Genomic DNA, 490,768 nt, shown 5'->3' on the forward strand with positions numbered 1-490,768 from the left:
AGGGTCACAAAGAGTTGGACACAGCTTAGCACACAGACCCAACAATACAACACGTGCTGTGCTTAGTCAGCCGTGTCTGTGCAGTTGTGTAATATAACATAGCACAAGGTCAATTAATGGAAGAATGGATGAAGAAAGTGTGATGTGTGTATACACACACACAATGGTATAGTATTCAACCATAAGAAGAATAAAATCTTGCCATTTGCAACAAGAAGGATGGATCTTGAGAACATTATGCTAAATTAAATAAACAGAAAGACAAATAATATGTGATCTCACTTATATATGGAATTTTAAAAAAAGAAGAAGAAAAACAAGCTCTCATAGGTACAGAAAATAAATTGGAGGTTGCCAGAAACAGTGATTGGAAGGTGAGTGTATTGGGTAAAGGAGGTCAAAGGTACATCAGTTCAGTTCAGTTCAGTCACTCAGTCGTGTCTGACTCTTTGCGACCCCATGAATTGCAGCACGCCAGGCCTCCCTGTCCATCACCAACTCCCGGACTTCACTCAGACTCACGTCCATCGAGTCAGTGATGCCATCCAGCCATCTCATCCTCTTCTCTTTCTCCTCCTGCCCCCAATCCCTCCCAGCATCAGGTACATACTTCCAGTTATAAAATAAATGTCATGGGGATGTAACGTATAGCATAACAACTATGGTTTAATACCATATTGCAGGCGTCATCGGTGGTCCCGTGGTTAGGAATGCAACTGCCAGTGCAGAGGACATGGGTTTGATCGCTGGCCTGGGAGAATCCCACATGTCTCAGGGCAACTGGGCCCTTGAGCCACAACTGCTGAAGCCCTTATGCGTCCTAGATCCTGTGGTCCTCAGCAAGAGAAGCCACCTCAATGAAAAGCCCTCAGACCACAACAGGAGAAAGCCCGCATGCAGCAACAAAGACCCAGCACAGCCAAAAATAACTAAATAAATTTTTAAAACTTTTTGAATATCGTGTTGCTTATTTGAAATTGCTAGGAGAATAGATCTCAAAAGTGCTCATCACAAGAAAACATAACTGGGTGGTGACAGATGTTAACTTACTTTGATAATCATTTGCACCAGGTGCACCAGGGCTTCCCAGGTGGCGCTGGTAGTAAAGAACCGCCTGCCGATACAGGAGAATCAAGAGACCTAGGTTCGATCCCTGGGTCGAGAAGATCCTCTGGAGGAGGGCATGGCAACCCACTCCAGTATTCTTGCCTGGAGAATCCCATGGATAGAGGAGCCTGGAGGGCTTCAGTCCATAGGGTCACAAAGAGTCGGACATGACTGAAGCAACTTAGCACACGTTACACTATGTACAAATACCAAATCTCTAGGTTGTACATCTGAAACTAATATAATGTTGCATGGCAATTAGACTTCAATAAAAAAAATTAGTCTGGGAAATGAAAAGGAGGAAAATAATTGGTTTCATATGTAAGTGTTGCAGACTGAACTATGTCCTCCAAAAACATAACCCCTGATACCTGTGAAACAATCTTATTTGAAAAAAAGAGTGTTCGTAGATGTAATCAAGTTAAGATTAGGTCATACTGGAATAGAGTTGGCCCTGAATCCAATGACTGGTGTCCTTACAAAAGGAAAGAAAAGAAGATGTGGACACACAGATATATGGGGAAGAAGACCTTGTGACAAGAGACGCAGAGGGTGAATGCAGTGATGCCCTGCAAGACAAGAAGGTCAAAGGCTGCCAGCCACCAGGAAGAAGCCAGCAAAGATTCTTCCCTACTCCCTTCAAAGAGAGAGCAGAGCCCTGCCAACACCTTGATTTTGGACTTCTAGCCTCCAAAACTGTGAAAGAATAAATTCCTGTTGTTTTAATCTACCAAATGTGTGATACTTTCTTATGGCATCTCTTGGAAATTAATGGCAACAAGCAAGGATGAAAATAAGCATAGCTGTTACTGTCCTCATTTCTGTTACTGGTCACAAGACCATACTTGATGTTTACAACTCCCCTCTTTCCATTACACAGTTCATATTTCCTTTTCCCTCTGCCAACATGTCAACTGACTGTAGTCCCATACCTGGCAGGTGGTTCAAGTATTCATTTTTGAAGGACTTTATTCTCAGTCCTTAGTGGGTCATTTTACTGTGATAATTAATTTCATGTGTCATCTTGACTGTTGACAGGGCACCAAGACATTTGATCAAACATTATTGTGGCTGTCTCTGTGAGGAGTGTCCAGATAAGACTAACATTTGAATCAGTAGACTGAGTTAAGCAGACTTCCCTCCCTAATGTGAGCGGGTCTCTTTTAAACAATTCAAGACCTGAATAGAACAAGAAGTCTGAATAAGAGGGAACTCCTTTTGCCTTACTACTTTCAGCTGCGACATTGCTTTTTTTTCCCCTGGTCCTTGGACTTAGCTCAAAACATCAACTTCTCTTGGGTTTAGAGTCCGTGGACTTTTAAAACTGGACCTGACACATATCATCAACTTTCCTAGTTCTCAAGCTTTTGGACTCAGACTGAATGCATTAACTGTCCTTAATCTTCAGCTTGCTGACTGAAGATCTCTGGGCTCCTCAGCCTCCATAATCCATAAGCCAATTCCTCATAATCGGTCTCTTTATTATAAAGATGTGTATTTTTATTACACATTGTCATATATTAATAATATATTTTATATTTTTGTATATGTTATCTATATGAAGACAAATGTGTGTGTGTGTGTGTGTTCAGTCTCTCAGTCATGTCAGACTCTTTGCAATCCCATGGACTGTAGCCCGCCAGGCTCCCCTGTCCATGGGCTTTTCCAGGCAGGAATACTGGAGTGGGTTGCCATTTCCTTCTCCAGGGGATTTTCCCAATCCAGGGATCAAACCTGCATCTTCTGCATTGACAGGCAGATTCTTTGACCCACCACACCCCTGAGAACTGTGCTGTGTGTGTGTGTTTACATGTATATACATCCTGTTGGCTCTGTTTCTCTGGAGAGCCCTAATGCATGTAGTCTACCATTAAATTTTACTAGAATTTATGTGTACTGTTTTGAAATGTGCCTCAAAGAATCTCTTGATTCCAAACGCAGTTCTTCCTTAACCTTTTCTATAGCAAGAATCCCATTTCCACTTGGTAATCGGAACCCATGACTCAGTCAACACAGTAACCCTCTTCTGTGCTTGTCAACTGGTTGTTGTTGTTCAGTGGCTAAGTTGTGTCCGACTCCTTGTGACCCCATGAACTGCAGCATACCAGGTTCACTGTCCTTTACTATCTCCAGGAGTTTGCTCAAACTCATGTCTGTTGAGTTGGTGATGCCATCCAACCATCTCATCCTCTGTCATCCCCTTCTCCTTTTGTCTTCAGTCTTGAAAAACCCCAAGTGTTCAAGTGTCTGTCTCAACCTCCAATTCAGTGGAGATACTTTGGTATTCTCTGGTGGAAACATTCCTCACTTGAAAAATAAGTTATTTCAACCAATAAAATACACAGGTGTAGAAATGGGAATCAAAACAGTTTTTCCAGGATGTTTATGTAATAGTATAAAAATGAGTAAAGCCATGTTGATGCCTTGGTTCCTGAACCTATTGAGTATGGGAGCACCATATGTTGGTCACGTGTTCAAAGCATATACCTCAGTTTGCGTTCTATGGTCAAGCATTTCATTTCAGCCACAACTCAGGAGAAAGCAGAAGCTATTTCTCAAAAGGAAAAATATTTATCAACAGAAGAGGACTTAATTTTGAACTAAACTCTCAGAGTTTCGCACTGGGATTCTACCATTAACATTTGACAGAGGATCCATGTTGTATGACAGTCTGTAACAGACACGTGACAACACAGGCTTTGCTGGGTCATATGGCCCACATGACAGAGAAGCTTGCCCTGCAGAGTTTTCTCTTGTTTTAGGAACTGCTCAAGACTGGCTTATACAAAGCAATATAAAAGTGATATACCTTGTCTAAAAGACAAAAAGGCTCCAGTGTTTCTCCCTCTTTTTTAGCAGCTAAAGGTACAATTTGCCTTATATTTTAGACAGGATATTCTGATGTGCCCCAGACTACTAGACTCCTGGCAACTTCTTTAAAGTGATAAGATGTAAATTTTCCTAGAGATTATCTGCTATCCACTGGTAAGCATGTGTCTTACTAAGGCATCTAGGGTTCTTACCACTTCTGGCCCTCCAAATCAAGTTAATGTAATGACATTATTGGAGTGGACCAGCACGATATTCTCTGTAAGATGGTGAGACAATCAATGTCTCTATAAACTAGATTATGACAGAGAGCAGTAGACTTTATATAACCTTGAAGAAAGACATGAAAGAGGTGCAGCTGCTCCTGCTGGATATGAGCAATGTGTTTGCAATGATGCTTGTCAAACGGTACCGAGAAAAAAGCTCTTTGTAGATCAGCAATAGCTGGAGTTACACAATGGTATGCTCCACTAGAGACCACATCTAAAACAGTAGCTACAATTCAGTCACTACCTGGTTAATTTTGTAATAATACACAAGAGGCACCTTCCTTTGCAGGCTAAAGAGCAAAGTTTAATAGAGGGGTGACAGGAATCACTGTCTCCACCTTTTTTAAGTCTGATAGTGGCACTAATCTCTACAGTTCCCTTAGGGATGTGATTTGCTTTGAGTTTATTGTTTTGACAAGGAAGGGCAGTTACAGGACTTCTGTTTGGACTTCCTTACCGTTATGTTTCACTCCATAGATCAGGCGGCCAATATGCATATTCTTCTAGTTGCCAAGCATGTCTGTTCCAACTATGTATTCAGGAACCAGGGAATGAACTATATAGATGGTTCGCTAACATATTTGTACAATGAGCTCTAGACGAGAGTTGATTAACCACGTGACCTTCATAAGCTACCGCTCTGATCAGTGGGTCTCAGTGTCCTCTTGGGTGCCCACGCGGATGGGCTTACTCATAGCCAGTATATAGGAGTTCGTTAAAGAGAACTTTCCCCTTCCTAGTGCCCACTAGATTGGGAAAATGGCTGCTGGTTTTGGGAGGGGGAGTGGGAGAGAAAATAGTGGGGAGAATTATAAGATAATTTTTTGGCTGTTCCAAGGCTTTCTCAAGAAGATACAACTTCCTCTTTATTCAAGAACCTGCAAAATGGCATATATCTGCACACTGGATGCAAAGCCATGGCTTTTCACTGTGATGACTCATATCTGTGACTAGCAGAGCTAGAGACTCTGATTGTTTAGAAGTACTTAAGTGAGATTCCCAATCTATGCCCGTAGAAAGGATTCTGGGCCCTCAGTGGTGTGGTGTGATGAGTTAACCAACCCTTCCTTGCTTTTCTGCTTACAGACTTCTTTTTCTATGAAGACATAAATATCTTTCTTGTTTAAGTTGTTTTTGTAACTTAAGCTGAAAGCAGCCCTAACTAATTCAAGCTCTTGACTCATAAATAGATACAATACTTTAAAATGTTACTCTCTAGTGACTTTCATTCTCTTCCTTCCTAAAATTATTTTTAAACAATCAAAACAATGTTATATTAGTTGGGATCTTTTCATCTCAAAAGACAGAAAATTCAACTTGAACTGGCTTAACCAAAAGAGAAAATCTCTTAGATCACATTACTGGGGGAAAAAAACAACACACAAAAGTTCTAGATTAATATGTGTTTTGACTTAGGAGCTCAAACTACATCTTCAGAATTCAGTTTTTTCTCCAGCTCTCATTTTCTTTCTTCAGTTTTTCTCCAGCTCTCATTTTCTCCTTTTCTTGGCTTCCTCTGTAGTGAAAGTGGCCTCAAGCTCCTGGCTCCATTCATCCTTGCTGCTAGAAGTTCAGCCAGAAAAGAGGTTCCCCACCCCCTCCCAACAGTCTCAGCAAAAGTCTCCTTGTGGGACAATGACTTTATCCTTGAATCAAATGCTGAGGTCATGATCCATCTGGATGTCATGTCACTCATAAGTTAGATGGGTGTCAGCCCTACCCAAAGCAGTAGAAGCAAGGATACCAGTGCCAAAGAAAAATGGGATAAATGCTCAAGAGAAAAAAATGTTTTGGAAAATGAATACTAATGACTCTGTTGGAACTTATCATGCCAGTGCTTAAGCTGAAATTGTTTGAATTCTGAAACAGATTTAGAGGAAATCATCTGACATTTTAGATAGGGCCAGCCTTTTGAAGAGAAACAATGTGATAGAATGAAATGAGCACTGAAGTCAAGGCACTGATTCAAGCTTACAATGAGGCTACCCACTCTATGAGCTTCAGCGAATCACCTAACTCCTCTGATTCAGTTACTTCACATGTAAGATAAAAGGGTTAATAATCTTTGTACATAATAGTGCTTTTGATTCTTTTTTAAAAAATATATCCCAACATGCTTAGGTTTGAGAAACACCAAAGGCTGGTGTCTGAGGAGTCAGCTCAAGCATTTCTGTGGCCAAACTTGTCGGAAACGCATACATATTAGGGGCCATAATCCTTTTAAAAAATGTTTTATTTATTTATTTACCTTTCGCAGCACTGTCTTCATTGCTAAATGCAGGCTTTCGGTAGTTGCAGTGAGTGGGCTTCTCATTGCTGTGGATTCTCTTGTTGCAGAGCACGGGCTCTAAATTTGCGGGCTTCAGCAGTTGCAGTGTGTGGGCTCAGTACCACACTTGTGGTGCACGGGCTTATTTTTTCCACAATATGTGGGATCTTCCCAGATCAGGGATTGAACTCATGTCCCCTGCACTGGCAGGTGGATTCTCAACCACTGGACCACCAGGGAAGTTCCAGGGAGCCAAAATCTTTGACCTGTGTGTCAGGCTGGGTTGAAGGCCCTCTACTTGTGAGTCCCTACACTCACAAGTAAGGACAATATCAGCTGCCACACATCTGTTGCCAGTCAGAATCTGTCTTTGGAGGCTTCCGACGTGGTCCAGAGGTTAGGAATCTACCTTGCAATGCATGGGACACAGGTTTGATCCCTGGTCTTGGAAGATCCCACATGCCTTGGAGCAACTAAGTCTATGAGCAACAGCAAAGACCCAGTGCAGCCAAAAATAATTTAAAATAAATAAATTAAAAAACAAATGCCTTTGGGAGCGGAAGCACACTTGCATCATTCCCATGTCCCCTCCAATCCCAGCCCACAAATACCCCTGCTTTTCCTTTGTCCTCCCAAATTAGGTTCACCAACCATGAGAACCTGAGTCAAGTAACAAGACTCTTGTGAAATCTTAAGATGTGTTTTGTTTTGTTTTCCCAGAAAGATGAGAGAGCAATCCTTACCTTCCTGTTGGCTTGGGAACATAAATTCCAGCAGTATTTTGTGTTCCCATGAACCCTTGGAGTCCTCTCAAGCATTCCATCACAGAAAAAGTTGCCAATCAACAGTGAGTCCAATTATAATTCCAAGTGCTAAACTGTACAAACTTTGTCTTATCTGTTACTTCTCTACCTCCATGATCTGCCACACTTACACTATTTCACTGGAAATTCTAATAGGAAGATGAAAATTCTAGAGGTAGGTGATGGTGATGGTTGAATAACAATCCAAATGAAGTTAATGCCACTAAAGTGTACAGTTAAAAATGGTTAGAATGGAAAAAAAAAGATTAAAATGATAAATTTTATTCTATGTGCATTTGACACAATAAAAAGATAATGAAACAAGAATTATAATATGATCCAGCAATTCCACGTGTGCATGCTAAGTCACTTCAGTTGTGTCCGACTCTTTGCAACCCAATTGACTGTAGCCTGTCAGGCTCCTCTGTCCATGGGATTCTCTAGGCAAGAATACTGGAGTGGGTTGCCATGCCCTTCTCCATGGGATCTTCCTGACCCAGGGCTGAAATCCACATCTCCCAACTCTCCTGCATTGGCAGGCAGGTTCTTTACCACTAGCACCAGCTGGGAAGCCACCCAGCTATTCCACCTCTGGGTATATACCCAAAGAAATGGAAAGCCTTTACTCAAACAAATATTTGTATGGCAATGTAATTTAAAATAGCCAAAAGGTGAAAACACTCCAGGTGTTCATCAACAGGTGAATGGACAAACGAGATGTGGTATATACATACAATGGACTATTATTTAGCTGTAAAAACAAGTGATGTTCTGATGCCATAACATGGATGAACCTTGAAGGCATTATAATGAGTAAAGTATGCCAGACTGAAAAGGATAAATATTGTGTGATCCCATTTATATGAGGCACCTATAATATTCAAGTTAATAGAGATAGCAAGTAGATTAGAAGTCACCAGAGAGGTTGGTGGAAAAGCATTGAGGAGTTACTGCTCAGTGGTTACAGAGTTTCTACTTGGGGCAATGAAAACATTTTGGAAATGGAAGTGGTGATGATTTCATAGTACATGAAATGTGCTTGATTACATGAAAATGTAATTAATGTCACTGAATTTTACACTTAAAAATGGTTACTGTGACAAGTTTGTTTTATGTATTTGTTTTATGTATAATACATATATTGATAACAAAACAGCATATGTATTTACTACATAAATCTATAATTTTTTCAAATTTATGATGTAATATACTAAAAACTATTGAGTTATACACTCTAAGTTGGTGAATTGTATGGTATATGAATTATACCTCAGTAAAACTGTTTTTGGCTCTCTAGGTAGCTCAGTGGTAAAGAATCTTCCTGTCGATGCAGGAGACTTGAGTTCAGTCCCTGGGTCAGGAAGATCCCCTGGAGAAGGAAATGGCAACCCACTCCAGTGTTCTTGCCTGGAGAATCCTAGGGATGGGGGAGCCTGGTGGGCTACAGTCCATGGGGCTGCACAGAGTCGGACACGATTGAAGCGACTTAGCAGCAGCAGCAGCAGCAACAGCAACAGTATAAGCCAAATGGGCCTAACAGACATCTATAGAATACAGCACCCAACAACAAGAGTGCATGTTCTTCTCAGCTAAACACGAAAAGATTCTCCCAAATAGGTCTACATTAGGCCACAAAACAACCTTGATAAATTTAAAAGATTGAACATCATACACCGTACCCTATGTGACCATGGAATGAATGGAATGAAACTAATAGCAGAAGAAAACTTGGAAATTTTGCAAATGTGTGGAAATGGATCACACTCTTAAACAACCTTTGAGTCAAAGAAGAAATCCAAAGAAAGAGTAAAAAATAATTTAAGATGAATGAAAATGAAAATGTGTCAGAATTCATGGGAATGCAGCACAAACAGTCCTCAGAGAGAAATTTATAGCTGAAAAATGCTCACATCAAAAAAGAAGAAAGATCCCAAATCAATGGCTTCCCTGGTGGCTCAGTCAAGAGAGAATCCACCTGCAATGCAGGAGACCACCTGCAGCACAGGAGACCTGGTTCGATCCCTAGATCTGGAAGATCTGGAGAAGGAAATGGCAACCCACTCCAGTATCCTTGCCTGGAAAATCCCATGGACAGAGGAGTCTGGCGGGCTACAGTCCATGGGGTCGCAAGAGCCTGACACGACTTAGAGACTAAACCATAACCACAACAATACCCCAATTAACTAAGAGAAAGGAGCAAGTTATAACCAAAGCTAGCAGAAGGAAGATAATAAATATTAGAGCAGATATAAATGAAATAAAGAATAGAAAAACAAAAGAACTAATAAAACCGAAAGTTAATTCTTTGAAAACAACAAAAGGAACAAACATTTAGCTAGATTAAGAAAAACAAAGAAGATGTAAATTAACTAAAATCAAATTGAAAGTGGGGACCTAACAGAGGCAAAAAGTATTATAGAAATATACTATGCCCAACTATGGGCTTCCCTGGTGGCTCAGCTGGTGAAGAATCCACCTGCAATTCGGGAAACCTGGGTTGGATCCTTCGTTTGGGAAGATCCCCTGGAGAAGGGAACAGCTAACCACTCCAGTATTCTGGCCTGGAGAATTCCATGGACTATATAGTCCTTGAGGTCTCAAAGAACCAGACACGACTCAGTGACTTTCAGTTTCATGATCAGTTATATGCTAACAAATTAGATAATTAAACAAACTGGACAAACTCCTAGGAAAATACATACTACCAAAACTGACTCAAGAAGAGAAAAACTGGGGGGAGTTCCTGGTGTTCTAATAGTTAGAATTTGGCACTTTCACTGCCGTGGCTAGGGTTCACTCCCTGGTTGGGTAATTGAGATCCCACAAGCCGCCTGGAGCAGCCAAAAAAAAAAAAAAGAAGAAGAAACAGAAAAATGTGAACTGACTTATAACAAGTAAAAACTGAAACAGAAATCAAAAACTTTCTCCCCAAAAGAGCCTAGGGTCAGAAGGCTTCACCGGTGAACTCTACCAAACATGCAAAGAATTAACACCAAACTCCTACAAAAATAAAAAAGGAAGAAGCATTCCTAACCTACTCTGTGACCCCAGTTTTACCCTGATACTAAAACCATCACAACAAAGGGCAAGTGAAGACCAATATCCCTTATTAATATGGATGAAAAAAATCTTCAAAAAATAGTAACAACCTAACCCAGCAGCATGCTAAGAGGAGTATACATGATAAACAAGTGGAATTTATCCCAGAAGACAAGAGTTGGTTAACTTATGAAAACTATACCACATTACCAGAATGAAGGGGAAAAAAAAATACATGATCATCTCATTTAATGCTGAAAAAGCATTTGAAAATATCCAGCACCTTTTCATGATGAAAATCTTCAACAAACTAGGAGTAGAAGGGAATTTTCTCACCATGATAAATGTCACTTATGAAAAACTCACTGCTAACATTCTACTCAAAGGTCAAGGCTATACTTTTATCTGAGGCTTAAAGTCCTCTTCCAAGTTCACAAGGTTATTCAGAGAATTCCTTTTCTTGCCTCTTTAGAACTCATGAAGACTTGATTCTTAAAGGCCACCAGAGGGACTTTGCTGGTGGTCCAGCTGAGACTCCGTGCTCACAGTATAGGGGTCTGGGTTCCTTCCCTGGTCTGGGAACTAGATCTCACATGCCTTGACGAAGAGTTTGCATGTCACAACTACGACCTGAAATGGCCAAATAAATAAATAGTTTTTTTAAAAAAAGGCCAGCAGAGATTCTTCTGACCCTCTTTTGAAAGGTTCATCTGTTTACTGTTGTTTTTCAGTGGCTCAGTCGTGTAGGACTCTTTGCGACCCCATGGACTGCAGCATGCCAGGCTTTCCTGTCCTTCACCATGTCCCAGAGCTTGCCCAAACTCCTGTCTGTCCAACCAGGATAATTTCCTCTTCAATTAACTCAAAGTCGACTGATTACTGACCTTGATTACATCTGCAAAATCACTTTACCTTTGCCATAGAAGGCAACATAGTCACAGAAATTACAGGCCATCATATTTACATGTGAGGGGAGTTATACAAATCTGTGCATAGGCATACGTCATGTTATTGCACTTTGTTTTATTGAACCTTGCAGATCCTGAGTTCTTACACATTGAGGTTTTGCGGCAACCCTGCTTTTTCAGGTGATAGTTAACTGTTTTTTTAGCAATAAAGTATCAGTTAAAATATGTACGTTATTTTCTTTAGACATAATGCTGTCATTGCACTCTTAATAGACAACACTGTGGTGTAAACATAACTTTCATATGCACGAAGAAATCAAAAAATTTCTATGACTTGCTTTATTGTGATATTTGTTTTATTACAGTGATCTATAACCAAATGGGGAGAAGGCAATGGCAACCCACTCCAGTACTCTTGCCTGGAAAATCCCATGGACGGAGGAGCCTGGTAAGCTGCAGTCCATGGGGTCACACAGAATCGGACATGACTAAAGCAACTTAGCAGCAGCAGCAGAACCAAATGCAGTATCTCCAACGTAAACTTGAACATCACGGGGAGGAATCTTGAGAAGAGGACATCTTAGAATTCTGGCTACCATAGGTTATGATCTTTGATGAAGTAGGAAAAATATCATTACCTCACTTGTGTTTGGCTATCATTGTTCCCCCTCCTAAGCCCTCAAAGACCATCAATCATACACATGTGAATGTGTATACAGGTAAGTTTGGAGATTTCAGCAAAGAAGGTAAGAATATATTATTCTCTTTTCCGTTTTTTAAATTTAACTTAAATGAGTTGCCTTGCTGAAGGACTGATTTTAGCACATCTTTGCAGTGTTTCTCATGACCACTCCACACTTGCCTACCGTGGCACATTAACTTGTAAACAAGCTATTTGGGAATTAACAGGGCAGGGTGTTTTCACAGATGTCAAAGTGGCCAAAAATATTTCTCTTTCCAACCACATGTGATCAGAAAGCTGCATCTTTGCATGAAGGGTTATTATATTGACATTCTATTAAGACGATTTTGATTTCAACCATTTCTCTTGGAGTCCATACGATAACTTCTCTTTCTTTCTCTTTCTATCTGTATGTTAGTCGTTCTATCTTACACAGAGTGTGTCTTTGGCCTTCCCCTGGGGAAGGAGGAAGAAGAAGCATCAAGTCTATGTTCCTCCAGTTGGGTTAGAGCCTGCAAATTAATCTGCTCCATAGGAAGGTATTCTCAAATGACTAGTTACCTTGGAGGAAGCAGGCTAATTCATCTCCCTATTGTGGATACTACTTGGCTGCCATATTCTGAATCTAATAAACACAAATTAACCTTGAGGGAGCTTTAACCATCACAGTGATAAACAGTACAGGCTGGGCTGTGGACCAGAGACTCATCTGCTCCCTTGACCACTTCCCAAGCTTTCAAGAAGTTCAACTTGCTTCTTGCCTAGGCCTCCACAGGGGGTCCCACAGGGAGGTTCCTCCTTTCCAACACAACTTTTTGCCTGTTACTTGAGCCCTTCCTTATTTTAACTCCTTTTCTCATCCTCAAGTCTCTTGCTTCAGTTCCTAGGGTACAGCACATCTCCCAAAGAACTCGATCACTTGGAAGTCAGATTGTTAGTACTAAGGTTGGACTTTGTTAGTTTTGGGGATTGTTAGTACTAGACGGAGGAGCCTGGTGGGCTGCAGCCCATGGGGTCGCTAGGAGTCGACATGACTGAGCAACTTCACTTTCACTTTTTATTTTCATGCGTTGGAAAAGGAAATGGCAACCCACTCCAGTATTCTTGCCTGGAGAATCCCAGGGATGGGGGAGCCTGGTGGGCTGCCATCTATGGGGTCGCACAGAGTCGGACACGACTGAAGCGACTTAGCAGCAGCAGCAACAGTGTTAAAGTTAGAGCTGCTATCAGTGCAATAAAATTAAAACTGATGGATTTAGGGCCAGAGTGGTTTATTAATAATAATTTGGCTGCTAAGTCGCTTCAGTCGTGTCCGACTCTGTGCGACCCCATAGACGGCAGCCCACCAGGCTCCCCCATCCCTGGGATTCTCCAGGAAAGAACACTGGAGTGGATTGCCATTTCCTTCTCCAATGCATGAAAGTGAAGTCACTCAGTCGTGTCCAACTCTTTGAGACCCCATGGACTGCAGCCCACCAGCTCCTCAGTCCATGGGATTTTCCAGGCAAGAGTACTGGAGTGGGGTGCCATCGTCTTTTTTAGTATTTAAAAAGGAAATGTTCAGGGCTTCCCTGGTGGCTCAATAGTAAAGAATCTGCCTGCCAATGCAGGAGACACAAGTTCAATCCCTGGTTTGTGAAGATACCACATGTCCCAGGGCAACTAAGCCAGTGGGCCACAGCTACTGAGCCTGTGCTCTATAGCCTGGGAGCTCCAGCTACTAAAACCTGCATGCCCTAGGGCTGGTGCTGTGCAACAAGAGAAGCCACTGCAATAAGAAGCCCCCCCCCCCCACTTCAACTAAAGAGTAGCCCCACTTGCCATAGCTAGAGAAAAGCCACCCAAGCAATGAAGCCCCAGCACAGCCAAAAAATAACTTTTTAAAAAGTAAATATTCATTGTGACAATTTTAAAAAGTATAAAGAAAAAAAAATATCTCAGTGGGTTGCTTAGTTTTGACTATTGATTGAAGTAGCTGAAATCTTTATTTTAAACATTTCTACAATAAATAATGAGCCACTGATATTTATTAATCTTTGATTTTTAAGACCATTTTATATTCTCTAATTGTGAGAATATTGCCACATAACAAATTACTACAAAATGAGCAGCTTAAAATAATATGTTTATTTTCTAAGGGTTTCCTTGGTCCAAGGGTCCAAGCACAACTTAGCTGAACCCTCTGCTGGGGGCTCTCATAAAGCTGCAGTGAAGATGTTGGTCAGCTGTGTTTTCATTTGGAGGCTAACTGGGGAAGAATCTGCTTTCAAGCTCATTCAGGGTATTGGTGGAATTCATTTCCCTGGAGGTGTAGCTGGTTGTCAGCTAGAGGCTACCCATAAACCCTAGAGACCATCACTAGTTCCCTGTCATGTGGCTCTATGGGCAGTTTATATGGCCGTTGGCTTCCTCAAGGTCATCAGGAGAGCCTATAGCTCCAGTATGCTAAGCTAGAGGCTTCCCTGGTAGCTCGGCTGGTAAAGAATCCGCCTGCAATGCAGGAAACCCTGGTTGGATTCCTGGATCAGGAAGATGCCCTGGAAAAGAGATAGGCTACCCACTCCAGTATTCTTGGGTTTCCCTGGTGGCTCAGATGGGAAAGAATCCACCTACAATGTGGGAAACCTAGGTTCAATCCCTGGGTTGGGAAGATTCCCTGAAGGGCATGGCAACCCACCCTAGTATTCATGCCTGGAGAATCCCCATGGACAGAGAAGCCTGATGGGCTACAGTCCATGGGGTTGCAAAGAGTCAGACGTGACTGAGCGACTAAGCACAGCACAGTATGCTAAGCTCAGTTCAGTTCAATTGCTCAGTCATGTACAACTCTTTGCAACCCCATGGACTGCAGCACACCAGGCCTCCCTGTCCATCACCAACTCCCAGAGTTTTCTCAAACTCATGTCCATTGAGTTGGTGATGCCATCCAACCATCTCATCCTCTGTCGTCTCCTTCTCCTCCCACCTTCAATCTTTCCCAGCATCAGGGTCTTTTCCAATGAGTCAGCTCTTTGCATCAGGTGGTCAAAGTATTGGAGTTTCAGCTTTAGCATCATTCCTTCCATTGAACATTCAGGGCTGATTTCCTTTAGGATGGACTGGTTGGATCTCCTTGCAGTCCAAGGGACTCTCAAGAGTCTTTTCCAACACCACAGTTCAAAAGCATCAATTCTGTGGTGCTCAGCTTTCTTTATAGTTCAACTCTCACATCCATACATGACTACTGGAAAAACCATAGCCTTGACTAGACGGACCTTTTTTGGCAAAGTAATGTCTCTGCTTTTTAATATGCTGTCTAGGTTGGTCATAACTTTCCTTCCAAGGAGTAAGTGTCTTTTAATTTCATGGCTACAGTCACCATCCGCAGTGATTTTGCTGCTGCTGCTGCTAAGTCACTTCAGTCATGTCCGACTCTGTGCAACCCCATAGACGGCAGCCCACCAGGCTCCCCCATCCCTGGGATTCTCTAGGCAAGAATACTGGAGTGGGAAGTTTGCCACTGTTTCCACTGTTTCTCCATCTATTTGCCATGAAGTGATGGGACCGGATGCCATGATCTTTGTTTTCTGAATTTGAGCTTTAAGCCAACTTTTTCACTCTCCTCTTTCACTTTCATCAAGAGGCTCTTTAGTTCTTCTTCACTTTCTGCCATAAGGGTGGTGTCAGCTGAATATCTGAGGTTATTGATGCTTCTCCCAGTAATCTTGATTCCAGCTTGTGCTTCATCCAGCCCAGTGTTTCTCATGATGTACTCTGTATATAAATTAAATAAGCAGGGTGACAATATACAGCCTTAACGTACTCCTTTTCCTATTTGGAACCAGTCTGTTGTTCCATGTCCAGTTCTAACTGTTGCTTCCTGACCTGCATATAGGTTCCTCAAGAGGCAGGTCAGGTAGTCTGGTATTCCCATCTCTTTCAGAATTTTCCACAGTTTATTGTGATCCACACAGTCAAAGGCTTTGGCAGAGTCAATAAATCAGAAATAGATGTTTTTCTGGAACTCTCTTGCTTTTTTGATGATCCAGTGGATGTTGGCAACTTGACCTCTGGTTCCTCTGCCTTTTCTAAAACCAGCTTGAACATCTGGAAGTTCACGGTTCACGTATTGTTGAAGCCTGGCTTGGAGAATTTTAAGCATTACTTTGCTAGCATGTGAGATGAGTGCAATTGTGCAGTAGTTTGAGCATCCTTTGGCATTGCCTTTCTTAGGGAATGCTAAGCTAGAATCATATCATATAATGTAATCACAGGAGTGGTGACATTGCATCACTTTTTTCCTATTCTATCAGATAGAAGTCAGTCACAGGTTGTATCTGTGCTCAAGGAGAAAGGACTATACAAAGGCATGGGCACCAGGAGGAAGAGATCACTGGCATTGTGTTGGGGTCTGAGCTCTCATTTCCTTATCTAGATTGAAAAACAAAGAAAGAAAGTGAAGTCTCTTGGTCGTGTCTGATTCTTTGCAACCCCATGGACTGTAGTAGCCTACCAGGTTCCTCCGTCCATGGGATTTTCCAGGCAAGAATACTGGAGTGGGTTGCCATTTCCTTCTCCGGATCTAAATTGGAAGTAATAGGGAATTTCCTGGCAGTCCAGTGGTTAGGACTCCACACTTTCACCACTGAGGGTCTGGGTTCAATCCATGGTCAGGGAACTCAGTTCAGTTCAGTTCAGTCACTCAGTCGTGTCCGACTCTTTGTGACCCCATGAATCGCAGCACACCAGGCCTTCCTGTCCATCACCAACTCCCAGAGTTCACTCAGACTCACGTCCATCGAGTCAGTGATGCCATCCAGCCATCTCATCCTCTGTCCTCCCCTTCTCCTCCTGCTCCCAATCCCTCCCAGCATCAGAGTCTTTTCCAGTGAGTCAACTCTTCGCATGAGGTGGCCAAAGTACTGGAGTTTCAGCTTCAGCATCATTCCTTCCAAAGAAATCCCGGGGCTGATCTCCTTCAGAATGGACTGGTTGGATCTCCTTGCAATCCAAGGGACTCTCAATAGTCTTCTCCAACACCACAGTTCAAAAGCATCAATTCTTTGGCACTCAGCCTTCTTCACAGTCCAACTCTCACACCCATACATGACCACAGGAAAAACCATAGCCATGACTAGATGGACCTTTGTTGGCAAAATAATGTCTCTGCTTTTCAATATGCTATCTAGGTTGGTCATAACTTCCCTTCCAAGGAGTAAGCGTCTTTTATTTCATGGCTGCAGTCACCATCTGTAGTGATTTTGGAGCCCAAAAAATAAAGTCTGACAGTGTTTCCACTGTTTCCCCATCTATTTCCCATGAAGTGATGGGACCGGATGCCATGATCTTCGTTTTCTGAATGTTGAGCTTTAAGCCAACTTTTTCACTCTCCACTTTCACTTTCATCAAGAGGCTTTTTAGTTCCTCTTCACTTTCTGCCATAAGGGTGGTGTCATCTGCATATCTGAGGTTATTGATATTTCTCCCGGCAATCTTGATTCCAGTTTGTGCTTCTTCCAGTCCAGCATTTCTCATGATGTACTCTGCATAGAAGTTAAATAAGCAGGGTGACAATACAGACAGGTCAGGGAACTAAGATACCACAAACTGGGTGGTGGAGCCACAGAGAGAGAGAAAAAAAAGGAAGTGATGGTTCTTTTTTTTTTTTAATTGGAGTATAGTTGCTTTACAATGTTGTGTTAGTCTCAGCAAAGTGAATCAGCTATACATATACATATAGCCCATCTTTTTTGGGTTTCCTTCCCATTTAGGTCACCAGAGTTCCCTATACTATACAGTAGGTTCTCATTGTGTGTGTTAGTTGCCATCTCATCCAACCATTTCATCCTCTGTTGCCCCCTTCTCTTTTTGCCTTCAATCTTTCCCAGTATCAGGGTCTTTTCCAGTTAGTAGCTCTTCGCATCAGATGGCCAAAGTATTGGAGTTTCAGTTTCAGCTTCAGCATCAGTCCTTCCGATGACTACTCAGCGTTGATTTCTTTTAGGATTGACTAGTTTGATCTCCTTGCTGTCCAAGGGACTCTCAAGAGTCTTCGTGCTCATATGACTATCCCAGTCTCCCAACTCTTCCCACTGCCTCCCCTCCCCCCTTGGTGTACATACATTTGGTCTCTATGTCTGTCTCTATTTCTGCTTGGAAGTAATGGCTCTTTTCTTAAGGAAGATTCTGAATGTGCTTCTTACAGGAAATGTTGCAGGGAGGAAGCCAATTCTGACTCCACGTTGGAACTTTCTTTGACTTGCTTTCCGTTGCTTTTATTTTATAATGATACAGAGTGGTTTGCCTCAGAGAATCCTGCCCCTCTGCCTGTCTGTTAAACTGGAGTGCCTTTGTTTAGAACCCTGTTCTCCTGTGGATGGCAGGAAAGAAGAAATTAACACATCCCCTGCCTGAGGCTTGCCATTCTAGGAGATATTTGCAAGATTAATGGCCTTTTTACTTTGCATCCACACCTCCCCTCATCTCTAATATGTAAAAGAACCTGGCATCCAGACCCTATAAAATGGTTCTCTTGTGGCGCTAGCCTGCCATCTTGTTGGTCTGCTGGCACTCCAATTAAAATCTCTTCCTTGCCTCAAGACCTCCTCTTTCGGATTCATCCTCCTATCATGCGGTGAGCGGAGAGTGAGCCTGGATTTAGTGACAGAAACTTGGGCCTCTTCCATTTCAACCGTTTTGTTTTAGAGACAAGACTGGAGGCTCTGAAAGAATAAATGATCTAAACTTGGTGGATGAGTTCAGAATTGCTTACTTGCAGGTAAGCACCTTTTCTGCACACTGGGATGCCAATGAAGAATTTTATATTTTTCACTTCAAACTTAAGCAAAATGACATATACATGTATCTGTTGGTGGGGCAGGGTACAAAGCAGGAACAGGCATTGCAAAGAATGCGGCAAGTAAATTGTCAAGGATGGCAACCATCATGGCAACCACCATATGCCTTTGAGTTTCTGGATGTGTTCAAGTACAAGAGTCAGTGACTGAAAGAGAATTACTTACATTCAGGTGGAAGCCAATACATACATTATTTCATTTAGTCATCATGGGAAATAGATGGGGAAACAGTGGAAACAGTGTCAGACTTTATTTTTTTCAGCTCCAAAATCACTGCAGATGGTGATTGCAGCCATGAAATTAAAAGACGCTTACTCCTTGGAAGAAAAGTTTTGACCAACCTAGATAGCATATTGAAAAGCAGAGACATTATTTTGCCAACAAAAGTCCATCTAGTCAAGGCTATGGTTTTTCCTGTGGTCATGTATGAATGTGACAGTTGGACTGTGAAGAAAGCTGAGCACCGAAGAATTGATGCTTTTGAACTGTGGTGTTGGAGAAGACTCTTGAGAGTCCCTTGGACTGCAAGGAGATCCAACCAGTCCATTCTGAAGGAGATCAGCCCTGGGATTTCTTTGGAAAGAATGAAGCTGAAGCTGAAACTCCAGTACTTTGGCCACCTCATGCGAAGAGTTGACTCACTGGAAAAGACTCTGATGCTGGGAGGGATTGGGAGCAGGAGGAGAAGGGGAGGACAGAGGATGAGATGGCTGGATGGCATCACTGACTCGATGGACATGAGTCTGAGTGAACTCTGGGAGTTGGTGATGGACAGGGAGGCCTGGTGTGCTGCACGACTGAGTGACTGAACTGAACTGAATAACTCTGTAAGGCAAAAATTACTGTTCTACAGACTGAAAAACAACACAGGCTCAGTGAAGATAATAATTATTCTGAGTAATGGCAACCATCAAGTTGCAAAGACCAAACCATAGCCAAACAACATAAACTGCTCACTCTTGCCCACTCCATTTCCCTATCACTTGTTTATACCATTAATTTACAATTCTGTGAAATCTGTCATAGTCTACACAGCCCTTGCCTTTTTCCCTTTCCACTCTTGGTACCTTTTGGTGCAAGGAGCTCATAACAATGGATTGTTAAATCTTCTAATCCCTTCAGATGCATGTGAGCAGCTCCTGGCTTTAGTCATGTTGCCATAAATAAGCCTAGCAGGGGCTACTTCATAAAATGGTTTCTCCTCTGTACTTTAGGTAACTCTCAATTTCCATGTGTCTATAAGTTGAAAACGTTAAAGAACCACAAATAAGCTTTTAAAAATGTTGAATCCCAGTTCCTACTCTTGATCTCATTTATTTTCAGGAACCACTTCTCATTTAAGGCATACTCAGCTACTTAAAGGATTCAGGGAGATTTAAAGTCAGTAGGAGTGCCCTCACCGTTGACTGTTTATAGAGTATTTTTTCTGTTTTGATAGTTTTCGGGAGGCAACACAGCTTCCTCGGGGGATGTAGGATTTTTTTTCACTATGTAGGGCATTCTCCCAACATGCATGAACTCCGCAAATCTTTTAAGTCCAGGGTATCCTTCCCCGGTACCCTAAACCTGCTAGTTTATTACATACAGGATTAACCAGGACCCTGGCAGAATCGGTCAAGGTCACTGGGGCAGGTGCCACTACCCCAGAACCTGACAGCACGCTTCCAGGCCCATTTCCATCTTCGCTCTCCCACCCCCACTCTCACTCCCACCCCCCACTCCGGGGGTTCGCTCGGGCTGACGGCGACTTGGTCCGGAGACGCCTCCTCCGCCCTAGCGGTGGCCCAGCTTGGCACCGCGCCTCTGGAAGCTTCCTGAGTGGCAGGCGGTGTGGGCGGCCCGGGGGAAACCGGGGCGGAGCCGGCGGCGGCCGGGGGGCCGGGCTACGCCTCCGCAGGCTGATCGACCGCGCCGGCTGGCGGAAGCCGCGCTTAGCCGGGCTGGAGCTGCTCGGGTGGAAGGTCCGAGGCCGCGCCGCGCCCGCTTTTGCCGTCTAGCCGGCCTCCAGCCCCAAGACCCGCTCGCCCGCGGTCCCCGCGCCATGCAGCGCCTAGCCATGGACTTGCGGATGCTCTCCCGGGAGCTCTCGCACTACTTGGAGCATCAAGTCCGGGTGGGTTTCTTCGGTTCAGGCGTGGGCTTCTCCCTGATCCTGGGCTTCAGCGTCGCTTACGCCTGCTACTACCTGAGCAGCATTGCCAAGGTGAGCCGGGGGATGGCGCGGGCGCCTTGGCACAGGGCCGCGGGCAGCTTTGCCGGGAGTGACAACAGCAGGCGAAGCCGGAGGTGCCGCTGGCAAGCCAAGGGCGAGTGGCCGGGGCCATCCGGGGGGCCCCTTTCCCCGGCATCTGATGGATGCCCTCCGAGAGCGCGGGACCCTGCTGACCTCGGCGCGGGTGGCGCTGCCCGGTCACCTTTAGCTAACCCGGCGGAGCTGCCCCTGAGATGCTCTCTTAACATTTTTCAGGGTGACTCCCGGGCGTCAACTCTCGCCTTTACCTAGAGACGTTTAATAAACCGCTCTTAGGTTCGTTGTGTTTGAAGAACTTGCATCAGGCTTCCAAGAAGGATATTAATCAGACGGGTCTCGCGCGCTGGGGTACTAGTCTGCGCTTGTTACTGGTTTACGGTTGGCAGAAACTTTGCTCTGTTCTGGGCCCTTCACTGATACTGGCTCTCTCCACAGAAGCCCCAGTTAGTGACGGGGGGTGAGAGTTTCAGCCGCTTCCTTCAGGACCACTGTCCCGTGGTGACAGAAACCTACTACCCGACCGTCTGGTGCTGGGAGAGTCGAGGACAGACGCTGCTGAGACCTTTCATCACTTCCAAGCCCCTGGTGCAGTACAGGAAGTATGTAAATTTCCATTTTTCAGTCATTTCTTCAAAGTCACAGTGTTTTGCATACTTTCAGTGTTTGGTTCGTAGAACCTCTGGCTTAGGAAGTATATAGAAGAGCAAGGAGGGATGAAGGTGGAAGGTACGTGTGCCACACACGCGCAACCGCAGGAAGATACTCACGTGTCACCTTTCATCACTGTGTTGGGGAGGTGCTCTGGTGTAAACGGTTTATTTCTAAGATGACAGAGGTGCTTGGGACTTACTCTTTTCCCAATTTGCCCTGCATCTGGCTCTGAGAACCTAGATTCTTTAATGATGTACATTGAACTGGTGGTGGGGGTGAGATGGATGCTAGTTAATTTGGACTTTCTGTGATGGACCCCAGTAAAATGCTTATCATATTGATAAGCAAATGGGTTTCAATGATAATGTCCTTAAGGTGTTAAAAGATGTGGTCCAGAATATATCAGTAACCAGGAGATTTAAACGGTGCTTATTATTAATTTTCCTGAGTCATCTATTCCTTTCTGGAATTTCTTTTGTTGTCTGGAACTTGCACTATTTATTTGGGAAAATTCTTCAAGGTTGTAGATACGGTGTGAGAAGTACTTTGACACCTTTAAGAAGCCAATTTTGTAATATGCACTATGAGGAGACTCCATTATAGAGTGAAGACAGCAAGAGCAGTGACCAGATCGCCAGTTTACTTACTCATCATTTCCCTGTTGAATTATTTGGATGACCTCAATCAAATAGGGGTTCAATGCTGGGTATTTCAGAGTAATGAGGAAATGGTTAAAATAAGTATGTGACGTAGTTTGAAGTTCATTTTTGTATACTACCTTTTACTGATCTTGCTGAAAATACTTATTGTACTAATTTTGTGACATCCATGCAATGGAAGAAAGTGACGTGTGTGTTGGTGCAGAAAAAAGTTATTTTAAGATGACTAAATAACGTCAGGTATATATACAGAATTAAGAAGTAACACTAAATCATGACTTGCGGGACTTCCCTGGTTGTCCAGTGTTTAAGACTCTGCCCTTCCAATGCAGGGGTTGTGGGTTTGATTGATCCCTGGTCAGGGAACTAAGATCCCACATGCCATGTGGTGTGGCCAAAAAAAAAAAAAAAAACCAACGATGACTTGAAACACTAAAGGAGTATATCTTTTGTATTATTTCTTTCAGTGAACTTATTAAAACTGCAGATGGAGGACAGATCTCCCTGGACTGGTTTGATAATGATAACAGTAAGCATTATATGGACGCCAGCACCCGACCTACTGTCTTATTGTTGCCTGGCCTCACTGGAACAAGCAAGGAATCCTATATCCTTCATATGATCCACCTCAGTGAAGAACTAGGATACAGGTACCCATGAATGATTTCTTTTATTTTTCACTTAATTCATTTTAAATGAGGCTTCACTGCATCTACATGTTTGTTTCTGAAATACTTCTTATTTCTTTCATGGATTAAGTAATCCCCTAAATTTCCCTGCTTCCTTCTTTCCCTCTTTTTTTTGTTATATAACAAATTATCTCCAAACATAGTAGTTAAAAACAGCAGCATTTCTGCTCACAATTCTGTGCGTCAACAGTTTGGGCTGAGCTCAGTTGGGTGGTTCTTTTTGCCTTGGATGGAATAATTCATGCATTTGTGGTCAGCAGCCAGGGCAACTCTTGGCTTGGGAGTCATCTGCAGCAATGGCTCGTGTCAGCTCCACGTGATCTTTCACCCTCTATCAGGCTCACCAGTGTTCACTGGGTGGCAGAGGGTCCCAAGAGTCCAAAAGTCAGACCTCCCTGGTGGTCCAGTGATTAAGAATCTGCATGCCAATGCAGGGAACATAGGTTAAAAGAAGATCCCACATGCTGTAGGGCAACTAAGCCTGTGCACTACAGCTACTGAGCCCTTGCTCAAGAGCCTGTGCTCTGCAATAAAGAGAAGCCACAGCAATGAAAAGCCTGCAAACCACAGTGAAGAGTAGTCCCCGCTCACCACAACTAGAGAAAGCCCATGCACAGTAATGAAGACCCAGCACAGCCAAAATAAATAAATAAATAAAATCTAAAAAATTTTTTTAAAGAATCTAAAGTGACAGCTGCAAGTCTTCTTCAGGCCCATTCCCTGATGGTGGCTCAGACAGTGAAGAATCTGCCTGCAGTGCAGGAGACCCAGGTTCAATCCCTGAATCAGAAAGATCCCCTGCAGAAGGGAATGGTAACCCACTGCAGTATTCTTGTCTGGAGAATTCTATGGACAGAGGAGCCTGGCGGGCTATAGTCCATGGGGTCACAAAGAGTCAGACATGACTGAGCAACCAACACTACAGTTTAAGCATGCTCACAATATTGTTTCTGCCAGATTGTAGTCAAAACAAGTCATGTGGTCAGCCTTAAGTCAGCAGGTAAGAATTTAGACTCCACCTCCTATTAAGTATGTTTGCAGTCTATTGGAGACAGTCAGGTGGTTTCAGTGCCACTGACATTAAAAAAAAAAAAAAAGGGTCCTGTACTTTGGTACAAGTCTAGACTGAGTCCTTAGGCTGCAAAACAGATCTAAGTCACTGATGATCCCTTGCACGGGATGAAGCAGATAACAGAGCCTGGGGAAAGGTGTGTAATGTGGGGGAAGTGCGTGGGCTTTAAAGACAGGTCTGGGTTCAAATGTTGGAACTGCCACTTGCAGAGCTGAAACGAATTAGGTTGTAGCAGGTGGTTTCATGCCTTGAACAAAGCAGATCTGTAGATATGTTTATCTTCCTTTGTGAACTTTCTATTCCCTGATAAGAGTAGAACAGTTTTTTTTAATAGTTTAAAGAGCAAGTACAAGCAAACCTGCTTCTTGAGAAACATCTAGTTTCCTCACAGGAATGCTTGTACATTATGATAATGTTTCTTATACAATAGAGTTGCATGAGCACCCCCAGTATCAGGATGATGCATGTGCCTTCAAGCCTCAGTTACTATCTTACGGAAAGTTCAAGTTTATAGGGAGGGTTGTGCATTCTGTCAGGTCAACAGGGAATCATTGGCGTTTCACTGGTGAGATATGATTTAGAGACAACCTAACTCCTCTCATGTGGACAACTGAAACCTAAAAATTTACTGTTACTCTTAAGTAGATGTCTTTTCCTGTACCCCAAACAAAGAGGCAGAACTTTTCTGTTAAAGTCCAGTAATTCAAAATTAATAATGAAAGGAAAGTAAGCTGAGGGTCACTTAAGGTAATGGTGAGCAGAGGAGGGCAAAGGTAAATGAAACTGAATGGGGAATGCTTGGCCTACCTTCACTGGCAGAGTGCACCATGTACTTGCTGAATTAACTTGCCTCTGGGAGGAGAAGAGAATTTGCAAGTCAGACAACTCCAGTCATTCTTCCAAATTGTATTAATTAGAAAAGTCCTTCAGCTCCCAGAGAGCAAATAAAGCAAGACGACCAGGAGGCCAAGAGTGTATTTAGAGAGAAGCCCTCACAGAAACCAGAGTACTGGAGAAAAAATTATTCCCTGTAATAAGTTATACCCATATAATTGATAAAGTAGCTGGAAATCTTATTCATTTCTCTAAGATTTCTTTAAAAAGAAATTCTATTCAATAACACAGCCTAAGAGGTATTATTTTGTATACAAGGATAATATCCTGTTTTCTTAAATCTTTTTCCTATTCTCTGAATTAAGTTCCAACACTTCCCCAGTGGCTCAGCGGTAAAGAATCTGCCTGCCAATGCAGGAGACATAGGACACTCGGTTCGATCCCTGGGTTGGGAAGAGCCCCAGGAGGAGAAAAGGGCAACCTACTCCAGTATTGTTGCTGGGAAAATCCCATGGACAGAGGAGCCTAGTGGGCTATAGTCCATGGGGTCTCAAAGAGTCAGACATGATTAAAACAAACACTATACTGTATACTAGTTCAAGTAAGGTCAGAGAGAAAAATGGTAACTCTAAGAGCATCTTAATCATCTTCTATTGAGACCATTCATCTATTTTATGCCACCCCCCAACTAATATTTAAAAAGAGTGACCTGTCTAGAATTGTGTAATAATAAGTTCATTGGCATCTAGGTCAGTTATTAAGTATTTTGGCATAATCAAGTACAGTATCCGAACCTCTGTTCCCAAAGAGCATAAACACTGTCTAGTGGAACTGACAGAGAATATTCAGTAATAAAGAAGAAATTCATTAGAGAGGACCAGGATTGGCTTCAAGTGACAGAAAACTCAGACTAACAGTGACTTAAACAAGGTACAGGTTTACTTCTCTCTCATGTGAAAATCTAAGAAGGTGGACTGAGTTTCTGTAGCATCAGAAGAGCAAGTTTTGGGACTTTCTTGGTGGTCCAGTGGCTAAGACTCTTCGCTCCCAAGCAGGGGGCCCAGGTTCAATCCCTGGCCAGGGAACTAGATCCCACATGCTGCAACCAAGAATAAATAAATAAATACTTTATTTTAATAATAATAATAATAATTAATAATAAATAAATAAATAATAATAAATAAATAAATACAGTCGAATAAATAAATACTTTAAATAAATAAATAAATACTTTTTGGGAAAAAGTAAGTTTCTTTTCTCATGTCACTTCATAACTTATGGCTGCTTCAGCTCCAGCTGTCACATCTGCATTCCAACCCCCAAGAAGAAGGAAAAACGGAGACTAGAGAAGGCACCATATTTTTTTAAGGATGCTTTGCAACAAATGTGCTTGTTAGTTTTGCTTTCCTCACATGGGTCTGCTCTTTCTTAGCTGGAAAGGATGTTTGAGAGTAAAATTTTTATTTGGAGCAGCTATGTACCCAGAGGAAACTGGGGGACTCTGTTACTGAGGAAGAAGGGGAGGGTGGACATTGAGAGATCCCGGACAGTCTCCAGCACTGACTGATCAGAGCGTTGCAAGGGCCAGGATTCTGTACTGCCAGGAAGCAAGCGAGACACTTTATAGAGGGAAGAAATAGGTCAGCATGGTTGGATGCAACTGAAAGGGCCAGGAGAATGAGGGTGGATAAAGGACAATCTGAGAATATGTAGCAGGGCAGGAGGAAGGAAGCCCCGCTGCTGGGCAAAAAAGGCCTCAGGAAACAAGAGCAAGAGTGAGTCACACATTTGTTTGTTTATTTGGCCGAACGGCTTACAGTAGCCTAGTTCCCTGACCAGGGATTGAACCTGGGTCCCCTGCAATGGGAAGTGTGGAGTCCTAACCCCTGTACTGCCAGGGAATTCCTGGATCACACAGTTAAATTTTGACAGAGAAAAGAGAGAAACAGCAGAAGAGGACAAAAGGATCAATTGAGGAATTAGTCAAGATTGCAGGCTTATGTTTCAAAAAATTTCCTTCTTGACACACTTAAAAAATACTCACAGGGGCTTCCCTGGTATCTTAGTTGTAAAGAATCCTCCTGCCAATGCAGGAGACCCGGGTTCAATCCCTGAGCCAGGAAGATCCCACATGCTGTGGAACAACTAAGCCCTTGCACCGCAGCTACTGAAGCCAGTGTGCCCTAGAGCCTGTGAGAACAAGAGAAACCACAGCAATGAGGAGCCCTCATGGTGCAAATAGAGAGTAGCCCCAGCTCACTGCTTCCATGGTGGTAAAGAATCTGACTAAAATTCAGGCGACCTGAATTCAAAAGCCTGGATCTAGAAGATCCCCTGGAGAAGATAATGGCTACCCACTCCAACATTCTTGCCTGGAGAATTCCATGGACAGAGGAGACTGGCGGGCCATAGTCCAGGGGGTTGCAAAGAGTCGGACACAAGTGAACACCTAACACACCAGCTCACTGCAACTTGAGAAAAGCCCGCCCGCCGCCCGCAGCAACGAAGACCCAGCACAGCCAAAAAGAAAGAAATTAAAACAAAAAAAAATTTTTTAAAGAACATTAAAAAAATACAGAAAGCACTGATTTCTTCTGTGGTTTGATAGGACTGATATCTCCTGTCCTTCACAGCAGAGCCCACTATTGGGAGCAAGGATGCCAGTGTCCATCATTTATCTTTCTGAGATATTTAAAGTGGGCGATGATTTATTTTTTAAATTTTAAGATGTTTAATAGGTGTATGAAGTTGACAAAGAAGTAAAGGTCAAGTGGATCAAAATGCTTCAGCAAATGTCTTTTCAACATGAAAGTAATGCAGAAATACAGACAATTCCAGTGTCAACCTTTGACCATCAATAACTCTTTTACCTATGGGAAAGAAGAAAATTAGAGATATTTATGTTTCCTAGTTTAAAACTTACCATTATTGTAACTCTTAGGGCTACAAATGTTTCAGGAAGAATAAATACACATCACATGCAGAGAACTCAAAATTTCTTGATAACACCACATAGTTGCTAATACAGATACATCAACCTAATATCTGTTGTCTCCTTTTATCACTTTTTGTATTTTCTCTGTCTTTTTAATTTTCTCTATTTGCTACTGTAGATTGTTTTAGCCTAAGAGCTACTCCTTTATTCTCCTTTCCGTTAAAGTGGGAGATGATTTTCAAGAGGTTAAAATTTGACTAATTGTAAATGCTCCTTCACTTTCCAGTTTGGAGTTTGGGCTTGCACATTTTTTTATGTAGAGGAAGTAGTACCAGCGGAGGCTAGATGGTTAGCTTTTCCTGAAGCATTAAGAGCACAGTGGAGGGCTGTTGGAAGACTCTTCCTGAGGGAGGAAGGAGGAGGAGAATGAACTATTGAAAATCAGGCACAAAAACGAAAGGATGAGCTTTGACTACTAGTCAAAGCTATGGTTTTTCCAGTACTCAGGTACGAATGTGAGAATTGGACCATAAAGAAGGCTGAATGCCAAAGAATTGGTGCTTTTGAACTGTGGTGCTGGCGAAGACTCTTGAGAGTCCCTTGGACTGCAAGGAAATCAAACCAGTCAATCCTAAAGGGAATCAACCCTGATTATTCATTGGAAGGACTGACGCTGAAGCTGAAGCTCCAGTACTTTGGCCACCTGCTGCAGAGAGCCAACTCATTGGAAAATACCCTGATACTGGAAAGGATTTCAGGCAAGAGAATGACAGAGCATGAGATGATTAGATGGCATCACCAACTCAATGAACATGAGTTTGCACAAACTCATGGTTTTGAGCTTTTGAGTTTTGAGCAAATTCAAGGAGATGGTGAAGGACAGGGAAGCCTGGCATGCTGCAGTCCATGGGGTTGTAAGAGTTGGACACAGCTTAGTGACTGAACAACAATCTAAAAGCAGTATCTTAGATAAGACATCATTTTAAATTAACATCAGAATGTTTTTTATCTGAAAGTATGTTTATGATTTTTTGTTAAAATAATTTCATTTTTGAAGTTTTGAAAATGAGTCAGTTGATTATTCATGAGACTGGCTAGATGAGATAATGCTAAATGTTAGAAAGCACTGAATGAGGTACGTAGCTTATTTAATGGCATTTCTGGGAAAGGATATGGTGGATGCCAACAAGTGATCCTGTTCTTTAGGGAACTTGCTGTTAGATGTTCCACTATAAAATGATACCTTAATTAACAAACTTTCAGGGACAAAGCTCTTTTTATCAGAGCTGACATGCACTCAAAGGGTACTCTGTGTTCAGAGCACCCATCTTTTTGGAAAAAGAGACTTCAATGTTACTAGTTTAGATAGCATGGGGCAACATAGTGAGTTATTTAAGTGGATCACCAAGTCAAATCTGCCTGCATTCAGAATCCAGCCTTGTCACATACTACCCATGTTTCCATGGACGAATTATTTAGTTAATCTGTGCCTCAATTTTCTCATCTGTAAAGACACCTATACTTCATAGGGGTATAAGGATTGCATGTAATGTGTATGAAGAACCTTGGCCCATGATGAACATTTGTTAAAGTATTAAGCTAGGAAAGTTAAAGAAGTGAAGCAGGCCATGGTCTGGCTTAGAAAAGACCCTCAGAAAAGACCCTCGGACTTACCTGGCGATCAAGTGGTTAATTAAGACTCTGAGCTTCCAATGCAAAGGGCATTGAGCGTGGGTTCCATCGCTGGTCAGGGAATTAAGATGCCACATGCCTCACATTCTTTTAGTCTGGCCAAGGAGCATCATTCTTTTAGTCTGTTCAGATGGAAATGAGGTACTTACTTCCTTGGCCCTATTACCAGCTGAGAAACCATCCTAGGAGGGCCCAGAGACAGCAGTGTGCCTGGCCAGGCAGTGGGCAGAACAGGGAGAAGGAAGGTGAGACCTGGCTAAGGTGGAGCAGCCATTGGAATCTACGTCCTAGAACACATACATGTCTCTGACTTGGTTTGGGGAGATAAAGTTGCCAGCAGTGGGCTGTGACGTAGAGTAATTCCTGTTAGTTCATTATTATTATTTATTTTATTTTTTATTAAAATATTATTATTATTAATGTAGAACTCTTTTGTTCTTAAATAGGATTTTCTGTAAGTTAGTTCAACTGGGTCTTAAGTTAACAGAAATACCAAAGAGACCCAGCTAGAATTCAAATTAGTAAGATAAAATATGAGAATGTCAGAAAACAACTGAGTAAATGTTAGGGAAAATGGGAGCACTAATGGGGAAAAAAGATTCCAATAAGACATTTTCAGAGATTGTTGAAAAAGAACTCTTGACACTAATGGTATAATAAGGTTTTCAGCTTCCTCACATCAAAGATAACTGACGTTTTCCCCTTGTGGCCCTGGTTTTGAAATATTTAGCCTAATAAATTGCATTTAGTTAAATGTTATCTTGTTGGTCTCTTTTTGTTTTAAATTCACGAGGACACTTAGAGCTTGTGATCAGCACAAAATAATTAGAATTGCTATTTTTGTTTACCATAATTAAATTTAGCTTTGTTGAGTGCCTGCCACATAATAGGTGCCATATACAAGTTATTTTATTTAATATGAACTCAATTCCAAGATATATATTACTAACCCCATTTTACCAACCAAAAACAGAACTATAGTGTTAGTAATTTCACCAAAATTAAACAGTGTGACAGGGTTAAGTTTCCACTGTGCAGCCTTGCTGCAGAAAAATACACGACTTCTGTTCAGTTCAGTTCAGTCACTCAGTCGTGTCTGACTCTTTGCGACCCCATGGACTGCAGCTCGCCAGGTTTCCCCGTTCCATCACCAACTGACTTCTGTTAGGCTGTTTGAAATCTTGGTCATTTTTGAAAACTCTCCTTTACTACATTTTCACATCCTTGGATATCTCAGGCTCCCAACTTGGGAACAATTAGCTCCTCAAGTCTCATGATTTTTGCTTATAGACCTGTAATATCACAGGACTCAATTTTATCAGGAAACTGTAGACACAACAGGCAAATAAGTCATGTTTCCTACTCAGAGAATAGATTTTATAGGGAAAGAGTTGAAACAAGAGAATGAGAGAATGAGGCTCATGATTTATGAATTAACTTTCGCTGTTCTCCATTACCGTGTGATAATCAGGAGCTGGGCATTAATGTGGTCAGTAATATATTCTCGTTAATTATGTGTTTGATTTCTGATGCTTCATATTCTAGAAGAAAGTATATGAATTATATTTATCTGTCTTGATGTCCTTCTGATCTTAGTGAGGTTGGAAATATTCAGGTATTATCATTTTTTAATAAGAATGTATTACACTGTTGGATGTAGTGTTATACAATTGTAAATCAGGTTATGATAGTTAATTAGGTTATACAAATGTGAATTAGGCTAAGATAGTTGTTAATGTTATTCATATACTTTATATCTTTACTAATTTTTTTGTCTTGCTGATGTGAGGATGTTAGAATCAACTATGATTGTGGATTTTCTATTTCTCCATTTAATTCTATCAATTTTTAGGTCATGTATTTGGAACCTCTGTTATGAGTCACATGTACATTTATGATTGTTAATCTTCCTGTGAATGAACTCTTACATCATTATGAAATGTCTTTCTTTGTCTCTGGTTGTGACATCTATCTGATATTACTGTATCCACTCTGTCCTACTTAGGCTTTTATTTATGTGATATATCTTTTTTTATACTTTAACTTTCAAAGTATCTATGTTTATTTTCAGTGCCTTGCTTGTAGATAGCATATAGTTGGGTCTTGAAGGTTTTTATCCAGTCTGACAACATCTGCCTTTTAATTAAAGCTTTTAAGTCCAATCACATTAAATGTCTTTATAGATATGCTAGATATCAAGTTTACTGTATTACTGTTTAATATTTTACTGTTGTATGATTTTTGATTCCCTCCTTCCCCTGTCGCTTTTCTCTCTCTTTTTGAGTCTATGAATTGTGTCTTTTAAAATCAAAATTGTCAAAATTTTGGCCATTATTTCTTTAAATATATTTTCTGTCCTATTCTCTCCTCTCCTTCTGGATCCAAAATTACAGGCATGTTTGATCTTTTGATAATGTCCCCCAAATCAATGAAATTTTATTCATTTTTTTCCAATCTTTTTTTTTCCTCTCTCATCTTGAGATTGGAACTGCAATTTGCAAATCCAGTGAATATTTTTTATTTCAGTATTGTATTTTTTTAACCTAGGCTTTCCATTTTTGATAGGTTTTATTGTTCTGGAAAATTCATTACAAGCTAGTTTTCATCTATGTCCTTGAGGACAGTTATAAAAGCGGCTTGAAATCCACGCCTATTCATTCTAACACCTTGGACTGTCTCAGCTTCAGTTACATTGATTATCTTATCTCTTGAGTTGGGCCACATTTTTCTGTTTCTTCACAGTATGGTAATTGTGGATTTTGTTCTGAACAATTTGAATGATCCATTGTAGAGACTCTGGATTCTGTTATGTATTTCTAAAGAGTTTCTATACATTTTCTAATGACTAATTTTTGTTTTTCAGGCAGATAATTTGAGTAAATTCAAACTTCAAACTCTGTCCCATCTGCAGCAGACAGCAGCTGAGGTCTCTGTTCAGGTTTTCATCCTTAACTGGACTGCTTGGGGCCCATGGCGCAGAAAACTCAGTCAGAGCTTTGCACCCAGTGTCTTTATCCAGAATTTAGGCCTCTGCCTCTGTATCTCTCTCTTTTCTGAGGTTTCTCCCCTCATTTTCTCTTATAGTTGCAGCAAATTCTGTTTTCTGATTTTTCAAGCCCATGAGACTGAACATTTTTATTTGACCTTTATCTATTACTGGATAATACCAGCTGGTGCCTCCCCTCAGGCAAAAAGCTGTGAAAGGAGACTTACCCAATGCCATTTTTTTTCTTCCAAGTGTCAAGTCCCATTTAGTTTCTGCCTGCTTTGGGTGTTCTCCATTGCCTTTATAATTCATCAAGCATTTAGTTATTACTCTATGGAAGGGCTGGCCTTGCAGGATCTACCATGACATTTCTGGAAGCAGAACTTCCTTGTCATTTTTCCTTAGCCTGGCAATCTGCACCCTAAGCCTATTTTGATCCTAACTTATTATTTTTTTTAATTTTCTTTAGTTTCTATCGTTAGCCTAGTATCATTAGCCTAACATGGTCTATTTTCTCATCCCTTAGAAACTTTTATACATTCCTACATGGTGGCTCAGATGGTTAAGAATCTGCATGTGATGCAGGAGACTTGGTCTTCCTGATCTCTAGGTCGGGAAGATCCCCTAGAGAAGGGAATGGCAACCCACTCCAGTATTCTTGCCTAGAGAATACCATGGATAGAGGAGCCTGGAGGGCTACAGTCCTTGGGGTCACAAAGAGTTGGACACGACTGAGCAGCTAATATTTTCACTTTTTCTTCTTGAGGCCAGGAACCTTATATTTTTATTTTGTTTTTCTCCTACAAGCACGAACTGAATCTTTAACCCAGTAACTAGTCTGTTCAATAAATTTTCGAATGAATGAGTCATTCCAATATTAATACTCATGTAAAATGCCTAGAATAATCTGTTGTTATTATCTGAAATCAAAATACTGATCCCTGAATATTCTTCTCACTCCAGACTTTGCTGATTATTCTGTTCATTCATAGACTCAAAGACTCGTGGAATCTTAGAACTGAAAACTAAAGTTGTATGATAAAAATTCCTTTGTTCTGGTGGATCACTGGGCTTGAGCAGATTCAAGGCTATCTGACTCATTTCTTCGTAACAGTGGTTCTCAACCAAGTGGTTCTCAATAGCCCTTCTACAAAGAAGTACTTGATCCAAAATGCCCATAGTGCCCAATGTTGAGAAATCCTGCCTTGAGGGTAGCTCTCTGCCTCTTACTTAACCTTCATTAAGAGCTTTCCTAGTTAATGTGGTCTGTTGTCATAGAAAATTCTCAATTCCAGATTTTATTTATTTAGTGTCTCCTCTTTATTTGTATTTTACCTGTTTTAAGAAGAAAATTTAAATAGTTAAAATGCACAGGAAAAATAAGTTTTACAGAACAATTTCCCTCATATACATACCCTTTAAAATTACTTGGGAGGGAACTTCTCTTGTGATACAGTGGCTAAGACTCCATACTCCCAATGCAGGGGGCTTGGGTTTGAACCCTGGTCAGGGAACTTGATCCCAGATGCCACATCTAAGAGTTTGAATGGATCCTGCATGTTGCAACTAAGACCTGGTAAAGTCAAATAAATAAAACTTAAAAAATAAATAGATAAATAGTTTGGGAGAAATTGTGAAAATAATTTGGATAGAGCAGTTATAAAGTTAAGAGGGGCCTATCAAATGTCTTAGGAAGAGTAGTTGTATTTCAACCAGTTCTTTTCATTTTGCTAAAGTGTCCCCTGATGATGGTGAAGGCAGAAAAGGGGTTAAACGAGAGCAGCTAACTGATTGTCACCAGTTGGATGGGAGAAGGGAGCCATGTGGAAGCCTTCAGGCTTCCTGCCTCCAAAGCTGCCCTGTCTATCCTCCTGTATCTCTCTGCCTCATTCCCAAGGCTAGAGGTAGATACTGTGGTGAACGCATATCTTAATCTATAGAAGTACATACAGATGATTGAACAGGGTCAAGAACAAAGGCCTGTGGAGGGGTCAGTACATTTTCTCCTCTAGCGAGAGGTATTGGAGCTGTGAGCCACTGTTCAGAGTTGGCTAAAAGAAAGTGCAGACATCTCTGTGTGCAGTTTGGAAGAAAATCCCAAGTGCATAGGCTGCTCTTTCCTGAGTGTGCAGATCATCGCTTTCTTTCCCCTCACTAGCTCTGTCCCCTTCTCTCGGGACAGTCACATGATGATATCTTACCTTGGAAGCCATTTTTAATCCTGAAGTCGTGTTTGCATGCTGAAAGTGGTTCTTTTCTGAATGACGGAAAGCTTCAAGGTCATAATTAAATTTAGCTCCAATTCCTGTGTTACTTAGGTGCTTATGCAATAAATACAAGTGGCTGTCTTGCCATTCTTTCTTAGCAAAGATTAACTGACCATGCAGCACTTTAACTTTCCTGCATGTTTTTGTAGTATATTTTAAATCTTTCTCTAACTAGTCAATAAAATTTAATATTTCTAGCCTTTTCTCAAATCAGAGTTCTGAGATTTTAAAACATCTGTCTTCTTTAAGTTCAGTTCAGTTCAGTTGCTCAGTCGTGTCTGACTCTTTGTGACCCCATGGACTACAGCACGCCAGGCTTCCCATCCATCACCAACTCCCGGAGTTGACTCAAACTCATGTCCATTGAGTCAGTGATGCCATCCAACCTTCTCATCCTCTGGTGTGCCCTTCTCCTCCCACATTCAATCTTTCCCAACATCAGAGTCTTTTCAAATGTCAGTTCTTTGCATCATATGGCCAAAGAACTGGAGTTTCAGCTTCAGCATCAGCCCTTCCAATTAATATTTAGGACTAATTTCCTTTAGAATGGACTGGCTGGATCTCCTTGCAGTCCAAGTGAATCTCAAGAGTCTTCTCCAACACCACAGTTCAAAAGCACCAATTCTTCAGCAGTCAGCTTTCTTTATAGTCCAACTCTCACATCCATACATGACTATTGGAAAAACCATAACTTTGACTAGACGGACCTTTGTTGACAAAGTAATATCTCTGCTTTTCAATATGCTGTCTAGATTGGTCATAACTTTTCTTCGAAGGAGCAAGCATCTCTTAATTTCATGGCTACATGAAATTAATTAATTTTGGAGCCCCCCAAAATAAAATCTGTCACTGTTTCCATTCTTTCCCCATCTATTTGCCATGAAGTGATGACACCAGATGCCATGATCTTCGTTTTCTGAATGTTGAGTTTTAAGCCAACCTTTTCACTCTCCTCTTTCACTTTCATCAAGAGGCTCTTTAGTTCTTCACTTTCTGCCATAAGGGTGGTGTCATCTGCATATCAGATGTTATTGATATTTCTCCCAGTAATCTTGATTCCAGCTTTTGCTTCATCTGGTCTGGCATTTCTCATGACGTACTCTGCATATAAGTTAAATAAGCAGGGTGACAATATACAGCCTTGATGTACTCCTTTTCCTATTTGGAACCAGTCTGTTGTTCCGTGTCCAGTTCTAACTGTTGCTTCCTGACCTGCATACAGATTTCTCAAGAGGCAGATCAGGTGGTCTGGTATTCCCATCTCTTTCAGAATTTTCCACAGTTTGTTGTGATCCATACAGTCAAAGGCTTTGGCAGAGTCAATAAAGCAGAAGTAGATGTTTTTCTGAAACTCTCTTGCTTTTTTGATGATCCAGCGGATGTTGGCAATTTGATTTCTGGTTCCTCTGCCTTTTCTAAATCCAGCTTGAACATCTGGAAGTTCACAGTTCACACACTGTTGAAGCCTGGCTTGAAGAATTTTAAGCATAACTTTGCTAGCATGTGAGATGAGTGCAATTGTGTGATAGTTTGAGCATTCTTTGGCATTGCCTTTCTTAGGAATTGGAATGAAAACTGACCTTTTCTAGTCCTTTGGCCACTGCTGAGTTTTCCAAATTTGCTGGCATATTGAGTGCAGCACTTTCACAGCATCATCTTTTAGGATTTGAAATAGCTCAACTGGAATTCCATCACCTCCACTAGCTTTGTTTGTAGTGATGCTTTCTAAGGCCCACTTAACTTCACATTCCAGGATGTCTGGCTCTAGGTGAGTGATCACACCATCGTGATTATCTGGGTCGTGAAGATCTTTTTTGTACAGTTCTTCTGTGTATTCTTGCCACCTCTTCTTAATAACTTCTGCTTGTGTTAGGTCCATACCATTTCTGTCCTTTATTGTGCCCATCTTTGCATGAAATGTTCCCTTGGTATCTCTAATTTTCTTGAAGAGATCTCTAGTCTTTCCTATTCTATTGTTTTCTTCTATTTCTTTGCATTAATCACTGAGGAAAGCTTTCTTATCTCTCCTTGCTATTCTTTGGAATTCTGCATTCAAATGGGTATATCTTTCCTTTTCTCCTCTGCCTTTTGCTTCTCTTCTTTTCATAGCTGTTTGTAAGGCCTCCTCAGACAACGGTTTTGCTTTTTTGCATTTCTTTTTCTTGGGGATGGTCTTAATCACTGCTTCCTGTCCAATGTCACGAACCTACGCCCATAGTTCTTCAGGCACTCTATCAGATCGAATCCCCTGAATCTATTTGTCACTTCCTCTGTATAGTCATAAGGGATTTGATTTAGGTCATATCTGAATGGTCTAGTGGTTTTCCCTACTTTCTTCAATTTAAGTGTGAATTTGGCAATAAGGAGTTCATTATCTGAGCCACAGTCAGCTTCTGGTCTTGCTTTTGCTGACTGTATACAGCTTCTCCATCTTTGGCTGCAAAGAATATAATCAATCTGATTTTGGTGTTGACCATCTGGTGATGTCCGTGTGTAGAGTCTTCTTTTGTGTTGTTGGAGGAGGGTATTTGCTATGACCAGTGGGTTTTCTTGGCAAAACTCTGTTAGTAGGGCCTTTTAGTAGGGCCTCTTCTTTCAGTAGGGCATAATAAAGCTGTCTATCTGACCTTTCAGATGCGAGAAAGAATTTCTTTGCAAAAAATCCTGAAGTAAAATCTAAACCCCCTGAGTCCATCCAAGTCATGAGTATTTATTAGTGAATATTCAATTCATTGGTGCTAGAACCCATACGTTGATCAACAGTACCTTGAAAGAAGCAATTAGAGTACATACAAAATTGTTCTATATATTCTTAATTATAGGCTTTTTGTATTTATTTCTTTTGTGTTAAATACATCATGAAAACAAAGATAGTAAATGCTTTAAATAGACAAAAGGGATGCAGGGTTAAATTAGAACCTTAAATAATCTTGATTGATTAATTAAGTAGAAAGACAAAAAGAAAATGAATTTTAATTGACATGAATATAGATTCACTAAGCCAAAGAGAACCCATGCAGACACAAGTCAGGATTTTGTGTGAAGATGGCAAAAATACATATGTGGGGTTATGGTTGATGGAAAGTTTGTCAGTGCAGAATGACTGCGTAAAGGTAGCATGATGTTGCAACTACCACTGCTACTAATTAGCTAATGGTCTTTGTATAGTTACTGTCAGCCAGTGCTACTCTAAAGCCCTTCACTTATGACCGCTGACCCAGGACAGGCAAACAGGATTGTAGGACACAGAGCTATTCTTTCCTCCCCCAGGTCAGCCGAACACCAAGCAGTAGCATAGTGGGGACCCAGCCTTCCAGCTCAGGTGCCATGTCCCTCGCAATTCTACCTGCCATGATGTTTTCACCGCAGGTAAAATTCCAGTCTCTATTTGCTGAGCTTTGAGGGGACAAGAGCTATTTCTCAGGATAGGAATAGATGCTCATTCCCTGGTGGATCAGATGGTAAAGAATCTGCCTTCAGTGCAGGAGATGTGGGTTCAATCCCTGGGTCAGGAAGATCCCCTGGAGGAGGAATTGGCAACCCACTCCAGTATTCTTGCCTGGAGAATCCCATGGACAGAGGAGCCTGGCGGGCTACAGTCCATGTGGTCACAAAGAGTCAGACATGACTGAGTGACTAACATTTTCATGTTACAAATAGAATAGTTAGAAGACATTTTTTAATTTGAAGCAAAAACATTTAAGTTTGACTTGTATTCAGAATTGTTTTATTCTGAATTTATTATTTATTGGAGGCCTACACATCTACATAGGAAGAAGTTGCAAAGATTCTGCTTTTGGTAGGAAAATTTAATACCACTTTGATATATAGTTTTCTGGTTTGAATCCATATGTTGACTTTAGAGAACTAGAAATGTATTTTAGTGCATTTAATGACATTATCAAACATCCTTGTTTCTTTGGAACAGATTTCTAAGAACCTTTTAATGCTCTAATACAGGCCCAGGAAGACGATTTTATATTATATTGTCAAGATCATGCATAAAAATAACAAAAATTATTTTCTTGGTTTTTAGATATGTGGTTTTTAACAACAGAGGAGTGGCGGGGGAGAATCTCTTGGTAAGTAAATTTAAAATGACAGCAGCTTAATTTTTAAAGAAATCCAGTTTTATAACAAAAAGATACTCTTTTTGATTTAAGATAACTTATTATATCTATAATACAAGTTCATTGTGGAAAAATACGGGTAAGACGATAAAAAGGAAACTTGTAAAACCCATAATTACACAACCAGGGGAGTCTTCTTAGTCTGTGTTCATCCAGATCTTATATTTAAATTTTAAAATGTTACATATTTCTATTTTTTTAAATAAGGCCTTATTTTGTAACTCAACTTTTTATACTTACTGTAGGTTAGCGTCAACAAATATTTATCAACATCATTTTTAATGAAAAACACATTTTCTTTAAAAATTAACTAGTGCCAAAAAAAAATTAACCAATAGAGTAATACTTGATTTACTTAAGAAATTTACTGTTACTGTGAAACAGATTGACTGCATGTTATATGCTTATTTGCATGCCAAAGTTTACATAGAGGAGATATTATTTTAAATCAGTTTTTTCCCCCCTTTTCTAAGCCCTAAGCTTTTGCTAGGATAGAATTTCTTGCATCTCTTGGAAAATCATCACTATCTGGTGTTCTACCCGTGAGTCGGAATGAGAAATATTCCACTCACTGAAATTTTCTTGAAGCTTTTCAACTGTTAGTCCTTCACCACTTCAACAGGTCAAAGGCAATTCTATCAGAATAGAAAGAACTATTTTTTTTGAATCATTGATAGAGAATGATATTGACTATCAATAATTAAGTCATGCTGGAAATAAAAATTTACAATCATGTCACTATGTTGGTACATTATGAGAATTTGGGGGGAGAAAAGAGCTCTTGCACTTTGCTTGATAAATCCTGGAGGGGATCAAGATCAACCTGATTGCAAAAGCTAAAGTTATAAAGTGTTTATGGTCTTACTCCAGTTCCTTGTGAAGGTGAAGATTCCACTTTCCTTATTTGGTCCAGCCCTGTAGGAATCTCGTAGGTAGGTTTGTAGGTACTCTAAAAGGAAAGATTTGAATGTGTCACTGGCTCTGGACCAAGCCAGTCATTTCTGAGCAGCTCCTGTCTGCTGTGTGTCCTTCTAGATGCTTCCAGGACACAAAGCTGGGAAAGGCATGGTCTTAGCCTCTCAAGAAAATAACATGCTGAAAAGTAAAGGCCATTTGGTCCCATAAAATGAGAACAAAGGATCTGTTTGTTCAGCAAAGCTGTGTTGTATGCCTATTAAATCAGGTACCTGTACAAGGCCATAGTGAAGAATGCACACATTATTACACACAGCCCTAACCCTTTCTTAGGAAACTTGAGTTGCAAGAGACGGTACATAAGTTGCAAGAGATATATAAAAATATACACAGTACGGTGCTAATTGTGACCACAAAAAGGTGTCTTACAGCTACAGAGATTAGAGGGAAGGAGTAACTAACTCCCGGGGGAGGTGGGAGAACATAACATTGGAGGTGGGTTTGAGCTGGATCTTGAATGTTATGGTATTGAACCAGCAGAGGGGAGAGAGAAGCTTTCTCAGCATAAAGAACGAGATGTTAAAGAGCATGGACAGCAAGTCCTTATTCGTGGAGGGATAACGATGGTGATCATTTTCTCTAATGTTTATTGGATCCTTCGAATATATCAGTTATGTCTTTTCCTATTGATGTTCAGCAATAGAAACAACCCTGTGATTTATGTGAGGGTAGCCACCATGATCCCCATTTTCTAGATGAAGAAAATGAGGCACAAGCAGGCTAAGAATGTGCCCTCACCAAGAAATTCAGAGCCAGGATTCAGACCAGGTAGGCTGACTGTGTGCTTATGTTCTTGACGTTTGTGCTGTGCTCCTTCTTATTGCTCAAGAAGTGCTAGGAATTCTCCCAGAAGGGGAGGGCCAGATTTTGAAGAGTCATGTGTAGAACCCCAAGGAACCTAGTGTTGAACCATTAACTCTTTCTAAAGTCTCTTTTATGGATGTATAATTGACATATAAAATAACCTGGTCATGTTTTAGAAAGAAAACTGCAGCAGAAAAGTGATGGAGGGGAAGGAGGCTTGGAGGCTTGGCAATTACTAAAGATCTATTCAGAGTGTGAGGGGCTTCCCTAGTGGCTCAGTGGTAAAGAATCTGCCTGCCAGTGCAGGAGATGCAGGTTTGATCCTTGGGTCAGGAAGATCTCCTGGAGAAGGGAATGGCAACCCACTCCAGTATTCTTGCCTGGGAAATCTCATGGACAGAGGAGCCTGGTGGGCTACAGTCCATGAGGTCACAAAGAGTTGGACACCAAACAACAAACATCAAGAACATAAGCACACAGTCAGCCTACCTGGTCTGAGCAACCAAACAACAACAATCCAGAGTGTGAATGTAGAGGTCGGGGAAGAGAACAGAAATGAGGGGGTTTTCTGGGGCAGAAAGAATAGTATTCATTGTATTGTGGGAAGTGGAGAGGAAGGAGTCAATGTCAGCATGTCTAGTTTTGCTGAATTGTAAAAGGCTAATATGGTGAAGGGTGATATTTGCCGAAATAGGAAATGTAGGAGAATTTACAAGATTTGAGTGTTATCAAAATAACAAGTTCAGTTTTAGATGTTGGGGATGCTTTGATGTCATCCAGGTGGAAATTTCTCGTAAACACTCAGATGTACTAGACTGGCTGTCAGAAGAGACATACAGGCTGGAGAAAGGCATCATGGATTATGGGTATACAGTGGAACCAGGAGGTCAGGAGTGGATGAGAGTGCTTAGGAACCATTGGTCTAGCAAAGGATAGACTCTTAGAACATGAAAAACAGGAAGGAGGAGAAAAAAAGATGAAGAGGAGGAAGCTTGGGAAAACTTCTGCCTGAGCATTTACATTTAATTGGAAATTTACTTTGAAAGAAGGCAGCAACCCAGTAACTTTGAGCCATAAATTTGCACCTTCATGCTCAGTCATGTTCTACTCTGCCTGCCAGGTTCCTCTGTCCCTGGGATTTTCCTGGCAAGAATACTGTAGTGGGTTGCCATTTCCTCCAGGGGATCTGCCCAACCCAGAGATCAAACCTGCGTCTCCTGCATTGCAGACAGATTCTTTACCTCTGAACCACTGGCAAAGCCCCATAAACTTGCATAGATAAAAAAAAACAATCTCCACAAGAATACTTCAGCAGATTTTACAAAAGGATAATAATTAGATAATTTTTTTTTTTTTTACTTCTAAAGAACTCACTGAGTTCTAAGCAGGAGGATAAGAGAAGCTTGGTCTCTGGCGTCTTTTACAGTGCCTTGGTTGAATTCTGATGAACTGATACCCCCAGCAAATATCTGTATCCTAAACGCTAATTTGATCTAACTTTAAAAAGAATAGGATATCAAATGACTTAAATGTAATGACTAAGATCATGGCATCCAGTCCCATTACTTCATGGCAAATAGAAAGGGAAAAAGTGGAAGCAGTGACAGATTTTATTTTCTTGGGTTCCAAAATCACTGTGGATGGTGACTGCAGCCATGAAATTAAAGGATGCTTGCTCCTTGGAAGAAAAGCTATAACAAGCCTAGACGGTGTATTAAAAAGCAGAGATATCACTTTGCTGATGAAGTTCATATAGTCAAAGCTATGGTTTTTCCAGTAGTCATGTATGGATGTGAGAGTTGGACCATAAAGAAGGCTAAGCACTGAAGAATTGATGCTTTTGAACTGTGGTGCTGAAGAAGACTATTGAGAGTCCCTTGGACAGCAAGGAGATCGAACTAGTCAATCCTAAAGGAAATCAACCCTGAATTGGAAAGGCTGATGCTGAAACTGAAGCTCCAATACTTTGGCCACCTGATGAGAAGAGCCGACTTATTGGAAAATACCCTGATGTTGGGACAAATTGAGGGCAAGAGGAGAAGGGGGCAACAAAGGATGAGATGATTGGATGGCGTCACTGACTCAATGGACGTGAGTTTGAGCAAATTCTGAGAGATAGTGAAGGACAGGGAAGCCTGGCATGCTACAGTCTATGGGATCAAAAAGAGTGGGACATGACTTAATGACTGATCAATAACAAAAAATGAAATATAATTTAATATATATTTGTACCCAAATGGATCACAAAAACGAATTGCCAATATTGATTGTTAGAGCTGGCTTTGATATTGAGAGCTCTTGAGAGCCTTTCTTCTTTCTGCCTTAGAGCTATGAACAATGACTGTTTCAGACTAGAGGAACTCTATGAGTATTTATACCTTCCCTGTTCCAGAAATGACTGAATATAGCCCAGACCCAGAGTAAGTAAGACTTTAGGGTAGTCATGATAAAGAACAAGAGATGAATCAGCAAAGATCAAACAGGGAGAGGAACTGACTCGAACTGAAATTAATCCAAGAGAGCTAGCGAAGGTGACATAGAATTTAGGGTAAGCCATTCTCTTAGGGGGGGAAGAAAAGCAAGAGGAAAAGATTTGCTGAAATAAGTTGGTGATATACTTAGAATTTATAGAGGTGGTTATGGCCCCTGCAAAGCAGAATAAGAAAGTAGAAATCTTCCAGCACCATATTGTCCTTATTTTTAATTAGTCTTTGCAAGATTGAGAGAAAGCCAGAAGCCTTGCTTGCTGGGAAATGAGAAGCCTGCGCTTTTCCCTCTCTGGGCCTCTGGGCTGTGGAAGACAGAGAGTCCCAGTCTTAGTAGACTAATCCTCAGATATCCCTGCAGGCATCCTCAAGGTGGACAGTGCCTTTTCTCAATTTTCTGCAGGTTGGTTTTCAAGGTCAGGAATCCAGGAAGCCAAGTTATACACAAACTTCCTCATATTAGTGATTACTTTGGGAACTGTCATGTTCCCAGCTTAGTTTAGGAATGATGATTTACAAAGAACTCAGTGAAACCTGAGTTTGTTAAAGGTTACACTCCCTCTCCTTTTATTTATAGGGTTATGCAGATTTCTATGTCCCTAAACCCAACCAGAAAACCCTCTCAGCCACTTTGGAACATATTCTGGGAGTTTCTCAAAAACTGAAAAATTGAGTTGCTGTATGATCCAGCAATGCTGCTTCTACGTATATATACAAGAAATGAAAATATTTATTCATACAATAACTTGTACACACGTATTTATAGCAGCATTATTCATAGTAACCAGGCTTCCCAGGTGGCACTAGTAGTAAAGGATCCATCTGCCAACGCAAGAGATGTAAGAGATGAGCGTTTGATCCCTGGATCGGGAAGATCTCTTGGAGGAGGAAATGGCAACCCTCTCAGTATTCTTGCGTGGAGAATCCCATGGAGAGAGGCACCTGGTGGGCTACAGTCCATGGGGTCTCAAAGAGTCAGACAGGACTAAGCACACACACACACGTTCATAATAACCAAAAGATGGAAGGAAACAGACGTCCATCAGCAGACAAATGGATAAATAAAATGTGGTACAGCTAGGTCATGGATTATAATTCAGCATTAAAAAATAAATAAAGTGCTGATACATGCCACAATATGAAAGAGACTTGAGAACATTATGCTTAGTGAAAGAGATAAAAGCCAGATAAAAGATCACATACTATATAATTTCATTTATAATTCTAAAATATTCCAAATAGACAAATCTGTAGAGATGGAAAGTAGTTTAGTGGCTGCGTTGGGCTGAGGAAGCGGGAGTGACTGCTAATGGTGGAGGGTTTCTTTGGGGAGTGATGAAAATGTTCTAAAATTTTGATGATAGTTGTACAATTCTAAATATACTTAAAAAATCCACATCTTAAATGGGTGAACTGTATGCTAAGTGAACCACGCCTCATAAAGTTCTTAAAAAGAAAAGGCTTAGGACTTCCTTGATGGTCCATTGGTTAAGACTCTGTTTTCCTATTGCAGGGAGCCTGGGTTCCATCCCTGGTCAGGGAACTAGATCCTACATGCTACAATTAAGACCTGACATGGCCAAATAAACAAATAAAAACAAATAAATATTAAAAAAAGAAAAGAAAAGCCTCCTTCAAGTACTTTCCAGTTCAAGTTAGAGCTGGTTCAATGGGTTCGGGGGAGGGTTAACAGTGGAGCAGAAGCCAGAAAATACTTTTAAATACTTTGAGTGAAAGTCATTCAGTCATGTCTGACTCTTTGCGACCTCATGGACTTCAACCTGCCAGGCTCCTCTGTCCGTGGGGATTTTCCAGGCAAGAATACTGGAGTGGGTTGCCATGCCCTCCTCCAGGAGATCTTCCCAACCCAGGGATCCAACCCAGGTCTTCCGGGTTGCAGGCGGATTCTTTACCGTCTGAAACACCAGGGAAGCCCAGAAAATGCTTTAAAACCATGCTACTCCAAACGTGGTCTCTGGACCAACTTCCAGTTTTCAAAGTATCAGACACCATTGCTAACAGGATGAGAGAATGTGAGCCAACTTCAGCTCCAAGCACTCTGCCGAGGTGAGCTGATTTTTCCTTTCTCATAGAAACACTGTCTGGGTGAGAGAAGCAGCGCAGATTTACATTCTGACATCAGCCCCTTATCTCACCCTGGCCTGGCACTTTAAGTAGCTCTGCTTCAGGGATCCTCTAATCCAAAAAAAAAAAAAAACCACGAAAAAACCCTCATTTAATAAATGAGGACACCTCTGGAGAAGTGGGCTGACAGGCCTGAGGTCGTAAAGCTGATTAATGGTCTTAGGGCAGGAACTCCGACTGTCCAGTGTCTTAACATTTCAGCTCTGGCTTTTGGTCAAGTCAGGCTGAAAAGCTGGGGGTTGAGATAAAGAAGGTTTTCGAAGAGAGGGATCTTGCCTCAATCTCCAATGCTTTGGATGGTTAATTAAGGACTCAGATCTAGAGAAATATGCTCTTGTTCCCTGCTGAGCTTTTCCACCTTGGAAGTTAATGGGGTAGGTGGGATTTAGGAAATTCACAAGGGATAAAGGACTTGCTGGAGGAGGAACATACAGTGCATGGCAGGCCAGGGCACAGTTCAGACTCTCACCTTCAGGCACCGCCTTTCCCATACCCAGCCATTGTGTGCCACCCACGTTTGCTCTTTCCTAAATGCTTCCCCAGATAGCCTCTTCTGCTACCTATCACAACAACCCCTGAAGGTCATCAGTCAGGTGTGGATATGAGTGTGTTGAATCCTTTAGAATTTTCTTCTAGTACTGATAGGTGCAGTTCAGTAATATCTTGTAATATCTCAGTATTATCAATGTTATGAGGTGGTATCACTCACTAATATCAACTCTTGGTGGGTGTGCAAAAGATTGTACACTTCTCTATAGTTAAACAGTTTTCAGTGAACTAGAGGGAAGTTGCTATATAACACAGGGCACTCAACCTGCTGCTCTGTGACAATCTGTTGTTCAGTCTTTAAGTAGTGCCCTACTCTTTGCGACCCCATGGACTGCAGCATACCATGGACTGCAGGACTGTGACAACCTAGAGGGGTGGGAAATCCTATGGACAGAGGAACCCGACATGCTGCAGTCCATGGGGCTGCAAGGAGTCAGATATGACTTAGCTACTGAACAACAGCTAAGAGGAGTGGGATGTTGGGGTGGGGTGGGAGGAAGGTTCCAGAGGGAGGGGATGTATGTATACTTATGGCTGATTCATGTTGTTGTACGGCAGAAACCAACACAACATTGTAAAGCAATTATCATCCAATTAAAAATAAGTTTGAAAAAGAATTTTAGGAATGGTATATCTTTAAGGAATAACAGTTATAATTTTAGGAGCAACAATGATGTGATAACCAGCTACCATTTATTGAACGGTTTCTTTGTGCCGTGTTAGTCAGTCGTGTTCGACTCTTTGTGACCCCACGGACTGTAGCTGGCCAGGCTCCTCTGTCCATGGGATTCTCCAGGCAAGAATACTGGAGTGGGTTGCCATTTCCTTCCGGGGTTCTTTCTGATAGAACCCGGGTCTCTTGCATTGCAGGTGAATTCTTGACCATCTGAGCCGCCAGGGGTTTTGCTGTGAGCTGTTTAGCAGTACTTCGTGCGCTGCAGGCAATCCCTGTAGAACTAGACGTTCCTCTTCCCCAGTCACTCTAGGTAGGCTTTGTCATTCTTGTCACTGCAGCCTCCTCCTTTCTTGGCTCAGCTCTCACCCTGGTTCTTTATTCCCTTTGAGCAGTTCCTTCTCAGCCCTGGCTGCACAGTAGGATCCTCTGAAGAACTTCGAAAAATCTCTGATCTCTGAATGCCATCCTCCAAAGATTCTGATTCATTTGACCTGGGGTGGAGTCCCCGGGTCTGTTTTTGTCCTAACGCCCTCTTTCTGTAGGCCTGGCTGAAAATCACTGTGAGGTGGTGCGGAGTCCCAGGTTTCTCAGGATCCTGATCTGAGAACTCCTGTCTGTGTGGCTGATCTGCTCTAAGCCACTAACAAACTGTGCTCATTTATCAGAGTCGCTTTGCAGCATGACTGCGTAAGCATGTGTGATAGCCATCCAGAATGTTGGCAGGAACACGGCATACAGGCTATCTTGGCCTCAGAGTTGGCCAGGATATTTCCTGGGGCCCTTTGTTTTGTGGTTGGTTATTTTAAATAATTAAATTCTCAGGCATATTTGGCTACCTGGTGGTTTTGTATGTCTATCCACGGAGGTGAAATGATTATTCACTGTAGAGCTGGTTTTGCTTAGAGATGCACATACATTTGTTTTCTCTGACTCCTTATTTAACAAACTCAGCTTCCAGAAATAGGGTCACTTTTCCTAAGAATGATTCAGGCAGCTCACTAAGTACTGGACTGGGAGTGGGTTGAGTGAAAAGAAAACAATACAACGACAAAAACGGGGAGAGCAGTTAAGAAGTGTCAACTAAAAAAGATGTGCAACTTGAGAGTTGTGAGTTAAGTTTTATTTGTGGCAAAATGAGGACTGCAGCCCGGGAAGCTGCATCCCAGATAGCTCTGAGAGACTGCTCCAAAGCGGCTAGTGGGGGGAAGTCAATATATAAGGTTTTGGTGAAGGGGGAGTTCAATACCATGAAGCACTCATTTTACAAAAGGTTTTTTGTTAGTCATGAGGATCTGATGTCACCATGAAGGGATTTAGTACTGCTCTAGATATGAGGAGATGCCAGGATTGAGATCATAAAAATCTGTTCCTAAAAACATACAACTATCTAAAGTCCACCAGATTCCCTGGAGCCCAGCGTGCCTCACTCCCCTGCCGTCCCTCAGGGGTTGTTGCAGGTCAACAGCTATAGCAGCATGGGGCTCAGTCTCCGGAGAGGCAGCGGGCAAATGCCTTTGTTGTTCAGTCGCTGGCAATGCTCTTGGTAAGTGCCAATTTGTAGTTGACAGAAGCATAGTTAGTCCTATTATAAATGGATTATCCCTTTTGGGGTAGCCTACATCCGCACAAGATTTCACAGAGTTTATTTAAGCATCATCATATCAAAGTACAGACCTTTAAATGCTAGTAAGAAGAAGACTGTAAAATGAAATATCTTAAGCTCTTGATGTTTACCAAGACATTAGAGTAAATGTGAAATGTAAGTGATTTTAAAAAAGATCTTTGTGTACCTTTTCCAGTTTTATTTTTTTCTGGGCAGAAAACTGAACTCTTTTTATGAGCTGGCCTGGTTCAGTGTAGGATATGCGGCAGGCATTGAAAGGTCCCGGGTTATGGCTTTTTCTTCAGATTAACAAATTAATCTGCTCCCAGAATAGCTAGGGAGAGTCAGGCTATCCGATTAACAGGGTGAATTTTAATTTTTTCTATACTCCCCACATTTTTTAAAGGAAATTTGCATTTTATAAAACAAATGACTTCTAAATCAGGACAAGAAAATTCTCTTTCGGGATAAGGAGAAATCACTGTGTCTACTTTTTGGAAGTTATGGGTAAATTAGATATCATTCATAGATAAATATAAAATATATGCTTTATTCTTTTCTGATCTATTATGTATAAATAATTTATAGTTAATTTTACTACATTATTCTCATCAAAGCTTTTTTTAAAAACTAACTTCTGACAGTCATGTACACACTGCTTTATTTAAAATGGGTAACTAACAAAATCCTATTGTATAGCATATGGAACTCTGCTCAGTGTTATGTGCCGGCATGGATGGGAGGGGGTTTGAAGGAGAATGGGTACCTGTTTACGTATGGCTGAGTCCCTTCCCTGTTCACCCGAAACTATCACAACATTGTTAATCGGCTATATCCCAATATGAAATGTTTTGGTGTTAAAAAAAAAAAAGAAAATTAACTCTAATAGCCATTTAAGAAATTACTATTGTTTCTCTCTGATAATAGTTGCAGTTGAACAATATGAATAATCTTGGTTTGTAATTATCATCAAATTATTCTAACTTGTAAAAATACTTATGTCCAATGTCTGCTTGAAGGTTATCTCTCCTTTAGATTTTTCTGAATTTTTGAAGAATACCTTTCTCATTCTCTTTTTCCTATAAAAGGAGTTCATCACTCAATTGAATCCTGCCAGGTCATTCTTCCTTCCTTTAGTGATTAGATGTGGCTTACTTTACCTCTGTTCTGGAAGCATGAAATAAGGCAAGGATTACTGCAATATGATAGTTGTTAGTAATAATATTAATAGTAGCCCCTAGCAACTGGGGCTTCCCTGGTGGCTCAGATGGTAAAGAGCCTGCCTGTAATGCAGGAGACCTGGGTTGGGAAGAAGAGAATTAACTAACATGCTTTATCTAAAACGATGTTACTATCATTTATTAACACATATATGTGTAATCTAGAAAGATGTTACTGATGAACCTGTGTGCAGGGCAGTGAAAGAGACAGAGACAGAAAGAGCTGACTTGCAGACATGGCGGAGAAAGGAGAGTGAGGCAGATTGAGAGAGTAGCACTGAAACATGAACATCATCATAGTAAAATAGATAGCCTGTGGAAATTTGCTGCGTGAAGCTTGGGGCTCAAATCCGATGCTCTGTGACCACCTAAAGGGTTGGTATGGGGTAGGAGGTGGGAGGGAGGTTCAAAAGGGAGGGGACATGTGTATATTCATGTTGATGTATGGCAGAAACCAACACAATATTGTAAAGTAATCATCCTCCAGTTAACTTAATTAAAAAGATGCTATAAATTTATATCTTCAAATCTGAAGAAAATTTCTGCCAATTTGATGTATTACCCCCCATAAATGTCTTCGCTGTGTGTCCTGGATGAATTCTTTCTTTAGTGGGAGTGAAGTCCTATGAAGAAAGCATACGATGTTTCCTGCTGGAGCCCCGTCAGGTAGTGAGAGGTTGTGTGATAGAACTACATAGTTTTGCATGTCTGAAGTTACCAGGTCATCTCACTTTCCATCTTGTGTGTTTCCGTGTAATCTGACAAGTGTTTAATGACTGTCCGAGATGGAGAGGAGTCATAGTAAGAGAGAGCGCCTCACATATATCACAAGGGCTGGGAGCAGGCTGGCCAGGACAAGTCGGGATAGAATTGGGAAAGGCTGTGAGTTCCTTGGGATAACAGGGGCCAAGTCTGACCTTTTGTCTGATGTTTATTGAATTAGTTCAAGGCATTTCAACAGGCAGAGCTGACCTTGCAGGCCACGTGGCAGAAGTTTACACAGGTGGCAAGGGCATTGAGAAACTTAGCAGACGAGAGAGGGGCAGGGTCCATGGCCCAGAATCCATACAGATGGAGGAACACTGAAGCACAGGGCTGGAAAGGTGACTGGGCATATTAGGAAGGGCCTCAACAGGGGACTTCGTATTTAATTCAGTCGGCAATGGAAAGCTAATGGAGCATTTTAATCAGAAACTCTGTCCTGATTAGAGCTCTAGGAAGATTAATCTCGCAGTGAGTGGGATGTGTGATTATGGATGGTTATTAGGAAAGGCTGGGAGTTAACCATGTCAGAGGGTATCACCTCATGGTCCAAGCGAAAGGTACAAAGGCCTGGGAGCTGAGAAGGCTGGTGCCACACCCCTCCCATGACTTTTTCCTCTTGACACGTACCATTCCCATCTAGCTTACCTGATGGCTTCCCACCGCAGGCACTCGCATCTCCAACAGTGGCGGTGGGAGGGCCCCGAGCCACAGAAGGCTGCTGAGCCTGTACTGAGGGCAGACCAGGTGCCGGGGGGTTAATCTCCAGGATGCCTCCACCAGTGGTGAAGTTAACTGTGCGTGCTTAGTCGCTAAATCGTGTCCGCCTCTTTGCAACCCCATGGACTGTAGCCCGCCAGGCTCCTCTGCCCATGAGATTTCCCAGGCAAGAATACTGGAGTGGGTTGCCGTTTCCTTTTCCACCAGCTCCCTTGTCACTCGGTTGAGATAACTTTGAGCTTTGTTCAACAGTTTTCCAAAGTGCCCCAATGGGACTGAGTCCCAGTCATGCACAGCCACAAACTGCTGGCTAACATTCCTGATTGCTTTCTACCCGTTCTGACTCACCACTCCCCTGCTCCCACTCACTGCTATACCTTCAAATGAACCACTCACCTTTGTCCCAGAGGCCTTCTGAGAGAATCTAATATACCAGGTCTTTACTCGAGTAGAAAGAAGGGCTTGCCTGTGTGTCCTGCAAAGATTCTGGAGAGGAAGAAGCTATAGGACTTGGAAGTGTATTGACTGTGGGTTAAGGGAAAGGAAGAAGGCAATGTCACCTACAGTTTTAACTAAGAAAATGCAGACATCATTCATAGGAAAACGGGAAGTTAGGGGAAGCATTAGTAATTTTCATGAAGAGATAAAAGGGTTTGCTTTGGGGCATTTTGAGTTTGAAGTACAGATAGTACTTTACTTCTAGAACTTTAGAATTTGCATCTGGAGCTCAGGAAGAAGGAAGAGCCTGGGGATTCAGGTTTAGTTGGAGCCAAAGGCAACAGGAGAAGGGGGCGGAAGAGGATTAGATGGTTAGATAGCTTCACCGACTCAATGCACATGAATTTGAGCAAACTCCAGGAGATAGTGAAAGACAGGGAAGCCTAGCGTGCTGCAGTCCATGGGGTCAGAAAGAGTTGGACACTACTGAGTGACTGAACAACAAGAGGTATTTGGTGAAGCTGTGAAGGTAAACGGGACCTCCAGGAGCTGAGTGTGGACCAGAGAATGAACAGATGCAGGCCTATGACAGAACTTCCGGAACTGAATCCTCCCTTTTGGGGTGGTAGGAAGAATGACAGGAACTAGCAGGAAATGGAAAGCCAGTGGCCGGAGGAGGATGGGACACAGTCATCACGGGAGCCTAGGGAAGGGTTGGAACCAGGCAGATGAGGCCAGAAAGGCTCTGTGTGTGCTGAGTTTCAGAATGCTGGGAGCTTTGATCTGTTAAGGGAGTGTAATTTCCTCGGTTTTGTCTCATCACAACAAAAATTTGAAGCGATGGACGTTAAAGCCCTTGGCAGATCACAGCTCTCAGATAGTGTTACAGCACAGTTTTATTTAGATAAAGGAAAATACATCCTCGAGGCCTGAGCGCATGCGGACCCAAAAGACATGAAGAGAAGAGGGAAAGAGAGCATGCACGTGCGGGAGAGAGACCCTGGCCTTTTGGCTCCTCTTTTTATATGTTTTTTCCTCCCCCTGGGCCTGCCCTATGTAATTGGGCTAGCCAGGAGTGCTGTTTGTTCTACCTGAGGGCCTCGATCCCGTCCTCGGACCTTCCTTTCTTCTATTTTCACGGGCTTTTCCCTTCCTTGTCTTTTAGCCACCGCCATTCTGGACTGCTTTTTTCTATTCTAACTACCTAACATTCCCCCCTCAAGAGATGGGAGGCCCAATTCTTTGGGAATAGGGGCATCAAGGTCTTTCTGGCTACTTCCTGCTGAACTGGGATGGCGAGGGGCATTGGGCCTCCCCCTTTTTCTAGTCTCAGGCCTCAGAGTCCTTATAGCGGTGTCCATCTAACGGTCAGTGATATTTTCCATGGTCAGCGGTAGTTTTATATATCCTTGTTGAACTTGCACTGCATGCTGTGGCTTGTTGACCTGGGCCAAGACAAAATGGATTCAGTTCAGTTCAGTTCAGTTGCTCAGTCGTGTCCGACTCTTTGCAACCCCATGAATTGCAGCACACCAGGCCTCCCTGTCCATCACCAACTCCCGGAGTTCACTCAGACTCACGTCCATCGAGTCAGTGATGCCATCCAGCCATCTCATCCTCTGTCGTCCCCTTCTCCTCCTGCCCCCAATTCCTCCCAGCATCAGTCTTTTCCAATGAGTCAACTCTTCACATGAGGTGGCCAAAGTACTGGAGTTTCAGCTTTAGCATCATTCCTTCCAACGAAATCCCAGGGCTGATCTCCTTCAGAATGGACTGGTTGGATCTCCTTGCAGTCCAAGGGACTCTCAAGAGCCTTTTCCAACACCACAGTTCAAAAGCATCAATTCTTCAGCACTCAGCCTTCTTCACAGTCCAACTCTCACATCCATACATGACCACAGGAAAAACCATAGCCTTGACTAGACGGACCTTAGTTGGCAAAGTAATGTCTCTGCTTTTGAATATGCTATCTAGACAATTGATAATACATGGAGCAATCATAAGCAGCATCAATATGGCATAATAAGGACTAGTAGGGGCATTAGTCAACTCCAAATTCCCATTGCCAGGATGGCTCAAGTGCCTTCTTATTCAGGGATCAGAAGATCTATCTCCTGTCTGTTTTGAAGTACAACCCCTGCCAAGCCGTTGGCTCTTTAGAGCTGTCCTGAGAAATCTTATCCCCAGAAACTAGATTTTGGGGGTGTTCATTAGAATGGCACTCATTTGCAGTCCTGAATAGGTATCTGAGATCTCTGGGGGCTCACAGGTGTATTGAGTATCCTCTTCTGTTTTCTTCCACGGCTTGACTCATGAGTAGGAGTCATGTCCTGGTACTTTGACTGCTGTAGGGGTAGAAAGTATTACAGGGTAGGGGCCCTTCTATGTGGGCTGGAGTTGAGCCTTTGGGGACCCATCTTTCCAGACTTTAATTAGGACTTGAGTCCCTGGAGCATATAGTGGTGACTTGTTAGAATCTTTTGGGTCCTGGTTCACACCCCACAAGCGTATATCCTGTTGGAATTGACCAATGGCCATGGTATAAGACTGGGGAGTCTGAGCCTCTGGATCTAGGAAGAGGTCATTGACATAAACAAAAGGTCTCCCATATAGCATCGCATAAGGACCAAGACCAACCTATTCCTTAGGGGCAGTATGGATGTGGAGGAGAGCTACTGGTATGGAAGCTCCTTTCCATCCCAGGGAGGTCTCCTGGGTTATCTTTTTTATCACTGATTTTAAGAATTGATTGGCTCTTTCTACTTTTCCTGAAGACTGAGGGCTCCAGGTACAATGGAGATAATAAGTAATGCCCAGTGCTTTAGAGACACCTTGGGTGACCTTAGAAGTAAATGATGTCCCACTGTCACTTTGTGATGACCTGGGCAGACCAAATCTTGGAATGATTTCATGGAGCAGATTTTTTATCACTTCCTCAGCCCTCTCAGCCTGGGTGGGAAAGCCTTCAATCTATCCTGTGGATATATCTATCATGACTAATAGGTATTTATACCCTGGAGGAACTGGCATCTGAGTGAAGTCCATCTGCCAGTCCTCTCCTGGGTGGGTCCCACGTCGTTGGACGGGCTGGGCCAGCTGGGGTCTTTGAGCTCCTTGGGTGTTGTTAAATTGGCAAGTGAGGTAAGAGGAGACCACTTGCCTTATAGTCATTTGGAGGCCTGTTCTTCTGAAAGACCTTTCTAGTAATCTTTGGAGGGTCTTTTCCCCTAAATGAGTGGTGGCATGTAAGCAGTTAACCAACTTCCATTGGAGGTTCTGAGGCAGAAAAAGGCGTCCCTCCTTTTGGAACCACCCCATATGATCTTCTTGAAAGCTCTCACTCATAGTTTATGAGTCTCACCTTCAGTATATGAAGGAGTTTCTGGCAAATTAGTCTGCGGAACTAAGGTGGCAACGCCTATTAGGTCATTGTTCTGTAAGGCTGCTCTCCTAGCTGCCTGATCAGCTGCTTGGTTCCTCCGTGCCACTCCATGCTCCCTTTTTGGTGTCCTTTACAGTGGGAGACTGAAACCTCAGTGGGCAGATGGACCACCTCCAAGTCTAAGGATTTGATCACCATATTTGATTGGGGACCCTCAGGTGGTCAAGTGGCCTCTTTCTTTCCAAATAGCAGCATGTGCATGTAGCACCAGAAAGGGATACTTGAAGTCAGTGTAAATGGCTACTCTTTCTTTCTCCCAGCTCTAAAGCTAGAGTCAGGGCTATGAGCTTAGCTAATTGGGCTGAAGTACCTGGTAGCAAAGGTTTAGCCTCTATGGTCTCAAAATTGGAGACTACTGCATATCTAGCTCTTCTTTTTCCGTCCAAGACAAAGCTGCTTCCATCAGTGTACCAGATTTCCTCAGGATTGGTCAGAGGATCTTCTGACAATCCCTCTTGGGGTTTTGTCCATTGGTCCAAGGTTTCTAGGCAAGAGTGAAAGGGGGAGAGCCCTCAGGGGTAGGCAGGAGGGTGGCTGGGTTAAGAACCTCACAAGGGGATATAGTGAGGCCTGGATTTTCCATCAGCACTACTTGATATCTGAGGATTCTTTGATCAGTTCAGTTCAGTCACTCAGTCATGCCCGACTCTTTGTGACCCCATGAATCACAGCATGCCAGGCCTCCCTGTCCATCACTAACTCCTGGATTTCACTCAAACTCATGTCCATCGAGTCGGTGATGCCATCCAGCCATCTCATCCTCTGTTGTCCCCTTCTCCTCCTGCCCCCAATCCCTCCCAGCATCAAAGTCTTTTCCAATGAGTCAACTCTTCGCATGAGGTGGCCAAAGTATTGGAGTTTCAGCTTCAGCATCAGCCCTTCCAATGAGCACCCAGGACTGATCTCCTTTAGGATGGACTGGTTGGATCTCCTTGCAGTCCAAGGGACTCTCAAGAGTCTTGTCCAACACCACAGTTCAAAAGGATCAATTCTTTGGCACTCAGCCTTCTTCACAGTCCAACTCTGGTCCACACAGTCAAAGGCTTTGTCATAGTCCATAAAGCAGAAATAGATGTTTTTCTGGAACTCTCTTGCTTTTTCCATGATCCAGTGGGTGTTGGCAATTTGATCTCTGGTTCCTCTGCCTTTTCTAAAACCAGCTTGAACATCAGGAAGTTCTCGGTTCACATATTGCTCAAGCCTGGCTTGGAGAATTTTGAGCATTACAGAACAGCTCCAAGGCACTGTCAAAAGACAGAAGAGTGAGTGCTTCCCCCGTGGTTGGGATGATCCTCCCACTCATTAGCATATGAATTCACCCAGCTTGCAAAACCTAGCCAGACCAATTCCTTTGGTGGAAGCACTTGCCCTCTGCAATGGTCCACACTCTGAAGAGTGTACTTCTCTCTGAATCCTAACAAATCCACCTCTCACCTATCTCTGTGTCTCTCACTGAATTTTTGCAATGAGACATCAGAGCCTGAGCTTCATTAGGTCCTGAAGCCACTCATCATGGGTTTTGGCCAGGCTTAAGTCCCAGGAGAGAGGAGCTGAAGGATGGGAGGAAAAAGCAGAAGAAAAAACGTGCCAAGGAATCCCCTTCATAGCCTGCTGGAAAATCTGCTGAATACCTGACCTGTGCTCACAGTTTTCATTGGCTTGATCCTTGGCACAAAGAAGATTAAGGACAGAAGAACCCCCACCACCTTGGGTAACAGCTACTGGGGCTCAGCAGAGAGTGGAGCCTTAGGGACATACTGAGACGTAGCCTCTCCAGAGTCCCTACTTGTGCCCACTGCCGCTCGCCTGTTCGTGGCGGGGTTTGAGGAAACAAGAAACGAGAGATTTTAAAGGAATAAAGATTTTGTTAGGCATATGTCCCTCCAGCCACAGCACCGAGGGCCTCCTACCTTAACCGGAGGTCTTCTGGAATCTGAGACAGCCATGTGAGCTTTCTGCTGAGTTAGTTTTTCCCTGTTCCGGTTTCCAGCACGCTGGGCTTCTTGTCACTTCCCCTGCACTGGGTTTTCTTCACGTTCTGCTTCCACCATGGGAGCTTTCGCTGAGTTGGGCTCCTGCTTTGCTTGGCCTCCTCTTTGCAGGGGTCCGCGTCCAGGTTGTTTCAGCCAGGTTAAATAGATGTTAGGGGAGTGTGTAATTTCCTCGGTTCTGTCTCATCACAACAAAAATGTGAAGCGATGGACGTTAAAGCCCTCGGCACGTCACAGCTCTCAGACAGTGTTGCAGCTCAGTTTTATTTAGAAAATAAAGGAAAATACATCCTCAAGGTGTGAGGGCATGCCAACCCAAAAGATGCGACGTGAAGAGAGAGAGGGCGCGTGCGCAGGAAAGAGAGCGAAAGAGAGCATGTGCTCTCAGGAGAGAGACCCCTGGCCCTTTGGCTCCTCTTCTTATGTTTCTTACCACCCCCCAACCCCCACCCCCCGGGCCGTCCTATGTAAATTGGGCTAGCCAGGAGTGCTATTTGTTTTACCTGAGGTCCTCAGACCTTCCTTTGTTCTATTTTCGCGGGCTTTTCCCTTCCTTGTCTTTCAGCCACAGCCCTTCTGAACTCCTTTTTCCTATTCTAACTAGCTAACATTTCCACACCAGCGTTATTGGTTTCCAACTCAGTGTAATCCATTTGGGAGAAAAACATTAAGGGAAAGAGAAGCTCCTATCTCTGAGGGTCCCAGATAATCGATTTGCTTATTAAACATCTCATGGAATCCTAGTGCTTTATGATAACTAGTTTACTTACTACAAATATAAACCCTGAGCTTTGCTACTTTGTGACTTTTGGTAAATTACCCAACCTTACTGAGCTTTGGGTTTCCCACTTGTAAATAAGGAAACAGCTGTTATCCACAGGCATTCCTGGCACTAAGATCCTAATAATTTTCCCTGGCCATTTTTAATCATACCCTAACTCTGTGTGCAGAGAAGGCGATGGCACCCCACTCTAGTACTCTTGCCTGGAAAATACCATGGACTGAGGGGCCTGGTGGGCTGCAGTCCATGGGGTCGCTAGGAGTCGGACACGACTGAGCGACTTCACTTTCACTTTTCACTTTCATGTATAGGAGAAGGAAATGGCAACCCACTCCAGTTTTCTTGCCTGGAGAATCCCTGGGACGGGGGAGCCTGGTAGGCTGCTGTCTATGGGGTCGCACAGAGTCAGACACGACTGAAGTGACTTAGTAGCAGCAGCAGCAACTCTGTGTGTGCTTTCCTGGTGGCTCAGTGGTAAAGAATCTGCCTGCAGTGCAGGAGATGTGGATTCAATCAGGAAGATCCTCTTGGAGAAGGAAATGGCAACTCATTCCAATATTCTTGCCTGGAGAATTCCATGGACAGAGGAGCTTGGTGGGCTATAGACCATGGGGTTGCAAAGAGTCAGGCATGAGATTAAACCACCACCACCAACTCTGTGTGTATGTTCATGTATCTGTGTGTGCAAGTGTGTATACACATGTATACACTTACTTCACTTGAAGCCTGCATAACAAGAATATGTGTTGGTAACTGTTTATATTAAATAATACAGAAAATTTAAAGCTATGCAGTGTGAATAAACACAAATACAGTAAAAATGCTAAAGGATATTTTTTTTTCACCTGAATTTTTGTGACAAATTCTGCAGTTACTATGAATAAGCATGGTAGTAGACATTGGTCTGTTTAGATTTTACATTGAATTTGTGCCCCTCAAATGCATTTAATCACAAAGTATTTTTGGAAGTATCTCAGCTTCATCGTGTATTAGCTGTTCTTGAGTTTACAGGAATTATTTAACCTCTCTAAACTCAATTTTCTATTAATAACTCAGTTTCCTAAATAGGATCTGCCTTGGGGTTTTGTGGGCACAAATTTAATTATTCAATAAGTGTTAGCCATTGTAAATCCTGTGAGGTTAACATTTGTCTTTTGGAGAGTTTTATATTTGCAGATCTCAAAAAGATGGTAGTAGGAAATAGGAGTGTTTTAACCTTGAGTTTAGTTGCAGGGATCAGTGAAAATTGAAGTTTTCTCAGACTACGCATTAGTGATTGAATGGTGGGTGACACATAATCTTCCAGTCATATTTTATTGGAATATTACCATCCGGGTTGTACAGATAACTGGTTTTGGCTTTTTTATTAGGGCAATGTTACCAGATTTATCTCTTTGTTGTTAAGTTTCTAGTTATTTTATCTCATGCATACTTTATTCATGCACACACTCTCACATACATTGTACAGACAGGATTGCCCTCTGCTCCCAGATCTCAAATAAAGCATCTGTGAAGCTTTTCTGCTGGAAACAGAGCCCTTATTGATGGAGTTCACATGAAAATCATTTGTTTTAATGCATTATGTATTGAGGCATAATCAGCTTTACATATTTTAACATTTTAAGTGTCTGTTTTCAGTGTAGCGCAGCTGGGGTTATATGGAAGTCTTATTGAAAAAGAAAATATCTAATTAATAAAGCAGACTGCATGTTGCTTGATCTAGAGTGAAGGCAGTGTCAGAAAAAAAATCACACTCCTTCACTGGTAGACAGCATTCAGGTTATACCTGAGCAGGAAGGAGTTACAGTTTAGATTTTTTTGTGGATTATTGAAAACCTTTTTTGTTTGCTTGATTGTGTTGTTGTTTTTTTTTTTTTTAGTAAGAATTACTTTGGGGCTTGCCCAGTGGCCCAGTGGTAAAGAATATGCTTGCCAGTGCAGGAGACAAGGGTTTGATCTGTGGTCCAGGAAGATCCCGCATGCCATGAAACAGCTAACTGCCGCCGTATGCTGTAGCTACTGAAGCCTGCACTCACGTAGAGCCTAGCTGGAGTAGCGCCTGTTTGCCACAACTAGAAAAAAGCCTATGCAGCAATGAAGACCCAGCACAGCCAAAAATATAAATAAATAAATAAAATTATATATTAAAAAAATAATTGCTTTGGCATTGTCAGGCCTAAATTGTTGTTGGTTTCCTATAAAAAAGTATCGTTCTCCACTTTTTCTTCCTAAATTGACTCTGTTCTTTAGTTAGAGACACATTTGAATAGAGTATTGCATATCTGTCTAATTTAAGGTATTTATATTGGTCTTGTCCCATTTCCCTCCAGACTTCCTTGTGTGATTAGAGTCTTTTGTTAGTGCCAACTCAGGTAGTACTGACTCTAAATGGCATAAATTTGAACTGCAAGACAGAAAATGGAAAATTATCCTGACTCATATAGTGTGTGCAAACAAAGGTCATTTTCTCCCAGTTATGACTTTTTGCTCTTTTTTACATTTCTGTGTTACACAAATGATTCCCCTCCCAATTTTAATTTTTGTGCTTTACCTGTTGTTGCTTGCAGACGCCAAGGACTTACTGTTGTTCGAACACTGAAGACTTGGAGACAGTCATTCACCACGTCCACAGTCTGTACCCTTCTGCTCCATTTCTGGCAGCAGGAGTGTCAATGGGAGGGTAAGATTTTTCCTTTCTAAAATGTCCTAGAGGGAAGTGGTCCTAGTGCCTGTCTCTTTCTGATGACCATAAGCTAAATGGGCATTTAAAAGCAAATGTTTGGGTTGCTCATATTTTATCACATATGGTTGGATGAAAATGTTAGTTGCTCAGTCGTGTCTGACTCTCTGCGACCCTACAGACTGTATGTAGCTCACCAGACTCCTCTGTCCATAATATTCTCCAGGCAACAATACTCAGGTGGGTTGCCATTCCTTTCTCTAGGGGGATCTTCCTGACTCAGGGAGCGAACCCGAGTCACCCTCATTGCAGGTAGATTCTTTACCATCTGAGCCACCAGGAAAGCCTAGCCTCATTTGTGCTAATTTTTTGTGTGTTTTTGTTGTTGTTGTTGTAGTAATAGTGAGCTTTAATAAAAAACAAAATTTTTATTATATGGCATTTTGCTGTGCTTAGAGGACCTAAACCATTGTCCAAAATCAGCAAACACATGGAAACAGAAAATATTTTTTCTTAATTCTATAGTCAATGTATCTGTCAATTTTCAAAATGTCTTGCGAGCATGCTTACTTGAAAATGAACAGCTTTACAAATGATGGGCTCTGAAAGATTGGCTCTCACCGTAGTTTTTTAGACTCTGATAAGCATAAAACTAAGAAGCAAAGAATACGTTTCTTACATTAGCATGGAAGGTCGGACTTGACCTACTAAAAAGGAAGAAGTCTGAATCAGGGCAGAAAACCCAGACAAAATCTGTGAATTGTGCTTAAAGAAAAGTATTTCACTTTTTCCTTTGCCCCACAATGAGAACCTTAAAGGACAGGGTGGCAGCTGAACTTTCTTCCCTTAGTCATATAAATTCTTGAATTTTTAAAAAGCCAGACTTTATGTAAACAGGCCCTGATTCTTTATTCAGAGGCTCCTGGGAAATGCCTATTCTTGTCGAGTTGAAGTCTCAGTGCCTGAAGGCAGAACTTGACCATTAGCCTTTGCAGCTGGTTGAATATTAATGTCTTGTAAATTGTTGAAAGGGAAGTCCCCTTTCTAGTTGCCTAGCACTGTGACATGTTCCCAAGTGGGTTTACCACTCTGGGATGTGGTTTATAGCTTGATACATTTTTTTCCTTTTGGAGATGCAGCAGACAAAAGCATCTAAGACCCTTATGCCCAGACTGGGTGATCCCCACGCCTGTTATGCCTGGGGCCAAGCAGCAGTTTGAGCCAGAACTAAGTCTCACCAAGGAATCCACGCTGCTCCAGACCTGGTCACATTCCAGTCTCCCATTGGGTTCCTAGACTAGCTTTAAAAATGTATAGAAATTTCCAAGTATATATGAGTAGAAAGAGTATGATTCCTCATAAATATTCATCTCCCCAGCTTCAATGACTGTCAATTCAAGGATAATCTACCCTCCATTCCTTCTCAACTCTGATTACATTAAAATAATTTTCAGACATCATTTATAGAGATTTATGGGTCTCTGACAGGTAGAGTCTCTTAAGAAACAATAACAACAACTCACCACAGTGTATTATTACACCTGAACAAAGCTAACAGTAATTCCTAAATGTCATCAAATATTCGATGTCAGTATTTCATTTCACTGTCAATCTGTTGGCTGGTTTTTACAGTTTGTTTGAGGCATGAGCCAGATAAAGTCCACATATGGACAGATTATGTCTCTTAAATCTCTTAATCTGTGAGTTCTTTATCTTTTCTATCTGCTTTTTTTTTTTTCTTGGTGAAAAAAGGGAGTCTTTTTCTTATCAAAGTGACATGGCCTTTTTATGGGGTGATATCTTGATGTTATTTTACTCCTGAGTAATAACCAGGAAGTGTCCCCACCTACTCGGTCACAGCTATTCTTGGTGCTTCCTGCTCCTTCGAGGTTCGTTTCTAGCTCTTTCAGTTTGCCCTTTACACCAGCCTCACAGAAACCTCTTGACTGCCAGCCAAAGAATTGGGCCACCACAACTAGACACTGGAATGACCCCTTTGCAGGAGAGAAGCATTATCCCTTAACTAGCTTAGGGAGCTATGTACAATAAAAAAAGGAATGCAGTCGTTATGAAGAGTTGTTCTCAAAAGGGAAATCTCCAGCCTGAGGTCTCTGCCCTGGATCAGGAAATCACTGAAGGAGATTCTGACATGATGGAAATGCTGAAGCTCTTGGTTTTTGGCATCTGTCCAGCCTGCAGGTCACTTAGTCTACAGCTGGGATGAATTTCAAAACACAGCGTGGAGCCATTTCTGTCTTTTTGCTGTAACATTTCCAACAAACCTCATTCAACAACAGCAAAAATACCCAAAAAACCAGCAAACCCCGAAATCTCCATTTTTGATCTAATATCTCTCATTCACTCTGTAGTCCATCTGGGTTGGAAAAAAAAGAATGAGAGAGAATTTTTACTCATTTCAGAACCTGAGCAATTGGAGAAATAAAGGATGGAAAATAGAAACAGAATTTATACTATTATCCTTTCTCTTAGTTGTAAATGTCAAACTTGGATTTCTGGTGTACTGTGTTAAATTCCATGCTTGTCCCTTTTACCAAAGTAAAACTAGAGTAGAATCAGGAAAAATGATAGAACAAGAGGAAAATATGTGAAAGGAGATAAGGACAAACAGCAGGAGGGAGCAGGAAAAGAAAACAAGTGACTTTAGGGTTGATTGCTCTGCCACAATTGAGGAAGTCTAACTCCAGACAAGGAGCTGTAGGGAGCGAGGCGTGCATGTGTGCCAAGTTGCTTCAATCATGTCCAGCTCTTTGTGACTCCATGGACTCGAGCCCGCCAGGCTCCTCTGTCCATGGGATTCTTCAGGCAAGAATACTGCAGTGGGTTGCCATGCCCTCCTCCAGGGGATCTTCCCGAACCAGGGATCAAACCTGCATCTCTTATGTCTCCTGCATTGGCAGGCAGGTTCTTTATCATTAGTACCACCTGGGAAGCCCAGGGAGCAAGGATGCACAGACAATTGGAATGGCCATCCAGACCAATTACTCCGAATCTCAAGGTGAGACCCAGATCAATCAGTTTTTAAAACTCCTCAGGTGACTTCAGTGTGCAAACACATTTGAAAACCACTCCTTGTGATTTTTCACCTGTGTCAAGCATTGGCAAACCACAACCCGGAGGCCAAATCTGACTGTTTTTGTGCAAGAGCCAAGAATGGTTATTATATTTTTCAATGGTTGGAAAAGAAGAATTATTTCACGACATGTGAAAAGTATATGAAACTCAAATTTCAATGTCCATATATAATATTTTATTGAAACACAGCCATGTCCATTCCTTCACACATGTCTACGGCTGTTTTAAAATACAGTCACAGGGTTAAGTATTGATGGTTGTGACTGAGTTTTTAGGGCCACCAGAACCCATTTGCTTTGTGGCCCTTTATAGAAAAAGTTTGCCTGAAACACTCCTCCCATAATAAGTTAAATACTCAGCTAGGGGGCCAGGGGCCAGGGAATTGCAAAGTTTTAATAGACCCCAATATAATTTTCAAAAAAGAAAACCACTCTTACGATGGATTTTCCTGATGTTTTACCTCCAAGAAAGATACACATTTAACTAACAACTGTATGCTTTGTCCCATTCTCAAATTCCCTATCCATATTTATCCATTCTCAAGATAAATATGTGAACAGAAGGAAAGAAAGAAGGTATTTTCATGGTTTTCCAAGATAAAGGGTTAGACACATTGGTTTATATGTTTCTTCTCCGTGGTTAAAAGTCCACAATTAGAAACAGGATGTCTTGTGATATAGAACGAATTAATCACTGTGTTCTGTTTTTCCTCATTTTAGAATGCTGCTTTTAAATTATTTGGGCAAAATTGGACCAAAAACTCCTTTGAAGGCAGCTGCAACTTTTTCAGTTGGTTGGAATACCTTTGCTTGCTCGGAGTCACTGGAGAAACCACTGAACTGGCTGCTTTTTAATTATTATTTGACAACTTGCCTCCAGTCTTCCGTGAATAAGTAAGTCATTTTAAACACCTAATGTCTCCAAATTTTTCGGAGTAAGTGCCACAGTAAAATGTTTTAGAGGACAACACTGCTAATGTATATATATATTTGTTATATGCACTATTATGTTATATACAGTAACAAATTAATCCTTCAATTTCAATATGTACAAAAATAAAAAGATTTTATGTATAAGCTAAAAATATAGATAAGAGCTCTAATGTTTTCTTTCTGTACCACAATGTACCTTGTACAACCTCTAGTCTCTGTGCCCCATTTTGAAGATCACCATTTCATTACTGTTCTAAATTATTCTAAAAGAATAAAAATATTAGTATTGAATGTGTTGAATAACTATGGGCTATTTCCCTGGATTTTCTACTTGTTGCTAATCTTATTAGTACCTAATTCTCCCCTGGGTAGTAACTAATGTGTTAAGTGTTTTCAGAGCTAAATAATATGTTTTTTAAAGCTTGTGTTATGAACATAATATGTTTTAGAGGCTTAGGAGCATGCCCCTAAAATATGGATATTCTCAGCCCCCACAATTCTTAACATTACCAAAATATTATCTGTGAATTAGTTTTTTTCTGAAATTGTTTCAGTTCAGTTCAGTTCAGTCACTCAGTCGTGTCCGACTCTTTGCGACCCCATGAATCGCAGCACGCCAGGCCTCCCTGTCCATCACCAACTACCGGAGTTCACCCAGACTCACATCCATAGAGTTAGTGATGCCATCCAGCCATCTCATCCTCTGTCCTCCCCTTCTCCTCCTGCCCACAATCCCTCCCAGCATCAGAGTCTTTTCCAATGAGTCAACTCTTCGCATGACGTGGCCAAAGTACTGGAGTTTCAGCTTTAGCATCATTCCTTCCAAAGAAATCCCAGGGCTGATCTTCAGAATGGACTGGTTGGATCTCCTTGCAGTCCAAGGGACTCTCAAGAGTCTTCTCCAACACCACAGTTCAAAAGCATCAATTCTTCGGCACTCAGCCTTATTCACAGTCCAACTCTCACATCCATACATGACCACAGGAAAAACCATAGCCTTGACTAGATGGACCTTTGTTGGCAAAGTAATGTCTCTGCTTTTGAATATGCTATCTAGGTTGGTCATAACTTTCCTTCCAAGGAGTAAGCGTCTTTTAATTTCATGGCTGCAGTCACCATCTGTAGTGATTTTGGAGCCCAAAAAATAAAGTCTGACACTGTTTCCACTGTTTCCCCATCTATTTCCCATGAAGTGATGGGACCGGATGCCATGATCTTCATTTTCTGAATGTTGAGCTTTAAGCCAACTTTTTCACTCTCCACTTTCACTTTCATCAAGAGGCTTTTGAGTTCCTCTTCACTTTCTGCCATAAGGGTGGTGTCATCTGCATATCCGAGGTTATTGATATTCCTCCCGGCAATCTTGATTCCAGCTTGTGCTTCTTCCAGTCCAGTGTTTCTCATGATGTACTCTGCATATAAGTTAAATAAGCAGGGTGACAATATACAGCCTTGATGTACTCCTTTTCCTATTTGGAACCAGTCTGTTGTTCCATGTCCAGTTCTAACTGTTGCTTTCTGACCTGCATACAGATTTCTCAAGAGGCAGATCAGGTGGTCTGGTATTCCCATCTCTTTCAGAATTTTCCACAGTTTATTGTGATCCACACAGTCAAAGGCTTTGGCATAGTCAATAAAACAGAAATAGATGTTTTTCTGGAACTCTCTTGCTTTTTCCATGATCCAGCGGATGTTGGCAATTTGATCTCTGGTTCCTCTGCCTTTTCTAAAACCAGCTTGAACATCTGAAAGTTCATGGTTCATGTATTGCTGAAGCCTGGCTTGGAGAATTTTGAGCATTACTTTACTAATGTGTGCTGCTAATGTGAGATCAGTGCAATTGTGTGGTAGTTTGAGCATTATTTGGCATTGCCTTTCTTTGGGATTGGAATGAAAACTGACCCTTTCCAGTCCTGTGGCCACTGCTGAGTTTTCCAAATTTGCTGGCATATTGAGTGCAGCACTTTCACATAATCTTTAAAAAAAATAAATATATAAGTAATCTTTAAAAATGAGTCTTCAGAACAATTACCTGCTATTATTCCTGCTATGTCTGATTAAGTAACTATTTTGTTGTTTATTGTTATTTAGTTGCTAAGCCGTGTCCAGTTCTTTGCAACCCCCTGGATTCCTCTATCCATGGGATTTCCCAAGCAAGAATATTGGAGTGGGTTGCCATGCCCTCCTCCAGGGGATCTTCCCCACCCAGGGATCAAACCCACATCTCCTGCACTGGCAGGCAGATTGTTTACCACTGAGCCACCAGGGAAGGTCAATAAATATTTTATTGAGTAACAACTTTATGTCCTGTGCCAAGTTACTTATTATTAGGTGTGTTTGAGATGGGAATGACTTTTTTATTTTTGAAATTTTGTTTCCAGGCACCGGCATATGTTTGTAAAACAAATTGACGTGGATCATGTCATGAAGGTAGGAGAGAAACTTTATGTAATACTTTTATTTCCTCTTTTGATGCCAAGAACATATATAGTTGGTTTCTGTTTTTCAGGCTAAATCCATAAGAGAATTTGATAAGCGATTCACTTCTGTCATGTTCGGCTACCGGACAATTGATGACTATTACACCGATGCCAGTCCAAATCGTAGACTGAAGTCAGTAGGGATTCCAGTGTTGTGTCTGAATTCTGTGGATGATGTTTTTTCACCCAGTCATGGTAAATTAACATCTTTGTATACATTTTGACATGAATCAACTGTTTAAAAATAATGTTCTTTGTGGGAAAATACAATAATAAGAAACAAAATGTCACTCATATACTGGTTTCCACTGTGATAAACAGAAAAAAAATAGCTTGATACTCATAATTTAGTATATAAATGCTTCAGATCACTTTAAACATTTTCATATATTCTTCTCTAGTCTACTGTGAGAGCCTCAGAACAAATTATGGCTCTCAGTATTTTGCTTGTATTCATTCTTACAACCTTTCCTTCTTATCAAATATCTGTTCTTTGGACAGGCTATGTTACAGTATCTCTACCTCAAGAGTACATTGACATAGTTGGCCTTTTCTTCCTGAGGTTCTTATACAGAAAGCTTTGTAAAGGGGAATATTACTCCCCTTTTAAACCTAGAAGAGAGCTTGAGACTTTATTAATAAGATGTCCTTGGATAACTCAATGAATGTAGCACATTCAGACAATAAAGTCATATTTGAAGGCAAAGAGTTTGTTTTACCCCGGATACTGTATAGAAGAAAATTATGCACAAGTTAACTTCCTCATTCTCTTAATTCAAGATATACAGAATTTTGTAACAAAGGTATACGTACCTGTGTTCATACATTAAAGCAAGGTAAGATGCCTATCAGGAATCATACCTATCTTAAGGATAAATAGATTTGACCTCTAATTTTTTTCTAATGAAACTTCACAAAGCTTCTTATAAAACCTTTTCTTATTTCTCCCCTAAATATTTAAAAAAATTTTCCCCAAGTACTGTATTAAACTATTCTGAGTACCAACACAGCACATATGTATTGCCAAAATTTCATAAAATCCCCAAAGTTTTTTAAAAATGTCACTTTACCATTTCTCTGAAGAAGTGAAGTGAAGTGAAGTGAAGTGAAGTCACTCAGTCATGTCTGACTCTTTGTGACCCCATGGGCTGTAGCCTACCAGGCTCCTCAGTCTATGGGATTCTCCAGGGAAGAGTACTGGAGTAGGTTGTCATTTCCTTCTCCAGGGGATCTTCCCGACCCAGGGATTGAACCTGGGTCTCCCGCATTGTAGGCAGATGCTTTACCGTCTGAGCTACCAGGGAAGCCCATCTTTCTAGGGGATATCATTGTGTGATTTATGATTAAATCAAAGTAGTTTTAGACAGATGGAACTCTTGGCCTTTGACCACAAATCAAAAATTAAACTGTGAACTGTTTTTTTGGCCACGTTGTACAGCCTTGTGGGAATTTAGGTCCCCAAACAGCAATTGAACCTGGGCGCTCGGCAGTGAGCATGTGGAGTCCTAACCACTGGACTGCCGGGAAATTCCCTAAACTGTGAACTTTAATATCAGTTGAATAACATGGAGATTGTTTAGCCTATTTTCATTGCATTAAGGAAGTCTAGTATTTCTGCATCTGTTTTTATATTTCACAGGCCCTTCTTCCACCAAAAAAAATTTCCCAGCATTTAACTTGTTTTGACCTTGGTTGAAGTTTAGACTCATTATTTCTTATTCTTTCCCAAGCCACACTGAAAATAGTAGACAATTGTCTGCATTCTGAGAGCACAGGCAGCCAACATCTTTCACATGACTCCCATGGCCCAGCCTTTTGTTCTCCTGACATGACTGTAACTATCAGTGTGTTAGAAATTCCTGAGTGTATCCAGAATGTGAAAGTGGGGCTCTTAATAATTCCATCAGAGACAAATGAAGCACTTTAAATCTAAGCCCTTAATGTAAGATGATAAAGGAAAAGAAAAATAGTATCAAGTCATTTCATCTGCCCCTCCCCTTAAGTTCTCACATCTGATCCCAAGATAGATATTCTGTTTTAGGTGTAGCTGGCTGGATAAGGATCTGAGTTCAGGACCCATTTAGGACAAGGACTTGGCTTCCTAGGCCTTGATTTAGGGTCTCTAGGTTTATTCTTCAAAGAATGTAGTGAAAGGTCAGTTTTAAACAGGCAGTTGGGGTCCTGCGGCAGCCCTTTCTTGAACTGGTCTCAGTTGTCCTACAGTAAAATTACCTTCCGTTCCATTGAAGGGTGTGGAGTAGGGAGAGCTTAACTATAAATAAAAATTCAGAGAAGAAAAAATATAATCACCAATGTTTTACCACCCAAAGATAAACACTGTTACCACTGGGGAGTATTTCATGCCATTGTTTTTTTGCTATCTATATATGTTTTTATAAATCGTATCTATAATTTTGGATTCTTAACACAGCCACCAATTGGCCTCAGGAATCTAACTTCATGTAAAGTTAACCAAAGTCATACATAGTGAATTTATAACTCTCACAAAGGTAATAAGATTTGTTTTTTTTCCCTTCGTGTAACACCTAAGTGGGAATCTTATAGCATAATGGAAGTATTCACCATTTCTTGAATTATTTAATTTCTCAAAAGAAGACTAGGCCTGTACTTCTGTTACAACCAATCGATTGATTCTTCCAAAAATGATGATCCAGTACATGAATGTGAACATGAACTGTTAGAAGAATATGGGTGGTTAATATAAATTAGATTTATTTGATTAGCCATTCTCATTATGAATATTTGTTTAACGGTATTTTGGTTTAAAATGATTAGAAGTGATAAAGTTGCACACTTTTCCTAACAACAGTTAATATATATTTTTCTCTCTCCTTCCCCTCTCTTATCCACCCTCCCGCCCGACCATCCCCCATTTTTCATCAAGCTATTCCAATAGAAACTGCTAAGCAAAACCCAAATGTTGCTTTGGTCCTTACTTCTTACGGAGGCCATATTGGTTTTCTGGAGGGAATCTGGCCAAGGCAGTCCACCTACATGGACCGAGTCTTCAAGCAGTTTGTGCAGGCCATGATCGAACACGGACATGAGCTCTCAAGCATGTAGTTCTTCAGATGCACTTTGTCTGAACTACCATACACAAAGGCAGCTCAGCTTAGTGCACAGCTCTTGACTACTGTATATAAAGCAAATAAGCCAGCAGGTGGTGAAGAGGTCCAGAACGACATGCAGAAACTACTTTTTTGGAGAAACAAACAACTTTGTTGCAAGAAATAAAATATAGATTTAGATGGCAATTTAGGTAGATTTTATTTTTACTATGCCTTACCAAGTATGACCTTAAATAAAGTAGTACAAACATGGAATTGCACTTAACCAAAACTGGTGTATGTAAAAAGATTTTAATTCCTCAGGGTTTTAATTTAGGCTAGTATTTTTTTAGATTACTTATTTTAGGTGATTTATCGTACTTTAGTAATTGTAATAGGACTTTGGTTATTTGAATGTAAGTTATAAGTTGGCACATTCCTAAGGGTATTTATACCTAATGATAGTAACATGAAAACTAAACATAAAATACAATGTGCTAAATCTTTTATGTATCATAACTTTGAAAAGCAAATGAAACAATGTTAGACTGACTTTACATACTCTTTTACTCTGATAATATTAAATTAAGGCTGACTTATGTTTTATAATGATTATAGTTCACATGATTATTTTTTAAATAGTATATGTGTATACATATATATCATTATATGAAATAAATTCTACCATTTTAAATTGTTTCTTTGTGAGTTTTTAATCCACAGAAAAGTAATCCTGAGAATGTAATTTATGATCATTTCATAAGTGTGTTAGTAACAAATATTAAAACTGTTTTGTTTCACTGATTCCAGAATATTGGGCTCCCACCATTTGTTCCAATTAAAAGTGCTTTCAGCTACAGGAAACCCATCTGACACTGATTTGGGAATAATAATATTTAATTATCTTGCATCACAAGAAGTCTCCAGGTAAGCAGGGCAGGGCTGATATAGATGTTCATCAGTGTCATCAAAAAATCAGGCTCTTTCTGATGCCATATCCCTGGCAGTCAGGATAGCTAGTTATCTCCTAGACACAAGATATAAAATGAACTCTAAAATTCATATGTAGGCAAATGACTGTGATACACTCAAGCTACCAGACCTTAAAGTTGGGCTTCCCAGGTGGCACTAGTGGTAAAGAACCTGCCGGCCAATGCAGGAGACCTAAGAGACACAGGTTCAATCCCTGGGTCGGGAAGTTCGCCTGGAGGAGGGCATGGCAACCCACTCCACTATTCTTGCCTGGAGAATCGTATGGACAGAGGAGCCTGGCAGGCTTTAGTCCATAGGGTCGCAAAGAGTTGGACATGACTGAAGCAACTTAGCACGTAGACACAAGATGGCAGCTCACACATCACGTTTGTACCCTGAGAAGAAAAAGGCAGAAGGAGTGGGGCCAGACACATTAAAATACAAGAGAGACCATGTTGAGGAATCTCTCCTATAGAAAAGCCAGCACAGGTATGTAAAGATATAGACTTGCTGCCGCTTTGGACATTCAGGATAACCTATTTTGTAAGGGAATGGGCAAATTATGACACATCCACAGGGTAGAGCCATCAAAAATAATGAGGTGGCCCTATGTGTAATAATTTATAAAGATATTTCTGATAGCTTATTTAATCTAAAACAATCTGATTCATATATATAGGGTCACATTACAAAAAAATGCAAACAAACTTTTTGGCCAGTCCAATATAAACAAAAATAAAATATAGCTCTACATGCATGTGATAGTGTGTGTGTTTTTGTGTGTTAATCGTAATGAATTGAGCATTTTTAAGTGCTGATGTGGAGGGTCACATTCTCCCCAGTATCTCCACACTCTCATATGCTTTGAGAAAGAAAGGCTGTAGTTTATTTCTACATCCCACGCACTTAGCATACTGCCTGGAACAGAGCAGGTCAACAATAGCTGAATAACAGAGGTTTGTATAAGAATGAAAACACTACCGTGTAAGCCAGATCTCTGATTTGATAAGTTAATTTGAAGTATACTCTGAAGTCTTTTCTAGCCGTCTCCTCAGTTTCTGTTGGTTATTATCATCATTAAACATTTATTCAAAGCCTCACAGAGCATTGTTTTAGAAATAGGGATACAGAGGATACATGGGCTTTCTTTTTCTTTCATTTTTGACACTGTCCTATACTACACATTTTGTTACATCTTGAACCCAGTGCTAACACATATATTTTGTTACAGATCCTCCCCAGCCGGTCCCCAAAAAGGCACCTTCTGCCTGGTGTCTTTTGAGCCAGTAGATCAAGACCAAAATGTGGTCACTTGGCTTCCAAAGAAAAGTTTTAGTCTTTGATCAGAGAGCCAAGAGATGCAGGTCCGGCCCTGATGGAAGGGTACATCTTACATACAGATCAGGAGCTGGGAAGAGGAGGGGTTTTTGCAACCTCATTCCAAGTCAGAACATCTATTAAAGCAGTGTCTATTTCCCCTGTAGACTTCAGTGCCAAAATGGCAACAAAAAATCTCACTGTTGCTCTGAACCTAAGAAAGTGCTGGTCATGAGGTAAGCATCCGGCTTCTTGGAACTTAATTTGGAGTCAGTGAGGCCAAACTGCAAGGTCAGGTGATAAAGAATACTTAGGAAATATGCTATTTTAACTACAGTTCTCACTTAAAAGAGTCTTCCAGTCCTAACCTTTTCTACAAACAGGCCAACATATATAATAGAAACTGGTGTTTCTTGTCCTAAAATATGTTACATAATCTTGTCCTAATGATATATTGTTGATATCAATATTGATACCTAAAGAGGTAAAAATTGTTTTATATTTTATTCTTTTAAATTTTATTTCTAAATATTTATATATTTAGAATATAATTTAGAATATACAATATTTATATATTTTATTTCTTGAATATTTATGTATTCAAGGCCTTGTGATAAAAAAGTTTTCACTTTGTCACATGCATTATCAAGCTGTGAATTATTCAACTGTGCTGTTTATCTCTATTCTAAAATTAAGAGAAGCTTCTTCCAGTTCTATCCTTCAACCACTTAAATGTGGGAATTACTTTGAAAAATGTAAATGGTGAGAATTTGACAAGACTAATTTACCTCACTGAGTATCTCTTTTAAATAAAGACAGTAATTTGGACCAAGTAAGAAAGACTTCACTGTCAGTTAAGACCATGACTCAGTATTAACTTATTACAGGACAACTGTTTATTTGTGCCCTCTATAGAGGGTTGTCCTCCCCCGGAGTTAGACACTGGTACCCAAATTTTGCAAGCAGTACAATGATCATATCTAGACCATCTGTACTTTCAGTTTATTGTTAATTATATTATCAAGCATTCAGTACCAGCTGCATATGAATAGACAGGCTGTCAGTGTATTAACAGAGCAGAATGATCACAAAAGAGCATTACTCTCTTTTAACTGTCAACTTACTAATTGGTTTCTGCAAGTTTTAAATATCTTATCTGCTTTACTCTACCTATGGGCAGATAGCTTCAGATTTTTTCCCCCTATCTTTCCAGCCTCAAAATGGAACATGCATAGTGCTTAATTCCTGGACTCTGATGGTGGTTTTTTTCCTTCTAATGCCATATAGGAGTGATGCAGTATGGCCTTTGAAACCTCTAGGTTTTCTTACTAGAATTAAAGGGACTCTGAAAAATATGTCGAACAATAAACTATCATATATGTTTTCATGATATATATTCTAGAATATATGAATAGATATTATAGATAAGATATATAAATATCAATGTATGAAGTAAAAATGCCTAATATTCTCTATATTTACCTAGAGCTCTTTATTATCATTAATCATAGTTCCTACTATTTTTAAGATCATTTCTTGGGAAAGAAGATTGGGCTTGAATTCAGAGCACATGAGGTTGATTCTTGGCTCTGCTATTAATTCACCATTTGACCTGAAGGAAATCATTTGTCCTGTCCAGACTTTGATTTCATCTAGAAAATACAGATGGTTAAAAATATATATATAGCTAGAAATATCAATGTTACAGAGTTATTATGAGGATTAAAGAAATACTAATAACATGTGAAAATACTTTATGAACTGTGACAGTGCTATATATAAAGTACTATGTTGCTATGAAAAGATGTTTACTATTATAAACCAAAACCAAATAACATTTTATTACTAATATAGCTTTCTCTATCTAAAACGCATTGGGTTTAGGGTAGGGGGAAAAGTACATGTTGATCTCTGTGGTGATATTAACCTTGATCCCTTGGCTAAGGTGGTGTCAGTCAGGATTCACCACAGAGAAGTTACTAATTTTTCCTTTGTAATTGATTCAGGAGTGGGGTGGGGAAGGGAGGAGGGCCTATTTTGAGACTATGCAAATATCCTGTTTGTTTAAATTTCTTTCTACTCATTGGTGGATCTTATCTTGCCTGTAGCAAGGTACTGTTGCGTTCTGATGGTCTTTTTCTATTTCTCACATTCCTTCTGTGTTTATAACGGAAATCCTTATGAAAGAAAATGCTGTCACTTTTCTCCCACTGGCCCCATTTCTTTGTTCAGGTGTTGACATCAGTATAGATTCATGAGTATTTTTCTTTGGCTTGTAATTAAATATCAATACTATCCTTATTTTATTGTTCAATTTGTTTCAATTTGGGCATTCTGGATGGCTTCTATGTCCCTTTAATATGCCTTTTTTTTTTTAAGTGGGTTGGCATCACCAGATGGTCTAGTCTCATATTTTATTTTCTCTAGTCCAGTCCTGGAATCAATACAGTTCTTCAAGGAGTCCTGATTTCTTTTATTAAAGAATGGCATTTAAAAACCAAGATACTGGGACTTCACTGGCAGTCCAGTGGTTAAGACTTTGCCTTCCAGTGCAGGGGTTGTGGGTTCAATCCCTGGTCAGTGAGCTAAGATCCCACATGCCTCAAACTGCCCCACCACCAAAAAAAAAAAAAAAAAAACCACACAAACCCCAAACATAAAACAGAAACAATATTGTAACAAATTCATTAAAGACTTTAAAAATGGTCCATGCCCCCCCCCAAAAAAAAATCTTAAATAAAAAAGAAAAATCAAGATCTGGATGTAGATATGCTCATTGCTACAGGGGTCCCAGTGCTTGTAGCCCTTTTCAATGGAGTTAGGAAAAAATTATATGTAAATATAATGCATGCACATGTCTATATTTATCTATCATCTATAAGTAAACAAGTCCATCCATACTGACACCTCTGACTCCAATTCAGCAACAGAATGAATTATCATTTCTTATTTGTAATTTCTTCCTCTAAGTTAGAAACCTGGCTCTGATGGTCTACAATATATTTACGTATTTACTGAACAATACAACTAAAAGTAGATAAAGTCGTTTCAGAATTTCTAACCTACACTCCTGTGAGAAATTTACTTAACTTCACTCAATGTGGTTATGTGACTCACTTGTAATACACTTAGATTCATTTGTGATTATCTGTATTCCATCCTTCTTACCACATCCTGATGGATTTTTAAAACTTTATATAAAGTTTACTCTTTGTGATGAACAAGTCCATGAGTTTTAACAAATGCACAGACCTGTATGTCCCCTACCACAGCTCCCTATTCAAACTTACTATCACCTGCCTAATTCCCCCATGATACGTATTAATAGAAACCCATTCTGTCCATCCCCACAGAATCTGGCAACCACCAACCAGCTAATATTTATTAGCTGTGCTTTCTGAGGGCAAAAACAAGGAATTTATAGTAACCTTTTTTTTTTTTTTGCCATGACACACGGCTTGTGGGATCTTAGTTTCTTACCAGGGTCAAGGCAGTGAAATGCCAAGTCCTAATCATTGGGCCACCAGGGAATTCCCTAAGACTTCGCCTTTCAATCACTGAGTCATACTGTTTAAGAAGCTGTGAAAAACATAGCAATGAAAAAGAATACCATCCATGAAAAATTATTGAGAAAAAATTAAACTTGAAGCAGGTAAACTTCAAACTTCCAGTTTATAGGAAGTTCAGGGGTCAAAGGAACATGTTAAGAGACCAAATGGGGTGCAATCAGTAAAATGAAGAAGTCAGGAAACTTTACAAGTTGCATGGAAAAAAACCAAAATGGGGTAAAAAAACAAATCAACTGCAAAAATATCATCCATAAAACTTTATTTTTTTTGGCCACACCATGTAGCTTGTGGGACCTTAGAAACCTGACCAGAGATTGAACCTGTGTCCTTGGCAGTCAAAGTATGGAGTCCAACCCTAACATTGATCCTGTGGTTATATTTTTTAAAACTGCCCTTATTTTTCAGGAATACACACTGAAACATTTATAGATGAAATATCTCACATCTGCTTCAAAATAATCCAGTGGGTCATGGCAGAGGGTAAGGGTGGGGAGATGGGTGGCAGTACAGATGAAACAAGTTCGACCAGAGCCGACAATTGTTGAAGGTGGGTAGTGACTATATGGGAGCTCAGTGTACCAGTCTATTCTGCGTACGTGTGAAAGGTCAAACAGAATGAAAGTGGAATATAATCCCACTAGGAAATACTTATTCAAAGATGAATATAATCAATTACTATCTACCAAACCACTTCAAAATCCTGCTGAGAGTAGTCAGTTCAGCAATACACTGCAAACGATTAATCAAGTAGAACATTCCCATTTTTACAGGGGCCTCATCCCTTAAAGCAATGGAGGATACACTGTGACAACCAACTTGCCCAGCTATAAATTCATAGGCTCTTTGTCACATATATAGACTGGCCAAATTCCATTTTAAACCTCGAATAATGTGTAGAATTGTTACCTTTACAATTTATCCTGTCCTTAACAAGTCAACTGAACAAAGCAGGAATAATATTGTAGCACAGGGGCTAAGAGGTCTCTTTCATTAGAAACTGTATCACACAGGAATGGCATTTGGCAACAGATAATACAAAAAGCAATTTACTATAGTTTGTTCTAAAGTAGTATTTTTTTGTTGCAGAACAGTAAGTTCAGGAGAAGACAGTTGCTGGCACTGGTTAAACACCTTAAGAATGTGAAGGTCTAGGTCTTTAATTCTCTTGGCCTTTTCCTCATTGTAAAAAATAGCTGCCTTAGCTCCAGTTATCCCATCTGTGTTCCAGGGAAGAAGGTGGAAGGGATATAGAGTAAAAGACCCAAGACAGATGATTCTGTTTTTAATTCGAAAAGAATAGCTTCTCCAGAATCCCTGTATGAGATTTCTATTTACATGTCATTAATCAGAACTATTCTTTGGAACTCTGCATTCAGATGCTTATCTCTTTCCTTTTCTCCTTTGCTTTTTGCTTCTCTTCTTTTCACAGCTATTTGTAAGGCCTCCCCAGACAGCCATTTTGCTTTTTTGCATTTCTCTTCCATGGGTATGGTCTTGATCCCTGTCTCCTGTACAATGTCAAGAACCTCATTCCATAGTTCATCAGGCACTCTATCTATCAGATCTAGGCCCTTAAACCTATTTCTCACTTCCACTGTATAATCATAAGGGATTTGATTTAGGTCATACCTGAATGGTCTAGTGGTTTTCCCTACTTTCTTCAATTTCAGTCTGAATTTGGCAATAAGGAGTTCATGATCTGAGACTGTATAGAGCTTCTCCATCTTTGGCTGCAAAGAATATAATCAGTCTGATTTCGGTGTTGACCATCTGGTGATGTCCACCTGTAGAGTCTTCTCTTGTGTTGTTGGAAGAGGGTGTTTGCTATGACCAGTGCATTTTCTTGGCAAAACTCTATTAGTCTTTGCCCTGCTTCATTCCGTATTCCAAGGCCAAATTTGCCTGTTATTCCAAGTGTTTCTTGCCTTCCTACTTTTGCATTCCAGTCCCCTATAACAAAAAGGACATCTTTTTTGGGTGTTAGTTATAAAAGGTCTTGTAGGTCTTCATAGAACCATTCAACTTAAGCTTCTTCAGCATTACTGGTTGGGGCATAGACTTGGATTACTGTGATATTAAATGGTTTGCCTTGGAAATGAACAGAGATCATTCTGTCGTTTTTGAGATTGCATCCAAGTACTGAATTTCGGACTCTTCTGTTGACCATGATGGCTAGTCCATTTCTTCTGAGGGATTCCTGCCCGCAGTAGTAGATATAATGGTCATCTAAGTTAAATTCACCCATTTCAGTCCATTTTATTTCACTGATTGCTAGCATGTCAACATTCACTCTTGCCATCTCTTGTTTAACCACTTCCAATTTGCCTTGATTCATGGACCTGACATTCCAGGTTCCTATGCAATATTGCTCTTTACAGCATCGGACCTTGCTTCTATCACCAGTCACATCCACAGCTGGGTACTGTTTTTGCTTTGGCTCCATCCCTTCATTCTTTCTGGAGTTATTTCTTCACTGATCTCCAGTAGCATATTGGGCCCCTACTGACCTGGGGAGTTCCTCTTTCAGTATCCTATCATTTTGCCTTTTCGTACTGATCATGGGGTTCTCAAGGCAAGAATACTGAAGTGGTTTGCCATTCCCTTCTCCAGTGGACCACATTCTGTCAAATCTCTCCACCATGACCCGCCCATCTTGGGTTGCCCCACGGGCATGGATTAGTTTCATTGAGTTGGACAAGGCTGTGATCCTAGTGTGATTAGACTGATTAGTTTTCTGTGAGTATGGTTTCAGTGTCTGCCCTCTGATGCCCTCTTGCAACACCTACCGTCTTACTTGGGTTTCTCTTACCTTGGGCATGGGGTATCTCTTCACGGCTGCTCCAGCAAAGCGCAGCCGTTCCTCCTTACCTTGGACAAGGGGTATCTCCTCACCGCCACCCTTCCTGACCTTCAACATGGGATGGCTCCTCTAGGCCCTCCTGCACCAGCGTAGCCACTGCTCCTTGGACTTGGGGTTGGTTGTAAAAAAAGATCTTCACAACCCAGATAATCACGATGGTGTGATCACTGACCTAGAGCCAGACATCCTGGACTTGGGGTTGGTCCTCTGAATGCAGAGTTCCAAAGAATAGCAAGAAGAGATAAGAAAGCCTTCCTCAGCGATCAATGCAAAGAAATAGAGGAAAAACAACAGAATGGGAAAGACTAGAGATCTCTTCAAGAAAATTAGAGATACCAAGGGGGCATTTCATGCAAAGAGGGGCTCGATAAAGGACAGAAATGGTATGGACCTAACAGAAGCAGAAGATATTAAGAAGAGGTAGCAAGAATACACAGAAGAACTTTCCAAAAAAGATCTTCACGACCCAGATAATCACGATGGTGTGATCACTGACCTAGAGCCAGACATCCTGGAATGTGAAGTCAAGTGGGCCTTAGAAAGCATCACTACGAACAAAGCTAGTGGAGGTGATGGAATTCCAGTTGAGCTATTCCAAATCCTGAAAGATGATGCTGTGAAAGTGCTGCACTCAATATGCCAGCAAATTTGGAAAACTCAGCAGTGGCCACAGGACTGGAAAAGGTCAGTTTTCATTCCAATCCCAAAGAAAGGCAATGCCAAAGAATGTTCAAACTACCGCACAATTGCAGTCATCTCACATGCTAGTAAATGCTCAAAATTCTCCAAGCCAGGCTTCAGCAATATGTGAACCGTGAAATTCCTGATGTTCAAGCTGGTTTTAGAAAAGGCAGAGGAACCAGAGATCAAATTGCCAACATCCACTGGATCATGGAAAAGCAAGAGAGTTCCAGAAAAACATCTATTTCTGCTTTATTGACTATGCCAAAGCCTTTGACTGTGTGGATCACAATAAACTGTGGAAAATTCTGAGAGATGGGAATACCAGACCACCTGATCTGCCTCTTGAGAAATCTGTATGCAGGTCAGGAAGCAACAGTTAGAACTGGACAGGGAACAACAGACTGGTTCCAAATAGGAAAAGGAGTACGTCAAGGCTGTATATTATCACCCTGCTTATTTAACGTATATGCAGAGTACATCATGAGAAACGCTGGACTGGAAGAAACACAAGCTGGAATCAAGATTGCCGGGAGAAATATCAATAACCTCAGATATGCAGATGACACCACCCTTATGGCAGAAAGTGAAGAGGAACTCAAAAGCCTCTTGATGAAAGTGAAAGTGGAGAGTGAAAAAGTTGGCTTAAAGCTCAATGTTCAGAAAACGAAGATCATGGCATCCGGTCCCATCACTTCATGGGAAATAGATGGGGAAACAGTGGAAACAGTGACAGACTTTATTTTTCTGGGCTCCAAAATCACTGCAGATGGTGACTGCAGCCATGAAATTAAAAGATGCTTACTCCTTGGAAGGAAAGTTATGACCAACCTAGATAGCATATTGAAAAGCAGAGACATTACTTTGCCAACAAAAGTCCATCTAGTCAAGGCTATGGTTTTTCCTGTGGTCATGTATGGATGTGAGAGTTGGACTGTGAAGAAGGCTGAGCACCAAAGAATTGATGCTTTTCAATGTGGTGTTGGAGAAGAGTCTTGAGAGTCCCTTGGACTGCAAGGAGATCCAACCAGTCATTCTGAAGGAGATCAGCCCTGGGATTTCTTTGGAGGTAATGATGCTGAAGCTAAAACTCCAGTACTTGGGCCACGTCATGGCGAAGAGTTGACTCATTGGAAAAGACTCTGATGCTGGGAGGGATTGGGGGCAGGAGGAGAAGGGGAGGACAGAGGATGAGATGGCTGGATGGCATCACTGACTCGATGGACGTGAGTCTGAGTGAACTCCGGGAGTTGGTGATGTACAGGGAGGCCTGGTGTGCTGTGATTCATGGGGTCGTGAAGAGTTGGACACGACTGAGCGACTGAACTGAACTGAATCAGAACTAGGCGAAATGGATCCTGATAAGACCAAACTGAGTGGGAAAATAAAGCTTTTAGAGTTTGACACATTTCTATTCCCCTGAAAACTGGGCTCTTGTAAGAGTAGAGCATGAATATTGAATTGGTGACTAACCATGTATGCTACCAAACCCATTTAACCCGAGGTCTTCAAAATTTCAGCTTTTTAAATTTCAAAGATGACCATACCTCATCTTTGGGTTTTGAATAAAACTGAGAAGACAGGTAGGTTCAGATTACCTACTCTATTAGTGGTTAAGACAGATTAAAGAACATAACTTGGGTTGGAAGATAAAATTAATGCTTTTCTTCCCCCGAAGCACATTTAGAACAAGCTTATGGGAATATAGAGCACTCTTACTCAGTCCTTGGATCACAAATAAAAGAGGAAGTCATAGGGTGGAGGACCTCTTAGAAGATGCCTCTAAGGAATGTCAACAGAACAGTCTTCCTTGGGGAGGTAAACAAAATGGCCAAGGCTCTTCTACCCTCAGTATCTGATGAGAGTGTTTGTTGCTCAGTCCTGTCTGAGGTTTTATGACTCAGTGGACTGTAGCCCACCAGGCTCCTCTGTCTATGGGATTTCCCAGTCAAGAATACTGGAGTGGATTGCCATTTCCTTCTCCACAGGATCTTCCCGACCCAGGGATCTAACTCCTGCATTGCAAGTGGATTCTTTACTATCTGAGCCACCAGGGAATCCCAATGGCCAGTATTTTATGGACTCAAGCAGGAACATGGAGAGAGGAAGAGATACCCTACCCCTATATGAGAGATAATCTTTAGGTTTTCATTTTCAGGGATACTCCCTGATAGTTATCATTTTATGAGAACACTGAGTAAAGGTTGGCAGCCTATTATAAAAATATAATTAGGAAATTTAAGCACATTATTTCTTACTGAAAGATAAATCTGAAGTATATCACATTATAAGATCCTGGTTTAAATAAACTTGCTTCTCACTGAGGCACAGTATGTTCTAAGCAGAGTATTTGGTTTTTCTAAGTTGCGTGCCAACAAGAACATTTACACATGGACTGTATCAATGTTACCCAAAAGAAGTATAAATATACAAAGAAGATAACTCCAAAAGAGAAAACTACAGCTTAATGAATGGGAGAAACTGGATTAGAGGTGAAGCTGACTAGCAGTAAGGAGTAGACACAAAAGTGAGGAGATGATTAAGACAGATGTAAAGCCCTGTTCTCATGAGGTTGATTTTGTGTCAAATTGACTGGGTTACACGTGTGTGGGTATTTGCCTTAACATTACTTCTGGGTATGTCTGTGAAGATGTTTCAGATGAGATTAATATTTGAGTTGGTGGACTGAGTAAGGCAGATTGCCCTGTTCAGTTTGGATGGGCACAGTCCAATCTGTCGAGGGTCTGAACACAAGTAGAGAAAGACAAGAGTTTGCTCTGTGAATTGGACTGATTGATATGAACTGATCTTCCTCCCTCAGACTGGAACTTCCAACCATCAGTTCCCTCAGTTCTCAGGACTTGGACTTCCACCATTGATTCTTAGGCTTCGGGCTCAGTTGGGAACTTTCTTAGGTCTCCAGCTTGTAGAAGGCTGATCATTTCTGGTTTTCTGTCTTTTTAATTGTGTGAGCCAATTCATTATAATTCATCTTTTTGTATATGTAAATATCTTTTAGTGGTTCTGTTTCTTTAGGGGAACACTAATACAGTTTCCCAAGAAAGATGACTGGTTTCCTTTCACCTACAAATGCATTAAGATTCATATCAGCCAAATGCCTCAGGTGACATTTGATATTTCCAGCAAGGAAAAACAAAAAGCAATTGTCATAAGCTTTATCTGTGTACAGTTAAGGGAAAATACCCAATAAAAACAAATGTGAGACCCTGGCTCAAATCTTAAAACTGCAGAATGAAATACTCATTCAGATTGTGCAAGCTGTAGATGAGTCTGTGATCCAGAGGCTCTTACTGGGCAAAAGCAGCAGCCAAGGGAAGATTAACCTGCCCATGGGTCAAGACACAAAACCAAGGCCCCTGGCTTGGAATTTCTTGTCACTTGCCTCTGTGTATTTTATTTTGGCTTCTCTGTTGTTCACCAAGTTGTGTCTGACTCTTTTGCAACCCCATGGACTGTACGTAGCCCATCAGGCTCCTCTGTCCATGGAATTTCCCAGTCAAGAACGCTGAAGTAGGTTGCTATTTCCTTCTCCAGGGATCGAACCTGGGTCTCCTGCACTGCAGACAGATTCTATACTGTCTGAGCCACCAGGGAAGCCCTTTGTAAACGAAATCTATTATATATTAACCTTACTCAAAATATAGGAAACACACAGAACTTTAAAACTTTTACTTAGGGGAAAGACTGACTCAGATAAATGAACACTACCGTGGTCCTGCACAGAAATTTAAAAAATGCAAAATTTCTCTTCCTTCTCAAAAGTACACCTCTTATTTTGTGAGTCCACCAAAAATTTTCACATTAAATAAAGACCAATATTAGACATATTCTTGTTGTTTTAATTGGCATGTCTCTAGAAATGTCTGTTGTTGGTTGCAGATAGAAAATTCTTCCTCAACATGATAAGCAAAGTCCATTTTAGGTTTTCAGGACTGTTATTAAATGTTATTCTGATACATTGGCCACCTGATGCAAAGAACTGACTCACTGGAAAAGACCCTGATGCTGGGAAAGATTGAGGGCAGGAGAAGGGGACAACAGAGGATGAGATGGTTGGGTGGCATCACCGACTCAATGGACATGGGTTTGGGTGGACTCTGGGAGTTGGTGATGGACAGGGAGGCCTGGTGTGCTGCGGTTCACAGGGTCGCAGTGTTGGACACGACTGAGTGACTGAACTGAACTCATCCTGATATTATGTAAGACCATGTGAATTTTGACTACTAAACACATTATTACATTTCAAAATACTAAACCATCTTTGTTTAACCAATCTAGTTGCAGTAAAACAAAACATGCTGTGAAATATAATTTCTCTATTAGCTCACTTACAGTTTTCTACATAAACCCATTAATTTCTTTAAACAAACCCCCAAATTTCACAAAATCTTAAGCTTTAAAAGATATAAAATTGGGAATTCCCCAGCGGTCCAGTGGTTAGCACTTTGTGCTTTCAGTATTGACGGCTTGGGTTTGATCCCTGGTTGGGGAATTAAGAACTCACAAACCAAGTAGTGTGGCCAAAAGGAAAAAAACCCACCCCAAAACATAAAAACAGAAGGCAATCCTTTTTGTAATACCACGTGCCTGGTAAAGCCTGCCCTTGAAAACCAAAGGGGACAGGACAAGGAGGCAAGTTCTACAGTCCAACTGGCCAGCTTCACTTCGAACCCAATTACTTCAAACATCTGGAGATAAGGGTGATGCCTATTGGTTATCCAGTAGGAAGAAACCATCTATTGTCCCCTAGGGAGCCCAGCCAATCAGAAACTGTAGTTACCCAACCAATGAGAGGCCTCTTTCTGCAAAAGAGGCTGCTTATTACTGCCCCTCCCCAGGCCTCCCTGCCTCCCTCCCCCAGGCCCTATCAAAGCAAGGCCTGCTTCCTGGTTCTCTGGAGTTGCCTGTGCTCAGCCACAGTTTGCTGCCAAACTGCAATTCTTCTGGCTATTCTTAAAGTCACTGTGCTGATAGAATAACTGGCTATTATTAAAGTTGACAAATTCAATCCAGTACCCACTAGGTTTCGCCTTATATTTAAACTGTTCCCAGACTGGTTTCACACTACAAACTTTGAAACATTAAAATTCACAAAATGAGACACAGTTAAGGGACTTCTGAAACTCCAATACTTTGGCCACCTCATGCAAAGAGTTGACTCATTGGAAAAGACCCTGATGCTGGGATGGATTGGGGGCAGGAGGAGAAGGGGACGACAGAGGATGAAATGGCTGGATGGCACCACCAACTAGATGGACATGAGTTTGAGTGAACTCTGGGAGTTGGTGTTGGACAGGGAGGCCCAGTGTGCTGCAGTTCATGGGGTTGCAAAGAGTTGGACACAACTGAGCGACTCAACTGAAGGGACTTCTCAGGCGGCCCAGTGGTTAGGACTCCACACTTTCACTGCAGAGGGCACAGTTTTGACTCCCTGGTTGGGAAACTAAGACCCTGCATGACATGTGGCTCAGCCAAAAAAATTAAAAAATAAAAAGGCACAGTTAAAACATTTTTTTGTTAGTGGCATTTGACTTAAAATGAGCTTCCACAGTTTTTAAAACAGACAAGATAATACAAAGTATTATCAAAATATTCACAATTTGCAATTGTGTATATGTTTTCCTTTCAGCCTGTTAGTACCATGCAGTCAGGAGTCATATGTTTATTCACAACTTGTGCTTTACTGTTTGTCCCCACCTTGATGAACACTGGGTCCCTTTGCCTTCTGTTTGCAGTCAACTAATAGGTACAAAAACAGAGGGTGGAAAAAGATACACACATACACGGCACACACAAATGCTGGTGCTATCTCAATTTACCTAACTTCCCAGAAGGCCTAAGGCTCCTGTTTGGTAACAATCTTTGCAGAATATCTCCTTCTTGTTAAACAAACAAACACAAGTACATGATTAAATGAAAATACAGAATCTAGTTCACTCCAATCCTCAGTCAGGTTTTCATCTTAGTCTATAAACAAACAGCAGCAAACTAGCTTTTTAAGAAACCATGTACTGAGACTTACGTTCTTTAGGGTTTCCCTGATGGCTCAGTGGTAAAGAACCCACTTGCCAATGCAAAAGACATGGGTTTGACCCCCGTGTCGGAAAGATTCCCTAGAGAAGGAAATGGCAACCCAGTCCAGTATTCTTGCTGGGAGATCCCATGGACAGAGAAGCCTGGTGGGCTATAGTCCATGGCGCTGGCACAGGAGTCACATACAACTTGGTGACTAAAACATTTTTCTCTAAATCTAATCTATTAAAACAATTCAATAAATCCTTATTAATGATTGGAAAGAATCCAGTTTTGCTGGCAAGTAAGTCAGTCGCCTTTTTTTCATTCTTAAAGAACTACTTGTAAAAGTATTTGGTACAGGAGCCAATGATATGTACATTACACATTTACAAGTTTCAACACTGTTCATGACAGATAATCTAGTGAACACTATTTACAGTTTCAACGTAGAGAATGTAAAACAGAGACTTCCTTGGTGGTCCAGTTGTTAAGACTCTGTGCTTCAAATGCAATGTACATGAGTCTGATCCATAGTTGGGGAACTAGGATCCCACACATTGTCTGACAACCCCCCGAAAAACCCCCATTAACAATGATGACAAAATCAACGACTCCTGAATTAGAAGATGAGCATCACCCTTTACTAAGAAACTACATCTTCATGGACCAAACTCAGGAAGAAGAGAATCAATTTTAGACCTCATTCCACAGGACCTCAGTTTCTGAAGTATCAAAAAGGACTTATTTTACTTGAAGGAAGGTTCCACGGAATGGAATCAAGGTAAAACAATAAAACACACCAGTGCATGTGAAATAAAAAGGTATATATTCTATATACATTCATAAAAGAAATACTATAGTTCAAAAAATTAAAAGCCTGATCTAAGATTGGAATTACTGTGGGACTACCTAGTAGTAATGCTTAGCTCTTATTGTGTTGATATCAAGTATATACACATGAACTTTAAAAGCTTAATATGATAGTCAACGGACAAATGTGTTACATTTTTGTTTATTAAAAACTGCTACAAACAAACAAAGCCTGTACAAAAAACTTGAACATTCTTCCCTGTGAAACAGTAACATTATTTCTTAGGACTTCTGCCTTGGCCTTAATCTTCCTCTGTCAGGTATCCGTCTTCCTGCCCCACCTGCCATAAACAAAACCAGGACAAAAAATATCCCATAATTCTTATCACTCTGCAACAATAATCGCGAAAGACATTATCACTTAGGACTCCCTCTTTCTCTGCCTTGGCCACGCCCTCTTCCTTGGCCGCCAAAAATGAAACTTGTACCAAAAAACATACCGTAGTACTTAATACTTTGAGATAGTAGTCTTGAGAGACATTATCGCCTAGGACCCCCTCTGCCTCTGCCTCGGCCTCGGCCACGTCCTCTTCCTCGGCCTCGGCCTCTTCCTGCAACTGAGGGAAGAGAAAAACAAAGCAAGGTAAATTCTCTTCTGTGCTGATGTGACCTGGCCACTGCCAACAGCACCTACAGTAAAGAAAATTTTAACTCAGCTTCTCTCAAATGTAATCTCAGAGTCACCTCTTCCGATACTTTATCATACAGAACCAAGAACTGCTGGCCTAATACCTTAATATTTGTTTCATTTGACTTTGTTTATGGAGAAATTCATCAAGGTTTAAAATATTTTTTCTTTGTATCATGCCTCAAATTCACCACAAAATGAAACACAAATGATCTGAACTTCACAGAAGATGAAAGAGATTTCATACTAATGGAACAGAACAGAAACACTATGTGCCAGTTTTGTTACTGAAGACAATCCAAGTAAGTTAATTCATGTCAAGAAAGTTTAAGATACATTGCATCAAATAACAACCTCATGATTCTTCCGAATCTTAAGTCATTTGACCCAATCATATTGTTACTTTAATCCAGTAACAATATCCCTGTTACCTGGTCATCCTAGCTCTGAGCTTCCTATTTTCAGGTATCTATGAATGTTTTTAAAACCCTGACATTTCTACTCATCGTTCGGAGTCTTATCATTCAAAGCAATAGAGTAAATCTAGCACTTCTCTTGAAACAAGGCAGATTAACCACACTTATCTTCAATTCGCTCTGAGGTACTATTCACGATAGAAAAGAAAGAAAAATAGCAAATATCCATGGAGCGAGGGCACAGAAAAAACGCAGTAGTTTAAACATCTCAACAAATTTCTAAGTCAGAAAACAAACTGAGAACAACAAATGTTTAGTAAAGGAAGAGTAGCCTCAAAAAGACCTAGGACCTTGGAAGCCAGGGGTAAGGTGAGGCAGGAGGCTGAAAACATGGGGAAGAGGCTGCCAGCCCTCATGTGGGGCAGCAGACTGGCTAGCCCTCTTCCCATCCTGCAACGCTGAAGCCTATTTCCCTGACAGGTAGGCAGGAAAGGAAAGAGAAAATTAACCTTAAGACCTTGAAGCAGAAAGGGTTTGGATTTGAACACAGTTGCAAAGTGGATGGCAGCAAAAGTCACAGAGCCAGAGGGACGAAGAGAGGGATCAAGTCAGTGTTTTTCCAGCTATGTGGTATAGCCTGAACATTTTTTTTTAACTGAAAGAGAATAGGACAGGAAACTTAAGGGCATCTGCATATATTAAGACTAAACAGTTCTTTGTGAAATTTTGAATGAATAGGTCATAATGCAAAAAAGTATATTTCTTAGTGTGGGTGAGAGGAAAACTCTAAAAATCATTGTGGTAAGTTTAGTATCAGTCCCTTTCTCCTGTCCTGCTCCTATGATGCTGGTTGCCAGACACGTCTCCCATGTGACTAGAATCTTTTTCTGAGAAAACCAGTTCCAGAAAAGATTTCCACATCCTAAAATGTGGGGTTGCCTTGGTGGAGAAGCAAATTTACTTTGAATCCACCAGCGAAGCAGTCCAGCCTCCCTTTCCAGAAGTTCTCTTTTCAGGTTCCTTCTTAAACAATGGATGGCCAAAGTGCAAGATACTACAGTAAAGCCTTCAACATAAAGAGCATATTAAGAGGTTAAATAAAAAGAGAAACCAGAGAAAACAACACCAAGTTCAGAATAAAAGACAGAGAGAAAAATAAGAGAAAAGACTCAGTCAGAAAACTCAATTATTAAGAATTCCAGGAAGAAAGAACAGAATAAGCAAAACAGAAGAAATTTATAAAGGTACACAAGTAAATTTCTTAGCTCTAAAATACAAGAATATCCATACGGAAAGGGTCCGCCAAGTACCCAAAACAATGAAATGGACAAAAAGCTAAGTCATTAAGAAATTTCAGAATAGCAGGAATAAAGGGTTCATCCCCAGATGTTCCAAAGTGTGCAGGGAATGCGGGACCAGGCCGTGCAAAAAGGCCCAGCAGGTAAGACCAAACAACACTGGTCTTTTGAACAGCAATACCAGGAACCGTAAGAAACTCCAGGTGTACTCATGGCGAGCATAGGCAATTAAAAGCAACCAACCAATCTGTGTTGTCTGCAGATATAAACATATTTTGAATAGTGGATTAGGGTATAAATATACCATACACAAAAATGTTTATAATCCTTCAAACTTACCAGCTTCCCTTTTCTTAGACTTCACCTTTGGTTCCACATCCACGAGTAGCGTATCCAGAGGTAAGCTGTCTGGCAGAATAAAATACCGAATGTTATTTCCTCGAATACTCAGTGTTTCCAGCTGTACAGGTTCTCTGTTCTTCAGGGTCATTTTCACTGCTTTAAGATGTGTGTTCATACTGACATCTACACCTGGAGGGAAAAAAGAGGGCAATTATTAGCATAAAAAGGAAGGCAACCAATTTATCTATCAGGCCACAGTTGGTACTATATTAGATTTACGAGCTCTATGTTCCAGAAATGGTACGCTAAGGCATTTTAGTTTAATCCTCAATGTCCCTATGGTAGATGGTATGATCATCCCTACTGTTAGGACTAAAATATATAGCCAGGATATAAGAAATGTAACACTGGTTGTCCGTGAGGGGAGAGAATTGGATTTTTACTAGATTTTGCTCCCCCAATTTACTAAATTTTTATTAAGTGCCTACTATCTGTGAGGCAAATCTTGCACTGTACTACTTTTGTCTTCCATCATTGTATTTTGAATTCGTAAAAAGCAGGAAGAACACTCAGCCCCCTCTACCACATGTAACACAAAGCTCAGAAGTGAAAGTGAAAGTCGCTCAGTCCTGTCTGACTCTGAAACCCCCATAGACTATCCAGTTCATGGAATTCTCCAGGCCAGAATACTGGAGTAGGTAGCCTTTCCCTTCTCCGGGGGATCTTCCCAACCCAGGAATCGAACCAGGGTCTCCCGCATTGCAGGCGGATTTTTTATTAACTGAGCTGCTGCTGCTGCTGCTAAGTTGCTTCAGTCGTGTCTGACTCTGTGCAACCCCATAGGCGGCAGCCCACCAAACTCCCCCGTCCCTGGGATTCTCCAGGCAAAAACACTGGAGTGGCTAGAGCAGACTAAATCATTGTTTAAAATCACAGAATTTTAACAGCAAAATTATGCTTCCTTAGATACGATCACTATGTATCAAAACCTTATACTACATGGATTTCCTTTCATAGCAATTGGTGTTGCAAAGTTCTAGCAAACTCACAAAAATTACCAGTTATGTAAATATTTCAGAGAGTAGAATGGGGCCATCTGCTAAGATAGCATTTTCTTTCATCAATTCTTTTAAAAAATCTGCCCTTTGGCAGGTGTGTGTGTGTGTAACACTACTATTAGTGAAGAATCATAGTGGCTTTAAATTTAAAACTACATATCCAACATTTTACGTCACTAAAGCAAAAAATACTCAAAAATGTTATGCTTAGGTAAAATTATGGTTCCTCATCAACCCCCTCCCCATTTCCCATGTGTGTTTTACCCAAGATAATCAGATACGGAAACCCTATTCTCTGTCTTCAAAGACTTTACCGTTGAACAGGGGACACAAAATTCTAATAAAAGTAATATGTGTTTTGGAAGATGTAACACTCGAGGGGGCACATACAGGCCAAAGTGGAAAAGGCATCAATCAAAAAAACAGTGGTTGCACATGGGGTAACCTGAATCCTTCTGGTATTAGCACAAGAGCTTAAGGGGAGACATACATAAGAAGGTGCATGTAATACTCCAGACAAAAGGAAGGAGATTTGTACTAAATAAATGTTATTAACCAAACAAAGAATTCTGGCCTGCAGGTCAAAGAGACGGGGGAAAAAAGTGTTATAAACTCAGTCCAACCTCCATACCTGTGATTGTTCCGTGGACTTGTGTTCCATTCTTTAATTCAATGGTTACAGTTTCGTGACTCAATTTCATCAAAAATCTATAAAGACATTAAGAATAAACAGTAAGTTTTTACTTTTACTACTCCAAAAACATGTTTATGAAGTCAAAGTGAAATTTCTAGATATAGAAAACGTGCTCTGGATGCTGTCTGCACCCATTCCCGTTAATAGTGTGCACTGTAATTTCCCTAGTTGTATGGAAAGGTGCCTCAATAACATTTACTTCCATTCCTCACTTCATCTATTCTGTTCTCCAAATTATTATGAAACAATGCAGAGGAAGTTGAAGAGTTCACAGATTCACAACCACATCTAGGAAAGTGAACAACAATCCTACAGTCTGATCCAATATGCAACTCATATTCAAATTTCTGGTCTATAGTATAGTATGTACTCTGTGTACTCTACCACGGCATCAATCACAGCTGCAGGATTCCAACAACTGGGGGATTCCCTATGTCCCCACAGCTAGAGTCCATTTGAGAGGTGGGATCAGGAACTTTATATCTAATCTTGGATTGTAACAAGCACTAAGAGTTGGCTAAAATGTTTCCATGATTAAAGGGAAGTCAGCCTTAAAAATGCAACTTTTTAAGTGGTATAGATAGCCATCAAAATAGGGGAAACTACTTGATCTTGTACAAAAGCAAGTTTCAAACCTGCTCTCATATAAAGAAAAACCCATGTGCTAAATCCCTTCCCTTTCCATATTTGCTGTCAAGGAAAAAAGTGTCTCTTGAACTGAATCCAAATACGTTTTATCCAGTCCAAGGATATTTCTTTGATAAATAATACGTGCCATTCTATATTACCTGGTACTCCCTGTGCTTGGTAATGAGTATTAAAAGTGAGCAAGACTAAGCTCCCAAGGAGTTCAAACTCTAGGAGGAAGAAGAGACACACAAAATAATTTTTTAAAGTAACTACATAAATTTAAAGCACAATGGAGATACGCACAGGTTTTTTTTTTATCATGAATATAATGTAGCATGAGTAGGAAGGAATCAGATCTTAGTGGGCTGCTAGGAAGAAGTCTGAAAGGTTGGTAATATGCGCAGCAAGAGAGATAAAAGCAAAGATACAGTAAGAAAACAGCACAATGTACACAGACACTATAGGTATTACTGCTGGAGTATTAAGTCCAAGAAAATGAGTAGAGAAGAGTTTCCTTTCAGGGGATGCCCAAGCTCTGTTAAAGAGTTCTCCTACGAGAACAACAGAAGGGTTTTCATCAATGGAGTGGAGCATCACATTAGATGACAAAGCAGGTGTCTTCTAGAGAGCAATATAGATATTAAGGTTTACACAACTGAGAAACAGAAACAATAAACCAATGAAACAGAACAGAGACCAGAAGTTCATTATCCAGATAGGGGTGTGGATTTTACAGGTGTATACACTTTTCAAAATTGGGAAAGGCATGCTAAATTTCATTGTATGACATTTACCTTTTAAGAAGTGAGATTTTAAAAAACTGGGTGGGGAAAAAAGGAAGTCTGAGCAGCTTAGTGGTGTGACAGGAGTGGCAAGGGAGGGTTTAGGGAGGGCAGGAGAAGGAAACACTACCATCCAAGCCAGGAAGCAGACATATTAAAATTATTTTCTGATAAATCCTTCACTATCTGAATTCCTTCTGCTTACTGAAATTCAGATACTCAGATAATACTTAAATATTCAGGTAAAATGGGATCCTTTAGTATACCACTGAAATGGCATCCAAACCCACACTATTAAATTAAAAAATCAAAGAGAACAGAAAGTGAAAGATGCTTATTAGGTACTTAAATCTGCCAAAACCTGGCAATTTATCAGATTATTAGGATCATCAAGAGGAATAAGTCATGGATGACTCCCAGGTTTTTGATCAGGGTGACAGTAAAATAATAATTATGTTACCAACTGAGATACTGAAAGAAGTCAACCAAATCTGCAAACCACTTAGCCAAACAACCATTTTTCCTGGTGCAAAATACATTCTTCAGGTATTAGAAATTTTGTTTCTATAGTCTAAGACATGGAATAGGATTCAGTACATTCATTAAAATTTATAGGAATATTCTGTCACTGTCACAACACGGAATTTCTTTAAATGAGACAAACTGATTTCAAACAGTACTACATAAAACTTAACTATAGATTCAGGTTGGCAGGTATTGACCACACACCAGTTATATCGCAATAAAACTGGAAGGAAAACAATGTACAAAAAGTTGACCTTAAATGCACTCTCTAAAATGCCACCCTGAATATAACAATGAGTATTTTATATGTTATTTCAAATGTACTAGAAACTATCTACTTGTCTGCCTTCACCACAAAATATAAAACTCCAACAAGGCAGGGACTCTGCCTTGAAAAAAAAAAGAAAATCCATTATGAACGTACAGTGTAACAGGTGGCCAAAAACTAGTCGACACTGACAATCCTTGACTGAGCAGACAGGAAACTAGCTAAGTTAGTTTATAGCTGCCTGCTAAGATATAAACTTATTTATCAGAAACCTCTGCTTCTATGTTCCACCTCTCAGTCTCAAGCAAAACCACCAAACCCAATCTATTTGCAGGGAGTACAGAATGAATTACTTCAATCAATAAGCACGTCTTCAGTATGCAAAACTAACAGGCCAAATTTAAACACAGATAAGAACCAAAAGAAATCTTGAATATCTGTGTAATTAGTCCAAAAATACAGCAAAGAGATTCTGTCCCATGTTGGGAGATTCTTCCTAAATCAAAAGCTTATTCTACAGGGAAATAAATGCAGACTGTATAACGTAAAGTCTAGGGAGTAACAACAAGAGGGGGGAAAACACACTAAGAAAACAACTTACGAAATCAAAAAAGTCCATCCCTGACTTGAAACATTTCAGAATTGGGTTACATTATTTCTTAATAAACCTCTGAAGCTTCTAAGCACTCTTTTCCAGGCTCTGCATGCTGAGACGAAGCAGAAAAGTAACCCAGACTAGAGCACAAGTTCGACGCCAATCAAAGTCTATCGACTTTCACCCAGAGTTAAGAGCTTGGGAGCCTGGCGCTGCACCTCTAAGGCCTCTATGACTCTAGGTTGGAACACCCAGTCCGGCCTTTATTTCCACCTCTAGGAAGACAGGCAGGACCCCGGCACAAGCCAGTTTGAAGCCCAGGCCCGAGCGCCTGCGGGGGCGCGGGCCAGACCGGGCTGCAGCGGCGGGCGCCGGAGGCCGTTGGCAGGCCGCGCGCGCACGCGGCTTTCGCGCCTCCTGCATCGGGAGCAGCCCGGCCTCCCGCTCCAGGCCCAGATCGGCCCTTCCCAGCTCCCACTCCGCTCGGCCACCTCCTCACCTCACGAGCTTCATCCTAGAGGCGCCGTCACCCTTTCGGCCCGATAAGACACGAAATCCGACCACCGAGAGCCGAGGTTGGGCGTATGAATGGCCGGAAACACTTACTCTCGGGGCTCCGACGTAGAGACCGCGCCGAGCGCAGGGACGCACGGCGGAAACGCCGCGGCCGCGCTTGGGCTACTCTCCTTTCCGGCTGCGCGAAGCGCCACTGCGGCCCCTGACGGTTGGAGGTGTGCCTTGCAACTGCTGAGGGTGTTTAGGGCAGGTTTAGGAGACTTTCAGTATGGAGATTTGAGATTACATCCCTTTAACGGGCAGGGCAGGGCTCCGTGTATTATGCAGCACCAGATTTACTCGTTAATGAAAGTTAGTTCTGGGGGAAGTCCAGAGGATTATGCTAATTCTGTTCCAACAGCAGGAACCTCGACATTACTTTATGTGCCTACAGAAAATCACAGAATTTTAACTGATTATTTTTAAATTATGGTCACAAACCTCAAAAGGTGCCCAGAGATCTAGAGATCGTGTTACGCTTCTCTAATGGATACTTTCTCCTTTAGTCCAGGTGATCTCCAAAACTAGGGCTTTAATTTGTACCTCCAGCTTGGACTTGATCCCTGGTCATCAGAATTCCTGAATATTGTGAGGCATTGCTCATCAAACATCAATGTCATCTGGAGGAAATGTTAGAATGAAATTCTGATTCTGTCAGCATGGGGTCTGAAATTCTTCACTTCTAAGGCAAGGGCACCCCACTCCAGTATTCTTTCCTGGAAAATCCTATGGACGGAGAAGCCTGGTAGGTGCAGTCCATGGGGTCGCTGAGAATCAGACGCGACTGAGTGACTTCACTTTCACTTTTCACTTTCATGCATTGGAGAAGAAAATGGTAACCCACTCCAGTGTTCTTGCCTGGAGAATCCCAAGGACGGGGGAGCCTGGTGGGCTGCGGTCCATGGGGTCACACAGAGTCGGACACGACTGAAGTGACTTAGCAGCAACAGTAACAAGCCTTCAGTTGATGAAGATGCCCCTAGTCCATGGATCTCAATTTGAGTAGCAAGACTGTAATGGACTTATGTGTGCTACCTTCTCAACATCTATCCCCCTGTCTTCCCAACAGCTCCTAATAATCCCCTGGCGATCCAATGTGGACCAAATGGCCATCATTTTTTTTTTTTCTAGCTTGAAAAAATTTAATAATTTTTACTCTCATAGTATAAAACCGTCAAGAGTCCTGAAATAAAGTCAGCAAGAATGGAGCGGCAAAGAAAAAGCCTCTATTTGCTGCTAGCTGGAGGGTCAGTCTGAAAATCAGACTCCTCTGTCTTCTTGGAGTTAGCTGAGGTTTTGTATGTTACAAGTATTTAGATTGGCCATGAGAAAGAAAATAAGGAAATGAGAATGCAACCAGCGGGGCAATCCAGCTGTTCCATTAATTTTTAGAGGCAGATGTCTTAATGATAAGGGCTTCCCTGGTGGCTCAGGGGTAAAGAATTCATCTGCCAATGCCGGAGGCTCTGGTTCCATCTCTGGGTCAGGAAGATCCCCTGGAGAAGGGAATGGCAACCCACTCCAGTATTCTTGCCTGGGAAACCCCATGAACAGAGGAGCCTGGCAGACTACAATCTTTTGGTTGCCAAAGAGTCAGACATGACTTAGCAACTGAACACGAGCAGCATGCTAACCCCCACCAATTTTACTTATGCAAATCTTCACCAACACTAATTGTCACCAATCTTCTTATGGACAATTTGATAGGGGTAAAATTAGACCAGCAGGCTACAGTCCATGGGGTTGCAAAAGAGGTGGACAGGACTTAGCAACTAAACAATAACAATGAATTCCTTATGTATCAAAAATAAATACATATGGTTTTATACGGTGTAACCTTTGTAAGGATTCCCAGGTTCCTGATTGTGGCCAATACAAATACAGTGAATAGAGAACTCAGAAGCAGAGGCTCTGGAACTTCCCTGGTGGTCCAGTCCTTAAGACTCCATGCTCCCAAAGCAAGGGTCAGGGAACTAGACCTCCCATGCAGCAGCGAAAAGATCCCACATTCTGCAACTAAGACCCAGCATGGCCAAATAAATATCTTTTTTAAAAAACAAAGGCCTATTTTGGGGGAATGGAAACTTGTAAATATGGTTTGTGTAGGTGTGTATGTCAGAATTTGAGTTATTACAGATAAAGTGGTTTACACACAAAACAAATTCCACCAATTGTCTTGACAATCTAAAGGTGAAGGTAAATGTATTAGAAAGTCAGATATTGTATCAGTAGTAGATAACCAGCTTTAATCAGGTTGGCAGTCTACTCCCTGGCATTAAGGGCACAGACCCTCTGCTTAGTGGAAAATCCATGCCTGATTTACAGCTGCCCATCCATATCCTGGGTCCTACAACCTCCCAACAATCAACTGATGATGACTGTTTACTCTAGTATTTACTACTGAAAAAAAAATCCCCGTATAAATTGGGTGTGTTTAAACTTGTGTTGATCAAGGGACAAATGAACGTGTCAAGGTTTTGGGATGTGGGGGTGAGGGGCGGCAGACAGGTTTTTGCCAATTATCACAAGATATGGTGTCGTGGCCAATGGCTTCACCCACCAAGACCTCTCATTTTGGTTTTTAAACCATAGCACCTCTCCAGACTAAACTGACAGGCAGCTCTATAAAGTTTTATGGAAGATGATGAAAAAAAAAACATCAGGCTTCAGCAACTTAAGAGGGTATATTGGGGTGGACTTGGCTTCAAAAAAGGAGGGCAGTAAGAACCATGGGGGAGAATCCACTTATGATCACCTCTTCAGATTCTCAAAGGCAAGAGGACTCATTTACCCATCCTCACAGTCCTACAAATAAGCAAAGAGAAGCACAGAGGGCGTGTTCAAAAGCAGTGTAGAATCAAGAATCCTAGGATCCTAGGTTCAATCTTTGGAGGCTTCTAAGAGCCAAAGGTTTGTCTTAACACACGCCGTTACTAAACTTGGTGGAACTTCCTACAATTTCTTGTCGACTCTTGTGCTCTGATGCCCAAGGAGCAAAGTGTGCAAGGAGACGGGGAAGCCCTGGATTTTGGGGAGACGCTGGAGTGCAATGCCGGGAAGGAGGGAGAACGGATCAATCGCCTCCCCTTTTTTGTACACTGGCTCGTGTGGAAGATGAGAGGTATCTGAACTGGAAGTCGCAGAGAGCAGTACCTGCAACCAACAGAAGAACCGTTGGCGACGGATCTTCAAGACAAACCTCCACCGCTGGGCGCGTGGGTGGCTTTATTCCGAGACGACAGGGGGGAAACAAGGGAAGCGGCCGCCGGTAGGGTACAAGGCGCCCACCCGTGGAGGCGCGCACGCGAGGCCTCCAACCGCGCCTGCGCTGCGGCCGGACGCGGGCTCGCCTCTCCCCGAAGCCCCGCCGTCCCGGCCGGGGTGAAAAACGGCGTGACACGCAGCCAGCGTGGCGGCCATCTTCAGGCTCTGGGCACGTCAACGGAGCGGGTTCGGGCAGAAGAAGAGCGTTGCGCAAGCGCGCCCAAGACGGTCCCAGGTAACTCCCATCTGACGGGCTAGGCGTCGCCGTCGTCGCCGGAAGTTTGGCGTTTCTGTGCCGCGGGAGAGGAGGCGGCGGCGGCAGCGGCAGCGGCAGAAGCAGCTGAGTGTCTCCCGATACCCGGATGTGAGGCGGTCTGCTGGCTCGCGTCGGACCCTCGGCCGGGAGCGAGGAAGGTAGGCGAGCGTCCCGCCCGCCCCGCCGCCTCTGTCGTCCTCGTCTCCCTATGGCCAGCCCCTCCGGAGAGCCGGACGCCTCTCCCCTTTCCCGTCCCACCCTCTGGGTCGCGTCGCCTCGCACGCCTTTCCTCCTCCTAGGGTCCCGGCTTCGGGCGCCCCCGGGAGGGAGTGGGCGGTTCCGGGACGCGGTCGCCGGAGGCAGGCAACCAACCTGCGCGGCTCGGCTGCCTGGCCGCCGCATCACCTGCCGCGGCCCGCTGGGAGGTCGAAGGTATTGAGGGGTCGTGGCCAGGGTCTCGCCGGGCTTCTGGAGCCCCGTGGCGGCGTGCAGCGATTGCGGCGGCCGGGGCGGTGTCGGCCCGCAGGTAGCCGGGCCTCGTCCCAGTCTTCTCCCCCGAAGCCGCTGCTCCAGCCCCGGCGGAGCTGCGGTCCTGCGGCTCGCTCTGCTGCCCGCCGCCCACCCGCTGACCCGGCGTGAACCCCGAGGCCTCTGCAGTCTGAGGGCTGGGCTGTGGGGATCCCGGCTTCACGATCCTTAGTCTGGGAGGGGAGCGGTGGCCCGAGTCCAAGGTCAGAGAGGGATTCTGGTTGGATCCGAGGATCTGGGCGCAGGCCAGGCTGCTCTGGAGTAGAAATTGGGTTTGTTGAGGACCATCGCGAAGTTTGTAGAGATAGATGCGAGCAGAAGGGAGTTGAGTCCTCGATTTTGATCCCTGTTCATAAGATTATTTTACAACGGGGGTTTGTTTTCCTCGGGCAGAATGGGAGAGATAGCTAGTCCAAAAACTGGAGAACGCTCCCTCTCCCACACCCTCAAGCTTCCCCTCCCCCATCCCCAAATTTTTTTTATTGAAAACCCAGCTCATACAGTAGGGCTTCTCTGGTGGCTCAGATGCCAAAGAATCTGCCTGTAATGCAGGAGACCCAGGTTCGATACCCGGGTTGGGAAGATGCCCTGGAGAAGGGAATGGCCACCCACTCCAGTATTCTTGCCTGGAGAATCCCATGGACAGAGGAGCCTGGCGGGCTGCAGCCCATGGGGTCGCAGAGTCGGACACGACTGAGTGAGTAACACACGCACAGTATTTTCCAGGAGAGGGGGAAGGGGAGGAGGAAGGAGTAAGCCTTGAGGTTTGATAAGTACTGTGAACTTGTTTTCCGGTAGCCTTTGGATGGCTGAAAAGGGATTCTTTCTGCAGGAAGTAATTGCAGCACAGAGTATTTAGATAGTATTATCAAATGCCGTTTCAGTAAATAGTCTTTGCAGAAACCAACAAAAGAATGCTACTTAGCAGAACAGTAGGATGTGGGTGTACTTTGTTTTCTTCCCACCTCAACATTTTTTTTAAAGCTGAGTAAAGCACGAGTTCAGTTTAAAACATTTTGAATGCCGTGAATTATGCTATATTCAGCGACTTCTGATCAGGTCTTTAGTAACGCCCAGCACCAACGGCAGTGGAACTGTTTTTAATTTGAAAAACTTGAAAAAAACCCATGGACAGAGGAGCCTGGCGGGCCACGTCCATGGCGTTGCAAAGAGTTGAACACGACTGAGCGACTAATACACTAAAACATCTCACCGTGGAATTAGATATAAGAGTAGGATGAAAAGTGCTTAATTTGGAAGCTGCAAATTCAGGCCTAGAGCATGTGCGGAAGTGAGAAAGCTGTAATACAGACACTTCCCCTTTTTAGGCAGAATGCAGTATATGCCCCTAGGTCAGATGTGTGACTTTGGAAGTACCCGTCTTAGAAGAAAACTTGTCCTACTTTATGCACATCTGCTCATCTTACTATTTCTTGGATAAAGAAAATTCGTTGATTAGTATTATGATTTTGTAGTGAAAAAGTAATTGTCAGCGCCAAGCAAGATTTTGTGTTAGCCCTTTAAATCAATACATTATGATTCCAGAAGAACTGGGGAAAGGCCCTAATTAATGAATGTCATTAACCCCTTTTGCTGAATGGCCGTTTTTAGCTTGGTCGTTCATACAGCACAAAGCTGACTGTAATTATTCTAATAATGAAGGAGACTGGCATTGCACAACGGATTTTTTTTTAATAGTTAAATGTTTATCATGAGATTTGTTACCTGATTTATATTACACTTTGTGAGTAAGTTGAATAACCTCAACTGAAGGTGATCAGAAGTTGAGACCGTAGTTAGAAACTAACTCCAGTGAGATTTTAACCATACGTAATTTGCTTAAGGACTCTTTTACACCCCCCTCCCCAGCCCAGACTTTAATGTTTTTCTGTGCATCCTTTTTTCTTGGCACAGTAAAAGTTCTTTGGCTCGCTTTCTGCCTAAGTTCTTTATATCAACTACTGTGGTTACTTTTGACAAATAACATCATTCTGTTGACCTTACCACCCTGTCTTCTTTTTTGAGAGAGCTACATTTTATGCTTAGTTGCATTATAGTACACCTGAAGAAGTCAAGATTTATGTCATCTGCTCTCTTCAGCTTAATTTAAAGATTTATGGCTGTGTATGTGAAATTCACAAGAGATAAAGCTCAGTATATAAATTAAAATGGGGTTTAAGATGTTACTTTTTAAATTTTTATTTTATCAGCCACACCTCATAGCTCACAGGATCTTCATTGCCTGACCAGGGATTGAACCCTGGTCCTGGCTTTGAAAAGGTAGAATTCTAACTCCTGGACTGTCAAGGAATTCTCTTAAGTGTTACTTTAATATAGTGGTCTCAAGCTTTTTGGTCAGGATCCCTTTACATTCTTAAAATTATATAGGACTCCAAATAGCTTTTGTTTTATGTCTGTTGTATCTATTGGCAGTTACTATATATTAATTTAAATATATTTAATATATAATAAATAGCTAATAAATAATTACAGGTTAATATAAATAACTTTTTAGAAATTTATTATTTTATTCTCCCATGTTGTATAGGAGAACCTTAAGCATAGTCTCTTTTTTTTCGAACTTTAAACTTTGTATTTTGTTTCGGGGTGTAGCCAATTAACTAACAGTGTTGTGGTAGTTTCAGGTGAACAGCTAAGGGACTCACCATACATACGCATGTATCATCTTTCCCAAACTCCCTCCCATAAATAACTTTTTAAATGCAAAACTACTATCCCCCCCCCCAAAAAAAAAGATTAGGGAAAGAATAGCAACTGTTTTACATTTTTGTAAATCTCCTTATTGTTTGACCTAATAAAAGACAGCTGGATTCTCCTATCAGCTTCTGCATTCAGTCTTTATGTTGTTCTGTTTGAAGCATACATCCAGCTGCACAGGGATGTGTTGGGAGGAGTGATTGAATAACATTTTGAATTAATTGTGATACTCTTCTTTGACTTTACAACAAAACTCAGAGTCTGAAACTATACCTATATCCTTTTCATAAAGTGTTGCATTAATTTCATTGGTCTGTTTGCAGTTTGAATTGATCTTTTACTGGTATATGATTTTAATCTCGTGAGCCTTTGAAAGGGTCTCTGGAATCTGCAGGATCCCTGTCCCACACTTTGAGAACTACTGCTTTAAGGTAAATAATTTAATAGTTTAGATTAATGTAATTACGGAAGCTGAAAGGGATAATGGTAATATGGCAAGAGTTGACAAGTAGTTAAGTGAAATGAGGCATAATTAAGACAAACATTTTCTTTTTCATGCTTTCTTTTCATAAAAAATGATACATCAGTATATTAATTATTACAGCTAATTATTATTATAACTAATACTTAATAACTGCTTACGGTTCTAGAAACTGTTCTAAGAGCTTGGTATTAGGAAATGAAATGTTACTGTTGTCATTGTTGCTGTCATATTCATTTTTTTTGGCTTTATTTTCTTGATGTGGGTAGACAGTAGTATAATAAATTGTGGAGAATGGTGATAGTGGAATGACTTGACTGACAGCTGAATTTAAGGTGCCTTTAAGACATCAGGATGTATATGTCCAGTATGTTATTGGATATCTGAGTAGCACTAGGGATGGAAACTGTGTTGGGCTATCATTTGTGTGTTAGTGGTCTACAGGTAGTAATCGAAAGTATGAGTATAAATGAAATGAGTTAATGTGTGTCTTTTGTGTTAAGAAACCAAACCTTGGGGAATACTAATTTGTAAGAGACTGGTGGAGGAAGATAATTTAAAAAATTAAATTGTCCATGTCTTTAAGAGTTTTAACTAATGATGTTGAGAATAATGTTGTTTTACTGAATGTCTATTATAAATCTAGTGTAATAAAGAGATTTTTGTCTTTGAATGTTTGGAAAAATTTATTAAGGATAGTACCTGGTCAGGGAACTAAGATCCCACAAGCAGTGTGATCAGGAATAAAAAAAAAATTTTTTAACTGAGATGTAATTTGAGGTGGACTGTAAAATTCACCTAATTATATAATTTAGTGGATTTTAGTATGTTCAGACTTGAAACAGAGAAAAATTTATTAGGGACAGTACCTCGTATTACTGTATGTTTCTGTTGCATTCTCTGTTAATGGTATATTGTTGCTTCGGTTGTAACATTTTATATGTTTTTGGCTAGTGGTAATTCATTTAATTTTATGTTCCTTAACATGTTTTTTTTAATTTCTAAGTATTTATTGGCATTTTAGAACATGAAAAACACTTGAATTACCCTAAATAGGGGATAATGAATGGATTGGCAGGATACACAGAGAAATAAGGAAGAGAAGACTGTATTTGTAGAGCCAGATCTTGTGGAAGGAGAAAACAGGAATCATCAACACTAGGCCTTACAGAAATCAGAAGTTAGTTCAGGACTTAGAAGGTTGCTGAGAAAAGGTGCAGCTCTGGCATTTGGCTTACTTACAGGGTAAACCAAATGTTCATCCAGGGGTGATTTTTGCCTTCCAGGACATATTCAGTATTGCTGGGAATATGAATATATTTGACTGTAAGAACTGAGGGCAAAGTGCCACTGGTATCTAGTAGGTATGCTACTAGGGGTGTAGGGTGCTAACAGGGATGCTAGCTGTTAAAACATCCTCCATGCCCCCACCCCCATACTCCCTGTCACAGATTTTTATTTGCTCCAAAATATTAGTAGTGGCAGGATCGGAAACCTTGCATCACAGTGACTGTATTGGTTGCTTTGGGGTCAGGAATCTGCTGGAGAGCATAGGGACCGCAGGTTCAGAATATAACTATTTATGAACTCCCTAAAGGCCCCCACCTTTGTTTCTTAAAGCAGGTACCTGTGGACATGGTGAATTTTCAAAAGAGGTTATGAATTTGACAAGCCACCAGTCTCAAACATAGAGTTTCCACATCACCCAGTAGTTATATTCTTAGGTATATACCCAAGAAACTTGAAAACATATGTTCACATGATAATTCATTCAGGATTATTCATAGCATTGCTCATGATAGCCAAGAGGTAGAAACATCCCATCAAACAATTTATCTACTGATGGATAGGTAAATAAAATGTAGTATATTTATACAGTGAAATAGTATCTGCTGGTAAAGAACAAGATCTTACAGATACATGCTGCAAACCTACTGAATGGAGAAGGAAATGGCAACCCACTCCAGTGCTCTTGCCTGGGAAATCCCATGGACAGAGGAGCCTGATGGGCTACAGTCCATGGGGTCATAAAAGAGTCGGACACGGCTTAGCAACTAAACAACTCTACTTGAGCCCTGAAAGCATTAATGTTAAGTGAAAGAAGCCATCCACAAAAGGCCACATGTATTGATGATTTCATTTATATAAAACAGCCAGAATAGTGAAACCCATATCCACGGAAAGTGGATTTGTAACTATCAGGGACTGGAATGGGGTTGGGGATAGGGAATGACTGCACATGGGCTTGGGGTGGTAAAAAGATTCTGGACTTAGTGACAATTATTATACAACTCTGAACATAACTAAAATCCACTAAATTATATAATTAGGTGAATATTATAGTCCATCTCAAATTCAGATCAGATCAGATCAGTCGCTCAGTCATGTCCGACTCTTTGCGACCCCATGAATTGCAGCACGCCAGGCCTCCCTGTCCATCGCCAACTCCCGGAATTCACTCAGACTCACCTCCATCGAGTCAGTGATGCCATCCAGCCATCTCATCCTCTGTCGTCCCCCATCTCTCCTCTGTCGTCCCCTGGCCAATCCCTCCCAGCATCAGAGTCTTTTTCAGTGAGTCAACTCTTCGCATGAGGTGGCCAAAGTACTGGAGTTTCAGCTTTAGCATCATTCCTTCCAAAGAAATCCCAGGGCTGATCTCCTTCAGGATGGACTGGTTGGATCTCCCTGCAGTCCAAGGGACTCTCAAGAGTCTTCTCCAACACCACAGTTCAAAAGCATCAATTCTTCGGCACTCAGCCTTCTTCACAGTCCAACTCTCACATCCATACATGACCACAGGAAAAACCATAGCCTTGACTAGACGGACCTTTGTTGGCAAAGTAATGTCTCTGCTTTTCAATATGCTGTCTAGGCTGGTCATAACTGTCCTTCCAAGGAGTAAGCATCTTTTAATTTCATGGCTGCAGTCACCATCTGCAGTGATTTTGGAGCCCAGAAAAATAAAGTCTGGCACTGTTTCCACTGTTTCCCCATCTATTTCCCATGAAGTGATGGGACCGGATGCCATGATCTTTGTTTTCTGAATGTTGAGCTTTAAGCCAACTTTTTCACTCTCTTCTTTCACTTTCATCAAGAGGCTTTTTAGTTCTTCTTCACTTTCTGCCATAAGGGTGGTGTCATCTGCATATCTGAGGTTATTGATATTTCTCCCGGCAATCTTGATTCTAGCTTGTGTTTCTTCCAGTCCAGCATTTCTCATGATGTACTCTGCATATAAGTTAAATAAGTAGGGTGACAATATACAGGCTTGACATATTTATTCTCCTATTTGGAACCAATCTGTTGTTCCATGTCCAGTTCTAACTGTTGCTTCCTGACCTGCATACAGATTTCTCAAGAGGCAGATCAGGTGGTCTGGTATTCCCATCTCTTTCAGAATTTTCTACAGTTTGTTGCGATCCACACAGTCAAAGGCGTTGGCATAGTCAATAAACCAGAAATAGATGTTTTTCTGGAACTCTCTTGCTTTTTCCATGACCCAACGTTTGTAGTTTGATCTCTGGTTCCTCTGCCTTTTCTAAAACCAGCTTGAACATCAGGAAGTTCACAGTTCACATATTGCTGAAGCCTGGCTTGGAGAATTTTGAGCATTACTTTAGTAGCATATGTGAGATGAGTGCAGTTGTGCTGTAGTTTGAGCATTCTTTGGCATTGCCTTTCTTTGGGATTGGAATGAAAACTGACCTTTTTCCAGTCCTGTGGCCACTGCTGAGTTTTCCAAATTTGCTGGCATATTGAGTGCAGCACTTTCACAGCATCATCTTTCAGGATTTGGAATAGCTAACTGGAATTCCATCACCTCCACTAGCTTTGTTCGTAGTGATGCTTTCTAAGGCCCACTTGACTTCACATTCCAGGATGTCTGGCTCTAGGTCAGTGATCACACCATCGTGATTATCTGGGTCGTGAATATCTTTTTTGTACAGTTCTTCTGTGTATTCTTGCCATCTCTTCTTAATATCTTCTGCTTCTGTTAGGTCCATACCATTTTTGTCCTTTATCGAGCCCATTTTTGCATGAAATATTCCTTTGGTATATCTGATTTTCTCGAAGAGATCTCTAGTCTTTCCCATTCTGTTGTTTTCCTCTATTTCTTTGCATTGATCGCTGAAGAAGGCTTTCTTATCTCTTCTTGCTATTCTTTGGAACTCTGCATTCAGATGTTTATATCTTTCCTTTTCTCCTTTGCTTTTTGCTTCTCTTCTTTTCACAGCTATTTGTAAGGCCTCCTCAGACAGCCATTTTGCTTTTTTGCATTTCTTTTCCATGGGGATGGTCTTGATCCCTGTCTCCTGTACAATCTCAAATTACATCTCAGTTAAAATTTTTTTTTTTTTTAACTCCTGATCACACTGCTTGTGGGATCTTAGTTCCCTGACCAGGGATTGAATCTGGGCCCTTGGCAGTGAGAGCTTGGAGTCTTAACCACTGGACTGGCAGAGAATTCCCAATTGTAAAATGATTTTTAAAATATCACTTTAAACTTAAAATATATTGGGTGATGTAATCTAAATGCTTTAATGATTAAAATTTGAATATATTTTATCATAATGTACAATTTAGAAATTGGATGTACTCTTAAATTCTCAGGCACTTTCTAACATGTATCTTGTAAATTATCTTTCTATATAAGTATTGTGGATTTTCTGAAGTGATCGTTTTATGTTAAGTTTGATTATTGTTTTTTGGCCCCAATATTGATTTTATTAGAATTCTATTAAGAAGCTAGCTTTGGCTTGTTGGAAGGGTCTTGTCAATTTGTTAACAGGTGAGAGAATGCATTTTTATAAGATTTTATTTAATAGAAAGGGATGTTATTAAGGTATATAATGCTAGGTTAATAATGATTTAACATATAGGGCAGACTAAAGTGAACTAATCCTTACCATAACTGAACAGGTGAGAGGCAAATGCTGTAGATTTGTGTATCAGTTAACCTCTTTGTTCTGTTAGGGCCCAACTGCCATGTGTTAAAATATTTAGAAATTGGGAGGAAATGATGTAAAGTAATTCATAATTTTTAAAATTAAAATTTTTGTTGCTTAAGTAATAAAGGACATTAAATGTGTTTTTTCAAGTTATTATGCCTCAGAGGTTTGTGTCTGTGTGTGTGCATGCACAGTTGCTCAATCATGTCCGACTCTTTGCCACCCTATGGACTGTAGCCTGCCAGGCTCCTCTGTCCATGGTATTTTTTAGGCAAGAATACTGGAGTGGGTTGCCACTTTCTACTCCAGGGCAACCTGACCCAAGGATCAAACCTGTGTCTCTCTGGTTTCTTGCATTGGCGGGCAGATTCTTTAGCACTGTGCCACCTGGGAAGATAAACCTCTCAGGCTTCAGATCAGATCAGATCAGTCGCTCAGTCGTGTCCGACTCTTTGCGACCCCATGAATTGCAGCACGCCAGGCCTCCCTGTCCATCACCAACTCCCAGAGTTCACTGAGACTCAACGTCCATCGAGTCAGTGATGCCATCCAGCCATCTCATCCTCTGTCGTCCCCTTCTCCTCTTGCCCCCAATCCCTCCCAGCATCAGAGTCTTTTCCAATGACTCAACTCTTTGCATGAGGTGCCCAAAGTACTGGAGTTTCAGCTTTAGCATCATTCCTTCCAAAGAAATCCCAGGGCTGATCTCCTTCAGAATGGACTGGTTGGATCTCCTTGCAGTCCAAGGGACTCTCAAGAGTCTTCTCCAACACCACAGTTCAAAAGCATCAATTCTTCTGCGCTCAGCCTTCTTCACAGTCCAACTCTCACATCCATACATGACCACAGGAAAAACCATAGCCTTGACTAGATGAACCTTTGTTGGCAAAGTAATATCTCTGCTTTTGAATATGCTATCTAGATTGGTCATAACTTTCCTTCCAAGGAGTAAGCGTCTTTTATTTCATGGCTGCAGTCACCATCTGCAGTGATTTTGGAGCCCAGAAAAATCAAGTCTGACACTGTTTCCACTGTTTCCCCATCTATTTCCCATGAAGTGGTGGGACCGGATGCCATGATCTTCGTTTTCTGAATGTTGAGCTTTAAGCCAACTTTTTCACTCTCTTCTTTCACCTTCATCAAGAGGCTTTTTAGTTTCTCTTCACTTTCTGCCATAAGGGTGGTGTCATCTGCATATCTGAGGTTATTGATATTTCTCCCAGCAATCTTGATTCCAGCTTGTGTTTCTTCCAGTCCAGCGTTTCTCATGATGTACTCTGCATATAAGTTAAATAAACAGGGTGACAATATACAGCCTTGACATATTCATTCTCCTATTTGGAACCAGTCTGTTGTTCCATGTCCAGCTCTAACTGTTGCTTCCTGACCTGCATACAGATTTCTCAAGAGGCAGATCAGGTGGTCTGGTATTCCCATCTCTTTCAGAATTTTCCACAGTTTGTTGCGATCCACACAGTCAAAGGCGTTGGCATAGTCAATAAACCAGAAATAGATGTTTTTCTGGAACTCTCTTGCTTTTTCCATGACCCAGCGTATGTTGGTAGTTTGATCTCTGGTTCCTCTGCCTTTTCTAAAACCAGCTTGAACATCAGGAAGTTCACGGTTCACATATTGCTGAAGCCTGGCTTGGAGAACTTTGAGCATTACTTTAGTAGCATGTGAGATGAGTGCAGTTGTGCGGTAGTTTGAGCATTCTTTGGCATTGCCTTTCTTTGGGATTGGAATGAAAACTGACCTTTTTCCAGTCCTGTGGCCACTGCTGAGTTTTCCAAATTTGCTGGCATATTGAGTGCAGCACTTTCACAGCATCATCTTTCAGGATTTGGAATAGCTCAACTGGAATTCCATCACCTCCACTAGCTTTGTTCGTAGTGATGCTTTCTAAGGCCCACTTGACTTCACATTCCAGGATGTCTGGCTCTAGGTCAGTGATCACACCATCGTGATTATCTGGGTCGTGAAGATCTTTTTTGTACAGTTCTTCTGTGTATTCTTTCCATCTCTTCTTAATATCTTCTGCTTCTGTTAGGTCCATACCATTTCTGTCCTTTATCGAGCTCATCTTTGCATGAAATGTTCCTTTGGTATCTCTGATTTTTCTTGAAGAGATCCCTAGTCTTTCCCATTCTGTTGTTTTCCTCTATTTCTTTGCATTGATCGCTGAAGAAGGCTTTCTTATCTCTTCTTGCTATTCTTTGGAACTCTGCATTCAGATGTTTATATATTTCCTTTTCTCCTTTGCCTTTTGCTTCTCTTCTTTTCACAGCTATTTGTAAGGCCTCCCCAGACAGCCATTTTGCTTTTTTGCATTTCTTTTCTATGGGAATGGTCTTGATCCCTGTCTCCTGTACAATGTCACAAATCTCATTCCATAGTTCATCAGGCACTCTATCTATCAGATAGAGGCCCTTAAATCTATTTCTCACTTCTACTGTATAATCATATGGGATTTGATTTAGGTCATACCTGAATGGTCTAGTGGTTTTCCGTACTTTCTTCAACATAAATCTGAATTTGGCAATAAGGAGTTAATGGTCTGAGCCACAGTCAGCTCCTGGTCTTGTTTTTGCTGACTGTATAGAGCTTCTCCATCTTTGGCTGCAAAGAATATAATCAATCTGATTTCGGTGTTGACCATCTGGTGATGTCCATGTGTAGAGTCTTCTCTTGTGTTGTTGGAAGAGGGTGTTTGTTATGACCAGTGCATTTTCTTGGCAAAACTCTATTAGTCTTTGCCCTGCTTCATTCCGTATTCCAAGGCCAAATTTGCCTCTTACTCCAGGTGTTTCTTGACTTCCTACTTTTGCATTCCAGTCCCCTATAATGAAAAGGACATCTTTTTTGGGTGTTAGTTCTAAAAGGTCTTGTGGGTCTTTATAGAACCGTTCAACTTCAGCTTCTTCAGCGTTTCTGGTTGGGGCATAGACTTGGATTACTGTGATATTGAATGGTTTGTCTTGGAAACGAACAGAGATCATTCTGTCGTTTTTGAGATTGCATCCAAGTATTGCATTTCGGACTCTTCTGTTGACCATGATGGCTAGTCCATTTCTTCTGAGGGATTCCTGCCCGCAGTAGTAGATATAATGGTCATCTAAGTTAAATTCACCCATTCCAGTCCATTTCAGTTCGCTGATTCCTAGAATGTCAACATTCACTCTTGCCATCTCTTGTTTGACCACTTCCAATTTGCCTTGATTCATGGACCTGACATTCCAGGTTCCTATGCAATATTGCTCTTTACAGCATCGGACCTTGCTTCTATCACCAGTCACATCCACAGCTGGGTATTCTTTTTGCTTTGGCTCCATCCCTTCATTCTTTCTGGAGTTATTTCTCCACTGATCTCCAGTAGCATATAGGGCCCCTACTGACCTGGGGAGTTCCTCTTTCAGTATCCTATCATTTTGCCTTTTCGTACTGATCATGGGGTTCTCAAGGCAAGAATACTGAAGTGGTTTGCCATTCCCTTCTCCAGTGGACTACATTCTATCAAATCTCTCCACCATGACCCGCCCGTCTTGGGTTGCCCCACGGGCATGGCTTAATTTCATTGAGTTAGACAAGGCTGTGGTCCTCTAATCTTGGGTAAATCTGGGGTTTCCCAGAAAATTTAACTATAATATGTATTAGTTATTGTTGTATGAGAAAGTGCCCTACAACTCAGTGGTTTAAAACTGTGTAAGCAATTGTTGTTGATTATACATCTGTAAGCTGCTGTGGGTTAGATGATTTATGTTAAAGTGACTTGAATTATGCTTTGCTGTGGGTGTGGGTGGGCTTGGTGCCTCATTAGGGGTTTGGCTCCGGTTTACTGTTTGTGTTTCTTCTGGGGCCTGAGCTGAAGAGGCAGCATCTACCTGCTGAACTCTTCTTCTGGTAATGGCAGAAGTAGGAAGACCAATTGCACAAAGACATTTTAGATCTCTCTCTCTCTTTTCTGCTAACATCCCATTGGCCAAGTCATCAGATGGCAAAGCTGTAGGGGCAGGGAAGTATGCTCTGTCCACCATGAGGCCAAAGTAAGACATATGGTCAAGCTGAGCCTCTGATGGGAAGGAAAATAATATACTCCTTCCATGGAGGTGCAGTTTGGGGTAGAAGATCGTGATTATTTTCAGAGAAAAATCAAATTTATTATATGGTATAAGAAAATGAGATGTAACCATATTGAACTGCAAGATTTTTGTATATCAAGTGAAAAATCGTCACTAAGCCATTGTTAGTCTAGCTTAGTCCAAGTTGTTCTAATAGTTAATAGACAGTTAATAGATGATACTGTTTTTGTATTCTCATGTTTTTTAATAGATTGTTTTACTTTAGCTATATAGAATTCTTTTTTTTTTTTAAGATTAACAGCCAAACACATGGAAGCTGTTAGAAGTATCATTCATTAGAAGCATCATCTATCAACTTGAAGAAAAAAATTATATGTAATTTTCATTTCAATAAGGTAAGTAGCTTATATTGTTATAATTTAGTGCCTTCAAAGATAATTGGTCCATATGCCAAATACACTTAAATATATTCAAAGAAATGTGACTTTTTTGGACAAGATTATATGTTCACATAATAAAATGGAGTATATAGTGGAAAGTAAGCTTTCTTTCCCCACACTTCTTGCACTTGGTCCCGTAGTTCTCTTTCTCGGAAGTCTTCACTGTTACTAATTTCTTGGGCATCCTTCCAACCTATTGTGTTCACAGGCAAGCATAGGTTTCTATACCTTTCCTTCCTCCCACTGTCTTCCTTTTTTCTTTTTATGACAAGGGGAAGTCCGCCCTGTTATGCACCTTGCTTTATTTGGTTTAACTGTGTTTCTCAGTTGTAGGTCCATATCAGTTACTTAGAGTTCTATTTTGGGGGTAGATTTACTAAAGCATAATGTATGTATAAAACACGGCAGCCTTTTAAAGTGTAGAGTTTGGTGGATTTTGACAGATTTGCACGTTCTTGGAACAACCATCACAATCACGATAGAGATTATTTCTATTACCTCCAAAAGTGTCTCTCTCCCTCTGCTCCTACCCCAGGCAGTGACTCATCTATTTTCTGTTACTATAGATAAGTTTTCCTTTTCTAGAATTTCATAAAAGTAAAATACTTTATGTACTCTTTGTGTCTAGCCCTTTTCATTCAACATCATGATTGTGAAGTTCATTCATGTGGCTCCAAGCACTGTTCCTTTTGATTGCTGAGTGTTCTGTTGTACTGAAACATCATATTTTTGTTTCCCCATTCACCTGGGTAATAATTGGGATGGCTGTGTGGGGATCTTTCCCTTTATGTGAGTCCCATTTTCTCCCCATCTTGTGGTACTGCCCATTTCTGCTGCTTGAGAGATTCTCTGGTTTAAGTAGAGTTGGTTCTCACTTGGCTTTCCTCGATTTCCAGTTTAGGATCAGGTTTCTTTGAGTGTGGAGGTTATTTGTCCTTCTTTGTAGCTTCTGTACTTTTAATTTTTGTCATCTACGCTTTTGTTTTTATCCTTTGGGTTTATGGTTTTGTCTTGCTTCATTTTAATCTATTGCTTTTTTTTTTTTAAGTATTACATGAGAGTAGACATAAATGTTGTGTATTTAAATCTGTCTTTTTATCTGTCACTATTTTTCTATGAATGTAATTATTTACATGCACTATTTTTCCTCAAAGTAGGATTTTGCTTTACTAGCTTAACCACTGTATGTATGATGATTTTTTTTGTTACAAAGTTTTTCTAAAATGTAAAATTGAAATAGAAAAGCTTACTTCATTGGATGCACGTGCCATAGTTTACTTCAGATTAGAAATACTATACTTAAGTGTAAATGGAGCTCTGAAAACTAATGTTAGGGACAGGGTAAAATTATGGAGTATAGATTAATATATTGATTAATAGATGAGATGTAAATAATTACATCTTTGTACTTTATAAACATTTCTCAATATTTTACTTTTAGGTGCTGTATAATGTGTTAAAAGGAAATTATAAGGAATGATTTTGTCAAATTCTATGAGTTATGGTGGCTGAAAGATCAAATGTTTCTTGTGGGAAAGGAAATGTAAGTAACCTCAAGGAGAGATTGATTTTCAGCTATTCTCTGTTTATTTAAGACAGGTTTTCGATTTATAAGACTATACTTAGGGTACATTTTCCTGTTAGCCTTAAGTATGCTGCCCCTTCAGCTTGGCCCCAGAAGAAACACAAACAGTAAAATAGAGCCAAACCCCTAATGAGGCACCAAGCCCACCCACACCCACAGCAAAGCCTAACCCACAACAGCTTCAGTTCAGTTCGGTTCAGTTGCTCAGTCGTGTCCGACTCTTTGCAACCCCATGAATCGCAGCACGCCAGGCCTCCCTGTCCATCACCAACTCCTGGAGTTCACTCAAACTCACATCCGTCTATCGAGTCGGTGATGCCATCCAGCCATCTCATCCTCTGTCGTCCCCTTCTCCTCCTGCCCCCAATCCCTCCCAGCATCAGAGTCTTTTCCAATGAGTCAACTCTTCGCATGAGGTGGCCAAAGTACTGGAGTTTCAGCTTTAGCATCATTCCTTCCAAAGAAATCCCAGGGCTGATCTCCTTCAGGATGGACTGGTTGGATCTCCCTGCAGTCCAAGGGACTCTCAAGAGTCTTCTCCAACACCACAGTTCAAAAGCATCAATTCTTCGGCACTCAGCCTTCTTCACAGTCCAACTCTCACATCCATACATGACCACAGGAAAAACCATAGCCTTGACTAGACGGACCTTTGTTGGCAAAGTAATGTCTCTGCTTTTCAATATGCTGTCTAGGCTGGTCATAACTGTCCTTCCAAGGAGTAAGCATCTTTTAATTTCATGGCTGCAGTCACCATCTGCAGTGATTTTGGAGCCCAGAAAAATAAAGTCTGGCACTGTTTCCACTGTTTCCCCATCTATTTCCCATGAAGTGATGGGACCGGATGCCATGATCTTTGTTTTCTGAATGTTGAGCTTTAAGCCAACTTTTTCACTCTCTTCTTTCACTTTCATCAAGAGGCTTTTTAGTTCTTCTTCACTTTCTGCCATAAGGGTGGTGTCATCTGCATATCTGAGGTTATTGATATTTCTCCCGGCAATCTTGATTCTAGCTTGTGTTTCTTCCAGTCCAGCATTTCTCATGATGTACTCTGCATATAAGTTAAATAAGTAGGGTGACAATATACAGGCTTGACATATTTATTCTCCTATTTGGAACCAATCTGTTGTTCCATGTCCAGTTCTAACTGTTGCTTCCTGACCTGCATACAGATTTCTCAAGAGGCAGATCAGGTGGTCTGGTATTCCCATCTCTTTCAGAATTTTCTACAGTTTGTTGCGATCCACACAGTCAAAGGCGTTGGCATAGTCAATAAACCAGAAATAGATGTTTTTCTGGAACTCTCTTGCTTTTTCCATGACCCAACGTTTGTAGTTTGATCTCTGGTTCCTCTGCCTTTTCTAAAACCAGCTTGAACATCAGGAAGTTCACAGTTCACATATTGCTGAAGCCTGGCTTGGAGAATTTTGAGCATTACTTTAGTAGCATATGTGAGATGAGTGCAGTTGTGCTGTAGTTTGAGCATTCTTTGGCATTGCCTTTCTTTGGGATTGGAATGAAAACTGACCTTTTTCCAGTCCTGTGGCCACTGCTGAGTTTTCCAAATTTGCTGGCATATTGAGTGCAGCACTTTCACAGCATCATCTTTCAGGATTTGGAATAGCTAACTGGAATTCCATCACCTCCACTAGCTTTGTTCGTAGTGATGCTTTCTAAGGCCCACTTGACTTCACATTCCAGGATGTCTGGCTCTAGGTCAGTGATCACACCATCGTGATTATCTGGGTCGTGAATATCTTTTTTGTACAGTTCTTCTGTGTATTCTTGCCATCTCTTCTTAATATCTTCTGCTTCTGTTAGGTCCATACCATTTTTGTCCTTTATCGAGCCCATTTTTGCATGAAATATTCCTTTGGTATATCTGATTTTCTCGAAGAGATCTCTAGTCTTTCCCATTCTGTTGTTTTCCTCTATTTCTTTGCATTGATCGCTGAAGAAGGCTTTCTTATCTCTTCTTGCTATTCTTTGGAACTCTGCATTCAGATGTTTATATCTTTCCTTTTCTCCTTTGCTTTTTGCTTCTCTTCTTTTCACAGCTATTTGTAAGGCCTCCTCAGACAGCCATTTTGCTTTTTTGCATTTCTTTTCCATGGGGATGGTCTTGATCCCTGTCTCCTGTACAATCTCAAATTACATCTCAGTTAAAATTTTTTTTTTTTTTAACTCCTGATCACACTGCTTGTGGGATCTTAGTTCCCTGACCAGGGATTGAATCTGGGCCCTTGGCAGTGAGAGCTTGGAGTCTTAACCACTGGACTGGCAGAGAATTCCCAATTGTAAAATGATTTTTAAAATATCACTTTAAACTTAAAATATATTGGGTGATGTAATCTAAATGCTTTAATGATTAAAATTTGAATATATTTTATCATAATGTACAATTTAGAAATTGGATGTACTCTTAAATTCTCAGGCACTTTCTAACATGTATCTTGTAAATTATCTTTCTATATAAGTATTGTGGATTTTCTGAAGTGATCGTTTTATGTTAAGTTTGATTATTGTTTTTTGGCCCCAATATTGATTTTATTAGAATTCTATTAAGAAGCTAGCTTTGGCTTGTTGGAAGGGTCTTGTCAATTTGTTAACAGGTGAGAGAATGCATTTTTATAAGATTTTATTTAATAGAAAGGGATGTTATTAAGGTATATAATGCTAGGTTAATAATGATTTAACATATAGGGCAGACTAAAGTGAACTAATCCTTACCATAACTGAACAGGTGAGAGGCAAATGCTGTAGATTTGTGTATCAGTTAACCTCTTTGTTCTGTTAGGGCCCAACTGCCATGTGTTAAAATATTTAGAAATTGGGAGGAAATGATGTAAAGTAATTCATAATTTTTAAAATTAAAATTTTTGTTGCTTAAGTAATAAAGGACATTAAATGTGTTTTTTCAAGTTATTATGCCTCAGAGGTTTGTGTCTGTGTGTGTGCATGCACAGTTGCTCAATCATGTCCGACTCTTTGCCACCCTATGGACTGTAGCCTGCCAGGCTCCTCTGTCCATGGTATTTTTTAGGCAAGAATACTGGAGTGGGTTGCCACTTTCTACTCCAGGGCAACCTGACCCAAGGATCAAACCTGTGTCTCTCTGGTTTCTTGCATTGGCGGGCAGATTCTTTAGCACTGTGCCACCTGGGAAGATAAACCTCTCAGGCTTCAGATCAGATCAGATCAGTCGCTCAGTCGTGTCCGACTCTTTGCGACCCCATGAATTGCAGCACGCCAGGCCTCCCTGTCCATCACCAACTCCCAGAGTTCACTGAGACTCAACGTCCATCGAGTCAGTGATGCCATCCAGCCATCTCATCCTCTGTCGTCCCCTTCTCCTCTTGCCCCCAATCCCTCCCAGCATCAGAGTCTTTTCCAATGACTCAACTCTTTGCATGAGGTGCCCAAAGTACTGGAGTTTCAGCTTTAGCATCATTCCTTCCAAAGAAATCCCAGGGCTGATCTCCTTCAGAATGGACTGGTTGGATCTCCTTGCAGTCCAAGGGACTCTCAAGAGTCTTCTCCAACACCACAGTTCAAAAGCATCAATTCTTCTGCGCTCAGCCTTCTTCACAGTCCAACTCTCACATCCATACATGACCACAGGAAAAACCATAGCCTTGACTAGATGAACCTTTGTTGGCAAAGTAATATCTCTGCTTTTGAATATGCTATCTAGATTGGTCATAACTTTCCTTCCAAGGAGTAAGCGTCTTTTATTTCATGGCTGCAGTCACCATCTGCAGTGATTTTGGAGCCCAGAAAAATCAAGTCTGACACTGTTTCCACTGTTTCCCCATCTATTTCCCATGAAGTGGTGGGACCGGATGCCATGATCTTCGTTTTCTGAATGTTGAGCTTTAAGCCAACTTTTTCACTCTCTTCTTTCACCTTCATCAAGAGGCTTTTTAGTTTCTCTTCACTTTCTGCCATAAGGGTGGTGTCATCTGCATATCTGAGGTTATTGATATTTCTCCCAGCAATCTTGATTCCAGCTTGTGTTTCTTCCAGTCCAGCGTTTCTCATGATGTACTCTGCATATAAGTTAAATAAACAGGGTGACAATATACAGCCTTGACATATTCATTCTCCTATTTGGAACCAGTCTGTTGTTCCATGTCCAGCTCTAACTGTTGCTTCCTGACCTGCATACAGATTTCTCAAGAGGCAGATCAGGTGGTCTGGTATTCCCATCTCTTTCAGAATTTTCCACAGTTTGTTGCGATCCACACAGTCAAAGGCGTTGGCATAGTCAATAAACCAGAAATAGATGTTTTTCTGGAACTCTCTTGCTTTTTCCATGACCCAGCGTATGTTGGTAGTTTGATCTCTGGTTCCTCTGCCTTTTCTAAAACCAGCTTGAACATCAGGAAGTTCACGGTTCACATATTGCTGAAGCCTGGCTTGGAGAACTTTGAGCATTACTTTAGTAGCATGTGAGATGAGTGCAGTTGTGCGGTAGTTTGAGCATTCTTTGGCATTGCCTTTCTTTGGGATTGGAATGAAAACTGACCTTTTTCCAGTCCTGTGGCCACTGCTGAGTTTTCCAAATTTGCTGGCATATTGAGTGCAGCACTTTCACAGCATCATCTTTCAGGATTTGGAATAGCTCAACTGGAATTCCATCACCTCCACTAGCTTTGTTCGTAGTGATGCTTTCTAAGGCCCACTTGACTTCACATTCCAGGATGTCTGGCTCTAGGTCAGTGATCACACCATCGTGATTATCTGGGTCGTGAAGATCTTTTTTGTACAGTTCTTCTGTGTATTCTTTCCATCTCTTCTTAATATCTTCTGCTTCTGTTAGGTCCATACCATTTCTGTCCTTTATCGAGCTCATCTTTGCATGAAATGTTCCTTTGGTATCTCTGATTTTTCTTGAAGAGATCCCTAGTCTTTCCCATTCTGTTGTTTTCCTCTATTTCTTTGCATTGATCGCTGAAGAAGGCTTTCTTATCTCTTCTTGCTATTCTTTGGAACTCTGCATTCAGATGTTTATATATTTCCTTTTCTCCTTTGCCTTTTGCTTCTCTTCTTTTCACAGCTATTTGTAAGGCCTCCCCAGACAGCCATTTTGCTTTTTTGCATTTCTTTTCTATGGGAATGGTCTTGATCCCTGTCTCCTGTACAATGTCACAAATCTCATTCCATAGTTCATCAGGCACTCTATCTATCAGATAGAGGCCCTTAAATCTATTTCTCACTTCTACTGTATAATCATATGGGATTTGATTTAGGTCATACCTGAATGGTCTAGTGGTTTTCCGTACTTTCTTCAACATAAATCTGAATTTGGCAATAAGGAGTTAATGGTCTGAGCCACAGTCAGCTCCTGGTCTTGTTTTTGCTGACTGTATAGAGCTTCTCCATCTTTGGCTGCAAAGAATATAATCAATCTGATTTCGGTGTTGACCATCTGGTGATGTCCATGTGTAGAGTCTTCTCTTGTGTTGTTGGAAGAGGGTGTTTGTTATGACCAGTGCATTTTCTTGGCAAAACTCTATTAGTCTTTGCCCTGCTTCATTCCGTATTCCAAGGCCAAATTTGCCTCTTACTCCAGGTGTTTCTTGACTTCCTACTTTTGCATTCCAGTCCCCTATAATGAAAAGGACATCTTTTTTGGGTGTTAGTTCTAAAAGGTCTTGTGGGTCTTTATAGAACCGTTCAACTTCAGCTTCTTCAGCGTTTCTGGTTGGGGCATAGACTTGGATTACTGTGATATTGAATGGTTTGTCTTGGAAACGAACAGAGATCATTCTGTCGTTTTTGAGATTGCATCCAAGTATTGCATTTCGGACTCTTCTGTTGACCATGATGGCTAGTCCATTTCTTCTGAGGGATTCCTGCCCGCAGTAGTAGATATAATGGTCATCTAAGTTAAATTCACCCATTCCAGTCCATTTCAGTTCGCTGATTCCTAGAATGTCAACATTCACTCTTGCCATCTCTTGTTTGACCACTTCCAATTTGCCTTGATTCATGGACCTGACATTCCAGGTTCCTATGCAATATTGCTCTTTACAGCATCGGACCTTGCTTCTATCACCAGTCACATCCACAGCTGGGTATTCTTTTTGCTTTGGCTCCATCCCTTCATTCTTTCTGGAGTTATTTCTCCACTGATCTCCAGTAGCATATAGGGCCCCTACTGACCTGGGGAGTTCCTCTTTCAGTATCCTATCATTTTGCCTTTTCGTACTGATCATGGGGTTCTCAAGGCAAGAATACTGAAGTGGTTTGCCATTCCCTTCTCCAGTGGACTACATTCTATCAAATCTCTCCACCATGACCCGCCCGTCTTGGGTTGCCCCACGGGCATGGCTTAATTTCATTGAGTTAGACAAGGCTGTGGTCCTCTAATCTTGGGTAAATCTGGGGTTTCCCAGAAAATTTAACTATAATATGTATTAGTTATTGTTGTATGAGAAAGTGCCCTACAACTCAGTGGTTTAAAACTGTGTAAGCAATTGTTGTTGATTATACATCTGTAAGCTGCTGTGGGTTAGATGATTTATGTTAAAGTGACTTGAATTATGCTTTGCTGTGGGTGTGGGTGGGCTTGGTGCCTCATTAGGGGTTTGGCTCCGGTTTACTGTTTGTGTTTCTTCTGGGGCCTGAGCTGAAGAGGCAGCATCTACCTGCTGAACTCTTCTTCTGGTAATGGCAGAAGTAGGAAGACCAATTGCACAAAGACATTTTAGATCTCTCTCTCTCTTTTCTGCTAACATCCCATTGGCCAAGTCATCAGATGGCAAAGCTGTAGGGGCAGGGAAGTATGCTCTGTCCACCATGAGGCCAAAGTAAGACATATGGTCAAGCTGAGCCTCTGATGGGAAGGAAAATAATATACTCCTTCCATGGAGGTGCAGTTTGGGGTAGAAGATCGTGATTATTTTCAGAGAAAAATCAAATTTATTATATGGTATAAGAAAATGAGATGTAACCATATTGAACTGCAAGATTTTTGTATATCAAGTGAAAAATCGTCACTAAGCCATTGTTAGTCTAGCTTAGTCCAAGTTGTTCTAATAGTTAATAGACAGTTAATAGATGATACTGTTTTTGTATTCTCATGTTTTTTAATAGATTGTTTTACTTTAGCTATATAGAATTCTTTTTTTTTTTTAAGATTAACAGCCAAACACATGGAAGCTGTTAGAAGTATCATTCATTAGAAGCATCATCTATCAACTTGAAGAAAAAAATTATATGTAATTTTCATTTCAATAAGGTAAGTAGCTTATATTGTTATAATTTAGTGCCTTCAAAGATAATTGGTCCATATGCCAAATACACTTAAATATATTCAAAGAAATGTGACTTTTTTGGACAAGATTATATGTTCACATAATAAAATGGAGTATATAGTGGAAAGTAAGCTTTCTTTCCCCACACTTCTTGCACTTGGTCCCGTAGTTCTCTTTCTCGGAAGTCTTCACTGTTACTAATTTCTTGGGCATCCTTCCAACCTATTGTGTTCACAGGCAAGCATAGGTTTCTATACCTTTCCTTCCTCCCACTGTCTTCCTTTTTTCTTTTTATGACAAGGGGAAGTCCGCCCTGTTATGCACCTTGCTTTATTTGGTTTAACTGTGTTTCTCAGTTGTAGGTCCATATCAGTTACTTAGAGTTCTATTTTGGGGGTAGATTTACTAAAGCATAATGTATGTATAAAACACGGCAGCCTTTTAAAGTGTAGAGTTTGGTGGATTTTGACAGATTTGCACGTTCTTGGAACAACCATCACAATCACGATAGAGATTATTTCTATTACCTCCAAAAGTGTCTCTCTCCCTCTGCTCCTACCCCAGGCAGTGACTCATCTATTTTCTGTTACTATAGATAAGTTTTCCTTTTCTAGAATTTCATAAAAGTAAAATACTTTATGTACTCTTTGTGTCTAGCCCTTTTCATTCAACATCATGATTGTGAAGTTCATTCATGTGGCTCCAAGCACTGTTCCTTTTGATTGCTGAGTGTTCTGTTGTACTGAAACATCATATTTTTGTTTCCCCATTCACCTGGGTAATAATTGGGATGGCTGTGTGGGGATCTTTCCCTTTATGTGAGTCCCATTTTCTCCCCATCTTGTGGTACTGCCCATTTCTGCTGCTTGAGAGATTCTCTGGTTTAAGTAGAGTTGGTTCTCACTTGGCTTTCCTCGATTTCCAGTTTAGGATCAGGTTTCTTTGAGTGTGGAGGTTATTTGTCCTTCTTTGTAGCTTCTGTACTTTTAATTTTTGTCATCTACGCTTTTGTTTTTATCCTTTGGGTTTATGGTTTTGTCTTGCTTCATTTTAATCTATTGCTTTTTTTTTTTTAAGTATTACATGAGAGTAGACATAAATGTTGTGTATTTAAATCTGTCTTTTTATCTGTCACTATTTTTCTATGAATGTAATTATTTACATGCACTATTTTTCCTCAAAGTAGGATTTTGCTTTACTAGCTTAACCACTGTATGTATGATGATTTTTTTTGTTACAAAGTTTTTCTAAAATGTAAAATTGAAATAGAAAAGCTTACTTCATTGGATGCACGTGCCATAGTTTACTTCAGATTAGAAATACTATACTTAAGTGTAAATGGAGCTCTGAAAACTAATGTTAGGGACAGGGTAAAATTATGGAGTATAGATTAATATATTGATTAATAGATGAGATGTAAATAATTACATCTTTGTACTTTATAAACATTTCTCAATATTTTACTTTTAGGTGCTGTATAATGTGTTAAAAGGAAATTATAAGGAATGATTTTGTCAAATTCTATGAGTTATGGTGGCTGAAAGATCAAATGTTTCTTGTGGGAAAGGAAATGTAAGTAACCTCAAGGAGAGATTGATTTTCAGCTATTCTCTGTTTATTTAAGACAGGTTTTCGATTTATAAGACTATACTTAGGGTACATTTTCCTGTTAGCCTTAAGTATGCTGCCCCTTCAGCTTGGCCCCAGAAGAAACACAAACAGTAAAATAGAGCCAAACCCCTAATGAGGCACCAAGCCCACCCACACCCACAGCAAAGCCTAACCCACAACAGCTTCAGTTCAGTTCGGTTCAGTTGCTCAGTCGTGTCCGACTCTTTGCAACCCCATGAATCGCAGCACGCCAGGCCTCCCTGTCCATCACCAACTCCTGGAGTTCACTCAAACTCACATCCGTCTATCGAGTCGGTGATGCCATCCAGCCATCTCATCCTCTGTCGTCCCCTTCTCCTCCTGCCCCCAATCCCTCCCAGCATCAGAGTCTTTTCCAATGAGTCAACTCTTCGCATGAGGTGGCCAAAGTACTGGAGTTTCAGCTTTAATGTCATTCCTTCCAAAGAAATCCCAGGGCTGATCTCCTTCAGAATGGACTGGTTGGATCTCCTTGCAGTCCAAGGGACTCTCAAGAGTCTTCTCCAACACCACAGTTCAAAAGCATCAATTCTTCGGCGCTCAGCTTTCTTCACAGTCCAACTCTCACATCCATATATTACCACAGGAAAAACCATAGCCTTGACTAGATGGACCTTTGTTGGCAAAGTAATATCTCTGCTTTTGAATATGCTATCTAGGTTGGTCATAACTTTCCTTCCAAGGAGTAAGCTTCTTTTAATTTCATGGCTGCAATCACCATCTGCAGTGATTTTGGAGCCCAGAAAAATCAAGTCTGACACTGTTTCCACTGTTTCTCCATCTATTTCCCATGAAGTGATGGGACCGGATGCCATGATCTTCATTTTCTGAATGTTGAGCTTTAAGCCAACTTTTTCACTCTCTTCTTTCACCTTCATCAAGAGGCTTTTTAGTTCCTCTTCACTTTCTGCCATAAGGGTGATGTCATCTGCATATCTGAGGTTATTGATATATCTCCCAGCAATCTTGATTCCAGCTTGTGCTTCTTCCAGCCCAGCGTTTCTCATGATGTACTCTGCATTTAAGTTAAATAAGCAGGGTGACAGTATACAGCCTTGACGTACTCCTTTTCCTATTTGGAGCTAGTCCGTTGTTCCATGTCCAGTTCTAACTGTTGCTTCCTGACCTGCATATAGGTTTCTCAAGAGGCAAGTCAGGTGGTCTGGTATTCCCTTCTCTTGAAGAATTTCCCACAGTTTATTGTGATCCACAACAGTCCAACAACAATTGCTTATACAGTTTTAAAGTGTATTTTAAGTATACACACTAAGTATTTGAAAGAAAGAGTAACATTTTTTGTAAGTTGTGGTTATTTCTTTGTAGTGTTAGCATTGCCAAATTCTTGGATTGTACAAAATTTAATGTTTGTTTTTTTATTTTTCCAGAAATGCCAGCACAAAAGGAAATCTTTATTAATAGAGTATTTTATTAAACGGACGTGGTTAAATAAGAACTTTAAATCAACAGACTCAGCAAACAAGCAAAGAAACGTGTTAGCTATAAGACATGTTTCTAATGAATCAAAGTCCAATAACTGTAGACTTCAGAAGAAAAAAATTTTCAAAAACTTTGTCAAATCAGACGGGTCAGTGATAAATAACTTATCCAGTCATAGGGCTAGGCCTGAAAACAAATTTAATTGAAACATTAACAAAACAGATCAAACTTGAATTAAAATTTTTGTCATAAAAAGTTCTGAAAATATTAGCTTAGATTTTAATTTTTCTCAAATATCTATTGCCTTGTCCAAAGTAAAGCAAATATTATTCAGCCTTCATGCCGTAAGGATGACAGAAATCTTAGAAGACTAGTACTTTTGTTGAAAATGTGTACCAGTATCAGTTGAATTTTTTAGACCTGCTCAGAGATAATACTAGACATTCAGCATTTATTATTTACTAGGACACAAAAATTTCGAAAATACTCAGAAAAGGAGGACCTTACTCAGAAATGATGTCCATTCAGGAGAAATCAAAAGAAAATTCCTCTAGTGTTATTAAAAAGAATGAAGATAAGAATTTAGAAACACAAGTTCAAGGTTCTCAAAAAAATCTAGCAAAAAAATCAGATCCAAAGGAAGCTATAAAATCACTGGTTAAATCTTCAAATGAAAGTAAAGTGAATCAGCCTGAATTAGGAACATGCATGAGCACAAGGTCAGCATCCACTGATAAAAGAGCTAGTAAATCTACTAATAAAAATATGGTGACTGTAAAGGGACATTCACAACAGGAATCTACAAAACAGAAGAAAATATCTCAGAAAAAAACAGTGCACGAAACCCCTAAATCAAGTGAACAGCTCAACCGGAGATCACAAAGACTACAACAGCTAACAGAGGTTTCAACAAGGTCTCTGCGTAGTAGAGAAATTCAGGGTCAGGCTCAAGCAGTTAAACAGAGTTTGCCGCCAACAAAAAAAGAGCACTGTAACAATACTCAGAGTAAATCTAATAAAGCTAAAACAAATCAGAAACATGTGAAAAGAAAAGTATTGGAAATAAAGTCTGATTCTAAAGAGGAAGAAAATTCTGTCACTAATGAAGCGATCAATTCCCCCAAAGGAAAAAAGCGCAAAGTGGAGCATCAGACGGCTTATACTTCTGGTTCTCAGTGCATAAAAGGATCTGAAAAGTGTCTGGAGAATACTAGAAAAGAAGAAACAAAATCTTCTTCTGAGATAAAAAGATCCAAAGTGGCTACTTCAGTGGTCTCTAAAAAGAACGAGATGAAGAAGTCAGTTCACACACAAGTGAATAATAGTGCAAAATCCCAAAAAAGTCCACAGCCATCAGTGCCTGAACAAACTGGAGACAATGGGCTGGAGCAAGCAGGAACAAGCAAACGCGGGAGCATTCTCCAGCTCTGTGAAGAAATTGCTGGTGAAATTGAGTCAGATACTGTAGAGGTAAAAAAGGAATCTTCACAAATGGAAAGTGTAAAGGAGGAGAAGCCTACAGAAATAAAATTGGAAGAGACAGAGACTGAAAGACAAATACTTCATCAGAAGGAAGCGAATCAGGACGTTCAGTGTAATCGTTTCTTCCCCAGTAGAAAAACAAAGCCTGTGAAATGTATACTAAATGGAATAAACAACTCAACTAAAAAGAACTCCAACTGGACTAAAATTAAACTCTCAAAATTTAACTCTGTGCAGCAAAATAAATTAGACTCTCAATTTTCCCCTAAATCGGGCTTATTACGAACCAGTTTTTCACTACCTGCGTTAGAAACGCATCAGCAAGTGACGCAAAGTACATTTTTAGGGTCAAAACCATATGGTGATAAAAATAAAGCTTGCCAGCAGGAAGAAATGAAAGAAGTTAATTCTGAAGATGTTACACCTAATGATATTACAGTTGAAATGAATAAAATCCCCAAAAAGGCTCCTGAAAATTGTCATTTGGGTAATCAGATAAAACCACCTCCTGACCAACCATTGGATAAGCAGAAGAAAGATGCTTTTGAATCAACACCGGATAAGGTAATCTATTTTCATTATGTACCTGGAGGTGCCTGAGTATTTTCTGATAAGAATTAAGTGTTTATAACATACTTTAGCTTAAGAATTAAGTTGTAAAAGATGGAAGAGTCATTTGGTAAGGAGTTAGCAAGAGTTTCATTAACCTGGTCTTGTAGTGAGTGATAGAACTTACTGACTCCTTTAGATGCCTCATATTTACATGAATGCTTGTCATTGTTTCCTTATTTTCACCCTTCATTTTTATTTTATGTGAAGCACAAACCTGTCAAATTCTAGCTTTTCATTTTCATTTAACACACTGGTTTGTTTCCTTTTTCTATTAATTGTAACCAAAGAAACTGTTTCATAGTGAGTGACTAAAATGTGGAACTTGAAATTGGGCTCAGTTCTGATCAAGTTGTTAAAATAACTTCATCTGGCACAAGTCAACTTTTCACCACCTGGTAAAACTTGAGTATTTCTAGCAGAAATGCCTTTTGCTTTGACTTGTGCAGCCATTTTGAACAGTTGGCAGATAAAATGCCTGAAGGATGTAAATAATTCAGTCCTCAGGCTAAGAATAAAATTGTAGTGGGCAAAACTTTTGTAAATGGGAAAGTAAATTGAAAAACAGAATCTAAATATCTGGAAGAAACTTGATTACCTAAGAAGTAGTTTTGAAACTTTATAAAAGCAGCTGAACCATTTCGTTCCAAATTAAGATGTAGTTGAAATATCAATATATAAAATCAGTAGGCAGAACTTTAGTACTCTATAATACTGATTTTTAAAACTCCACCAATTTTGTTTCAGTTATTTAATTTTATAATGAGAAAGCTGAGACCAGTAGAAGAATGTGGATTAGGCCACGTGTTTGGTGGCACAAATAGATTTGAATTCAGCTGTCCTGATTTTCAGTCCTTAATTCTTTCTACAGTGACATACTCTGGATATAAGAAGATCATTTGAGAAAAAAAAGTCACTTGAAAGTTTTACAAGTGATTTAAAGTTCTCTTTCAAGGCATTTGGGTCTAGAAGCAAATTTGAGTGAGTAAGGAGTCAGGGTTTGTGTCAGAAGCCCCCAAAATAGACCACTGTTTATTCTCATTGATACATGGGTATTTTAATAGTTGTAAAAAAAATATACCACACTTTATTTATGGTTTCCTCTGTGAACGCCCTTTTACGTTGTTTCCAACTTTTTCACTGATTCTTTTTCACTGATACCAACAATGTGATTACTATCACTGATACCAACAATGTGATTACTATATAAAGAGTGGTTAGGAGATGTGATGTTGAACATATCGTTTCAAGACATTATTGAGTGCCTGCTGCATTCAAGACACCATGCTAATAAGGCTATAGAAGATGGTCTGTGTCCCGCCTTTAATGAACTTACATTGTACTAGTCATTTAGAGGTTTCTCCCCATAAGTACTAAGATGTTTAGTGAAGCCATCATAATAGCTTTTGTTTAATGAACACTGCTTCTTTATTAAGCAAAGGAGAGCTTCATATAATTGTTACCACATTCTACAGCATGAGTTCTATTACTATCCATGTATTGCAGGTGAGGAGAGTGAGGCTTAGAGATTTGAGTGAAGCTTAGAGATCTGTGTAACATGTAAGTGATGGAGCCAGGCTTTCAACTGAGATTGACTGGCTTCAGAATCTAGCTGGATTTATACTTGGGAAAGTAGAAGAGTGTAAAAAAGCAAACTTTACACCATTTGAAAACTTTTTCTGTGGCTGTCTGCAATTTTTCTTCTTTTTATTACATGGTGTCAGTCTCAAAAGTACTGAAAAATGATGATGGTTAGTAAGGCTAAGCATCTGTCTGATAGGCCTTCTGAATTCTTCGGGCTGAATTTAAAGTATTTGGATTTTATGAATTTTAAAGCTCAATTATTTTATGGTTTTTTTTAAACTAGTAATTCTAGCTTCCTAATGGAGATTGATTACTAACATGTCATTATTTTTATTGTTTTTAATTTTTCTGCCTTTTAATGACAAAAATGTTCATATTTCAAAAATGTAATGTTCAAGAATAACGTTAGGAGTTCTCTGTAACAGTTACAATACAGATAGATACAGACACACATGAAAAAGTTATCTGTTCACCACCACATTTCCATTCCTCTGAGATAGCTACTGTGTGAGTTTGCACTATTTTCCTTTATTAGTTATTGAGTATCTACTTTGACAGAGTTCTGATATAGGAGCTCTTAGAAATACAAGGATAGATATAATAAGTCTTGCTCCTAAGAGTATTAGGAGATTAAAAAATATATACTTGAAACGATATACTTAAGTATATATATACACAAAAATATACTTACATATATACATATGTGGAGAAGGCAATGGCACCCCACTCCAGTACTCTTGCCTGGAAAATTCCATGGACGGAGGAGCCTGGTAGGCTGCAGTCCATGGGGTCGCTAAGATTTGGGCACGACTGAGCGACCTCACTTTCACTTTTCTCTTTCCTGCATTGGAGAAGGAAATGGCAACCTACTCCAGTGTTCTTGCCTGGAGAATCCCAGGGACAGGGGAGCCTGGTGGGCTGCTGTCTATGGGGTCGCACAGAATCGGACATGACTGAGGCGACTTAGCAGCAGCAGCAGCATATACATATGCAAATGTACTTAAGAGTATATAGGAGATTAATAAATAACTAATTCAAAATAGAAAGTGATAAGGGCATGAAAGATGGATGAGGTAATTGGGAAATTTGGGGAAAAGGAATGGAAAACTTGGAAGAGATTTCATGGAAGGGGTTAATATTTAATGACTTGAGTTTATACAGGGGTAAGCTGTTGTAGATTAGCATTGTTCAGTAGAGATAAAGTGTGAGCCACATAAATTGTTTAAAAATTTCTGCTAGCCACATTTAAAAAAATTGGTAAAGTTAATCTGTATTACTTGTCATGTAAAAATAATGGTTCAATGTGTCATGAGTTTTAAAAATTGAGATGTTTTACTTTTTTTTTTGGTACTATTACCTCAAAATCTGGTAGGTGATTTACATCTGCAGTAAATCACAGATTAGACATATCACATTTTAAGTGCCCAAGAATGAGCTGTTGTAATGGACAGTGAGACTTAGGTAGATGAAACCCAGAAAAAGTATAGAGCCGGCAGATATGGAGTGTATCTGTGGGAGAGGTAAAGTTTTCAGTCTAGCATGAAGGGGAATAATAAGAGTTGATGCTGAGAGGAAGGGTAGCTTGTAGGGAGATCATAAAGAGACTTTTTAAAGGCATATCTTGTGTGAATTACTCCATATATGATCTTAAATTTTCTTAGTATAGTGCTAAAATTCACTGAAAATATTGTAGTAAGACCCAAAGGTTGATACAAAAGTGAATATTAACATTTTGGATTATATGTGCTTAGAATTGCAGCCTGTGTTTGGAATCTAAGCTTGAAAACAATCCAGTGGAAAATGCCACTACTGTCTCAACTCTGCTCAGTCAAGCAAAAATCGATACAGGAGAGAATAAATTTCCAGGTAATACTTTGAAAGTATTGTTTAGATTTCTCAGTGGTCAGAGATTTTTTTTGTCAGCATAACAGAAGACTATATCCACTATCAAACCCGTGAAATCCTTCTTTTAACCATTGCTTATGTTTTTCAAATGTGTGATAACTATTCTTTGAAGGGGGAGAATTGCGTCTGTTAATTGGGTTGTGTACAGTACTTATGGAGAAGGCAATGGCACCCCACTCCAGTACTCTTGCCTGGAAAATTCCATGGACGGAGGAGCCTGGTAGGCTGCATTCCATGGGGTCGCTAAGAGTCGGGCACAACTGAGCGACTTCACTTTCACTTTTCTCTTTCCTGCATTGGAGAAGGAAACGGCAACCCACTCCAGTGTTCTTGCCTGGAGAATCCCAGGGACGGGGGAGCCTGGTGGGCTGCCATCTATGGGGTCACACAGAGTCAGACACGACTGAGGCGACTTAGCAGCAGCAGCAGCAGTACAGTACTTAAGGTGATTCTTTGACTCCCTACCAAAACTACTTTGCTTTTAAATCTTTTATTTTGTTTGTGAACTTACTTTCTGGAGAAGTGTTATTTAATGAACTGCTTAAATTAATGATGGCAGTTTATTTTTCAAGTATAAATGACTAGTTTACCAGGTTCTTATCTTTAAACCTTAATTACACAGTTTTCCATCTTAGTAATTGTATCTTTGAATTAAATCAGTTCTTATATATAGTCTGTTCACTTTTACCATAAAAAACTTTATTTTTGTAACCTAATGAATATTTTGAGGGTAATTCCCTGGCAGTCTAGTGGTTAGGACTCAGCGCTTTTTCTGCAGGGGCACGAGTTACGTCCCTGGTTGGGGAATTAAGATCCCACAAGCTGAATGGCATGGCCCCAAAAATTGGGCAGTATAGTCTTTGAATCCTTGAATAGCAATTTGTTCACCTACATCAGATGAAGCACCAGGAGATACAGAAAAGAAATTCCTAAATATTATGTTCATATAATTGATTGCATTGCATATGTCATTTAACCTTTTCACTTAGGAGTGCTTAGTTGCTAAGGTGTGTTTGACTCTTGTGACCCCATGGACTGTAACCCACCAGGCTCCTTGTCCATGGAATTTCCCTGACCCACCAGGGACGCCCTTAGTTGGGGAAGGGGAAGTATAATATGAGTACCAGAAATGCATTTATTCGTTAGAAAATTAATTGTTATTGCATTATTTGATTAGTAATATGATTAAAGGACTTCCCTGGTGGCTCAGTGGTAAAGAATCTAAACTGCCTGCAGTGCAGGAGACGTGGGTTCGATCCCTGGGTTAGGAAGATCCCCTGGAGAAGGAAATAGCAACCCACTCCAGTAGTCTTGCCTGGGAAATCCTGTGACAAAGGGGCCTGGTGGGCAGCAATCCATGGAGACGAAAGAGTCAGACACTACTGAGCACTTAAACCACCACCAATGTGATTAAAACTCCAGAGACTACAGGTTTTTTTAAGCTAATGTTTTCCTTTATTTCTGTTTAGAGACTGAATAATTGTGAAAGCATTATTGTGAACAATTATGAAAGCATTTAAACAATTTCCTTTATTGTTCAGTGCTAGTAATTATTGCTGAAACTAGAGACACACTGTTAATCTACCATTAGATCTCTCTGCAGCTCTGTAGAGCTTTTTTGCCTCTTCTCTGAAGAGAAATTCCTAGAAAGGTGACTCTAATTTTATCAAATGGTATTTATTAAAAATAAAGCATTTAGTGCATTGAGGTTGTTTTTCTTCCTGATAATTTTTAACTGTTAGGTGGAGGGCTAGTACAAAGCTTAGTAATAACCCATCTTTTTATTAAATCACAGGTTCGATTCCCAAACAGCACAGTGTACTCTGTAATCAGACATCTAAGACGAGTGATAACAGGTAAGGTATTAGTTTAATATAAGTATAAATATGAGAACTTCAGAATTTTATACTTGGAAGTTTTGAGTTCGGGGAATTTTTTCCCTTGAAAGGCTGCATTAGTAATCATCAGTTTTTCACACAGATGTGATAGAAATTTTGTTTTTAGTGTATTTTTTTTTCTGTGTCTACACATAGTGTTTTGCAACTTTTAGTTTTTTCTCAGTGTGTTATGGAAGATAGAAAAGATATTTTCTACCTTCTTTCCTCATTCTTTTAAATTCTGTATTAGATTCCATTGTGCATATGTTCCATTGTTTATTAACAGTTCTCTATTGAAACCATGGTTGTTTCTAGTTTATTTCTATCAGAAAAAAAGTCCTGCAATAAACACTTATCTTTGTCCACTTATGTGGCTCAATCTAGGATAAATTCATAGCTGTAGAATTTAACCTGTCTTGCCAAATTTCCTTGCAAAGTGGTTGAGTCTTATACTCCCAGCAACAATATATGAGAATGCTCCTTTTGCCCAAAAAGCCTCATGATATATATTAGCAACATGTAAAAATGTTTCAGTATATTGAAAGCCTTTTGTTCTGTCTTTACTTTCAAAATAAATTAGTATACATTTTTGCTTTACTGATTACTGAAAACAGTATTTAGGACAAACAGTAGTGACTCAAATTGCTGAAACTATGAAACTTAAAACTAATTCATACTATAGTAGGTACTACATTTTTTTGTTTTTATGTTGCAAATGAATTATTTCTTTGGGTTTCCTTTTGGTTTTTAAAAGGTTATTTCCCCGCCCCCACACCCCTTGGAATTTTATTTGTCACAGTGTTGTATAGAAAATCCTAAGTATTTTTCTACCAGTGATTTGAAATGATATGGATCTATAACATTTAATGGTTGGTTGGTTGGTTGGTTGTTTTTTCAAAGGGAGATACCACCAAATCATTCTTGGCCCAAGTGTAATTCCCATTTGGAGATAACAATTCCAAAAGACTTGAAACTAAAAGAAGCAGAGAAAGCTGATGAAAAACAGTTGATCATAGTAAGTATACAATTTGACCTTTTAGCTAAAATGTATTACACCATCTTATTTATGCATGTTGTCAAGGAATAAGTTCATGTTTTTCCCCTACAGAGCCTTTTTGTCACTAATTCTTCATCATGGAAATAATTCTTGGTATTATGACAGCCACTCTCTTCAGTGATTCCATCCTATAACAATAAAAATTCAAATTTCCTTACTTCTAGTTTTATTTACAACAGATTGATACTTTATTTCACATTATTTTCTTAAATGTGTCATTTGATCACTACCTTCTTTTAGTAGTTGGTTTAAATTTTAAAATAACATGGAACTTAATAAATACAGATGATTTTAAATATGTATATTTTAGTATATGGTGTAATTGTACAGGAAGATAAACTGGTAGTTAATTTGAAATAGAAAATAAGTACAATTTGGTGCCAGGTAGAAAAGAGAGGGAGATAGTTTGATGAAAAATCTAATTTGAATGAGTGAGCACAATATAAAAAAAATGAAGAAACCCAAAATAATAGGAACATTTAATGTAGTTCCAGTTGACACAAGTAATTGGATTTTTTGGTACTGGATAATTGGTTCCAGCTTTAATATGGGGGGATAATTTTGTAAGAATTGTCTAGAAATCTTTTTGAGAAAGATTAGTGAGGGAAAAAGTTGTTTCATCAAATTTAATACTGTTTCTGTAGTCAAATCAATATGATAGTGAAACAGGATTAACTAGACAAGTAGAGTCTAAAGCTGCACCATCCCGTGTGGTAGCCACGTATGACTGTTGAGCACTTGAAATGTCACTCACCAGAATTGAGGTATGCTTCAAGTGTAAACACATGTGCTGTGTTTCAAAGATGAGTACAAGAAAGCATGTAAAGTATCTCACTAAGTTTTACAAATATTTAATGTATGTTGAAATTATAACATTTGGTGTATGTCTTGTTAGATAAAATATATTATCAATTTTATTGGTTTGCTTCTGCAGTCTTTAATGTGGCTACTAGTAAATTAAAAATTACCTTTGTGGATCACATTTTTGTTGGATAGTGCTGGTCAAGAGTTGATAATAATGATGATGTTAATGATCATGATAGCAGCGAATATTTTTCAATACATTGTTCCATTTCCTCCACTTATATTAATTAAGTTAAGCCTTAGAAAAAAGTGTGAGATAGGTACGACTATTATTTTCCATTTACCAGTGAGGAAAAGAAACCCAGGTGGATACTTAGTCATTACTAAGAAAACTGCCTACTTGAAGAAGTTGTTTGTACATCTGTGTTTGTTACTCACAACTAAAGCAATTAGAGAGTGGAAGCGACTAAAGAGTCCACCAGTGGGTGGATGGCTGAACAAAATGTGATGTGTATGTAGATGGTGGAATATTATTCAGCCTTAAAAAGGAAGGGAATTCTGACACATACTATAATATGATTGAACCTTGAGGACATTATCTAAGTAAAATGTCAGTCATAAAATGACAAATACTAGATGATTCTACTTATGAAAGGTGCCTAAAAGAATCAAATTCATAGACATAGAAAGCAGAATGATGGTTTCCAGGAGCTGGGGAGGAAGGAGGATTGGGGAACTGTTTAGTGGGTATAGAGTGTCAGGGTTTTTTGTTTTGTTTTGTTTTTTGACCACTCCTCACGTCATGTGGGATCTTAGTTCCCTGACTAGGGATCAGACCTGTGACCCTAGAGGTGGAGGTGTGGAGTCTTAACCAGTGGACCACCAGGGAAGTCCCTAGAGTTTCAGTTTTGCAAAATAAAAGTAATTGTGTGGATTGGTTGCACAACAGTGTGAGTGTACTTAATACTACTGAAATGTACACTTAAAAATGGTTAACATGGTAAATACAATGTTTTGTATCTTAACCATAATTCAAGCAATTTTTTTTAACTCCCTGAATTTTCAGGTAGTATTTTGTCAATAGTTTCAGTCTTTAGAATGAGCTTCCCTTTAGTTTTATAGGCAATCTTTCATTTACCATTTGGTTTCTTTTTGCTCTGTGGCCCTAGCTGTAAGGCACTAGGATATAGTTGTCTTAGATTCTGTTTGTTTTTTTCAGTAATTAGTTGAAATTTCCCAGTTTCAGAGCAGCAAGAAAAGAGGAATTGTGCTTTTAAAATTAATATTAAAGTTAGGTCATATTGCTGTTATTTGTCTTTTTAAATGAGGATAAGTATAGAAAACCTTTTGTAACCAGTTACTGTGCTACAGCACAAGTATGAATTACTGGAGTACAGGTGATTATAGTCAGTCTTTCATACTTATTTGATATAAAGAAAATAGAGAATGTTTAATTTTACCTTTGCTCAAGAGTTTCTGGTGACATCAAAATACTCTTTTTTTTTTTTTTAATATAACTAGAACAAAACTATTAAAGAGAAAAGACTTAAGACATTATAAAAAAAAGTCTGAAGTATTTCTTCTAAACTTCAATGGTAGAATTATCACAGGTACAAAATACATACTAGTTCTCATTTATAAGTATTTGCCATTTGAGGCTTTAGAACTGAGTGTAGTGTTAAAGATACTTTCTCAGTTCTTTTCAGTTGTTATTAAATGCTGTGGAGTGAATGATTACTAAAATGGAAAGCAATTCTTAATAAAATTACATACAGATTTCGAAAGTTAGCATCTTCATTTTTGTCATCAACATGGAATGTTGTTTTAAACACTTCTCACTCTATGTTCACATTATAACTTTAGAGACTGATATTCTCAAATTATTCTTTCGTGGGGGAAAAAAAAACCCTTCTGTTTGTTTTTTATAAATAGGATGCAGGACAAAAAAGATTTGGAGCAGTTTCCTGTAATGTTTGTGGCATGCTTTACACTGCTTCAAATCCAGAGGATGAAACACAGCATCTGCTCTTCCACAATCAGTTTATAAGTGCTGTAAAATACGTGGTAAGTGGAATTCATGACTTCTAAAATGCAGAATCAGATCATTAGAGATGAATTGTCAGATTCAAGTCATTGAAAAAATTTTGTCTTTAGAAAATAGCACCATATACAAAGCCCCTGTAGTATATATACAGGCTTATTTTAAAACAGAGCCAAACGTAAAACCCAGCCAATTCATTCCGGCTGGTGTATGTTGTGGGATTTTTAAATTTTTAAATTTAACTTAATTTTTAAATTGTTATATTTTTAAAGTGTTATTATACCTCTTCTAACAAGTGATGCTCTTCAACTTGAGTATTTTTTTAAATTTCCTTTGATTTTAATTGTTAATATTGATAAGTCTGTTTAGTATTCAGAATAGCTTGACATAACTTTTTTGGGGGGATTGATAGTGGTATATATTATACTGAATAGATTGTGTGGGGATTTCCTTTACTTCTCTTTGCTAACATAAGAGTTTTTCTTATTAAAGTTGAACAATTCTTGATGGCTAAAACCTCAGAATTTGTAGTATACTTAAAAAAAAAATCCCACAAAGTAAATATGTTTTAGTATATATGTATTTTAATGTACGTGCAGTTGAGGCATAATGGGTATTATTTAATATTTGTTTTTGGAAATAGCAAAATTTTAAATAATTTTGAACCATTTCAGATATCTTGTGAAAATAGTAATTTAATGTAATTGCTGTTTACCCGTATCTGAAATGGAATTTATTTTATACATGTTACCTTCAGTACTGTACACTCACATTAATAAGACCTCCAGGATATCTGAACTGAGATCACCAATTCATTTCATATAGGCACTAGATTTAAAAGATCTTTATTGGCTTCAGTTAAATTTGTATCCTTATCTTTGGTTGAAGAATTCATATTCGTGGTTTTATTTATTCAATTACTTCTTCCCAAGATAGGTGGGGTTTTCCTTTTTTGGTTCCCTGCTGTGGTGATCCTTTATATTCCTTATTCCATCTGCTTTTCCCCACACACACCCTCCTCCCACTTAACCAAATAAAATATAAGGTATGTGGATATAGAGTATCTATAGTTAGATATTTATTTATCATTTGAAATTTGTCCTTTTCCAATTTGACTCTGTTAATATCCTTACAACTTGAAAAGAAAAATAGGCCTATCAGGTAACTAAATTATGGAATACTTCTGGGGCAGAAATACTTATCTATTTTACATCCATCAATCTGGTAGAATTGTATTCTGCTCAAGTTACATTATTTGATTCTTGCAGCCAGTTTCCAAAAATTATAAAGAAATTTGGTTTAAAAGACTTAGTTCTTCATTTTAAGGGAAGTTCTTAATTTCTGGGACCAACTGTAAGGAAATCAACCAGGAAATAATGTACTCTGCTCTTCCACAACACCAAAGGAAATTAGTTTATGGAACAAGGTGGAGGCATCCCTTCTTAACAAATCCTGGCTCTTGTAAGTCCGTAAAGCAGCAGGGCAACTTAAGGAAGACTGATTCCTGCCCCAGACCCCACTCTCCCCCTTCTTGATGGGACAGAGCTACAGGTTATTTTATTTACTTTCGAAATAAGCTCAAGAGAAGGAATTGAGTTTAGCAGTTGGCCATCCTTTGCTAACATCAAAGTTAACGTTCTTACCTTTTGTTGTTTTCAAACATAGATATACATAGATTGTAAGGTAGAAACTCCACCAGAACTTTGTAGCATTCTTTTCTAGTGTATGGAGAGGATAAAAAAGCACACCCATATTAAAGATGTTCTGCTGTGACCACAGCTCTGGATTCTGGGTTGTCACTTACGTGAATCTTGTATTGGCACCTAGTGTTGTGCTTCTGCATTAAGTACTCGTAAGTGTTTGATGAAACATCTAAATTTTTTAAATGCCAGTTTATCTGTTGTGTCTGTTTCTTGGAGAGAAGCACTTAGAACTAAGAAGTCATTTTGTACTGTGGCTTTTGTTTATATTTTTAATTTTAAATGGGCAGTGTTCAGGGATTGGGAATAAAGTTCTGTACTGCTTAATATAGAATTAATTCTGTACAGCTTAAAATAGAATAAATTAGAATAAATTTTATTTTAATCAAACACTGTCTACAACATAAGCAGTTTTTCTTGACAGTAGAAATTTTTTCTTATAATTATTTCATGATGATAATCTATGACAGGTAAAAATGTCTGAAGTCTTCTTTTCAAAAGATTAAAATAATATATAAGTTATATAGTCATAGTAGAAATTGATGCCACAGAACCTGCTTTTGGTTGACTAAAATATTTTATCCCTTACGTATTCTCTTTGACTTGGGGTAGAGGGGAAGAATGACAGTGCTCTCTGTGCATTCCTTCATTGTACTCCATCTGCCTCATTGACCCCATTTGAGGAAATGTATTTTACATGACTTACTGGAAACTGTTTAGGAAGGAGCCTCTTAAAGCTTCCTAGAGATCCTGGATTCTGGTTTAGACCTAGCTTCCCTTCAGTTTTCCTTCATGAAGTGTTTTCCTAAAGGTGTGAGGAGAAAACAGGAAAAACTCCCCCAAGAGCATTCAGCCTGTTGCCAAGCAAGGAACTATCTAGAATTCAGCTCTATTATAAACTTTCAATAATGCAGAAGAGGAATAATATTTGGGTTCTTTGCAGAAAAACTCCTGACTTAATCCTTCTTTACCTCTGTCTTTCCCTTAACCTCCTTTGAATTGATTATCTGACTGAATGCATTGTGGAGGACCTTACATGCAGGGTATTGGATATGCCCTTGGCCTGCAAATTTAGGAACAAAGCCTGAAAGAAATGAAAAGTTAACAATAAAAGATTTAAACAGCTATTAAAGCAATAAATCAATATTAACTATTATAAATTAACTTTTCAGTTTAGAAATGATAATTACTTTGGTAGAGCAGTGATCAGAAGACAGGTTGTTTCTCCTGTCTTGGTGACCAGAGAAGCTTTGAAGAAAGGTTGGACCAGTCCCTAGTTGGCTGTATAGCTGCACTATCCAGTTTGGTAACAGCAGACCTCCGAAAATGAGAAATGCAGGTCCTCATTCACACCAGCCAGTGCTCCGTTGTCACATGTTGCTAGATGCTACATGTCACTGTGGAGGTAGAATATTTGAATTGTCATAAGGAGTTCAGTTAGTGCTGCTACAAGTAGATTTATCAAAACAAATAGCTTTAGTGGAAGAGTAGGGATTCTAGCCTCTGTTCAGTTCAGATATTTCAGGGAATGAGAGATCACTGGAGGTGATCCTGCCGTCATAGCATACCTACGGAATGAAGTCTTTAAAGCATCTTTAGAATTGAATCTGATTTTTCTAAAGTAAAACTTAAATTCTTGTGTATATTCTTTTATTCCTGACTTACTCAATGAGTGAAAAACCACTGTCATGGGACTTTTTGTTTTTCTGAATACCTTCTTTCAAACTATGAAAGATTAACTTAAACAGGTTGGCTTGCTTTTAGTGGTTAAGTCATTCAAAATGGGAAACCATGTATCTTGAAATACTCTAGTGATAATAAATATAGCTAACAGATTTGAAGGTTAGCTTCAGAAAGCATTGTGCTTAATTATGCTTTAATAGACCAATTGTATCATTCAAGTCTTTTTAGCTGAACATAAGTGAAAGTCGCTCAGTTGTGTTTTTGACCCCGTTGACTAGAGTCACTTGGAATTCTCCAGGCCAGAATACTGTAGTGGGTAGCCTTTCCCTTCTCCAGAGGATCTTCCCATCCCAGGGATCGAATCCATGTCTCCCACGTTGCTGGCGGATTCTTTACCACAAATTAACATATATAAGATACTAGGTTTTAATTATTTTATTTTAATTTCAGCAGTTACATTGTGTGTACAATTAAATTTAGTTCAGAAATAAATTGACCTCACTCACTTTCAAACTAAAGTCTCAGATAATCTTCAGTGCTTGTGATACTGTGACTTATAAAAACAATATTTATTTAGTTCCTGACTCACAGCTCCCAAAAGCTATGAAATTTCCTAAGAGATGGGATACAATGTGTTTTGTTATGTTAATGAGATGACCTTTGGAACTAGCCTAAGGATGGGAGCCAGCTACTGAGGGTTGGAACTTTCAGTTCTTACACAGTGATCCTAGGAGGGAATAGGCACTGGAGAATGAATTCTGTTACCAGTGGCCAATGATTTAATCAGTCCCACCTCTGGTGAAACCTTCAAAAAGCCAGGACAGGGTTCAGAGAGGTTTTGGGTTGGTGAACACACGGAGATCTGGAAAAGTGGTATGCCTGGAGAGAACATGGAAACACATCTTTAACAGTATTGTTGTTAATACAGAATTATTTTTGCAAAGTAACCAAACATGAAGTTAAAACCTTCTGCTTGGGGGTAGTTAAGGTATATTAATACTTTTATTATACCATTTTATTAAAGTAGAAAAAAACAGGAAATACAGATAAGCCTAAAGGAAAAAAATCACATAAATACCCTTAGTTTATAATTTGGTGTACAGTCTTACTGACTTTTAAAATATTCATAAGTACATGTTTGCTTTTAAAAATCATTTCAACAGAAATATTTTTACCTATTTCAAGAGTCTAATTTGTTTCTCTTATGCAGTTTTTCTGCAGTTTTTTATGCTGTGTGCCATGGGTACTGTCAAAAAGAGCATGTGACTGAATTTTGAATGAGCTAATTTTAATTTACTTTTGTTTCTAAAGATTTAAAAAAAATTTTTAATGGTATTTGGAGTATATTTATTTAAACAAATAACAACTGTTAGTCTTGCTGTTGAACTAAAATGTCTGTTTTTAAAATTCCTTTAGTAATTTAAATAAAATTTTAATTGAAATACAACTTGTAAAGAGATGTACACAAATAATGAACGAGTGCACAGCTTAATGGTGTATTTTTGCAAAGTGAACACCCACATGACAAGAAACACCACTAGTATCTCAAAAGCCCCTTTGTGCCCCCATTGCAGTCAATGCTTGTCTCACCCTCAGGTCTAATCACTCTGCCAACTGGATTCATTTTACATTCATTTTTCACTTCTGAATAAATGGTATTTGCTTAAGCCTTGGACCTTTGGCACAGTTTTGACAATTGGGTGATTGAATTTTCTAAAATAGAGTTCAGTCCCCATTCCCCCCACTATCACCAAATAACGAATTCCCATGTATTTTTCACTCAGCTTCAGCATAGCAATAAACAAGATTTGAAGAGTATAATCACACCTTTAAATTTTAATTCCTTAATAACAGCTATTCCCTCAGGGTTCAGAATCTCCCCAAATATCTCATAATTTTCTATACTGTTTGAATTAAGGTCCATATATTGCACTGGTTGGTATGTCTCTTAAATATCTTTTAATCTAAAGACTCTCCCTCTAGGGTTTTTTTCCCTTGCCATATTTGTTGCTAGTCTTTTTGAAAAGCTAGTTACTGATTTTATTTCTCAGAGTATTTTTTAATGAATATTTCCATTCAACCTTTAATGGAAGTGATTAGTAGGAACTTTTATAGTTGGGATATAATTTTAACACACAAATCTTAAATGTTTGATTGATGAATTTTGACAGTTGTATATACATCAATATATCTACCACCCAGTGTATTTTGTTTTCAGTTGTAATCTTGTTCAAATAGACAAAGAGGAAAACCCCTTCCATTCTTGAGACTCTAAAGTCTAGAATAACTAGGACAGCAAAGGGCAAAAAAAAAAAAAAGATCATTGATTGCTATTAGCAGTGTAAAGCTTTTTTTTTTTTTTTTTTTTTAAGCAGTGTAAAGCTTTCTGCTTTTTAGCAGCCAGATAGGTGAATTAAGAATGGGATTTGGAAAATACTGCTTGCTAGCAGAGGGCTGTGTGTAACATCTTAGAGCTAAAGGTGAAAGGTGTCAAGGCACTGCATTGAACTTTATATCTTTGGAGAAAGCGGTGGCTATTTGGTTATTCCTCTAAATCACATTTACCCTTCAGCAAACAGCCTCTGCCTCAGTTTCAAGCAGCAGACAGACTTCGTCTCATCTAAATTCTCTAAAGATAGGAGGATCATGTGGTTATTGACTCCAGGAAAGAGTTAACTGCAATTGAGGCATATAAATGTCTTTAGTATCTTACTTGACAGTTTTTAGCCACGTTGGTTCTTTCATCTTTGCCTTGTCCAAGGTTTGAACTTATTTTTGCATGTAACTTTGGGCCTTTATTAATTGTGTTTTCTTAAAGTAGTACATTGATTGTAGTTTGACACCACTAAGAAGGTAGAGTGGAAGTTCCTAAGAGTTTCTGAATAGCTCCTCTGTGTGAGGAATCATCTTAAAGCAGTTCTCTAAACTACTAAGTGATGTGGGAGATGACAGCTGTTTTGTCCATAGCCTAGGTCAGGAAAGAGAATGCATTGCAGTGATTTGCCCAAGATTATATTGCTAGTAACTACCAAGAAGTGGGAACTAACCCCCAACTTTTAATCCAGAACTCTTAAAGTTTTCTCTTAAATATGCTGTCTTCATGGGTATTAGAAACTGAAGCAGCAATAACTCTACCCTTTGCAGTTCTTCCTGCTTATACACATACATGAAAAAACAACCATGTTTAAAACATTTTTTGAAATTGTATCAAATCCAATTGTGAAACATTTTCTGTATGAACATGCAAGTCTCAACTTGTTTCAAGAGAAAATTTTGTACAAAAAAGTCAGTAAAGCAAAATAATTTATCTAGTGCCAATGGTACAGTATAACGTTGGCCAGTATTGTTATTTTTAAAGACAACAGGAATGTAACTTATCAAATTATTTTTAGATAATTCAGTTTAGGAAACTATGACTTTGTTATAAGTTGGAGTTAGTTAAATTCTAGCTCTTCATTGAAATTGTAGCTTAGTTTTTAAAATGAAAAGTCTCCATTTTCATTTTATGTAAAATAGATTTATTTTAAAAGCTTTTCCCCAAAATAACATTAATGTAAATTTGTTTTTTAAAGAGGATGATATCTCTTATGCCTTTTCAATACGTTTAGCTGTATTCAGGTCTGGATATGATTCAGATTTCATTTCTGATTTGAAAAAAATGACTTCTGTGACTATTGTTTCTGCTCCTTTTTTCTTTTCAAATTTTGGGAACACATGACCATCCTAAAAATAATCATCTGAATTTGCTTTACTTTTGGGTGCTCTATTCTTTAAACAAATTCTGGTTTTAAATACTTTAATCCAAACAGTTGTTTATACCAAGTTTGTTACTAGACTTTTTGTCCCCAACTAAGAAACCACCCTTTCCCAAAAGACCATTCTGGATCATTTAAGAAAATCAGTCTCCTTTCAGACCTGCCATAGTGTTTTTTAAAAATATTGTTGCCTTTTTCTTGGTTTCATTGAGCTTTAATACTCTGAAACAAATCTCAGAAAGATGCTGGTTTTCTTTAAGATAAATACATTGCTTCTTGAAAAACCTTTTTATTTAAAGTTGGTTGGGTAAGACAAATGGAACAACCAGTTAAGCTCATTCCTTCTGTACTTATTTTTAACCTCAAAGCTCCTAGTTTTAACCTCTGGTTCAGTCCCATCTTACTAGATTTAAGTGGCTTTTGTTTTGTTTTTTTTTTCATGCAGGTTCTGCTCATTAATCACCACGAGTGTGGATCTGAAGAAGAGTTTATTACCTCTCTTTTTTTGAGTATGTTTAACTTCAGATACACACAACGTAGCCTCTCCTTCCCTATTAGATTCTTAGAAGGTAGTTATATTTTTATAGTATCCTTCTTGTGACTTTTGATAGTTGTGATCAATAAGAATAAAAACTATTCCTTACATATTGGGCTCCTGCATGCAAATCAGTTCATTTAAAACCTCCTGGAGGTCTTTGGCATGCCAGACATAAAACCATGAGTGTTTGTTTGTGGAGGTAACCATGTTCCAGAGAAATTTAAGACTTTAATTCTCTTATCAAGAAACTGGGAGAGTTATCCTTTAGGTTCTGGGAGTCACTGATTTTAAGGGGCTTGCTTTTGCTGTGTGATTTTCAAAATTAATTTAAAATGGAAAATGATATCTTAGAAATGCTTTTGTGGTCTTAGATCACTGAATGAATAGTAGAAAGAAATTAGCTTACATTGTACCTGTGTGTGCTTAACAAGTTAGCTGATTTATCATGTCTTTTTAAACATTAATGAGCATATATACTTTTCCATGTTTGTAATTTTTAGACACATTGATGTATTTTTCTTATTGTACATGAATATGATGTATGAAATGTGATAAATAAATTTTATTATCTTTTTTTTTATATGTATCTAGGGTTGGAAAAAAGAAAGAATTCTAGCTGAATATCCTGATGGCAGGATAATAATGGTTCTTCCTGAAGATCCAAAGTATGCCCTGAAAAAGGTAAATTTCCAGTGAGATTTCACACAGAATGAATAATTTTGCAGCTCATTTTAAGAGTATAATGTATTGCTGGCAGAGCACATTTAAACACCCCATTCTGAGAACAAGAAATCAGCATTTAGTCACAACCCAACTGAAAAACGAATGCTTTAACTTTGTAGTGTGTCATTTGTTGTTGTTGGTTTTCTAAGTCCTGTCTGACTCTTTGCGACCCCATGGACTGCAGCACACTAGATTTCCTGGTACTTCACTATCTCCTGGAGTTTGCTCAAAATCATCTCCATTGAGTGAGTGATACCCATTCAACCATTTCATCCTCTGTCCCCGCCTTCTCCTGCTCTCAATCCTTCCCAGCATCAGGGTCTTTTCCAATGAGTCAGCTCTTCTCATCAGGTGGCCAAAGTATTGGAGCTTCAAGCATCAGTCCTTCCAATGAATATTCAGGGCTTATTTCCTTTAGGATTGACTGGTTTGATCTCCTTGTTGTCCAAGGGAGTCTTCAAGAGTCTTCACCACCACCACAATTCGAAAGCATCAATTCTTTGGCGCTCAGCCCTCTTTATGGCCCAATTCTCACATCCTCACATGACTACTGTCTAGCATATGTGAAATGAATTTTCAGTGGATTGATTACTGTTGCATATTATCAGTAATTTGAGTGATGATATAGAAGGCATAGTAAATGCCATATAAGTGATTTCAAGAATCAAAATACAAATCTGAATCATAATTTATAAAACTGAAACTAATAGATGTCATTTTATTCTGAGTAAATTTCTTAATATCCTTGTTGTTAGTAACCTACAGTTCAGTATGTTACTGGTTAGCAACCCATAATAGGTTAAAAATTAAAATTCAAAGAATTGTGAGTCATTTGCCTTTAGGAACTGAGTCAAGTGTTGCATTGTGGGATATTTTTCTAGGATTAAGAGGACTTGGGTTTTCATCACTGAATAAGGAATGTGTTACATGGTATGCTGCAATTTGGAAGTGTGAATACTTAACCCCCTTAGGTGTCATTTGCATTTTAAACTTAGTGTCACAGACGAATGTTTATTGGACTGAATATTTGCAGATTGTTTTTTTAACTGGCAAAGGAACAGATGTTTGAGTGCCTATAAAAATCTTGACTTTGAATACCTACAAAAGTTTGAGCTTATTCTGTTCGGCCTTGACAAGAATTCTAGGAGGTAGAGTGGTAGAAGCACTTTGAGCGTTACGGGTTCAAATCCCAGAAGCCCCAGCTCTTTTGTTCCCAGTGTCCCATATCTGACATGGGAAAGTTATTTAACCTCTGCATTTTATTTCTTCCATACGCAAAGTGAGAAACTATCAGCCTGTAAGAGGGGTTGGATTTAAGTTAGATAATATTCATAAAGTGCTTTGCATAATATCTGGCCCTATAAGCTTTTGATAAGGAGTAAACATTTATGCCTTTTCTCTGTGCTCACTTCCACTCCACTGATGAGAGTACAAATTAAGGCTTGCGAAGAACAATGTGGCCTGCCTGGCTAAGGTTCCAGTGAAGTTCTCTCCAGTGCTCCATTCCGTGATGCTTACACTGGGAAGCCTTAGTGTCCTTATTACCTATCAGAGAAGCTCTCAGTCTTGTTCCCAGACTACTGGGTTTGACATTACTCTCCATTCTTTCTTCCTTTTGCAGATTGGTCCACAGAGCTTGAAAAACATTTAGTGATCAGGATAGTCATTCAGAAGCACTCTTCAGAGGATGTTCTGCTTGGAATAATATGCTCAATTTATTGAACTGAAATAGCATATGTTTACATATATAAAATGCTTTTGTTTAAAAAATAATAATTTTTCTTTATTTGGCAGGTTGACGAGATTAGAGAGATGGTTGATAATGATTTAGGTTTCCAGCAGGCTCCACTCATGTGCTATTCCAGAACAAAAACACTTCTGTTTATTTCTAATGACAAAAAGGTAGTTGGTTGTCTAATTGCAGAACATATCCAGTGGGTAAGTGACTTTTAAAGAATGATCCTATGTAGTTCAGTATTTAAAGAGTTATAGCAATAACATCATCGTGGTAAATTTTTCAACATTCTGTGTAAGGAAGAGTATGAATGCGAGAATTCCTGTGCATAAGTTTTTTTTACTACAGTGAAGTTGTCTTGCATGGGAATTTGTTTAAGTCAGTAAGTATAAGATTAAAAATTCTACAAATCAAAAGTACTATTAAATTTTGTTTCGGAAATTTCCTTGTTGGCTACTAATGAAATGTCTGTCTCAGTCCCCTTCAGCACTGAAATAAATCAAGAGTTGCCAGGTTATAGTCCGGAAGGCAAAATCTAGCCTGTTTTTTACAACATTTTATTGTAACATAGCTATGTTGATTTGCTTAAATATTGTCAGTGGCTGCTTTCACACTACAGAGATTGAATTAAGTAGTTGCAAGAGGCCAGTTATGCTGCATAGCCTGAAATACTTACTTCCTGGCCCTTCATGAAAAATTTCCCACCCCTGCATTAGGTCACCACTTCTTTGGTTGAGCTCTAATGAGGACTTGGCTGGTATTTAAGAGCCAAATGTAAACAAATAATAGAATTATAGTAGAATTGGTATGTTAATATTATAGGATGGTCCGAAGTTTGACCAGTTTAAGAAAACAGAAGATTTTGGACTTCCTAATCATGCTCACCTTGAGGTAGACCTCCTGTGAATTCTCTTATTTTCAGCTGAGTTCTTGCTCATGAATTCAGTGTGCATTGGACTTGACTTTTTGTTTAGTTGATGTCTTTTAGTATATTAATAGTTGCCTGTAAGTATATATGCTTCATCATAAAATTTTCTAATGTGTAGAGTTGAAACAAATATGTGTGATTAATGTCTATATGTTAAGCTACATAAAAATTCAATCTGAAAAAAAAATTCAACTTGAAATTGTGTAAGTTTATGAATTTTGCTATTGGTAATCACAAATTTAAATCAATAGCTGACAAGGTAGTTTGGAGATATAAATTTGATATAAAAGGATTAAGTCATAGAAGCTTGACATCCTATAATTGAGTTAATTTTGCATAGTGCACATCTTGTGGCTTTATTTTTTCCATTGCCCCAGATTTATTCTTTGCTTTATCATTTGTCCGCTTGATAGGTCTCTGAGTCTTGATTGTCCCACTTTTAAAAGATATCAGCAATGTTGTGCTTGATTTACCAATATGTCAAAGTGCTTCCTGTGTGTATGGAATAACTGTGTTGTGTGTTTAAGGATTGTCCTTAGCAACTCAGCCCCCTTAAATTCAATCCAGCTAGCATGATTTATGACTCCTGAAGAAGGTTAATAGTAAGGTACCCACTTGAAGGAAGTATCGCTTTTTATGTGGGACATAACTTCAGACAGAATTGATCATTGAAACGAAGTTAATTAGAGGAGGGGAAAAAGATATTTGAAGTCAGATTTGCACAGAGTGATAAGGATATTTGCAAATTTTATATAGAGTATTCTTAAGTTTATTTGGCAAATGACTAAGCATTCAAAAAAAATTGCAGACATCTATCTTGTTTTTTGACTGTTTCTTACAGTGTTTTTTTTTGTTTGTTTGTTTGGTTGTTTATAATGAGTGTTCTTTGATAAACTCGCGTGTTGCGGGAGTTTTGGGCCCTGCTGAGTGGCTTCTGGCATCTCAGTTCCCTGGCCAGGGATTAAGTCTGGGCCATGGGAGTGAAAGCACTGAGTCCTAACCTCTAGACTACCAGGGACCTTGTGGTTTTTTAAATTTCTATTCTACCTAGTTCCAAAAATGACTTGTCGCAGTGTTTATATTAGAACATAGCCGTGCAGTACTTGCTTGTTTATTCTTTGTTAACTTTCAGTTCTGTTGTCTAATTGTTTTAACTTTTGTACCTCATTCTGTTGAAAGGCTGGTGGTGGTATCCCTTTTTGACCACTAGACTGGCAGAAGAGATGTATGTTTTTCAAAGTACTTTTTTTATTTTTAAGAGATAGGAGTGTAGGGAAAGGACCTTCCTAAACTTCTGATTCCTCTGCCATCCTGATTCCCAGTTCTGCACAGCTGTGAACCCTGTAACGATGACAACTATCACAGAAAGTTGTGACTGCTGAGTTCACCCCGTGTACTTTCGCTGGTCCTAGAACATGGGAGGTGGAGAAAATTAACATTAACTTCCTATTATGTGCCAGCCGTGATGGCCAGGTGCTTTGTATTTCCTTATTTAATCTCTCACAAGTCTCTGAAAGAGATGGTGGAGAGTTCCAGTTTATAGACAAGGATCCCAAAGCTAAATTAAGTAACTTCATCTCGTGGTCACATAACTAATAAGTGAGTTAGAACAGAATGTAGATCCAGGTCTGTTTATTTCCTAAAATGAGAGCAAAATGCGAAGTGGTTCCTATGGTTTGTTAAGAAGCCAGATGGACGTAGTGATGACCTCACAAAAGGTCAGTATGAGACAATTGCTTAATAATAGTCTCACTTTAAACACCCTGCCCCGCCCCGCCCCCAAGAATGTCTCTATGTGTATAATGGACTCACTTTGCTGTATAGCAGAGAGTAGCACAACATTGTAAATCAACTATACTTCAATTAAAAAAAAAATCACCTATGAATTTCCCCTTAATTTTGCTGCATATAGGGCTACAGAGTTATAGAAGAAAAACTTCCAGTTATCAGGTCAGAAGAAGAAAAGGTCAGATTTGAAAGGCAAAAAGCCTGGTGCTGCTCAACATTGCCAGAGCCTGCAATCTGTGGCATCAGCCGCATATGGGTGTTCAGCATGATGCGTCGGAAGAAGATCGCTTCTCGCATGATTGAATGCCTAAGGTAACTTGGATGTAATCCTTGAATTCATTATCAGTAGTTTAGCATTTAAGCAGAGTTTTATATAAAGATTGACATTTAGTTCATCGTAAATGTATAACCTTTATTTATATTAATTTAAAATTTGCATAAGATTGTCAGTATGTAAGAAGTATGGGAAATTTCTTGGGAGTTTAGCTTTTAGGAAAATTTTTAAGAATATTTGTAAATAATCTTAGTCTCTCAATAGTTTTTCTTGATTTTATTCCTTTTTTCTTTTTTTTAAAGTATGAAAGTATGATAACACATTTGCAGGAGACTTGGAAAATACAAAGTTATATATATATTGCTTAATTTTTTTTAAATTTAATTTTATTTTTTAACTTTACAATATTGTATTGGTTTTGCCATATATCGAAATGAATCTGCCACAGGTATACATGTGTTCCCCATCCTGAATCCTCCTCCCTCCTCCCTCCCCATACCATCCCTCTGGGTCATCCCAGTGCACCAGCCCCAAGCATCCAGTATCGTGCATCGAATCTGGACTGGCGACTCGTTTCATATATGATATATACATATTTCAATGCCATTCTCCCAAATCATCCCACCCTCTCCCTCTCCCACAGAGTCCAAGAGACTGTTCTATACATCAATGTCTCTTTTGCTGTCTCGTATACCAGGGTTATTGTTACCATCTTTCTAAATTCCATATATATGCATTAGTATACTGTATTGGTGTTTTTCTTTCTGGCTTACTTCACTCTGTATAATAGGCTCCAGTTTCATCCACCTCATTAGAACTGATTCAAATGTATTCTTTTTAATGGCTGAGTAATACTCGCTTGATTTTTAATCAAAGAGATAGAGATTCCGAAAATTACGTTTGTTTTTTTGTCTCTTGGATTTGCATATGAATTTTAGGAACAGCTTGTTAATTTGTACAGAAAAACTCACTAACTATAGATCAATTTGAGGAGTAATGCCATTTTAGCAATATTAAGTCATCTGATTCATAATCATGGGATGTCTTTCCATTTACTAAGGTCTCCTTTAATTTCTTTCAACAGTGTTCTATGGTTCTCATTTTTTAGGTCTTACATGTCTTTGTTAAATTTAATCCTAAGTATTTACTTAGATTACTGAGTATTTAGTATGTATTTCAGTGTTGTTTTCTAAATTTCATTTTGAATTGGTCATAGAAATAAAATTAATTTTTTAATATTGATTTTATAATTTGCAAACTTGCTGAACTCATGTTTTATTAGATCTGTTATTTTGTGAATTCCTTATAATTTTTGTATATAAAAGATATGTCATCTGTGAAAAGATAATTTTATTTCTTCCTTTCCAACCTCGTTGTTTTTCATTTCTTTTGCTTGTCTAATTGTCCTTGATAATAGACGAGGTATGAGCAGTATGGCCTTACCCTGTTCCTGATTTCTGAGGAAGTTTTCAGTCTTTTTTTTTTTAACTGTTAACTTTGATGTCTTTTGATGCTCTTTATCAGTTCCTTCTATTTAGAGTTGTTGGAGTGTTTTTATCCTGAAAAGATGTTGGGTAAATGTTTTTATAACCATTGTTGCTTTTACAAAACAATTATTTTTAAGTGTACAACATTATTTGACAGGTTTTTTCCACTTTTAATGGTTAAAAATAATTTAATTTTCTTTTTTTTTTTTTTTTACCTTCCACCCCCCCTCCCCCGCCTTTTTTTTCAAACAGGAGTAACTTTATATATGGCTCATACTTGAGTAAAGAGGAAATTGCTTTCTCAGACCCTACTCCTGATGGGAAACTGTTTGCAACCCAGTACTGTGGCACTGGTCAGTTTCTGGTGTATAATTTTATTAATGGACAAAATAGCACCTAAAATAAACTCATGCCTACAGCATCGGAAGACATCTACTGATGAGAATGGATTGGTTGTTGACTTAAACCAGGAACTAGGGCCATTTTTATTACAATGAACTCAGGACTGGCAACAACCAGAAGGTTGTTCCATTTTCATAAAATTGGAAAAAAAATGAAGTAATTGCTTATTGTTGTTTTGTTTTTTAAAGAAGATATTTTATTATCTTTTACAGAAATTTATGATTGATGTATTTTATCTATAGTTATTTAGACATGTTTACATGCAGCAGATAATTGTTCATAGTGGACTGAAAACTAATGCAAGGACTATGGTCTCAGTGATAAGTATAACTTGAAGTTCTTAATTGTGGCAATATACCAGTGTAGCTTGGTACTGTATTTTTTTTATATTGATCTGCTGATACCAGTTATAGTTTTAAAGATTGTATTTTCACAGAGTGGAAACCAATGTTTTTACATCATTATTCAAGAAGGGTGTGAGTTATGTGTTTAGGAATCAAAACTAATTCTTAAAGGGTCTGATACCTACTTTAAGGGAATCATCACAAAAAAAGCGAAGCTCCTTTAGCAAGAGAGAATTTGCAATACTGAGTTTGTTCTTCTATTTCTCTTTTTTGCTTCTTGCTGCCATCAAGAAGCAGAAGGTGGAAAAGAATTGAAGCTTTCCTTCTTGGAGAACTATGAATGACTCGAGTTAGAATGGTGCCCTGTAGTTTATTTATTTGTTCATTCTGGTTTCACTTTTTAAAATAAACATCAACTTGGCACACTTTGGCTATTCACAATCCCAAAGAGGTTTATAAAAACCTGTGGAATAGTTGCAAGCTAAATATGTATGAATTGGTATCTGCTTTGTTATTCCTCAGAAATACTGCACTGGGTATATGCCCTCATTATTGGACTTCATTTTGATACTTGTCTATCCTTCATAGTGCCCTCTACTTTTAAAGGGTTTATATGTTGAAAAACTGCTGTGGCCTTTTATGACCTGTATATAATGTAGAATAAAATAATAAAATACTTGATAGCTTTTTCTAAGTGATAAATGTGATAATGGTATGTTGTTACCGTGCTTTTTCAGGAAGTCTGTTAGGTTTGCTACCTTGAAATAAGATTAAAACAGTGGTTTTTGAAAAGGTAGTTTTCACTAGTTTGCTGCAGAATCTGTATGTCAGTAACATCTCCAAAAGATAGGATCCTAACATGGGAATTTTCTGGTCTTTCAGAGAAATAAAGAGCCATGGCCCAAGAATGAAACACCACTATGATTTAATATAGGTGAATGTTATGAGCTGACATTAAAACCAGCTAAGAATTAAGACTTTTAAATTAAGATCAACATATTGTGATATGTGATATATATCATTGTGATATATACACACACACACATTGTCACCCATAGATGTGTGCTTTTAAAATTAATTGAGTGGTGTAAGGCTCTGTACCTGTCAGTAGGGTGGAATGGTAAGGCAGTGTGACTGTTTCTTCTCATTCATCATGATGGTCCAACTCTTGACACTGCTTTTCTCTTTGGTCTTGAGACTCTTCTAGTCATCGCTGGTCTCAGTGTTTGCCTGACAGGGAACCCATGATTTTTTTTAAATAGGATGAAAACTTCAGGTGTAGCATAGATGTTCTAGTAACTGTTAAACTCATAACATAGGCCCAGATCCCATATAAGCAATAGGATGCTTTGGGGAGCCATACTCGGTGGGTTTCAAAGGGACTTGGAAGTAGGTTGTATTTATTGGTTGGTTTAAAGGTTACCATTACTAGGAAGATTGTTTCTTTTCATGTTTATATTAAAGACACAGCCCCTCAAATAAATTTTACATTCTAGCTATTTCTCCAAGAAGAGAATTATTAATAATATTTAACATTTGAGTGTTTGCCATGTGTCATACTTTGTGTTTGTGCTGTGCTTAAATCACTCAGTCGTGTCTGACTCTTTGCGACCCTGCGGACTGTAGCCCACCAGGCTCCTCTGTCCATGGGGATTCTCCAGGCAAGAATACTGGAGTGGGTTGCCATGCCCTCCTCCAGGGGATCTTCCAGCCCAGGGATCGAACCCAAGTCTCCCACATTGCAGGCAGATTCTTTACCATCTGAGCCACCAGGGAAGCCCAACAATACTGGAGTGAGTAGCCTGTCCCTTCTCCAGGGGATCTTCCTGACCCAGGGATCGAACTGGGGCCTCCTGCACTGCAGGCAGATCCTGTACCAGCTGAGCTACCAGGGAAGCCCTAGTGATGCATTATTTAATTATGACAGCCACATAGGTAGAGTTTACAGGTGAGGAATCTAGATTTAGACGAGTTTATAGGAGCAGTTGCAGTCTTTGTGAAAGATACGCAAATTGAACTAAAGCTATGATGTGTGGATGAAAATTAGACAAATGAACTCTGAAAAGTTAAAATTGAAGAATTGATGGAGTTGATAACTGACTAGAGAAAGATCATGACAGGAGAATCTGGGTAATTTTGGTTTAGGTAGCAGAGAAGGTGGATTTTGGGCCGAGAAGAGCATACTGGAGAATTAGGTGGCAAAGGATGAGCTTGGTTCTGCTCACAGTTTGAAGGTGGTTGCTGAATCTCCAAGTGGAGATATCTATTTGGTGTATATAACTGAACATGTAGACAGAGTTTGGGAAAAGTTTGAACTAAACCAATTTATTTAGTTATTTAAAGATTTAGAGGAGATCTCCACCCTGGGGTTTATAAAATTAGAGGGTAGAAGAGACTATTGAAGAACTTGTGAGAATGCACACGCAAGGGAAGAACCAGAAGAAAGTGGTAGAAACCAAGACTTGAGAGCCGTTGACGTTGTCACAGCACCGCTGAAGACTGAAGAGTGACGACAGAAACAGAATCATGGTCTCCGTGGAGTTGTGGAGGTACCAGTGATACAGTGAGTAAACGCTAATGGTCACAAACGTCAACAGATTGATTCTGTAATTGCTAATATATAAAGGTGCCTGTAAATGTTTTCTCAGCTACCCTTGAATAGTTGGGCTGAATGTCTAGTATATTGACATTATAGGACCCACCAGTATAGTCAGACACCCTGCGATCTTATACGTTATGCTCTTGCTTATGTGGACATACAATGGTTTTATTTCATTGTCAGCATTAGAAAAATCAGTATTTTATCAGTTTATAATGTGCAATAGTGAACTTGTATATCTACTAAAATCATGACTATCATAAGAACAGTAAATATAGCAGACGTATATACACTGATATTTTAACTGTCACTTAGTTTGCATGGCTGCCCAGCTAGGGCATCTTGGTAGGAACACAGCCACATTCCTTCCTGGCTGTAGTTAGTTCACTGGCTGTGAAGGTGGCTAAATCGATTTCTGGGGTAGCGACTGCAGACACATATGCCTTCTACCTGTTCTCATGATTCTTGGGCTTTCTAGCAGATCAAGGGAAGATTCTGTCTTAGAACAGCAAAGAATTGGTAAGAAAACTTAATTGTTGTTGCTTTTTCTAACTATTCCTATTCCATTTGCTATCATAATCACTGAAGTACAGTTGACACCTGAACAACGGGGCGGTTGGGGTGCTAACCCCACACGTAGTCGCGAATCAGGTATAACTTTACAGTCGGCTCTTTATATTAGCACTTTGTAGAGTCAACCCACCAGGGATTGTGTACTACTGTAGTACATTGTTTTTTTTTTTTTGAAAAAAATTGTCTATAAGTACACCTGTGAAGTTCAAACCTGTATTGTTGAAGGGTCAACTATAGATTCTTTCCTCAGCTTAATACTTGGCAGCTAAGACACAGGAATTTACAGTGTTTCCTTGGTCCCAGAGGTCCTTCCTGCATCTTTAGTGATGATTTTTTGTTTTTTCAGGGAAGCCAGGGGGTCATTGTTTTATCAATATTCTCTTAGACCCAGAGAGCGCTTATGAGCTTCTTGGCCATGACTGGAGACAAGCCTGAGGAATGTGTGTTCTCTGGATATTGTTCAGCTCTCTGCAGTTGAATACAAAGCTACAGCAGGCAGTTTCACAGCTGGTAGTCTTTCCAGGGCAGCTCAGTGGGGTGTGTAGTGGGACACGGGCAGTGTCCTACTTGCTCCTGGATCTGTCAGTAGACTTAAGATAGTTACTGGCCCTCCTGAGGCAACAGCCAGGGACCTCTGACCCTAAAGAATGTTTTTACAGTTCTATATCAAAGGTTATTTTAGCACTGTCAATATAATAGAACTGAAAGCCCCCCCTGGAATAAGAAGTTAATTCTCTAAAGCTGGTGAAATTAGAATTTAGAAATAAAATGGAGAGTAACCTTAGGTTATACTACACAATTCTACCATCCTAAAGTCTGCTTCTTGGGACATGGAAATGAATAGAGTTGCCATCTATAAAACAAAAGATCGGGGATGTACCATGGATATTTCTAACATTTCTTTAATCATTTCTAGATCTGTTATTCATAATTATGTGGCACTCTGCAAGTGGGCATGGTGTGTAGGTACTTTATATGTGTGTATCGTCTTTGGATAAGCTATAGATTTTCAGTCCACAAATACTTACTCAGCACTTTCTTGCACTGTTAAGCCAGAATAGTAGAATCTTAGAGTTATCCAACTTATGACATGTGGACTTGTGGCCTTTCTCGGACATTGGCAGAACCAGCTCATTCCAATTTTGAACATACCAGAAAATGTAAAGAAAACACACTTTCTTCTTAGGGGATGGGAGAGAATTTAATACATTCACCAAATTAAATGAAAGGACAAGAATGTACTGTCAACACAAGACAATTTAGAATCATAAACAAAATGTGAGGTAGACTGACTAGTGAAATTCACCAAATTTTGGTTAAGAAACTTTACAGTAATAAAGTAACACAGGTGCCTCCTTTTCTAAAAATCACAAGAAGCAATTGCATAAATTACAACCCAAAAAACTGAATACAGCAGTTCTCATTGTAAGTTTACATTCAGTATTAACCTGTGTGAACCCTCACATATGGCAGGGTTTAACAGGTCTATAGGTCAGTTATTCTGCAGGCCAAGTGAACACATTCCCACCATGATATTCTAAGGGCTGGCGAGGCTTGAAGTGGAACACACCAGGGGTTGTATTAACCAAATCATGGTGGTCTGTGCTTGTGCAATTTTATCCTTAAAGGAGAATGACCTAACATTCTCTAAAGAATTATACTGATAAGGTGATTTTAAAAGATCCAAGCCTTGGTAAGACAGACACTGAAAAGAATAGGCAGGTCAGTTTAAATTCTCCATCATCAGGGTGATGGTCTTTTGGCTTTATTCTGGCATTTCTCTTCCACAGAGTTACAGAATTTAAGAGATCATAATCATCTGATTTTTTCCGAGTGTAGTGCTAATAAATATGGAGTCTCCACAGCTCAAATAAGTACTTAAAGTTTTTTTCCTTAGACTGAAGCCATAAAGCCAGAAGAAACCCTGAGAGGCCATCTGCCCCAGGAACAGCTGTTTAAGGATTATTTCAAGTATTTTATTTGCCCTATATAGTAAATATTGGAATATTGCACAAGCAGTGGGTTTCTTGATATCATCTGCAGTAGGCCCTTTCAACAAAACCAATGAAATACATCCATATCTAAAGCAGCCTGCTTCAGAACGTACCTCTTTGCCAAAAGTTCTGCTGAAGTAAAATTAACAAGTATTTTTAAAGCATATATAAGGCAGGTCCTCTTTAAAGATCAATTAAAAATGGAATTTTTAAAAGGAATTGTTCATTTTAAGATATATATAAAACAAAAATAGCTATTAAAACCAAGAGATCTGAAATCATTTTCAGATTAGTACATTCTGTCTTTTCACTCTCTGTAAACTCCGTATCACAAACTAGTAAAGCTGGTCAGGTAACACTGTCTGTTCTGAGTGAACGCAGGCTTAGCAGGCCCCTTGCAGTGGTTTCTGGCCATAAACAAGACATCTATTCAAGTAAAAATGGCTGTGTAAAGTGGAGATAAAGTGATATATGGGCTAATAAGAAAAATGTCAAGCCATAAATGAGAATTGAAGTAATTTGGAAGAATCAACTTCCAATAAACTTAGTATGTTCTAGAACATTTTCTAGAAATCCGTTTTTGATTAAAATATGTGGTAAAAGTCTGTATAAAACTTATGCCTCCTGCTGTTGATACTGAACAAAGATCCCCTGCTGATTTTTGAGTCAAAAAGACTTAAATGGAATTCTTTTTTACTACACACACACACACTCACTCACTCACTCGCTGGTAGAATTAAGTAAAACAGCCTCTCTCTCTCTATGGCTCTGTTTCCCATTTCAGCAGTTTCTGTGGTATTGTCAGTATAAGGCAGCTAATTCAGTGTATCTTTGAAAGGAAACTGCTTTAGTCTTTGAAAGGAAACAAACTAGTTCCACTCCACACAGAAGCTTAGCCTGCCTGACATTTAGCTTTGCTGGTGCCAAATGCTTAATTCCAACCCAATGGAGTGGGTGTGGGGTGACTGCTGAAACCTTCTTAATTGGCTCAACTTTTGAATCAGGTTTTCCTTGTACAAGATTAATCACTGTTCATATTCTCACGATGTGCTTAAGAGACTGGAAACATTTTTAAAGAATGGATAAAGCAAAAGAACTTAAGCCAGGAGAAGCTGCATAAATACACACAAGGCCTGCTCTGCATTTACTAACGTGTTTGTTCAGTTTAAATAGTAAACTTTCAACTCCTGTGGAAATTTTGCCAAAAGTTTCAATACATACAAGATTATAAATCATAAACTAACACTGCACAGAGAAAGACAAGGCTACTTTTTTTTTTAAATACAAATATCTTCTACATTCTATCATTTCAGACCCCTGAGTAATACTGTACCAAAGTACAGATCTGAAGAGAAACTGAGGGCTCAGGCCTCAAATGTTAATCTTCAATTAATTCCACACCAATGGCGTGAGTCTCACGTAACACATTCAGGCTCGCTAACGCCAAGAGTCAGTTTTCCCCCTGACAGAGCATCATAGAAAAAACAACGCAGCGTCCATGCGGTTTCTCCACAGTATTTCCTCCTCAGGCTCCCGTGGGCAGACCACATCTTGAGTTAATTGCATAACTACCTAGGGTGGAGTTGACCTGAATTTAAGGTCCTGAAACTGGAAGTGAAAGGAAGTGATGCCCCCCAGAGATCTGGGTCAGATTTGGGGGTGGGGGTTTCTTTGGAGAACAGACAAATACATGTTGCACTTTGCTCCACAGTGATTGTACTTTAAAGGAAAAAATTAAATCCCCAATCATTATTTCTGCCCCACCACATCTAGGCATCCCTTTGCTAGTTTTGGTCTCTTCAAAAGATCATACATGACGTCCGGTGAGAAAGTAGAGCGGCTTGTCGTCGCTGCTGTTGGCGGTCTGGAACTCGTCCCGGAGGCGGAACTGCCACTCGTCCTCCAGCTCCAAGCGGACAATCGTTTGGCGCAGGGAGCTTCTGTCTTGGCAGATGACACACAGGGTAGCACCTTCAGGAGAAAGCAGGGATGTGTCAGGCTCAGGGGTTGAAAGGACTTAAAGAGCCTTTCCTTCCTCCCTCTGATTATATCCCTTAAGGGAACACTTTTGAGAACCAACATATACAAGTAACCTGTCAGGACTGTTCATTTGATTATTTATTTTGAATAAAGAAACTGTTAAAAATGGCAAAGCTTGAAAGAATGTAAAGTGAAAGCCCTCCCAACCACACCCCACCCCTTCTTTGTGTGTGTGTGTGTGAGTTGCTCAGTCACGTCCAACTCTGCAACCCCATGGACTTTGGCCCACCAGGCTCCTCTGTCCATGGAATTCTCCAGGCAAGAATATTGGTGTGGACTGCCATTCACTTCTCCAGGGGATCTTCCTGATCTAGGGATTGAGCCCAGGTCTCCTGCATTGCAGGCAGATTCTTGACCACTGAGCCACTAGGGAAGCCCTTCTGCTGTGGTAACCAGCATTAAAACCTACGTTGTAAGGTTCTGTGAGTCCCGCTAGATCAGGGGTTCTCAACCTTGGCACTGGGGGCCACGTGACTATTGTGCTATTTTGTTCTTGTGGTATGTTTAGCAGTGTCCTTGGCTTCTTCCCACTCTGTGCCCGCAGCACCCCACCCTGTGACAACATGGTATGTCTCCAGATATTGCCAAATGCCCCCAAGATGCTTCCTCCTGTTCCCTCCCTCCACACACACACAGCTCCAGATGTGTTTTATACACACACATATAAGTAAATACAGTTTCTCCTGTTCTCATAAAAATGGCACGCTGTACACAGCATACTGAACCTTTTTTCACCAACCTCAGGAGTCACCTTATCAAGGTTATTTGTGATGCTTAATCTGCAGTTTGTTTTTAAGCAAACCTCTGTATGCTACATACCTGTTGAAGCAACTTTGGCTTCTATTCCAGAATCAAAACTCACTAATTTTTATTGAAATTAGATTTATATGAGAAGCATTTGCATTGCATCATTCCTATGTAAAATTAATAGCGGCGACAACATCTTAAACCTGGCTATATTTATCCACATTTAGCCTAACTCCCTTGTTTGAAAAAAGTCAGTGCCCCAGTTTCAAAGGTATTCAGCTTATTGGCAAAATGATTGTTAAAGTGCTCTTTCATAATTTTCACCTCTGCATTTTGTCCAGTGGGAACTAGCAGCACTCACAAGCAAGATACTGAATTTGATTTACCTTTGAGAAACTTAAATTTCTTGAGAAGATCAGCACCTACAAAAGAGTCACAGAGGTACAGGAGGAGTCCCCCGAAGCACACCCCTTCACAGTTGGCGTTGCTGGAGTGGGGTCTGGAGCTGACGTAGCACACGGCCACCTGCAACCATCAAGCACAGAGCACGCCAGCGTTTCAAAAGCCAGTAAAACCTCCGCGTCGTCAGCTGATGATCCTTGCCTTCCTTTCTAGCTGTCCATCTCAGGGTCAGGTAACGGAGACACGTTTTATTGGAACTTAAGGGGGCTGCTTATCTGAGCTTTGTACTCCCTTTGTGTGCTAAGTTTTAACCTACCTAAAGCTTCTCTTATTTCTCATAATAAAGGTAGTTATGAGAGAAACTGCCAGATGCAGAACAAGCCCCTCTACCCGAGAGCCCCGGCCCCTCCCCCTTTACCTCTGGTCCAATGTTAAGGTAGCAGTCGATGGCCAGCACGGGGCTCCGAAAGTTTCGGATAGCTTTGGGGAAGAGTTTGTAGGAGGCGTGCTGCAGGAACTTCTCCAGGAGGAACTGTGCAGGGGCTGCCAGAAGGGTGTGCTCACTGTCGGGAGCACAGACGTACTGCAGGGGCAGGATAGGCGCCATGCTCTCTGACACCTGGAATCAGAGCCAAGGGAGGGATGGGAAATGTTTGCGCAGGCGTTGTGTGACCCCCGCCAGGAGAGCACGCCTGCATCCTGACAGCCCGCAGGAAAGGCAGCAGCACCGTCTTGTCGTCCTTGGGTTCTGAAATGCTTGCTGTGGGATTTAACATAATTTATACACAGCAAGGGCCCGAGCAAATGTTAGAGGAGGCTGCTTTGAAAGTTTGCGCATTTAGCATGTACATGGTAAGGACCAACAGAAACCTTTTTACAGCACTACTGGATGTGGATGGGTTAAACCCCATCCTGTCAGCACCAGAAAAAAAAGCACGGAGGTCTTTAAGCTCCACTGGATAGTCCACATGCTGTAGATGATTGTGCATGCCCAGTCGAGTCCATCTCTTCCAACTCCATGGACTGTAGCCTGCCAGGCTTCTCTGTCCATGGGGTTTCCCAGGCAAGAATACTGGAGTGGGTTGCCATTTCCTGCTCCAAGGGATCTTCCCAACCCAGGGATCAAATCTCCTGCATTGCAGACAGATTCTTTACTGCTGTGCCTCCTGGGAAGCTCTATAAATGATTAGCTACCAGCATATCTTATAAACGGAAAAGGGTAGGCCCATAGAATTAACCCTTAACAGGTTCTGATCTGCCTTACTTTAAAAATAAAACTGGCAGAGGACCATGCAAGCAAGCAATTTGATTTACATTTCTCTCACCTGTTACATAACGAATGTAAAAAATGTTAACTTTGCTAGTTTATAGAACACATTTGAAACTAAAGCTTTGGTGGAGTTAAGCCTTAAATCTAAAGGTAATTCTGTTGAAATTTCAAAACTTCAGTTTGGCTCTAGATGAGTCCTCAGTGAGGGAAACAAGGCTCCAGATTTGACATTAAGAGTGGCCTCCCTTTTGTAACCTCACTTTCCAGTCAAGTGGCACATACTTAATGCCGGTACCAGAAAACAGATATTGAGAGATCATCTTATTTTCAGCAGGAGACTCAAGCTTGCCAACTTACCATGATCTTTGGTTTAATGATAAAGTCCCTCTGCCCGCCAACTTGCACATGTTTCTTCATGAGACTGAAGTTGTTAAAGCGGCAGATGAGCAGTCCACTACTGTTCGTTCTCAGGTTAAAGTCAACATCTTCACAGAAATACCTAAATTAGAACCACAACGGTAGGTTCCGTTGACTGCCTGTGACCTCTCAGCTGTGCCACTTAGGGACAACATCTGTGGCAGATGTGAGGTGGCCACCTCAAACAAAGCCGGCCTTTCCCCACATGGAGCTGGCTCTGTGCACACTGGCTTGTGTTGTAATGCCCTGATGGGGACACCACAGTCATTAAGGAAGGAGGCAGTGAGGTGACTGGTCCCAGACATGGCACAGCGCCTTACTTAGGCACCCCTGAGCTGAAACAGGACCACATACTCTGTACTCTCGTGGGACAGGAGTGCAGAGCTGCTCCCAGTGTTAACATCCTGGCTACAAACAGGATGAAGCATCTGCCAAATTTAAAACAGAAGTGAAATCGCTACAGAATATTCTAAGAGCTGCAGCTCAGGGGTTGACTTAAGAGGGACTTGACGGTCTCTGACATTCTTCCTTGGCCATTTCGGATTTTCTGGGACATGTATGTAGTTCATTCGTGAGGCAAGGCCAGGGCTAGCTGGCTTTTCCCTACAGGATCCAGATCTCAGGGTCTTGCTAACATCTCAGGAAGTGACTACCATCCGAGTTTTGAGTGAAAGGTTAATCGTGAATAGGTTTATGGGTCCACACACTGATTTCCACTGATGAAACAATTTGGTCCCTGTTTGAGTTCTTGTAGAATAATAAGATGGCCAAAATATGTTTCCTAAGCATTTCACATTGCAGCACTCGTGACTGAGTCTGGGTCAGTTTGAACAGTGATGAAGGGGCACTTGGGGCTTGTGATGCCCCATTCTCTGTCCGTATAAACAGTCTTAGTTTCTCAGAGACAGGAATAAACACATTACAGAGGCTGGAGCTGGGCAGAAACAGTCAGTAACTGGCAGGATGATGCGCATCCAGGAGCCCAGCTTACCTGTTGAAGTCGTACTGCACGTTCTGAGTCAGGTCTATGTTGAGGAGGATGAAGTCGTGCACGTGGCACCTAGAGAACGGGACCTTGAGGCTCCGAGAAGTCAGCCTGCTGCTCCACTTCTGGATGCCCAGGATCGCATAGTGCACGATTTTCGGTGTCGCCTCCATGTGCTGCAAGACACTCTTCAAGGACACATTCTTACTGGAAACTCCTGTTTCCATGGGCTGGCTATGAAATGCAGAGTTCGTTTACATAAGAGATCACTCAGTATCACTGAAGACATGGTCACTTGGGAAGAGCTGACACTACTGCACGGTGTTAATATCTGTAAAGGACACAACTAGCTGGTTGACTTTGTCTTAGTCTGGAGTGGACAAGGATGTCAAGCCTGCTTTTCATGCTGTCACTGCTGATCTAGAGAAGCTGCCTTCCAGGGGTGAGCGTCCTTGTGTGTGTCCAACTCTTTGCTACCCCATGCTCTGGAGCATGCCAGGCTCCTCTGTCCTGTAATTTTCCAGGCGAGAATACTGGAGTGGGTTGCCATTTCCTCCTCCACGGGATCTTCATGACCCAGGGGTCAAACCTGCCCCTCCTGCGCTGCCAGGCAGGCTCTTTACCACTGAGCCACTGAGGCTGACCCCTTAAAGGCAGAGAAGGAAATCCGGCCCATTTTCAAGGAGAGTAATGAACAGGGAGTTACCAAAGCGAGGCAGCCAGAGGTTAGAAGCACACAGGTACTCTTCCCGGTCTTGGTAATTATGGTATGATAAAGGAATATTTCTCAATGTCCCTGGCTTCAAATCCACCAGGGAAATGAGGGCAAAGGATCACATGTCTGAGCTGGAAGGGCCTTGAGACCATGTGGCACAGTGTTTCACTGGGGCTGTGAACATCTGGGCTCATTTACTGCATAGGATGTCTCCAGGTTTAGCATTTCATGGTCCTCATAGATCCCCTCACCACTGCGCCAGGAGGAGAACCATGCATTTTGGCCCAGCCATAATTTTATAGGGGATGGAATTGAGACAGAGATGGAATAACTTTCCCTTTTCATCCAGACAGGAAGCAGAGCTGGGGCTAAAAACCATTCCGATTCAGAAGCCAGTGGTCTTTCTACATAAACCACAGTGTTTTTCAACAGACTTAGAGCAGACCAAAGCTGCGATAACACAAACAGTCCAGAAATTTAATGGCATACCAAGTGTCTAGATTAAAAAATCCCTAAGTCACCACAGAACATGCTGGTGAGAGTAAGTGGTCTTGGATGGTGGCTCTGCTCTGGGAAGCTGTGCCCTTGTTTACTGTACTGTGCCATGATGGCCGAGGAGAGGACCTGCTTGGTGGCACATGTCACATTCCTAGAACTGCACAGAACCGCCCCTACCTGGTCTGCTCCTGAACACTGTGAATGTTCCACAGGACACATGAGTCATCCATCACGACAATGAAAGGCCAGACACACTGGCGTTTAACTCCCAGCTCTTCCAGGCGGTTTCTCTCCAGCTCCAGGTTGTGGTAAGACAACTCCTTAATGAGGAACCTGGCAGCACCTGGAAGGCAACACAAAGACGGCTTGGACGTTCCCCTCTTGGGCTTGGTGGAGGCCCCACAGACGCATCCCATTCTCTCCGTATGCGTGCGTGTTTGCCTGGTGACTGTGCACATGGGGGTTGACCAGACATCCAGGGCTGCGATTCCCACACATCAGTGCAGGCAAGAATCATCCAGGAAGTTGTTTAAAATGCAGATTCCTGGAGCCCACCACCAGAGGCTCACACTAGTGGTGTCTGATGAGGGGCCAGAGACCTTTTCACAGGTGATTGGTGAGCTGCACTTTGAGGAGTGCTGCTAGGATTCCTGTGCTTAGGCTTCCCCACCTGTAAGAAGGTGATGATGATGTCTACTTCATAGGACTGTCGTATGGTGCTCAGGACAGTGCTGCACACGGTGAGTGAGTACTCAGTGTTAGCAATTAAGATGATGACCATCAGGAATTAGCCAGGTTTTATGAATGAGCCACCCTAAAACGAGGCTTCCCTAGTGGCTCAGATGGTAAAGTATCTCCCTGCAATGCAGGAGACCTGGGTTCAGGAAGATCCCCTGGAGAAGGGAATGGCAACCCACTCAAGTGTTTTTTTTTCCCCCACTCCAGTATTCTTGGAGAATCCCATGGACAGAGTAGCCTGGTGGGCTACAGTCCATGGGGGTCACAAAGAGTCAGACATGATTGAGCGACTAACACAGACCCTAAAATGAAACAAAACATAGAATAAAGAAGCTCAAAAAACCCCAATTAAGTCCACGGAGGAACCAGGAAAATAGTTTGAGTAGATAGAAGGTAATGCTAGGGTTTAGGAAAATCTACTGATACTTTTTAAGAGCATGTGTGTAATACTTTGCATTATATGGGTCATATATGAAAAAGCCCACAGCTAACATACTCAATGGTGAAAAACTGAAAGCTTTTCCTTTAAGATCAAGAATAAGACAAGGATGCCCAACTTTACCACTTCTATTTAACATAGTACTGAAAATCCTAGCCAGAGAAACTACACACACACACACACAAGTCACCCGAGTTGGCAAGAAGTAAAATTATCTGTAGACATGAACTTATGTGAGGAAAACCTTAAATATTATACACATGCGCATGTTAGAATAAATTCAGCAGAGCTGCAGACACAAATTAGCTGTGTTTCTATATAATAACAATGAACAATCTAAAAGGGAAATTAAGAAGTGCTTCATTTTCATCAAAAAGAATACTTGGAATACATGTTTAACCAAGGAGGCTAAAGACCAGTACACTAAAAAGTACAAAACACTGCTGAAAGTGTTTCCAAATAAGTGGAAAGACATGTTCATGGACTGGAAGGTGCAATACTGTTTAAACATCCCACAAAGCAATCCACAAATTTAATACAATCCCTATCAAAGTATCAGAGTTTCTCTTTTGTTAGAACAGAAAAATTCATTTTTAAATTCACATGGAACTTCAAAGGGCTCTGAATCACCAAAACAATCTTCGAAAAAGAACGGCAAAGCTGGAGGTCTCACACTTGACTGACTACAAAACTAGAGTAATCAAACCAGTGTAGCAGATAGACATAGCCGATGGAATAAGAATACAGAGTCCAGAAACACCCTTGCATATATGGTCGAATGATTTTTGACAGAGGTGCTAAGACCATTCAAATGTAAAACAATGAAGCTGGACCCTCATCTTAATGCTGTGTAAAGAAATCAAAATGGACCAAAGAGCTTTTATAAACTCTTAGAAGAAAACATGGGGAAAAGCTTAATGATACTGGTTTTGGCAACAGTTTGTTGATTTGTTGGCTGTGACACCAAAAGCATAGGCAACGAGAAAAAATAAATTGGACCACGTAAAAATTTAAAACTGCGAAGAACACATTCTCAGTTGGAATAGGAGAAAATATCTACAAACCTTATCTGATAAGGGGTGAAAATCTAGACTATACAAAGAACTCCTACAAGTCAACAACAAAAACCTTACTAAAAATAGATTCTCCAAAGAAGATACACAAATGGCCAGTAAGCAGATAAAAATACGATCAACATCACTAATGATTAGGAAAATGTAAATCACAAGATACCATCACACACCCATTAGGTTGGCTACTAACAACAGCAAAAATTCCCAAAAAACACAAGTGTTAGTGAAGATGTGTTAAAACCGGAACCATTTTACATTGTTGGTAAGAATGCACAAGCCATTATGAAAAACAGTATGTCAATTCCTAAAAAAAAAAATTAAAAGTGGAATTACTATGTGATTAAGCAATTCTACTTTGGGGTATAAGAACGGAAAGCAGGGTTTTGAGATTTGTGTTCGTGTCCACAGCAGCATCATTCACAATAGTCGGAAGGTGAGGAGCAGACCAAGGGTCCATTAGTGAGTGAGTGGTAATAAAAATGGGGAGTTCCCCTTTGACGTTACTGAGTCGGTTTTGCCAGATGGACAGGAGTTCTGGAGACTGGCTGCACAACAGTGTGAACGTACTGATGAATGCTGAGCCGTACACGGAACAACGGCTAAGTTTTGTGCTGTGTATCAATTAAAAATAAATGCTGCTTCATTTGCATATATGTTGGTTTCTCTCCCCAGATGATTACAAAAATGGCAAAGCTGGCACTAAACAAATCCACTCAAATCTGGGATGAGGAAATATTTTCTCCTAAAGGTCAGTCAGGCATGGAAAGGTGTGAGGGTCATGTAAACATAGAGAAAGATTTTAGTTAAGTTTGGGGATATGTGTTTTGGGGAAGGATAAAGGACCAGAAGTATGTGAAATTCTTACCTCATTTGATGTTAAGTGATGGGAAATAAAATTATATTAAAAATATAAACCTGTTTGGAAAATATTTTAATCAATATTAAGGCTAAAACTTAAGGAAATGAAAAGGAATGAAATAGAGAACAAGAAAGGAAGAGTCTTAAGAAGGAAAGGGGAGAGAGATCTGGAGAGAAGGCCCACGTGGATCCAGGGCACTACTCAGGTCTTTTCTGCCTTCACTCCAGCAGTGGGCTCTAAAGCTCTTGATCCTCAGCCCTCCTGAAGCTCTGCTCGAAATTCCCACTGAAGCCGATGGGGAGTGAGTGAAATGCAGGGAGTGGGCAGAGAGCAGAGCTCTAGGACGCTGGATCCGGTTGGAGGTCTCCTGCCTTCAGGGGTAAACGAAGCAGCTCTGGACCTCTGTCTCTAGTTCCTCCTCCCGCTCTGTCAGTACACTCAACAGCCAGGTGTCCCCTTGAAAATCAGCCCACTGACCTTAAATCCCGAGGGGAAAAGCAGGAAAGACTTCCAGGCACTTTTAAGATGACTGCCATCGGCAGTGATGGTGCTTCAGTCCCCAGCTGTACAGAACCCCCGAGAACTTGCTGTGTGCCTTTAAGATCAGCGATGGCCCCCAACGATCCCACCAGACCTGGGTCCGAACTGCTAACCCCCCTCCTCCTCTGACTGTCCTCTCTGTGAGGTCCCTGCTGCCAGCTGGTAGCGAGCAACACCTGCAGCCTGTGCTGGCCGGAGTCCCAAGCCCTCCCAGGGTGCTCAGTGTATCAGTGACTTCTTTGGATGCTAGTCCTCAGAAGTTAAAAAATTCTGCAAGACTGAAGATAAAGAGAAATGAAAACTCATTTAAAGAGGAGTCAAGGGCTTCCTTAGTGGCTCAGTGGTGAAGAGTCTACCTGCCGACACAAGAGACACGGGTTTGATTCCTGACGGGGGAAGATCCCACATGCTGAGGAGCAACTAAGCCTGTGTGCCGCAACGACTGAGCCTGTGCTCTAGAGGCTGGGACTCAACTACTGAGCCCACGTGCCGCAACCACTCAAGTCTACATGCCCTACAGCCCATGCTCCGCAACGAGAGAGTAGCCACGGCTCACCACAACTAGAGAAAAGTCTGCAGCAATGAAGAGCAAGCCCAGCCAAAAATAATTTTTTTTTAAAGAGTCAAAAGTCGTTTGGTCCACAGAACAAGACACTTTTCAGGGTCATGGGACCCTCTGGAAGCCTGAGGAATGGAGCTTGGCTTGGTATCTCTCTTCCCAGCCCTTGCCCGGCATCCCATGCGCCCCCTTACCCACGCCTGCGTTGTTGAACATGCCAGGAAGCACCAGCATGATGTGGTTGGGCCAGTATTTGCGGTACAGCGGCATCTCATACTCTTTGACCACCAGCAGGTGCAAGTGGCTGATGCCCTCCATGGCGTGAAAGAGGTTTAGGAGTCCGTGCTCATGGCGACCGCTGGAGGGGGTGAAAATAGGGCTCTTGACCACGTTCAAATTCTGCTGAAAGAAAAAGACCAGAAGCCAAAAAGAGAAATTAGAACCCTTAGATACTAGACGCTTATAAAACTGGCTCTAGTACCTGAGGCCGTCTGTCCGTGCATCCAGACGCTATCACCCACCTTGTCTGAGACCAGTGGCAGCCGCATGCTCTCCAGGTGCTTGCCCTGCTTGCTGAAGACAAAGTGACTCTCTTTGGATTTGGGAATGATGAAGTAGAGCTGCACCTCTTCTCCCAGCATGGAGGACGAGAACGTGAAGGCGTGGAGAGTAGAGTCGGACATCTGCGTTTGCAAAGAGCAAAGGGAGGGCGTGTAAGTTCACAGTTGGCAAGCTTCCAGGCTGCTCCTCTCAAGATGGTTATTGATAGAGGCCAGCTATCCTGGACTTCTACCTCCCGCCAGACCTGGCTGTGCGTGCAGTGTCAGAGAAGGCAAACACTTCATCTTTAGTGGCTGACACGAGATCCAAGCTTCTCACCCCAAACAGCCTCTCTGAGGGTGGCACAGTGACTGCTGCTGAAAACTACAATTTCTCACCTTCTTAGAACCACTGGTGCTCAGGCCTGCAGAGGTCCAGTATGCCTCTGGGAGGTCTTGCTATGCAAACACTCCCAAAGGTGCCCAGTTACGGGGGAAAACGCTTCTCTGTGCATGCGTGTGCGCTAAGTTGCTTCAGTCGTCTCCAGCTCTGTGACCCTTTGGACTGTAGCCCACCAGGCTCCTCAGCCCATGGGATTCTCCAGGCAAGAATACTGGAGTGGGTCGCCATGCCCTCCTCCAGGTGATCTTCCTGACCGAGGGAGCCTCTTCTGAGTGGGTCAGGTCAAATGATATTTTTCCTAAATAAACTATTAAGACTGACATCATTAAAACACCCCTGTGGGCCCATCTTTCCTGGCTACACTGGAAGCTGAAGATGTCTGAATGGTCACTTACCCTAGAACTCTGGCTTCCAGAAGAGACATTTGACTCATCCAAGCCACATACAAATCTAACATCTTTTTTAAGTTGCTGGAAAGTTGACATACTCTCTCATAACCCACCTCAGTGAATAATTATATAAAGGTCTTTACAATGCAGACAATATTTGGCCTAATGAAAAGAGAGCATCACTAGTCAGCAGGCACGAGAATAATCCAGGTAGCCTCCCCAAGAGGTTCAACCTAAATATTACATTTCATAGAAAAATAATATTGTAACACTCCCCTTAAGATCTCTTCCATTCTGCTTTACAAGTATTAGGCAGTACTGTAATCACACAGAAACTAAATAGAAGGTTTTTAATATATTGTCTAAAAAATGAATTTTCTAATGATTCATATCAGGGGCTTGTATCATCTATATTCCATAAAGCATTGCGAGCTGATTTCAAACAGTCCACTGAAAGTTTTCAATGACACAGGAAACCATTTGGGGTATGAAAGGTAACTTCTAGCAGAAGAGCAGAAAGACCAGCACATCCTTCTGGGTTCCCTGGGAAAAATGGAGAAGACCAGATCCTCCAGCGCAGAAGCAAGTCTGGGGAGGAAGCCAGGCGCCCACCCAGCACATGCTATAGAAAGGAAGAGTTGTTCCAGACGCTCAGGGCCAAGCGCTAAAGGTCAAGAAGATAAAGTGGGGAAGCAGCGTGGAGCTTAGCCCCCACATAGGCGCTGGATACAACCATCACTGGCTGCTTTCCCATCCTCTGTGCTTAAAGATGCTCTGGCCATGAGGAGCGCAGCGGCGTGGGGTACTTGCTCACTTTCTGCATTCTACCTCTCAGTGCTCTCCAGGTAAAAGAGCACACGCTGACTCCTCTGTGTGCCTGTGGTCAAAACCACCCCACGCTGGAGTAAGAGGGAGACTGGGTCTGTGCAGATCACAGCTCACAGGGCACACCCTACGGACTTGCAGATAGTAACACCATCTTCATCAACAACCCGAAGGAGGGGAAGAGACCCTTTTGTCAAACATGCTGTAATATCCAGCTTTTTCAGAATCACAGACATACCAGTTACTTTCTAAAACAACACATGTAACCATTTGATGAAGTGACTTAAGACACAAATCAGTTTCTTTCTCCCCTGTCTATAATCCCAATAAACCCAAAGTCATTTTATCAACTGCTTCATGCATTCTGCTCACAAATGAGTGGCTCCATCTCATCAATAAGCTATCCTTGGAAGTTCCCTGGTGACCCAGTGGTTAAGAATCCATCTTGCCATGCAGGGGATGTGGGTTTGATTCCTGATTGGGGAACTAAGATCCCACATGGCTCGGGGCAGCTATAAAGCCCACGGGTTGCAACTACCGAAGCCTGCGCTCTCTGGAGTCCATGCACTGTGACTTCAGAGTCTGTTCGCAGCAATGAAAAGATCCTGCATGTGGCAACTAAGACCCGACACAACTAAATAAATATTTTTTAAAAACCAAACAAGCCATCTAGGGCTTGAAACTGGGGCTTTCCCTCTCTCGCACACAGAACCCAGGCTGGGTAACAGGCAGGAGCGCAGGGGCCGCACCTGGGGGGCAGAGGTGAAGTCCATGTACTGCTGGCACTGCTCACAGTGGTGGAAGGTGTTGTAGGCCGCGTACTTGGTCAGCATCATGGACATGGTTTCTCGTTTCCGGGGCTCCTCAGCTTTGGGTTCCTTTATCGCTTCTGTGTAAAAAGAGACAAAACACCTTCCCATGCTGTGTGTGAAGCCCCTATGCCTGGGCAAAAAGTCCCCAACCCCCAGAAGGGCTTTTCCTAGGATTCTGCAGTTTATGCCCTGAGAGGCAGCTCTGAAAATTACAAGGTGACCTTGCTGTTGTTCAGTCGCTAAGTCACGTCCAACTTTGGCAAATCCATGGACTGTAGCCCACCAGGCTCCTCTGTCCATGGGATTCTCCAGGCAGGAATACTAGAGTGGGTTGCCATGCCCTCCTCCAGGGGGATCTTGCTGACCCTGGGATCGAACCCACGTCTTCTACATTGGCAGGTGGATTCTTTACCACTGAGCCACCCAGGAAGCCCAAAAGGTGACATTCACGTGAATAAAACAAGACATGCAAAGGAGTATGACTTAAGCTGCTCTCAAGGAGTAAACGGCCCCAGGTTTCCTGCCCTCATTTAGGTGAACCCTTGACCTTCAGGCTCCACGTACACTGACCTTGTTTGACCCCTGCCAGCTTCTCAGTATATACCAGGCTCATCGAACTGTACTTGGGGTCGTGCACACTGACGTCAAAGGGCATTTTACTGAAGCTCTCGATGTCAGGCCAGGGTTCGCCCTCTGACTGGCTCACCTCACTGCTTTCGCTGTGATCTAGGCCAAGAAGGAAAGTGCACAGGGCAGCCCGATCAGACCAACTGGCCACCCTCCCTCCGTCTCACCCAAGTGTCAGGGAAACATACAGCCCAGGTAGGTGGACAAAGGCCTTTCTGAGAAATGAGCTCCCGAGTCCAGGGGAGAGGGGTGCAGAGTGTCCTTCAGACCTGCTGGGAGGGATGCTGGCCCTCACTGGTCCCCATTAGCCTCTACACACCCAGCCCAGAAACTCCCAAGTCTAAGAGATCCACCAGTCTCCCACGCCTGACCCCCAAGTGTCCCTAAAATCTTATTTAACTTTGGACGATCTGAATCCTATCACAAGAGTTTTAGTCATGGGGTTTTAAGATGCCGACAGCTGAAAGGATTTCAAGGGCTCATTAAGCAAGATTCACAGTGTCTGTTGCTTATTAGAATCCACTGGAGCTTGTAAAACCCCTGTGCTCGGGCCACACAGCCTAGAACCACCTTCCTTATTTAGGCACTCGTCATATTTAAAGCTCCTTCAGTGCTTCCGACATGCAAACCAGGTTGAGAGCCTGGGGCCTTGGGTTTGAGTCCAGGCCACTGCTCCCGCTGATCTTGTGACTTCACACCTGCAGGCACCTTCATTTCTTAGGGTTCCCTGATTGTTTTAAGAAGTCCAGATGGCATACTGAAAGTGCTAACACCATGTGGCGGGCACATGGTATGTTTCCAATAGGTGATATTTGTTATTAATAATAAAAACTATAAGATCAGCTTAAGACAGTGTAAAGGGAGCGTGCGTGTGAGTGCGTGTGTGTGTGTGTGTGTGTCAGTCGCTCAGTTGTGTTCAACTCTTTGCAACCCCATGGACTGTAGCCTGCCAAGCTCCTCTGTCCATGGAATTCTCCAGGCAAGAATACTAGAATGAGTTGCTATTCCCTTTGCCAGGGGATCTTCCCAACCCAGGGATTGACCCCATGTCTCGTTATGTCCAAATTTTTTAAACCTCATTATGGCAGATTCTTCATCATCTGAGCCACTGGGAAAGCCCTCAAAAGGAGAAACAAAGAAAAAAACACCCCTCTGCCAAAAGCCTACAAGCTAGAAGCTCAGGTATTACCTTTTAAGCACAACACTGTTTATTTTTACATCCTGGACCTTTTTCAAGTTTAGGTTTCATTTAAAAATGTGCATTGTATTTAAAAGAGCTTATTCTCATTTAATAAAAACACATCCCCATGCCTCTCCAGTGTACCATTGCATTCACTGGCACTAAAATTAGGGTGAAGGAATAAAGCCAAACAGTGCTGCTCATCACAAAGGCCATGTTTGACTCTCACAGCTGTAGGCTCTGTAGTGGGAATCTGAGATGAAAATTAAAGGCGTCGTTCTTCCGAGGAGCCTAGGAGGTGGGGGTCAATGGGATGACGGCCCCTCACTCCCGGTCAGCTCGGCTCTGCACTGTAGCTCCGCCTGCTTTGGGCAGCCCCCGGGGTCTTTCAGTCCCCTCTGGTGGCCTGGGGTCTGCTAGAGCTCAGCCGGGCACGCAGACAAGGAGATGTGGACCGGAAGACAGGACTGTGTGCGTTTGTCCGGAATCCTGCACGTAAACTATGGAGGACGGAAGTTGAACCAAAAGCCACAGGAAGATGATTAAACATGACTGATTTTACCTAGTCTGGCTCTGAACTGCTCTATCCCTTGGGCTGGTCACAGGACAGGTCCAACTGTTTAGGAAAAGCAAGCGAGTTGGAGGTCTCCAAGGGCGAATGTGATGGACAACACAAGGCCTTTTTCTTCTCTACCTTCATCTTTCAGGGGCTTGGGAAGAACGTCTACCCATGACTACTCCTGCCCACCCCCCCACCCCATTTCCTCCAGCACCGCAGTCCCTCTGAGATGCGAAGCCACCCTCCCCTGGCCGCAGGGCTAATGCTAGCTGACCCCTGCTCATGCCCACGCTCCCGCCCTGCTGCACCGGCTGAGGGGAACCGCCTCCCTCACAAGCAACAGCAGGGTGGCAGGAGGTGCGGGCTGGGGATGGCCTGTCAAGCACCAGGCCCTCCATCCTTCTGCCAGTCCCAAGGGGCTGTTGATGGTGCCAGGGTTCTGTCCTGCTCAAGGAAGTTTTCCTTTGGGTAGTAATCCACACACCTTCACTCGCAGCCAGTAGGCAAAACATAAGGTTACCCTGATGGAGTATAAAATGTGCCCTGGACCCTTAAGCCGTAGAACACTGCAGTCTACTAATTTTAAACCTGAGCAGTGTCACCATCTGAGCAGTGAACCCACCTGACGGGCTTTATAAGATGCCTCTGTGCCCAGTGATTCGGGGGACACAGTGGGGATCGGGGTTCAAAGGAGGGGAAGTCACACCCCGACCTAAACGGCCAGGGCATCTTACAACTCTGCTGGCTCCTGGCCTCTAACTTCTCAATAACCCTGCACTAACCCCCTGGAGGCCGCGGACAGCCCCGGGATGTGGTGGTAATAACCCGCACCGCCACGCCCGGCGCTCACCGGTGTTGATCTCGGCCTCGTCGTACACGTCCACTTCCAAGAGCCGGATGAGCATGCGGAAGAGGAGCCTCAGGAACTGCAGGTAGGAGCCCGTCTTCCCCACCTGGGGCGGGTGTCCAATTGTAGGCGGGGAGGGGGAGGAAAAGAGAAAAGGGACGTCACACCTGGGCTCTCCAAGGACTCCTTCCATCTGAGTGGGGCCTCGACGCCCCCCGACCCGAGACACCCCCAACCCCAGACCCCGTGCCCCCACGCCCTACCTCCGACCCCAAGCCCAGAACCCCTGCCCCCGCGCCCTACCCCCGACCTCCGCAACTCCAGAACCCCTGCCCCCGGGCCCTACCCTGACCCCCCGACCCCGCAACCCCAGAGCCCCTTGCCCCGGCGCCCTACCTCCACTCCCCCACCCCAGTCCCCCATCCCGAACCCCTGCCTCTACCTGGGGGGGCCCGCTCAGCAAGAGCCGGCGCGGGTGGCAGGCCCGCGCGCCAGAGGCGGGGTCGGGCGGGTTGCCGTGGTCGGCGTGGTGCGGCCGCGCGGCCGTCCAGCGCCGGTAGTAGAGCGACTGCTCCTCGGGGCCGGCGTGCGCGGGCGGCGGCGGGCGCAGCGGGCTGGCCCAGGCCACGTCGGGGTGCGGCAGCAGGGCCGCGGCCGCCGGCAGCTTGCCGCCCCGCCGCGCGCCCAGAAGGCTGTAGGCCGCCTTGGACAGGATGACCACCGGGGGCAGCGCGGCCTGGGGGGGCCGGCCGGCCCGGCCCGGCGGCCCGGGCCACGGCAGCGCCCCGGGCCCCGATGACGACGGCGACGGCTTGGCGGTGGTGCTGCTGGCCAGCGGGGGCCCCAGCGAGTCGCACTCCTGCTTTAGGGGCTCCCCGGGTCCCGCCGGGCCGGCCGAGAGCCCCTCGTCCAGCCCCGCGCTGGGGACCGGGCTCCGGAAGCTGGGTGTCGGGGGCGGCTTCTGGGACTTGTCGGCGGTGCTGGACGAGCTGACCCCATTCTCCATGATGGAGCCTGAAAGAGGACCCACACGTCGCGCTGTCACCGCCGCCCCTGCCCCGGGGGAAGCCCCTGGGGTCCAGGCGGCGCTCGGGCTTCGGGCCGCCCCTCTGCTCCTGGCGCCCTGCCGCCCCCCTCTGGTCCCCTTTCCCCGGCCCTGGCTGCTGTGTGGGCTCGGAAATGGCCACTTATTCCCGGTTTCCTCCGGGCGGCCAGGAGAAACCTGGACCCACGTCCGATCCTCCCCGCGTCTTCAGGCCGCAGGTAGTCCCGGCGCCCTGGGACCGACCACCCCGCCGCCTCCTGCTGCTTTTTTCCATCCTGCCTGCGTCTTTGTACATAGCGGGTTATTAAACTCTCCTCTGGTTAGGTTGTTTGGATAATCCGTCCGAATCACTCCAGAACCCTGACCAACACACGCTCCACACCCAAATCCTGTCCATTGGCACTCGCCGCCTTCTGGGGTCCCAGGCCCCACCCTCCTGGCTGTGGATACGCTCCCCAGGGTGCAGCCCCTTCCACAGATGCCCGGACCGGACCAGCGTGGGAAGGCGGGGCGTAACCTCCTCCCTCCCTACACCCCAGGGCCGGAGATCTGCTCACCTGCAGCCAACTCACCGCAAATGTCCCCCACCCCCACCCTTCCCTGGTGGCTCAGACGGTAAAGAATCCACCTGCAGTGCAGGAGACCTGGGTTCCATCCCTGGGTTGAGAAGATAAGGGCGTGGCAACCCACTCCAGTGTTCTTGCCTGGAGAATCCCATGGACAGAGGAGCCTGGAGGACTACAGTCCATGGGGTCACAGAGTCAGACACGACTGAGCGACCAAGTGGTTTGAAGACAAACAAGAATCGAATTACAAGACTCTTTCTGCTCAGACTGGTGCCTCCCAGGCAAATCCCAACCTTGGGAGCTCCTAGGTGAAGGGCCAGTAACCAGAGGCTCCTGACCCCATCCATCACCGCTGCTCAGCTGACTTCTGCATGATGGTTTTCTTCTGCCTTCAAGGCCCTTGAGTCTTCTGGCCTGAATGCCTTGGGCAATGAGCACCCCCTGAGGACCCTGAAAGTCAGCTGGAGGTGGGTAGGGTGGTGTGTGTAGGAGGGCAGCACCTGGGTCCTCCAAGATTGGGGAGGGGAAACTCCAGACAGCAGAGTTCATGAGAGCAAGGCCAGAATCCAGAGTCTGTGGGGCAGCTCTCCACGCCTAGGGAAGGGAGGGGGCTGATCAAGGAGCACAGGAAGGAAGTGGACTCTAATCACCCCACCCTGCTCCACCTTCCTCCTCTCCCTCACCGATGCTGGCTGGTGTGGAAAAGCTTCTAGGTGTGTTCTTCCCCTTCCTCTGTTACCCTTTACCATCTTCCCAAACTCCCTCCTTTATTCTGAACTGGTCTACCAGGCAGAACCGGGGAGGCTGTTGTTAGAGGGTGGCGGGTACAGCCCTGACCCATGACTGAAGCAGACCTCGGTAAGACAGTCCTCACGCTCTTCCAGGCACAGATACCTGCCTTTTCCATTCAGAAGGGGTGTGTGTGTGTTTGTGCGTATGTGTGAGTCAGTGTCATGAGGTAAAAGAAGGGAAACACGGGGCAGAAGGAACGTGAATGGTGGTTCCCTCTGTTGTGGGATTTTCATTTTTCATCTCTTCTCTATACTTCATTACATTCTCCAAGTTTTCTATATTAAACTCTATTATAACTTTCACAATCAGAAAAAAAAAATGGAAATAATGCTGTGTGTGGGGAGTAAGTTGCTTCAGTCGTGTCCAACTCTTTTCGACCCTATGGACCATAGCCCACCAGCCTCCTCTGTCCATGAGATTCTCTAGCCAAGAATACTGGAGTGGGTTGACATGCCCTCCTCTAGAGGAGCTTCCCTACCCAGGGATTGAACTGATGTCTCTTATGTCTCCTGCATTGGCAGGCGGGTTCTTTACTACTAGCGCCACCTGGGAAGTCCTGGAAATAATGCTGTATTTGCTTAATACTATTTAGCAGAAGAAAATTCATGCCAGGCACTGCCATCAGCCACACAGTAACATAATAAGAGGGCAGTTGGTAGGCTGTAGGCTGGATCATCCCAATCAACCAGTGGTCCCAGAGTAGCCTTCTGTATATAAACACTTGCCATTTAGGTACTTGGGGGAAAAGTCACTCATTCATTCGTTCAAACAAACACACACTCAGTGCCAGGTACTAGGCCAATTAGCACAAACCACTTCAGGGTCTGGAAGGAAAAGAAGGCCTTTGTGCAAATATCAGATGTGTAATATCAATAAGATGATTAGGGTGCAGAGACTAGGAGACGTGGTGTTAGTGAGGATTCATGAAATTTACTTATTGTATTTAGCCTATTGGTCAGGAAGATCTCCTGGAGCAGGAAATGGCCACCCACTCCAGTATTCTTGCCTGGAGAATCCCTTGGACAGAGGAACCTGGCAGGCTACAGTCCATAGGGTCACAAAGAGTTGGACATGACTGAAGTGACTTAGCATGCAGCGTGCACGCATGCATTTAGCCTATTAGCAAGCTCTTCATTAAGTGCTTTCCAGGCAAATGTTTTGTGGCTGCTCATGACTCACGTTTGTCAACTACGTCTCCCCAGGACTGAGGTCTGGATGGGATGCCCAGGTCAGCCACCGCTGCTCTGAAAGCTGGATGGGAGGCAGCAGGTGCCTTTGCCTTCCCTACTTCTACCCCTTCCTCTCTCCTGCCCCAACCCCTGGAGAGAGAAAGTACTGACCTGAAGTTCCCGTGACGGCGCTGCTGTTACTCTGGGGTCTCTCCAGGTCGATCAGCAGCTCCTCGGTGTCATTCTCGCTGGCCGCAGCTCGCTCTTGCTCCTTGCCGCTGAGGTCCAGGGCGGCAGTGGGCCCCCGGATCACCTCTTTGGACACGTAGCAGCAGGCCAGCCCCATCTCCTGCTCCAAGGCCGTGCGGGTTAAGTAGCTTGAATCAATTAACCGGAGGTCACAGTACTTTAGAGACCTGCACAAAGTAATGGTGTCTTTGGTGAGGCGCACAGCGTTTACGTATGGCTGACAGCGGTCAAAATGGTGAGGTGATCCTTGATGTAAACCTCAGTGCTGCCACCTCCTAGCTGTTAGGGCCACAGGACAGTCACTTCACTTTCTCCACACATGGAATAGAGTAACAGTGCCCAGCTGACAGTTATTGCAAGGAATGAATGACATGGCACAAGCAGTGTGTTTAGAGCAATACCCAGTGGGCTGCCCTGGTGGCTCAGACAGTAAAGAACCTGCCTGCAAGGCAGGAGACCTGGGTTTGATCCCTGGATTGGAAAGATTCCCTGGAGAAGGGAATGACTACCCACTTCAGTATTCTTGCCTGGAAAATCCCACGCACAGAGGAACCTGGGGGCTACAGTCCATGGTGTCGCAGAGTCAGACATGACTGAGCTACGTTCACTGCACTTAACTCACCGCAAGCACTCAGTGAATGCTGTGACTATTCTTGGGCTTCCCAGGTGGCTCAGTGGCAAAGAATCCACCTGCCAATGCAGGAGACTCGGGTTTAATCCCTGGGTTGGAAAAATCCCCTGGAGAAGGAAATGGCAACCCACTCCTGTATTCTTGCCTGGAAAATCCCATGGACAGAAGAGCCTGGCGGGCTACAGTCCATCAGGGCCCCAAAGAGCTGGACACAACTGAGCAACTAAACAACAATACTATTCTTGCTATTGCCTTCCAACCCACAGGCCCCAGATCCTTGAGGGAACAGCAGCCTAACAGAGACACTTCATCCAAAAAGCTCCTCAGTGGGGGCAATGCTTCTCCTCCCTGCCCCTCTGGCTGCCCAGCTTTCATGCATAAACACTTCTCCTCCGGGGCTTCTCTCTCATTCCCCAAATTGCTAGGCAATCTCTGGAAAGTTGAAAGAATCCAAGAAGGCTAAATTTCTTACATCCCCGAGTAAAACAACTGCCTTCTCACTTGCCAAGTGAAGGAAGTGGATGAGCATCAGCTAAGTTTTAACCGTCAGCTCAGCCAAGCAACCAATGGGAAATGAGAATTAGTGATTGGCATTGTACCTGGGAAAGGTTTCTCCAAGAGGATCTTTGCCAGTTAATATCACAATACAAGGCAGACCTTCTAGATCCTGGTATGTCCGAGGGACCCACTCTTCTGCTTCATTTCCTCTCCAAGTCTGTAGAAGGGGACCCAACAATAAAATTAAAACCCCTCATTGAATTTCCACCTTTTTTGTTTCTACAGTCAGATTTTACACACATCTGTGCTTCCAAATGACTTCCAATAAGTGTGTTTGTGTGTATACATATATTTTAATTGCTACTGAAAAGAATACACCAAGTACTCTAGAAGAATGTGGGCTTTCACGTTATCTCAATAAGGTAAACAGGAGATCTTAATGAATATATTATGTATTAGCCATGCACATCAAAGAAATATACAATGTGAAATATCCCACCAATGGTACAAACCTTACAGAAACCCTACTTAAACTACCTGACTCAGTGCTCTTAAGTACAACACTTTCTTTGTATAATGGAAAGACTCTTGGGATTGATTGATTGAAAAAAGACCATTTTGGTTATAAATGACTGATAAAATAATCACAGCAAAACTTATATACAATCACCTCTATACATTAACTGAAATATACATATACACACATGTGTATATCTTTAATAAATGGAACAATCTCAAATACAGGAATTTATCAAGAGGAAGAAAATCTCAACTTGAAGGATGCTTGAAAGTGAAAAGATCTTACAGATTTTTTTTTTCTATTCTAGAGCAGAAAGAAAATAAACCATCTCTTAAGTGGATAAGGTGATTTCTACTACTTTTTATGAAGTGTGTAGCATCTAATTGTGATTTATATCAGCTTTCTAGCAGGAATTATAAGAAATGAACTGACATTTCTGATGATGTTTTTGGGAACAAGGACTGAAAAGTGAGGTATTAGGAGATGCATATAATGTTATTTTTAAATAGACTGGTATTTCCTTTGCTAAAACCAACATGGGATAAAAAGAAATATATCAGGTAAGATATGATATGATATAATATAACAGAGTTTGGTTACTGGTTTGTTGATGTCTATAAAAGCCAGTCTTGGAAATAAATATACCCACAATTACTTCAAGTAAAATGCATAGAATTTTTAAAACTGGAAGAGCCCCCAAACCTCAATCTTTTGTCATATATTTTTATGCCAAGGAGAACTCAGTGGATCTACATGACTATTTATAAGTTTGAGACTTTCTGTGTCTTAGAAAACCAATCTGTCAAAAACATTAAGACATTAGCAGAAAGTTTCTCCCCACCCCCAATTCAGTTTTCCATATATTTTCATGTCAAAGGGAACTAGAACATTACCTAAGTCAAAGCAAATAATTCTGCAAATAAGAATCATTTTACTCATAAACCTTCTTGTTGGACTTATGAATCCCTGACTCTGGGGTCTCCCCAAATATATTTCATGGTTCTAGCAAGAATGAGGTTGGGTTATAATGATGGAAGAATAGATGTCGTGTTTTATATGGAGAATTATTTTCAAAAAATGATTAAACAGATTCCACTTTTACTCTTGAGCAATCAGAGCAAGGCAAACCCACTATGTAATGTTTTCCTGTCACACTGCTACTTCTGATGATGGATGGCTGCCGTTCTTCTACGGGTCTATCATGCCCTGAGGGAGCTTTTCCTACGGAAGCAGTTAAGACAACACGAAAGACTGAGAGAGCATTGACTTAGGGGCTTATATGGGGTTCAAGGTCAAGGAAATCTAACGAAAGCTTCACAGGCCTTCTGGACAGACTAACTTATTTAGATATAAACTTATATCCTTCCAAAGTACTTATTATCACTTAGAAGTTAACCACAATACCTAAAGGCTAAGCACAAAAATAAGGCCCCCTAATGGAAAAAGAGGCACTGGATATTACCCAAGGCTAGAGACAAAAGGCATGGAAAATCCCATGGACTGAGGAGCCTGGTGGGCTGCCATCTATGGGGTCGCACAGAGTCAAGACATGACTGAAGCGACTTAGCAGCAGCAGAGACAAAAGGCATCCTGGTGCTGTTTCGTCAGTGGTGAAGGAAGTTGGTATTAATAATTTAGAGATCAGTAGGTGAAACAGAGACCACCTGGCAAGTGGCAGTCTTACTAAGGATTCGAACGTTTCAAATCTTCACTTCCACACCAGTGGAAAATAGGGACTTCCATGGTGGTCCAGTGGTTAAGATTCTACCTTGTACTGCAGGGGGCCTGGGTTTGATCCCTGGTCAGGGAACCAGATTCCACATGCTGCCAACTAAAGATCCTGTGTGCAGAAACAAAGACCCGGTACAAATAAATAAAAATAAATATTTTTTAAAATAAAAAAGGTGGAATATAAAAAAGATGGATTGATGTGATTGAGGGATTTTGAACATATGTAAACTCTCTTTTTTTTAAGGCATCCCCCACACACGTGGGATCTTAGTTCCAAGAGGATCAAAGCTGCACTCCTGCATTACAGGGCAGAGTCTTAACCACTGGACACCAAGGAAGTCCCTGGAAGTCTCTTCTGTGTAGCTGGTGCTTGGCCACTGCTCATGCGACTTGAGGTGTAACTGCTTGAGAAGTAATCACTTGAGATCTCTTCACAGCACAGCCCCAGCAGCCCCGGGAAGCCCTGCAGGTGGTTCTGATGTGCTTGCAGCCAGGTAGGAACCTCAATTATTGACTGTTTTTCAAACTACGGCCCACGGGGGCAAATTATCGAAGACTGCTGATTACACTGAATTAGTAAGTGTCTGTGGAGAAGGAAATGGCAACCCACTCCAGTGTTCTTGTCTGAAGAATCCTAGGGACGGGGGAGCCTGATGGGCTGCCGTCTATGGGGTCGCACAGAGTCAGACATGACTGAAGCAACTTAGCAGCAGCAGGAGCAGCAGTAGCAGTAAGCGTCTGAACAAATGACCTAAGACGCTCTAAGCAGCTATACCTGGTCAGTGCCAATGGAGACCCAGAGAAGACCTTGCAGACTCATAGCCTTTTAGAACATCTCCCTGCAGTAGGTGTGTGAGACCTCACAGAGCGGTGCTGATTACCTGCCTGTCCAGATTCCTCATCATTAGCATCATTCAAATTGTCTCATAACTAATAAGTTGTATTGTAAGAAGAGTTTCAGGATTCTCATTTCTTACTTATCCCAGGAATACTGCTATATTGTGGTCTATGACTTTAATTCAAAACTGTGAACGTTATATCTATATATCCATATGTGAAATGTAAATGTTACAACTTTCACTAAATATAGGAGCTTCTATGTTTAGAAAGATTTATTTGTTCCAACTGTGTATCAAGCTAATACAAGACATTTTGTCTGCATTTTGGATTATTTGAGTTAGGCAGTAGAACGCAATACAAAGGTTTACATTTGCAAAATGCTCTATGAATATGAAATAATAATGTTCAAATTACAGCCCTTAGAGACCATGCAGTCTAACGCTCATTTTGCAGTTGGTAAACTGCAGCCCAGATGGAAATGTAAATCCTCTAAGACTGCATGCTTTCTTTTTATACAATTTGTGTCAAAGTAGGCTTTTCTTTATCCAGGTTAGCTCAGTATTTACTTTCTGCAAGGTTCAGAAACCATGTTGATCTAACCCAGACATAGAGCACCTTGCTCAGTACCGCACCTATTGGTGTGCAGAATTTCATTAAGTGCTGTCAAAGAGCTGGGACACATTGGATTAGAAGAGTCCCCAGAAAAATCTGAGCGGGGCATGAGGTAGGGACTTAGGTTAGTTGATCAAAGAAGTCTCCCCCGCCCACCACACCTGACAGGAGGGGTTCAGAAAAAGCAATGCCTTCCCCGTGCAGAGGGGTGGGGAACTTAGCCATGCACAGGCTTGGAAGAGTCTCAGTCCAGCCCGCGCTTGGGGCCAAAGCAAGTACAAAGAGACAGCAAACTGTTGGGGAATCCACATGCAAGAGGGTGGGCAGTTGTCCTCTGTGAGCCCTGAAGAGAAAACAGGATACTTTACCGACTCTGGGTGGACAGAAAAGATTCAGTGAATGGATGATATTGAAAGGCGTGCCCCCACGGAGGTCCGAGAGAACAACTTACCTTTTTTTTTTTTCTGAGAAAACAGATGGCCGTGGGCTAGATGAATCTTGAACAAGGTCAATAAACAGGGGGTGAAATTGGGTCATCGCATTTTTTTTTGCACCTGCAGTCGGAGAGCATGGAAGACCAACTGCATGCATGCACTAGCATGGGGGACCCAGACCGAATGTTAATAAACTAGGAAGGTGGACACGTCCCTTAGCTTAGCCTTAACGTTGTCACAAAGTCGCGTGACACTTGTGCAAAACTCTAGCAAACGGCAGGCCTCTGAGCCGCCTGCACGGGGTAGGGGTGGGGGGTCCTAGAAAACGGAGCGAAGGTCTGTCCATTGCTAACCTTTAGTCGTGCCACAAAGTGGGCTGCCACGCTGAGTTCAGAGGCGGGGTTCCCCAGGACCACCTCGAAGCGGTACTGGAGCCCCAGCTTGTCGCGCACCTCCTGCAGCCGCTCCTTGGCCAGCATCGCCAGCTGCACAGAGGGCACCCGGAGGATGAGCATGTGTCCACGCCCGCTGCGGTTCTTCCCCGGGCAGCTGAGGAGGTCATCCATGATGTTGAGGGTCTCTGGTGTGCTGTGGTCACGCAGGGACGCCACGGTGGTCAGAGCCATCAGAGCCTCCGAGTACTGCTGGATGAGGAGGTAGCAGCGAACCACCATGCTATGCAGCCTCGGGTACCTTCAACAGAACACAGGGGCGCTAGCGTGGGGGCCGTGGGGCCTGGGAGCGCAAGGGCTGTGTGGTAGGAATGGAGACCCAGCAGGGTGGGAAGCAGATAGTGGTGGGTGGTGGGCTTGAGCTCAAGAATGACCTGGATTTGAGTCAGTTCTTATAAGGTGGATGAACCTAGAGCCTATTATACAGAGTGAAGTCAGAAAGAGAAAAACAAATATCGGAGATTAACACATATATATGGAACCTAGAAAGATGGTACCGATGAAGCTATTCGCAGGGCAGCAGTGGAGATGCAGACATAGAGAACAGACTATGGACACGGGTCGGGGGAGGAAAGAAGGTGGGACGAATGGAGAGAGTAGCATGGAAGCATATACACTACCGTTTGTAAAACAGCCGGAGGAAATTTGCTCTATGACTCAGGGAACTCAAACTGAGGTTTGGTAACAACCCAGAGGGGTAGGATGGGATGGCAGGTAGGAGGGAGATTCAAGAGGGAGGAGACATATGTCTGATTCATGGTGATGTATGGCAGAAACCAAAGCAATATTGTAAAGCAACTATCCTTCAATTAAAAATAAATAAATTTGTTAAAAAAGAATGAACTTGGAGACCTTCTGTAGAGCGCAGGGACCTCAGCTCGATGTTCTGTGGCAGCCTGGATGGGAGGGGAGTTTGGGGGAGAATGGATACATGCATATGTATGGCTCAGTCCCTTCCTGTTCACCCGAAACTATCAGAACATTGTTAATCGGCTATACCCCAACACAAAATTAAAGCTTTTAAAAAAGAATGACCTTGGAGCCCACATCACTAGAAGGAAAAGCTGAGCTCACAACACCTTCTGGGATAGGTACCTTGAGTTCAAGAGGCTTAGGGACAGTCTAGGGATCCTAGCTTCTCCCAGAGTGGTCTCTAAATCAGCAGCATCACCACCGGGGAGCTTGTCAGATGTGCCAAACCCTCCTACCCCATGTGCACTGAATCAGAAACAGCCTGGACAAGGTCCCCGGGTGATTTGTACCACACTGTATCTTGAGAAGCACTGGTCCGCTCAGACTATCCACAGAGTCGTAAAGGATCATCCCTAGACTCTAAGCTCTTGCTGCTGTCCTGGGGTTAGAATGCTTGGTAGCTTATTTCTCTGATACTTAAAATTATAGTTGAGGAAACTGATACATTAATGTAATGTCTGTTAAGTATAAGGAGTAAAAAGAGTAATTATTATGGCTAATTTGAGGTCAGCTCCCTTGTAGCAATAACAATTGTTGTTGTTCAGTCGCTAAGTCGTGTCCAAGTCTTTCCAACCCCAGGGACTGTAGCACATCAGGCTTTCCTGTCCTTCACCATCTCCTAGAATTTGCTCAAACTCATGTCCATTGAGTCAGGGCAATAACAGTATCTTCTCATAAAAATGGAGGAAGCTTGGAGCCAGCTGGAGAAATAGCATCCCCTAGTGGTGTGGTCTCCCATCCACCTGGGCGAAAGGAGCCCCGGGAAATAAACAGCAGGGGTGTCCTTGACTCACCCCAGCATTCCCTGCTCACCACCTTCCACTGGACCAACTCGGCTGTTGTTTTTTTTTTTTTTTTTTACAATTACAGAGCAAGCAGAAAATAAACCTCTCATTTATGTGCTATTCCTCATAAGACCCGGCCAGAAGACAGACGGAATACACACGGGTAAAGAGGACCCACTTGCAGGCCTGAAGAGGTGCTGGTCAAGAAAGCAGGCCTGGGGAAAGCAAGGCCTGGACCGGAGCTTGGCTGGGCCTCCCGTGGAGCCCGCAGAAGGATGGCGGGTCTATGAACTTTCTTCCTGGATGCCGGCTGGTGGCACAGGCAGCCTCCTAGCAGCTGGGTAGACCAGAGGGCAATTTCACCTTTGCTCCACTTTATAATTCTATTTAAAGTGAAACAGTCATCACCAGCCTTGCACAGGAAAGCCCAGGGTCAAATACCAGTTCAGGTCAGCAAATGGCTAACTGTGGTTTTGAAGTACTTAGAGCTGGAAAAGACCATGGATTGATTCCCTGGGTTCTGATTCACTTTCTCATGGAAGGATGCTGATTTAAAGACTGGGAGAAATTCAGCTACTTGCCTAAGATCATCCAGTCAGTGAGACAAGAGTGTGGATTTTATTCAGTTCTTTGACAATGTCTTCTCAAGTGGTACAGATTTAGTAGACTGGGGAAAAGTAAAGAACTCCTTTAGTTCCATCGGTCCTCCTGAACCACTCCATTCAAGTGTTCAGTAAATCATAGCCATTATGAGCCTGGGGGACCTGGGCTAGAGGAAGTGAGCACAGATGATCCAAGTTTAAGGCTTACTGTTTTGTTTTTTTTTTTTGCTGCGGCATGTAAGAAAACCAAAGTTATATCGAAGGGTAACTTTGATATGAAAAGTGAAAGTGTTAGTTGCTCAGCTGTGTCTGACTCTTTGTGACCCCATGGACTGTGGCCCACCAGACTCCTCTGTCCATGGAATTCTTCAAGTAGGAATACTGGAGTGGGTTGCCAATCCCCTTTCCAGGGGATTTTCCCAACCCAGGGAATGAACTCAGGTCTCCCGCATTGCAGGCAGATTCTGTACTATCTGACATGCAGGCATTTAAATTTTACACTGAAAGAGCTATGAATTTAGAAGTGAATAGTTTTCCCAATTTTTTTTTTGTATTCAATTATAATCATAGTTTTTTAAGGATTACAAAAGTTGTATAGGAGCTGATGGGACTGTCCATTAAAATATGAGTTATAACAAAAAAAAATAAAAAAAAAAAATAAAATATGAGTTATAAAACTCCAAGATGTTACTTAAAGAAAAGATAGGTTCCAAGCTGGTGGATAGAACAGGAGGTTGGGGAACACTTAGAAGGGAGACTCATGAGGTGGTTTTAGAAATCTCAGATCACAGGGGCCACGAGGGGATTAACATCACAGTGTCTGTTATGTCTTCTCAGACCCAACAGCTGCGAAAGTACAAAATCCCACTGCACGCCTGTTCCTTTTCCTGACACCGCCCAATAACTTGCTGGGTAGGACGTTTCTCCCTGATCATCTTTATTTCTTTTTCTTAGCAATCTTATAGGGCAGCTTTTAAATAGATGGGTTGTGATTGATGAGAGACAGTGTTAAGAACTAGAGCTACTAAAAATAAGAATGTATCTCATCGAAGAGTGCCTTACTGCCCCATCACTGGGTGATCAGACAGAATATTGTAGTGGAGGACAGGGAGGAACCTCTACTAGGTTAAATTCTTTTATTTTTTTTTGGCCATGCCCAGCTTGAGGGATCTCAGTTCCCCGACCACAGATCGAATCACGGTCCTAACCACTGGACTGCTGTGGAATTCCCTATTAGGTTAAATTCTTATGCCTCTTTTTTTGAGTCTGTAGTTCAAGATCAGAGAGGGGGAAAACAAATGAACAAACAAAACAGAAAATCCCTTTGCTCTTCCAGCGTTTGACCTGAAATTGAGGAAGAAAAAGGAGACAGAGTCGTAAGACTTTACCCCAAAGTCGGGGACTGGAGGAGGGCCACTTGGAACTGAGCTCAAACAATCTGATTATTCTTTAGTGTTCTCCAGTTTACACTTCAAGTCTCTCATAGTAAAGTTTCATTTCTTTACTGAGGGTGATTGCCTGTGGTAGACAAGAGGAGAAAAGTGTGGGGTGCATGGTGGGGAGGGGGAGGCCAGACCCCAGAGGAATGGCTTCTAATAAGCCAGTCCCTCTCTGCCCGCATCATCTCTGGGTGCAGCTGTGAACCTGCCTGGGAGATGATTCAGAGCACGGAAGGTGGTTATCCTTCCCACTCGGGGTCACTGGATTCCTTTGCTGGTCCTGGATGATGATAGAAAACCCAGCTGAGTGGAAGGTCATGTCAGGACAGGCTGTTTTTATTCTGCTCTTGAGTGTCATTTGCATAGCCTGGGCTCCACCAACATTCCCTGTGACTCTGACAGAAAGACGTTTGGCATGTTCAGACAAACAAGAACAGCTAAAGACAAGGCTGAAGGTCCTTATTTACCTCTCCAAGAGCGTGTTCACCATTTTTTCAAATGTCTCGTCACATCTCAGAAGGGGGCTTGTGATTCCCCACTGCAGAGATTTACTGTACTCGTTCAGGCCGAAGTACAGCTTCTCCTCACAGCTCACGTCCTCCTGGTTCAAAACACAGAGCAAAGCCCAGTGAGGGCAGGGCACAAGGTGTCTGATTTTCAGGGGCGGGCGGCGGGGCGGGGGGGGGACCTGTAACAGGTTATTGCCTGAAAATTAGAAAAAATTGTGAATAAGCAAGTGGGACTATATCAAACTAAAAAGCTTCTGCACAGCAAAGGAAACAAAATGAAGAGGCAACCTACTGAACGGCAAAAAATACTTGCAAACCATTTACCTGATGAGGGGTTAATAGCCAGTATCTATAAAGAGCTCGTATAACTCAACAGCAATCCCCCCAATCCAATTAAAAAGTGAGAAGATCTGAATAAAATGTTTTCATTTTTTTTTTCTTCTCTTTATTTTTTCTTAGCAAAATGATAGGGACAGCTTGTTACATAGATGACTTAGAACCACCTGGAGCTAGCAGGGTTTGAAGAACTAGAGCTACTGGGCTCCCCCAGCATCACAAATTATAACTGACATGATTTAAAAAAAAAAAGTGACATGATTTACTGAATTCTTGTATCTTTGGGGAAAATGTTCCTCTGCTTAAAAAAAAAAATCTCCGCTCCCAGAGCCCTGGCCTCTCAGTGACCCTGAGCTTAGCACTCCCTGTCTTTGCGCTGCCGTCTCTGCTTTTGCTCCAGCCCAACCCTCTGCTCTGTGGACGCTGTTCCCTGGAAGGTCACCAAGGACTCTTGAGGCCAAACCCTCAGTCCTTGGCCTCGCTGCCCTCTCCGCCATTCTCTTCATTATTTTCTTCCATGATTTTATCTACACCAGCTGCTTCGGTCAGTGATCAGCATTCCTGAAAAAATATTCCAAAGCCTCAGCATAAAGTCCCCGTTCCTCCCCCAGCTCTGTGTTTGCCACGGCACACTTGCCTGGCCTCCACTCAGTTCACATCTGTCTTGTCTGCCCTCCACACGCAGGTCTGCTGCTCTTCTGTCTTCTCTTTTCCCACTAAAGGCATCACCTTAAAAATATCTCTGCTTTTCCCCTCTTCCTCAAAAAACAAATCCTAGAAAAGTTACCATTTCTTCCATCCTCTTTATTGCCAGCACCTCTATTCTGATTGAGGTACTCGTTCATTCGAGCCTGAATTATCAGAGAAGCCAGATGACTCACCCCCACCTTTCTAATCTCTTTGACTTGACCTCTTATAGTTAATAAATTGCCTTAAAATGTAGCCTCTTAGTATCCACTAAAGCTGAACTCTGCACTCAGCAATTTCACTCCCAGATACATACCCAACAAAAGTGTACACAGATGTCTACTAAAAGGCATGAGCTAGAATGCTCAAAGCAGCAACTGAAATCAGTGAATAGGATGAATAAATCAACTGTGGTGAGTCACCCAGCGTAACCTATATACAACCGAAAGAACGAGTGTTTCACGACTCATGTAAAATATAAAAGAATCTCACAATGTTGAGCAAAAGAAGTTATATATAACAGAGTGCCTACTGCACGTCTGCCTCACTTTAGTCGTGTCCAACTCTTCGTAACCCCATGGACTGCAGCCTACCAGGCTTCTCTGTCCATGGGATGCTCCAGGTAAGAATACTGGAGTGGACTGCCATTTCCTCTTCCAGGGGATCTTCCCAACCTGGGGAGCAATCCCGAATCTCTTCCGTCTCCTGCATTGGCAGGCAGGTTCTTTACCACCAGCGTTACCTGGAAAGCCCGTGCCTATCGCACAATTCCATTCAAAATGAGGCAAACCAAGCCAGAAGAGTGCCTCCCTCTGGCGACAGAGTGCCTGGCCTCTGGAGGGAAGCTCATGTTCTAGTTTTTCATCTGGGTGCTGGTTCCACGGGTATGTTCAGTTCGTGAAAATTCACGGAGCTGAACATTAACATTGAATAATTGTGAATTGTGAGTGATTGTGAATAATTGTGAACCTAAAAATATAAGAATTATGCATATTCTGGGGGTTCCCTGGTGGTCCAGTGGTTAGGAATCAGCACCTTCACTGCAATGGCCTGGGTTCAATCCTTGATCTGGGAACTAAGATCCTGCAAACTGCGTGCACAGCCAAAAGAGAAAAAAGAGTAGGTTCTGCTGTTTCTAATAATACTGTGCCCTTGCTAAAGAATTGTTCACCGACGTGTAACAAGTGTAAGCTTTCCCAGCCTGGTCTCAAAGATTCCATATGTGTATTTTCAGGTTTCATTTAATCCCGCTAAGTATCCTCTGAAAAACACCTGGCACTTCCTCCTCTACGGCCCTGCGCTGCTGACTGCTGTCCGAAGTGTCTGCTCTGTCCTCCCTCTCCTCCAGAGCCCACCCTGTGTGCTGTCCTCCATGTCAGCATTCCTGATGCTCTAAGACGGGCGCCACTTTTCCTCCTTCAACCCACAGAGCACTTTGGTTTTTTTGCAGTTGTCTTATTCTACTTTGTTTTTCTTTTCTTTTTTTTTTTATGTTTGTCATTTTGTTTTTACAAATAAAAATTGTATTTAGTTAAGATGTATATGTTGGAGAAGGAAATGACAACCCACTCCAGTATTCTTGTCTGGAGAATCCCATGGACAGAGGAGCCTAGTGGGCTACATACAGTCTCTGGGGTTGCAAAAGAATCAGACACGACTGAGTGACTGACACCCAGGGTGTATAACTTGACTTTTTTCTTTTTTAAAACTGCTGAAATATAATTGACATGAACATTACATTAGTTTCACGTGTACAACATAATAATCTGCTATTTGCATATGTGGTGAAATTATCACCACACCAAGTTTAGTTAACATCCACCCGTCACCACACACGGTTGTAATTCTTTTTTTCTTGTGGTGAGAACTTTTAAGATCTATTCTCCCAGCAATTTTCAAATGGACCGTAGAGTGCTATGAACCACTGTCACCTTCCTGTACATTATTCCCCAGAACCCATTCATTTTATAACTGGATTTTGGTGCCTTTTGGCCGCCTTCACCCATTTTGTCTGCCCTCCAGCCCCCACCAACTGGCAACCACCAATCTGTTTTCTCTGTGTTCTCTGTGTGTCTCTTTTTTTTTTTGATGTGGAGTTTTTTAAAGTCTTTATTGAATTTGTTACAGTATTGCTTCTGTTTTATGTTTTGGTTTTTTGGCCACAAGGCATTAGCTATCTGACCAGGGATGGAACCCACACGCCCTGCACTGGAAGACAGCCTTAACAACTGAACCACCAGGGAAGTCTCAGAATGAATCATTCAAAAGCACAGAACTAATCCAGGATATTGATAATTATGTCAGATCATGTTACATTTTAGGGGGACAAACTACACAGGTGGATAATTTTGTATCTGCATGATAACCTAAAGTAGAGCCCACCAAATCAAATTTATAGAGAACACTATTCACTAGCTTTTGTTGTTCTTATTGTTTAGTCACTCAGTCGTGTCTGACTCTTTACAACCTCATGGACTGTAGCCCACCAGGCTCCTCTGTCCACGGGATTCTCCAGGCAACAATACTGGAGTGGGCTGCCATTTCCTTCTCCAGGGGATTTTTCCAACCCAGGGATTAAAACCGAAGTCTCCTGCATTGGCAGGCGATTCTTTACCACTGAGTCACCTGGGAAGCCCATTCTTTAGCCTTTAGTGAATACTAATTGTAAGTATATGGAACTTTTAGAAGCTAAAGCACCCGTAAGGCTTTTGGCCATGTTTTCTGATGCTGTTCTGCTCCCGAGGGGACTGGGAACACGCCTGGCAGAAGGCGGGGAAAGAGACTCACTGTGCTGTCCAGCTGCATCCAGTGCACCTCGTTGCTGGTGCTGATTCGGGACTGTTGGGTCTGCAGAGTGTATGGACAGGAGGTGACCTGGAGCACCAGGAGGTTGAAAGCTTCCAGAACCTCTCTGCCGTTAATGACCCTGTCAGCCAATCCATGGCCGGGCTCGCCATGTGACAAAGAGCCCGACATGACACTGTAGAGACATTGAAAGTCACATTAACACCTCCTCATTTAAGTGACTAGATGCACAATCAGAGAGCAAAACAGAGGTCATGTCTTAGCTCTTATTTTTTTCAGTTCTTATTAACTGAGAGCAGCAGTGGAAACAACCAGCATTTGATGTGGAAGAGCAGAAATAACCCTCTTTCTTACCCCTTTCAGACAGCTTTCAGGGAATTTTTTTTTTTTCCTTTTTCAGTTTGTCCCTAATACGCCTTGAAGTCTAAACTCCATTATCCAAGCCAAAGATATCCAAATCTGTAGCTTGAGGTGGATCATTTTAGTTTGAAAGCCCCACCAGTGTAAGAGAGCTCTCCATCAAAAAATGATGCTTATAACTGAGCAATGATCTGTGCCCCTAGAGAGATTCCCCAAATGACAAGGAATCCTTGCTGTGTTAATACACTTTCCTTCTTCCCTTGAGGCTGCTAGACCATGCAGAGGGCTCCTCCTGCCCCCTCCCTACCACCCACACTTTTATTCAGTGTGGATATACCAGGTTTCCGTGCAGCCTCAAAACCATATGTATATATTTATAGTCAAAGAAGTAATCTCAATGCCCATGAGAATTAAACAGAGAGATTCAGTGTGAAACCCTCAGAGGTTTCAAAGATGAGGTATATAAGGTCAGTGAGCTATTTCTGCTCGTAGAACACAAGCAGTAACTGAACAGGATGTGGGCAAAATTTCTTTTCTTTACCTTTCCTACCCTCTTCTCACCCCTCTGTCCTTTGCAAATCTAACAAGTTATGCAAGATCTTACTTACACCTGCCTAGGGCTCTAGACCAGATTGTGGAGTACCAAGCACATTCTAGCTTCTGAACAAGTGCTTTTGTAATTCTAACATCTCTATCATAGATCAAAAAACAAAATCCAGATGCCTAACCTCAGTGTGTCCCGAGAAAAGAAAGTCTGTGAGTGCTTGAGGATGCTAAAATTTCCCTCTCCCTACCTGGTTCGGACAAACCATGATATGTAATATGTGACAACAATTTTCCCTTAAAAAAAAAAAAACTGTTTGCTTTTTTCAATCCATAGCAACAAAGATACCCCCTACCAGATAAGTCCTGTGATTTGATCTGACTCCATCACACCACCATACTACTCTTTCATTAAAAAGCCCATAAAGAGAATGTTCTCTGGTTTAAACTGGTAAATTGTGGAAGATTCTGAAAATGCTCTCAGGTCACTGAAGTGGCATCCCTACTGCTGTTAAAGGGAAGAGGGAAGAGGGAAGAGAGAAAGGTAAGGAGGAGGAGAAATAGCAGGAGAGGAAGGGAAGGAGGGCCCGGAAAGGGAGGGAAGGAGAAGAACCAGGGAGGAAGAACGGCGGCGACAGGAAAGCACGTGGACCTTCTGGAGGCCGCTCACCAGCTCCTCCTTGCTGTCACCCTTTCCTTGGAGCAGCCAAGTCCCAAGGTGCTCTTAAGAGGGAATTTTAACAGGAACTTGAAATTTTGAATTTTTGAAAATTCACCCACAGTATAGTTAACATCAACAATGAAGTAGTCAGAAACATTGGGAGAGCAAGGCAAGGGCGGGAATGAGTTACCCATGAGAAGATGCCAAACGGTGGGGTCTCTGGGATTTCAAATGACCACCTTTTAAATCATTTATTACATAACCCTTACTGTTGGAGAAGAAAGATTGTATTTGCTCACTCTGAAGCAATCACCTCGTTAGTTCCACATGGGAGTTGTCATGGACTAGCACGAACAGCGTGTACGGGTTCTGCTTCACCCTTCTCATAAAAACTTCAAACTTGGTTTGTATCTCATTGTCTAGACGAACAACATATTTCTCTGCTCTCTGATAGGCTGTCCCATTTTCCTCCAGACCCAAGTCTACAAGGACACCTGCCAAGAAGAAAACAGAGATTATCTTTTTTATGTACATATCTATGAGATAAACTTTAGTGTCAACTGATTTACTGAGTACTAACCATATATAGAGAGATTTACAGAGTGGATAGCTTTCCTTTTCCATATTGCCCACCACCATTTGAGGAGGAAGTATCAGCTTTCCTTTTCTTTAGAATACCACAACTGACCTCCCATGCCACGTACAAATGACACCAGGGACCAATCCGATACATTAAGTAGAAGCTTGAATAATGAGACCTCTGTCCAGTCAAACTCTATTTCTATGTGAAGTGCTCAGCTAAAAGCTACTATAGGCCACTGCGGGGAAAAAAATGAAGCTTTGGGCTACAGCTCTTGGCCAAATTAATATAACAGTGCAAGTTTCCCTTACCCCAAATTTAGCAACATAACACATATAAGAAAAAAGGAAAATAAAATGTAATGTCCAAAGATACCACAGGCAGATCATGAGCTTTTTTAAGGTGGTATTTTACTCATTTTATACAGTGCCAGTGTTGCACAGTATACAAAGTGTGCTGCTGCTGCTGCTAAGTTGCTTCAGTCGTGTCCGACTCTGTGCGACCCCAGAGACGGCAGCCCACCAGGCTCCCCCGTCCCTGGGATTCTCCAGGCAAGAACCCTGGAGTGGGTTGCCATTTCCTTCTCCAATGCATGAAAGTGAAAAGTGCAAGTGAAGTCGCTCAGTCGTGTTCAACTCTTAGCAACCCCATGGACTGCAGCCTCCCAGGCTCCTCCGTCCATGGATTTTCCAGGCAAGAGTACTGGAGTGGGGTGCCATTGTCTTCTCCGATACAAAGTATGGGAAGACCTCAATGAAAGTGGGATTATGTGCCAAATCAAAAGAATGAACTGAATTACTCAAGAAAACTACCTTTTCAAAATGTTAGAAACTGTACAGCTTTAAAACTGTGTCATTATCTCTGTCTATAGTAAAATTACTTCTACATACAAACATCTAAAATAGGTCTAGGCGCAAGAAGCTGTTATAATTAAAACACCAAATCCTCCTTTAAAATGAATAGACAAAGTGGTAATTATGTGAGGTGAAGGATGTATTTACTAACCTTACCATGGTGAACGTTTCACAATATATACATGCATTAAAACATCACATTGTATACCTTAAACTTACAAATTTGTTCTTTATGGCTCAATACAGCTGGGAAAAATACTGCCCCCAAACAAGAGTGCACAGCACTCCGTCGCCCACCCCCAGACACTCAGCCCTCTGAGAGGAGGACCTTGTGACTCAAGCCTATGACCCTCTGAGGAGGAACCAGAAGACTGATTTGGGGTTAGATATGTCACATTTGGGGGTTAGATATGATCTTCCAAGCATATTCATTTAACATCCAGTATCAACCACATCCATCAGTCCCAACTGTGTGGAAAAAAGTTTTAAATTGAGAAAGATAAACAAGTGAAATGAAGAACTTTTACAAATTATGTTGACTTAGTTTCATTAATCAATTTTTTTCATATAAAACCAGCTCAATTAACAACTACATACACTTAGCATCTAGATGCCATAATATTAACAGCTCTAAATGGTATAAAGGAAAGTAAGAAAAATGTTTTACAATATGAAACATTCACTATACTGGAAAAGGTGAACAGAAAGGTAATTTTGCTTTCAAACTTTTTTCATTAGTCAAAGATTTTGAAACTTTTTTCTAACTTTTTTCTTTACTCAGAGATTGTTTTCAATTTCCACCCAAATGTAGTCAAAAGCTGTTGTGACTATTTCCAAAAGCCATCAATCAGATATTTAATTTGGCAGGTAGCCTGATTTCTTGGAAAGTGAATTGCTTATAAAGTGTATTTAACATTCAGTAGAGGTTTATTCAACATCTATTATGTATCAGGTATGTCAGGTACTGTGCTAGGCTTGGGGATACACAGGAGGGCAGGACAAAGATCTTAATCTCATGGATCTTATGATGGAGAAGACGGATATTTTTGACAAGTATATGATGAGAGACAAAGCCCTTTGAAGGGAGGAGCTGAGCAGAGGCACAGAGAAAGGACCTACTTAATCTTTGGGGGCTTCTGTTTCCTTTTTGTAAAAATGGGGAGAGTAGAGCCAGCCGAAAATTAGCCTGTATTTCCTAAATTTATCCTTAGGAAACAAGCAGTGCAAGTTAAAAATCTCTAAATATGAAAATGTGATAAATAATTCACGAAAAGGAAAAATATATTTTGTGGATAACTGAGCTGATCACATTTCAAAACAAATGAAATGAAGACCAATTGTGTATGACTTTTTCACATCAGGTCCATACACGCCCTTAACGGAAAGTAAAGTTCCACACATCTCCGAGGTCGTTCTCTTAGACATAACACAGTGTGTTAGCCTGTGCAGCCAGCTGGCTCTGCAGTGGTGTGTCTGGGTGGAAGGAGGCACATCAGATGTTCTTGATTGTTTTAGCTCTAACTGGACATTTTTAGTAGATCATCCTTACCTTTAAATTTTGTTTTAGACTTGCTTTTAGTGTTAAGTTTTGTTTCTTTCCTGGTTATGAAAGTGATAGATACTCATCTTGGGAAAACTGGAAAGTATAGAGATATATTAAAAAAGAAGAAAAAAATCATCCATGATTCTTTAACTTGAAATAAGAACTGCAAACATTTTTGTGCATTTCTTCCTGTTTTTTTTTAAACGGATATTCTTCTACCTAGCTCATATTTTGCAATTGTATATCCTGACCTTTTTCACCTATAACTGCAAAGTGAGAAATAAAACCATCTACAACCAGTCTAATGATACACTATCCTTTCATAGAACCTGGTGGTCTTACACCATGTATATTAATTAAAATGTAAACAGAATATAATTTAATATTCCAGTCTAATTCCTTTCTCCCTTCACAGCTTCTCCTTAGTCAATGTAAAACAAAAATGGGTATGGTCTCTTCCTTCAGAGGGCCTCTTTCAAGAGGTGTTAATGGCACTATTACAGGCATTTTATTTCAACTCAATAAAAGTTTCTTGTGCATCTACTATATTTAGAAATAAATGGAACAATCAATTACTCAAAAACAAAAGAGAAAGAAACAAAACTATCATTCTTTACTAATAATATATTTTGGTAGCAAACACAAAATCATCCACAGATAAATTAATTAATAAGAATTTAGTTAAGTTGATGGATTCAAAATCAATTTATAAAAATTAGTTGGATTTCTATATACCAAAAACAAACAGGAAATGTATTTTTAAAAAACCATTTTCAATGATGTCAAAAAAATACTGTTTAGGAATAAATCTTATAAAAGATATGTAAAACCTTTGTGGAGAAAATGAAACTATTAATGACATTGCTGCTGCTGCTGCTGCTGCTAAGTCGCTTCAGTCGTGTCCGACTCTGTGCGACCCCATAGACGGCAGCCCACCAGGCTCCCCCATCCCTGGGATTCTCCAGGCAAGAACCCTGGAGTGGGTTGCCATTTCCTTCTCCAATGCATGAAAGTGAAAAGTGAAAGTGAAGTTGCTCAGTCATGTCCGACTCTTCGCAACCCCATGGACTGCAGCCTATCAGGCTCCTCCATCCATGGGATTTTCTAGGCAAAAGTACTGGAGTGGGGTGCCATTGCCTTCTCTGATTAATGACATTAAAGAAAACTTAAATAGAACTATATCATAAAATATAGTTAAAATTATTTTTAAAATGTATATGGCAGAGCAAAAAAACAAGAATAGTCAAGGCAGCTCTGAAGTAGAAAAGGTGGGAGAGATCTATCTACCCAGAGACCAAGAATTATCAGCTGTATTATTTTGTATACAAAATTATTATGTATTTGCCCCATGTTTTGGCATGGGGCAAACCCTGAAAACAGACCCCCATGCATGTAAAAACCTGATTTATGATAAAGCTTGCAATGTACATCAGTGGTAAAGAATGGACTCTTTAATAACCAGCACTGAAGAAAACAGAATATTGGCTCTTACCTTACTTGATATTTAAAAAAAAAGAAATTTAGGTGGATTAAATGTGAAAGACAAAACTCTAAAACTTTTATGAGACAATGAAGGAGAATAAGTGTGTGACCTCATAAAGGATTTCTGAAACACAAAAGGCCAAAGGATAGATAAACTTTAAGATTCATTTAAGTTCATTCATCAAAGATGTTATAAACAAAAATATGAGCCTTCCAAATCTTTAACTAGTATTTCTAAAAAGGATTAGTATTCAGAATAGAGAAATTGCTCCTATAAATCCAAGAAGGGCAAAAAAACTTGAGCAGGCATTTCCTAGAAGAAACCCAAATGGCCAATAAACATCTGAAAAGATGTTCAATCTCATTAATAAAAAGGGAAATACAAATAAGAAGCATATAAAATGGAAGCATATCAAATTAATAAAAATTTTTAACAAACAAGATAATTGTAAGGAAGAAGTAGATGAAAGACAGACTTATGTATGTTAGCATTTCTGCAAAGCAAATTCAAGAAGGATAAACCAGAAACTAAAGAGATTGGTTACCAGTAGGAGAGTGGATGGATGGGAAAGCGGTGTAAAGAAGTGAGAATGAGAATGGGTAAGTATGAGGAGGGAAGGGACGCTTCTCTGAATGTACCACCTTGTGTAACTTTGGCTCTTAAAACCACAGAAAAAAGTTAATCAAGAATGGAATGGGGGATGGGAGAGTGGAGTCAGAAAGGAGGAGAGGCAGGCAACAGGGAATCCAAATGGTAACAAATGAAACCGAACATCACCATCCTGAAAAGGTGAGCATGAGAAGAGCAAGTCTAAGTAAAACAAATCAGTGTGGATTGGCAATTGCATACCTTCTAGAAAAAAATCAAAGAAGTGAATATGTACATTGTAGATAACAAGAACTAGGTTCCCCTGTCAGAGAAAGAAGTCACAAATAAAGACACAAGAAGGACTAAAAGGAACCTTGCTTCACTCTGTATGATAGACCCCAGGTCCATCCACATCTCTACAAATGACCCAATTTTGTGCCTCTTTATGACTGTGTAATATTCCATTGTATATGGGAGGGAGATCCAAGAGGGAGAGGATATATATATATATATAGCTGATTCACTTCTTTGTACGGCTGAAACTAACACAACATTGTAAAGCAATTATACTCCAATAAAAATATAAAAAGCATCTTGCAGTGTTCATATGGAATTGGCAAGATCAGTATATAGATATAGAAATAAAGAGGTATCTGAGTCTATATATAGGGCTTCCCAGGTGGCCCTAGTGGTAAAGAACCTGCCTGTCAATGCAGAAGACCCAAGAGGCGAGGGTTCAATCTCTGGGTGGGGAAGATGCCCTGGAGAAGGAAATGGCACCCCACTCCAGTATTCTTGCCTAGAAAATCCCACAGACAGAGGAGCCTGGGGGCTATATATATGCCTAGCTTAATATACATACATATATTTTCTACCTCTGTGTGCTGAGCAATTACATACCAGTAACAATAAATACAGTTCCAGTTTCTCTTCATATTACTTGCTATCCTCTCTGTTTTTGCTTATCGCACTCTTAGTGGGTGTGAACTAGTATTTATTCATTGTGGTTTTGATTTTCATTTCTCCAACTGCCTAACGGTGTTGAGCATCTTTCCATGTGCTCATTGGCCATATGGATATCTTCTTTGGATATTTGCCCATTCAGATCCTTTACCCATATCTTAATTAGGCTATTTGTCTTTTCATTATTGAGTTATAACAGGTCTTTAAATAGTATAAGTCCCTATCACAAATATGATTTGCAAATAATTTCTCCCATTTTGTGAGTTCTCTTCATTTTCTTGATGGTACCCTTTGAAGCACAAATACTGTTAAATTTTTTTAAATTATGTACTTATTTAGGCTGCACCAGGTCTTGGTTGCAGGACTCGGGATTTTCTATCTTGGTTGCTGCATACGGGATCTCTTCTTTTGTTGTAGTTGTTGCACCCTGTGGGATCTTTAGTTGCAACATGAAAACTTAATTGTGGCATGAAGGATCTAGTTCCCTGACCAGGGATTGAACCCAAGCCCCTGCATTGGCAAAGAGAGTCTTAGCCACTGGACCACCAAAGAGGTCCCCAAAGGTTTTTAATTTTGATGGTGAAAGTGAAAGTTGCTCAGTCATGTTCAATTCTTTGCAAGTCCATGGACTAGAACACTGGAGTGGGTAGCCATTCCCTTCTCCAGGGGACCTTCGCACCCCAGGGATCTAGCCGTGTCCCGCCCATCTGTCTGTTGTCGCTGGGAGCGGCAGTGGTGATGGTGTTCTCGGAGTCTTATCTGAGAAATCATTGTTTGATCCAAAGTGATGAAGGTTTACACCCATGTTTTCTCCTAAGAATTTTGTTGTTTTAGGTCTTACGTTTAGGTCTTTGATCCATTTTATTGCTTTTTGTTTGTGAGGTAAAGGTCTAACTTCATTCTTTTGCACGTGGATATCCAGTTGCCCAGCACTATTTGTCAAAAAGATTACTTTCCCCATTGAATGGTCTTGGCCACCTTGTAAAAGTTCAGTTGACCATAGATAGGAAGAGTTCTTTCTGGACTCTCTCCACTCTACCCATGGACTTATACGTCTATCTTTATGCCAGTACCACAATGTCTAAACACTATAGCTTTGGATTAAGTTTTAACATGGGCCAGTCAGTCTTCCAACTTTGTTCTTCTTTTTAAATATTGTTTTGGGTATTCTGGGTCCCTTGAATTTCCACATGAAATTTAGAATCAGCGGGTTAATTTATGCAAAAAAGTCAGCTGGCATTTTGATAGGGAATGCACTGAATCTGTAGAACAATTTGGGGAATAATGTCATTCTTAAAAATATTAATGGGACTTCCCTGGTGGTAGAGTAGATAGGAACCATCTGCCAATGTAGGGGATATGGGTTCAATACCTGGGGGTCTGGAAAGATTCCATGTGCTGCAGAGCACGTGCCCATGTGCCACATGTGGCATAAAACCCATGTGCCACAACTACTGAGCCAGCGGCCCCAGAGCCTGTGCTGTGAAACCAGAGAAGCCACTGCAATGAGAGGTTCACGTTCCACACGAAGATTAGCCCTTGCTCACCGAAACTAGAGAAAGCCCACATGGCAACAAAGACCCCACGCAACCAAAAACAAATAAACAATACAAAAATTAATGCCTTCCAATTCATGAACATACAATGTCTTCCCACTTATTTAGGTCTTTTAAATTTTCTTTCAACAGTATTTTCTTGTTTTAAGAGGATAAGTTTCACACTTCTTTCATCAAATATACTCCTAAGTGTTTTATTCTTTTTGATGCTATAATAAATGGAATTCTCTTAAATGTCAGTTTTGGATTTCTTGCGATGTTTCTGTAACTTTTTTTGCAGTATTTTAAAATTAAAAATAAAACTTAAAAAGAAGCACAACCATATAAAATATTTGCAACTGAGACACACTGCTGGTGGGAATGTAAAATATAACCAATCACCTTGGGAAAAAAAATGTAGCATTATTTTAGTAAGGTTGATAAGCATACACAATCTATGCCCCAACAATTCTACTCCGAGAAACTGTGTACCTGTGTACCAGCACTGCTTGAAATAAAATAGAAACAACTTAAATGTCTATCAGTAGCAGAAATGAATTTCTTAAAATGTGTGTTCATATAATGGAATACTAAAAAGCAGCGAAATTAGTAAATTACAGTTACACACGACAACAGGATTAATCACAGAAACATATGTTGAGTATAAAAAGGAAATTACAGACAAATGCACTTAGAGAAAGGATTAAAGGATACAAAATTATACAATACACTATTTAGGAGTTTTGTACCATGGCAAAACTATAAATGAAACAAGGGAATAATAAACACAAAACTCAGCATAATGGTTACCTTTCAAAGAAGATGAATGTTAGCATGGAGCAGGGAACAAGAGTAACATATTTTGATGGGAACGTGGTGTGTTCCCTATATTGTAATTTTTAATATCTCTTACAAAATTTATAAATTTGATCTGTTCAATATTTAAAATTTCTTAAAAGGGGGAAAATAAATATATACCCCTGTTTTAGAAATTCTTAGAAGACATTAATAGCCATACAAAATCTATTTGATGGATATATCATCAAAATACTGTAACTATTTTCCCATCACTTTCTACTTTGACTACTATAGAAAAGTTGAAAGACTAGTGCAAGAAATACCTATATACCTTTCAATGAGTTCCACTAATTGTTAATATTTTGCTATATTTGCTTTTTCTCTTCATTTTTATCCATTGTTGTTATTCTTGCTGAAAAATTTGGAAGTTAAGTCACATGTAATATTCAACCCTATATACCTCAATGTGTACTTCTTAAAAGCAATGGCATTCTCCTACATAACTAAACTATCATTATCATGTCCAAAGAACTGAACTAACATTGATATAATACTCTCTAGTACACAGGTTAGATTTGTATTTTTTTAATGAATTTTAATTGTAGTATAGTCATGGAATCCAGTCCCATCACTTCATGGCAAATAGATGGGGAAACAGTGGCAGACTATTTTTTTGGGCTCCAGAATCACTGCAGATGGTGACTGCAGCCATGAAATTAAAGGACGCTTACTCCTTGGAAGGAAAGTTATGACCAACCTAGACAGCATATTAAAAAGCAGAGACATTACTTTGCCAACAAAGGTCTGTCTAGTCAAAGCTATGGTTTTTCCAGTGGTCATGTATGGATGGGAGAGTTGGACTATAAAGAAACCTGAGTGCCAAAGAATTGATGCTTTTGAACTGTGGTGCTAGAGAAGACTCTTGAGAGTCCCTTGGACTGCAAGGAGACCCAACCAGTCCATTCTAAAGGAGATCGGCCCTGGGGTTTCTTTGGAAGGAATGATGCTAAAGCTGAAACTCCAGTACTTTGGCCACCTCATGCGAAGAGTTGACTCATTGGAAAAGACTCTGATGCTGGGAGGGATTGGGGGCAGGAGGAGAAGGGGATGACAGAGGATGAGATGGCTGGATGGCATCACTGACTCGATGGACGCTGAGTCTCAGTGAACTCCGGGAGTTGGTGATGGACAGGGAGGCCTGGCGTGCTGCAATTCATGGGGTTGCAAAGAGTCGGACACGACTGAGTGACTGATCTGATCTGATCTGATGGACTGTAGCTCACCAGGCTCTTCTGTTCCTGGGATTCTCCATGCAGGAACACTGGAATGGGTTGTCATGCCCTCCTCCAGGGGATCTTCCTGACCCAGGGATTGAACCCACATCTCTTATGTCTCCTGCATTGGCAGGCGGGTTCTTTACTACTAGCTCCAGCTGGATAGCCAGAACTGGAGGTTTAGATAGGGTCAACAGAGGCTTGTTTTGTCTCTGAGATAGTGGGGCAGCTTAAAACTGATGAGATGAGCTCCAGGCGGGAAGGAAATGGAAGGTAGCAATGAGAGAAAAGAATCAATAGTGAGGAGAAGGCAGCATCCAGAGCCAGGTGGGAGCATCAGATTTCACCAGAGAAGGGCAGCTCTTCACTGATTGGGAAGGGAGGGGAGAGACCAGTGTGTATGCAGTTAGGTTTCCAGATTTAGCAGGAAGTTTATAATCTACAGTGGCGAGAGAGGGGAGAAGCAAGCAGCATGGTCATTTGCTAAGAGAAGGAGGAGGTCAGAAGTGTGAATGAAACTGAGTCAGCCAGTCACTGCGGAGGGTGGGAGAAAGAGCCAACTAAGAAACCAGAAAGAATTTATGAGACATCAATCAGACAGGCTGATTTCTCCCCCCACACTGTGTGTTGCAAAGGAGGCTGTGGTGTGTTGTTGGAGACCTTGGGATTTACAGTTCCAGGATCCATAGGGTCTGCAGTGTGACTAGGAGCAGGTGACCAAGCAGGAGTAAAGGTGATGGTGTTTCGGAAGAGAGTGTTAAGAAGAGAAACTAGGAGCTGGTGAGGCAGAGACTGTGAGCCAGGTGCCAGCATCGGCTATATACTAGAGGTGGGCACTGGGCGGCTACTGACTGTACAGATGCTGATTTTGAGTACTTGTTCAGTTATACTTATATGAAGGAGTCTTGGTATTTCTCCACTTCATCTCAGGACAGACTGGTTTCCTTGTATTTTTAACCTGGATCTCATTCTCTGCTGCCTTTGTCACTGCCTTTTTTTTTTTTTTGGCTTACATTTCAGGTGATGACAAGGAGATCTAAGGTCGATGATATCAAGAAAGTACCTTTCAGAAAGTGAAAATGCCTTCTCTCTCTCTCTCTGCCTCCCTCCTAATCTCTACTACTGCCTTAAAGCTTCCTTAAGTTCTTTTAGTTGGAATGACCTATCTACATATCAGCAGATGACACTGTCTCTCTGGTTATTTTCTGATCAGGCATGTACTGAGCTGTCAAATTTATGTCCTTTCCCTGCACATGATGACATTTCCCTGACTGGATGCTGCCAGACCTGCTCTCGGTCGCTGGGGGCTCCCACTAACACCATCCTAAAAGCAGGGAGGAACACTTCCCTGGCGGCACAGTGGATAAGACTGCACCTGCTAAGGCAGGGGACACAGGTTCAATCCCTAGTCCGAGAAGATTCCACATGCCGAGGAGCAATGAAGCCCATGTGCCACAACTACTGAGCCCTCGTGCTGCAACTATTGAAGCCCGTGCTCTGCAACAAGAGAGTAGCCCCCCACTCTTTTCAACTAGAGAAAGCCCAAGTTCAAAGCAGCAAAGACCCGGTGCAGCCAAAATACATAAATATCCCAAGGACTATTTTTACAAAAAGCCTCTGCAGGAGGAAAATATGGACAGTCACCAACCCTTCCTGTTTTCATCCTATCCATGTTGAGTTGAAAGTGGCTTACAGTTTGATAACCTAATTCTAATTTATAGAATTTGGAATTTTTGAATTAGAAGAATCATACTACTATATCAGCCTATTTTAAAAATGACACTAAAACAGAAGTACCGCCTATAATCTAGAAATCCCTTAGGCTGCTTCTCCATGGATTAGCTGCCGCACTTATAAGTCCTTTTAGGGCAGACATAATCCCCCTGAGGAGGACATGGCAACCCACTCCAGCATTCTTGCCTGGAGGATTCCCATGGACAGAGGAGCCTGGTGGGCTACAGCCCATAGGGTCGCAAAGAGTCAGACATGACTAAAGCAACTTAGCACAGCACACACAAAAACGATTAACCCATTTCATCTTTTTTTCACCTTCCAATTCTTTTCTTAATGTTTTCTTTCCCACCCTGCCTCCCTTCCTTAATTAGAAAGTGACTTGAGGTATCAGTGGGTCACCTCGGTGCTGAGTCGGCAGCAGCGTGACGGTTTCTATTTCCACCTTTTTCTTTCAGCCACACAAGGGCTGCCAAGGAAGTGGCCTTTCTGCAAGTCCTGGCTGCTTCTCCCTGCCTGATGCTTTTCCTGGCAGGTGGGCCTCAGAAATCCTTCTTTTAGGGAAAGGCAAATGGAACCAGAGAGCGAAGCACTTAGACACTGGTGCTCCCTCTGCCCATCTCTCCCCTTCCTCCCTCCAGCACCACCCCGCCTGCCCTTCAAACAGTACCTGAGCCCCTACTGGTGCCAGGCCCAGGAGAGGCAGAAAGGAGGTACCAGACACACAGAGATGAGAAAACAGTCCCTGTCCCCAAAGCACTGCCCCCTGGACCTTACACAAATGAAGCTCTCCTTGATTCACAGGCCAAAATATGAGGAAACTGAGTCAAACGACTTCTTGAGAATCCTTTCTGTTTTCATAGCAACGACTTTCAAGAATTGTTTTAGTGGAGAATCTCTGCTCTGGAAAATCTCTTTACACCCTAACATGCTCCAGGTCCTTCACATTCTATCAACTGTTACGTGTTCCAAGAATATGAAGGTATTCAAATAAAAAAGTGAATAAATTGTGGTATTGTTATGATATAGAATAGCATATACATTCATTAAAAATGATGCTTACAGGGGACTTCCCCGGTGGCCCAATGGTTAAGAGTCCACCTTGCAATGTGGGGGATGCAAGTTCGATCCCTGATCAAGAAACTAGGATCCCAGGAGCCCTCATGCTATCCTCAGGTAAGAGTCTGTGCTCTGCCAGGAAAGATCCCCAGTGCTGCAACTAAGACCTAACACAGCCAAAATACATGAGAATTTTAAAAAACAAAAAAATAAAATAAGAATGATGCTTACAAAAGCTTAACGAGATGGAAAAATGGGCCAACTATAACACCTGACACAGGCAGAGAAGAGAACCTAGAATATTAGGTATTAAGTCATTGAAAGTGATTATCCTTGAGTGGCAGGATAATAAGTGCTTACAACTTCCTACTTTTATTTTTCAAAGTTAAAAAAATAACTTTTTTCTATAATAAAAATGAGTACAGTTATTTAAAAGTGTCTGGAAGTGATTGTTTCTGTAGCAAATATTTTCAGTATACATGCCAAGGCCAGATGTGAATACTTTTAAAAATGTGCTTTGCCTTGTATTTTCTGAATCTGTCTATAGCACTGATTCTCTTTAATTCTAAGCTACTGTAACTAGTCAAATTCCAGTACCTTTCAGAGGAATGATAATCTCAAAATACTCACTTTGGAAGAATCCAAGGGCATTGAGAAGGGGAAAGGAAGGGCCAATGAAATTTCTCTAGCTGTCAAATGTGCAGGGTTTTATTTAGGGTCTTACACTGATCAGCTCAGTTGGTAAAGAATCCGCCTGCAAGGCAGGAGACCCTGGTTCGATTCCTGGGTCAGGAAGATCCACTAGAGAAGGGACAGGCTACCCACTCCAGTATTCTAGGGCTTCCCGTGTGGCTCAGCTGGTAAAGAATCCTCCCGCAATGCGGGAGACCTGGGTTTGATCCCTGGGTTGGGCATATCCCCTGGAGAAGGGAAAGGCTACCCACTTCAGTAATCTGGCCTGGAGAATTCCATGGGCTGTATATTACATGGGGTGGCAAAGAGTCGGACATGACTGAGCGACTTTCACTCACTGATTAAGAAAGGTGAGAGTGCAGGTCATCAAGAGGTTATCTGAGGAAAAGGCTCGGGGCAGGGGAGTCCGACCGCTGACCAGAGATGACTTCACCTCCTGAAACAGGTGCTCGGATACCCTGGCCGGCGTATGACTGAGCTATTGGATAACAAACTCAGCAAGGCCACGAATGGCACTTGGTACAAGGAAAACACCTATAAGAGAAGGTGCTCCCTCCACGGTAAGGAAGTGGAAACTCCACAAGAAGTAACCAAAATCTGGTTCATGCCTGGTGTGATGAAAGCCCTTCTGCTTCCCTGAGTGGAAGTGGGCAGAGAGAAAAATGCAGAATGGTCAGTACTGGAGGATGCCTAGAACTCACTCCTTCTGGAAGAGCTGAGAGAGAAGGCGTCTGACTATCTCTGGCCAATTCACTTACAAGTCAATATTTCCAACTGACTGTGGTGTAACCTGTCAATCAAAATTTTAGAGGCTAAAGCGAAGATTGCACTATTAATCGGGTGCTTGGGTCTCCAGAAGGCATGGACAGACCTTTCATGTCTCAGGCACAGCCACTAAGAGATGTTAAAGGGGGAAAAGGCTATGGTTAGCTGGCTCATCTGGCCCATGGAACTAGCAACGAAAGATTTCACAGAGGGCTGTACTCATCAAAGGGTGCTCCTCTGATGAGCCGTCTGGTCTCCCCTGGGAGCTTGCTGGAAGCCAACCCAGTTCTGAAGAAGGGAATGTGCTTTATTTTTTTTAATGAATTTTTTTTTTATGAGGAACATTTTTTAAAGTCTTCATTGAACTTGTTACAATATTGCTTCTGTTTTATGTTTTGGGGTTTTGGCCACAAGGCATATAGGATCCTAGCTCCTGTCGGACCAGGGATCGAACCCACACCCCTTGCATTGGAAGCCAAACTGCTAATCACTGGACCACCAGGGAAGTCCCAGGAATGTGCGTTTTATTAATAACAAGGTCCCCAGGTGCTCTGCATGTACAGTAAAGTTTAAGGTGTAGTAAACGACAGGTGCAGAGTATTTCAAGCTCTTCTGAATTTTCCTGCTTCCCATCCAAGGCAATGGCAACCCACTCCAGTACTCCTGCCTGGAAAATTCCATGGACGGAGAAGCCTGTAGTCTGCAGTCCATGGGGTCGCACAGAGTCGGACACGACTGAGCAACTTCACTTTCACTTTTCACTTTCATGCATTGGAGAAGGAAATGGCAACCCACTCCAGTGTTCTTGCCTGGAGAATCCCAGGGACGGCGGAGCCTGGTGGGCTGCCATCTATGGGGTCGCACAGAGTCGGACACGACTGAAGTGACCTAGCATTAGCATCTGTTTCCAAATATATAGAAAATAAATTTTTTTACTTTGGCAAAAAGATTTATCCTCCACTTAAAAATCTCTGAGTGTGTTTGTGTGTGTTTGCCCTCAGCTAAGGTACTCAGAAGCAACTTGACATTTATAATTTCCTTTGCAAACCTAAAGTTAACAAAAGCAGGCATTTTCCAGCAGTCTCAATTTTCTAAATTCCTTATTGCTTCTTTTAATTCTAACAAAATTTGATGTTTGAGAGGGATGTTATTTACCACAGACTACTAAAATATTTGCTCCTTACCTTTTTACATTTTTTTTCCCTTCTCAGCTTATTCTCTTAGGAGATGACCTCTTAAGGTCATTAGGAGAAATTCTAACTTTGAATTTTTAAAATGAGATTTCTCATTGCTGACATGGGGAGTGGCATTCTGGTTTCTAGGTTGAAAACATGCTGGTAGTGTGCTAAATGTATAATAAAAGTCCTCCTGTGAGAATGTGACTCACTGAGCCATAGAAAGAGTTCAGGTAGCTCAGATCCCACCATCCCAAGCAGGGTTATCTCTGCCCTGAGGGAATTTCTCTTCATAAATGAGTGGCCAGCTTCCAGGTCACTGATGATATCACAGATTTAACAGAATCGGGCAAACATGCACATCAGTTTACCCTTGACCTAGGAGGAACAGGTCAGAGTACTTTGAGGACATACTTACACATGAATTTGAAGTAATATTTAAAGTACTCCTGTGATATTTAGTACTGTAAACAAAAGGATGGAAGTGCCCTAAACACACTTGGATTAAGCCAAAGGAAAAAGCAGAGTGAATCCAAGACTGGATCTAGGTAGGGCCCTCCTTGAAAGCTCCACCTTACCTGATTGTCGAATCCGTTGAAGAGTTTGTTGCACCAGGACTTCTGACCTTGGGACAATGATGATGAAGTCCACTTTGCTGAAGTGGCCAAGGTCCAGGCTCTGGCTGCCGCTGTCTGCGATAGCACACACCTGGGACAAGAGTTTTCTGGCAACTGTGAGCTGCGGCTGATAAATCTGGAAGGTCTCATTCCCTAAATCTAAAATGTGAAAAAGTCATAAGAACACGATTAATTCACTTCTGTGATGGCCTCTATGAATCTATACAGGGACAAGTAATACACCCAGTGTAAAGTGATGCTCTGTCACCAAGAACCTTCATTTCCTACCCTCTCTCTCTATTAACTTTTAACAGATCATCCACTTTCCCTAACAACTCAGCTGAAAGGATGTGCTCAAGAGTGAATGTGGCAATTTCACAAATATATTATTGTAAAATTGATCGTCTCACAAAGTATGAGCTCAGCACCCCTCCCTTGCCCAGAAACAAGGCCCACAGACCACATCCTTGCAGCTGGAGCCAGGACTCATCTCTGGAAAGGGGACAAGCTTCCTGGTTTCTTTACGACTGTCAGCACAGGTCAGGTGCCCAAGCCCAGACCCTGAACAGAGGCAATGCCATAACCATAATCTTGCTGAGTTCCTTTGAGCTTTTCTGGATGGCACTGCAGTAAACACTGTCTCTCCAGCAAGTCAGTTGCAACATGGTTTGAAATTCTCCTCCCCATGACACTAACTTCACCTTTCTTTCCACTTAACTCCACTTTGCCAGTGCGTGTGACCTGGCAGGTCTGGTCAACTCTGGTGCTGACGCCTGTACTATCTGAAGAGACCTGATTCATGACACATCCAGCTGGCTGCTCAACAGGTGACATATCAGAAAAACATTGCCCAGATACTTTAAACATGCCAGTAGCTTTTTATTACAAGTTACAACCAAGAGATCAATCTCTTATACGTGCATGCGTTCACACACACACATGAGAGATAGGGTTAGTTGGCTAAACACCTGAGCAGGAAACATTTAATGCTCCTTGAAAGGACTGCTTTTTATCAGGAACACATGTGGAAGTCTGAGCGGCACACACAAGGGCCCAATTAACCTGTGCTAATGAATGTATTCTAAAACCAAGCTGCAACACAGCCCAGGCAGAGACAGTGGTCACGTGACCACCAGCCACCACGGAACCCTGACAGTGAGTGGGTCTCCCTAGTGACCGAGATGACCCACTAGAAAAACCCCAAACTGCAACTTTTAAAACAGCCCACATAGTTTTTGACCTACCAAGGTAATCAATCAAAATAAAAAACCCATCTTTGGATAGTTAGACTGTTATATCTTTCATTTCACAGGTTACACAGCTGGGGACTAAGAGAGGAGGCATAACTTTGTAGAAGTGAACTTAGCAAATTTTGAAGTTGGATGAAAGCTAAAAATATGTTTAAGCAGTGTTTCTTTTCTTTTTCATCATTAAAATCTCTTATTTATTTATTATGTATTTTAGGCAATGTTTCTTAAACAGGGACTCAAGGGTGTGAATGTGGGAATCTGTAAGTATTCTGAGAATTTTAAAATTCTAACTTGGTTCACATAATACATTTTAGATCATGTGGATGATTACTTTACTGCCATATAACGTCCAGGAGTTAAAAATCTTTATTGCCTTCAAATTCATTTTTATGCCTGGGGTGATGCCAAGCCCTGCTCCTTTTCCTATTGCGGTCATCCTAATGCCTGAAGGAAGCATTCCCACCAAGTATTAATAGAAGCCAAAAAGCTGTCAGCAGCTGCTCATATGTATCTGTTTCATATCCATTCTTCTGTTCTTTGTTCTGTCCTTTTTGACACTGTCCCTATCAAATAGGAACTTGGGGTAGGAATCTGAACCTAACGGAATCCAAGCTAGAGATGCAATTCCTCGCCCTGGTCTGACCGTCCCCCTTGGCGTCCTGCAAGTCCGCTGTAGGGCACATGAGGTGTCGGTGTTTCTGCTCAGCTTCCAGGAAGGCCTCACTAACCCTGAGACTGTGTGCTTGCTAAGTCGATTCTCATGTCCGACTCTTTGTTGACCCTGTGGACCGTAGCCCGCCAGGCTCCTTTGTCCATGGATTCTCCAGGGAAGAATAACTGGAGTGGGTTGCCAGGGAATCTTCCCAACCCAGGGATCAAACCTGCACCTCTTATGTCTCCTGCATTGGCAGGCAAGTTCTTTACCACTAGCACCATCAGGGAAGCTCTGAGATTATGTGTGTTTTACATATTGGAAGGTAAGTGCAGGGAGTGGAGAGCCAGGGGCCCAGGCCAGACTTTGTCCAGATTCTTTCAGGCAGTTCTCTAAAGCCCTGTGTGAACACCTAGAGCTGGTGGGCCCAGCTGTGGAACTAAGGGAGGTACACCAAGGACCCCAGAACGTTGTGAGGGAGAACAAAAGAGAGAGAAGTAGTGTTTAAAAAAATCTTTGACTTAATTCTAGGTGACATTTACTAAGAACAAAGGCATCAGACCCAGGCCACAGGGTAAGGGAGAAGGAAATGGCAACCCACTCCACTATTCTTGCCTGGGAAATCCTGGACAGAGGAGCCTGGTGGGCTACAGTCCATGGGGTCACAAAGAATCGGACATGACGGAGCATGCATGCACGCACAGGGTAAGGCGTTTTTCACTTGAGCCAGACCTCTCGAGGAGATAATGAGGAAAGGCCTGTCACAGTCCATGACTGAAAGACAAGACCTCAGAACCCTCAGAACGAGTCAGCTTCTACATCTGTCCCGAGGATGGGGTTCCCTCCTTTTGGCCTGAGGTGACATTACCCAGGTTCTGCGTGGGGCTCATAGCAGCAGCCTCCTGAGGCGACACGTATTCGTTAAGGTCTCCGTTGAAAGGGGTCACCACACTATCTCCTCGTCTCTGTTGCATTTTGTCTAGCAGCTTGTCTAGGTCGTCACCTGTTACAAAATGAAGCGGAGGTAAGGAAGTCACCAGGAAGGACGTGTTTGTATCAGACGTTAGGCAGCTAGGCTGGGTTTCTGTCGAGATCTGCCGGCCATCCCACTTCTCACATCAGAATTCACACTCAGTCACCCCCGTAACAGAATCCCCGTAGCCACAGCTACACTTATTTGTATCATGCTTACAGGTTGCAGGCTCTCACATACTATTGATAATTCTCTCTCGGCCCCTGTCATACCCAGAGCAGGCAGGATGGGATCATTGTGTCTCCATTTGACAGATTAGAAAATTAGGTCTGGGAAGGCCCAGTGTTGCCCAAGGTCACACGACAAAGCAGTGGCTGAGCTGAGGCCTCCCATCCTAGCGCCCAGACCCCTCTGCTGTGTCAGGAGCGAAATGCTTAGCAGAAACCATTCCAAAAGAGGGAACATAAGTCATCAAGCTTAAGCTCCACTCTCAGGTCATGGACAGGCTAAGATTTAGATCCAGAAAATTATGCAGCTGGGGACCCAGCAGCGTTGCTGAATCCGACAGCCACTCACCTAACGATGTGGTTTTGAAATGCGATGCCAGGAAACTGACCTTTCCCGTGATGAGTTCATAACTAATTTCTTTCAAAAACTCACTTGTGGTGAGCATGCTCTCTGCCAGAGCCCTGGACTGGTGCTGACCTGCAGAACAGAGGGAGACATGACGTGCCAGTGGACAAATGCTCACCGGGACACGATTTATAATAAAACAGCCAGAACTGAAAATGCAACCAGAGTCTGTGCCTAGAGGGACTTGGATAAGGAAAGTCTGGTACATCCAAAGGTAATGCTGGTGACTACCCAGCATTTGAAAGGATGATTCCAAAACTTCATTTGAAATGAAGTTTCAAATACAAAGTTAGGTGATTAAGGGAAAAAAACAACATCCCTTATGTGCATGGCAACCCACTCCAGTATTCTTGCATGGAGAATCCTGTGGACAGAGGAGCCTGGCACACAGGCACATGTGTTTGTAACTGGGAAAACATGCCTTGGATGTGTTTAAAGACTAAGGGAGGGATGTGAAAAACCTTTAAAAAATTGTCTGCATGGCTATTATGAATATCAGTCTTAAAAAATGTAAACTTATGTTGTTTTTTTAACAAATGAAAATTAGAAAAAATGAAGGTGTTATACTTTCTGATGAAGCTTGTTGAAAGATACATACATCACAGAGAGATAGGCAGGTGGTTTTCGTCAAATCAAGGAGGCTTGGCCCCTTTGTTAGGAAGATGTGAGAGCCATTCACAGAGAGGAGAAAAGCAAAATTTAGTCCAAATGGCAACTCAGGATGGCATCTGATAGAAAATCAGCACCAGAAACAAAAACGCATTTTGTAATGTACCAACTTTCTGAAGTTTTCTTTACGGTCAATGTTACAGCATTAAATACCCTCTCTGGCGAAGAGGTGAATATATGAGTTAAGTTCCTGGCAGATAACGATGAACTGGCTTAGGCCACCTGTGGCAGTGGCTTTATCACATGCTAGAGTGGTAACATTTCCAAAACCTTTTAAGGACAGAAGCGACATGGGACAAGGGTATCTGTTACCAGGATGTGCTTTGAAATAATGCTCCCACCACCAGCTGACAGGGATGCTAGCCAAACTACAGGCTACAAAAAAATCTGATCTGAGGAGCAAAGGAAAAGTTAAAATTAGGAGGAAGAACCCAAGCTGAGGCCCTTGATCAGAGATTAATTGCATGGATTCCTGAGACACTCAGCAAGTAGTTTTCAAATGGACAGATGATTGAATGAATAGATTTTAAAAATTACTCACCTAATACGACCACGCAAAACTCATTTCCTCTGATTTTTGAAGCACAAATGGTTACCACATAATCCGGGAGTTTTTGATAATGCCTCATTTCACTGAGAGTCCTCAAAGTCTCTGAAATGCCCTCTGCCAAAGAGTTCTGGGTCACAATCACATGAACCAAGTCTTGAGACACGCTGGCAATTAATCTAGCCAGCCAGGGGAGTTGTCCTGGTGACACTGGTGTGCACTGCGCACCCATCTGCAGGGCTCTCTCTCTCAGAGTAAATTCCTGCATAGCTTTCAGCATAATTTGCTCAAATTCTTCCCTGAGAGGTATCTGATCAGGACCTAAATTGAAGAGAATTATAGCTAAAATTTTTTTTTTTTTAGATCACAGCTAGAAAAGAGAGACACGTAGATACACACACAAATACACCAGTATGCTGTCTATTCCGGCTGGCAAGTAAGCTGTTTTTTCTGTAGTGGCCTTAAATATACTGCACCTATTTATCATTTTTGATTGTGAAACTACCTTCTCTCTTCTCTGTCTGCCTCAGTATATATTTTTACAATGCAGACTTCTGCTCCTGTTATCTTTAAAAAAAGACGTGCTCAGAGAGTATCAATTCCACTGTATGCCTTGGGAGATGGTCACTGAGGGTGGTAATTTTAAAAATAATATCAGAAATATTATTATATAATGTTGTTGTTGTTGTTGTTCAGTCACTATGCTGTGTTCGACTCTTTGCAACCCCATAGATTGCAGCACACTGAAGGTAGTGTTTTTGTTGACTTATGAAACTTGGCATTATGGAAATAGTTAATGACTAATGAAGCAAGAAGCTAACCCACTAGTGTGTATAATCAGCTTCAGGCTTCACGCAGTTCTCATTTTATTCATAAATAGTTTAGAAAAACATTTGCATGTATAGCCTCTGTACCAAATTTTGAGAATACTGTCCACAAGGAAAGTTATTTTTCACTCCCAATTTATATTTAGGCAGTTTCACGTTTTCCCCAGATAGAGAATGTTCTCATCAGGGAGTTATTTATCCCAGAGTTCTGGGGTAAAGATGGCCTTTGGCCCTCCTCTCTGACTGTGGTTATGGCTAAGCTTTCACGGTTGATCCGTCCACCCTGGAATTAGGGGGATTTTGTTTCTCTTTAGGAACTCAACCAGGCTTTAGGACAAAATAAGCAATCAATGTCTGGCATCCAAGTGACATAAATGAATTCTTACACTTAAGTTTAAGTTGAAACTGGCAGGACTACGTTCGCTGCTGCTACCCAAAACCCCTTCTTTGGCTGTGCAGAACTTAGCTTTGAATCTAGAACCCCTCGGTGTCTGTGATCTGAGATCAAGCAATTGCCTTGGAATCCAGAGTCAAAAGCCCCTTGCAGAAAAATACAGGGAGGAGGGACCTGACTTCTGTATGGGAACGAGGCACCTGAATGAATCAGAAATCTCTCCTTCCTTTAACAGGGATTTAAGTGGCCTCCCTGACCCTGCCCATCATCTCTGGGAAAGGAAGAAAGTGAAAGTTTAGTAATGTTTAGGACAATCAAAATTAAATAAAATGTTATAGGTTTCTTCTTTTTAAATATGTTTTAAAAATAAACAATTTTGGATAACCACAAGTACACCTACTGTCTAGCACAGGGAACTCTGCCCAATGTTATGTGACAGCCTGGATGGGAGGGGAGTTTGGATGCGTGTATATGTATGGCCGAGTCCCTTTGCTGCCATCATTTGATTGTGCTGTGAAACTATCACAACATTGTTAATTGGCTATACCCCAATACAAAATAAAAAGTTAACAAAAAACCAATTTTAATTTGAAAAAAAACAAACAAACAGTATTTTCCAGGATTGGCTGGAGCCAGAGGGAAGTAAAAGAATGAAGTCCTCATAAATTTTTCTCTTCTGTATATAGAAAGAGGGCAAAAAATTGGCAATGTTTACACTGGCTTTATGTGTCCATGCCTTCCCCAATCCTTTACTAGGGGAGACCTTTCTTATCACCTGGGAGCCACCAAAGTTTCTGGTCTTCATTTAACTTTACCAAATTAGCACCACGGTTCGCGGCCATTAAGTACACACTTAGTAGTGAGCTCAAAGTGCATAGACTTGTATTGACTGTGTGAGGAGAAGGGAAGGTGGTCGTCTTTTTAAAGATTTCTCCCATCAGAACAAACCACAGCGCAAAAAGCATGTGGCTCTGCCTGCCACCAGCTTCTCATAGGCCATCTGAAGAAGCTGGTGAACAGGTATGTTGTAGGACCCACACCAAACCACGACGGAGTTAACATGTTCTATCAGGCAGCATCATTAATCCCAAACACAAAGGCATTCTGGGAAAATAAAGTCTCAAACACGTTCATGGCATTCTTGGTTGCCTTCAAATTCACTTCTATAGAGTTTTGATCGAATTACTGTTAGGAATGAGAAATGGAGGAAAAAGTATTAAAGTTTAAATGAAGTAAGAGACTTTTTTTTTTTAATTGCCTTGTTTCCAATCACCTCCCATCATTTCTTCATCTTTAGCCTTTACAGCTAAATTGCAGGAGCCTTTTCTCCATTTGATTATGGTCATTTTTCCCCCTTCAAGTACTGATCTCCAGTTACTCAGCCCAGACAACAGGGCTGAAGGCTTTTCAGCTAGAGCTGCCATAATAGGAAAGAACAAGGGTCCAACCAACTCAAGGTCCTCCAAGACTCTGGATTCGCTGATTTCATCATCTACTTCAAAAGACTTTCAGATTGTGAAATAATTGAGACTTATTTTTTTAAAAATGACTGTAGTGGAAGGATCCATTCTTTCTGAAAAATCTTGCTTTTCTTCTTCTCTGTTACATTCAGGTAACTGAGCCATCTGAATATTAGCCCTGTCCTCTTAGGAGTCTGGATTTATTTTTTTGGACGTCTATTTATAATCTATACAATATGTGAACATTTTCTTTCTGCCTTCTTTGAAATTTTTGAAGGCAAAAAAAAAAAAGGACTCCAGAAGAGTTCGTTGAGGAGAAGTGACGTCTCAATGTTTAAAATTTACATGAAGAAAAATAAACAGCTATTTATTTTGGACATTGAGAAACATAATTAATTGGTTGCAAGTAAAACTCTGGATTGAATTGATCCTGAAGGGCAGAGAAGAGTTTTGTCTAATAAAGAGTGTTCTATTTTTTAAGAAAAGAGCTTTTAGTAATTTAAGGGAAGATGTTTTGTTTAGACCATGTAGTTCATTTAATTAACTTGGACTTTGCTTAAATTGTTGCTGAGATTGAAAAAAATGCTATACTGATATGTTTGGTTTGCTATAATAGCATTACTTCATGTGGTCTTGTCTTACTGATCCTGAATGCATCTTGAAGCTCTTTTTTCATCCTGAAACATGGTTGAAAGTCAGTATGTATCAATTGAAATTATGATGTCAAATGTCAGACCCAGGAGATTTTTTATAATTTTACCACCTGCTAATAAAAATGATTAGCAAGTCCCAGATTTATCATGAAAGTGGCTCATGAGATATCTGAAGCCTCACCAAATTTCAAAAGCCCATGTCAAGGCAGATCCTATGTCAAGGCATGCCTTTGGGCTCTCGGGGTACGAAGAGGTACAGCCAAGGCTGCAAGCTGATGCTCCAAGGCTGAAGGTGAAGTTTGTGTGTGCGTGTGTGTGAGCATGTAACATTGTTTAGCCCCGTGGCTTTTTATCATTTAGCACCAAAGTACTTTAAAACATTAAAAAAAAATGCACAAGAGCACAGATAAAATTTTTAATGTGTAATTTTACACCTCAAACATTTTTCCTAAGTAAATCAGTGGTTTGAAGTCATGGAAAGAGTGTATAATTAGGCTGCATATTAGATGGCCCACTGCAGTTTGCAAAATAAAGGACATTGCAATGTAAATGCTGTGGAGCCACTGCAGTATTGTCCGGGCACATGCATACACCCGCCATGGGGCTCAGGAGGAGATATCAAATAGAGGAAGGAAGTGAAGGGTTCATGACCTACGTATCCCTTTACCCTAAAGCCCAGAAGACCTTCCAGGGAGTTCACCACATCAAAGGGATGAAGCTACAGAAGAAAAAAAAAGCGTGTAGGGACAGTGGATAAACAAGATAAAAAGGCCAAGTGGAAAATCGGAAAATAACTGTCTAAGGCAATGACCACATTTGCATTCCAGATGGGAGCTGCACTTTCAGAAAGGTGGCTTGGCCTGAGTCCCCAAGGGAGGTACCCATGGCACAGCTCTCAGACAGTCTGCCAACATCAACTGCTTTGCAGACCTTAGACCAACATGGGACTGGACGCTAGGTGGAGCAATTTATCTCTGCTAGAACCTGAAGAAGTAAAGCGAGGAGCAAGGGAGGCTAGGTCTGAGAAATGAGGAGAAAAAAGTAGGAAAGAGAAGGAAATGAATAGGAAAGAAATGGAGGAAAGGACGAGGAAAAGTCATAGCGAGTGGGGTTGAAGAAAAAGAATGTTAGAAGCGAAAAAGGAGAAGGAAGAAGTGGATAAAGGTGAGAAAGTGGGTAAGAAAGGAAAAAAGTATGTTACAAAACAGAATAAAAATCGTCACCATCAAATGATTATTGAAAATAGCTTACCCAGCCGTACGAGATACTGTATTGTCAGAAGAATCATGTTTTCCACGCTCAGGAGTTGGCTGCCAGTCAACCCTAATTGTTCCAAATCCTTGTTTTCCAACTGTGGAATCTTGTAGCAGTTCACCAGCAGAGGACTGACAACAATGTCACCAACATTTCCATAGAAATAGGGTAAAGTGCCATAGCCTGCCCCAACAGAAGCAGGTCAATACAGTTCAACATTTCCTCCTGAGGTCCAACCAGGTATATTTGCTCAACTAGGATCCACGATGCCTACCAAAGTTCCCTGACCTCTGAATGGCTACCAAACAAATGACTCAAATGTATCAATCCTAGAGAATTCACTCCAACGCTCTAAACGCTACCCTTTTATTAAATTAGATGAACAGGAAACAAAATACTCAAATTATATTATATAGGGACATGCTAATTAATATCTCTGCCAGAGAGGATTGATGAAAGTTTGCAAAAACATCTCTGTATCCTTTGTAAACCTGCAGGAATAAAATATTTTCAGATAAAATTCCTGATCAGATAAGAAGTCAGAGAATAGACAGACTACTATAACATGCTTACTTCACTTCTTCAGGTTTTCTTTTAAAAAGTTTAAGCTAAACTCATAGATCAACAGCAATATTCTGCCAGTCACAAGTATTAATACTTGGAGGGTCTTACTCTTTTTGCTATCTTAGCTATTGTTGTTATGTTCTCTTCCTGAATGTCAATAAAAGTCTCAAATCATCTTAGGAGTAGATAGTACAAAATGTGTTGAAAATACACACTGTGTTGATGGTCTGGTGGAGAGAACAGTCCCTCCATGAGTCTTTCTAAAAGGCAGACACCAAAGGATAAGTTTTACTTATCCTTCCAAGGCTTAGCTGCACCATGCATGTAACTCGAATGCTCAGTAAGCACTTCCTGACTATATGGAATTTAAACAACTGGATTTCCCCCAGTGCCTGTAGGTTCAGGGAGCAGCCTGATAAAGAATAGGGCTCAAAGCAAAACTATCCATGTCAGTAGGCTCAAGCCAACTGCAAGAAACAGATAACACCTCACATAGACATACCATAAAGATCCACTGGGCTTAAACACCCTATCTGTTTAGTACCGGGGGTAAAGTCAGCAGTCTTCTGCTGGCCTCGGCTAGCCACCGCACCTCCCCCGCCCGCTCCGCTCCGCCCCCGGCAACAAGGGGACTCTTGATGTGGGTATGAAAGGCACCTCCACTTATCGAGAGCTTAGAAAGGCTCTCCCTCCTACAACTCCCCATGGTTGAGATCTGCAGCTCTGGGGCCTCTTGGTCCTCCTGAGATGGGCCTCTTCACCAGCTCAGCTTGTTCCTTTTCTCTGCAGCCTGGCTCCCTTTGACTGAAATGAGCCCTCTCCAGCTTTGTCTGCTTTCACCCACCCTTCACTTCCCCAGCTCAAAGGTGACTTCTGAGAAGGCTTCTCAGACCCCTCCAAGCAGAATTAAGCTCCCTCTCCTCTGAGCTCTTGGAGTTCTTGGCTATGAACTCTAGACTCCCCCCACTAAACAGTGCTCTTTGTGGGCAGAAAGACTGCCTTCTTCCTAACTTCTAGTCCCTTGTTTAGTATAGCTTGAAGGAACTGACCAATAAAAGCTGAAAGAATTAATAGAGGCATCCATGAATACATTCACAAATACATGAATAAAGACACATGGAAATAGAGGAGTCCTTCTAGATTCCAGGGGACACAGGCAACTTGGAATTCCTTTTCTTACCTATCAGGATAACTGGTCTAACTCCTGAGTTACTCAGCAGATTTTCAGGAACAATTACAGTTTCCCCTGCAGGAATGGGTCGAGGTTGTAAAATTCCAGTTAATGGGGTCTGTGGAACTGGGGTAGATAAAAGGGACTCTGGAAAAAAAAAAAGTTGTTTGACAAGAAGGATTAGATAGGAAGGCTAAATGAAATACAGTTGAAATCAACACAGTGTGACTACCTTTAACATGCAAGTTTTATAGGTCTAACGGCTGTTTTATTAAAGATATTCATGCTTACTGTATAAAATAAGAAGTGAGAGGAACAAACAAACATATCAACCATTATCAAATCGTCTGGAGATGGCTGCTATTTAACATTTTGGCAGTTTTTCCTTTTAGTTGTTTTCCCATATACAGTATTTTGGATTCTGTTTTGAATTTTATCTCTTCCTGCAGTAGATTATCAAGGCATATCTAGTCATTACAGAAAATGTGAAAAGTATAGAAAAATGAGAATAGGGATAAAGTCATCATTAGTCAGTATACCTAGAGGCAATCACAGTACCATGTTGGCACAATTCTTTTTGTAGGTATCATTTCTACGTAGTCTTTAGAATTACTTTTTAAACAAACAAATTTTTAAATAACCTTATGTCCTAGAATTGGTATGTTTACATTTGTCTGCGTTTTATATAGCAAGGTAGATGGGCATTTGAACATTTTAACTGTAGGCATCAAATGGCCACAGTTGGGTATTATAAGGGAGAAAGAATCAGTTGGATTTCAGGATTCTAGTCACAGACTGAACCATTCAATTCAGAAATAGTAAGTACAGGTCATGTAAGGAACCAGATCACAGGAGAAGACATCTAACACCACTACTCGCAGTGCAAGTCCAGTCATGCTCTGGGATGGTGGGCTGGTAGCATCATGCCCTCTGTAAAGAATGGCTTATGGATACTGTGGGATACAACAAAGCCAGATGGTGACTCAAGATCTCTCATGATGGCTCATGTGCTTGTTCGGATGGCAGATACGATGGGGACAAAACATCAGCTGCTAGAATGCTGGACGCAATTGTTGGTAAAGGAAATGTATCTTCAAGGGTTCATGGAAAGGACAAGATTAGGAGATACCTCTGCTAATTTAAGGAAACTTAAAACCCATCTTCTGTTGAAATCTTACCTGTTCTTGAAAGAGGGCGAACTGTAGGAATAGGAACAACTAAACCAGGTTGGGGGATGGGTGACCCAGGATACCATCCTCGGTGTCGCTTCTTTGGTGGCCCAGAAATGAACATGGTAGCTGAATGCAAAAAGAAAGATGAGGCTCGTCCTTAGTGATGGAAGTAAGGAAAGAAGTCAAAGTAACACAGGACCTTTACTATGATTATACTCAGAAAGTCGAAGTCATTTTTCTAGAGGTAAGGATAAAATTAGAAAAAGTCACATACTTACAATACCATCTAACAACTGCAGGCTGTTTCATGATGGACAGTTTTACCCAAATTATTTCATCTGATTCTATCAACAACTCCATGAAGTTGCAGGACAACTACACTGTTAACACCCATTTCATAGAGAGTGAAGGAAAGGCTCACATTTACCCAGTGTCACATAGTAGAGATGAACTTTGAACCCTGTAATTTGGTCATCAAAGCCCATGACTTTTAAAGATACATCTTATATATTTGCTTCAGTGTTATTTCCTTGGTAGGCCCATCCTTGTAGAATGGGCAGTAGACACACAATTGTAATTGTTCATACCAATCATAAACTTTCAAAATATTGCACGAGAAGCTAAGGAAAAACTGGGAATACCCTGCCAGACAGTTGATCATTCCAAACTCTTTGGAGCACTTCTTCCATAACTGAGTTGCATTATTTCAAAACTCTAAGATGGGTATGGTACCTTGGTCTCCCGAGGCAAAGCTAGGTCTTGGTGACAATGAATAATTCCCTGGGCGGGCTGGCGTGGAGCTAGACGCACTGCTCTTTCCTCCATGGCTACTGTTTCCGTTAGCAGCATCTGTGGTACAAAAGAGGAGCCACTCAGAACAGAGTCTGGGCAGGACACTGCTTTCTGTGACGCTGCAACCGTACAACAAACCACGCACCCTAGGATTCAAAGACATCCCACTGACAGGACAGCTCAGCTGTGCAAAGCCAACTACAACCATCAGAGGAGTACCTTCAGTAACATGAACTATCACCCCAAATAATTTTCTAGGACCCTAAATCATCTTTTTTATTTATTTAGTTTTTTGGCTGTGGGGCATGTGGGGTCTTAGTTCCTTAACCAGGGATGGAACCCACGCCCCTGCAGTAGAAGTGCAGAGTCTTAACCATTGAACCGCCAGAGAAGTTCCCCCAAGAGATCTTTTAGAATCATTTTCAGTGATGTCTTTGGAGATGGTGGGTGGAAAGAAAACTTTAAAAAAGACCTTTATCATGGAAATTTTCAAACATATATAGAGAGAATAGTATATGAACTGGGTACCCACCACCCAGCTTCAACATTTATCAAGGTATGCCCAATCCTGTTTTATTTATACCCCCTATCTCTTCTCCCCCACCCTACATATGCACATATGGGCTCTGGATTATTCTGAAGCAAACTCATTTATCGTATCACTTCATCCATAAATACTTGTGTATGTGTTTCTAAAAGGACTCTTAAAAAAACATAACTGTGATATTGCTTGATACTTAAAATCAACAATAATCAATAATTTCTTAATATTAAATACCCCATCAGTATTTGAATTTCCCCCAGTCATCTCAGAAATGGCTTTTTACATTTCTTATTCAAACTGGGGTTCTAAAAATATCCACACATTGAATTTAGTTGCTGCTGCTGCTAAGTTGCTTCAGTCTTGTCCAACTCTGTGCGACCCCATAGACAGCAGCCCACCAGGCTTCCCTGTCCCTGGGATTCTCCAGGCAAGAACACTGGAGTGGGTTGCCATTTCCTTCTCCAATGCGTGAAAGTGAAAAGTGAAAGTGAAGTCACTCAGTCGTGTCTGACTCTTCGTGACCCCATGGACTGTGGCCCACCAGGCTCCTCCATCCACGGGATTTTCCAGGCAAGAATACTGGAGTGGGGTGCCATTGCCTTCTCCGGAATTTAGTTGCTCTGTCCCTTAAACCTCTTTTAATCTATAAGATTTTCCTTTTTCTTTTCATTTTTTTGCTTTTCCTTCAAGACTTTTTTACATTAATTTTTATTAGAGTATAATTGCTTTACAATGTTGTGCTAGTTTCTACTGTTCAGCAAAGTGAATCGGCCATATGAATACATATATCCTCTCTGTTTTGGATTGCCTTCCCATTTAGGTCAACACAGAGCACTGAGAGCACTGAGAAGAGCTCCCTGTGCTATACAGTAGGTTCTCATTAGTTATCTATTTTATACACAGTATCAATAGTGCATATATGTCAGTCCCAATCTCCCAATTCCTCCCACTCCCCCCCACCTTTTTTTTTTTCTTTCTTGCAATTAGTTTGCTGAAAATATAGCAGAATTTCTCATTTTCTGTATTTTGCTGACTGGATATCCATGGTGTAATTTGATATCTCCTCTAATTCCTAAACTAATCATCAGATATAGATGCTTGCTCAGATTCATTTGATTTTTCTTTTTTTTCTGACAAGAATACCTCCTAAGTCTTGTATACTTCCATTAAGAGAGGCACATAATAGCGAGTTTGTTCGCTTCTTGTGATGCTCAGATTCATCAGTGGGCTTAAGAGTTGTTAGCCTAATCCTCAAGTTATAAGTTGTATATTAGCCTTTCATGCTATAGTTTTAGCAACCATGATGGTTACCACCAAGATCCATAATTTCACTCATTATTCCTTTAGCTGTAAAAACTTGGATTCAGTTTGTTCCAGTCTATAATCTAACCAGAAGACAGATTCTGTAAGAACTGTTGGACCCAAGTAAGAACAAAAGTGGTCTGGATAAATTATGATGCCTAACTGTTGGAAAGTTGCCAACAATAATAGGTTCTCTTTCTCATTTTTCTTCTACTTCTCTGACCATTTCTTTTTGTTAAACACTGCCATTTTCTAGGGTTCTACCTTTAGTTCACAGCTTGCCTTACTCTACATTTCTCTTTGATTGATATCATTTACCGTGGCATGCTGGTGGGTCAGCTTTACACCATTAGTCCTGCTTTCTCTCTATGACAAATTAAATGACTGTTGAGTGGCTCCATTTGGATGCCTCATCGTTATTCCAAACTCAATATGTCCTAAATTGAACTCATCATCTCCTGGGGAGACTGCTACCCCTGCTGTATTCCCAATGTCAAGTAACAGAACCAACCATTAGCCCAGAAAGATGGACATCAACCGAGACCCCTTCTTCCACTTGACGCTCCCATTCATCAGTCGAGTCTGCTCATTTCACATCCTGAGTAGTTCTCCAATCTATCTCCTCCTGCCCTACCTGATTTTCACCCTGGTAAAAGACCTCATCATTTCTCACCCAGACTACTGAAAGACCTGCAACTTGTACTGTCATCTCTTTTTGCTGCCCAAACGATCTAGTCAAATTAAAAGAAGACTATGTCACTCCCCTGTGCCATAAGTTATAGAGTAAAATTCATGCTTCTGAGTCCGAGCTCCTATGATCTTTCCCTTGTCTGAAAGTGAAGTTGCTCAGTCACATCCAACTCTTTGTGACCCTGTGGACTGTAGCCTGCCAGGCTCCTCCATCCATGGGATTTTCCAGGCAAGAATACTGGAGTGAGTTGCCATTTCCTTTTCCAGGGGATCTTCCCAACCCAGGGATTGAACCCGGGTCTCCCACAGTGCAGGCAGACTCTACCGTCTGGGCCACAAGGGAAACTTCCCTTGTGGGGATCGTGCTTACTTCCTGCTATTCCCTCAGTTTTATATTGTATGTTTCTAACAAGTCCAACCTGCCAGAGGTTCCTGCACATGTAATGTCATACTGCTTCTCTCCTTTTCCTTTCAAGCTTTGCTCCTGCTTCCCCCTAAATATGAAATGTCTTTCCCCTACTCTGCTATACAGTGAACATCTCCTCATAGCTCAAGACTGCACTCCTTTAAGAACTCATTCTTAATTTCTCCCTAAAAGGCTGTGCTAAACGCCCCTCCTCTAGGAGGTGCTCCCCTTAGGACATTATGTATTTACTGTGACCCCAGGGACTGTAGCCCACCAGGCTCCTCTGGCCATGGGATTCTCCAGGCAAGAATACTGGAGTGGGTTGCCAGGCCCTTCTTCAGGGGGTCTTCCCAACTAGGGATCAAATCCATGTCTCATTACGTCTTCTACATTACAAGTGGGTTCTTTACCACAAGCACCACCCAGGAAGCCCTGTATTTATTGCAGTATACTGAAAACATCTCACAGGTCAATCTCCTCTACAAGGTTACAAGCATATTAGAGGTCAGGGATTGAGCATTATTTATCTTAGTATCCCCAGTTCCTCATCGTAGCAGGCACCCAAGAAATGTATATTGAACAGAATCAATCTGTTTTGTCTCCCCTGTGTGCCAAATGTCCACTGACTCTTTTGGATCTAACAGAGAAAATGCAAAGCTTTGTATAATAATGTCTTATTGTAGACAGCCCCACTTTTGCCTTCAGCTGGCAAAGAAGGATCTTCTGTTTTCTTCTACCAAATTGCTAATTAAACTTCTCACAAGTCTTTTGTAGACTATGTATTCACCAAAGAAATATAAGTGAGGAAAACATCACCTGCGGCAAAAGTCTTCCCTACAACCTGCAAAGACAAAGCCAGTGGCTTCACAACATTCTTATTCCGGGTCAGGTCCTGAGCGCCACTTAAATTGATTGCAGAATTAGCTGGACTGAGAACCGGTGAATCTTTAAAATGAAAGAGGTTGTTCAAATTAGAAACTAGTTATATATGCAGGAAGGAAGTCAATTCAACAAGAGTGAGCCGAGAGAGAGTAGACTGTAGAATTACAGTTTCCCCCTTGATCTATTTTAAGAAAGTCCATTTCGCTGTACATCAGTTTTATTTTCTTTTTATGTATTTAACAAACACTAACAGGTACAATGTGCTGGGTCATAGTCTAAGCACTTTAAATCTATCAGTTCACCTAATTCCTATATGAACTCAATGAGGCTGTTACTATTACTTCAGATGGTGGTAGCCATTTAACTTGGTCAAAGTCATATGACATGACATTGAAGATATGATCATGTGCCATACTAAAACTGTCTCTACAGTTTCCTTCAAAGTCATATTTTTATGAGATATATTTATCTCTATCCAGATAAGTTTATCATTTGCAAAGTATTATGCAAGCTAAGTCATTGTAATGTTGAAAACACAACTTGCCTTTGAAGAAAACGTGTGTTAATATTTGGAAATAAACTAGAATTTCTACCTATGTAATACCAGGGACATCCAAAAAAAATCCCTAATTGGATTCACAAAATAATTCAGCACAGAAAAATCAAATGCCATTTCAGAGGCAGGCTATGTGAGAGATAGAGACTCCAGCCAACTAGAGTTTTCTGAAATGAATATAACAGACCCCAAGTTCCTGACTCTATAGGCTTCCCCAGTAGCTCAGCGGGTAAAGAAAAAAAAAGTGAAAGTGTTATTCGCTGAGTCATGTATTCGCTTAGTCGTGTCCGACTCTTTGTGACCCCATGCACTGTAGCCAGCCAGGCTCCTCTGTCTATGGAATTCTCCAGGCAAGAATACTAGAATGGGTTGCCATTCCCTTCTCCAAGAGATCTTCCTGATCCAGAGATCAAACCCAAGTCTTTTGCTTGGCAGGCAGATTCTTTACCATCTGAGCCACGAGGGACCTGCAATGCAGTAGACACAGGAGGCGTGGGTTTGATCCCTGGGTCGGGAAGATCTCCTGGAGGAGGAAATGTCAACCCACTCCAGTATCCTTGCCTGGAAAATCCCATGGACAGAGGAGCCTGGTGAACTATAGTCCACAGGGTCACAAAGAGCTGGACCCAACTGAGCAACTAAGTGGGAGTGTGAAGCCCCTGACTACACCAGCAGAACAGTGTATCAGGTAACACAGGAATCCGTCAAAGGAACTACGAAAACTCTGAGAGTTTAAAACACAACGTGTTCTGAAGAGCAGGACTCTGATGATGCTACATTAGAAATTATCTAAAACATTAATGCTCATACCACAATGTGATTCCCGATACATCTAACCAGTGCAGAAGAACTCAAAAGACTGAAATGGTCCCCTACTGGCTCAGGAGAGTTCATATTCCTCTCTGCAGGTCTAACGTACACCATGGAGTGATTTTAATGCCTACAGGAAGAATAGAAGCCAGCAACTGCACACACAACATTATAAAGTCTCAGAAAACTGAAGACAGCTCAAGTTTTTCAGGTATTAACAGAGGACCGTACAGGACAGGAGTCCCAGGTAACTATCCCATGCCACTACACAGGTTGGTCATTATGTTTCAGGCCACAAATATATTGTTTGGTGCAAGATTTGTTGCTTCCTAGTTTACACTTAGAATTTTAGCATATTTCTAACAGTCCAGGTAAGCATACAGGTGAAATCTGGTTAATAAATTTTAAGTGGTGGTAATTTTTTCAAGTCAGTGAATTCAGATAAGCACAGACCATCAGGTACAAAATGAATGTACAGAAATATGCACAAGAATAAAGAAACTGACTAATAAAAGCTCTTCCTTACACCATATATAGAAATTAACCAGAAATGGATTATAGATCTAAATGTAAGATAAGAGCTAAAACTATAACACTCTTAGAAGAAAACACAGGAGTAAATCTTCATGGTCTTGGCTGAGGCAGTCATTTTTAAATGTGACACCAAAAGTGCAAGCAACAAAAGAAAAAATAGATGAACTGGACTCCATCAGGATACAATAATGTTGCGCTTCAAGAGACACCATGGAGAGACCATTGAGAGACACCACCAAGAGAACCAAGAGACAACTCAGGGGAAATATTTGCAACTCATATATGGTAAAGGACTTGTATCTAGAATGTATAAAGAACTCTTACAATTCAATAATAGAGAGACAAATAACCCAAGTAAAAAATGGGCAAGTTGTTTGGAATAGACCTTTCTCCAAAAGAGGATACACAGGTAGCCAATTAGCACATGAAAACATTCTCAATATGATTAGTCATTGGAAAAACACAAGTCAAAACCATACTCCCAACATACAGTAGGATGGCTAAAACAAAGTAAAACACAACACAGCAAAACAGTGTTAAGTATTGACAAGGATATGGAGAAACTGGAACCTTCACACGTTGCTGGGAGGAATGTAATATGGTACAGCCACTTTGGAAAATAGTTCCTCAGGGACTTCCCTGGTGGTCCAGTGGCTAAGCCTCCATGCTCCCAAGGGCAGGGGACCTGTGTTCGATCCCTGGTCAGGGAGTTAGATCCCACATGCTGCAACTAAGAGTTCACACACTGCAACTAAAGATCCTGTATGCCACAACTAAGACCCGATGCAGACAAATAAATAAAAATATATACATTTAAAAAAGAAAATAGTTGCTCAGATGGGTATACACAGAGCTATGACTCAGCAATTCCACTCCTAGGTATAAAATGATAGCCAAGTAAAAACATATGCCTGTGCAAAAATCTGTATACAAATGTTCATAGTAGCATTATTTACAACAGCCCCAAAGTAGAAAAACCTAAATGTCCATCAACTCATAAATTGATAAATGAAATGTGGTATATCCATAAAATGGGATGTTATTCAGCAGCAAAAAGAAATGAAATACTGATATACACTATAATGTGGATGCATCTTGAAAACATGATGTCAAGTGAAAGAGGCCAGTCACAAAAGCCACATGTTGTGGGCATATAGTCAGAAAGCAGTTAGGCACTAGATAAGGTCAGAGTGAACATGAATCCTTTTATGTTATTCCCTACTCTTTACCATCTTGCCCATGCTTGTATTCTTGAACTTATCAGGTGTTGGGATATTCAGTGTTTTAACAGTGCTTTTGATCAACTGGGAGCAGCCGCAATGTCCAAAATGCAATAGCCTTTGTGATCTTGCTCAGAGGTGAAGATGAACTGTAGGCCGTTGTGCAGAAACTGTGCTTAGACATTGAGTAAACAGCTGATTACCTGGCCCAATTGTCACCAAGACCCACTTATCTTTACCAGTGAACTTGTAAACATGGGAGCATTTGAAAACTTGGAAAATTCCTTGATCAAGTCACAGCTCTGCTCTCTATGTGGTAGGATTTTATAATTTCCTGTTTCTCCTTTCAGGTCATGAGCTCCTTGATGGCATTCCCAGCTTCTGGCACAAGGTCTGCCACATCATGGCTAAAGAAATAGAGTGACAAAAAAGCCGCAACAACTTCCTTATCCTCTTTATGCAATAGCTCAATCTGTTAGCCCAAGATCACTGGGGGAAAAATTGTTTTTTAAAGGGAGTCATTTAAGTAGCAAGTAGAAAGACTTTGGATTCTGATTTTGTCAATTACTCTTTTTTTTTTTTTTGCCAAATATTAACCTTTTCTGAGATTCTGTTTTGTGATTGGCAAAATGATTCTAAAACCTGCTTCACTGTAGCAATTAACATGTTTAGCAAGTTTCCAGTGTTCATGTATGGCTGTGAGAGTTGGACTGTGAAGAAAGCTGAGCGCCGAAGAATTGATGCTTTTGAACTGTGGTGTTGGAGAAGACTCTTGAGAGTCCCTTGGACTGCAAGGAGATCCAACCAGTCCATTCTGAAGGAGATCAGCCCTGGGTGTTCTTTGGAAGGAATGATGCTAAAGCTGAAACTCCAATACTTTGGCCACCTCGTGCAAAGAGTTGACTCATTGGAAAAGACTCTGATGCTGGGAGGGATTGGGGGCAGGAGGAGAGGGGACGACAGAGGATGAGATGGCTGGATGGCATCACTGACTCGATGGACATGAGTTTGGGTGAACTCTGGGAGTTGGTGATGGACAGGGAGCCCTGGCGTGCTTCAATTCATGGGGTCGCAAAGAGTCGGACACAACTGAGCGACTGAACTGAACTGAGAACACAGCAGATATTCAAGAAATACTTGTCTTGCTCAATCTTATTAAGGGGCTTCCAGATGCTCAAGACTTTAAATCTTTACAAGCCCTCTTTTTGCCCTTGGTACCTGTATTAAACTTAGACCGTACAGACTTCCCTGGTGGTCCAGTCACTAAGATTCTGAAGTCCCAGTGCAGGGGGCCCAGGTTCAATCCTTGATCAGGGAACTAGATCCCACATGTCACTGCAACTAAGACTTGGTGCAGCCAAATAAATATTTAAACATAGACTACATAATTTGCTTCTTTCCTGAGTGTAGTACTCTGAACCTATTTTCACATTCACACTGGCAATTAGAATAATATTCTTTTAATAAGACACAATATTTCCACTAATGCACGCTGAGGCTGCATCATTTATTTATGTCAGTCATATTTTACTTCTGACTTAATGGGACTAGCATTTAATTAAAACACAATCCTTTGCTCATGTCAGCAGCACATATACTAAAGCTGGAATAATACTGAGAAGATTAGAATGGCCCCTCTCAAGGATGACACACAAATTTGCGAAGCATTCCACTTTGGCGCTTTTTAATATCTTCAATGTCTACTTGGCTTCTTGAACATATGAGATATGTTTAATAAGTGTTTTGACGTCCTTTTCTGCTAATTCTGACACCTCTGTCAGTTCCGGGTTGGTTTTGATTGATTAAAGACTCTCCTCAATATTAATCGTGTTTCTCTGCCTCTTTCAACGGGCTTCCCAGGTGGCTCAGAGGTAAAGAATTTTGCCTGCCAATGCAGAAGGTTCTGGTTCCATCCCTAGGTTGGGAAGATCCTCTGGAGGAGAAAATGGCAGCCCACTGCAGTATTGTAAGGCTTCCCTGTCCTTCACCATTTCCCAGAGTTTGTTCAAACTCATGTCCATTGAGTCGGTGATGCCATGCAACCATCTCGTCCTCTGTCATTCCCTTCTCCTCCTGCTTTCAATTTTTCCAAGCATCAGGGTCTTTTCCAATGAGTCGGCTCTTTGCATCAGGTAGCCGAAGTATTGGAGCTTCAGCTTCAGCATCAGTCCTTCCAATGAATATTCAGGACTGATTTCCTTTAGGATTGACTGGTTGGATCTCCTTGCAGTCCAAGGGACTCTCAAGAGTCTTCTCCAGCACCACAGTTCAAAAGCATCAATTCTTCGCTTTATGGTCCAACTCTTACATTCATACATGACTACTGGAGAAACCATAGCTTTGACTATATAGCCTTGAGTAGTTTCCAGATGTGCATGCATCAGCTGACCCTACATTGAACATTTCAGGGAAGTTTTTACACAGTGCTGGGGATCTCTCTGTGCGGCTCTCTGTCTTCTGGTACTTGGCCCAATGAACTTTACCTGCTTTGGTTCCTTCTACTCAATTTAGGGGACCTATTGGGCTCCACCACAGTTCCCCCTCTCTGGATCACAGACTGGAAACTAGCAGGTAAGTGGGGACAATGCTAAGACTCACATTATTTGCTTCCTATTGCTCAGAATCAACGTCGTTTGTTGCCTGAAGGACAGTGTCCTAACAACTGTTTTTCATGTAGTTTTGTCTCCTTTTTCCTGGTTGTTTCAGGTGGTATGATAAACTTAGTCCCTTTTTATGCATTTTGGCCAAAAGTGGATATAGAATTGATCTTTATGGTTTTTTTTTGGGGGGGATGCTTTTTTTAATTGGAGTATAATCGCTTTACAATGTGTAGATTCTGCAGTATGACCAAGTGAATTAGCTACAATATACACATATCCACTCCTTCTTGAGCCTCCCTCGGCCCTCCCCACCCCACCCCTCTAGGTCGTCACAGGCGCCAAGCGGTGCCCCCTGTGCTATACGGCAGTTCCCACTGGCTGTCTATGTCACACACGGTAGTGTATATACGTCAATGCTACTCTCTCAGTTCATCCCAGCCTCTCCTTCCCTGTGTCCACAAGTGCTCTCTACATCTGCGTCTCTATCCTGCCCTGCAAACAGGGTCATTAGTATCATTTTCCTAGATGGCATATATATGTGTTAGTATATGGTATTTGTTTTTCTCTTTCTGACTTACTTCACTGGGCATGATAGACCCTAGGTTCATCCACATCACTACAAATTACCCAATTTTGTTTCTTTTCTTCATGGATTTTCAACCTTAGTCCTCCCCTCTTATCTTCCCATTCCTCTTGCCTTTTACTCTATTCTTGAAATTTGAGGTAATTTATGAATATTATACAGAATTCGAGGTAATATCATCTTTGTATAACCCAGCAACTGCCTAATAAAATTGTCAATAGTGAGCAGAGAAAGTTCAAATTCTGGTTTTGTTACCTTCTAACTAACTGTAACTTAGATGCACATGTGTTAGGTTCTGGTCCTTATCCCTACACAGAATGCTGAAGAAAGATCAGTGAAAACCAGATCTTTCTACTGACCTGTACATTCGACTTCATCCTGAGAATTTTTAGTGCTTAATTATGAAAAGAGGAGAGTGAAAAAGTTGGCTTAAAGCTCAACATTGAGAAAACGAAGATCATGGCATCCGGTCCCATCACTTCATGGGAAATAGATGGGGAAACAGTGGAAACATTGTCAGACTTTATTTTTGGGGGCTCCAAAATCACTGCAGAAGGTGACTGCAGCCATGAAATTAAAAGATTCTTACTCCTTGGAAGGAAAGTTATCACCAACCTAGATAGCATATTCAAAAGCAGAGACATTACTTTGTCAATAAAGTTCCATCTAGTCAAAGCTATGGTTTTTCCAGTGGTCATGTATGGATGTGAGAGTTGGACTGTGAAGAAAGCTGAGCGCCGAAGAATTGATGCTTTTGAACTGTGGTATTGGGGAAGACTCTTGAGAGTCCCTGGGACTGCAAGGAGATCCAACCAGTCCATCCTAAAGGAGATCAGTCCTGAGTGTTCTTTGGAAGGAATGATGCTAAAGCTGAAACTCCAGTTACTTTGGCCACCTCATACGAAGAGTTGACTCATTGGAAAAGACTGATGCTGAGAGGGATTTGGGGGCAGGAGGTGAAGAGGACGACAGAGGATGAGATGGCTGGATGGCATCACTGACTCAATGGACGTGGGTTTGAGTGAACTCTGGGAGTTGGTGATGGACAGGGAGGCCTGGCGTGCTGCAGTTTATGGGGTCGCAAAGAGTCAGACATGACTGAGCAACTGAACTGAACTGAACTGAATTATTAAAAATGTAACATAAAGGAAAACTCAGAAATAGAAACAAACATGTTAAAATATCACTTCTTGAAATACCATATGACATCCCTTATATGTGGAATCTAAAAGGAAATGATACAAATTAACTTACCTACAAAACAGAAAGAGACTCACAAACTTAGAAAATGAACTTATGGTTACCAAAGGGAAGGGACAGTTAGGGAGTTTGGGAAGGTCATACACACACTCTTATATTTAAAATGGATAACCGACAGGACCCATTGTATAGCACATGGAACTCTATTCAATGTTATGTGCCAGCCTGGATGGGAGCAGGGTTTAGGAGAGAAGGGATAAATGTACATGTGTGGCTGAGTTCTTTTGCTGTGCATCTGAAACTATCATAACGTTGTTTGTCAATTAATTGGATATACTCCAGTAATTTTTCCATGATATAACAAAAATACCTATAGAGTTTAATATTTTTAAAACAGTAATTTTATTTATGTATTTGTGTTTGGCTGTGCTGGATGGATGTGCTGCATGGGCTTTTCTCCAGTTGCGGTAAGCAGGGGCTACTCTCTAGTTGTGGTGGGTGGGCTTCTCACTGCAGTGGCTTCTCTTGCTGCAGAGCACAGGCTGTAGGGCACACGGGCTTCAGTAGCTGCGGCACGTGGGCTCAGAAGTTGCGGCTCCAGGCTCTAGAGCACAGTCTCAAGAGTTGTAGTGCCTGGGATTAGTTGTTCCATGGCATGTGGGATCTTCCTAGACCAGAGATCAAAACCATGTCTCCTACATTGGCAGGCGGATTTTTTAACACAGCCACCATGGAAGCCCTAATATGTTTTTTTTTTTTAACCTTAATAGGATTATTTCCTATGTGGTTGGACAGTGTCCTAATTTTTTTGACATCTTTGTCCTGTGAATATGCTATGATTTCTTTGTTTCTATATTAAAAGGGTGCTTCTTTTCTGTTCATCTAAAGGATAACTGCAGTGAATATCTTGAGTATCCTTTTAGGTTATTTTCTTGGCTAAGGCCTCTGAAGTGAGATTACTAGAGTAGAGGATATAAATATTTTTAATGGTCTTGTTATATATTGCCAAATTGCTTTCTTAAAAGGTCATACTGAGGCTTCCCTGGTGGCTCAGTAGTAAAAAATCCACCCGCCAATGGAAGAGACATGGGTTTGATCCCTGGGTCGGGAAGATCACACTTGCCTCAGAGCTAAGCCCATGCGACACAGCTATTGAGCCTGTGCTCTAGAGCCTGGCAGCTGCAACTGCTGAAAGCCTGTGAGCCCCAGAGCCCGTGCTCTGAAATAAGAGAAGCCACTGAAATGAGAAGCCTGTGCACCACAGCTAGACAGTTATCCCCATTCTCCGAAATAAGAGAAAAGCCCTCTCAGCAACAAAGATGGAGCACAGCCACAAAAAAAATTATACATTAAAAAAAGAAGTCATATTTCTGTCTACCTCCATCAGCCTGAGATTGTCAGTCTTATTATATGCTTGCCAGCACTGTATATTATCACTTAAGATGGGATATTGTGGTTAATATAACTGATGAATGACTTTTCATTGTCATGACTTGCAGTTTCTTTATTTCTACAAAGTGTACCATTCCTCCTTGTACTTGCTAAAGAGTTGCATTTTCTCTTTTGTGAGCAGGAGTCTCAAAATCACTACGGCCCTGTCTCAGAGAAGTTTGGTCATTGACTTTCTTCACTCTCCCTCCCCATTCACTCTTTGGATGTTTATTGAGAAGCATTTCCTCTTCAGATATTTACTGAGCCGCTTCAGCAGGCCAGATATGATGCCAGGCTCTGGGGATAGAATAGGGGAAGAAGGCAAAGACACAATCCCTGCCCATGGAATCCCTGCCCATGGAAAAGCCTATGTGTTCCTGGTATCTAGTTAGGAGTGGGCAGATCTGCCAGCCCAAGGATTCCACCACATGTGGAAAAGGGAAATTGTGTTTTGGTACAGGGATAATTTGAATATTCATGAGGAACTAAGCTTAGAAAAACCTGCTAGAGGAACTTTGCTTAGTCTGACCTTAAGGAAGTTTAGTGGCTAACGGACAAATCGAAAGAGGAGAGGTACACTTAAATGATACAGCACTTTCGGTCTCTACATTTAAGATATCTACAATATCTCCTTAAAGCTTGACACTTCTGCTTGCTGCATTTAGATTCTTCAGCGACCCGGAATTGATTTTTGTGGATAGAGGACAATAGGGGTCCAGTTTCATTTTTTTTTTCCACATGGGATACCCAACTTCTGAGCATCATTTGTTGAAGGGAAAGGTTCTGCTGATCTGCAAGTCACTCTGTTAAGTAGGAAACACCCAAATGTCCTAGGAATCTGTTTGGGGACTTTCTAATCTGTTTTGCTGCTCTCTGTCTATCCCTGCACCAACTCCATGCTGTCTTTATTAGGGAAGCTTCATGAGCGTGATATACGACGATAGGCCAGTCCTTTCATTTCTTATTGTTCTGACTGCTTTAATACCGAAGCATAATCACTTCTCAGCCTTTGGGCTAAGATTAAGTGTAGTATCTGTCCTTATCAGTTTAATACACAAGCATAAGACAGTAAGGGGTTTACATTACTTTGAGCCATCAGTTGCTCATCTAGAGGAAAACCCCGTTGCATGGACTGTACCTTCGTCTCCAATAACAGGGCTAACTTCTCCACTGGGCAAGAGAAGGCACAGTGCCTCAGGTCCATTAACACTTTTAGGCATTCATGAACATATTTTAATTTCTTTTAAAATTAGAAGAAAAAGATGAACTTTTGGTCAAAGAAAGCGTCTTAACATTTAATGTTAATATATTCATCTTTGGGGCTTCCTAGGTGGCGCTAGTGGTAAAGAACCCACCTGCCAATGCAGGAGACATAAGAGACGCAATTCGATCCCTGGGTCGTGAAGATTCCCCTGGAGGATGACATGGCAACCCACTCCAGAATTCTTGCCTGAAGAATTCCATGGACAGAGGAGCCTGGCGGGCTACAGTCCACAGGGTCTCAAAGAGTCGGATACAACTGAAGTGACTTGACACATACATGGCATGCATGCATATTCATCTTTATATTAATACCAATGCAGCCATAAAATGGAACTTTAAATACTTAAGGCAAATGTATCCAGGGCCTAAGACAGTCATAGACTCATATCAGGTCCTACCTAATAGCATCTTCTTAAAAATGACACTATCAGTCCCAGGGGCAGAGCTTAGGTGGCCCATCTCCATCCCAGCTGACAAGCTAATTTTTCCTTCTAATGGTAGATGAGCATACCATCTTCAGTTGGAAAAAGAGTACACACGAGCAAATTAACAATCCCACAAATGCTAATTTAAATAAAAATGGAATTCAAAAATATTTATTTCCAGGCATCTGCCAGGTACTAGGGTGTTCAGTTCAGTTCAGTTCAGTAGCTCAGTCGTGTCTGACTCTTTGTGACCCCATGAATCGCAACACACTAGGCCTCCCTGTCCATCACCAACTCCTGGAGTTCACTCAAATCCACATCCATCTAGTCAGTGATGCCATCCAGCCATCTCATCCTCTGTCGTCCCCTTCTCCTCCTGCCCCCAATCCCTCCCAGCATCAGAGTCTTTTCCAATGAGTCAACTCTTCGCATGAGGTGGCCAAAGTACTGGAGTTTCAGCTTTAGCATCATTCCTTCCAAAGAAATCCCAGGGCTGATCTCCTTCAGAATGGACTGGTTGGATCTCCTTGCAGTCCAAGGGACTCTCAAGAGTCTTCTCCAAAACCACAGATAAAATGAGCCTACAGTTTCTAGCATATAAGAAAATATAGATGAGGACTTCTCTGGTGGCCCAGTGGTTAAGATCCACCTTCCAATGCAGAGGACATGGGTTCCATCTCTGGTCCAGGAAGACTCCACATGCCACAGAGCAACTAAGCCCATGCACCACAACTCCCACGCTCCGCAACAAGAGAAGCCATTGCAGTGAGAAGCCCACACACCACAACTAGAGAGTAGCCCCCACTCACCACAACTAGAAAAAGCCCTCTTGCAGTAACGAAGACCCAGCGTAAGCCAAAAATACATAAATAAAAATTATTTTAAAAACAATTTAGATGGTTAATAATCATAATTGGGAGAATGGCACACAGTTCAGTTCAGTTTAGTTGCTCAGTACTTCCAACTCTGTGACCCCATGGATGGCTACACACCAGGCTTCCCTGTCCATCACCAACTCCCAGAGTCTACTCACACTCATGTCCATCACATCAATGATGCCATCCAACCATCTCATCCTCTGTCATCCCCTTCTCCTCCCACCTTCAATCTTTCCCAGTATCAGGGTCTTTTCCAATGAGTCCGTTCTTCCCAACAGGTGGCCAAAGTATTGGAGTTTCAGCTTCAGCATCAGTCCTTCCAATGAATATTCAGGACTGATTTCCTGTAGGATTGACTGGTTGGAACTCCTTGCAGTCCAAGGGACTCTCGAGAGTCTTCTCCAACATCACAGTTCAAAAGCATCAATTCTTCCGCGCTCAGATTTCTTTATACTCCAACTCTCACATCCATACATGACTACTGGAAAAACCATAGCTTTGACTAGACGGACCTTTGTTGGCAAAACAATGTCTCTGATTTTTAATATGCTGTCTAGGTTGCTCATAGCTTTTCTTACAAGGAGTAAGCATCTTTTAATTTCATGGCTGTAGTCACTATCTGCAGTGATTTCAGATCAGATCAGATCAGTCGCTCAGTCGTGTCTGACTCTTTGCAACCCCATGAATCGCAGCACGCCAGGCCTCCCTGTCCATCACCAACTCCCAGAGTTCACTGAGACTCACATCCATCGAGTCAGTGATGCCATCCAGCCATCTCATCCTCTGTCGTCCCCTTCTCCTCTTGCCCCCAATCCCTCCCAGCATCAGAGTCTTTTCCAATGAGTCAACTCTTCGCATGAGGTGGCCAAAGTACTGGAGTTTCAGCTTTAGCATCAGTCCTTCCAAAGAAATCCCAGGGCTGATCTCCTTGAGAATGGACTGGTTGGATCTCCTTGCAGTCCAAGGGACTCTCAAGAGTCTTCTCCAACACCACAGTTCAAAAGCATCAATTCTTCAGCGCTCAGCCTTCTTCACAGTCCAACTCTCACATCCATACACGACCACAGGAAAAACCATAGCCTTGACTAGACGAACCTTTGTTGGCAAAGTAATGTCTCTGCCTTTGAATATGCTATCTAGGTTGGTCATAACTTTCCTTCCAAGGAGTAAGCATCTTTTAATTTCATGGCTGCAGTCACCATCTGCAGTGATTTTGGAGCCCAGAAAAATAAAGTCTGTCACTGTTTCCACTGTTTCCCCATCTATTTCCCATGAAGTGATGGGACTGGATGCCATGATCTTCGTTTTCTGAATGTTGAGCTTTAAGCCAACTTTTTCACTCTCCACTTTCACTTTCATCAAGAGGCTTTTGAGTTCCTCTTCACTTTCTGCCATAAGGGTGGTGTCATCTGCATATCTGAGGTTATTGATATTTCTCCTGGCAATCTTGATTCCAGCTTGTGCTTCTTCCAGCCCAGCGTTTCTCATGATGTACTCTGCATAGAAGTTAAATAAGCAGGGTGACAATATTCAGCCTTGATATACTCCTTTTCCTATTTGGAACTAGTCTGTTGTTCCATGTCCAGTTCTAACTGTTGCTTCCTGACCTGCATACAGATTTCTCAAGAGGCAGATCAGGTGGTCTGGTATTCCCATCTCTTTCAGAATTTTCCAGTTTATTGTGATCCACACAGTCAAAGGCTTTGGCATAGTCAATAAAACAGAAATAGATGCTTTTCTGGAACTCTCTTGCTTTTTCCATGATCCAGCGGATGTTGGCAATTTGATCTCTGGTTCCTCTGCCTTTTCTAAAACCAGCTTGAACATCAGGAAGTTCACGGTTCACATATTGCTAAAGCCTGGCTTGGAGAATTTTGAGCTTTACTTTACTAGCGTGTGAGATGAGTGCAATTGTGCGGTAGTTTGAGCATTCTTTGGCATTGCCTTTCTTTGGAATTGGAATGAAAACTGACCTTTTCCAGTCCTGTGGCCACTGCTGAGTTTTCCAAATTTGCCAGCATATTGAGTGCAGCACTTTCACAGCATCATCTTTCAGGATTTGGAATAGCTCAACTGGAATTCCATCACCTCCACTAGCTTTGTTCGTAGTGATGCTTTCTAAGGCCTACTTGACTTCACACTCCAGGATGTCTGGCTCTAGGTCAGTGATCACACCATCGTGATTATTAAGGTCGTGAAGATCTTTTTTGTACAGTTCTTCTGTGTATTCTTGACATCTCTTCTTAATATCCTCTGCTTCTACAGTGATTTGGGAGCCCCACAAAATAAAGTCTCTTACTGTTTCCATTGTTTCCCCATCTATTTGCCATGAAGTGATGGGACTGGATGCCATGATCTTAGTTTTCTGAATGTTGAGTTTTAAGCCAACTTTTCCACTCTCCTCTTTCACTTTCATCAAGAGGCTCTTTAGTTCTTCTTCGCTTTCTGCCATAAGGGTGTTATCATCTGCGTATCTGAGATTATTGATATTTCTCCTGGCAATCTTAATTCCAGCTTGTGCTTCATTCAGCCTGGCATTTCACATGATGTACTCTGCATATAAGTTGAATAAGCAGGGTGAAATATGCAGCCTTGACGTACTCCTTTCCCGATTTGGAACCAGTCTGAGTTTCATGTCCACTTCTAACTGTTGCTTCTTGACCTGCATACAGATTTTTCAGGAGGCAGGTCAGGTGGTCTGGTATTTCCATCTCTTTAAGAATTATCCACAGTTTGTTGTGATCCACACAGTGAAAGGCTTTAGCGTAGTCAATAAAGCAAAAGTAGATGTTTTTCTGGGATTCTCTTGCTTTTTCAAGGATCCAGCAGATGTTGGCAATTTTGATCTCTGGTTCCTCTGCCTTTTCTAAATCCAGCTTGAACATCTGGAAGTTCATGGTTCATGTACTGTTGAAGCCTGGCTTGGAGAATTCTGAGCATTACTTTGCTAGTGTGTGAGATGAGTGCAATTGTGCGGTAGTTTGAACATTCTTTGGCATTGCCTTTCTTTGGGATTGGAATGAAAACTGCCCTTTTCCAGTCCTGTGGCCACTGCTGAGTTTTCCAGATTTGCTGACATTGAGTGCAGCACTTTCACAGCATCATCTTTTAGGATTTGAAATAGCTCACCTAGAATTCCATCACCTCCACTAGCTTTGTTTGTAGTGAAGCTTCCTAAGGCCCACTTGACTTTGCATTCCAGGATGTCTGGCTCTAGGTGAGTGATCACACCATTTGTTTTGGCGCACAAGTAGAAGTATAACAGCAAGGCTGAGTTAATCCTTAGTTGCAAAATAGGTATTGTTATTTTCAGTTTTACAAATGAGAAAATCAAGACACAACAACTGAGTGGTCTGCCAAGCCTCAACCAATAAACATCGGGGACAGTATTTGAACACCAGGACTCAGATTCCAAGCCCTGTGCAGTTGACTGTTTGGTCAGAAACAGTGCTCATTCTTTAGAAGACACTCAGTAAATTAGACTGGATTCAACCAAGGGAGAAATGTTGCCACTCCAGATGATTTCACCTTTGTCTTGAGCAGCTTTTTAATCTCCCCTCCCCAGCTTTACTGAGGTATATCTTAACTATCATAAAGCTTACTCAATCCAAGAGGACAGTTCAGTGATTTCTAGTAACTTGACCAAGTGGTGCCACCATCATCATAAACCAGTCTTAGAACATTTCCATCCCCCAACAGGAAATCTCATGCCCACTTTCAGTTAATTTTCATTCCCTCCTTGCCCCAGGCAACCACTAATCTATTTCCTATCTCTAGTAATTTACCTTTTCTGAACATTTCATATAAATGAAACCATATAATACATGGTCTCTTTTGACTAGTTTCTTTCACGTAGCACAGTGTTTTTGAAGTTCATTCATGATATACAATAGCAGGTGTCAGTAGTTTGTTCTTTATCATTGCTGAACAATATTCTATTTTATGGATACACAATGTTGTCTATTCGTTCATGAGTTGATTGACATTTAGCTTGCTTCCAGTTTTCGACTGAATGAACAATGCTGCTATATGAACATTTGTGTGCAAGTTTTTGCAAGAACATGTCTTTATTTCTCCTCGGTAGATGGGGTAATATTAATATTAATATCTCATTACAGTTTTGATTTGCATTTCCCTAATGACTAATGATGTTGAGCATCTTTTCACGTGATTATTAGCTATTTGTATATATTCTCTGAAGAAATGTCTGTTCCAAATCTTTTCCACATGTTTTGATTGGACGGTCATCTTGTTACTGAGTTGTAAGTGTTCTTCATAAATTCTGGTACAAATCTTTTATTAAATATGTGTTTTGCAAGTATCTTTTTCTAGTCTATCACTTGTCTTTTCATTTCCTTAGTATTGTCTTTTGAAGTGTAAAAGCTTTGAATTTTGAGGAGGTCCAGTTTATCAATTTGCCCAGAAATAAATCCTTTTTATTTATAATCAATTGATTATTGATAAGTGAAATTCACTGACAAAAAGACAATCTGTTCAACTGGTGATGCTGGAGCAATTGGATATCCACATATGAACAGGTGAACTTAGATGCTCAACTCACATGACACACAAAAATTAACTCAAAATGACTAATGCAAGAGATAAAACAATAAAACTTTTAGGAAAAAAAAGTATGGAAAATTTTGTGTTAGGCAAAGATTTTTTCCATCTATTCTCCACCCCCACCCCCCCCCACCCCCGCTTTATTTCTGGCTGCACCACACAGCTTCCAGGATCTTATTCTTGAATTCCTGTCCTTATTAAACACAACACACACACATATGTGTGTGTGTGTGTGTGTGTGTGTGTACAATATACGTAGTAACTATGTAGCCACCTTCAGTCAAAACCATAAAATATTTTACCAGGATTGTTGGCTAAAATTTGAATTATCAATGACACAAATATGTTGAAAGAAAATATGCAAAAGATAAAGCAGCAAGCCAGCCAGAACAGAATGTCCAGAGCTCGGCAGTTGGAATGAAAGACAAAGCTGTGTAAATAGTAAATTAATCCCATCTTCAAATACTTTCCTTATTTGTGTGCTTTAGCAAATACTTTGCTAAAATGTGTGCTTACATTTCTGGCTAAGAAATGCTGATTACAGGCAGTCATTGATTACAGATTAAGAAGGCAATCTCCTACAGAGGGTAAATCTCTATCAGCTAAGGAGATGCTGCATATGCTTAATGTTTGAAATGATAATATAGGCTGGTATAAAATTCTTACAGTCTATTACTTTCAAAATACATGGAAAAAAATAATTGTTGAAGACTCCATAAATATTATTTGTCAAGAAGAAAGTTTTAGACACAAAGTTTTACTCTTAAAGGCACCATCTTCTATTAAATTCTCTGGATTGCACCTAAAATTAATAGCTAATTTCATGGTCAAATTACTATTCTCCCCTCAACAAGGGATACACAAGAATATTGACATAGCACTTGGTCACTTGTGTTCACTGTAAGTCAGTTGTGACAACTGAAGGAGCCTTTGCTAAATAAAGCCTGAATCTTGAATTCCTCTATTTGGAACAATTTTCATTTTCAAAATATATTTCTGCATAATTAAAATGTTAATTATCATTTCACTATTTATTATTAACATTTCAGTATCTTTTCATTATTTTCAGGTATGACTAGTTATTGATATATATTCACCTCTCCCTTATGAAAGGTAACATGTTTTATTGCTTTTATCCCTTATTTGAGTGATTTTTAAATCACTGGAGCCAACAATCAAGTACTGGAACCCTGACTTATAGCATCTGACAAGGGTCTGGGAATAAAAACACACGGTAAGTTTCTGTTGGAATGAAGTAAGTATTCACTACTAATGCTGTAGTTTTAAAATTGCATTTCATTAGACCCAAGTTCTAATGGCAGAAAATATACTGCAGAATCAAATTATTAAAATTGTAGGAGGAGACATCATTGTAACGAAAGCTAGTATTTCAGCGCCAAGAGCCAAATGCCAACTTTTTTCTTACTTGAATACCTAGTGACATGATGTTCTCTCATTTATTCTAAATGAGAATTTAGAATATTCTCTTCTCTCTCAAATGACAGGCTTTATATAAATCTCTTGGACAGTTTAAAGGCTAGACTTAAAATCCAGGATGAAATGGTTTTTGCTGAGTCCAGACACATAGCCAGAAATGTCCCCCAATAAAGTCATCTTCATTATCACTGCAGTTGTTACTAATATAGTCTAATAATCACTTCCATCTTGAAAATAAGTGGAAACCATTTACCAGCTCATCAAAATTCCATATACATTTGGAAGAGAAATATCAAGTAGTGCGATGAAGAAAGACAGTCTTTTTTCCAATTTGTTGTGGTTGAGTGAACTCTGGCAGAACACATATGCTATGAGGTTTGTGGGTAAAATAATACTTTCCAAGATACAAGTGAACTGAAAAAAAAATTCACTCATACTTTTGAAATACTTTTCTTCTTGCCTAAGATACAACCTAGGCTGGTTCTGAAAATTTTTCTCAAACACTATCTGCAGGGATCTCTTCAGTCACAGCCCTCAGCCCTTCGGCCACCTAGACACATTAAGTCCTGCTGGAGTATTATCCTGACCAGAGTGCAGGCCTCCTCACTAGAGGAATTCTCAGAAGTTTTAGACTAGTGGCTTATCTGCTCAGTTATCAGATCAGCCATTCTGTTGACCCTGCTCTGATACTGTAAGGTGGCTTCACGTACTAAGATTTTATCTGGTTATTTGTAACCAAGCTGCAATCTTATACTACCTGAAACTAGATCCTAGATCCTTCCATTGTGATCTTCAGTCCTGCTTTGGGATTTTAGTTTGTATCCAGGTTGGTTGGTAATATTCAATATAATGTTGAGCAAGCCTAGTTAGAGCCCTACCCTAGCACTCCAGTCTTCATGAGAATGTCCTCAATAAATGCCACCTCATAGCTATGATGCAAACTTCTCTCATGGCTGTATTTCTACTCACTGCTGCTGCTGCTAAGTCACTTCAGTCGTATCCGACTCTGTGTGACAGCAGCCCACCAGGCTCCCCCGTCCCTGGGATTCTCCAGCCAAGAACACTGGAGTGGGTTGCCATTTCTACTCACTACCTCCTGTCAAACTCCTCTAGACACAGGTCCTAAGCTTGAGCTAAATTCTCTACCAACTGTCAGTTCCTGTCTCCTTGCTTTGCCTGGCATTGGCAGTGCTGTTTGGGATTTGGGGTCCTGGTCACCCACAGACTGACCCATCTCAATGCTGAGTTCTAATTTGAATAGTAACTCAAGTAATACCTCTATTAAAAAAAAAAAAAAAAAACCTCTGTTCAAATCAGCCAATGGTAAGTTTAAAATACCTCGATAAATATACATCTGCTGCTTGAAATTGCAAAAGAAAATAACCTGTACCTGTCTGAATGAATCCTGATTTGTATCCATTTGTTGTGCCGTTTTCTGGGGTCACAGTTGATGACACTGAAGAGTTTGGTTTAATGGAGTGGCAAGTGGTAGAGGATTGTCGGCTTCTACATTCTAGGAAGGATTAGAATCATAGAGAACAATATTCTGTTAAAACAAGTGACGGAGCCACAATCCAAAAAATCTCTAAAATAAACCCCTACTCCTCAAGGAGCAGCCACTTTCTTTAAGAGATCCCCCTTCCCCAGTCCTGACTCCAACAGAATGTCCAAGCTGGTGAACATAATTTGTCTTCCTAGGGCCATATTTGGAAAACAAAGAGATGATTTTGTTCCTTAGAACAGTTTGACTTTTGTTATGCACAGACTAGTTCCCAGGAGAAAAATTACTCATAACCAATATAGTCATGCTAGTTTTACGGGTAAGACTGAGGTTAAATTGTCTATAATTTATAAAAACTCAGTAAGCTTTCAAGCACTAGTTAATCTCCTGTCTAGGACTGATTTCAGTGCAGAATAGTAACCTAGATTTGGAGCCTCTTAGGCTCCCTTCAACCTTAATTGATGTTCAGAAACAGAAGCAAAGAAAAATTTATCAGCAGAAGAGAAAAATTAGAAATTCTCAAATTCTTACTATTCTCAGTTCTTACTAAAAGAAATTGACAGATATTATTCAAAGTATTACTGATTGTGCAACTAAGCTTCATTTTAAATGAGCCAATATTAATTGGGCTTTGGTGTAGTATTTTAATAATACTTTGCATTGATTCAGGTAGATAGCAAATATTGTGACAACCTGTGTGGCTGTAACTTCCAACCAATTTATACTATATGTGGTACCGTATTAGTATTTAAAGGTAGCAGGTGAAAAAGAAATATAAATAGTTGTAAATGACAAAGTTAATTATAGTGGATCCTTTAGAGAGCTTCCAAGTTTATTGGAGACATGCAAAAGGTAGATGAAGTTTTCTGCAATCTTCTATGCTATGACCTTCCTTGAAGAGCTACTATATTTTGGCCAAAAAGGATATCTTCATGTTAGGTATATTGTATGCAAATATGTATTTGACATTATTTACATAAATACAATTCCAAAACAGCAATGGCTATAAGTGTGAGGTTCCAGAAGTCACCCAGGATCATTGTGTCACAAACTATTTCAAAAAGGTAATTCTTTACCAGAAAGATGAATTGTCACTGAGCACTAAATAAGAACTTAAAGATACTTTATGCAACCATAAAATAGTCATCACTCTGTACCAACACAAAGTGTTGTCACTTTGCTGACAAAGGTCCGTATAGTCAAAGTTATGGTTTTTCCAGTAGTCATGTATGGATGTGAGAGTTGGACTATAAAGAAAGCTGAGCGCCAAAGAACTGAAGCTGTTAAACAGTGGTGTTGGAGAAGACTCTTGAGAGTCCCTTGGACAGTAAGGAGATCAAGCCCATCGATTCTAAAAGAAATCAGTCCTGAATATTCACTGCAAGGACTGATGCTGAAGCTGAAGCTCCAATACTTTGGCCACAAGATGCAAAGAGCTGACTCACTGGAAAAGACCCTGAAGCTGGAAAAGATTGAAGGCAAAAGGAAAAGGGGGCGCCAGAAGATGAGATGGTTAGATAGCATCACTGACTCAACAGACATGAATTTGAGCAAATTCTGGGAGATAGTGGAGGAAAGGAAAGCCTGCTGTGCTGCAGTCTATGGGGTTGCAGAGTCGGATACAACTGGAGCGACTGAGCAGGCATGCATGCTAAATGCCAGAAGAGCTAGGAAGAGTCCATTCTCCCCTCTCCCCCCAGAGATGTATTCCACACCCCTAAGAAATACAATGAGAAATTTAAATAGTTTCTGTTAAAAATGAAAAGCAGCAAGTCAAGGTATTTCCCTGGCTGTTCAGTGGTTAAAGATCTGCCTCCACTCCAGAGAGAGTGGGTTCCTTCCCTGATTAGGGAACTAAGATCCCATAGGCTACATGAAGTGGCCAAAAACAAACAAACAACAACAACGAAGCAAGTCCAATAACCTGCCAGAGGCTTTACATTCTGGCATAGTCTTCTGAACTTGGGGTATTTATCTATTCCACACCTGGATTCTGAACCCTGTATGGGTCACAGGTCACTTGTCAATATCCTAACACTCACATTCCCTTCCCACCCCCGGAAGCTGACGCTACCTTTCCAGCAGATAAGAGGTCCCTTCGACAGTACACCCTGGGAGCTTCTGACTAGGTAGTACTTTAAGTGCTTCTGCTTCTTTGGCTGGGTGGTGAGCTTCAAGTTTATGTGGTTGGAAAATTCCGTGAAATACCGAAATCCTCTTTCTCCACAGCCGATACAGTTTCCAGAAAACCCTGAAATGAAGACAAAGTTACTGGTGGCCTTACATGTTGTTATAATACTTAAATTTTATACACAAAAAGGATAGAAATACTCACTCTTTGGCCTGTTAACTTCCTAATTTCAAGGAAATAATTCAAAGGAAAAAAATAGGTGCAAAAAATTTAGCAATTATAACAGTGAAAGATGAAATAATTTTAAAATGCTCTCAAGGGATAATGATTAAGGAAATAGAATGGATAATATCATATGACAGAATTTATATAGGTAACACAAAAATATGAAGAATATTGGACCTAGAGATACCTATTATTTCCTCCTTACATTTCCCTTCTTTTTTAAAAATTTTATTTGTTTTGGCTGCGCTGGGTCTTCGTTGCTGCACAGGCTTTTCTCCAGTTGCGGCAAGCAGGGACTGTGCTCTAGTTGTGGTGCGCAGGCTCCTCATTGCAGTGGTTTCTCTTGTCGTGGAGCACACACGTGTCGTGGAGCACACAGTGGAGCCCGTGGGCTCTGGGCGCACAGGCTTCAGTAGTCACGGCTCCTGGGCTCTAGAGCACAGGCTCAATAGGGTAGCACACAGGCTTAGTCGCTCCAAAGCACGTGGGATCTTCCCAGCTCAGGGATGGAACCCGTGTTTCCTGCACTAGCAGGTGGATTCTTTACCACTGAGGCACCAGGGAAGCCCCATATTTCCTTCTTAATCTTCTGGCCCTGGTTCTCCATCCTACCCACCATGTGGATTTGACTCCATGGCCACAGCTGATTAGACTGTGGACCATTATCTTACACCATCTTGGACAGTCAGTCTCTCTACTGGAATTTTGAAATAAATACAAAGAGAATCAATCAGATGATACGAGACCCTGGATATGGTAAGTTTTGTAAAATTGAACCCAAGTCAGGGCTATGCCAGCTAGGGTGTGGGAGAGAGCCAACTGGAATCGTGAAGAGGAGCTGGTCTCCAGATAGGAGAATACGAACAGAGATGTATAAACTCAGGGCATTGTTCACGTCCCAGTTTCTATGAGATCCAGTTGTACTTTTTGGCACAAGTTTCCTGAGATTCCTATTTCCTCTCTGTTCAAGGAGATCCAACCAGTCCATCCTAAAGGAGATCAATCCTGGGTGTTCATTGGAAGGAACTGATGTTGAAGCTGAAACTCCAATACTTTGGCCACATGATGTGAAGAACTGAGTCATTTGAAAAGACCCTGATGCTGGAAAAGGTTGAAGGTGGGAAAGGGGATGACAGAGGATGAGATAGTTGGATGGCATCACTGACTTAATGGACAGAAGTTTGAGTAAACTCCGGGAGCTGGTGATGGACAAGGAGGCGTGACGTGCTGCAATCCATGGGGTCACAAAGAGTCAGACATGACCGATCGACTTAACTGACTGATACAAGAAGAGAAGAGAAGGACCACAGGATTCAAGACAGACTATCTTATAATGCCCCAATCTCAGAATGCTGACAATCAATTCAGAACACTTAGAAATGGGCAGTCCAACTTATTATTATTTATTCAATGATTATTTGAGCACCTACCTGTATGCCAGGCATTGTGCTAAACACTGGAAAACCAGTGGTGAATGAAAGATAGTCACAACCTCCCATCAGTTACATAATATTAGTAATTCTACATAATTAGTTTATTACCATCACTTATAGAGATATAAATATTAACATAATTTCATAAATTATGTAAAACTTATTCAGAGATGGATTGCATTCAAGAGCATTTAGCTATTTGTCTAATACTTTGCAGTTGTAGGCCAAAAGAATAAAGATGTCAATGGTTGCCTTATTCACCAAATTCCTAAAGTCAACCATCCATCTAACCATTCACCCATCCACGTATCCATGTATCCATCCACTAATCCATGCATTTATCTATCTGTCCATGCATCCATCCAACAAATATCTGTGCTCTGCTATGTGCTGGCACTATTTTGGGTACCAGGTTTTAACACTGAACAAGGAAAACAAAACCACGGCCTCCGTGGACCTTACTTTCTGATGTGATCATTATGCCTTGATGGAAAATTGGCTGACGTATGAGGCAGATGCAACACACTCAAAACACAATAAATAAAAGAATCTTCAGCTGAAATAAAAACAGTGTCAAAAATAGGCTTATCTCAAAGGTCCAAGCCAAGCAGTTCATAAAAGATTAATGCGAGAATTAGAATTAAAAAATTATTGGGGTTAGAGTTTACCTCTTTTCCTCTACCTGTTTCCTGAGGTGAAAAGCAAAAGAGGGTAAGGAGGAAGAAAAGCAATGGATCTGGATAATCTTCAAAGAAGAGAAACTTCCTACTAATGATGAGAATTGGCAATATAAAAGAGTAAGAATGCTATAGTCCATTTTTAAAACTCTGTATGGTTTCTGTATTAACTTTGATTCAAGACAGATTTTATCTGTTCAAAGTTCATGCTGTCACTATCACAAAAAAATAATGTCTCTTACAGCCAAATTACCTTTCTAGTTTTCCTAGCAATCAGATCTTTCAATTCCATGGCAGATGTGGGGCATATGCACCGCCAAGTGGATCAATTTATTTTAAAATCAATTTCCCCATAGTCTTTGGAATCTGCATAATCTATATAAAAATTTAGACAAATTGATATTGGAGTCCACAAGGATTCTAGAATAGTTTAAGTTTTTAAAAAATTTCCCACTAAATCTTTTAAAAATTTTATTTTTATAATTTTTTTTTTTTTTTGCTGTGCCACATGGCTTGTGGGTACTAATTCCCTGACCAGGGATTGAACGTGGGCCCTCGGCATTGAGTGTGTAGAGACCTAACCACTGGACTTCCAGGGAATTCCCCCCACTATATTGTAATGCATACTAAAATCATTCATCTAAGTAAGAAGTGTTAGATGAATATTAACTTTTCCACAATAGAATAATGAACATATAAAAATCTCATTGTGCCCGTTTAAGAGAAAACTTTTACCATTTGTGGCACTATACTTTCACTGGAGTAGTGGTTAATAAAAAATTATTAAGCAAAGTAGCATGTCTATAAGGGTATTTAATAAATATGATAGAATGGCAGAATAATTACCATTTAAAGAGCAAGTATGTGCCAGGCACTGTGCTACTGGGTACCTTATAAACATCACCCCTTTGATCATTATAACCCTGCAGGGTAGGCATTATTGGTTTTTTATATATCAATAAATGGGGAATCTGAGACTTCAAGAAAATAAGTAGCTTGCTCAAGTTTTTAAAGTGCTAAGTAGCAAATCTGGGATTTAAACCCAGTTCTAATTCCAAAGCCTTTGGTTTCATATTCCTGATTATAAAGGATTATAAAATCTATTATTCTGATGGTCTTTTCTGTGTCCTTTCCATGACATTCTGAAAGAATCCTCTAGTCATGAAGAAAAGGCATTGAACAAAAAGGCATTATAAGATATTTTTCTACGCTTGTAATCAGAACCACATATGCACTGTCCCATTTGATAAAACTTTGATGCATTTAAAGTGCTCAAAAGGTTTCCAACAACAAAAAGTTGTTCTTCCAGAACCAACTAGGTTCTTAGCTCTGTGATGGAAAAGACCATGTCTTGTCATTCTTGTGCTCACATATCATAGCCTAATGTGATTTTTTGGAAAAAACACTGTTGAATGAATAAATGAACAAAAGAGTACTTGGATCTTCTTTGCTAATTTAGTCCAATGTACAAACTTTACAGGAGATCCAACCAGTCCATCCTAAAGATCAGTCCTAGGTGTTAATTGGAAGGACTGATGTTGAAGCTGAAACCCCAATACTTTGGCCACCTGATGCGAAGAGCTGACTCATTTGAAGAGACCCTGATGCTGGGAGGGATTGAGGGCAGGAGGAGAAGGGGACGACAGAGGATGAGATGGTTGGATGCCATCACCGACACAATGGACATGAGTTTGGGTGAACTCCAGGAGTTGGTGATGGCAGGGAGGCCTGGCGTGCTGCGGTTCATGGGGTCGAAAAGAGTCGGACATGACTGAGCGACTGAACTGAACAACTTTACCATTAGGTGTCTATATTAAACCATCTGCTCAATTTCACTAAAATAAAAAAATGGATATTAAAAAAATTAAAGCCCATGAAAATGAAAATTATCACTTCTTTTTCTATGAATCAAGAGTAGGATTTGAACTGTAGTTTAAGGAAACTTTACAAAGTATGTGCAGGATCACTTTCTGACTCAAGATATTGATCTATGTACTCCTAGACTTCGCACAGCAAAGGAAACCATACACAAAATGAAAAGACAACCTATGGAATGGGAGAAAATATTTGCAAATGATATCACCACAAATGGGTTAGTATCCAAAATACACAAACAGCTCATACAACTCAGTATCGAAAAACAAACCACTCAATCAAACAGTGGGCAGAAAACATGAATAAACGTTTTTGCAAAGAACACATACATCTGGCTAATAGGCACATGAAGAGATGCTCAACACTGATGGTTATTGGAGAAATGCAAATCAAGACAACAATGATATCATTTCAAACCTGTTAGAATGGCTATCATCAGAAAGTCTACAAATAACAAATGCTGGAAAGCATGTGAAGAGAAGGAAACCCTTGTACCCTTTTGGTGGAAAAGTAAACTGGAGCAGTCATTATGGAAAAGAGTAATAGAGGTTCCTTAAAAAACTTAAACTAGAACTGCTATATAATCCAGTAACTTCAGTGCTGGGTATAAAGCAAAGAATGAAAACACTAAATTGAAAGATACACGCACCTCGAAGTTCATAGCAACGTTGTTTACAATAGCCGAGATATGGAAGCAACGTAAGTATCCATCAACAGACAGATGGATAAAGAATATGTGGTATGTGTATATATATATATATATGTGTGTGTATATATAATACATCATATATATATCCTGTGGCTATATATATATATGATATATATATAACATACAAACGAGTTCCATTCCAAGAGTGTATTCATAAGTCCAAATTATTCAAAAGCCCAACAGTTAGCCTAGGTACCCAACTAACACAGTGGCTATATGGTAGTATACTGTAATAGGTTTATAATACTTTTCACACAAATAATACATGAAAGACAAACACAAAAAATAAATAAAACATTTTTAATCCTACAGTACAGCATCTTGAAAAAGTGCAATAGTACTGTACTGATACTGTACTATTGCACTGTATTATATAAAATATTGTATGTATTGCTGGCATCCAGGGGCTGGCATCCAGTGAACAGGCAAGAAGAGTTACTGACTAGAGGAGGGAGAAGATGTGGGAGATGGTAGAGCTGAAGGACTGTCAGCAATAGGAGACGGAGGGCGAGCTGCAATTTCACTCACACCTTACATGACTGTACATGCAAATATACATTCACATCTTTGAAAGCCTGAAACTTGAAGGTTTGTATGTAGTGGCCTTAATACATATGTATACATTCACACATGTATACACACAAACACATGCACACACAATCGAATATTACTCGGTCATAAAAAAGAATGAAATTCTGCCATCTATAACAACATCGATGACCTTAGAGGGTATTATGCTTAGTGAAATAGGACAGATAGAAAGAAAAAAAAAACTGTATGATGTCACTTATCTGTGAATCCAAAAATAATACAAATGAATGATACAGCAAAACAAAAAGACTCACAGGTACAGAAAACTAGCGCTTATCCGTGGATAAAGGGAAGGAGGGGCACGATAGGTGTAAGGGATTAACAGACTCAAACTGCTAATATAAAATAGGTAAGCAACACGGATATATATTTCAGCACAGGGAATTATACCCATTATCCTGTAATAATTTTTAATGGAGTACAATCTGTAAAAATACTGAATCACTTGAATCAGTGATACTTCATGCCGTTCATTTGAAACTAATATAATATTGAAAATGAACTATACTTCAACTTTAAAAATAACAATTAAAAAGTAAATCCACTTTTGTTATTTTCCATGATGTAGAGAAGCTATGTTGTGAAAAAAGGACCAGATTTAAAGTAACACTAGAAAGTAAAAAAATTCTGAGATAAAAGTTACACATCTTACATCATAGATATATTCCTATATATCTTGGTTGAACTAATGCTAAATATAAAATGAGAACCACATCAATAAAGTATAATTAGAAATAATGGATGGTACAGAATAGGTATCAATAACTTACAAAGTAGATAATCCACAGTTGAATAATTGAGAGTTGATTTTATATCAGGTCCAGATCAATGACTCTATAGAGAGTGAATCCTATTTTATTTCACAAAATAATTATTTTTGATAAATTGCATGGCATTCTTTAATGCCTGGTTTTTAAAATCTCTTCGTTAAGATGAATATTTTGAGAGTTAATAAAAAAGTGAAAGTTAACTTGTGAGAAGTTACTAAATGACAGCATATTAAAAAGTAGAGACATTACTTTGCCAACAAAGGTCCATACAGTCAAAGCTGTGGTTTTTCCAGTAGTCATGTACAGATGTGAAATTTGGACCATAAAGAAGGCTGATCGCTGAAGAATTGATGCTTTTGAACTGTGGTGCTGGAAGACACTCTTGAGAGTCCCTTGGACTGCAAGGAGATCAAACCAGTCGATCCGAATGGAAATCTACCCTGAATATTCACTGGAAGGACTGATGCTCAAGCTGAAGCTCCAATACTTTGGCCATCTGATGCGAAGAGCCAACTCATTAGAAAAGACCCTGATGCTGGGAAAGATTGAAGGTAGGAGGAGAAGAGGATGAGATGGTTGGATGGCATCACTGATTTAATGGACATGAGTTTAAGCCAACTCCAGGAGATGGTCAAGGACAGGGAAGGTTGGCACACCGTAGTCCATGAGGTTGCAAAGAGTTGGACATGACTGAGCGACTCAACAACAACTAAATGAAAAAATGTTTCTTACTTAAACTAAACTATATAATCTGCAGCTAATTCTGTGATTTTTAAAAATTCTGTGATAATTTAAAATAAACTCTTATTTTAATTCCTTTATCTCAGAAGGAACTGTGCAGGTATGAAGTACTCACCTAAAAGTGCATTTTTCCCATGATCATCTGGTAGGAATCGCTTGTCTACAGCACACACTAGGATGTGTTCAGGAAGGTTGGGAGACTTGGCCCCCACCAGGAGAAATCCTGCTGGGATGTCAATCTGTTCCATACACAGAGATACCAAACGCAAATCTTTTCCTGCTTGACAAAAACCTAGAAACCAATAAAAAAAAAAAAGAAAAAAGGACACAGTGGAATGTTTAGAGAGGTTATAACTCCACATCACCCATCTAGAGAGTAGATTTGCCTGTCAGAATCACTATGAAGGACTAAATTTAAAGTTCATATGCAAAGTGAAAGAAAATGAAGTCACTCAGTCGTGTCCGACTCTTTGCGACCCTATGGACTAGCCTACCAGGCTCCTCCATCCATGGAATTTTCCAGGCAAGGATACTGGAGTGGGTTGCCATTTCCTTCTCCAGGATTGAACCCCAGTCTCCCACATTGTAGGAAGATGCTTTACCATCTGAGCCACCAGGGAAGTCTCAAACACACATCTACCACATGTGTTCTTCTGAGCAGAGATAAAAAGATGCTCATGCTCAGTTGCTTCAGTGTCCAAATCTTTTCAACCCCATGGTCTGTAGCCCGCCAGGTTCCTCCGTTCATGGGATTTCCCAGGAAAGATTACTGGAGTGGGTTGCCATTCCCTCCTCCAGGGGATCTTTCCGATCCAGGGATCGAACCCGTGTCTCCTGCATTGCAGGCAGATTCTTTATCCACTGAGCCACCAGGGAAGCCCAAAAACTTACTAAAATGAGATATTTCCAACCGTTTTAGCCAACACTGATGACTTTATATTTTCTGATCCACAAATAAGGAAATGATAAATATACAGGAAACTGACAAACATGTAATTTTATGTGCACATAATACAGTATTCTTAGTTTCAATGCAAATTCACTTCTCTAAGTCAGATTGATCACAGAACAAATGTCTTCTATTTCACAGAGGAAGAGACTGAAGCTCAGAGTTTAGTGAATCATAAATGAATGGATCAGAACCAGAACTCAGAACTGTTTAGGTTATTTTCACTAGATGAGACATCATAAGAAATGAAAAAACCTTACATAACTGCTTTGTAACCATAAATTATTACCTTAATTCATTAGTTCATCATTTACTAAAAATGATTTGCGGATTTCCCTGGTGGTCCAGCGGTTAGGAATCTGCCTGCCAATGCAGGGGATGTGGTTTCAATCCCTGGTCTGGCAAGAGTCCACATGCCACAGAACAACTAAGCCCACGCACCACAACTACTGAGCCCATGAGCTACAAGTACTGAAGCCCACGCATCTAGAGTCTGCTCTCCACAACAAGAGACACCATTGCAATAAGAAGCCTGCCCAATATAAGGAAGAGCAGCCCTCTCTTGCTGCACCTAGAGAAAGCCTGCACACAGCAACAAAGACCCAGCACAGACAAAAATAAAGAAATAAAGTTAAAATAAAAGGATTTTCAACAAGTGCTGTCTTTGGCTTGGGGATAGAGCTGAACAGAATGTGTCATCCTCTAAGAACTCACTTGTAGTCAACTGCAAGGATGTATAAGGAACTGGCAATTACAAAACAATATAACAGAGGACAGCTATGCTCTGCTACAAAGCACCAATCTCCACGTCTTCTGGGAAATGATCCTCCCAACGCTCTAGTTATGGGATTCCCCTGGACAGCTGTGATATTCCAGACTGAGCTGGAGCTGGCGCCTGGTCCAAGCTGGGCCACTGGAACATCCCACCTTTCTGGCCATAGTTGGGCACCTGACAGAAAACTGGACAATGGAGGATGGATGGCTAATTCCCACACACAACCCTGGGGAGAGTGCCATCATCGCCCAAAACACAGTGGGCCAGAACCATGCAGGCTCTCCCAGAATCAACGTATATTATATTATGATGCTAGCCAAATGCCAACAAAAACTGAATGCCATCAGTGAGTATATGAGAAATAAATCAAAACAACAACCAAATACGGTATGAAGCTATGGTGCATAGGAATCTACTATATGGTTTGGATCATTAAACCTCAAAAGCAGACATGATAAAATTAGAAAAAAGCCAGGAAACCAGAGGCTAGAATGATAAAGACAATGGGGTTCAACTATTTCAAGCTTGTAGATTCTCTATTAAAACTAAAAACTCAAAGGTAACTTCCAGTGTTCACAGTTTGAGAAAAATAATATCTAATGTTATTGTGACTTCTTTAACAATTTGAATGAATTTGTATTTTATTATTCACAATATCATTTGTATTTATTTGAATAATCTTTTATATATGGGGTCATATTATTTATTCAGTTTACAAACTTTTTTTTTCCTATAGATGCATAGAGCCCTTTAAAGAATCTGCTGTCTCCACCTCCATTAAGGGACAAAACTCTCAGGTTTGAAAGTTGGGAGTTGATGATATGATATGAAAGGCAGTTACAATTTATGGAGCACTTAACATAAGCCAGGTGGAGTGTTAAGCAGTTCAGAGACTTTCTTATTTAACCCTCTCAACAATTCTAGCTAGGTATGACTATATCCCTTTCATACATGGAGAAATTGAGGCTCAGAGAGGTGAGAGTGTTTGTCCAAGCTTACATAATGAGTCCCATAATGTCCAGTGATGTAAGACATGGAAAGTTTGCTATATAAAAACAGGCATAAAATGTATTAGTCAACTTGGGGGGAAAAAAAAAAGCACTAAGAATAGTTATACTCCAGAGCCAAAACCATGAGGGGTTAACACAAATGTCTCTACCAAATTCTAAAATCCTAACCCAAGAAGGCTAAAAATAGAGACTTCCTGGAGGTCAGGTTAAACTAGAACACTGTGATTCTGTTGCTAAGGCACTGGTTCAGTCCCTGGTGGGGGAACTAGGATCCCACATGCTGTGCAGCCAAAAAAAACTCCTAAAAGGAGCAGTAAATTTCTTAATCAAAGGAATTATTCATTAATGTATAGACAGCAAATCTATCCCTAGTAGGTAGCACCATTATTACAACTTTCTCCAAAGGGCAAAACATAAACACCTTCCCAAAGGATGTAGATAATTCAGTGATGAGAGGTTTACGATTACTGATTGATGGAAACAGATTGCTTGAGGAGATTTCTCTGTCACTAAGAAGTAGTACTACAAACTTTATGAACTTACAGTCACTCCGTATTAGAAAAAATACACAAGTCAGTACCAATCTGTACCAATTTGCAAATTATTAAAAAGCAAGGACATCACTTTGCTGACAAAGGTCCATATACTCAAAGCTATGGTTTTCCAATAGTCACATACGGATGTGAGAATTGGACTATAAAGAAGGCTGAGTACCAAAGAATCGATACTTTCAAATTGTGGTGCTGGAGAAGACTTCTGAGAGTCACTTGGATAGCAGGGAGATCAAACCAGTCAATCCTAAAGGAAATCAATCCTGAATATTCATTGGAAAAACTGATGCTGAAGCTAAAGCTCCAATACTTTGTCCACCTGATGCAAAGAGCCAACTCATTGGAAAAGACCCTGATGCTGGAAAAGATTGAAGGCAAAAGGAGAAGGTGGTGTCAGAGGATGAGATGATTAGATACTATCACCAACTCAATGAACATGAATTTGAGCAAATTCCAGAGATAGTGGAGGACAGGGAAGCCTAGGGTGCTGCAGTCAGAGTCGGACATGACTTAGTGACTGAACAACAAGACTTTTAGAACATCAGAGCTATCTGGACTCTCAAGGTCATCTGATACAGGATTTTCCAAAGGGGAGTTATAAAAGTCCTGGGGATTCATAAAGGTTCTCCATGATACTGGAGAACTATACATGAAACTAAAATATATAACATTACCAATTTCTAAAACCTAATAATTATTCTAATATTCTACCTTTAAAGCAAAATGTTCTAAGGACATTCTATGTTATACATGTAGGGATAGTGGAAATCAGATGAGCGAACTCAGCACTCACTGGATTGAAGCCCATATCAATGTGTGGTTTTGGTTATCACACAGTTTAAGATTGATTTTTATTATCAGTCACATGTATTGATATGTTGCTTAATACATACCCATAATAGGCTAGTGGTTAATAATGGGAAGCTTTAGGGAACATAGATTGTGTTTGATGGACACAGTCATTTTACAAATGTGCCTAAGGTACTCTTTGCTAGATATGAAAGTTAGAGTCAACCTCATCCTCACTTATCAAATTATATAAAATGCACCGATATGCTCCTAGGGCACCAAAAAAAAAAAAAAAGGCAGTGTTAAGGTAAAATTTTAGTGATTATAATCCAATTCGGGGCTTCCCCAGTAGCTCAGTGGTAAAGAATCCCTCTACTAATGCAGGAGATGAGGGTTCAACCCCTTGGTCGAGAAGATCCCCTGGAGAAGGAAATGGCAACCCACTTCAGTATTCTTGCCTGGGAAATCCCATGGACAGAGGAGCCCAGCAGGCTACAGTCCCTGGGGTTGCAAAGAGTCAGACAAGACTTGGTAACTAAACAACGACAACAATCCAATTTGGCTTTTTGTGTAAGAAAGAAAAGCCTACTTCTTTCAGCAGCATATTATTTGCAGACAAATTCTGCAAATAGCAGTCTGAAACTCTTTCCTCACATTGAGCAAAAATTATAAAAATAAATTAGTACATCCTGGTAGCTTAACTGGTAAAGAATCCGCCTGCAATGCAGGAGACCCTGGTTTGATTTCCTGGGTCAGGAAGATCTGCTGGAGAAGGGATAGACAGCCCACTCCAGTATTCTTGGGCTTCCCTGGTGGCTCAGATGGTAAAGAATCTGCCCACAATGCGGGAGACCTGGGTTCAATCCCTGAGTTGGGAAGATCCCCTGAAGAAGGGAATGGCTACCCACTCCAGTATTCTAGCCTGGAGAATCCCATGGACAGATAAGCCTGGCAGGCTACAGTCTATGGGGTCCCAAAGAGTTGGACATGACTGAGCAAATTTCACTTTTAATCCTAAAATGTAAAAATTCCAAAGTTTGGGTAATAAAAGTGGATCTTGCCTCTTTTTGATGCTGGGAAACATATAAATACACTTGGCTCCCCTCCTTTGCCACTCCCCCTACCTGTCGGAAAAAGGTTTAACATTTTATTTTTGAATTTGTCAACAAAATATACTTTTCCTTACACAACCAGTTTAAAGTAAGTTAAACAGTAATTGCTACATGCTCAGTCATATCCAACTATTTATAAACCCATGGACTATAGCCCACCAGGCTCCTCTGTCCATAGAATTTTCCAGGCAAGGATACTGGAGCACAATGCCATTTCCTCTTCCAGGGGGATCTTTCCAACCCAGGAATCAAATGTACATCTCCTGTGTCTTGTGCACTGCAGGCGGATTCTTTACCTGCTGAGCCTTCAGGAAAGCCCTAAACAGCAACTAAAGGATAAAATGTAGACAGTTTTTTCTCATGCATGAATAATATCAAAGAGTGATTAGTATATTGATCTAAAATAAGTATTTTCTACTTAAAATTGATTCTTTATCACATGCTATACAGTGACAGAATTAGTTTTTAAATTCCTAAGGGGTCCAAAAATTATATACTACTATAAGAGAGATTTGTGAGTCAAAGATTGGGAAACACTAATCTATCCCTATCTCTTTAGTTTGTAGATGAGGAAACTGGGACCCATAAAGGTTAAGAAAACAGTCCAAAGTCAAATTCCCAGCAACCCAAGAAGTTGAGACCCAGATCTCTTGACTCCAGGTTAGAGAGTTAACGTCACTCTGACCACAGAATAAAGGTTACTCTGACCACGAGACCTTCCCCGGTCTGACGTAGGACACTCTCCTATGGCTTCTCCATTGCCTACCTTTGCTGAGTCATCACCTAGTTTTCTAGGCTGAATCCTTAGGGGCACTTGTCACAGCAGTCCCTGCCAGCCATGGCTCTGTCAGCATCCACCTGTCTCACACCTATTGAAAGTGAATGTGTAGCTCAGTCGTGCCCAATTCTCTGGGACACCACGGCCTGTAGCCCACTAGCCTCTTCTGTCCATGGGAATTCTCCAGGCAAGAATACTGGAGTGAGTAGCCATTCCCCTTTCCAGGGAATCTTCCCCACTCAGGGATCAATCCAGGGGTCTCCCGCATTGCAGGCAAATTCTTTACTGTTTGAGCCACCAGGGAAGCCCTGGTGAATCCTCAAAATTCAGTTTTGCAAGTCACATAGGTGTCCGTTTCTAATGAGCTTTCTCAAAGCAATATATTGAAGCCAAAGGGAGATTAAGGGGGAGAAGTACAATTTTAGTTTGGGGCTAAACAGGAATAGAGTAGAGAAGACACAGTTCGCGTGCAAAATATCTGAAGAAAGCAGAATTTGCTCTGGAAGAAAGATGATTTCAACGTGATGTCTGTGGTATAAGGAAAACTACACAGTCCACTCAAAGTAAGAAGCACTAATAGCTTTCAGCACTTTAGCCTATAAAGGTTTTCCCATTTATGATATGAGGACACCTAGAGGTGAAAAGTTATAATTATTAAACAATGACTGGATTCTAGGAGAAAAATTTTTCTCATAGGAGGAAGCAAACCTCTTCCTTTTAAATTTTTTTTTTTTTCCCAAAAAGTGTCTGTGGGTTTCCTTGGTGGTCCAGTGGTTAAGAATCTACTTTGCATTGCAGGGGATACCAGTTCGATCCCCGGTCAGGGAAGATCCCACATGTCAAGGGGCAGCTAAGCCTGTGAGCCACAACTGCTGAGCCCTCGCCCCCTAGAGTCTGTGATCCACAAGAGAAGTCACAGCAATGAGAAGCCCACACACCACAACGAGAGAGTGGCCCCTGCTCACCACAATAAAGTCCACATGAAGCAACAAGGACTCAGCACAGCCAAAAATTTAAAATAATGAGTAAAAATTAAAAATAAACAATTGCTTGTTACAGGGAAAAGAGAAAATTCCCTCTTTTGTGTTAAAAAAACAAAAACTCATGATGATGGCAGCCTATAAAAGGGGCACAAGAACCAACTGAAATTGCTACCAAGGGCTAAAACTGGAAAAAGCTAAACAAGAAAATAAAATAGTATTGGATTATAACCCCCAAATAAAATAAATATTCATGAATGAATATAAACAGATGACTGTGTAAATTAATAAATGAGGGAAAAGAGACAAACCTCCATGCAGTAGAATTCCAAATAATTTATGTAGTTACTCTGCCCTCAAGGATGTGGAGGCATAACTTGCCATTCCTTAAAAAGCGTAGGCTGAGTGTAGGAACTTTCTTCGACAGTAAGGGGGGTGGGTGCAGCAGGGATGGGATACTCATGGGGGATGGAGATAACACTATCTCAGCCAGGTGATCGAGGTCAACGTCACCACCCATAAATCATCTGAAAGTATGTGTCCTTGATACAGTAAGATGAAAATGACACTTTATCTCTGTGATCGTTCCTCACCAAACCCATATATAACCCCAGTCTCATCAGGAGAAAAATATCAAATTCCAATAGAAGATCTAGAATACACCTGATCTATAATCTCTGAAACTATCAATCATCAAAAACAGAGGAAGTCTGAGGAACTGTCACAGCCAAGAGGAGCCTAAGGAGACACAACAGCTACATCTAATGTATTAATAGTACCCCAGACCGGTTCTATTGATCAACCTAGACAGCATACTAAAAAGCAGAGACATTACTTTGCCAACAAAGGTCCATCTAGTCAAAGCTATGGTTTTTCCAGTAGCTCACATCCATGGATGTGAGAGTTCACCATAAAGAAAGCTGAGCACCAAAGAATTGATGGTTTTGAACTGTGGTGTTGGAGAAGACTCTTGAGAGTCCCGTGGACTGCAAGGAGAGCCAACCAGTCCATCCTACAGGAAATCAGTCCTGAATATTCATTGGAAGGACTGATGCTGAAGCTGAAACTCCAATACTTTGGCCACCTGATGTGAAGAACCGACTTATTTGAAAAGACCCTGATGCTGGCTTCCCTGGTGGCTCAGACGGTAAAGCATCTGCCTGCAATGCGGGAGACCCGGGTTCGATTCCTGGGTCAGGAAGATCCCCTGGAGAAGGAGATGGCAGTCCACTCCAGCACTCTTGCCTGGAAAATCCCATGGACAAAGGAGCCTGATAGGCTACAGTCCATGGGGTCGCAAAGAGTCGGACACGACTGAGCAACTTCACTTTGATGCTGGGAAAGATTGACGGCGGGAGGGAGTAGAAGGGGATGACAGAGGATGAGATGGTTGGATGGCATCACTGACTCGATGGATATGAGTGTGAGTAAACTCCAGGAGTTGGTGATGGACAGGGAGGCCTGGCATGCTGCAGTCCATGGGGTCAAAAAGAATGGGACACAACTGAGCAACTAAACTAAATTGAACTGAAGACCAGTTCTGGATATTCCCTGGTGGCTCAAATGGTAAAGAGCCTGCTTGTAATATAGGAGACCAGGGTTTGATCCTTGGGTTGGGAAGATCCCCTGGAGAAAGAAATGGCTCCCCACTCTAGTCTTTTTGTCTGGAGAATCCCATGGACAGAGGAGCCTTGCAGGCTACGGTCCAGGGGGTTGCAAAGAGTCAGACATGACTGAGCTACCACTTTCAGATGGGTTCTGGAACAGAAAGAGGACATCAGGTAGAAACTAAAGAACCCAAATAAACTATGGACTTTAGTCAGCACTAAAATTACTAATAATGTAACATGGTCACAATAGGGCAAACTGTGGGGATATACAGAAACTCTGTACTGTTTTCTCAATTTTTCTGTAAATCTAAAGCTGTCCTTAAAAAAAATAAAGTCTAATAAGGAACAGATCTGTGGTTGCCAAGGAGCGGAGGAGTAACGTTGGGAGTTGGGGTTAGCAGGTGCAAACTAGCATATAGAGAATGGATAAACAGCATCCTACTGTAGAGCACAGGGAACTATATTCAATATCCTGTGATACATCATAATGGAAAAGAATACAAAAAAGAATGTGTATATATGTATAACTGAATCACTTTGCTGTACAGCAGAAAGTAACACAACATTGTAAATGAACTATACTTAATTTTTTTTAAGTTCAATTTTTAAATGTCCTACTTTGTCTTTCGGCCTTTCAGTTAATCACCAACACAAGACTATGCTGCTAAGTCACTTCAGTCGTGTCCGACTCTGTGCAGCCCACCAGGCTCCCCGTCCCTGGGATTCTCCAGGCAAGAATACTGGAGTGGGTTGCCATTTCCTTCTCCAATGCATGAAAGTGAACAGTGAAAGTGAAGTCACTCAGTCGTGTCTGACTCCTAGGGACCCCATGGACTGCAGCCCACCAGGCTCCTCCATCCATGGGATTTTCCAGGCAAGAGTACTGGAGTGGGGTGCCATCGCCTTCTCCACACAGACCATAGGCAATTTAATTAAGAGGAAACAGGGGAGGAAAAGAAGGCAAGGGTGAGTCCAGGGAAAGAGTCAGGAAGAAAGAAATCAACCCAAAGCCAGAAAAGGTTGCAAAATCAAAGAAAAGTTCCTGAGTTTACTTCATAGTTATTTTGAGAAGACGCTCACAAGAGTCTGGACTGTTTCCTACAAATCTTCATTCTTGGGACTCAGATCAGCTAATTATATACAAAATATATCATCAGGTACCCCCAATTAAGAAAAATATATATTATGCAAAGAGCAATATTTAATATAGCTTTTTTAAAAAAAAAGATTGAAAATAAGCTCTGTAAAGAAGTAGCTAAAGAATCTACGAAATGTGATTCTATTTCAAGACTTATAGGATCCAAATATCTGGTATAGCAGATAGCTCTATTTCTTCACTATTTGAAATATGTCAGAATATTAATATAATAAATATTGTTGTTCAATCACTCAGTCGTGTTCAACTCTTTGTGACCCCATGAACTGCAGCATGCCAGGCTTCCCTGTCCTTGGCCATCTCCCAGAGTTTGCTCAAATTCATGTCCATTGAGTCAGTGATGCCATCCAACCATAATCTCAATTAAAATGTCAATTAAAATGGAGAAACCTTAATACTCCCCTCTAGGGTAATTTTAAATTTCATCTGGACTAATCCTGAAAAAAAGATAGGATTTTTCTTTTAGAAGCCACTAGATGATCTGGGGGAAAGTACCCTAAGGATGGTGTATGCCTGATTACTGTACACAAGGAAAGAAAGATATGGAATGCGGCACAAATATAACAATTTCTTGGACACACTTGCCCCCAGTTTCATTTTCTGAAATACTGACAGGCTGCCTTAAAACCAAGACTCTTGCAGCAAATGATTTTAATTTTAAAGGAGTCCTAGTACAGAGCACTTCTTTGTAAACCTCATCTGCATTTTTCTTAAGAAAACAGCCAAGGTTTTCACTTCACAGAACCAGGATTTGCATTCTCCAATTATCTCCAACTTGAAGGTTACAGAGTAATCTAAGTGGGGGAGGGGAAAGTTTGCTGAAACAGCTGTAAACACAAACTCAAGTAATCAAAGCCTATTTGGAGGCTTAAAATTTGGTGGCCCTTTACCCCTTTAGACAATCAACTGCTTCCCAGTGGGGTAGAAACCTACCAATAATTTACATAAGAAATTAGCAACCAAAATTTACATCTGAATGGCAAACCCCAGAAGCCCATCAGGTGTTAAGTATCTGCTTATCTAAATTGCCTCTAAAAATAGCTTTACCTTCCTGTGAGTCTTAGGTAAATAGAAGATTTCCCATGAAGGGAAGCTGGTCTGCTGACACAAACCCAGGCACTATATTGCCCTATTCCACTGTCAATTTCATTAGGAAAATGTCAGGGCTGTTCTGCCTTTGAGTGAGAGGACTCTTAGAACTGCCTTAAATGAACCACACTGAAAGAGCTGTGGACCAACTATAAACTATCAAGAGCTTGTGCTCAGCCATGTCCAAACTCTACAGCCCCATGGACTGTAGCCCACCAGGTGCTCTGTCCAGGGAATTTTCCAGTCAAGAATATTGGAGTCAGTTGCCATTTCCTTCTCCAGGGGATCTTCCCCACCCAGGGGTCAAACCCACGTCTCTTGCATCTCCTGCATTGGCAGGTGGATTCTTTACCACGATCAGATTATGAACTAATTAGAAATCAGACTGGGATAGCCAGGAAGCAGGACCATATACCATTAATGGAGGGAAGAGAATATAATTTGTTATGTGACCAAAAACATGAAATACTGAAAATGTTTAAGTAAGATTTTCTTTTTTAAAAGTGTGGTTAAAAGCCTTTGTAGAAGAGGAGGCTGACAAGATAAGTAAAATGGGATGATAAAAACATGTTCATTTTAATCTTCTATTGATAACAGTATACTGGATGAATGTTCAAAATACATGGAAAAGGTAAATATTAAAACACATGATATCTCTGTTGTTGTTTTAAGAGTGAAACAGAAAGAAGTAGAGAGATCACTTTGGAGCAGCATTCTTGCAGGAAGTTCGTGAGGCATTGAAAAAGTCCTGAGCTAGGCCTAGGCTTGTCTTTGCCACACACCATGTCAGAGAAGTCATTCAATGGCTGTGTCTCTCAGTCTCTAGATCTATAAGATGGGGTGATAATGCTTGGCTTTCTTAATAGACACGTGCTATGAAGTCACAGGCAATAATGTGAGTGAAAGCATGATTACTCCTCATTCCTTTCTATGGTGGTTTCCAGCCTTAAGCACCCAATCAATTATTAGAAACTAGCCAGACAATATTAAAGGAACTGAAAAATAAAAAAGGAAACTCACCGTCTGTAGTGCAAGAGCCTTCAGGGGCAGGTTTCTGTGAATAGGGAATTGGTGGGCTATTTGAATCTGACATATCTTCATCATCTTCGTCATCTTCCATTTCATTTACTGTGAGGTTGTTAGAAAAATCCAGGCTGCCATTTTGGGTGTATCGGTGTACCAAGTCTTTATCCAGATCCTCCACCTTGGGTTTTACATCTGGGAAAGCAAATAAATCATAGCTAATTTAATAAAAAGATGCATATGGGGAGATAACCAAAAGAAAAATCCATAGTTCTGAAAAGATATCTGAGGACAGGGAGACAGGCATTGGCTAACATTTAACCCACATATTTCAGAGATCCCCAGATCTAGAATTCCCACTTCTTTTAAAAGGCATGTAGAAATGTGTGGGATTGAGAAACTTACCTGCAGAGGAGAAAGGATGCTGGTCAGGATCCAGGTACAGCTGGGAAAAAATTGGTCGTGGTACCACATTACTACATCTCAGAGAGGCTTCAATGGAGTTGTGGAGAGCTTCTTCAAATCGAGCAGATTTCAGTTGCCCAGCATATGAATTCCCCATGGTCTATACCACCCCCACAAAGGAAAAGAAAAAGGAGAAAGTTGACATTAGTAGAGGGTTATATGTATGCAAAGTACACACAGAGCTGATATAAACTATACCCACATATCCTTTACAATAGAAACTATATGAACTATACATTTCTTGAGATAACTTATCAGTTTATCTATTCTACACTTTTGCTTCTTGTCTTCAGAGTCCAAAGGGGCTTTCAAAAAGTCCCTTTAAGGGATCTTGTGTCTAAGGATCAAACCACAATAAGTGCTTTAAGCGAAGTTTCTCCAACTAGTAAATCAAGATTGACCTGTCAATCATGAAACCCAGCACGGTGACAAGGGGGCCACACCTTGTCCTTAAACTGGTGAGTGGTGGGCTGCCATAACCCCAAGGAACACTATCAGTGGTTTCAGAGGAAATATCAAATTACTTCTCTCTCTACTAAGATTTTATTACCCTAGGAGGATTCTTCTCTGAAAAAGAAAAAAAATAAATAAATGAAAGCTTTGTGATAATATATTTAATTGGTGAATTCCTAAAAGCAAGATTTGAGTCTTAAAATTCAAAGAACTCATTCATGTATCATTAGTATTTATTTGAAAAACAATGCTGTTTCTTTTGCTTAGTTTGAATCACCGTCTTATTTGGGACCTCAGGAAAGCACAGAATAAGAAGTTTTGATGCAATCACCTTTAGTTCTCATTGATAGTTACAAAAATTTCCATATATCTTAATAATAACTAATTTATTGGGTGCTAATTATTAGCTATGCTAATGATTGTTCAAGGACCCCAAGACCCTTTCTGGGTTCCATGAGGTCAAAAGTCTTTTCAAACCATTATTAGGATATTATTTGCCTTTTTCATTCTCATTCTCTCAAGCATTTACAGTGGAACTTTCTAGAGGCTATTTCATGAGTGACACCACAACAGATTGAAGGCAGAAGCTGACAGACTACTCTTTCTATTAACTTTTTTTGGGGGAAATACATTTATTTTCCATGTATAATGGGTTTATTGTTAACTTTTAAAATTATTAAGTATTATGAAATTTTCTTAGTTTTAATTTCTAATAAATATAATACACATAAACAAAACTCATTTAAGAGTGTAAAGAGGTAATGAGATGAAAAGCCTGAGAACTGTTGGGCTAGAGGATATACCAGGCACTTCCTAAAAATTATTTTAACTCTCAGTATTCTGAAGTAGGGCTTCCCACGTGATGCTTGTGGTAAAGAATCCATCTGCCAATGCAGGAGACGCAAGATATGTGTGTCTGATCCCTGGGTTGGAAAGCTCACTAGAGGAGGAAAGTGCAAAGCACTCCAGTATCCTTGCCTGGGAAATCCCATGTACAGAGGAGCTTGGTGGGGCTAGAGTCCATGGGGTAGCAAAGAGTTGGACATGACTGAGCAATTAAGCACACACATATATATCAAATAATTATACTGTATACCTAAAACTAATGCAATGTTACATATCAACTATATCTCAATAAAACTGGAAAAAATAAATTACTAAGCTTTTTTATGATAAGTACATGTGCCAAAGTATACATATAATACTCAATCAAAAGTTGTAAGTTGAAGAAAATCAACAAAGCCTCTCAAATGAAATTTTCCTGAAATACTAAGGTTTTTTTTAAGGTTTAAGGAGTAGTATTATGATATTCTTAAAGAATTAAGTTTACATATTTTAGAATTAAAACATGAAATTTTAATTTCATGTTTTTTATTTTCTGAAACAATTTGAAGACAGGATTCAAACAGGAAGTACTAAAATATATGAAACAGGTAATCAAAAACCAAGGTTTTGTTCAAACTTGTAAAACCCTACCAGAACAAGTATAAACATTCAATTTTTCTACAGCAACTTATTTTTCAACAGAACCACACACAATCAAAACAGAGTGGAGGTTGCAAGAGAAATATACCATGTCACTCGTATATGCTTCTAAGTCAAAATCCAATGGCCATTTGACCTTTATTCCTCACTGAAGGGAGAAAAATATGAGGAACTAGCATGGTTACTCATGGGATTTCTTACTGCAAAAAACAATAGAATAACTTCAAAGATGGACCTTTAGCCTTTCTCCAGAGCACCAAATGCCTGAAAATCTTGCCTCTTCTTAATCTGTTACCTGCTCAACAAGTTATCTTCCTTTCATCATTGAAAACCTACATTCTCCAAGGGACCTTTTTGGTTGAATAAAGAAGTACTCAACTATACATGGAAGATTACATAATCTTAATCCCTTCAATTTATACATGGTTTAAGGAGTAATATGATAGATATGGCAAATAAATATTGTGCTGGTTAAACTATTAAATCAATATAAACAGGGGTGATCCAGTTTCACCATCATAGAAGATACACAGAATATAGAAGCATAACCCTGTGAAATGCTCAGATGAAGACAACAGTAAGTTCCCATAGAACAGCCTTGGGAGAGCAAAAAGAAGGGGCTGACTATTCCAGATGAAAACATAACCAGGCAGTTTTAAAAATGATAATTATAAGGTGAAGAATGACAAAATTGACCCCAAACTTCTTCGATGCTGAGTGTCAAGTTCTTCATTGACAGTTCAGTGCTACCCAAAGAAGGGCAGAGGTCAAAAGAAGAATTTTTAGTGCAACGTGTTCTTAATATCTTGGAGAAGAAAATGGCAACCCACTCCAGTATTCTTGTCTGGAAAATCCCATGGACAGAGGAGCCTGGTGGGCTAGAAGTCATGGAGTTGTAAAGACTCAGACACGACTGAGCAAATGAGCGTTCTTAATATCATATGCTGTACATAATATTTAGGGTCACTGAAATCACTGGCCTTATCCACCTAGATTACTGAATCCCTTCCTCTGAATCTCAAAGAGCCCCCAGGCATAACATCCCACTGAAAGTGAAGAAGTTGTAGTCACTTCAGTTATGTCCGACTCTTTGCAACCCCATGGACTGTAGCCCACCAGGCTCCTCTGTCCATGGAATTCTCCAGGCAAGAATGCTGGAGTGGGTAGCCATTCCCTTCTCCAGGGGATTGTCCCAACCCAGGGATCCAACATGGGTCTCCCACATTGCAGGCAGATTCTTTACTGTCTGAGACATCAGGGAAGCCTGACATCCCACTGAAAGTCAGTGTGAATAAATCTAACTTCAGGTCAGAAAATGGAGAAATGCTTTTTAGAATCAGTTGTTAAATGAAATACAACAAGAACAGACTGTGACTCCTGTACAAAGGCACATATGTTATGTCTCTGGCCATCATTGTCTGTGAGACTGCACTATATTGCTTTCCCATGTTTCCTTTTATTGTTGTGAAATTACACAGGGAAAACTATATTAATTGTCTTGGCATAGCACCACAGACCTCTGAGACGCGAATAGGCACTCTTGGGGTAATCTCTAAAAAAGGTACAGTACCCTATACGAGCTCTTTCAACACCATAATTAATTGCTGAAAATGCAAGTGGGATCAAGTGCAAACCACCAGGACAGTGTAGTTTGGTGTCTTTCTACTCTTCCTTTACCCCTTCTCTACAGAAGGACAGGGGCTTCCCATGTCCGAAAGTGGTAAAGAATCTGCCTGCCAATCAGGAGACACAGGTTCAATCCCTGGGTCGGGAAGATCCCCTGGAGAAGGAAATGGCAACCACGCCAGTATTCTTGCCTGGGAAATCCCATGGACAGAGGAGACTGGTGGGTTACAGTCCATGGGGTGGCAAAGAGTCGGACACGAGTGAAGTAACTAAGCATCATGCACGTCATTGTTAGCGTCACAGGGAATGGTCATAGTGGTGGTCGTGGTGGTGATGGCAGTAGCAGTAATTGTCATCACTGTCATTGTCAAGAAATCTGAAAGGAAACATTCTTTGTCAAACCACGATGATAACAGTAACATAGGGGAACTCAGTAACCGCCAGGAAAATACAATTACTGCCTCCATTTTTAGGAGAACCAAGGTCTAGAGAAGTTCAGGAACTTGCCCAAGGTCATACTATGAGGAAAAGGCCAAGACAGGAGCGGAATCTAATCAGTTTGTCTACGGCAGCGGACGTCTTAGGTTATCTAATCATGTATGCCATTCTGTAGTTAAAACACCTACAATAATGACCCAATTGGGAAAAATGCATATTATGTAAACGCCTACTAAATTGTGAAGCCAAGCCAAAATAAATAAATAAAAATCAAGGAAAAGGAGCTTTGTTTGCTGATTTTTCCTTGTCTACCCATCTGCTCAGATGCTCATTCATGTCCAACTCTTTGCAACCTTATAGACCATAGCCCACCAGGCTCCTCTGCCCATGGAATCCTTCAGGCAACAGTACTGGAGTTGTGTGCCATTTCCTCCTGCAGGGAATCTTCCCAACCCAAGGATCGAACCTGAGTCTCTTATGGCTCCTGCACTGGCCGGTGGATTTTTTTTAACAATGGTGTATCTACATATTCGGGGGCTGCAATGCGAGTTTTAATGTCGGATACCCGACAGTCACAAAGACAAGCACCAATTTAAAAAATTGAAACAAAATAAAAACACCACCTCTCCTCTCAATGAACAAACCCAAACCTCACTGTAAATGTTAGATGAAAGATATGAACAGAGAGTAAAGTACTTCACAAAGAATAACAGAATTGCCCTCGGTTGTCTTTAGGAGTTTGATTCTAGGACTCTGGTGGACAGATCAGTATCCGCCGATGCCTGAGTCCCTTACATAAAAAGACTGGTACAGCCTTCTGAACCAATGATCAAGTTTAGTATCACTTCTTTTAGTATCAAAAGTGAGGCAATGAGACCCTGTGGGCCTCCCCATGGGAAGCAGCATGAAGCATACACAAACCACCTAGGACTTATTCCTGCCAAAGGGGGTAAGGAATGTAGTCAAACTCTAGAGCTAACTTCCATTTATGGGGTGAAGGACTAAGTTAAATGAAACCACACGGAAACAAGCAGATTCAGAAAGAGGGACAAGTAGACAGAGCAGTACTCCAGTTTCTGAGAGGAGCAAGGTTATCCAGTTTGTAAGTGATGGAACTAGAATTCAGATTTTGACTCAAAAGCATGTTTGTTTGTTTTTTCCCTGCTAAACCAAGCTATTTGAAGTAGGAAAAAAATGTGAGTGAAAATGATACATTCTGTTTGTGTATACTTGTTTTTGATTCGAATTTTTTTTAGGCACAATTCATTGACTGTGTGCCAGGCATAGTACTAAATGCTATGCTATGCTAAGTCACTTCAGTCGTGTCTGACTCTGTGCGACCCCATAGACAGCAGCCCACTAGGCTCCCCCCTCCCTGGGATTCTCCAGGCAAGAACACTGGACTGGGTTGCCATTTCCTTCTCCAATGCATGAAAGTGAAAAGTGAAAGTAGAGTCGCTCAGTCGTGTCTGACTCTTAGCGACCCCATGGATTGCAGCCTAACAGGCTCCTCTATCCATGGGATTTTCCAAGCAAGAGTACTGGAGTACTAAATAGACAGCTTCAAATAACTTATGAGTTGTTACTTATCTTTTTCTCTATAGATGTTGTCACCTACTTTCCAAAGTTTAACAATCATCCACCCAGCCAGACAGCATTTATAAAAATCCTACTGTTCAAGTAGTTAAGCACATAGGGTCTGGAGTCACATGGCCTTAATTCAAATCCTACACCCACTACCCTGTATGATACTGGGCAAGTTACTTAATCTCTCATCTGTAAAATGGGGCAATACAATCAGTATCATAGATTTCTATGAGAATATACAAGATTTTATGTTTTTAGTATAGTGCCTGGCACAAAATAAATGTGCAGAAAATTTTAGAAGTACTATGTAGTGTTTTCTTTTTTTTGGTAAGCTTGGTGCTACGTTGAGGATACTAAGAAAAGTTGAGATGTATCTCCTTGTATATTTTGGAGGCAGTGTTCTAGCAACAAATGACCACCAATGTAAAACTTCCCAAAACCGGTATTTGGTAATATATACAATTCACTTATTGGGACTTCCCTCGTGGTTCAGACGGTAAAGCATCTGCCTACAATCCGGGAGATCTGGGTTCAAACCCTGGGTCGGGAAGATCTCCTGGAGAAGGAAATGGCAACCCACTCCAGTATTCTTGCCTGGAAAATCCGATGGACGGAGGAGCCTGGTAAGCTACAGTCCATGGGGTCACAAAGAGTCGGACGTGACTGAGTGACTTCACTTCCACAATTCACTTATTAAACTTTACAATCATATATACATATCATTACTGCCTCTTACAGCTATCAGATTCTTTGGCTTTGTATAAAAAAATTCTTATTTAAGGCATTGCTGTTTAATGCCTGTTAACACACCCTTGCTCTGTTAAACATATTCCCTGATAAGAGAGATACTATGTGATCATTGAACCAAGAAACCAAACATGGTTCTTGCAAGTTCTCAAAAAGTCTAAAATTAAAAATTAAAAACAAGCATATAGTTACAGTTCTTTTATGCTCTTTTCTCATTTTATGTATTCTTTTAAATTGAAATTTGTTGCTCTAATATCTGTCTGACTTTCCCATTAAACTGCAACCACTTGGGGCAAAACTTTGTGTTTACAACTGGAGTTGAATTTAAACAAAAAAGAATATATTGAGCTTTTTTGCGTCTTACTCAATTATACAGTAAACAAGTTTGAAGAGATATTATGTCTTGTCAAGCACATTCCAAAAAAGGCACAAAATTTATGATGCATTCAAAACAAAAGTGTTCTATTTCATTTTTAGTCATTCTCCTTGCTGAAAATCTTTAGAAAATGCAAACAAATTAAAAGACAAAATTTCGAGCCTCCTTTAATAGTTCTGTACATTTAAACCTGGGTGACTCTCCTTGGACAGTTTCTGAAGCCAAAAGTATTTTAAGTACTGAAATAAAAACCTAGCCCTAGTTACTTTATTCTAAGATTAACTGTTTTTAACTAATATACTTAGGGATATGTAATATGTGCTGAATTGCCATAGAAATGCTTATTGTTATATGTGAACTAATTTCAAAATGATTATATAAGAGCTGTCATAATTAAAAGATAAGGCATAATGCTATCTTTTCCTTTCTGACAGGGAGTTACATGTTACTACTGGAAATTTTTACTTCTTCCTCGGAATACCAGAAATTCTTCTGTAAAATAAACACATCTCGTCAAGACCCTCTGGAACTAGTATAATTACCAGAGGCAATTGCTGTGTCAGATCAAAGAAACAAAACAATAATAGGCAGCGTGTGACCTCTACCATGTCGCCAGAGACCAATTTTTCAACAGGCAGAAGAGTCAGTAATCCAGAACAGAAAACATTAAATAACCAGAAATGCTTCCAAAGTGTGGCTTAGCACATCCATCAAGGCTGCCACATTCAGAGAGTTCTGAGTCTCTGTGGTTTCTGAGGACAAACTTCTGGGGATTTATCACAACAGTCATTAAAATCTGCATAAAGCACCAGAGGCAAAAACCAATTTCCCAAATGCAGAGTAGAATTTCAAAAGATATTACAATAATTTTCCAAATGTCATGGGATGCTTTAACCAGTAGAGTGGGAAGAACACATATGGTTCAATAATTTCCATATAACATTCACCTAATTTTTCTTTATTTACCTGCCCCTATTCTGTTTGGAAAGCAGGCAAAGAACATTAGCCCGATAAATATAATTAGTAAGAACACCTTAAAGACTTCTGCAGGTTTTTCGTTTTGTTTTGGTAATACTGGGTCACTAAATCCAAAACCAGGGCTTTGGTCTCCTTTGTAATGTATGTAGTTGACTGATAAGAATCATAAGGGTACAGAGGGGTAAAGAAATTCCCATTCATATAATGATAGAAAGAAATACATTTAAAATGCACTTTTAAAAAGCACCACGAATAAAACTGTGCCTTAGTAAAGCAAAATCTGATTGATTTTCTTAGCTGCTACTGCAACATCTTCCTTCAAAATCAGATGTGAATGAGGGACTGAACACACACGTATCTGAACTGTTTAACTTGCAAGCACTCATTCTGCTGGTGATTTAGAGACTAATAAAAGAAGGGCTTAGCATAAAGGAAAAGCACTGGATATGCAAAGCCACTGTGAACATTCAGTTCTTGCATGGATGCGTTACTCTTGCTTCCTTCTTCTTTCCACTGTCATTTGCCCTATCTTTCCATCTTCTTATCGTATTAACATTGTTAATTCTATTTGTCAGTTTTGCCGCAGTTTCAGCGCTACTTAAACAGCTGTGGGTTTTCTCTAGGCAATTATCAGCCACTACACTTAGGTTTCTAAATTAGTTGTTGAAAGGCACTTTAGCCTTGGGAAAATAGACACAGCGCACACTGCCTCACTAAGCCTTACGTTTATGTGCGTGTGGCTTTAAAACAAAAACTTATTATAAAGCATTAAAAAATCACACACACAAGTAATTCAAACTTATTGTAAAGTTATCAATGAGCAAGAAAATACTTAACAAAACCTATTCTGTACTACTCATCACTTTATCTTTTCCCCTTTACAATACAGATGGCAATACACACACTCTATGTCTATGTACATGTATAGAGTATATAAACTGGGACATCAAAATACTGCCAAATTCCTCTAACTTTTACTACCTGTCTGCCAGGTGGCAACATCTTTGGAAAGTCTCCACAGTCATGTAAGTGGTATCTTGAGGTCATGGCAAAGAAAGTTCTTCCCACATGCAGATTTCCACCCCACCACCCCACCCCCACCACCCCTTTCTCCATTTCCCTCTAAAGAGAAAATTCTGTATTTCTATTCTCTTTCTTCTTCTGCCCTCTTGACTCTGACATTGGTTTTCTCCTTACTACTACAAAATGTACCAGAAGCACAGTCAGGGAGAACCCCCACGCTTAAGGTTATTCATCGGCTGATACCCATTTCTACGAAATACAACTAAATTAAAAAACAAAAATTCTGTAATCCAAAAGTAAATGACACTTCATGAGCCGTTTATTCCTTTTATGTTAAAATAAACTCAAAGAACTTTCCAGAGTTAAGTTTTGGTGTTTTTAAAGGTTTATACTATTCTGCTTTGGGGTCAGTCAAAAGCTTGTTAGAATGATTTTAAAATTAATGTAAACTAGTTGCTTACCCACCTCTCCCCACCCCCAACTCCTGCCACTTTCTGCTCCAAGGAAAGGAAAAGGTGATATTTCAACAGTGTAAAATTCTTCACTGAGAGACAAACATTAAAATGATAAACATTTTGGAAAGCAAAGTACACTTCAAACCCTAACTGTTCTTTCAGACCTATATTGACTCTTATAGTCGTTGCCAACATTTGGTAAGGATTATCCTTCCATTAGGCAAAAGCAAGCATTCCTTAGATAAATCAGGAGTTTTTGCCATGAGACTCATAAAACCTTTTCACAACACAAGATTTTCAAGAGAATCCTTGAAGGTTTTAGGAGGCTGCTTCTTTTACTCAGTAACAAAATACACCCCATGGTGTCTCACTGACCCCACTCAGCTGTCCTTTGACCTCTTCAATTGTTGAAGCCTAACTCCAGGGCCCACAGAATTTGCCTCCCATATCAAAAAGGCGACTGAGGCTTCCTCCTAGCACCTGGTGTAACAAAACCCAACAGTGTCTCCCTCTCGGGCCACTTTCCAGATGTTCCAGGCCCAAATGTTAAGCCAGTACTAGGTTTCAGGATCTGCGTGGTCACCACGCAGGAGCAACAGGAACCGAGCTGAAGTGGCAATGACCCCTCTTGTTCTTTTTGGCCTCAAAAGGATACGACGGGTCATAAAAGAGGAAAAGATCTTTGGCCTCTCTTGGAAATACCAGGCTATTTAAGTACATTGTAACTTCCAAAAGGAGGGAGCCGGTCTTGGTTATGCCCTGACAGTCAAGAGTTACCTAAGCAGTGTCCCTAAACTCTTAATTCTAAGAGGATTTTTTATTTTCTTTGACATAGAAGGGGAAAAGGACAGGATCACCTTTCTCCCCCTCCTTGCATTCAAAGGCTTCCAAAAACAGAAACAGAAAACTTTTATAAAACTTTTAAAACATACATCTCAGGGTATATGATTAAAAAATGTAAATACATGCAGTCACTAGAGGCTGTTTGGTCTTCTCCGCTGAGGCCAATAATCTGACGTCTCTCTTGTTAGACAAGTTGAAACATAAAACCACAATCAACAAAGAACCAAGAGCTGAATTCTTATTGTCTTAATTTAGGTATGCAGGAAATATAACACAGAGGCTGTTGTAAGAAAAAAGAAAAACCTTAAAGCTGAGAAAGTGTTTTGTTTTGGGTTTTTTTTTTTTTTTGGTGGCGAGGATGGGGGAGGGGAAGGGAAAGCAAAGAGGAGAGAAAACAGGAGAGGAGCTCATAGAAATATCTGCTTCATCAGTTTAAGTGCCAAAGACAGGAGCTTTATTTAGATTCTAAAATGTCCCCCCACCCCCAGAATTTGACCATGAAAGATGTGGATGGGGGGCATATTATAATTGTACAATACCTTGGTTTATTTATTAACATTTTTGAACCATGTTCATGATTTAGTTGGGCTGTCAGCACTTCAGGGAGCCTGTTGCCTAGATTTTACTTGATTAAAGCTTTTTTGTACCTGCAAAAACAAAAAATAATATATACATAAAGACATGAACTAATTTCCAAACGAATTATATTCCACAATACAGTAACTTAAATATTTACAATTCTACAAATATTGCAACTAAAAAACTTATCAGTCTTACACAATTCCATATAGATTACCAAGGGCAAATACAATATTCTTCTTTTCCCAGATGATCACTCTTTACATACCTGGAAGTAATTCCTTTTTAAGATCTCGCCCTACTAAATGTAATTGGAATAAATCTGTTAAGTCTGCATTTTGGACAGGTGTTACCATAATGCTTAAAGCCCACAGATTATTTTTATTTTTAGGAGAGAAATTGGTGAAAGATAATTTCCTTACTCAAAGGAGTTTGAGTTTTATAATTTCTGGTGCTAGACCAAAATTTATCTTCTTAAAGAAGTATAAAAAATTTAAGACATAACCAATATTGACTAAAATTATTTTTCAACTTTTTGAAATGAACGGTTTAATAATTTCCAACAAACAAAGCCTGCAAGAATAAAAGCAACTACTGTTTCCTATCCTTTTGATTAGTGTATTCCTAGAAGAAATTAAACTAAATAATTATAATTACATATAACTGGTTGAAAATTACAGTGAACATATTCTTCTGCTAAGTAGATTATAGTCAATATACAAGAAAATATGGTCAGAAGAAGAAAATGAAATAAGAACTATTTTTCACTGATTTTTATACATAACTTAGAAGTGTTTCTATTTTGTCATTATGTCTAAAGAGAAAATAAAAGAGGATTTTTTAAAGAATATACTAGTTTCAATGCATATTTATGGTACTAAAATATGTAAAGTAATATCAATGTATATTTCTTTAAACAAAGCTTTCACTTTATTTCTCTTTTAGGACAACTTGAAAGAGAGAAAAGAACCATTTTAGATTTTGAAATAAAAATATCTTACCTCCCTTACAGTCAGAAGAATGTCTTCAGGCAAAAGCACAATTAAAAATGCAAGACCTAGATTTTCAATCTCATGCATTTCACACCCACCCATCCACCCACCCACAAGTAGACATCTTTTTGTGGGTCAAGAGTCTTGCTCCCTCCATCCGAACCTAAGATTACCCCATATGGTCAGCAAGGTCAAACTGCATTACTGCCAATGAAACTATATGACTCCACAAGGACCTTAATGATTTAAAAAAAAAAGGAAAAAAAGGTCAGTAATCCAATTCCAGTGGCTTCAGAGTCTAAAATTGCTAATTTTTGGCCACGTGCTGCACACTTCACCTGCTAGTAATGACATTTTTGTATTTTCTTCTAATTACACTCAAAGCTAAGACCTTTGGCCCCGGGCCACAGACCCCTATTCAGGCTGCGCACATTCTCTTAAACGACCTGATCCTTTGTTGTCACCCTTTCTCTTTCATCTATTATTTACACCCATAGAGAAGGAAGACACTCCACCATTTGTAAAGCTTAAAGCTTCTAATCATCTTCATTTCTTTGCCTTTCAACCTACAGAGTTTTTCATAGACGAATGCCAAAAAGTTTGACAAAATCATTTTTTTTTCAACCACATACTTTTCCCTCCTTCCCTTTTCTTACTGCTTGCTAACCTCCTTCCTGTCCCTTCTCTACCACAGAAGGTACTCTTGATCAGCCAGCATTCACAAATTTTGACTTTCACCAACAAAACGAATTTCTAACTATAATACAAAATCTCCATCTTGCTCTCACAGATTGATAACAAGTATATTTTTCTCCTCAAAGAGCTGATTAAAGTGGAAGTTTACTTAAAATAACTTACTATCTGCTTCAGCCTCCCTAAGGCATGAGCACAGGATTTTCAGAATTCCCCTGCGAAAATGTCAAAGAAGCTTCATTGAACAGTTAGGATGTTAGTTATGTAGCTGAAACTTTTCAAACATTTTATTATCTGCAGACGCTCAAATGCTTACAAGAAAGAAAACAAAAAGAGGAAGGAAAGCATAACAAAAAATACATACAAAGAAAATTTTACCAATAAAAGAATTTGTAAATTATTACCACATCCAAACAGCAAAGTCCTTACATAAAACATTCTATATCATTGTAATCTCCCAACATTTTCCCCACACTAAAAAAAATATATATCAAAACACATTTTGAAAATCCAAAGCACAGAACTGTTTACCATGTTGAAGATGTCCCCTTCAGATCACAGCAGCCACCCCGAGACTCTGCTTTCCAAGATGTTTATAAAAGGACACACGATCCATCTTTGCTCTCTCTTCCTCTATTGCTCAGCTTACTCTTGATTTCTAGCAGTATTTCCTTGTTGTCTGTCCTCTCTGCAGACCCTGAAACCCCTTGTCTTTTCTTATTTTCACCATTTGCCTCAACCAGCAGTTCACTGGAGACCCATCCATCTTGTAATGCCTAAAGTGACAGATGCTCCCAGGAATGACCACACTGCTGAATGAACAAAAGATAACATCACCTCTAGGAACTCCAGAGAGAAATACAACTGCAACCTCAAGACAGGGTCTGACTTGACAGACACTGGACCATAAACCTCTTCTAAGCGAGAAAGAAAACAATTGCCACACACACAAAAAAATCTGACACAATCAAAGGCAGAAAAGAGTGATTATTTGTGGATTGCCTTTTCACTCTGCGGCTCACTTTTCCCCCCTCAACGCTTTTATATTGGGGCAATTCACTTGCCAAGAGGCAAGAGAAGTTCTTGTGGGGGAAAAGCCTTTCTCAGTATCTTCTTTCATTCAACAATATTCAAAGTGAAATTCATTCACAAGTGTGTTTCAGTAAATCTAAGCCTTATGATATAGCATCCTTAAGCCTGATCCACCTCGTCTGCATAAAGCAATGTCTAGATTCCAAAATGCTGGCTCAGCGCTACTGCTGTGAAAGGATACACATACTTTGCAAATTAAAAACACATTAGAAATTAAAAAGCAGTGTGACACAATGTCAACAATATGTGTAGCTCATAAAAGAAAGCTCACCATTCATTCATCAGACAACCTCCAACTTGGGTTAAAGAGACTATTAACAAGAGGATTCTGGGAAAGACTACAGCTCTCTTTTTCAACAAAGAAAAGGTCATATTAACATCTCCCAGCAACGAATGGATGCTGTAGATGCAGGGGACTCTGCTTGATACCATCTAGGTTTGGGGCAGGGGGCAGGTTGCTTTCATTTTTAAAAGAATCTTATTTAAAATCTTCATGCAGCAAAAGGCAAATTTAAATTCTAACATTTAAATTTAATTTTAAATTTCTAACATTAAATAAATACAATGAAGGGAAATTTTAGAACAGAAAAACAAAAACTGACTTGGAGAGCAATTAAGAACATTGTGATCAATGTCAATTATGAAGACTAACAAGCCCTTTTTATAATAGATATCAAGCAACACAGAACTCTGCTGCACCTAAATGCATTATCATTTTCAAGCAGGGTAAATGATACAAATACCTTTGTTAAATCTAAAATAAAGAGCCAAATGCTCAAGAAAAGTCTGTCAGCCTTATTTCTAAGAAGAAATGTCAGCATTTACAATGGCATTTCTTTAATACAAATATTTTAATTTTTTTTAAAAATTTGCACAAAAAACTTTTAAGTTACACTTCTTTCTCTTTGGAGAAGCTAATGACTCATCCCTACTTTACTAGAAAAAATAAAATTTAAAAGATATTTTATTTTATCTCTTGCATGTAGAATATTTGTGGGGTAAAAGAAAACTTTTTAACTTGATAAATCAACATATCTTTTTCTTTAACATTATCTTATGTCTCCCTTATTTCCTCAAACACTTCAGTGTACCTGTACAAACAACACAAATATTTCACAATGTCAGAATTTTCTGATCCTTATTTTAATACTGGAAAAACATATGTATATAAAATAATTAAATGAACGCATACAATTAGGTAGATCAATGGGAAAAAGATTAAGTAATTATAGACTGCTTATCAATATGAAAGGACTTGTTCTAATATGGATGATCTTTAACTAGACAGCTTTATTTAACACACACTGACCCTAAGTTGTCCCCCTAGAACCCTGATCCAAAAATGCCACCTCATTCAACACTCTCAAATTTTGGCATTGATATCAAGAGAGAGACGTGACCTTGAAATGACAGTTCCATGGCAGAAAGTAAAAAAAGAAGACCCAATTAAAAGGCCTACTTTAAGACACAATAGGATCAATACTGCACGCAAGAAAAGTACACCCCCGTGGAAAGTTCTTATTGCCTGATTGATCAAAAACAGAACAAAACTTTTCCTTTTTTCAGGGCCTCATCCAGATCACAGTCAGTGCCAGAAATCCACACAGGAAAAAAATCCATCAAAATGAAACCCTAAAAGGGTTTACCCTTCGCCATCCCATTTGCACTTCAAAACCCTGTAAGGCCTTCAGTTAAACCCCAGGGCTGAACCATTTCAATAATAAGAGAGGTGGCCAGCAGTGATTTATCTCCCATTTGGCCTCTGGACAGAGCTGTAATGTCTAGGAAGCTTCCCTTCCCTGACTCGAACCCTCCCCCCTAAGCCTCAACCTTCATTTGTGCAGCTTTGGATCTTCAGTACCTTATAAACAACTCATATGCCCTTTCCAATCAGATGCAAGAACAGTTTGTAACTCAGGGTTTTCTTGGCAATGCTTTCCAAAACGGAATGCTGTTGTAATAATCACAGCATTGAAAATACCAGGTTAAATTTCAGGTTCTCTTTGCTGTAATAAGTTGAAGAAGAAAGAAACTTTAACTCAAGCCTTTTTCTTCTCACCCATGTTGATTGTTGTCAGAACTTCTTAAACTTTTCCCAATTTATACTTTGATATCCATTACATCTTGGGCTACATCAGCCAACTTCCTGTAGTGATGTTCATGTAAATTTAAACCCTTGCATTGTAAAATGTCTTAGCAAATCCAAAAATGTGGAGATTTCACAGGTCACAGACTCCTGGGTCAGAAAGACCTTAAGAACAGATAGCAGACCACTATGACTCAACTGATTTATTCTACACTTGTTATCAAATTTGTACTATAACTGACATCCACACACACAATTTTCCTCTAGTAAAATAAATACCAAACAATGTCAACAGTTATTTAAGTTGAAATAAAGGTAGCAGAATTTATCAGATGGGAAGCAGTGAAGTTACTCCTTAAACATGGAGAACATTTTGTCACTGGGCATGAATTTCCTGTTTCAAAATTATGTTCATATGCTTGCTAATATACAGAGAAGATGAAAAATATATACACTCTTTTCCCTACCTACTCATTGCTTTCTATTTTCATTTCAGTGACAGGGCTTTGTTCTTCTGATTGATTCTGATAAATTCCATCTGAATGCCACATTAACAACTTGCCCTAAATGAATCTACTATAGTAATTCTGATTTTATAATATGAAAACTTTCACGTTATTCATTAACTTTATAAGTTTAGAGACTCCACAGGCAAATATAAATGTATTTCATTTAAACCTAATATCAGTTAAGAGAAGTTTAAAAGAATAAAATTAATTATATGGCCCTGATAGTTAAAAATACAAGAAATACAAATTTTTGTTGATTCAAAGAAAAGTTATTCACGTTTTTGGAGCTATTTATCAATAAAAATATCTAACTATCCTTATACCTCATTAGCAAATAGTTTTCACTTTTAGAGCTCCAAATACTACAAATTCTAAAAGCAAAGAATAAACCAACTCTTACAGCAAATGACTTTATTGCATGCTACCAGGTCAATGAATCTCAGATTTGTGTATGAGATAACATAAAAATTCAAACTGCACATATAAATCAAGAAGAACAGATAAATGAAAAAACCAAAGGGACATGACTTTTTATATCACTGAAACAAACTTTGTCACTAATAACAATACTCAGAAAAACAAATTTCTTAACCTACTACATGACATTAAAAAAAAAAGCTTTCCTCAGAGAGTCAGCAAGAGTAATTGATCCACCACAGAGGAAATATTCAATCTTCATTAAATATTTATTCAGTGCAATAGGTTGTTAGGTCTATTTAGACCTCAAAGAAGAAATAGTTCCTGTCTGGTAGGAATCAGGTCTTGGGAGAATTGAATGGAGATGAGCTGAAGTTCCTCAAGTAATGACACTGTATTTCAAAGCAATGATGCTAAAAATTGGAGGTATGCTATGAAATGATTGCTGCTACTTTGAAATCTGATACAAAGAAACTGATAGTTCAGGGAGTAGTAATTTTAACAAGGTATGACCAGCTAAGTAAGCAACTTGATTTCCTAGTAACGCAGGACAATACAATTTGGATGTTTAAGATCTGTGGTTCCCAACCCTTCGGCCGTAGCCAAGTCGCCTGTCTTTTCTGGGCATCTTTCTTTATCCATAAAATGAGAGGTAAAAGTAATACATTTCCAGATTGAAGACACTACGATTACAATGGGGGAAGGGAAAAGATCCCATTCACAACCGGACAACATGAAGAACGCACAGGACTCGTCTTAATGACAAATCTGTGATAACATCATTTTTTTCAATTGCCGAAGATGAGCTGGATGACATAAGTGAAAATTTACACACAGAGAAATATGCTGCGTTTCTTACAGAGAAAGCTAATTGTAAAAATATTTGTTTCTCAAACAAAATAATAACACAATTCCAATCAAAAGAACAGTAAAATTTGGGGCGAACATTGTGAAAACATTCATAAATTCATAAGGAAGATTATCAGAGAAAAGATGGGGAAAACATCTTTTTGAAAAATGTTACAATGGGAGGTGAGCCAAATAAATGTTTAATGAAGAAAGAGCTTTTGTTCATTGTCACTAAATCCAGTGAACATTGTTTTGGGTTCTCCTCTAACATGTCCTGAGTATATTTCTTGAAATTTCCTTCTCTTCTGCTGGGTTTCATCTCACAGCTCTCTGGTCTTCCTCCTTCCCTCTGCTGCTCCTTAGTTCCCTCTGCACTCCCATAATACTCCGCCCAGCAATGAAATGTGGTAGTTCTGCAGGATCTAGGATGCGGTAGCCATCCTCCAATGGGCCCCATGGTTCCCACCTCCTGTGTAATCCACTCCCACGTCAAATCAGGGCTAACTTACATGACCAGTAAAATATGGAACAAGTGACAATGTGTGATTTCCAAGGTCATAAAAGATATTGCAGTTTCTTATATATAAAATAGAAAACTAATAAGACTCTACAGTATAGCACAGGGAATTCTATTAAATACTCTGTAATGGCTTATATGGGAAAAGAATACTAAAAAAAAAAGAGTGGATATACATATATATGTAACTGAGTCACTTCACTGTACACCTGAAACTAATACAACATTGTAAATCAATTATACGCCAATAAGAATTAAAAAAAAAAACAAACCCAAACTGGGAAATACTCCAAATCAAGTAATCACTTGAATTCTGGAATTGTTGATTCCCTCTACCATGTTTCACACGGAGTTTACAAAAAAAAAAAAAAGATATTGTAGTTTCTTCCCTGACCTCTTGGATCGCTTGCTCTAAGAGAGGGCAACCACTGTGTTGTACAGACACCCAAGCCGCTCTGTAGAGAGGCCCTCATGGGTAGGAGCTGAGGCCTCCTGCCAAGAGACAGGACCAACGTCCCTATTTGCTCTCCTTGCCTCCTCTCTGGCACTCTCCAACCACTACTCTGCATCAAGTGAAATACAATCACCAGCTCTTTGCTAAAGACTGTCGAAGTTTTATACTGTTGAGGATAAAAATCAACATTGTAAATATCCCTCCCTACCTCTCCAGTCTTTTCTTGTGATGTTCTCTTCCTAAACGCTGGGCTCCAGAAACGCTGACCAATCTTAGACACTTCTGTTCCCTCTGCTGTGAAACCACTCATCCTTTCACTTCTGCCTTGTGAAATCCCCTCATCCTTCCAGATCGTCTCTGAAGCACTGCTTCCCTAATTCCCTCAGCCCTTTGCTGAAAGCTCTCAAAGAACCTTTTTCATCTCCTTCTCAACATTTAATTCACTTTTGAGCTATGTAATCTGTTGTTTTATGTTATGTTGTTATGATCAATTGTTTTAATGCTTGTCTTACTTCCTAAATTTTAAACTACATTGAAAGTATGGACAATATTTTTTGGGTTTTGCCTGTTATTGAAATCACAGCACCTGTTGTGGTGCCCTCTGGCACTCAAAAATCCTGTCTGAATAATTTAATAATTTAAAATATAGGACTGGCGCAAGAATGAGAAGCTCATTGGTGACAGTCCAAAAATTTTTTTTATGTGTAAGCATTATTGTATGATAATTGAGGCATTCTAAAACAATAAATTGTTTTATATATTTACACATGGACATCACCAGATGGTCAATACCAAAATCAGATTGATTATATTCTCTGCAGCCAAAGATGGAAAAGCTCTATAGGGTCAGCAAAAACAAGACTGGGAGCTGACTGTGGCTCAGATCATGAACTCCTTATTGCAAAATTCAGACTTAAATTGAAGAAAGTAGGGAAAACCACTAGACCATTCAGGTATGACCTAAATCAAATCCTTTATGATTATACAGTGGAAGTGACCAATAGATTCAAGGGATTAGATCTGATAGAGTAAAGAACTATGGACAGAGGTTCGTGACATTGTACAGGAGGCAGGGATCAAGACCATCCCCAAGAAAAAGAAATGCAGGCAAAATGTTTGTCTGAGAAGGCCTTACAAATAGCTGAGAAAAGAAGAGGATCAAAAGGCAAAGGAGAAAAGGAAAGATATAAACATCTGAATGCAGAGTTCCAAAGAATAGCAAGGAGAGATAAGAAAGCCTTCCTCAGTGATCAGTGTAAAGAAATAGAGGAAAACAACAGAATGGGAAAGACTGGAGATCTCGTCAAGAAAATTAGAGATACCAAGGGAACATTTCATGCAAAGGTGGGCACAATAAATATGGACAGAAATGGTATGGACCTAACAGAAGCAGAAGATATTAAGAAGAGGTAACAAGAATACACAGAAGAACTATACAAAAAAGATGTTCACAACCCAGATAATCGCGATGGTGTGATCACTCACCTAGAGCCAGACATCCTGAAATGCGAAGTGAAGTGGGCCTTAGGAACACTTCACTACAAACAAGCTAGTGGAGGTGATGGAATTCCAGTTGAGCTATTTCAAATCCTAAAAGATGATGCCCTGAAGTGCTTCACTCAAAATGCTAGCAAATTTGGAAAACGCAGCAGTGGCCACAGGACTGGAAAAGGTCAGTTTTCATTCCAATCCCAAAGAAAGGCAATGCCAAAGAATGTGCAAACTACCACACAATTGCACTCATCTCACACACTAGTAAAGTAATGCTCAAAATTCGCCAAGCCAGGCTTCAACAGCATGTGAACTGTGAACTTCCAGATGTTCAAACTGGATTTAGAAAAGGCAGAGGAACCAGAGATCAAATTGACAACACCCACTGTCATTGAAAAACCAAGAGAGTTCCAGAAAAACGCCTACTTCTGATTTATTGACTATGCCAAAGCCACTGACTGTGTGAATCACAACAAACTGTGGAAAATTCTTCAACAGATGGGAATACCAGACCACCTGACCTCCCTCCTGAGAAATCTGTAGGCAGGTCAAAAAGCAACAATTAGAACTGGACATGGAACAACAGACTGGCTCCAAATCAGGAAAGAAGTACGTCAAGGCTGTATATTGTCACCCTGCTTATTTAACTTATATGCAGAGTACATCATGTGAAATGCCAGGCTGGATGAAGCACAAGCTGGAATCAAGATTGCCAGGAGAAATATCGATAACCTCAGATATGCAGATGACACCACCCTTATGGCAGAAAGTGAAGAGGAACTGAAAAGCCTCTTGAAAGTGAAAGAGGAGAGTGAAAAAGTTGGCTTAAAACTCAACATTCAGAAAACTAAGATCATGGCATCTGGTATCATAACTTCATGGCAAATAGAGGGGGAAACAGTGGAAACAGTGACAGACTTTATTTTGGGGGCTCCAAAATCACTGCAGGTAGGGACTGCAGCCATGAAATTAAAAGATGCTTACTCCTTGGAAGAAAAGCTATGACCAACCTAGACAGCATATTAAAAAGCAGAGACATTACTTTGCCAACAAAGGTCCATCTAGTCAAAGCTATGGTTTTTCCAGTAGTCATGTATGGATGTGAGAGTTGGACTATAAAGAAAGTTGAGTGCCGAAAAACTGATGCTTTTGAACTATGGTGCTGGAGAAGACTCTTGAGAGTCTCTTGGACTGCAAGGAGTTCCAACTCGTCTATCCTAAAGGAAGTCAATCCTGGATGTTCACTGGAAGGACTGATGCTGAAGCTGAAACTCCAATACTTCGGCCACCTGATGTGAAGAGCTGACTCATTTGAAAAGACCCTGATGCTGGGAAAGAATGAAGGCAGGAGAAAAAGGGGATGACAGAGGGTGGGATGGCTGGATGGCATCACTGACTCAATGGACATGAGTTTGAGTGAACTCCGGGAGTTGGTTGTGGCCAGGGAGGCCCGGCATGCTGCAGTCCATGGGATCACAAAGAGTCAGACATGACTGAGCGACTGAACTAAACTGAACTGATACAATAAAGCGAAGGAGCAATTATTCATTTAATTATACTGAAGTAAGGATCAACAATACAAAAAGTGACATCTAACAAACAACTTAGACACTAAAAATAAATGCCAGAGACAAAAGATTAAATTTAAATATCTATACCTAAATAGATTTATATGCCCACCCACATCAGACCATATAAAAACTGAGGAATTAAATATTTTTTACACTGATATTTATCATGTACCAAGATTTATCATGGTGTCATAGAGAGAATTTAGCTTTCTAAGCCTGGAAATCACAAAGGAGAAGACTGACAGATTTGACTAATAAACATATACAACTTCCATGTATTAATATTTAACAGCTAAAACAAAAAGAAAAACTTTTCCAGCTAATGAAAAGAGTTAAAGTCTACTATCTACGTAAAGGAACTAAAAGAGGTAAACTAAAGATAGTGAAAGATAGGGAAGGACAGGGAAGCCTGGTGTGCTGCAGTTCACGGGATTGCAGAGTCGGACACGACTTAGAGACCGAACAACAACAACGGTGTGCATGATAAAGTAAAACATTGATACCTCCACTCCTGAGCACAATCTAATATTCCATCCATAGGGAACTGCAGCCTGCCAGGCTCCTCTGTTCATGGGGATTCTCCAGGCAAGAACACTAGAGTGGGTTGACATGCCTCCCTCCAGGGGATCTTCCCAACCTAGGAATTGAACCCAGGTTTCTTGCATTGCAGGCAGATTTTTTCTTTTTTTTTACCATCTGATCCACCAGGGAAGCCCAAGAATACTGGAGTTGGTTGCCATTCCCTTCTCCGGGGGACCTTCCTGACCCAGAGATCAAACCCGGGTCTCCTGCATTGCAGGCAGATACTTTAGCACTGAACCACTGGGGAAGAAAAGAGTAACTAGAAGGAGATGCTTGCAGGATGAGATTCTTCCCTCATCCTGAAAAGGATGAGGTGATGGATGGTACAGAAGGAGGAGATGGCCAGTGTACAGAACAGAGAGAGGAAAAGGATGGAAGCAGCCCATACATGGCAGAACCACAAGGCAGGAGCCGGTGTCCTTGCTAACAGCAGTTCTGCTTTATCAGCCTTAGACAATTACTTCTGAACTCTTTTTACGCGGGAAAGAAATAAACTACTAACTTGCTATTTAGAGTTTTCCTGTCAATGTAATCCGAACTGACATAGGAAAGGAGAGTGTTGAAAAAATATGCAAGCATCCCTCAAAAGCATGAAACAGCATAGCATATACAGAAGTCAAGGGGGCTTCCCTGGTGCTTCAGTGGTACAGAATCTGCCTGCCCATGCAAGAGACAGAGATGTGGATTCGATCCCTGGGTCGGGAAGATCCCCTGAAGAAAGAAATGGCTATGCACTCCAGTCTTCTTGCCTGGGAAATCCCATGGACAGAGGAGCCTGATGGGCTACAGTCCATGGGGTCACAAAGGGTCAGACACGACTGTGCGACTGAGTACACATACACACGCACAACCCAGTCTTAGAAAGTTTAATAATTTGCTCAAGCTCACATGGCTAGTTGAAAAGTGGTCACGTCAGGAATCAGACATAGACTCATCTTACTTTAGTGTCATGTTTTTGCTTGGCTAGGTTATCTCTCATGCAATGGCATGAAATGTATGAAATAGTATGAGAGGCAGTACAATGGTTTGGATTATTGCAACCTCTTAACTAGACGCTCCTTCAGCATTTGGGAATGTTCTGGCCCAAAGCAGTTTTTTTAAAATGCAAATTGGGGAGGATGGTGGTGTCTTCTCTGATTAAGGGCACTTTGGAAGAAGATGAGGTTTTGAATGGAAGATGATGCTTTCAAGTGTTAGATATACTGATTTTAATATGGCTATGAAATATCCAAATGGAGATATCGAGCAGTAATTTGATAAGATGCTTCTGAAGTTTAGGGGGAAGCAGATTGGAGATAAAGCTCTTGGCATCAATTGTTCTTAGAGGTCAGCTAAAGTCAAGGCAATTACTGAGACTTTTCAGGGACTCCTAAGAGCGAGAAGAGCAGCCTGTGGAGAAAAGGGCAGTGGGTACAGACTTAAAGAGAAAGGAGTATTTTGAAATAATTACTTAAGAAGGAGACCGACTCAGTCAAGGACAGTCAAAGATATCACTAAGTTGTACTTAGGGTTAGGGATAATGAATTTATAGTGATATCAGTCTGAGTGGTGGGAGGGTATTCTACTGTATAAATTACTAACTCAGTAGGAAAACTTGCTAATATTTCATTATTTTTCAATTCCTTTCTTTTCTCCCAATGTAAGTTGCCTGAATTGACCTGAGCACTTGACCTATTATTTAAATCCATCTCCCCTTCAGACTCTGAAATCTTCAAAAAGTCTGTTGAGACTCTGAAAATCTTTTTAAAAAACCATTTTTATTCCCAGCAACTTGCACCGCAATATATGTATACTTGTTTTATCTTCTGGTTAGGCTGTCTGTAAGGACAGGAACTGTTTCACAGTTGCTGTTGTTCAGTCCCTAAGTCCTGTCTCACTCTTTGCAACCCCATGGACTGCAGCACATCAGGCTTCCCTGTCCTTCACCATTTCCCGGAGCCTGCTCAAACTCATGTCCACTGAGTCAGTTATGTCATCCAACCATCTCGTCTTCTGTCATCCCCTTCTCCTCCTGCCTTCAATCTTTCCCAGCATCAGGGTCTTTTCTAATGAGTCAGCTCTTCACATGAGGTGGCCAAAGTATCAGAGCTTCAGCATCAGTCCTTCCAATGAATATTCAGGATTTATTTCCTTTAGGATCGATTGGTTTGATGTCCTTGCTGTCCAAAGGACTCTCAAGAGTCTTCTCCAAGTTGGTGATACTGTCTAGCCATCTCATCCTCTGCTGCCCCGTTTTCCGTTTGCATTCAGTGTTTCTCAGCATCAGGGTCTTTTCCAATGAGTTGGCTCTTTCAATCAGGTGGCCAAATGATTAGCACTTCAGCTTCAGCATCAGTCCTTCCAATGAATATTCAGAGTTGATTTCCTTTAGGATTGACTGGTTTGGTCTCCTTGCTGACCAGGAGACTCTTAAGTATCTTCACCAGCATCACAATTCTAAAGCACCAATTCTTCAGCGCTCAGTCTTCTTTATGGTCCAACTCTCACATCTGTAACATGACTAACAGAAAAACCATAGCTTTGACTAGATGAACCTTTGTAGGCAAGGTGATGTCTCTGCTTTTTAATATGTTGTCTAGGTTTGTCATAGCTTTCCTTCCAAGGAGCAAGCATCTTTTAATTTCATGGTTGCAGTTACCATCCACAGTGATTTTAGAATCCAAGAAAATAAAATCTGCCACTACTTACATTTTTTCCCTTTCTATTTGCCATGAAGTGATGGGACCAGATGCCATGATCCTAGTTTTTTGAATGTTGAGTTTCAAGCCAATTTTTTCACTCTCCTCTTTCACCCTCAATTAGAGACTCTTTAGTTCCTCTTTGCTTTCTGCCATTAGAGTATTATCATCTGCATATCTGAGGTTGTTGATATTTCTCCCAGCTATCTTGATTCCAGGTTGTGCTTCATCCAGCCCAGCATTTCACATGTAGAAGTTAAATAAACAGTCTGATAATATACAGCCTTGCTGTACTCCTTTTCCAATTTTGAACCAGTCCGTTGTTCCATGTCTGGTTCTAACTGCTGCTTCTTGACCTGTATACAGGGTTGCTCAGGAGACAGGGAAGGTGGTCTGGTGTTCCCATCTCTTTAAGAATTTTCCACAGTTTGTGATCCACACAGTCAAAGGTTTTTGCATAGTTAATGAAGCAGATGTTTTTCTGGTATTCCCTTGCTTTCTCCATGATCCAATGAATGTTGGCAAATTGATCTTTGGTAATTCTGCCTTTTCTAAACCCAGCTTGTACATCTGGAAGTTCTTGGTACACAAACTGCTGTAGCCTAGCTTAAAAGCTTTTGAGCATAACCTTGCTAACATGTGAAATGAACACAATTGTACAGCAGTTTGAACATTCTTGGGCATTGTCCTTTCTTTGAGACTGGAATAAAACTGACCATTTCCGGTCCTGGGGCCACTGCTGCGTTTTCCAAATTTGCTGGCATATTGAGTGCAGCACTTTAAAAGCATCACCCTTAGGATTTGAAATAGCTCAGCTGGAATCCCATCACCTCCTTTAGCTTTGTTTTTAGTAATGTTTCCTAAGGCCCAGTTGACTTCACACTCCAGGATGTCTGGCTCTAGGTGTGTGACCCCACCATCGTGTGTCCTCATGCACAGTATGTTCTTATTAAGTATTTGTGAGACTGGATTGACTTTAACCTGTAAAACTCAGTGTTGAAACTAACCAACTATCTAATACTATCAAGCAGTGATTTTTAAGATTCCAGACTTGGAATAAACAGTCTCCTCTCAAACTTTTTTTTATTCTGTTTTTCATCAAGAGTTGATTAGGACATCTCCACCCTAGTATGTGCCAGGTTGTGTTTGGAGTTTGGGTGGGCCCTGAGGGCCACTCTTTAGGTTCTGTGACAATGGGTGAGTCACCAAGCATTTCTCTGTCTCCTGAATCCTTGAGTGAAACTCAAGTGATTGGACCTGATGATAGCTGGTGTCCCTTCTCATTCTAATATGCAGAGATCCCATAACCCCTGGAAGACCTTTAAACCACACCTGAGAACCACTGCTTTATAAACAGCAATTCACACATGACCTCCAGGGCTTCTATGGTGGTCCAGTGGTTAAGAATCCACCTGCCAATGCAGGGGCCAGGGGTTTGATCCAAGGTCCAGGAGAATCCCAAATGCCACAACAGAGTTCACACGCCACAACTACTGGAACCTGTGTTCTAGAGCCTGTGCTCTGCAACAGGAGAAGCCACAGCCATGAGAAACCCACACACAGCAGTCAGAAGCAGCCCCTGGTTGCAGCAACTAGACAAAGTTCATGCGCAGCAACAAAGACCCAGCACAGCCAAAATAATAATAATAATAAATTCTTTAAAATGGGCTCCATGTTTCAGTATTGGAAAATGGGTGAATGAAATCCTCTCCCTATAAAACTGGGTTATAATCTACAAAGCACATTACTTTTAAAATTAAGACCCTGATGCATGCGGGCATGCTAAGTCACTTCAGTCACGTCTGACTCTCTGCAACCCTTTGGACTGTAGCCCGCCAGGCTCTTCTGCCCCTGGGATTCTCCAGGCAAGAATACTGGACTGCATTGCCATGCCCTCCTCCAGGGGATCTTCCAGACCTAGGGATTAAACCTGCATCTCTTACAGCTCCTGTATTGGTAGGCAGGTTCTTTACCACTGATAGTATTATATAGTTGGTTAGTTTCTACACTGAGTTTTACAGGTTAAAGTCAATCCAATCTCACAAATACTTAATAAGAACATACTGTGCATGAGGACACATGATGGTGGTGTCACCGCCTGGGAAGCTCAAAGACACTGATGCTTTATATTTAATTATTGCTTTGATCGCTGGTAAAAACATTTTTATCACATGCAAGTTTGTTCTTCAATGTAAGTTGACTCAAAAACCAAATGAACGGGTACTTCAGTAGTAAAAAAGAGAAGGCAAGAAGAATATGAGACATCATTTTGGATCTCATGTGTGCTTTGGTAACATTTTCATTTTTTTTAATTTTTCAGATGAGAAATGAAAGGGTGTAAGTGACTCAGATTGAAGAAGCAGTAAATGGCAAGGCTGGTACTAAAATGCAGGGCTCCCTGTCATATACTTAAAAAAAAAAAAAGAAAGAATTGGTCAAAATTCCTGAAAGACAAAAACAGATGAAGGTTAAATGCCAGTTGGTTGAGTTTAAACAGAGGCTCTACTTTGTTCTTTGCAGGTTCGAGAATAAACAATTCTAGTGATTAACATGAAGGGCTGCCAGATGAAACATTCTTACTCCTAAACAAAAATATTTGTAATTTTGCACCACAGTTAGTAGATTAATTGTAAAAATTCAAGTAAATGGAAAACAAGGAGAATTAGCAAACCCAGAATACAATTTTCCTTCACTCTTTCAGAAGACAGATTGAAAAAAAACAAAAAAATAAAATTCCTGTACCTCCCTTCATTAGCAGCCAGGGTGGTGAGTCCCATTGTAAATCCCACATATAAAGGCTCAGGGCTACCTGCAGAGCCTAGGAGTACCAATCACATTAGGGAAGACACCAGATGACCAAAGGGAGCCGTAAGGGTCTGGGAAGGCAAGTAAACAAAAGGCAGCATTCCAAACGAATGCCATTGCTAGAGCCTGCAGTGTAAATGCCTGCGTTTAAGAGCCCTAAAGCAGATTAGTTTAAGGCAACAAAAGATTCAAGTGAGCTACAAATAACTCATTTTGACACATTAAGAAACTGTCTTCATTAGATCATCAGGTACTTAAGTGCAATTATTAAAAACAATAATTCCACCTAAATTGAGTTTCAGGCACTGAGGCCTAAAAGAACAGGGTTAAAAAAATGATCCATGGCCAAATTCATGAACCAGACACGTGGGCCTTTTCCCTTGGAGTCTTCCTGACATTTGAAAGGCCTATAATGACATCAAAATTTGTTGTACACATCATTTCGGTTTTACCACTCTACTTAAAGGTGCTACTCTAAGAACCAACTAGAAAAGCTCAAATCTCTCCAACTGTAAAGTGACTTCTTCCACACTGTTACCTCATTTACAAAGAAAATAAGCAACACTTTTGGGGTATGAATGGCCAACAAGAAGAGAAAAGTTAGGCCCTGGTGTAACTTCCTGAACATTTTCTATCACTTTACATGCTTGTTTCACTTTTGTTGCAAAATTTAAACTCAGATACAATTTAGATACTTAAATTTGAAAATGTGGAAGGGAGATTTATTTCCATGTGGGGAAGGCTGAGATTTGTTGCTATTTGTTTCTTATTGGGGAGAGGGACAACTAAGAAATTGTGTTAAATAAATTTAATAACCTCCAATATTGTTTGCCATTTTGCTCACTATAGAATCTATTTTGTTAAGACTAATAATACAGATGTAAAATAGAAACAATTACTTATTTAAAGTCCTGTAAAAAGACATGGTTTCATATTGTAAGAGTAGATAAAATGGCCTTCCACTCAACATCTTCAGGTGTTCAGACCATCAGTAAGTCTGAAACTGTACAAATGTATTTAGAGACTTCCTTTCTCACTAGCAGATGAGCAGATGGGCAAATGTGGTTCTGATCATTTAAATGGTCCTAAAATCCTAAGGCCAAAATTGAGATGTAATTATAACCTTTCCCTCTAAATTTTATTTTTAAAAATTAATTTCTCATCATTGGTTTAATTCTAATAACACCCCTCACCAAGAACAAAAACAGTCCAGCTCACACTTTCCCTTAAAAAGGTGCAGCCATCGTTTCTTCAGGCCCTAACAGGGTCATGAGCAAGGCTACACAAACACAGAAGGAAATACTTTACAGCTAATGGGCTGATGTTACCTGAGGCAGCGGTCCCCAACCTTTTTGGCACCAGGGATCAGTTTTGTGGGAGACAATTTTTCCATGGACAGGACGGGGGGATGGTTTAGGGATGATTCAAGCATATACATTAATTGTGCACTTTATTTCTGTTATTATTACATCAGCTCCACCTCAGATCATCAGGCATTACATTCTGGAGGCTGGGGACCACTGACCTGAGGCTTTTAGGTCAGGTGAAAACTTTTGACTATATTTGTGTTCAAGTGAAAAAACACTGGAAAAGTCAATGCGTCTGAATTCCAAAAAGTTTTTTGACTTCCCCATTCTTCTAGGTTTAAACACTATATCATCATATAATAAAATTATAACAAGGTTTAAAATTCTTATAATATGTATACAAGTAAATAATCAGCCAATCACTCTTGTTTCAGAGAGAAAAGATGTATATATAGAGAGGGACTTGTGGCAGAGCCACATTCCAAGTTGTTTGTGGATGGTGACCCCTAACTACAAGCTCCCAGCTGAAGAGACCCTCATCATTGCTGTGGCCTCTCTGGCCTTCTCAGTTTGTCACATAGACAGTGGCAGAAAGAAGCCCGGTCACGTCAGTGAAAGTGTATTTTCTCGGACAGCTCCTTATTTGCTAGAGAGGCTCCTTCATTTTCTCATCCACTCCTTTCTTCTCTCCTTGACAGTCAAGAGGCAGGACCAAGAGTGGCCTGACCCATGCTGCTTCTAAAGAAATAAAGACAGGCAGTGCAATGAGTGAGAAATCTGACTCAAATCATGCTCTTTTACTCTACATCCGTGTGGCCGGAGGCTGCTGCTGCTGCTGCTACTGCTAAGTTGCTCCAGTCGTATCCGACTCTGTGCGACCCCATAGACGGCAGCCCACCAGGCTCCCCCGTCCCTGGGATTCTCTAGGCAAGAACACTGGAGTGGGTTGCCATTTCCTTCTCCAATGCATGAAAGTGAAAAGTGAAAGTGAAGTTGCTCAGTCACATCCGACTCCTAGCGACCCCATGGACTGCAGCCTACCAGGCCCCTCCATCCATGGGATTTTCCAGGCAAGAGTACCGGAGTGGGTTGCCATTGCCTTCTCCGCTGGCCTGAGGCTAGTTATCTGCAAAACGGGAAAAGTATCTTCTACTTTACAGGGTTAAAACAGAGAAGATAATAAATGCGAAGCACTTGGTATTTATCAGGCATACAACAAATGTTAATATACTTCCTATATAAATCTGTAACCACAGGAAGAATAATGCTTCAGAGTTCTTTCATGCATGTATATTATCTTAGTTAATCCTTGTATGATTGCCACACTCGTAAAGAGCCAAGTACTCAAATGCATGATCTCTGACTCCAGAGCTACTGTATATTTTTCTATTGTGATGAGGTGCTGTGCTGATGGAGGCTACATTCCATTCCTTTATGTCAGCCCCTGTGATGGGTTAAGGAGTTTGGGAGAAATCTTAGAAGCGAGCAAAGGAAATTTAAAAATCACAATCAAACAAAGCCAGGCCACTCAGGGTAATTCCAGAGGGATATGCCGCCCTATCAATAAAGTATCTCTGATTGATAAAAAGGCAATGAAAACAAAAGTAAGACCCATTATAATGTCCTAGGTTCCAGATCTTTATAAGAACACGATTATTTTAGGTTGGCCAAAGAAAACTCATGAAATAGACCTATAAAATCTTGCCTCAGTCTCAAGCTGACAGAGGTTTCCTATTTGTCATTGGATGTAACCAACAACTAAATTAACCCAAAATTTCTAAACTTCACCTCAGAACTGTACAGGGAACTTGGACACACTTTATTTCATTTAATCATCATATTAGCATTTTAAGACACATGTTGTATTCATTGCATGAGAATACAGACTCCAGAACCTCCCTGATGATCCAGTGGTTAAGAATCTACCTGCCAATGCCAGGGACACAGATTCAATCCCTGGTCCAGGAAGATCCCACATGCTGTGGGGCAACTAAGCCCGTGCTTCACAATACTGAGCCACACTCTAGAGCCCACAGGGCACAACTCCTGAAGCCTGAGTGCCTCAAAGTCCACGCTCTACCACGAGAGAAGCCACCACAGCGAGAAGCCCGGGGAATCACAACGGGAGAGCAGTCCCCGCTCACCGCAACTAGAGAAAGCCAACTTGCAACAGGGAAGAATATTTTTGGCCAGTGCAACCAAAATTAAAATGAAATTTTAAAAATTCTTTTAAAGAAAAAATTTAAAAAAGAGTACAGATTCCAAAAGATTGAGCAATTTGTTTGAGAAAATCCGCAGTGCTGAGATTCAAACCTACATTCTTTAAACCCTATATGCTGTGCTCTGCAAGCTACGTTACACTATGCTCTCTACAGCAACAGAAGAGAATATGTGAAATGGCCCAAAATGTTAACAAAATTGTTAATTAAAATTCAAGAGAGAACTAACAAATTTTAACGGGTTAAACGTGAGTTTACTTACACAAATTGTGAAAATCCCTATTTAGAGAATTGTGAGGTTAGAATGACATCCATAAGGAATTGCTTTAGATTTTAAAAACTTAAAAAGCTATTCCTAGTTTACTTCAGAAGTCAGACTAAAAGAAAATGGGCGTCCTTCACACTACACTATTTACATTTGGTATAATGGATTCTACGCCTTTTACATTTGACTCTACTTAGTATTTTTTTAAACATCAAATTTTCTAATAAGCTAAATTTAAAACAACCCAGAATGACAAATTTCCGTCCAGGAACATGATCTTCTCTACCCCTTATAACTTTTCATTCTATTACCTACTCTGAGAAAATCTGTGTTGAGAGGAAATGTAAATGGAACTCCCTAATGGACCTGCGGAATATAGACCAATGGCCTAGTTGGAAGGCACAGAGCTCTTTATTCCTGATATAATGTAAAGAAACCAAGAAGAATCCTAGGAAGACACAGTGTGGAGAAAAGTGATGGCAGCTATGGATGAAGGCAACCAACAGCCAAGTGAGGTAGAATGAATCAGTCCTGCTGACCTGGGCAGAGAGGCTGGTCAGATGGTGATGGTGGTGGTGGGAGAAAGTGCTGAATGAGAAATCAGGAGTCACAGTGAGGAAAAATAAACTGGGTGTTCCCATTTGCTGCAGCAACTGCTGCAGCAAAGGCTAGATTTAACCTGAATGTCACAAAATAGAAAACCTGGTTGGAGTGACTACTGGTTTTTCCTGATCATACCAACGTGGCTCCCAAGAGGCCCTTTAAGCTCAGAACTCTTTAGATTAGGGTTTTTCACAAAGTCTAGTTCAAGGACTACAACAGAAGCACCTGAAGAACACATTTACTGTGTGCGTTCCTTATCTTCTCCCTCAGAGATTTACGAGTCATGGGTCTAGGGATGGAATGAGGAATATGAATCTTGAATACCCCAGAGAATGTTGCCAGATTTAGCAAATAGGCAACCCTAAGCCCAGGAAATCAATCCTGAATACTCTCTGGAAGGACTGATGCTGAAGCTAAAACTCCAATACTTTGGCCACCTGATAGGAAGAGCCGACTCATTGGAAAAGACCCTGATGCTGGGAAAGATTCAGGTAAAAAAGAGAAGGGGGTGGCAGAGGATGAGATGGCTGCATGGCATCACCAACTCAATGGACATGAGTTTGAGAAAACTCCAAGAGATAGTAAAGGACAGGGAAGCCTAGTGTGCTATAACCCATGGGGTTGGAAAGAGGTGGACATGACTTAGTGACTGAACAACAACAACTCCACGTTATTCTATAATATTAGAGTTTGAAAGCCACTTATTTGGATTAAAAAAGAGAGATCAAAAATATGTACAATTGTTAAATGGTATGCTTACTTGTACCAGTTAGCCAAATACCTTAAAACAAAAATTTAAAACCTTGCTGCCTGATCTGAGGACTGGATATCAGACTGCGCTATGATTCAGTCTCCTCCTTTGGAAAATGGAAACAAACCAGTGATCGTGCCTACTAAACCCCTTACCATTTCTGTGGTTATGCTCAGAGGAGGAGCCTGAGGACAGAAGAGAGTTAGAAAAGGCCATTTTGTCAGGACAACGTAAAACTCATCCCAGGGGTGAGCATCAGGTCTGCCCCATGTCCCCGCAATTTCCTGGATGCCTGTGGCATTTGACCTTTACTGTTTCCTCTCAGGCTGGCCTCAGCAAGGAATAAAAGCGTTAAAAATAAAAAAATTTTAAACATTGTTTATCCACTAGGTTTTTAAATATAAAACCTAAAAAAAGTAATCCCCTGGAACCCTGAAAACAAAATAATCTCAGAACATCCTGAGAAATATTGTTCTCTTAAGTGTGAGTGACATCACTCAGTCCTGTCTGACTCTTTGTGCCCAATGGACTTGTAGCCCACCAGGCTCCTCTATCCATGGGATTTCCCAGGCAAGAATACTGGAGTGGGTTGCTATTTCCTCCTCCAGGGGATCTTCCTGACTCAGGGATCTAAGCCTGGTCTTCCACATTGCAGGCAGACTCTTTACCAACTGAGCAACCAGGGAAGGCGTAAAATATCACCAAAATCTTTGGGATGAAACACTACGCTTAGGATCCAAAGAAGAAAACCCAACTCCCCTAGGTTCTGTATTCTACTTTTCCTTCCAACATGGCTTCGAACCAAACTTTAAGTAATGATGACTGGATTCTGCATTAGATGAAGGCTATATTTCTATAGCCTGTGGGATGTTCAACTATGAAACAAGAGGCATCAAGTCTGTAGCATTCTGAGATACAGGAAGCTGCAAATGTTACTCTTGTCTCACAGAAAAGTTAGAAAGACTGCAAATATTAATGTCATGTGCACACACGTTCAGTTGTGCCTGACTCTTTGTAACCCCATGGATTGTAGCCCACCAGGTAGGCGTCTCCGTCCATGGAATTTTCCAGGCAAGAATTCTGGAGAGGGTTGCCATTTCCTATTCCAAATATTATTAATAACAATTATTAAAGTCTTTAATTAGAAAAAGAATGCCAGAAAGAAGGAGAGTTCTCAGAAAGTGGTCCAGGAGCATAGGAGGGCAGAGGTGTGAGTAGAAAGGCGTTTTTGGGGGATGGGGGAGGTCTGCAAAGATAAATCTTGGGCTTCCCTTCTGGTCCAGTGGTTGAGAGTCTGCCTGCCAATGTGGGGGACATGGGTTTGATCCCTGGTCCAGGAAGATTCCACACGCTTCAGCGCAACAAAGCCCGCGTGCCACAGCTACTGGGCTGATGCTCTCGAGCCTGTGCTCTGCAACAAGAGAAGCCACTGCAATGAGAAGCCCGCGCACCACAGCTAAAGAGAAGCCCTCGCTTGCCTCAGCTAGAGAAAGCCCACACAAGGCAATGAAGACCCAGTGTAACCCAAAATAAATAAATAAAAATAAAATCTTGAAGCCCTGCAGTCTCCTGATGGTTGGTAAACGCCAGTGCGCCTCAGAAATCTTCCACTGCTGCCTGTGACACGTAGGTGTATGCCATAAAGGGAAACAGATTGAAAAATGAGTCGCATGAAGTTAAGCTCACGCACACAAATAAGTATAATCAGACTCAACGTAAGGGATACCCAGCAGAATTTGCTCGCTTACTCAAGATTTCTGGCCGTATCACCGTCGCAAGGTCTGTCACTTTACTACCAACAGGTGTGTGGGAGGCTGGGTTGAACATCATCTGATGTCATTCCCAGCACTGAGGGCTTTATTTTGTTTGTTTCTATATAATGATGCTCTTGGACAGTAAGAGCACCCAGGGTCTTTCCTTAACAGAGCGACACAAGTCGCTTTACAGAAGAAAGACACCTGATTCACATGACTGGGGAGCATGTGAACTTTGAACACTTTGAACAAAAGAGGAAGCTTTGTGCCAGATGTGAAGAAGTGAAGTTTATTTTTCCATTTAGCTTGTTTATTTAAGTAAGAAGGAAGGAGACAGTGGCTGCTTCCCATTCCAAACCTCTCAGGGAATGACATTCTTCTTTTCTTTTTTTTCAAAGAATTTTTTTTTTGGGGGTGGTGCTATGAACCATTTTTAAAGTCTTCATTGAATTTGTTACAATATTGCTTCTGTTTCATGCTTTTGCTTTTTGGCTGCAAGGCATGTGGGATCCTAGCTCCCTGACTAGGGTTCAAACGTGCACCCTGCATGGGGAGGCAAAGTCTTAACCACTGGACCACCAGGGAAGTCCCCCCCTTTTTTTTCTTAATAAATGAACAAACTTGGCTATTGCAGCTTCCAGAGGAGGAAAGGAGACAAGTCACTCATGCTTATATTTCATCTATAGTGAGTTTAACCTTTGAAACCTGCCAGTCAACAGAGGAGACCAAGAGGAGAAGTCAGAGCAGCCTTGCTCATCTAGCATTCTCTGTTTACACGGAAAACTACTTCTTAAGGAAATTATTTTAGGAAATGCAAAGCACATGATAGAGACTTTATTCAAAATCTCCCAACACTCATTTAAACATCTAACAGCTGAGAAACTCTCAAGGCTTAGTCTATTTTCCCTTTTAATCACTGTGTACAAGAAGCACAGTGATAGAGCTTTTACATTTAAAACAAAATATCCAGAGAAAAACATCTTTCGTCCTTGATTCAGCTATCTTTCACAGTATTTTGGTCAGGCACACCATGTTTCTAAACTAAAGATCTTGTTGGTATATATGCAGACACACTTTCACAAATTGTTGAATCATTCCTCCTAATGCTGAAGGTGTTATATGCTACTAATACATGATATAAAATACACCACAAAACAATCATTAGTATTTTGATCATGTATTCCCAGGTGACGCAGTGGTAAAGAATTCACCTGCCAAAGCAGGAGACGCAGGTTCCATCCCTGGGTTGGAAAGGTCCCCTGGAGAAGGAACTGGCAACCCACTCCAGTATTCTTGCCTGGAAAATTCCATGGCCAGAGGAGCCTGGAGGGCTACAGTCCATGAGATCATAAACAGTCAGTCAGACATAACTAAGCACACACACACTCTCTCTCACACACACACACACACACACATTATCAAAAAAGGCCAGGCTACAAAATGTTAAATGACCTTCCACTATTAACTATTTATGTATCCATTTAAAAAAAAGTTTACCTCCTCTCCATCCCCCAGAGCATCCTCTCACCCCACTTTTTGCAGGAAAAGAACGAACATAATCACAAAGATTAATGGAGCATCAATAAAGTATTTTAGGTACAAATGACCCACTTTTATGTACTGCCAGAAAAACTCAGCAAGAGTTTAAGAAGAAGAAAACCTGAAGTTCTTTTCCACTGAATTCATGTAGCTGGTGGTGATGAATTGATTGTTCTCTTTTAATGGCAGGGTCAGAAAGACAGAGAGGAAACATAGCTGGCTATATTTTTTATTAATTAGTAAACTGTTTTTTTTCTTCAAATATTCTATGTCATTGAGATGAATTATCTCCAGTCCCTCTCAAAGGGTAACTCATCTTTCTAGAAGAGAGGGCAAGAGGGGCATAACAGAATGATTTTTCTTTCAGGAAGACAAAACATAAAACGTTCTCTCTTTATAAAGGAAAGAGGAAAGGTATTATATCTACGCCCCTCCCCGAGATTTTTATTCCTTGGAATTGTTTCTTAAACATATGTGCTAAAGAAAATCATCACTTTACCTTCAAAACTCAAACTGAAAATAGACTGGTAACTAATCAAATATTAGATCCTGCCTGAAAGTCGAGAATCTCAAATTGTGAACTTATACCTATTTATCTAAGTATCACTATCAAGTGTAAATTAAAGTCACTTACTCAGTCTTGGCTACGAATTCTCACAAAGATCTGAATCTGGTCCTGTTATAATACAATTACTAGTTACTTCCCTGGTGACTCAGTGGTAAAGAATCTGCCTGCCAATGCAGGAGGCTCAGGTTCGATCCCTGGGTAGGGAAGATCCTCTGGAGAAGGAAATGGCAACCCACTCCAGTATTCTTGCCCAGGAAATTGGACAGAGGAGCCTGGCGGGCTACAGTCCCTGGGGTTGCAAAAGAGTCAGACATGACTTAGCGGCTAAACACCACCACAACAAACAACAAAACTTACAATTACTAACATCAGCTAATATGTAATGTTCAGTTTAAAGATATTTTTCCCCATGCCATCTAGTAGCCGATTTTTATTTAAAACCTTGGCGCAGCTACCATTTGATACAATTAGTAAGTAAACATTTATATGTGCATGTGTATGCCTGTGTGTATGTGTGTGTAATTCTGTGTGTGTGTGTGTCTACACAGTAAGGCCTCCTTCTAGACATCAGACTTCTGGGAATCCTCCACCACCCAGCCTAGAACCAGTCAAGCACCCAGAAATAAGAGAAAAATAAAACTTTACAGCAGTGTAATGAAAGGAATGTAACTGGCTTGTATTATAGGTAGAGGTTACCCTCAGGTATAAAGCAAAATAGCAGTTTACCAGGCATGTGACACACAGATTCCAAGGAGAAGTGGTAATTTATCTGAAGGGAAGAGACTCAATATCTATGAAAAACAGACAGTAAAAATAAAAATATGGCAGCTCAGACCATTTAGCGCGGAGGCAAACAACTCTACGAAATACTTCAGTGGTCGCTGAGAAAATCACTACATTTCAGGGTGGCAGAACAGTGGGACTTTATAATTAGGACCCTGAGTAAGTGAATGCCCATCATTTAAGAATATTTTAAAAGATAGTATTAAGTGATATATTTTAGGAAGTTCTTTCACTAAAACTTTTTTTTTTTTTTACTTTCAAGGCTTCAGTTATCTGGAAAATAAAGTAATCTGAAACAACTTTTGTATTGTTTTACTTCATGCAGTGTATTTTGTCTCTAACTTTCAAAGGTTTTTCTGAATACTGATTTGTCATGCTCAGAGAGGTTTCAAGGAAAGGAGATATCTTACACAGTATCATTATTCACATGCAGATTAAATTACACAATAGAGTTGATTTTGTAAGGATACCTTTTCAGATTATAGTATTATTTGCCCTATTAAAAACTGTATTTATTAATCTGTTGTACAAGTTTTACATTACACCACAGGGTTTCCTTCTCTGCATTACTATAAAAAGGTGCCATTCTTAGCTTGTAATAAGTTATCCCTCATACTATTGTTATGTAATTTTAAAATCTGATGCACAAATGGGTATTAAGGCCTCCAAAGAGATCTGCATAAGGAATGGGAGGAAGAGTGGCTTGAAACAAAAATTCCTGATTCATTAATTACTTGTTGAGCATCACAATATCATGGATGTAATCCAACGGTTCTGGAATATGCTTAGAAGACAACAGAATAAGAAGATTTTGGAGTAGCTGAAATCTTTAACTCTCTTGCTTTGAAAATCTTCTGTCACAAGTCAGAAGGATAATGTCTCTTTTCACCCAATGAGAAAGCTGTTCTCACACGAGCATAATTAATCTTCTGACACGACGACAAAGAAATTCCTTAAAAGGATTTCTCTGATTTCCTCTCAAGACAGAAGACTGTCTTTATCCATCATCTGTTCTTCCTGATCCCTTCTTTTTGAATATCCCCATCAGCAGAATTGTCCATCAGAAAGGACAGCAGGAGGGAAGTCTCTGCATGATGGATAGGGCTCAATGCTCCGCAGGCCTATTTAAGTGTGAGCATCTATTGTTGCAAACTTACTTTACAGCAGTTAAACAAATATAATAGTCACCAATTCAACCATTGTGCAGCTTAGACTTGACTAAAACTAGTAAGTGAAGTTGGCTAATGACAAGGCACTGAGTTTGAAGCCAGATAAAATTTTGCAGTTAGCCTAATGTCTACTCAGAAAAAAAGAAAATTCTCCAAGTTATGCAATTAATTACATGCATAGATTAGAAAGTGTTATACACTATTCTGTATGTAGATGGCCATTCCCATCAAAAACTAAGAAAACTCAGGGACTTCCCTGGTGGTCCAGTGGCTGAGACTCTGCTCCCAATGCAGGGGGCACAGGTTCGATCCCTGGTCAAGGAACTAGATCCCACATGCCACAGCTAAGATCTGGCACAGCCAAATAAATTAATTAATTTTTAAAATACATATAAAAAACCCAAGAAAACTCTGATACTTGTTGTCCTAACAGTCACTCGGTACTTCTTAACCTGCATCATGGTTATCTGGAAAGAACTCCCCCCAAACTACCTGTGCTGTTACCCAAAAACTCAGGTGTGGCAAAGGAAAAAGGGCTACAAACATGCCTCTAAGAATTTCTCTTCAGACTCATCCTAGGAAAGTTGTTTGAAGAAGAGATGCAGGTGTGTCTGTGTGTTCTTACTCCCATCTGTGAAAGAAAACCAAAACCTTTTGAGGCCCCTTGTGAGCACCCCTTGTGAGCACTTCCTTGGCAGAACGAACGAACCATTGTTGTGGGGAGTGCCACGGGTCAGTTCCAAGGAGAGGAGCGAAGCATTCTGGGCAAAGGAGACCCCACCAAGGACAATGCAGGCCTGGCCCCACTTAGAAAGCAACCTGAACAAAATGGAAACACGTCTAGAAATCTCACTAAGCTGTAAGAGGACACTCGATATCAACAGCAGAGGTTACAGCATGCTCTGTGTTCTTTATCGATGCTGCCAAGAAAGGCCACTTAAGCCCAGACACCAGGACACACTGACACCATATGTCTGTTTGCACCACGATGACCTTGACTACTCAGTTCTGAGTGCACCCTATGAAAATATTTGTTTATCCTTCCAATTCCCAAACACTGAGGCCAGTCCATAGGCCGGGGCCTGGCTCACTGGTGGTCTCCTGGCACTGTTAGAAGGACACTGTCCAATCCACTGTGGGGCTTCTTCTCCAGCTGAGCTGCCTCCTCCAGTGAAGGAGAGCAACTGACAGCTGATTCAAAGCCAGGACCCACATGTTCTGCAAAGAGTGGCTTGATTTCAGTTTTTCTTAAATTTTAGGTTACATTCAGGACCAGTTATCCTTTGGAAGATCTAAGAAAAATATCTTCTATCCAAGGACAAAGACTGAGGAAAAACCTTACAGATAAAGACGCTAAGAAATCTGAATAGAGAATATGGCCCAGAGTCTGAATGTAGAGAAGCTGGAAGCCAACAGAGGTAGAGAAAGTCACCCCGAGAGAGGGACAGATGGGGAAGGCAGGCAAACAGCCCAGAGGGACTCTGAAATGTCCCCTCACCAGCCGAGGACCTACATATCTCTCAAGGGCCCATATCACCAACAGCCAGCTCCACTGTGCTGGTTAACAGTTCTTTGGTGAACAACTTGTCTTTGCAACAAGATTATGTGTGTTGGAGTGCGGGGGTGGGAGGCAGGGAAGGTAGCCAAGAATCAGTCCCCATCATTTTCATTTGCTAATTATATCATACAGCATCTTCTCAAGATCCACAGACACTAACTGGTTCGAATGGAAATTGAATACCAGGTCATTAGTTCTGCTCAAGGCCAGGTGTGCAGGACCCAGGAATGGGACAGGTAAATCTTTCCATATTCTAGGGGTGAAAAAGCAATGAAGTCTTTGAGCTGAAGTCCAAGTTCAAGACAGAGAAAACAAACTAGTGGTTACCAAAGAGTAGAGGGAAGACGCAGGGCCAATTAGGGGTATAGGATTAAGAGATATAAACTACTATGCATAAAATACATAAGCAACAAGGATATGCTGCACAGCACAGGGAATTATAGCCATTATCTTGTAATAACTTCTAATGGAGTACAATATATATAAACACTGAATCACTATGCTGTTCACTTGAAACTAACATAATATTATAGATTAACTGTTTCTTAATTGCTAAGTCATGTCCAACTCTTTGTGACCCCATGGATTATAGCCCTCCAGGCTCCTCTGTCCATGGGAGGAATACTGGAGCAGGCAAGAATACTGGAGTGGGTTGCCATTTCCTTCTCCAAGAGATCTTCCCGATCCAGGGATCAAGCCCAAGTCTTTCACTTGGCAGGTGGATTCTCTACCAATGAGCCACTCTGGAAGCCCTTAAGTTACTAAGAACCATACTTCAATTTTAAAAAGTCCAAGTGCAATAGGAATATCCTCTTCCCTATAATGAACCTTGGAGCCAAATCCTTGACGAGAAGAACCTACCAGGGTATATGGGAGATCTGTGCCTTCCTCTTAATTTCGCTTAAAACCGCACTAAACCTAAAACCTAAACCGCTCTAAAAAAGTAAAGTCTTTTTTTTTTTTTAAAGCCAAAAACAAAACAAAACCCACCAGTGTTCACAGAACTAAGGGGAAGTCAAACATTTTATTCTTTTGCCTTTCAGACATATCTTTGTTAAGACAAGGATCAGTTATAGACTAATTATGTTAGAACTGCTTTTAGGTGAAGACGTGCATTGACTGGATCTGAGCTCCCCTACTTCCAAGGGTGTATACGATTCAGTCTCTCTTAGCCTCAATTAGCTCATCTGTGAAGTAGGAATAATAATGATGTCTACACCTTTACGGGTGTTATTGTGAGGATTAAATGTAAATCCTGATACTTGGCAAACACTCAATACAAAATAATGGATGATTTGATGCTCTCTATTGTGCTTTTTCTCCCCTCATCCACACAACTCTCCACCCAGCTCTATTTCTGAGAGTTTATATATATACACACACACACACACACACAGAGGATACAGTGGCCTTTAGTGCCAAGGAAGGAGCAGACCCAATAGATGGAGCTAGATGAACACTTTGCAGCTACTGAGAGAAAGGAATGAGGAAATTAGGCAGAAAAAAAGCAGAGAAGAGCAGGGCAGGCCAGGGTGACACGGAGCCGGCAGCAGACAGTTTCTCAGGACTCTGTCTGAACCACCGAAGGCCAGGATGTGCCTCATTCTGCTCATCAGCTCAGCATCACCACCCGGTTTCCTGGTGCTCTCGGCCCTGTTGTTAGGTTGGGGTCTCCCTGGGATACACGAAGCACATTCTGTGCTTGCTTTTATTTCTACTCAATTCAACAAATACTTATTTTGTTCTCATAGTTGCCAAGCATTGTGACAGATGCCAAGGATAATCTGTGAATAAAACTGTACCATCGAGAAGTTCACGGCTCAGAGGGACCGACGTGACGATCACAGACAGGCTAAGAGAACATGTCCAGTGTCCAAGAAGCCTGGAGGGAGGGGGCAGCGCTGGGTTAGGACTTCTCGGATGAGCAGCAGTTTACATGACAGAGAAGGGGGTTTTCACGTCAAGAAACTGTGGGTGAGAGAAGTAGGTGTCACTTTGAATGTGTATCTGAGTCGTAGAGCATATGAAGGCAAAATGCTGAGAGGTTAGGCTACAGTGGAGCTAGGTTAAAAAGGCAATTAGGTTTTTAAAGAAAAAAATGTTTACAGATAGGGGGCATCCTTAAAGATTGTTGGCAAAAGAGTGACATGATCAAATTCATTTTTTCGAAAAGACAATTCATCATAGAACCAGATGGAAGACCTTGGAATGGGAACAGGAAGAGGAACAATAAAAAAAATGGAGAGTCTGGGAAGGACAAGATTAGAATGGTCTGGCAGAGGGCAGTGAAGGGCTGACAAGGAGATTGGAGATGAGACGTCATTTACTTAAGACGTGGGTAGGATGCTGAGTTGATGGGATTCAGTGCCTCATTGGACACAGAACATGAGAAGGCGAGGAGAAACCTTAGAGAGCTGGGAAGTTTCGAATTTGAGCACTTGAGTACGTGTCATGCCATCAGAGGTGGTAAAGGAAGTCGCCCTGTTTCTGTGTATATGAACTTGCAGAATCCATGCCTGAAGGCCTTCTGTTTTTCTTATTTAACATCATGCTGCAGATTAATTTATTCATTAATTTTGGTTTTTGTATTTTTACGGGTTCAATGTGGATTCAGGTTTTCTCAGTTAATCTTTAATTGAATGTATTGACATAACTGCATAAATTTAAGGTACATGATATGTTAATTTGATACTTTTATGGACTGTCATATGATTGCCTAAAGGCTTTTTGCCTAAAGGTTTAGGCCACTAACACCTGGACTCCCCAGGAGAAAATTTAAGAATAGATTGAAACGTCAAGAAACTAACATTTTCCAATTTGTCTTTAATAAGGTATTCCTTTACTTCTTCATCCTGTCCAAGGAAATCCAATTACACCCACTAAAATAAATTCTAATTTCAACAGTTGCCCCAGAGATTCAAATTTCAAGGTTTATCTCATAAACTGAAAGGCTTGATGGATTTTGTGGCTAGACCAGTCTTTAAGGATGAAACAGCTACGTGAAAAAAGAGCCAAATGGGAAATGAGAAGACATTTGGAGAAAGAGCTGGGAAGTTTTTAAATGGGGAGAACTTGCTAAATGATCAGTTTCAAACATTAGAGGTCCAAGTCAAAGAAAACATGGATACTTTTTAGAAGGTATCAGCAGGCTTAGTCTCACATCATTATTTTATGGGCATCTATATCAGATTAATCAGAGAAGGCAATGGCAACCCACTCCAGTACTCTTGCCTGGAAAATCCCATGGACGGAGGAGCCTAGTAGGCTGCAGTCCATGGGGTTGCGAAGAGTCGGACACGACTGAGTGACTTCACTTTCACCTTTCACTTTCATGCATTGGAGAAGGAAATGACAACCCACTCCAGTATTCTTGCCTGGAGAATCCCAGGGATGGGGGAGCCTGGTGGGCTGCCGTCTATGGAGTCACACAGAGTTGGACACGACTAAAGCGACTTAGCAGCAGCAGCATATCAGATTAATAGATGATTTGTATCCACAATTCACTAACATGTTACAAATGTAAATAAAATGAATGATATTTTAATGAAAAGCAATTTGGTTTACTCTCTACCCTAAAGAATTGATGCTTCTGAATTGTGTTGCTAGTGAAAGTTCTTGAGAGTCCCTTGGACTGCAAGGAGATCAAACCAGTCTGTCCTAAAGAAAATCAATCCAGAATATTCATTGGAAAGACTGATGCTGAAGCTGAAGCTCCAATACTTTGGCCACCTGATGCAAAGAATTGACTCATTGGAAGAGACCCTGATGCCGGAAAAAATTGAAAGCAAAAAAGAAGCAGGCAGCAGAGGATAAAGATGGTTAGATAGCATCACTGACTCAACAGGTATGATGAATATGAGCAAACTCTGGGAGACAATGGAGGACAGAGGAGCCTGGTGTGCTGCAGTCCATGGGGTCACAAAGAGTCAGACACGACTTAGCAACTGAACAACAAAGCATGATTACCCAGCATTCATTTTGATAAAAAGAATATAAGATCATTACTGAGAGTGGGGAAGGATTGTGGACTGGATGACTGGAGCTCCAGCACTCAGCTGTCTTGGACCATGAGGTGTCTTTAGGAACAGAAGGCATACACAGTACAGCAAAAGATGGAAAGAGCCTGGGACCATCTCAGGCCCACATTGTTTCCCCTGGGAGTTCCTAACCATAAGAGAGAGATGGAGTCTATTTTATTTAAGCCACTATTTCTTAGCTCATTGTCAAACAATTCCAACAGAAACAGTTCTTCTTAACATTTTTCCTACATAGTCTTAGGGTCTGCTTTTTGTTTGTTTAGCTTTTGTATATGTCTGTGCAATTTCTCTCACAACGCGTAGGTATTATATTGTACACACTGAGCTTTTTTTGAATCAGTTTATGATGTTGTGCTAAAAATAATCTATGACATAATCTTTGAAGATTACCATAGAATTCTTCTATATGAATGTGCCATTATTATATAATGAATTCTGTTTGAGGAGATTTAGTAAGTAATTTTACTTATCAACAGTCTCACTCAATTTATCGTAATTCAGTGAGGATCAAAATTTATACGGCTATATCTTCACAGCAAGCAAGCAGAATAAATATTTGCTGTCATATAAGGTTGAGCTGTGTGGCCATTATTTCACTCAATTCAGTTTTTAAGTGGGATTCAAGCATAGAAGAATGGTACAGAGAGAAATCCAGCAGGTATTGAGCTATTTGTCCACCAAAGATGGAGAACAGCAGAGACTGCTGCCAATCTGAATAAATTTATGATAATATTTTATCAAAAAGCCTCAGAACCAGAAGGTTCGCCCCCACAAAACACCGTCTTTATAAGCTCAGTAGCAACTTTTCTAGCCTAATTGGGCAGCAATCTGTAAGATTTAGATAGAATTTCTCTACTAATTAGGTGACATCAGGAAACTCAAAAACTATAAATTTATGTCTAAAGATCAGCAAAACACACCTTTACCAACATTTTTATTTAAAATCATTCTCAAATTCCAGTGAGTGTCCTGAGAGTGATAAAAAGTCAGTCTGTGTACCGAGTCATCAGAATCTACAAACATACCACGAGGTGGTGAGAACTGCTGTTGAGAACTACAACCCTGGAAGCCCTGAGGAGTCCTCATATGCACGAGCCTGGTGGGCTGCCGTCTACCGGGTTGCACAGAGTCGGACACGACTGAAGTGACTTAGCATCAGCATCAGCTTTTGTCTGGTATAGTCTCCTTCTAGAGCAAGAAAATGGACTAATTCCCCTTGGACATATTTTCAAAAGTAAGTGTTGAAACAACAAAAAAAAGTCTTCTGCTTGATTGTATACAAAAATCTCCAGTTACCTAAAATTTCTAGTTACTTGTTATTTTAGCATATGAATAGTTGCTATTGTTGTTCCGTTGCTAAGTCGCGTCTGACTCTTTGCAACCTCAGGGACTGTAGCACTTCAGGCTCCCCTGTCCTTCACAGGCTCCCAGAGTTGGTGATGTCATCCAACTGTCTCATTCTCTGCCACCACCTTGTCCTTTTGCCTTCAATCTTTCCAGGCATCAGGGTCGTTTTCCAGTGAGTCGGCTCTTCGCATCAGGTGGCCAAAGTATTAGAGCTTCAGCTTCAGCATCAGTCCTTCCAATGAATATTCAGGGTTGATTTCCTTTCGGATTGATTGGTTTGATCTCCTTGAAGTCCAAGGGACTTTCAAGAATCTTCTCCAGTTGTCTAGATTTGTCATAGCATTTCTTCTATGGATAAAGTGAAAGTGAAGTCGCTCAGTCGTGTCAGACTCTTTGAGATCCCATGGACTGTAGCCTACCAGGTTTCTCTGCCCATGGGATTTTCCAGGCAAGAGTACGTGAGTGGGTTGCCATTTCATTCTCCAGGGGATCTTCCCGACCCAGGGATAGAACCCAGGTCTCCCACATTGCAGGCAGATGCTTTACCCTCTGAGCCACCAGGGAAGCCCCTCTATGGATAAACTATCTTTTAATTTCATGGCTGCAGTCACCTTCCACAGTGATTTTAGAGCCCAAGAAAATAAAATCTGTCACTGCTTCCACTTTTCCCCCTTCTATTTGCCATGAAATGATGGGACTGGATGATTATAGGAATAACTTTTCCCTAGAACATTGTAGAAATAGGAATGGATCTGCACTCAACCTCTCACAAACCAAGTTCTCTAACGCAGCTTTTTCACTCTTGCCCAGAATGGCTAGGATAATATAGTGCTGTTTCCATTAGGTTCAGTAAACATGAACTGAACAGCTGTGTGCTGAGTATAGAGTCATTTCATTAAATAGCGTTTGTAAGAAGCATGAAGTATGTACACATCCAAATTTTCCAACAATTCAAATACAGCAACAACTTCTCTCTCTAGGGGTCACTGACCCAAAATTATCAACTACTGGAAACACAATCCAGTGTCTACAAGCCAGCAAGCAAGTATACAAACAGACACAACAGATAGTACAAAGTTCACATGCTAAAAGCATTTGCACTTCACTCAAGGGAGCCACTCAGGCACTCACTCAAATTCATTTCCTCTCATTTTAGACAGGTGGAGGAAATTTGCTTATATGATTCCTAGAATTTGATAGATTAATAATGAGTAAGATGCCAGGGACAAGGATAATGATAGTAAAACAAAACAAGAGGTAACCCTAAATCCGATACTGACAGTGAAGACACAAAAAATAATTTCAAAAGAAGATGAGGAGAACTTAAAATACACAATAATCTGGAGCCATTTAGTTTAGGAGTACATGTTTCTAGTCTGTCACTTGGCCCAAAACTAAGATGTTGAAAATAATCAAAATAATCCATAAACTAAATAATCTAAAATAACCTTTTGAAAGAGGACTATAAAATTGTTATTTCTTAAAATTTAAGAATCTCATAAAATAAATTACAAAGGTCTTTTACAACTAAAAAACTCTATACATTCATGATTCTCTGGAAAAATCAGGAATTATTTTCCAATAATGTGGGTTATATACATTTAAAAATGTAATACCATGTGTTTTTGTTTTTCTCCCTTTCTCACTAATCTGAATAGTATCTTTTCTTCTGGTATGTCATCTAGTTAGTTGCTTGCATGTTCATAAAACATTACGTATCTCTTATAACTTCTAAGTTATATGGAAACCCACAATGATGATAAATCAAATTGATAATAGTGGCCATCTTTATTTTGAAAGCTTCTAATATTTCCCCATTAAGCATGAGGCTAGTTTGGGGTTGGACACAGAATATCTCATGCAAAGGAATAGTGCATAATGCATTGGATGTATCCATCTCTTGTTATTATCTTAGCCCCATTAAGCATGAGGCTAGTTTGGGGTTGGACACATAATATCTCAAGCAAAGGAATAGTGCATAATGCATTGGATGTATCCATCTCTTGTTATTATTTTAGGAGTTTTCAACCAAGGGCATCTGTTGAATTTACAAAGTACTTTTTCAACATCTGTGGAGAAAATAATATGCTATTTCTTTGAGGCAGAAAAAATTTTGAACAATTCTAGAATTCCTAGAATAAGCCCCACTTGGTAACATTATATCATTCTTTTAGAATGCTTTTGAATTACCTGTAGTTATCCATTTTATGCTATCTTTTGGGGGTTTTAATACCACTGTCATGATAGCATCATAAAAATAATGAAAAATAAAATAAATAAAAAAGCTTTTCTTCTTTCAGCTAGTTTAGATGTAACTGAAGAAAGTCACTGTGTGTGTGCCTACTCAGTCGCTATGTCGTGTCCCACTCTTTGCGACCCCATGGACTGTAGCCTACCAGGCTCCTCTGTCCGTGGGATTTTCAAGGCAAGAGTACTGGGGTGGGTTGCCATTGCCTTCTCCAGAGGATCTTCCTGACCCAGGGATTGAACCCAGGTCTCCCACATTGTAGGCAGATGTTTTGCCATCTGAGCCATCAGGGAAGTCCTACAGTATAAGATTATAAGGACTTGAGGCATAATTCTCTCACATTATTGGTGCAGTGGTAAATAATTCACCTGTCAATGCAGGAGATGCAAGAGATACGGGTTCCATCTGTGGGTAGGGAAGATCCTCTAGAGTAGGAAATGGCAACCCACTCTAGTATTCTTGCTTGGGAAGTTCAATAAACAGAGGAGCCTGGCAGGCTACAGTCCATGAAGTCAAAAAAGAGTTGGACAGGACTAAGCACACACACACACACACACACGCACACGCACACACACACATAATCCTTACTTAGAAGACTTAAATGTAGACAGTAGAGTTAATAACAATAGAATCTCTTTTCATTGCAATGACTGGAATCCCTGACTGTCAGGTTAACAGAAAGAAGCAGTTAAATAGGGTGTGCAGGATTGGACTTTACCAATTTGGTTAACCTAGGAAATACTAGGGCTTCCCTGGTGGCTCAGATGATAAAGAATCCTCCTGCAGTGCAGGAGACCCAGGTTCAAATTCTGGGTCGGGAAGATCCCCTGGAGAAGGGAATGGCAACCCACTTCAGTAGTCTTGCCATGGACAGGTGAGCGTGGCGGGCTACAGTCCATGGGGGTCACAAAGAGTCGGACACGACTGAAAAACTAACGCTTTCACTCTTCAGGAAATACGTTTCCCCAAATCCTCTTCTCCGAATGGTTCTGGATTAGCGTTGGTGGACGTGGAGGACACCGGTGTGAGATTCGGAGGTGGGAGTGAGGGAACAGCCATTACCGGTGGAAAGTCGCGGTTCTGGATTAGCGTTGGCGGATGTGGAGGACCCGGTCTGAGATTCGGAGGTGGGAGTGAGAGAACAGCCATTACCGGTGGAAAGTCGCTGCAGTCAGAAACCACGGCAGATGGGTGCCAAAGCGGGTCCTCACTTGTTCTCTCTTCTCTCTTCCACATCCAGCTTTTCGTCCTCACTCCTGGCTGACAGCCGCTCCAGGCCTACCAATGCTGGCTGCTGCTCCTCCGAGGTGGCGACACTGAGGCTACAGCTCCCCACAGACCTCTCCCTGAGGCAAGCTCCCACCTCAGAAGCAGACCTCGCCGGGCACACGCTCCCGTTCGTCCACCCACATCAGTATTTCAGACGACTGGTCAGGGACTCCGTGAGCCTCTGCTCCCCCGTTCAGACTCTTTCCCAGCTCCTTCCACATTTGTTCAATTTCTAATTGCTAAAATAAACCCCTTACTCCATCACATTCTGGAGTAGCTCTATTTCCCTGATTGAACCTTGACTGATAAAATGGGGATACACACACACATACACAAAAACCCATTTATACATTTAATTTGAATCATACAAATATTAATTCTTTTGTTAATCTTTAAATTAAGGGTGGGGGGTTTTATTTTGGCTAAGAGTTAACTGTAGATTGCTTTAAATAAGTCAAAGTGTAGTCAGTCAGTCATGTCAGACTCTTTGAGACCCCATGGACTGTAGCCCACCAGGCTCCTCTGTCCATGGGATTCTCCAGGCAAGACTACTGGAGTGGGTTGCCATGCCCTTCACATCCTTAATTCTGTACCTATCATTTCCAGTTTGCATATGTTTAGAGTAAAATATGGAGAAGGCAATGGCACCCCACTGCAGTACTCTTGTCTGGAAAATCCCATGGATAGAGGAGCCTGGTAGGCTGCGGTCCATGGGGTGGCTAAGAGTTGGATATGACTGAGCGACTTCACTTTCACTTTTCACTTTCATGCATTGGAGAAGGAAATGGCAACCCACTCCAGTGTTTTTGCCTGGAGAATCCCAGGGACAGGGAAGCCTGGTGGGCTGCCGTCTATGGGGTTGCACAGGGTTAGACACGACTGAAGTGACTTAGCAGCAGCAGAGTAAAATATGAAATAATGAGTCCAGAATACTTCTAGATTTTTAAGGCCCCTCTATCAATATCTTTTACACTACTGTTTCAACAGGACTTGTTTTTGGAAATTCACCTTTACCAAGTCTGTCCAAACTGTTAACCTACTTTTCACAGAAACAATAACTATCTTTGTTTTTTTTAATCTACATGTTATTGGTTATTTAATATTTAATTAAAACATTCATTTATAGTAACAACTGGCAAATACATGTTTGGGGGCAAACAAATAATTCCCATAAGGAGAAATGCATGGGCTACCAGATAATAGCCATGATGGTTCAGCTATTGGTGTGCTATCTGTGGGCATCTGGTGAGTGTGTTTTATATATGGAATGAAGAACCCTGGTTATTCCTGTGAGGTGAAAACTGTTTTTCCTATAATCTGAATGTGACACATCCTACAAACTATTTTTGGAATAAATCTCTGTCGTGTTTACTTATCATTTACTATCTCTTTATGAAGGCAGAAGACAGAATATGCCCTTTTTGTCTGAGTGTCTGAGTTTCATCCTCATTCAGTTCAGTTCAGTCGCTCAGTCGTGTCCAACTCTTTGCGACCCCGTGAATTGCAGCACTCCAGGCCTCCCTGTCATCCTCATTAGAACTACATTATTCTGATTTTTTTAAACTTTAGGTATTAGAAAGTAAGACCGATTAGGACTGAGTTTTGACCCATACATGTGGCCTTGTTAAGATCACACCAAGTTCTTTGGAAGAATTTGACCATATTCTTTAAAGAGGCACGTAATTAAAAGAATGCAGAAAGGATAAGATATGACTTTTAAGGTCATTCTGCTCTCTATACTTGGAAGGAAAAAAGTGAAAAACTGTATAACACACTCTAAGTATCACAAAGTTTTTCACCTGAATTTAAGGACTGTTACTGGTTTTTGGCACCCCACTCCAGTACTTTTGCCTCAAAAATCCCATGGACGGAGGAGCCTGGTAGGCTGCAGTCCATGGGGTTTCGAAGAGTCGGACACGACTGAGCAACTTCACTTTCACTGTTCACTTTCATGCATTGGAGGAGGAAATGGCAACCCACTCCAGTGTTCTTGCCTGGAGAATCCCAGGGACGGGGAAGCCTGGTGGGCTGCCGTCTATGGGGTCGCACAGAGTCGGACACAACTGAAGCAACTTAGCAGCACTGGTTTTTAGTCCTTTTTTTTGTTGTTTTTTTGCCACGGCAGGCAATTCATGGGATTTTAGTTCCCTAACCAAGGATTGAACACAGGCCCTTGGCAGCAAAGGTGTGGAGTCCCAAGCACTGGACTGCCAAGAAAATTCCATACGTGTATTTAGTCTTAACTTTCTTCTTTTGCTGTGACCTGATCAAACCGATCTGATCAAACAGATAAATCTAAAGATTCTCTAGACATTGTTGAATACTTAATACGTACCAAGTTCTGAAATGGCTATTTTCGCAGGTGCCCATCTCACTTAACCTTTACACTAACCTGGAGGACATGATTTATTCCTATTTTCTATATGACGAAGGAGATCAACAGGGTTGGGGACTTAACCAAAGTTACTCAGATATTAGCATCAAGCCAAAAGTGACTCCAGGTCAGTTCAATGGCTTTTTGCTTCAGAGTGGAAAGAATATGACTAAGAGATCACATATCTTAGTCCCACGAAATACAATTGCGAAACTTATATTTGTTTTCCAACTACAAAATTACTATGTGATGAATTTGCAATTATTATTTTAAAATGTTATATAACTTGGGATAGGGGAATTTTTTTAAAATGTTATTAGGAAAGATGAGGCCTATCTCAATAAACTGTCTAGTTGCCAAGAAATGGTAGTAACAATTTTTAATTTTTTTGGCCCTGCCATGTAGCTATGGGATCTTAGTTCCCCAGCCAGGGATTGAACCTACTATCATTGCATTGGAAGCGTGGGGACTTGACCACTAGACCACCAGAGAATTCCAAAGATAAATTTTTTTCTTTAAGTCATAGTGATGTAAGTAGAACTTTGTATTTCTTTTTTTTCAGCAAGTGAATTTCTAGAGACATTGCCTGCTATCTTTCACAAGAGCCCAGTAGCAAGAAGTGTTTGTTACTGCCAGTTAACATGGGAAGAAGCAAACTCAGAAAGTCTCAAGAACATACAAGTATGTGGCCAGGGCAGGAGTAATCATGTCTGAGCCTGGTGTTTGGTCCATTAATGTTGGCTATGTCTCTTCAACCACATTCAAAATCAGCCATCACCATTTGGCAGAGACAAAAGGATCTGGGAGACAAATTTCAGCTATAATCTTGAGTATTCTAAACATAATATTGCACCTCTTCTGATTTTCTGTAATTTGAGCCAGACCTCTCTCTTCCATCAACTTAGGCAATGACTGGAACAAAAGGCAATTGTTCATGTCCTAGTTTTGCTGAAGAACACAAATGCTAAAGGTGGCAGATTTGCTTTTTGCTTGTCACAAATCCATGTTTCCCTGATCTACTACATAAGCAGGCTATAGCTAGGAACTTACTTTGCAGTAAAAATTAATAGCTACATTCTCCACCCAGCCTCTAAGTGAATTTTGAAGAGATGCATCTGGATAGAAAGAGACATGCCTGTCTATCCAGTTAACAAATATATTCAAGATCATGGAAACTCCAGTCATAGACTCTGCGGAGTTCTAGGTTTAAATCTTCTGGTTTAAGTGATATTAACATCCATGCATAAACATCATTTATTTGGGTGACACTCCCACCAGACCCAGAAAAAATGAATTACCAATGATTCCCACCACCTCCAAACATGTTCATCTTAGCTTCACTCTTTGTACTTAGATTTTGTTTGGAGACAGTTCTCTAGCTGAACATTCTATGCTTTATATGTTCTCTTTCCCATTGCTTGGCAAACATCCCAAGAGAAATCCATCTCAGTTCTGCTCCTAGCTCACAAGTCACGGAAAGGGGGAGAGTTAGTATAGACACAAAAGTAATACTGATGGCTCACTGCACACCAAGTCCTCTTTATAAGTTATTACTTTGACTCCTCACAAACATCTTGTGATTTAGCTATTATTATCACCATTTGGGGCTTCCTAGGTGGTGCAGTAGTAAAGAATCCGCCTGCCAATGCAGGAGACGCGGGTTCAATCCCTGGGTTAGGAAGATACCCCTGGAGAAGGAAATGGCAAGCCACTTCAGTATTTTTGCCTGGGAAATCCCAAGGACAGAGGCACCTGGTGGGCTACAGTCCATGGGGTCACAAGAGTCCAACAGGACTGAGCACATGTGTACTGGTACTATTGCTGATTCACTTCATTGTACAGCAGAAACTAACACAACATTGTAAAGCAACTATACCCCAACTAAAATCCGATAATAAAACTACTAGTAAAAAAAAAAGTAAGAAATGAAATTAGTAGAGAGTATAAGCACCTTTACTGTAGTAACTTGGAGTTTGAACTGCAATAATTAAGCCACCTTGGTGAAAAATCACTGAGAGCAGACACAGGAAGAGCAGGCAAACAGGCAAAACAAACAGCTCCTGTGTACCAAGTAATTCCTCCTGCAGAAATTCCTTTGATGTTTCTGCCTTCGCCAGTCAGGGAAAAGAACTGCCCACTTTCTGACATCAGGATGAGCAAGATATTGGTATACTGTTATTTTACTTAAAAAATTAAAATTCCTATTTATGAGAAAATGCCCATACATGCACAGTGAGGAAAGAGAGAAAGAAAAGAAGCCAGCCCTATTGTTTCACTCACCATAAAGATAGGGGGCAATAACAGAGCAATCTAAAACTTGGGGAAAAGACAAAATCCTGAGCCAAGTATTTCAGAGGATTCTAAGGAATGCGATTTGGATCCAAGTTTGAGGGAAGTATTCTGTGAGTTTTAACGGGCAGAAAAAAGGAAGAAATTATTTTACAACCCAGATACTGTCTCTCTTTTTGTAGGCACAATTAATTTGTTATAAAATTGCATTAGACCAAACTAGAAGCAAGTTTCTTGAATACTCTGTCGTGCTGGACCATCGCTGGTGCTCTCCTACATCACTGGGATAAAAGGCAGAAGAGTGAGTGACTGTGGATCTGCTCTCCCTTGCCTCTTATTAGCTGGTCAGCCTTGTGGAAGCATCTTCTCAGAGCCCTGTCCTCTGCGAAATATTGATAAGGTGGTGGTTTAGTTGCTAAGTCATGTCCTACTCTTGAGACCCCATGGACTGGGGAGCCCCACCAGGCTCCTCGGTCCATGGGATTTCCCAGGCAAGAATTCTGGAGTGAGTTGCCATTTCCTCCTCCAGGAATCGAATCTGCGTCTCCTGCATTGCAGGCAGATTCTTTACCACTGAGTCACAAGGGAAGTTGGGTCTTCTTGCAGAGGAGGTAAGGTAACATGAGTCGGCTCAAAACCCAGTTACTGCCATGTATTTGGTGCTGAATAAAATATGCTTCTGTTGTTGTCATCATAATTTACAATATATAATAAAGCCCCCAAAACAGACTTCCCAGAGTTGGTGGAGTAGATGTTTGTCTCCACTCTTTGCCTCAGCAATTACCTGCCTGGCTCTTTTTTTTTTTTTTTTCAGTCACTAAAATTCTACTAACAGAGATGTCTTCCTTTGGCTATTGAAATCTTCTCTCCCATTGAAAGTGGTCAGCAAAACCGCATATGCTTCCGCATACTTGACATCCTGACATGTTATCGGCTGAGCCCTCTCTGGGGATTAGGTGATATCCAGCTGAGCATAACTTCTTTAGGATAAAGCTCTCTTGTTAAGCAACATATGTGCCTGGAGAAGGGAAAGAAATATTTAGCTGGCAGGTGTGCAGGTGCCACTTGGGGCATAATTTATCCTTTTGTCAAAGATTTATCTCCAATGGCTTGTTTGTGGAAATATGCTCATTTGCCAAAAGGAATATCCATCTGGAAAAGGACAGGCCAGTCCTCTTGGTTCACAGCAATTCAGAACCATCAGAATGACTTGTTCTGACCTACTTAGAATAAACAAAGCTCTATGCAACTATTAACTATTTGCATTGCCTGACTTCTTGTAACTGCGTTATAAAAACACAGTTCTCAGAATATGTCCAAAGTATTGGCCAAGGTCTCTGTTTTGTTGATTCTGCTGTTGTGAGAGAAGTCAAAGACAACTAATATTTGCATTACTAACTGGCTTCTGTAAAGTGTCTTGATTATTACATTCTTCTTTCAAGTGTTTCAAGTGTCCTTCCACCTAGTCTGTGCTGACCAAGAAAATCAATTACTGTCCTTCTGTCTGTCCCTCACCAAACGTTAGGCCAGTTTGTCTTGTTTCCCTCACCTTCCACCACTCCCTCTATGCTCCTTGTAAATGTTACTTCCATATTCACAACTTTATGGATTTTGCTCTCTCAACATTTGCCCCTCTTTGAGAGTCCTCAAACCCAAAGGACTTATGTCCACCTTAACCCTCTACAACAATGTGTCTCTAACAAGATTTGTGCTGTGCAAGACAGTACTTGGGGTGCAGAAAGAAAAAAATTTAACTTTTATTGACATTTAAAATTTTTATTTTGTGTATATATATATATGTGTGTGTGTGTGTGTATATGTATATATATATATATATATATATATATATATATATCTTTTTTTTTTAACAGAGACTCCTGAGGGCATCTGAGATCCTTTCAGGGCATCTGTAAGGTCAAAACTGTTTTCATAATAACACTACAGTGGAATTTATCATTTACAGTCATTGACTCATGAGTGTACAGTGGAGATTTCCGGTGGCTACATGACACAGATATTGCAACAGATTGAGTGAAGAAGCAGATATGAGAACCCAGTTGCTGCTATTAAGCCAGATATGAAAAGGACTTGAAAAAATGTAAAACAATGATGTTCTTGTCATTAGATTTTGCCCTGTTTTAGATGAGTCGCTTTTCATTAAAATGTTATTCATATTAACATGTAATGAATGATTATTGCTTTATGTAAGTGAAATCACTTTAAATCCTGGTTTTGAATATCAATATGGTGAATATCAGTAGATATACAATGATGTGTTGGTGCTGGCTCCTACTACCATGCAAAAGAGCAATTCATTGCTTAAAATAGTCCATGGTGAGAGTTTCCACCACAGAAATCGGCAAATGCCACAAACTAAGGCTTTTGTTTTGAAAGACTGCTTTACCAGCACACCACTGGATATGTCATTTAAAAATTCTTTGGGATCCTCAATGATTTTTAAGAGTGTGAAGACTTCCTAGGCTCCCCAGTGGTTCTGCCGTAAAGAATCCACCTGTAATGCAGAAGACACAGGGGACACAATTTCAATCCCTGGGTCGGGAATATCCCCTGGAGGAGGAAAAGGCAACCCACTCCAGTATTCTTGCCTGGAGAATTCCATGGACAGAGGAAGCTGGCAGGCTACAATTTGCGGGGTCACAAAGAGTCAGACATGACTGAGTGACTGAGCATGCGTGCACACAGAGTTCCTAAGACCAAAACATTGGGAGCCTCTGCTCCATAGTATTCAACAGTGTTAATTGCTACACCTTGAAATTCTTTTCATGCCCCACCTCTCTTTTCACACCAGGCACAATATACAATCCTCCTCTCTGCTCATCTCATCCTTATTCTTCACTCCTCCCGCTTCCCCTCAAACCCGTTAGAGCACCAGTCATTCTCCTAATTTAGTCTCTGAAACATCCCTCTGCTAAAATATATTGCTTCTCAGAATGTCACAAAATCACTTAGGGTTCTTATTCAAAATGAATATTTTAGAACAACTGTACTGACCCAAACCTACATCTCTGGAGGGGGTAGTCATCAACTTCTTCATATCCAGGGGTGATTCTTAGTATGACCCTAAGTTTGAGAAACCTCTCACCCTCTCTCCTTTGGAGATCTCACTCATTTCTAGATCCTAAACACTTTGTTTTCTAGCCTCAGCCACTCTCTTGAGCTCCAGACATACATCTTTAAATGCTCTTGTTACATCTCCATATATTGTCTTGCCACCACTTCAAGTTCAACATCCCAAGCAAATCTGCCACTCATCCTGCTGTCTTCCCTCAGTCAATGACACCACAGTTATCTCCATGACTCAGATTTGGACTATTAAAATGATGCTACCTTTTACTTCTCCACTGCTCCCATGTCTATCTAGGTCCCCAGGCATCTACATCCCATCTTTGAAGCATCACTTGCTTCTCTCCTGTCCATTTCCAACCTGGTCTTGCCTTTCTTAACTCTGCCCTTCATGATTAAATCACCTTTCTTTTTTGTCAAGAAGTTCAAATTCTCAGTGATTTGAAAGCCATCTTTTAGTGCCCCTAGGACTTCTAATGCCACCTGCTGCCAGGTAAATAATGTATGACACTCTTGGAAAGTTCTTTTTGGAGTTTGTTGTGTAGTCACTCATATCACTGGGTACAACTGCATGGATTTTTTGCACAGAAAAACTGATTTGAAGACGGACAGAAGCAAGGCTTTGGTACGGGAGTGAGTCTGAGATCCCATGGCCATGCAGGCAGAGCACAGACCCTGAGGAGCCGTCCCAAAGAGTTATAACACTGATACTACACACGCACCTGTGGAAAGGACAGACTGGAGTTACCACGAGAAGTCTGAGTAAAAATGGGAGGAAAAATTACATGGAAGGCCAGCAAGAAGGGGAAAATGTTGACAGAAAAAGAGCAGACAAGGTGTGTTGGGTACTCCCTGTTTATCCCTTGATCCATTCTCTTCTCATCACCCTGCTCCGTGCTGAAAGCACACAGCCACAGAGGTCACCTGTGCTCTGACTTCTGGTTAGGATTAGCCTAAGGGAGATCTGGAGAGAAGGAGAGTATAAGGAAGGGGGAAAGTGAAGTCAGAGTATTTCCCTCCAGCCAGATCACCTGTGGCTGCCTGAGTCCTCTGCTGAAGGCTGTGGCTCCTCCCAGGCAGCCCTGTCCACGGTCCCCCAGTGCTGGGTCCCAGTAGAGTGCCCTTCCTAGCACCTTCTGTCTTGTCCACAGGAAACCAGCACTGCGTTCAGTCTCATGGCTTCTATGAAGACATCCTACCCCACCCCCCTGCTTAGAGATTCCTCTAAATTTCCACTAAGGTACCAACCTTTTCTGCCCATCACTTTTATAAGCCAAAGTTTGGACAGGGGACCCCAGATTTGCACTGTCTGATGTGGTAGTCTCTAGCTACAGTGTGGCTATTAAAATGAAAAATTCAGTTGCATAGTTTCATTAACTACGTGTCAAATGTTCAATAGTCACATATAGTAATAACAACTATATAGAATATTTCCATCATCACAGAAAGTTCTGTTGGACAGATTAGAATCTAGTCTAGGGTTTCTCAACCTTAGAAATACTGACATTTGGAGCCAGAGAAGTCTATGTTGAGGGGTTCAGAGGGGCTGTCCTTTGCATTATAGGACATTCAGCAGCATCCTTATCCTCCACGCACCAACGGCAGCAGCATTCTTCCAGTTGTGACAACCAAAAATGTCTCCAGATGCTCCCAGACTCAGGTTTAGCTGAAACCATTCCACTATAGATTGTGTTTTGCTTACCCACAGAGAAGGGCAAGATAAGTTAAAGGAAAAAAAGAAAGTGAAGATACACTTGGAGCAGGGGATAGAGTAAGGAAAGGAGGCGAGAGAGGGGAAGGTTTCCACAAAATCCTGTGCAGTTTACTATCACTTTTTCGTAACAAGTTCTAGTCCTTCAGTAAAGTGCACTGAATTTTCTTTGGCTGCTCCCCTGGCACTAGGAACACTCACACAGGGTCATCATAAGGTACAACACTCCCACTGCACACCCTGAAAATGTCAGGGAGACTTTTGGCTGAAGTGTCGATTGACGATATCTCCCGTTGGGAGCATGAAGGGATGGGCGGCCAAACATTATCACATAATGAAATTAAAGACAACCGGGAGGCCTCACTAACTGGACAGAGCCACCCGCACACATCCCTCCCCCTCAACATAGGAAGGCAGTGTTGTGTCCTCCTTGACCCGTCCAATCCTGTGTTAGGATCTTCAGGGTTAGCAGGCATTGAGAGCAGAAAAGTTACTACGGCCTGGGATTCCGGTGGCTACAACTCCACTCAGCAAATCAGGTTTCCCCCAAAAGGTAGCCACCAGTCCTAAGGGACATCGTAGAGTGAAAACACTTTTTAAAGACAATGGCCCATATTTAACCAGAGGCCCCTTCTTCTGAAATATACCTATTGGTTTTACCCAATGCTGACACAAAGAAAAGAAGACTTGTGTTCAACCTGAAATCTTCCATCTGCCCAGAAGGGTTTCCTTGACACTCTGAAAGATCTCCATCCAGCAAGATGAAGGCACAAAAGAGGTCCTGTTGCGGGCTCAGGAAACGGTCACGCTTGAGAATCACAGAGGCCACTGGATGGAACCAGGAGGTGGGAACTAAGAGCAGAGCAGGCCAGGCCCAGACATCAGGCACAGCCAGAGAGGCTGGCGATTTCCTGCTTTCTTATCAAGCTCCCAAGGCAGGGACCACAGACGATTCGGAAGGTCTACAGCACCTGGAGCTGGTGTGACTCAGACGGTAAAGAATCTGCCTGCAAGGCAAGAGACCCAGGTTCAATCCCTGGGTCAGAAAGATACCCTGCAGAAGGAAATGGCTACCCACTCCAGAATTCTCGCCTGGAAAAATCCCAAGAACAGAGGAGTCTGGCAGGCTACAGTCCATGGGGTCACAAAGAGTTGGATATGACTGAGCGATTAATGCTTTCACAGCACGTGGGCTGGAGGGACGCAGAAAGCAGGGTGACACCTACCCTCTCAGTTCAGGGCCACAAAGAGCAGTGACAGAGGGTCAGGAACTGGGCATTAGAGAGGTTTATAGAACTAGGGGAATAACTCAACCAAAGTACGTCACAGGAGGAAAGTCTCCTGCAGGCTCCAGCCAGGCACCGTGTGGTACTAACACTCTAACAATGAATAAATCAAAGCTCGTGCCCTCCACGTGCTCACAATCAGCCCCGATGGTCTGACCATGGTGGTGGTGGTGGTGGTGGTAGTGGTTGGTGATGATACACTGAACCTGTTGTTTAATCCTGGCAAATGTGTGAGGCTGGGAAATGGAGGGACTGCTCAGTCCAAGACTGTGAATTATAATTATCCGAATGCTAGAATGTTCCCTAAACACACAGTTCAAGATATAAAATGGCAGGGATTAAACAGTGCTCACCTTTGAATTCACCTCAGATCCATACACTATGTCTGGTTTACAGAAGCCAGTCAATAAACATTGACTGAATACTGAATGAGGTAAAGGAGAGGCTTATCTATCTAATATGATAGATTCCCCCAGAAAGCAGTGACTTTTTCTTTTATTTTGTGCCTGCTCCATAGGCTGCTCAGGTGATATCTGAGTAGTAGGTACTTAATCAAGAATAGTTGGGCCTTCCCTGGTGGCCCAGAGGCTAAGTCTCTGCTTCCCAATGCAAGAGGACCCAGGTTCAATCCCTGGTCAGGGAAATAGATACCATATGCTGCAACTAAGACCCAGCGTGGCCAAATAAATGAGTAAGTAAAAATAAGTGTTTTTGAAAAAGGAAATACAAGAGGATACCATGAACACCTATATGATAACACATTGGACAACCTAGAAAAATGGACAAATTCTTAGAGTCATACAACCTTTCAAAACTGAATCATGAAGAAACAGAAAATGTGACTAGGCTGATCACTAGTAAAGAGATTGATACAGTCATCCAAAACCTCCCAAAACACCACGCCCAGGACCAGACAGCCTCCTAGGTGAATTCTCCCCCAAATTAAAAAAAAGCTGATAGTATCCAAAAAAAGATAACACTTGCATCAGAGAGGATCCCAACAGGGAACAGATGGCACATTTAAGTTAGGATGGTTTGCAGAGACTTATTTGAAAGGGACTATTTGCAAATTTCTGGGCGCAGGGTTGGGAATACTGTTGAAATTCAGGGTTGTAGAAGCAGCATTGTTACCAACCCTGGAGAGAAGGGAAGAGAGGAAGGATTGATTGCAGGAACCTGAAAGGAGAAAGTCTGAGAGTGAAGAACCATGACCTTAGGTCGAGGGCCACAGGCAGCGCAAGGCAGCCCTGCAAGCAGGGAGCCTGGAGAATAATTAGCCTGACCTCGCTCTCGCGCCCTGGCTCTCCTATGGGGACTCCACTGCTGTTGGAAGGCAAGGGGCACAGGAGTCCTTGGAAAGTCCTCACATGCAGCCTCCCCGGTACAGAGAGGGAGGGAAGAGAGAGGGAAACAGCAGGATAGAAGCGGCAAAAGGAAGACTCCCTTAACAACAGGTGATGGCTGTCCCTGAACTGGTGGTGTCTGGAAATGCTTGAGATGCCATAATCAATCTTTCCATGATGTGATGAGAAAGAATTAACTTGAAACTCTAACTCTGTAGTCATGGTCAATAACTGAATGTTAAGACTACCACTCTAATTGAAAAATAGGATTTCATCTAGGCCAAAAGTCAAGTCCCAATTAAGAGAAATGTTAAGTTCAAATAAAAGCTTAAAAAATAAATAAATAAATAAAAAATAAAACATCCCATTAATTATCTATTTTAAAAAAAAAGTATGAACCTCAATTCTGTAAGACCTGCAGGTCAGCCACAAATACACCAACTCCAGATCCCTGGCTAGAGGTGAAGGGGTGGTGATTCCTGTCAGAAAACTAGTTACAGGAAATGTGTTGCTGCATATTAACTAAAGCTTCTATTGTTAGAGAATACAACACAACTTAGTATTGGGCAGTTGTCAGTGGAAGAGGGAGAAGGCAAGATGACCAAAACTCCTAAGGAAAAAATTACTACCATGCAGTAGAACACAGATAGTTGAGGACGGGGAAATTCATGAAGAAAGTCAGTGAAAAAAACTCTACCTTGAAGGCTGCTACTTTCCCTAAGAAAGTGGAAAGGAAAACATTCATCAGATGACAGAAAATAACAAAATGCAATATTGGAAAGAAGAGGCTAAGAAGAATTCTTATGTGGTCTTAGCAATCACTAAAAGAAACAAAAGCAAAACACTTTATCATCTTTTAACTTCAGTGAGTCTGTGGCCTCCAGCCTATGGACATATACCAGCAAACTGCAGGCAGGGAAAGAAAAAGATTCTTTGGCTTTCTCCTCTTTTCTGCCTTAATCATAGGCATACATCCAACTTGTTATACTTGATTTGCAAAGATTTACAGTCACAAAATAAATACATTAAGTGCTCATTATTTCCATGTTCATTAATTCCTGAAAAATCATAATACATTCAGAATCTTGATGGTTAAATTAATTGCTGCTTATCACACTCAGTCTGGAATTTGATGTTTTCCTTCTAAAGAGAAACATACGCATTGCTACGACCTGTTCTGTGCAAGCTGTTCTCATCATAATGAGCACTTATCACAATTTCAGACTCTTACCTACAAGGAGTACACCTTGTACTGTTGTTCAAGCATATAAAACTCACAGCAAGTTGCAAATATAAGATATGCGCAACTGATAAACGATGACTAGTTTATACGCACAGATACGGCAAGAGAAGACGCCAAATGACTGCAATTGCCAAGCTCATTAGCTTTGCCACAAATTAATAGAATAACCAGAAGAAAAGGATCTATTCCCTTATCTTGGGGCCACTTAATTATCATGAATATTTGGCAGCAGTATTATCACTAAAATATAATCTATGTTTATGGATTCAATAGTTTATATTCTTCATGGACCTAAATATTCTTATTCACTAGTTCAACCACAAGTATTAATTGAGCGCCTACTGGACATATGAAACAATGCTGCTAGTACTAGGGATACATCAGCAAACAAGGCCAGGCAAGGGTCCTGCCCACACTGAGCTTATTTCAAAGGTAGATGGCAAATTACAATCGGTAGGTAAATAAGTAAATAAGGATTTTAGACAGTGACCTTTCAACCAAGAGTAAAATGAAATATGTGATGGGATGAAGAGAAATATGTGATGGGAAGGGAGGATTTAGGTGAAATACTTAGGGAAGGTCTCTTTGAGGAGTTGACAGGGTGGGAGTTTATGTGTGAGTTGCTTAGTCATGTCTGACTCTTCACAACCCCATGGACTGTAGCCCACCAGGCTCCTCTGTCCATGGGATTCTCCAGGGAAGAATGCTGGAGTGGGTAGCCATTTCCTTCTCCAGGGGATCTTTTTGACCCAGGGACTGAACCCACGTCTCCTGCACTGGCAGGCAGGTTCTTTACCACTAGCATCACCTGGGAAGCCCTGAGCAGTTTATAGGTAAGTCTTGAACAACAAGAGTAAGTCAGCACGTGGAGCTACAGAGAAACAGCATTCCAGACAAGAAAGAGCGAAGGTATAAACCCTGAGGAGGGAATGAATGGAGAATGCTTGAGTAAGAAGGTCAGTAAGTGAGAGGGAAATGATAGGAGATAAGGTGGCCTGGGTAGCCAGATACCAGACCTCGAAGCTCCTTGGAGGGCAAGGAATTTGGATTTTGTTCCAGGAGTAATGGGAGGTTGCCATAGGGTTTGGGGACAGAGAGGATACCTCTGTTAAAAGGATAATTCTGGCTTTGAATGGAGAAGACATTCTAGGAGGGAGAAGATCATTTCAGTCATTCAAGTGAGAAAAGACAGTGGCTGGAACTATGGTAGGAAAATGGACAGACTGGAAACCTATTCTGGAGACAAAACCTACTGGCAGATTGAATGGGGATATGCTCAGGGAAGGGCTTCCCAGTGGTAAAATGGTAAAGAACCCACCTATCAATGCAGGAGATGTAAGAGACGTGAGTTCAATCCCTTGGTCAGGAAGATCCCCTGGAGTAGGAATTGGCAACCCACTCCAGTATTCTTGTCTGGAGAATCCCATGGACAGAGGAGCCTGGTGGGCTACAGTCCTTGAGGTCACAAAGAGTCGGACACAACTGAAGTGACTTAGTACGTATGCTCAGGAAAAGAAAAACATTAAAAAATAACTCTCAGGTTTTTTACTTAAGCAACCAGCTATTGTCATTAACTGAAAGGGGGAGGAAAAGGAGAAAAGCAGGTATGAGGTAGATGGAGTGGTTATGTAGGGGAGTCAAGAATTGCATTTTATACCTATTATATTCGAGAAACCTATTAGATATCCAACCGGAGGTAAAAAGCAGATAGTGGTATGTATGAACCTGGAGTTCTGGGGAAAGATCAGACATACTTCTTTTCATCTAAATGAAAAATATTTTTAGAAAAGTAAATACAAGAGCAGTGGGGACTGTGTCCTTAAATTTACTCTCACATTCTGAAGTGCTGTAAAAACACAGGATGGTGTGAAGTAGTAACTCTAAAACCCCAAACTGAAATATCACTTTTTTTGTTGTTTGCTTGGTGTTCCTACCAACTCAGCTCAAGTATTCTTCCACCAAAAAGACACAGGACTGCCATCTCCTTGTAGCAGAGAATGATCACAATCAGGAAAACTATAGTATGGGCTGAGTTAATAAAGATTTGAAATACTGTATGGATTTGGAAGCAGGTGTATTGATTCACTAGCTCAAGCCTGAACAGAAGTGTCCCTCACCAATGATATATAGGCAGAATCAGCCTTGAGAAGGATCTGTCACTGCTGCTGCATCAAAAGAGCAGATTCTATGAGGGGCAACTGACTAAAGGGTGTTAATAATGCCTTTTGCAGGGGTAGGCGGAGTTAGGTCAACAGAATTTCATAGAGACATAAACACCTTCTGACTGGTTGTTCCTCAACACAGCCTCAGCTTTGGATTGATTGGCTTTCTTACTCAACTACACATTCATCCATTCATCTTACTCAATACATGATTCACCCTGGATTCAGAGAGGGAGAAAAGGGGGGCAAAAAAGCATTTCAGCTCTTATAAATGGAACTCTTGAAGTCCCAGGAAGAGTGTGTGTGTGTGTGTGTGTGTGTGTGTGTGTGTGTGTGCGCGCGCGCGCGCGCGTGCGCTCTGTCGTCCAACTCTTTGTGACCCAGTAAGTATCACATGATAAATTATAAAATAAAACAGGCTCATATAAAAAGCCAACATGTTGAATTTAATAGACATGCAAATATCAAGAATTTTTACTTGGGCTGATTTCTTTACAGTAAGGTCTAACCCCACAAAACCCCTTTGTAAGATCAATAGGGCAGGAAGTGGCAAAGTCATCATCAGTGACCTTAGATCTGTTTGAAGTGCAAAGAAGCAGAGTAACAGCCTACAGGGGAAAACTAACATCACACCTTTGAATCAGTAAGTGAAGAAAGCTCATCATTAACAGCTAACCTATCCTTTAGGGATACTTTCAAAACCAATTAGAAAATCTCTGAAAAATATTATATTTATGGTTAGGAGTTTAGCCCTTCTAAGAATTTTTTTTCCCCAGATACATTTCAGAATTAAAAAAAAAACAAATCTACCAGTAACTTTCCATTTGGGAACTTCTTTTTCTATTTTTAATGTAAATCTGAGATTATCTGGCAGTTTCTATGCAAGTCTAGTAAACAACAGTAACTGCACATGGGGGTAAGAATGCGGTGTATATACACTTTGAGTTTTATCTTAAAAGTGCCCGTGCGAAGACCTAGCCTTTAAGAACTTATTGCATTCAAAACACTTGGAGACATGGATAGAAAGTGATCATTAAAACCCTCTGAATATGGAACCCACTTCCTTCCAACAAGTATACTGCTGCAATTCAAGCCTGAGACATACTTTGGGCAGTGAGTATGTTTCTTCAAATTTTCCAACAAATCCTACTCCACCCCTGGGGGGAAAAAAGACAAAACTTGCACATCTTATATCTTACTCTGCTTTTCTTTAGTTTCCACATATTTATATCTACTTAAAGAGGACAGGAGGAAAAAGAGAAGAGAAAGAAGAGAGAAAGAAGAAAGCAAAAGGCCATCAATGTTTACTTTAATATGGCAGAGTTAAGAAATGGTAGGTTCTATCAAAAGCATCTGGTCTACCAAGGCATCCATGCTTTTTGCTACTCTTCTTGAAGTTTCCTCCTCTTCTCTCTCCCTTCCTCTGTTCTCTACCTTTTAGCAAACCCCTCCCACCCTAGTCTCTACGCCACCAATGACCACACCATACAGAAGCAGGGCAAAAAGTAAATGATGGGTATGTTTCAACAGTCATAATAAATCAGTATAGCATGATAGAGTTAGCCAGTTAAAAAATGTGGTAATTGGTTTGAGCCAAGCTGAATAAGTATTCCAAATTAGTGATTTTTCTAATCACAACCAGCAATAAAAGGTTGATAGGATTTATCTAAGACATATAATCAAATTATGTCCTAAAACTATTTCTAACCTTTCAATAGGAAAAATGACCCTGTTGCTGTTGTGTGTTCAGTCACTCAGTCCTGTCCGACTTTGTGACCCCATGGACTGTAGCCCACCAGGCTTCTCTGTCCTTGGGATTCTCCAGGCAAGAATACTGGAGTGGGTTGCTAGTTCCTTCTCCAGGCGAACTTCCTAGCAAATCCATATCTCCTGCACTGCAGGCAGATTTTTCACCACTGCACCCCCTGGGAGGCCCCTAAAATGACCACAGAAGACCTAATTGATATTTCAGTTCCACCACTTCTAGGCTTTTTTAAAAAACTCACCAATATTTGGGGTTCGAGAGCATGAAAAGAATTCGGGCACCTCAAATGCTTTTAATTCATTGGCCTAAAGCTCTCAACAACAAAGTTCTCCAGGAACAAGGTGTACATGGATGTTGTTCAGCGGCTAACAAGTTATTGCTGTTTAAGGTAGGACTATAGACTACTGCTCAGTCGCTCAGTCATGTTCAACTTTTTGCAACCCTATGGCCTGCAGCATGCCAGGCTTCCCTGTCCTTTACTATTTCCCAGCTCAAATGGACATGCTCAAATTCATGTCCACTGAGTCAGTGATGCTATCCATCCATCTCATCCTCTGCTACCCACTTCTCCTCTTGCCTTCAAACTTTCCCAGCATGAGAGACTTTTCCAATTCAGCTCTTCGCATCAGATGGCCAAAGTATTGGAGTTTCAGCTTCAGCATCAGTCCTTCCAATGCATATTCAGGGTTGATTTCCTTTAGAATTGACTGGCATGATCTCCTTGCAGTCCAAGGAACTCTCAAGAGTCTTCTCCAGCACCACAATTTGAAGGCATCAATTCTTGGGGGGCCGTCCATCTTGGGTGGCCCTGCACGGCATGGCTTATAGCGTCACTGAGTTATGCAAGCCCCTTTGCCACGACAAGGCTGTGATCCACGAAGGGGTGTATACATGGATACTATTTGCTAAAAGGAGGAATTGGGCTCCCAGGGAGGGGGGCAATCTGCTAGCAACCAAGACAATCTGTGACAAAAGAGCCGCCTCTGGGAGGGAGTTTCTGCACACAAACTTCACTCCTAGGATACCAGCGGCCAAGGATGTGCTTCCTCCTGTTAAGTTCTACAAAGCGAACAAAATGACTTGTCACCCTCACTCCAACAATACACACAGATAAGGGAGGTCCAAATTCCTTTAAGAACCAATGAAATAAATGGCAAATTATCTCAATTACACTAAATGATTCTACGACACTCTGCAAGAACGCTGACATTTTCCTTTGTGAATAGCCTTCTGCCAGATAGCAAACACCCTCCAAATACCAGCCACATGGACAGCATCACAAGTACGGAATTAAACACAGGCTCTACATTCCAAACACTAGAGGACCCAGGAAAGAGTCAAACTTCCTTTGGGCATATGTTAGGCGTGGTTGGATCTTGGGTAACCCTTATGGTGCCAGAAAGGCCTCCCTGAAATTAAGCTGAATAATCCTCTGAGAGGGAGAGTCTGAGAGTCTAACTGTAGGATAGTGTGACTTTATTCAAATAGGCGGCCTTTTTCCTCCCTACTCAAAAATGGTGTGTGTTCTGGAGGGTAGGGAATGGCAGGTATTTCAAGATAATATTTCAAGGAAAGATGATAAGAAAAGCAAGGAAAAAGCATAATAATAGCAAAAATATAGCAGTGAAAAAGTTTTCCAGACTAATTTTGTGTAATGCCTGGCCTGTAGGGGGACATATGCGTTAAAAGATATTTCCATTCTTCCTGCTTGTTTTGGGCTGATTTTATAGAACAAAACAATGTAACGACATCAAACCATCTGCAGAGATAAAATCTAGGGACTTTTCAAAACCTAAGCTTGTTTGGAGAAGGGGAGGGGAAGGCGAAGAGGGAACAGAAGTTAGAGGAGGATAGAACAGTGACAAAACTGGCTTCTGAACAAAAGCAAATAGGAGCATAAAACATTTATGGGTGTTTTCATTCATACGATTTCTTCCTAACTCAACGAATACTTTGGCTTATGATGGATTGACGCCACAGTGAAACTTGACAACTTCAAAATCAACTTCATGTTTGGGTTCCATTCTTTCAGGTGATGAATAGTGGGAAATCCGTGAAGGAATGCCAGTTGAAGTCAGTCATTTATCATGAACCAAAATGGCTAAGTGCCCCATAAACTGCAATGATCCATTTCCTATTAGCATCACACAACAGAAGGCAGCCTCATCTGCATTAACAAGTCTTACCACCTCCGCAGGCAGAGAGGCTAATGTTAGGAAATAGGTTATTTTTGTTCTGTTATAAATCCTCATTATTATACCATAAAAAATTCTTTAAGGATATAAACTACTGATTGATACATTAAGGAATTCTTTGAAAAGATCTTTCCCTGCTTAGGTTTTTATGATTATTATATTTTTAAAAATTTAAACCTGGTAAAGTACTTTTACTGTTTTCACTCAGCCTCTACCTGGATTTCTCTACATAATACAAGCTTCTTTTACCATAATGTCAAACATCACGAGACTACGATTAAAATAATTTCCTGTTTGCCACAACAGTTAGGTGACACTGACACATTTTCAATGTCCTAAGTTTGGCAAATACTAGGTTTCCTAATTCCAAGAAAAGGCATGACCATAGCATGTCATGACTTAAACTAAAACCATTAAAGTGTTAAATTTAATACTTCTCCCATAAACACAGTCAAATGTGTTAGTGGCTCACATCCACATGACTAGTGACACTCTTGCCTACAAACATGGTCAAGAGTTACCTTCCTCCAACAAATGGCATCACTTCTAAACAGAAAGAAAAAAGAAAAAGAAACCCAAATGGCAAGATGAGAAAAGCAGCTAAGGAGAATGGGTACCATTTAAAAAGATGAGGAAAACAGGACTGTTTACTAAGACACTACGAATCCACACTTTTTTAAAACCTCCTCTTTTGAAACGAAGCACTGAAAGCACAAAAAAAGATGTTATCTGATAGTACAACTTTGAGTTAATTTTTAACTGCAGAATGTAATTTAAAATACATAAAGTATTTTTACTGTCTTTGAAGATTCTTCAGCCTTCCCTCTTCCCCTTCATTCTTTTCTTCAAAAGAAACATCAACAAACTTGGAAAACACAACAAATTTGGAAAACAAAAAAGGATATGGCAAACTACTTTTTACCATTAATACTCAATTATGAGCACCCTGAGAACAGTTATTTCAAACAATCATAAATTCCCAAGAGGACAAGAGGAATTAGACAAGGTCCACGTCCTCAAGATGCTTATAATTTACTGAGGAACATAGGATGTATGTGTCAGTCACTCAGTCATGTCCGACTCTTTGTGACCCCATGGACTGTAGCCCACCAGGCTCCTCTGTCCATGAATTCTCCAAGCAAGAACACTGGAGTGGGTTGTCATTTCCTTCTCCAGGAATATAGGACACCTTCATAAATAAGAAAAATGTTTTAAAAACCCTGCAGCAACATGGATGGGCCTAGAGATTGTCATACTGAGTGAAGTAAGTCAGACAGAGAAAGACAAATACAAATGATATCACTTATATGTGGAATCTTAAAAATGGTACAGATGAACTTATTTACAAAGCAGAAATAGAGCTGTAAATATAAAAAAACAATCTTATGGTTATCATGGCTGAATGGGGGGGATAAACTGGGAGACTAAGATTGACATAGACATACTTCTATATACAAAATAGATAACTAATAGGAACCTACAGGTAGAACAGGGAACTCTGCTCAGTACTCTAAAAAACCTATATAGGAAAACAATCTAAAAGAGTGGATATATTGCACACCTATAACTGATTCACTTTGCTGTCCAGCAGAAAGTAACACAATATTGTAAATCACCTATACTCCAATAAAAAATTCTTTAAAACCTTGAGTGAATTATTACAAAATCAGTATATACCATAATACTTTTAAAATATCAGGACTAAAAAAAAATACTTGATGACTCATTAAAAAAGATTTTTGGAAATAGAGAAAGAGAGAATAGACTATGAGCTGGGGTGACTCAGGAAGAATTCATGGAAGAAGACAGCTTAAGTTTGGTGTCGAAGAGTGAGCAAGTTAGTGGACTGATAAATTCAGTATTTTTTTCCAAACAAAATAATCTCCAAAAATATACAGGCTCCCCTAAAAGTGTTGTCCCAACTAGAATACTGTTGTCCCAACTCAGAATACATCATTCTGAGTCTCCACAAGAGCCAGCCTTTCATACTTGGACTTTTAACCTCTCCATTTCCTGAAATTCTCCCTCGCTGCCCATTCACCAAATGATGACCATCATTGTTATCCTTTCTCCTTTGAAATCACTAATAACCCTCAAGTCAGAAGATCCCACCCACCAAGAACTAGAGGATCCTGCAGAGTTAGGGTTGCCTGTTTATGACCTTATTTATGTCAAGTAGATTTTAATCATCAGAAACTTTCCTGACTCTCTGAGAGGATGCCCTACAAGGATACTAAAATAAAACAAAAAGTTATAAGGGGACTCCAAAAATGTGTCTGTTACTATTTCTTCCAAGCTCTGCCCTGGAGATTTGGGGACAGGTATTTACATGTTATACAGATTCCTAAAGCATGATCAAGCTCTTAACTCTTAGCCTTTCTCAACTTTCGTGGGAATTATTGCAACACGTAGACCATGTCTCCCCAACCCTAGAACATCCCGCCTAGTGCATTCCATGTGCTTCTGCCAGGAAAATCTTTCTAGACTACAAAACACTACACAGAACCCCTTTGGATAAAAAACCTCCAGGGGATCGTCACTACTGATAGAGTGCAGTCCAGTTCTTGAGCTGGTGCTGCCCTGCCTTTTTCCCCCTCAAGGCACCCAGAGAGAACGCAAGAATATTTATAGAGCACAGATAACCAGAGATGTCTTGCAACAAGAAATACAAGCGTCCCCGGCAGCTTGAGGGCAAAGTAGTATCACTGCCTACCTGTAATTCATTCCTAGCCTAGCACAAGAAAATCTGGTTAGGTGATCTGCCCTCTTCAGCCATATCTCTCTTTTTTCCTCTACAGCAGGGAGTCTCAAACTGTACTGTGCATACAGGCCACCGGGGATCTTGTGAACATGAAAATTCTGATTCACTAAGTCCGAGATGAGACTTGAAGTTCAGGATTTCTAACAAGCTTCCAGGTGGGGACGGCTCTGCTGGTCCGAGGACTGAATTTTGAGTAATGGAGATGATGGCAGTGGTTCTCAGGCTGTCCACGAAAATCACCTGTGAAGCTTAAAAAAGTCAGCTGCCTAGGTTACAACTCAAACCAACCAGAATCTTTAGGGGAGCTATTTTTAAAGCTCCCTAGGTAATTTTATTATTTTTTATTTTATTTATTTATTGGCTGCATCACACAGCATGTGGGACCTTAGTTCCCCAGTCAGGGATAGAACCCGTGTCCCCTGCATTGGAAGCACTGAGTCTTAATCACTGGACCACCAGGGAAGTCCCTCCCCAGATGATTTCAATATGCAGCCAAAGTTGCATTTTCTACTTGAGCCAGACCATTCTCTCATCCTTCCCCATTCCTTCTCTGCTCAGCTAAGTCCTACCCTTCTCACAGGGCCTGATGTTAGTCCTCCTCTGGAAAGCTTCTCCAGCTGTGGATAACATGAGCTCAGACCCTCTAGACTGTCTATTCCGTCCTTGCCCTCTGCCCTGAATCAGCAGTGGTGTGCACAGTGCTCCAAACAGGTACTGCTGATTACCTGTCTTTACACGCTCAGGCCTGGCAGGAACAAATGTTAGATGTATGACTTTGAGATGGACTTTTGGGGAAATTCAGCAAATAACAGCAAGGGAGTTCTTTCACGTCTGAATTGAAAAACACAGGTACTGTCTCAGTCAGGAAGGAATATTTTCAGGCCTTGACCGTGCTTGCCAGTTAACCTCAGTTAGGTTCCTCTCGGTTAAGGATAGCAGAGCTTCTATCCAGTCACTAAGATCTGCTCTCAAAAAAGGGTGAAAAGGAAGAAAGAAGCTGGAGTCCAGGGTCATGACCTTTAGGGTAAGATGTGGAGAGGCTCAAATAACAAGCCATTCCCCCCACAGGGAAGCAAGAATTCTCTGGGAATGATGGTCATGGGAGCCCATTCAAATTTGGGAATGAATGCACTGGCTCCTCCAGTTTAACTAATTCCCTAACTACTCCAATTTAGGATATAAAAGACTCCTAGTGCCAATAATATACAGAAAAAGCAAGGAGTTGTCAATTGAGGTATTCTCAAAACCTGAGTTCATGAAACGCTTAGTATTAACTAAGAACAGACGATCTCATAATATCAGTCTCTATGCCAGAAAAACGTTTTCAATATGAAACTGGAAAATTTTTAAAACAAAAGGAGTGGACTTCCAGTGGTGGGAACATGTCACAAAAGACAGACCAAGGGAAATACATCATAATTCCAAACTGAGAAGAATTTGAAATGAGAGACAGAGGGTCACTGATGAAGATATTGATCTCTGAAGTAACAGGTCTGGATTCAAATTCTGACTCTGTCCACTTTGTGTCTGCAGGCAAATTCCTTTACCTTTGTAGGCCTCAGTTTTCTCTCCGTGAAATGGGGATCCTAAGGGCAACTCATGCGTCTGTTTTACATGATAAATGGGGCCGTTTCTCCAACAATGCCTACCATACTGGTAGGCATTGTTTTATTTTAAATACTTTTTAATTTTATTTGAAATACCATAAGTGTTTAAAATGTTAAATTTGTTTTTAATCTGTTCAGGTAGGCCTTTACCACAAGAGCTATGTCACAGAGTATATTATTGCAGTGATCTACACTTAGACCTTACCAAGCCACACTTACCAAGCCACCGGAACCTACATACATACATGTTTTTTATGCTTCAGTGCTTTTGCACTCTGCATTTTACCTGGAATGAACCCTCCCAATTTCCTGTCCTTTGCCTCTGCCAAAATAATTAAAAGAATTACTCCTATTATTATTATTTCGTTTCAAAGTCTCACTCCCATGGAATCTCCTCTCCTCTGGGTTCGTTCCCTGTCACCTCCCCATTGGAGGCTGTCTCCTGTGCTCCTTGTTTGTTGTTCCGTCGCTAAGTCGTGTCTGGCTCTTTGCAACCCCATGAACTGCAGCACGCCAGGCTCCCTGTCCTTCACCATCCCCTGGAGTTTGCTCAAACTCTTGTCTATTGAGTTGGTGATGCCATCCAACTCATCCTCTGTCGCCCCCTTCTCTTCCTGCCCTTAATCTTTCCCAGCATCAGGGTCTTAAGTCCTATGCTCCTAGAACATATCATAGGGACCTATATTGGAGTACAGATCATACTCTGAGTTGTGAGCACCTGTGATTCTTTCTCTCATTTGTGAATTTACAGAGCCATGCTGTCCAAAGTGGTCACCACTAGCCTCAAGTGCCACTATTAATATTTAAATTAATTAAACATACATTAAAACTCCCAGTTCCTCAGTCTCATGAGCCACATACCAAGTGTTCAAGAGACACAAGGGTCTATGAATACCATATTGGGCCATCATCACAGAATATTCTCTTGAACAGCAATATTCAGGAGCTTCCCTGGTGGCTCAGTGGTAAAGAATCTGCCTGCAATGTGGGACACACAGGTTCACTCCCTGGGTTGGGAAGATCCCCTGGAGGAGGAAATAGCAACCTACTCTAATATTCTTGTCTACAGAATTCCATGGACAGAGGAGCCTGATGGGCTACAGTCCACGGGCAGCAAAGAGTCAGACACAACTGAGCAACCAAACAACAACAAATTCATCCTCTTGTGCAAGGATTATGTCTTGTTTTTTCCTAGTGCCTCACACTTACTATAATGAGTTTGTAAATGCAAGACAATATCAACAAACACAAGCATGTCTATACATACTCTTTCAGCTGAAAGAGAAAGGATTAATTATTCATTAATGTTTCAGCCTACAAGAGAAAATATAAATACCTAGCACGACCACAAGGCAGGCAATGAATAAAGGATGTTTAATCATGCTTCCCAGGTGGCACTAGTGGTAAAGAACCTGCCTGCCAATGCAGGAGACATAGAGATGTGGGTTCGATCCCTGGGTTGGGAAGATCCCCTGGAGAAGGAGTTGGCAACCCACTCCGGTATTCTTGCCTGGAGAATTTCATGGACAGAGGAGCCTGGTGGGCTACAGTCCATGGATCACAAAGAATTGGACACAACTGAGCAACTTTCAGGACAGGAATCATGTGAATGAAGTTGGGTAAGAAGTCGAATTCCTTGCCTTCTGTTATAAGTCATGGTTATTCAGCCAGACAACTATTAAAATTTTATTTTAAGGAAAGTCAGTACAATGGCTGAGTGGTCAGTCCTGTTTGGTGGTTTGGTTGTATCTTGCCTGCCTCATCTGGCCAAGTCCATTTGCTCCTTAATCTCAGCCCCACTGTTTATCCCTCACGTGAAAGCCTGTAAAGCACCTCTGAGATGTCTCCAACAGAGTCAGACCAGGTCAACAGAAAGCATTTCCCCGCAGGGCAGAGCAGGCAGCAAGACCATTCCTCTGAATCCTGCTTTCTTCCCAATGATTTCCCCAGCCTCTCTCTGTCCCTCAACCACCCTGAACAAAGATGCTGAGATACCAGTTACTAAACTGCCCTGCTTCATGACACGATACCACCCAGTTCAGTGTTGGTCATCTCTTCCCTTGTCCCTCCCAAAAGCATTCAAACAAGTCCAGATCCGACAAAAAGATCTGTATTTTGCTTGTTGAATGCCCCAAAGTACCCCTGCTGTGCTCTCTCCTTGCTGTCTCAAGTTAACAAATTTAACTTTCCCGCAGACTTACCCTGTGACCAAATTTCAGGACCCAGCCTATCATGGCATTCATTGTGCGCCACCTAATTCTCCAAGAAGAAAGTAACAGAATATTTTTTGTTCATTGATTTGCTGATCAAGAGCCATGCTTGTGGTCTTCCTTGGTGGCTCAGTGGTAAAGAATCTGCCTGTAATGCAGGAGACCCAGGTTCAATCCTTGGGTCAGGAAGATCCCCTGGAGAAGGAAATAGAAACCCACTCCAGTATTCTTGCCTGGGAGATCCTATGGACAGAGGAGCCTGGTGGGCTACAGTCCACGGGGTCACAAAGAACTGGACACAACTGAGCGACAGAGCATGCATGCATGCAAGGAAGCCAGACAGGACACATTCAAGTTCTACTTTCAACTGGAATTACAAATAGGAAGTGACATTTCCCTCAGAGATAGCTTAAAACACCCCATCTACTGCCATGCCACGCAAAGCACATTCAGCTCACAGAGAAAATAAACAGGCGTTTCATCAAGAGACTGCTGAAAAGAAAAGAGGCACAAAACGGCAGAACTATAAATGGATAATGTGAATAACCAGCAAAAGCAAAGAATATTCACAGAAAGAACAGCCTTGTATAGAAACCAAGCACGTGACGTTGTATTTGAGCCTGCCCTGGAACAAGTACATCAGTAAAACACAAGGACCTTTCTACTCTTCTGTGACTTGGAATTAAGGTTCTCAAGCAAGGAGGCAGACCTCATCCCCACACACAAGTTGCTGATGGGAGACACAGAGAGAGTTCAACCCAGATCACAGCAAGGCTTGGTGCCTGGCTATCACCAGCTTCTCAGAGAGGAAGAAATGGAAAACCCATCAACACACTTACAGCTCACACCATAGAATATTCAGAGTAAACTATATAGACCAGCGATTCTTACTTCACAAGGGTGGCTTCTGTTATCTCTCAAAAATCTTTCAGGCTTTCAGGGTCATCGCATAGAGACACCTGCACACATGGGGTGTGGTGGTGGTTTCAGGGCTCCCAGAAATTCCACAGTCCACCCTCTCGTGCCCCAAAGTAGTCTCTACTTCATTCATTCTCTTTCTTTAAGGTTTGAGGCCCCAGGGAAATGCATGAATGTAGCCCTACAAGGAAAGCCCAGGGCACTAGTTATTTCTCCGCTTCACAGTTCACTCCAAGATTGGCTGATTCATAAGTTCAGCATGTTGTTTAACACAAAGCCATCATGTTCATAGTATCTTCGGGAAACATGGTTCCTCTCTGCTTCTCTCCATTAGTAGTATAAAAGAATAAAAAAGAATAAAAATACAAGTTTTCTCTGACCCTGCATGCATTCACCCAACACACACTGCATACAGGTAGTACCCCAGGTCCTCAGGAACACGAAAGAGAAAAAGCACTTACTCCGTAATGGTGAAATGAACACGTGTTCAGCAGGGAAATGCCCCAGGTGTCCCTTACATGGGCTGACAGTGAGTCAGAGGAGGCTTCACCACAGAGGTAACACGGAGCTGAATGAAGTCAGGCTTTCCTCAGGCAAACGTGTCCGTGAGGTCAGGGGCAGGGGGGAGCATTCCAGGCCAGCCGAGGGGACAGTGCGTGCAAAGTCACTGAGATGTGAGAACGCCTGGGTTTCAGGAACAAAGGGGCAAGTTCTCAGTGCAGCTCGGGCACAGCCTAGGCAGGTGGGAGAGGAGATGAAACAGCCAGATTACAAGGGGTAATCACCTGGCTGAAGAATATGACAGAACGTTGGCCTAGGAATCATTTTTAGTGAATGGTATCAGTGGAATGATAAAGAAAACTCCTTCAGAGAATGACTTGCTTGCCTGGAAAAACATTAGGCAAGCAGCAGGACAAGTATTGCTTGCTATGAAGTTAGGGAGTTTGGGATGGACATGTACACATTGCTATATTTAAAATGGATAACCAACAAGGACCGATTGTACAGCATAGGGAACTCTGCTCAACGTTACGTTGCAACCCAGATGGGAGGGGAGTCTGGGGGAGAACTGATACAGGTACATGTATGTCTTGAGTCCCTTCGCTGTTCAACTGAAACTATCATAACATTGTGAATTGGCTATACCTCAGTACAAAATAAAAAGCTTTCTTAAAAATGGAAAAAAAATTTTTTTAATAAATGAATTGTTTCAATCAAAAAAAGAGAAGTCTCTTTACCTACATGACAGAAACTAATACCACTTATACAGGTCTGCTAAGCCTTGCACACTTTGAGCCTACAATAAAGGTTCACCATAAATTTGAGATGTCCTGTTTTAAAAGAGCTGAGTTTGGGGAGTTTGAGGGGGAAATAATATGTAAACGATGATTTAGAAAGAGAAATGGAGCCACCTGCCCAGTAGTTAGGGATTAGATAAGTATTTATATAAAATGTAATTTTTTTTAAAGTAATAACATTCACATTAGAGTATTGTGATATCAAGATAAAACAAACTTAGTGGTTTTAATACCAAAAGATGAATCATCCATTTCATACAAAATAAGAGCAACTTACCTGAAATACACCCATTTGAATGCAGAGTTCCAAAGACTGGTGAGGAGAGATAAGAAAGCCTTCCTCAGCGATCAGTGCAAAGAAATAGAGGAAAACAACAGAACGGGAAAGACTAGAGATCTCTTCAAGAAAATTAGAGATATCAAGGGAACATTTCATGCAAGGATGGGCACAATAAAGGACAGAAACAGTATGGACATAACAGAAGCAGAAAAGATTAAGAAGGGGTGGCAAGAACACACAGAAGAACTATACAAAAAAGATCTTCATGACGCAGATAACCGTGATGTGATCATCCACCTAGAGCCAGACATCCTGGAATTTGAAGTCAAGTGAACCTCAGGAGGCAAAGCTAGTGGAGGTGATGGAATTCCAGATGAGCTATTTCAAATCCTAAAAGATGATGCTGTGAAAGTGCTGCATTCAATATGCCAGCATATTTGGAAAACTCAGCAGTGACTACAGGACTGGAACAGGTCAGTTTTCATTCCAATCCCAAAGAAGGGCAATGCCAAAGAATGTTCAAACTACCGCACAATTGCACTCATCTCACACACTAGCAAAGTAATGCTCAAAATTCTCCAAGACAGGCTTCAACAGTATATGAACCGTGAACTTCCAGATGTTCAAGCTGTATTTAGAAGAGGCAGAGGAACCAGAGATCAAATTGCCAACATCTGCTGGATCATTGAAAAAATGAGAGAGTTCCAGAAAAATGTCTACTTTTGCTTTATTGACTATACCAAAGCCGTTGACTGTGTGGATCACAACAAACTGGAAAATTCTTCAAGAGATAGGAATACCAGACCACCTGACCTGCCTCCTGAAAAATCTGTATGCAGGTCAAGAAGTAACAGTTGGAAATGGACATGGAACAACAGACTGGTTCCAAATTGGGAAAGGAATATGTCAAGGCTGTATATTGTCACCCTGCTTATTTAACTTCTATGCAGAGTACATCATGAGAAATGCTGGACTCGATGAAGCACAAACTGGAATCAAGATTGCCAGGAGAAATATCAGTAACCTCAGATATGCAGATGACACCACCCTTATGGCAGAAATTGAAGAAGAACTAAAGAGCCTCTTAATGAAAGTGAAAGAGGAGAGTGAAAAAGTTGGCTTAAGACTCAACATTCAGAAAACTATGATCATGACATCGGGTCTCATCACTTCATGGCAAATAGATGGGGAAACAATGGAAACAGTGACAGACTTTATTTTGGGGGCCTCCAAAATCACTGAAGATGGTGACTGCAGCCATGAAATTAAAAGACACTTGCTCCTTGGAAGAAAAGCTATGACCAATCTAGACAGCATGTCAAAAAGCAGAGACATTACTTTGCCAGCAAAGGTCTGTCTAGACAAAGCTATGGTTTTTCCAGTGGTCATGCATGGATGTGAGAGTTGGACTGTAAAGAAAGTTGAGTGCCGAAGAATTGATGCTTTTGAACTGTGGTGTTGGAGAAGATCTTGAGAGTCCCTTGGACAGCAAGGAGATCAAACAGTCAATCCTAAAGGAAATCAGTCCTGAATATTCATTGGAAGGACTGATGCTGAAGCTGAAACTTCAATATTTTGGCTACCTGTTACAAAGAACTGACTCATTGGAAAAGACCCTGATGCTGCTGGGAAAGATTCTAGGCAGGAAGAGAAGGGAACAACAAGAGGATGAGAGGGTTGGACAGCATCACCGACTCAATGGATATGACTCTGAGCAAGCTCTGGAAGTTGGTGAAGGACAGGGAAGCCTGGTATGCTGCAGTCCGTGGGGTCACAAAGAGTTGGACACGACTGAGCGACTGAACTTAACTAACTGACTGATCTGAAAAATAAAGGCTGAAAGCTTACTTTATCCTTGGAATACGGTACGACCACTAGATTTTATGGAAGCCTCCTTATTCTCTTTTTTGGCTATACCTGGAAGGTAATTAAAAGGATCTATTGGGCAGCTGAATGTAGAAGGAGAATAGGAAACCGGGTGTTCATGCTATTATATTTTTTAATAGAAATACTCCAAGGCCATGTAGAAGCCAATGGCAACCCACTCCAGTACTCTTGCCTGGAAAATCTCATGGACAGAGGAGCCTGGTAGGCTACAGTCCATGAGGTCGCTAAGAGTCGGACACGACTGAGCGACTTCCCTTTAACTTTTCACTTTCGTGCATTGGAGAAGGAAATAGCAACCCACTCCAGTGTTCTTGCCTGGAGAATCCCAGGGATGGAGGAGCCTGGTGGGCTGCCGTCTATGGGGTCACACAGGGTCGGACACAACTGAAGCAACTTAGCAGCAGCAGCACTCCAAGGCCAAAGCTCACTTTTGTTGTTGTTGTTTAGCCACTAAGTCACGTCTGATACTTTGTGACCCCATGGACTATAGCCAGTTTGGCTTCGCTATCCATGGGATTTCCCAGGCAAGAATACTGGAGTGGATTGCCATTTCCTTCTCCAGGAGATCTTTCCAACCCAGGGATCAAACCCGCGTCTCCTGCTTGGAAGGTGGATTCTTCACCACTGAACCACCAGGGAAGCCTAAAGTCCACTTTACCTTCTCCATTTCCCAAAAGCCAAGTAGCAACACAGCATTTGTCACAACCACAAAGACAGGGCAGGAGGTCACTAGAAGCTGTTATAACCTTTCTCAGTCCTCATAGCCAATGAGCTATTGGTTATGAATAAGTAGTTCAGATGGAGCCCTTTGTTGCATTTGCCCCAAACACTCTGCATCTTCAGCAGGGAAACCTTTTTGCTGTCATAATTCTGGAAGCAATTACTAGCAACCCAGAATGGAACCTGTTGCTATGGTAATGGCATACCACCAGCAACTATCACCCATGGTCACATATATATATACCATCTAATGAAAAATATGTACACCATCTAATGAACCCGCCTGCAGTGCAGGAGACCCTGGTTCCATTCCTGGGTCAGGAAGATCTGCTGAAGAAGGGATAGGCTACCAGCTCCAATATCCTTGGGCTTCGCTTGTGGCTCAGCTGGTAAAGAATCCACCTGCAATGTGTGAGACCTGGGTTTAATCCCTGGGTTGGGAAAATCCCCTGGAGAAGGGAAAGGCTACCCACTCCAGTATTCTGGCTTGGAGAATTCCACGGTCCGTATAGTCCATGGGGTCTCAAAGAGTTGGACATGACTGATCGACTTTAACTTTCTAGTTTAATTACCTAGATAAAGCAGTAAAAAAAAAAAACAGGTTATCACAGAAACTGTATTTTTCTCATTCAGATAAACAGACTGTTCCCCATCCTACACAAAATCAAGGGCAAGATTGAATGCAAAGTAAACTGGAATCAACTGGCACAAAATTATTACTTAAGCCAGTGTCAGCAAAATGGTAGTTTACATTCCATACAAACAGGTATGTATATGGAGGATAGGACTAAAAAGCATATTTTACTGAAGCTCCCCTCTGGTGAATCTTCACCATCGTATACTCCAGGGAACCAGAAAGAAAGAGATGACTGTTAGCATTTCCTTACAGTAAGTCAGAGTCCTCTCCATGCATTGGGCAGCTCCATCTGTAATTCACAATCTTCATCTTCCCATCCTCGGGCCTCAAGAGAGTGAGCAAGAAAGAGAAAGAAAGGTGATGACCTTACAAAATTTATGCCACTTCTTTCAATCCCTCAGTCAAGAAGAAGTCACCATAAACTAAGTCTGTTCAGAATAACAGGGTGACAGATATGCTCAGTGACAAGAGGAGTCATATCTAAAATCAGAACAAGCTGCTTAAACTGGGGGCTGTCCCCATATTTCTTGCCAGCTATGGCCTTGGAAATGCAAGGAAGAAGACTGGGAAGAAAGGTTCCAACATCCAGTGCCCCTGGAAAGAAGAAAGCATAACAGGAGATGTGGGAGAGTGTGCCTTGTGTTTCAAAAGTGCGTCTGTCTTTCTGGTCTGTCTCAGACTTGCTCTTCTCTGCTACCACATGGCCCCTCAACCTCCTCATTACACCAGTTTTAGGACACACACAGTGTACGGGTATGTAGGTGTGTTTTAATGAAACGGGATAGTTACTAAGACTATCATTGCTGTTAAAGTAACTTTCCTCATTTCAAAATGGGAATAGTAGTATCTACCTCACATGGGTTGCTATGAGGAATAATTTAAAGGAAATGATTTTATAAGCTGTAAAGCATTGTTATCAAATGTTATTTCCGAGTATAACAGTGCCTTGCAACAGACATTTATCATTTCCTTATTGGCAATGTATTTTATCAACCTCCCAAAGTATATATTACGAAGTTAAATAAAACATTTCTGTATCCCCTTGCTATCTTTCACTATTGAAAAAAGAACTACATGAGGGACTTCCAAGGTGGTCCAGTGGTTAAGAATCTACCTTCCAATGGAAGGGACGTGGTTTCAATTCCTGGTCAGGGAACTAAGATTCCACATGTCTCATGGCTAAAGACCCAGAATATAAACAACAGAAGCAATACTGTAACAGGTTCAATAAAGACTTTAAAAATGGCCCACATCAAAAAAAACTTTTCTTTAAAGACAGGTAGAATGTCACCCAGAGAATGCCAGAAAAATAGAAGAGAGCTGTTTTCCTTAAATATAACTTTCCACATTTCTTTGGAGTTTGAAAAGTATAGGTTATACAAAAGGAGTATTTTTAGCTCAGCTCTCAAAAATCTCCTAGATGTATGCTCAGAGACAAACTATGAAAACAACAATATTTAATTAATATGAAATGTAGCCTTTTCATTTTTAGTTACTATTGATAAGGAAGAAATAACCCTGTTGGCATTCTTCAAAGCTGAGCTCACCACCATTCATTAATATGCAGTGCAAACTGGTCAGCTCAGAGGAGTGGTGCTTGGTCCAAAATCAGCAACCTGGCTGCAGCCCTGCAGGGGTACAGACACGTTCACTGCAGAAATGAGGGACCGTAAAACTGCTCCACAGACAGACACACACCTATTTTCCCCAAGTAGAATAAAATGTTTCTCTGGATAGACTTCTTGTTTATCTGGGTGGGGGGGAATCCTCATAGTCTGTTTTCATCTGTGTGTGCGTTTTAGTTGGTCAGTCATATCCGACTCTTTGCGACCCCATGGACTGCACCCTGCCAGGCTCCCCTGTCCATGGGATTCTCCATGCAAGAACACTGGAGTGGGTAGCCAGTCCCTTCTGCAGGGGATCTTCTCCACCCATGCATCAAACCCAGGTCTCCTGAATTGCAGGCAGATTCCTTACCATCTGAGTTTTCAGCTCACACCACCCAAAATGTCTTATGCACAACAAATAAACAAAAAAAAAAACCCAACAACAACAAAGGCAATAATATTACACTGACTTTAAATAACTTAAAATAAAATTTTAATTTATGATATTCAGGTAGGTTTAAATTTATTTTGATATTCTTTTCCTTTTACCACAGCAAGCCTGCTATAATCTTAGCAGGAGGACTCTTTCTCCTCTTCATCAGATTAGCACCTCTACTCAAATGAAAAGATGGTAATTTTAACTCTCATGCTTGGTTTAGAAATATATTCAAGGGTAGTGTTTCTCTTGTTAAAGGTAGGAGTAAGTCCAAAGATATTTGGCTGCCACAAGAAACAAATGTATTGGGTCTGTTTTTTAAATTAAAATTTATTTTTAGTAACATGTAAAAAAAAATAGATAACTTCAAAGCAGCACAGGTGACACGGTTGAATCTGAATGTCTGATAATAAACAATTACAAATTTTCAAGTCATGTATTAGGGAATATGTATTTCAAATAGCAGTGAACACTGTACTCCATTTTAAAAAAATATTCATTTTATTATCTGGCTGCACTGGATCTTAGTTGCGGCATGTGAGATCTAGTTCCCTGACCAGGGATTGTACCCAGGCCCTCTGTATTGGGACTACAGAGTCTTAGCCACTGGACCACCAGGGAAGTTCCTGTATTCCATTTTAATTAAAGAAAACCCCCTCTCCTCCCCCAGGAGTTACTTTCACTGAGTACCAATAGTGCAGTGGAGTGTGCAGCTCTTTAGAACAACGTGTGCAAGTTCTTGTTCTAAGTTCTGCTGTTGGGAAAAAAATACCATCCATGACTAATTACACGCTCTATTCTATTTCTTAAGCAAACAAATAAAAAACTCAAACTCCAAAAACATTTCACAAAATTAATCTTTTAGAGGGTAAACTCATTTGGAAAGCCATAGCACTAACGGACTGAACATTAGTTCAGTTCAGTTGCTCAGGCGTGTCTGACTCTTTGCGACGCCATAGACTGCAGCACCCCAGACTTCCCTGTCCCTCTCTGTCTCCCAGAGTTTGTTCAAACTCATGTCCATCGAGTCAGTGATGCCATCCAACCATCTCATCCTCTGTGGTCCCCTTCTCCTCCTGCCTTCAATCTTTCCCAGCATCAGGGTCTTTTCCAATGCATCAGTTCTTCAAATCAGATGGCCAAAGTACTGGAGCTTCAGCTTCAGCATCAGTCCTTCCAATGAATATTCAGGACTGATTTCCTTTAGGATTGATTGGTTTGATCTCTTCAACACAGCTTACATTATACTTAACATAGCCTAGATGAAATTCTTTATCCTATGCAATGGAGAGACTACAGAACTACATGACTACAATTAGATTTACAGGGCTTCCCTGGGGGCTCAGTGGTAAAGAATCCTCCTGCCAATGCAGGAGACATAGGTTCAATCCCTGGTCCAGAAAGATCCCCCATGCCACGGAGCAACTAAGAGCCTGTGCTCTGGAGCCTGGGAGCCACAAATACTGAAGCCCACATGCCCTACAGCCTGGGCTCTGCAACAAGAGAAGCCACTGCAATGAGAAGCCCGCACACCGCAACTAGAGAGCAGCAAGCTCCACTCGCCACAGCATGGCCATAAATAAATAAATTAAATTCATAAATATTTTTTAAAAGAATTAGATTTATAGAATGCCACCTAAAAATTGGAATTGAGAATCTCTGGCCTAGTGTTATCACCCACCCTAGGTTCAATCTACTTCAGAGTTATTTTGCTTCAGCCATGACTATAACCCTCAGAACTGTCTCTCACTAAACCACTTCATCTCTCCCGTCTGTGTGCTCAGTTCTCAGTTGTGTTGGACTCCTTGCGACCCCATGGTTTGTAGCCCGCCAGGCTCCTCGGTCCGTGGAATTTTCCAGGGAAGAATACTGGAGTGGGTTGCCAGTTCCCACTCCGGTTCATCTCTCCTATACAAGGCCAAATTTCTAAAAATTTAGACAAAAGACAGTTGAAGGACTAAAAAGAGTGGCTAATGCGCTATCTGGTATCCAAGGACACTGATAATCCTCAAGTCCATGGCTGAAAATGCTAAGTGAGATTTGCCAAAACCTCTCTATAAAGACACTCATTTAAGAACCTAAGAATCTAGGTTCTGGGTTACACACTCCAACCATCTGACAATCACGCCATTCATCTGACGTGACCTTGGGGCAAGTTACTCAATCTTTTTTAGAGCCCGTTTCCTCATCTGAAAAATGAGGTTAATAGTGCTACCGCACAGGATTCTTGTAAAGATGAAACGAGATAGCCTAGGTAAAGAGCTTAGTACTATATTTAGTACATAATGGTACTTAGTAAATAATTCTGCTACTGTTCCGTCTTCACTTCTGCAGCCTCAGGTTTGAGTAGGTATTTATTGTTTGTCTTTTGCTTAAACTCTCATGACTTGGGTCTTGAGAGTCTCACTGTGTTTCACTTTACCACTAAAATCAATCTTAAATATGAAAGCTATTTCCAAAGATACCATTTCAATTGTATTACAAACTCCCCCTTCCTTTTCAAATCTTTTCATTCTACAGAAGAAGAAGAAATTCAAAACATCAGCATCTTTTCTTACCCCTGAGCTTTCATTATAGTCAAACAGATCTCCTAATGGACTCCATGGACAGATGATCCAAGCCCCTGTGTGGGCAGTCATGACAGCCCACCCTCTAATCCAGTGTTACTCGAAGTGTCATACAGCAATTTGACTAAGTAATTTTAGTCTGTCGGATCTAATTTTTTTAAATGGAGGTTATATTTTGTATGTCTTTTTAACTTTCATTTTTCTCATTATTTATGCTTGTCACATGTTACAAAATTATTAGTCTACTTGAATTAAGAAACTGGTGCTTCACCACACACAGTTTGAGAAGCACTGCTTTCATGTACTGTCCTGTTTGATTAAATGCTATCTTCCGAGGTTCCTAGAGCAAACCGAGTCTCCTTTTCCCAATATGGAGGGTTCCAGGTAACCTGACCACTGGAGACAACACTAAGCTCTAAAGAATCCACTCTACCTGAGGGACTCATTGGAAAAAGACCCTGAAGCTGGGAAAGACTGAGGGCAGGAGGGGAAGGGAGCAACAGAGGAAGAGATGGTTGGATGGCATCACCGATTCAACGGACACGAGTTTGAGCAAACTCCAAGAGATAGTGAAGGACAGGGAAGCCTGACGTGCTGCAGTCCATGGGGTCTCAAAGAGTTGGACACAACTTAGCGACTGAACAACTACTTCAGGAGCAAACACAGTCATCTATTATATACCCATGTTAGTTGTTTTGCCCACTGGAATCTAGCTAGATGACAACTTACTATGGCAAGGAATTTAATATAGGATTAATCCATTCAGGATCCCTTCTAGACCTTCACTAAGTTTTTTTCACTCTCTTAATGAGATGATTCAGTTAGAAAAATATTTAAATAAGTGCTCCTACTGCATGAACCCTGAGGACAACATTATGAGGAAGGTCTAGCTGGTCTGTTTTTTTATCAGTAGTGTAGAGTCATCAACATTATCTCCTTATCTGTAAGGGGACTTTTACCAGTGCCTTCTACATGAATCATAAACCCCAGTCACCATATACAAAGCCAGGACAGGAAGCTTCTGTTGAAATTTTTTGATGATCAAGTACATAAAGATGGCCACCTATTTAAGTGGATGTCTAAGTTCCTTCAATATTGAGTCAGAAGTTTAATTTAATAAGCGTGTTCAAGCATTATATGAGGAAGTGATGGTATACCAAGATTAACAATACACAAAGTCCTGACTCAACGAGCTTACAACCTTGTTGAGGGATAATGTAAGTATGCAAATAACTGTCATACAAAGTGACACCTAGTAGGTGCTGTGTGAGATTTATAAAACTCTGTTTATATAGAAGTTCAAAGAAGACCATCTCACATCTTTTTAAATGGAGGTTATATTTTGTATGTCTTTTTAAATTTCATTTTTCTCATTAGTTATACTTGTCATATTTTACAAAATTATTAGTCTATTTGAATGGAAAAGAAAGAAACTGGTGCTTCACCACACACAGTTTGAGAAGCTGGGAGGGTCCAGATAGGTTTTATGGTAGATGGTACATTTGAGAGAAACTTAAGAGGATGGATAAGGCATCAATAGTTCATAGGATGAGGCGGAGAATGAAGAAATGAGCATGAGATTAGTTTTACACACACACACACACACACACACAAACTCATTTGCTTACTGCCCATAAACACCCTCCTCAAAGTCTATGGAAATTGTATTAAAAACTAGTCTGTCATTTGTAAAAGCTGTAACTGTTAAGGAAATCCATTCTCTCATTACTGGATTATACTGTATTTTATGGTTTGTTAACTCAAAAAAGTGAATGTAATAAATCACATTTCCAATATCAGGAAAATGACAGTGGCTCAAAGAGGAGTTCAGTTTCCATTTATACTACTAGCAAGATTCTTTAGCTATGAGATATTAACAAGGATGTCTTTAAGTTAATCAGAGGTGCAGAAGCCAAGAAGAGAACTTGTATCACCTAAGAATTCTCAAGACACTTGAGGAGGGGGCTGAACTGAGGAACAGACCAAGTTGGTTATTAAAGGGAGCAGACTTCCGGGAGGCTGGAGAGCATATGGACATGGAGATCACAATAAAGTAAACACACACAATCTCTACCTGACACTTCATCTCAGCAGACCCCGAGGGTCTCCTTATCTGTTAGCTCCTGCCTGGCTCTAAGTCATGAGCATCCCAGTTACCAAGACCAGGAGATGGAATTTCTTAAGGATTAAAAAGATATGTTCCAACAGTTGTTTCTTTACTCCCCATTTCCCTGGAGCCTGGAAATGATTCTTCTTTTCCATTAAAGTTTTCTTAGTGAAAAATATCCTTTTTGCTACATATCATAAATATTCTTCTTATTTTCTATGTTTAAACCTATCAAACATCTGCCAATGAAGTTGGAAGAACATGGACTTTGGAGAATCAGATGGATGCAGGATTTCCTGGAGTACAGATCACACCCGAGACAGCAGTAGGAGATGAAGCCATGGATGAAGGATTGGAGAATCAATCTAGATGCAAAAATGCCTGGAGTACAGTTGGTTCTATTGTGGATTACTTATACTTGATTATTTATCCAGTGCTTGTTGGGCACACCACATGGATTCTCTCATTTAATCTTCACAACATCTTTAGACAAAAATACACTTACTAAACCCACTTTATATGAGAGGAAACTGAGAGAGAGAAAAACACTTAATTGCTAACATTTATATGAATGCTAACATCTAATGTTCACATGAACCTTTCTCCTTTTCTCTCAGGACTAAGGGCAATGATAACTTCATTGACTGGGAGAACAAGAAAGGCAGATTCCCAAGATACCATTTCAGTGCCCAAAGCAAACACACAAAACAAGACTTTGAGACCTACACATTCAGTGTAATCTCTATCAAAATTCCAACTGTTTTTTTTTGGGGGGGGGGCGCAAAAATTAACATGCTGATTCTAAAATTCACATAGAAATTCAAGGGATCAAAATTTGCCAAAACAGTTTTCCAAAAGAGCAAAGTTGGAAGACTTACACTTCCAATTTCAAAACTGCAGTAAGCCAAAAGCTAAAGTCATCAAGACTGTGCTGTTGGCATAAAAATACACATACAAGTCAGTGGAATACAACTGCGGATTCAGGAAAAAATCCTATCTTTATGGTCAGTTGATTTTTAAAAATATTTATTTGGCTGCACCAGGTCTTAGTTTCAGTACCTGGGATCTAGTTCCCTGACCAGAGATGGAACACAGATCCCCTGCATGGAGAGCAGAGTCTTAGCCACTGAACCACCAGGGAAGCCCTCCATGGTCAGCTGATTTTTGATAAGGATGCCTAGATAATTCAATCAGGAGAGAAGAATCCTTTCAACAAATGGTGCTAAAACAGCTACATATCAACATAAAAAGAATAACGCTTGACTTTATACTATACATAAAAATTAACTCAAAATGGATCATAGACCTAAAACGTGGGAGCTGAAACTACAGAACTCTTACAGGAAAACAAGGTATAAATCTCTGAGATTTGGATTAGGCAACAGTTTCTTAGCCAGGACACCAAAAGCACAATGACAAAACAGGAAACAGACAAACTAGACATCATCACATTAAAAACTCTTATGCTTCAAAGGACACTACTAACAAAATGAATGCTACAGCATGAGTGAATCTTGAAAACATAAAATGAAAATATGGAATATCTAAAATAGGCAAATCTATAGTGATAGGAAGTAGATTAGTGATAGGATGTAGATTAGTAGATTAGTGACTAGGACTGGGGGATTTGGGAGGAAATGGGGGTAATTGCTAATGGGCATGGGTTTCCTTTTGGGGGTTGATAAAAATTTCTAAAATGGATTGTGGTGATGGCTGCATAACTCTGGATATGCTAAAAACCATCGGATTGTACATTTTGAATGAGTGAATTTTATGACATGTGAATTATATGTCAATAAAGTTATTAAAAATAATAGGCCCTTGAATCAACTAGAAGGTGAAAGGCTGATAGGCTCCCCACTAAGGGGAAGGAACTGGAGTGCTCCCTGCCCCTCATACTGAGTGTTCCTGGCCACTCAGGGTCTGAAAGGGGAGACAGAGAGAGAGAAAGAAGTAGCTGTCAATGAGGGAGCTAATTTTACAACTTGGACAATCTTTTAAAATTACCCTTTAGAGTGTTGGCGGGTCTTCCCCAGTGGCTCAGCAGTAAAGAATCCGCCTGCCAATGCAGGAGATGCAAGACTTGGGTTCAAGCCCTGGGTTGGGAAGATCCCCTGGAGAAGGGAATGGCAACCCACTCCAGCATTCTTGCCTGGAGAATCCCCATGGACAGAGGAGCCTGGTGGGCTACAGTCCATGGGGTCACAAAGGGTTGGACACGACTTAGCAACTACACAATGAGCACAAAGTGCTGGTGACAAGGTTTCAGGTGTCATGCCCTGGTTACAGGATACAGGGCAACGAAGTGAAAGTTGCAGACAGTACACGCTGTTTCTCAGGAGCCAACTTGACCTTGGGCTTCCTGAGCCCCCACCACCTAACTCATTCACTGAGCACAGCATCCTAGACAGGTGGCTGCTTTCTATCTCTATAGACATAATTTATAGTTTCAACACAAACTAAAAATAAAAATGAATCACATGTTTATGTATAACCCAGAAAAGTCAGAATGGACGTATACCAAAGTTTTATAAGTGGTCTATTTATAATTAATTTATAGGTTATTTATAATATATAATATAATTATAAATTAATGTATAATTTATAGATAATTAAACTTTAAAAATATTTTTTCTGAAGTTTTAAACCAATTAACATCTATTGCCTATAGAGAAGGGTATTGGATTTCCTTTCCTCTTAAAAAAAGATATATAAGAACTTCCCTGGTGGTGCAGTGGATAAGAATCCGCCTGCCAATGTAGGGGACACAGGTTCAATCCCTGGTCCAGGAAGATTCCACGTGCTGCGGGGCAACTAAGCTCATGTGCCACAACTTCTGAGCCCTCTCGCCAAGAACCTGTGCTCCACAAGAGAAGCCATATCAGTGAGGAGCCCACGCACTGCAAGGAAGAGTAGCCCCTGCGCACGGCAACTAGAGAAAGCCCGTGTGGAGCAATGAAGACCCAGCACATCCAAAAATAAATAGTAATTCAAAAACAATAAATAAAAAGGATATATGAGAGTTTCACATAAATGACAGAGTATACTTCCATTTCTATCAAAGCTAAAAGCACAGCAAAGGGTTTTTAAAGACATGAAATCATCAGGACCAAAGAGCACAGAAACAAACGCAACAAAAGATTTAAACTGGAAAGCAAATGGATCAGCAAATGACCACACAGAATTGAGAAAGCTGAATCCCATGTTAAGTTTTAGAAACAACCAGTTTACACAGTAAACCACACACCTCCCCCAAAGGTACTGCAAGGTTGGGTTCCAGGTATGAGGATAAAGGTGAGGCTAGAAACTGGAGGATTAACTGAAATTCTTCCCCTGTGGCTCAGCTGGTAAAGAATCTGCCTGCAATACGTGAGACCTGGGTTCAATCCCTGGGTTGGGAAGATCCCCTGGAGAAAGGAAAGGCTACCCACTCCAGTATTCTGGCCTGGAGAATTCCATGGACAGTCCATAGGGTCACAAAGAGCCGGACACGACTGAATGGCTTTCACTTCACTTCTTTTAAGATTCAGATAAGTCGCAGAGCCCTTCCCCAAATCTAAGCAGGTAACTATCTCCTGCATCTGTAGAAAGCTGGACAGCCACAGTTGTCCCGGAGGGAGTAGGGCAGGGGTGAGGGTGGGGGGTGGGGTGAGGGGAAAGCCGTACCAGTCGGCTAAACAGGGGGATCAGATGAGCATTTTATATACTAATAACTGAGTCCACCCACTGCCAAACGGCTTTTCCAGCTCAGCTTCCAAACAAACGGTAACCCGTTTTTCACCATCAAGAGAGAAGGTCAGAAGATTTTTCTCTGGAGAAAAATCTAACCAGCCCAAGAGGAAAGTCTTAACATACCAACACTAAGTACTCCTTGGTGAAATGACCCACAGGCGGCAGGCCTCACCATGCGATCAGAGCTTCTTATCAGCTTTATGGGGCACTGCTCTTAAGTAAGACCAGACAACCAGGATCACCAGACAGACGAGGAACATCTCAGACCCAAAAGATAGGGACCGAAACAAACAAATGAAAAGCAATCTGGAGAAAAAACAGTCTCTAGAGAGAGAAAAAGGTGTTTAAACATGTATCATTAATATATTCTGAGACAGAAGAGAACACATGTCTAAATCAATAACAGGTAAATATAAAAATATATTTTACCCCATGAGTTGAAAACTTATGTCCATACAAAAAAATCTGCATATACATGTTTCTGACAGCTTTATTCATAATTCCCAAAACTGGAAACAATCAAGACTTCAAAAGGTGAACAGATAAACTGTGGTATATCCTTACAGTGGAATATCATTCACTGATAAAAAAGAAGTCATTAAGCTACAACAAGACACAGAGGAAATACAAACGTATATTGTTAAGTGAAAGAAGACAGCTTAAAATGGCTACATATTTATATGATTCCAACTATATTAACGTTCAGGAAAAAACAAAACTACAGAGACAGTGTAAAGATCAGCGGTTGCCAGGGGCTTGTGGGGAGGAAGAGTGACTAGGCAGAGGACAGGAAACTTTTAGGGCAATGAAACTCTTCCGTATGATACCGTAATGGTAGACACATGACATTAAACCTTTGTTAAAACCCATAGAGGTGTACAGTACTAACAGTGAAGCCTAATGTAAACTAGGAACTTTAGTTCGTAATAAAGTATCGGTGTTCATTCATGAATAACTTTCATTCATCAAACAAATATACTACACTAATGCAAGATATTAAGAACAGGGCAACTTATGGGGGAGGCAGAACTAGAGTGGGTATCCAGGAGCCCTCTATACTTTCTGCTCCATTTTTCTGTAAACCTAAAATTGCTCTAGAAAACAAAGTTTATAGTTGTGTGTGTGTGTGTGTTTGGCTGCCCTGCACAGCATATGGGATTCTAGTTCCCCAACCAGGGATCAAACCTGTGCCCCCTGCATTGGAAGTGCAGAGTCTTACCAATGGATCACCAGGGAAATCCCTAGAAAACAAAGTTTATAAACTAAAATAAGGCAAAACAACAGTGAAGTACTCTTTAAAACACCTGCTAAATTAGCAATGAAACTGGTACTCTTACACTTCAAGGGGAACTATTATTGGAAGACTCCTCTGGGAAGTCATTATGAAAGTATAACTTTCAACTACCGTAAGAAAAAAGCACAAAGTATGACGGGGAAAAATCCACAGTACCAAGTAAAAAAATGGATCTCATCTAAATTACCCAATAGGCCAATGGTTAAGTAAATTATGGTGTATCATTAGATGATATCAGGTGAAAGTGAAAGTGTTAGTCACTCAGTCGTGTCTGACTCTTTGTGACCCCATAGACTGTAGCCCACCAGGCTCCTCTGTCCATGGGATTCTCCAGGCAAGAATACTGGTGGGTTGCCATTTCCTCCTCCAGGGGATCTTCCCGACCCAGGTAGTGATTTTATTTTATAAAAATTACAATTCAAACTATTTAGTAACATTATAGAAAAATTTTCATGAGAGAAATACTAATTTTAAAAGCAAGATACAAAATTATATATGCAATTATAATTATTAAAAAATTTCTGTAAAATGCTGTGTGAAGTTGGTGAGATTATAATTCCCCTTTTCCTCTATTTTTCAAATTTTCTAAAATGTTACATTTGACTTAAACAAGGAAAGGGTTTGAAGTGATAAGGCAAATTGCATTGTGGGAATTACTGTAATATAATATTGGATTTAGTAATATCTCAATGATACTTTCTTACCCTCCGGAAGACTTAAACCTTAAAGGATTACATTTACAATAAGTTTTTGAGGGAAGAATTAGAGAAATATGGAGTTAGTTGTAGATCATTGACTTTATAGGACATGTGTTCGTTGTATGGGAACTATTACTATTACAAAGTGACTATCAAGATATTCTAATGTGCATTAATTTCAAATTTCCAAAAGTCTTGAATTAACTTAAAAAAAATCATTAGTCTTGGCACTAAGACAATTTGAATTTACAATACATAACTGATCAATTTCTGGTCTGAGGGTGACATACACATCTTTTTTTTATGACTTCTGACTGCCATTCTATTCATTCAAATCTAGGCTCTGAAGATCATAATTCCTCTACATTATAACACAACATGACTGGTGTTTTCTCCCTTGCCTGTTTTTATAGTTGGTGTTACAAATTGTTCAAGGCTTAGTAATCTGACTTAAACATTCTCAGAACACTTGATACTAGAACATTTTAACTTAGAACATCTCACGCTGTGTTCCCAGAGCTGCCAAGAACCAAGAATTCAGGTACTAGCTGAAACTGTGCTAAGTGCTAAACATAAAATCTTCAGTGGTTACTGCTAAACTTCCCGTTTTGAGGAGAATGCTGCCGTAGGCTCTGCAACCGACACTCTACAAGCCGAAAAGGCGTCGGTACTAAATAAAAAGTCATCTGTCATAGCTACTTAATGAGTTTCAACAGGCCTCATGAGTTTTTATTGTTTTAGCAACAGACTCTAGAAAAGGAGAAAGTTTTCTGCACTTCATCATCCAGCCAATTTCCTATCCTCAGTTCATTTCAGAGGACAACCCACTGACTGATTAGTCGTGATTTCTGTTGGGAACACCTGAATCCCAAAGAGGTTCCATCCTTTCTTGTTTTCCCTCGTCTTCCTTACTTCCACTGTCCCACACGTTTATTGAGCAAACTCAGCGTACTGAACGCAGAGTTACAGAGCTAAAAAGGTTGTCCCTGCTCTTGAGAGGCTCAAAATGAGATTAGGCAGAGATCAGTCAAGGAGCATAATGGCACAGAGGTTCACAAAGTGTGACGAGGGATAGGGTGGTACCATGTAGATTGGCAAAACGGGGGTAAAAGGGAGCTGAATTTTGCAGGATTCAGTTTGCAATGATCTTAGGACATCCAGGCATGTGGAACTCCTTGTAGGCACTCCTAGTAGGCACTCTAAGGCGACTGAGAAAAACGGTCCAGAGTGGGGATAGAAATTTGTGAGTCAGTGGTATAGAGGCAATGAGTTTGCCGAGGAGAGGAGAAAGGCTGGCCCCAGGATAGAATTCTACTTAAGGTGGGGATGAGTAGCAGCATGCAAAGCTCTTGAGGGAAAGCAAAGAAGAAAACCCGAGGAGAGGAGTACCAACAAAGTGAAGGCAGTTGTAAGAATGAGGTTAACTGTATCATAAACTCAGATGCGTCCAATAAGACAGGGATGCAAGGGGGGCACTTTGCATGGAGACTTGGCCAGAGCACCCTCATGAGCTTCATGGGAGGTAAAGCATATGACACTATGAGGAAGTGGTGACAAGCCAGGAGCATGTGCTCAAAAACTTGGCTGTGAAGGTAAAGAGAGATGTGTGGCCACAGTGGTGAGGCGTGTAGAGTCCAAGGAATCACCATCATCTCTTCTTTATTTTTCTCTCCTTCCATCCTCCTCTTTGGCTTTATCTCATCTTCCTTTCTCTCTCTTTATTCTTTCCTTCTTTCATTTTTTTATAGGAAGACCAGAGGTGAAATAGGTTTAAGCTACAGGCAAGGAAAACAGTTTAGAAGCAAATGTTGAAAATAGAGCAGGAATGGACCTCCCTCGTGGTCCAGTGATTGGGAGTCTTCATGCCAATGCAGGGCACCCAGATTCGATCCCTGGTCTGTGAGGATTCCACTTGTCAGGGGAAGCTGAGCCTGTGCACCACAGCTACTGAGCCTGAACACTAGAGCCCACATTCTGCAACAAGAAGAGCCGCTGCAATGAGAGGCCCATGCACCGCAGAGAGTAGCCATCAATCACCACAACCAGAAAAAAAAAAGCCCATGCATAGCAACAAAGACCTAGCGCAGGCAAAAATAAATAATAAATTAAAATTTGGAAAAAGAAAGCAGGAAGAAGGTATCACAAATGAATTCCTCATCTTAGGAATCAGAAGAGGTTGGGATCCGGTATTTACTGCATGAAGTCTTCTTTTTTTTTCCTTTGTGATGTAGAAGCAAGTTCATTTTCAGATAGCTAAGAAGAGAACAGGAATGGTAAAGTGAGAGAGGAAAGTTTAGGCAGGGCAGCTGTGAGATGTACTTGGAGAGGAGCCAACTTGGGGTCCCGTAGGAATTCCGAACAGAGTTCCTAGCAGAGGAAAGAGATCACGAATTGTAGTTATATCACCAATTGCTCTAGTTGTGTGAATTTCCCCAGAAAAAGTCAACAACCTGGATGCAAGAGGAGAGAAAAGTAGATGATTGGAGCGTCAGGTATTGATAAAACCCAGAGAATGTGTCTTGAAAGCACTGAAGACGCGAAGGTGTTTCCCATGGAAGAGACAGGGCTGCAGAGGAAGGTAAGGTTAAGAAAGACAGGTCAACAGGAGGACTGACTCAGCAGGAATAAGTCTATAAAAGAGGACAGACGCCTACAGGCATTCAACCCAAGATGAGTTCAGTATCAAACAGGATGGAGGTGAGGGAGAGACCTCAAGAGCCTAATCAGACCACCTAAAGCCATTCCAAACAGAAGAGACTCTCTTGTTTTTCAAGACCACCAGAAGGGGATATTCCTCCACATCAGAGGTCAAGGAACCTTTTCTGTAAAGGACCAGATAGTAAAGAGTGCAGCCTTTGACAGTACAATTATTCAACTCTGCCACCGTAGCTTAAAAGCAGCCATGGACAATATGCACATGAATGAGCGTAGCTATACTCCAACAAAACTTCGTTTTCAAAAACAGATGGTGGACTGCATTCAGTCCAGGACCAGTTTGTTAACCCCTGCCCTAGACTATTTTCTTTGGGGGGATTTGTTCCTTTTTATTGATTGTAAGAATGCTTTATACATGGAGTATTAACACTTTGTCTATTTACATACACTATCTTATTTATAGTTTTCATTTGGGATATTTGGGGGAAACGTAAAAGTTTAAAAAAATGCATGTTCACGTAGTCAAATCTATCAATCGTTTCCCTTGTTTTTGACTTTATAATCAGGATTAGAATGGTCTTCCCTACAACATTACATTTTTTTTCCCCTATAACTTTTACATGTAGTATGTGTGTGTGACAGATTAGAACAGAGACTCTGGAGCCAGGATGCCTCGATAGTGGTTTCGTCCCTAAGTCGTGTCCGATTCTTTGCGACTCCTTGGACTACAGTCCGTCAGCCTTCTCTGTCCATGAGATTTTCCCGGCAAGGATACTGGAGTGGGTTGCCATTTCCTCCTCCAGTGCATCTTCCTAACCCAGGGATCGAACTCACGTCTCCTACACTGCAGGTGGGTTCTTTACCACTGAGCCATAGTGCCTGTAGTCCCATCATTATCTAAGCATCCATTGCTCTAACTGTAAAACTGCAAAGGGGGACTCGCTCCTAGTTTAAAGGGCTGTTTCAAAGACTGAATGAGTAAAATCTGTGCAATATAATGAAAAGTGCTTCAATCAGGGCTTGACACATAGTACCAGCTAAATGTTAGCTATTATTATTTTGGTATCTTAAATTCATATGAAATTTCAGATTTAAAAAGTGAATCTGAAGTCAAATTCTATTTTTCCCTCCACTTATCTAACTCCATCTCCTACCACATTTTCTCAATCTAACTTCTAAAATGTAACCAATATTTTCAGGGTTTTTCTCTTTCACTCTTGTTACAGGGTGGTATTCTTTTTAGTTTACAAATAAAAATGGTACTTCACTGAAAGTATATCCTTGGTATTCATATTTTAGTCCTTGGCTAAAAGGTCAAGCTAAAGGGTTTATTATATGCTGCCATCTAAATAGCTAAGTTCTGAAACTTCCCTGCTGGCCCAGTTGTGAAGACTTTGCACTTCCAATGCAAGTGGTGCAAGTTTGATCCCTGGTTGCAGAGCTAAGATCCTGGTGGTGCCTGCCAATGCAGGAGCCACAGGGGATGCAGGTTTGATCCCTGGGGTGGGAAGATCCCTTGGAGAAGGGAATGGCAACCCACTCAAGTATTCTTGCCTGGAGAATTCCATGGACAGAGGAGCCTGGCGGACTACAGTCCATGAGGTCGCAAAGAGCTGGACACGAATGAGCAACTGAGCTTGTTTTCAGCAATCAAAAACCCCAAACAACAGCTAAGTTCTTTTTTCTCTTTTATTGAGTCACATGAGCTAATGTATTAAAGCAAGGGTCCAATGAGGTGCATGAGGCCTGGGCATGTCTAACTCTGGGCCTGTCCCCCTCCAACCTGATAACCCTGATCTTTTTCAGGTCCTCCCAGCTATCAACCCCCAAGAACCTTCACATATTCTCAAGTGCACTTTCCCAATTCTCCTCTAGCTTTGTCTCACTTTTTCTTTTCATCTCAACACAAACAGTACCCCCTGAGAAACATTCTTAAATATCTAATATAAATTATGTGCTCCCTGTTACTCTTTGCTTTTCTGGTGTTCATCCCAATTATAAATCATACAGGTAATTACAGTCTAGTATGTTTATTGATGTCTTCTGTTTGAGTGAGAACTGACTGAATATTGATTGAGTTAATGAATAGACAATTTAAATAGTATTACAAATATTACTGGTGAAATGAAAACATCACCAACTTGCTCTCCACGGATGTGAAATTTAAGGTCACTCAAATGGAAATATGTTTAATCTATTTATGAAAAAATGTTAAGATCTTTTTTTTGGTGGTGCATGTGGCATGCGAGGTCTTCCCTGACCAGGGATTGAACCCACACACTCTGCATTGGGAGCTTGGAGTCTTAAGCACTGGACACTGTGGAAGTCCAAAATTTTAAGATTTTTGCCTCAAAAGCATTCGTATGAGCATAAACCATCACTTGAATGAACTGCTGGCAAACAATTAACATGTAGCAATAGCGTCTAGTTGTATACAAATATATATATACAAAGAAAAAATATATATATAAAGGAAAAACATATCTTTATAAATATTCTATAAATCAACACTTTCATGAATTCAAAACTAGCCTTTTCTCCCTTTAGTCTGCTTTGAAGTTTTACTATTGTCAATACGTCATTCACGCATTTATCCATTTAATTATTCATTCAATTACATGTTCATTGACTATCTTCTTGGCATTAAGCCCTGGTGACTGAAAGATGAACTGAACCTGGTCTGTTCCTCTGAGAATTTACAGCCAAGTGAGACACATGCTAACTGGTTATCATGGCCAAGGAGCAGCACACACAGAATTAAAAACAGCAGGCTGCCTACTGTCTTGAGAAGTCAGGAAGGCTTTTTGGAAATGACGTGCTTAGGACTTTATGTGTTAGTCACTCAGTCATGTCCGACTCTTTGCGACCCCATGGACTATAGCCCTCCAGGCTACTCTGTCCATAGAATTCTCCAGACAAGAATACTGGAGTGGATTGCCATTCCCTTCTCCAGGGGATCTTCCAAACCCAGGGATTGAACCCGGGTCTCCTGCATTGCAGGCAGATGCTTTACCAGCTGAGTCACCTGAGACTTTAATTCTCCATATTGTAACTATCTATAAAGAGGAATGTTTGGTGAAAAGATTTTGAAGAAATACCAAAAGACAGTAAATCTCATTTATTTATAACTTTTTATGAAACAAAAACTTTCACATCTGTAAAGAATGCCTTTATTCATTTTGTCAGCTGTCTTCTGTGACAACTAGATTTGAGTTGATTGCAGTGTAACAGAAGCTGACTAGAGGCTCAGCAAACCCACCTCTCTCCCTTGAGACGTGGGAGAGCATTTCCTAGTTCTCACAGTAGAATGTGCCTGACATGGTGGCCAAGACAGGTAAGTGTTGTGTGCTTTCCCTGTGCTCTTCTTCCTTCTAGAGCAACCTTGGCGGCTGAAATCAGAAGATGGAAGTTGGACAAGACAGAAGGAGACCGGATCCCTGAGCAAATGTGAAGACCTCACCACGATGGACTGAAGTGTCAGCAAGTAATTAATTAAACTCCTGAAAAGTTGAGGATATTTGTTAAAGCAGTCAGCTCATTTGGATGAATCACGACACTATGAGGGTAGTACGCAGTCACTCAGAACTGTAAAGAAGACGATGATGACAGCTACTCTTAGTCCCTTTTCTAACACCCACCTCTCTTCTTTGCTAATAGGACTCTGATTCTGTTCAGCATGCTAATAAATACAGCTCCAGCCAAAGGATTTTGACTGCTCTAATGTGCTAAGTCACTTGAGTCGTGTCCAACTCCTTTGAGACTCCACAGACTGTAAGCTGCCAGGCTCCTTTGTCCATAGGATTCTCTAGGCAAGAATACTGGAATGGGTTGCCATTTCTTCCTCCAGGGGATCTTCCTGACCCAGGGATTGAACCCATGTCTCTTACGTCATCTGCACTGGCAGTGGGTTCTTTACCACTAGCACCACCTGGTCTAAGCTCATCTTGAAAACTCTGTTCCCCACCTTTAGCCTTCCCAGCAGTGAGGCATGGCCATGCAGCCTGGTTCTAGCCAAGGTGACCTCAGGGGAGTGGGTTACAGCAGTTTCTGGGGAAGGTTTTCCTCTCCTGATTAAAGGGGGCCTACATGGATGACCTATTGAAAAGCAGAGATATTACTTTGCCAACAAAGGTCTGTCTAGTCAAGACTATGGTTTTTCCAGTGGTCATGTATGGATGTGGGAGTTGGACTGTGAAGAAAGCTGAGAGCCAAAGAATTGATGCTTTTGAACTGTGGTGTTGGAGAAGACTCTTGAGAGGCCCTTGGACTGCAAGGAGATCCAACCAGTCCATTCTGAAGGAGATCAGCCCTGGGATTTCTTTGGAAGGAATGATGCTAAAGCTGAAACTCCAATACTTTGGCCACCTCACGCGAAGAGTTGACTCACTGGAAAGACTCTGATGCTGGGAGGGATTGGGGGCAAGAGGAGAAGGGGACAACAGAGGATGAGATGGCTGGATGGCATCACTGACTCGATGGACGTGAGTCTGAGTGAACTCTGGGAGCTGGTGATGGACAGGGAGGCCTGGCGTGCTGCGATTCATGGGGTCGCAAAGAGTCATACACGACTGAGCGACTGAACTGAACTGAACTGACATGGATGACATCACTCTCATCCCTTCTTCCTTCTCCTTCACTCACAAAGTGACCTACATTCTGAACTAAGATAATAAAATGCATTTGAACTAACAGAGCATGTTTGCCAATGCCATAAATCTGTGGACTGATATGGGATAGTCATGGAAAGAGGAGCGCGTACCCCATCTAAAGGCATTCAAAGATAATTTTTTATTTAAACGCTGACATGACAAAATGAAGGCCTCAATGGACCATGGCCACTCAGATCATGAAATCTGAAACATAAAGGGCTATTAATTTAACACTAACTCTTAATATTTTTGTCATCATTTACTGCTTCCCAGATGGCTCAGTGGTAAAGAATTTGCCTGCCTGCACAGGAGATATGGGTTTGATCCCTGGATCGGGAAGATCCCTTGGAGTAGGAAATGGCAACCCACTCCAGTATTCTTGCCTGCAGAATTCCATAGTCAGAGGAACCTGGTAGGTACAGTCCATGGGATCACAAAGAGTTGGACATGACTTAGTGAGTAAACAACAACAACTGAATATATTAATAGCTTATCCTTCACACTTTGTTCATGTGCTTCTTTAAATCAGTATAACACACTGGCTAAAAGCTTAGGTTTTGCAGTCAGACTACCCGGATTCAGATCCTGGCTCTGGCATTTACCATGTGAACTTGAAAGTGTTAGTCACTAATTCGTGTCTGACTCTTTGAGACCCCATGGAATTTACCATTTGAACTTGAAAGTGTTAGTCACTAATTCGTATCTGACTCTTCGACCCCATGGACTGTAGCCTGTCAAGCTCCTCTGTCCATGGGATTTCCCAGGCAAGAATACTGGAGTGGGTTGCCATGCCCTCCTCCAGGGGATCTTCCCAACCCAGCGATAGAACTCTGGTCACCTTCATTACAAGTGGATTCTTTACTGCCTGAGTCACAGAGAAGCCTTATGTGAACTTAAATGCTACTAAGCTTTGTAGATTTTTTCCATTATAAAATGGAGATAATAATAACATGCTTCGAAGGATGATGATAAGGATTAAATGACACCGTCATTATCAGGTTCTGAGAAGAGTATTCGGCACATATGCTTAATAAATAAAAGCTTTTATCTTTACTCCAGATTTCATCTACACACCTTCAAGCAGTGAAATAATCCATTTTCTGAGAGGGGAGATCTCTGCTTCTTCTGAGTGCAAGTGTGCTTTATGTTCAGGGCCTCCTGGTGAGTGAACTAAAGAATAATTAAGATTGTGTGACAGCCTTTGGACTGCCTGGGTTTTAAGCAGGGTTAAAATAACATCACAGCTAAGTTGTTTTAAGTCGAGGATTAGAGTCAATGACTAAGAGTCAAGGGCGGGCTGGGAGAGGACAGCGGTGGCTGCACCCTTCATCCCTGTGAACTCTTCTGCCCTGGACGTGTGGACTCTGGAGCCTCACCCCGACAAGATGATAAAGAGACAAGAGCAAGTAATGGCCACAGATGATAATCCTCCCAGCGGCAGCAAGTCGGGCTCCGCTCCCACCTCTCCATTCACCTCCCCCATGCTTCTCCGAAACGGATTATCCACCATTACAAGGACATAGCCCACCTCCACATGTTCTGCCTTCACATCTCTGCAAGTGCTACTCCCTTCCCTAAAAAATCCACCAGCATGCAAGAGAGACTCCAGGTCATGAAAATGATTGCAATACAGAGACACCCCCCAAAAATGTTTAACTTTTATGCCTTTGGACTGCAAGGAGATCAAACCAGTCAATCCCAAAAGAAATCAATCATGAATATTCATTGGGAGGACTGATGCTGAAGCTGAAGCTCCAATACTTTGACCACCTGATGGGAAGAGCCGACTCATTAGAAAAGGCCCTGATGCTGGGAAAGATTGAAGGCAGGAGGAGAAGGGATGACAGAGGATGACATGGTTAGATAGCATCACTAACTCAATGGCCATGAGTTTGAGCAAGCTCCGGGAGATGGTGAAGGACAGGAAAGCCTGGTGTGCTGCAGCCATGGGGTTGCAGAGTCGGACACTGAGTGACTGAACAACAACAATATATGCTCTTACTATTGTCACTGGAATCAGAACAGGCTGACAGATAAAAATGTTTAATGTGTATTAATAGCCCAGGTTTCTTGGCAGATGAAAGATCCTAAACAAAATTCACATATTAACATGGCTTTCCTTCTGAAACTGGAGGAGGAAATGGCAACCCACTCCAGTATCCTTGCCTGGAGAATTCCATGGACAAAGAAGCCTGGTTGGCTACAGTCCATGGAGTCACAGACAGTCAGACACTACTGAGCGACTCACACACACACACTTCCTTCTGAAAAAGGGCAAGTGGAGTTTTATCTTTGCGTGCATTCATATTCAGTATATTTATTGTCACTATACATAGTGAATGTATCCAACAGGAAAAAAAAAAAAAAAACACCCCATCTAGCCTGTCAAAACCCTATTCATTTCTGAGTCTAGCATTAAGTCCTCCTTTTTCAAGATAGAATCTCTAGTTTCCCTCTCAAATAGTCTCTCTGACTTTTCTGAATTCTTGCTGAACATTCAAATATTTTTAATACCTACTATGAACTTGGAATTATTCCATGTGCTGAGGGGACATGGTCTTCTGAGTCTCTTGCTTGGCAGGTGGATTCCTTACCACTGAGCCAGCTGGGATGCCCCCATTACATCGCTGCTGCTGCTGCTGCTGCTGCTGCTGCTGCTGCTGCTAAGTCGCTTCAGTTGTGTCCAACTCTGTGCAACCCCATAGACAGCAGCCCACCAGGCTCCACCATCCCTGGGATTCTCCAGGCAAGAACACTGGAGTAGGTTGCCATTTCCTTCTCCAATGCTGCTAGTAAACAATTCGGGGCTTCCCAGGTGGCTCCGTGGTAAAAATCTCCCTGCCAATGCAGGAGATGCAGGAGACTCAGGTTCGATCCTGGTTGGGAAGATCCCCTGGAGGAGAAAATGGCAACCCACTCCAGTATTTTTGCTTGGGAAATCCCATGGACAGAGGAGCCTGGCGGGCTACAGTCTGTGGGGTCACGAAGAGTTGGACATGACTGAAGGGACAGCACACACACAGTAAACAATTCCTTCCCAGATAAATTGGTCTGGTACAAGTTTATCTTGTGTTCTCAGGCGGGCAGATGTGGCATTAAGGGGGCAGTTCTGGGTCTAAAGAGAGATTTAAGAACAGTGCCATCCACAGTTCTAATTTCTTTCAAGAGCTTTATTTAGTCCACTATTTCAAACGTGTGCTTTTATCTGAATCTCCCTCATCATATCAACTTTAATCTAGAATCAAGTTTATCACTTCGCTTCCCAAAACACTGACTTCTGTCTTCCCTGTTTCTGTTAATGGCACCATTTTTCTCCCAGGAAATGGAGCTTGAAGACATGGAGTCATCAGTTGCTCATTCCTTTCCCTTGACTCCAAAATTTAATCAGCAGTCACAAATCTCATTTTTTTATTCTTTCTTTTTTTATCATCAACACTAATATTGAAGTCCATTTTACCCTGAGCCCATATTTATGCTATAGGACATACTCACTTTTCTAACACAGTACACTGTGTCACACTGCTGTTTAGAAACTTTCAGTGGGCTCTTGTCACTCCCTAAATGCAGACTGCCCTTTAGAGCCTCGAATTCGCCTGCTCCATAACATGGTCTCTATTCCCTGTCAACTTCTTTCCCACCCCCACCCCTCTCATACTCCTTACCCAGAGTCCCTGTAGTCACTTTCATTCCTCCTCAGTGCCCAACTACTCTGCTTATCTCCTCCTTGTCAATCCAAACTCGTCTTCAAGGCCTAGTTCCACCCCCACCAAACAACCAGGCTTCTCCATCCTTCACTTAACTCATAGTACTGACTGTCATCTACCTGGATCATTCAATAACTATTTGTATATACAGCTCTGTGATATCATTAATTGTGTCTTACAGAAGTTTTCACACTTACACCAATGGTGTATATATTAGTTATGGCTTGTCTTTTAGTATACTAAATAAAATGTATACTATTATTATATTATCCTTACACAAGTATGACTATGCTTATACATCTTATTTTTAATTGAAATGTAATTGACCTACAACTTTACTTTGATTCCAAGTGCACCACATAGGAGGTTGAGACCCCTATACATTACAAACTGATCACCTTAAGTCTACTTACCATACAAAATTATTACAGTATTATTGATATATTGCCCATGCTGTACATTTCATCTCTGTCCTTCATTTATTTTATAATTGATAGTTTGTACCTCTTAATCTCCCTCACCTATTTTACCCATTTCCTCCTCTCTGGCAACCACCTATTTGTTCTCTGTATCTATGAGTCAGTTTCTGTCTTATTACATTTGTTCATTTGTTTCACTTTTTAGGTTCCACATATAAGTGAAATCATACAGTATTTGTCTTTCTCTGATTTATTTCACCCAGCATAATACCCTCTAGGTCAATCCATGTTGTCAGAGATGGCAAGACTTCATTCTTTTTATGGCTGTGTAATATCCTATTGGGAAAATAGAGAGGAAATATAGATATATCACAACTTCTTTATCTGTTCATCTATTGATGGATGCTTAGGTTGCGTCCATGTCTTGGCTATCATAAATAATGTTGCAGTGAACATAGGGGGTGCCTATATATTTTTTCAAGTTAGAGTTTTGGTCTTCTTCAGAAGACTACCCAGAAGTGGAACTGCTAGATCACATGGCAGTCCTATTGTTAATTCTTTGATGTACCTCCATACTTTTTTCCATAGTGGCTGCACCAATTTACATTCCACCAACAGTACAGAAAGGTTTCCTTTTCTCCACATCCTTGCCAACACCTGCTATTTGTTGTCTTTTTGATATAGCCATCCTGACTGGTGGGAGGTGATAATCTCATTGTGGTTATAGTTAGTGATACTGGGCATGTTTTTTGGTGTCTATTGGTCATCTGTATGTTTTCTTTCGAAAAATGTCTGTTATACTTCTTTTTTGATCCACAGTACTCAGCACCTAGTCGTCACTTAAATATATCATAGAACTTGAGAAAGGGAGCCCTGGAGGCCATCTATTGCCAACGCCTACTCAGGATAAGAATGTCTTCGACACTCCTCGGAGCCGATCCTCCAGCCTTTCTTGAACACTGGAGTGACACTTCTTAGCTACATCATAAGACAGTCTGTTCCACAGCTGAAGAGCACGAGTCAACAGAAAGGTTTTCATCAAACTCTGAAATACAGCTGAGTGAAAGCACAGCATACTCAACAGTACATTCAGCATGCTTCCCTGTGTGCATGTATATGCCCAGAATATCTCAGGAAGCATATTCAAGGAGCTGGGGTTATCACTGGACAGAGAGTTTGGGTGGCCGGGAGACAGAAGAAGACCTAATTTTCACTACTAGACTCTTTGGTATAATTAAAAATTAACAAGTAAAATACGATGTAAGTTCTTTCTTGTTGTATACTTAAATCTTCCTCCGTGAAACTTTCATCCTGATCCTATCTCTGATCTCTGGAGCTATCCACCATACCTCAGCTATGCTGATGGATGGATCGACATTTTAATGAACTGTTGCTAAGAATCATGTAAATAGGTACATTCAACTAAGGCTTATTAAAGGCTTCAAAAAGTAGAATATTCTCTTACATGAGTTAAAAACTGGCTCCAGCAGGCTTTATAAAAAATTTATTTTATTGAAGTATAGTTGATTTACAGTTCAGTTCAGTCACTCAGTTGTGTCCGAGTCTTTGCGACCCCATACACTGCAGCATGCCAGGCCTCCCTGTCCATCACCAACTCCAGAGTCTACCCAAACTCATGTCCATTGAGTCGGTGATGCCATCCAACCATCTCATCCTCTGTGGTCCCCTTCTCCTCCTGCCTCCAATCTGTCCCAGAATCAGGGTCTTTTCAAATGATTCAGTTCTTCATATCAGGTGGCCAAAGTATTGGAGTTTCAGCTTCAACAGCAGTCCTTCCAATGAACACTCAGGACTGATCTCCTTTAGGATGGACTGGTTGGATGTCCTTGCAGTCCAAGGGACTCTCAAGAGTCTTCTCCAACACCACAGTTCAAAAGCATCAATTCTTAGGTGCTCAGCTTTCTTTATAGTACAATTCTTACATCCATACATGACTACTGGAAAAACCATAGCTTTGACTAAACAGACCTTTGTTGGCAAAGTAATGTCTCTGCTTTTTAATATGCTAAGTTGGTCATAACTTTCCTTCCAAGGAGTAAGCGTCTTTTAATTTCATGGCTACAGTCACCATCTGCAGTGATTTTGTAGCCCAAAACATAAAGTCAGCCACTGTTTCCACTGTTTCCCCATCTATTTCCCATGAAGTTGATTTACAACATTGTGCTAATTTCTGTTGCACAACAAAGTGATTCAGTTATACATATATATACATTTCATATTCTTTTTCATTATAATTTATTACAGGATATTGAATATAGTACCCCATTCAACATGCTTTAATATGCTTATGTGTATTAGTTGCTCAGTGGTGTCCCACTCTTTGCAACCCCATGGACTGTAGCCCGCCAGGGTCCTCGGTCCATGGAATTCTCTAGGCAAGAATACTGGAGAGGGTAGCCATTCCCTCCTCTAAGGGATCTTCTCTACCTAGGGATCAAACCCAGGTCTTCTGCAGTCCAGGCAGATTCTTCACCATCTGAGCCACCAGGGACTTATTTTTTGCAGAATTTCTAAATCAGTTGTCTTAATTGTCTTAAATTTTTTACATGGGCCTTCTATTGTCACCCATATTAGCATAAGAAACTTGTTGCCTAAGGCATTATGATGTTATCTTATATAGTATGTAAGCAACTTTGTGATGTATTTGACACCTGCAGTGCCCTCTTATTACCTGAAGGCCTAAGACATGGTTAGTAGCTCTAAGGCTATATTAAAAGCTTTCAGATTTATCCATAATCCCCAAATTTCAAAGTAGCCTTGAGAAGAAAGGCCATTTCTAAATATTACGAAAATTTTACACAATGAATAAAGATATTCTTTCAGCATTATGAATAAGCATTTATCTCAGAAATCAAACAACCTATGATCTACTCCTGGCTCTTTAAGTAAATCTGGGCCCTCTATTTCATCTCCATCAGTATCACAGGTGTGGGTATTAGACTATTTTTAAGAGCCTTTCTCTGTGGAGCTTTCTGTTTATGACATCTTTGCTGCAGAAGGTACTCAGAAATTATAATACACAGTTTGGATTTCTAGCTATTCACCTAACGAAAGCACCCCTGGGAGTATAGCAAGGCTTCCTTAAGGCGGGAATCACTACTGACTCTAGGCATTCCCCTTGTCAATTATCAGCAGCAAACTTGGACAGAGATCCTTCACAAGTCTGTATTTTCAGACATGACCAATTTCCCCGTTTGAATTATAAGGTATTGACACCCATGACAGCTGTCACCCTGAAACTCAGGTCATGAGGTTGCAGAGGTATAGCACAGACAGATAGCGATGATGCCAACTAACACCAGCTACAGTGTGGACTGTAATAGTAACTGGCTATGAAAACCCCATTAATAAAATTCAGCTCAATTAAATAAGCACTTGTTGAGTGTCTACTAGGCCCAAGGCAATGTGACCCTGCTCCCATCCTTTGCCACCCAGTACAAAGAGAAGAAATACAAAAGGCCTCTGTGAGTGAAAGGGCTTCTTGAGATGACACTGTTCCTCAAGCACATGCTTCCCTCTATCAATTCTATCACGCTGACTAGACTCTAATCTTGCATCTAGAAAGTTCTAGTTCTTATAATCTCAGAACCCACAGAGTCATGAGGCAAAGGAAACACACACACACACACACACACACACCCCTGAAATCCAGACTGGTGATGGGATCCTTTTACAACACCCTCCCCTCTCTGTACTTGGGACACCTGCAGATTTCATGCTGCCCTCCACTGTATCTCAGTTTGGACGGAGAGCTATAATCTCCACATTCCAAGTTTCACCTGTTGGTAACCCCTCCCAGGAGGCTGGGGGAGAGAAGGGAAAGGGGCGAGATCATGTTCACTTTCTCAGACACAGTAGTATTCTGGCATATATATATGCTTATCTTAAATCTCTTTGGTCATTTCTATTATTCCCAGAGGGCAGAAAGCAATAGTAGAAGCAAAAAAAAAAAAATTTCTGCAAATACCTTCCCTTATCACCCTTCATAATTGGAAGAGGTCATAAGGCAACGAAACATGTGCTTCTTGAAGTTATTCCTTGTATCAATAGGTATTTACAGATTCCTCCATCCATGCTGGGATCTGAAGAATCCAAAAGCAGTGAAGACACTGTTTCTACCCTCTGGAGCCTTATGATTGAATGGGGAGGTGAGGTTTACCCAAATAACTGATTGAGAAGAGCTAAGTGCTAAATCATCTGATACTGACAATAAAGAAGGAATCAATGGCACAAACACGATAGGAAATCTCGGGAGGAACCAACACAGCTTCTTCCCATAAGCAGAAATCTTCCATCATCCTTGTCAGGGCCGCTGAGCTTCTGACTTAACGGTGGAACTCACATTTCACAAAAGCAGTCCATTTAATTTTTCAAAGCCTCTTACTGCTGAAACATTTTGTCCTACATTGAACCAAAATTCTCACCTATTTTTTTATTCTACACAGTAATGATTTTTCAAAACTTTAGTTTAAGTGCCTTTAAAAGAAATAGGCTAACATGCCCAATAAATAAAGCAGTTAAACGTGGAACTCTTCTGTTGGGAGCTGCAGGGGCCCTCAGCATGTCCCCTAGGGCCCCCATCTCCTCCACGCAGGGTCTCCTGCAGCCCAAGGCATACCACAGAATGCCTGCTGCTCTGCAGAGCAAACCACTGCTTTAAAGGTAATTAGAGTAAATCTAATTTGAGCCATGTTTGCCAGCCCTTGAAGACAGCTATCTTGTCTCTAAATCTTCTTGAATTAAACTTGCCCCCCTTTCAAACTATTCCTTTTATATTATTTTCCCCCATAACTCCCTCATCCTGCTCACTCTTCTAAAATGCAGAAATCATATCTGAACACAGTTCATTAATGACCATGATCAGCTAAGGATAGGGTCTCTTTCACACTCTGGACAGCAATAGACGCAGACGAGGGCTTAGTGGATGAAGAAGGACCTGATTTGGACCCTGAGAAATGTGGGATTTAGATAGATGAAGAGAAAAGAAGATAAAATTCCAAGCTGGGTGACTAGCAGAACAAAGACACGGAAATTAAAATGAGGGCCTCTAGACACACTTTGAACACTTCTCTTCCAGATCCTTTCAGTTCTTCTTCATTTGGCCAGTTGCCCACACTCTTGAATTTCTCGAAAGAAAATTAAGCCAGATCTTACCTCCATGAATTTAGATTTCCATTGTGTTGATATCTGAGTGCCATGATCTAATCCATAATAAAACTAGATCATTTCAATATTATATTTAGTGCCACAGGGAAAGACTACTTGATGAAGATATTTAATAAGCCTATAAAAACAAACAGTCATCTTTTCAATGAGTCAATATCTGGATAAGAAGACTCATCAAGTCTATAACACTACTGGGGAACATCCCTGGGGATTCTCAAATCTAAAGCAAACCCAAAGAACATCTTGCCCCTAAGACATTATCTTGTTTATCGCTTATCACACCATAGGTAATACGTGCCCCAAATGGTCTCTTGACTATTAAAAAAACAACAGCTTTTTCATATATAGGAGTGCTAATCCACCAAGGCAAAACATCCCATGAAAACAAATATTAAAAGATTAATTTGTGGGGCAAATATTTAATACATTCATCAGTCTACCTTCTCATGTTACTTAATTTTCGGCACATCAGTGTTTCATATAATCTGATTTATTATTCAGGAAATAAGATCTTAAAGAAAGGATTTCACTATATAACTCTTTTTCCCATAAAAATGTATTTGTTAGTGATTATATGAATATTTGCTATTTTACGTTACAGAAATGAAATTTTCACATATACACAGCACTTACAAGACTGAGGAAATTATCTTGTCCTAAATTTTAATGTGTGTTATGAATCTAAGAGTTTTAAGGCATTGAGAACAAAACTGATGTTACTAGCATTCAGGGAAATTGATTCCAAAGTTTTATTTCCATTATTTTTCTCTTTCCCTTCATCTCGAAAGAAGATAATCTGAATTGCTCTAATCTGAAAAACAACAATAAGTGTAGCAAATACTTGACAATGAAGATAGAAAGCCTCTAAAAATCTGTTACCTTAGTAACGGCAAGAATGTGGAAGAATAAGAATACACTGTCAGGACATCATTTCAGATTCCACAGATTTGAGGCCTAAATACAGTCAGCTTTCATTAGCTTTTTGTTTTTCCCAGCAGGTCCTTGGACTTTGAAACAAAACCTGAATGACAGCTATGAGCAATTCCAGCCTGGCTCCTGATTAGCTATGCCAAACAAAACAACTCTCAGCAGTGTAAACTTCCAGGCATCCGCAGCCAAGCCTCTGTGGAGACGAGGAGTCCTCAGTGAGATCTGAAGGAGAGTCAGAGGTTGGGGGGTAAAGGGTGAACAGGATGGGGGAGGGGGAGAAAAGGTAAGACCTTCCCCTCTACCTCGAACTAGTTCCATGAACTAGTCTCTGATTAAAATGAAGTAGTAACTAGTCTTGGCAGTATTCTCACTGTAGCTTTATAATTCCCCCTATTCTATGATTTAACCCATCAGTTCATTAAATCTGAATATTCCCTTCCAATTAACACCCATAACATTCTCATATTCCAAACTACCCATGCTTTTAAACCAAACAAGCAATTCTGAGGCCGTACTGGAATCAAATAGAGCAAGCAGTCGATTAAAGAGATTCTGAAGAGACTGGAGCAAAACAAAAGAATAGACTGCCCCGGACGGATGCAAACCAAGATTGTGTGCCATTTGTTGTTACTCACTTTCGCTGCAAGCGGACCTAAAATTAATTACAGCAAATGACAGGGTGCTGTGCTGTGTGGTCCCAGCTGCTCCATAATTACATCCCAGCGGAACTAACTATTAAAAAGCTTTTTTCTTACCATTGATTCTACCTAAAGAACATTCCTTTATCTACACAAAAGCATTACAGATTAGATCTCAAAGAAGATCAGATTTCCTTTGGGTCAGATGCTTGATTTTTAAAGTTATAACTGGTTTCAGAAAAAGTTGTCTGGAGACAATTCTGTATTGGATTGCTAGACGGCAATTCAGCTGTAAAGAGAGGAGTCCAACTAAAAGGTTGACTCCACTCTGCCAACAAGCCTCTTAACACTTCAGAAGTTAAAAGTGAGTATTTTTCTATTTCTTGGTCACATAGCAAAATGGTAGCACTGACATTTCCTCTTGTCTTCTGGAAAAGTGACATTTAACCACACTCTGATCACTACTGTTTCTGAGACAACCTACAACAGCTGATGGTTGATTTACTTATAATGCTGGGCAACAAAGGACCCTGCTTGTAATCTGTAACCACCTTTTTTTTTTTTTAACAGTCTTGTGATGATTTTGTAGCATGTAAAGTAAGGAAAATAGCTCTAACACCCTAAGATGTAATTTGCAGATATATGGTAACAGATGCCTCAGAAAGCTTAACCGTTTACATGACCACATCATAAAAGCCCAGCCTGGATTTAGGACATTAAATTTAAATCATCAAAGGTTCAAGTGGAAAAAATTCAAGTTCAGACATACAGAAGAGAGAATATATAAAGATTCATTAAAAATTACAATCAGGGAGAGGGATTAATTTTGAAAACTAAGAACTAGGAAAATTTCCATCTTTGAGATAGGTAGTATGAAACCAGAAAGCTACACTCCCAATTATCTTTTCTGACTTGTCTGCAATCCCAACAATTTATTAAACAGAAAAGAACCTTAAGAATATTTTTGTAATAAATGAAGACAGTTAAGGCTACAAAAACAACAGAAATCCCCTCAATATGAGTCTGTGCTTGAAATCCCAAACCAAACCTGCTGATTCAGCACAAAGTCATCAAACAGAGTTCTTATCAGTGAAAGGAACAATCCATTGTCTGGCTGAAACAAAGGGCAATGCACAGGAAATCAGCCAAATCTGGGCCAGATGGTCACAGATTCAAGTTTCATTCTCCCCATCCCCCACCCTTCTGGGCACTACAGAAATACATTCAGACAGCATTTTTGGTTACCAGGTGACATCCCGGGGGTGTAAGGTATAAACCTCTTATAATGACTATACCACCCCCACCTCAATACCATCTAATTTACTGAAAGAGAAGGTCCTTATAAAAAGTTAAAAGAGGAAGTTACTGTGTAGCAATTGTTGAAAGGAAAATACCTCTGAAAACCCAGTGCCTGTATCTTAGGCATGGCCATAGAGGTTTACTAGGTGGGATAATTTAAAATAGTCACACTGATTTATGCTCATCTATTTTTTTTCTTAAACCATGACACAAAATAGAAATGAACCCAGAGAAAACTGATTTATTATACTCATTTTTTCCAGGTTGACCACTGGGCTATCATCCCCTTGTAGAGTCTTATGGTTTGTAACCCAGGAACACTTTTTACCAATGACAAATTACCAAAAAAAGGAATCACTGATTCTGATTATAAACCAATATATCTGACCTCATAACAGAATCTGTAAGTTAGGATACTGCTGTGAATAAACATTTCACACCCCTACTAGGTTTTAAATTCTGAAGATTAACTATTAATTAAAGGAAAACATGCAGAATTATGTCTTAAAATCTGCAAGCACTCTATAGAAACCTACATATTAAAAATGGCATAAATAAAAATTCAAGCCCTCTCAAAATACTCAAAAAACACTCCTTTACATTTCCTAATTGTATAAAAGAAAGATATTTAGATTAAACAAAGGTCTTTTCTTTGAAGAGAAACCCATGACTATAGTGGTTTCTTGGAATGTAGTTACTTATGTGACCTAAGTACATTTTATCAACCAATGAATAGCAATTCCTTTAGTAAACTTTATCATCCTTTTAACGAGGTTACTTTGGAAATGTCAATGAGTGGTATGCTACAGTGCCACTCTTTCAAAATTTACATATAGAAAGGTTAGGGTAGATCAAAGAGTTTTTTTGTCTATTTGTTTGTTTGTTTCTTTTTACACAAGATAATCACAGGCTAGTAATGTCTTCAAAAAACGACTTCAAAATATGCAATCAACAGCAACTCACACAAATGGCCTGTTCTATTGTAGGGAAGTAGAAAAAGTCAGCACAAATAACCCCCATTGAGAGAGCATTCATGGTAGGTGACACAAAGCCAAAAAATAGGTATAAAATGAAGCCAAATAACAGAACTTTAAATCTTGACCTTCTGTCTTAAAGTGAATAATAATAACTAGAAACTTTTTCAAAAACTTGTTCTCAGAAATTGTTCCCGAAAGTTGAGTTAAAATTACAGTATCAGACTAAGTTTTCAGCAGACGTTAGAAATACAGTCTAAATATATGCATAGCCCCGTATGTAGATTTGTGTGTTATGCATGTGTGTGATACACATGTTAGTGTGCTTCTGCTAACTTCAACAGTTTTTATTTAACATCTCAGATTTATTTGAAGTGTATTTCTACAACTTGTACTACAAAATAATACTCAACATCATACTGAAAATTGTTGAAGTATGGCTGTATGTGCTTTTAAAACATATAAATTAATTTTCCTTCAACAGGATTATAAATGAGAAAAATTGCTAATGAGAAAAATTAATAATCCATTAAGAAACTTTAAAATAAGCTAGTTGAGTATTGTCTATTTAACAAGTTTTATTTTCTTTAGTATAAAATGGGAATTTATTTCACTATTCATGAAAAAAGAAGTAAATGACTATTCAATTAAAATTCTCTACCTTCTGAGCTCATCTTTAGAGTCTCTAAGATAAATTTACATTTAAATGAAACACACACAAAGACAGCTGGACTATCTATCATAACCATCCCACACACATGAGTGTTTTCAGAGATTTAAAGCTCTAGTTCAAAGCAGAGAGAAAATTGTGACTTACAACTATTTTTAATCAGTCAGTTTTATTTCTACATCATTGCAATAGGATGTATATGCTTATGCTTTAACTTAATACAAGAGTTAAGGGGAAAGTATCTCTCAACAGTTCAAAACAGAATTCTACCAACAAAAGTGGACTCTGAACAGACTTCTCACGCACAGAAGTTTCTGGAAAACTAGCTTCTAAATAAAATAAAAACAAAACCTGTATCAATAACACTAAATACAATGTGTCAGAATTCAGCAGACTAGCAGGCCCTAATATAAAAGAGTAACAGAGTTCAAAGCCAAAATATTAATATGTAAGTAATAAGTTGTAGCTGTTCTTTAAGTCCTTTCTTTTTTTTTCTTTCCTTAACTTATATCTTCATCTTGTGACCCATAAATCAGGTAGAAAATTTAACTCCATTCAATTAAAAAAAATTATGTTGTCTTTTAAAAAGATAACATATTTATGATAAATATGGCACTGATCAGTCTTATTACTTTTTTATTACTGTACCTAATAAGAACCATGGGCTTCCATGGTGGTTTAGTGGTAAAGAATCCACCTGCAAATGCAAGAGACATGGGTTCAATCCCTGGGTTCGGAAGATCTTCTAGTGAAGGAAATGGTAACCCACTCCAGTATTCTTGCCTGGAAAAATCCCATGGATGGAGCAGCCTGATAGGCTATAGTCCATGCAGTTGCAAAGAGTCAGACACGATCTGGCGACTAAATAACAACAATAAGAAACATATATCAAGGGCCAAATTTGAGTGTGCATAGCTTTCACTGATGAAAAATTGGCAAGAAATCAAATTTCTAGAGTGAAATTTATAAGAAGATATATTTTTAAGAAAATGCTCTTTGATCTGATACTTTAAATGCTTATCATTTCTCAATATAATCTATATGCATTATAGTAAAATAGTAGTTTATTACACAAATGAGTGTAAGTTTGTTTTAAACATCAACTGAAGGTCAAAATAAGCTTTCACTCATTTTCTCTCTAAATGATAATTTCTCATACCTTATATTTACTACATAAAGAACCTCTAAAAAGGAACTTATTTACTAAAATTAATATTTGTTCTACCAAAAAAAAAAGGATACGAATTGAATACTTAATGTCCATGAAGTTTTACTAACAAATTTAAGGGTCATACCAGGATTTCCTTAACATCACTAGCACTGTTTCGAATTTTACATTCAATATTTCATGAACAAAGTTTAAAATGTCTTCTAGTTTAAAACATGGACACTAAATTTCCACTAGATATCAGTTCAACTGAATTGTTATTATAATTTTGGTATTTGGCAACAGAATAAATAACATGCTTCCGTATTATGTTATATAAATCTTTTACTATATGAGTAATGCTTCGAGAAACATGATTTAAATAAAATTAGATCTGAATCTATAAAACCACAAGCCACAAAACTGTCTTAACTAGATTGTAGGCTTCCCCAAGGTCAGGCATAATTCTTTATTTTCCTCTCTTTCTCTCTCTCTAAGGCACCATTCTAATTATAGGCACTTGGTGAAGACTTATTAGCTTGACTTTTATTGTTAATTTCCTGCCCAGTGGAGATTTCTGTTAACCCCACTGGATATTAACTTCTTGCTCAGTAGGAAAACTGAAGAGAAAAATTATTTTTAAGGAAATGACAAACATATTTGATGCAGCGATTACTTTTTATCCAAACGAAAACTGAGAAGCAGTGTGATATTACAATTGCTGCTGCCAATTATTACTTCAAAGCCTTAAAAAAAGTAAGTACAGGTCAAACACAAACTTTGCGGTGGAATTATGGTGTCTGTTTGCAATGCGTGACCTTTAGCTTCCCAAGGGTAAACAGCTATCTCGTAATCTCCCATGTAGAGGTATCGAAAGTGCACGCATGCTAAGTCGCTTCAGTCGTATCTGATTCTGTGACCCTATGGACTGTAGCCTGCCAGGCTCCTCTGTCCACGGGATTCTCCAGGCAAGAATACTGAAGTGGGATGCCATATCCTCCTCCAGGGGATCTTCCCAACCCAGAGATCAAACCCATGTCTCTTTATGTCTCCTGAACTGGCAGGCAGGTTCTTTACCAGTAGCGCCACCTGGGAAGTCCTGGTATCTAAGTAAGTCCATGTTATTTTGATTTTGAAAGCCTTATCAATTTAAAATCAAATGAGCAAAATGAATTGTAATATTTAAACGGTAGGAAAGATTTGTCCCATTTTTCAAAACACTTTTTCCAGACTTCCAATTCCATGGTTCTCTTCCACTATGCAGTCTTATCCTGGAAACAGATGGCTTTCAATTATTTCTTATTAACTAGAATATTTATTGACAAATTTAAAGTTCATGTTACCTAAATTATGTAAGTAAATTTGTAAACAAGTAAATATGATGATAAACTTAACATGCATGAAGGATGCATGCTCATCCTTCGTGCATGAGAGATGCATACAGAGACATCATTATTTTGTAAAACTCAAAAAGAAAAGAAAATCAAGGGCATCTCCTTTCATTTCTGCCACAGTACTGTTTCAGTTTTATTTTTCCTTATTACCATCCTTTATGCAGAAGATAATGCTACTGATCTAGCTTCTGTAGTGCCTGGGCTCATCGTGGTGTTTCCAGTAGAAGTGATAAGCTTATGTTGTTCCATCTACCCTCCCTCTCCCAGCTCCCTTGAAGTCAGTGGCTTAGATCTGAAAGAAGCTTGACCCAGGTGAAGGACAGATTCCACAGCCATAGAAGAAAGCTCACAGGTCCCTACAGAGGTCATGCATTTATTCGCTGACAAATATTTATTGAGGAGAACTAAGTGCTTGTTCTAGGTGCAGATATAGAGTAGTGAACAAAAGGACAAAGCGCTTCCAGTCACGGAGATTTCATGTTTGGTGAGTAAATCCAAGACTTGACCTCCATTATGCTCCTCAGCAACCAAGATACAGCCTTGGTACAGTCTATTTCTCAAAAATTAGGTACTGAATGGTCCCTTGATGGCCTGAAAGAGTTAATATGCCCTTAAGCACCTATGTATGCCATCTTCAGCAAGAGCAGCAATGTTTTCCATAAGGTGCACCTTCTGATATCCAGATCTTACCTTCTAGTTGAGTCACAAGACAGGTACCCAAGAATGTGACATAGAAGAAAGAACAAAGATTCTTAATTAGCCAGCCCTAGATTTGAGTTCTGACTTTTCTACTTACTACCTACAGTTCAACCTTTCAGAGCCTTAGTTTTCTTAGACATAAAAAGGACAATGATGCATACTTTACAAGGTTGTTGTGAAGATTAGAAATAATATGTGTGCAATGACTGACGAATTGTACATTAACTTTTATTAATTTATTGGGTTAAATTATTAATTCCTGCTATAAATTAAATTATTAAATAGTAGGAAAGGACTAGTCAGAAAAGTATATATGGATCATAAAGACTTTTCTGGTTGTTTTTTATTAAAGGTTGTGTTTTGTGCCTATGCGTGTTGTTTTTGTGCTCAGCCACTTCAGTCATGTCTGACTCTTTGTGACCCCATGGACTGTAGCCTACCAGGCTCCTCTGTCCTAGGGATTCTCCAAGCAAGAATACTGATGTGGGATGCCATGCCCTCCTCCAGGGGATCTCCTCTGATCCGGAGATTGAACCTGTATCTCCTGCATTGGCAGGTGGGTTCTTTACCCACCAAGCCACCTGGGAAGCTCTATGCATATTCTCTGACATATACAAATACTTTCTCTCTGATATTCCAGATACATAACTATGGGATGCATTTCACTGTCCTGCCACATTTCCTGTTCTGGAGGTAGAGTTGAGATAAGGCATACCACTGACTCTTTATGATGGCCAAAAACCTCAAACACTTACAATATCTGAAATACCATAACTCAGACACTACACTTCCAGACTCCAAAAGAGCTTTAGCTTTAGAAATACCTGCCAATATCCAACAGCTTCTGTACATCTTTTGACCAAAATACTATGAAAATATCTCCCCTAATATTAGATTGCTCCATTTATATGAACAAGGGGCAGAAAGCTGATTTTAACATAGTCTAACTTTTCTAGAAAAGGAAAAACTTGGTAATATTAGTTCAGAGGCAAAACATTTAATACTAATTGCTATTCTGGCACTAGTAGTAAAGAGCCAACCTGCCAATGAAGGAGACTCGGGTTCCATCCGTGGGTTGGGAAGATCCCCTGGAGAAAGGCATGGCAACCCACTCCAGTATTCTTGCCTGGAGAATCCCATGGACAGAGGAGCCTGGCCGGCTACAGCCCATAGGGTCACAAAATCAGATACGACTGAAGCGACTTAGCACGCACTCACTTTAGATACCTTTACGTGGGAGATTACGAGATAGGTGTTTACCCTTGGGGAGCTAAAGGTCACGCATTGCAAACAGACACCATAATTCCACCGTAAAGTTTGTGTTTGACCTGTACTTACTTTTTTTTAAGGCTTTGAAGTAATAATGGGCAGCAGCAATTGTAATATCACACTGTTTCTCATTTTTCGCTTGGCTTCCCTTGGTGGCGCTATGGTAAAGAATCTGCCTGCCAAGCAGGAGACGTGGGTTTGATCCCTGAGTTGGGAAGATCCCCTGGAGGAGGAAAGGGCAACCCTCTCCAGTATTCTTGCCTGGAGAATCCCATGGACAGAGGAGCCTGGTGGGCTACAGTCCAGACAAGAGTCGGACATGACTGAAGCAACTTAGCACACACGCACACACACATGATGAAGTCTGAGGCATGTCATTCAGCAAGTCTGATGAGGAAAAAGAACTGAGATTTCTTGAGGGACGATTTTGTAATAGGCATCCTGCTTGGTGCATTGATCCATTATCTCAGAAAGGTGACTGTTTTGGAATCCAACAAATAAATAAATCCAATAAATAAATCAACTGTCTGAACAGCAAAAATATATCAGGAATCTCCAGTGGAAAATAGTTATTTGTTCAATAAAGATTTCATTTCTTGAAAAATAAATTAGATTAATTTTGTATTATAAGGTGGCTTCCCTGATAGCTCAGTTGGTAAAGAATATGCCTGGAATGCAAGAAACCGTGGTTTGTTTCCTGGGTTGGGAAAATCTGCTGGAGAAGGGAGAGGCTATCTACTCCAGTATTCCTGGGCTTCCCTTGTGGCTCAGCTGGTAAAGAATCCACCTGCAATGCAGGAGACATGGGTTCAATCCCCAGTTTGGAAAGATTCCCTGGAGAGGGGAAAGGCTACCCACTCCAGTATTCTGGCCTGGAGAATTCCATGGACTGTATAGGACCTGACATCTCTAAGAGTTGGACACGACTGAGCGCCTTTCACGTTCACTTTGTATTCTAAGGTAATGAGCCTACCAGAGAATGCTGTTGTTTGTTTTCATGTCAACCCACAGAATGATACAATCTGTGAAATTATGCACAAAAGAACGTAAGAGAAGCATTCCTTACATTTAGTCTTTACATTAAATGAGATGCTGCTGTTCATGATTCCCATTACTAGTAATATGACTATTACTAATATTAATTATTAGTCTAACTTGATCCCTCACTGGGCTGCAACTTGTAAGGATATGTCTAATATCTCTAATATACCAAGACCTTAACTTCCTGCTCCAACAATTTTCATGTGATTATTAAATCATTAAAATAGAGGAGAATAGTTACTGGATTCTCTAGATAGGAAGTAAACCCTGATTCATGTGGGGAGTTCAGTTGCAACAAGAAGTTTCTCTATCAGCTATCACTCCAAAGGTTTGATTAGTTTATGTTCCACAGGAGAACCAAGGGATCAGAGCATATTTAAAATGGCCATTTAAAAAAAATGCTGCAAACCCAAACTTTTATAGGGAACATCATCATATAACATTTGTTAGAAATCTAAGCAGAAAGTTTTCAGATTTATTTCTAACAAATGAAATTGAGGAAAAATATTGTGGAAATACTTTTCCCATCATCTATCTTCTTTCCCCAATACCACAGACAGTTTTATGACATTTCAAAGAATTGCCAACTAAATACAGACTGTATATGTCAATTCTGTAGAATGTAATTAATCAGTCAATACTTTGTACTTACTATGTACCCAACACTGTATTAGACATTTTGGAAAATGCCATAGTATCTCTTCTCAAGGGGCTTACATTCTAACATTCAGAAAAAAAATCTTTCTGAAATAGAGATAATAAATATCTATAATGAAAATCTAAAACTTTAATACATAAACTACAAGTGCTATAAAAGTTTAGAGAAGCAGAAAATTAAGAAAAAGTCCAATATTTAGGGTACTTCCATAAAGGAAATAAAGTAAACTAGACCTCATAGTGATCTAGTTTCTTCAACTTTTGGAGGCATAAAAGTGGCCTGGGGCTAAACACTTAGAGCTTGGTTTTTAAACATTTAAACAGCAACTTCAAGTATCCAATAAGTAGTTAATATCCAAAATATACAAAGAACTCATACAACTCAATTTTTTTAAAAAACAACCCGATTAAAAAATGAGCAGAGGATCTGAATAGAAGTTTTTCCACAGAAGACCTACAGATAGCCAACAGGCACATGAAAGATGCTCAACATCACTAATTATCAGGGAAATGCAAACAAAAACCACAATGAGATACTCCTCACACTGTCAGAATAGCTACCATCAAAAAAGATCACAAAAAACAAGTGTGGGTGAGGATGTGGAGAAAAGAGAACCTTTGTATAATGCTGGTGGGAATATAAATTGGTGAAGCTACTATGTAAAACAGTACAGATTCCTCAAAAAACTAAAAATAGAACTACCATACAGTCCAGCAATTCTACTTCTGGGTATTTTTCTGAAGAAAACAAAAGCACTGTTTCAAAAAGATTCATGCACACCTATGTTCACTACAGTAGAATTTGCATCATCCCAGGTAAGAAGCAACCGAAGTGTCGGTCAATAGACGAATGGATAAAGAAGACATGGGAGATATATATAGATATAAATATAATGGAATATTATTCGGGCATTAAAAAAACACGAAAGTTTGCCTTTTGCAAACATGGATGGACAAACAGAGAACTATGCTAACCAAAATAAGTCAAACAGAGAAAGACAAATACTGTATGATTTCACTTATATTTGAAATATAAAAAACAAAACAAACAAACAAACAGAAACAGTCATCCATACAGAGAACAAACAGGAGGGTGCCAGAGGAGAGTGGGGGGAAGAGAGAAATAAGTGAGGGAGATAAAGAGGTACAAACTTTCAACAGCAAAATAAATGAACCACAGATATGAAATGTACAGTGTGGGAAATAAAGCTGATAATTATGTCCTTTCTTTGTATAGTGATTGATGGTAACAAAACACTGAGGTAATCATTTTGAAATGTATAGAAATATCGAATCACTATGTTCTCTTACAGGAACTAACATAGTTTGGTCAATTATACTTCAAAAGCAAACCAACAAACAAACCCATAGGAAAAGAAACAATTTTATGGTTACCAGAGGTGGGGAGTGAGAGGATCAGGAATTGGATGAAGGCAGTCAAAAGGCACAAACTCGTAGTTACAGGATAAATACTAAGGACATGATGTACAACATAATCAATGTAATTAACACTTCTGTATGTTACAAAAGTTGTTAAGACAATAAACCCTAAGAACTCTGACCACAAGGAAAATAATTTTTTTTCTTTAATTTTGTATCTGGCTGTTCACTAAACTTTTTTGGTAATCATTTCATGAGGTCAAATCAGTCAAATAAGTTAAATCACTATGATGTACACCTTAAACTATACAGTGCTGTATGCTCAATAAAGCTGGGGCAAAAATACATATCTCTAGTTGATTCTGATACAAGTGGCCTATAGTTTGGCAAACACTGTTTAAATATGATTTGCAAGACTCTTTAGAGTAGTGTTGTCTGAACAGAACTTTCTAAAGTGGTGGAAATAGTCTGTAACTGTGATGTTCAATACAATAAACACTAGCTACACGTGGCCATTCCAGGGCCTTGAAATGCAATTAGTATGCCTGAAGAACTGAATTTTTAATTTAACTGTAATTAATTTTAATTTAAATAGCCACAGCCAGCACTAGGGAATAGGAAGAGATTTCTAAGGGAAAAGTGAGCCAAGCCACAGGTAGGAACTCATATGAGAAAAGCAGGAAAGACAACTGATTGGCTTGTCTAAAACAGAGGTTTTATATGTGATTATCATGAGCTTAGATTATAAAAAGCCTTGAAAGGAACTAAGGAAATTGGATTTCATGACACATGCTGCTAGTTGTATAACTGAATCATTTCCTGATCTTTTTCCATATTAAAACGTGTGGGTTATTCATGCTTACCTCAGAGACACTTTTCCCCAAGCTCTGGAGTGAATGTGGGTTATTCATGCTTACCTCAGAGAGATTTTTCCCCAAGCTCTGGAGTGAATCTTCATTATTTTACACTAGTCGTGGGATTTCTGTTTTCCTCATCAGTAACTAGCTGGCACACGTCATTCAGTTGCCAAGTCATGTCTGATGCTTTGCGACCCCATGGACTGCAGCATGCCAGGCTTCCCTGTCCTTCACTATCTCGCAGAGTTTGCTCAAACTCATGTCCATTGAATCGGTGATGCCACCCAACCATCTCATCCTCTGTCGCCTCCTTCTTCTCTTGCCCTCAATCTTTCCCAGCGTCGGGGTCTTTGGAGAATGGGATTCAATGAGAATCCCATGAAAAGTATGAAAAGCTTACACATGAGTATGTGATAAATTCTAACCAATGGGATTTGGGAAGGAATAGAATCTTTTCCTGACTCCAGTCAGAACCTTGCAAGGCTTGAATGTGCTGCTGACACCTGAGTGCAATGAAGACACGGTAGAAACAAACACCAAACAACTAAGGATAGCAGAAAATGACAGAAAGAACCCGAGTCCTCGACCATATCATCGAGCACCAAGAAGCGCTCCCCGCACCCTCTCCCCATATATTTTGGAGATATCAGGAATTAATTAGTTTAACTTCTTTAGTTTTTTGTTCTCTTCCATGCATTAGAACGGAACACTACTATTACGGGGAAATGCTAAGGAAGGCATCTAAGCCGGGTTGAAACTGGATATGAAACAAAGTTCAAGGCTTAGAAATGACAGGCATGAAAAACAGGTCAGAAGAGGACCAGAGTCAAGCAGACTAGCGTGAAAGTCCTGAAAGTCAAAGTTGCGAAAAGGTCTTGGAAATAGTAGTGAAATATTATCATTTATGAAATCATTCATGCATATAGGTAAGTACTTGAGGTAAAGCTGGAAAAGCAGTTCATTTTGTAAGGGCAGTAGAATTGTAAGTGATATGTGTCTTTGCTGATTTTTTATACTGTTCTCATGTTATTATTTCTACTTAAAATCTCCATGACAATATAATTTATTTAAATGCTGTATATTCAATACTTTTTTGAAAATGGAAACATTCTTGAAATGTGATTTCTCTATATTAGCTGCAGCTAAAGGCATGAGAAGATTCTGAGGAGCAGGACAGTAAACCAGAAAGGGTGAAGGAGTAGCCAGGTGACCTTGGGAAGTCAAGTAAAACCCTGTTTTCCTCTTAGGATTCATCTCTGGCTCTAAAACCCACAATTTGTTTTGAAATTGAAGAAAACTTTTTGGAAAAAAAGAAAGTCCTGCAACTGGTCTCAAACTCCAGTTTTCTAGGCTCTATTCTTGTCTCGGGCTATGCTGTCGTTGCTGTGTGTTGCTAACTTGTGTCCCACCCTTTGTGACTCCAGGGACTAAGGCCCACCTGGCTCCTCTGTCCATGGGATTTCCCAGGCAAGAATACTGGAGGGGGTTGCCATTTCCTTTTCCAGGGCCTTGTGCTATGAGTTGAGTCTAAAAGGGAATAAAAGTCAATCTCTCCTCCAATTCTCTGAGCAAATGAGAAACCTTGGAAAATAATTATGCTTTATAACTTTAGTATAACTTTTGAGAAAAAAGTTTCTGCATAGATTTTCAGTGAATAAAGAAACTGATTTTGGAAATTTTAATGTGAATTAAAGATCTATATTAATATCAGGTAGGTATCAAGTGAAGCTTACTATTATTTTTAACTTGCATTTCCAAATAACTGATAAAGTTAAGCATTTTTCATATTTTTGACCATTTGGAATTGTGCTTCTGTGAATGACCTAATCACAGCATTTTAAAACTGTTTTAAAATTATGCTTTAGAAAATATTTTTATTATCATTTTGTGAAGATTTCTTATATCTCAGATGGTAATTTTTTGCCTGCATATGCAATGAATTTTTTTCAGTCTAACATTTGTCTATGGTATTTGTTTACAGTTCTTTTTTTGCTTTACAAAAATGTTTTAAAATTATATAATCAGATATGCCTGTCATTTAGTATACAACTCTGGTTTCTTGTTTGGTGTAAATAAATATCCTCTGGTGAAGTTAATGGTTGTTTAACTGTGGAATATGTGTATCACAGAACAGTATGCAGTCATTGAAACGAATAAACAAGAGCTATACCATTTGACTTATAGGTATGTCTTGTGTTTCATTAAGTATTAAGAAAAAAGAAATTATATATATAATTGTGATTATATATATATATAATCCAACAGTATATATTAGATGTTGAAGATATACAGTATATATATGTTTCCATGATCATGGAAAAAGTTAAACAAAATAAAGAGCAGACTGGCCACACTGTGGAAGTGAAAAGGGAGGTTAAAGAGGTAATTTAGACTCCCTGAACCCAGATGACTCAGTGGTAAAGAATCTGCCTGCCACATTCAGGAGACACAGGTTTGATCCCTGAGTCAGGAAGATCCCTTGGAAAAGGAAATGGCACCCTACTCCAGTACTCTTGCCTGGGAAATCCCATGGACAGTGGAGCCTGGTGACCTACAGTCCATGGGGTTGTTCAGACACAAATAAGTGACTATGCACACACAACAATGAATTTCTTAAAAGGTGTGACTAGTTTTCTTAAAAAACATACGACCCTATCATGTAAAATTATTTGTTGGTGAATATATATAAATATGCATGGAAATGTGTAAGAGAATGGTGACCAAAACATTAATGGTGTTTAAGATAGTTAGATTTCAAGAAGGAAGAGGAACGAGAAAATAAACAAGAGGCAGAGAGAAAGAAAGAGAATGGGAAAAAAGAAAATATGATTTTAAACAATCAAATAAATTGAAATTCACCCTTTCCAAAAAAAACCTGATTGGATGAGGGGGAAGACAGAACCCGCAAGTGAAAAGGTTCGGCACCCTCTGATGTGGGTAACAATTATGACAATAATCTTCCCATCCCCAAATATTCCAACAGAGGTATACACATAAACTTACTATGCTGCTGCTGCTGCTAAGTCACTTCAGTCACTTACTATAAGTAGTATCAGTTTAATCAGTTTTAAAATACAGGAAGTAAGTGAGACACTGTATCAATTACATTTTCTCATTATGACCTCCACAGGCTGTGGTGAGAATTTTAGACACACCTCCTTTCTAGAAGCTAAACTTGCAAAATGATAAATGTGAGGAGTGGTTCTCAGACTTGCGTGTCCATAAAAACCACCTGAGAAGATCGTTAAAACGCACATTCCAGGGTCCCAGCCTAGAAACTCTAATTCCGCAGGGACAAGTAATCCGCATTTAACAAGGACCCCAGGTGAATAAGGCAGGTGTCGACAGATCACACTGAAAAACAGTGAATTTAAGGATGTCTGATCTCATTACAAACTGATTAACCCAAGAGTTCGAGGAGTGGGGTACACTAGGGAGAACAAAGAATTCTGAAGCCAGAAGATCTCGATGGCCGCTCTGATCTGATCCCCCTCTCTCTCTCACTTGCCTCTGCTCTTCCTGCCGTGGCCTCCCAGTTACCCCTCCGAGGATTTGAGCCCTGCCAAGAATGCTCTGCCTCCAAATTTCCAAGAGTTCCGTCCCTCCCAGCCTTCAGGTCCTCACTTAGATGTCACTTCTCAGTCACACCCTAGAGAGAATCTCAACTCCCATCTCACTTTCTAAGTCCTCTTTCTGCTTCAGTTTTCCTCCCCAGAGCTTCTCACTACCTAAAAGACAACATATTTTACTGATATTTCTTTTGCTTATTGTTTGATTCCCATCAGGACAGGGATGTTTGTTAGTTTTCTTCACTGCCACCTCTGAAGCACCTCAAACGAGGCCTGGATCGAGTTCAAGGAGATCGCACTTGGCCAAGATAAAACAAATAAAGCTCCAGAGATCAGTGATAGGAGGCAGATACTGGCAGGAAGTAGAGAGCTTGTTATTACACAGATCCCCGGGCCCTTCGAGACATTCTGATTCAGGATGTTTGGAATGGAGTCTGAGCCTCTGAATTTCTAACAGGAACCCCAGTGATACTGATGCAGCCTGCAGAACTGTCAAGTGTCTCTGCTTGCTCTTTTGTAAAAGTCAACCAAGTCTAACTATGAGAAGAGCTACAGGCTAAAAAGGCAGAGCTCTGTCATAACTACAATCATTTGCTGGAGGAGAAAATTTATTCCCCTAATCTCTATGTGGGCTTCCCTGGTGGCTCAGATGGTAAAGAATCTGCCGGCAATGCAGGAGACTCAGGTTCGATCCTTGGGTTGGGAAGATCCCCTGGAGAGGGCATGGCAACCCACTCCACTATTCTTGCCTGGAGAATTCCATGGACAGAGGAGCTTGGCGGGCTATAGTCCATGGGGCTGCATAGAGTCGGACACAAATGAGTGACTAACACTTACTTAATTTCTGTGTACTTAAGTTATCTACCTAAATAAATAAAATGATTCTGCAACAGGGATATTGTCACTAACAATGTATGATGGATATTTGTGTGTGTGTGTGTGCCCAGTTGCTCAGTCATGTCTGATTCTTTACGACCCCATGGTCTGTAGCCTGCCAGGTTCCTCTGTCCATGAAATTTTCCAGGCAAGAATACTGGAGTGGGTTGCCATTTCCTACTCCAGGGCATCTTCCCAACCCAGGGAATGAACCCAAGTGTCCTACATTGGCATGTGGATTCTTCACCACTGAGCCACCTGGGAAGTCCATGGATGTTTAATACAACACTGCTGCTGCTGCTGCTAAGTCGCTTCAGTCGTGTCCGACTCTGTGCGACCCCGTAGACGGCAGCCCACTAGGCTCCCCCGTCCCTGAGATTCTCCAGGCAAGAATACTGGATAATACAATACAGTTTTTAGTAATATATGATGTTCAGTTTGTTTCTTTTTACTCCTATAAATAATGTTTAAGATGATGTTATTACTACATGCATTTGTCTAATTATTTCTAACAAATTCCTAGAAGGGAAGTTTCCGACTCAGAGGTTCGACCAGTGCTATCCATAAGAACTTTCTCTGACGAAGAAAAAGTTCCACATCATCACAGTCCAATATTGTAGCCACCCACCACATGCAATTAATGAGCACTTGAAATGTGACTAGTGCAAATGAGAAACCAAATCTTTAGTTTTATATACTGTTAATTAGTTTAAATTTAAATAGCCACAGATAGTGATGGACTGCCACATTGAACAGTATAGGTACAGACATTTAAAATCTTGACACATGATGCCAAATTGCTCTCCAGAAAAGTTGTAATTGTCATTTTATAGTGTATAACAGAAACCTTTTCTTTATCCCGTTGCCAGTGCTAGATATTATTGATGTACTAAATCTTTATAACCTGAAAGTCGAAATATGTCTGTATGGTTTTCAAGTGCATTTCTTTATTAATAATGTTGAACAGAGTGCTTTCTTCTGTCATCATAATAATCCAAATGCAAATATTTTCACCCATTTTTTGGGCTTGTTTTCTTATTTTTTGTTTGTTGGGGTTTGCCACACTGGCCACCATGCAGGATCTTAAGTTCCCTGACCAAGAATTGAACTGGCGCCCCCTGCAGCGGAAGTAGGGAGTCCTAACCACTGGACCATCAGGGAAATCCCCACCCATGTCAATTAATTGAGAAGCTGGAAATTATCTGGCTTCCAGATTTGTTTTCCTGGTTCCATATGTTTTCTTTAAAATGTATTGTGTGTTAGTTGCTCTGTCATGTCCAACTCTTTGTGACCCCATGGACTGTATCTCTCCAGTCTCCTCTGCCCGTGGAATTCTCCAGGCAAGAACACCAAAGTGGACTGCCATTCCCTTCTCCAGGGATCTTCCCGATCCAGGGATCAAACCCGGGTCTCTTGCACTGCAGGCAGATTCTTTACCATCTGAATTTACTGCCATCCTTTAAATTCATATAAAAATATGAATTTTCAGTTCCATTTGACAAAAATCAAATGATCTAGTTAACAGCAACATACAGGGCAAACGTCAGTGCAGCCTTAGAAATCATGCTACCTTCAGTCTTTCTTGCCCACCAGAACTTGGCATACCCTATTATCTTACAGGTGTCCTGCTTCTCTCAGGCAAACTACCTGCTCCAAGGCACCTGAATTTACAATTCCTGCTCTGAATCACATTCAGAGAGGTTGAAAGGTGAATGATAATAGCTAACTTTCATTTCATACTCAGCACGCAAAAGTGATGTTGTATTTCTGGATTATTTTACCAGTAACATTTAACAAGGAGAATACTATTCTAGGGATTAACTGACGTTTACTACTCCCAATGGGAGTGGGTCAGTATCAGAAGTGTTGTTAAAATGTAGAACAGGCCCCACTCCCACGATCTGGGTTGGACCCCCAAAATTTTCATCTAACCCCATGCTCCCAGCACAGCTCCACACTGGGATAGGGCTTCCTCAAAGATACAGACACTCCTGGATGTGTAGTGATAATATGTAATTATGACACGGACACTTCTGGATGTGTAGTAATAATGTGTAATTATGACGACACAGTGTGAACCCATACACCCTTTTCTTCTAAAACATGCCCACATTTATTAGTTCATTTTACCTTCACAACAATTCTGTGCAGAAGGTGGATAATTAGAGCAGTCCTTTAATTGTTCATCCCATTTTACAGAAGAAAAGAAAGACACAAGAATTAAGAATCTTCTCTAAACACACAAGAAGTTCAAAGGGCCAAAGCAAGCAGGTTCCCTAACTCCTAACCTTGGTAGTATAGGCAAACGCAGCAATCCACCACACAGCCTGAGCTTGTTTTCTATTTTACCATAAAAATAGCATGATGCCCAGGAACAGAGAAGACCATCCGAGATATGGTTCACAGCAACAAACATTTATCCAGTGCCGATTAAGCGTTAATCTATGTTAATCACGCTTACAGTTTCTACTGTAGGGACTGTTGAAGACACTCATAAAGCACAGAGATAAACTAAAAATAAAATCTGAAACCACAACCTTGAAAAGAGAGAATTCCCTATGTCAGAAGACAAAAGCAAAGGCACTGAAGGGGTGGGTGGTGGGGATAAACACAGAGCCGGGCTGCAGAGAGGCAGCCCTGTGGGGACTCCACATCTGGACTTGGAGGAGCTGCTATCACCAGTCAGTCAAGAATGGGAGGCAAGGAAGAGTACACAATAGGAAGCCCTCCTGGAGCCCAGGAGCACAAAGAGCTGCTGTTATCCACGTTGGGTGTGTGTTTGCCAGAAATATCAGGGCTGCTGGAACTCCAGAACTAACAAGGGCATGCTTTTGTGCAGTCTAAATTACCTTGACTGTATAAGAACTTAAGTCAGAGGATATAACTTCATTACCCACTGGTAGCCAAAAAATAACATGATTAGCGATCATGAAACTTTCTCTCTCTGATCTTTTCTCCCCCCATTTTAGGAAGCATTCCTAGCTAAAATCCACCAATTTGGATCATAGTAATGCTAATTAATAAAAATCAGCCCTTCGAGGGAAAAAAGAGAGGACTGCATTTTCACTTAAATGGGATTGATAGAGGACACTATTCATTAATTTTAACAGCCCTATTTTTAAGAATAATGGATAAAATCCACCACCAGTCGAGAATACAAGAAAACGACAACTAATCTGAAAGAAACTTGGAAAATTTGGTTCACTCATTAGTGTTGTGACTGACCTGTCCTATTGGCTTGTCTTATAGTCTTGTTCAAAATGGCTGAGGTGATGAAATTTCCACCTCTCCAAGTAGAAAACTGTAGCAATACTATTGAAAAAAAAATTACCTCTCACCTCACACAAGATCAAAGGAATGCAAATCAAAACAAATGGATACAATTTTACACTGATCAAATGAGTCACAATAACATAAATGTTTAAAATAAGTACACACAAATAAGCATAAATTTATGTAACCCTTCTGGAAAGTAATTTGGAGATTACAAGAAATCAGGAAATTTCCTAATTAAAAAAGAGCTAACACTTACATGTGTAAATGCTTTTTACATGTATTACTGCTTTTTTATCTTAACCATATTAAGAGCTATTACTACACCTACTTTACAGATTAGGAAGCTCTAAGAAAATAAGTTACTTGCCCAATATTGCCCATAAGGGATGGAGCTGTTTTAGACACAGAACCTTTAATTTTAGACCCCAACTATTTAGAACTACACTGTATTACCTCTCTAGGGAAACAATTCTAAGTTTGTTTGTTTGTCCCATTCATAAGGGTAGCCCTTATATTTTTTAAAAAACAGGAAAATCATGAAACAAAGAAAGAGCTAAGTAAATTATGATACAATAAACTACTTGTAAACAGTAGAAAGTAAATTATAGAAACATGTGCAATATGATAAGACATTTATAAAAATACATATTCACATGGTAAGGATGGGATGGAAGCTGGTCAAAAACAAAAACGGTTCCATTTTAGAAGAACTTCATTACTGGTACTTAATCTTCTTTTGTTTTTGTTAGTTTTGTCAATCAAGATTACTCTCAGCACCCTTACAAATCTAACCTTCTAGTTCATATTCTTATCACCCCAGTTGAACCACTCCTAAAACTTCACTGTAATGTATTTATATTACAGATATTCAGACTAAATACATCATATTCTTTGTTGTTGACTCTGAATCTTCAAAGTATGAGATCTCTTTCTTTAACAAGAATGATTTCTGTAACCGCCACTTACAGTGTCCTTCTGAAATCCTTAACTGAGATCACATATAGTGACTAAAATCACTTAACTCTTTTTACTGTCATAACCTTGAAATCACTCCTCGGCTCCCTGCACCCCTCTAGGAATTTGCAGTTGCAGGTGTCTTAGAGATTAGAAAAGTTTCCTACTAAGAACATGATCTCTAAGTGAATATTTATAAAGTCACTAAAATAGCTTGGCCATAAGGATTATTCATATTCTAAATACTTTTGAGAATCGCTAATTAAATTAGGTAAAGTTCCTTTGAAGTAGGTCAATGAACTTTATTTCCACTTTAAGAAGAAAAGTAAGAGTCTGGTAAGAGTAATTTCCCTAAAAATGGCACCATGAGCTGTGAAGAAAATTCACTCTCCTTAGCCATACAAGGTGATACACAGAGGCCCTTTCAGGGTTCGACCTTTTTCAGTAGCATAAACAGACATTTTGTGGGAAAATAAAGTAGCTGTTCTCCAATGATATCAATCTCATAAAAGCAGGAATGTTGTTTAAACATCTCAACTTCTTTATGAATCTACCATTTAGGATTTTTTTGGGGGGTCACTCCACGAATACCCACAGATCCAACTGGTTTATCCTTACCCAGTCTTAGGACACCTACAGAACTACCATTTTACCAAAAATCACAGGATTTTGGAGTTAGAAGAAGGCTCAGAAGCCACATGGTTCAATTCCTTTATTTAACTGGGGGAGGAAACAAAAGCATTTCTTAGAAAGTTAGTTCACTTAGCTAGTTTATGGCAAATCCAAGCCTGGAACTAAGAGATATGACCAAATGTCTTAACCTTGGCCTTCATACTATTGAAATTTTTATACTATCTCGTGTCAGTGGGAGTATTCATATATCCTTTCAATGTCTTGCAGATATGTGCTGCGCTTGATAGAATAGCTATAGTTTTCATTCTCTACTTCATAAAGAGTTCCAAAATGGGAGAAAAATCAAAGATTATAAATAACAAAGCTTATAAAAACCAGGAGAAACTGGTGATGGAGGGAGATAACCATTTAATAGTTCTGCTTTGCACTGAATGCTTGTTCTAAGATTTTTAGCATTCTAACTGATAAGTGCCTTAGGCCAAATGAAAGGGTCTAACATCATCATAAGTGAATATCAAATTAAGATTCATCACCACTGAGACGCAGTTCAGTCTTACATATCCAGTTCCTTTCATCCTCGATTTCCACAATGTAATTCCATTCTAACAGAAGGTTTATAGAAGGATATACAATGGAGGAGAGCGGTTGCCTCTGGGTGAAGGAAGGATTAGGGCATTAGGAATATGGGTCTCTGAGACAGAGGGCGTATTTTACACTGGTGTTTGAAATTTTCATCCTTTGCATATAACTTTCCAATATTCATTAATTAAATCTTTCCGCTGAAACACATGCCTACCTGCACGTAATTCTAATACTATTTTAATAAAACAATTACTTAAATTTTTCTCTATCTGAAATTTTCAGTATTGAGGTTTGTAAAAACTACATAGAAATATTCCGAAAGGGGAAAAAAAAAAACCCAACACAGTTCCAAAACTCAAAAGAGAATTCCAGGATTTAAAGTACCCCTCCCCCTCAAAAAAAAAGATGTACAGAGGAAGCGGAGGTTTCTAAAAGGGGGGTTTCATTCAAAAAACCTTTTGCGGACAAACTCTTCCCCATCTTTAAATAGCTAGATTTTTAAAAAATGAGATTTAAGTGGGATTTCCCACCTCCCGGGCGAGGGAGGAGGACAAATTAAAACGTGGTTTCTGTCTTCTCCACCGGGGCCAGAGGGCCGCAGTGGTGGATAAGGACCTTGCATCAGCCAAGCAACCGGAGGAAAGGAACCGATCGAGGAGGTGTTTCTCCGGGCTCCGTCCGGCCCCGCGGGCGAATCCGTCTCTGGACCCGACGTGGGCTCGGGCGGACTGATTCGCCCCATGAAGTGCATCGAAACCGAGCGTTCCTTTTTCCCCGGAGCCCGGAAGACGGACTGAGGAAATTGATGAACTTTAACAAACCGCCTCCGCATCCCTCGCCTTCCTCCCCATCCCCGGCCCTGCACACACCGTTCCGCGCCGTCCGCTCGCGTCAGGTCAGCTGTCAACACAACTCTTTGTGTCTCCGTCGGCACAAGAGGGGTCCCCAGCCCCTCTCAGAGAAATTCGAACGATGGCTGGAGAACACGCGCGCGCGCGCCCGTGACCGAGTGACATTTCCTGCGGAGCCGAGCCGCCCGGGCACCCCGGGCAAACGCCCGGCCACCGCCGGACGCTCCCAACTTTCCACCCGGGGCTCGGCTCTCTCCATCCTCGCGCGTCACCTCCGCGCCTCCCTACCTGCCGCCCCTAACCCCGCGCCCGGGAGACCCCCCCCCTTGGCGGCCCGCGGGCTCCAGGAGACGCTCCCGAGGGGCGCTCCCCGCCTCCCGCAGCCCCCCGGCTCGGGCTCCCTCGCTCCCGCCACAAAGGCGGCGGTGACAGGCCTCTGGCCTTGGGGCGCGGACCGCACGGACTGGGTCTCCTCGTGGGGCTTGGGGCTGGCACGGGCGGCCAGCCTCGCCGTACAAACGCAGCGGCGCTCACGCCCCGCGCTCCGCCGGGCTAGCCCTCCAGAAAAAGTCAGCCGCGCGCCGGCCCGCGCAGGCAGGGTGTGCACAGCCCGCCAAAGGGCAGCGCCGGCGGCGCAGCGGCGCGCGCTCGCGCCCGGCTGGCCACCTCTCATCACCACCACCCCCGCGCCCCGCCGCCTCCCCGCGCCCCGAGTCCCCACAGCCGCTCACCTGGCCCTGGCAGCGCGCGAGGGCCGAGGACCCGGGGTGGCCCTCGCCTGGGTCGGGGCTCGTCTCCCCACCCCCAGCCGGGTGGCGGCGCCGCGCTCCGCTCGCTCTGCCGCGCTCCTCCGAGGAGCTAGCGCCGCCGCTGGCTGGCGTCTGTGTGTGCCGGGCAAGCTGGCCGCGCGCCCAGGTCCCCGGGGCGGAGCGAGGCGGCGGCCGCAGCGGCCGGAGGCGGATTCCTCAGGTGCGGCCCCTCCCGCTTCCCCGGGACCTCGGCGGCGGCGGGGACCCCCGGACCCCCACCTCCGCCCCGCCTCTCGGCCGACCGCCCTTCCAGGCGCCCCCTTCCCGACCCTCGCGGAGTGCAGTGGGGAGCGGGCTTGCGGCCCCCCGCCCCGGGTGAATCCCCTCGCCCCGGGGGCTCGCGCCCCCATTCCCAAACTCGTGCGGCCCCCGGGGGGCACGTGTGTGGCCACTGCGGGGACGTGTATGTCCACTGCGGAGAGTGGAGGGGTCTTCTCGGGAGAAGGACTGTCCCCCACAAACGCCCCCGGGGCGGCTGACGGGCTCAGCCGAGAAGAAAAATTATTTTCTCGCCGATTCCACCTTCATTCACAGAGTGCTTTCGCCGCGCTGCGGGATTGCTTTCTCTGTCCGCTGGACGGCGGCCAAAGGGCCCTAAGCGTGAGCTCGAAGTGGGCGATCGGGGGGTCGAAACCCTTCGGCCTTTTGCTTGAAGTGGGGCTGGGGGGGTGGGGCGGGGACGGGACGCGCACAAATCCCAAGTGACACCCCCCACCTCCGCCCGGGGGCTCGGGCCGGATCTTCCTGGACACCTCCCAAAGGAGCACGCTGCCTCCGGCCGGCAGATCTCGGCCGGGCGCCGCCTTCTCGCCCCCGGACCCGAGACTTCCCGGGCCGGGAGGGCTGCTCCGACCGACCGCGGAGCCTCGACGGAGCGGCGGGGGCAGAGCTTCTGCATAAATGCTTGGGCCCCGTGGTGACAGATGTGGCTCTATTCTTCACAGCTGGTGGGTTTTGTGATTAGAGCTGGAGCTCATTTATTTTTAAAACGGTCATTGTGGCCAGAGATGGGCGACTAGACGCCTTTGCTGAATGGCCCACACTGGAAGAAGCCGCTCCAGGCTGGATGTGATGGGAGAGTCTAGCTAAAAGCTGATCTATTTGCGGTGCCTTTGGGGCCAGCATAGCCCGGGGTAGGTCAGCCGCTGGGTGGCTGTGGGGAACAGACCGCGGTGCCAGGCCCCGGGCGGGTTGTTTATCAGTCTTGAGAAGGTATCATTGTCAGTTCCAGTTTAAAGACAGCTTCAATTAAATCAGATCTCATAAGATCTCTAAGTCAGTACGTTTTGTTTGCTCGTCTTGGTTTTTTTTTTTTTTTTTTAAGAACTGAAATGCATTTCCCCCTCCCCCTCCCCATTTCTCTTTTGGTCCATACAGAGGGAACTGACTGGAAGACAATAACTCAAGGCACAGTTCAGTTGTGGCTTGCCAAAAGAAAGCGATTTGTTTGTGATTTGGATTTATCTTCTCTTCCTCCTCTACTGGGAACACAAGCCCAAGTACCATTTTTTTTTTAAATCATTTTGTTCCATGTGGGAATGAGAAGTAGATATGTTTTTTGCCTTGCTTTACAATTGAATCCTCATTGTCCAGTCTTTTAAAACACATAAGAACACTTTTCTTTGCCTTGAGAGTAGGAGCCATGTCTCTCTCAGTCACGGTCTGTAATGCCACTGTCCTAGATCTTGCACACAATACAGGCTTAGTGAATGAGATCAATGCGGTTTTAAAATAACTACCATACAGAAAGGTGCCGCTGATTAGCAGCATTAAAGCTCAAGGTATCAAAAAGGAATCAAATGTCAGTTCACAAACTCAACTTGAGAACCGGCCATATATGTGGGAAAGATAGTGAGTAGAAACTTTAAATTTCAAGTTCACCTCCCTGCATAAAAACCAAGCTCCTGAGAGGTTGAAACAAGTAACCATCTTTTGAAACACCCAGTCTGTCACAGGGTTGGTAGAGTTGAGGAGGGGAACACCTTCCATTTTAAAGATAAGGAAACAGGGAACAATGAGCAGCCTTTCTGTAAAACCGCAGTGCAGTGATCTCTTAGTTTAGTTCAAGGACCATTTGTTGAACATCAAACACACTAAACTCTGAAGATATGAAGGTAAATTTGGCACAGTTGCTCAAGAACCTTAGACCAATATTACAGAACTCTGGTATTCATTCTCCATTCATTCAACAAATATTTATTGAGCACCTACTGTGAGCCAGATGGCGAAGTGAGAACTGGTAATTCATCAGTAAACAAAACAAGTCCCTAACAAGGTTAAAAAGTTAGTGATGGTAATCTATCTATATTCTGGTAGTTTGAAAATGTTTCAGTATCTCCTTCATTAAATAACACTCCCTTGCTTTGAATTTATTTGTGTATATGTCTTGTCTCCTTTTTGAGGTTTATGTATTCCTCCTCATGTCCAATAGACTTCTGTGATTATAAAATATGACAGAATCGGGACTTCTCTGGTGGTCCAGTGGCTAAGACTCTACACTCCCAATATAGGGGACCTGGGGTTCTATCCCTAGTGGGGGAACTAGATACCACATGCCACACCAAAGCATTTGCATGCCACAACTAAAAATTCCACACACTTCAGTGAAAGATTCCACATGTTGCAACTAAGACACAGCACAATCAAATAAATAAATAGATTTAAACAAAAAATTGTTAATAAAAATATGACAGAGTTAAAGGGTGAACCCTTTGGAGTTAAGGTGAACCCTTTGGACCCATGGTTTTGAATCCTGGCTCCAAGGCCTACCTATTATGTAACCTTGACAGTGTTCCCATTTGTAGAATAGCATCATGATAGTACGCACCTGAGGGAGTAGCCGTGCAGATTAAGACAATGCACAGTGCCGAGCTCACTATAAAATGTTAACTCCTATCATCTGTGAATCCCTCCTCTTCTCTGTAACAATGATTCCCAAATGCTTCTGCAGAGATTCACTGCATTAGAACCAAGTTCAGTGAAACACATGACTCATAGCAGTCAGGATCCATAGAAATGACGGATTCCTTCTTAGTGATGATTGGGAAGGTCCTCCATCTGAACGATGGGGGACATTCCATGATTACATCCTGGTTCTGCTCTCAAGAATGAATAACCTTTTGCATTAATTTCTGTGGCCCTTGGCTTACAGTCTCTTCCTTGTTCATTATCCTTTATGCCCACGTCTGAAGTGGTCCTTGGGAAGTAAGCCCTACTTGGAGACCTCAGTTTTCACAACCCATTTCCTGTTGGTACAAGTTTGGGGTCCTGAGAGCTTATTTACAGTTAGTTTTTTACAACAGAATTTGTGACTTGGCCACACAATTCCCTCATACACTTAGTAGGCTGTTGGTTGATTTTAGTCACTAAGTTGTGTCCAACTCCTTTGTGACTCCATGGACTGAAGCCCACCAGGCTCCTCTGTCCTTGGGATTTCCCAGGCAAGAATACTAGAGTGGGTTGTCCTTCCCTACACCAGGGGATCTTCCTGGACCAGGGATCGAACCCATGTCTCCTGCTTTTGTAGGTGGATTCTTTACCAGTGAGCCACCAGGGAAGCCCACACTTAGTAGACTTCATATTTATTTGCTTCCATTGAGTTCTATGTGCCAGTAGTTCCATAAGTTCTTTTCTGGACATTGTTTCAAATAATTGATTTCTTTGCTTCCTCACCCTGGTCCTTTCTCTTGAGGTTCAGGTTTCGAGGCTTGGTGGCTCAGCATCTTGGGTACCATCAGAACCAGTATCTTCCGTGAGGAAAGGGCATGCTACTTTGCTACTCAGTGCCAGTTCACTGGCTTCACTACCTAATCCCAACCTCCACTCTGCCACCATCGTCCTAAGAGAGTCAGACCACTATAGGGAATTGAACAGTGGTCTCTAATTCCAGATGGGATGTCAGTTACTAATGCTGAGTGATCTAGATCTCCACTTTTAAATATAAACCAAGTCCTTACTCTGTCATATTTTATAATCACAGAAGTATACTGGACATGGTGAGGTATACATAAACCTTAAAAAGGAAACAAGACATACACACAAATCCACTAGTCATGAAAAGAGGATCCACTATTTGAAAGAAGAGGACCAAATTAGAGCAACTCGCACTCACTAAAATGGAATTAATGCAGGAAATAGGAGAAAACTTTTTAAAAAAAATCCTGTTCAGGTTCTTAACTGGAATTTAAAGAGTGACAAGGGCAAGTAATTGTGAAAATGGAGCATCTAAAAGCTAGAATGTCCTCAGAAATTAAAAAAAAAAGATGAATACTTATGTTGAAAAGATTATAAAAGAAGTGAATAGGAAAATAGATACTACTGAAAACTGAATTAGTGAAATATAAAAAAGTCCTTCCAGAGCATAGCAAAAAGATAAACAGAAATTGTGAAAGAAAAGATTTTTTTAATATTAAAAATATATCCAGGAGATCTAATATTTATATGTTGAAAGTTTTAGAAGCCAAAAAAAATGCAATAGATATTGTATTTTACAATACTTACTTTGTAGTATATGAATACTACAAGATATGTAGACTATAAAACATCATTAAAAGAAATTAAGGCTTAAATAAAGGGAAACACAGTGTTGTTGGAGTTTAAGAGTTAATATTGTTATGGTAGCAATACTCCCCAAATTGATCTACAGATTCATCACAATTCCTGTCAAATTCCAAAATTGTTCCTTTCTTTTTTGAAGGAATTGAAAAGTTGATCCTATAATTTAGGAATTATATGGAAAAGCAAGGGATTCAGCCAAAGCAATCTTTCTTTTGTCATTTTTTTTATTGTGGAAAAAAGCACATAATATAAAACATACTATTTAACCATATTTAACTGTATGGTTCAGTGGCACCAAGACACAAAATTATCTTTAAAAAAAAACTTTTTATTTTGTGTTGGGGTGTAGCCGATTAACAAACAATGTTGTGATAGTTTCAGCTGAACAGCAAAGGGATTCAGTCACACATATATACATGTATCCATTCTCCCCCAAACTCCCCTCATCCAGGCTGCCACCTAACATTGAGCAGAGTTCCATGTGCTGTACAGGAGGTCTTTGTTGGTTATCCATTTTAAATATAGCAGTGTGTACATCTCCACCCCAAACTCCCTAACTATCCCTTCCCCCAGTTTTTCCCCCAGCAACCCTAAGCACATTCTCTAAGTCTACAAGTCTAAGTCTGTTTCTGCAAAACAATCTTTTTAAAAAATAAAAAATTCGGACTACAGTTTCCAATTTCAAATCTTATTACAAAGCTATAGTCATCAAGATAGTATGGTAGTGGCATAAAGACATATAGATCAAAAGGATAGAATTAAGAGTCTACAAATAAGCTCATGCATCTATGGTCAATTGATTTTCAACAGGTTGTCAATACAAAGAGGAAAGAATAGTCTTTTCAACAAACAGTGCTGGGACAACTGAATATCCACAAGCAAAATAATGAATTTGGACATCTGCCTTACAGCAGCTACAAAAATTAACTTAAATGGGATCTTAGATGTAAATGTAAGAGCTGAAACAACAAAATTCTTTTCATAGAGTTCTTTGACATTGGGTTAGATAATGGTTTCTTAATATGCACAAGCAACAAAGGAAAAACTAGATACATTGATTCATAAAATTAAAAGCTATGTGCATCAAGGGACAGCATCAAGAAAGTGAAAAGACAACCCACAGTATGAGAGACAATATTTTCAAATCACATATCTGATATGGACTTGTTATCTAGAATATATAAAGAACTCTTGCAACTCAACAATAAAAAGACAGATAATCCAATGAAAGATAGACAAAGGATTTGAATAGACATTTCTCCAGAGAAGACATATAAATGGCCAATAATCACGCAAAAAGATGTGCAGCATAATTAGCTACTGGGGAAATAAAAATCAAAACGACAATGATATATCATGTTATATCCACTAGGATGGCTACGTTTTTTTTTTAAAAAGTAACAAGATATATAGAATGGAACGTTATTCGGCAAGAAAAGGAACAAAATGCTGACACATATAACAATGTGGATGAACCTTAAGACATTATGCTAACGGCAATAAACCAATCACAAAAGGACAAATACTGTATACACAAATACAAATACACTTATATGAGATACCTAGAGCAGTCAAATTCCTAGAGACAGAAAGTAGAATGAATGGTAGTTGGGTAGGGGATGAGGACCCTGAAGCGGGCATGAGATCATGGTGGATTGTAGTTTAATGGATACAGTTAGGTTTAGGGTTAAGGTTAAAGTTTCAGTTTGGGAAAATGAAAAAATCTTGGGATGGATGGTGGTGATGAATGTACAACAATGTGAATATGCTTAATTCCACAAGAATGTACACTTAAAATGTTTGAAATGGTGACTATGTTATCCATGGTTAACCATAATAATAAAAAAGAGATTTAGAACATTTTTTAAGCTGTAATAACAGATGTTGGTTAAGCTATAATAACAAATGGAGCCCTTATACATTGCTGGTAGGAATGTAAATGGTGTAGCTCTGTGGAAAACAGTTTGGCAGTTCCTCAAAATAGAGTTATAATATGATCCAATAATTCCATTCAGAGATGTATACCCCAGAGAATTTAAAACATATATTTGCACAGAAACTTGTACATGAATGTTCGCAACAGCATTATCCATAGCAACCAAAAGGTGGATACAATGCAAATGTCCATCAGCCAATGCATGGATAACCAATATGTGTCCTATCCGTGCAATAGAAAACTATTCAGCAGTTTTTAAAAAATGAAATACTGATATATGCTCCAAAATGGATGAACCTTGAAAACATGCCAGATGAAATAAGCCAGGCATAGGTCATGTATTGTATGATTCCACTCTTGTGAAATATCTAAAGTAGGCAGGTCCATAGTGATATAGGAGGTAGACTGGGCTTCTCAGGCGACTCAGCAGTAAAGCATCCACCTGCCGATGTAGGAGATGTGGGTCCGACATTGGTATATGCATTCTTAGCATTAATAACAATAAACTAAGTGAGCTAGATTTTCTTAGTGAAAGACAAAAATCTTTGAAAAAAGAAAATTTAACTATATTCTCCTTATACATTAGACCCAAAATAAAACAACATGGAAATATTGAAAATAAATGGACGGCCTATTAAGGTTACAAGCACATGTAGAGGGGGAAAATAGTAGCAATATAAAATCAAAGTGAAATTCATGATTGAAAAGTAAGTATCAAGCAGGACAATAAAACCAATTTACTTGGAAGAATAGCAGACATTTATTGTACACTCACTACACGCCAAGCACTCAACTGAGGATTTCCTAAAGTAATCCTTACAACACTTTGGAGTGACGGTAGCTCACACTTCCGTTCTGCAGATGAGGAAGTAGGCTTAGAAAGATTAAGTGTTCTGAGCGTGTGCCACACAGCAATAGAGGGACACAGAACTCAAAGCCTAATGTGCTAATTCCAAAGTGTACATTTGTAGCACCAAAATATTTAAATAAGTAACGAGTGGGGCTAAAAGAAGAATTTGTTTAAAAATTTTTAACCCACTTCTCAAAGAACTGGATAGATCTCATAGACCAAAAATAAATAGAAGAGACAACTGAGGGATTCCCTGGCAGTCCAGTGGTTAAAACTCTGTGCTTCCAACTGCAGGGGGCATGATCACTGATTAGGGAACCAAGATCCCTCGTGCCCATGCAGTAAGGATTTGGGTAATCTAAGAAAACACATACCTGGGCTTCCCCAGTGGCTCAGCTGTAAAGAATCGCCTGCAATGCAGGAGCTGCAAGAGACAAAGATTCGATTCCTGGGTCGGGAAGACCCTCTGGAGGAAGGCTATGGGAACCCACTCCAGTATTCTTGCCTGGAGAATCCCATGGACAGAGGGGCCTGGCAGGTTACAGTCCATGGGGTTGCAAAGAGTTGGACACAACTGAGCAACTAATATGAACATGAACATCTCAGGCATAGAGTCGTAATAAGGGCTATTGGAAACTTCAAGGAATTTCTTCCTTTCCTTTTCTGTTTCTTTCACCAATACAATTTTGGGGGGGAAGATATAATTTACATACCACATTGCTACTGCTAAATCACTTCAGTCATGTCCGACTCTGTGTGACCCCATAGACAGCAGCCCACCAGGCTCCCCTGTCCCTGGGATTCTCCAGGCAAGAACCCTGGAGTGGGTTGCCATTTCCTTCTCCAATGCATGAAAGTGAAAAGTGAAAGCGAAGTCGCTCAGTTGTGTCTGACTCTTAGCGACCCCATGGACTGCAGCCTACCAGGCTCCTCCGCCCATGGGATTTTCCAGGCAAGAGTACTGGAGTGGGGTGCCATTGCCTTCTCCGACATACCACATTACATTAGTTTTAAGTGTACAACATAACGATTCCATACTTTTATATGTTGTGAAGTGATCACCACAATAAGTCTAGTTAACATCTGTAGGGAATTTCCTGGTTAGGACTCCATGGTTAGGATAGTGGTAAGGGCATGGATTCAGTCCCTGGTCAGGGACTAAGATCCCACACACCACGTGGTTCAGCCAAAAAAAAAAAAATGTCATTATACGTATTGACAGAATTTTTTTTCTTGTTAAGAGAACTTTTAAGTTGTACTCTCTTACCAACTTTCAAATATGCAATCAGTTCAGTTCAGTTCAGTCACTCAGCCATATCCGACTCTTTGCGACCCCATGATTTGCAGTACGCCAGGCCTCTCTGTCCATCACCAACTCCTGGAGTTCACTCAAACTCACATCCATTGAGTCGGTGATGCCATCCAGCCGTCTCATCCTCTGTCGTCCCCTTCTCCTCCTGCCCACAATCCCTCCCAGCATCAGAGTCTTTTCCAATGAGTCAACTCTTTGCATGAGGTGCCCAAAGTACTGGAGTTTCAGCTTTAGCATCATTCCTTCCAAAGAACACCCAGGACTGATCTCGTTTAGAATGGATCTCCTAGCAGTCCAAGGGACTCTCAAGAGTCTTCTCCAGCACCACAGTTCAAAATCGTCAATTCTTTGGCACTCAGCTTTCTTCAAAGTCCAACTCTCACATCCATACATGACTACTGGAAAAACCATAGCCTTGACTAGACGGACCTTTGTTGATAAAGTAATGTCTCTGCTTTTGAATATGCTATCTAGGTTGGTCATAACTGTCCTTCCAAGGAGTAAGCGTCTTTTAATTTCATGGCTGCAGTCACCATCTGCAGTGATTTTGGAGCCCAAAAAAATAAAGTCTGACACTGTTTCCACTGTTTCCCCATCTATTTCCCAGGAAGTGATGGGACCAGATGCCATGATCTTCGTTTTCTGAATGTTGAGCTTTAAGCCAACTTTTTCACTCTCCTCTTTCACTTTCATCAAGAGGCTTTTGAGTTCCTCTTCACTTTCTGCCATAAGGGTGGTGTCATCTGCATATCTGAGGTTATTGATATTTCTCCTGGCAATCTTGATTCCAGCTTGTGCTTCTTCCAGCCCAGCATTTCTCATGATGTACTCTGCATAGAAGTTAAATAAGCAGGGTGACAATATACAGCCTTGACGTACTCCCTTTCCTATTTGGAACCAGTCTGTTCTATGTCCAGTTCTAACTGTTGCTTCTTGACCTGCATACAGGTTTCTCAAGAGGCAGGTCAGGTGGTCTGGTATTCCCATCTCTTTCAGAATTTTCCAGTTTATTGTGATCCAGACAAAGACTTTGGCATAGCCAATAAAGCAGAAATAGATGTTTTTCTGGAATTCTCTTGCTTTTTCGATGATCCAGCAGATGTTGGCAATTTGATCTCTGGTTCCTCTGCCTTTTCTAAAACCAGCTTGAACATCTGGAAGTTCACGGTTCACGTATTGCTGAAGCCTGGCTTGGAGAATTTTGAGCATTACTTTACTAGCGTGTGAGATGAGTGCAATTGTGCGGTAGTTTGAGCATTCTTGGGCATTGCCTTTCTTTGGGATTGGAATGAAAACTGACCTTTTCCAATCCTGTGGCCACTGCTAAGTTTTCCAATTTGCTGGCATATTGAGTGCAGCACTTTCACAGCATCATCTTTCAGGATTTGGAATAGCTCAACTGGAATTCCATCACCTCCACTAGCTTTGTTTGTAGTGATGCTTTCTAAGGCCCACTTGACTTCACATTCCAGGATGTCTGGCTCTAGGTCAGTGATCACACCATTGTGATTATCTTGGTCATGAAGATCTTTTTTGTACAGTTCTTCTATAGTCATCATGCTGTACATTATAGCCACATTGCTTATTTATTTTTTAAACTGGAAATTTGTATCTTTTACCCATTTTATCCATTTTAAAATGGATCCGTTTTTTACCCATTTTATCCCTTTACCCATTTCATCCACTGCCTCCCCTCCCATCCGCTCCATGGAAACCATCAACCTGTTCTCTATATTCACAAGCTTGTTCTTTTGTGGGGTTTTTTTTTTGGTCTTTTTTGTTATGTTTTGTTGTTGTTTTGTTCTCAGATTACACATATAAATGAGAGATCATCTAATATTTTGTTTTTGTCTGGCATATTCCACTTAGCATAACACCCTCAAGGTCCATCCTTGTTGTTGCAAATGCAAGATTTCCTTCTTTGGGCTGAATAATATTCCATTTTGTATATAGATCACATTTTCTTTATCCATTCATTTGTCAATGGACATATATTATTTCCATATATATTTCCATATCTTGGCTCTTGCAAATAATGCTGCAATGAACGTGAAGGTATATATATTTTTTGAAGTTAGTGTTGTCATCTTGTTCAGATAAATACCCAGAAGGGGAATTGTTGGATATATGGTAGTTCTATTTTTAATTTTTTGAGGAACCTCCATATTACTTTCCATACTGGTTGTATCAATTCATATTCCCACCATGAGTGCACAATGGTTCCCTTTTCTCCACATTCATGCCAGCATTTGTTGTCTCTTGTCTTTTTGACAACAGCCATTTTGGCAGGTGTGAGGTAGTATCTCATTGTGGTTTTGATTTTCATTCCCCTAATTAGTGATGTTGAACATTTTTTTCATGTACCTGTTGGCAGTCTGTATGTGTTCTTTGAGAAAAAGTTACTCAGATCTTCTGCCCATTTTAAAATCAAAGTATTCATTTTTTTAATATTAAATTGTATGAGCTTTTTTCATAGCCTGTGTATTAGGAATTTCTTAACTTTGTCATTTCTCTATGTTTATTAGATTCTTTAGTGATTAACAGTAAACTCCATAAAACCTAAGGACCAGGTTGTTGGCCTTTGGGCATCTGAGGACAAAGGAATTTATGGAAATTCCAAGACTCCACAGTCAGTATTGTTAAAGAAAATGACAAAAGAATGCAGGGACAATGACAACATAAAAAAGGAAAGACAAGAAGGCTACCCTTGGGGCCTTCTCCCCTCCCCCACACAAGAAAAGGAGAAGATAGGGAGCTGCCTGGGCCTAACTAGAAGCCTAGAAGTTTCTCTGTTTTCCCAACACCTGTAACTCCTCTTGTTCAGGCAACTGCAGCCATCTTTTTGCCAGTCTCTTTCATCTCCTCTCTTTGCTCTTGCAGCTTCTTCAGCCGATGTGCTCATTTACCTCATCTTCGAGTAAACAGAGCTGGGACTGTGGGGGACTGAGGCCCCTGGGGTGCAATGGGTAAGGAAGCACCACTTTCAGGTGCCAACCCCGCATCTCCACCATCCTGGGAGAGTCTTTCTTAATTCCGCACCCTGGGCGTACACTGAGCACAACAAGGCTATTCAGTCCTCGTGCATGCAGGCTAAGTCCATTCAGTCGTGTCTGACTCTTTGCAACCCTATGGACTGCAGCCTGCCAGGTCCTCTGTCCATGGGATTCTTTAGGCAAGAAAACTGGAATGGGTTGCCGTGCCCTCCTCCAGGGGATCTTCCTGAACCAGGGATTGAACCTGTGTCTCTTGGGTCTCTTGCGTCTCCTGTATTGGTAGGTGGGTTCCTTACCACTAGCGCCACCTGCGAAGCCCCATAAATGGCCCTACCTGAGACCAGCTCTCCAACCTGACTTCCTACTGCGTCCCTCTTTCTCGCTCCATTCCAATCACGTGTATTACCTCCCTGGTGTTCCCCCAGGCCATTTCTGCCTCCTGTCTTTGCCATTTGAGCTACCTAGAAATCTGTTCACTCAGAGAGTAGCACAGTTTACTTCTTAATCTTTCTCAGTTCTCTGCTTAAACAGCACATTCTCAGAAGCTATCTAAAATAGCACCCTCATCACTATTGTACAGTTTATCCCTTCATATTGCTTTGTTTTTCTTCAAAGTACGTATCACCATCTATATTTTATTACTTATTTATTTGTACATTGTATGTCTTCTCCACTAGAATGTGTGCTAATGAGGGAAAGGATTTTTGTCTATGTTTTTCTAGGTGTTTTATCTTCAGCACCTAGAACGGTGATTGGCATAGGGTGGGAGCAAAACAAATATTCATTGGATAGACTGATGAATTCTGCTCAGTTGTATAGCTTGTCTTCATGATCGTCTTACCCATTACAAGCCTTTATGGTACCTGTCAAGATTTCTGCTTGTATTTCCAAGGCATCTATCATAGTGCTCTGCATTTCATACAAACTCCATAAATGTTAAATTGAATTAAATCTCCCTCTCTGTAACTTCTTCTCCCTTAACTCTTATCCACCACACATAATTCCATAAGATTAAGCTACCTAAAATCTGGATCTGATCATGTTTCTGTACTATTATTGTAAAACCTCCAAGGACTTTTTTTCCTGAATTTTTCATGAAATTATTGTTTTGGGAAATCTTCTATTTATGAAATACAGATAGAGTTCATACGTGTAACTTAACCCTCACAATTACCCGTAAGACAAATAATATTCTTGTCACTTTCATATGAGGAAACAGAGCCTCAGAGAAGTTTAGTACTTTTTCCAGGCGCAGTTATCTAACAATTGTCTGATCTATTTGATTCCAAGAATGCAGCTGTGACACTACATTTTGCTGTACTTTCTTTGGTATTCAAAGCCTTCCACAATATGATCCTTATCTGTCTTTTCAGTCTTGTTCTTCTTTAGCCAGAAACTAATATTAAACCATAGAAGTGTAACCTTCCTATGAGGTGTCATGTAAGCCAGTGGAAAATGGCAACTGAGCAATCCGTCAATAATAGGGACATAATTTAAAAGAAAATACTATTTCACTCCAAGGACTGTTTATGAAATTAATATCTATAAGTTTAATTTGAAATACATCAAAAATGGACTGATAGATGGATAGGGCAATATTAATAGATGTGTGACAAAACATATATAGTAAAATGTTAACTATATTTATGAATATAAGCAATGAGAATATGGTTCTTCATAGTAAAATGTTTTTGACTTATGCTTCTAAATTTTTATAATAAAATCTTGTGAAAATGTATTAAACAATAAGGAAAATTTTATAATGAAGTAGTATATTTTAAAACATGAGAAAATTGTATATAAAAAGAAATTCTGTCCCTCCCCCCGGCAAGAAAACTAATTTACTAAATTATTACTAGTAAATGTGTTTAGAAATTTTAATTTTTCCCTTGTGTACTTTTTAGCATTTTACAAATGTTTAATGAACATGTTATAACATTCAAATTTAAAAAATAAAGCATTAAAAATGCATAGTAAATTGCACTTTACAGTCCTACAATAAAATTAGCAGGATTCATGAGAAAGAATAGGAATCAACAGATAGAAGCAGGTAGATTAAATGGAGAATTGGCCCTAAGACTGCCTCTCTGCTTTGATAAATATTATCTGACTTACTTATAGGGCTTCCAGGTGACGCAGTGGTAAAGAATCCACCTACCAGTGCAGGAGACACAAGAAACTTGGGTTTGATCCCTGGGTTGGAAAGATCCCCTAGAGGAGGAAATGGCAACAAGCTCCAGTGTTCTTGCCTGGGAAATCCCACGGTCAAAGGAGCCTGGCAGGCTACAGTCCATGGGGGTCGCAAAGAGTCAGACACGACTGAGCAACTGAGCAGGCATGCACCAATTATTTACAGTATCACTCCCCTCCCTTTACCAAAAGGTATCTGCTATGAAAATACACCTATTTTCTTGTTTTCTTTGATGATCAAAAGGCCATTTCTAGTGGAACTCTTTCACATCCCTCTAGGTCCTACTGCTTAGAGTTAAACCATATCCACATAGGCCTTGACAGCAACCCTTCACTAGAACCCACTCTCTGTGTTAATGGAGGCTTCCCAGTTGTGTGGGGGTGAAGATTTGGTAAATGCATCTTGATTTTTGTAAGAATGCATCAGATTCTTGTAAGAATGTTCCTGGAATTCCGACTCCCTACTGTTAACATAAATAAATTCTCTACATCAGCATGCCAGAATGGAGTTGGGCTTTAGAGCTAAGGTCAAGGGTAGGGTCAGTCAGCAGGGGTCTTACAAAACCTCAGAGGCTGTGACATCTCAGTATAGGGTGAGTTTTTTTCCTAACATAAAAGTGTTTGCAGATTCTTGAAACCAACAAACAAATGTGACTTCACATTTTTTTTTTTTTTTGGTCTCTTTGAAAAAAAAAAGAAACTCTCTTGCAATTATCAGATGGCAAACTCAATTAAATAAAGCTCTCTAGGCTTCATTTAATTAAAAGATAACTTTTCTTAGACAGCTATTATTTTAATCAGGTAATTTTCCACCATATATCAAACAGAATCCATTTAATGGGCAAATTTAAACACAAAAAGTTGTCTTTGGAGAAAACACTAGAGAATCAAGAAACTATAAAATTAATATCAAAAAAATTATTGAGCTTCAATTATATATTCGGCACAATTTCAATATTCTAGTACCATACAAATTTACCCATAACTACAATTTGGTTTGGATTACCTGAGGATGAAAGTGAACATGTTCTTCAAGTTTGCAATATATAAAAGTCACATGATTGGCTAATTAGCCCTAGCAAAATAATTGTTTCGTATAGATCTACAAACATACATTTAATGTACAAATGAGAACTCGTAGCATTTTTTAAGCCAGAAAAGGCATTCTTATTTCAAATTAAGTTTTCAGAACACAGTACTATGTGACATTTCATGAAAAAAGAATATCATTTTAGAAAGAATAGAATATTTACTGAAGTTGAAGCTCCAATCCTTTGGCCAACTGATGCGAAGAACCAACACATTGCCGATATTGTAAAGTAAAAAAAAATAAAATATGAAAAAAAGAAAAGAAAAGACCTTGATGCTGGGAATCTTTGAAGACAAAAGGAGAAGAGAGCGGCAGAAAAAGAGGTGGTTGGATAGCATCACGGACTCAATGGACATGAATTTGAGCAAACTCCAGCAGATACTGAAGGACAGGGAAGCCTGGCATGCTACAGTTCATGGGGTCGAAAGGAGTCTGACACGACTTAGCAGCTAAACAATAACAAATGGAGGATAAAACATGAATAAGATTCGGTCTCTCAAATTGTTCATTGTCAAGTTGGGGCAAGAAAGATATTCAGCTATTGTGTAGAAGACTGAATGTGACATGTGCTCTAAGAGGTTGGAACAGAAAGCTGTGGGAACCCTGAGGAAAGAGAAGATATGGGCTTTAGAGAGAAACAATTTTTTATAAAGTCTTTTAGTGTCAGATCTAGAAGGAAGTGGGAGAATTTTAGCAGGTAGAGAGATTAGTGTGGTGGATAGTCCAGATAAAGGAATTGTGTGAGTTAAAGGCAGACAGGCAGAAAAACTATGTCCTTGTCCAGGAAGGAAAGCATAATCTGATCTGATTGCATATGCAGTGCAAGCTAGGAGTGCTGAGAAATAAGGCTGGGCAGGAGAGTTGAGGACATACCTTTGGATGACCTCGAAAACTCCATTAAAGCTTTTGGAAAACAATGGGAAGTGGTGAATTTTTTGTAGCCGGGTACTGGTATGACCTGACCTGCAATTTAGGAAGATTATCTGGCAGCAGTACATGAGTTGAATTGGAAAGAGAGAAAAGGAAGGCAAAGAAATAAGGAGGAATCCAATTCAATAACCCAGAACAGAAATGTGAGGGCCTGAACTTGAACAGGGTTGATGGAAATTGAAAGGTAGGGATAGATAAAAGACATTTCAGAGATAATAGTTAAACTGGCTTTTGTATTATTTGTTTTGGGGGGACTTCCCAGGTGGCTCAGTGGTAAAGAATCCACCTGCTAATGCAGGAGATGTGGGTTTGATCCTTGGGTTGGGAAGATCCCCTGGAGAAGGAAATGGCAACCCATTTCAGTATTTTTGCCTGGGAAATCCCACGGACAGAGGAACCTTGCTGGCAACAGTTCATGGCGTCACAAAAGAGTTGGACATGACTTAGCAACTATTATTTGCTTTTGCTTTTCTTCTGGTGGAAATTCTTGATGGGAACTGTGGCTTTAATTGGCTGATGTAGGGAAACCAGGTTCCAAGCAAATCATGTTGGTTTGTAGCTTATGTATTTTTAAAAAGCCAAACTAGTTAATAAACCTTGGAACATCCTGATCTTGGTACAAACATTTGATGTGCTCGCATTTTCCAACATTACAGTTATTTCAGTTAGCTTTTTTAATGTGTAGCTACTATGTTGTTGGGGGCTTCCCTGGTGGCTCAGTGTAAAGAATCAGCCTGCCAATGCAAAAGATGTGGCTTCGATCCCTGGATCAGGAAGATCCCCTAGAGAAGGAAAGGGCAACCCATTCCAGTATTCTTGCCTGGGAAATCCCATGCACAGAGGAACCTGATGGGCTACAGTCCATGGGGTAGAAAAAGAGCTGGATACAACTTAGCAATTAAACAACAACAACTATATTGTTAAGGACTTTTAAAAAGAACTTAAGTATGCTTTATGTTTCATCATTTCATCATTCTCATGAGCCAAAATTATTTTTAAATAAATTAAGAGACCAGCCCACAATTAACATCACACTCAGTAGTGTGATGTTAAAAAATCAGGAGTAAGACAAGGATACCCACTCCTACCACTTTTATTCAACATAATATTAGAATTTGTAGCCAGAGAAATTAGGCAAGGAAAAGAAAGAAAAGGCATCCTCATTGAAAAGAAAGAAGTATCACTATTTGCAGATGACTTAATATTACAGAAGTCAATATTGCATAGAGAAAACCCTAAAGACTCCATCAAAAAACTATTAGAACTAGTGAACAAATTCAGTGAAGTTGTAGAATACCAAGTGTGTTAGTCTCTCAGTCGTGTCTGACTCTCTGCAACCCCATGGACTGCAGCCCACCAGGCTCCTCTGTCCATGGAATTCTCCAGGCAAGAATATTCGAGTAGGTTGCCATTTCCTTCTGCAGGGGATCTTCCTGACCCAGAGAATCTTCCTGACCCAGAGATCAAACCTGTCTCCTGCATGGCAAATTGCAAATATTCTATTCTTTCTAAAATGATTTGTAGAATACCAAATCAATATGCAAAAATCTGTTGCATTTCTAGACACTAATGATGAACTATCAGTAAGAGAAATTAAGAAAACAATCCCAGTTACAGTTTTATCCAAATGAACAATATACCTAGGAGCAAATTTAACCAAGGCAGTGAAAGTCCTCCTGATAATAATAAGGCAGATCTATTATGCCAATTATGTTATGGCAATAATTATGTTATTATTATGTTTGTGCCTCCCAGTTGCTCAGTGGTAAAGAATCTGCCTGCCAATGCAAGAGACGCAGGAAACAAAGGTTAGATCCTTCAGTTGGGAAAATCCCCTGGAGGAGGAAATGGCAACCCACTCCAGTATTCTTGCCTGGAAAATCCCATGGATAGAGGAGACTGGCAGGCTACAATCCATGGGGTTGCAATGCAGAACAATTATATTTAACCACTACAGTGGCTGCATATCTAGTCACACTGACTTCAGTGTCTCCCATATTCCCAATCTACCCAATCATTCATAGCATTGTCAGATAAATGTTCCTGTGTAATATTTAATCACCACTCAGGTTTATATAGTGGTTCCTTAATGCCTACCCTCTAAAAACTACAAATTTTCTGCTCAGAATTCAAGGCCAACAACACCTGGTCCTGTTCACCTCTGCAGCTTTACTGTAAGTGACCTCTGACCCTAAACCTCCATTCCACTTCGCCTTATCCTCCACTGTCTACATACACCGTTTGCAGTTTAGGGTTTTGCCTTCAGGCTCTTCTTACAGAGAATTCCCTCCCTTGATCTTTTTTTCCTTATTCAAATTCCTATCTGTCTTTTAAGGCAAGCTCAATTTCTACCTCTCCATTACCTCCTCTCCCAGGGACTTCAAAGGAAGTTGATCTCTGCATTTGCTAAAGTGATATAGCATTTAAAGTCTGCACCATCTAATTTGACATTTAAATATCTATCTATTTGCATATGTGCTGGCTACCTCTCCTTTCCAAGCAGATTATCATTTCCTGGAGAACAGGTTAACTCTGTTATGTACTTCTGATTCTCTCCATCTTTACTTTCTGTGTTGTGTGTGTGTGTGTGTGTGTGTGTGTGAGTCACTCAGTCAGGTCCGACTCTACAACCCCACAGACTGTAGGTCACCAGGCTTCTCTGTCCATGGCACTCTTCCTGGCAAGAATACTGGAGTGGGTTGCCATCCAGGGGATCTTCCTGATCCAGGGATCAAACCCCAGTCTCCTGGATTACAGGCAGATTCTTTACAATCTGAGCCACCAGGGAAGCCCTACTCTCTGCATTAGTCAGAAATGTTTTGGCTGAAAACAACAGCATCTCGATTCAAATTCTTAAACAAAAGATTTTTTTTCTCTCAACCTAAATAAAGAAGCTAGGAATACAGCAAGATTTGGAAGCACATTTGATATTAGGTGCTTAGGTGCAACATCATCAGAAGTTAGTTTCCATCTCTTGGCCCTGCCTTCCTCTCAAAGAATGAGCTCAAGCGGTTTTAGCGAAGGCGGCCAGCAACAATAGAAGGTACATCTGACCAGCTTGGTAAACTGGGCAGAAAGAAGGCATATTTTTCTCCCTTGTTTTAGAAACTACCCAAGGCTGACTCCCATTGGCCTGAAAAGGGTCATATACTCACTCCTGAATCAGTCACAGCAACTCTGACTAATTAGGCATAGGTCATGTGATCAAGTCTTGAACAGGAAAGAGGCAGAGACAGGGTTGCTCCTTGCTGGCAGACCACGCCCACTGAGAAAGGTACAGGGATGCTGTTCCAAAGGAAAATCCAGACGTGGTTACCCACAGAAGTGTTAATGATTCTGGGCAGGAAAAAATAGCCCATGTCTGCATGAGTGTCCCACCTGCTATGTCCTTTAGAACTTTATAAAAGAGCTTTCAAATGTGATCAACCTTCTGAGCTGTTAAATTGTATTTATTTTTGATGCACTATGGTAAAGATCTGGATGGGCAAAATGTGACGTCTAAGAGAGTGGAGGGTCATCTTTTTATTCTTATGTAAACACTGGAGGTCATGACAAGCATAACTTGTGGTGAAATAGCATCACCGAAAGAATTCTCCTTAAGCTTTGCTTCAGGCAGATTTGAAAGGGCTGACTAATGTGCTATAAACCATCCTACTGAAAGCTAGATTTTATTCTTGTTTCTTGTGCCATTAGAGCTTGATGAACTTCAAGAATAAAGACCTTCACATTTTGGAGAATTTGAAATAGAAAACAAATTTAATGATAAGTCATAGTCATTTTGGGTCCAAAATCACTGCAGATGGTGACTGCAGCCATGCAATTAAAAGACACTTACTTACTCCTTGGATGGAAAGCTATGCCAAACCTAGACAGCATATTCTGTCTAGTCAGTTTTCCAGTAGTCATGTATAGATGTGAGAGTTAGACTATAAAAAAGGCTGAGCACTGAAGAATTGATGCTTTTGATTGTGATGCTGGAGAAGACTCTTGAGAGTCCCTTAGACTACAAAGAGATCAAAACTAGTCAATCCTAAAGGAAGTCAACCCCAAATATTCATTGGAAGGACGATGCTGAAGCTCTAATACTTTGGCCATTTGATGTGAAAGCTGACTCGTTAGAAAAGACCCTGATGTTGGGAAAAATTGAAGGCAAAAGGAGAAGGAGGTGGCAGAGAAAGAGATGGCATCACTGACTCAATGGACATGAACCTAAGCAATCTCTGGGAGATAGTGAAGGACAGGGGAGCCTGGCATGCTACAGTCCACAGGGTCACAAAGATCTGGACATGACTTAGTGACTGAACTATAAAAATAGTGACTTAGTTATAATAAGTAACAATTATTTAGCTTTAATGTTTACTCACCATTACAGAAGCAAACTCTTTTATTTCTATTCTCTTCGGATGCTGTTTGCATCCTTGTCCCCACTCCCTCCTCAGGAAATTAGACATAAGCTGAACATTAACTTTGGTGGCTGTCACCATGGGAGAAGTTAGGACATGGATGATGGGGCTAAACTTGGCAGTCTTGAATGGGAAAGTGGATGGGGTTGTACAAGTCAGTCATTAAGCGGGTGTGATGCCAGTTGGTTGAGAATTGCCTGGAGAGAATCTAGAATCAAAAGTTCAGCTTGAGTGAGTCCGTCACCTCAAAAGAAAAATACAGGAAAAAAAGCATCAAGTGGTATTTCACTAGAAGCTGGAAGCTAGAAGCCAGATGATATGATGGTGGTGACCACAGGGCAACACAACACACCAGCTTAAGTGAATAAGCAACTGAAAGTATTTATTAAAACCAATCAACAAATATGGGTAATCTGGCCTGGAATAGGAATAGAAATGAACATAATAGCCCCCTCAGAGTAATGAAAAATCCCAGATTATACAGTTCTATTAAAGAGCTACATGACAGAAAAAAAAATCTGTGCAAATTTTAAATTAGAGTATAAAATAGGAAAAGGAGAAAAATTGGAACTTTGAAACCAGATTCAAACTCAATTTTCTACCACTTAATAGGCATAACCCTGGTAGAGTTTTGCATTCTTTCCAAGCCTCGGTCTCCCTTTTTGTAAAATAGGGAATAAAAGTGACAATATATACCTCATAAATTGTTCTAAGGATTAAATGAGAAAGTGCATGTGAGATATTTAGCACAATACCTGGAATATAATACGTACTAATTAATTATCAGCCATTATCACTATTAATTTCATTTCTAAGGTGAGTTCTTTGAAGAAAAGGATGAACCATCAAAATAACTTTGTTTTGTGGAAACAGGATTAGAAACAAACCGAGTGGATTCAAAGGGTTCAAACTCTTGACAGTACATTTCCACGTATAAAGCCAGATGTTTCTGACTAGACTCTGCAGCAAAGAGATTGTGGCGTCTTGTTCACACCTGTACCATGTGTGCCTGTACCCATCATACACTTGTGGAGTGAATGGAAGAATGACTCTCAGACACACTCGTGGGGACACATGTCCCCTCAGAAACCATGGAATGATTCTACATGTGTCAGAATTTAATAGGCAACTCATAGTTCAACCCATAGTTTCTAGAAAGGAGCTTCGCTGATGGCTCAGCAGTAAAAAAATCTGCCTGCAATGCAGGAGAAGTGGATTTGGGTAGGGAAGATCCCCTGGAGAAGGAAATGGCAACCCACTCCAGTGTTCTTGCCTGAAAAATACCATTGACAGAGGAGCCTGGCATGCTGTAGTCCGAAGGGTTACAAAGAGTCAGACATGACTGAGCACATACACAATTTCTAGAAGAGGAGAGATCTTGATAACAGTATCCATTTCCCTAAAGGATTGTTGCATGTGAATGAAACGTCCTAACATAAGGAACCCTAGAAATTGTCATTGTGTTAGCCTCAGTTTTTATACTGCTGTTGCTTCCAGAATATTGGGACTTTGTGCCAAGATACGGCAGAATGGGCTATGAGGCTGGGGTGAGATTTAAAGTATGATTCATTTTCAAATTCAAAGTAAATGAGTGTATACTCAAGTCTCCACTAATTAAAGCTACCTTGGGAGCTTTAAGTACCGGGGCTGCTTTACCTTATTGTTGCCTTTGTTGTTGTTTAGCAATTCTGCAGTGTACCTTCTCTCCATGTTCGGAGCTCCTGCTGCTGCTGCTGCTGCTGCTAAGTTGCTTCAGTCGTGTCCGACTCTGTGCAACCCCATAGACGGCAGCCCACCAGGCTCCTCCACCCGTGGGATTTTCCAAGCAAGAGTACTGGAGTGGGTTGCCATTGCTTTCTCCGTTGGAGCTCCTACTGGCTGCCATCTGGGACCATGACTTACATGTGCATCGACACTGTTTCCAAAGAAAACAGGGACAACAACAAATTTTAACTTATCTACTGTAACATCAAAAAAGATCATATACACTAGGAAAGCAGTATACAAAAACATTTTTAGAAAAGTAAATTAGCTTTTAACACACAGTTAAATGCTATCTAAATAAAGTTTAACCGTGGTTAGTGATTGAGTCGGACACGACTGAAGTGACTTAGCAGCAGCAGCAGCAGTGATTGAAACTGAGCTATAAAGTTCAATAGGTCCCAATGACATAGCTATCACATGATATTTTCCTGGTGATATGCAGGAGAAACGACATCCTCTTTTAAATGCAGAGCCTATTCTGTAACTACTAAACAAATGTGGGCTCAAAATTATTGGGAAATAAAAGGATAAAAGAGAATATAGGTAAAGAAGATTAATATGATGAAAGAAAAATATATTACAAATAAAGAAACATGAAATTGAAAGAAAGAAGATGGACTAAAGGAGAGAATAAAGAAAAACTGAATGGGTTCTTGCTGAACCTGACTTTTGGGTGAGAAATGATGAGATGAAGGGTTTGCGGAAAGGCAGGGAGGTTCCTCTAACCTTCCATATCAAAGAGAAACCGAGATTTTAAGCCCAGAGCCTGGAATTCTCCTGGGACTCTATACAGACCAGCATCTGCCACCGTAATTACAAAAGGTGTCATCTGACCAACCTCAGGCTGCAATGTTAGGCTAGTGGTGTGAAACAAAACAAAATTTTACTTTCTTAACATCCTTTAAACAGGTGTTACTTCCCTTAATAGCACTGCCATGCTTGGTTTGAAGGAAGGAAAAACTACATCCTCATTCAGTAGCTCGTTCCAAGTATTATTTTTAAGCCTATGCATTTTCCCCTCTAAAATCCTGACTTCTTAAAGGGTTATAGGTTTACATAGCTTTTTTTTTTTTTCCTTCTTACTTAGATGATGAACAGAGTATTTTTCATTTGTTTCATTAGAAACACCCAATAGTTATTAAAAGTTCTATAGAGCTTGCCTTTAGAATGCATAATGTATGTAATTATAAATTTAAGCTGTCTTATAATCAGGATGAAATTAATTTCCCTTTCATTTGTGTGGCATCTAGTTTCCAGGGTGCTAGTTGTTGCTGTTTTCAGTTACGACTGAATCTCACAGCTGATATTGTGAGGAAGAAAAAATATTTAGTGATCAAATAAAAATTTAATTTTAGCATTTTCCCTGGGGGTAAAATAAGGGATGAAAAATTAAGTTATACATGTCTTTAATTCTGGTGACAGTTTAAATGAATCATATGTCACTCTTCAGTGAAACTTGCATCTCATATCCAACATTTATTAAATGAATAAAGTAAACCTTCTAGAGAATAACAGGAATTAAGAGTAACATTTGGCAAATGAAGTCATGAATTAACTATTGCTAGTTTCATTTATGTTTATTCTTTTTTTTAAGATGTTAGCTACAGTCATAAATTGACTTGAATAGCACATCAGTATAGCACCTCTTTGGGACTTCCCATATGGTCCACTGACTTCTCTTGTGATCATCTGTCCTTTCAGACCTTTCAAACCTTTTGTCTATAGCATATCTATCCAACGTAAAGTTTCATAGTTTTCCCTAGCAGTCTGAGCAGAGGACTAACATTCCTGAAGTTTGTTAGGCTCCTGGACATCTACAGGATTCTTCCCTACTTCACAATAAAAATTGAGTTCTTTATCAGATTTTGGCTTTTATATCAACTCTCATGAACACAGCATGTAGCTAATGGGGAAAGACTTTTTTTAGTACTACAAAGGGTATCTAATCTCTCTGGTTGATTTTGAAAAATGCTTTGTATGTCTGTTTCTTTTTGTATTTTAAAAGACAATCTGGTAAGTGCTTTCTAAAATTGTCCACTCGACTCAGTTGAATCCTCTGTGTTTCATTACATTTTAGACTAACTCAATGAAAGTGACGGAAAATGCCGATGATTCAGAATGTCCCAAATACTTGAAGGTTGTTAAGTTATTCGTGGCATTATCTACTTGAGGGTATTTTGCGGGGAGAGGCATAAAAGTAAGTACAGGGTGGCTAAAAGCAAACAAATGTACTTTGGGTTCAGAAAAAACTGGGTTTGAGTCCCTGTGCTGTCACACACTGTCAGCATGACTTTAGGTGGTTACTTAACATCACTGACCTCCATCTCCTCACCTGAAAAAAGAGTAAAACCTAGCTCATAGGGTTGATGTACAGAGTAAATAAGTTAAATGAGAAAGCACAGAAAATGTCCAAGTTAGCAAATGACGTATAGAACATATTCCATGAATAGTAACCAATATAATTATTTTTTAATATTTATTTTTATGCATTTATTTGTCTGTGCCAGGTCTTAGCTTTGGCACTTTGGCAATCTTCAATCTTTGTTTGCCAAACAAAGGATGTGGGATCTAGTTCCCCTGACCAGGAATTCAAACCAGGCCTTGTGCACTGGGAGTGTGGAGTCTTAGCCACTGGACTGCCAGAGAAGTCCCAGTAACCAATATTATTAAAAACATATTAAGAGCTTCCCTGATGGCTCAGTGGTAAAGAATTTGCCTGCCATTGCAGGGGACACAGGTTTGATCTCTGATCCAGGAAGATCCCACATACCGTGGAGCTGCTAAGCCCATGTGCCACAACTGTTGAGCCTGTGCCCTAAAGCCTGTGCTGCACAATAAGAGGAGCCACTGCAATGGGAATCGCACGCAGTGTAACTAGAGGGTAGTCCCTGCTCGCTGGAGAAGGCCATGGCACCCCACTCCAGTACTCTTGCCTGGAAAATCCCACGGATGGAGGAGCCTGGTGGGCTGTAGTTCATGGGGTTGCTAAGAGTCGGACACAACTGAGCGACTTCGCTTTCACTTTTCACTTTCCTGCATTGGAGAAGGAAATGGCAACCCACCCCAGTGTTCTTGCCTAGAGAATCCCAGGGACGGGGGAGCCTGGTGAGCTGCCGTCTATGGGGTCGAACAGAATTGGACACGACTGAAGTGACTTAGCAGCAGCAGCAGCAGCAGTCCCTGCTCGATACAGCTAGAGAAAAGCCCGAGCAGCACCAAAGACCCAGAACAGCCAAAAAAAAAGAAATAAAAATTATTTTAAAAAAATACTGAGAAGGAAGTGTGTCTAAGTGTCTGTTCATAATGTGTTTACCATCAGCTGGACAGTTTTTCCCCATTTCTTTTATCCAGTCTTGGAAAAAAAACTTCTGGAGTAAGGATAAAAGCTTTCTATACCTATAAATATATAATTTTACATAAACATTAGAAAAAAATTAATTTTCATTTGGGAACAAAACACTCTGTGCATTAAAAAGTGGTGCCTAAATCTTATTTTCCGATAGCTCTATGTGTTTAATGTTAAACAGAGAATGAAGGAAGGTATTGGATCAAAGTACATGGCGCAGTATAACCAGAATCAGGAGACCCTGAGCGACAAAGGAACATTGAAGAGCATAGGAACATGCCATTCCAATACCCTAAAATATGATTCTTAGTTCCCCTCTTACGTCAGGCAACAAAAGACAAATGTTGTCTAGTTTCAGGCTCAAGGTTGATCTCCTAAACGAAGCTAATAGTAAATGAAAGGAAAATTTAATAGATTAGTCAACCCTGTGTTGTACGCAGTAAGGATTGTGGGAGAAATAACCTCTCTTTGAGGAAAGGAGGAAAATGTCACTCTAACTCGATCACTAAAAATCACCTTGGAATCAGAGGCTTGTCAAATAGATGTGCGCTGACAAAATGAATTGCAAAGAGGCTGAACTGCTTGACTAAAATAAGAAGAGGAAATTTTCAATTATTTGCAGAAGTTGCATTCACAGTATAATAAAACATATTATTATTGCTTTAAATATTTTAATGTGTTAAATAATATTTTTAAATATTTTATTTTAAAATAAAAATATTATTACTATTAAATACTTTCTTGATTTTCTTTCCTTTTTCTTTTTTGGCTTGCAGGATCGAAGTTTTCCAACCAGGGATCGAACCCAGGACCTTGGCAATGAAAGCATATTGTCCTAACCACTGGACCAGCAGGGAATTCCCCTCAAAACATTATTGTCACAAGAGAAATGCTTTCAAGACTCAGTTTGGGAATTCCCTGGCAGTATGGTACTGGCACAAAAACAAAACTGTAGATCAGTGGAACAGGGTAGAAAGTTCAGAGATAAACCCACTCACCTATGATTACCTAATCTATGAAAAGGAAGCAAAAATATACAATGGGGAAAAGAGAGTCTCTTCAGTGTTCGGAAAACTGGGCAGCTATATGTGAAAAAATGAAATTACAACATTTTCTCACACCTAAATTCAAAATGGATTAAAGAACTAAATGTAAGTCTGGAGACAATAAAACTCCCAGAAGAAAACATAGAGAGTCCACTCTTTGACATGAGTCTTAGTAATAGTTTTTTGGATTTGTCCCCTCAGCAAGAAAAACAAATGCAAAAATAAACAAATGGGGCTTTTAATTACACTAAAGCTTTTGCTGGATGAAGAAAACCATCAACAAAATGAGAAGACACAATTCTCCAACGCAGTCAGTGGCTCTTGATTTGTTCAAACAAAAGATATGAATGACATCTAGTGTTCACTGAGAGTATCTGCAACTTTTACCACTATTTTCATGCATTCACCCCACCTGCAAGATATTGAATGCAACATAAACACCAATGAGAGGTAGCAAATGAAAAAGGTCCCTGTGATAATCAGTTCAGTTCAGTTCAGTCACTCAGTCGTGTCCGACTTTTTGTGACCCCATGGACTGCAGCACGCCAGGCTTCCCTGTCCTTCACCAACTCCTGAAGCTTGCTCAAACTCATATCCATCGAGTCAGTGATGCCATCCATCTCATCCTCTATCATCCCCTTCTCCTCCTGCCTTCAATCTTTCCCAGCATCAGGGTCTTTTCCAATGAGTCAGTTCTTCGAATCAGGTGGCCAAAGAATTGCAGTTTCAGTTTCAGCATCAGTTCTTCCAGTGAATATTCAGGACTGATTTCCTTTAGGATGGAATGGTTGGATCTCCTTGCAGTCCGAGGGACTCTCAAAAGTCTTCTCCAACACAACAGTTCAAAAGCATCAATTCTTCAGCGTTCAGCCTTCTTTATGGTCCAACTCTCACATCCATACATGATTACTGGAAAAAGCCATAGCTTTGACTAGACAGACATTTGTCGGCAAAGTGATGCCTCTGCTTTTTAATATGCTGTCTAGGTTGGTCATAGCTTTTCTTCCAAGGGGCAAGTGTCTTTTAATTTCATGGCTACAGTCACCATCTGCATTGATTTTAGAACCCCCCAAAATAAAGTCTGTCACTGTTTCCATTGTTTCCCCATTTATTTGCCATGTAGTGATGACACGAAATGCCATGATCTTAGTTTTCTGAATGTTGAGTTTTAAGCCAACTTTTTCACTCTCCTCTTTCACTTTCATCAAAAGGCTCTTTAGTTCTTCTTCACCTTCTGCCATAAGGGTGGTGTTCTCTGTGTATCTGAGGTTATAGGTATTTCTCCTGGCAATCTTGATTCCAGCTTGTGCTTCATCCAACCTGGCATTTTGCATGATATACTGTGCCTACAAGTTAAATAAGCAGGGTGACAATATACAACCTTGACGCACTCCTTTCCCAATTTGGAACCAGTCTGTTGTTCCATGTCTAGTTCTAACTGTTGCTTCCTGACCTGCATACAGATTTTTCAGGAGGCAGGTCAGGTGGTCTGGTATTCTCATCTCTTTAAGAATTATCCACAGCTTGTTGTGATTCACACAGTCAAAGGCTTTGGCATAGTCAATAAAGCAGAAGTAGATGTTTTTCTGGAACTCTCTTGCTTTTTTGATGATCCAGCAGATGTTGGCAATTTGATCTCTCGTTCCTCTTCCTTTTCTAAATCCAGCTTGAACATCTGGAAGTTCACTATTCACATACTGCTGAAGCCTGGCTTGGAGAATTTTGAGCATTATTTTGCTAGTGTGTGAGATGAGTGCAATTGTGAGGTAGTTTGAACATTCTTTGGCATTGCCTTTCTTTGGGCTTGGAATGAAAACTGACCTTTTCCAGTCCTGTGGCCACTGCTGAGTTTTCCAAACTTGCTGACATATTCAGTGCAGCACTTTCACAGCATCATCTTTGAGGATTTGAAATAGCTCAACTGGTATTCCATCACCTCCACTAGCTTTGTTCATAGTGATGCTTCCTAAGGCCCACTTGACTTTGCATTCCAGGATGTCTGTCTCTAGGTGAGTGGTCACACCATCGTGGTTACTGGGTCATGAAGATCTTTTTTGTATAGTTCTTCTGTGTATTCTTGCCACCTCTTCTTAATATCTTCTACTTCTGTTAGGTCCATACCGTTTCTGTCCTTTATTGTGCCCATCTTTGCATGAAATGTTCCCTTGGTATCTCTAATTTTCTTGAGAGATCTCTAGTCTTTCCCATTCTATTGTTTTCCTCTAATTCTTTGCACAGTCACTGAGGGAGGCTTTCTTATTTCTCCTTGCTCTTTTTTGGAATTCTGCATTCAAATGGGTATATCTTTCCTTTTCTCCTTTGCCTTTCACATCTCTTCTTTTCTCAGCTATTTGTAAAGCCTCCTCAGACAACCATTTTTGCATTTGCATTACTTTTTTTGGGGGATGGTCTTGATCACTGCCTCCTGTACAATGTCACAACCTCCGCCCATAGTTCTTCAGGCACTCTGTCTATCAGATCTAATCCCTTGAATCTATTTGCCACTTCTACTGTATAATCGTAAGGGATTTGATTTAGGTCATACCTGAATGGTCTAGTGGTTTTCTTCAATTTAAGTCTGAATTTGGCAATAAGGAGTTCATGATCTGAGCCACAGTCAGCTCCTGGTCTTGTTTTTGCTGACTGTATAGAGCTTCTCCATCTTTGGCTGCAAAAAATATAATCAGTCTGATTTCGGTGTTGACCATCTAGATAATGTCAATGTGTTGAGTCTTCCCTTGTGTTTTTGGAAGAGGATGTTTGTTATGACCAGTGTGCTCTCTTAGCAAAACTCTACTAGCCTTTGCCCTGCTTCATTCTGTACTCCAAGGCCAAATTTGCCTGTTTCTCCAGGTATCTGTTGACTTCCTACTTTTGCATTCCAGTCCCCTCTAATGAAAAGGACATCTTTTTTGGGTGTTAGTTCTAGCAGGTGTGCTGCGATTCATGGGGTCACAAAGGGTCGGACATGACTGAGCGACTGATCTGATCTGATCTAATCTAGCAGGTCTTGTAGGTCTTCATAGAACCGTTCAACTGGTTTGATCTCCTTGCTGTCCAAGGGACTCTCAAGAGTCTTCTCCAGCACCACAGTTCAAAAGCATCAATTTTTCAGTGCTCAGCCTTCTTTATGGTCCAACTCTCACATCCATACATGACTACTGGAAAAACCATAGCTTTGACTAGACAGACCTTTGTTGGCAAAGTAATGTCCTTGGTGCCGGAGCTAAACACACATCCATCCTGGAGTCAGGAAGCTGATGGGCCTGCAGGGGAAGATGAGGCATTTGCAGACCCGGCTCCGGCCCCAAGCCAACCACATGGGCAGCACAAGTGCCTGCCCAGACTGCTGAGCACAGACACACAGAAGCGGCAGCCCCTTCACCTTTGCCCTTCAACTACCAGGAGAAGATGCCCCCTGTGGCCTCTCCTAACTGGAAACTTTTGGGGAGTGAATTCTGGGACATATAACCCAGCCCCAACCCTACTGATGTATCACCAACCCACAACCCTCCTTCCTCAGCCTTGACATGCTCAGAAGGAGAGATCATGTCTAGCTCAATACATTACATTTATTCATCACATTTGTATTGCGCATCTACTATGTGTCCTGTGCCAAATGCTGGCCACACAGAGCTGACTTGGACCTAAGCCTGATCTGAGGACCAACCAGAGGGAGCATCACTCTGGTTTCAGGGCTGGATTCCCTGCCTTGACCTTGCTCTGCTCCTTGGAGAGGGGGTGTTGCCTGGATCAGGCACTTCTACACTCTCCATGCAGGGACTCTGTGAGGATTAAGTGAGGTCTGAGCTTGAGCTCTCTTGGAACTGCATCTGCATATGGACATTGCTCTGATCTGTTAGACACTCTGATTTCTTCAGCATCAGGTTGACCTCAGATCCCAGTAGCTTGAAGGTGACTGTCAAGGAGCTGGGTTTTGTTTTTTCTTTTATTATTGTTGTTTAGTTGCTCAGTTGTGTCTGATTCTTTTGCGACCCCATGGGCTGTAGCCCACAAGGCTCCTCTGTCCATAGGATTTCCCAGGCAAGACTACTGGAGTGGGTTGCCATTTCCTTCTCCAGCGGATCTTCCTGACCTGGGAATCAAACCTGTGTCTCCTGCATTGGCAGGCAGATTCTTTACCGCTGAGCCACCAGGGAAGTCCCCAATACTTCCTTTCTTCTTTTACCAGTTTTTTTTTTTTTAACAAACTTTCTGTGCATGTGCATATGTGATAAATTATACATAATATAAAATTTGCCATCTTTGGGATACAGTTCAGTGGCATTTAAGTACACTTTCATTGTTGTGCACACATTACCACCATCCATTTCCAGAGCTATTTTCATCTTGCAAAACTGAGACTCTATCCTCATGAAACAATTCCTTGCTCCTCCAGCCCCTGGCAGCTACTTTCTGTCTCTATGAATTTGGCGACTCCAGGTCCCTCATGCCGGTGGCATCACACACTATTTTGTGTGTGGGTGTGATTGGCTTGTTTGGCTTGGCATGCTGTCTCCCGTTTCATCCATGGTGCAGCATACTCAGAATTTCCTTCTTATTTTATTTTATTTTTTAATTTTATTTTATTTTTAAACTTCACATAATTATATTAGTTTTGCCAAATATCAAAATGAATCCGCCACAGGTATACATGTGTTCTCCATCCTGAGCTGAATGGTGTTAAATTCAATGTATATATCACGCTGTGTTTATCCATTCACCCCCCGATGGACACTTGGGATGCTTCCCCCTTTAGGCTGTTGTGAATAATGCTGCTGTGAACTTGAGTTACAAATACATATGTGTGTGTATGTGTGTGTGTATATATATATATATATATATATAATCACATGGGGCTGAAAAAGAGCAGTTCTGAAAAGGAAGGGTTACAAGGCAGACAAAAGTAACAGATGTTCACTGCTTTTAATTTTCTTGTTCGCTAAGAAAAATGAATAGACTAAACGAAATCTCTACACATTTTGAAACTGGTTTGCACTTTTAATATCCTAAAAGAGAAACTCATATTTGCCATTTCTTTTCACATTTTAGATTTTCAAGTTACAAAAATAGTTCAGAAAGTTCCCTTATATCCTTCACCAGCTTCTGCTAATGTTAACTTAGAAAGTTCAGCAAGACCAATGGTTTCCTTGAGACCAAGTCAACCAGCAGAGGAGTGCTTGGAACCACTCTCAGTGTTTGGCTGGAGCAGTCCACAGCAAGTGTGGGCTCAGTACAAACACGTGATGAATTTCAGAGAACAGCAGCTCAAGCCCTTAGTCAGTTGTGCTCCTGAGAGCTGGTAGCCTGGGAGGCAATTCTCATGACCACCATGGTCAGTGAACTTGAAGAAAGAATATTAGAAATTACACATTCTGAAAAGTGAAGGGAAATAAGATTGCACATAATGAACAGAGCCTCTTCAGTCTGTAGGACATTTTAAGTGGTCTAACACAAGTATAATTTGAGTCCCAGAATGAAAAAAGAAATCAAATGAGACCCAAAAGAGCTGACAAAAAAATAGTTGAAATTTTCTCAAATTTGGTGGAAATAATATCCTTCCATATCAAAAGTGAAAGTGTTAGTAGCTCTGCTGCTGCTAAGTCGCTTCAGTCGTGTCCGACTCTGTGCGACCCCATAGACAGCAGCCCACCAGGCTCCCCCGTCCCTGGGATTCTCCAGGCAACAACACTGGAGTGGGTTGCCATTTCCTTCTCCAATGCATGAAAGTGAAAAGTGAAAGTGAAGTCGCTCAGTCGTGTCCGACTCCCAGCGACCCCATGGACTGCAGCCTACCAGGCTCCTCCATCCGTGGGATTTTCCAGGCAAGAGTACTGGAGTGGGGTGCCATTAGCTCAGTCATGTCCAATTCTTTGCGACCCCATGGACTGTAGCCTGCCAGACTGCTCAGTCCATGGAATTCTCCAGGCAAAAATATGCGAGTGGGTTGCCATTCCCTTCTCCAGGGGATCTTCCTGATCCAGGGCTCTAACCCCGGTCTCCTACATTGCAGGAAGATTCTTTACCCTCTGAGAAGAGGGTCAACAATTTCCAAACAAGATAAATACAAGAAAATCACAACCAGGCACTTCATAGTTCAACAACCAAAAATAAAAATAAAGAAATTACATTAAAAGCAGTAAAAGGAAAATATTACACATTTGTTATGGTATATGATAGCATTCCATCAAGGGAAATAATATTTCATGAGAAACAGTAGACAGAGACAATGGACATGTTATCTTTAGAGTGTTTATAGCACACTCACCAATATAGTGACAAGCTAAGCCACAAAGCAAGTCTCAAGAAATTTCAGAAATATTGCAATTTTACAGAGTAATTTCCCTGATCACAGTGGAATTAACAAATAGAAGGGAAGAAGTAAAATCATCTTTGTTCACAGATGATATTATTTATAAGAAATAACAAAATAAATGTACAAAAAAGTTAGTAGATGTAAAACCTGAATTTAAGGTCATAGTATGTAAGGTCAAGATACAAAAATCAATTATGTTTGTTTACTGTCAAATAATTCAAAAATTAATGTTTAAATACTAAATATAGTAGCATCGAAAATATAAGCTATGTAAGAACAGACCTACAAAAATTCTGTAAGACTTCTACACTGAAAAATACAAAACACTAATAAGAGATAGTAAAGAAAAACTAAGTAAATGGAGAACTGTATCATGATCATGGATTCTAAGACATAATATTAAGATAAACACTCTTCAGAAGTGATCTGTAAATTCTACTTAATTCCAAACAGAATTCTAACAGATTTTTTTCTAGAAATTGACAAACTGACGCTAAAAACTGTATGGAAATGCAAAAGACGCAGAATAGAACAAGGCTGGGGGACAAACACTCTTACCATAAGGCTTTGTGTAGAGAAATAGAAATTAAGATGACATATAAGGATGTAATGACTGATAAATAGGTAAAGGGAACTGAAATTGAAAGCTGAGAAATAGGCCCACAGCCAGTTGATTTGTGACCTAGGAACCAAGGTAATTTGATGTGAAAAGTAAAGTCTTTTTTAAAACGGTGCTGCCTTAGCCTCGCCAAACTCTGATCTCTGTCTCTTCAATTCAGTAAAACCTCCACAATATGCTTGGATTTCTGCTGCCTGCAAACTGCCTCAAGTAACCAAGACAACCATATGACTCACCTTATTGTTTCCTTTGTCTCAGGGATAACGGTCCTAGGCTTCCAGTTGTCTGATGTTGTCCAATCAATTTTCTAGTTTTCAGTTTTCTGAAATTGAAGACTGAAAAAATTTTCAGTTTTTTAGTTTTCTAGTCATGGGGGAAGGTAAGTCTGGACCTTGTTACACCATTATTGCTGAGACAGCTGGTGTGCACTTTTAAAAGAGCTCTCTGCCTGCTCTGTGAAGAATGGGTTGTCATGGAGCAAAAATGGAAGAAGTGGAAGCAAAGAGTCTATTCAGAAAGTACTGCAGGTGTGTAAGTGAGAGGCGATGGTGCTCGGTCTCTGGAGCAGCAGAGGCAGGGACTGGTTGGCTGCTGAAGGTGCTTTGGAGTTAGAACTGGCAGTAACTGCCGATGGATTGGATTTGAGGCGGAAAGGAACAGACAGATGTTGACGCTAATAGCAGACACCTGGAGCCTGAAAAACGACCTGCATGCCATTTACTGAGAAGAGAAGGCAGAATATGAGGAGATGCAGGTTTGTTTGGAAGAATGAAGGTGGGACAGTGACGGACTCTGAAACCTCCATTCTTTGGCTAGAAGCATAAAACAGAAAGTTTATATTCTCCCTATAAGACTGAATCTTCTAATGTGTTTTTCTTAGAGTTTTCTTGTATATTATAGTTTTAAGTCTCTTCTCTAGGCCATGAACTCTTTGAAGAGAGCGTGACTGTCTTATTCATTCTACTAACACATACGATGCTCAGAGTGGTCTAATAAATGTGTTAGAGAGAGAGAGAGACAAAGTAGGGGATCTGATCAGCTTGGTGTCAGAGGTGAGGAGCTGGATGTCCTGGGTTGGAGGAGAGAGCATCTGAAATCTTCTGCTCTTCTTTTTTGGAAACCAACTGAGCCGAGTAAGGATAAAGAATGCATTTTAAATCATAAGTACTGCATATGATTTACATAACCTTAGATGGAGATAATCTAGAGAAGATGCCTTGTGATTTTGATATCATTTGTCTCCATGAAGAATAAAAATCCTTCTTTGAATTGAAAAACACAAGGGCGAAACGGGGAATGGGCTCAAATATGTGTCTAATAACACACCAACATATCTAAGTACACTGCTTAAAACCTAGTCTTTCTCGGTTACAGTTTATAACATAACCTCCACAGAACTATTCACGGTCATAGATGGTTTTATTTTTATAATCTTTAACCGCAGTGTTAAAAATGCCAAATCTATGCTGCATTCTGTGGGCATGGATGGAAGAAGTTAACCCTAAATGGCTGTGAAAGATGTTTTTGAAATTTTCACTCTTTAGGTTAAAGTATTGTCTTGAAAAATAGCCACTAAAAGTTTTTAATTCCTTACAGGGTTAGTTAGCACAGTAAATACTTTTTCATATAGGGAGAGTCTGCTGCTGCTGCTGCTGCTAAGTCGTGTCCGACTCTGTGTGACCCCATAGACGGAAGCCCACCAGGCTCCCCTGTCCCTGGGATTCTCCAGGCAAGAACACTGGAGTGGGTTGCCATTTCCTTCTCCAATGCATGAAAGTGAAAAGTGAAAGTGAAGTCGCTCAGTCGTGTCCGACTCTTAGTGACCCCATGGACTGAAGCCTACCAGGCTCCTCCGTCCACGGGATTTTCTATGCAGCAGTTGAAAGCTGTTACACTATAGACCCTCTTTGACTTCGTAGCCTTGTGATTTTGAGCAAGGGCGACTTAACCTCTCAGTCTCAATTTACTCACCTATGAAAGGGGACTAATAGTATCCCTCACACCAGGTTCTTGTAAAGATTAAACTAACAATAAATGTAAAGTTCCTCCGAAATAGTTTGTGGTACCTTTTGTTAGCTAAGAAAGAACAAAGAATAATGAAATAAGACCCTGGAGAGGTAAGTTTTGATGTGACGTATGACGTCATAAAAGATGTAAAGTGGGACTTTCCTGGCAGTCCAGCAGTTGGGACTCCACACTTTCACTGCAGGGGGCACAGGTTTGATCCCTGGAAGGGGAACTAAGATCCCACATGCTACCTGGTATGGCCAAAAAACCAAAAAGTCGAAGGCATACAGAGATACCATTGAAAGAAAGAAAAGGCCTTGGCTGAGAATGTTAGTGAATAGATACCATCATAGGGATTCTGAAGGGCACTGGGGACACGCTGGAAGGAGAGCTAGGACTTATCACCAATAGAAGGCTGGGAGCTGGCACCAAGAAAGCCACATGACTCCTTGGCCATCTTAATTCAGACAAATCTAAGTAAATATTTACCCAATCTTACTATGGGAAAAAGACTACTTAATTTTGGATACAAAGAAATCAAACACACAAGGTTAACTATGTTTGCCTTTAGAAAAAAACCCTCAACTTCTGTACTTTAAAAATATTTAAAGAATTTTAGGATGAAAGGGAACTTCATAAACAGAAGTTATGATCCCATAGAAGGTCTTCCAGGTAAGGTTCGTAGATTATACACAGGCACCTGCTTTTGCTCCTTCTCACAACCCACTAAAATGACAGCAAGGTTATTGTCACAAAGGCATAAACCCACAAGGATGGAGAGACAAGGGAGAGGAGGCGACAGAAGTAAATTTTGAAGGGAGGAAACAGATGGGGTAGTAAATGACTTACAAAACCACCCGAAAACAGGATCTGAAGTCAGCAGTGGGAAAGCTGAAGCCTGCCCCAGTTTACACCACAGAGTGTCCAAGGGGCTTGGGCAGGGGCAGCGTGGGGAAGCAGGAAGGGAAGTGGGGAGAGGCTGAAGACAGGACCATTGCTTTGAGAGCTCGTTAAGTAACTGACCCCAGGTCTCCTCCCCACTCTGCAGCTGGGCCACTGATGAGACCCAATGAAACCAGGGAGGTTAAAACAGAGGACATCAGGTGTGACTGAAAGCAGGGCATATAGTACTGAACAGAGATTAAGGAAACCTCTGTATCTGCATCCTCAGACACGTTGGCCTCGTCTCCCAGTCAGCAAACCAGAGTCCCATCCTGAAAAAGGGAATCAGAGGTTCCCTTTGAGGAGTTTGACCAGTCTAATAAAACAAAGTGTACTCACCTTCCCAGGTGGCGCTAGTGGTAAAGAACCCGCCTTCCAATGCAGGAGATTTAAGAGACAGGGGTGGGGTGGGGGCAGGTTTCAATCCCTGGATTAGGAAGACCCCCTGGAGGAGGGCATGGCAACCCACTTCAGTATTCTTACCTGGAAAAATGGCACAGACAGAGGTGCCTGGTGGGCTACAGTCCATGGGGTTGCAAAGAGTCAGACATGACAGAGCACTGAGCACTCAATAAAACAGATCTAAACAGACTGAACAGCTATTTCAAATCCTGAAAGATGATGCTGTGAAAGTGCTGCACTCAATATGCCAGCAAATTTGGAAAACTCAGCAGTGGCCACAGGACTGGAAATGGTCAGTTTTCATTCCAATCCCAAAGAAAGGCAATGCCCAAGAATGCTCAAACTACCGCACAATTGCACTCATCTCACAAGCTAGTAAAGTAAAGCTCAAAATTCTCCAAGCCAGGCTTCAGCAGTACGTGAACCGTGAACTTCCAGATGTTCAAGCTGGTTTTAGAAAAGGCAGAGGAACCAGAGATCAAATTGCCAACATCCGCTGGATCATGGAAAAAGCAAGAGAGTTCCAGAAAAACATCTATTTCTGCTTTCTTGACTATGCCAAAGCCTTTGACTGTGTGGATCACAATAAACTGGAAAATTCTGAAAGAGAAGGGAATACCAGACCACCTGATCTGCCTCTTGAGAAACCTATATGCAGGTCAGGAAGCAACAGTTAGAACTGGACATGGAACAACAGACTGGTTCCAAATAGGAAAAGGAGTACGTCAAGGCTGTATATTGTCACCCTGCTTATTTAACTTCTATGCAGAGTACATCATGAGAAACGCTGGACTGGAAGAAGCACAAGCTGGAATCAAGATTGCCAGGAGAAATATCAATAACCTCAGATATGCAGATGACACCACTCTTATGGCAGAAACTGAAGAGGAACTAAAAAGCCTCTTGATGAATGTGAAAGAGGAGAGTGAAAAAGTTGGCTTAAAGCTCAACATTCAGAAAACGAAGATCATGGCATCCGGTCCCATCACTTCATGGGAAATAGATGGGGAAACAGCAGAAACAGTGTCAGACTTTATTTTTTGGGGCTCCAAAGTCACTGCAGATGGTGACTGCAGCCATGAAATTAAAAGACGCTTACTCCTCGGAAGAAAAGTTATGACCAACCTAGGTAGTATATTGAAAAGCAGAGACATTACTTTATCAACAAATATCCGTCTAGTCAAGGCTATGGTTTTTCCTGTGGTCATGTATGGATGTGAGAGTTGGACTGTGAAGAAAGCTGAGTGCCAAAGAATTGATGCTTTTGAACTGTGGTGCTGGAGAAGACTCTTGAGAGTCCCTTGGACTGCAAGGAGATCCAACCAGTTCATTCTGAAGGAGATCAGCCCTGGGATTCCTTTGGAAGGAATGATGCTAAAGCTGAAACTCCATTACTTTGGCCACCTCATGCGAAGAGTTGACTCATTGGAAAAGACTCTGATGCTGGGAGGATTGGGGGACTCTGATGCAGGAGGGGAAGGGGATGACAGAGGATGAGATGGCTGGATGGCATCACTGACTCAATGGACGTGAGTCTGAGTGGACTCCGGGAGTTGGTGATGGACAGGGAGGCCTGGCATGCTGCGATTCATGGGGTTGCAAAGAGTCAGACACGACTGAGCGACTGAACTGAACTGAAACAGAATGACAATGAAGGTTCCTAACTCTGTGATCAGGCCAGATCGCCCTGTTGTGGAGGTCACATTCAACAAATACTCCCTTCCCCTTCCCCTGTCAGAGCCTGCAAGCAGCTTTTTAATTCCCTACTCCTGAAGATATGAAAAGAGCCCAGAATTACCAGACATCTGAGGGAAGTTCCCAATATGAAAGATAGAAGCCAAAGAAATAAACATAAAAAAAGCAACTTGGAGGATACAAAACTTGTAAGAGAAATAACCACCTTTTTAAAGAAATGATGCCATTAATATCCTGAGAGAGATAAGAAAAGGTACTGCTGCATAAAAGTAGAACAGGATACTGTTTTAAAACAAGGGACAGGTCTCTCAAAGGAAAAATTCTTGAAACTAAAATTTTATAGAAAAAAATTAACACAATAAAAATATTGAAAGAAGAAAATTAAGGAAACCTTCCAGAAAACAAGGTAAAAGACAAACAGATGAAAAATAGGAAAAGCAAATAGAAATATTAGAGGCCCAACGAGAAGGTCTAAAACCCTAATAATAGGAGTTCCATAAATACAGAACAAAGGAAATATATAAGAAAGTATTCAGAGAAAAGATTCAATACAATTTCTCAGAACTCAACCATGTGAATCTGCAAGTTATAAGAGTCCACTGAGAGCACAGCGCAACGGACAAAAACAGGCCTGCTCCAAGGTTCACGTGATGAGTCATTTTGTTGTGTCAACTTGGATGGGTCAGATACCCAAACAGGATATTCTGTAAAACATTATTCTGGGAGTTTCTGTGAGGGTATTTTGGATGAGATTAACATTTAAATCAGTAAAGCAGATTGCCTTCCATAATTGGGGTGGGCCTCATCCAATCAGTTGAAGGCCTTAGTAAATTGAGGCACTGCCTGGCCCACCCAGCAGACTTCTTCAACACTCATGAGGATTCCCCTTGGGCTTTTACTTTCTTCATGGTCTCAGTTGAGTTCAGTTGCTCAGTTGTGTCCAACTCTTTGCAACCCATGGACTGCAGCACGCCAGGCTTCTCTGTCCTTCACCAACTCCCAGAGCTTGCTCAAACTCATGTCTATCGAGTTGGTGATGTCATCCAACCATTTCATCGTCTGTCATCCCCTTCTCCTCCTGCCCTCAATCTTTCCCAGCATTGGGGTCTTTTCCAGTGAGTCGACTGTTTCCATCAGGTGGCCAAAGTATTGCAGCTTCAGCTTCACCATCAGTTCTTCCAATGAAGATTCAGGACTAATTTCCTTTAGGATTGACTGGTTTGATCTCCTTGCTGTCCAAGACTCTCAAGAGTCTTCTCCATGGTCTTGGCTCCTGGGGTATTTTTTGCTCCACCCTCGAGTCCATCAAACTTGAATGAGTCCATTCAATTGTGAAGAGAGTTCAACTCCTTTCCCACAGGACTCTTCAGACCCATTCAAATGTTGAAATATCTCTAGGTACATGTGTGACAGTCCTCAAACATCCCACTGAGGGCAAGCATAAGGGAGTTCCCTGGCAGTCCAATGGCTGGGACTTGGCACTTTCACTGACGTGGGCCTGGATTTAATCCCTGGTCTGGGAACTAAGATCCTGCAAGCAGAGCAGCCAAAAAAAAAAAGAGGGCAAACATAAGATCCTTGAGGAAGGTGTTTCCTAACATCTCAGGCTGCTGCTGCTGCTAAGTCGCTTCAGTCGTGTCCGACTCTGTGCGACCCCAGAGACGGCAGCCCACCAGGCTCCCCCGTCCCTGGGATTCTCCAGGCAAGAACACTGGAGTGGGTTGCCATTTCCTTCTCCAATGCATGAAAGTGAAAAGTGAAAGTGAAGCCACTCAGTCGTGTCCGATTCTTAGCGACCCCATGGACTGCAGCCTACCAACCTTTCTCAACTCCCTTCAGCCAAGATAACTTATTATAAAATACAATTATTACATGGCATTTTATACTCCTGGTATCCTAAACTTTGAAACCATTTTATTTTTACATAATTATATTCTAAGATAAATGGTTTTTTACCAATTAAGATGCTAGTGCTTGTACCAAAAGGAAAAAAAAATGTATGTTCTTTAAATAAAATCATCAAAATGAAACTGAAGTCCCAAAGCATTAAAATTATCATGATTTTCTGAGAAAAAAGGTTATTATAATTGTTTTTAAAAAACGGACCCATTTTGACTGTTTCAAAATACACACAGACCTTTGGTATTTATTACACCAAGGAAGACCTACCCCATCACAGGTAGCCTAAGCTGGTGACACATTGATATAATCCTGCTCATGTTCTTTGTACACGTGTTAAACAATCAAGGTGAAAATTCTGCTAGTATCAAAGATAGCCACGTGAAAAGAGGCAATTGTGAGCAGCTGGAACCAGAAAAAAAAAATGTGATATTCATCATTTTGCATTCAAGCTTGTTTTTCTGCAAGTACTTTTCCTACATGTGGGTTGCATTACCACTAGATGGCAGAGCAGTGGCATTTTGATGGTCTTTAAACTGCGTGTCTATCACAACCAGGAAACGGGTTTGAAGACTCCCCTCAGCCTGGCTGAAGCTTAGAACTGAGACTCACATTGGCTTTATTCACGCACCCATCCGTCCATCCATCCATCCAACCATCTATCCAACCATCCATTCATCCTACAAATATTCACTGCCTTTAAAAAGAACTCTTGATGGAACTTCCCTGGCAGTCCAATGCTTAAGACTCTGTGCCTCCACTTCAGGGAGTATGGGTTCACCCCTGGTCCAGGAACTAAGATCTCACAGATCAGATCAGATCAGATCAGTCGCTCAGTCGTGTCCGACTCTTTGCAACCCCATGAATCGCAGCACGCCAGGCCTCCCTGTCCATCACCAACTCCCGGAGTTCACTGAGACTCACATCCATCGAGTCAGTGATGCCATCCAGCCATCTCATTCTCTGTCCTCCCCTTCTCCTCCTGCCCCCAATCCCTCCCAGCATCAGAGTCTTTTCCAGTGAGTCAACTCTTCGCATGAGGTGGCCAAAGTAATGGAGTTTCAGCTTTAGCATCATTCCTTCCAAAGAAATCCCAGGGCTGATCTCCTTCAGAATGGACTGGTTGGATCTTCTTGCAGTCCAAGGGACTCTCAAGAGTCTTCTCCAACACCACGGTTCAAAAGCATCAATACTTCGGTGCTCAGCCTTCTTCACAGTCCAACTCTCACATCCATACATGACCACAGGAAAAACCATAGCCTTGACTAGACGGACTTTTGTTGGCAAAGTAATGTCTCTGCTTTTGAATATGCTCTCTAGGTTGGTCATAACTTTCCTTCCAAGGAGTAAGCATCTTTTAATTTCATGGCTGCAGTCACCATCTGTAGTGATTTTGGAGCCCAGAAAAATAAAGTCTGACACTGTTTCCACTGTTTCCCCATCTATTTCCCATGAAGTGATGGGACTGGATGCCATGATCTTCATTTTCTGAATGTTGAGCTTTAAGCCAAATTTTTCACTCTCCACTTTCACTTTCATCAAGAGGCTTTTTAGTTACTCTTCACTTTCTGCCATAAGGGTGGTGTCATCTGCATATCTGAGGTTATTGATATTTCTCCTGGCAATCTTGATTCCAGCTTGTGTTTCCTCCAGTCCAGCGTTTCTCATGATGTACTCTGCAAATAAGTTAAATAAGCAGGGTGACAATATACAGCCTTGATGTACTCCTTTTCCTATTTGGAACCAGTCTGTTGTTCCATGTCCAGTTCTAACTGTTGCTTCCTGACCTGCATACAAATTTCTCAAGAGGCAGATCAGGTGGTTTGGTATTCCCATCTCTTTCAGAATTTTCCACAGTTTATTGTGATCCACACAGTCAAAGGCTTTGGCATAGTCAATAAAGCAGAAATAGACATCACCAGATGGTCAACACCGAAATCAGATTGATTATATTCTTTGCAGCCAAAGATGGAGAAGCTCTATACAGTCAGCAAAAACAAGACCAGGAGCTGACTGTGGCTCAGACCATGAACTCCTTATTGCCAAATTCAGACTTAAATTGAAGAAAGTAGGGAAAACCACTAGACCATTCAGGTATGACCTAAATCAAATCCCTTATGATTATGCAGTGGAAGTGAGAAATAGATTTAAGGGACTAGATCTGATAGATAGGAGTACCTGATGAACTATGGACTGAGGTTCGTGACATTGTACAGGAGACAGGGATCAAGACCATCCCCATGGAAAAGAAATGCAAAAAAGCAAAATGGCTGTCTGGGGAGGCCTTACAAATAGCTGTGAAAAGATGAGAAGCGAAAAGCAAAGGAGAAAAGGAAAGATATAAACATCTGAATGCAGAGTTCCAAAGAATAGCAAGAAGAGATAAGAAAGCCTTCTTCAGCGATCAGTGCAAAGAAATAGAGGAAAACAACAGAATGGGAAAGACTAGAGATCTCGTCAAGAAAATCAGAGATACCAAAGGAACATTTCATGCAAAGATGGGCTCGATAAAGGACAGAAATGGTATGGACCTAACAGAAACAGAAGATATTAAGAAGAGATGGCAAGAATACACAGAAGAACTGTACAAAAAAGATCTTCACGACCCAGATAATCACGATGGTGTGATCACTGACCTAGAGCCAGACATCCTGGAATGCGAAGTCAAGTGGGCCTTAGGAAGCATCACTACGAACAAAGTTAGTGGAGATGATGGAATTCCAGTGGAGCTATTTCAAATCCTGAAAGATGATGCTGTGAAAGTGCTGCACTCAATATGCCAGCAAATTTGGAAAACTCAGTAGTGGCCACAGGACTGGAAAAGGTCAGTTTTTATTCCAATCCCAAAGAAAGGTAATGCCAAATAGTGCTCAAACTACCACACAATTGTACTCATCTCACACGCTAGTAAAGTAATGCTCAAAATTCTCCAAGCCAGGCTTCAGCAATATGTGAACCGTGAACTTCCAGATGTTCAAGCTGGTTTTAGAAAAGGCAGAGGAACCAGAGATCAAATTGCCAACATCCGCTGGATCATGGAAAAAGATCCCACAAGCCGCGGCCAAAAATATATAAATCTCTTGATACAGACACAGTTAAGTTTAAAACAATATTACCAGAACCATATTTTAAAATAACCGAATAACTGGTTGATTAATTGATTGATTGACAGACTGAAGGAGCCCAGATAGAAAAGGAACAGATTGAAGTATAGAGTTCCTGCACAATTGGTACAGAGGAATAAATCAAAATGTAAGCAGTGGATGTTTTAAAGCACAAGGGGTCAAGCATTAGATTTGACTCAATGAGGGAGCCTTGAGAGCCATTTCTTGCACTCAGAAACCCCAAATAATTCAAAGTCAAAGCTTTGGAACCACAGGAAGTCAAGCATGATCAGAGTCAGGATAAGGTGATGTTGATGAGATTTGGCCACTGTTATTTGTGAACCCAGGCAATTTTATAAAGGTGTCACCCTGTTCGTTGCTGACAAAGGCAGTTTGGTACCAAGTTTACCAATTTTTGCTGCTGCTGCTCAGTTGCTTCAGTCGTGTCCGACTCTGTGCGACCCCATAGACGGCAGCCCACCAGGCTCCCCCGTCCCTGGGATTCTCCAGGCAAGAACACTGGAGTGGGTTGCCATTTCCTTCTCCAATGCATGAAAGCAAAAAGTGAAAGTGAAGCCACTCAGTCGTGTCCGACTCTTAGTGACCCCATGGACTGCAGCCTATCAGGCTCCTCCGTCCATGGGATCTTCCAGGCAAGAGAACAGGAGTGGGTTGCCATTGCTATTTTTCTTGCATGGGCTTCCCCCATGTTTCAGAGGTAAAGAATCTACCTGCAATGCAGGAGACACAGGTTCAGTCTTTGGATTGGGAAGATCCCCTGGAGAAGGAAAGGGCAACCCACTCCAGTGTTCCTGCTGGGAAAATTCCATGAACAGAGAAGCCTGGTGGGCTATAGTCTTTGTGATTGCAAGAAGGACATGACTGAACAACTGAACACACACATATTTTTCTTGCACACTATCAGTGAGATTCCTTTGCTTACATATTTGCCACTTGTATACTTCATTCTGGCCCTATTTTTACTAGCCTAAACTTCACCTACATCTGGCAGGAGATTTCTCTCCTCTACTAAGTCTTACTTTGTGTAATTACTCCAAAACTAACGTGAGAAATAGGTGAGTCTCTCAATTCAACTTCCATAGTTCAAACTGCGTTTTTTAAACACACCAAAAAGGGAAGCATTTGGCATCTTCTAGTGGTCCAAATTGTGATTTTATTTTGTATTTATTTTGTTCTTTGATATAGAGAGAATAGCATAAATTAGAGAACAGCTTTGCCTGGTGGCTGAGATGGTAAAGCGTCTGCCTACAATGTGGGAGACCCGGGTTTGATCCCTGGGTCAGGAAGATCCTCTGGAGAAGGAAATGGCAACCCACTCCAGTACTCTTGACTGAAAAATCCCATGGACAGAGGAGCGTGGTAGGCTACAGTCCATGGGTCGCAAAGAGTTGGACACAACTGAGCGACTTCACTTTTGCCTTCTAAAACAATGGGCTTTAAACTTTCTAAAAGCTGACCTTCAATCAGAAATACATTTTATTACACAGCTGTGCCAATCCCTGGCCTTTTCCCTCTCGAATCCATTTCCTGTTCTTCCTCTTCTGTGTCTCAGGGATGCTAATCCCAACAGGCTATGTTTCTGAGGCTCCCAGGTTATGTATGTACTTCTGGCTGGGTCCTATCCATGGGCAGCCCTGCCATGACACTGGAGGGTGGGAGGAATGGAGAAGCAAAGAAGATTCTCCCCATCTTCCCCTGCCTGTAGTGCATCTTTGACAGATGTTCCAGTTCCGGCCAAATCAGCCTCCTGTGACTTCAGCTTCTTCTGGATAATCCCAGCTCCAGGGTCTATCAACACTGCCCCCTCCCTGGATTCCTGAGTATTATGGTTTCTGCCACTGCTGATCTCTGAGTTGCCTCACCTTCTTCTGTTTAGCTTCTCATTTTTTTTCATCACTCGTGTAAACTGCTTCTTGTATTAAATTCCCTCTATTTTGACAATGGTTTATATATATATATATACTTTTGTGGTGCGAGGGCTTCTCATTGCAGTGGCTTCTCTTATTGCAGAGCATGGGCCCTGGAGCACGTGGGCTTCAGTAGTTGTGCCTCCCAGACTCTAGAGCACAGGCTCAATATTTGTGATGCACGGGCTTGTTGCTCTGTGGCATGTGGGATCTTCCCAGACCAGGGATCGAACCTGGATCTCCTGCATGGGCAGGCGATTCCTCATCAGGGAAGCCCCTGACAATGGTTTCTGTTTTCCTGATACATTAATTTCCTGAAGCAAATGTTTTGTTAACAGTTTTCCTTTTTTTGACACCTGTGCATTGGTTCTGATATTTCCTATTCTATCTCACTTTTATAAAACGCCAGCCACAGCCTCAAAACTGAGTCCACAATTCACTGATGGGTTACATCTCACCAGAGGAGATTTGAAAGTTGCATTAGAGGCTGTATTTATTCATTTATTGTTTAAAGGTGGGTTTACTGAATTATAATTTGTGCACAGTAAATTCACCTTTTTAGGTGCACAAAATAAGAATTTTTGACAAATATTTACAGAATATTTGCATATCCCGTCAAAGTTCCCTGCTCTCTTTTGCAGTTAACTCATCCCTCCATCCCTAATCCCTATTAACCACTGATGGGTTTTGGTGGGTTCTTCTTTTTTGGAGGGGTTTATTGTTTTATCTTTTCCAGAAAATCATATAAATAGAATTATACAATATGGGATCTTCTGAATCTAGTTTCTTTCACTTAGTATAATGCTTTTTACATACAGAATTCACATGTGTTCTTTATCTGTATTGCTTGCTGCTGCTGCTACTGCTGCTAAGTCACTTCAGTCGTGTCCGACTCTGTGTGACTCCATAGACGGAAGCCCACCAGGCTCCCCAATCCCTGGGATTCTCCAGGCAAGAACACTGGAGTGGGTTGCCATTTCCTTCTCCAATACAGGAAAGTGAAAAGTGAAAGTGAAGTCGCTCAGTCGTGTCCGACTCTTAGTGACCCCATGGACTGCAGCCTACCAGGCTCCTCCATCCATGGGATTTTCCAGGCAAGAGTACTGGAGTGGGGTGCCATTGCCTTCTCCCTATATTGCTTAGTGATAGTCTATTATCATGTTAAACCTTAGAGACTTTTTTGAGGTCCAAAATGTATATTTTACTTTTGCTATTTATTTTGTAAGCTGTCAGTCTGAAACTGTACAAAACCTTTCAGAGGTTGTAACTGCTCAGCCCTGGAGAAGGCAATGGCACCCCACTCCAGTACTCTTGCCTGGAAAATGCTATGGGTGGAGGAGCCTGGTAGGCTGCAGTCCATGGGGTCGCTAAGAGACACGACTGAGTGACTTCACTTTCACGTTTCACTTTCCTGCATTGGAGAAGGAAATGGCAACCCACTCCAGTGTTCTTGCCTGGAGAATCCTAGGGACGGGAGTCTGGTGGGCTGCCGTTTATGGGGTCGCACAGAGTCGGACACAACTGAAGTGACTTAGCAGCAACAGCAGCAACTGCTCGGCCCAGTGATTGAAGCCAGGGAGGTGGGAGCTCGTCATGGAACAACCTCAACAATGCCCACGTTCAAAGGCAAGAGAGTAAACAGCCTGGACTCTGGAGTTTTACTCTCTGGAGTTGAATTCTGCATCCAACTTTTGCTTCCTCTTGATCTGGAGCAAATTGCTTAACATCCCTTAAGTTATAGTTTCCTCATCTGTAAAATCAGATGATAAGAATGGTACATGTTTCCCTGAATTATTGGCCATCTCTGGTCACTCAGACGGTAAAAAAAATCCACCTGCAGTGCAGGAGACCTGGGTTTGCTCCCTGGGTTTGGAAGATCCTCTGGAGGAGGGCCTGGCAACCCACTCCAGTATTCTTGCCTGGAGAATCCCCATGGACAGAGGAGCCTAGAGGGCTACAGTCCATGGGGTTGCAAAGACTTGAACATGTCTGCCAGATGAGATAAATGTATAAAAATATTTGGTACATTGTCTGGCCACAGTAAATACTCAGTAAATTAGCATATGTGCTATGAAAGCTGGTATGATTGTAGCCAGCCTGAAAGGCCAGGAGGAATAACTTTTTCCAAGACTAAACCAGTCCCTTTAAGCCTCTATTGCTCACTTCTGAGTGTCTGGGAGTAGTGTCACTACCAACCAAGGAGAAGAAGATGCCTGACTCAGTCCATGAGGTCAGGAATACGTGTCTGTGAAACCCAAATGTGGGGACTTCTCCTTTACTCTGGCACCTCACATCATTAAGTTAGATGATCAGTTCAGTTTAGTTCAGTTGCTCAGTCGTGTCCGACTCTTTGTGACCCCATGAACTACAGCACGCCAGGCCTCCCTGTCCATCACCAACTCCCAGAGTCTACCCAAACCCATGTCCATCGAGTTGGTGTTGCCATACAACCATCTCATCCTCTGTCACCCGCTTCTCTTCTCACCTTCAATCTTTCCCAGCACCAGGGTCTTTTCAAATGAGTCAGTTCTTTGCATCAGGTGGCCAAAGAATTGGAACTTCAGCTTCAGCATCAGTCCTTTGAATATTCAGGACTGATTTCCTTTAGGATGGACTGGTTGGATCTCCTTGCTGTCTAAAGGACTCTCAAGAGTCTTCTCCAACACCACAATTCAAAAGCATCAATTCTTCAGCACTCAGCTTTCTTTATAGTCCAACTCTCACATCCATACATGACTACTGGATAAACCATAGTCTTGAGTAGACGGACTTTTTTGGTAAAGTAATATCTCTGCTTTTTTAATATGCTGTCTAGGTTGGTCATAACTTTTCTTCCAAGGAGCAAGCATCTCTTAATTTCATGGCTGCAATCACCATCTGCAGTTATTTTGGAGCCCCCCAAAATAAAGTCTGCCACTGTTTCCATTGTTTCCCCATCTATTTGCCATGAGATGACACCAGATGCCATGATCTTAGTTTTCTGAATGTTGAGTTTTAAGCCAACTTTTTCACTCTTCCCTTTCACTTTCATCAAGAGGCTCTTTAGTTTTTAGTTCTTCTTCACTTTCTGCTATAAGTGTGATATCATCTGAATATCTGAGGTTATTGATATTTCTCCCGGCAATCTTGATTCCAGCTTGTGCTTCATCCAGTCCAGCATTTCGCATGATGTACTCTGCATAGAAGTTAAATAAGCAGGGTGACAGTATATAGCCTTGACATACTCCTTTCCCAATCTGGAACCAGTCTGTTGTTCCATGTCTAGTTCTAACTGTTGCTTCTTGACCTGCATACAGATTTCTCAGGAGGGAGGTCAGGTGGTCTGGTATTCCCATCTTTTTCAGAATTTTCCAGTTTGTTGTGATCGACACAGTCAAAGGGTTTGGCATAGTCAATAAAGCAGAAGTAGATGTTTTTCTGGAACTCTCTTGCTTTCTCAGTGATCCAATGGATGTTGGCAATTTGATCTCTGTTTCCTCTGCCTTTTCTAAAACCAGCTTGAACATCTGGAAGTTCACAGTTCACATACTGTTGAAACCTCTCTTGGAGAATTATGAGCATTACTTAGCGTGTGAGATGAGTGCAATTGTGCAGTAGTTTGAGCATTCTTTGGCATTGCCCTTCTTTGGGTTTGGAATGAAAACTGACCTTTTCCAGTCCTGTGGCCACTGCTGGGTTTTCCAAATGTGCTGGCATGCAGAGTGCAGCACTTTCACAGCATCATCTTTTAGGATTTGAAATACTGGACTCTAAATCAACAGATATGAGGTCTTTATGATCTCTTCAATTCATATGACTTTGAATCTCCAGTGCATATCTTGAAAAGACGCAGGCAGCATGGTGCAATGGGTTTAAAGCCGAACATGCTTGGATTTAAAGCCAAACATTTTGGTACCAGCTTGCACTTTGCCACTTTTTACTGATGTGACCTTGAGAAAGTTACTTAGCATTTCTGTGCCCTGCCTTCTTCATCTGTAAATGAATGTATGACTATTTCCCATAAGTGTTCCTGAATCAATTGTCACTTGCTATGCTTTCAAATTGAACATTTCATTATTATCTTATAGAGAAAATACATTTTATTTTTCAAATGCAGCCATTCAGATTAGAATTATATGAACTCTCTGTGATATGATGACTACATTGATTATTTCTGTGAAAGTATTTGTTATTGCTTCTGTAATGAAGACTGTGTTTAGAAAAAACTGTTCCACCTGACTCCTGAATGCCTGTGCTTAATACTCACCAGGCATGCACATTCTAACAGCCTTTGTGTTGGTATAATGGACCAGCAAATTCTTTTTTCTGCTGGGGATTTGATCATATCCTACAAACAAAGACAGATTGTTTTGAATTAGTGTCTGTTGGCAAGGATATTCCATTGTTAAATTACTTTATGTGTGAGTTTTGATCAACTTGAGTCTATTTACCTTACAAATTACATTTCTCTACAGAATAAAATTTTTCTTTATGAATTAAATAAACTAGCTTATTAATGTATTTCTATTATACTAAACTCAAACAGTGCCTAACCCAATAAAGTTGTAACTTCTGTGTCAACAAAGAACAAGCCACAGATTCACATGCAGTTACTGGATATTGCCTTTACTATTTTTCATTTCCACCTGTCAAATAAGTAGTTCATGCAATGCTGGTGTTTCAGAATGTTCTGTTGGAGCCTTGTACATGACTACCACCCACATAGGTGAGAATGCAACTACTAAGTCAAGAAGGACAATGGAAAGGAAAGAAAAAGCGATGATGGTGGCTGTGATATCACACACAGAGTGCGGCCAACCTCAAGGAAATTTAAAGACAGAAGTAATTTTAAGTCCAGTGGGCTGGAATATAGGATTCTTGAACTCCAGTTATATAGCTTTTCTCAGATTTCAAAGCAGATCTTTTAATAAAATTTGAGCTGGATTTCATTATGAGTCAAAGCATAGTAAGTAAATTAACTGTTCCTTTTGAGTCTTGGAAGCAGTCTTCCACCATGTATTACTGGTTCAGTTCAATTCAGTTCAGTTCAGTTCAGTTCAGTCGCTCAGTCGTGTCTGACTCTTTGCAACCCCATGAATCACAGCACGCCAGGCCTCCCTGTCCATCACCAACTCCCAGAGTTCACCCAAACTCATGTCCATCAAGTCAGTGATGTCATCCAGCCATCTCATCCTCTGTCGTCCCCTTCTCCTCCTGCCCACAATCCCCCCCAGCATCAGAGTCTTTTCCAATGAGTCAGCTCTTCGCATGAGGTGGCCAAAGTACTGGAGTTTCAGCTTCAGCATCATTCCCTCCAAAGAAATCCCAGGGCTGATCTCCTTCAGAATGGACTGGTTGGATCTCCTTGCAATCCAAGGGACTCTCAAGAGTCTTCTCCAACACCACAGTTCAAAAGCATCAATTCTTCTGTGCTCAGCCTTCTCCACAGTCCAACTCTCACATCCATACATGACCACAGGAAAAACCATAGCCTTGACTAGACGAACCTTTGTTGGCAAAGTAATGTCTCTGCTTTTCAATGTGCTATCTAGGTTGGTCATAACTTTCCTTCCAATGAGTAAGCGTCTTTTAATTTCATAGCTGCAATCACCATCTGCAGTGATTTTGGAGCCCCCAAAAATAAAGTCTGACACTGTTTCCACTGTTTCCCCATCTATTTCCCATGAAGTGATGGGACTGGATGCCATGATCTTCGTTTTCTGAATGTTGAGCTTTAAGCCGACTTTTTCACTCTCCTCTTTCACTTTAATCAAGAGGCTTTTGAATTCCTCTTCACTTTCTGCCATAAGGGTGGTGTCATCTGCATATCTGAGGTTATTGATATTTCTCCCAGAAATCTTGATTCCAGCTTGTGCTTCTTCCAGCCCAGTGTTTCTCATGATGTACTCTGCATAGATCCTAAGTTTGATCCGTGACTGGTATTTAGCATCATGATTTCTAAAACTCTGTTTAAATATTGTTTTAATGTGATGTAGTCAGTCACTTCTACTGTCATGAAATTCACAGACTGAATATCTCAAGATAGGAACTGTTTGTGGAGATGACTACTAATTACAGTGACTCTTCATTTATTGTGAATTCATCTCTGCTGTCCTTTGATCTTCCTTAACATTCCAACCCTCAGCCTCCTTCTAAATATTATTTTTTTTAGTCTTTACTTTTCCCTCCATACTTTTAAGTTTCTCCTCATTCCTCCTAAATTATAAATTCTCAAACTGAAGGAATTAAAATAGGATTCCCGGTAATATACTCTAACGTTATCTTAATACTTTTATTACATACTCGAGGCTCTGTGAAAAATATGTTTCCTTTCCTTCTAACACAAGCTCGTATGCTTTGATTACTAATGCCTGAGCCACCGCTCCCTGGTGATAACATAGCTCAGATCATCTTTCTAGTGTGTTGAGGAGGCTGTCATGTGGAATGGAATCAAAGCCTCAAAGAGAAAATTATATTGACTTGCTTTCCCATACAAGACCCAGAAGGAAATTAAACTGCTTTCATGTGGCTTGTATTCAGAAGCGCTTTGGCATAATATGCTATGTTGCCAATTTATTTCCTTTTTTTTGCATGTGAATACAAATAAAAATCTTCCTGGGAAGATAGAAGAGTTTTGAAACAAACAAACAAAAAAGAACAGACTTCCAACTTTTAAACAGTGCATTCACCTTGCAGAATTTTTGTAAGGCCAGAAATAATTTGGCCACATCTTATTGAGGATGTGTAGAAAAGCAGTCCCCAAAACTTAACACAAAAGCTTTTCATTTAACATAAATGCTCTTCATCTTTTGGATGATGACCTGAGAAATACAGCAGCACGCTGAGAAAGATGTCTCATGGCTGAGGTTTTAAAAATGTTGTGTTGTGGGAAAGTGCTATAGAAATTTTGGAACACCATTAGAAGGGTTGAAGCTGAAGCTCCAATATTTTGGCCACCTGATGCAAAGAGCTGACTCACTGGAAAAGACCCTGATGCTGGGAAAGATTGAGGACAGGAGGATAAGGGAATGACAGAGGATAAGATGGTTGGATGGCATCACTGACTCAATGGACATTAGTTTGAGCAAGCTCCAGGAGATGGTGAAGAACAGGGAAACTTGGCATGCTGCAGTCCATGGGGTTGCACTTAGTAACTGAACAGCAACAAGGCATTAAAAAAAAAAAAAAAATTAGTGTAACCTAGGCCTGGGGATGGAGAAGGAAATGGCAGCCCACTCCAGTGTTCTTGCCTGGAGAATCCCAGGGAAGGCGGAGCCTGGTGGGTTGCCATCTATGGGGTCGCACAGAGTCCGACACGACTGAAGCGACTTAGCAGCAGCAGCAGCAGCAGGCCTGGGGAGGAGGAAGGAGAGCAAAATCCCAGGCCCGATATCAGAATCGCTAAGATAGGGTAAATAAATTTTGAAAAAGAAAAAAGTAAAAATAAAATAAATGTAAGGCATTATCACTAATGTAAGATTTCAAGATTATTACTAACGCAAATGGGGTGTCCCAGGTGGTGCTAGTGGTAAAGAGCCTTCCTGCCTATGCAGAAGAGGTAAGAGATGAGGGTTCGATCCCTGGGTCGGGAAGATTTCCCCTGGTGGAGAGCATGGCAACCCACTCCAGTATTCTTGCCTGGAGAATCCCATGGACTGAGGAGCCTGGTAGGCTACAGTCCATGGGGTCTCGAAGAGTCGGACACTACTGAGCGCCTTCACTTTCACTTTTCACTTTCCTGTATTGGAGATGGAAATGGCAACCCACTCCAGTATTCTTGCCTGGAGAATCCAGGGACGGGGGAGCCTGGTGGGCTGCCGTCTATGGGGTCGCACAGAGTCGGACACGACTGAAGCGACTTGGCGGCAGCAGCAGCAGCAGCAAGTGACTAAGCAAGCACGCACTAACGCAAATAGTAGAAGAGTGAGGAGTTGGAGGCGCGGCTGCATCAGAAGCAGTGTGGGTGCTCACCAGCAAGAGGTTTCATCTGTCCTCCACCAGAGAATGCTGGTCCTCACAAAAAAAAAAAAACAGCTCCAGGCAGATTTGTAAAGGAGACCGTGTCTACTTGACATCAAGAATCTCCTTCTCCCTCCTACTTATTCATTCCAATAGTCTCTTCCTTTTTGTTCTCAGGAACATATCAGATATTTTCCCAGCGAAATACAAATGGCTAACATGGCTTCATCTGTTTCTTCCCAGAGGTAATTACAGAGATCAAAGCCTAAAGCAAAAACAGTGTAGTTGAATCACACGTCACAGGGGCTGGGCAGGTGATGTAAATAAGCAAAGCATGTAGCAGTTAAGGAAAGCAGGAAGGGGTGACCCAGAGGGAGAAAATCACTGTTGCTGCTGCTGCTAAGTAGCTTTAGTCGTGTCCGACTCTGTGCAACCCCATAGACCGCAGCCCACCAGGCTCCCCCGTCCCTGGGATTCTCCAGGCAAGAACACTGGAGTGGGTTGCCATTTCCTTCTCCAATGCAGGAAAGTGAAAGTGAAGTCGCTCAGTCGTGTCCAACCCTCAGTGACCCCGTGGACTGCAGCCTTCCAGGCTCCTCCATCCATGGGATTTTCCAGGCAAGAGTACTGGAGTGGGGTGCCATTGCCTTCTCTGAGAAGATCACTGGCCTCTGGCAAAGATGGCCTCCAGCTCCCACACTCTTTTGCCGAATGGGTTCGTGGGCTCCAGCCTTCCCAAATCTGACATTTCATTTACAGTTCAGATTTTTGTGGAAACCCCAGTTTAAAAAATATCAGACTTCTACTGTTTGAGGGCTAAACTTAACACACCTGACAGTTGCGTGTATCTGTGGGCTACCTGTTTGTATATGTGGACTGCAGGAAGATGTTCAAACCTTCGAAAGACTATATGGACCAGTGGAAAGAGACTGGAGTGCCCCATGCCTACTGAAATACCAGCTTTATCTCCCACAGTAAGTAAGAGTAAGTTATTTAACGTCACTGAGCTTAACTCCTTATTTGTAAATTGGGGATAAATCATTCCTGCCTCACAAAAATTAATAAACATATAAAAAGCATGCATCAGAGTCTAGCACACAGTAATTGTTTCGTATGTGGTCACTGCTACCACCACTGCTTACGTGTAATATAGTGGGATTGTAGGCATCTACCACCCACTCCAGTGTTCTTGCCTGGAGAATCCCAGGGACAGGGGAGCCTGGTGGGCTGCCGTCTATGGGGTCGCACAGAGTCAGACATGACTGAAGCGACTTAGCAGCAGCAGCAGCAGCAGGCATCCACCAACACATGGGGAAGGTACTCAAAAGGGCTACGTTCCCTGGAACCACTCAGACACACCATGAAGGAGGGTCTCCTATCTGTATATAAAATGATTCCTCGCTGTCGAGTTTGATGTGGATATAGTCTGATCATGGATATGCCAAAGAAGTCCATGGTCATAGGTTGTTGGATCATTGACATGAGACATCAAAATATACAACTTATATTTGAACAAAGAAGCAACGTTGCTACATACATTGAAATCAATAAAGAACAATTATTTTAAACGGGTTCTAGCTTTTATTTTTTTAAAAACTGATAGCTTTAGATTTTTTTCTCAAAAAATCTATAGTATAATATCTAGATAGATAGTTTTGATATCTATAGTATGCAAAATTTGTAGCAAAACTTCATTTACTTAATAATTCTATGGAGTGAGAGAGATGACAAAAAAGATGGCATAAAGGCAAGCTTATGTGAAAGTGAATTATAATATACTTGTAATCTCATAATTTTAAGTCCCAGTCCATAGTGTAAAGTCCTTGTAAATAAATAGGAAAGTTGATTAAGTCCTAATAAGGAAAATATAATTCAAACTAACCTTATTAAAATAGACTAGAATAGTCCCAGTTATCTCATTTCTTTCTCTTTAATTTCAGTCTGGATTCTGCCAAAACTGAAGACCTTTACCATGGATTCTTCCGTTTCAAAAACACAGGGGAGAAATAGACCCAGAAATGCACAGGATAGAATAAGGCAAAGAATCTGATGTCAGGAATATCTATTCCGCCGGACGGTAAGGGATTGGCAATAAATGTGCTGAATCTGGAACCTGAGGACACCAATACAGAGATGTTAGGAGCAAGATTCCTGACACATGTGGGTCCAATAGGTAACGTTGGTGGTGGTGATGGTGGTCTGGTTTAGTCGCTGAGTCATGTTTGACTCTTTGCGATCCCATGGACTGTAGCCTGCCAGGCTCCTGTGTCCATGGGAGTTCCCAGGCAAGAATACTGGAGTAGGTTGTCATTTCCTCCTCCAGGGATCTTCCTGACCCAGGTCGCCTGCATTACAGGCAGTCTTCTATATTGCAGGCAGATTCTTTACTGACTGAGCCACTGGGGAATCCATAGGTAACATTACTAAGGATTAATCCTTTTGGGTCAATTTCCATGAAATAGGTCTTCAAATTTTCTTTTATCAACCTTCTTTCAATTGTTCTCTCCAACTTTATTAAGTGACAACATTCTCAAAGTTCTGATAATTCTTTTAATAAGGCCAGTTTGTTTATCCTTGGATGAGGCAAGGAAGAGGGAGAGAAAAAGTGATGTATCAGCAGTTGCTCTAAGTTAAAACAGAAGAGAAAGATGACTATCAAAGAATTTACGACTATGATAATCAACATTGCTGATTGGTATTCTACATACATTTTAAATGATGTCAGCATACGAGAGTCATCTGTTTACTACTTTAGGACAAGCTTTGTTTTGGTGGTAGCACCATTTCCACTGATTTCAAAGGAATTTGCTTTCAATCATGCCTTATTTTTATATTTAGTTTACATAGAACAGTCATATTTTCTTGGTTTTATTTTTTCCCTAAGAATTTCAGTTCAGAGCAATACTATACTTGAAGTGGTTTTTGTGAATTTCTTTATGTTTGTTTTGATATCTGATTGGGACAAGGTGTGTCCTTCTGTAGACTTTCTGGTTTCTGGAAATAATTTTTTTTCTTTTTCATGCCATAAATCAGATGGTTAAATAGGTCCCTTTACATTTTTTCTTTTAGAGTGAAAATATCTTATGGAAAAAGGGAAAGAAGTCTGAGTGAATATGACAGTAAGTTTTAGAAAACCATCACCCTCTTTTCTCCTCCCCTTTTGCACAGCTAAATAACTTCTGACGCAATGAAAAACACCAATCAGTCATTTTCTCTTAATTTGTCTGCCTCTTCAGACCCTGCTGCTCCATGGCCTCTAATAATGCTGCTGCTGCTGCTGCTAAGTCGCTTCAGTCTTTTCCAACTCTGTGAGACCCCATAGATGGCAGCCCACCAGGCTTCCCTGTCCCTGGGACTCTCCAGGCAAGAACACTGGAGTGGGTTGCCATTTCCTTCTCCAGTGCATGAAAGTGAAAAGTGAAAGTGAAATCACTCAGTTGTGTCCGACTCTAGTGACCCCATGGACTGCAGCCTACCAGGCTCCTCCGTCCATGGGATTCTCCAGGCAAAAGTACTGGAGTGGGGTGCCATTGCCTTCTCCGGCCTCTAATAATAGAACACTGTAAAAAATGTATTCAAAGGCAAATAATAATAACAGGTTTTATATTTCTAGTATTTGTGATGGTAGAATATGAAATACAGTAAAGCTGGGCTACCAAGGAAAAGCCAAATTTAGAGATCTAGAAAGCAAGAAATATGCCATAAAGCTCTCAAGCAATTTTTTTGAACATTTTTTATGTTTGGGAACTCTGCTGACCACTGGTTAAATTACAAAAGTGTATAAAATGCAGTCCTTACCTTTGATGAACTTACATACCAAAATCATCAGTCAGTTCAGTTGGTCAGTCATGTCCAACTCTGCGACCCCATGGACCACAGCATGCCAGGCCTCCTTGTCCATCACCAACTCCCAGAGTTTACCCAAACTCATGTCCATTGAGTCGGTGAAGCCACCCAACCATCTCATGCTCTGTTGTCTCCTTCTCCTCCTGCCTTCAATCTTTCCCAGCATCAGGATCTTTTCAAATGAGTCAGCTCTTCACATCAGGTAGCCAAAGTATTGGAGTTTAAGCTTCAACATCAGTCCTTCCAATGAACACCCAGGATGGACTGGTTGGATTCCTTGCAGTCCAAGGGACCCTCAAGAGTCTTCTCCAACACCACAGTTCAAAAGCATCAATTCTTTGGCTCTCAGTACAACTCTCACATCCATATATGACTACTGGAAAAACCATAGCTTTGACTAGATGGACCTTTGTTGGCAAAGTAATGTCTCTACTTTTTAATATGCTGTCTAGGTTGGTCATAACTTTCCTTCCAAGGAGCAAGCTTCTTTTAATTTCATGGCTACAGTCACTACCTGCAGTGATTTTGGAGCCCCCAAAATAAAGTCAGCCACTGTTTCCACTGTCTCCCCATCTATTTGCCATGAAGTGATGGGACCGGATGCCATGATCTTAGTTTTCTGAATGTTGAGTTTTAAGCCAACTTTTTCACTCTTTTCTTTCATTTTCATCAAGAGGCTCTTTAGTTCTTCTTCACTTTCTGCCATAAGTGTGGTATCATCTGCATATCTGAGGTTATTGACATTTCTCCCAGCAATCTTGATTCCAGCTTGTGCTTCATCCAGTCCAGAGTTTCTCATGATGTACTCTGCATAGAAGTTAAATAAGCAGGGTGACAATATACAGCCTTGATATACTCCTTTTCCTATTTGGAACTAGTCTGTTGTTCCATGTCCAGTTCTAACTGTTGCTTCCTGACCTGCATACAGATTTCTCAGGAGGCAGGTCAGGTGGTCTGATATTTCCATCTCTTTCAGAATTTTCCACAGTTTATTTTGATCCACACAGTCAAAGGCTTTGGCATAGTCAATAAAGCACAAATAGATGTTTCTATTTCTATCGCTATTCCAAAATCATAGCAATACTGAAATCATAGCATAAATTATAAGATATTTGAAGATGACCTCAGGGATATAGGGGTGTCTACAGAGTGTGTGTGTGGTTTTGGTTGTTTGGTTGTCTTTTGATTGTTTGTTAATACCTTTATTGAGATATGATGTATATGGGATAAAACACGCCCACTCAACACACACATTTCAATGATACTTAGTAAATTAACACAGTTGTGCAGTCATCACCACAATCCAGTTTTCAAAAATTAGTATCACTCCAAAAAATGTCATTATGTCCCCTTTTGCAATAAATCTCGCTCTCCCACCCCCTACCTCAGATGCTCATTGATCTGCTTTGTCAGAACAGCCTTCAGCCTAGGGCTAAAACTGACCTCAGTACTGAAGACGGTGACCCTCTGGGGACTTGACCGGCACTAGTGGGAACATGAACCACTTTTAGCCGTGGGCGGATAATCCTCTAGGGATTTTTCCTCCTACTCCTTTCCTGTGGCTCTTTCCTCAGTCTCATTAGTTCTCTTATCTTTGGCCTTAAATTCAAGAGGGCCTATCCAAATCTCTGACAGCAATGGCCTCTTCCTGTATAGCTCTCTCCTCTGAAGCTTTGCCCCATTAGTTTCAGTTGCTCTTTCGTCTTTCAGTTATCAATTCTGGCTCTTCAACCCAAAGACTGGGCTTGATGTGTCTTCCTCCTCCCTGTGTTATGGCCTGTTGTTGCTGCTGCTGCTACTGCTAAGTCGCTTCAGTCGTGTCCGACTCTGTGTGACCCCATAGACGGCAGCCCACCAGGCTCCACCGTCCCTGGGATTCTCCAGGCAAGAACACTGGAGTGGATTGCCATTTCCTTCTCCAAAGCATGAAAGTGAAAAGTGAAAATGAAATCTCTCAGTCGTGTCCGCTCTTTGCGACTCCATGGACTGCAGCCTACCAGGCTCCTCCGTCCATGGGATTTTCCAGGCAAGAGTACTGGAGTGGGTTGCCATTGCCTTCTCCGATGGCCTGTTGTTAGGGTTGGGTTAATCACTGGGCATTCAATTCATCTGTTCTCTTATCCCAGGGACTGCTGTCCTGTGCTGCCTATTGTCCAGTGTCTGGAGACATATGGTTTTATATATTTGAAACAATTTCCTAGCTCTTTAAAGTGGGAGGGTTCATCTAGTCTCTATTATTCTATTATGAGTAGAAGAACAAGTTTTAGGTTTTTTGTCTGTTTTGTTTTTAATTAATTATTTATTTTTGGTCGCACTGGATCTTCGTTGCTGTGAGCGGGCTTCTCGTTGCCGTGACTTCTCTTGCACAGATTTAGTTGACCCATGGTATGTAGTATCTTCCCAGACCAGGATAGAACCCAAGTCCCCTGTGTTAGCAAGTGGATTCTTAACCATTGGACCACCAGGGAAGTCCACAAGTTCTAGCTTTAAGGGTTTTAAAATTAGTCCCATATGCCCTCTACCTATGGCCAGTTCCATATAATAGAATTAATTCTTAATAAGTCAGCAGTGGATTAATCCAGTTTTGCGATCAAACATAGTAAATATAGAGAGACATATATACATACTCAATAGATGTGTGTGTTTATACTTAAAAAGCATAAAAATAAGGATGAATCTGTGAAAATCTCTTCTTCTTGTTATGAACTACAATGCTTGCCATGTTGTGTCAACTTAGCTGCAATCTATCCCTTCCCAGGCCACATGTAGATAAATGTCATCCTGAATTTCATATGGAATGGGAGTTAGACGACGACTTTGTTTTTAGATTTTTTTAAAATGAATTTCTTTCGTAACCTCTTGCATGAAACTGCAGGTTTGCTTAGTGGAGAAGAGAATGTTAGTAATGGAAGAGTGGAAGCACTGAGCACCACAGCCAGTACCCTGCATGATGTACTTAATAGTATGCTCTCATCCAGAAAACTGTGTTTGGATCCTTGCAATAATTTTAAAAATATTTATTTATTTATTTATTTGGCTGTGCTGGGTCTTAGTTGTAGCATTCAGGATTTTTAGTTGTGACATATGGGATCTATTAATAGTTCCTTGACCAGGGATCAAACCCAACCCCTGCATTGGGAGGGTGGAGTCTTAGCTACTAGACCACCAGGGAAGTTCCTCTTGCCATATTTTTGAATGATATTTACAGACTGATAAACGTATTCTTTTCTCAGGATATTATGGTTCTTAGTGACAGAAATCCCCACCCAAACTAGTTAAACAAACAAAGTCTTGCATGGCTAGATAAACTTAAGGTCTAGTTTCAGATGTGGCTGGATGTGTGTGTGCTAGCTAAGTCGCTCCAGTTGTGTCCGACTCTTTGCAGCCCTATGGAGTGTAGCCCACCAGACTCCTCTGTCCATAGGATTCTCCAGGTAAGAATACAGGAGTGGCTGGATATAGAACTCCAAAAAATGTTATCAGCTTTCCAATTTTCTCTCTCCAACTCAGACTCTGTTTCCTTTATCCTGACTTCATTCTCAGAAGATTCTTCCATCCTAGTTACAAGATGGTTGCCAGAGGCTGCCTATTTCCACTTCATATTTCCACAAATGCCAAGCAAAGGTCCCAAGATCCACTCTAGATCAGCCAAGGTCCTATGTCCATACTGACCACTTTGGCAAAGGAAACGTAATGCTCCAACTGGTTTAAGCCAAGGTCATATACTTTCCTTAAGACTCTAAGAGGGTAGAGCTGTTCTCAGATCATGTGACCCGAGGCTGGAAATCAGACTGTGGTTAGAAATTGGGTGAATGATTGCTGGAGAGGCAAGTAATAAATGTGCTCTCTGCACATAAGATGTAATCATAGCCAAATATGTTTACACTAACTACACTTCAAACTGTATTTTGACTATTAAAACCTGTACTCCTTGCCCCCAACACACATCTAATCCTATTACCCTAAATAGCTGAGGGTTGATTATACTTACATACATTGTGCAAGAGGAGAATAGACAAGGAGAATATATAATCAGACAATGGAAATCTTGAAAGACCTCATAGAAAGGGGAAGACTTTAACGTCAAGGGATGGAAGGTGATGGACATCCCAGGAGAAGAGAACAGCACAAGGAAAACAGACAACAAAAAGTAGGTCAACGAAAGGAAGTGTTGGGATCCAGGGTGAGACTATAAAGAGACTAAGGGACGGTCTTGCTGGTTCTTGTGCTCCAGGCTAAAGATTTGAGTGACTCTGAATGCGCTTAAGGCCTAGGTCAGCTAATTTCATCTGTAAAGATCCAGATAGCAAATGTTTCAGCAGGTCAAGGGCGAAATCATAGATGTAAGGCACAGACCTACACAATAAGAGAGAAATAAAATTTACATAATTAAGTTCAAATTATAATAAAAATTATTACTATTTTTTTGTATATAGGCCTGGCATATGAAAGTCTTTGTGGGGGGGTCACATTCTTTGTGGGGAGACTTTTACTGCATTGAGGTTCAAAGTGAGCATGCCCTATGAACAAATGCATGAATGCATGCATGCTGAGTTGTGTCCGACTCTTTGGAACCTTATGGACTGTAGCCTGCCAGGCTCCTCTGATTCTCCAGGCAAGAATACTGAAGTGAGTTGCCACGCGCTTATCCAGGGGATCTTCCCAACCCAGAGATCTAACTCAAGTCTCTTATGTCTCCTGCATTTATCTCTAATGCCACCTGGGAAGCCCGAATGCATGAATACACGTGTAAAAACCATTCTTAGTTCACAAACCATACAAAAACAATTGGATGTAACCCACAGGCCATAGCTTGTTGACCTCTGCACTAGGGACTCAGTTCGTGCTTTTGAGAAGGGGAGGTTATCTGATCACAATGTTGTTACATCAGCAAGAGACACACTGGAGGCAGGAGCATAGAGGCAAGAGATAGTGAGGACCTAAATTAGACTGTCTTTCGTTTGAGTGGTCATGTTCAAGTAAGTAGCTGACATGAGAGGTAACAATTTGGGGTCAAGTCAAAATCAGATGGAGCAGCATTAACCACTCAGATCATAAACCCTTATCATAAGGAATGTCGGCTCCCTTTTCTGTAACCTCCTTGACCTGTGTAGGGCCTCTTGCGTTTTGGGAAAGGAGTCCAGATGCCTTCAGGCAAGTCTTGCCCCTGATAGAAGCAGATGTAAGAAAAGCTAAAAGAGCCTCCAGAAATAAAACACTGGCAAGATGACTGACTGAGAAAGAAGAAGGCCAACTCTTTGAGTTCTGTTATCAGGGGCTGCAGAGTCCCTTTGAAAGAAGAATCACTTCTCTCCTAAATAATTTTGGCACTACAGAGAGTCATCATGTCTTTGGAGCCCGTCCTGTTTGGTTATATAATGTTCTTAACTGGGTCACACTCTCAGTTATCTAATACAAATCCTAATTCTCAACAGCTTTTAAGGCCACATTAGATAGATACTGCATCAAGTGAAACTGTTTTCAAAAAACTGGAAATTAGGTGCTATGTTTCATCTTGAACTGGAACCTTATTTACCTAGAGTCCAAGGTGAATATGCAAGCGTGTTTCAAGAAGCAGTTCTGGGCCACAGAAGTCTATTTATAGGGAGGACCAGGGATCCTGCTTGGATAGTCAGTGTTGTGGAAGAGGGGTGGTTCTCAGAAAGGTGGTGTCTGTCAATTCAGTTATTCTCTAATTCGGTTCCTATAGACTTATCCCCAGTCTTAGAGTACTGGGGAGACAACAAAGGAGGGAGTAAAAACTGCACTGAGAACTGTTTACAATAGCCAAGGCATGGAAGCAACCTAACTATCCATCGACAGAGGAATGGATAAAGATGTGTTACATATATACAATGGAATACTACTCAGCCATTAAAAATAAGGAAATAATGCCACTTGTAGTCACATGGATGGACCTAGAGAGTGTCATACTGAGTACAGTAAGTCAGACAGAGAAGGAGAAATACCATATGACATCCCTTATATGTGGAATCTAGAAAGAAATGCTACAAATGAACTTACTTACAAAACAGAAAGAGATTCACAGACTTAGAAAACAAACTTATGGTTGCTGGGAGGAAGGAATAGTTGGGGACTTTGGGAAGGTCATGTACACACTGCTATATTTAAAATGGATAACCGACAAAGACCTATTGTATAGCACATGGAACTCTGCTCAATGTTATGTGGCAGCCTGGATGGGAGTGGGTTTGGGGGAGAATGGATACATGTATGTATGGCTGAGTCCCTGCCCTGTTCACCTGAAACTACCACAACACTGTTAATTGGCTATACCCCAGTACAAAATGTGTTTGTTGTTTAAAAAAACAAAACTGTGCTAAGAGATTAAGAACCCTTGGAATTCAACATTTCATCAGTAACAGGAAACTGGCTCTTGGCACAAATCTCAGTACCCTTGATTCAGGTATTTACCATTTTGGGGTAGATGCTGGCAGCAGGGCACCTGCATGTCCCTGAAAGTGAAGGGGCTCCCTAAATTTTGTTGCTTAGTACCTGGTCCCAGCCCTGGTTAGCAGGCATACACAGCAAGATGGCGATTTTGGTGACAACAAGATGCTAGTAGGTGGATGGGGGTAGAGTGGTGAGTTGCATAGGAGGCCATTGTGTGCAGTCTGCAAAAATTCATGAAAAGAGAGTCACTCCACGAGCACATAGGGGGCAAATGTCAGGATGGCCTCAGAATATGATTGTTGCCTTACATTCTTGGAGGTATTAACATATGCAGACTTCAGTGTTAATGGAGAGACGTGAATTCCTCTTCCACACATCAAAATGTATTTGGTGCATTTCATTCCTCCTGGAAAACTACAGAGACGTTCCAGCAGTGCAACTGTGTTATTTCCCACTAAGTGTTTGCTTTATAATGAAGGAAAACAGGCATATTTCTTAAGGAACAGGTGTAGTGCTAGTGGATAGGAGAATAGCAAACAGCAGGGGCCCGCTACCTTGGCAACAGCCTGGTGTCCTAGCAACAAGCATATTCATTTGCCTGGCCTGCCCTGTGGAGTTCTGTCAACAGAGGTAAAGAGCTCACCCGCTAAACTTAAGTGGCAGCCTTTCTGTTCCAGAGTGGAGCTAGGCCAGTAAGTGTAAACTTGGAAGTGGAGGAGAAAACGAATCATTTTGCCAAGAAGCCAGTGGCTTGGAAGCTAAGAGGTCAGCAATGTAGGAATTCAATTGATTCACATTTACTCTTTATCTAGATATGTTGGACATATGCTTCTTTCTTCATTTGTTGGCTCACCTAAAGGAAGGATCAAAAATATGGTGGTGGTGGCTAAATTAGCCATGACTATGGCTCTGCCCCCCAGGCTTTCTTTGGGTTAAGAAGTGTGTTATTTTCCCCAAACTTCATTTGACCTGTGCCTCTCTGTTTGAAGCCACAATCACTACGAGAAAGAGGACAGGACAGTGGCAGTAATTTAAATGTGGGAGCTTCCCTTTTCCCACATATTTTCATGGTAATCGTTAAATTCTGTGAGAATGATTGAGATTTTTGATCTGGAAAATGTCCAAAATATTTCATGAGACCCATAGGAAATTTCTAATGATTGGAACTAGCTATGGGATAGGATAAAGGGCAAATTTTCTGAAGCTGAGGCCAGGGCAAAAAAAAAATATATATATAGACACACGTATAATTTCAAAGAGTGCATAATAAGGAATTAAATACTTAAAACTTATATTCCTTTAGAATGGTTTAACTCTTTTATTAGTGTCATAGTCTAGTAGGTTATATACACACATACACAAAATGTTTAAAAATCTTTCATAACTAAATCAACAAGAAGCCAAAAAGAAAAAATATCTTTAATAAGGAATCTTAGGGAATTCCCTGGCGGTCCAGTGATAGGAACTCTGTGCTTTCACTACCAAGGGCCCAGGTTCAGTCCTTGGTCAAGGAACGAAAAACCCACAAGTCACACAGTACAGCAAGAAAAAAAAGTTAAAAAACAAAAAATGAATCTTAGCTGTTAGTTTCTAAAAGAAATTCAATCTTTCATTTTGACTCAAAATGATGTCATAAAGTTCTAGTGAATTCATATTTTAAAAAAAATAACAGAGTAATGAAACAAATTATAAAGTTAGTTTAAAAATTCAAGTGGATGCCTGAAGAATGTCTTTGGTAACTGTGGAGATCATTGTTCATAACAAAGAACAGGCTGAGTAACTATGCTGGGATCATTATGACAACTTAGGCTTTTAAAGTGAATTCTTACACATTTGAAATGAATTCCTTACATCCAAGCTAGTGACTGACCAACCAATTTAGAGATTGAAACTACAAACAGATGGTATTATATTTCAGCTGATTACCTGTAATTGATTAGTAAAAGTAAAGCACATAGAGATGAGACTATTTTTTGGAGTATGACGTCAAGAAAAAAACACAAATGATACTGAGTGAAGATATAAGGCAAGTTTCAGCAGAGCATTAGGAGAACCTGGAAATAATCACAGGTAAAGCCAATCATTGCAGCAACAAAATTAAAAGACGCTTACTCCTTGGAAGGAAAGCTATGACCAGCCTAGATAGCATATTAAAAAGCAGAGACATTACCAACAAAGGTCCGTCTAGTCAAGGCTATGGTTTTTCCAGTGGTCATGTATGGATGTGAGAGTTGGACTATAAAGAAAGCTGAGTGCCGAAGAATTGATGCTTTTGAACTGTGGTGTTGGAGAAGACTCTTGAGAGTCCCTTGGACTGCAAAGAATCCAACCAGTCCATCCTAAAGGAGATCAGTCCTGAGTATTCATTGGAAGGACTGATGCTGAGGCTGAAACTCCAGTACTTTGGCCACCTGATGTGAAGAGCTGACTCATTTGAAAAGACCCTGATGCTGGGAAAGATTGAAGGCAGGAGGAGAAGGGGACGACAGAGGATAAGATGGTTGGATGGCATCATAGACTCGAAGAACATGGGTTTGAGTGGACTCCAGGAGTTGGTGATGGACAGGGAGGCCTGGTGTGCTGCAGTTCATGGGGTCGCAAAGAGTCGGACATGACTGAGCGACTGAACTGAACTGAAAGCCAATCATAAAAGGCAGAGAGTCTTGAAGAAGTTAGGGAAAGAAAATCTTTGTTAAATGTGAACCAAGAGAAAGTTATGTATGTGTATATTAACAGTTTAAATAAACACTCAAATATATTTTAATTTAAGCAATGCCTTTAATTAAACGTAAACAGCAAACTCAGTCATGTAAGCTTCTATTTTAGTAACATGTTTAAAGGAGGTTACAAATCTCCTAGTAACGATGTAGCTAGCCACAGTTTTTCTTAGGAAAAAAATTTATTTCTCTAGAAGTTTGTTCTAAAAGACAATGTATTTATAGAAAATGAAATTTAACACCAAAGAGGTACTATTTTGCAAAGTATGTGACTGTTGGCTTGAGGTATGCTCATCAAAATGCATTTAGTTTTCCAAAGGAGAATTCTATACAAGGTGTGACCAAAGGTTTAATAAAAGTTTCAAAGTCCTGTTAAAGATTTCCTAAGAGTCCCCATCTCACTTGCTTCCATTTTACTTCTGCTTCTCTGTGGTCACTATGAATGCGCAAGAAGCAATTTTGCAAGCATTTATATGGCTGTGAGCCATGTATGAGTCAATTAGATTGCCTATTTTTTAAATCTCTCTAACAGTTTATAAAACAGACTAACCCCTTCTCTCACACTGTGTCAGGCCTGGATTCTGCCCTTTTGAGGAAGAATACATTACACCAAAAAAAAAAAAAAAAAAACCCCATGGTGAGATCAGAGCAGAACAGTAGTATCAAACTCTTTTCCTTTCAAAAATGATCTACAAATTCTTGAGATCTCTTTGAAACACATGTGCAATGCTCATAAAACAGCGATTCTTTGGTAACAGAGCCCCACAGATTCCCAGGCCCTAATCACCCCCCTCAACACCTTATTCTTCTAGATTTGTTTGTTTTAGATGGACTAAACCATGTTGCTTCTCAAAATTGCAAATAACTTCCCATGAGAAACCCACTTTCCATGAATACAGGTCCCCAAAGATAGAAGTTTCAGGGATGTGAAACACAATCTGTTCAATATTACTCTGCTGCTGCTGCTGCTAAGTCGCTTCAGTTGTGTCTGACTCTGTGCGACCCCATAGACGGCAACCCACCAGGCTCCCCCATCCCTGGGATTCTCCAGGCAAGAACACTGGAGTGGGTTGCCATTTCCTTCTCTAGGCCAGTATTAAATATGATGAACCAATACAAAGAGTGGCGTGGATAACACAAAAACTATTTGTGTTATTTGTATTTCAACAGGAGGTTGAAAAAATGTTTTAATTGCCTTCAAGGGCAGCAGACTTGCCTTCCTTCCTCTTTTCTTTCTTCCTTCTGCCCTTCATTCCTGGGTGCTGATGCAGCCAATATCAGCATGAGTTTGTATTCTCAGACCCCAGGGTAGATGCTGAGGCTACTAGTGATGAGATGTGGACTAATAGTGTGCTGAAAAAAATTCAACCTGGAATTTCTGCTTCATGGACCTACTTGATGGGCCTTGGTGAGATAACTGGATGCTATTTTATCCTGCATATACATTCTGTATTCGGCAACACAGCACTTGATGTGAGCCATTAGTTACATTGGAACAGGAATGGACCTCTGCTTGCTCATCATTTAGAGCCCAAGAATCGAGAGGAGCATGGCATAAAATACATAGAAACACCATGTGCTGAGTCGTGTTTGACTCTGTTGTGACACCATGGACTGTAGCCTGCCAGATTCCTTTTGTCTATGGAATTTCCAGGCAAGAAAACTGGAATGAGTTGTCGTTTCCTTCTCCAGGGGATCTTCCTGAAAGGATCAAACCCATGTCTCTTGCATTGGAGGCAGATTCTTTACTGCTGAGCCCCTGGGGAAGCCCGTGGCATACAGTAGGCACTCAATTCACTGGAAAAGACCCTGATGCTGGGAAAGATTGGAGGCAGGAGGAGAAGGGGATGACAGAGAATAAGATGGTTGGATGGCATCACCAATTTGATGGACATGAGTTTGAGCAAGCTCTGGGAGTTGGTGATGCACAAGGAAGCCTGGCGTGCTGCAGTCCATGGGGTTGCAAAGAGTTGGACATGAATGAGCGACTGAACTGAACGTGGCTTTGATTTACTCTTTCTGAACATTTCCAAATGCAAATAGAGAAAGAAAACAGTCATGCTAAAGCTATTTGTCCTTATCCAAACATACCATGTTCTCTACATCTCCTTGTATTTTGACTCATTGCTTACTCAGTGTAGAGTGTTTTTGAACAGCCTTTTACTTACAGATTACTCCAACCTTCAGATGGAGGGATAACACTTCTGTGATACTTTGACAGACTCCTTTGTTTTGTGATGTTTCTTCCTGCGCACATAGCTTCTTATACTCACAGTTCTCTTATGGCATTGTGATTGTTTATTGACCTAATAGGATGTCCTCTCTCTAAACTATGAATTCCTTAATAGTAAGGAATATATCTTTTCATCATGGTAGTCCCAATTCTAGCATGTGTCTGTTTTGTTGGGATACATACAATGTCCATTGAATAAAAACTGTTTCCTTTCACATCCCAGCAGGAAAGTCAGACACCTGATCAAGCAATTTGGTTATAGTTTAATGCATCTTATAGTAGAAATATACAATGAGAGAACAAAGGAGGGGATGGTTACTTTTTCCTAGAGTTTGGGATTAGAATGCATAGAGAAGATAACATTTGACCTGTCCTTGGAACATGACAAGGAACTCACCAAGTGGATGACCTAGAAGAGAGAACACAATGAGCAAGGGCAAGAAGATTTAAAAGTGCACAGTATCAGGGCCTTCCAAGGTGGTCCAGTGGTTAAGAGTCCCCTCTTCCAATTCAGAGGACATGGATTTGATTCTTGGCCGGAGAACTAGGATCCCTCATGCAGTGGGGCCACTGAGCCCTTGCACGCAACTACTGAGCCCACAGGCCATGACGAGTGGTCTCACGTGCCACCGCAAAGATCCTGCATGCTGCAACTAAGACCAGACACACCCAAATAAATATTTTTAAAAAATTAAAGTATTGCACATGGGGCTGGAATTTTGCTTCCAGACAAGGTGGAATTGCAAGAAGCAGATTTATCTTCTCATCTGAACCAACTGTAAAACCAGATAAAATATATAAAATGATGTTTTCAAGATCTTATACACAGGTAACAAAGGACAGTGATGGATGCCAAATAGGAAACGAGGAAGATGAGCCCTATGATTATCCCAACTTACCTGGAGTTTTCAGGCTATGGTTCAGGGAGAAGGAAGCCAGGCAGGGCTCACTGGCCTGCCTGAGTCAGGGAGATGAAGCTGGGCATCTCAGGAAGCTTCATTTCCTTGAACCTGAAGAGATTCCTCCTGGAATCTTCAGCTGAATGCTGATTAAGATATTCATGTGCAGAAATAACCTGACACTGGAGAAAGAACCACCAAAAGGATGAAAAGGAATAATCCCTGGAGTTAATCCATTGATGAAATGGCTTTGGTCCCCATAGCTGGAATGGAAAATCTCCTCATTCACAGAGATTAAACAGATAGGGTTTGCACCAGCAGTGGGACAAAATTAGGCCTAGACTCAAAGTTGTTCTAGTTCCCTTTAAAGAAGCAGGAAAGCAGGAACTGTGTATTGGTTTTTTTATTACTGTGTAACACAGACACAGCTATTTGTAAGGCCTCCCCAGACAGCCATTTTGCTTTTTTGCATTTCTTTTCCATGGGGATAGTCTTGATCCCTGTCTCCTGTACAATGTCACAAACCTCAGTCCATAGTTCATCAGGCACTCTATCTATCAGATCTAGTCCCTTAAATCTATTTCTCACTTCCACTGCATAATCATAAGGGATTTGATTTAGGTCATACCTGAATGGTCTAGTGGTTTTCCCTACTTTCTTCAATTTAAGTCTGAATTTGGCAATAAGGAGTTCATGATCTGAGCCACAGTCAGCTCCTGGGCTTGTTTTTGCTGACTGTATAGAGCTTCTTCATCTTTGGCTGCAAAGAATATGATCAATCTGATTTCAGTGTTGGCCATCTGGTGATGTCCATGTGTAGAGTCTTCTCTTGTGTTGTTGGAAGAGGGTGTTTGCTATGACCAGTGCATTCTCTTGGCAAAACTCTATTAGCCTTTGCCCTGCTTCATTCTGTATTCCAAGGCCAAATTTGCCTGTTACTCCAGGTGCTTCTTGACTTCCTACTTTTGCATTCCAGTCCCCTATAATGAAAAGGAAATCTTTTTTGGGTGTTAGTTCTAAAAGGTCCTGTAGGTCTTCATAGAACCCTTCAACTTCAGCTTCTTCAGCGTTACTGGTTGGGGCATAGACTTGGATTACTGTGATATTGAATGGTTTGCCTTGGAAACGAACAGAGATCATTCTGTCATTTTTGAGATTGCAAGAGTTAGAACTGGACAAGAGTTAGAACTGGACATGGAACATCAGACTGGTTCCAAATAGGAAAAGGAGTACGTCAAGGCTGTATATAGTCACCCTGCTTATTTCACTTATATGCAAAGTACATCATGAGAAACCCTGGGCTGAAAGAAGCACAAGCTGGAAGCAAGATTGTCGGGAGAAATATCAATAACCTCAGATATGCAGATGACACCACCCTTATGGCAGAAAGTGAAGAGGAACTCAAAAGCCTCTTGATGAATGTGAAAGAGGAGAGTGAAAAAGTTGGCTTAAAGCTCCACATTCAGAAAATGAAGATCATGGCATCTGGTCCCATCACCTCATGGGAAATAGATGGGGAAACAGTGGAAACAGTGTCAGACTTTATTTTTGGGGGCCTCAAAATCACTGCAGATGGTGACTGCAGCCATGAACTTAAAAGATGCTTGCTCCTTGGAAGGAAAGTTATGACCAACCTAGATAGCATATTCAAAAGCAGAGACATTACTTTGCTAACAAATGTCCGTCTAGTCAAAGCTATGGTTTTTCCTGTGGTCATGTATGGATGTGAGAGTTGGACTGTGAAGAAAGCTGAGCGCCAAAGAATTGATGCTTCTGAGCTGTGGTGTTGGAGAAGACTCCTGAGAGTCCCTTGGATCACAAGGAGATCCAACCACTCCATTCTAAAGGAAATCAGCCCTGGGTGTTCTTTGGAAGGAATGATGCTAAAGCTGAAACTCCAGTACTTTGGCCACCTCATGCGAAGAGTTGACTCAATGGAAAAGACTCTGATGCTGGGAAGGATTGGGGGCAGGAGGAGAAGGGGACGACAGAGGATGAGATGGCTGGATGGCGTCACCAACTTAAGACGTGAGTGTGAGTAAACTCCAGGAGTTGGTGATGGACAGGGAGGCCTGGCGTGCTGCGATTCATGGGGTCGCAAAGAGTCGGACATGACTGAGCGACTGAACTGAACTGAACACAGACACACAAACGTAGCAGTTTAAAGCAACACTAAATTTATCTCACAGTGGTTGTAGGTCAGGAGTCTAGGTACAGACTAGCTGTTTCCTTTACTCAGAGCTCATCAGGCTGAAATGAAGTGAGGATATTGGCTGGGGACTGATTCTCATCTGAGTCTTGGAGTCCTCTTCCAAGGACTGTTGGAAGAGTTGTTGGCAGAATTTACTTTCTTGCAACTATAAGACAGAGATCCCCGTTTTATTTGGATTGTAAAGGGATATAAATAGGAGTATCGTTTCTATACTTTATTTAAACTGATAAATTTTCAACACCAGCAAACTGTGATAAGTTCTACATATATAAAATGTCATACTTAAAAAAGTATACAAGGTGATTTATGCAAACAAACCATAGATACATAGCAATGGAATTGTAAAATGGTTCAAATAACCCACTGGAAAACAGGAAAAAGAACACAGAGAAGCAAAAAGGAGAGAATGAACATAAAACAAAAACTGGCACATTCAACTCCTAAAATAATAATAATTACATTAAATGTTACTGGTCTAAAGTACCAGTAAAGACTTACTATAAAGCTAAAATAATCAAGACAGTTTAGTATTGGTGGAAGAATAAAAAAATAGATCAATGGAACAGAAGAAAGAGCCCAGAAAAACACTCACATAGTCAATTGATCTTTGATAAAAAACCAAAGGCAATGAGACGAGCAATGACCGTCTTTTAAACAAATGGTACTGGAACAACTGGACATCTACATGCAAAAAAATTAATTCGGACAGAGACCTTATACCTTTCATAAAAGTTAACTCAAAATGGATCACAGATATAAAGTGCAAAATGCAAACTGTAAAATTCCTAGAAGTTAACATAGGCGAAAACCCATAATCTTGAATATTTAGAAACTTTTTAGATATGATGACACCAAAGGCATGATGTATGAAATGAAAAACTGGTAAGTTGGATTCATTAAAATTAAGAACTTCTACCCTGAGAAACACAAGGTCAACAGAATGAGCAGACATGTCACAGAATGGAAGAAAATATTTGCAAATATTTTTCAAAATATCTGATAAAAGATACTGTTGTCCAAAATATACAAAGAACTCAAAGCTCAACAATAAGAAAATGAACGACCTGACTTTTAAAAAATGGGCAAAAGTCCTCAATGGACAACTCACTAAAGAAAATACCGATGGCAAATAAGCATATGAAAAAATGCTCAATATCTTGTGTCATTAAGGAGTTGAAAATTAAAACAATAATGAGATACCATTACCTACCTCTTAGAATAACCATATATTTTTGAAAACCCTTAAAAATTATGTAATTATTTGGTCTCATACTAGAGGAAAAAATTTTCCTAGCTTCCTCTTTTAATAGAGTGAAAATGGTACAGAGTCGTTACTTGTATATTAAGACAGACACACACACAGAAATACATAGAAACACATGCAAATTAACAGACTATGAACTCAGAGACCTTGTTCAAAATTTGTTTCTGTCGTATACTAGCTTCCTGATACGTATAAGTTAATTCATGTTCTGAGGCTCAGTGGCTTCATCTATACAATGGAGATATGTTGGAGGGCTATGATAATTAAAAAAGATAATCAAATAAAATTCTATAGAGGTACAAGGCACTTAGTAAGGACTTAATAAACATTGATAAATAAATATTCATTAAAATTATAAATTTTAACTCTTATTAGTAAATTCACCCAACAGCTTTCTCTGACCTTATATTTCATATAATATATGAAATTTAAAATTAATAAATCTTACTATCTTAGTGAAATAGCTATGTCTGTTTCTTAACCATGAAAAAATACAAAAGGTATTTTTCATTAATTTTTTAATCTTTTAGGATGCTTCAATTTGAAAATCTATTCATTAGATTTTAATAGTGAGAAACTAAATAATGAAATGAACAATCCACTTATTAATTATTGTTTTTATCTTTCACAAATGCTAGTTCTTAGTCATTATGAATGCATTTTCCCTTTCCCAGCTGCCTATTTAATGAAAAATACACAAAACTCCAGTTTATTTAGAGTGCAAGCAATTGAGATAATCAAATAATTGAAAAATTTTCTATACTTCGTATTTTGTAAGAAAATCCCAATCAAAATTAATTCCAAATAGGCAAGCTGATTTCGAGAACTTTTATTTTATTTATTATTATTTTTGACCACACTGCTCAGCTTGTGGGGTCTTCATTCCATGCCCAGGGATTGAACCCTGGCCCTCAGCAGTGAGAGTACAGAGTCCTAACCACTGGACCACCAGGGAATTCCATTGGATAAATGAAAAAAAAAAAGTCCAGGTAGCTTCTATGAACCAGTCTGGTTGCTACTGATAGATGATGTTAAAAAGGATGACGTTGAAGTTCACTAAACATCTTTGAATTATTGGTATAATCTGTGCTAATCAAATTCTTTTAAAATATAATTTATTATGTATTCATTACTTTTGTCAGTCTCACACATTTCAAGAAGCACAAATACTGTGTGCAGAGTGTGTAAAAATACGCTTTGTGTAGACTAAGCTAGATTACACAATAAGAATATGTTCCGACTGACCTTATCTAAAACAGAAAATATGAATATACATCTTCAGCTGTAGTGAAGATTGGATATGAATTCTGAGAACTTGAAGACTGGTATTTAGGGGCAAAGTATTTTAGAAATAGCTGAGGAAAGGTTTTTAGCTTCTCAAATTTACTCTTTAAAAGATAAGATGTGTCATGTATATTTGTGGGAATATTTTGTATCCTTAAAATACCTTTAAGTGAACATGGCTTCACTGAAGATAATATGGACAGACTGAATCATCTTGTTGAAAATAGAAAGCAGGGGAATTAGTATAAAAGCTAAAGGACTTTTAAAAATAGTTTGCTTGTAGTGTAAGTCAAATCATTATGCCTTAAACTTACACAGTGATGTATGTCAAGTATATCTCAATAAAACTGAAAGAATGAAAATTGCTAAAATGCCAGCTGCTTTTCTCCATAAAGTAAAAAAGGAATTTGAAAGTATCAACTTTTCCAATTAAATTCTTTATGTGATAAATCTTATAGGTACATACAAAAGGCAATATTAATAACTGACATTTGCTTAGAGTTCTACAGCTTATTATTTATTGGTTATCTTTTTGTTTTTCACAACAACTGGGGCAGGCATTATCAAAATCTTAATATTCCAGATGATAAATCTGAGACGCAGAAAGCATACTCTTCATTTTCATCATTCAACTTTTCTACCAAATCACAACTAAGATAGTTTTCCCTTTCTTTAGACAGTAAGAACTGTTTTCTGGTTTTGTAGTGTTCATTTCGGAGAAGGCAATGGCAGCCCACTCCCGTACTCTTGCCTGGCAAATCCCATGGACCGAGGAGCCTAGTAGGCTGCAGTCCATTGGGTCGCTAACAGTCGGACATGACTGAGCGACTTCACTTTTACTTTTCACTTTCATGCATCGGAGAAAAAAATGGCAACCCACTCCAGTGTTCTTGCCTGGAGAATCCCAGGGACGGGGGAGCCTGGTGGGCTGCCCTCTATGGGGTTGCACAGAGTCGGACACGACTGAAGCGACTTAGCAGTGTTCATTTTGGTTTTTTTTTAAGTCCCATGATAGGGAAATGACAGTTATAAATAGTAAAGAGAGGTTGCTATTTTCTCCACCATTGAAACAGCAGCTAATGCTGCCTTCTTAGGACTAAAAACAACCTAACAAAACTCTGCTCTATTCTAAGACCCAGAAATAGAGATCAAGTAGATCTTGGCTCCCTCTGGAATTTAGGTTGGCATTTAGGGAGTGGGAGTGTGTACTCTGGCATTAGGCATCACTCTGATGCTCAGTCCCACTGGTATTTACGAGAACATTAGTTTTAGAGAACACAGGACCAGGAAACGGGCTAGAGGTCCTAAAATGTAAGGAAAAAACACAAGCAAGTTTTCATACAGGATTTCACATTTCATTCAGTCTACTGTTTCTACTACCATCACAGAATCCTTTCTAAAATTTTACTCTTTTGCTAACGTGAGATTATCTTGTTTTTGGAGGTCATATATTTCAGTCACTAGATAGCTCTCATCTTGTTCCATAAGCCAAATAGTTCTGTTTTTAGAAACATATAAACTACTGTAGTTACGAGAGAAAATTAGATTTAGACATGTGAAAAAGTGAAAGCAATGACAGATTTTATTTTCTTGGGCTCCAAAATCACTGTGGACAGTGACTGCAGCCATGAAATTAAAAGACACTTGCTCTTTGGAAGGAAAGCTATGACCAACTTTGTTGTTGTTCAGTCACTCAGTTGTATCCAACTCTTTGCAACCCCATAGACTGTAGCATGCCAGGCTTCCTTGTCCTTCATCATCTCCCAGAGCTTGCTCAAACTCATGTCCATTGAGCCAGTGATGCCATCCAACCATCTCATCCTCTGTCATCCCCTTTTCCTCCTGCCTTCAATCTTTCCCAGCATCAGGGCCTTTTCCAATGAGTTGGCTCTTCGCATCATGTGGCTAAAGTATTGGAGCTTCAGCTTCAGCATCAGCCCCTCCAATCAATATTCAGAATTGACTTACTTTAAAATTGACTGGTTTGATCTCCTTGCAGTTCAAGGGACTCCCAAGAAGACAGTCTTTACCACCACCACAGTTCAAAAGCATCAATTCATTGGCGCTCAGCTGAAATAAAGATATTGTGCTACTGTACTCTATACAGTACAGTAAAGTACACAAAAGCACAACCACTTGTAGAGGATACACACATGTGACAATATACACCAGACACGTGAACCAACTTATGTAACTGGACACGCAAATGTACATTTGCATCTTCGAATGTTCTCAACTTGGGGTTTGAATGTAGGGGACTTAATATGATGTGTATATGATATGTCATTTTTCCTTAGCTGCTTTTAAGACTTTTTTACATTTCAGTTCAGTTCAGTTCAGTCACTTAGTCGTGTCCGACTCTCTGCAACCACGTGGACTGCAGCATGCCAGGTCTCCCTGTCCATCACCAGCACCCAGAGCTTGCTCAAACTCATGTCCGTTGAGTCAGTGATGCCATCCAACCATCTCATCCTCTGTCATCCCCTTCTCCTCCTGCTTTCAATCTTTCCCAGCATCAGGGTCTTTTAAAATGAGTCAGCTCCTCGCATCAGGTGACCACAGTATTGGAGTTTCAGCTTCCCCATTCCTTCCAATGAACACTCAGGACTGATCTCCTTTAGGATGGACTGGTTGGATCTCTTTGCAGTCCAAGGGACTCTCAAGTGTCTTATCCAATGTCACAGTTCAAAAGCATCAATTCTTTGGTGCTCATCTTTCTTTATAGTCCAACTCTCACATCCATACATGACTACTGGAAAAACCATAGCCTTGACTAGACGGAACTTTGTTGGCAAAATAATGTCTCTGCTTTTTTATATGCTGTTTAGGTTGGTCGTAACTTTTCTTCCAAGGAGTAAGCGTCTTTTAATTTCATGGCTGCAGTCACCATCTGCAGTGATTTTGGAGCCCCCTAAAAATAAAGTCTGCCACTGTTTCCACTGTTTCCCCATCTATTTGCCATGAAGTGATGGGACAAGATGGCATGATCTTAGTTTCCTGAATGTTGAGTTTTAAGCCAACTTCTTCACTCTCCTCTTTCACTTTCATCAAGAGGCTCTTTAGTTCTTCTTCCCTTTCTGCATAAGTATGGTGTCATCTGCATATATGAGGTTATTGATATTTCTCCCAGCAATCTTGGTTCCACCTTGTCCTTCATCCAGCCCAGTGTTTCTCATGACACTTAGTTATCAATAGCTTGATTATGGAGGAGCCTGGTAGGCTGCAGTCCATGGGGTTGCTAAGAGTTGGACACGACTGAGCAACTTCACTTTCACTTTCCACTTTCATGCATTGGAGAAGGACAATGGCAACCCACTCCAGTGTTCTTGCCTGGAGAATCCCATGGACGGAGAAGCCTGGAAGGCTGCAGTCCATGGGGTTGCACAGAGTCGGACACGACTCAAGTGACTTAGCAGCAGCAGCAGCATCTTGATTATAATGTGTCCGGGTTGTGGTTTTCTTTGAGTTTATTCTGCTTTATGTTCTGTGAAATTCTTGAATCTGCAAGTTAATGTCTCTCACCAATTTGGAGAAGTTTTCAGCCATTGTTTCCTGAAATATATTTTTCTGAACCAATTTCTTTATAGGACTATTGTTACAAATGTTAGACTTGTGATATAATCCCTTGACTCTTCATATTCAGTTTTTTCTAATCTCTTCATTCTTCAGATTGGACAATTTCTGTTAATCTGTCTTCAAGTTCATTGACTTGTCATCTTCATTCTGTTATTGAGTTCATTAGTAATTTTAAATATCAGAGAATGTACATTTTAATATAATTTTGTCCTTTTTTAGAATTTATTTTCTTTGCTAAGACCTCCTAGCTTTCCATTTATTTTATCTCATATGTGTTTACCTTTACCTCGTGAAGTCTCAGTGGTAAGAAATCTGTCTGTCAATGCAGGAGACAGCGAGAGATGCAGGTTCAATCCCTGGATCAGGAAGATCACCTGGTGGAGAAAATGGCAACCCACTTCAGTAGTCTTGCCTGGAAAATTCCACGGACAGAGGAGCCTGGTGGGCTACAATCCATGGAACCACAGAGCAGAACATGACTGAGCACACGCATGCATGAAATTTATTATAGTATCTGCTTTAAAGTCTCTCTCATAATTTCAACATATATGTCCTCTTAGGTTGGCATCTGGAGATTGTCTTTTCTCTTGAAAATTGGTCATGTTTTCCTGGTCCTTTGCTTATCAAGTAATTTTGGATTATATTCTGGATTCTTTCACTATTGAATTGTGTGGATATGAATCCTGTTAAACTTCTCTAAAGGAAGCTGTTCATTATTATTATCTCTTTTACTGTTTTAGCAGGTGATTGAACCAGTTAGCTTCAGCCTACAAGTTTTGAAAACCACTCTCTAGACGGCCGGCCTGACAGCTGGGTGTGTACCAGCCTTGAGCCTGCAAGCGGACGCTCCCTGCCCAGGGACCCCCGCCCTGCCATGGAAGATTTCCAGCGCAGCAGCTGCACTACCTTCCTATGCACCCAAAAGGGAATGCTTCTGTTTGCCGAGATTATATTGTGCCTTGTGATTCTGACCCTCTACGGTGTCTCAACATCAGGCTATATCTCTCTGTCGCTGATTGAATTGATCCTAGCTATTATCTTCTTTATCATCTACACATGCGACCTGCACACCAAGATACAATTCATTCACTGGCCTTGGACTGATTTCTTCCGATCACTCATAGCAGCCATCATCTACCTGATCACCTCCATTATTGTACTTGTTGAGAGAGGATATCGCTCCAGAATCGTTGCAGGGGTACTCGGCCTAATCGCCACAGCCCTTTTTGGCTATGATGCCTCTATTACTTGCCCGATGAGACAATAAAGACACACAGCAACACACACTGACCCTGCTGATAGCCAGTGTCCATGAGCTGCCTTTATTTCTCTCTGTAATCTGCAAATAAATTAACTCCTTTCCCACCCCACAACACTCTCAGCCAACCCTGGGCCCCCCTGGTATTGAGGTGCAAGTGCTGCTATTCAGAGAATTTATCTTCCAGCCTACCCACCAGCCCTCCTGGGTGTGTCTTGGTCCCCTTTCCTTATACAGTATCCAAAAGGAGATGCCAATTCTGTCTGGTCTATGCCCTCACCTAAAGCACAAAATGAGGCTTCCCTGGTGGCTCAGTGGTAAAGAATCTGCCTATGCAGGAGACACAGGTTTAATCCCTGGGTCAGGAAGACCCCCTGGAGGAGGAAGTGGCAACCCACTCCAGTATTCTTGCCTGGAGAATCCCATGGACAGAGGAGCCTGGCGGGGTGCAGGCAACAGGGTTGCAAAGAGTCTGAGATAAATGAGCCACAGTGAGGGAGAAGAGAACCTCAGGTTTCATACTCCAGGCCCCAGGCTGTGGCTCACTCCAAATAACTTCCTCAATATGTGTGTGTGGAGGGGTGGAGGTGGGGGGCTGGGGGATGTGGTTCTATGTAGTAATAAACAAATAGCAGATTGTTAGAACAACAACCAAAAATGCACTTTCTGTGGGCAGTGGTTCTAATCTCAGTTCAGTTTCCTGACCTTGCTGATGCTCCTTCAACCACATACATCTCTAAGAGGTTAGTCTGAGATCTGGTTGGTGGTTTAAATCTTAATTCAAGCCCCCAAGCTTTTGCTGCTTTGTGTCTGTCCCATGCATATGCAGCTTCCCTGGTGGCTCAGATGGTAAAGAACCTGCCTGCAACATAGAGAACAGACTTATGAACATGGGGCATGGGTAGGAAGGAGAGTGTGGAACGAATGGAGAGAGTAGAATGCAAACATATACACTAACATTTGTAAAATATATAGCCAGTGGGAATTTGCTGTATGACTCAGGGAACTCAAGCCAGGGCTCTGTGACAGCCTAGAGGGGTTGGGTGGTGTGGGAGGTGGGAGGAAAGCTCAGAAGGGAGGGGACATGGCTATACCTATGGCTGATTCGCATTAATGTGTGGTAGAAATGAACACAATATTATAATTATCCTTCAATTAAAAATAAAAAATAAAAAAGAATCTGCCTGCAATGTAGGAGACCCGGGTTCAATCCCTGGGTTGGAAAGATCCCCTGGAAAAGGGAATGGCTACCCACTCCAGTATTCTTGCCTGGAGAATCCCCATGGGCAGAGGTGCCTGATGGGCTACAGTCCATGGGGCTGCAAAGAGTCAGACAGGACTGAGTATGTGTGCATATGCAGCGCAAGGCTAAGCCAGAGTCTTGTCTAGTTTCTCATACAATTTTGAGACATCCTCTTCTCCAGCTCACTTCTCTCCAGGATTTCTCCTACACTCTCTGCCCCAGAGAGGCCCCTTTCCCAGTCCTTCTGTGCAAAAAGGCAGGAGTTTTAAAGTAACTGTATCAATACTGCTGAACACTTCTGCACTTAGGGCAAAGTCACAGGAGAAAAGAGGGGAAGAAATGGTAAACTCATTTTCAAATGCATTGCTTCTTCAAGTTTTGACTCCACTCTGCAATCCGCCTGATTTCATTTACTTTTAAGAGTCCTCGGCTGATTTTTTTTGTGTACTTTGTCCAGAGTTTTCATGGTATTCAGCAGAAGAGATGGGCCATAGTCGATACACTCTCAACATGGTCAGAACTGGAAGTCACATCCTGATATTATATGTAAGAAAACAAATTTTAAGGATGTTTGTAAAGATGTGTAAAATGAACATAAGGAAGAGTAGGGTCTTGGTGATCACACGGTCCAATGGAGCTCCCTCAGTAGTTGGAGTAGGAACAGGATGAGTGCTAAGTATAGACAACACCAATCAAGTGAATTCTTAAAAATAAAACACCACGTCAGAGCTCAAGCATTCTAGTTATGGAGAGACCTCTTGATGCCCTTTCTCATACTCTTCTTTAGTGGGTAGTTTGCACAAACATCCTTTAGTGACGTCGTGTGTGTGTGTGTGTGTGTGTGTGTGTGTTAGTCGCTCAGTCATGTCTCTTTGTGACCCCAGGGACGTAGCTGTGACCGTCCAGCTCCTGGGTCCATAGAATTCTCCAGGCAAAAATTCTAGAGTGGGGTAGCCATTCCCTTCTCCAGGGGATCTTCCTGACCCAAAGATGGAACCCGAATCTCCTGCATTCAGGCAGCTTCTTTACTGTCTGAGCCACTATTGAGGCCCTTAGTAATGTCTAGGGTAGTGATTTAGAAATTATGCTGCTCAGAGTTTTAGGCATCCCATGGAGCCCTTTCTTGGCCAAAGCAGTGGGGAGAGGGTGGGTGTCCTGGTACTACTATTGACTTCGATTATAGGAGCCTATCTTTATCTGTTGTTCTTATTGGATGGTGTTGTAAGATGTCATAACAACTAAGATTTGCACTGGTTGAAAAAAAAATAGAGAACCATTTGTTTATAGTTGAGAGCCTGTCTTGATCACGATCAGTCCAGCAGTAGTATCTGTATGGTGCTTTCCAGTTCTTCTCTGATGCTTGTAAAACAGCTGAGATTTCTAGGTAAGAAGTGCGTGCCAAGTCACTTCAGTGGTGTCCAACTCTTTTTGACCCTGTGGACCATAGCTCGCCCGGCTCCTCTGTCCATGGGGTTCTCCAGGCAAGAATATAGGAGTGGGTTGACATGCCCTCTGCTAGAGAATCTTCCCAACCCAGAGATCAGGCAGGTTCTTTACCACTACTGCCACCTGGGATGCCTAAATATTTATGTCATCATATGAAAAGACGAAAATGCACAATCACTCCCGAAATAAAGAATAAAAGTCAATCATGAATGAGACTGCTGGAAGTATTTCTAGTATTAAATTTTCATTAGTGTCAAACTAAGAAACAGAATTGATACCTGAGGCATACCGCAGGTTTTTTTTTTTTTAATTTTTTGGCCACCATGAGGCTTGCAGGATCTTAGTTCCCTGATCAGAGACTGAACCATTATCCTCAGCAGTGAAAGAGTGGAGTCCTAACCACTGGACTGCCAGGGAATTCTCCATAACAGCATGTTTTGAATCTGGAAAGCACTGCTGTGAATTAGGTAGAAGGAACCCTGTCTCATGACTCCCCTTGATTCCCTTCACTGACTGCCCACAGTTTGGGAACACAGCGGTTCACTAATGAGAAATCTAGACATCCATAGCCTTAACTGTGTGGAAACAGGTCTGAATGGACAGAGTGCCTTCCTGTCATTCACGGTCCCTCTTATCCAAATCCCCAGAACACACTAAGGCTTAGGATGAAGAGGATGGAGACCTTGGGATAGGTAGTCTTCTCAAAGATAAAGAATTTCAGGTGAAGTAATACCTTAATCTTATAGAGTGCTGTGTGTCAACTGTCTCATAAAACTGGGAGGAAAAATTAAGGGAAAATGTAATCGACAAATTATGGGAAGAAAAAGAATTTCAGGTAGAGGTAGAGGAACCCTAAAAACAGTGAAAGTTGAGGGCAGGGGTAAAGCTGTCCTTAAGGAAGAGTAAGGGAGAAGGCAATGGCACCCCACTCCAGTACTCTTGCCTGGAAAATCCCATGGACGGAGGAGCCTGGTAGGCTGCAATCCATGGGGTCACTAGGAGTCGGACACGACTGAGCTACTTCACTTTCACTTTTCAGTTTCATGCATTGGAGAAGGAAATGGCAACCCACTCCAGTGTTCTTGCCTGGAGAATCACAGGGACGGGGGAGCCTGGTGGGCTGCCGTCTATGGGGTCACACAGAGTTGGACACGACTGACATGACTTAGCAACAGCAGCAGCAGCAAGGAAGAGTAAATACAGTTAAATTCTCTAGGTTAAACATCCTCTTTCTAACAGAGAATCAGGAAGTAATTCCACTTCATTCAAAAGAACTACACAAAAGAAATGCTTGCTAAGCAGAGAAAAAAAAAGAAACCAAAAAACTAGAATAAGTCCTATGGCTATCAAATCACCGAATATTAGAGAAGAGAGGGACTTCCCTGGTCATCCAGTGACCAAGACTCTGCACTGCCAATGTGGGGGGCCCAGGTTCAATCCCTGGTTAGGGAACTAGATCCCACATGCCATGACTAAAAGTTTGTGTGGTGCAGCAACTAAAGATGCCACATGCTGCATGAAAGATCAACTATCCTGTGTGCTGCAACCAAACAAATAAAGTATATATATATAGGAATGATGCTAAAGCTGAAACTCCAGTACTTTGGCCACCTCATGCGAAGAGTTGAGTCATTGGAAAAGACTCTGATGCTGGGAGGGATTGGGGGCAGGAGGAGAAGGGGATGACAGAGGATGAGATGGCTGGATGGCATCACCGACTTGATGGACATGAGTTTGGGTGAACTCTGGGAATTGGTGATGGACAGGGAGGCCTGGCGTGCTGCGATTCATGGGGTCGCAAAGAGTCGGACATGACTGAGCAACTGAACTGACTGATATATTTGTTTTAAAAAGGGGGACTTCCCTAGTGGTTGAGGGGTTACGACTTCCCCTTCCAATGCTAGGTGGGTAGGTTCAATCCCTGATCAGAGAACTAAGATCCCACATGCCTCAAAGCCAAAACATAAAGCAGAAGCAATATTGTAACTAATTCAATAAAGACTTTAATAATAATCCACATCAAAAAATATGTATTAGAAAAGAGAGTCCATCAGTACCTAAGCTAGATAATGAGGGAACTAAATAGCAACACTCTGCCTCTAATTTGTTTTCAAACTCTGGGCCTAGATATTTTTCTCTCAATTCAAAGCTGAGAAAATGGGGGTGAGGGTAGGGGGTGGCGAGTGAGAACTATGGAATAAATTTCTGCAGTATAAGACAAAAAAATCTCCTAAGAACTTTTTTTGAAGTCTTCATCCAATACTGATTTATTACAGGAAGAGGAGGACATTTAGAAAGATGAATTTTTAAAAATCTACATGTCCATCAATGGATGTATAAGTGAACAAAATGTGATATTTCCATACAGTGCAATACTATTTATCCTTAAAAGGGAAGAAAATTCTTACACATGTTATGTGAGTGAACTTGAAGATATTATGCTAAGTGAAATAAGCTAGACACAAAAAAGATAGATTGTGTGATTCCACTTATTTGAGGTACCTGAAATAGTACCTCATTCATAGACTACTATGAATAGTACCAAAGTCATAGAGATGAAAGGTTGCCAGGGGCTGGGGTGAGGGGTGGGGGGCAGAATGGGAAGTTGGTGTTTAGTGGGTACAAGATTTCAGTTTGGGAAGATGGGATGTTCTGGAAATCACATCCCATCTTCCCATACTGAAGATGGGTGGTGATGGTTCTACTGCAATGTGAGTACAGTTAATATCACTTTTCTGAACACTCATACATGATTAAAGTGGTAAATTTTATGTTATATGTATTTACTACAATTAAAAAATGTTCCACAAATCTATTTTAAAAGTCAAAAAAGTACATAGTATATGATTTCATTTCTATGAAGTTCTAAGACATGTAGAACTAATCTATGGTGATAAGAATCACAACATAGATTAACCTATATTAATGAGCTATTTATGGTGAGCTAATTATGGGAAGGGGGATGAAGAACTTTGGGAATGTTGAAAGTGTTTTAAGTAATTGATCTGGTGGTTTTCACACAGGTGTATATATTTTAAATTCCACTGAGTTGTACCCTTAAGATTTGTGCATTTTACTAGATCTAAGTTATACCTTTTTTTTCAAACTGATGTCTATGAAATACAAATAGGGTATTAAAAAGAGAGAGCAGGCTAAATTGAAATGAAAACATATTGAGGGCAAAAGGAAAAAGAAAGTCTTTAAGGAAACCAAGATTTTTAAATGCAATAACTCAGATAAAATCCATTCTGGAAGTCATATGTAGCAGACGTCTCAGTGCAGCAAATCAAATCAATGTCTCAGAAGACAAACTTCAGAAGCTTTCTCAGAATGTAGAATAGAGATAGGAAGACAAAGATGAGACCCTAAGTACTGATGATAGACATTCCGAAAGATGAGATAAATGAAGCATATGCAATAAACTAATAAAATTTCAGTGAGGTGAAGAAAGACCTTAGTCTTTTAAAAAGTTTCCTCTTTCCGAAAAAAAAAATTATGATAAGAGATCCACCCCTGGGATTATCCCAGTGAAGTCTTTGAATTTCAGAAATCTACAAAGAATCCTGCAAGAGTTAAGCAAGCAAATGTTGACTATAAAGTAACAAAGCACAGGCTGGTCTTTTTTTTTTCCTCAGTAGCATTAAGTCTAAAGATGATAATGGAGTAAATCTAAAGAATTTTTAGGGCAAAGATTTATGAACCCAAAAAACTGTGTCTAGCCGTGTTGTGAAGACAACAGACACTCTTAAAGATGTGCTAAACCTCACTTAAGTATTCTTCATTTTTTTAGTTATTTAAAGTTTTAAATGAGTTAGGGGTTTGAAATGGACAGGGTGGAGAATACAAGTCAATAACTATGTAATATCTTTGTATAGTGTCATATTGCAACTAGATTTATCATTGTGATTGAATGAATAGAAATATTGAAACATTATGTTCTGTAATGGAGATTAACATAGTGTTTGTAGATCAATTATATTAAAAAACCAACCAACCAACACAGAAAAAGAGATCAAATTGTGGTTACCAAAAGTGAAGCAGGTGATGGGAGAAAGAAGTGGATGAAGTCAGTCAAAAGGTACAAATTTCCAGTTATAAGGTAAGTACTAGGGATACTATGTACAATATGATAAATATAATTAACACTGCTGTGTGTTATATATGACAGTTGTTAAGAGATTTTAGGTGAGATTCAGACATGGTTTTAACTATGCTGAGAACATTATTGCAATTCTCTTTGTAATCTGATTACTTCCAGGAGAAAGTTTCAATTTTGCATGTTTCTTCAATACTTGCTAATATCCTTTTTTCTTTTAATAAGTAGGAGTTGGCATTAGGCTTGGAGCCTTAAGCAAGCAACAGTAAGTAAACAGAATATAACATTATTTTGTGCTTTTAAAAAAAATTTTATGGTTACCTCCCATTTATGGAAAGTGATTCTGTTTTTCCATCTTCTTTTTTGTTGTTCTTTCTGCTTTTCTTTCTCCAACTTCTATATGATGTAAAGTTTTCCACTTAATTTAATTTACTTTAAAATTTACATTTAAAAAGTGGCACACTTTAAGAAAAATGATAAGTAAATAAAAGCACAGCATAGAAGATATGAAATTGGTATTTGACTGCTATCCAGTGAATGGAAAGATATTGTCCTAAAATGATGAAGAGTATTTATTTTAATCAAAAGTTAACATCAGGCTTATAGATGAATTATCTCTCTGGAAAACTGGTGAAGGACAGGACTGCCTGTCATATGCCTCGATTGCTCTGGCCAAGACACAGAGACCTGAAATAGATGTAAGATATGATTACTGGTGAGAAAGAAACCCAATCATCATCATTTAGAAATCTATGATATTTTATCAAATCTATGACTTGCCGTTTTCCACATTTTAACCTCTCCAAAACTGAGATATATCTCAGAATTAGTGATTTATCACAGTTTGTTATGTCCCCTCTTTGGAGGATGTTAAAAGATTTTATAGACCCAATAGTAGTTCAGCAAAATGGCTTGATAAAAGACCACTACATATATCAAATTCAATACTGCTCCTTTATACCAATAATCATGAAATAATCAGAACGTAGGTCCTATTCAAGACAGCAACCAACATTTTAGAATCCCAGAAATAATCCCAATGAGAAATATGTGTTGCCTACGTGATAAAAATCTATAAAATTTTGTCAAGAAACATTTTTATAATTTTTGAATAGAGTTTACTGATTTTTGAACTGGAAAATGGAATATCATAAAGTATTCCTTCCAAATTAAGTTATAAAATATTTTCAGTTAAAATAGTAATGTAATGGAATGCAATGAAAGTGAGGAGGTACTTGAAGAAATATTCTTAAAATCATATGGAAGAATAACTGGTTAAAATAGTTTGGGAAAATATTTTAAAAGAAAAGTAACAAAGAAGGAATAACTTTTCTGGGTTATTAAGATAATCACATTAACTACCATTATATTATTATGTTGGTAGAATTAATATATCTGCAATAGTTCAAGAATAAATATAGATATTATAATTAATGTATGACAACGAGAGTAACATAATCAATAAGGAAAGTTAAGTTAACTTAATAAACGATGTTGATAGAACTGTTCAGCAATTTGAAAAGATACAAGTTGATTCTCAACTTATTCAATATATTAAAATGAATTTCAGTTGGAATTTTAAAACTATGTAGAAGGCAAGACATAGCAAGGGTGGGGAAAGGAGACAAAAAAAAGAATATATATATATATATATATATATATATCAAACTTTTGGAAGGTGGGAGGAGTTTCTAAGCATAAAAATAATAAAACAAATTCCTTTTAAAAAGTCATTGACAGAATTTTTTAAAGTATGTATTTTAATTGACAAAAATATATTCAAAATGTTTAAATAAACAAAAAATTGGTAAAAATTTTCAATTCGAAAACAAAACTTAGTCTCCTTAAGGCATACATATATATGCATACCTACACATATACAGATACATACATACATTCATATTTATACTCATATAAATCAATAAGAAAAATCCCAAGGCCCAACTGATGAATAGGCACAAATCATAAATTAATTCATAGAAAAAGAAAAACAACTAATTAACAACAAATGGCAAAATATTCAACCTTGTAGTAATCAAAGATATGCAAATTAATACAACAATGAGCTAAGATGTTAATAAAGACACATTCAGCACCAGCGAGGAGGTAGTTAAAGGGACATAAATGTCTGTAGCCAGGGACTTCCCTAGTGGTTCTGCGGCTAAGGCTCTGTGTTAGAAATGCAGGGGCCCAGGGAACTAGATTACACGTGCCACGACTAAAGATCCTGCAGACAGCCACAGAGCTGCTGCAACTAAGACCTGTGCAGACAAATAAATAAACAGTAAATATTTTAAAAAATAAAAAAATAAATATAAGTAGCTGGAGTATAACTTTCATCACTATCTGAAAAACAATTTGGCAAAATACATCAAAAGTATTTAAAATGCTTTGGCCCACTTCTGAGAATCATTTTGAAGGAAGTCATTTTCAATTAAGGAAAAATTTTATAATATAAAATTAAAAAAAAATTTTTAAAGGGAAAAAAATCCAAAAAAAGAAGGAAAAGAAAAAACTTTATGCACAAAAAACTTAATGAAAACTAATGCACAAAAAATCTTTTTAGTAGCACTATTTATAGTAATGTTAAATAAGCTATGATAAATTTCTGGACTGGAATATTATGCAGGTATTAAAACTTATATTTAAGGTAAATATGCTTATACAAATCATTATGTAAACTGAAAAATAACCAGTATATAAGAACTGTATATACAGCATATAAAACAAACAAACCTCTGCAGGGAACTAAATAATTACAAAAAAACTTCAAAATTATCAATAGTGATTATAGTTGAGTGGTGGGAATATGGGTGAATTTTGTTCTTTTACTTTTCCATATTTCCCAAAATCTTAAAAATAAGCATGTACTATTTTTATAAGAAGAAAAAAAAATTAGTATTGCTTTTAAAGGCCTAGCATATGCCCTAGGGAACACATGAAGCAGTAATGACAAGAACACATAAACAAGAGCATATGTATTAATCCAAATAGCAGAGCACTAACACTGCTTGCGAATAAAAAGCAAAGTTTATAAAGGGTCATCAGATCAGATCAGATCAGTTGCTCAGTCATGTCCGACTCTTTGCGACCCCATGAATCGCAGCACGCCAGGCCTCCCTGTCCATCACCAACTCCTGGAGTTCACTCAGACTCACGTCCATCGAGTCAGTGATGCCATCCAGCCATCTCATCCTCTGTCCTCCCCTTCTCCTCTTGCCCTGAATCCCTCCCAGCATCAGAGTCTTTTCCAATGAGTCAACTCTTCACATGAGGTGGCCAAAGTACTGGAGTTTCAGCTTCAGCATCATTCCTTCCAAAGAAATCCCAGGGCTGATCTCCTTCAGAATGGACTGGTTGGATCTCCTTGCAGTCCAAGGGACTCTCAAGAGTCTTCTTCAACACCACAGTTCAAAAGCATCAATTCTTCGGCGCTCAGCCTTCTTCACAGTCCAACTCTCACATCCATATATGACCACAGAAAAAACCATAGCCTTGACTAGATGAACCTTTGTTGGCAAAGTAATGTCTCTGCTTTTGAATATGCTCTCTAGGTTGGTCATAACTTTCCTTCCAAGGAGTAAGCGTTTTTTAATTTCGTGGCTGAAGTCACCATCTGTAGTGATTTTGGAGCCCAGAAAAATAAAGTCTGACACTGTTTCCACTGTTTCCCCATCTATTTCCCATGAAGTGATGGGACCGGATGCCATGCTCTTCGTTTTCTGAATGTTGAGCTTTAAGCCAACTTTTTCACTCTCCACTTTCACTTTCATCAAGAGGTTTTTTAGTTCCTCTTCACCTTCTGCCATAAGGGTGGTGTCATCTGCATATCTGAGGTTATTGATATTTCTCCCGGCAATCTTGATTCCAGTTTGTGTTTCTTCCAGTCCAGCGTTTCTTCATGATGTACTCTGCATATAAGTTAAATAAACAGGGTGACAATATACAGCCTTGACAAACTCCTTTTCCTATTTGGAACCAGTCTGTTGTTCCATGTCCAGTTCTAACTGTTGCTTCCTGACCTGCATACAAATTTCTCAAGCGGCAGATCAGGTAGTCTGGTATTCCCATCTCTTGAAGAATTTTCCACAGTTTATTGTGATCCACACAGTCAAAGGCTTTGGCATAGTCAATAAAGCAGAAATAGATGCTTTTCTGGAACTCTCTCGCTTTTTCCATGATCCAGCGGGTGTTGGCAATTTGATCTCTGGTTCCTCTGCCTTTTCTAAAACCAGCTTGAACATCAGGAAGTTCACGGTTCACGTACTGCTGAAGTTTGGCTTGGAGAATTTTGAGCATTACTTTATTAGCGTGTGAGATGAGTGCAATTGTGCGGTAGTTTGAGCATTCTTTGGCATTGCCTTTCTTTGGGAAGGGTCATGGTTATTAGGAAAGAATATGCAGGCAGCTCAGATCTTTGCTAGTCCATGGACTGTAGCCCTACCAGGCTCCTTCTCAGTCCATGGGCTTTTCTAGGCAAGAATACTGGAGTGGGTTGCCATTTCCTTCTACAGGGGATCTTCCTGCCCCAGGGATCAAACCAGAGTCTCTTGTGCCTCTTGCATTGCAGGTAGATTCTTTACCGCTGAGCCACTGGGGAAGCCCCAAGAAAGAATATGTAGAGTATATAAGGTAATATTTACATGTTGATGGGTAAACGTGAGGAGTCAGTGCCTCTCTTCAAGTTACAGGGATTTTAGAGATGTTATGTTTCAAGTGGGCTTTGAATGAAAGGGAAGGGGAAAATGGTGAACTCTCAGAAACAGACATTTTTCTGTTTCCACATGTTTGGCATGGAAGTCTTTTTTAAAAAAAAATAATTGGTGGATCATTGCTTTACAATGTTGTGTTAGTTTCTGCCATACAGCAAAATGAATCAGTCATAATTATAAATATATAATATATCCCCACCCTCTTGAGCTTCCCTTCCTCCTCCCATCCCACCCCTCTAGGTCGTCACAGAGTGCCAGGCTTGGCATGGAAGTTGAGACAGAGATGAGTGATAAAAGTTGTCATGAAAAAAAAAAAAAAAAAAGAAAAGGGAAGTAGATGTTGAGTGAAGAGCCTGTCACTGCCAAAAAAGGCAATTTACCAATTGAGGGCCCTTAAGAGGAAGAATCAGAGAAGGCAATGGCAACCCACTTCAGTACTCTTGCCTGGAAAATCCCATGGAGGGAGGAACCTGGTAGGCTGAAGTCCATGGGGTCGAGAAGAGTCGGACATGACTGAGCGACTTCACTTTCACTTTTCAGTTTCATGCATTGGAGAAGGAAATGGCAACCCACTCCAGGGTTCTTGCCTGGAGAATCCCAGGGACGGCGGAGCCTGGTGGGCTGCTGTCTATGGGGTCACACAGAGTTGGACACGCCTGAAGCAACTTAGCAGCAGCAGCAGCAAGAGGAAGAATATAAGCTCCTAAAAAGCAGTGGGCCAGGAAGCTCACAACTGGGACTCAATGGAGGGCTGCTGGGTGGGACAAGGGAAATGTGGACAGGAGGTTCTTGGAAAAAATGAAAGAGAGTTTGTGACCAATCATGCATATCTGTTATTATCTCCTTAATCTGGCCTTTCCTCTCTCACTAGGGTCATGTATACATTCATCTCAGGGGTTCCATAAACACAAACTATTGTGGAGCCCACCCTTGGAATGACCTTGCAACATCAGACATTTACATGCTGGAGCTTGTGAGTGTGGTAACAGAAGGGTCCCCAAGATGGCAATAACATAGAGCAGGGAAGTAGCTGTTTTATAGAAATCTGTTTCCTTCTATTTCTCCATTCTGTTTCCAGGGTCAGTGCAAGTATTTTTGCAGTTGAATGGAATAGCAGCTTCTAAGAAATAAAAAACAGATGTTAGGGAAAGGCATTCCAGGGTGAGTCAGGAGAAGCCCTTAAGGGCGCCCTGTGCTCATAGCTGGCTCTACACTTTTCCTTTCGGGAATCTTGATAGATGCCGAATCCCCAACTTTCCTAGGCAGCACCTAGGCTGCCTAGGATGTAACCATGTTACTACTACTGTTCACATAAAGGATGTAAACATGTACATCTACTACTGCACACCTAGCAGATATAAACATGTCAAATTATACTGACTCCCAAGCTTGTATGTTCTGTAGAAAGAAAAGAAAACCTGGCCTGATCTCAAGAGCATTCCTGAGTAAAGGAACATATTCTTCCTGATTCAGGTCACAGATCTAAAAAAATGTGTACATATAAACTACTTTGTGGGAAAATATTAATCATATAAAACCAACTTCCTAAAACAGAACTGAAAGTAAATTTTCACAACTTTGAGTTTACTAAAGTTGTTCAGAATCAACTGAAGCTCTTCTAGACTAAAAAAAGAAAAAAAGTAATGCCCTTTTGGAAAGTTACGTGAAACATAATAAGTATCATACTTTCTTGGAAATGTTAGCTATAGTTTCTATAGGAACTTAGCCACATAACATTCTTAACACATTTGTGGTATGCAATTTTGAAATTACATGCAATTTATGGCACTGAATTACAATTGATATGTAATTTACAGTATGTACCTGAATTTTTGGTATGTTTTTAAGACAGACTAGACATCACTATGCACTAAATTGAGAAAATATTAAAATACAGGTGAAAATGTGTTTATATGGGAATATGATAGCTTTATAATTTTTTTAAGAATCTGGAATCATTCTTTAATGTGATTAAAAAGCTTTTACATCTCTTTTGTACAAAGGTTTTATTGAAGTAAAGACAATAAACATGAGTTAATTTGTCATTCCTTCGTGTGTGTGTGTGCTCACTCACTCAGTCGTGTCTGACTCTTTGTGACCCCTATGGACTGTAGCCCACCAGGCTCCTTTGTCGACGGGATTTTCCCAGCAAGTACACTGGAGTGGCTTGCCATTTTCTCCTCCAAGGGATCTTCCTGAGCCAGGGATTGA

At 40.8% G+C, this 490,768-nt stretch overlaps 5 protein-coding genes, 1 long non-coding RNA gene, 1 other non-coding gene and 1 pseudogene across 31 annotated transcripts; 5 read left to right on the forward strand and 3 right to left on the reverse strand.

Annotated features, from left to right (window-relative positions):
- The first annotated feature begins 20,696 nt into the window (after nt 1-20,696).
- ABHD3 (abhydrolase domain containing 3, phospholipase) lies at nt 20,697-70,362 on the forward strand. The gene is made up of 9 exons (NM_001076187.1): nt 20,697-20,945; nt 21,429-21,592; nt 22,771-22,953; nt 38,815-38,860; nt 60,068-60,180; nt 63,993-64,166; nt 66,587-66,635; nt 66,715-66,880; nt 69,591-70,362. The coding sequence occupies exons 1-9, from the start codon at nt 20,784-20,786 to the stop codon at nt 69,767-69,769; spliced, it is 1,236 nt and encodes a 411-aa protein (NP_001069655.1). The 5' UTR covers nt 20,697-20,783; the 3' UTR covers nt 69,770-70,362.
- LOC112444155 (uncharacterized) lies at nt 25,820-35,536 on the reverse strand. Of its 2 annotated transcripts, none has more exons than XR_009492720.1 (2): nt 33,927-35,536; nt 25,820-25,997 (listed from the first exon to the last, which is right to left on the reverse strand). It is a non-coding gene; the product is annotated as an uncharacterized lncRNA (long non-coding RNA). The 2 variants fall into 2 exon arrangements; XR_003032374.2 differs by lacking the exon at nt 33,927-35,536 and adding an exon at nt 29,508-32,757.
- A 15,822-nt stretch (nt 70,363-86,184) lies between the features above and the next one.
- On the reverse strand, nt 86,185-98,695 carry SNRPD1 (small nuclear ribonucleoprotein D1 polypeptide). Of its 5 annotated transcripts, none has more exons than XM_010818772.4 (5): nt 97,003-97,025; nt 90,432-90,508; nt 88,740-88,931; nt 86,499-86,615; nt 86,185-86,339 (listed from the first exon to the last, which is right to left on the reverse strand). In XM_010818772.4, the coding sequence occupies exons 2-4, from the start codon at nt 90,499-90,501 to the stop codon at nt 86,539-86,541; spliced, it is 339 nt and encodes a 112-aa protein (XP_010817074.1). In that variant the 5' UTR covers nt 90,502-90,508; nt 97,003-97,025; the 3' UTR covers nt 86,185-86,339; nt 86,499-86,538. The 5 variants fall into 5 exon arrangements, with proteins under 5 accessions (XP_010817074.1, NP_001030237.1, XP_059736765.1 ...); NM_001035065.2 differs by lacking the exon at nt 97,003-97,025 and adding an exon at nt 93,794-93,926; XM_059880782.1 differs by lacking the exon at nt 97,003-97,025 and adding an exon at nt 93,301-93,580.
- ESCO1 (establishment of sister chromatid cohesion N-acetyltransferase 1) lies at nt 97,397-150,712 on the forward strand. Of its 6 annotated transcripts, XM_059881034.1 has the most exons (15): nt 97,397-97,527; nt 100,939-101,046; nt 110,421-110,522; nt 112,009-112,110; nt 119,297-119,398; nt 120,885-120,986; nt 122,450-124,547; nt 127,928-128,042; nt 129,877-129,937; nt 130,859-130,973; nt 133,752-133,883; nt 142,128-142,217; nt 144,054-144,197; nt 146,835-147,022; nt 148,724-150,712. In XM_059881034.1, exons 7-15 carry the CDS (start codon nt 123,015-123,017, stop codon nt 148,869-148,871), a joined length of 2,526 nt encoding a protein of 841 aa, XP_059737017.1. In that variant the 5' UTR covers nt 97,397-97,527; nt 100,939-101,046; nt 110,421-110,522; nt 112,009-112,110; nt 119,297-119,398; nt 120,885-120,986; nt 122,450-123,014; the 3' UTR covers nt 148,872-150,712. The 6 variants fall into 6 exon arrangements, 5 of the variants coding, with proteins under 5 accessions (XP_059737017.1, XP_059737016.1, XP_059737018.1 ...); XM_059881033.1 differs by lacking the exon at nt 100,939-101,046; XR_003032456.2 differs by lacking the exons at nt 100,939-101,046; nt 146,835-147,022; nt 148,724-150,712 and adding an exon at nt 141,444-141,567 and having other exon boundaries at nt 144,054-144,142.
- A 3,404-nt stretch (nt 150,713-154,116) lies between these two features.
- On the reverse strand, nt 154,117-398,170 carry GREB1L (GREB1 like retinoic acid receptor coactivator). 15 transcript variants are annotated; one of them, XM_024984509.2, is made up of 36 exons: nt 398,013-398,081; nt 344,781-344,855; nt 340,170-340,442; nt 274,568-274,675; nt 263,958-264,117; nt 263,550-263,747; nt 251,846-252,022; nt 244,653-244,829; nt 242,468-242,590; nt 223,512-223,640; nt 219,694-219,810; nt 218,968-219,087; nt 217,799-217,936; nt 216,052-216,237; nt 211,461-211,787; nt 210,194-210,322; nt 209,513-209,647; nt 206,704-206,901; nt 191,398-191,578; nt 189,503-189,695; nt 185,651-185,784; nt 181,287-181,626; nt 176,898-177,013; nt 175,590-175,834; nt 172,289-172,860; nt 171,850-171,952; nt 169,204-169,359; nt 168,571-168,710; nt 166,187-166,348; nt 165,860-166,067; nt 161,635-161,800; nt 160,251-160,478; nt 159,200-159,341; nt 157,991-158,191; nt 157,557-157,695; nt 154,117-156,354 (listed from the first exon to the last, which is right to left on the reverse strand). In XM_024984509.2, the coding sequence occupies exons 5-36, from the start codon at nt 264,112-264,114 to the stop codon at nt 156,191-156,193; spliced, it is 5,901 nt and encodes a 1,966-aa protein (XP_024840277.1). In that variant the 5' UTR covers nt 264,115-264,117; nt 274,568-274,675; nt 340,170-340,442; nt 344,781-344,855; nt 398,013-398,081; the 3' UTR covers nt 154,117-156,190. The 15 variants fall into 15 exon arrangements, with proteins under 15 accessions (XP_024840277.1, XP_059737015.1, XP_059737012.1 ...); XM_059881032.1 differs by lacking the exons at nt 340,170-340,442; nt 344,781-344,855 and adding an exon at nt 276,458-276,507; XM_059881029.1 differs by lacking the exons at nt 340,170-340,442; nt 344,781-344,855 and adding an exon at nt 276,824-277,104.
- LOC112444245 (U6 spliceosomal RNA) lies at nt 228,271-228,376 on the forward strand. The gene has a single exon (XR_003032498.1). It is a non-coding gene; the product is annotated as a U6 spliceosomal RNA (small nuclear RNA).
- LOC112444225 (uncharacterized) lies at nt 233,506-233,675 on the forward strand (annotated as a pseudogene).
- A 64,029-nt stretch (nt 398,171-462,199) lies between the features above and the next one.
- MGC133647 (uncharacterized protein) lies at nt 462,200-477,089 on the forward strand. The gene is made up of 2 exons (NM_001077021.2): nt 462,200-462,382; nt 476,543-477,089. Exon 2 carries the CDS (start codon nt 476,677-476,679, stop codon nt 477,067-477,069), a length of 393 nt encoding a protein of 130 aa, NP_001070489.1. The 5' UTR covers nt 462,200-462,382; nt 476,543-476,676; the 3' UTR covers nt 477,070-477,089.
- The last annotated feature ends 13,679 nt before the right edge of the window (nt 477,090-490,768 follow it).

This window comes from Bos taurus, chromosome 24 (assembly GCF_002263795.3).
Source record: "Bos taurus isolate L1 Dominette 01449 registration number 42190680 breed Hereford chromosome 24, ARS-UCD2.0, whole genome shotgun sequence".
Classification (NCBI taxonomy): Eukaryota; Metazoa; Chordata; class Mammalia; order Artiodactyla; family Bovidae; genus Bos; species Bos taurus.

What these genes read in the sequence shown, in the direction of transcription:
- ABHD3 (NM_001076187.1), top strand. Translation starts at nt 20,784, where the DNA reads ATGCAGCGCCTAGCCATGGACTTGCGGATGCTCTCCCGGGAGCTCTCG. An exon ending in CCCCTGGTGCAGTACAGGAA is followed by an intron (nt 21,593 to 22,770) that starts GTATGTAAATTT and finishes TATTTCTTTCAG; the next exon opens with TGAACTTATTAAAACTGCAG. An exon ending in GCAGGAGTGTCAATGGGAGG is followed by an intron (nt 60,181 to 63,992) that starts GTAAGATTTTTC and finishes TCCTCATTTTAG; the next exon opens with AATGCTGCTTTTAAATTATT.
- SNRPD1 (XM_059880781.1), bottom strand. Translation starts at nt 97,771, where the DNA reads ATGCGGCGGCCAGGCAGCCGAGCCGCGCAGGTTGGTTGCCTGCCTCCG.
- ESCO1 (XM_059881034.1), top strand. Translation starts at nt 123,015, where the DNA reads ATGATGTCCATTCAGGAGAAATCAAAAGAAAATTCCTCTAGTGTTATT. An exon ending in AGGAGAGAATAAATTTCCAG is followed by an intron (nt 128,043 to 129,876) that starts GTAATACTTTGA and finishes ATTAAATCACAG; the next exon opens with GTTCGATTCCCAAACAGCAC. An exon ending in TTGCAGAACATATCCAGTGG is followed by an intron (nt 144,198 to 146,834) that starts GTAAGTGACTTT and finishes TGCTGCATATAG; the next exon opens with GGCTACAGAGTTATAGAAGA.
- GREB1L (XM_024984507.2), bottom strand. Translation starts at nt 264,114, where the DNA reads ATGGGGAATTCATATGCTGGGCAACTGAAATCTGCTCGATTTGAAGAA. An exon ending in ACCTCTTATCTGCTGGAAAG is followed by an intron (nt 242,591 to 244,652) that starts GTAGCGTCAGCT and finishes AATCCTTCCTAG; the next exon opens with AATGTAGAAGCCGACAATCC. An exon ending in CGCCGTCACGGGAACTTCAG is followed by an intron (nt 172,861 to 175,589) that starts GTCAGTACTTTC and finishes GTCCTCTTTCAG; the next exon opens with GCTCCATCATGGAGAATGGG.
- MGC133647 (NM_001077021.2), top strand. Translation starts at nt 476,677, where the DNA reads ATGGAAGATTTCCAGCGCAGCAGCTGCACTACCTTCCTATGCACCCAA.